This window comes from Hemiscyllium ocellatum, chromosome 15 (assembly GCF_020745735.1).
Source record: "Hemiscyllium ocellatum isolate sHemOce1 chromosome 15, sHemOce1.pat.X.cur, whole genome shotgun sequence".
NCBI lineage: Eukaryota > Metazoa > Chordata > Chondrichthyes > Orectolobiformes > Hemiscylliidae > Hemiscyllium > Hemiscyllium ocellatum.
The window spans coordinates 45,125,144-45,701,859 of record NC_083415.1 but is presented as its reverse complement, the minus strand read 5'-3'; the positions used below and the strand labels follow the sequence as shown (position 1 = coordinate 45,701,859).

General features: G+C 40.7%; 2 protein-coding genes across 11 annotated transcripts; both read right to left on the bottom strand.

Annotated features, from left to right (window-relative positions):
* Positions 1-147,197: 147,197 nt before the first annotated feature.
* Positions 147,198-167,822, bottom strand: aar2 (AAR2 splicing factor). 4 transcript variants are annotated; one of them, XM_060836085.1, is made up of 4 exons: positions 167,766-167,822; positions 163,834-164,599; positions 159,016-159,245; positions 147,198-148,116 (listed from the first exon to the last, which is right to left on the bottom strand). In XM_060836085.1, exons 2-4 carry the CDS (start codon positions 164,588-164,590, stop codon positions 147,952-147,954), a joined length of 1,152 nt encoding a protein of 383 aa, XP_060692068.1. In that variant the 5' UTR covers positions 164,591-164,599; positions 167,766-167,822; the 3' UTR covers positions 147,198-147,951. The 4 variants fall into 4 exon arrangements, with proteins under 4 accessions (XP_060692068.1, XP_060692072.1, XP_060692069.1 ...); XM_060836089.1 differs by lacking the exon at positions 167,766-167,822 and adding an exon at positions 167,639-167,659; XM_060836086.1 differs by lacking the exon at positions 167,766-167,822 and adding an exon at positions 167,082-167,628.
* A 19,947-nt stretch (positions 167,823-187,769) lies between these two features.
* Positions 187,770-529,647, bottom strand: LOC132822968 (band 4.1-like protein 1). 7 transcript variants are annotated; one of them, XM_060836432.1, is made up of 22 exons: positions 529,489-529,647; positions 309,640-309,800; positions 304,362-304,565; positions 270,790-270,894; positions 266,380-266,422; positions 264,199-264,274; positions 261,599-261,817; positions 257,976-258,063; positions 251,336-251,488; positions 239,139-239,236; positions 230,344-230,519; positions 222,190-222,374; positions 215,856-216,041; positions 210,922-211,029; positions 206,840-206,965; positions 205,889-206,311; positions 203,921-204,034; positions 201,228-201,308; positions 201,036-201,128; positions 197,327-197,407; positions 195,401-195,517; positions 187,770-191,641 (listed from the first exon to the last, which is right to left on the bottom strand). In XM_060836432.1, the coding sequence occupies exons 2-22, from the start codon at positions 309,784-309,786 to the stop codon at positions 191,636-191,638; spliced, it is 2,829 nt and encodes a 942-aa protein (XP_060692415.1). In that variant the 5' UTR covers positions 309,787-309,800; positions 529,489-529,647; the 3' UTR covers positions 187,770-191,635. The 7 variants fall into 7 exon arrangements, with proteins under 7 accessions (XP_060692415.1, XP_060692413.1, XP_060692416.1 ...); XM_060836430.1 differs by lacking the exon at positions 529,489-529,647 and adding an exon at positions 466,736-466,962; XM_060836433.1 differs by lacking the exon at positions 529,489-529,647 and adding an exon at positions 466,736-466,962 and having other exon boundaries at positions 222,190-222,359.
* Positions 529,648-576,716: the final 47,069 nt, after the last annotated feature.

Here is a 576,716-nt window from a genome sequence, read left to right as displayed (position 1 = left end):
GGGGCAATGACCATCTCAAAAAGGAAAGGATCTAACCATTGAACCTTGACATTCATTGGCATTACTATCACTAAATCTCCCACTCTTCTGGAATTTACCATTGACCAGTAACAAATTGGACTGGTATTTTAATACAGTGGCCTGAAGAGCAGGGGAGAGGCTAGGAATCCTTCAGCAACTAACTCTCCACCTGACTCCATAAAGCCTGCCCACTATCTACAAGGCACAACACAGGAGTATGATGGAATACTCTCCATTTGCCTGGATGAGTGCAGCTCCAACAACACTCAAGAAGCTTGACACAATTCAGAACAAAGCAATCCATTTGTTTAGCACCACATCCACAACATGCACTCCCTCCACCACTGGCTCTTATAGCAGCAGTGTGTACTATCTACAAGATGCATTGCAGAAATTAACCAATGTTCCGTACACATCATCTTCCAAATCTATGACCATCAAGAAGATCAAGGACAGCAGATATCATAGAAGTACTACCACCTTCAAGATCTCCTCCAAACCCACTCACTCCTGACTTAGAAACATGACACCATTGCTTCAGTATCACAGAGTCAAAATCTTGGAACCTACTACCTAACAGCATTGGGTGTATCTGCACCAAGTGGACTGCAGCATTCAGGAAAGCAGCTCACCACCTCCTTCTCAGGGGCAGCTAGAGATGGGCAATAAATGCTAGCCCAACTAATGACACCCACATCCCATGAATAGATAGAGAAAAAGTGGATTAAGCCATTTAGAGTTGGATAATACGGAATAGAAAGTTATATATAGGAGTACAACAGTGAATAAGTCCAAGCAAAAAATAATATAAAAACTAATGTGAAAGTCTCATAGTTTAAATGCACATGGCTCTTGCAATGCAATAGATTACCATTAGAAATAGCAAAAAAAAGTTTTAAAAACTAATCACCATTGCTGAAACATTGTTCCTATGTTAAAAAATTAAATATTCCAGGGTGCACTGTGTTTTGTAAAGACAGGTTGGATAGAAACAAAAAAGGAAAAGCAATGATAGTAAATATGAGGGACAGACAGTGGCATGAAAGGATATGTGTTAAGTTTATCAAGAAGCAGAATAAGTTTAGGTGTAGTTTACAAACAACAACCATCAGAGATCACTTGAGATAGTGATTAATAGGCTCCCTAACTGTAGTTACACTGTTGGACAGAGCATTAAGGGATATATAATTGTAGCTTGTAAGAGAAGAAATGTAATATTCATGAGAGACTCTGACCTTAGACTATACAAATTAAATTAGAAAAGATATTTAGAAAAATAAATTTGAAGAATGCTTTCATAACAACTTCTTAGAACAACGCATTTTTGTAACAAACAAGGACAAAGCTATTTTAGATCTAGCATTGTGTAATGAGGCAGGATTAATTAGAGTTCTCACAGCAAACGGTCCTCTGAAAAAGGAATGTACACAATACACTTCAATTTTATATTTGAAAGCAACATATTCAAGTCTAAAAAGAGAATCTTATATTTAAACAAATGGGGAAGAAATTGGATTCAGGACCAGTTCAGCAAGGGAAAAGATTTTTGACACTTTGTGAAGTTTAATGAAATTTGATGACCCACATTCACTAAATGTCTTGGGAGGATTTGCTGAGAAATCTGTGAAATCTGTTTTGATCAAATTTGTTATTGTATATGCTCTGTTCAATCACAACATTTTTTCATTTATTCAGAGAATGGTGGTGCCTCTGGCTAGATCAGCTCAGTCAGAGGGCAGTTAAGAGTCAGTCACATTGTTGTGAGTGAAGACCAGACCAGTTAAGGATGGCAGGTGGAGAGCAGGTGGAGGCACGGAGTATTAGAGATGTACAGCATGGATACAGACCCTTTGGTCCAACCCGCTGACCAGATATCCCACCCCAATCTAGTCCCATCTGCCAGCACATGCCCATATCCATCCAAACCCTTCCCATTCATATACCCATCCAAATGCCTCTTAAATGTTGCAATTGTACCAGCTCCCACCACTTCCTCTGGCAGCCTATTCCAGCCTATTATATGCGAACCACCCTCAATGTTGTCCCTTACGTCTCTTTTATAACTTTCCCCTCTCACCCAAAACTTATGTTCTATAGTTCTGGATTCCCCCACCCGAGGGAAAAGACCTTGTCTATTTACCTTATCCATGCCCTTCATGATTTCATAAACCTCTATAAGGTCGCCCCTCAGCCTCTGATGTTCCAGGGAAAACAGCCTTAGCCTATTCGACCTCTCCCTATAGCTCAAATCCTCCAATCCTGGCAACATCCTTGTAAATCTTTTCTGAACACTTTCATGTTTCACAACATTTCATGCAATATTCCAAAAATGGCCTAACCAATGTCCTGTCCAGCCACAACTTGACCTCTCAACTCCTGTACTCAATGCTATGACCAATAAAGGAAAGCATACCATTCGCCTTTTTCATAAGACCATAAGACCATAAGACATAGGAGTGGAAGTAAGGCCATCGGCCCATCGAGTCCACTCTGCCATTCAATCATGGCTGATGGGCATTTCAACTCCACTTACCAGCATTCTCCCCGTAGCCCTTAATTCCTCAAGACATCATGAATCTATCAATCTCTGCCTTGAAGACATTTAGCGTCCCGGCCTCCACTGCACTCTGTGGCAATGAATTCCACAGGCCCACCACTCTCTGGCTGAAGAAATGTCTCCACATTTCTGTTCTGAATTGACCCTCTCTAATTTTAAGGCTGTGTTCACGGGTCCTAGTTTCCTCGCCTAACAGAAAAAATTTCCTAGCGTCCACCCTTTTGAAGCGATGTATTACCTTGTAAGTTTCTATTAAGTCTCCCCTTAATCTTTTAAACTCCAATGAATACAATCCCAGGATCCTCAGCCATTCCTCGTATGTTAGACCAACCATTCCAGGGATCATCCATGTGAATTTCCGCTGGACACGTTCCAGTGCCAGTATGTCCTTCCTGAGGTGTGGGGACCAAAACTGGACACAGTACTCCAAATGGGACCTAACCAGAGCTTTATAAAGTCTCAGTAGCACAACGGTGCTTTTATATTCCAACCCTCTTGAGATAAGTGACAACATTGCATTCGCTTTCTTAATCACATACTCAACCTGCATGTTTACCTTTAGGGAATCCTCAACTGGCACTCCCAGATCCCTTTGTACTTTGGCTTTACGAATTTTCTCACCACTTAGAATGTATTGCAAGACCTCGCATTTGTTGAATTCTATCAGCCATTTCCTGGACCACTCTCCCAAACTGTCTAGATCCTTCTGCAGCCTCCCCACTTCCTCAGTACTACCTGCATGTCCACCTAACTTTGTATCATCGGCAAACTTCGCTAGAATGCCCCCAGTCCCTTCATCCAGATCATTAATATATAATGTGAACAGCTGCGGCCCCAGCACTGAACCCTGCTTGTCAGTGGCTGCCATTCCGAAAAAGAACCTTTTATCCCAACTCTCTGCCTTCTGTCAGACAGCCAATCCTCAATCCATCCCAGTAGCTCACCTCGAATACCATGGGCCCTCACCTTGCTCAGCAGCCTCCCATGTGGCACCTTATCAAAGGCCTTTTGGAAGTCTAGATAGACCACATCCACTGGGTTTCCCTGGTCCAACCTACTTGTCACCTCTTCAAAGAATTCCAACAGGTTTGTCAGGCACGACCTCCCCTTACTAAATCCATGTTGACTTGTTCTAATCAGACTCTGCTCTTCCAAGAATTTAGAAACCTCATCCTTAATGATGGATTCTAGAATTTTACCAACAACCGAGGTTAGGTTAATTGGCCTATAATTTTCCATCTTTTGTCTTGATCCTTTCTTGAACAAGAGAGTTACAACAGCGATCTTTCAATCATCCGGGACTTTACCTGACTCCAGTGACTCTTGAAAGATCTCAACCAATGCCTCCGCTATTTCCTCAGCCACCTCTCTCAGAACTCTAGGACGTATCCCATCAGGGCCAAGAGATTTATCAATTTTAAGACCTTTTAGCTTTTCTAGCATTTTCTCTTTTGTAATGGCAACCATACTCAACTCAGCCCCCTGACTCCCTTTAATTGTTGGGATATTACTCATGTCTTCCACTGTGAAAACTGACGCAAAGTACTTGTTAAGTTCTCCTGCTATTTCCTTATCTCCCATCACTAGGCTTCCAGCATCAGTTTGAAGTGGCCCAATGTCTACTTTTGCCTGTCATTTGTTTCTTATGTATTGAAAGAAACTTTTACTATCATTTCTAATATTACTGGCTAGCCTACCTTCATATTTGATCCTCTCCTTCCTTATTACTCTCTTTGTTATCCTCTGTTTGTTTTTGTAGCCTTCCCAATCTTCTGATTTCCCACTGGTTTGGCCACTTTGTAGGATCTCTCTTTTACTTTAATACATTTCCTGACTTCCTTTGTCAGCCATGGCTGTCTAATCCCTCCTCGGATAATCTTTCTTTTCTTGGGGATGAACCTCTGTACAGTGTCCTCAATTATACCCACAAACTCCTGCCATTTTTGTTCTACTGTCTTCCCTGCTAGGCTCTGCTTCCAGTCTATTTTTGTCAGTTCCTCTCTCATGCCCTCATAATTACCTTTATTTAACTGTAACACCATTACATCCGATTTTGCTTTCTCTCTTTCAAATTGCAGACTGAACTCTACCATATTATGTTCGCTTCTTCCTAAGGGTTCCCTTACTTTAAGATCTTTTATAAAGTCTGGTTCATTACAAAGCGCTAGGTCCAGAATAGCCTGCTCCTTTGTGGGCTCCATGACAAGCTGTTCCAAAAAGCCATCCTGTAAGCATTCCATGAATTCCCTTTCTTTGGATCCACTGGCAACATTATTTACCCAGTCCACTTGCATATTGAAGTCTCCCATGATCACTGTGACCTTGCCTTTCTGACATGCCTTCTCTATTTCCCAGTACATGTTGCATCCCTGGTCCTAACCACTGTTAGGAGGTCTGTACACAACTCCAATTATGTTTTTTTTGCTTTTGAGATTCCCCAATTCCACCCACACAGACTCCACATCATCCGACGCTCTGTCATTCAGTGCCATAGATTTAATTTTATTCTTAACTAACAAGGCAACCCCACCCCCTCTGCCCACCTCCCTGTCTTTTCGATAAGTTGAAAATCCTTGGAGGTTTAACTACCAGTCCTGACCCCCCTGTAACCATATCTCTGTGATGCCTACCACATCATAATCATTCACTATTATCTGTGTCATTAGTTCATCTGCTTTGTTATGAATGCTACGAGCGTTCAGGTTAAGTGCCTTAATGCTAACTTTATCATTAGAGATATTGGAAGTCATAAGATGTCCCAAGTTATCCTTTCTTTTTGCTGCATTCCCAGTCTGCCTCGAGTTTAAATCTGCCAGCACATATGCTATCCTGTTGCTTATCTTTCTATTTAACTCCATACTCCCTGTTGCTTTCACTTTCCCTTCCCCCCAACTCAGAAGTTTAAAGTCCTACTGACCACCCTATTTATCCTCTTCGCTAGAACATTGGTACCTGATCAGTTCAGGTGGAGACCGTCCCAATGGTACAGATCTCCCCTGTTCCAGAACTGATGCCAATGCCCCATGAAGTGGAATCCCTCTTTCCCACACCAATCCCTTAGCCACATGTTTACCTCCCTAATTTTCTTATCCCTATGCCAATTGGCACGTGGCTCGGGCAGTAATCCGGAGATTATGACCCTTGAGGACCTAGACTTCAATTTCCTTCCTAGTGCTTCGTAATCCCCAAACAGGTCCTCCACCCTAGTCTTGCCTATGTTGTTAGTACCAACGTGGACCACAACAACTGGATCCTCTCTCTCCCACTCCAATATCCTTTCAAGCCGGTCGGAGATGTCCCGCACCCTGGCACCGGGCAGGCAATACACCATGCGAGACTCCCGATCCGGCTTGCAAAGAATACTATCTGTCCCCCTAATTATAGAATCCCCTATAACCACTACTTGTCTATTTGCTCCCCCTCTTGAATGGCCTTCTGCACCATGGTGCCGTGGTCAGCTGGCTCATCCTGTCCAGAGCCCTTTTCCTCATCCGTACAGGGAGCAAGAATCTCATACCTGTTGGACAAGGTCAAGGGCTGAGGCTCCTCCACTCCTGAACTCAAGTTCCCCCTACCTGCCTCACTTACAGTCACACTCTGATGTGCCTGATCCTATCCTATCTACCTGCGACTCCACTTTCAAGGAACTATGAACCTGAACTCCAAGGTCTCTTTATTCAGCAACACTTCCCAGGACCTTATCATTAAGTGTATGAGTCCTGCAAAGATTTGCTTTCCCAAAATGCAACACCTCACATTTATCTAAATTAAACTCCATCTGCTACTCCTCAGCCCACTGGCTCATCTGATCAAGATCCTGTTGTAATCTGAAGTAATCTTCTTTGCTGTCCACTACACCTCCAATTTTGGTGTCATCTGCAAACTTACTAACTGTACCTCTTATGTTCATATCCAAAACTTTTACATAAATGATGAAAAGTAGTGAACCCAGCACCGATTCTTGCGGCACTCCACTGATCACAGACCTCCAATCTGAAAAACAACTGTCCACTACCACCCTCTGTCTTCTACTTTGAGCTAGTTCTGTATCCAAAGGCTAGTTCTCTCTGCATTCCATGAGATCTAACCTTGTTAACCATTCTCCCGTGGGGAACCTTGTCGAACGTCTTACTGAAGTCCATACAGATCACGTCTACCGCTCTGCCCTGATCAATCCTCTTTGTTACTTCTTCAAAAAACTCAATCAAATTTGTGAGACATGATTTCCCACGCAAAAAGCCATCTTGACTATCTCTAATCAATCGTTGCCTTTCCAAATACATGTATGACCTGCTCTTTAGGATTCCCTCCAACGACTTGCCAACCACCAACGTCAGGCTCACTGATCTATAGTTCCCTGGCTTGTCCTTACCACCTTGCTTAAATAGTGGCACCACATTAGCCAATCTCCAGTCTTCTGGCACCTCACCTGTGACTATTGATGATACAAATATCTCAGCAAAAGGGCCAGCAATCACTTCCTTAGCTTCCCACAGAGTTCAAGGGTACACCAGATCAGGTCCTGGAGATTTATCCACTTTATTTGAATAACTGTAAGGTATTGTGTTTTGGTAATACAAACAAGGCAAGCACTTATACAATTAATGGTAGGGTGCTGGGTTGTGTTGTAGAACAGAGAGACATAGGAGTTCAGGTATATAATTCTTTGAAATTTGCATCACAGATAGAGAAGATATTTTAATTTGTATAGTCTAAGTTCAATGTATCTCATGAATATTACAATTCTATTGTTACAAGTTACAACTATATATTCCTTAATGCTCTGTCCAACAGTATAACCTCTGTTCAGGAGGCTATTAATCACTACCTCAAGTGATTTCAAATGCTCGTTGTTCATCCACCTAACCACTACATCTAAGATAATGGTTAATAAGGCATTTAGCACACTTGCCTTCACTGCTCAGACCTTTCAGTATAGAATTGGCACATCAAATTGAAATTGTGCAGTATGTTATTGAGGCTCCTTCTGGAATACTGTGTGGATTTCTGGTCACTTCACCTATTGAAGGTATTGTATTAAACTGGAGAGGGTTCAGAAAAGATTTACCAGGATGTTGCCAGGACTGGAGGGTTTGAGTTATATGGACAGGCTAGATAGGTTAGGACTTTTTTCACAGGAGCATAGGAGGTTGATAAACCTTATTCAGGTTTATAAAATCATGTCGGGCATAAAATGAATGACAAGGATCTTTTTGTATGGGTGAGAGAGTTCAAAACTAAGGGAAATATTTTTAAGATGAGAGCATAAAAATTTAAAAAGGACATAAGGAGCAACTTTATACTGGGAGTGGTTCATGTGTGGAATGAATTGCCAGAAAAAAAAAGGTAGTTCCAGGTACAGATACAACGCTTAAAAGACATTTGGTTAAGTTCATGAATGGGTAAGGCTTGAGCCAAACGCAGGCAGGGTGGACTAGTTTGGTTTGAGATTAAGTTTGGCATGGACTGGTTAGACCTAACAGTCTGTTTCCATGCTGTAGGAGTCTCTGCCATTAATGAACCAGATGAGATTTTCCAACAATCAACAATGGATTCTTGGTCATCATTAGACCCTTAATTCCAAATTTTAATTGGATTCTAATTGCACCATCTGCCATGGCCAGACTCGAACATTTCCTCATTTCCCCTCCCCCCACCTTGTCTCAGTCGAATCCCTCGAACTCAGCACCGCCCTCCTAACCTGCAATCTTCTTCCTGACCTCTCTGCCCCCACCCCACTCCGGCCTATCACCCTCACCTTGACCTCCTTCCACCTATCATATCTCCATCGCCCCTCCCCCAAGTCCCTCCTCCCTACCTTTTATCTTAGCCTGCTGGACACACTTTCCTCATTCCTGATGAAGGGCTTATGCCCGAAATGTCGAATTTCCTGTTCCTTGGATGCTGCCTGACCTGCTGCACTTTTCCAGCAACACATTTTCAGCTCTGATCTCCAGCATCTGCAGACCTCACTTTCTCCATAATGTAAAGTTGACAGTCTGGTCCAGGACCGGAGCAGTAGGGAAAAGTAATCCCATGTAGAATTATAGTAGATCTATGTAGAAAAACATTTTTTTAGACATCTCAGAAAGTGCTTTGATGTTGAGATATAAACCCAGCAGGGTTCCTAGATCAAAGAAATTGAAAACAACTTCTAAATACTACATTTCTCAATGGTACCAGTCTGTCTGGGAGAGTACTGAAACCTTCTTTAGAAATGTAAAGTATTCAGTTGGATCTTAGGGTAACAAATAATTCCCACTTCTGTTTGGAATATCTTGAGTATTCAAGGGCCACTTCCTGCCCCAATCTCAAATTTGAGGCCTGAGGGAGAGCTTCAGGGATTGAGGGGTTTCCAAAACATCATTCTGCCTGTGTCATGAGTGGGAAAGGTGATAGCAGCTCATTCCATTGTTCGAACTCCTTCCATAATCAGGAACATCCCCAGCAGCATTCCAACATTTGTCCCCTCAACTTACAGATGGTCTTTCTCTACTTGGTTGGTCATCAGGAGCTAACCCCTTACCTTGTTCTCACTTCCACCCCCTTGTGCCACTCTCTCATCACAGCAAGACCCTCAAGTTACCCTGTTCTGTGAACTCAAGCACTGCAAACCCAGTGGCAATCAGATTGTTTGACAGTTCTCTAAGTAAGAACTTTTAACTAAGTGAGGGGCGAAAGTGCTCACCTCCAAACAATTATTATGATTCAGAGAGTTGGTGGGATCGCACCAGGAGTCCAGTGTGCAATTTTGATTCCATATCCAAGGAATGGTAAGCCTGCCTTAAAGGCAGTACAGCAACTCATCATGAGATTGGCTTTAGTGATAAGAGGAGATGTGAGGGTGAGTAAATTGGGTCAGTATTGTCTGAAGTTTGGCAGAATAAGAGATGATCACATTGAAGATTCTGAAGGGACTTGACAGGGTAAACACAGAGATTGTTTTGTTTGCTGCAGAATCCAGAACTTTGGGCGCAGTTTTGGGATAGAAACATTTAAGTTTGAGATGAGTAGAAATTTTTTCACTTAGACGCTTGTGAGTCTTCGAAGTTCTCTACTTCAATAAATTGCAATTGCTTTGTCAGTGTATATATTCATGATTGAGTTTTGACCTCTTAGGGAATCAAGAGATATCAGGAATAGGCAGGAAAATGAAGTTGAAGCACAAGAAAAGACACAATCGTTTTAAGTGGAGAAGCTTGCTCGAGGGTCATTCCTAAGGTTTCTTCCTGTGCATTTTTCCAATGATTTGACATATTGAAGAAATCTAAAAATCATGAAGATGCAACAAGAAATAAAACAGTTGTGAAAAATCTAATATAAAAGGATAAAGTTTGTGATATAAACTTGGGGATATATCAAAGTTTGTGAGAAGATTTGTAGCTCGGGTACTCGTTGTTGTGGTTCTATTCGCCGAGCTAGGAATTTGTGTTGCAGACGTTTCGTCCCCTGTCTAGGTGACATCCTCAGTGCTTGGGAGCCTCCTGTGAAGTGCTTCTGTGATCTTTCCTCCGGCATTTGTAGTGGTTTGAATCTGCTGCTTCTGGTTGTCAGTTCCAGCTGTCTGCTGCAGTGGCCGGTGTATTGGGTCCAGGTCGATGTGCTTATTGATTGAATCTATGGAATGAGTGCCATGCCTCTAGGAATTCCCTGGCTGTTTTCTGTTTGGCTTGTCCTATAATAGTAGTGTTGTCCCAGTTGAATTCATGTTGCTTGTCATCTGCGTGTGTGGCTACTAAGGATAGCTGGTCGTATCGTTTCGTGGCTAGTTGGTGTTCATGGATGCGGATTGTTAGCTGTCTTCCTGTTTGTCCTATGTAATGTTTTGCACAGTCCTTACATGGGATTTTATACAAAATTTCTCTTAAAACAGATTTTGAGACTTGGCTTCAGAGTGAATGAATTTTGTGCAGTGTTAATGGATTTTTGTTAATTTTCTATTGTTTTTCAATCCCACAAGGTAAATAATAGGGCTTCAAAGTTTGGTAGAGATTTCTAGAAATATTCTTAAAGTTTAATGGAAGCTCTCATAGTTTAGACTGAAGTGGTGTTTTTAACTGAGGACACTTATGCAGGTGTAATAGTTTCAGTATGAAGCTATCTGCAGTTCAGTCTAAAGACTGGAATTGCAACCAACTGAGGACCTTTGTACAAACCATTAACATTTTTTTTCATAATTATAATCTTTCATAGATTAAACAGCCTTGATTTAACTGTTCACAGGAGTCAGAGACAGTCTCCTGATTGTATAAAGAAAGTTTATTACCTTATAAATAGGAAAATAAAAATTGGAATTAAAAATTTATACTGGGTTGGTTATGCTTGATGTTTTTGAGATATCTTTAGTCATGAAGTAGAATTTATCGAACTAAACCAAGTATGAAATAATTGGATACACTTAAAGATGCTTGCAGACTTAATCATAAACCACTGTATACGTGAAATTCCTCAATAAAGTTGGAAAATTATTTTTCCAAAGATAGGGTGAATTCAGACAATTGCTATTCTGTATTGAAGAATAAGCATTCCAATGATGACTTCATTTCATGAAGTTGTCTTTTATTACACTTCAATGTTCAGGAAGATAAATGATTGGAGCACAAATGAATGTATTACTTTAGAGAAGCTTTTCCCTTCCAGTTTAGCTGAATTATTAGAGGTTTGAAGGAAGTAACAAATTCGATTTCCAATCTACTTGATCCTCATTATCATTTCCCAAATGGCAATTCCAGAAAAATTGTTTCATATTTCACATGTTTAGAAATTTATGGTAACCTTCTTCCTTTTCAAAACTGGGCTTACTTTACTGAAACGAAAGGTGACATTTACATTTCTAACACAACTACACCACAGCACTTGCATCCGCGTTTTGAAAAATGAGTACTACCACAGATTGGCATTGGACTCAAGCATTCTTTTAAGTTATATCAATATTTTTTAACAAGTCATTTATAGACCAGTTAGCTAAACATTTGATATGAGGAAATTTTTATAAATTGATAGAAATGTTTACCTACCGTTCAGAATAAAGAACAGTCTGCATGAATTTAGGGAAAAGTTACATGGCCTATTGTAGTCAACACATGAGGCAGATTGTACTCCAGAGTGGAGCAGCAATAGGCTTGATTTAACAAGAGATCTGATACAGCACATTCCCACACAGTCAGATTCAACCTGAGTCCCAAGATCCAGAAACAGGAATGTCTTGATAGATTGATTTGAGTCTGATCCTGGCCAAGAAAAGTTACTTCTTCCTATATTGACCATTTCTTTTCTCCTCTTCCACTCTCTTTCGATTCCTTCACTTTTTTCGAAAATTCCAGTTCATGGACTCATCAGGTTCTTTTTCATCAGGAATGTTCAGTCAAGCTATGCCTCAATCAAGCAACTGGGATAGCTGTAGGCTCTCTGCATACACCTTAACTGGAGGCCCAATCTTCAAGTGATGTGTTAAATAGCTCCAAAGCCTATCCATAAAGATACTTATGGGAGAGGTCAAGATCATACAATTAAGTCAACCAGTACACAAAATCCAAACATCCCCTTTTCATAAGAATATTGTATACACCATCATTTGCAGATGCAAGTTACCAACATAGTTAATTATGAAAAAAATCATGTTTCATATTTCATTTAAAAAATTTGTGCCATCTCTAGTTATTTCCACTTTCATCAATTTCTGCCTATGCATTACGTACATAGTCTTTTGGTTATGCAGGCCTCTTAATGGTATGAGATTCAATGTCTGGAAGTTAAAGCAGTGTTTTCCTCACACTCGACTACCTTTTCTATGACATGATGTCTTTTGGCCTTGATCTTTCTGCTGGCTATTTCAGAAATGTTTCTTCCTTTTTTTTCTAATTTGTTGTTCTCATTTCAGCCAAGTATATGTTTCAGTATAATTCAAATCATTGTCAGTTCTATCATTAACATGCTCTATGTGATTGACAATTTCTGTATGTATAAATTTCATCTTTCTCAGTAGATGTGCTTAAGGTAATTCGAGCTCTGGTGAGATCATCTTCCTGAAGTCCAAGTGCATAGGATTCTACTAGATATATCAGTGTGGTCATATATTTATCAATGGTCTTCCATTCTACTTGAACTGTGTTGTTGTACACATACTGTTCATAACCAACATGAAAATAAATTTCAAAATATGTCTTCAAAGCCTGAAAATTCTTCTTGCCTGGCTTTTCTGCTCCTCAGCAAGATCTAGACTGTCATGTAGCATGTTGCACTCTTTCCCCACTACTGATAGCTGGGTTTGCATTCTAAGGGCCATTGAGAATGGAAACATAAATCCAGTTCTGTTTCATTGTCCCTTTCACTTCCACAACAGCAAGGAGTGGAAAATTCACATCCATTTTGACTGACTCAATAATTTAGATTTATGGACTGTGGTTTCTTATTTCCTTGCTGTTTCTTTCAGGAGCTGGCTGTCTTATTGTTCTGAAAACTCACTGAATCTTGGTGGGACCATTTCTGATATTATGTTTCAAGTGGTGTGTTTGATGGGTTTTGCAGAATGCCCACAAACAGACTTACAACAGAGGTAGAGATCACATGACTATAGCAGGCAAGCCACTAAGTACAATCACATTTTTCCAAACAACCCCAACCCTACTCTGCCTATCTGAGTATTTTTACACTGAATAATTTATCCTTTGTTTGTATTCACTCTCTTCAAATAAAGGGTGATGCTATTGAACTCTTAGCCATGCCTGCCTTGTCATGGGATACATGGAACAGTCTTTGTTCAAGTGCTAATCATGTCTCTGTTATCATTATGTTTTTCTGATATGTTGATATCTGCTACTAGCTATCTTCTGAATTAATGATTCATATCGTACTTTTTTCAACTTCCCTATCTTCATTTCTGAGGACAGTTGATTATCAATAACAACTATAAGTTACATGTAGTTCTCCTATAATGTGGTAGTTGCATTCCCATGCGACACTGTCTTATAGAAAATAGCACAATATAAATATTGGGCATATGGGAATAACAGGGTTGGGGCAAACCACCAAAAATATCAGGAAAAATTGAAACAAAAACAGCAGTTAGCTCAATACAAACAATAGCACAGTCAAAGTAAATCTTTAAATCACATGTTTCAATGAAATAATACTGCAAATTTAAGACTTTAACACTAAAATCACTGACTACTACACCGTACCTTTCATGAAGCTCTTCAGCAGAAAGCGCACGAGCTGACTGACCACATGATGTCAACACGGAATTCCAGCCCTCCTCAAGATTCGCCTTCAGTTTGAAGCAAAGTTCCTTCTGAATGTAGACAACAATACCCAGGTTTAAGCTAAGTTTCAAGGCTTGCAGAGCTGATTGCAGTCCTGTTTTAGCTGAACACACTGAATTTGCATTTTGCAGACAGAGGATCCTGAGGCTGGGTATGACTGTTCAGCTAGTGCAAGGGATTTGCTTTAGAAGAAAAAAGTCTGCAATTCACAAATCACATTACAACCAAATCACATTTAATAAACTCACGTTAATGGAGAACTACCTGTATAACTACCTTGATTTCAGATCCTGTACATCTTTAATCCCAATCTGCACCTACTCTGTCTCATCTCTTCTGTTTTTGACACACTCCACATCACTGCTTCTGGCAAAACTTTATCTTCCAGTGACTGAGCATTTCGCTTTAGAATGGTAGACAAGACTCTCAGCTATTCTGCATTTCTGCTCTCAACCTTTTGATGTTGCTGCTCCTTTAACAAGATTATGCTGTCCTTAGCTTTTGTTTTCTAAGAGGTCATTAAAGACACAGACTCCGAAAAGTCTAGAGTTGAAAGTTTCCAGGGCCAATTTAGTTTTAGCCAACAGATACTACTGCAGGCAGAAGGCTTTCAAGTTAAAACAAACACTTGTACAGTGAAATGAAAGTGACTAGTTCTCCCAGCTCAGCTTTTCTCTAGTTTGGATTGGTTTGGTTTTTAGCAGTAGTGTGAAAAAAAAAGCTATTGAACTCCAAAGAAACAGGTCCATGCTGATTTCTCTCTGATTTCGTTCCTGTAAGACCTTGGGTTTGACTTTATCTTTTGTGCCAACGGTATTTATGGGGATTGTTGCAAGTATTTGGAACAGCATCATTACATTGGGATAGTCTGTTGAGTTTTCGGATAGATGAAGGTATTCTGTATTCTGTTCTATTTTGTTTGTGTTTCATTCAGTCATCTTGTAAACAAATTCTGTTTTGCTTAAAACTGAGTGGTTTGACCAGCTGCATGTCTCCTAGAATATCCACTCACACCTACTTAAAACAACCAGCAATGTTAAGGTCTGGGCTACTTTCTTAAAATGTTTTGAGGGGGTCTGACCTGGTCTATAACACCCTCCCAGAACTATGACAGGATATCATTTACCTTCACCTTGCATCCCACCAAACTCCACAATCAATGTCTATTTCCACAACTTTTAGCTGATTGCCATCACCAACACATCTTTCTTCTACTTTTAAGCATTTTCATTGGTCTGTTACTTCTACTTCATGCTGGTCCAGTATTCCATCATGCAAAAAACAGTCCTCCAAGGCATCTTCCCTTGCAAGTGCAACAGTTGCCCTTTCAATTTTTTCCACCATTCAGCACAAAAAGCTCTTCTTCCAGTTGAAGGAGCAATTTTCCTTTGCTTCTTTCAATGAATGTTACTAACTTCACTACTCATGATGCAGTCTTCTCTGCATTAGGGAGACTAAATGCAGATTAGATGATTGCTTTGTGGAGAATGGTCCTTTAGTTTACAAGTGTTATCCTAAGCTTCCAGTCTTAGCCTCCTATAATGCTGAATGAAGACTCAACAAACAGCATCTGACCTTTAGATTAAACATTTTACTCAATTATGATTTCAATAGCCTGAAGTCATAATCTTTGCTCCAATATCTTTGGACAACTTGCATGCTGGTTACAGACCTCCTTATACCAATTACAACTCGTCTAGACAAATCTTTTGTTCCTTTACTGAAGCCATTATTATTCTATGCTATAATGAATCATCAGCCTTTTACTACAAAATCAATTCTGCTTCCATTTCAAACACAGAACTTCTTTTTTGTTCCTTTCTGCTTCCAATCCTTCTTTCACTGCCTCTTCCCACAGAGAGGAAAATGAGAAGCAAGTCACTTACCTTGCTTGAATGATGCAGGTCTCACATTGTGATCCCAAATGGAACGTATACATTGTGGTACACAATGAATTAAATTAGATCTAACTTTCCAAAGTGCATGAAGATGTCACTGAAGGAAGTCATCTTTTGATGAAGCTTGTAACCATATTCAAGACAGTTAGTTATGTACTATATATCAGATTCCATTTGGAAAGCTATACATAGTGAGCTTCCATTAGCATTTTGGAGTTAGATCAATTCTGTTGAGACCTTACAAGAAAAATTCAGGTTAACTAGTTAATTTATTATTTTATAAGTCCCTAAAAAGTTTTGTGAATGCTCTTCCATCAGAAACAACCTTTTAGGTTCAGCGAAGAAACAAATTTATATTCCTCAGTTGTTCACCAATCAGGGAGAAGAAACTGTATTTCTCTGTGATCACTCAGTCAAAGGGAATAAGTGCAATTCATGATGGTTGGTGGTTTACTCATATATCCTGAATGACTCATTCATAGCACTTGAATATGGATTCCAAGAGTGTAGGTTTTCTAAGTTCAAGATTCAAATATTTCCAAGCGCTGACTCTGAATTTTATTTGTCATTTCTTATTCCCTCAAGGCTTAAAGTGCCTTACTTTCTAGTGTGAAATGATTTTTACTTCTCACTTTGGAAGACTAATTTACTTTCAATACAAATTTTAACATCTTTATGAGCACTTCGGAGCAGGCAATTTCAGTGAGAGAAAAGAAATGTTTTTAAGCATGGACTTAACTGTTCAATCTGATCAATCCTAAATGTTATTTTGCTATTAACTCCCAGACTCATAAACACATTTATTGATGTTAAACATATTTAGACACAGTGCAGGTGACTTACTCAAGTCACATTTGTAATATATTTGGCTTTGAAGTTGGTGTGAGATTGATATTTCCATCACATGTTTCTTTCAATAAATGTCAGTTCCTTCAATCTTTTTGTGACTGGTACTTTCTATTATGTGAGAAAACAAATACTTCAGCACTGATATCCATAGCTTCAAGGCTTATCGAACATGACCAGAAACAATATTTTCACCTCAAGTAATGTTCTCAACAAGTCAGTTACTTTTCTTGCCAATATGGGATTAGAACTTTAAGCTACTGCTCCACGTTTTTTTTTGTCTTCATTCCCAGGATGTTAGTGTTTCTGACTGGGCCAGCATTTATTGCCAATTGCTAATTGAGGTTGAGAGTCCACCATATTGCTGTGTCTGGTGTCACATGTAGGCCAGACCAGATAAGGATGGCAGTTTTCTTCCCTAAAGGAAAATACTGAATGAGATCAGTTGTTCCAACAATCAGTAATGGATTCGTGGTCATCATTAGATCCTTAATTCCAGACTTTTATTGAATTGAAACTCCACCATCTGCCAAGGCAGCTTCCAAACCCAGGTCCCTGGAACTTTGCCTGGGTTCCTGGATTAACAATCCAGCAATAATACCACCATGCCGTCACCTTCCCTTGAAAGCCAGTCAATCTATAGCATTTTGTTCAAAGAACCACTATTCAAGCTTGATAATATTAGCAGGAACAGACTACAGGGATCATCATGAATCTACACAATCCTGTCTACACCTATTATTTTCAGCAGTGGTCTCTGGATAATGATCGTAATCCAGAACCGAGCCAAAATGTTTGTGCTTTTAACCCACAGTGCAGAGACTGACTGTTGTCCACTTGAGCTCAGCAGACTCCATACAACCAAGGATTGCATTGTGGCTATCCTGATAGGCCTTATCTTGTTACAGAATAACAATGCAAAGCAAATGGAGAGAAATCAGTTGCTTTAACTACTTAGAATCATCGAGTTATCGAGGTCTATAGCATGGTAACAGGCCCTTCAGCTCAATTTGCCCATACCACCCAGTTTTCAAATTTAAATTAATTAATTTGCCTGCATTTGGTCCATATCCCTGCGTACAAATTCCATCCATGTACCTGTTCAAGTGTTTCTTAAATAACAAAATTTCACTCACTTCCACCACTACCTCTGGCAGCTCATTCCAGACACTCACCACTCTCTGTGTGAAAAAGACTACCCCTCTAGACTCCCATCTCATCTTAACCCTATGCCCTTTAGTTTCAGACTTCCCTACTTTGGGGAAAAGCTTTATCTATCTACCTTATCTGTGCCTCCCATGACTTTATATACCTCTACAAGGTCATCCCTCAGTCTCCTACACTCTAGTGAGAAAAAGTCCCAACCAATCCAACTTTTCTTTAAAACTCAAACCATCCAATCCTTTTTGCATTCTTTCTACTTTAATGATATTCTTTCAATAGTAGGCTTTCAGGGAGCTAGGTTGGAAGCTCAGAGTTAGAACAAACAGAGTTGTAGTCTCTGGTTTGTTACCCGTGCCACGTGATAGAGAGTCGAGGAATAGGGAGAGAGAGCAGTTGAATGCGTGGCTACAGGGATGGTGCAGGAGGGAGGGATTCCGGTTTCTGGACAACTGGGGTTCTTTCTGGGGAAGGTGGGACCTCTATAAAAAGGATGGTCTACACCTGAACCTGAGGGGCACCAGTATCCTTGGGGGGAGGTTTGCTAGTGCTCTTTGGGAGGGTTTAAACTAACTCCGCCGGGGCATGGGAACCTGGACTGTAGCTTTAGGGTACAGGACCTTGAGTGTAGGGAGGTTATGAATAATGCAGCGATCTCGAAGGAGGGTGCCTGTAAACAGAAGGGTGGATTGAAGTGTGTATACTTCAATGCCAGAAGTATAAGAAATAAGGTAGGTGAACTTGCAGCGTGGGTTGGTACCTGGGACTTCGATGTTGTGGCCATTACAGAGACGTGGGTAGAACAGGGACAAGAATGGCTGTTGCAGGTTCCAGGGTTTAAATGTTTTAGTAGGATCAGACATGGGGATAAAAAAGGGGGAGGTGTGGCATTACTTGTCAAAGATAGTATTACAGCAGTGGAATGGACGATGGAAGAGGACTTGCCATCTGAGGTAGTTTGGGCTGAGGTTAGAAATAGGAAAGGTGAGGTCACCCTGTTAGGTGTTTTCTACAGGCCTCCTAATAGTCCTAGAGAAGTAGAGGATAATATTGCAAGGATGATTCAGGAAAAGAGTGAAGGTAGCAGGGTGGTTGTTATGGGGGACTTTAACTTCCCAGATATTGACTGGGAGAGCTATAGCTCGAGTTCATTAGATGGGTCGGTGTTTGTCCAATGTGTGCAGGAGGGTTTCCTGACACAATATGTAGACAGGCCAACAAGAGGTGAGGCTATACTGGATTTGGTTCTAGGTAATGAACCAGGCCAGGTGTTAGACTTGGAGGTAGGTGAGCACTTCGGGGACAGTGACCACAACTCGGTGACTTTTACTTTAGTGATGGAGAGGGATAAGTGTGCGCCGCAGGGCAAGAGTTATAGCTGGGGGCAGGGAAATTATGATGCAGTGAGGCATGACTTAGGATGTGTGGATTGGAAAAACAGGCTTCAAGAGAAGAACACTAATGAGATGTGGAGATTGTTCAAGGAGCAGCTACTACGTGTCCTCGATAAGTATGTACCAGTCAGGCATGGTGTAAAGGGCCTTGTGAGGCAGCCGTGGTTTAGTAAGGAATTGGAATCCCTTGTGAAAGGGAAGAAGGCGGCATATGTAAAGATGAGGCGTGAAGGTTCAGTTGGGGCGATAGAGAGTTATAAGGTAGCCAGGAAGAATCTAAAGAGAGAGCTAAGAGAAGCGAGAAGGGGACATGAAAAGTCTTTAGCTGGTAGGATTAGGGAAAACCCAAAGGCTTTCTATAGGTATGTCAGGAATAAAAGGATGACTAGGGTAGGTATCGGTCCAGTCAAGGATAGTAGTGGGAAGTTGTGTGTGGAGGTGGAGGAGATTGGAGAGACACTAAATCAATACTTTTCATCAGTATTCACTCAGGAACAGGACACTGTTGCTGACGTGAATATGGAGTCACAAATGATTAGAATGGATGGCCTGGAAATATGCAGGGAAGAGGTTCTGGGAATATTGGAGAGGATGAAAATAGATAAGTCTCCTGGGCCTGATGGCATTTACCCTAGGATCCTATGGGAAGCTAGGGAGGAGATAGCAGAGCCATTGGCCTGGATTTTTATGTCGTCATTGTCAACGGGAATAGTACCAGAGGACTGGAGGATAGCGAATGTGGTCCCCTTGTTCAAGAAGGGGAGTAGGGATAGCCCTAGTAACTATAGGCCAGTGAGTCTGACTTCAGTGGTGGGCAAAGTCTTAGAGAGAATGGTAAGGGATAAGATTTATGAACATCTGGATAGGAATAACGTGATCAAGGATAGCCAGCATGGTTTTGTGAAGGGCAGGTCGTGCCTCACAAACCTTATTGAGTTCTTTGAGAAGGTGACTAAGGAAGTGGACGAGGGTAAAGCAGTAGATGTTGTGTATATGGATTTTAGTAAGGCGTTCGATAAGGTTCCCCATGGTAGGCTAATGCTAAAACTACGGAGGTATGGCATTGAGGATACATTAGAGGTTTGGATTAGGAATTGGCTGGCTGGAAGGAGACAGAGGCTAGTAGTTGATGGACTAAGTTCATCTTGGAGTGCAGTTACTAGCGGTGTACCACAAGGATCTGTTTTGGGACCATTGCTTTTTGTTATCTTTATAAATGATCTAGAGGAAGGGCTTGAAAGCTGGGTAAGCAAGTTTGCGGATGACACAAAAGTCGGTGGAGTTGTGGATAGTGAGGAAGGAAGTGGTAGGTTACAGCGGGATATAGATAAGTTGCAGAGCTGGGCAGAAAGGTGGCAAATGGAATTCAATGTAGCTAAGTGTGAAGTCATTCACTTTGGTAGGAGTAACAAGATGATGGATTACTGGGCTAATGGTAGGCTACTTGGTAGTGTGGATGAGCAGAGGGATCTTGGTGTCCATGTACACAGATCTCTGAAAGTTGCCACCCAGGTAAATAGTGCTGTGAGGAAGGCATATGGTGTACTGGGCTTTATTGGCAGAGGAATTGAGTTCCGGAGTCCTGAGGTCATGTTGCAACTGTATAAGACTCTGGTGCGGCCTCATCTGGAGTATTGTGTGCAGTTTTGGTCGCCATACTATAGGAAGGATGTGGAGGCATTGGAAAGAGTGCAGAGGAGGTTTACCAGGATGTTGCCTGGAATGGTAGGAAAATCTTATGAGGAAAGGCTGAGGCACTTGGGGCTGTTCTCATTGGAGAAGAGAAGGTTTAGGGGAGATTTGATAGAGGTGTATAAGATGATTAGGGGTTTAGATAGGGTCAACACTGAGAATCTTTTACCGCTAATGGAGTCAGGTGTTACTAGGGGACACAGCTTTAAATTAAGGGGTGGTAGGTATAGGACAGATGTTAGGGGTAGATTCTTTACACAGCGGGTTGTGAGTTCATGGAATGCCCTGCCAGTAGCAGTGGTGAACTCTCCTTCTTTATGGTCATTTAAGCGGGCATTGGATAGGCATTTCGAGTAAAAAATGAGGTCTGCAGATGCTGGAGATCACAGCTGCAAATGTGTTGCTGGTCAAAGCACAGCAGGTTAGGCAGCATCTCAGGAATAGAGAATTCGACGTTTCGAGCATAAGCCCTTCATCAGGAATAAGAGAGAGAGAGCCAAGCAGGCTGAGATAAAAGGTAGGGAGGAGGGACTAGGGGGAGGGGCGATGGAGGTGGGATAGGTGGAAGGAGGTCAAGGTGAGGGTGATAGGCCGGAGTGGGGTGGGGGCGGAGAGGTCAGGAAGAGGATTGCAGGTTAGGAGGGCGGTGCTGAGTTGAGGGAACCGACTGAGACAAGGTGGGGGGAGGGGAAATGAGGAAGCTGGAGAAATCTGAATTCATACCTTGTGGTTGGAGGGTTCCCAGGCGGAAGATGAGGCGCTCCTCCTCCAGCCGTCGTGTAGTTGTGTTCTGCCGGTGGAGGAGTCCAAGGACCTGCATGTCCTCGGTGGAGTGGGAGGGGGAGTTAAAGTGTTGAGCCACGGGGTGATTGGGTTGGTTGGTTCGGGCGGCGCAGAGGTGTTCTCTGAAGCGTTCCGCAAGTAAGCGGCCTGTCTCACCAATATAGAGGAGGCCACATCGGGTGCAGCGGATGCAATAGATGATGTGTGTGGAGGTACAGGTGAACTTGTGGCGGATATGGAAGGATCCCTTGGGGCCTTGGAGGGAAGTGAGTGTGGAGGTGTGGGCGCAAGTTTTACATTTCCTGCGGTTGCAGGGGAAGGTGCCGGGGGTGGAGGTTGGGTTGGTGGGGGGTGTGGATCTGACAAGGGAGTCACGAAGGGAGTGGCATTTGGAAGTTATTGGGCTAGTGTAGGTTAGGTAGGATTCGGTCGGCGCAACATCGAGGGCCGAAGGGCCTGTACAGCGCTGTATCTTTCTATGTTCTATGTTCTATGTTCTAAGTAGGGTGATCAGAACTGCATGCAGTACTTCAAATGTGACCTCACCATGATCTTGTATGGCTGCAATAAGATGTCCCAGCTCCTATACTCAATGCTCTGACTCATGAAAGCTAGCATGCTTTTCTTCTTTCTAGCTAGCAGGACTCATGCACTTAATGTTAAGGTCTATGGTAGTGATGCTGAAAAAGGAGGTCTTGGAGTGCAGATTAATAATTCCTGGAAAGTGGAGTCTCAGGTTGACAGGATAGTGAGAAATGCATTTGTTATGCGTGCCAACATTGGTTAGAGCATCAAGTATAGGAGTTGAGAGACCATGTTGCAGCTGTATAGAACATTGGTTAGGTCACTTCTGGAATATTGTGAACAATTCTAGTTTCCCTGCTTTAAAAATAATGTTGTGAAACCTGAAAAGGTTCAGAAAAGATTTACAAGAATGTTGCCAGGGTTGGAGGATTTGAGCGATAGGGAGAGGTAGAATAGGCTGGGCTATTTTCCTAGATTGTCGGAGGCTGAGGGGTTATCTTATAGATGTTTACAAAATCATGAGGGGAATGGATAAGGTGAATAGCCAAGGTCTTTTCCTTGGAATTGAGAGTCCAAAACTAGAGGGCAGAGGTTTAGGGTGACAGGGGAAAGATTTAAAAGGAACCTAAGGGGTAACTTTTTTCACGCAGCAGGTGGTGCATGTATGTCAGAGGAAGTTGTGGAGGCTGGTACAATTACATTTAAAAGGCATCTGGATGGGTATATAAATAGCATCAGTGTTTAGAAGGATATGGGCCAAATGCTGGCAAATGGGACTAGATTTATTTAGGATCTCTGGTTGGCATGAATGAGTTAGACTGAAGGGTCTGTTTCCATGCTGTACAGCTCTGAGACCCTATGCCAAAAGTCTTCTTCATCATCCCGTCTCCCTGTGACTCCATTTTCAATGAGCTATGAATCTATGCCCCTAACTCTCTTTGTGCTGTAACACTTTCCAGGGCCCTACCATTTACTGTGTAAGTCCTGCCTGGTTTGCCTTACCAAAATGCAATACTTTGCACTTATCTAAATTAAACTCCATCTGCCATTCCCCTGCCCAGTTGATCAAGATCTTTCTGCATTCCCAGATAGCCTTCTGTACTGTCCACTATACCACCAATCTTGGAGTCATCCACAAATTTATTACCAGCACTGATCCCTGTGCCACACCCCAGTCACAGGCCTCCAGTTTGAAAAATAATCCTCTACCACCATCCTCTAGTCTTCTACCATCAAGCCAATTTTGTATCCAATTGGCTAGCTCTCTCTGGATTCCGTAAGATTTAACCTTACTCAATAACCTACCTGGTAAAGTCCACTGCCCTCACCTACTTTATAGTCACCACTTCAAAAAACTCAATCAGATTTGTGAGACACAATTCCCCACACCCAAAGCCATGCTGTCTAGTCCAAATGAGTCCTTGCCTCTCTAAATTTCTGTAGATCATGTCTCTCAGAATCCCGTCTAAAAACTTACCCACCATGGACATTAGGCTCACTGTCCCAGGACTTTCCCTATGGTCTTTCTTATATAATGGCACAGCATTAGCCATCCTCCAACGTTTGGGCATTTCATCCGTGGTTGTCAATGATACAAATATCTCCACTAGTGACCCCACAATTTCCTTCCTTACCTCTCACAATGTCCTGGGATATACTTCATCAGGTCCAGAGGATTTATAGACCATAATACTGTTTTAAGGGTTCCAGCACCTCCTCTTCTATAATGTGGACACTCTTCAAAACATCATTATTCATTTCCCCAAATTCCTTAGCATGCATACCTATCTCAATGCAAAATACTGATGAGAAATATTTATTTAGAATCTCAACCATCTCATGTAGATGACCTTATTGAGCTTTAAGAGTTCCTGTTCTCTCTCTTGTTACTCTTTTGTCCTTTATGTACTTATAGAATCTCTTACGGATTCTCCTTTATCTTATCTACCAAAGCCATTTCGTGTCCCTTCTTAGCCTACCTGATTTCCCTCTTAGGTGTACTCTGACATCCTCTCTACTCCTCAAAGAATTCACTTGATCCCAGCTGCCTCTTTGTGTCATATATTTAGTTGCAGTGTTGTCAACTACACTCACCATTTACAGAAAATCAGCCGCAGACATGTTCTTTTCGAGCAAGATACAATAGGAAGCCATGTTGGAATGAATTGGAGGACTCTATTAGAAACAGAATATGTCAAGTAACAGATTGTCACCACCTTTTGAAAGTGTATATAGCAGGCCTGCTTTGCAGAACAGCTGGATTGTAAAATCCTTTTGCATTAATTCTCTTGATCCTGACAGTGTGTTCCAGTTATGACTGCTGACAGTTTGAAATGTCTAGCCTATTTTCAAAACACTGTAATTTGCTTAATTAATATTGCATATTTTTTTTAATCATGAGCAAACTGCTAGTTTGATCACTACGAATTTTGGCAACCATCAAAATCCTATCCAAAAACACTGATTTATTGCACTTCAAATAAAAAGAACCTGTTTGTGGAACACAATGCTTTTTTTCCCCTCACATTAATACATGTAATCCCAATATTTATTATTTATGACTTGGACTTAAATGTAGGGAGCATGATCAAGAAGTTTGTGGATGACACAAAAATTGGTAGGGTGGTAAATAGTGACGAAGCTAGCCATAAACTGCAGGGGCATATTGACAGATTGCTTGTCTGGGAAAAGCCTTGGCAAATGCAATTTAACATTGAAAAGTGTGAGGTAATACACCTTGGGAGGGCTAACAGGGCAAGGGATCACACTGTGAATGGTAGGACACTGGAGTGTTCGGAAGATCAGAGAGACCTTTGTGCACGTATTGACAGATCCTTAAAGATACTAATAGGTAAGTTGATTTGGAGATGCCGGTGTTGGACTGGGGTGTACAAAGTTAAAAATCACACAACACCAGGTTATAGTCCAACAGGTTTAATTGGAAGCACTAGCTTTCAGAGCACAGCTCCTACATTAGGCGGTTGATGAAGGAGCACCTTAAATAGGTAAGATGGTTAAGAAGGTAAATGGATTACTTTCCTTAAGTTGCATAAAGTAAACAGGTTATGCTGGAATTGATTAAAACACGAGTTAGGCCACAGCTGGAGGACAGTATGTAGTTCAAGCCACCACATTATAGAAGGACCGTGACTGTACGAGACAGGGTGCAGAGGAGATTTGTAAGCTGCTGCCTGAGCTGGAGGGTCTGAACCATGATGGAAGTTTGAATAGACTGAGATTGTTTTCCTTAGAGCGGCGAAAGTTGAGAGGCATTCCTGATAGATGTCTGTACAATTATGAGGGGCATAATTGTGGATAGGAAGGCACTTTTTCCATTAGTAGGTGTATAGGTTTGAGGTGGGAGACAAAAGGGATAGTTGAGGAAAAATGTTTTTCACTCAGAAGATGGTGGAAGCTTGAAACTCAGTGCCTGAAAGATTGGTTGTGTCAGTGACGTTCATAACATTTAAGCAGTATTTAGATAACCACTTGTGTTGCCATAACCTCCAGGGCTAAGAGCTAGAAAATGGGATTAGTGAAGTTAGATCTTTGATGTCCAGTGGATGTTAGGATTAATGGCTCTTTTTATGCTGTAAACATCTGTGAGAAAATGAGTGTTCATCTGTGCCAAGTGAAAGGTTAGCTACTGAAATAAATTAGTTAAATAAGTAACAGTAAATTGAAGAAATTCAAAAATTTGTTAATCTATTAATATGAGCAAACATACCTTCATAGCAGCTTGTTGAGTTGTCAAATAAACACTCAGAAGTATAATGACCTAGATTTTTCCATGATAAGGATGACAAAAACTATCAACTTGTGGTCATTTACTGTATGCGCATGAAGCTGGAAAGTTTTGAACTTCATATATTGACAGAATAACATGAAAACTCATAACCTGTATCAAAATAATAAAGAAATTTGGAAATCGGGCAGCATCTGCGGAGAAAGAGCATCAATATGTATGCAATTTCTGTTTTATTTCAGTTCTCTAGCCTCCATATTATTTTGTTTTCATTTTAGTACATTACATTGTTCAGACTAAAAGAAAACTGTACTTTTATTACGTGCACTGAGTTTTAGATACTCATCTGCACTGAAACTGAGCACCTCAGAGTTGTAGTCAGTTACATCCTTTTTATGCGCACTTGCTGATTTAGTGCACAGGTAAATTGTACACAGTTTTTATGTGATAACAAAAATAAAGTATGAATTTAGCTATTTCTGAACATTCAATCAATTCCATCAGTTAAGCCCCAATTCAACTCAAAAGTATATTCGAAGAGATTTGCACAGTGCCTTGAGGAAGAACTCTGCATAAAGTGACCTATTTTGCATATTTCTAACATAATTCCAGTATCATTTCCAGGATAGTAATGCATAAAATGAAAACTGCATTAGGTAGACAGCACCACTAGAAGCAGTGAAAATGAAATAATGAATCTTGCTGGATTATGATGGCACTTCTTTGCTAAATAACTGAAATGGACCTGGTGCTTATCTAAATCACAAGTAAATATTACTATTTCTATGAAATGAAAGGCACAAATGTACTATAAATTCAACTAATCTTTGAGATCCATTTCAGTGCATGCAAATCTCCATCTTTTGCATGATTCATCAGACTCAGAAAGTCTGCTTTCTGGTTCTATGCAAATTAAATCTGGTACAATGAAAATTTTAAGAATTAAATATGTTTTAAAATGCCGGTGGCTTATGAGGTTATTTACATTCAAAACTGGAGAGCGCCTTTGCAATTGACAGTCCAGGGTGAATCAGAAAAACATGATTTATTTACATTGCATAAATAACAATTCTCTCAATTATTCATTGAATTCTTAAAAGCTTGTATGTTTAATGATTGTATAAAATTTTAAAGAAAAGGTAGACTCAAGCATCATAGTTAGCCCATCATACTTGGGATGCTCTTCATGGTAGGAAGCCAATTATTCCCACTCTTTTCCTCTTTCACCATTATCCTGTAAATGCATTGAGTTTGCTCGAACAACTACCAATAATTATCATTTTTACATGTTAAATACAATTAATCTGACCCAGAAAATTTAATAATCACAATCATGTTGGAGATGAACTGTAAATAGGTGGTAATTTGACATTATTATCATAACCGTGCTAGGAACACCGCACAGCCCAGATGGCCTCCTTCTTCAAGGACCGCAGATTCCCCCCAGACGTGATCGACGATGCCCTCCACCGCATCTCCTCCACTTCCCGCTCCTCCGCCCTTGAGCCCCGCTCCTCCAACCGCCACCAAGACAGAACCCCACTGGTTCTCACCTACCACCCCACCAACCTGCGCATACAACGTATTATCCGCCGCCATTTCCGCCACCTCCAAACGGACCCCACCACCAAGGATATATTTCCCTCCCCTCCCCTATCAGCGTTCCGCAAGGACCACTCCCTTCGTGACTCCCTTGTCAGATCCACACCCCCCACCAACCCAACCTCCACCCCCGGCACCTTCCCCTGCAACCGCAGGAAATGTAAAACTTGCGCCCACACCTCCACACTCACTTCCCTCCAAGGCCCCAAGGGATCCTTCCATATCCGTCACAAGTTCACCTGTACCTCCACACACATCATCTATTGCATCCGCTGCACCCGATGTGGCCTCCTCTATATTGGTGAGACAGGCCGCTTACTTGCGGAACGCTTCAGAGAACACCTCTGGGCCGCCCGAACCAACCAACCCAATCACCCCGTGGCTCAACACTTTAACTCCCCCTCCCACTCCACCGAGGACATGCAGGTCCTTGGACTCCTCCACCGGCAGAACACAACTACACGACGGCTGGAGGAGGAGCGCCTCATCTTCCGCCTGGGAACCCTCCAACCACAAGGTATGAATTCAGATTTCTCCAGCTTCCTCATTTCCCCTCCCCCCACCTTGTCTCAGTCGGTTCCCTCAACTCAGCACCGCCCTCCTAACCTGCAATCCTCTTCCTGACCTCTCCGCCCCCACCCCACTCCGGCCTATCACCCTCACCTTGACCTCCTTCCACCTATCCCACCTCCATCGCCCCTCCCCCTAGTCCCTCCTCCCTACCTTTTATCTCAGCCTGCTTGGCTCTCTCTCTTATTCCTGATGAAGGGCTTATGCTCGAAACGTCGAATTCTCTATTCCTGAGATGCTGCCTAACCTGCTGTGCTTTGACCAGCAACACATTTGCAGCTAGGATTAAATTTTAACAAGTACAGAGAACCATACCTTTTTTATAGATTATCACCGACTACTTTAGCAGTGAAATTATCCAGACATGTTTTGACAATTATCTTTAGCAAATGTTAATGTTCGTAGTGAAAGAATGGAAGTCATACCCGTCTAGGATTCCTGCCAGATGGGATAATATTCCAGTGGTGAAGCTCGACTTGTTTTTAGCACTAACACTGATGATATTTCTTCTGGTTATCCTGTCATCATTTCACTTAACAAGCACGCATGAAAGTGACTCAGTTATAGAGACATAGAGATGTACAGCATGGAAACAGACCCTTTGGTCCAACTTGTCCATGCCAACCAGTCATCATAAATTAATCTAGTCCCATTTGCCAGCATTCGGCCCATATCCCTCCAAACCCTGCTTATTCATATACCCATCCAGATGTCTTTTAAATGTTGTAATTATATCAGCTTCCATTACTTCCTCTGGCAGCTCATTCCATACATGCACCATCCTTTGCATGAAAACATTGTCCCTTAGGTCCCTTTTAAATCTTTCCCCTCTCACCTTAAACCTATGCTTCTAGTTTTGACTCCCATATCCTGAGGAAAAGACCTTTTCTATTCATCCTTGTCAAATTCCTCATGATTTTATAAACCTCTATAATGTCACCCCTCAGCAAGGCTGAGATGAAATAAAGTGGGAGAGGTTAGATTTTTGTGGAGCAAGATCATGAAGCATGAAGTCTCTCAATGCAGCTGGTCTTGGAATCTGTTCATGTTCAGCACATTTTTTCCAAATGTTGGATAATGCACCATAAAATTTATAACAGAGAAGGATGCTATGTAACCTGATATAACTCTTTGAAAGAGACACACACGCCATCTTGATCTGGAACTGTATCAAAGTTTCTTCACTATCACTGGGTCAAGATCACAGAGGTCTTACAGCACAGAAGGCAGCTATTTGGCCCATCATGCTTGCACTGGCCTTATATATGAACACCATGACCAATGTCCTGCTTTCTCCCCATACCCTTCCACTTTACTCGTATCCAAATAATCATTCAATTCCTGCTTGAATGCCTCAGTTAACCTATATCCAGGGATTCTCTTCCTGTGCCTAAATGCCAAAGTTTGGAGAGTTTAAGAAGGCAGCTTACCAACACATTCTCTGAGATAATTATGGCAAAGGATATTAATGCTGGCCTCGACAGTAATGCCTACATAATGAGTGAATATGAAAATAAAACAGGAACAAGTACTCCTTTGCCTTTGTAAGGTTGCAATTCTTTCCAAAGGTAATTGATTAGCACAATAAATATGGATGCAAGTATTGCACCTGGACACTAGTACCCACTGATGCTCATTCTTTACCCTCGATATTACTAGGCGACAGTGAGGACTGCAGATGCTGGACAGTCTGAGTTGATAAAGTGTGGAGCTGACAAAGGGTCCCAGCCTGAAATGTTGAATCTCCTGCTCCTCTACATTACTACACAAGAATTCATACAGCCACACAGGCAGTCAGCCTCATTGGTAAGTCTCTGTTGAGATAGGTTTGGAATACTAGTCATTTAACTGGAGGACTGATACAAGAGTATTTAGCCTCCCAGATGAATCTTCAGTTTTGCCCTACCCCCCTCCCTTGCCCATAAAAACTAATTTCCAAAAATGAAAATCTTGCAATAGAACGAATGAAATATGTGCATTTAGAACTACAGATTCATTTTAGATAAAAAGAAGAATATTTTGATACGGAATGTACATTTTTGATGTTCTATACTTTTCACAGGAATACGTATTGGAAGAAATACACTCATATTCAATATAACTCACAATGCAGTATTACGTTCCTGCAACAACTACTACATGATTTTATGCAAATTTTACATAATTTATCAATAACCATTACAATAGAATGTGGTGCTGGAAAAGCACAGCAGGTCATCCAGCATCTGAGAAGCAGGAGAATCGACATTTTGGGCATAAACCCTTCATCAGGAATGTCAACCAACAAATCTTGCCTCTGCATGAAGTGTCGATTCTTCTGCTCTTCAGATGCTGCCTGGCCTGCTGTGCTTTTCCAGCATCACACTCTTGACTCCAGCATCTGCAGTCCTCACTTTCTCCCATTATGATAGAATGGGCTGGATTAGTTTACACTCTGTAATTTAATTAGTGTTTTACAATTGTGAAATAGTCATAGAGTCAAAGAATGATATAGCACAGAAAGAGGCCCTTCGGCCAACCAGGTCTGTGCTGGACAATAAACAATAAACTATTCTAATCCCATTAACCTGCATTCAATCCAAAGCCTACTCTGCGCTGGTATTTTAAGTACACATCCAGATGCTTCTTAATTGTTGTTTGGAGTGTACTTGCCATCACCAGCCTTTCAGTCAGCATGTTTCATACATCCACCAGCTTTTGGGTGAAAAAAAAATCCACTGATCTCCTCGAAACCATTTGCTCATTTAATTAATGCAGTTTTGTCTTAGACACATTTGCAATGGGAAAGAGAATCCTACAGTCTACTCTGCCCATGCCTCTCATAATTTTGTATACCTCAGTCAGACCCCTCCTCAGCCTCCTCTATTCCAGAGTAAACAAACCCAGCCTATCCAATTTCTCCATATAACTAACACTTATCATCCCAGGCAACATCCTGTGAATCTGCTCTGTGCTCTCTCTAGTGCAATTATGTCCCTCTGATAGTGTGGTGACCAGAACTGCACACAGTCTCCCATCTGTGGCCTAATCAATGTTTTATAAAGTTGCAAAAATGTTTCCTTGCTCCTTTATTCTATGCCCCAGCTAATGAAGACAAGGATCCTTTTTGCCTTCTTCATCATCTTGTCTATATACGCTGACACCTTCAGGGATCTATGAACTTGTACATCAAAGTCCCTTTGTTGTTCAGTACTCTATAGGGACCTACCATTCATTGCGCATATTCTTCTCTTATTATATCTCATAAAATGCATCACTTCGCACTTACTGGGATTAAATTCCATCTGTCATTGCTCTGTCCAATTTGCCAGCTAATCAATATCAGATGTAGCCTGAGACCATCATTCTCACTATCAACAGCACCACTGATTTATGTACCATATGTAAACATACTAACAGTACCTTCTACATTCTAATTCAAGTTGTTAATGTAAATAAAAAACAAGAAGGGTCCCAGCACCAATCCCAGAGGTACACCATTGATTACAAGTTTCCAATTGCAAAAACATCCTTCCACCATCACCCTTTGCCTCCTATTAGTAGGATAATTTTGGATCCAGTTTGCCAAACTGACTTGGATCCTATGGGCTCATACTTTTGGATCAGCTTTCTATGTGAGACCTTGTTAATGGCCTTTCTGAAGTCCACGTAAATCATATCAACTGCTCTACTCTCAGCAATATGTTTAGTCACCTTTTCAAAACCTCCTTCTAATAAATCCATGCTGACTATCTCTGAGCAATCCTGCTATTCCAAGTACGGTTTAATCCTTTAATTCAGATATTTTTCCAATACTTGCCCTCCCATTGGTATCAGACTAACTAGTCCATAATGACTTGACCTATGCTTACTGCCTTTGCTGAACAAAGGAAGCATATCAGCTATCCTCCAGTGATCTGACATTTCATCCGTGGTTAGTGAAATATTAAATATCTCTGCCAGGGTCCCTGTAACCTCCTTCCTTGACTCCCTTACATTTCAGCTAGACCCTGGGGATTTGTGCAATTATATACCTGCTAAAACATCTAACATATTGTTCGATTAATCTTAATGTGATCTGGCATTTCACCATCTCAACTGAATCCCTAGCTACAATGTCTGACTCCACTTTGAATACAGATGTGAAGTATTCATTTAAGGCCTCACCCACGTCCTCAGGCCCTACAGACAGGTTGCCCCTTTGGCCTCTAATAGGTCCCACTCTTTCCCCGGTAATCCGCTTGCTTTTAATATATTTATAAAAAGCCTTGGATTTTATTTGACCCTATTTGTCGAAGGTATTTCATGGCCTTCTTCACCTTCCTCATTTCCTTTTAAAGTAACCACCTATACTCTCCATATTTTTAAAGGGCTTCCCCTGTTTTTAATGCTTCATTCTGCTTCTTTAATAACTTTCGATATCCCTTGACATCCAAGGTTCACAGTACTCACTGCCCTGGCCCTCACTCTTAAAGGAATATGCTGGCCCTGAATGCGCACAATACTACTTTTAAAAGACTCCCATTTTCCAAATATAGATTTACCTGCAGTTGCGGCACCAAGTTTATGTTTGCCAGATCCTGACTAATGATTTTCACATTGGCCTTCCCCCAATTTCAACATTTAACGTCTGCACTCTTCTTATTCATTTCTGTTACAGATAACAGAAACTTATGGTCACTTGTTCCAAAATGTTTGCCCACTGAAACTTCAGTCACTTGACCAACTTCATTCCCTGGGATTAGGTCTCGCACCACCCTGTCACTAGTAGGACTATCTACATACTGGCATATTAAAGCTCTCAGATGTCATGGAGTCATAGAGATGTACAGCATGGAAACAGACCCTTCAGTCCAACCCGTCCATGCTGACCCAATATAGCAAACCAATCTAGTCCCACCTGCTAGTATCCAGACTATATCCCTCCAAACCCTTCCTATTCATATAATCATCCTGATGCCTTTTAAATGTTGCAATTGTATTAGCCTCCACCACTTCCTCTGGCAGCTCATTCCACACATGTACCACCCTCTGAGTGAAAAAGTTGCCGCTTAGGTCTCTTTTATATCTTTCCCCTCTGACTCTACACCTATGTCCTCTAGTTCTGGACTCCCCCACACCATGGACAAGACATTTTGTCTATTTATCCTATCCATGCCCCCCATGATTTTATAAACCTCTATAAGGTCACCCCTCAGCCTTCAACGCTCCAGGGAAAACAGCCCTAGCCTATTCGGCCTTTCCCTATAGCTCAAATCCTCCATCCCTGGCTACATCCTTGTAAATCTTTTCTGAACCCTTTCAAGTTTCACATTTTTCCGATAGGAAGGATACACTTTAAACATTTGACCCCATCCGATCCTTTCACACTAAGTCAACCCCAATTAATATTAGCAAAATTGAAATCCCCCTTCTCTCTCACCTTTCTCTGACTTGCCTACATATCTGCTCCTTTATCTCCCTCTGATGATTGGGAGGCCTGTAATCTAACTCCAGCAAAATAACTGTCCCTTTTTTATTTTGAAGCTCTACCCAAATGGCTTCATTTGAAGATCCTTCTAGGGCATCCTTCCATTTTACAATAGTGATTGTTTCCTTTATCAATAACGAAATGCCCCCATCCATCTTACCCCCCTACTTCTTTATCCTGCCTGAAACTGTAGAGCTGCCAGACCTGATCTTCCTTCAGGTACAAATTTGCAATATAAACAGAATGAGGAGTATGATACGAAATTTTGGGAACAACTGGAAATCTAAACAAATGATACCATGAAGGCATGAAGGGTAAATTAGCTACGATAGATGGAGTAACTTCATTAAAAGGCATGACAGTGGAGAGGCAATGGTTAATATTCAAGGAACAAATTGCAGCACTTATACATACCTTTCAAAAGTTGACCCAATGATTTTTCAAAAGATTTATTTATTCTCCTTCCTTAAAGGGCATTTATGAACCAGATGAACTTTTCCCTGACAATCAATTCATGGTCACTAGACTCTAATTCCGGATTTTGCTTTTTATTGAATTCAAATTCCACCATCTGCCGTAGCAGGATACGAACCCAGGTCATGACCTGGTTCTCTGAATTAACAATCCAATAATAATATCGCTGGGCAATCACATCCCCCTGACTTTAACAAAAGAATTTAAGGGTAGTATTAGAGAGGAGAAATAGAAAGGTATAAGAAAAAGTAACGATCCTGAGCACTGGAAGCAGTTCAGAATTCAGCAAAGGAAGACCAGGAGGTTGATTTAGAAGGGAAAGATACAGTGTGAAAGTAAACTTTCCAAGAATGTAAAAATGGACTGTAAGAGTGGGCTCTAAAATAAGAAGAGTGGACTGTAAAAAGATAAAGGTAACAACAAAAATGGAGGTCCCTAATAGTCTGAAATGGGATAATGGATAATGGAGAACAAGAAAATGGCAGAGCAATTTAACAACTATTTTAAGTGTGTCTTAATAGAAGAAGACAGAAAAAAAATCCTTTCATATATACCAAGGAAGCAAGAGCTTTTGAGAAGGAGGAATTGAAGGAAATTAGTATTAGTTAAAAGCAAGTGTTGGAGAAATCAATGGAACTTAAAACTGCTAAGTCCTTAGGGCCTGATAATCTACATCTTCGCGTACTAAAGGAAGTGGTCAATCAAATAAGGATGCATTAGTTAAAAATTCAGTAGATTATGGAACAATCCAGCAGATTGGAGGATTGCAAATGTAACCCAACTGTCTAAAACAGGAAGGAGGGAAAAAAATCAATGAGCCTAACATCAAGTGTAAGGAAATTCCTGTAGACTATTACAAAGGATACGATCATAGGACACTTAAAAAATTAAGAACATTACACAACAGTGGTTAGCACTGCTGCCTCACAGCGCCAGAGAACCGGGTTCAATTCCCGCCTCAGGCGACTGCCTGTGTGGTGTTTGCACATTCTCCCCGTGTCTGTGTGGGTTTCCTCTGGGTGCTCCGGTTTCCTCCCACAGTCCAAAAATGTGCAGGTTAGGTGAATTGGCCATGCTAAATTGCCTGTAGCGTTAGGTGTAGGGGAATAGGTTGGGTGGGTGGTGGGTCGGTGTGGACTTGTTGGGCCGAAGGGCCTGTTTCCACACTGTAAGTAATCTAATCTAATCAAAGTAAACTATAGATTTACAAAAGGGAAAACATGTTTTAAAAACCTACTGGAGTTTTTGAAGTTGAAACATGAGGGAGAATCATGATCTGGTCTATTTGAATTTTCAGAAAGCTTTTGTTAGAGACATAAGATGTTATTTTGTAAATTCAAAGCACGTGGTATGGGTGGTAATATACTGCCATGGATTGAGAATTGGTTAGCAGACAGGAAACAGAGAGAGGAATAGATGGATTATTTCAAAATGGAAGACAGGGACAAGTGGAGTGTTGAGGGATCAATGCACGTGCTCCAGATATTCACAATATTCATGTAATAATTTCAATGAAGAAATTGAGATTCCAATTTCCAAGATTACTACTGGCTCAAAAATAGGTGTGAATGTGAGTGGTAAAGAGGACATAAAGACGCTTCAGAGCAACTTAGACAAGTTGAGTGAGTGGGCAAATATATGGCATATGTTGTAAAACTTGAATTATGTGAAGTCCATTTTAGGAAAATCAGAATGGTGCAGTACTTTTTGAATAGTGATTCATTAGCAAATATTGTTGTACAAAGGGATTTCATTGACCTAGTGTTCCAGTCATTGAAAGAAAGCATGCATATGCAACAAGCAGTAATCAAAGCAAATGGTATATTGGTTTTCATTGGGAGAGAGTTTGAGTACATTTACTGCAGCTCTACAAAAAGCTTTGTTTGGAGACTATAAAACAACACTTGCTTTGGGTACATTTTAAATTATTGGATAATGGGGCAACAGGATGGCTCAGTAGTTAGCAGTGCTGCCAGAGACCTGTGTTCAATTCCACCCTCAGGTAATTGCCTGCGTGGACTTTTGAATATTCATCCTGTGTCTATGTGAGTTTCCTCTAGATGCCCTCGTTTCCTCCCACAGTCCATTGACATGCAGGTTAGATAGTCTGGCCATTCTAAATTGCCCATCGTGTTCAAGGATGCATAGGCTGGACAGATTAGCCATGTGAAAATGCAGGGTTACAGGGGATTGAGTGAGTCTAGGTGGAATGCTCTTTAGAGGGCTGGTGTTGACTTGATGGGGTGACTGGCCTGCTTCCACAATGTAGGGATTCTATGATAAATTCAAATATATTAAAGAAGTAAATAAATGATCCATGATTAAAAGGCATCTTTTATTTCGCAGAACACTGGCAGGAGGAGATGAGTACAGCAAGAGCAACGGCCAGTTTAAGTCATTTGTGTCTGACCTGTCCCAATATTTAGTCTTAGGGTTTGCATTCATAAAGCAAGCTGTTGGCAGAAACTCAGACAGCTCATCAGGAAGGAATGGAAAATAGGGCATTGAAGCAGATTCACAGCAGCCAGCAACAACTAAAAGAGGTGCAATCTTTGTGACCTAAAAGAGCGAACTAATATTGGAACTACAGTAAATTCTGTGGGGCCTTAAAAAGGTCCTGTAGTAGCTAGGGAACTTCAGTTACTACCATGGAAATACATGTAGAGAAAATTCAGCAAATATAAATAGACTGCTTCCTCTCAAATGTCTAATGAATGAATAAGCATGGCTATAGGTCATGAGTTTGTGACTTTCAAAAATCCATTGTGGAAAATAATGTAATAATCTCACCAGGAGTTAATGGATAAAACTCTTCTTCACATCACTCAGTCTTTGTATACAGGTTGATATTTAATCAATCCATCCCTTTCCTAACCCAAAAATATTTGCACATTGATAGGAGAAATTCAGTGTTTCATTGCCAGTGAAGACCCTAACAGTATTCTATCAGCACAAGCTATGATCCAGGCAAACACCTACTCAGAAATAGACCTCCCGTATAATCTTAGTTTGAGATGAGGCACAAGCTCAAGTGAGCAGGGTCTTGCAAAAGTGGCAATGGAAGCCAATTAACAAAGAGAAATGCAAAACACTACAGATGCTGAAATAAAAATGAAACATGTAGGTTCAAGAGGAAAATAAATGTAATTAGGCAGGCAGTGCCTGAGGTAGGCCAACTGTTGACCTAGCTTGGAAAAGGATAGAGTTGAAAATTTCATGATTAACTATGCAAATCCAGGTCATCACAAGTTGGGGACTGTGAAACAGTGAGTTGCAATAGAATGGTTGATTGGTACCAACAACATTGAAATAAAACTCTGATCTGACCCAGCTTCAGGGAACAGTGATGGTCCACCAACTGCAATCTGGTTTTTTTTTTGGAGCTCATTAATATTCTTCAAAGAGTCAGCTTCTTCAGCTATGACTTAAATGTTTGATCTGCAACATACAATATTTACATTTCTAGTTAAGATTAAATATTTATTTTTAAACATCAGAAACATTGTAAAAAAGCTAAAATTCATTTTCCAAACATCCCATAAAAGTTTTTAAAAAAGCATTTCCCGTTCTGATGCTCTAAATTAGAATTTCTAGCAGTTTCTGCTCAAACATTAAAGAGAGAATTGGACGTGCTATGGGCATGATTAGCATTTTGCACATCATTATGCTTAATAATTCTGCTGCTCAAAAGGAAGAGTGATTGGCAGAAATGAGCAGCAATGGAAAAAAAATTATCCAGCCACTTTCATAACATCTTGGTCTTTATTAACCTTATTTCAATAGCAAACATTTTGGGAAAGAAAATATATCTTTACGTCTGGAATCTTCCTTCACCATCAACTGTTACGTTCTTGAGCTTTGACATTTACCATGACAGACACAAGGTAGACCCCACATAAAGCAGGTTAACAGTTGATAATTTTGTCTGACAGATGCCACGATTGATCAACTGAGAAAGATGCTCTTTCTGGCAAAGTGTGAACAAGGTATGGATTCTTGCTGAGTGAACTGTAGGATCAGTTTGTTACTGCTCTGATCACCTGCCTTCCCAGCATGTGAGAAAAATGAGATTTTCTGACTGAGAAGACAAGGCGATCTAATTGCCAGGTCAGAGGGTATGGAAAGGCCTTCACTTTTCCCAATTTGGGGCTAATCAGGGCAGGAGATTGTGATAAGGGGATGGCTGTTCCAGGACCCCCAGCCTGTGAGAAGCAAACAAAATGGACTCTCCTTTTCGCTGTTAGATCCCCTATAGACCAGGACACGACCTGCACTCTTTCAGGACTTCAAGTTGATGACATCTGATTTTCCAGTGGCTTCTTGTAAGGCAGGACTCCACTGTCAAGGCCATTGATTGGCAGAGAAGCTCACCTGTCAGCAATTAATAAGCTGATTGGTGCGGAATGGGACAAGCTTGCTTGGTACTGAAGAAGAGGCATATGAAACGTTACCTCTGTTTCTTTCTCCACAGATTTTGCCAGACCTGCTGAGTTTCTCCAGCATTCTCTGCAGTTGTTTATGCTTTCCCAGTGGTGGGGATGGCAAGTCTGTCACCACTGAACTTACCTGCCTCCGCACATATACTCTAAATTGAAGAATCACAGCCTTGTAAACTCTTTCCCATTTCCTCTTACATGAATGGTCAGTGAGCAAACTTCAGAAAGATTACATTTGTTACAATTGTAAACAACATTTCCAAAGAAGGAAAAATAATTCCAAAACAAGAATAAAATGGGTAATAATTAAAAATAACCTTACAAAAATATTAAGCCACAGTGCTGATGAATAAATTGTCCTTCTCCCTTTTCAGTTAAGAAACAGAGCAAACTGGAGAAAATGATTGAGTTTAGCCAACAATGACCGTGGATGCTCCATGTTGTGGCACATTCTCAGCTTGTGGGCTTGGGGAAAGAGAGGGTGCCCAGAGCAATCTAACTCAATTTCCCATCCTTCCAATCACTCACTCATCCCTCCAATAAATCCCTCTGTCCAAAGTGCTTTACTGATTAATATTATCACAAAACGTGCCATATGCTGGGAGGAGTCATACTTAGCACATGGGAAGCTGGGTGTGGTTGTTGGAGGTCAGTCATCTTGGCTGTAGGACATCTCTACAGAAGTTCCTCAAGGTAGTGTCCTAAGCCCAAGAATCTTCAGCTGCTTCATCCCACTTTTATAAGGTTTGAAGTGGGAATGTTCATGGATGATTGCATAATATTCAGCACAATTTGTGACTCCACAGAAAGTGAATTAGTCCATGTCCAAATGAGGAAAACCTGGACAATATTCAGGCTTGGGATGAAAAGTGGGAAGTAATGACCGTTCCACAAGAGTGCCAGGAAATAACCATATTGAGTAGGAGAAAAATCAAACCTTTGCGTCTTGACATTCAATGGCATTCTCATTACTGAATCTCTCACTGTCAACATCCTGGTGGTTCACTGAGCTTGTCGTATAAATACAATGGCTAGAAGATCAAGTCAGAGGCTAGGAATACAGCAGCAAGTAAATCATCATCCGACTCCCCAAAACCTGTCTACCACCTACAAGGCACAAGTCAGATGAAATATTCCCCACTTGCCTGGGTGACTGCTGCTCTAATAACACTCAACAAGCTTGACACAATCCAGGACAAAGCAATCCATTTGATAGGCACCACATCCACAAACATTCACTCCCTCCATCATTTACCTCAGTAATAGCAGTATGTACCATCTACAAGATGCAGAAATTTCCCAATGCTCCTGAAACAACACCTTCCAAAATCAATGCGACTATCTAGAAGGACAAGGTCAGAAGATACATTGGAACACCATCACTTGCAAGTTCTCCTCTAAGGCACTCAACTTCCTGCCTTGGAAATATATTGCTGCTCCTTCAGTGTCATTCACATTGAAAAGCTTTTCACCGCCCTGATTGATTCATTATTTTACAACATCAAAATTCTGGAAATCCACTCTAATGGGTCTACCTATAGCACATGGACTGCAGCAGTTCAAGAAGGCAGATCACCACCACCTTCTCAAGGGCAATTAGGGATGGGCAATAAATGCTGGCTGAGACAGTGACACATACTTCTCACAAAAATTTTTTTTTCGGACACCGCACCCTTTCTCGTTTTACCTTCAAGTCTGAGTTGTTGAAAGGGTTCACTCCCTGCTATACAGTGTCCAAACTTCCATTTTCCCTAGTAAATACACATATGGAGTCTTCATCATATCACTGAGAAACATTATTCACATTATCTGTGAAGGGAGAGCATGGCTGGAATCTCCAGTTAGTCAATTGAAGTGCTATGACCTAATGGCCAATCAGGGCAGTGCATAGTGAATCAATCAGAGTAATGAAAAGCTTTTCAATGTGAGTGGTGGTTGGGGAAAAGAAAAAGGTTTCTGGGAACATTCACCAAAGCCCAGTTGTCATTCTACTCTGCTCTCCCCCCTCCACCAATCCCTCTCCAAGCTCACCCATGGCAGAGTGAGGCTCAACCTGTGGAGAGTGGGACTGCGTCTTCCAAATGACAATGAAATCGTCATACCTACCAATCCTATCAATCCTAGTTCTTTAGACAGTTAGGTCGTTGAAGACAAGGACACGTAATTTCTTTCCTCTAATTGGTTCCCTCACCATTTGTTGTAGGCTTGGGGTAACAGATATGTCCTCTGTAGATTCATTAAGTTATACAGCACAGAAACAGACCCTCCGGCCCAGTTCTGGGTTGCATGGTAGCACAGTGGTTAGCACTGCTGCCTCAGAGTGCCAGTGACCCGGGTTCAATTCCAGCCTCAGGCAACTGTCTGTGTGGAGATTGCATATTCTCCCCGTGTCTGCGTGGGTTTCCTCCAGGTGCTCCAGTTTCCTCCCACAGTCCAAAGATGTGCAGATTAGGTGAATTGACTATGCTAAATTGCCAGCAGTGTTAGGTGAAGGGGTATATGTAAGGGATGGGTCTGGGGGGTTGCTCTTCGGAGGGTCGGTACGGACTTGTTGGGCCGAAGGGCCTGTTTCCACACTGTAAGTAATCTAAACTAATCTAAAAAATGTTGTCCATACTGACCAGATAACCTAAACTGATCTAGTCTTATTTGCCAGCAATTGGTCCATATGCCTCTAAATTCTTCCAATTCATGTACCCATCTGGATACCTTTTAAATGTTGCAATTGTAACAGCTTCCACCACCTCCTGTGCCATACACTCACCACCTTTTGCATGAAAACATTGCCTCGCATGTCCCTTTTAAACCTTTCCCCTTTCACCTTAAACGTTGCCCTATAGTTTTGGCCTCCCCTACTCTGGGAAAAGGACAGCTATTTACGCTATCCATGTCCCTGATAATTTTGTTAACCTCGATAGACTCAGCCTTCAGTCTTCAAGGGAAAAAGAAGTAAGCCTAGTCAGCTTCTCCCTATAGCTCAAACCTTCCATCCCAACAACATCCTCGCAAATCTTTTCTGAACCTTTTCAAGTTTAACAACATCTTTTCTATAGCAGGGAAACCAGAATTATATCCAGTATTCTAAAAGTGGCCTCACTAATGTCTTGTACTTCTGTAACATGACCTCTCAACTTCTCTACACGATGCACTGGCCAATGAAGGCAAGTGTACTAAATGCCTTTTTCACCACCCTGACAACCTATGACTCCAATTCCAAGGAAATATGCACCTGCAGCCCAAGGTCTCTTTGTTCAGCAGCACTCCCCAGGACCCTACCATTAACTGTATAAGTCCTGTTCTGATTTGCCTTACCAAAATACAACACCTCACATTTATCTAAGTTAAACTCTGCCACTCCTCAACCCACTGGCCTATCTGATCAAGGTCCTGTTGAGGTAATCTTCTTCCCTATCCACCACACCACCAACTTAATGTCATCTGCAAACTTACCAACCATACCTTTTATATTCACATCCAAGTAATTTATATAAATGATGAAAAACAGTGGACCCAGCACTGATCCTTGTGGTAAACCTCAGGTCACAGGCCTCCAGTCCAAAAAACAATATTCTACCATCACCCTCTGTCTCCTCCCTTCAGGCCAATTATAACACAGCCAGCTAAGTCAGTAATCAAGCTACTGAGCTGTATGGTGATAGCCACGGAAGTTATTCTCCCACATTACATTCTGTGTCTTTGTTATCCTCAGTACTTCTTCAAAGTTGTGTATAACACAGAAGATTAATGATTCTCTAGCTGAGGAAAGGAGATCTGTTTAATCAATAGCAGATTTTTTTGCCAATGTTTCACTGGATGCTATAAGGTTTTACACCAGTGAGAGTCAGTGTTCGGAACTCTCAGGCTCTGACTAATTATTTCTGTGCCATCATCTCTGGTGGAGCTGCACTGTAGTGGGACAGGACATACACGTGAATTTTGAGGAAGGAGTTTGGAACATGAGCTGGAAGGTATGATTTTGTAGGTATGACTATATCAGGTTGTTGATTCATTACTCTGTGGGATAGCTCTCCCAATTTTAGCACTGGTTCCAGATGTTGATAAAGAGCACCTAGAAGGGTTGACTGAGCAGAACATGCATTTTTTTTCGTCATTGCCCAACTTGATCTCATGTTCTCCATCCAGTTTTATTCTTGTTTGACTTTCTGCAATTGTGTGATACAATGGAATGGTTTGCTAGGTCATTTCAGTGAACAATTAATAATAAGCCTTATTGATGTAGTTCCAGAGTTGTGTGTAGACCAGGAAAGGGTGGCAAATTTCCACCCCAAAGGACATCAGTGACCCGGAAAGGTTTTCCCTTATTTCATATTTATCACTGTTGATTTTATTCCAGATTTATTAATTAATTCAATTTAAATTCCCCCAGCTGCTATAGTGGGAATTACGTTCCAGATATCTGAATTATTAGTTCAATGTCACTGTGCCACCATTTGTTTTCATTAAGGCATGGTTTTAACATGCGATATCTGAAGTGTGACAGATGCTCAAACCTTTTAGAACTACTGTAGATTTAAAATTTGGAGAAACTACCACTTATCATTACTCAAACTTCCTGGAGCTATTTTTCACTTCATGTACAAACAGAATGTCTACAAATCTGGTAATGTGCAAATTTAAATCTGTTCAACATATTCATAATATCCTGCTGTGTGCAGGAGAAGCAATCAGTACTTGCAAGCCATTAATACTATTCAATCATAACATAATGATTTTTATACTGTATGCCTGCCTCCTCCAGCATTTTTTAAGATTTAAAAAATATATACTACCGATGCACCTGTAAAAGATTTATTAACAATTAACGTGTGTACAATGTCTGCCATGGAGACTCAAAAATTTAAAAGATAATTGCAAATAACAGGCACTCAGTTGATTAGGCAATTGAGTTGCAGGTAGATGAGATAGTTAAGAAGGTGTTTGGTATGCTTCCCTTCATTGGTCAGAGCTTTTAGTATAGGAGTTGAGAGGTCATGTTGTAGCTGTACAGGACATTGGTTAGGCTACTTTTGGAATACTTCTGGTCTCCCTGCTGTAGGAAGGATGTTGTGAAACTCAAAAGGGTTCAGAAAAGATTTACAAGGATGTTGCCAAGGTTGTAAGGTTTGAGCTATAGGGAGAGACTGCATAGGTTGGGGCTGTTATCCTTGGAGTGTTGGAGGCTGACTTTACCGAGGTGCATGGATAGGTTAAGTAGACAAGATCATTTCCCGGGGGTGGGGGAGAATAGAACTAGAGGGCATATGTTTAGGGTGAGAGGGGAAAGATATAAAAGAGACCTAAAGGGCAATGTTTTCATGCAGAGTGTGGTGCATGTATGGAATAAGCTGCCAGAGGAAGTGGTGGAGTCTAGTACAATTGCAGAATTTAAAAGGCACCTGGAAGGATATATGAATAGGTTGGGTTTAGAGGGATATGGGTCAAGTGCTGGGAAATGAGACTAGATTCATTTAGAATATCTGGTCAGCATGAACAAGTTGGACTGAAGGGGTCTGTTTCTGTGCTGTATATCTCTGTGACTCCATGACCCTAATAACCGATTCTCATTCTATAATATGGGACAATTATTCTGCATTAAGATACCATAGATACCATAGAACAATACAGCGAAGTACAGGCTCTTCGGCCCTCGATGTTGCGCCGACCAAAGTCTACCTAACCTACACTAGCCCAATAACCTCCATATGCTTATCCAATGCCCGCTTAAATGACCATAAAGAGGGAGAGTTCACCACTGCTACTGGCAGGGCATTCCATGAACTCACAACCCGCTGAGTAAAGAATCTACCCCTAACATCTGTCCTATACCTACCACCCCTTAATTTAAAACTGTGTCCCCTAGTAACAGCTGACTCCATTAATAGAAAAAGGTTCTCAGTGTCCACCCTATCTAAACCCCTAATCATCTTGTACACCTCTATCAAGTCTCCCTAAACCTTCTTTTCTCCAATGAGAACAGCCCCAAGTGCCTCAGCCTTTCCTCATACGATCTTCCTACCATGCCAGGCAACATCCTGGTAAACCTCCTCTGCACTCGTTCCAATGCCTCCACATCCTTCCTATAGTATGGCGACCAAAACTGCACACAATACTCCAGATGAGGCCGCACCAGAGTCTTGTACAACTGCAACATGACCTTAGGACTCTGGAACTCAATTCCTCTACCAATAAAGCCCAGTACACCATATGCCTTCTTCACAGCTCTATTTACCTGGGTGGCAACTTTCAGAGATCTTTGTACATGGACACCAAGATCCCTCTGCTCATCCACACTACCAAGTAGCCTACCATTAGCCCTGTAATCCATCTTCTTGTTACTCCTACCAAAGTGAATGACTTCACACTTAGCTACATTGAATTCCATTTGCCACCTTTCTGCCCAGCTCTGCAACTTATCTATATCCCGCTGTAACCTGCCACATCCTTCTTCGCTGTCCACAACTCCACCGACTTTCGTGTCATCCGCAAACTCACTCACCCAGCTTTCAAGCCCCTCCTCTAGATCATTTATAAAGATGACAAACAGCAATGGTCCCAAAACAGATCCTTGTGGAACACCGCTAGTAACTGCACTCCAAGATGAACCTATTCCATCAACTACTACCCTCTGTCTCTTTCCAGCCAGCCAATTCCTAATCCAAACCTCTAATGCACCCTCAATTCCATACCTCCGTAGTTTTTGCATTAGCCTGCCATGGGGTACCTTATCGAATGCCTTGCTAAAATCCATATACACCACATCTACTGCTTTACCCTCGTCCACCTCCTTAGTCACTTTCTCAAAGAACTCAATAAGGTTTGTGAGGCACGACCTGCCCTTCACAAAACCATGCTGACTATCCTTGATCACATTATTCCTATCCAGATGTTCATAAATCCTATCCCTTACAATTCTCTCTAAGACTTTGCCCACAACAGAAGTGAGACTCACTGGCCTGTAGTTACTCGGGCTATCCCTACTCCCCTTCTTGAACAAGGGGTCCACATTCGCTATCCTCCAGTCTTCTGGCACTATTCCCGTAGACAATGACGACATAAAAATCAAGGCCAATGGCTCTGCTATCTCCTCCCTAGCTTCCCAGAGGATCCTAGGATAAATGCCATCAGGGCCAGGGGACTTATCTATTTTCATTCTTTCCAGTATTCCCCAGACCTCTTCCCTACATACCTCAAGGCCATCCATTCTAATCACTTGTGACTCAATATTCACATCAGCAATAGTGTCCTGTTCCTGAGTGAATACTGACGAAAAGTATTGATTTAGTGTCTCTCCAATCTCCTCCGCCTCCACGCACAACTTCCCACTACTATCCTTGACTGGACCGATACCTACCCTAGTCATCCTTTTATTCCTGACATACCCATAGAAAGCCTTTAGGTTTTCCCTAATCCTACCAACTAAGGACTTTTCATGTCCCCTTCTCGCTACTCTTAGCTCTCTCTTTAGATCCTTCCTGGCTACCTTATAACTCTCAATTGCCCCAACTGAACCTTCACGCCTCATCTTTACATAGGCCGCCCTCTTCCCTTTCACAAGGGATTCCAATTCCTTATTAAACCACGGCTCCCTCACAAGACCCTTTACTCCCTGCCTGACTGGTACATACTCATGAAGGACACCCAATAGCTGTTCCTTGAACAATCTCCACATATCATTTGTGTTCTTCCCTTGAAGCCTATTTTTCCAATCCACGCATCCTAAGTCATGCCTCACTGCATCATAATTTCCCTGCCCCCAGCTATAACTCTTGCCCTGCAGTGCACACTTATCCCTCTCCATCACTAAAGTAAAAGTCACCGAGTTGTGGTCACTGTCCCCGAAGTGCTCACCTACGTCCAAGTCTAACACCTGGCCTGGTTCATTACCTAGAACCAAATCCAGTATAGCCTCACCTCTTCTTGGCCTGTCTACATATTGTGTCAGGAAACCCTCCTGCACACATTGGACAAACACCGACCCATCTAACGAACTCGAGCTATAGCTTTCCCAGTCAATATCTGGGAAGTTAAAGTCCCCCATAACAACCACCCTGCTACTTTAACTCTTCTCCTGAATCATCCTCGCAATACTTTCCTCTACTTCTCTCGGACTATTGGGAGGCCTGTAGAAAACTCCTAACAGGGTGACCTCACCTTTCCTATTTCTAATCTCAGCCCAAACTACCTCACATGGCAAGTCTTCCTCCATCGTCCTTTCCACCGCTGTAATACTATCCTTGACAAGCAATGCCACACCACCCCCTCTTTTACCCCCATCTCGGACCCTGCTAAAACATTTAAACCCTGGAACCTGCAACAGCCATTCCTGCCCCTGTTCTACCCATGTCTCTGTAATGGCCACAACATCGAAGTCCCGGGTACCAACCCACGCTGCAAGTTCACCTACCTTATTTCTTATACTTCTGGCATTGAAGTATACACACTTCAAGCCACCTTTCTGTTTACAGGCACCCTCCTTCGAGATCGATGCCTTGTTCCTAACCTCCCTACACTCAAGGTCCTGTACCCTAAAGCTACAGTCCAGGTTCCCATGCCCCTGCAGAGTTAGTTTAAACCCTCCCAAAGAGCACTAGCAAACCTCCCCCCAAGGATACTGGTGCCCCTCAGGTTCAGGTGTCGACCATCCTGTTTATAGAGGTCCCACCTTCCCCAGAAAGAACCCCAGTTGTCCAGAAACCGGAATCCCTCCCTCCTGCACCATCCCTGTAGCCACGCATTTAACTGTTCTCTCTCCCTATTCCTCGACTCTCTATCACGTGGCATGGGTAACAAACCAGAGACAACAACTCTGTTCGTTCTAGCACTGAGCTTCCAACCTAGCTCCCTGAAAGCCTGCCTGACATCCTCACCCCTCTTCCTACCTATGTCGTTGGTGCCAATGTGGACCACGATCTGGGGCTGCTCCCCCTCCCCCTTAAGGACCCAGAAAACACGATCAGAGACATCACGTACCCTTGCACCTGGGAGGCAACATACCAATCGTGAGTCTCTGTCGCCCCCACAAAACCGCCTATCTGTGCCCCTCACTATTGAGTCCCCAAGAACTATCGCTCTACCTTTCTCCACCGTTCCCTTCTGAGCAACGGGGCCAGGCTCCATGCCAGAGGACTGAACCTCGTTGCTTACCCCTGGTAAGTCATCCCCCCCACAAGTATCCAAAACGGTATACTTGTTCTTGAGGGGAATGACCGCAGGGGGTCCCTGCACTGGCTGCTTCCTCCCACTCCCCCTCACTGTCACCCATCTCTCTATAACTTTCGGAGTAACTACTTCCCTAAAGCTCTGATCTATGACCACCTCTGCCTCCCGAATGATCCGGAGTTCATCCAACTCCAGCTCCAGTTCCCTAACACGGTCTTGGAGGAGCTGGAGATGGGTGCACTTCTTGCAAGTGTAATCAGCAGGGACGCTAATGGCTTCCCTCATCTCATACATGTTGCAAGAGGAACATTGCACTGCCTTCACTGCCATCCCTCTAAAACATAAACTTTAAAAACTAGATCTAAAGAAACAAACAAGCAAAATGCAGCACTTACCTGCTTACCACAACAGGTCTTATTATTAGGTTAGAGGAGGAGGGCGGGCGGGAGGCTCTACCCCTGTAGTGCCTCGGGTTCCTCACCTGCGCGCTTATATAAGAAAAAAACCCTTCCCAGGTAACCTAGCGCGACACCAGCTTCCGGGTCCACTAGGCGCTCAAAAAAACTTTAAATTTTAACTGTTAAAAAACACTAACTGGACTATACCCGCGACTTCAAAAAACACCACCAGACAGCCATTACCTGCTCCGCCGAGAGAGTTCCAAACATTTTGTTTGGAACCCAGCAGTTAATGAACCTTGATCATTTCGGTCATCAAGGAGAAAGTGAGGTCTGCAGATGCTGGAGATCAGAGCTGAAAATGTGTTGCTGGAAAAGCGCAGCAGGTCAGGCAGCATTCAAGGAACAGGAAATTCGACGTTTCGGGCAGGGCTTATGCCCGAAACGTCGAATTTCCTGCTCCTTGGATGCTGCCTGACCTGCTGCGCTTTTCCAGCAACACATTTTCAGCCCATTTCGGTCATCAGAAAACCTAAAACATGTACTTGAGAGCTATTTCTGCACGTTATTTAATATACTTTGTTTCTCTTTCAGCAACAACTAACAATGAATGGTGACATGAGGAAAGATGAATTAGATTGTTTTGCACTTTGGTTTTCTTCCAGCTGATTAGGAACTTTCCTGTAAGTGTCAAGTGTTGCTTAATTATCATAACTTTATTGCAATGTAAAGGCATTGAATATGTGTCAAGAACCGATTGTTTCTGAACTGATGTACACATCTTCAAAACTGTTCTGAAGAAAGGTCAGACCCAAAATGTCAATTTGTCAGTCCTTGCCTGCAGAAGCAACAGATCTATATGTTTCAGTATTTTTCTTCATATTTCCAAAAAATCTGCTGTGATTTGAAAATTATCCTTATTTTAAGGTGTTTTACTTAAAGCAAGTATACCACTATGACAACATGGAAATGAAGTGTTGTCATAGCAACAGAATATTGTCATCAAGTCATTTTTCCTCATTCCTCTTTTGATTGGTTAGCAGACCAGGTGAGCTTGTCAGGATTTGCAGTCTATTCATAGACTTTTACTCTTAGACACATAGTGTTTGGATAACTACCAGAGAATACTTAACAACAACAATATGGAGATTACTTTACCCTCAAATCAGGTTAGCTTGCCAAGAAAATTATCAAATGTATTTACTAAGGTAATTTATATATTTTTCTTGAATTGTTACTTGCCAAAAAATTTTCCATGTTTCTGCAAGTTTAATTGAGACATAATTCATCATTACATTTTCTGCTAATGTTGTCAGACAGGCATAATGGCATATATGTTGGTCTAAATGAAGCTTTGTAAAGTTTAAATTCAGGGCTAGAAAGTGCAAAGTAAATGTGATGTTTGCACCAGTATACCAGATTCTGTCAGATGGTTGATGTTACAGTCAACTTTATCCCTCACTAATATTGCACCAAGCATATTAATTTGAAATCCACAAGAACTCTTGCCAAGTTAGATGGCTGTAATGTACTCAGTGGACTTTTAGTCAAATAACCAATTCAATGGATGGGCTAAGTTTTGAGGAAAATGAAACGCCACGGTAATAATCATGATAAATTATTGTGAAATCTCTTTTACTGAAGTGAGGAGAATATATACAAATTACCAAGAAAGAAGTATAATACCTTCTTAATGTTGTATTGTGGAAAGAAGGTAGTATATTCATAATAAAATTAAACAAATCTAAACTTGTGGACTGTCATAAAAACTCATCGCATTGGCTAATATCCTAAAAGGAAGAAAATCTGCTGCCTTTACTTGGTCTGGCCTACATCTGGCAAAATGTGGTTGAACCTGAACTGTCCTCTGAAATGGCTTAGCAAGCCACTCGTGCAAGATGGGATGGGTAACAAATGTTGCTTTTGTCAGTGATGCCCAATCCCATGAACAGATATCAAAAGATTCTCACAGAGCAAAGGCTCATAATGGCCTACAGCAGAAACAAAAAGTGGAGTTCTAAAAGTATTGTTAAATGGGGCAGTGAACTCTGGGGACAGTGAAATCATATGAGCTCATATAGCAACAGGGAGGTGAGTTAGTTGGACATTCCTTGAACATTTTGTAGTAGGAAAACTGGAAACTAGGAGTCATAATAAGCTGCCTAAAACAAGAAATGCCAAAACAGAAAACCAACTCAAAATAATTAACCTTTAAGTTATTGACCATCCAATTTTATGTGTCAGTGCAGTATTAGCAAGATGGATATTGGCCCTATTGTAATTGTAATTCAAGGAATAAGATGAGAGTTCTGTCAAGGTATGTCAGTGAAATTCATGTACTGGATTTGCTTATCATCTTCCAGTTATTTTCAATTCCACTGGAAAACACATGTCTGAAAAACGAATATGTAGTTTGGTGTTTTGTTATTGAATAAAGGGCGACACGGTGGCTCAGTGTTTAGTACTGCTGCTTCACAGCACCAGGAAATGGATTCGAATTCAGCTTTGTGTCACTGACAATGTGGAGTTTGTACATTCTCCCGACATCTGCATAAGTTTCCTCTGGATGCTCTGATTTCCTCATACAGTCCAAAGATGTGCAGGTTAGGTGGATTAGCCATGCTAAACTACCCAAAGGGTCCAGTGATGTGCAAATTCAGTGACTTAGACTTGGGAAATGCAGGATTACTGGGTTGGGTCGGGATAGGATGAACTTCAGAGAGATGATGCGGACTCAATGGGCTGAAAGGCCCACTTCCACACAATCAGGATTCTATGAAGAGGCACTTTTTGGTGAAGAAACAATGTACATATAAAGTTCTGTCATCTAGTTAGATTATCTGCTTCACCACAGTACAGATTCTGAAACTCATGCAAGTTAAAAGTGGTATAAAATGTTAAATTAATGTCTGACAAATTGTCCAGAAATGTCCCAAACCTTTATCCCTTCAACTTAGGAGAAAGTGAGGACTGCAGATGCTGGAGATCAGAGTCGAGAGTGTGGTGCTGGAAAAGCACAACAGGTCAGACAACATCCAAAGAGCAGGAGAATCAATTCCTGATGAAGGGCTCCTGCATGAAACGTCATTTCTCCTGCTTTTCGGATGCTGCCTGACCTGCTGTGCTTTTCCAGCACCACACTCTCAATTCCCTTCAACTTAGTTAGACTCAGCGTAAAGTAAAGGTTTGATTGGTCCCAGAATGAAGAGGGAGCTTTGTCCAAGCTTTTCAAGAACTGCTGACTGAAGTGTACGTTTTTGCCCAAGAGGCAGGAATGAATTGGAGGTAGTTTTTTACGCCTACACAATTGAATAGTTTCTCACTGTGATCTGTTGGTGCTCACGCAGGAAGACTAGCTCTTTGAGCAAGATCATAAACAGTGATTGTTGCCTGTGAAATCTTACGTGAGAAAAACAGTCACAAAAATAGGTATTTTTTGGAATAGACTGAAAGTGAAACATCGAAGTAATGGGATGCGCCCAAAAGAAAGTTAAGATTTCAAACATTGAGTGAAAATTATTTAAGTGGGAAATTTAATGTTATGTTTCAGTGTTATCAAAAAGTAACAACTGCTTTTACTTTAAATCTGGAAAACCCTCAAGGAAACCATTTTTAAAGGTTTTAGATAATTAATGTCCAATAAAATACTTTACATAATGGTAAATAACCCTCAAATCAGATTATGCATCACTTAATAACCCTTAGTCAATGTAATTTATCCATAACAATTTATTCTCTGCAATAATGAAACGTAGCTTAAATTTGAATAGCTGGGCCAAATTAACATTTAAATTTTAAAGTCTCCTGAGCAAAGTTTAGCTGCCATGTGTACATGCAGCTAATAGTGCACATAATGCGGTATAACATGGCCATGTCCAGCATTGATTAAAATGAAGATGCCACAGAAGGCAAACAAGTAGGTACTTGATAACTGCACTATAAACATAACGAGTCCATTTTGAATCTGATCCATTGTGCACCACTATGCCAATACAAATTGTCGTCATGCTATTTAATTTTAGTTCCGGTCTAAGAAAAATATCTTCACAGTCAAACAAAATCTGAAAATGATCATGTACACAATGGAATGTTTTAATTGAAATATTGATTTCATTGCAGAAAGGCACAGTGACTCAGTGGTTATCACTGCTGCCTCACAGCACCAGGGACCTGAGTTCGATTCCAACCTCGGGCGAACGTCTGTGTGGAGTTTGTGCATTCTCCCTGTGTCTGCATGGGTTTCTTCCGAGTGCTCTGGTTTCTTACCATGGTCCAAAGATGTGCAGGTTAGGTGAATTGCCCATGGTGTTCAGGGATCTGTAGGTTAGGTGCATTAGTCAGTGGTAAATACAGTGCAGGGGCATGGGATTGGGTGGGTTACTCTTTGGAGGTCTTGTTGGGCTGAAGGGCCTATTTCCATACTGTAGGGATTCTATGAATTCTATACAGTAAAGTTTTAGTCTAATGTAACAGTGCAGTCAAAATACTTCAAATGTAATTCAATTTCAAAAGAAGTCCTTGTTATTACTTACACAACAGGGCTAACCTTTTCTAAATAAGCCAACAACCAAGAGTCATAGGGTCATACAGCACAGAAACAGACCCTTCGGTCCATCCAGTGCATGCTGACCATGTTCCCAAACTAAACTAATCCCACAAGTCTGCACTTGGACCTTATCCTTCCAAACCTTTTCTATTGATGAACTTATCGAAATGTCTTTTAAATGTTGCAACTGTACATGCATCCACGGCTTTCTCAGATAGTTCATTCCACACACAAAGCAATCTCTGTGTAAAAAAGTTGCCCCTCAAGTCCTTTCAATTTTTTCTCCTTTCACCTTAAAAATATACCCCTTTGTTTTAAACTCTCCCACCCTCAGAAAAAAACCGTTGTCATTCACCTTATTTATGCTCTTCCTGATTTATAAACCCCAATAATGTCACCTCTCAACCTTCTACACTCCAGTGAAAAGAGTCCCAGTCTTCCCAGTCTACTTTATACCTCAAACCCTCCATTCTTGACAACATCCTGGTAAATCTTTTCTGAACCCTCTCCAGTTTATTCATATCTTTTCTTTAGTAGGGCAATCTGAACTGCACACAGTACTCCAGAGGAGGCCTTACCAATGTCATGTACAACCTCAACATGACATCCCAACTGCCATAGGCAAAGGTCTGAGCAATGAAGGCAAGTGTGCTAAATGCCTTCTTAACCACCTTGTCTACCTGTGACACAAACTTCAAAGAATTGGGTAACTAAAACCCCTAGATCTCTCTGTTCTACAACACTACCCAGGGCTCTACCATTAATTGTATAAGTCCTGCCCAGGTTTGTTTTACCAAAATGCAATGCCTCACATTTATCCAAAATAAATTCCATTGCCATTCCTCAGCCCATTGAACCAATTGATTAAGATCAGGGCTAAACTGTATAAATATAACATTCCTATCACAAATGTAAGTACTGAAGAAAGGAGAAATGATGCAGGGCGATAAGGTAAGAGCAAGGGAATTATTATTGTTATGTTACGGAAATCAGCAAGAATGAGCCTTCCCTATAATTCTGCCTGCACTGTTTCTTCACAAATCTTTTGCATTCGCAAAACAGTAATATACTTCATTTTTCACTCTATCAACACATCTGAATGGTGAAAATGACTTTTGCTTAGCAAATATAGTCTCTGAAAATGTGATATTAGTGTGATTATTTTCTATCAGATAACTCTTGGACTTCACAGACACTTTGGCAAAGTAAATGCAGAAATGTATTTGCATTTTGTATTTAAAGTAGAATATAAGACCATAAATACAGATTGGTAAATTAAATCATATTTTGAATTCTTACTTGGTCCTTTAAAAGGGAACACTGCTTCTTTGAATGATCTCAGTGAAGTTCTTATCAAATGGTAAAGCAGGCTTGAGGGACTGAATAGCCGACTCATGCTCTTTCTATGTTTCTGTATTCTAAGCCTGTTTCTCGTGCTGAAAGTCTAAAAGGCCAAGTATCTTAAAGGTTCAGAATCATATTAAATATTATAATGTGTGCATGCACCATTCTATGATGCCTTCCAGCAGTATTAGATTACAAGATTTATTCCTTTACTCTGAAAGTGTAAAAAGGGCCAAATGAACAGGCTGTTGCAGAAGCTTTTTGCATTCTAATTAAAACTCTGAAAACTTGACTCTAATCATTTTGTTTCTAACACCATCGCCTCAGCAAGTTTGTGACTTAAATTAGATTTTGCCACTTTCAGTACATTTTAATTAGGGACTTGCATCAAAATGTTCAGGCAGTGATTGGGTGGAATCCAGCTTCATTATCTTTATTTGAATCTCAAGATGTTGATGTGATTACTTACTGCACTTTAGCCTCAAATCAAGGTATGAGGGATGACATTAAAAAAAACTGCTAAAACTTGACCCTGCTATGACACTGATGTGCACTTGAGCCTGGTGATTAGGAATTCCAAAACTCCATTTATCAACGCATTTGAGTCTGTCCCAGAAACAATTTGACTCTCGACTGATGTTTTACACGTGAAGATTATCTAGGTGTTTTTAACAACCTTTAGCATTTTATTTGACATGTTCTTAATATTATGAAAGAATGGACATTGCCAGTCCTTTCCACATTCTGATACATTAGGTTTCTCAAATGGACCCAAAGGACTTCAATAGGCCAAGTGCAGGTGGTCTGCCTGTCCAGTAGAATATAGGAGATAGGATTTTTTGCTTTATTCTTTAATGGGATACAGGGTCACTGGTAAGGTCAGCATTTATTGCTCATCCTTAGTAGCCCTTCTACTGTGAGATTTGCCAACCCATTCCAGAGAGCAGTTAAGTGTCACCCATTTTGCTATGCACCTGGAGTCATGTTTAGATCAAATGCAATGGATAGCAGATGTCATTCCCTAAAGGGCATTAGTAAACCAGATAGATTTTTACAACAATCATAGGTAGTTTCATGATTATCGTTATTGAGACTAGATTTATATTCCAGATTTTATTAACTCAATTTAAATTCCAACAGCTGCCATGGTGAGATGCCAAAGCCATTATGAAGGGAGAAATCACAGGATATTTAGAGGCCAACTAAACACTGTTTTGTGAAAAGGAAACTAAATCTGTCACCGTCGCTCAATGGTTGGCACTGCTGCCTCACAGTGCCAGGAACCCGGGTCTGATTCCAGCCTCAGGCAACTGTCTGTGTGGCGTTTGCATGTTCTCCCCGTGTCTGTGTAGGTTTCCTCTGGGTGCTCCGGTTTCCTCCCACAGTCCAAAGATGTGCAGGTCAGGTGAATTGGTCATGCTAAAATTGACCATAGTGTTAGGTGCAATAGTTAGGGGGAATGGGTCTGGGTGGGTTACTCTTCAGAGGGTCAGTGTGGACTAGTTGGGCTAAAGGGTCTGCTTCCACAATGTAGGGAATCTAAAATAATCTAAAAAAAATTGCCAGAGTAAAGTTGATAAAGGGGAACCAGTGGATATAGTGTATTTATATTTCCAGAGGCAGTTGAAAGGTGTCACATAAAAGATTATCAAACAAGAAAGGAGTTAATGATATTTTGGGTAACGTATTCACAGGGAATGAATATTGGTTCATGCACAGAAGACAAACAATCAGGACAAATGGATCTTTTTCAGGTTGGAAAAATGTAACTAGTGGAATGACACAATGATCAGTTCTAGAGCCTCAATTATTTATTATCTATATTAATGCCTGAGAAGAGGGGGCAGAGTGTAATGCATCTAAATTTTCTAATGATTTGGAGATGCCGGTAGAGATAGTCATCTTTGATTATAAAAGAAATACAGAGGAATATGGTGACAGGCAATAGAATGTTGCAGTACAGCAAAATGTGAGAGTCCTGATGGACATACTACAAAAGGTTAGCATGCAGATACAATGAGTAATTAGGGAGGCAAATATATTCTTGGTTTTTATTGCAAAGAGAATGGATTAAGACATAAAGAAGTCAAGATATAGTTGTACAATGCCTATAGTGTTGTGTATACCTTAGTCTCTTTACTTAAAAACGGATATATTTGCATTGGAGGCAGACATTTGAAAATTTGCAAGGTGACTCTTGGGAAGAAGAGATTTTCTTAGAAGGAAAGGTTAAGCAGGTTCAGCCTATACTTCTGAGAGTTTAGAAGAATGAAAGGTGATCTCATTGAAACATGTATGATTATGAAGGGAGAAAAACCCAAGAACTGTGGATGCTGGAAATAAAGAAACAAAAACAGAAATTTCTGGAAAAACCTCAGCAGGTCTGGCAGCATCTGTGAAGACAATGCAGAGTTAACACTTCAGTTCTGAAGCATGATTCTGAAGAGGTTTGACAAGGTGGATGCTGCAAGGATGTTTCCACTCAAGAAGTCTAGAACTCAGAGGCACAGTTTCAGAATAAGTGGTCTCTCTTCAATCAGTGAATTATCAATCATTGTAATTCTCTACCTCAGTGAAGGGAAAAGATTGTAAATTTTCAAAATTGAGTTAAACAGGTTTTGGATCTAGAGATGAGTTAACAGTTTATGATATTGAGGCACGAATGTCAAATTAAGGTCACAGTCAGATCAACCATGGAAGGTGAAACAGGATTGAAGGGATAAATAATTTCATCCTGCTCCTATTTTTCATATACTTCTGTTTATTTACAGGGACTCAAGTGGATCCTCATATAATGCTCACCATTTGCATTCAATTAACTTTCACTGTATTCAATTAATTAATCTAGATTCGAGTAATAATAAAATATAGAGCATTTACATTAGGTGATCTTGGCTTTACAAAGCAGCAGCTTTGAATTATACTTTGTCTTTTATGATTTTAAGTGGAAATATATAACACTATTTTACATGATCTAATTTAAATTGATTTTTGCAACTGGAATTCTCTAAAATGGACTGTTTCATTAATATTTTACACCTATTTAACACTAGTCATTTTGTATATTAAAATTCACCAAAGGTTACCTCTCAAACGTGAATCATGTCACACTACAATGAGCCATGCTGCTGTCAATTTTAAAGTACCAGCGCAAGACATAAAATACAGTAGTCACAATTACAAATTGATTATAAGAATTGAGTTGCATATACCTCATTACCTCCAATTACGGTATCATTTAAAAGCAACATTAATGGATTACAAAATGTTGTAATTATGAATCTCAGCACTGGCTATAACTTAACCAAACTGTTTTGCCCCATGAAAGATTATTGCATGAAAACTACATTTAATGATTTGGTAACTGAAACAGACTTTTGTAGATTGAGACATGAAAGGTAAGGACAGGCATGCATTTATATTAAGTTAGTTGGACAAGACTAATTTCACATTGTAGTAGCTGCTTAATTCCCTGAGGTAGCACAATGAACCCAATCATTTTAACAAACTGCAGTATACACAGAACAGAATGGCAAGATAAATCATGCGGAAATTATAAAGTTTGTGGAAATAATTTACTCCAGGTATGATCATCTCCAAAACTATCAATTGTTAAGGACAGTCTGCAGCGTTAATAATCCAGATATGTTCTGCATGGCTGATTAAACCTGTACAAAGAAATAAATTTCACCACAACTTCACTAAGGGCTGCATTGGAACATTGAATTCCCATTATTTATTCTATTTACAATTTAAGTTTTTTTTTCTCCCTGAGCTTGACAACATTGTGCAATTGAGAAAGCCGATAACTGACCTGTTTCCCGATCTGCAAGAGGCTGCAGAAAATGTTGCAACTAATGTTCCTTTGCTTCTTTAGCCTCAGCTATAGCTTTTACGAAGATATTAAGGCAGAGAAAGCTGAGGAATGGGACCCTTACTAAGGTTTGAAAGATTATGATGAGCGTGGACAGGGTTGATAGGAAGCAGCTGTTCCCCTTAACTTAAGGGTCAATAACGAGGGGCATAATTTTAAGGTGAAGGACAGATGGCTATAGAAGGGATTTTAAGAAATATTTTTCAACCAGAGTGTAGTGGGAATCTGGGATGCCCTACTGGGAGGACAGTACAGGCAGGAAACCTCACAGCCTTTATGGGATACGTGGATGAGCACTTGAAATACCGCAATGTTCACGTCAATGGGCCAAGCACTGGAAACAGGGGTGGGTGGGGATAAGTTAACACAGACCCAATGTGCCAAAAGGTCTCATCTGTGCCATACAAATCATTGACTCTATGATACTGTTGGGGAGAATCTGCTATCGGGGTACCTACATTGGGGCTAGGGAGGGGAGCACCATTATTAAAGCAGACACTGTCAGATACCAGCTAAAACACAGCCATGTAAAATAAACCCAGCCACTGCAGGACTGTCTGCCTGGGGCCACATTCCTGGGGGATTAGAACATGTCCGTCAGTTTCAGATCATCCTGTTACACTCTCATTGTTAATAAAGGAAACCGGTAACTATCGGATAGTGTAAATCGCACCGATACTACACTTGATTGATAAAGTACTTGCTAATGCCTCCGCTGACGTCAAACTCATTCGGGTCCTATGTTAAATGATAATATCTGTATATTCAACTATGGAGAACTATTGTGAATGCCCAGACAGCCAGACGCATGGCAATGAGGAAACCCTTCCAAACAATAAACTTTTAATTTACAAGATCGGAAACTGCCGAACCCAGGATGTCTACCCATTGTTCAGCACAGCAGGAGTTGGACAGGCATCTCGGGGCAGCCAATAGAGACACTAATCCATTCACAGGCAGGTGAACCGACCAATGAAAGAGCCGAACAAGGGGAACCTGACCGGGAACTCGAGGAAGCGCGAAGTATAACTGCACCAGATCCGAAGGGAGAGACAGAACGCCTTCTCCAACGAATTTGCATGCTTTTGAATTCGTTGTATAGTTTGCCAGTCTTGATTCTGTAATAAACGGTGTTTTTGCTCCAAACTCTAGCCGGTTTGATCTCTCCTTCCAACGAACACGCAGAGACGAGACCATTCGGTTTCCGTCTCAACAATACATAGAAATTGAGAACAAAGAGGCAGCTAAAACTCCTATGTGGAGAAGATGCACTTACATTTATTTTGTGGCTAAGTTACATAAGTTTTTAATTGTGATTTAAGGATTTATTTTGTTTCACATAGTGATGAGGAAATAACATGTACTTTTTTTATCATATTCAAAAAGTACTTCATAATTAGTGAAAACTTCTGAAAGGCAGAAGTGTCTTCAAGAAATCAGCTGTCGTTGGAGATTTACATACAGCAAGGACCCACAAACTGATTATCTCTTATGTTCACCAGTACATGTGAACATCACTTTAACATCTCATCTGTGAAACAGTATTTGTGTCAGTTCCAATAGGTACCGATGAATGGAGTGAGATTTAAACCCATAATCTATCAGCTGAGTCAAGATGCCACATGGTGTATACATAAGTGATATACCAATTAATCTGTTGCAGAAATTTTAAACTCCAAAGTGATTATGTAATATTCATTTGTGTCAGATTTCAGATTACCTTGTTCACCTAAACTATGAGAGATAATGGCCCAGAGTCTGAATTTGAAAGACCAAGGACAAAATCTTCTTTTCCAGGCATTGGGAAGGTAGGAAGAGTATTTAATTAGGCAGGGTGGTGGTGTACTCTACCTCACACCTCCTCCATCCTGCCCCACTATTCATTCTTGTATTCATCCACTCATCCATTCACATTGAACCTTTAAACCTATCTTGTACCACCAGCGCTGTAAAAAAGAGATATGTTGTATCGTCTCCTTGATGTTCCAATTCTACAGAGTAATCGATTAATGGTAAGATTCTTGGTAGTGTAGATGAGCAGAGAGATCTCGGTGTCTATGTGCATAGATCCCTGAAAGTTGCCAGCCAGGTTGAAAAGGTTGTTAAGAAGGTGTACGGTGTGTTACCTTTTGTTGGTAGAGGGATTTAGTTTCAGAGCCATGAGATCATGCTGCAGCTGTACAAAACCCTGGTGCGGCTGCACTTGGACTATTGCATACAGTTCTTGTCGCCATATTATAGGAAGAATGTGAAAACATTAGAAAAGGTGCAGAGGAAATTTAGCAGGATGTTGCTTGGTAGGGTGGGAAGGTCTTAGAAGGAAAGGCTGAGAGACTTGAGACTGTTTTTGTTAGAGAGAAGAAAGTTAAGAGGTGACTTAATAGGGACATACAAGGTGATCAGAGGATTACATAGAGTGGACAATAAGAGCCTTTTTCCTCGGATGGTGATGGCTAGTTCAAGGGAACATAGCTATAAATTGAGGGTTGATAGATATAGGACAGATGTCTAGGTAGGTTCTTTACTCAAAGAGTGGTAAGGGCATGGATCATCCTGCCTGCAACAGTAGACTCACCAACTTTAAGGGGACTTACGAATGAGAATGAAATGGTGTAGGTTAGATGGGCTTCAGATTGGTTTCACAGTCAGTGCAACACTGAGGCCTGAAGGGCCTGTATTGCACTGTAATGTTCTATGTTCTATGTACAATGGGGCTCCTTGATGAATGCTGCAATCTACATTTCTAGAGAAGTCAGGCTCAGAATTCCTGGGAAAAATTACTGAGCAGAGGCATGGGAAATTTGAGTGAAGCAGCAATTCCTGCTACACAGAGAACCCAATCTATTGTCTCACCGTGTTAGAAGTGAGAGGTTTACTTTCAATTCTAAATAGTTCTGATTCAACTCCAAACGCATGAAGAAAATATTTAAAGAATGGGAAATTGCAGGCTGTAACAGCTCCATAAGATCAAAAACAGAATTGTGCCTTTTCATTTTTTTCTGTGATACTAAGATTTAATTTATTTTTGCTGTAAAACAATGAGTGAACAGTGAAGATAAGATCAGCAGAAACCAAATCATCTTATAGAATCATGGAATCATATAATTTCACAGAACAGAAAGAGGCTACTTGGATCCATCATGTCTTTCCTGGCTCCTGAAAGTGCTACCCAGCTAGTTGCTTTCTCCGTCCCAATCTCTGTAGCCCTCAAAATTCATAATTTTCAAACATATATCCAGTTCTCTTTTACAAACTTCCTCTGGAATCTGCCTCCACAATTCTCCCAGGGAAGTGCATTCCAAATCTGAACAATTCCCAAAGCAAAGAAGTTTCTCCGTATCCCACTCCTTGATCTCTTGCTGACAATCCTGAAACTGGGACTCCTAGTTACTGACATAGCAACTCGTGGAAACAGAATATTCTTCTTTACCCTGTCAAAATTATTTATAATTTCAAACACCTCAATAAAGTCATCTCTTAATATTCTCTGCTCCAAGGAAAATAAGCCCAATTTATCTCATCTTTCCTTGTTTCTAAAATCCCTCATTGCTTGGTATCATTCTAGTAAATTTCCTTTGAACTCACTCCAGACCTTTAACATCATTAGTTTATTCAGGCTAAACCAATTTGATTTATAGATAACATTACTCGAAAACTTACAGTGGGAAATTACAGCACTCTTCATGACTTTGTGCCATCTTAGTTCAAATACACTTACTCTTAAGCAGAAGGCCACAGCTGGATACAGAGGTCTCATGGTGATGTGACTGGACTGTGATCAGAGAACAGAGAATCTTATCAACAAAAGTTAGAGAATTCAAATTCAGTTGGAGAAGAATCTGGCAATAAAAAACACAACCAGTATCAGTAAAAGGGGCCACAACATACTAAAAATCATACATATGTTAGAAATGCTTCAATAATATCCTAGTAGGACGTTTGTCATCCTTATTCTGGTCAATTTAAGATTCCTGTTCCCAGCAATACAGCTGATGACCTGTATGGGTTAGCAGTGGTAGAACAGGAGAAACTGTAAACGGCAGTAAATAGTGCCAACAAAGTCACGTCTCAGGAATTAAATTTCAATAATAAAAGTCAGCTGGATGGGCCAGTCAGTGTTTTCCTGCCAATTAGTTATACCTGGAATATTGATAAACCAGAGATGCCATCACTAAGACAAGTCAGTGTGTTATTTAATTGTTACCTGGAGTATAAAGTCCATCTGCACTGTTACTGAAGAACTTTGAAAGTCCAGCACTCTCAATCATCAACAAAAAATAGATTAAATGGCCCTCCATCCATTTGCTGGTTTTGCCACCACTTGATAAATGGCTAACCTTATTTGCCTATTTCAGAATTCGAAAGCAAGTCATTAGCTATAAAGTATTTATGGGACTTCCAAATGTTGAATAAATCCAAATTCTAGTTCAAGTAGACAAAAAAAAACGTCAGGTGCGGCTCTCTGTTATTTTTTGCTTTTTATATTTTTTCTTTGGCCCTCGCGCACCCCAATCTGTTTCACAGTGTACTTTTTCTGATTAGGAGAATTGGATTATTGAGTTGTGATTTATCTCAGTAATTTTCATCAATGTTAATACTTAAATTGATATTTCCATGAGACATGGTTCTGTACAGAAGAAGAAGAAGTTGGAAAAGCCTGGACATGATAAAGATGAAGCATTAGCAGAAAACATTAAAAGTCAATCAGAATCTAAAAGGAGAAAATAAGCACATTAAAAGATACGCCTATATTTCTTCCTCTTAAAAACTACTTCATGTTGTTTCTGCGCCATTTTCCACTAATGACCAGGCTGTAGAGACAAAAATGTTGACAATGAAAATCCAAAATTATAGATTCGGTTGTTAATTGCTACTGGGTTGATATTTCAAGATAGTGACAGTAGGCAGCATCCGGACTGAGCCCAGAGCATCCCCTTTTCATTCACTTCCCTTTTCATTCACTTCCCTTTTCTTGTTCTCTTTGTTAATATTTTAGTTTTTATTACAATTACCGTGTGGAGGAAGTGGGGATGACGGCTTCAGAACATTACACCAGCTGAGGGCCTGGAGGGTAGCCAACGACAAGGAGTCAGCAGGCCAAGCCAGGGTGGGACAGCCATTGGTCAGTAGGCCGGAGCAGAATGGGACAGTGAGTGGTCAGCAAGCTGGAGCAGAGTGGGACAGCCGATGGTCAGCAGGCCAGAGCAGAGTGGGAGAGCCATTGGTCAGTAAGCTGGAGCAGAGTGGGACAGCGAGCGGTCAGTAGGCCAGAGTGGAGTGGGACCGCCACAGTCATGGGCCGAAGTAAAATGGGACAGCCAGCGGTCAGCGGGCCAGAACAGAGTGGGACAGTCAGTGGTCAGTAGGCTGGAGCAGAGTGGAACAGCCGGTGGTCAGTAGCAAGGAGCAGAGTGGAACAGCCAGTGGTCAGTGAGCTAGAGCAGAGTGGTACAGCCAACGGTCAGTAGGCTGGAGCTGAATGGGACAGCCAACGGTCAGTAGGCCAGAGTGAAGTGGGACAGCCAGCGGTCAGTGGGCTGGAGCTGAATGGGACAGCCAGTGGTAAGGAGGCCAGGACAGATTGGGACAGCCAGCGGTCAGTCGGCTGAAGTGCAGTGTGTGAGAAACAAAGCTCACTCGCTTCAATAATTTCAGTCCGAGACAAGATCTGAATCAGTAGTGTCCTTTATTTCACACTTGCAAGTGGGTGTGATGTCCACAAGGCAGGGACAAAACGCACTGAATTCAACAAATACTCGATATTTATATAATTTGGTTCCTACATTTTTTTTCTTATTTCATTGTATCCCCCCCCCATTTACATCCTCCACTTCACTAAGACCGGTACCCATTACTCCTGTTTATCTCTTGTCTTATCCGGCCTTGTCTGTGACAAAATGCTTATTCCTGTTCTCAAGGCCATTTGACCTCATCCTGCTGTGAGCACATCCTTGCCTTACCATTATTTACTCCCTCCATCTGTGTCGCCCCTCTCAGCATCTTATCATTAAGACTCTTTCAATTGGGGTTTGTTCCTGTGTTTCTGTAAAAGTGGGAAACAGATGTTTATATCTATTGTTTATACAGGCATATTTAGTTTAACTGTCTGTCTTCACAGCATCTTACCATTGTTTTACGGTCCCGTTTCTTTCTTGCATACATTTTTAGCTAATACAAAAAAACAATCATGCATCTCCTCCACACAGCCCCCACCCCTGCCGACCCAGCCCTTGGCCGAAACAATCAAACACCAACGTGAGTTCATTCACCTTGTATTAGAAATTATAATTGCAGAATTGCAGAAGTAACACCAATCCACCTATATCCCACAAGTGGGACAGCTAGGGTTTGGCAGGCCGGAGCAGAGTGGGATAGCCAGCAGTCAGTAGGGCGAAGCAGAGTGAGAACAGCCAGCAGTCAGCGGGCCGAAGCAGAGTGGGACAGCCAGCGGTCAGTAGGCTGAAGCAGAGTGAGACAGCCAGCGGTCAGCGGCCCGAAGCAGAGTGGAACAGTCAGCGGACAGTAGGCCAAAGCAGAGTGGGACAGCCAGTGGTCAGTAGGCTGAAGCAGAGTGGGACCGCCACGGTTATGGGCTGGAGAAGAGTGGGACAGCCAGTGGTCAGTAGGCCAAAGCAGAGTGGAATAGTCAGGGGTCAGTGGGCTGGAGCTGAGTGGAACAGTCAGTGGTCAGTAGGCCGAAGCAGAGTGGGACAGCCAGTGGTCAGTAGGCCGAAGCAGAGTGGAAAGTCAACGGTCAGTGGGCTGGTGCTGAGTGGGACAGCCAGCGGTAGGCAGGCCGGAGTAGGATGTGACAGCCAGCAGTTAGCGGGCCGGAGTAGGGTGGGACAGCCAGCAGTCAGCGGGCTGGAGTGAAGCAGAGAGGCTGGCAGGTTGAGTGCTTGGAGTGAGAGAATTGGCAAACTGGGTGCACGGTGTGGTCAGCCTTTCAGGGATGGCAGTCAGCATCTGGTGAGCCTGGTTGGAGGCGGCCCAGTGCAGGGGAGAGCGAGACCATGTGTGGAAAGCCCCCAGTGTTAAGTGACTGCAGACTATAACAGGACTGCAATGTCTATCTTTTAACTTTATTTTCCTAATTTATACCATGAATAATTGTAATGTAGGACTTTTAGCTTCTGTCTTTATTTCACTATTTTTGTATCTAATCTATTTTAGTACCTTAGATTTGTGAGTATGTACTTTGTACCTAAGATGGTGTCGTGTGTGACAACATGGTATACTTTTCATCTTACTCCTGTACTTTTGTACTTCAGTCCCCATTATAATAAAACCTAACTCTTCTAAGGTTGATCTGGTTTGAGTTCTGCAACTCAGAGACAACAAACTAAGAAATCACTAATCTTAACGAGGAATAAAGATGACTTTGCTGTGCCAGTGATCATTTGGGCAAAGTCAGTTTTTAGACCAAGAAGGAATGTCATATCTTTAACATTCTGTTCAAACATCTGCTGCCAAATAAAATATCCAAAATTCTGCTGGAGACTTTTTTTTGTAATCAGTTCTGCCATGAATGATGGTAATTATGTATTTATAACAGCTGAGATCAAATTCTTTAAATCCTTAATACTGATGTGTTTAATATACGTTTTAAATTAAATATTTCATTGTGCATTTTACATATTCATATTCATTGACTGAGTATACATTATAGTGGTTGCAATGAGGTCAGCCAGGTGGAGCTCATAGAATATGAGTTCCCTGATTGTACCAGATTAACTGTCCCAATCAGGGAGCTCTGGCTGAAGGATATAAACAGGAGGGTCAGGAATTCTGTTCACTCTGAGAGCTGGCCCTGAGGGAGCTGGATCAGTGTCAAGGACTCTCCATGTGTAAATAAAGGGTGACTTGGTGATGAAATACCAGCCTCTGTGAAGTTATTTCACAAAAGTTATTTAAAAAATCCAAGTATTAACTTCTCCTGCATGCCTATCAGGCTAATACAAATGAAAGAATAATTGAAAATATAATTTACAATGCTTGCTGCTCAAAAGGTTAATGAAATATAAATCTGTGTGTTTCGCTTGTTTAAGTTTTCGATGATGAACAAAAATCTTACCATTGCAATGGTTTATCTTTATTAAAATAAATGGGGATGCTCATGGCCTGGGACTGAATGCATTTATATCATCGATCATTGGATTTAGATGTTTTTCTCAATTTCTTCTCATTGATCCACTGGACTGAATCTGGATTACTTTATTATCAAGGGAGAGTTTCATGTTTTGATTAAGTGAGAGACAGCAGTACTTTTTATTCTGCAGTTTTTAAAAGGTTGACAAATTTGTGAAATTAAATCAAAACATGTATATTGCATCGCTCAGAGTGGGGTTTAATATTCTAGCAATTAAATTCAATCCCAATCTCTGTTTGATGTCCTCAAATTGCATTTTCTCTCAGATACAGGGGTGGCAAGGTGCCTCAGTGATTATCACTGCTGTCTCACAGTGCCAGGGATCTGGGTTCGATTCCAGCCTTGGGTGACTGTCTGTTGGAGTCTACACATTCTCCTTGTGTCTAGAACATAGAACAGTACAGCACAGAACAGGCCCTTCAGCCCACAATGTTGTGCCGACCACTGATCCTCATGTATGTACCATCAAATTTCTGTGACCATATGTATGTCCAGTAGTCTCTTAAATGTCCCCAATGACCTTGCATCCACAACTGCTGCTGGCAACGCATTCCATGCTTTCACAACTCTGTGTAAAGAACCTGTCTCTGACATCCCCTCTATACTTTCCTCCAACCAGCTTAAAACTATGACCCCTCCTGTTAGTCATTTCTGCCTTGGGAAATAGTCTCTGGCTATCGACTCTACCTATGCCTCTCATTATCTTGTATACCTCAGTTAAGTCCCCTCTCCTCCTCCTTTTCTCCAATGAAAAAAGTCTGAGCTCAGTCAACCTCTCTTCATAAGATAAGCCCTCCAGTCCAGGCAGCATCCTGGTAAACCTCCTCTGAAACCTCTCCAAAGCATCCACATCTTTTCTATAATAGGGTGACCAGAACTGGATGCAGTATTCCAAGTGCGGCCTAACCAATGTTTTATAGAGCTGCAACAAGATCTCATGACTCTTAAACTCAATCCCCCTGTTAATGAAAGCCAAAATACCATATGCTTTCTTAACAACCTTGTCCACTTGGGTGGCCATTTTAAGGGATCTATGTACCTGCACACCAAGATCCCTCTGTTCCTCCACACTGCCAAGAATCCTATCCTTAATCCTGTACTCAGCTTTCAAATTCGACCTTCCAAAATGCATCACCTCGCATTTATCCAGGTTGAACTCCATCTGCCACCTCTCAGCCTATCTCTGCATCCTGTCAATGTCCCACTGCAGCCAACAACAGCCCTCTATACTGTCAACGACACCTCCAACCTTTGTGTCGTCTGCAAACTTGCTGACCCATCTATCAATCCCCTCATCCAAGTCATTAATAAAAATTACAAACCCAGTAGAGGCCCAAGGACAGGGCCCTGTGGAACACCACTCACCATAGACTTCCAGGCAGAATATTTTCCTTCTACTACTACTCGCTGTCTTCTGTTGGCCAGCCAATTCTGTATCCAGACAGCTAGGTTCCCCTGTATCCTATTCCTCCTGACCTTCTAAATGAGCCTACCATGGGGAACCTTAGCAAATGCCTTGCTGAAGTCTTATGTGGGTTTCCTCCCACAATCCAAAGATGAGAAGGTTAGGTGAATTAGCTGTGCTAAATTGCCCAAAGTATTCAGGGATGTGTAGGTTAGGTGCATTAGTCAGGGTTGGGGAATGGGTCTGGGTGGGTTATTCTTCAGAAGGTCGATATGGACTTGTTGGGCCAAAAGGCCTGTTTCCACACTGTAGGGATTCTAATAAGTTTTTATCTTGGGAATATTGACTCAGTTGTGAAATTAAGAACAGAAGATGTTTAATGGTCTGACTGAACTGTAACAGAATACCTAACATCAACTTCTCTGGTTTAATCAGCAACAGAGGAGGCAAGACTGAACAATGGTCATGATAATTTCCAACAATTGAAAGGCTGGATACATCTTGACTGAAGCAGAATTTAGTGCCACCATGATCACAAAATTGTGACAAGGCTCAGCAGGCAACAAATAGCTGTGTTGTTCCTTGGAGTTCTGAAAGGAAATAGGTTTTCACAAACATCAATTTTGCCTTCTCTCAATTATAGGCTCCACTACACTCCAGAATTTAATTAAGGTTGAAGTGACATCAATTGGTTGCTCAAACTGGCTACTGTAAGAAAGGACAACATATCACAATCAACTTACGAACTTACGTTATAGGTACTATTATAAACTAATTAATCCTATCTGTTGTTTCACTGTAAACATTCACCAAGTGGACAATAAAGATTTCAACTATCATTAAACCTTTGTATTAAAATCAATGTGCTGTCACCTGTGAAAAAAAGACTATGCTGGTGTCGATGTTAAGAGAATCCAGAATAGGTGGCAGACACCATAATGCATCAGCCCATTTATATCATTTAGTCATCTTTTGACATTCACGAAAGCTTCTTGGCCTTTAAATTAGGGCATGCCCATTTTGATACTAGGCTATAAGTACCATTGATAAAAGTAACATTTCTAAGCCATTCAGCCTTGCGTCTTATTTCAATGAAAGCAGTGTTCTTTACAGAGCTGGCAGTGAATTGTTAATGAAAATCAAGCTGCTACTGACAACTCAGTGGTGTCCAGGCCAATGTGAATTAATGCATCTATTTTTGTTTTGACAAGATATCATCTGTCATTTCATGTTTATGCTTAATTTAATTCTTACATTTTATATTTATAATTGGTTGCTGGGTTTTGTAGAATTTTTGATTATATTATTTGTTTAAAATGTGTGTAAACCAATTGCATCCAATTCGACTGAGGTAGCCAGCAATCTATGAATTGTAACACTGAGTGTACACTTCTAGGTAGCAATCACTTCAAGGTAGTAATTTTCAATTCTGCACTGCAATAGAGTCCAGGCTTATTGTCAGTTTTCAATAGGTCATTCCAAAACGCTGGGAATCATAGAAGAGATGTTAATAAATTAGTTAGTTGGAAAAAAAGAGACAGGAAAGAACAGAGAGTCTCCACATTAGGAATCCACAGCTGGTTGTACCGCTGGGAAGATAACTTCCACATTATCAGGAGCAGCTGGATGCCTCTGTGCTGTTAGTTACCAACTAATTCCCAGTTCTAAGTGTTGAATTCTGGAGACAGACTAGATCCTGGGGAGTTGAGAAAGTGGGAAGGTGATTGATTCGGTGTTAGGGGAAGCCATAAGGTGCTCAGGAGAAGCCTGTAAGTATTGATACTTCAGTACAGTTGTGTGAGTGGGGTTGAAAAGCTCACACACACCATTTGCTTGATGCAACCAAGCGAAATTAGAACTCAGGGAAAAACCAGGGGCAGGACTGGCTTGATGAATCTAGAATTCTGGATCAGAAGCTTATCTCTCCATGCTTCCAGCTCACTGCCTTTATTCCTGATGAAGGGCTTTTGCCCGAAACGTCGATTTCGCTGCTCATTGGATGCTGCCTGAACTGCTGTGCTCTTCCAGCACCACTGATCCAGAATCTGGTTTCCAGCATCTGCAGTCATTGTTTTTACCTTGATGAATCTAGAAGTCAGTGAAAAGCTGGGATATCAATATGAGTGAGCACTGGAATGCAGTTTCAGAGTCCAAGGGAGAATCGACCTGGGAAAAGAGGGTGATTGACTGGAACAGGAGCAGTCATTGAGGCTGAACAATGAGAAAGTGAGTTTCCAAGCCGGAACAATAGTAGTGAAGAATTTTAATCCCTTGTGAAGTTTAATGAGGTTTGATAAACCATTGGGTCAGTACCATTTGGGGAAACTGCTGACAAATCAATGGGATCTATCTTGATTACATTTGCTGTTTGATGTGTGCTATGGGATGTTCAATATTGGCATATGAATGTCTACATGAACAGGCAAGATAGGAGCAGAAGAATGCTAATTCGCCCCCTTAAATAAGATCATGTCTGATTTTTTTGTGTTTCAGATTCTACAATTTCCATCCCCCCAAATGGCCATTTATTCTTTTGCCCTAATGAGAATCCAACTGCTTCTGCCTTAAAAGTATTCACTTTTATTGTTTTTTTTTTGAAAGTGTTGCAAAATCTGGCAACTTTCCAAAAGAAAAAAAATTCTCTGCATCTTTGCTCTAAAAGGTGACCCTAATTTTAAGACAGTGCTCTTGGTTCTGTAACTACTCAGATGAAGTAATCCCATTACATATCCACCTTTTCAAGACCTTTCAGGACCTTACACACACTATTTAAATCATCCCTCACTTTCCTAAACTTAACTGGAAACAAGGTCAATTTGTCCAATCTATCCTCATAAGACAAGCTATTCATTCCAGGTATCAGTCTAGTGAACCTCATCCAAGCCATCTCCAATGTATTTATAGCCTTCATAAATAAAGAGACCAAATCTGCACACAGTATTTGAGGTGTAATTCTCACCACTGCCCTGTTTAACTGAAGCATAACATCCTTACCTTTATGTTCAACTCTTGTTATAATAAAAGCTAGTATCCTACTTGCTTTCCTGATTATATGTTGCACAAGCATGTTGTATTTTTGTGACTCATGCATGAGAACATCTAAATCCTTCTGCACCTTGGAATTCTGCAGTTATTTTCCATTTACATCATACTCTGCTTTTTTATTCTTCAGTTTTATTGTTCTGCTGTCAAAATTAAAAACTTCACATTTTTATACATCTGGCAGATTTTTACTCACTCATTCAACCTTTCTATATCCATCTGCAAATTCCTTATGTCTTCTTCAAAACATGCTTTTCTGTCTATCTTTGTGTCATCTGCAGATTTTGTTATCATTCCTTTGTTGTCCTCATCCTAGTCATTGTTGTAAATTACAAAATGTTAAGATCCCAGCAGAGTCACCTGTGGTACTCTCCTCATTCACATCCTACCAAACAGATAAGGAGCAGTTTATGACGACTGTTTGTTTCTGACAACCAGCCAATCTTCTATCCATGCTAATATGGAGCTCCTAACTTCTGCAAAAAACCTTTAAAGTGATCCCTTTTCAAATGCCTTTTAGAAATGCAATACAGTTAAAGGCTTCCCTTTAGCGAAACCCTTTTCTCCTTCATTTTTGTTTTCTTTTGTCTCTCTAGAGTGCTATCAAGCAAAACCAAGTGACCTTCCCATCACCGAAATCACTGTGACTTTATTTTGTGTTTTTAACTACTGTCTACTGCCCATAAAAAAAACAACTTTGCTCCTTCAAAGTTGTCTCATAAATTAGCTAAACATGATTTCCCTTTCATGAAATCATAACAAAACCAATCTTCCTGATTGCTTTGAGTTTTTCTAAATGTCCAGCTATGACCTCTTTAATGATTAATTTTATGACCTTTCTAATACCAATCTAACTTAAACAAAATTGATTACTAATAATTACTAAATCTAATTCTGGCTGCTGGACATTAGTTATACATATACTGTTGATTTTACTATTGCTCTAACCTGTACACTAAAGTTTACTATTGTTTGTTCAAAATGAGGAATCTGTGGCTTTATTGGTACAGTAAATACCCTGGATCTCACACTTAGTCTGCTTTAAAAATGAAAATAACTGCTCACTAGCCAACTTGTGAGCAAAATTTGGTAGCCTGGTTCAGATGCATAACAAAAAAGGGAATTATAAATTTAGTTCAAAGAGATTTGTTGATTTCATAGCATAATGGTTAACTGACCTTGTTTCTGAGGCAATTTCTATTCAATCATTGCTCCTTCACAAGCAACATCAGTTTCAGCCTAAGAAACAGACAGTAATTGTCTAAATACTCACATTGTAATAATGTAATAAGACAATTGTAATAAGCAGGAAATTGCCACTTTAACAATAGTTGTATTAGCAGAAACTGTAAATTTCTGTTGACTATAAGGCCTAATCAGAGTAACTCAAAAACCATGTCCACTGAGCCAGAGCTAGTTTGAAACTTTTTGGACCCATTTATGATTTTGTTTAAACATTCCCAAATTATCCAATAACCTAAGATTGATCTACTCCTATAATGTTCCCTGTTCCTTTACAAGTCATGCAATGACCAAAAAGGTATGACCACAACTTCAAATTTCAAATAACCTCCCTCCTCATCCCCGACTCACTTCCCAGCCCCTTCCTCTCACTGCCACTGCTCCCTGCCACCAATTGGATTCATTCCTCGAATTGACCAATCAGGTCGTACCCTCTACCTGTCTTCACCTATCCCCATTTCACCACCCTGCCCCCACTTCCCTCTTTATCTGCAGGTCCCTCCACACCCACCCCCAGTCCTGAAGAAGGGTTACCCGCCTGAAATGTCAACTTCAACACCTGACAACTTAATAAGAGCAGATAGTTTATTTATTGGCATATGAGTTATCAGCTCCTTTGATTGATGATGTTGACACTTATTCAGTACCTTGTCTTAGTTCATTTGCAGGATGCTAATGCTGCCATCTGTCATCAAGCTAATGTATCTATTCATCATTTCCCAAGAGTTCGCTTATTGCCATACAGTTTCTCCCTGGAAAGTTCTGCTGCTGCCTAATGCTTATCCTTTTTATTCAGTTAGTTTGCCGATGAATGGTATTTTAAAATGGGAGAACATTTGTGCACATCCCACAAATGTATTTGGAATCATTTTAACATGAATTAAAACAAAAGTATATAAAGCAATTACAGAATCCTGACTGTTTGAAGAAGTGATATTAAGAAATAAATTTAGCGGACTCCAAATCGGTACATCACTAAAATTGAATTAAAATTTAAAGATTCCATTTTGAAGACAATGGTGTAGATTGCCATGACAGGAGATATCTGTTAACAGAGAGCCATAAAGATGTACAGCATGGAAACAGACCCTTCAGTCCAACCCATCCATGTCTACCAGATATCCCAACCCAATCTAGTCACACCTGCCAGGACCTCGCCCATATCTTTCCAAACCCTTCCTATTCATATATCCATCCAAGTGCCTCTTAAATGTTGCAGTTGTACCAGCCTCCACAACTTCCTCTGACAGCTCATTCCATACACGTACCATCCTCCGTGTGAAAAAGTTCCCGTTAGGTCTCTTTTATATCGTTCCCTCTCACCCTAAACCCATGCCTTCCAGTTCTGGACTCCCTGACCCCAGGGTAAAGACTTTGCTATTTACCCTATCCATGCCCCTCATAATTTTGTAAACCTCTATAAGGTCATCCCTCAGCCTCCGACGCTCCAGGGAAAACAGCCCCAGCCCGTTCACCCTCTCCCTATAGCTCAAATCATCCAACCCTGGCAACATGCTTGTAAATCTTTTTTGAACCCTTTCAAGTTTCACAACATCACTCCACAGTTATCGAGAGTTGATCAGGCACAATGAAATATTTACTATATATTTATTTTTTTCTCTATCTACCAGAAGGAATATTAACGTTGTCTTATTTAATCATCAAGCTGTTCAATTCAAGCATGTAGTCACGATGCCCCCTAAACAACCTGACAGCATACCAATTATCCAGGTATTCTAAAGCTATTAGGAGTACAAAATTGCTATGTATAACGATTGTTTATTTTCAATCTGGAATGCCAGGAAATGTTCAAATAAAAACTTGACCATTACAAGTTGAATATCATCTCAATCTAATTGTTAGAATAAGATGTACCAATCGATTCCAAGAGCAGGGCAATAACTGGATACAAAGATTATTATTGTCCGTTTGGAACATGTCATCAGTCATGGACTGTTCAGCTTCATGTCCCTGATGTGCTATTCAGGTTTAGCTTAAGATACAGATCAGCCTATTTCCATTTACCAATTTATTTCCATTTCCTTTAATACCTAACCTAACAAGCTTCTTATCTACTTCAAGTTTTAAAGGTTCAGTTAATCTAATTTCAGCAACTTTTGGCGTGGAAAGAGTTCCAAATCTCCACCAGCCCTTGTGTGAAAAGTGCTTCCTGACATCACCGCTAATTTTAAAATTATGACTCTTTGTTCTGAACTCGTTCACCAAAGAGAATACATTTCTCTCACCGTACCCTAACAATTCTTTTAATCATCTGAAAATGCCGCAACTAAGTTATCGAGATGGTTTATCTAGTAGATGAAATAGCTCTTCATCTACTAAAATCAAAGGAATATATGCCTATTGTGTGCAGAAGTTCTCAATTGAGTTCTTCATATTTCAGAGACCTTCTATATTGTGTGCCTGCCGAGGTCAGTATATCCAACCTATGGTGCAGTATGAAGGATTCAAAAACAAGGACACGGAGAGGAATCGTTGCCCCTGTTGTGCCTTCTGTTCCTGAGACCTTTATCCTCATACCTTGTTTCTATTCACTCATGGGTTGTGACCATCACTGGCTGGGCAAGCATTCATTGGATGTCTCTATTTGGATGGTGCCGGTGAGTTGCCCATTGGCAAATTTTAGGTGTCCAGAATTGGGAACTACAGTCGAAACAAACTGTTTTTATAGATTAAGAAAATCCTCTTCGCTTTTCTACTGCATAGCCTCTATTTATAATGTTCATTGGAAGCCAAGGTTTCAGAATGATATACCTTATATACACAGCTCTATCAGATAATTACTCATTGCACTGTCTGCAACCATTCCCCTTCTCTGATCCTAAATCATCGCATCAAACTACCAATCCTTCTTATGCTCTGCACTTCCTACTCACTCACTGTGGTGGCCTTTACCAGTTCTCCTGCTCAGGCACCACCACTAAAGTTTCTTCCATCCATTTTTATTTTTCCCAAACCCTCCCTTTGTCTCATTGCAGGAAAAGTGGGCCAATAAAGTATAGAACAACAGAGGGCTCCTCACTTCCTCTGAGAAAAAACACTCAGGTTGGCCAGTGAACAGAACAGCCCCTCATGGAGGGCTAGAGAGACTTTAGAAGGTCACCAAGCCCGGAGGCTATGACATGCTGAGCTGCATTGCTCACCTGTTAACACCAATGCTAACTCATTCTTAATCTGCAGAAGCTTTACTGTTTTTATACAACTAATTCCCTCTCTTTTCTTATTGAGGTTCTAAGGGCTGTCACTGAATCTCCAACCCAAGGAGGACAATGCAGGAGACTTTCAGCACCACTTCCACTCTGAGGAGGAAGTCATTGAACCATCAGAGGATGTACTGCCAAGTTTTCACCAACATCCACCATTGGCTCAGAGACTTTCACTGGGCTAGCAACTCTTTCTAGTTTAGAATCAGGAGCACAGAATGGGGATCTCACTCTCAGCTGGCCGGGACCTTCAACACACTCAGTGGCTACAATCACCCAGATCTTTCAGGTCAATGATCAAGCTACGTTCATCTCAGCTACAGACATTGGGTATGCACTGAGAAGGAGAGGACTTATCCCTCACAAGTAATCAACATCTTGGCTGCACCAGAGACATATGGATCCAAAATTTGGCATTCAGAACTGCAGCCAGAACATTGAAGTTTAATGTGGATGACATCATATTTTGTCACAACATGCAGAGATTGTGTGAGGACCTAGCCTCCATTTCTGCTTTTCAGTGACAGCAGCAACTCGAACAGCGGGAGCTTGGACCAGGGGCTTGCCGGGAGTGGTGAGTCACTGATTTGAACTTATGTATTTGAAATCAGAGAGCAGAGGTTGCTGGGAAAGGAGGGACTTCTTATTATTATTTCTGTCCAGCTATATAAGTCAGTGCTTTCTCAACCTGTGACACGACCTTTGTGGGGCCTTCCACCCAACCACCTCCTCCAACCTTAAAGACCAGGGACACATCAGGTAAGTGTCTCTTCTTTTTTACTTTGGATAAGGGGACTAGCAAGGATGGCAGTGCAAGGAGAGCAATGTTCCTCCTACATGATGTTTGAGGTGAGGGACGCCTTCAGTGTCACATCCAAGTACATCTGCAGGAAGTGCACCCAACTCTCACTCCTCCAAGAATGTGTTCGGGAACTGGAGTGGGAGCTGGATGAATTTCAGATCATTCGTGAGGCAGAGGCTGTGATAGATAAGAGTGACAGGGAAGTAGCTACTCCTAGGCATGAAGAAAGCTGAGTGACTGTTCGAAGGGAGACAAAACAGTCAGTGGAGGGATCCCCTGTGATCATTCCCCTGAAAAGCATGTATACCGTTTTGGATACTGTTGGGGGTGGGTGGGGTGGTGGTGGTGGAGGGGGGGGAGACTTAACAGGTTGTGCAGTGGGGCCCAGGTCTCTGGCACAGAGTCTGTCCCTGTTGCTCAGAAGGGAAGGATGGAAAAGAGGAGAGTGTTAGTCATTGGGGACTGAATAGTTAGAAGGTCAGATAGAAGGTTTGTTGGAAATGAACAAGACTCACGGTTCATGTGTTGCCTCCCAGTTGCCAGGGTCTGTGATGTCTCAGATCATATCTTTGGGGTCCTGAAGGGAAAGGGTGACCAGCCTCAAGTCGTGGTCCATGTAAGTACCAACAACATGGGTAGAAAGAGGGATAGGGATGTAAGGCAGGATTTCAGGGAATGAGGGTGGAAGCAGATAGCGAGAACAAACAGAGTTGTTATCTCTGGTTTGTTACCTGTGCCAAGTGATAGCAAGGCAAGGAATAGGGAGAGATATCAGCTGAACATGTGGCTGCAAGGATGGTGCAGGAGGGAGGGTTTCAGGTACTTGGATAATTGGGGCTCATTTTGGGGGAAAGTGGGACCTGTACAAATAGGACAGTCTTCACTTGAACCAGAGGTGTACTAATATCCTGAGTAGGTAATTTGCTGGTGCTATTCAGGTGGGTTTAAACTAGCTCAGCAGGGGGATGGGAACCTGAGGTGTAGTTGTAGTGCACAGGAGGATTATAATAGGGAGGACAGGGACAGGATTTCAGGGTCACAGGAACATGCTGGCAGACAGCAAACGGGTTTGAAGTGTGTCTACTTCAACGCCAGAAGTATCTGAAATAAGGTAGGTGAGCTTGCAGCATGGATAGGTACCAGGGACTTTGATGTTGTGGCCATTTTGGAGACATGGATGGAGCAGGGTGAACAATGGATGTTGCAGGTTCCAGGGTTTAGATTGTTCATTAAGAACAGGCAAGGTGGTAAAAGAGGAGGAGGTATGGCCTTGTTAGTCAAGGATAGTATAATGGTGACTGAAAGAACTTTTGACGAGGACTCGTCAACTGAGGTAGTGTGGGCTGAAGTTAGAAACAGGAGAGGAGAGGTCACACTGCTTGGAGTTTTTTATAGGCCTCCGTAGAGTTCCAGGGTGGTGGAAGAGAGGATTGGCAAAATTACTCTGGGTAGGACTGAAAGGAACAAGGTGGTCATTATGGGGGACTTTAACTTCCCCAACATTGACTGGAAATGCTACATCTCTAGTATATCAGATGGATCAGTTTTTGTCCAATGTGTACTTGAGGGTTTCCTGACACAGGATATCAAAGGGCCGAGAAGAGGGGAGGCCACACTGGATCTGGTGCTTGGCAATGAACCAGGCCAGGTGTTTGATTTAGTTGTAGGTGAACACTTTGGAGAGAGTGACCATAATTCAGGTACGTTTAGTTTAGTGATGGAAAGGGATAAGTACATGCCACAGGTCAAGAGTTATCGATGGGACATGGGCAATTATAATGCAATTAGGCAAGAATTAGAATGCATAGAATGGGGTAGCAAAATGCAGGGGATGCAGACAATGGAAATGTGGAGCTGGTTTGAAGAACAGATATTGCGTGTCTTGGTAGGTATGTCCCTGTCAGGCAGAGAGGAAGCGATAAGGTAAGGGAACCGTAGTTTACGACAGAAATTGCATCTCTTGTTAAGCAGAAGAAGGAGGCTTATGTGTTGATGAGGCAAGATGGTACAGATGAGGCGATGGAGAGTTACAGATCAGCTAGGAAGGATTTAAAGAGAAAATTAAGAAGAGCATAGAGAGGACACAAGCATTCTTTAGCCAATAGAATAAAGGAGAACACTCAAGCTTTCTATAGGTATGTGAGGATTACGGTAGGAATAGGGCCAGTCAGAGACAGAAGTGGGAAGTTGATTGAGGACCCTGTAGAGATCGGAGAGGTGCTAAATGAACATTTCTCATCGGCTTTCACTCGGAAAAGGACAATATTGTAGAGGAGAAGAATGAGGGATGAGATATTAGACTAGAAAGGATCGAGGTTAGTTATGAACAGGTGTTATCAATTCTAGAAGGAGTGAAATTAGAAAAGTCCCCTGGGCCGGATGGGATTTATCTGAGGATTCTCTGGGAAGCTAGGGAGAGATACCAGAGCCTTTGGCTTTGATATTTGAGTCGTCATTGTCTATAGGTTTAGTATCAGAGGACTGGAGGATTGCAAATGTTGTGCCCTTGTTCAAGAAGGGCAGTAGAGATGACGCAGGTAATTATAGATCAGTGAGCCTTACTTCTGTTGTAGGAAAAGTTTTGGAAAGGATTATAAGAGATAAGATTTATAATCATCTAGCAAGCAACAATTTGATTTCAGATAGTCAACATGGTTTCATCAAGGGCAGGTCGTGTCTCACAAACCTCATTGAGTTTTTTGAGAAGGTGACCAAGCATGTAGATGAGGGTAGGGCAGTTGATGTGGTATACATGGACTTCACTAAACCCTTTGATAAGGTTCCACATGGTAGGCTGTTGGAGGAAATGCAGAGGCATGGAATTGAGGGTGATTTAGCAGTTTGGATTAGAAACTGGCTTTCTGAGAGAAGGCAGCAAGTGGTGGTTGATGTAAAATATTCAGCCTGGAGTCTGGTTACTAGGATCTGTTTTGGGACCACTTGCTGTTTGCCATTTTTATAAATGACTTAGACGCATGTATAGGTGGATGGATTAGTAAATTTGCAGTCGGTGGAGTAGTGGACAGTTTGGGAGAATGTTACAGGTTGCAGGGGGACTTGGATACATTGCAGAATTGGGCTGAGAGGTGGCAAATGCAGTTCAATGCAGCTAAGTGTGAGATGATGCTCTTTGGGAAGAATGACAGGAGGACAGAGTACTGGATCAATGGAAATATTTTTAGGAGGGTGGATGTGCAGAGGGATCTTGAAGTCCATGTACATAGATCCCTGAAAGGTACCACCCAAGTCGATAGTGCTGTTAAGAAGGCTCACGATGTGTTAGAAGTTAAAAATCACACACCACCAGGTTATAGTCCAACAGGTTTAGTTGGAAGCACACTAGCTTTCGGAGCGACGCTCCTTCATCAGGTGGTTGAAGGACCAGTGCTCCGAAAGCTAGTGCTTCCAATTAAACCTGTTGGACTATACCTGGTGTTGTTTGATTTGAAACTTTGTACATCCCAGTCTAACACCGGCATCTCTAAATTATGGTGTGTTCGGTTTCATTCGTAGAGGGATTGAGTTCCAGAGCTGCAATATCATGCTGCAACTATACAAAACGCTAGTGCGGCCACACGTGGAATATTGTGTACAGTTCTGGTCGCCATATTTCGGGAAGGATGTGGAAACATTGGAAAAGGTTCAGAGGAGATTTATCAGGATGTTGCCTGGTCTGGAGGGAAGGACTTATGAGGAAAGGCTGAGAAACTTGGGTCTGCTCTCTTTGGAAAGAAGAAGGCTAAGAGGGGATTTGATAGAAACATAGAAGATGATCAGAGGATTAGATAGAGTAGACAGTGAAAGTCTTTTTCCTAGGATGATAATGTCAGCTTGTACGAGGGGGCATAACTACAAATTGAGGGGTGTTAGATTTAAGACAGTTGTTAGAGGCAGATCCTTTACTCAGAGAGTAGTAAGGGCATGGAATGCCCTGCCTGCCAATGTAGTCAACTCAGCCACAATAGGGAGATTTAAACAATCCTTGGATAAGCACATGGATGACAATGGGATAGTGCAGGGAGACGAGCTGAGAATAGTTCACAGGTCGGTGCAACATCGAGAGCCAAAGGGCCTGTTCTGCGCTGTATTGTTCTATGTTCTATGTGTATTCCTTTCCACAGCTCCACCCACCTTGTGAGTGCGAGCACAGAATCAGTGATGATTCCACACATCTCTGGAGGGTAATTTTTATTTAATGATCAGCTTTTCAAGGAAGCATACTACCATTCAAGAGAAGTGCACAATGGGCAGATTGTATGTCCACTTTTTCTTAAGACCCAGTGATATACCAAGAAAGGTTGCACAAATCAATGCCTCTCACAAGTTTAACCCTGCCCTAGAGCATGCTAACATATTAGTTACTTTTTAACCCAAACAGACACCAAAATATTGAAGGGTTATCCATGATGAAAGAACCAAAAGAATAATCCTTAAGATTCTACTCAACCTACTAGCTATCATGAGGGATTTCACCTGATATCCTGATTGTAGTCCTAAGAGCAACCTCACCACGCACCATACATTGTTACTTCACCCTTTACTTTATCCCTTATGGTCAATAGGACATGTGGATCCTTTAAAGTAAGAGCATCTGAAGATACCAAGCACACAATCAGATGGATAACAAAACGCTTATTCAACCACGAGAAACATAGAAAATTTCAAGGTCAATGTGTTCTTTGCACTTGATAGTGCTGCTTGCCAGATTAACAATAGGATGTTAAATAATTGAACAGTATCCAAACCCATTCATTCTGAAAGTGGGTTTCAGTGAGGTTATATGAGGTTATTTCTGTGCTTTGCTCTGCCTTTGTGGAATGCTCTTCTTGTCAATGTTTTGATCCTCACAAAGTTGTTGTCGAATCTCCGTCTCTTCTCAAAATGGAGAATGAGCATCCAGGAGAAAGCTGACAGGTTTCTGTGTCATTTGAAGGCCCTCACACCATATGAGGTTGGCTGCGTTGGCTTCATCGAGACTTGCCACTGGGAAAAAGGGGGAGCCAGGCAACAACAGCGAAAGGAGCACACAGCCCACTTCGTCCCACAACCACCTTATGCCCCAAGTGTAACAGAGCCTGTTATAGCCCCATCAGTCATTACAGCCACCTACGGACTCACCCTGACTGTGAAAGAGTTATTCTCGTCTGTGAGGGATCGCCAATGCATCATTGTCCCATTTTTCAGTTCTAGTTCTGAAGCGTACAGCATGCTATACTGATGTGACACAGCTTTTCTGAAGTGTTCTGCAAGGCCCTGCCAGTGCACTCCAGGAACTGAAATGCATCTTAAACAGGCCTGTGGTCTGTTCCGCTATGTCCTTGGTGAAAGCATCAACAAAGTTATATATTTGTTTTCTATCAGTGAGGGCTTCATAAAGGTGTTATGAGCCAAGTTTGTGAGGAATAGCCTTTCTCTCCCAGCTATATGGTGTGAGGGCCTTCAAATGACACAGAAACCTGTCAGCTTTCCACTACGAAAGAGTCATACCAGGTCCAAGGATATCTGATACAGACCTTCAGAAATTTGAATCCACAGCCACTCTGAGCATTGATGGAGTGGAAGTCTTTTCTGCTGATGGTTCTGCAGATTAGTGATTGGATACTCTCAAAGCTATAGGAGAAAGTGAGGACTGTAGATATTGGAGATCAGAGTCAAGAGTGTGGTGCTGGAAAGGCACAGAGGTCAGGCAGCATCCGAGGAGCAGGAGAATCAATATTTTGGGCACAAGCCCTTCCTGATGAAGGGTTTATGCACGAAACATTGACTCAACTGCCCCTCGCATGTTGTATGACCTGCTGTGCACTACACTCTCGACTCTCAAAGCAATCACTAAGCCAGTCGTCTTGCTCTTGCAGATAGCACAGTTCTAGGGCATCTTTAATCAGTGCTTCTATTGTTTTTCAGACAGTTAAAGGGAGTTGCAGTCAGGCCAGTAGAAGCAGAGTCTCATGATTTTCTTCCAACTGGTTGGCGAATGCTTACATGCTGCATCTCCTTCTTGAGCAGCCATTAGAGGTTGTTGTTCTTGTTGACCTTGTTGACCAACTTGTAATTATTGTATTTGGAATTGAATCAAGGCTAATAAGGCTCTAAACATGGCTACGTCCATGTCAGATTGTTTGAGTTGATAATCTATGGGGGAGATCAAAAAGATAACACAATTTTATTGAAGAAACTCCTGAGCCCTCACATCCATTTCAAAGAGGAGTCATGTCATGTCCTTACAGGGTGTGGTAAGAAAGCTTCACAAGGAGGTCATTGTCATATCTCCACAAGGAGCACTCAGATATGCGACTTTTTCCAAGTTTATGTTGGACAACCAGCATGCTCAATTAGGGGAGTAGAATTCTGTCAATACGGCAACATTATTCTGACCTCTGAGTTAAACACCATCAAGAGGGAGGGGTTCAGGTGAGGATTTCTGAACAGGTTAGGCACTTTGCTTCAACTTAATTTGTGCTCCAGTCAGGTATAAAGTGAAAGCATAAATAGAACGGTCCTCACATGAGTCCCAGATCCTGCCATGCTATAAATTAAAAGGGATTGAGATATACAGTGCCTTTTATTGAACCAATAACTGTTATCAATCAGAATAATATGTTATGAACTAGGCCAGACCACTCAAAACATTCTCAAACAGGCAGCCCAGACCGTAACTTTGCTATTTGATTCGGTAAGTGTACAGTGAAAATTGCCCAGAGTAAGTTAATTACGTTGACTAGCAGGCTTTAAAACATACAAAAATGTATTCACAAAATTACAGAATGAAACACAAAGATCAGAATATAGAATACCAAGAACTCAGTCTATCCAAACTAGACTTAATTATGCTGTTCTGAAAATACACAACAGTCCCAAAAAACAAATCCCTTAAAGGCAGCAAAAAATGAAACAAAGACTTACACATCGAAGTTAGAAGGCCAGAAGGAGAGAGAGTCTAGCAGCCTGCTTCCATACAACCCACTGCTGAACAGAGTCAAACAAGACTTCAGCTTTTAGGACTGACCACTCCCCTTTCATTATAAAGGTCACTTCTAAAACATAAGTGTTTTGGCCTAAAGTCTCATCTGTTTATGTATAAACAAAAAGGTCTCTCAGTAAACCCTTTCATCTCTATACCAAATCAGTAGTTTTGGAGCCCAGAATGTTTTGCGACCCTACTGATAAAAAACAAGGAGACAGTATCCTTGAGAAAAGGAACAGCTTTTAGAAAAAATGACCAACTTTGTCACACTTCCTCCTTAAAAAAAGAATCAACAATATCTAAAGGTGGCTTCATTTTTCAAACCCTTCATAAAGAAACGGGTTGGTACTTCAAAACACACATATACACAACACTGACTATACACATGTAAACATGCACAACCACATTCAAAGTCAGGCTGTGGCACATCTACCATCAACCGCTTCCATATCTCATTCAATTCTCGACAGCGCATCAGCAATCAGGTTTTCGCAATCTGTAACATGCACTATTGCCAAATTGAATGGCTGCAATAACACGGTCCATCTAAAAAGTCTGGCATTTTTGTCCTTAAATTTCCCCACAAATGTCAATGGGTTATGATCAGTGTATACAATTGTCTCAGTTGCGTTGCTGGTAATATAAACACAGAAATGTTGCAATGCCAACACCAAGCAAAATGTCGCTTTCTCAACTGTTGAATACCTCTGTTGATGAAAGTTCAACTTCCTGGAAAAATACCCTGTAGGTCTTTCTATTCCCTAATCATCCTCCTCCAGGAACACTGCACCGACACCCACATCACTGTTATCAATAGCCACCTTGAAAGGCTTCATGTAGTCAGGTGTGGCTAATACTGGGGCAGAGGTTAACACAGTTTTTAGGTTGTCAAATCCCTTTAGGCAGTCTGCTGTCCACTGAAACTTCTTGTCCTTTTTTAACAATTCGGTGAGTGGAGGACTGCCAAAGTTCTGCACAAAGTTTCAGTAAAATCCAGGGCTGCTCTTTTTGTCGACAGTGTGGGAAATTCCCCAGTTACTTTCATTTTCGTATCCCGTGGGGTCATTTGTCTGTGTCCAATAATGTGGCCCAGGAAGGTGACTTGGGCTTTAATAAATTTACTTTTAGCTAGGTTTACCACCAAGCCTGCCTTCCAAAGTCGACTGAACAAGTCCGATAAATGCTGTAAATGTTCCTTCCATGAGTGACTAAAAATCACCAGGTCATCAATATAAACAACACAGTTGGGTAATCCGGCAATGACCTTTTTAGTTAGTCTCTGAAATGTGGCTGGAGCATTTTTCATACCAAATGGCATGACTTTAAACTGATATAGTCCATTTGGCATTACAAAAGCCAAAATTGTCTTTCTGACAGAGGTATCGCCCAGTAGCCTCTGAGCAAGTCCAACTTAGAAATGTAAGTTGCTTATCCCACCTTTTCAACACAGTTCTCCAACTGTGGAATTGGATTTGCATCAGTCTTTGTAACAGCATTTACGTTTCGATAGTCCACACATAACCGTTGGGTATCATCTGGCTTTGGCACCATGATTATGAGAGAGCTCCAGTTACTGTAACTCACTTTGATTATGCCATCTGAACCTGTGCCAACTTTAGAGAGTTTGCCTATAAGGATGTTGCTTAATTGGAACAGCATCTCCTATATCTACATCATGCATAATTACGTTAGTACTTCCTAGCTTATTTCCACATATGGCCGCATGTAATAGTGGTAACTCTTTCAGGTCATTTTGATTTTCTTGTGGAAGTTAATTCAATAATTTATCTCAATTTTTGACAACTTCCTCATTGTCCAATTTGATTTGAGGAATGGTCCAATTCAGAATCCTCTGAACTTGATTTTTCCTTCTGTAAATTAATACCTTCCCTTGCTTTCCTTTTCTGTCAAAATACTTTTCGAGTATATTCACATGACACACTCTGTGAGATTTCTTCCTGTCTGGGGTCCCTATCAAGTAGTTTACTTCACACAATTTCTTCTCTATTTGATAAGGTCTATTAAACCTTGTTTTTCAAGGTTCACCTATTACTGGAAGTAACAGCAATAACTTATCCTGAATGGCAAAATCGCGAACTTTTGATTTCTTAACCGCTTCCTGTTTCATTGTATGCTGTAATACTTTTAAAAACTGTCCAACCAACTCCCCAGCTCTATTTAGTCATTCTCTAAAATTTGACACATAGTCCAAATGGGTGGTCTATGGATCCTGACGTATTAATTTCTCCTGAATTAATTTAAACGATTCTCTTACTTCAAGCCCAAAAATTAATTCAAATGGACTGAATTTGGTTGATTCATTTTATGCATGTCTGATCACAAAAAGCACAAATCCTTATCCCAATCATCTGGATAGACGTGACCATAAGCCCTCAACATGGTCTTCTGTGTTTGATGTCGCCTTTTGAGTGCTCCTTGTGATTCTGGATGGTATGCAGTAGATTTGAATTGTTTTATTCCCAAGCTATACATAACCTCCTTGAATAGTTTGGATGTGAATTTTGATCCTTGCTCTGACTGTATCTATTAGTAGTCTGTACCTAATAAAAAAAAAGTTTGAGTAATTCTTCTACAACCCTTTCAGCTGTGATATTGCGTCATGGGATTACCTCTGGAAATCTAGTCGACACATCCATTATTGTTAATAAATACTTACTCCCACTTTTTTTTTGAGGTAGGGGACCTACGCGATCAATCAAGACTCTTGTGACATGTTCCTCAAATGCTGGAATAGGTATTAAAGGTGCAGTATTTATTATTGCCTGTGGTTTTCCCATTAGCTGACATTTATGAAACATCTGGCAAAATTCAACTCCATCTTTGTGTAGTCCAGGTCAGTAAAAATGTCCTTGCATTTTAGTCTGTGTTTTCCTCACTCCTAAATGACCTCCAAGTGGTAGCTCATGTGCCACTCACAGCATCTCCTCTCAATACCCTACTGGCAAAACAATCTGATGAGCTTCTGTCCATTTCTCATCTGCTTGAATGTGTGATGGTCTCCATTTCCTCATTAAGACATCATTTGTTAACTAATAACACACAGGGATGCATTCACTCTCCTTTTCTGTATATTCCTTTTGATACAACTGCTTTAAGTTCTCATGTTTCTGCTGTAACTCAATAAGCTTAGCCAAGCTAAAGATACTTGCATGTTTACCTATTTGCTTCTGTTCAGCCCACTTACCTAATCAAAAACCATTTCTGATAATACTATTTCAGCTTCCTTATCTGTGCCTTTTGATCTTTCCTGCTTCAGCTTGTGACTCTGCGATCTCATTAAGACACAATCTGGAAAGATTCCTGGATAAACATCCTGCATTGCTTCAGTTGCCTGCATCTGCACTGGATTTTCAACTAGAGAAGGCAGCACGCCTACCGGTGAATCAGTTATATCATTTGCAAGGACAAATTGTATTCCTGGAGCTGGGAGTTTGTCCAGCACTCCCATCACAAATTCTCCCCTCTTCTCTGGACTCTCTAGCCTCACTTTACATAATTGAGCACTTGTCTCACCGTGAATTCCCGTTACCAGTATCTTTTCTGACAATAGCCCTTTAGAAGGACATATCTCATCATACTTCAGCATCACAGACTGAGAGGATCCTGTGTCCCTTAATATTGTAACCTCTTTGCCTGCTACTCCTGGCCGATGTATATTTTTTAAGCAGGTCAGGCACTTCGTCCTTAACCAACCTCTGATCAGCTTGTTCGCTGATGAAGCTTTCTAGCTTCCACTGTGCTTTCTGTTACCATGCCAACAAAGCTCCCAGGCTTGTCCTGTTTTCCTACATCTGGCTTTCTCCTAGCCCGCCAACACTGTGATTTGATGTGGCCCATTTTATTACAATGAAAACATTAGAGCTTTTTACCTTCTTAATCTCCTTCAAAGGTATCCTTTTTATCCTGTCGCAAGTTCTCCTTATGATCTTCACTGAGATCTACCTTTCTCTTTCTCTTGGCCCCAATTTCTATCCCTCATGGACTGAAACTGATTCTGGAATCCAAACCATGTTTTATGGACAAGCTCATAATCATCAGCCACTTCAGCTGCTAACCTTGCTGTTTTAACTCTCTGCTCTTCCACGAGTTCACACGACTTCAGGCAGGAATTTTTGAATTCCTCCAAAATAATTACCTCTCTAAGGGTGTCTGTGGTTTGTTCTATTTTTAAAGCTCTTATCCATCTATCAAAATTACATTGTTTGATCCTTTCAAACTCAAAGTAGGTTTGACCAGGATCCATCCTTAGATTCCTGAAATGTGGTCCATAGGCTTCAGCTTCAAGCTCATAGGCACTTAAGATGGCTTTTTTCGCCTCCTCATACACCCCATGTACCTCCTCTGACAGTGATGTGAATATCACACTCACCCTACCTACAATTTTTGTTTGGATCAACAAAACCCACATGGTCACTGGCCACTACATTTATTTAGCCACTTTGTCAAATGAGATTAAAAAAAGCCTCAGCATCCTTCTCATCAAGTTTAGGCAATGCTTGAACATACTTAAACAGTTTCTCAACAGGTGTTCGCCCACCATGGATTTGCTCATCCCCACCCTCTCCTCACTATACTTGTCTTCAGCCTTCATCTCCAGCCTTTTAAGCTGACTTTCCTTTTTAAGTGTCAGTTTTTGAAGTTTCAACTCTCTTTTCCTTTCTCTTCTGCTTTTAAACATAACTCAAACTGTTTAATTTCTGCTGTCCTTTCTTCCTATCTCATCTCTAATTCAAGCTGCTTCATTTGCAATTGAATTCCTGCCATCTCTATAGATCCTGATGCTGTTTCCAGCAAGTTTAAATGCTGAGCTACTGCTGTAATTATATCCCCTTTCCTCACAGAAGGAGGCAGCTCCAATCCCAGCTTGTCTGCTAATTCCAGTAGTCTGGCCTTAACCACCTTTCGTAAAACTACCAAGTTCACCTTGTTCACCTCCGGAAAGCTCTTGGCGACTGGAAGAGACATTGCTATCCAAAGCTTTGTCTATCCAACCAAACCAACACCCGAAGTAAAGACACCAGCATCTACCACTTGCTCCCGGATGAGCCCCCAATCTATTATGGACTAGGCTAGACCACTCAAAACATTCTTAAATAAACAGTCCAGACCATAACTTTGCTATTTGTTTCAGTAAGCATACAGCGAAAATTACCTGGAGTAAATTAGCTAGGTTGACTACCAGCTTTAAGACAAAAATGTATTCACAAAATTACAGCATGAAACACAAAGAACAAAATATAGAATACCTACAGAACTCAGTCTATCCAAACTAGACTTAATTATGCTGTTCCAAAAATACAGAACAGTCCCAATAAACAAATCCCCTTAAACATAGTAAAAATGAAACAGAGGCTTACAGGCTGAAGTTAGAAGGGCAGAAGGAGACGGAGTTTAGCAGCCTGTTTCCATACAGCCCACTGCTAAACTGACTTAAAGAAGATTTCAGCTTTTAGGACTGACCACTGCCCTTTCATTAGACAAGTCAATTCTTAAACATAAATGCTTTGATCTAAAGTCTCATCTGTTTACTAATAAACAAAAAGGCCTCTCAGTAAGCCCTTTCATCTCTGTATCAAACCAGTAGTTTTAGAGCCCGGACTGTTTTGCGACGCCTCTGAAAAAAATCGAGGACACTGTATCCTTGATAAAAGGAACAACTTTTAGGGAAAAAGGACCAGCTTTGTGATGAATAGCAATCATTGCCCATTTAGCCTGTTAATCAAGTTAGTCTGTATACCCACAAAATAAAATAAAGAACTGTGAATGCTGGAAATCTGAAAAAATTACAGAAGTTGCTGGAGAAACTCAGTCTGTCTGACATCATCTGTGGAAAGAAAGCAGAGTTAATGTTTTGGGTCCAGTGATCTGTATACTAAATTGGTAACTTTGAACACGAACTATTCAGATTGACAGGGTATTTAATCATTGAGAATGAGTCCCCAAAGACAGACGACTTACGCACAGGGAAATCAATTTTTCAAAACACTCAGAAATGAACATACTCATTATCCAGGACTTCCATTTTGAAGTATATGAGTCAGACCAGTATGTCTCATTGACCAGTTTTCCCTTCTTGATGGCAATTAGAATTGGCTGCATGCTCCCAAGCTCTGACTCAAAGAACCACATAGATGTGAGCACAATAAGACCTTTGTACTATTGCACGTCACCTCCAATCCTTTTTTTTTCCATCCCTTCTGGAATGAAGGATCAGCATGGACCAGCTTGGGCCAAATGGCCTGGCTCTGTGCTGTAGGACTGTATGACTGTATGAAGGTTATTTATCAACATTTTTAAAATTGCTTTGGATGGTCACCCTCTGACCATACAGGGATGGCTGCTGGGAGAGAAAGATTTTCCTACTGAACGTGCCTCATGATATTTTATGAAACCCACAGACTGTCAGAAAACAAGGATATACCTTTGCTTACGCTTTCACAAAGGGCATATTGGAATAGACAGCAGACCTGTTTAAGATGAGTCTCAACTCCTGGAGTGCATTAGCAAGGCCTTGCAGAACACCTCAGCAAAGCTTTTTAAAATTACTTTTTTAAACTTATTGTGAGATGAGGACCTAAGTCTTTATGTTCAACAGTTTATAGCTTTTCACCATGTAGAATATTTGATTGACAAAAAAGCAAATTACCCTCCAAGTTATATTATGCATAAATATAACCAACAACAAAGCATGCACATCAAAAAATAATCAGAATCCATGATTGATGTCAGAATAAGAAGGTCTCTTTCTTTCTTGGAACATTCCAATTCATTAGTTTGGGAATGGTCATCACTTGATTAATTTAGACTAAATGATTAAAACATTTTCTCATGGCATGTTAATTGTCCTCAAGACTTGACTCTGATACTTGGACCTCTGCTAATTGGAATGATGAAATATTGGGCTCTTAATTAGGTTGTCTCCAAAATCCACAGAAGAATAGCCATCTGTTATCAATAACCAGATATTGACCCTGACTGGCACAAGAGTGATCTTTGTTCATCAAGCCAACCAAAGACAAGGTACCTTTTAATCCCAACAATTTTTTTTAAGTCAGAGTTGGCATCTTTTTCAGCATCTGAATTTCTTTCATGGGCCTGTTTACAGTTAATTGCATCTCCTCTGATTTAGTTTATAGTAAGAAGTTTGTTACATAAAAAACAACAAATCGCAGAAACAGAAGTCTAAAGTTTTTGTAGGCAATGTCAGGAGAACCAAATTGCAATGCAGATGAAATCCAATATTAGATCAGTGAACCATATTTGTTCAGATTTTAAAAGAGATGAACTATGTTTTTTTTGTCCACACCTCTACAAAGTAGAGCAATTAAGGACTGAAAAGTTGTAACAATATCTTGAAGCCCATTAGTGTAGATAGAGGCCTTTCAGCTCTTGAATTGAATTGAATTGAATTTATTGTCACGTGTACCAAGGCACAGTGAAAAGCTTTGTTTTTCAAGCAATACAGGCAGATCACAGAGTTAAGTAGCATAGATAAGTAAATAAAATGTAAACAGTAGCAAAAACAAAAGCACAGGTACAGGCAAATGCTAAGAGTTTGTGAGTCCATTCAGTTGTGTGTGTGTGTGTGTGTGTGTGTGTGTGTGTGTGTTCAGGCTTCTGTAACTTCTCCCCAATGGTAGAAGTTGAAAAAAAACATTGCCAGGGTGGGATGGATCTTTGAGAATGCTAGCAGCCTTTCCTCGACAGCGGGCCTGGTAGATTGGATTCTATAGATGGGAGGTTGGCCTTTGTGCTTGTCCAGGCCGAGTTCCCCACTCTCTGTAACTGTCTCCGATCTTGAATGGTACAGTTGCCATACCAGGTAGTGATACATCCAGACAGAATGCTCTCAATGGTGGACCTATAAAAGTTGGCAAGGGTATTTGCCATCATGCCAAATTTCCTCAGCTGCCTGAGGAAGAAGAGATGTTGTTGGGCCTTTGTAACCAGTGCATCCACATGAAGAGTCCAAGAAAGCTTGTTGTGGAAGACCACTCCCAGGAGCTTGACAGTCCCCACTAGTTCCACCTCTGTGCTGTTAATGTGTAGGGGGGCATGGGTAATATCCAGCCAAAAGTCAATAATGAGTTCCCTGGTTTTGCCGGCGTTGAGAGCTAGGTTGCTAGCACCATTTTTCCAGGTCTTCCACATCCCTCTGTACTCTGTTTCGTCGCCATCTGAAATTCGAAGTCTGCACTGACATTCTGAAAGGCATCCTACCCTATCCTTGTAAGCCTCCACAGTTAATTCACCTAGCCTGCACATTATGGGACAATTTAGCATGGCCAATCCACCTAACCTACATATCATTGAACTGTGGGAGAAAACCAGTGCACTCGGCAGAAGCCCAAAAAGACACATGAAGAACATGCACACTCAACACAGACAGTCATCCAAGGCTGGAATCAGAACACAAGTCCCTGGCACTGTGAGGCAGCAGTGCTAACCATGGAGCCACCGTGCTGCCTATATACAGTGACAACATTATTTCTGGGATACAGCCTAACATTGTTAAAATTCCATGTCAAAAGTTTTCAATTCAAGGTCACCCTAGAAAATGTGAATTGCAGATTATTTCAGATTGTGACCCATAAGTCACAGAAAAGCCGTTTCTTTAGCAACATTTCTTTTAAATTAATGAACTCTACTCACTGTTGACAAAGAGTGAGAGAGCATACTCAAAACAAGTATTACATTGAAAGCTTTCCTTGAAGTATTAAAATATACGCATGGCTCCATTTCTGATTTTAAAATCTGAATAATCTGCAATGTATGGTCTGAGCTGCCTCTCTTGAAGCTGTTTGAGTATAACAAGCTATGATTGCTGGACAGTCTCAACTTGTAATCAAAGTTTGATGTAGCACCGTAATAACATTTCGATTTTGTCAGAATTATTTTTACTGCTGCTGATTTGGTGTGTGCAGCGTATGGATAATGGATTCAATTTCCTGAGTTACTTGGGACAGATACATTCTTTGCTGGAAAACCCATTGCTGCAGTGTAACTCTTTTTCCTTCCAATCTGATCAATCCCACGACAGGCAGGAATTTTGTTGTGTTTACTGCATCATGGTTCATTGCCCAGTAGAAAGGAATAGCAGCTGATTCAAGTAAGGAACTAATCAACTGTTCAGAGACTGTGGATATTAATGGCTGGACAGAAGTCTTGGGATTCACAGACCGGTGTAGGAAATTGAAAAGCCAGAAGCATTTAGGGTTTACCGAAGAAAAAGATAAAATGTAAATATAACAGAACACAAGAAAAAGTGAGTGCAGATATCTGTGGAATGTAACAGGCAAACATAACAAACAAGCTGCAGAGATGGACAAAAGAACAATAGGGAAAAAGAAGAGCAACAGAAAATTCAGAGATTGGATAAACTGTTCAATAATAGGTCATCCTGCAAAATAATCCCTGCTTCTTTTGTCTCCCACCAATGGTCTTCATAAATACCTCTCCTTTATTTCCTCTAATATATAGTTTGCAAAGCTCATGGACGTCGTCACCACTAAGAATGGAACTATCTTCCTCAGACACATCCTGCCCTTCCAGCAGCTCACCAGGTTACACTTCCTCCAAAGCAATGCCTGTAATGAACTTTCATCTTTCCCCAGTTATACCCATTTTTCCCCCTCCATAGCTCAGTGTATCCATGACACTCCTATTTCCACAACTTCTAGCCTTGATCCCTACTCCAGCTGATGTTCTTAATGATGCACCTTGTTTAGGTGTTGTCTCTCTCTACTTTAAATCTAATTGCCATCACTCTTTTCTTAGAAAAAGCTACCAACCTTGCAACCAACCTACATATTCAGCATCTCCTTTTGCAAACTCTCAAAACAGTTGATTTGTACGATTCTGAAAGCAAAGCTCATAGCTGCTCCAGCTGCTGCAGCCTTAGCGCATCTCCCATTTAAGGCAAACAGATTGCCTTTAAGAACTGCAGGGTACTTGTATATCATACTCACCAAGCACACAACTACGGCCCCTACTGTATATGCAGCCAGTCAGCAACACGCTTTATGCTGGATTACATGGCTCAGTCGTTGACACAGCATCAAGTATTTGCTTACTGCTTGCACCACATCAACTAAGCATAGAATAATCATGAATTACTATCCCTTTGCTTTATAATGGACCCAATCAAATTTTTATAGCACTCTGTCAATCAAGGTTTGAGCTATCAGGAGAGGCTGACTAGACTGGGGCTATTTTCTGTAGAGTGTCAGAGACTGAGGGGCAACCTTATAGAAGTTTATAAAATCATGAGGGACATGGATATGGTGAATAGTCAAGATCTTTTCCCCAAGGTAAGGGAGTCCAAAACTAGAGGGCATAGGCTTACGGTGGGAGAGGTAACATTTAAAAGGGAATTGAGAGATAACTTTTTCACACAGAAGGTGGTGAGTTTATGGAATGAGCTGCTGGAGGAATGGTGGAGGCTGGTACAATTACATTTAAAAGGCATCTCTTTGGGTATATGAATTGAAAGGATTTGGAGGGATATGAGCCAAATGTTGGCAAATGGGACCAAATAAATTTAGGATATCTGAGTGGCATGGACAAATTGGAGAGAAGGGTGTTTCCATGCTGTACAGCTCTATGACTCTAATTGCCTCCTAACAGATGCAACATGTTTGAATAATATTGATAATTCATGGGGCTCTGAGGATTTGAAAATGTTATTAAGCATTCAATTCCAGAGAGAAATTCAAAAATTATCCCATGATAGAGTATACCATTCTTTAACTTTGAATCTCCAATAACGAATCAGCAATTTATTTCTGGTGCCTGCTTTAGTACAGACTGGTAGAATTTACAACAGTAAAGTCATCAATATCTTCACAGCTGCTTTTGGTTAACTGTAAAGTGACTGAAAATGCTGCAGAGACAGATTTCATATGATCTGATTCAGAATTGAGCAATGAATTGTTCATGCTGCTCAGCCATTCAGGTGCTCCTTTTCATACGCCGGAGATCTCCTCATGTTCAATCACGTCACAAGTGATTTCAGTCATCCAATGTTTACTTGCTTACTGTGCATTTCAATTGTACAACAGTCTGATGTTCATCAGAGCATTTGATCTGCTATAATTTCAGGCAGATCTGCATTTGCCTTCTCCCTTGCTGTAACACAAATGGTTATTCAGGCAGACAAGTAGTACCAAAATCACTGAAAAAAAATTACTTGAGATATCTGCAGCATTACAATACTACTTCATGAAACTAATCAGAAAATATTTTCGCTGGGCCATGATAAGTACAAAATACAATAAATGCTACTTAGAACAACAGTGAAACCTGCTACCATCAGGCAAAATAGTTTCAGCTAATTTTTAGATATTTCCTAGTGAGGCCGATAGATGAAAATGAACAACTCACTACAGGCAGCTGATTGAGATTAACTGATCAGTTGTTCTAAGTGTTTCACACCAGCATTGAAAAATTGTGATAAGGTGTTACTATAACACTAACATCTATGTTCATAATATACTAAAACTAAAATCAATTGGATCAGATTCAATATGAATGTATTTGAATTTTAATTTGTTCCTTCATTAATTTATACATTTTAGAAGCAATGTTCATAGGTTCCTTCAGAATTACTTCAAAGGATTGAACAGTTAGAATTACACAATACAGATGAGGTCCTTCAGTTCATTTAGTTTGAACCACCAAACATTCACAACTACCTACACTAGTCGCAGTTTCCTGCACTAGGCCCATAGTCTTGAATGTTATGAAACTTCAAGAATTTATCCAAGTACTTTTTAAAGGCTATGCAGTTACCACCTTCAACTACCCTTGCACTTAAGTGCATTTCGGACCCCAACACTCTCTGAGAGATAATTTACCTCAAATCCCCTCTAAACCTCCTGCCTTTCACCTTAACTGTGTGCATCTTTGTTTTTAACCCTTCATCTAAGAGGAACAGTTGCTTTCTGTCCAAGACAAAAATAGAAATTGCTGGAAAAGCTCAGCAGATCTGGCAGCATCTGTGAAGAGAAATGAGGGTTTATGCTTTGGGTCAAGTGCTTTCTATCCACTCTACTTATGCCTTCGTAATCTTATACAGTACACTTCTATCAGGTGCCCCCTCAACCTTCTCTGCTCCAAAGAAAACAACCAGAATGTTATAGTACAAATTATTTTGGATTTTATATTTATATAGGATTTTATACATATATAGTTGTATAGTCTTTTGATATTATTTATATTAAATTACTTCAAATGTTCAAAGACGTGCATTATTAATAGTTAAAGGCCTTCGTTATACATGTCTTGGGAGCAGAGCTGCAACAAACTCATTATTTGATGAAATATCATCAGTAATTCTTGAAAGAAAAGTGCAAAATACAAACCCCTCTGAGCCAGGCAGAGATACTGCATCTGTGACTGGTTTGCTAACAAATGCAGAAAGTAAAGTCAATCTTATTGCTTGCAGGAATATATTGCCAGTGAATATCAGAAGCTTTTTTGTATTCCTGTTGGGAATTCATGTCAGATTGATATGCAAACCCAGTTGCAGTGCTGCAGCCATTTCTGAAGGATAACTTACAAGGATTTTGATAATAAAAGGAACTAAAACATTCACTTAGGCTATGACAGTATCATTGGAGTTACAATTTAAACAACAATAAAGCTGGTATATTAGAGACAAAATTGTGAAATGCAAGAGATGTAAAGAATTTATCAACAAGTCATCAATAAGGAGAGATCATAGAATAAAATCATTCTCACATGCATCAGTTCATTGTAAATTCCAAGATTTGTTTCTCTAACCTCAGTCAAGTTGTTTTGGAAAGCTGATGAATGAAAATCAGAATTTTCCATATCAAAATGATGAGAATTGCAAGACAAAACAGCGGATAATTCGGGGCTTTCCAAACAGGTCCAGGGTCGGGAAGGACAAAGGCTATTTCATCTTTTAAGACAATCCGATTAAACAGATTTAAGTGGCATCGTTCTCCATAAACACTCCTAACAGCCATACCCAATCCTTCCTCTGCACAAAAGTCTACTTTTCAGCAGAAGTCCACTGAATAAGAATCACAGAGAGGACCTTTAATGTAGACAACCCTTAAACAGGGTTTCACACCTTCTAAGACCCATGATCCATATTTTGGTATCAATGACATGAAATGTAACTATGGACACAATTTCCACTTTGTTATATCCCTTTTATCTTACCAAGCACTAGTAGATACTCTCAACAGCAGTTGCTTTGTGACAGCTTGTTACATAGTGGTCACTCCACAAACAAATCCTCTGGACAGCTTCCTGTGACTGAGTCATACATCTGAATGCCAAGCATTTCGCTTGCAGACTATGGCTTTTTGCAACTTACTGATCTTAGTCTCCCAGCACATAAGGCATTACATATCATTAAATGTCTTAACTGCATAATCAATCCCACCTTGGCTAAGTAAGACCACCAAATGTAGTCAGATCCTGCTCTCAGCAGGGAATTGTCTTTAGATGTATGCCGATGATGCGTGTGATTTCTGTCAGCAAGGTAGGAAGAAGTCACATACCCAGACATTCATTGATTAGGTGAAGTGCTGTAGCCAGAACATCTGCCATTTAGCCTCAACCTTGGTGTCATGCACTGAGGACATGGGTCTACCTTACAACTGGCTACATTTTAACACAAGTAATACACATAAGACTTAGTAAATGCCACAGAAAGGCCTTTGGCAAAATCAGGAAAAAATACACAGATGTTGAAATAGTGTTATATCATGAGAAATATCAAAATACCCAACATTAATTAATCTGTCCCCTCTGTAAATATATAGAAAATAAAACAAAATATAATTTCATCTCTGACTTGGTTAATATGAGGTCTGAAATCAACACTCCTTGTCTGGTTCATTCTAACTCTGCACAGTGGACATCCATTGAGGAGTCACAATTGCTTGTTTATTCTCCCACCATATTACAAGTTCATCATTACATTTCATCACAACTTTGAATTAGTGAACTACACAGAAATTAAGACATTTCATCCTTAAATTAATGCTGGCACTTTAATTGATTGTCTCAACTACCTAAGCTCTCATGCCTTCCCTCAATTGTTTTAATATTCGCTTTCCTCCTTCAGTCTCTGATCTGATTCCATGATGTGCTGCTTTGTTCACTTTCTGCAGAAGAGTTAATATAACAGCACCCTCTCCAATGCACAATTTTAACATATTCATTCACAGAATGTAGGCATTACGGGCTGTGTCAGCATTTATTGACCATCCATTCCCAGTTGCCCTTGAGAAAATGGTAATAAACTGTCTTCTTCAACTGTTGCAGTTCATGCACTGCAGGTACACCAACAATGTTGTTATGGAAGGATTTCCAGGATTTTGGCCCAACGACACTGAGGAGTGGTGATGTATATACAAGTTAGGATACGGAGTGACTTGAAGGGAAACTTGCAGATGGTGGTGTTCTCATGTATCTACTTCCCTTGTCATTCTAGATGGCAGTTGTTATGGCTTTGCAAGATGCTGTCATTAGTGGCAATGCTCTATGAAGTCCATGAATATAAATGATATCTTTAAAGTTATGAAATCGACAACCTCTGGCGGCTGCATGTACACAATTAAAAACATAAATTAAAAGCATAATGAAGTTGCTCTTAGTGATTTCCTGCTCTCCAGTGAGTGAACAATTGAAGTTCCCACAGATAAACTCCTTAGAAAATCACTTTAGTTGATGTGAATACCACATGTATGTTACTGGTCCCATAGTAAAGACGCTTGTGAAATTGTGACGTATTGAATAATGTGTTTTGCACGGAGAAAAAAGTACAGTAAAAAAACTTAACACTAATTTAATATTTGGAAATGAAAGTACAGATTGGAATGAAGCTCTATTTTGATGTGTACAGCATTTGGAGCAGTATGTCCCATGTGTCAGCATTGCTGTTTTCATTCTGGGAAGAGAGTTTTTAACAATGTGCTAATTTCATAATTAATTTATGAACAGCCACTCTGACCCCGAGAAACTAAATTCAACCTTTGTGTAACGTCAAACATGTCCAATATTTAAAAATATCTGTGCCTTTAATCTAATGTCTTCAAGTGTGTTTATAATTTCTAAACTCTAATCCTGTATGCAAATATCAAGCTTTGTTCTGCTCTCTACAAAATGAATAAGTGAAGAATAATCAGTGCATTTTATTTTCAAATTTCATGTCAGTGAGAATTTTTCAATGTGTTTACCTGCTTAGTCTACTTGATGATATCACTGCTGCTATAAACCAGAGTTAATATCTGAATTAAATTACACTGGGACAAATGAAATCCACATCACGAAGATTAATTTCCTTCGAGGTCAGTGGTGAAGGCTAATATAAGTCTTAAGTTGTGGTCTTACCTTCTGTCATAAATGACTGACATACAATCACCATTATGCCCCATCAACGCAGTTTAACTTACGGCATATCTTTCGACCACTGTTTCCAAGCCACGTGGCAATGTTTTACAATGCAGAATGTTTTACAGACCTCCAAAATGTGACTTTTGCTAAATGGCTCATAAGACCATAAGACATAGGTGCACAAATTAGGCCATTCAGCTCATTGAGTCTGCTCCACCATTCAATCATAGCTGATGTTATGAAGTTGAAGGCGTGTATTGTATCTTTAAGAAGGAATGAATGCTGTTATGCACTCAGAGCTTACAAGCACATGTCATATGACTAGCTAGCAGTCTCAGGGTGGACTGGAAAGTTGAAAATATGGAACATTTGGCTGTGAAATGGATACCTGAGTTGGTTGCTGTTTTGACAACAATTCGAATTTAACCAATCAGTTTAAATTATGCATCAGGATACTTTTACGACATGTGGTAAACTCTCCTGCTTAATTTAAAACCAGCAACACAGAAAAGACTTATCCCATGGAGTAATCTATCAAAATTCGAGTAGCCAAGAAATATATAAAGTAAAAATTAACAACTTTATTTCTTAAAATATAACAGAGAATAATTAACTAACCACTATTTACAATTTCCTTCTCTAACCTATCTTTTACCTTCCCTTCTACAATACTAATCCGATAAAACTCCCAATTATGATTTACAATACATTTCTTATCTCAAGACCATGCAGCTGTAAGTTCTTGTCTTTGGATCTTCCTGTGTCTTCTTTTGTCCTTGTTAGGAATTCCTGCGTCACAAGTTACTGATTGAAAAGGGACTTTCAAGCAGTCGGGTACATGCTAGTATTGGCAGTTGTCCTCTCAACTGTTCAACCTTCCCCCTGGTTGTATACCCCAGAGCATTGGATTGTGTCATTGGCTTTTAAGGTTGTCAATATATTCAATTCAAACTACTCGAGTTGTTCAACCCAGTATTACATACATTACTACCTTATTGAGAACACTTGGTGCTGTGTCCGGTAGTTCTGCTGCTTTTAACTCTCTTAAAGGTACACCCACATCTTCAAACAATATTAAAACCCAATTGAGTTTGAATTTATTGCCTTGCCAATCTTGAGCCAATTGAGACAATGTTGGGGATATAAAACAGGCAGGCATTTTGAAAGTCAGACAGGTAACTGCCATTGAGACAGAGAGAGACCCAAAAGATTGAAACACTCTCTATCAAAGGTATCTTTTTCATATGAAACATATTCGCAGTAAAATGAAAGAAGAGAGACCTTCAGCCGGAAGAAGAAAGACATCAATGATGACAGCCACTGTATGGTTTTGAAATTAGGTTGATGTAATTTTAATAAGTGCTTTATTGGAACAGTATATTGTTATAGAGTTGGTGGCAAACAATAAGCAATTAAGAGAAAGTGATTCTTAGAGTTGTGAATAGTTGTTCAATGTTCACTTTTGGTGTTAAAGAATAAATTGATATTATTTTCTTTAAGTAGTGGAATTTGGGAGTTCTTTGTCACTCATATTTTAACAGATTATGAAGTCATACAGTCATAGAGTCATAGAGATGCACAGCATGGAAACAGACCCTTTGGTCTCCATCACAATCCACAGACCCAGAAAATAACACTGTCTTATTCCTCTATAAAACACTGTCCCAGGTTATATTAATAGTTATGGCTTAAATTTCACGTTTAATCAAGAGACATCTCAAAAAACATAGAATCAAAAAAGAACCCCACTCTACTCACTACTGCAGATTTTCTGTAGACCACTTAAAATAATTAACTTATCTAGTTCTGTGCTGTGAACTTCATCCAAACAGTTCCTCCAAGATCAATTGTGAATTTTACTGTTTGTTAATTTTCCCAGATGCACTCCAATGTCCAGCGATACAGGAATTCAAACAGCAAAGGCAGTACAGTCCAGGTTCACTCTGGTGTCAGTTTCTTTCTGTCTCTCTCTCTCTCTTTCCTGCATTGACCTCACCATGTGCTTCCTTTTTTCTGTTTTCTCCCTTTTAAAACTGCTGTTGTTTCGATTCGACTTTTTTTTTCTAAAAGTTCCAAAACAATGCAACAGCATTTGCTGTTCCTGGAATTTGAGGAAATCATCTCCAGCACCTAAAATACCTCAAAAAAAAGGAGCAGCTCTTGCAGCCAGAAATTTTTCCCGTCCTCCATCTTGCATTACCCATGAGGTGAGTTTTTCTGGATGTTTGGTTTAATTAACTGAAGGACTCACCATTGTATCATAACACTGATAAATTTCTCATCCCCATTCTCCCACTTTCTCCCTGTAACCCTCAATCCCCTTGATCCTCAATGACTTGGCCTCCACAGCATTCTGTGGCAATGAATTCCATATATTTACCACTCTCTGGTTGAAGAAGTTTCTCCTTATCTCCGGTCTAAAAGATCTTCCCTTTACTCTAAGGTTATGCCCTCTTGTCCCTGTGTCTCCTACTAATGGAAACATTTTCCCAACATCTAGTCTGTCCAGGCCATTCAGAACTCTGCATGCTTCAATTAGATACCCTCTTATCCTTCTAAACTCCATCCAGTATAAACCCAAAGTTGTCAAACGTTCTTCATAAGTTAAGCTTTTCATTCTTGAGACCATTCTCATAAACTTCCTCTGAATGCACTCCAGAGCCAATACATTCTTCCTAAGCTATAGGTCCAAAACTGCACACAATACTTCAAATGTGGTCTGATCAGAGTCTCAAAGTACATCCCTGTTTTTATATTCAAGTCCTCTCAAAATAAATGCCATCGTTGCATTTGCCTTCCAAACTACTAACTCAACCTGCAAGTTTACCTGGAGAGAAACCTGGACTAGAACTCTCAAGTCTTTTTGCAATTCAGATTTCTGAATTTTCTCCCTATTTAGAAAATAGTTTATTCCTCTACTGTTCCTATCAAAGTGCATGACCTCACATTTTCCCACATTGTACTCCACCTGACAGTTCTTTGCCAAATCTCCTAACCTGTCCAAATCCTTCTGCAGCCTCCCTGCCTCCTTAATGCCACCTGTCCCTCTACTTATCTTTATATTGTCTAAAAGCTTAGCCATCATGCCCTCAGTTCCTTCATCTAGACTGTTAATGTATAATAAAGTGAAAAGTTGTTGTCCCAACACTGGTTCACAGGTTTTACATGTCTCAAATCATGTGATGCCTGGAATTAATGTTTACCTGTCTTTGGTCTTGCTGGAATCATTCTCCATCCTCATTTCACCACAGCAACCAAGCTTTATTTCCCAGTGTCAGCTGAGGTTGTAACTACTAAAACTTAATTAGTGAAGGATTGAATCTAAGCCAAATTTTACGCACTTTTATAAGTATTTATTCATGGAGTTACACATGGCAAACTTAAAGCTCTTACCTAAACAACCATACTTTTGGTGTGTGTCTATTATTAGGGACACAATTAAATCACCAATTATTGTTTACCATCTGCAAATAATTATTTGGAGATTTGAACAACCTACAGCAAGTAGCTCACAACAATGCAGAGTCACTTTTAGTGATACCTTCACTAGCTCCTCCAAACAATGTGGGCAGTCCAACAGCAGTACCCTTGTCCAAGTCAACATCACAGCATTGAGGCACTCTTCAATCAAAACCTCCATGGGATGCAACATATCGTTCATATACCTGAGATCACTCTCTGAAAACAACTCTTCAACTCCAAACTCAGTGCCAGAAGAACAGCATAAAATGATTTAGGGATGTCCTTAAGGCATTGATGGAGAGATCAAATTTGCCAACTCATAAGAATCCCTAGTTCGTGAGCCACTGAAATGGAAAAAAATTACTTGAAAAGGCAGAAACTTGACTGAGAACACACAGAGGTGAAGATGTTCTGCTAGAGAGAGTGCACCAATCTCCAACCAGTTCATCTACCTGACCCTTCAAGTGCCATATGCTGTTTATGTGGTAAAGTCTATAGATTGTGCTTTGGACTTAGCAGCTACCTGAGAACCCATTGAAATGGAGTGAACATAGATCCTCCTCAAGCCAAGGGACAGTTAACAACAACAAATATGACTCTATTGTGAATGCATAAACAGGGACAATTACAATATCAGAATGAAATATGTGTTAAATAAGATAGATTACACTTTAGGGAAAGGCTTTTCTGGAATATCTGGAGAAGAAGGACAATTATATGTGATGGATCTTTCTTTAGTTTTGTACAACTTCTGCCATAAGCCAGCTTTCTCTGAAAATGTTAACATTTAAGGAACAGAGAGATCTTAGGCAAACACAAAAATTGCTGGAGAATCGCAGCAGGTCTGGCAATGTACATTGAGAGAAAGCAGAGTTATCATTTCAAGTCCACCAACCCTTCTTCAAAACTGATAGTAGCTTAGAAAAAATGGTATATATGCCCCTGACAGGGACCGAGGGGGAAAGATTGAGTGGATAAGTTGAGACCTATCACAGCATCTTGTTCACTGGTCAACATCTCTGTCTCAGGCTTGCTGCACTGCTCCACTGAAGCTGAGCTGGAAGAACAGCATCTTATTTTTCGCTTGGGGACTCCGCAACTTTCAGGATCAATTATTTTACAACCTCCAGACTTTCTTTCAGGTCTGTACCCATTCCCACACCCCAGGCCCTATCATGAAATGAGCTGCTTTTAGCACGGTCAACCCATTTTCACAGACTCATGGTCCCCATTATCACCTTTTCTTCCTCCCTGGCTTACTACCAACCATCCCTTTGTCTGTCTGACTTTCTTTCTGTCGCTCTGGTCTCCATCTTCAACAATCCACTCACTCCTTTACCGCCGCTCTCCCAATCCCTGTCATCAGCATATATGTGACCGTTTCCAAACTAAAGATCAAACCTTAACTTTGTTTTCTCTCCACAGATGTCCAGATCTGATGAGTTTCTTCAGCAATTTCTGTTTTTGTTTCAGATCTTCAGCATTCGCATTTCGTGGTTTTAATTTAGAAAGATTTTAGGATTTGTCACATTTGACTGTCACAAAACATTAGTTACACTGAATTATACATAGCAATAGGGGGTGAAGTTTGTGCAAGGTTTTCAATAGCTCATTCAGAACAGTTCAAATTGAACTGTTGGAGAAAAAGACAGAGACAGATTCCATTTTAGTCTTCATCTCCGCACTCAGATCTCGCGTATCACATACTCATGACTTCTCCTTCCACACTCTCAGATTAGATTACTTACAGTGTGGACACAGGCCCTTCGGCCCAACAAATCCACACCAACCCGCCAAAGCGCAACCCACCCATACCCCTACATTTACCCCTTACCTAACACTACGGGCAATTTAGCATGGCCAATTCACCTGACCCGCACATCTTTTGGACTGTGGGAGGAAACCGGAGCACCCAGAGGAAACCCACGCAGACACGGGGAGAATGTGCAAACTCCACACAGTCAGTCACCTGAGGCGGGAATTGAATCCAGGTCTCTGGCGCTGTGAGGCAGCAGTGCTAACCACTGTGCCACCGTGCCGCCCAAATCTGGAACATCCTCAATACAAGGGCCATTTCCTTTCCATTGCTTTTGGAAACCATTTATTTCATGTTTTAATTCACTTCTCCCTGTGGGTAACAGCCGAAAAGTATTAGAAAATTTAGCATGGCCATTATCAAACTGTTTGAACTGTACCACGAGGGCTCCTAACTAGATCACTGGAATCGGACTTGAACTCAAAATCTACAGTGCAAAGCTAGAGGCACTACCACCTGAACCACAACATTTTCATGCATGGAGCTGGTACCTCAGAAAACAACAGACCTTACTACTACATTCTCCATCAAACCTCAGATCCAGCCTGAGATGTAAGATTACAGTAATATCAGAAACATTTTAAAATAGGAAATCTTGTACTAGTGATCAGGTCATAGACAGGAGTGCAATTGTAGCAGTTTTCACTTGAAGCTGGGCCACTCTAGTATAATTTCTCCAACTGTCTGTATTGTTTAAATGCTCTTCTCCCTTTTTTAATGGGAGATAGAGGACCTTCTCTCTAATAGTCTCATAGTAAATCAACAGTAATAAGTGCTATAACATCACAAACTTCCTTCCTCAAAAATGCTAGGTGCTTACGTTCACCTATCATTATAATAACAAGACTAAAGAAACTACAGAAATGTACAATAAACGCCTTTCACTTTATTGTTTCCAAAGAACTGTAATATGTCTATATAACTTTACAGGAATATGCAAATTGATGAAATTAAAAAGATTTTTAAAAAGACAGAATATGAGTAAATTACTTTTGAAGAACATATTGAAGTGAAATGAGGCAATAGTGTCTCATAATGTAGAGACAACAATTTCTTCACAGGCTGAAGATCTCTGTGGCATACCAGGAAAACACTCTGGAGGTTTTATTTGACTTAATAATATTTATGTTTCTAAATCTCATCATAATAATAATTTAAAACACAGCCAACAATCACATTTGCTACTAGAAGAATAGGCTGAGCAATATCTGAAATCCATCAAAGTGACAAAAAGAATAACAGAAACTGCACTTACGTGTGAACTGCACATTTGTAAATTTCAATGAGCCTATGTATGTTAGTAGGATTGACAGGTTTTTAATAAGCTGTGTCACTTTAAAATTATGAAAAATGTAATTTTGATGTATAACCTAGAACCATCATTCTAGAAGATCCCTGAATTTTAAGCACCAAGAATTGTACGAACAGAAAATTATGGGAGGAACTTTTGTAAAAGTAGTGAAGATTGCCAGTTTGTTAAAGATAAATTATTAATTTTATTAATTTGCGAAGAAAAACCTCATTCCTTTGGAGATAAATACTGATCATCAAAATTATAGCAACTTTATGAGACTAAAATTAATCTATTCAAAAAGTTCAAATTGCTGAAATATCATCTCTAGCAAGGAAAGCTTTAATAAAACTTCATTCATTTATGATTCAGTTAAAGACATCGCAAACTGAACCATTGTAATCCATACAGCTAAAACCTGAAAATGTTACAAGTTGTGGTATCAGTGGTATCACAGCATGGAATACTGTCTTGTTGTCTCTTTGATCCAACTCGAGGCTGATAGAATTGCAGTTCAAACAACTAAAGAACCCTAATAAAAGAAGTTTTTTTTGGCCTTTTCACCCCAGTTTTGATTGAGTGCAAGAAGAGTTTTGTAATGCAGTGAAAATGTCCCTACCGCTGGGCGAGAAAGTCTGGGTTCAAGGCCCAACTACCCCGTGAAGGTGTATGCAAACAGGTTGATTCAAAAATATATCCTAAATATAAGCACATGAGCAACACACAATTAATCTCTCATTAATAATCTCTCCTGGGAAGACTTTAAGATGTTTCACATCAACAGGGATTGTTTAAATAAGCGACTGACAAGTTGATTCTGCCATTGCTACTTCCTGGGTCTGCTACTGAATGACTGAATAGCCCCAAAGTTGACAGCAGACAATTTTACAGGACCCTGATTGCCATTTCTGGACTGAACTGGAGGGTAAAGCTCAAATGTTCCTAGCATTGAATGCTCATTAATTACACACATATGAAACCATTTATTTCTCCTCATTTGTTTGCTTAATAAATAACGAAAATATTTGAAAGGAACAGATTAAAAACACATTTAAAAGTAGCTGGAAGGTGTTATAAATGCCTCTGTTCAATCAGGTTTGTGTTTCCAACTATTACGTTAGAAGAGTTAGATGAAGTGATTTATTCAAGATAAATGTCAAATTTCTGAAGGACCATGACGTCATTGTACATTGTGCATTTTCTTGATTGCTGAAGGGCTGGAGCAAGCCAGAATCAATAATATATTCTCAATTTTGACTGCCAGCACTGAAAGTAATTAATTATATTCAGAGTGACAGTAAACATACTATTGAATCTTCAGACAGTTATGCCATATCATGTGCAAAACTACATAAACACTTACATCCATTCACATATAACATTCACTGCACTTAAAATGGGATATTACAACTAAAGGTTGATGTTAGCCCAATCTGGACTGCAAATCCGCTTTAGAATTGCTCCATTATTTTAAAATTAAAAGGCAATTAATTCGATGGGAAGTACTGCAGGAAATGTTGAGAGATCTTCAATAGTATCATGAAGCCATACCATTCAAAAGGAACGCACTTGCCAACAGTCATTTTGACTTCGACCAGAAACATTTGGCACAGATTTCATTGCAAGCCTTTTTCAAACAAACCCAATCAAATGAAAAATCAAACATTTAGGCACTATGCTAAATAGAATTCAGGAAGACAGGGTATTAAACAGAAAACCAATCAATCAGTGACTAGAGTCATACCCATCTCATCACAAAGAAGATCAATCACAGTCCAAAGACTTTGAGAGAACTTTCTTAATACAGCATCCTAAACAAGCCTGTCATAAGCTCAGGAGTGGGGTCATCTATTAACAATTCTATTGTACTCAGCTCCATTAACAATTCTTCTGACAATGAAAAGACTCACATGAGCCTTCAGCAAGATCTGCATCACATACTTAAAGCTGACAAATGATAAGTAGCATTCACTTTATTCAAGTGCCAATAAGAGGTCATCTCCAACATCAGAATGTCATCCACTTTCCTCAATCTTTAATGGTACCATTATCAGAATATCTGATATTAACATCATGGTGGAAGCTACCTCCGACTGTACCAAGCACATCAATACCATGGTTACACAAATGAAAAGAGGTTAGGTGATGGATGATTCTAACTTAATTGTTCACTGGTGCAAAGCTAATTCATGAATGCCTCATTAAAGGAATGAGATTGCATTTATCAAAGGCAAGGGAACTGAAAAGTGCGGAGTTATTATAAATAATATGCATAATGTTAAGGAAAAAGCTAAGGCATACTGAGGAAAAAATGAATTAGTTTTTAATAGTAACACCAAAGCAATTTTAATCTCTAAGTGGCAACAGCTGAGCAATAGTGATCATAACATTTTTGGATTTGACACTTGATTGAACAAAGCAATCCCACTGTAAACTGAATCTTGTCATGGATAAAAATTGCATCAAATTTGGAATGTCAACAGACACATTTTGCATGAGCGATTGAGATGTTCTGTTAAACAGAAGTAGGTAATAGCAGTGTACTGATTTTGAAGCCACATTTTTGTCAGAAGAAGCTGCGGGTTTCCAAATTTTATTCATGGACCTGGCATCCGAGACATGGCAGCCAATACGAACTCTCAAGGCACATTGCTGACACACTTACAGGACGCTTCTACACTTTCATACTGCACCCTGTGTGGCACCAGAAACTATCACAATAATGCTGTTAAAAGGGCACTGTGTGCTCAGGGATATACAGCCAGATCCTACAGTGGACCAGGCTGCAATAGTGGTCTATTCATTTGCTTTCTTAGGCTTGCTCATTTTGAGCCTACCTAGATGAACATGGTATCTCTGCCTTATTTTGCTTTGCCTTGCCTTATTGCAGTTTGCCCCCTTAACCAGAAGTACCGGTTCACATTACATCTGTCTAACCTTGTTGTTTAGCACAGATAAAATGCCAAGATGCTTGCAATGGCTGTCAGCAGGCATCAAACAATCAAAGGAACTAGTCTTCAGTCAGGGATTCCAAGCACAGTAAGTCAAGGGCACCCTCTGATACCAATCCAGGGGACTGGACATAGTCAGCCACTTGGAGTAGTCAAAGTCAGGACTTTGTCACTTCAAGCTCAGGGACCCAGATGTCAGGAAGCCAACCACCTGCCTTGACTCTTTCTGATCTATTGTGGGCTGCTGTGTTCCTAGAGTGAGACAGAGGCAGGTAATAAAAGACATGAAAATGGGGGACCTAACTGTCACCTGTGCAAGCGAGTAGGCAGCGCAGAGTGTATGCAAGGTTAGTGGTTTTGGGAGTTGTGGTGGGTGACAGTAAGTGAGGAAAAATATTGCAGGCAATAGTGAGGTGGTACGGCATGAGCCTTACAAAAAGGTGGGTACCGAAACAGAGACAAAGTGTGAGTTATCAGAAAGAAGATTGTGGCACTTACACCGGCAGAGTGAAACAGGTCAATGATCTTCTTCCCACATTGCTTGATAAATGGTACAGCATACCAAAGGAGATGCAACTGGACAGTTAAACACAGACTTGTTGTTTAAAGGTGCTGCTCCATGAATTGTTTCTTTACCATTTGTCATATAAAATGGTATCTCAATAAAATGCATTGAACAGCATGGAGTTACAATGTTTGTTTGGTGGAAATGAAATAAACATGGAACAGAAAGTTAGAGCTGATCCAAAATAACATAAGGAGCTTTCTTTTACTCTAAAGTTAACATAAGTGTCAACTATAGTCCGCACATGTTTAATTAGGCATGGGTTCAGGCAGAGGAAGCTTTTCATCTCTCTGTGAGAAGCATCTGTGAGACCCAGAATCTCATATATTTTTTACATTTATATGACATCAAAAGCCCTGAATGTGCTTAAGGAGTCTTGTGAGACCAAAAGGAAAGAAAGAAATTTATTTTTCACTGAGCATCCTACTGTTCATGTACTTACAGTACATCATGGAAGGCCGACAGAGAAAATACAACAAAGACCGTGACTGGGAAAAAACTATTTCTCATTGCATAAAGAGTGCAGAGAGAGAGGCTGCCTGTCGAGGTGATATCAGTGCATGGATTTCTGAGGAATCTAGTCTTTAATAGAGCGGTAAATGACTTGTGTGAAAGGTTAAAGCAAGACCATCAATGTTCAAATGATAGTGTTCACAAAGGTAACAATAGATCTCAATTTCTAAGTGTCCTGGTAAGTTGAATCAGACAGTAGTGACATGTGCAATGTCACCCAGATTGCTGTGTGTCACAGCATTCAAAGGGTCATGGATGTTTTTTGGTAAGGCTTCTGACTTCACCGCCTATGACATTTCCCCTGCACAACAAAGGGAGAGGTCTATTGCATTCCACAGGATCACAGGCTTTCCCAAATTTCACGATGGCTATGTGCCAATAAACGTTTATATAGTATTATAAATATTAAATATATTAAAATTAGATATTTTAGTGCATTAGTAGGTAGATTCTTGTTGTGCAAAAGACATCAAAGTTATTAAGGTGACATGGGAATGTGGGATTCAGAACAGGTCAGTCATGATATTATTACCTGGTGAACCAAGCTTAAGGAGGAAAATTACCTTCTTTACTCCTGTTTCATGTGCTTGTATGCACTAAAGACACCAAACGATGCCCCTGACACATATGCCAATAGAAAGAGACACCATTCCTTCTTTTTTCCTTATTCTTAAATTACTAAAAATGGTAGCATTTTGTGGCGACAAATGAAAGCTTTTTACTATTTTATTGCATTTTTACTGTAAAATATATGTGACAATGAAATCAAAAGCAAAATCATTCATTGAATGTGATGTACCTTTATGATATTCAGCTTTCAATATCTGCAGAGATTGATGGGGAAATGATGATGGTGGCTTTAAGCAAAATCACTTGACACTTACACTGGGTGCAAGGACCTATACAGTAAAGCCATAGTTGACAACAATGTACTACAGGACAAGTAGCACACGTACAAACATGCTGCAGCACAGAAGAGCTGCACAGAGCAGAGGAAAATCACCGACACAGTCTATTCAAAAAGAATGGGTACCCAATGAATACAGTCCACCGATTTCTCAGCAACAAACCCAAACAAGCAGACAGCACATGTCCAGAAACCCTACCCACTGTCCCGTACATCAAAGACATCTCAGAAATGACTGCTAGACTACTCAGACCCTTTGGCATCATGGTAGCTCACAAACCCACCAACACACTAAAACAGCAGCTAATTAACTTGAAAGACCCCAGACAAACAACAAGCAAAACTAATGTCATTTACAAAATACCTTGCAAGAACTGTAACAAACATTACATTGGACAAACAGGCAGAAAACTAGCCACCAGGGTACATGAATATCAACTAGCCACAAAACAACATGACCCACTCTCACTAGTATTCGTACATACAGAGGAGGAAGGACACCACTTCAACTGGGACAACGCATCCTTCCTAGGACAAGCCGAATAGAGACATGTACGAGAATTCTTCGAAGCATGGCATTCCAACCAGGACTCTATCAGCAAACACATTGACTTGGATCCCATTTACCACCTACTGAGAAAAAGATCAGGAAATGACATCACCATAGGAAATGATGTCACTAGAGGAAATGCCATCACCAATCCTGGGAAACTTAAACATACAAGTCGAAAGTGGGCTACACCACCAGTGCTTCATTCGGAGGCTCACTGAAGATGTTACCTAGTGTGGTGATGAAATGTCTAAAATGAAAACCAACCTTCCAGTTCAGTGAGCAAATCCACATCCAGACATGTACAAATGATACAACCATACGGCCAACACATGCCAGGTAGAGATAAGGGCAAAGATGCTGCAAATGTGCAAAGCTTTACCCAAGAGAAAGGGTTGGTGCTTAACTAGACAAATCAGATATTTGTGGAAGTTAATGTTCTTGAAGAGAATGAAAGTGGCAAAGTGCCTCCCTTTTTTCTCCCAAGGAGAACATTTAAAAGATTGAAAGACAGGTAGTGAACCTTTACTGCAACAGCATCAAATAAAAATTCAGATATATATCCTGTAAAAAATAAACTTTTAACTTGCATAGATTTTCAAAACTTCAAGCAAAAATGAAGATATTTAATAATTTTGTACTTTGGAAATAATAATAATCTGACCACAATTCTTGTATATTGAAAAAAAGACTTTTCAAAAGGCTCAGTACTCTCAGGAGAACAGACTTGGCTGTACAACTCAACTCTCACAGGCAGCAGCAAGACCTGGGCAAAAACTTGCACTGGTAAGAGGCACATTAATTTAATGTCAAAAAGTGCCAAAGAATCCAATCATTTATGATATTTAATGGCAGTGCCATCATTGAATTACCCAACCATTAGTGTTCTGAGTGTTACTGTTGACCAGAAATGTAACAGGACCAGCCACATAAATATCATGGCTGACGTGTTCTGTAGGGAGTGCCTCAAAGCTTTTCCACCATCTATATGTTGAAGTATGAATGGATTATACTTCATTTGGCTGCAAGGACACAGCTCTAACACTCAAGAAACTTGATGTCATCTCGAGCAAAGCAGTCCATTGATAATTCAATCTATTACCACCAGCACTCCATGCCTGCAGTGCAAATATGTATCAGATGCACTACAGCAACTCCATCATGGTTTCTTCCACAGCAGTATTCCTACTGTCTCAAAGAACAAGGGTAGCAAGTGGATGAGAACACCACCAGCTCCAAACGTCTTTCCATGTATTGCATCGTCTTTACTCAGGAATATATCACAACTTTATAACTGGCATGGGATTAAAAATTCTGAACTCTCTCCCTTAGAACACATTGGAAGAGACTACATTATAGACACTGCAATGGCTGACTACTTTGTCAAGGACAAATTGGGATGGCCACTAAATGCCAACAAAGTCCACATCCATGAATGAGTACAAACTATAGCAGGCGGCATATCATTGTATTTCACGCTTCCAGTAATTTGTGACAGAAAATATTACCATTATTAAATGGGCATGGATATGTCCTACTAATGATATGTAATTCATTGCTGTGCCAAAGAAAATTCCAGGCTAATGTAATTGTTTCTATTGAGTGAAAGCACATAGGTTCAGTAGCAGCAGTGAGGAAGTACTGCCATTTTGACAAATAATCAGAAAGAACAAAATGTTCTCAAAAAATACATTTGGTTCATCTGGCATGTGGCAGTGTTAATACCAGTAAACATATTCTGAAATATTGCCATATATTCAATCTTCTAAGCTGTACAATTTGTCAACTCACATTTTTGTTTTTGTAGCAACATATTGTATTGGTAAATGTAAAAGTGTTAGGAGGTTATAACTGAGTCACACATTCAAGCTCTTCAATCAAATTGCTGAGTTGAGAAAGGGCACAAAATGAAAGTAAATGAACAGAATTTCACTAACGTCATTGAAAAGCAGTGAATAACGTAGCAAGTGCAATATTTCTGTAAGATGTATTATTTATTAGCTGCATTAATTCCAGCCTTGTCTCAATATCCTTTTTGAGTCACAGCACAGAATGTCTATTCCTCTGAGAGAGGAGGCAAATATAATTGAATTCAAAGGTATCAATCTATGCATTAGAAATTAACATGTACCCTTTACAGCTTTTTCAGAATACGATAGTTTATTAGACTATGTTATAACAAATGAAGCTATCCCATAAAATATACCATGCCATTATATGGTCCATCATTTGTGCAAAGATGAAGAGGTAATTTTGGTTTTGAAATTCCAATTGGAAAAAGAAAATCACTGATTGTTGCTCATTGACACAGGATAATAACATCAGGTCTACTAGTTATCTCATCACCACAATCCTTCACTCTATTGATATTTTTCTTGTCAACCTTTTATAAAAGAATCTTACCCTGTTACTATACACAAGGTTCAAACCAATTAATTAGAAATTCTTTTTCAAAAACAGTGCTTCAGAATCTAGTCACTGAAGGGTTCCAGATGGAACCTGGCTAATTACATATGATTTGCACTCTAGGCATCTGCCACCTTGTTGTGTGTCATCCACAGACACTTTCCCATAAACCCATAACAAGTATAGCATCCTTTAAAGCAACGCCCATTTCATCGCAATATCAAATTCTGTAGACATTAAGTATTGAGACAAAGAGGCAGTTTTGTTAAGTTTGTGTTCAAACCAATCGGAATTGAGAATGAACTTTTGTGCTGTGGATTCAAGTACACTATAAATTTCAGCAATTCTGAGCAATCTGTTTTATTATAGAATTCTGTTGTCAAGAATATGATTCCAGTTTACAGTTTAGTGAGAACATTGTTGCTGATTTGAGTTCATAAGCAAACTTCTCTGTAATAATGACAGTGAAATGAGCCTTTCATAATCCAAATGAGATGACCCAGAATGAGAGATATTTATGAAAATGTATTTCAATGATAAAGCTGCAAAAAAAGTCATGATTTTTAAAACTGCATAAAATATTGGCTGTGGAAGCATGTTTTATAATAGAATGAATTTACAATAACTAATTAACAGTTTTTTTTGTTCAGCGTCAGCATAAAATTAACATAAAACTGCATTGACAGAGAACATTAAACAGCCTCCATGGAGACCTAAGATGTTATATCTGGGGCAGTGATATCAAAGTATTTTTGAAGTTCAAATAATTTTAGCCTCAGTACCAAAAGATCTCTTTTTAAGCTAGCATGATCTTTGTTTACCTTTTACTGTTTTATCAATCATTTAAAGATCTTTAAAGATAGTGTTATTGTACTTTATGTTGCCTATTCATTAAAAATATTTTGTACACAGAATGGGCATTCTTTGTCACATTTTTGGGTCTTTAATTTTAGTTCATTTTTAGTTCAAGATGACTGGCCAATCCTGAAAGCACAACTCACATCCTTTGCAATTCAGAGTCTTCTTTCCTTTATGCTATATCCACTTAACCCAAAGACATATGAATCCCAACTAACCAGCCTTACTCTGCATTCTGGCTACTGAAATGTATCACGTAAGGTCTCAACATATACCTTATTTCAAAAAGTGGAATGAAGAAAAGTCAGTCATCAATTTGAGACATAGATTTCAAGTCAAGAAGTAGTAATTTAAATAAACAGTGAGGCAGCTGTATAGTGGTAATGTAGTAATAATGATCTAGTAATTCAGAATCAAAGCATACTGTTTGGGTGACCTGAATTCTGATCCCATCATGATGGACCATCAAGCGTGAATTCAATAAAAAACAAGGAATAAAAAAATTTTATGGCATGATTATTGTAAAACTCCATCTGGTTCATCAATGTTCCTTCGGGAACGAAATCTGTCATCATGAACTGATTTCCCTATATAGGACTCCAGACCAATAGTAACGTCATTACAGGCCTCTGGGCAAATAGAGTTGGTTAATAAATGCTGTCCTAGCCAGCGATGCTCACATCCCATGAATGAAGAAAAGAATCGAATATATCTGAAATAGGAAAACAAGAAAATGTCAGCCTTCCTTAATGCATACGAGAATATAAAATATCTTCTACTTTCTTTCTAAACATTGAATGCAAAACAGAGACAGACATCAAACACTGAAAGCTATAAACTGAAACCTACCCTGTTGGACTTGTGTTCAGTATAGTCTTAAATCCAAGATTTATACACTCAAATAAAAGCAAAGTGCTGTGAATGCTGGAAATCAGAAATAAAAAGAGAAACAGAGTTAGCATTTCAAATCCGATATGACTCCTCCTGAAATCAAACCTGAGTTAAATAACCTTTTCACAGAAATAGTATCAAATCCTCCTAAAATTTGCAGTGATAAAAATGGTTGAACCTCTCATAATTACATTAGTTCGAGAGTAATTCACAAGTATTTTCCTATTTGAACACAATTACTACTTCCCTGTACATAATTTAGATATCTTACAGCCTAACAGTCTGAAGCTGTGGCTACAATAGTAAGAAATTCTTTCTCTATTCTAGGTACTAAAAAAATGGACAGTAATCCCAAACATCTTGATTTTACAAGGGGACTTTGGCCTTTCTGAGTTCTTTCAGGACCTGTACACGTAGATTGACATAGTCAGGAAAAATATACTTTCAGTGTTCTTTCTCAAAATTTCAACCATTTGTCTGATTATGGAGGTGATGCACAAATTGAAAAAAATAAGTGGCCCAGTGACATTTTTCAGTTTAAGTGCAAGAAACACAATGTCTCTACTTCCTGAACCATTGTGAACAATAGCAACAATAATGCCGTTAGGTTTATTCCATTCTGCTTGTTCCAACAATCCAGGTAAATTTATACTTAATTTCTATTTTAAAGGCTTTAGATATTTCAATATTGTTCATAATCACTCTTTCAAGTTGGACTATTTTCTTTTTCACTGCAACATGATCCTTAACTTCTGAATTACTTTATTCCAAAACTATTGGTATTTTAAAAAAGCTTCAATGATGCTGTCGTATGTGTTGAGGAACAAATGGTTATAAGATACTGAAATGTACTGTAACACTAATTCTAATTTCTATTACTAAGTTTAAGAGTCCATTTGGTAACAATGCTAATAAGTCTGAACAAGAAACACCTGTCTTACCAACAAATATAGTTTAATGCATGATAGTGATTGGTGTGAGCTACATAATAATCTAAGAACTAGGAGTAGGATTAGACAATTCAGGCCCTAGAGCCTGTTCCATAATTGATACAATCATGACTGGTCTCACCTCAGCTAGGAGCACCACACTTTCAACTCTGATCTCATCTTAGTGTCAATTGCACTTTTCATCTGCACTCCTAATCCTTCAACCCGTTAGTAATGTGGGTCTCTGTAATTTTGTTGAAAATCTCTTGTAGTATTGTTGTAGTGTACCTAGCTCTGGGCCAGTAGGTCTGGTTTCAAATCTCATGTACTCCAGAGGTGTGCCACAAGATGTCTGGTCATATCAATTAAACTATCTATCAGTAAGCCAGTGACAACATAGCTGATCCTATTGGGATCTTGAACTGAACTCTTCGTTCTCACCAAGATTATATAAGACTACCATCGGATTGGGTTGGGCCTAATGTGGTCTCCAACATTAACCCTCTCAAAATCATTGCCATATACAACAGACAGAATATCATTAAATTTCAAAAGTAAATATCATTGGTCTGGATTTTGTAGCCAATTGCACTGTGTTGGTGTTTGCTGCTATCCTTAAAGTAAGACCACAAAAATCTAGTAACCTCTATAGAATGGCTTTCGCCTTACCTCACGATAGATTGATTCTGGTGTCACAACTACAAGATCTATACATATCCAGCAACAATGTTATTATCAAGCAACTTCAGCAAACTGAAGAATCCTCACATCAAAAAGACCTGAGGATGATTTTTATCACGCAGAGGGTGGTGCGTGTATGGTACAGGCTGCCAGAGGAACTGGTGAAGGCTAGTACAATTACAACATTTAAAAGGCATCTGGATGGGTACAAGAGTAGGAAGGGTTTAGAGGGATATGGTTTAAATGCTGGCAAATGGGACTAGATCAGATTGGGATGTTTGGTTAGCATGGACAAGTTGGACTAAAGGGTCAGTTTCCATGCTGTATGATTCTATGACACGATGACAAACTTACATTGTGAAAAGGAAAGTTCATTAAAGACATGGATTTGTGGAGGAGCAGGGAATCAGTAACAACAACCTTTGGATTTCATACATAGAACAACCTTGATTATCCGAACAAGACTGGCAGGGAGTATGTTGTTTGGATAACTGATTGTTCAGAGAACTGATTGTTCGGATAACGGATAACAATTTTATGGGACCTTGAGATCTTGTTTGGATAATCTGAAATTTGGATAAATGATGTTTTGATAATCAAGGTTGTTCTATATAACATTTCATATGCAAAATCACAGCCTCTCTTTTTCTCAAGCCATTCAAACACTTCATGTTAAATTAATTATTCTTGATCCCAACCCTTTCACTTTACATGGCTTGAGACGCAATAGAGTTTTTAGATGAAATATTCTTTCCAGGGTCTGCTGAATTCTTTCAGTTTTTCATTAAGAAATCTACCTGGAAAGTAATATTAATTAAATATGTCACAGGAATTAAGGAGTTGAAACTACATAAAGATAGTCTTATAATTTAACAGCAATCACAAAAAAAGAATTTTTATTCATCTATTCCTAATTCAATCCTATGCCATTTAGTCAGACTTGTTCTTTCTTTGTTAATAATAATCTTGCCTTTAGTGACTGGGTTAATTATATAATATCATTATTTCAGTAAAGTTTTAAGAGCAAAGATTGATCATTGGCGTGTGGTGGTTTCATGCAAAAAATGGATAATAGCAAAGTTCACTTCTAGTAAACATAGATACAGATTTAAATCCAGAAATTGATACGTATGTTTCAAATATTTAAATTCAGAATTGTTTGCAGAAAAAGGTTTAAATTCTCAGATGCAAATTGGAGATTCCAGCTGAGACAATGTTGGTGTTATGAATATGCCCACTAGGTGGCATAACAGCAGCTAGTATAGAAACTGGAATTTCATAATTTCTCCTCCTGTTAATTCTGACTTCTTTTAACACTAACAAAATGAATTGTTAAATAATTAGAGCAAGCAATGTGAATAACATAGACCAGTTAATTTTTTATGCTGAAATTTGAATTATCAAAAAAAATTAAATGACTCATTAATTGAATATTTATTTAAGAAGTGGATTTTTGTTGTCTGTTTCCCTTTTTACTTCTTCTCTGTTATAACGAATTTGCCCCATTCAGAGGATATTTTCACATTTATTTTTGTTCTTTCTGTTTTAGCCTAGCTGACATACGCAATAACTATCCCAAAAATGAAAAGCAAGACTTGAATTGGCATAAAACCAAAATACTGTAGATGCTGGAATTCTAAAAATGAAACTGAAAATGTTCAACTGTTAAGGAAGTTTCTGAGACAAAATGCACAGAATTAGTGTTTCAGATCAATTACTTTGTCAGAACTAGTCACTTAATAAAGATATGCCCATTTTATTAGTTCAGTGATACCTTCCATCATTCCATCACAGACACACTCTGTATTAATTGCACCATGCACATTGGAGTCATCCATTGAGTTGAAGTTGTACTGATTCCCAAATAATCTTTTAGATCCAGCTCAGAGAGTTATCATCTTACACAAAAGACATGATAGTTGTATGACATAAATCACTCCCTCAATACTGCACTGGTGAATTCGTTTAGAGCTCAAATCTTTGGAGTTGTACTTGAACTGAAGATCTCCTGACTAATGGACAACAGAGTGTTGTCTATCAGTGCTATCACTGTGCCACAGCTAACTTCAAAAAACAAGTTTGAGAACTAGAACCACAACCTGTACAGACTGTTATGTGGACTACTTTTTTGAAGACTTGTGTTTTGAAAGATTGGGGGAAGATAGACTAATTTTAAGATGTATTTCTCTCTGTGGAGATACATGGATTGATAGCTAAAGGCTCAATGAAAGGAAATTGGAACAGTTTTATTAAAATAAATACCTTTGGAGAAATTATTTGACTTCAGGTACCTTTCTGGACACATTTCTTAGAAACCAGCTTCTGGATTTTATGGCTGCCTTGTTTGAACAGTGTGTTGTTTGGAGATCGTTTGGTTTCCAACTGAAGAAAAAGAAGCCTGAAAAGGAAAGGTTTCCCAACTCATCCGTCTCCTGCTTCAGAAATTCCATATGGCATCCAGTGTGAAACCTGATTGTTCTTTTGAAGAACATCTGGAAGATACCTCAGCATTGTGTTTTCTGAGCAACTGCATCTGTCAAGACTCCAGAGACAATTGTACATGTCTAATGGCTCATTTGTGTGTGTCAGAATGCCAGATTGACAAACATACGACATTCCATACTATAGCTTTCTTTTTCCTTCAAGAACTAACTATTATTCGCTCAATTTTTGTGCCCCTAAATTAATCTCAGTAGACGGCAATCCATTTTTTCCTTTTATCTGGTGTGTGTGTGTATGTGTCTATTTATGTGTGTGTATGCAGGTGTGAATGTTTTGAATGATTTAGAGGAGTAAATATTCATATTATCACATTACAAACCTTGTGTAAACCAGATTTACATCTTTATTAAATAAGTTTTGGTTTATAATAAAGTAATAAAGCTGCATTCTTAAAGATACTTGGTTGATGGATCTTGTTATTCTAAGAGAAATATAGAGAAAGCATTAAATTGACCATATTGGGAAATGACTAAAACAATCAAATTTATGTTATGTACTGAGGAGCAGTTGAGTTAGAGAGAAATGGACAATGGGAGGAAATGCAGATGTTGAAAGTAAATGTTGAAAAGTTCAATCTGAGTGCGAGAGACAGATCATTAAATCTTTAAAGGCAGAATATCAGCAATATGGCAAGACATATCACTTTCTCAATAGATTAAAGAAGAAGGGATTGATTCAACTTTATGTTGTTTTCAGGAGGCATATAATAAACTGGAGAAATTGTTGCAAAGTTTACAAAGAAAGGTTATCACAAAACTCAGTAATGATAACTCATTGTTGAAGACTACTTCCCCTGTTCATTTGTTTGCTGAGATTATATGATTTAGCACAGACTGGGATCAGATCTGGGGTTTTACTTGTCTGTTTGGCTATTCAACAGCTGAAGCCACATCTCTATAATCCTCTTGGTCCAATTCCTTTGAGAGTCTCCCTTCCATATTCATTCCTGATCATGCATCATCCTCTGTTTGAAATCTAGCCCTATGAGGTCTGAATCCCAAAACTGAGCAGTGTTTCACTATGTTCGATGTTTAGCTTTTTTTAAATAAGAATTTTCTTTTGAATTTCACAGAATTTTAATAGTTTTGAAATTGTAGTATAAATATTTAATAGTTTGCATGCAGTAAGAGTATATTGGGGGCTTAAATTATTTTTAAAAATTCTTTCCTGGCACATGGGCAACATTTGTTGCCCATTCCTAACTGAACTGAATGGCTTTTTGACCACTTCAGAGGCTAGATAAGAGTCAACCACATTGCCATACATTTAAAGGTGGGGGTGACAGATTTCCTTCCCCAACAGGTATGAATGAACCAGATTACAGTTGGCCATCAATGACAGTTTCATGGTAGTATAACCCTAGTCTCTGGATTACTGGCATAGAGAACTTCTCCCCACCACTCCCCCCAACAATGTTCCCATTAAAAACCTTCAAACAACTTGTAGATTTTCTACAATTGATTGATGCCCCTGGATTAGAAAAGATAGGACAGCAGTGCTCTTTTTTTTTATATAGAAATCCTACAGTGGAAACAGGCCAATTGACCCAATAAATCCACACCGCTCCACTTAACAGCATCCCATCTAGACCCATCATCATAACACTACATTTCTCATGGTTAACACATCTTACCTACATATCCCTGAACACCATGGGTAATTTCCCATGGCCAATCCACCTAACTTGCACACCTGTGGACTGTGGGGAGGAAAGCAGAGCACCCAGCAGAAGCCCATGCAGACACAGGGAGAACATGTAAACTATAGACAGTCATCCAAAGGTGGGATCATTCCCACGTCCATGGTGCAGTCAGGCAGCCATACCAACCATTAAGCCACAATGTCAACTGCCTTTTCTAAGGCAGGATTCAGACAGAGCTGAAAATGTGTTGCTGGAAAAGCGCAGCAGATCAGGCTGCATCCAAAGAGCAGGAGAATCGACATTTCGGGCATGACCCCTTCTTCAGGGCTCTTCAGCCACGTTCTCAAACAGACTTGCTAGAAGTTCTTCAGACAGAGCTAACCAGCAAACAGCTGATGACTTTCATGATCAGGTGATGAGGAGTCACGGCTCCTTGTGTTGTTTACAACCCTTTTCAGCAAGTCTCAACGAATATTTCTCTTTTTTCCTTTAGCATTCAGATATCAAACTTCAACAAAATGTAATTAACTAGATGAAAATTAAAGACGGCCAGTTCTAAGGTTTTCTTGAGTGAAAGAGAATTGGATTTTATTATTGTTTTAAAAATTGGCACTGAACATTCTCACAGACACAGGTAATGAGTGCATGGAGAAATTGTGGGGTGTGGGGGGCTATTTGGTACAGGCAGTAACCTAAAGGCAGTTGCACCTGATTTCCTCCATGATGTGACACTCCAAACACCTTAACATTTTAACGTTCTCTGTGAGTTATACTTGAATAAGGAGCAGGGACAGGCTATTCATCCCTTTAAGCCTGCTATGCCATTTTAGTAAGATAATGGTTAATATGATCACAACCTCAAATCCACATTTCTACCTCCTCCTGATAATCCTTCACTCCGTTGTTTGTCAAAAACATCTCCAATTCAGCCTTAAAGTTATTCAAAGCTCTACTTCGACTATCTTTTCAGTTTTTAAGACTCACAGCTTTGTGTGAAAAAATTTTTATCTTATCCCTGATTAAATGGATGACCCATTAGTTTTAGACTGGGCTCCAAGTGTTTTACACCAGGTAATTTCTGAGCTTGAGGTTAAGAAAGAGACAGAGAAAGGCAGAGAGAGAGAGAGAGAGAGAGAGAGAGAGAGCCTTCCAGTTCTTATTCACAAATCTATCTTTTCTTGTCTCTCCTTTGTTGCTAGGAAGCAATTGCTGATAATGGTACGTTTGTCGACCTTGACTCTGCTCTTTGTTTTCCCAAGTCGAATACTCTACAGACAGCCTTTGGTCTCAACCTGTAATTTTCAGAAAGGTCTGAAACAACCAGGAGATACAGATCTCAATTTCAGTGCCATTTTATATCAAGAGCAGCATTCAAGAAATAGCTGGAAGAACATATGAATAACAAGGGAATAGAGGAATATGGATCCTGTACATGAAGACAACTTTAGTATGGAAGTGTTAAAACATGGGGTAAACCCCCCTGCCTAATGTAAACCAGCAACACAGAAGAGATTTATCCTGTGCAGAAATCTGTGAAAATGTAAGAGGCCAAGAACTAGTTCAAGTAAAAAGTAACAACTTTATTTCTTAAAACATAACAGAGAATAATTAACCAACATCTATTTACAACACCTTCCTCTAACCTATTGTTTATTTTCCCTTCTATAATACTAGTCCAATAAAACCCCCAATTAAGATTTACCAAAATTCAAATTTCAAAACCAGCCAGCTGTCAAATCTTCTCTTGGTATCTTTCCCTGTAGCTTTTCTTCTTCTTTGAGATTTCTATTTCACAGGTCACTGATCGATAAAGGTACTTTTAAAAGAGCTCATTTTCTGGGTGGTTTGCAGATTTTGGAGGCTTGGCAGTTCTCTCTCAACTGTTCACATTTTCCCAGTCTCACATCCGAAAGCATCAGGTTATGTTATTGGTTTTTAATATTGTCAATATACTAAATTCAAACTTGATTGGAGTTTGGTATTTTTTGGGGTATAAGTTAAACGGATTGGCCTAATTCGAATTTGTTTTTGTCTCCAGGCAACCAGCTACATTAACTGCTTAACCAAAAAGGTTACGTTGTATCTTGTTCAGAACATTTAGTGCTGTATCAGATAGTTCTGCTAGTTTTAAACTTTCTTAAATGTACAGTAGACTTCTACACCTTCATAACAGAAGGTCAAAATGTGTTGACGGATGCTTAGAGGGCCTAAGGGCCTGTTCCTGTGTTGTATTGCTCTTTGCTCTTATAATGGTGTTAATTTTGGCTCAAACTTATTACTGTTTCCTGATAGTTTCATGAGCTTGGTTCAGCATAGTCAAAAAGCATGATACTGGAAAAACACAGCTGGTCAAGCAGCATTCGAGGGGAGTCGACAACTTGGACATAATCTTCAGTTCTCACTTTCGCCCTTGTTTCAACATAGTTGAATGATTACAGCAGCAATTGCAGATAAATAATTGCCCTTTGAAAAACTCCTTCTGGTCCATGAGAGTTTCGAGTATTAGCGTCAATTATTAAAAAATGAACATAGATAGTCTATTTTCTCTTTGTTCTTAATGAAGTGCACATGCAGAACCTGTATGTAATGGTGCTTCTCTTAACTTTGTGCCAAATGGAAGTTCAGAGGTTTGTATTGTAACCACTAAATAACAGAGCTGTGCAGATGAGGCTAGTCTTGGATCTTCAAAATCCATCCATCTCATGTAATCTTGACTGTGCAGCTGGTAGGAAAAATACACTTGGCCTCAGGTGTCTGCGGTGAAACATGAGACATGACTTTCTACTAACCTTTCTAAGACCCATTCCTATTTGGGAAATCCATTCCAATCTTATGTCCCTGCATGCAATCTAGATTTCTGTTTGCATTTTATTCCCCTCACTTCTTTATCAGACCCCACTCTTCCAGCCACTCCACGGTCCCATTTTGGTAGCCTCAAAGGTAACAGTTGTTCTCAACATCTTTGATTGTTTCAGGAAGCTACTGAGAAATCTGTAGCATTTCACTTTCTTTAGCTCAAATGCATTTGGGAGCTCACTCATGCTTTTCACAAGAGCCCATCAAATAAGCTTTTTTTTTCCCATGAAACAAAGGAGCAGGCAGCAAGACCATTAGGATTCTCAATCAACATTTCCCACAAGTGCAGGATGCAAACATTGTAGCCTTCATCAAGAGAAAAGGATTCCATGCCCTTAATGTTCAATTCATTTGTAGACAGAAAAGCTGACAATGCACAACTGCTCTAGATATGTAGGGAACTTCCTTGATTCCTTTATCCAGCACCACTCACGTGCCAACCTCTGCCAAAGGTCCTCACTCCATACAAGGATGGTTACTACAAGAAAAGGATACCCACTCCACACCAAGCTGAGGACAACTCTAATACATTCTGACATGATGGCAGATACACTGCTGCTCATGTTTCATTGAGGGCCATTATAGAACAGACCATGAGCCACTTGATGACATTCAGGTCCAACAGTGCAATGCAATGTACCCAAGACGGGGAGATCCACATTACATGTGTGTTTTGTGCCCTCTACATTCCAAATCCTTAAAGAAGGATGTGTTAGCCGAAGGTGAGTTGCAGGAGCAGGATGGGACAGAATAGTAGTGATAGGAGATTTATCAACTAGAGGAGCAGACAGGCATTTGTCAGAGATGTGACTCCAGGCTGATAGGTTGTCTCCCCAGTGCCAGAGTCACTGAGATCATAGAGCGGCTGAAAGACTATCTTCTGGGGGAGGGTGATCAGCCAGAGCTTATCATCCATTTTGGTATCAACAATATAAATAGGAAAAGGGGATGTGATCCTGCAACCAGAATTTATGCAGCAAAGTTAAAATAAATGGTAAGGAGGGCCTTAAAAATTAGTAATTTCCGAATTACTCCTAGAACTATGTGAAGTGAGTCCAGGAATAGAAGGAAACGGCAGGTGAATGTATGATTGAGGGAAGTCTTGAAATTCCAGAGGTGTTGGGATTGACTCTGGAGGATATGATACCTGCACAAGTGAGATTGGCTGTACCTTAACAAGTGAGATTGGCTGTATCTGAACAGAGCTGGAATTGAGTTCCTTGAGGGGCACTTTGCTCGTGCTATTGTGATGGTTTTAAACTAACTCAAGAAACAGGAGAGAATATTAGAGACTAAGGTCAGGGTGCAAAAATATTGAGGGAGACAGATAGCGCTACAGTCGAGAATAATAAGTTACTATGTCAAGTCAGAACAAAGGAGAAATTCAGACATGTTAAATCAGAATGACACTGTATATGAATGCACAGAATATACTAAATAAGATTGGCAAGTTCTAAGTATGGATTTCCACATAAACAGGTGATCTTATAGTGATACTGAGACCTGGTTGAAGGAAGTGAAGAACTGGACTTAAGTAACCTTGGTAAGACATAGTTCAAGAAAGACAGAAGAGTAAAAGGAGGAACGGTGTCGATATTGGTTAAGGAAAGCATTAAAGTACTGAAGAAAAACAATTTTTCTGAGGGTTCAAGGACAGAATTAACTTCGCGACTGAAGGAACAAGCAGAATATAATCATGCTGCTCAGTGGGGTCAATTATAAAGAAGTAAAAGAACAAATCTGCAAGCAAACTACAGAGGTGTAAGTATGATGGAGTTATAAGAGGGAGACTTCAATTACCTGAAATTGTCCAGCAAAGTGATGCTGTTCAGGGCATAGAGGGGCAACAGTTCTGTGTTCAGGAATATTTTCCTGAGCTGTATGTGTTCAATCCAATAAGAACGGAGACACCATTAGACCTGGCTTGGGAATGAGGTTGGCCAAGTCATGGATGAGGTGGTTTTGACTCTCCAACTTTACAAACTGAGACACGAACCAAGGAAGCACAACGCATTATTTTGCTGGTTGAAGATGCACCACATCATTCAGTTCACAGAACCTATTCTGTCCTACTGGGACAATAAGACAATAATAATGCCACTGATGAGCCCTTAGAATAGTTTTCCTCTGCTCTCTCTTACTACCTCCAAGTCCAGACTTCTGTAACTGGTGTGAAGAGAACTTGCTGACTGAGACGCTCAGGTGACTTTAAGACTTTGGTGGGAATATACTGGAGGCTTTGGGCCTGGAGGACCTGTGCATGCTGAGAGTCTTCTGTAAGGGTGGAGGCTCCCCCTGCTCATGCTGAGTGACTGGAGGGAAGGGGAATCACTGGCAGGGAGGAGACAGGCACAGATCCTCTGGAATGTACCGAGATGAAACTGATAAGGATGTCTGTCCTTCTTCTTATCTGAGAGGGCCTGTTGGCACCAGCCTGTATCCTTGATAAGAAAAAACCCAGGACATGGGTTCAAGCTGTCTTGTCCCCTGTTGTTGCATTACTATAGTAAGTACGATAGGCTATGGATGTAAGCGCACATCTAACAGTCACTGTGCGTTCTTCAGGACCCCTAGGTTTCCAATTTGGAGGCTGTCATGTGCTCATGCACTAGAGTCACCTCGAGTTTCATTCCTGCCTAGCTTAGGTCACAGGTAAACCCATCTGAGGATCCACTGCCCATCTCTACAGGTCAGAATGTCCATTAGGATCAACCAGATGGGCATGTTTTCTATTTTGGCCTCAGGAGGTACCTGGTCTCAAGCAATCTGTTGAGTGTCAGACATTTTGTTTTTTTTTCCCCCACTGGCTATAGACCCATGTCAATGAGGTGTCCACTGGATTATCTCCCCATTTCCAGTCTAGTTAATGTTCCCTTCGAGGTAACAGTCTTTATTATGGAGAAGGGTGACAAACCAGGCACAGGCTTCTTCCTCAGAGGTGGTGTTACTGCAAAATGTTTTGCCATGTGGAATCCTGGTTGACATCAGCACCTACGAATGTGAAGAGAATGGATTAGTTGGTAAGATACTGATTAGTTTATGTACAGCGATGTGTTTGTCTTTCTGTACATTTGAGAAGAGGAGAAATGCATTTTTGCTTACTGGGAAGCTGAACCATTGGGCTCTCCATTGGAGAAGTATTCTGGTCTTCACCAGCCATCTCAACGCCTTTTTCTCAAAGTGTGAAAAGGTCATGCTATCCAGCACCATCACATCCCCCCACCCAACACCCAGAGCTGCCTGTTTTGTCCCCCTCGGTCAAACTTTCCTTCAAATAAGACAAAGTGAAGGATTGAGTGTGATGGAAATGGGTGGATCAGCACTGAACATGCACAAGCATGGAAGTCCCCTGTATTTATGTTGGAAGTTCAGTGGGCAGGAAGATTCAGTAGCTTGAGAGATTGAAGTGGATCTGAGCCCTGGAGAGCACATCATGCATATTGTGCTAAGATTTGCAGATGCTAAGGTATGTAGATGACAAGGTTTGTGAAATGCCTAAGCAGTGGCAGAATTACAATGAGTGATGCCCCTGCAAGTGTGAAGTCACACAGACTTAATGCAGGATATCACTGACTTTTTCCTGTACTGCTTTTCTGCTCTTTGGTGTGGATCAGTGGCAATAACTTGTACTGCGATCTCAACCTAGGCTGGGCAAGGGAGATGAGATGGCTTCCTGGCATGCCCCCCCCCAGGGAAGGGGATGTTCCTTCAGTCAGTGATCCTATCCAACTGCATCCCGACGACAGCACTATTGTAGTTTGGAGCCGTTTGACTCGGCATCTCGAGTGTCCTAGGGGTAGCTATCAGAGGCTGAGGAAGGTTGTAGTATCTGAGGTGTTGTTATAAACATAGGAGGAGAAAGTGAGGTCTGCAGATGCTGGAGATCAGAGCTGAAAATGTGTTGCTGGAAAAGTGCAGCAGGTCAGGCAGCATCCAAGGAACAGGAGATTCGACGTTTCGGGCATAAGCCCTTCTTCAGGAATGAGGAAAGTTTGGACACACTTTCCTCATTCCTGAAGAAGGCTTATGCCCAAAACGTCGAATTTCCTGTTCCTATAAACATAGTCAAAGACCCTTCACTGCCAGAAGATCGCGAGAGCGACAGGAACTTACATCTTGCTCACCACGTGATTAGCCGGGTAACTCAACAGCCTGTTTCTTGCTTGGATTAAAAGCTAAGCACATGATCACATGAAACTACTCACCCCAAGCATTGGTGTTCAACACCTTCCCACATGCTTAGTGTCATACCTCTACATTAAAATAAAACTCTCAGTCATTAAAACCAAAAATGTGCTCAGGTTAACTTTAAAGATCTCAAGGTAATATCTGAAGAGCTGGGTGATCTCTCAGTAGCAACTATGTTACCCTTTTCTAACACCATTTAATATAAATTAAATGATCACTCATCACTGCCACGCTGGCCTACATAACAAGAATAAATGTGTTAAAAATACTTTATTTCATGTGAATGTTTTGCAGCATCTTAAGAGATCTGTTCCTTTCAGTTGGGACTATCGTAATCCATCGATGAAAAGGGGCTGCATAGATATAACTGCACAGATTTATAAAAAAAGGGATTCATTAGAGAGAGATAAATCTGTAAGCTAAGTCAGTCTCTGTTGCAGAATGCAGTAGTCTTTACTGAGAACAGAAACTGAGGATGTAAGATGATCAGAACTGCAAATATCCTGGATTGTTCAATGCTTAATGCATCTCCGCACACATCAATGAAGTGTTGACCTGGCATTGCTGTGAGCCATTCACCCCACCTTCTGTTTCCCGAAGACACTTTCTGTGCTTGTCAGCAGAGGTTTCTAGCATTCTGACATCTGATTAATGGTGGTGCCCTCTACAGGGGCATCTGTAAGCAAGTCAAAGATCAGGAAGCTCTTCATCCAATCAGAGCCTGCACTGAAACATGCAGACTGCAAAACAGCAAGTAAAAGAACAAGAAGAATTGGTTGAATTTCAGTAGTTGTGGGGGAAGTGAAATAGAGATTGTCACATACCCAAGGGATTAAGGGAGAGGAAAACAAGAAAAAATATATTTTCTGAAAAAAAGCAGCATTAGTAATCTAATCTAATTTTCTTCTGAGGGAATGAGATTTCTCATTTTACAATTGTTTGTAAAAATTCACTGTTGGATACAAAAACAGGAATTGTTGGTGAAACTCAGCAGGTCTGGCAGCAATTGTAGAGAGAAACGAGTTAACATTCCAAGTCCAGTGATCTTTCCTCAGAAGAAGATTCAAAACATTAATTCCGTTTTCTCTCCACAGATGCTGCCAGATCTGTCGAGTTTCTCCAGGGAATTTCTAGTCCTTTCTCAGATTTCCAGCATCCACAGTTTTATGTTTTATTACAGTGTTAGAGAGGCAGTTCAAATACTTACGATTGCTAAAAACACAATTATCGTTATCTGAACATACTCTTAAGATTTGTGTTTTTCTTTAATGCAAAAGTAATGGGTACTTAGTCTGAGGTCATAGCATTATTGCGAACCCTGTGCAGATTCCATCAGTAAAGACTGAAACAATGTAACTTATGGACGAGCAAGTTATCACTGATGACAATTTCCACTTTCGATGGAACACGTGAGGATATCAGAATGTTCTGTCAGTTACACTTGGCAAAACATTGAGTGACAGTCTCACCATTATTAGTACAGTAAAATTCTGGCCAACGTAAAGATTAGAAAAAACAATTTGAGGCTGGGTTCAGGCCTCAGATTTGGCCAAATATTTGATACTGCATCCACTTTATGGCCCAAATAAGATTTAAAAAATTATATTTGATGATCTCCTAAGAAAATAGAATATACTTCATGACTATTTATTTCTCTTTTAATTGTACTCTTAATTTAATGTCTGTTGATTTCAGACTATTAGTCTATGAAAGAGAGCAGTCTGACATTAAATGTTTCTACACTCATCAACCAATAATTAAGGCTCAACAAATGTTGTCCATCTGGTCTCATCTATTTTCCAGATTTACATTGACGATATTAGGCAGCATTAAATGCAATGTGACTTGCTTGGGCTTATGTTTATGTGATTGGTGGCATAACAGAAGGGATTCATTCTATTCCAATGTGTTTCAATGAGTAGTTACAAATGTTTTTCTTTCCAACATTTGTCGGTTCCATAAAGTTGTGATGCCTTACATAATAGAAATACGCTCTACCCATTTAGATGAATTTAATCTGAGAGAACCATAAAAACAAATAAGAAATCTAATCAATTGTGTGGAAAACTCTACTCCAAACCCTTTAGGTGATCAGAATTAGTCCAAGCAATCATATTAATGCTGACATGCATTGCAGGTTTCCAACCTCTTGTACAAAGTAAGGTACTCCCCAGCTAGAAACAGACAATTCTCTCTTGAAGGTACACACTGTACACACCGTATTCACTGAGCAATTTAGCAACCTGTCCTACAATTGCTTATTCCCTGGGATGAGAAGAACAATCTGTTAACCAGTCTAATTCAGTCCTTATATGGCTTGCTCTGGTTGTCTTGAATCTAATTGACTGAAATGAGGTTGGTCATGTAAATGCAGTTCTATCCCTTCATTTCTAAAAAAAAAACTTGATTAACTCTATTTCAGTGAAGTGAATAGAGTCAGCTCACTAAGCCGATCTATATAGGCGAAAGTAAGTACTGCAGATGCTGGAGATCAGAGTCAAAATTAGAGTGGTGCTGGAGAAGCACAGCAAGTCAAGCAGCATCCGAGGAGCAGGAAAATCGAAATTTCAGGCAAAAGCCGTTCATCAGGAATAAGGCTGTGAGCCTCGGGGGTGAAATGCCCTCCCATTTATCTCTCCATCCCGAGTGATTGGAACCTCCAGCACTTTTGTTTTGTTTTCAGTTCAGATTCCAGCATTTGCAGCAATTTGCACCTACTCTTGAAATAGTTTGGATTTCAGCAATGGCTAGTCATACAGCATAAATAAAACATACTTCAAACGGAACTTTTCAATCAAACATTATTGTACATTTATAGATAAGCTATTTGTGTTTTCAAAACCAGTTCAGCTAAGTCAAATAATTTACACTCTGATTGCCCCAATTTGATATGAGCAGAACTTGTCAATCATGTAGACCATCGATGCAAGTTCCAAAATTACCACTCTCTGTTCTGCTGTTATTGACAAAATCATAAGTGTTCAAAAATCCACTCCCCCGGAGAGATTCTTTCACAACACATTGGCAGGCATATATTGTTATATATTCCTAGCGTTGTCTAATGTTCATTAAAAACCAAAAACAAACAGTGAAAAGAGCTACTTAGGCCATGATGACAATTCCATGTGTTGTTATTATGTTGTGACTTTCTCACACCATACTTTAAAAACCCTTGCTTTTAGGGGAAATTATTTAACTCCTAACTTAATAAAGAAGTAAATCTATGAGTTTCAATCCTGCTTTCATCATCTAATGACAAGCTACCTTTCAAAAATGCCATCTAAAGTTGATTCAACAAGCTTCTCCATGAGTTACTTCCACACTTTCCCTCTGCTGTGAGACATGAGAAGAATTGCTTTCTCATCTCCAATCTTAACACCATGAGAATACATTTGCAGCATGTGTTCAACGAAAAGTGTTCACTGAAATGGACAATAATAAAATCCTAATAGTTTTGTTCGAGGGCACAGCAAAAAAAAATAGTCTGATCTATTCACAACGACTTGGAAAGAAAAAACACTTCATCCGGTTCATGCTTGGGGAAAAGAACAGAAGTGTGTAATGCTTACAGAGTTGACCACTGTTTGAACCAATAACATACGCTACAAAAACAAAAATGCAACTAGCAAGGATTTAACGATCTTCTGCATTCAGATAATGAATCAAAGAGCTTTACACTACTTACATGAACTTCCACAACTAAGTAGTACCAGCAAATCTGTCATTTTCCTCCAATTTATAATACAATAAGTTATAATAATAAACCTCTTATGCAAACAATCTAACATGGGTTTCAGTAAGAAATTAATAATGGCTAATATTTGATCCTGCAACAAGAAGCCAATTATTTTCAAAGGCTATTTGAAGTCAGCACATACGTACCTATACATATTTAGTCTATCTTAAGGTTTCAGAAATCATGATGCTATCAATTTTTCTAATCTCAGCAATCTAACTCGCCTCAGCTTTAATATCTCTCCACTGCCAGAATTAATTGTGAATGATCATATATGTGACACGATATATGATCACAAGATGAAGGGACACATACAAATTATTATTACATATTTTAATCATAGAACTTGAAAACCTTATTTGCTCACATAGCACAAACGTATGCACCCTATGCAGTCATTTATTCATCTGACAGGATTATACGATTTACTTATGTGGTAACTCCCAAGTGCATACCTACAGCACATGCTAAATCTCACCAGATCTTGAAAGCAGCTCCATAATAATTGCAATATTACAAATGTTTTATTTGCCAGAGAGTGAGTCTATTGAATGAGGCAACCAGCACTTAGAAAAAAGAATCTGGTAACACAGGAAAAATATACCTAGTAACACTGCAACAGAAGAGATAAACGGAATTGAGGCATCAAAATAAAGCAGGTTCTGCCTGTATGTTTATACCATGTCTTAGCTCAATTTAAATTTCAAATTATTACTATGAATTATTCTTCAACATTCTCCTATCCTTTTTACTTAGGCAGAGAATTTGTGAAAACTGTAGGAATTGACTTAGAGAAATTATTGCACCAGAAGAAAAGGTATGGAGTTAAGACTTACATTAGTACTGACAACACAGAATAGTCAGTTATTGTGGTCATATGGTCAGGCTTTCAGAAGATAGAGAGAAATTTAAAGAAAATACATCGAAAGAGGTAATCTCAAGATTACTCCTAGTGCCAAGCACGAGAAAGAATAGTAATAGCAAGTAGCTTGGCTTGAGGGATAGTACAGGAGGGAGGGAGACATATTCTGATGACATTGGTATTGGTTCTGTAAGAGAGGTGCCTACTCAAATGGGATGGGTTGCACCTCAACAGAACTGAGACCAATGTCCTTGTGACACTATTCATTAGTGTGACTGGAGAGGGTTTAAACTAAATTGGTGGGGAGATGTGCACCAGCAAATAGCAGTAGAAAAGAGCAATAAGATGGATAAAGGAATAAGAATCTTGTATAGTCCTAGAGAAAGTAATAGCGCCATACTAAATAGAAATGGACTAAGAAGGACAACCAGGAATACGAGCACAGGTTTTGAATGGAATGTAGGTAAATACACAAAGTGTGGTGAATAATAAAAAAGTGCAATGATGTGGTTTCTTGGGTCAAACACAACTGCTAATATACTATGGTCTGTGAGTTACTGTATTGATAAAGCTCTACAGCAAATACCACAAAGATCAGTTTCTTGAAAAGACAAATATCTTGAAGTATATTAACAATACTATTTACACTATTACTGTATCACAGGTTTAAACATAGCCTACATCCTGTGCTTATTGATTATTGTTACATTACATTACAATTGCTAAACTGATTACTGAACACACGATACTTAATCCATTACACTGAGAGAGTGCCTGAAAGTGAAGTAGGTACCTTTATATCAGCATGTTACACATCATTATATCATATAACTGACTTAATAACAAACTACCTGCCTGGTCATGAATCTATATAATAAGACAATGATGCCCCCTTTTTCCTTTAATTGATGGGAATCCTTTTCTGATAATAAGTACAATGATGCATATAGATACATAATTTCTCAAAGTTTAAGTAAGGCTTTGGTGTATATTATAACAATCTGATCTAGCTTCTCAGGGTCACTCAACCTGAAATGTTAACTCTGATTTCTCTCCATAGATGTTACCACATCTGCTGAGTTTTTCCAGCAATTTCTATTTTGTCTCATATCTAGCCTTCATACAGTTATCATGATTTGCCTGTATAGCCTTACTCTGCAGTGCATTGTCTGTCGTCAATGATAGTTGAGTATCATTTATCATTGATGCATTGTTGTCTGATACGATATCTTCAGCAGCAAAGTCATCATCCTATGTGATGGGTAGTTAAATGTCTGTGGTTTGTATATGTCTCCTATTTCTTTACAGGATTTGACTATTGCTCATGACCTTGATTGGACACAACAAACTAACATCTTTCTATGAACTCGTTTGGTTCTGATGAAGGGTCACCAGACCTGAAAGATTAACTCCATTTTCTTCCCTCAGATGCTGTCAGACCTGCTGCGTTTCTCCAGAAAAGTCTGTTTTTGTTTTAGATCTCCAGCATCAGGGAATTGTCGACATTGGGTCATTAAGTATATTCAAGACTGGAACAGAGATTTTTTTTATCAGTAAAGGCATCAAGGATTATGGGGAAAAGGCAGGGAAGCAGAGTTAAGGATTATCTGATCAGCCACGATCTCATTGAATGGTGGAGCAAATGTGATGAATTAATGCACAACCTTTGATCTGATATCTTAAGATATTATGTGTTAATTTAGGGGGCTTTACACATAAATTGTACTGGTGACAGTTGCTAAGGTGTTCAGACCAGGGAAGATGACTTTTCTTGTCACTTGGCTTTGGGAAGGAATGGATTATAATCCCATCTCTCTTGCAATGCTATTTCCCTCAGGTCTCACCTCTGCCAAATACCAATGCATCTTTTCAACTAAGTGAGTTGTCTTCCTCATTCTCATCTTGCCTATTTGGGAGGAGATTTGGTGAGCCTGATCTCTGTCTCAGACAGAAAGAATGCAGCATCCTTCTCTTCCTGAGACAATTTGTCTGCCTGTTTGGAGATCTTTCCGAGTCCGTTAATTATGGTGAGAAGGACTCTGCAGGCCACATTTAAATGCACTCCCTTAATCTCTGCAACTTTAGCACTTGCATCCTGGCTGTCTTTTAATGTCTTGCCTGGATGAGACATCTCATTTACCATCTGCTTATCAATTCGATAATTGTTTGGGCTCAAGATGTTTAATGATTTCAAAAGGAAATTGAACAAGCCAAGGATAATAAACTGGCAGGGTTATATGGATAGAGCTTGTGAATGGGATTGACTGGACTGCTGTTTACAGTACCTGCACAAATTTGATGGGCCAAATAGAGTCCTTCTGTGCAGTAGTATCCATGAGTCAGGGGAGTTCTTATGATACGTGATGGCTGAAAAAGTACAAGAAATAAATGTAGCATTCATGGAAAGTACAAACTGTGGGCAAAACTTTTAATATGTGAAGTTGCACACAGGTTGTTGAGACCAGCTGTATTGAATAGGGATACAGGCCAAGCCTGCAGAAGTTTTTTGGACCATTGTGTGCAGACATCATTCATCCTTCCTATCAATGGCCTAATTTTGATATAATGCTGCGCTCTGATATTTACAGTTGAGTAGCATAACTTACGCCAACTTAGGAGACAATAAGAGTTGATTGGAGCATAGAATTCTTCTGCAGTGCATGTTGAGGGATAATAGACAGAAACCTGAAGAGCTACAGCACCACCACTGGGGCATAAGCAAAGCTGCAGTGTTTCCAATTAGTATTTCAGGAACATAGAAAAAAATGATCATAAAAGCATTGCAAAAAAAAATTGACAACTCAATGTAAGATTTTGTAGATGAGAAGTATTACACAGAATTAAGATTTTTCATTGGGACATGGGCATCACTGACAGGGTCTGCACTTATTGCCCATTCTTAATTATCCTGAAATAGATGATCATGAGGTGAATTCTTAAATAGTTGCAGTCTTTGGATGTAGTGCCAGCTGGAGTGGTGATAGGAAAGGAATACCAGGAATCTGACCTAGTGATCATGAAGGATTCAACCCTTTCACCAATAATTCAAAAATTGCAATCATGCAATAATTCTGTCAGATTTTGTGCTCTGTGAAGGGGAATGGTGCACATACTGGTGTTCCCACATATCTACTTCCTTTGTCTTTCTTGGTGGTAAAGGTCATGGCTGTGAAAGGTGCTGGAGGCAGAACCTTTATGGGTCCCTCCAGTGCATTTTTTGAATGGGATACACATTGCTGTCACTGGTGAAAGGATTGAATGTTAAAGGTGATAGATGGGTTGCCAATCAAGTGAACTGATTTTATTCTGGACAGTGACAAGCTTCTTGAATGTTGTAAGAACTACACCCATCCGGGTAAGTGGAAAATATTCCACCACACTCCTGACGTGTGCTTTGTAAATAGTAGACAGGCAATGGAGAGACAAAAGCAGGTTACTTACTGAATCTCTAGCTTCTAACCTGCCCTGATAATCACAGTGTATATAAAATTTTAATCACTCTGTTCAGGTAAACTTCAAGAGCAAGTGCGACTTGAACCTGGACTTCTGGCTCAGAGATTGGGAAACCACCAATATACCACAAGAATCTTCAGCATCCTGACATTATTACATTAGTGTACCAGGAGTTGGTTAGCTTCAATGGCTGTTTTGCAGTTCAAAATGATGCCAATAGTGTAGGTTTAATTCCACGCCAACTGAATTTATCGTGAAAGACACTCCTTCTCAACATCTCCCCTCACGAGAGGCATGGTGACCCTCATGGTAAACCAGTACCAGTATTCTCTTTCTAAACAGACAGCAGTCCTATGGTCTTGTAAGACCACAGCTTCTTTACTTTTATTAATTTATTATTATACATATTTATACACTGGTCCAGTTCAGTCTCTTGTCAAAGATAACCTCGAGGATGTTGAAATTCAAGGATCCAATAATGGTGATGCTATTGAATGTCAACAAGTGCTGGTTAGATTCACTCTTGTTGGCAATGGTCATTGCCTGATACTTGTATGTTATGAATGTTACTTGAAACTTAACAGCCCAAGCCAGGTCTTGCTAAATATGCGCCGAGACTTCAGTTTTGAGGTGTCAAAATGATGCTGGAAATATGTGATCAGAGGCAAATATCCCCATTTCTGACTTCATGATGGAGGGAAGGTCATTAATGAAATGGCTGAAGATGGTTGAGCCTGTAAAATACCCTGAAGATCATCTGCAGCCCTTGAGCTGAGATGACTAACCTCCAACAAGCCCAACCAGCTTCCTTTTCTGCTAGCTCAGACTCTTAATTGAGAGTTTTCCCCAATTCCCATTGACTCCAACTTTGCTAGGCCTCTTTGATGTCATTTATGGTCAAGACAGTCAGTCTCAAATTACCTCTGGAACTTAGCCCTCTTCGCCATGTTAAGGCTGTAATGACATTAGGATCATAGCCAGCCTGGCAGAACCCAAGCTAAGCATTACCAGAATGTACTGGTATAGTGGCAATGTTACTGGGCTAATAAATTAGAACTCCAGGTTCATGTTGTGAAGGCATGGGTTCCAATCTCATCTCGGAGATGGCCTAGCAAACTACTTAGATGAAGGGTAATTGGGAATGAGCATTAAATACTGTCCCGGCCAGCAATATCCACATCCCATGAATGAATAACTGCATTCTGTGCCCATTGATTGGCTACAATGCCTCACTTGTTAGATCTGTTCAAAATCAATCCTATTTAGCATAAGGATTGATCCACACGTGATGATGGAGGGCATCTTCAATATACCCTCTATAATGTGGTGCAGTGAACACTCCTATTGAGGTAATTGGAGTGGTCTTGGATAGATGCATTTGCGGCAAGCCAGGAATAGCACAAGCAGTAGTTAAAAGTGAAGATCAATCTGGTGAAGGTAAAAAGCAGGATGACTTGTATGCTAAACAGCTGAAGCAGCAGGTGAAAGGCAGAGCTACTCAATCCCACAGAACACATTGGATATGGCAGGTCTGCAGAGCTGTGATGCAAACATGAAGGGAAGTTGGCAGCTAACAGGAGGAAGCAGCTTCACAAATATGACAATCATGACTCCTCAGATACTACAGCAGTCAATGTTCAAATGCAACACTATTTGTACAATATGCAGGCTTGGGATGAAAACTGGCAAATAACATTCGCAACATACAAATGCCAGGCAATGACCATCTCCAAAAAGAAACAATCTAATCATCACCCTTTGACATTCAATAGTGTTACCATGATGGAATCTTCCACTGTCAACATCCTTGGGGTTACCATTGACCCAAACTCAACCGGATCCATTACATAAACACAGTGGCTACAAGAGCAGATCAGAGGCTAGGCAAACAGTGGCAAATAGCACGCATCCTGACTCCCCAAAACGTATTCACCATCTACAAGGCACAAGTCAGGAAAATGATGCAATACTCCCTGCTTGCCTGGATGGGTGCAGCTCCAACAACACTGAAGAAGCTCAATATCTTCCAGGACAAAGCAGCACACTAGTGTGGAGCCACATCCACAAGCATCCAATTCCTCCACCAATGCTAATTCGCAGTAGTGTTCTATTTACTAGATGCATTGCAGAAATTCACCAAAATCTTTAGACAGCTCCTTCCAAACCCGACAAGGGCAGCAAATACATGGGAACAGCAAATCCTCCGAGCCACACACCACTCCTACTTGAAAGTATGTATTCATTCCTTCATTGTCACTGAGTCAAAACAACTGGAATTCACTCCACAAAGGCATTGTGGGTCAACCTACAGCAAGTGGACTGCAGTGGTTCAAGAAGGCAGCTCACCATGGCCTTCTCAAGGATAAGTAGGGAGAGGCAATAAAATATTGGCTAGCTAGCAACACCCAAGTCCCACTAGTTTAAAAAAACTGTCGGGTTCAACATATACAGCAAAAACAAAAGAAAAACATGCGTTAGATTTCTCCCTTGTTCTCATTTGTGCCACACTGATAATGGGAATTAGCTTGATATGACAGTTTTGCCTTCTTCACTGTAGGGAATCAGTATGCCTGCATCTGTTGTTGTTCTTATTTCCCTTTCATATAATGAGGCTGTATCCAGGAACTCTGTGCGCGCGCGCGGGTGTGCTTCTGCACATTTATTAATTATAAAGTGAGCATACAAATTAGAATTAATTAGCATATATTTATCAGTACTTTAAGCATCATGATTACAACATTTCATGAGAATAAATGCATAAAGCCACTTTGCTGCAAGCTGTGTCATGAAGTAATTGGATGTACATTCAGGTCAATGAATTAGCAACATAATAAACTGCATGAAAAGCCACTGAAGAAAAATTAAGTTATTCTCTAAAATTGACAGAAACTGCCAACATATCACTGCAAGAAATTCTCACACAAATGCTAACTTGTCAGAATGTAGTCTTGGCAAATGCTTAGGTGTCAATCTTAAAATAGTGCCTGAAGAAGTGACTGGTGAGATAGTTAATGCATTCATTTTAATTTTCAAAATTCAGAGATGTCCCACAAGGAAAGTAGTGAATATCCCTTCTTTAGTCAAAGGGGGAGGGAGACAGAAAGCAAGAAACTACAGGCCATTTGCTTAATGTTTGTCAAAAGGAAAATGTTAAAAGCTATTATAAAGTAACAGGGTACTTTGAAAAGTTTAAGGTAACCAAGCAGTGATAACTTGGTTTTATGAACAGGAACTTAAATTTGACCAATTTAAGTTGACTTCTCTGAGGTGGTTGTGGGTGCTGTGGGAATCGATGGATGGGCTATATGGATGGATTTTCAGGAGACACATTAAAGGTTTTTGAAGAAAATTCTATATAGGGTAATATACTGGCATGAATATAAGGTTGGCTGGCTAATAGGAAGCAGAAAGTAGGCATAAATCGCTATTTTCAGATTGGCAAGATGAAATGAGTGATGTGTTGCAGGGATTGGTGCTGGGACCTCAACAGTTTCAATTTGTTTAGGCAACTTCTGTCCCTTCATCTTAGTGGAGGTTCCAAATATAGACAATACAAAGATAGGTAGGTAAGTTGTCAATGGGATAGTCAGAAATTATGCAAAGACACAGAAAAGTTAAGTGAGTAGGTAAAGATGTGGGAAGTAGAACATAATGTGCGAAAATGGAAAATTGTCTATTTTGGCAAGAAGAATAAAAAAAACATATTACTAATTTGGTAAGAGATTGTAGAGTCCTGAGATACAAAAGGAATTGGGGATCCTCCTGCAGGAATTACAAAGTGTTAGTATGCAGGTACAGCAAGTAATTAGAATGCTAATGTGAGGAAAATTAAATACTGAAGTAGGGACTTCATGCTTCAGTTATACAAGGCACTCATGTGACTGCATCTTGAGTACTGTGCACAGTATTAACCATCTTCAATTAGGAAGAATGTAATTCTGCTGGAGGTGGTTTAAACAGGTTCTACCAGACTAATTCATTGAATTGGTGGAGAGAAGGATTGTTCTCTTACGTGATGAATTTGGACAGGTAAGGCTCACATCTGCTGGAGTTTATAAGAGTAACAGCGGACTTGACTGAAACATATAAAATTCGGATTGCATTTATAAGGGTAGATGCTGAGAACATGTTTCCTTTAGTAGGAGAATTTAAATCTGGGGTCCCTGTTAAAAAATCTATGATCGCCGATTTAAAACAGAGTTAAGGGAATTGGTTCTCCCTCAGAGGGCCATGAACCTTTGGTGCACTCACCCTGAAAAGATGGTGGAAGTACAATTCTTGAATATTTTTATGGCAGAGGTAGATTGATTCTTGTTAGGAAAGGGATTGAATGGTGATCGAGTAGGAGGCAATATAGATTTGAGGCTGCAATAAGATCAACAATGATTTCATTAAATGACTTACCTGGCAGGGGAGATACCATGATGAATAAGGTGGTTCTCCCAGAACAAGGCTATCCCATTGCACTTCAGGTGTGCTGACCAAGTCTACCCTATTCCAGTTTGGCATATTCATAAGACAGCATGTACCTAACATTTAACAAAAGCAAGTTTTTAAATTATAGAATTCCCCATTTCAGATCAATCACTATTTTCATTTCTGATGGAGTTATTAAAATATGAACATGTTCAAGCTACTATTGATCTGGAAGTGACAGCTCCAACTTCGTTGACACTTTGCCCAGGCAACAGAAAGTCTTTTCGCTCCAATGCGCTGAGGTACAAATACTAACATCAGCTGCAGCAAATGCTGGTCAAGTGCTCCCCTGCAATCAGACACTGCCAGAGACCAAGACTCACTGGTTGCAGCATCGATGAAATGCAAGTTAAAGTGTGGAAAAAGTTGTCAAATAGACATTCAAGTTACACCCAATTCCTACAGAAATGTTGCTTCACGTGTATTAGAAAATTTGTTTTCAAATTACTTTTACGTTTTAAGATGCCAGGGCCTGTAAAACAATTCTTTCAATTTCTAGAATTTTGTTTGCTTTATATAAACACTATGGACTTATGAAAGTGGAAATATAAGGCAAAGCAGCACAGTGATAAGCTGCTATGCAGTGACTGAACATAGTTTCTGGCAAGCAACTGCCAACCAAATTGCCTTCTCTAGTGGTACCATTGCAAAAGTTGTCAATCAAAAGCCTGAATGCTTATCCAACCAAGATCAGAGTCAACAATAAAAGAAACTTCAGCTAAATCATCCCACTTCCATTCACTTTTTCATCAGAAATAGACAAATACTGGAAGCAAATCTCCAGTCATGGAAGAACGAACAGCAGAAAGGAAACAAACAGAGAATTTCCGTCGCAGATCTGGCAGCATCTGTTGGATGGAGAAATAGGGCTAACATTGAGAGTCCGATATGATTCTACTTCAACCACATGGTGTTTTTTATTGCCAAAAAACTTCACTTTTTTCAAAATAAATGCCCAAATGAATTAACCTTGATGCAAGTGCTATTCAGCTTATAGAATGTGTTAAATTAGCTCTTGTGATTCATAAAATAATTTTATTTCTCTACTGATTTTGTTTAAATGGCGAGAGAAATGTCGTTTGAACAAATTGCCTCAATATATTTTAGGACCTTTTTTACATTGGAGTTGAACAATTCTACAAATTAGCAAGTGTTTCCACCATAACACAACACAATTTATAAGTTATTATGATCACGGTAGGGAACAGTAACTTTAAAATGAAATTCCAATTCCTAGTTATTAACAGATCCAATCTTGCTCAGTAGTATTTTGCAAATATTACTCGAGAGATTTTCAACCCTACCACTCAGCTGTATTAAAGTACTACTGCTTATAGGTTTCTTGAGCCCCTTAGTTTGCCCTGACACATGCCAGCCACCACTTCCACCATAGAACACAACAGATGGCCTCCTTCTTTATAGACGGCAATTTCCCCTCCTACATGGTTGAGAGAATTCCCTCCAGCGCATCTCATCCACTTCCCTCACCTCTGCCCTTGAACCCCACCCTCCAACCACAAGGACAGAACGCCCCTGGTCCTCACCTTCCACCCCACCAACCTCCATGTACATCACATCATCCTCCATTTCCACCACCTACAAACGGACCCCACCACATATTTCCCTCCACATCCTTATCTGCCTTCTGCAAAGACATTCCCTCCACAACTCCCTTGTCAGGTCCATGCCCCTCCCGGCACCATTCCTGCCACTGCAGGAATTGCAAAACCTGTGCCCACACCTCATCCCTCACTTCCATTCAAGGCCCCAAAGGAGCCTTCCACATCCATCAAAGTTTTGCCTGCACTAGCACGTGTCATTTACTGTATTCGTTGCAACCAGTGTAGTCTCCTCAACATTGCGGAGGCAGGATGCCTTCTTGCGGATCATTTTAGACAACATTTCTGGGACACCCGCACCAACCTACCCAACGCCGGTGGCTGAACACTTCAACTCCCCCCCCCCCCCCACTCCGCCAAGGATATGCAGGTCCTGGGCCTCCTCCATCACCAAACCATTACTACCCGACGCCTGGAGGAACAACGCCTCATCTTCTGCCTTAAGACCCTCCAACCACATGGGATCAATGTGGATTTCACCAGTTTTCCCATTCCTCTCCCCCACCTTATCCCAGTTCCAACCTTCCAACTCGGCACCGTCCTCATGACCTGTCCTACCTGTACATCTTCCTTCCCACCCACCCACTCCACCCTCCTCTCCGACCTATCAACATTATCTCCACCTCCATCTACCTATCAAACCCTCCGCTACCTTCCCCAGCCTCATTCACCTCCTATTTACTTCTCCACCAAAGGCTCCCAGCCTCATTCCTGATTAAGGACTTTTGCCCAAAACGTCGATTCTCCTGATCCTCGGATGCTGCCTGACCTGCTGTGCTTTTCCAGCACCACACCCTCGACATGCCAGCAACGTTCCCATTTCGTCAACACATAAGGATCTGAGCCCTGATTCCAATAACTACATGTCAATAACTCTTAGAACTTCTAAAATAAATAGAACTATCAATGCAAACACACAAAAACAGGAAACTCAAAACATTAACTGTTTTCTGTTCGCAAATGCTGCCGGACCTGCTAAGCTTCTCGCACACTTATTGCTGTTGTATCTTAAGAGGTTCTTCTTGGTTTTAATAGTGCAGGACCAGCCAGATGCTCGTCACTCCTCACTGAGATCCCTACACAGAATCATGCCTTCCCAACAGTACAGTTGACTGCAGCTCTCATAACATGGAGATCGCATTTCTCTCGGCCTCCAACCAACTGTAACCTTTATATTCTTTTGTGACCCCAGAAATGCCCTAAGTAACCTTGCACTCAGCCCCTCTATCACTAACCTATTGAACATTCTGAAGAACATTCTTGGAACCTAAAGTATCCTGAATGTAACATTCTCAGAGAATCTTGGCATCCAACACAATCGCACTGTGTTTCATAGCCCCAGTAAAATATTGAAGAACATGAATTCAGACAACTACGCCAGTTGGTTACCATGATATAATTACACTCTTAATGTATTCGTTTTCAGGTTTAGAGTATTTATTATTACTATTAATAACTACGAGAATTGTGGCCACAAAGATTTTATGTGCATTTATCGTAGACAGACCCTGGTGACACCTTGGACCTGGACTTGATAGAAAAACAGAATACAAGGCCATCTGATTAAGGTCTCTAAAGTGAAAGATTTGGACAAGAAGATAGCATCTGAGAGGTAGCGGAGGCTATTTAAACTAAGAAGCAAATCTAGAAATCAAGGGAGCTGGGAATTAAATTGTACGTCTGTCACTTTTACTTTACACAGGCAATGTGTCAAAACTGATTTTTACAATATGTTCATTAAGCATTAGATGGATTTCTGGAAATCAAAGAGATTTCTTAGTATGGAAGGTACTGATAAATTATTCTGAAATAGAGTTAATGGGTTTAGGACTCAAAGCTTTCCAATTCTCCCATGGGACTTGTTTTTTTTTAAACAGACTCCTGAATTAGCTGCAAATCTCTATTTTTCTTCTTTTTGGGATGTGGTGGTCTAGTACAAAGCAAGTTAGTAAATGGTGAAAAATTCTACTAAAGAATGCTTTTCCCATACATTTTCATAAATACAATGACAAAACAAAGTTATGAGGTGAGGTTGGCTTATGACATCCAGACATTTAATGAAAAGCAAGAGGGAAATAAATCTTTACCACGACTTACTGCAGGCTTTATGGCTGCATGGAAAAGAACAACTTGGGGGAAAAAAAATCAATGGAATAGTTTATCCACCAAGTCTAGATGTTGTAACAAACATAAACAAGGGATATTTGAATTGAATAAAACAAATTGCAAATGCACGTCAGTTTTCTTGTCATACAACTTATGCTCATGGCTTTATATTGCTGGTCATTTCCATCACCACTCTCAGAGTAATGACTGACATATACATAAACAGAGGTGCCATGATTCACTTAAATCACCCCCGGCCCAAATGAAAAGCTTCAACAGCCTATTTCCTCAAGCTGCAACAGATCTCAGCCGAGCAAAGTAAGTACTAAGAGATTTCTGAGCTTAAACTGTAAACAGCTGTGTAATCTGAATGCTTTTCCCCACAGGGGAAAATTAAGAAATCATTAACTAAATTCACCAGGATTACTCATTAACCAGAAATTCTGTCTATAGTAATTTGTAACCATCCCCTAATGCAGGCAAAGTTCAAAGAATATTAAGCACGGGCAATACATTCTTCACAGTAACAAACCTCATGTTGTCCTGTTTGCATACTTCTGCAGCACAGCAAGCCGTGCCAAATGAAACCCGTGGAAGACCAAAACTTCAGATTTTTTTTTCTTTTACTATTACAACTTCCTTATGTTTTTAGTAAATTGCATTTCGAATGCAATAAAGCTGTGAAGCATGGTTGATAAGCTCAACTGAATATTAGCTATATTTGTGTACAAGTCAGAACACGTACAGAAGCAATGAAAAAGAACATTTCAGACCATGTAAAGATTTTTTGTCTACAAAGTACTGGAGTCTGGATGACCTCAGGAAGCTGTTAGCCTTTTAATCATTAAACACTGTAAACATGGAGAGCCAAATGGTTGGAAAACAGGACAAGTACATATCAGTCCTGTTAATGGATCACTGTTGTTGTTAAATAAAGATCAAGGAAGCACAAATCTGGAGCCCTTCCAACACCCTGAATGACCATTGACTAAACCACATTCCCTGTACCATCATCAAAAAACAGTTAAGCAATTGTCGACCAATCAGATAGACAAAAACAGGATTTTAGCTAACAGGGTACAGAGACAAGCTGGGAGTGATATATCCCTACTTCTGGGCCAGGAGGTCGCAGTTCAACTTGCACCTGCTACAGAAGTATGTCATAACAAATCTGAACAGGCTGTATAAAAATACATATAATAAGGACTGATAAGATACTAAGCGCGAGTCAATATAAGAAAACAGGAGATGGGGCTCAGACAAGGTGTTGTAGTTAACTAGAAGTTGAGGACCAGTGTTTTGTTATGAATGTGATTACTGATCATTGGGCTTTGCAAAGTATCATGATCCTATGATCACAGAGGCAAGGTTAATAAAGTGTGAAGGGTGTGAAAACACTCTTCGACCCTGTGCGTTTTTCGACCTCACCTAAGCTGAAATTCCCTTTTAGAACGGCACAGCCAATTTAGTCTGTAATTGTAACTGATGCAAGTATTACAATTAAAGCAAAAGGCAGACCTTAGAATTATATTTTGTACAATTTCTAAATATTCATGTGTGAAGCAATGATGTCCAGATGGTATCTGGTTGCACAGGCTTGGATTATCTGTAGAAGGACTCAATGAAAAGCTTACGAGCAGGTTGAAAGACATAGCCTGTTGCATTCTAAAGACGTCACAAAGATAAATCTACAATCAAACTTCACTATCCTATACATCAAGACATATCCTTCTCAAAACTGACAGCTCCTGATGGAACTCCTGAACTTGCCAAGTAAATGGCAAATATTCATTAGAGGGTCAGTCAACATTTTGCTGCATTCTGAATAAACCTTAAGTGCTGCTTCACCACAGTTTTAGGGACCTGGGTTTGATTCCACCCTCCAGTGACTGTGTGTGTGGAGTTTACATATTTTTGCTATGCCTGCACAGGTTACCTCTCACAGTGCAAAGAGGTGCAAAATAGATGGATTGGCTATGTTAAATTACCCATAGTGCTCAGGGATGTGCTGGCAAGATGGGTTAGCCATGGGAAATGCAGGGTTACAGAGCTAGGGTATGGGAGTTGGTCTGGTTGGGATATTCTCCAGTGGGGGAGGGTTGTTGGTATGGACTTAATGGGCTGATTGGTTTGCTTCCTCACTGTCAGGCTTCTACCACTAATAAGACTATTTAGAAACTACAAAAAAGAAAGATGTTCATGCCAGCCAGATTCACAGACACCTCTGATGCTTTATAAAGCATCAGTGCTGTTGTGTGAAAAAGATACAAACCTGTTCCAGACATTTAATATTGAAAAGCAAATTGCTTCATTCTTAATTCAACTGACGGCCAATATGAGAAGTTGGAATTTTTAACGATTTCTATTATGTTTACTAAGTGTCCATACCACTGCAATTTGAAGATTATGTGAGAAAACAGCTTTAAGCTTGGTTAATGCAGCACACATGCGCCCGGGCTAATACAAACTGCTAACTGTATCAAGGTATACAAAACTGAATCGAAAGAGAAATGAACAAATATGCTGGCTATGACCAATGTGGAAGCTGTGTTATGATAGTGGCAGAAAAAAATGGACTATTAATATTCACCTTTTATCATGTGATTGCTGTACCTAAGATCTTACACAAACTAAAATGTTCTTAAAATTGAATAAAAACTGACTTAAAATTGAATAAAAATGGCTGCCGGATCACTTAAAACAATTCCAGGAAGCCAGCTGAACTAAAATTATAATTTTTATTTAAATACATTGAAACCAGGCAATTAAGCCAGGTATCAATAAACTCAGATCTGTACGTCCTATTTGAATTCACCCTTGTATGATCATTTCACATATTGTTCACCTGCAAGTTACTCAGCTTTGAAAGACAATGAACCAAGACTCAGGAACATACACTGAGAAAAACAGAATAGGAGCAGCTTTGCCATTTAATATAATCATGGCTGGTCATTAAACTCAGAATCTTGCTCCCACTCTCCCCCTATTCTCTTTAGCCCTAAGAATTACATTCAACTCCTTCTTGAAAACATACAATGCTTTGGCCTCAACCATTTTCTGTGGCAGTGAATTCCACAGGCTTACCACTGCCTGGTGAAGAAATTTCTCCTCATCTCAGTACTAAATGGCTTGCCCCATTTCCTTAGACTGTTTGACCCCCAGTTATGGATTCCCCAGTCATCAGGAATATTCTTCCTGCATGTACCATCAAGTTCTATTAGAATTTTATAGTTTATGTGAGATCAACCCCCCCCCCTCCATTCTTCATAATTCTAGTGAATATAGAAACATTGAAAAAAGGAGCGATCCATTCGAACCTGGCTGATCATCTAACTCAAACGTCGTTCCCAATTTTTGCATATGCTTTGATCCCTTTAGCCCCAAATAAAATTGCACTCCCTCCATCACCAGAACATCCTTGCTCAGAGGTGACCAAAACTGCACATAATACTTCAGGTATAATCTCACCAAGGCCCTGTATAATTGTAGCAAGATATCTCTGCTCCTGCACATGAACACATTGAACTGTACAGCAAGCTGCTCCTTGGTAAAGTACTGAAGAAGGGTTACACCCTAAACGTCGACTTCTGCACCTCCTGATACTGCCTGGCTTGCTGTGTTCTTCCAGCCTCCTGCCTGTCTACCTTGGTAAAATGGAATAGAAAAGGAATGATGGAATGAAGGCTCTCTCTCTTCTGGTTCCTTGACATCATGTCAGAACATGGCTCCCAGTGAAAAAGGAATTCGAGAAAACAATCATTCGTTCACCAAGAACATTCACAAGGATTCCTACAGAATCTGTTCCTGCTGAGAATCCAAGGCAACAATTACATTGTCCCCAAGTTAAAGATGCAACATCTCAAGGATTCCAATTACTTTAAATCATCCAGCCTTCATTCTTCTTGAGAGTCCAGACAACCTCTCTTTTTTTGAATCTTATATCTATGTCTGATGCTGCATTTTATTATTTTACCTCAGGGCTTGTAGATAATAAAAAACATCTTTATTTCGTTCAAGAAAATCTCAAAATTAAATCATTGATTTTGAATGGTACTATGTATTAATTGCAGTGAGAGAAAGTTAAAAAAACAAAATCTGCTGCAACCAACCAAGTGGGGGTTAAAAAGAGAGGAGCTGAATCACCCTTCCTCAATTGGTCGTAAAAAACAGAGAAGACATAGTAACTGCAATGCCATAATTATTGCTTGGCCTTGTCAAAATGTTTTGAACAATGCTGAGGAAAAAAAAACAACTGCATGGTCCACTGATTAAGCAAAATTGTTATTTTACAGTTCATGAATAACTGAGAGTCAACAATAAAATACATTCAATTTCTAGGTTTGATAACTGCACAGAGTACAATGTAACTATTCTTAGAGTTAAAATAGGACCAAATGATTGCTAAAAGGAACTAATGAGACAGGATGTTTAACTAAAATGAGCATCAGTTTTTGAGCATTGTATTTCATTTGATCAGTAAATAGACCAATTAATTTTAACAAAAACAGTGAAGAATAAACACATCTATTCATCCCAACATGTTCCATTAAAAATGTCCAGATAAAAAGTGCTTTCACACGCAAATTTATATTGTCAATAGAGAGTAAATATTTTACAATAATTTATAAAACATAAGCAAGCTTGTTTCTACTTTACATACTTAAGGTGATAAACATAAAAGACAGACATTTACCAAATGGCTCATGGATCAAAAGGTTTTATTAACTGATCTAAATCAGCCCAGTTGTCCTTCAGGCAACTCAACCATCACAGGAGCACAATCATCAGGTTCTTCATCAAAATCCCATTTGAACTTCTTGGTTAAATGAGCTTTAAATTTTTCCACCCGCTTCTGCAGAGCTTTGTCTACATCTGGGTTGCACGTGTAAGAGAAAAACTCCTAATGTTAAAGAAAAAAATGTTAGAGGCAGAATATGGAAAAATAATTAAAAATCTAAAGATACCTTTATTTAAAATAAACTCAAAACTTAATTAGCAGCAACATTCTAAACATGCTTTTTCACTTTCACAATTTTTATACTTTGACCTATTTCCTATACAAACTGTTGAGAAGTTATGACACGCTTTTGGAGCAGGTGGGACTTCAACCTGGGCTTTCTGGCTCAGAGATAGGGGACACTACCGCTCCACCACAAAAACCCTTGTTATCCTTTATGATGAACAAACCTATCCTAGAAAAGCTACAAACAAAATCATTTCCACAACCACAAAGTTCTATCCCTAACAAATTCACCAAGTGTGAAATTAATACAATTCAACTCATTTAAGTCTTTTCATTGCTACTTGCACTTCAGATGAGTTTTGCTGATTCTGAAAAAAGAAATAGATCTGGTCAGATTCAGAAGGAAATGGTCAATCAGCCCACCATGCTTAGATCTGGTTGTTTTAAAGAGCACATAAGTACTTCATTCCCTCAAGTTCCACAAAACATTTCATCCTCAAGTACCTACCAAATACTTTTTAAAATCTTTATGGAAATTGCCCTTCTCCTGCTCATCAGGCATTGTGTTCCTGATTCCAACAATACAGAGAAAAAAAAACTATACATTTTTAAATATCATGTTTATGTGCACAATGTATTGATGTATTGGGAATGTGAACAAAGGAATCTAATTGCCTATTAAACATTTGGAAATAGCATTAACTCGATGTAAACAACTGCCTTCAGTTGCAGGTTCCAATGTTGCTGAAAACTCAAGTCACCAACTTGCACATTAAAAAAAACTTCAATCCACTGATCATGGGAAATGTCACAATTTTATTAGTGCCAAAGCAAAAATGCATAGAGAGAAACTGCTACTATAAAACATAAGGTAAGAAAAACAAATGAAGTTTTACATAAATGAGAACCAACACCATAAACAGTTAATGGACCTTTTCTCGTGGACAGTATCAAAACTTATTTTCTGCACCACAAACTTCTGCTGCAAAATATGTGCAGTTTCAAAAATGCAATTGTTTAAGAGGAAAGCTAGCCTCTATTTATAAAATGAGTAGCTAAAAAATTCAAGTGCTAACCAGAACATTTCCACATTAACTTTGTAAGTCTGTCAGCAATATTCTTGTAATCTCTGCATAGTACCTCAACATAAAGCAGAGAGAGAGAGAGAGAGGAGAATAAATAATGAAGACTGGTTCCAAGTTTACTGCAGATTTTTAAATATCGGAGCATTATTTCCTTTAAAAATACACACAAAAAGGTACAACGATGAGCAGAGCATACTAAACCATTGAATCTGGGCAACAATAAATAAAATTGGACCAATAAGGAAAAATGGACCATGAAAGACAGCGTAACACCTGCCTCTCACAAACCGTAACCTACATCAGGTTGGCAGATATAGTTGGGAGAACTTAATCCCTGTCAAGATGTTAGCACAGGACCACAATGTGTTACATTCCTCAAAATCAAAATGTTAGGATAAGAGAGAAATGATCCAGCATGTTACTGAAGTACAGTTACAAATCTGTATTGATTCAAAACTGTTTACAGAGGAATCTTGATTGTCCGAAGATTATGGACGGCGAGTATTTTGTTTGGTTAATCAAGTGCCAGATAATTGACGCCAGAAAACATAGTTAGCCATGCATTGGGACTGTGTGAACTTGTCGGATAATCCGAAATTCGGTTAATCGAATGCCAGATAATAGAGGTTCCTCTGTATTTTTCTGACAAAGTCGAGGAAACTGTTTTAATCAGAACCATCAAAAACAGGCAAAAATTATATACTTCAAATATCAGAAGTTTACACAATCTCCAAGTAGTCAAGTGAGAGTGAGAAGGCTCTCAGCCAGTAAGTTTTAGTTAACGCAAATTAACATTATTAACAGCATAAATCGCTTAAATTACGTACAACAGTGATGTATGTACTCCCTGCATTACATTCCTATTCCTGAGTGTGTGTTTTTACATTGTTTATGTGGATCTCTTGATCAATCAGAATACTTGATGAACCAACACACTCCTGGTCCCATAGGTGCTGGTTAATAAATAGTGCTGCATTTTAGATTGGTTTCGTGCAAATGCAAACCAGCAAATACTGCAAATAGATACAGTCAACAGATAGACAAATGCGACAAACCCAAAGATCTAACTTCACAATTTCAAACTGCAGAACTTCGCTGGACAGCTTATTTTTCTTCTCATAAGACCAAGATTTGTGTGTGATACTTAATGTGCTTCAGAAAAGAGACAGAGAGTATGCATGAGACATTGAATGTCTACCCAGTATAACAACAGAATATGGAATACATGCCACAAACACATTTCATGAAATATATGTACACACAATTAAGAATTAATCTGAAATTGCTGGATCACCTCACATTGCCTCTATTCTGATATAGACTTTTCCTTTTCTTTAGCATTATTTTTATTAAATTAAATCTCTCGGGTAATTCTTTATCCAATCTTAAGTATCACAACAAATCTATAAACAATGGTACAAAAAACAGAGTCAGTTAAGCACAAATCTTTATCAGTGTTTTAGTTCCACTATCATCCAATCAAAGCACTTATCCCTGGAATTAAGTTAGAAATGGATTATGGCCAACTCCTCTGACAAGCCAAATTTACTTGAGCTAATCGATAAATTATTTCTTCAGCAGCTAATGCCAAGATGTTCCAACACTAAATCAATACACAGAAATTCATCCCCAAATGCTACTTAGCACACACCACTGCACCCAAATAAGAAACCCTTCTAAAAGGTACATTTGAAGTGGAGTTACAAAGACTTATGGTAATATATTCACATCAAATTTTAAGCATAAACAGAGACAATAATTGTCACAAATGGAATACCAAATAGCCAATAAAAATAAAACTTCGATTACAAAACTAATCATCTGAAAAAATAAATATTTGGTACTTAAATTTTTTTAAAAACATATTCAATAGTATTTCCAATTCACACTGCAAGAATTTGTATGAAATCAGATTCATCATACAAAATCTAAAAGACCTGATGCTTGCGAATGGGTTGGGCTTCAAGAGAGGGCGTATGTAAGGATGGTATTATAGTGAAAGTCCTTCATCTTCGTGAACACTATCAAATTATGCATTCAAAGATTCAATGTGGCCTGAAAAGGCATGAATTAGCATAGATCAAACTCAAACCTGAAGTGTATAAGAAAGCTGATATCACAATATTCTCTATGGATAAGATGCCTGGGCATGTTATTACGTGGCATTCAGCAATTTGATAAGTTATGGCTAACCCCAGAGATTAATCATGTGTGTCAAATAGCAAACCATAATTACCAGCGAAGGTGCCCGACTGCACCAAGCTGGAGGCCATACTTTGAAAAGCACAATTGTACTAATCACCATATTATTGATATAGGAAATTCCAGAATGTCAAAATGGATCACTGCACAGCAAGACAGATTAGGACAAATAGAATCAGGGTAAGCTGTACAGTAGAAAGACTCTTTGATATCAATGTTTAATTTGCAATGCGGAATATGCAATGAAGACAGTCTACATAATTCAGTATATTGAAGACTTCAAAGCAGTAAATTCAGAACCCTGAGAAACTACAGACTATTGATTCCAGATGGACATGTTCATCCAGTCAAATATATGGGAAGGGCATATACAGTCATGCCTGCAAAGCCATCAAAACTGATCCTTCCCATCAACACAAGAGGTATCCTCTAATGCAAGAGACATGAATAAAGAAGGACCAGCATCACAGTGTTATCAATTTGAAATGCAAACAACTTGAAATGCTACAGATTTATCTATATTAAGGATACTCTACACCATGTTATGTGGCTGAGCATCCATGAAATACTGTATGTCATCAGCAGCAGAATTATACTCCATCACAAACTGCAACTTCATAGCCTAGCACATACCCAACTTTATCATTACCATCAAGCCAGTGATCAAACCTGCTTCAAAGAAGAGTGCAGGAGCGCATGCTAGGACCAGCACCATGCAAACTGAAAACTAAGGTGACAATCTGCTGATGCCACAAGCTGTTCCAGTATGCTACCTGATAATATGGGACTTTGCCCAGATATGTCCTGCTGACAAAAAGCAGGGCAAATCCAATCTTGCTTACTAACCCATTAGTCTCACCCATCTTATCATAAAGTGGTGTAAGGTATTGCCGACTGTACTATCAAACAGCATTGACTCAGCTATAACCTGTTCACTATACTCAACTTCAGTTCCATCAGAACCACTCAGTCCCTGACCTCATTACAACCTTGATTCAAATAGAGTCATAGAGATGTACAGCATGGAAACAGACCCTTTGGTCGAACCCGTCCATGCCAACCAGATATCCCAACTAAATCTAGTCCAACCTACCAGCACCCAGCCCTTAACCCTCCAAACCCTTCCTATTCATATACCCATCCAAATGCCTCTTAAATGTTGCAACAGCACCAGCCTCCACCACATCCTCTGGCAGCTCATTTCATACACGTACCACCCTCTGCATGAAAGAGTTGCCCCTTAGGTCTCTTTTATATCTTTCCCCTCTCACCCTATACCTATGCCCTCTAGTTCGGGATTCCCCGACCCCAGGGAAAAGACTGTCCATATATCCTATCCATGCCCCTCAATTTTGTAAACCTCTATAAGGTCACCCCTCAGCCTCCGACGCTCCAGGGAAAACAGCCCCAGCCTGTTCAGCCTCTCCCTATAGCTCAAATCCTCCAACCCTCGCAACATCCATGTAAATCTTTTCCGAACTCTTTCAAGTTTCACAACATCTTTCCGATAGGAAGGAGACCAGAACTGCATGCAATATTCCAACAGTGGCCTAACCAATGTCCTGTACAGCCGCAACATGATCTCCCAACCCCTGTACTCAATACTCTGACCAATAAAGGAAAGCATACCAGACGCTGCCTTCACTATCCTATCTACCTGTGACTCCACTTTCAAGGAGCTATGAACCTGCACTCTAAGGTCTCTTTGTTCAGCAACACCCCCTAGGACCTTACCATTAAGTGTATAAGTCCTGCTCTGATTTGCTTTCCCAAAATGTAGCATCTCACATTTATCTGAATTAAACTCCATCTGCCACTTCTCAGCCCATTGGCCCATCTGGTCCAGATCCTGTTGTAATCTGATGTAACCCTCTTCGCTGTCCACTACACCTCCAATTTTGATGTCATCTGCAAACTTACTAACTGTACCTCTTATGCTCGCACCAAATAATTTATGAAAATGATAAAAGGTTAAGGACCCAGGACCAATCCTTTTGGCACTCCACTGGTCACAGGCCTCCAGTCTCTGTCTTCTACCTTTGAGCCAATTCTGTATCCAAATGGCTAGTTCTCCCCGTATTCTATGAGATCTAACCTTGCTAATCAGTATCCCATGGGGAACTTGTCGAATGCCTTACTGAAGTCCACATAGATCACATCTACTGCTCTGCCCTCAATCTTTTGTTACTTCTTCAAAAAACTCAATTAAGTTTGTGAGACATAATTTCCCACGCACAAAGCCATATTGACTATCCCTAATCAGTCCTTGCCTTTCCAAATACATGTACATCCTGTCCCTCAGGATTCCCTCCAACAACTTGCCCATCACTGAGGTCAGGCTCACCGGTCTATAGTTCCCTGGCTTGTCTTTACCACCCTTCTTAAACAGTAGCACTACGTTTGCCAACCTCCCTCCAGTCTTCCGGCACCCCACCTGTGACTATCAATAATACAAATATCTCAGCAAGTGGCCCAGCAATCACTTCTCTGGCTTCCCACAAAGTTCTCGGGTACACCCGATCAAGTCCTGGGGATTTATCCACTTTTACCCATTTCAAGACACCCAGCACTTCCTCCTCTGTAATCTGGACATTTTGCAAGATGTCACCATCTATTTCCCTACAGTCTATATCCTTTTCGACAGTAAATACTGATGCAAAATATTCATTTAGTATCTACCCCATTTTCTGTGGCTCCACACAAAGGCCACCTTGCTGATCTTTGAGGGGCCCTATTCTCTCCCTAGTTACCCTTTTGTTCTTAATAGATTTGTAAAAACCCTTTGGATTCTCCTTAATTCTATTTGCCAAAGCTATCTCATGTCCTCTTTTTGCCCTCCTGATTTCCCTCTTAAGTATACTCCTACTTTCTTTATACTCTTCTAAGGATTCACTTGATCTATCCTGTCTATACTTGACATATGCTTCCTTCTTTTTCTTAAGCAAACCCTCAATTTCTTTAGTCATCCAGCATTCCCTACACCTACCAGCCTTTCCTTTCACCCTGACAGGAATATACTTTCTCTGGATTTTTGTTATCTCATATCTGAAGTCTTCCCATCTTCCAGCCGTCCCTTTACCTGCGAACATCTGCCTCCAATCAGCTTTCAAAAATTCTTGCCGAATACCATCAAAATTGGTCTTTCTCCAACTTTTAAATCTGGTCTATCCTTTTCCATCACTACTTTAAAATGAATAGAATTATAGTCGCTGGTCCCAAAGTGCTCCCCCACTGACACCTCAGTCACCTGCCCTGCCTTATTTCCCAAGAGTAGGTCAAGCTTTGCACCTTCTCTAGTAGGTACATCCACATACTGAATCAGAAAATTGTCTTGTACACATTTAAGAAATTCCTCTCCATCTAAACCTTTAACACTATGGCAGTCCCAGTCGATGTTTTGAAAGTTAAGATCCCCTACCAAAACTATCCTATTATTCTTACAGATAGCTGAGATCTCTTTACAAGTTTGTTTCTCAATTTCCCTCTATTAGTGGGTCTATAATACAATCCCAATAAGGTTACCATCCCTTTCTTATTTCTCAGTTCCATCCAAATAACTTCCCTGGATGTATTTCAGGGAATATCCTCCCTCAGCACAGCTGCATTGCTATCCCTTACCAAAAATGCCACTCCCCCTCCTCTCTTGCCTCTCTTTAAAGACCTCCTTCCTGTAGCATTTGTATCCTGGAACATTAAACTGCCAGTCCTGCCCATCCCTGAGCCATGTTTCTGTAATTGCTATGATATCCCAGTCCCATGTTCCTAACCATGCCCTGAGTTCATCTGCCTTCTCAGTTAGGCCCCTTGCATTGAAATAAATGCAGTTTAATTTATCCCTCCTACCTTGTCCCTGCCTGCCCTGTTTGACTCATTTCTCTTCTCAACTGTACCAGTCTCAGACTGATCTCTTTCCTCACTATCTCCCTTGGTCCCATCCCTCCACCTTATTAGTTTAAATCCTCCCGAGCAGATTGAGCAAATCTCCCTGCCAGTATATTAATCCCCTTCCAATTTAGGTGCAATCCGTCCTTCTTGTACAGGTCGCTTCTACCCAAAAGGGGATTCCAATGACCCAAAAATGTGAATCCTTCTCCCATACACTAGCTCCTCAACCATGCATTCATCTGCTCTATCCTCCTATTTCTGCCCTCACTAGGTCGTAGCACTGGGAGTAATCCAGATATTACCACCTTTGAGGACCTCCTTTTTAAATTTCTACCTAACTCTCTGTAATCTCCCTTCAGAATCTCAACCTTTTTCCTTCCTATATAGTTGGTTCCAATGTGGACAATGACCTCTTGCTGGTCCCTCTCCCTCGTGAGGAAATTCTGCACCCTCTCTGAGACATCCTTGATCCTGGCACCAGGGAAAAAACACACCACTCAGCTTTTTCTCTGCTGGCCACAGAAACGCCTGTCTGTACCTCGGACAACAGAATCCCCTAACACAATTGATCTCTTGGAAGCCAACGTACCCCTCATTGCATTCGAGCCAGTGTCAATACCAGAAACTTGGCTGTTTGTGCTACGTTCCCCTGAGATTCCATCACCTACTACATTTTCCAAAACAGTATACCTGTTTGAAATGGGTATATTCACAAAAGACTCCTGCCCTAGGTGCCTACCTCTCTTACCCTTCCTGGAGTTAACCCATCTATGTGACTGTATCTGAGACTTTCTCCCCTTCCTGTAACTGCCATCCATCACATACTATTGCTGTTGTAAATTCCTCATCACCTCTATCTGTCTCTCCAACCGATCCACTCGATCTGATAAGATTTGCATCCAACAGCATTTATGGCAGATATAATCTGCAGTAACCCTTAAATTCTCTTTAAACTCCCACATCCGACAAGAAGACCATATCACTCTACTAAAGGCCATTTTTGCTCCTTCACAATCTACAGACCCAAAATATAGACTAAAGAGTTGAATTCCTCTGGTCCAAATGACTTCCCTTGAAACAATGGCTGCATTTGACTGAATATGGCATCAATGAGCCCTAAAAAGAGAGTCAATTGGAATCAGAAGGAAACCTTTCCACTGGTTGGAGTCATACATGGCACAAAGGAAGATGGTTGTGGTTGTTAGAGATCAGTCATTTCAGCTCCAGGACATCTCTACAGGTGCTCCTCATGGTAGGACCCTAGGCGCAACCATCATCAGCTACTTCTTGAATGACTTCCACAATAAGGTCAGAGAAAGGGATACTTGCTGATGCTTGCACAATTCGCAACTTCCCAGATACCTAAGTATTATGCCCAAATGCAGCAAGACCTGGATAATATTCAGGTTTTAAAGACTAGCAGCAAGTGACATTTATGCTACACAAGCGCTATCGACTACAACAGAGAATCCAAACATCATGCTTTAGCAGGTAATGTCATCACCAACACTGAACTCCCACTATCATCATCTTTAGGATATCATTGACCAAAAACTGAAGTAGAATAGCCATTTCAATACGCTGTCTACAAGAACAGGTCTGAGTCTTAGCATCCTGCAGCAATTAACTCACCTGCAATTTCCCAAGGCCTATCCACCATCGAAAGGCACAAGACTGTGATACAACACTTCTAACTTGCCTGGAGTGCAGTTCCAACAAAACCCAAGAAGCCTGACACAGTGCAGGACAAAACAGCCACTTTTCTGACACCATATCCACAGACATCTAGTCCCTTCACCACTCACATTCAGTATCAGTGTGTACCACCTACAAGATGCACTGCATAATTTCATTGCCGCTCTTTTGACAGTACCTTCCCAAGTCATGATTAGTACTTCCCAGAAGGACAATGCGAGCAGGTATATGCAAACACCTCCTACAAGTCACCATCATCCTCACTTGGAAATATAGCAACCATGAAGGAACAGTGATGAGTGAAAATCCTGCAACTCCCTCCCGAACAAAATTGTGGGCCTATTTACACCAAATGAAATGCAGCAGTCCCAGAAGGTAACTCATGTGCATGGACAATAGATGCTTGCCCAGCCAGTGACATAAATAACCAATGAATGAAAAATAGAACTTGAACATCCAAGCAAAACTCCCGCAGTAGCCAGTAACATCTCTTTTTGGCTCTCATGTCAGAATATAATCGACCTACTAAATATAGAGTGAAGAAGGGAAGAAAGGACTTAATAGACTTTATGGGCGGCATGGTGGCACAGTGGTTAGCACTGCTGCCTCACAGCGCCTGAGACCCGGGTTCAATTCCCGACTCAGGCGACTGACTGTGTGGAGTTTGCACGTTCTCCCCGTGTCTGCGTGGGTTTCCTCCGGGTGCTCCGGTTTCCTCCCACAGTCCAAAGATGTGCGGGCCAGGTGAATTGGCCATGCTAAATTGCCTGTAGTGTTAGGTAAGGGGTAAATGAAGGGGTATGGGTGGGTTGCGCTTCGGCGGGTCGGTGTGGACTTGTTGGGCCGAAGGGCCTGTTTCCACACTGTATGTAATCTAATCTAATCTAATCTAATCTAATCTAAAAAGAACACATTCCTCAATCACATTCTGTTAACTTAATGTTACCACAATTACACAGCTCTTCCTTGAGGTCTTTGTCAAGTTGATGTTCTGTAATTACAAAGTTGAAAAAAAATTAAGAGCTTTCATCTTACTCACGAGCCTTCAGGCTAATCCACACCTAACAACCTGCTGTAAAACTTCCACTCACAGTTTGACAGTTATAGCAAATTCCACCATAGCAACTGAGACAATCAACAACACTCTAAATAATCAATCCCAGGCTTTTTATTTGCTCTATGTTAACTGATCCTTAAAAAAAATTCCCAGGATCTGGATCCACTTCACCAGAAAAAGTTGATTACTTCTTCCCTGCACCACATCTTGTGTGTGTAATTTCTGTTGAAACCCATTCTTAATTTTTGTGATGTATTGTTTACTGACAAGCAGACTAAAAACTGAGTGAAAACATTTTCAACATCCATCTTCAGTTATATAAGTAATAATGGAAATTGCAGAGGAAGATTGATTATTTCACTTGGTAATGCAATTAAAGGCCAGTTCTTTATATCTTAGTTTACCTTGGATTCCTGAGCTATTCCGACTACTGCTATATTGGACTAACAACTTTAATCGGCCCTAACATAAAGTCAGTTAATATATGGAGATAAGTTTCAGTGAAGGTGTGAGAAACTGCCAACCAATTCACAGTTATATCTGCTGCAAAGCAAAGAGGTCTGTTGTGACTACATCAGATAGCACAAGTGGCATTGTGACCAATACCCAGAATTTAGCCATGGAAATGCACTATTGACTCTCAACAGTATAAAGTATTTGATTCTGCTGCCACAGACTAAAGCCCCACTGATGTTTTATCACAGGATTTGAATTTACAGTGTAGCAACATTAACAACAAGCAAACATTTCATGACTTCTCCAATAGAGTACTAGATAAGCTTGAAAATACAGACGTACCTAAAACTTAAATTCAGAATAATTTTACTTCATAAGTTATGAATTTCAGTCAATAACCCCTAAGTAGTGAAGTGCAATAAATTTTGCATATTGGTATGATCCAGAAAAAACTACCTGCAAGGTTGTGGTGAGGAAGTTATCTTTGGAGACAATATCCACAAAGAAGTCAGCAGGAATTTCATTAAGTTGATGATAGAGGATTGAGATGAGAGCAGAATAGAGATCCTTTCGTTTTGTCACAGCCTCCTCAGAATGACAGAGTAGACGAAGTAAATCCTTCCAGTGCTCAAACGCATCATAGACATGTCCGATCAGGAAACAGACAAAAGAAAACTGCAATTCACCTGAAGATGAATAGAATACATTAAAACAAATAAACTGTGTTTGACAAAAAAGGTAGTCATAGAATGGTGACAGCACTGAAGGAGGCTATTTGGCCCAATGCATCTGTGCTGGCTGTCTGAAAGGATTTGTTCATTTACTGCAACTCACCTCGCTTTCTCCCCACAGCCCTCCATAATGTTTTCCCTTTGTCGATGCCTTCTCAGATGTCTGAAGGGAACATGCTTCTCCCACTCTCTCAGGCAGTACATTCACTCGATGCATAAAAACATTTTTCCTCATCCCACCAATGCTTATTTTGCTATTTGTCTCAAATGAATGCCATTTTGTTCTTGATCATTCCATTAATGGGAACAGTTTTTCCTCTATCTACTCTCCCCAGACCATTTAGGATTTTGAACCTGTCTGTTGAATCTGGTTCTCTCCAAGGGATACAGCCCATACTTTCCCCATCTATCTACATTAATGACGCCCCTTTTCCAGGGAGCCAGCATCATGAAACCCTTTTGCACCATCACCAATTCCTTCACATTCTTTGTGAAGTGTGGTGCCCAGAACAATACTGGATACAAATCTGAGTGGTTAATTATTTTCTGGAAAGATTATACAAGCTGTGTGCATTCAGCAGCAGCCTATGAGCTAACAGTGGATAGACTGGAGTTTCCAAAGTAATAGAATTAACTGAGAATGCTGAGTTGTATTTTAAACTGTCAAACTGCTTCCAATACAATAAAAAAGGTTGGTGTCTCAAGAATAGCCAATCAGCATTGCTACCTGGATACAGTGGGATGAGGTTTTGAAAGGAGAAAGGTATAAAATATCCCAGACAAGATTGCGTGGCAGGATCTAGCATGAGGGAACAGTTCAGAGACAGCACGATGCTGAGGTTCACTATACAAGGATGTAGCTGGACGCTCACTCTTTATGAGGAGTTAAAATAAAGCTGAGAGATTCAACCAGCTTGGACTAAAAGAAAACACCACTTTATGAAAGACAGATCCAAAATTAAGGCTTGGGTTTTTTGCCAAGTTGGGACGACTCAGAAGCACTATAGAAAATGGCAGGAGACCCCAATTTCAGGATTCCTGAGCTTTCCAATTTTTGGGAGTGCCTTTTAAAGGTGCAGATTGGTTCAGGTTACTGCGCCATATCCAAAATGCTTGACCTGGTTGACTCCATTATGAGATGGGCTATGTCCTTTCCTCCTCAATGTTCATGGAGTCAATGACTTTTGCAGCATCACAAATCATAGTTTACATATTTCAAAAAAGCTGTCACATGGCCTCATGCCCAGTAGGCCCCTGCATCTACCCTCATAGCTTTCATGGCTTACGGTGAGGTGCATGTCATCAGATATTGTCCTTATGATAGGCTACAGCACTTTCATGTCCACCCACTACACTTCACAGAAACAATGAACCGTCTTAATGATGCTAGAATGCATCAGGACAATACAAAAAAGTGCTGATGTAATAAATGTTGTGAAATTGTTGGTATATAACAGACAGCCAGAGATATCAATCAAGCAGAGGGCATATGTTTCAGGACAGTATGGATGTCTAGGATCTCAGCCACCTCATTATGTTTTCTTGCGTTACTCTCTTGCAACACTTCAGCCCGTGCTTGATTGACAGTTCTTACAGTCTGTTCTCAACAATCAATTTCCAATGTTTATTTATGCATGATTAAGAGGTTTCAACTGATGCAGTCTCAGCTAATTAAAAGTTCAAGCTCTGGATGATTGACATATGTTGTTTTTTAACAGAAATTAATTTTAGTTTGAATGTAATGGGAACCGTTCAAATGGATTACTTTTTAAAAACATGTCCTACTGCAGCATTCATTGCTTCGATTTAGTGAATAGTGGAGGAATAGGTATGGAAGTTCCAATGCCTAGAATGAGAACCTCAGGGGTCACGGGGCATTCACTGAAGAAACCTTAGCATGGAGGTCATGAGGTGGCATGGCGAGCATGCCAGGTGTGATTATGTATGAGGGCACAAGCTGCAGGGCCTTTCTACTTTTATTGTAACTGAGAAAAAAATCCCACAATACAAAGGCAAATCAGTTAACGAGCCTGCCTTCGTATCTGACATTGCCTGTGATTTCCTATGACTATTGTACTGTGTCAGCTGACCCAACCATAACCCACAACTCTGAACTGCTTCCACCGTACAGGTCACAGAGTCATAGGAACGTACAGCACAGAACAGACCCTTTGGTCCAACCCACCCATGCCAACCAGATATCCTAGCCTAATTTACTCCTACCTGCAAGCACCAGGCCCATATCCCTCTGAATCCATTCCTATTCATATACCGATCCAGATGCCTTTTAAATGTTGTAATTATACCAGCCTCCACCATTCCCTCTGACAGCTCATTCCATACGTGTACTAATCTGCATGAAAACGTTGCCCCTTAAGTCTATTTTAAATCTTTCCCCTTTCACCCTAAACCGACGTCCTCAAGTTCTGAATTCCCCCAACCCAGGGAAAAGACCTTGTCTATTATCCTATCCATGCCCTTCATGATTTTATAAACCTCTATAAGTTCAACCCTCAGCAACCAAAGCTCCAGGGAAAACAGCACGGCCCACTCAGCCTCTCCCTATAGTGCAAACCCTCCAGTCCCGGCAACATTCTTGTAAATCTTTTTTTACAGCCTCTCAAGTTTAACAACATTGTTCCTATCAAAGAGCAACCAGAATTGTATGCAGTATTTTAAAAGTGGCCTCACCAGTGTCCTATACATGACATCCCAACTCCTATCCTCAATGTCTGGCAATGAAGACAATGTGCCAAACACCTCCTTCACCACCCTGTTGCCCTGCGATTCCACTTTCAAGGAACTATGCACCGTAACCCCAGAGTCTCTTTATTCAACAATACTCCCTAAGGTCCCATCATTAACTGTATAAGTCCTGCCCTAGTTCGCCTTCCCAAAATGCAACACTTCATATTTATCTAAATTAAACTTCATCTGCCACTCCTCAACTCAGCTAATCAAAGTCCCATAATACTCAGAGATAATCTTTTATATCAGTATATTCCAACTCAATATGCTGTCCTCTACACAGCATATTTTGGTGTAATCTGCAAACTAACTAACCAACCATGTCTCCTATATTCATATCCAAGTAATTTATTAAAATGAGGAAAAGCAGTGGACTCAGCACCAAACCTTGTGGCACACTATTGGTCACTGAACTCCAATCGAAAAAAATAACCCTCTACCACCACCCTCTATCTCCTACCTTCAAGGAAATTTTTTATCCAATCGGAACCCATTTACGAATAAAACTGGAATTAAAATTTCAGAGAACTTAAGATAATCTCCTGGGTTACTGACCTGTAGAAATATATTTACTACTTGAATTTTTGTTCATCATTTGCTTGCATGGAGCAAGATCAAATCATAACAAAAATAAATTGGCAGGCTTATCTAAAAAAATTTTATCACATTTTGTCCATCATGATCAATCATAGAGATATACAGCATGGAAACAGACCCTTCTGTCCAACCTGTCCACGCCAACCAGATATCCCAACCCAATCTAGTCCCACCTGCCAGCACCCGGTCCATATCTCTCCAAGCCCTTCCTATTCATATCTGAGCTGAAAATGTGTTGCTGGTTAAAGCACAGCAGATTAGGCAGCATCCAAGGAACAGGAAATTCGACGTTTCAGGCCAGAATTTCCTGTTCCCTGGATGCTGCCTAACCTGCTGTGCTTTAACCAGCAACACATTTTCAGCTCTGATCTCCAGTATCTGCAGACCTCACTTTTTACTCGAAGACTTCCTATTCATATACCCACACCGACACTCTGAAGAGCAACCCACCCTGACCCTTCCCTTACATTTACCCCTTCACCTAACACTATGGGCAATTTAACATGGCTAATTCACCTAGCCTGCACATCTTTGGACTGTGGGAGGAAACCGGAGCACCCAAAGGAAACCCACGCAGACACAGGGAGAATGTGCAAACTCCACACAGACAGTTACCCGAGACAGGAATTGAATCCGGGTCTCTGACGCTGTGAGGCAGTAGTGCTGACCACTGCAACACCGTGCCGCCCTTAAAAAAAATCCTTTTGCTGCTTCCAACTGGCATCAACAGCACATACTCTTGGTCAATGTTAAGGCAGCAGTTTAATGCGAGCAAAATTATATAATATTGTCCCAACAGTACATTCCAACTCAAACTAGAACATTCTCTTTTTTCCAGGAAAGATAATGTAGCACAGAATTGTCAATTTTGCAGTTTAATTCTAAAGAATTAGATTTAGAGAAAATAAACTAATTTTGCTTAGATCCCTACAACAGACAAAGACACTCAGTTTGGGCTTAGTCTTGTTTTCAGCCCAAGTTCCACAGACAAGAACAAGACTTACCTCTCCCCCATTCAATTGGGCTGAGTTTGTTTTATGTTGGAATATCCTCTACATAGAATCACCAAAAAAGACCATCTTTTCTGAGACAGTGCAAGTCAAGCCCAAATACAATTTTTAAATCTCCATGGACATTATTTTGAATTGCAAATAACATCATCTTATCAAGCAGCTCACACTTTCTATAACATACCAACCTAATATATCTTTTGAGTTCAAAGGGTATCGCTGTTTTATTACCGTATCCAGGGCATAGCTAAAGTCCATGCTAAACTTTGTAATTTCAGCTGGGGATGCTCCCTCAGGATACTTCTGTTTTGGAATGGTCGTGAATCTGATCTCAGTACCAGCTTTAACTTTCATCTTGGGCAGTCTGGCTAACCCCTCTTCGTAGCTCTTGCATAGGGTATCATAAGGCAATAGATTCTGTTGGGCGCGATCCTTTGTATGTGGTAGTGCAATCTCTGGCTGCACTTCAGAAAATGCACAAATCCGTCCACTTTCAGGCTGCAATTTCTGGATTAAGGGATCAGTAATTAAATTGGTTAAAGAAACCCATCTTTTCATTGTTGCATATGGATATGGTCCCAAGCATTTGTCCAGTTCCGTCAGATTCTCTCTTATCTGTTCTCTCTCTTCTTCCGAGACCTCAACTAGAACTATTTCTTCTTCCTTCTTGTCCCATCGCTTCACTAGAACTTCCCTCTGCTTTATGTGAAAGAAACAACCTGTGCGTGGCCCTGTTATCAGAGTATTGCTGCTGTCCACAGCACTGCAATGCATAAAATGGATTCCTGGTGGGATCATCTTCACTCCTTTAAATTTGGGGCCAACTTGCCAACAGTTGTAATCAATGCCAAATTCAGTGCCCTCAGGAACTCCAAGTATTATAAGAGTGCCTCCTTCAAAGAACAGTTTTTTGGCCAGTTCTTGATCCATTTCCATAGTAGACATATTTTTGACCTGTATTTTGACAGACAGAGAGAACAGCTTAGTTTAACACTGCATCAACATCGAATTTATGTAAACTACGCCCCACTAGGATCTTACATAGGCGGTGTTCAATACTATGGCCACTAACAGCATTTCATACTGATTGTTATAGTAGTACTTTAAGTTCCTATTATTCTGAGTTGGCATGACTTTTGCTTTAGGCAAATTTTCTATCTTGGTAACTCTCAACACCATCTCTTAAAGCAACCCTACCCATTTTAGTCCAACCTTCATTCAGATAGAGTTACGTCAAAAATGAATTTGTTAGCTGCCCTCATTTCACACAATTAATCTACTTTAAACTAGTTCCTGTGCCATACAAATAATCACAAATCTATTTTACTCTCACCAGATCCACACCTCTATCTATCTGAGCAAATGTATTTTTGTCCTTCATTACCAAATTCTTCCACAGCTTTTCTCTAGCCTATTTGGGAATATCCACTAATTCAATATCCTTGCCCACATCATTTGTTCCCCCCCCCCCCCCAAGCTCTTCATGGTACAATCAGGGATTGTTTTTGTTTACTCTGAAACTTTTCCTCTTTGCCACTGAGATTCTCTTTCTAAACCAGTCTCAATTATTCCTTCCTTTCATCTTTTCGCCTCTGAATACTGAGCGAAAAAAAAACGATTCCTTTAGTTAGATCATTCCAGTCTCATTTCAAATTTCTTTATAAGTTTCTTCATATCAATTGCTCTGCCAGCATGGAGATGCCTGGGCATAATTACGTAAATGAAACATGTGCACATAAGACATGATTCAATCAATCCTGAGGGACAACGTTCTGAATAACTGTACAGGCACTGAGGCATTAAGCAATCTGGCATGCTTCAATCTGTTCTTTTACACAAGAACAAAGATCATCAAAAAATTAGACTGTGAAACAAACATTATACTTTGGTCAAAAGTTCTATTAAAATTGTTTCTGCTTACTGGTGCCAAAACTATTCCAACAGAAGGCTAGCTACTTGCTGAAAGCATTATGTAATTAAGTAACTGAGAAGGACCATAGTCATGTGCATGTTTATTCCTCTCAGCAGTTTGCTGTGAAAGGTCAGGTAAATTCCAACAATGAAAACAGAATATGTACATTCATTTAAATTATTAAGAAAACATACTCCAATTCCTAAAAAACACAGTCAAATTATCAAAAGAATTTATGAAGCCCTGCAGGGCGTACAAGTCAATTTTGCCAAACCGAAAGTAATAATGGTCCACGGAAAAGTATCCTGAAGTTGAATTAGGTAGCAAAAGATTTTCATGATTACACAGGCTTTTAGTTGTAAATCTATAGTTTAGCACAAACGGTTCCTTATGCTGAAATCAAATATCTCCTTTAAGATCATAACATGAAGCAGCAGAAGTAGGCCATTCAGCCCATCAAGTCTGCACCGTCATCCAATGAGACCATGGCTGATCTGACAATCCTCAACTCCACTTTCCTGCCTTTTTTCCATAACCAATGAAAAACAGAAAGAACCCAGTTTTTTTTTAAATCAACCTGTTCAAAATGTAAAGACACATCTCAGGCAGTTGAAACTTGAACTCGAGCCATCCACCCCAAAGATAGAGACACTACAACTCTAACACCAGTCCCTTAATAAGAACCCAGCTCTTCTTTTACTATCTGGAATTACCACATACAACCAAACTTTTTTTTCCCACAACCCCAAATCACTTGTGGGACCTTTCACCTCATATCCACCACTGCTAAGTCACCCTTGTTTCTAATTACTCAAATTATGTGCAAAACCCAGCAAAAGCAATGCAGACCACCGAAGATGAGAAAGAGGGAGGGGCTAAAAAAACACAGCTCTTAAAAACAAAGTCAACAGTCTTAACCGATTCTGGAATTATTTAATTTGACCTTGAAAGGGGCTTGCATTTCTAACATGACCAAATAACACCTGACTCACAATGTTAGCCACAATGTCCTAAACACAGCAATTTAAAAGAAACATAGTCGTCTATAATTCAAGACGCAAGCAGGTTCCCTGTACTAGGGAACAAAGTAAAGCAGAACAAAATCGCCTCAGCTTTTGTTGGCCATATTGTTAGGATTAATAAGACTGAATATGTCCAACAACTGACTGGATAGTCCGATTATCATAATTGGCCAGAATCTGGGAAAAGGAAAAAAATAGATTACTTCATAAATTTATGCTGAATCCAAGTTTGCTTTTGAAAATAAATCTTGCACCAGTCCACTAACAGGAGGATCATCTGGAGCTGTACAGTTTTATGAATTTATTGAGTGTTCTTCTTGAAGCCATTATATATGACCTTTATTAGAGTCTATTGTGGCTTGGTTTCATTAATGGTATTGAATTCCATAGTAGATGCACAGCCATGAGCACAAACACAATTAAATTGGATGAGTGAAGTTAAAGCTGCGTGTAATATGTTGTATCAGGTACCTCTCTTCCCTCACTCCACTTTAAATTTTACCTTTAAAAATGGTGGGGGAGGGGACACGATTGCTCAGTGGTTAGCACTGCTGCCCCACAGCACCAGGGACTAGAGTTCATTCCATTCTTGGGTGACTTGTCTGTGTGGAATTTGCACATTCTCCTTCTGCCTGTGTGGGTTTCCTCCCACAGTCCAGGGATGTGCAGATTAGAGTGGGTTGACCATGCTAAATTATCCCATAGCGTCTAGGGATGTGCAGGCTCGGGTGGTTTGGAGTGTTCAGGGATGTGTGAGTGGGTGAGCTGTGGTAAACTGACCAGAGTATCCAGGGATGTGCAGTTTAGGGAGGATCGGAGTGTTCAGGGATGTGTGGGTGGGTGAGCTGTGGTAAATTGCCCCACAGCATTCAGGGTTGTGCAAGGCTGGGTAAGCCATGGGGAAATACGGGATTATATAGGGACAGGCTGTGGAGGATGGATCTGGGTGCGCAGCTCTTAAGAGGGTCAGTGTGGACCCGTTGGGCTGAATGGCCTGTTTACACAATGCAGGGGATTCTGTGAGAGAAAACAGCTCCAGATCTGAACATTCTCACCCACCCGGAGCCCTCCACCCGATCGACACTCCTCCCTCTCACTCACTCCCCGTCCTCCGCCGCCCTTTCACCCCTAATTTTGTTTTGAAACCAAACCATTCCCACTCCCCGCGATACGAACCGGAAAATACCTGGAGCAACAGCTAATACACTCCGGCCACTTCCGGTCCGTCAACAGAACCGTCCCCCCCAGGGCCGCACCAACACAAACCGTTCCCTGAGCCTATGGTTCCGCCCCTGATGCTGCCCTCACTCTCTGCACATCCCCACCCTCCAAGTCAATCAACTCTCACAAATAATCAAAGTAATGTTCCCTCCAGCGCTGTTAACCCTTTGTAAACAATGCCACAGGTTGTAAAACAAAATAGTGAATAGATATAAAGGCTTATTTTGTTTTATTATTTCCCCCCTCCCCATGGAAAGCATTCATTAGAAGGCGAAGTATTGTTTCAATCAATCTTTTATTTGAACATAATAGGGTACTGTTTAAGAAATAATGAATACACTCATCTGGAAGAATAATGTCGCTGCCCATAGAAGGTTGAAGTACTCCTTTTGGGTAACACCTCAACAGCTTGTATCACGGATGTTTAACACACACTCCTGTCCTTCCTTCAGCCAGGTCTCTGTTACTGCCACAACATCACAATTCCACATATCAGCACCTCTAGCTAACTAATCTATGTTCAAGCCAGCTCTTCCTCCTAATCCTGGTACCATCATTCTTCATAGCCTTGCTTGTGTTCCCTATTGATTGTCCCTATATTGTTAGTTCCTCACAGCAATGCTCTTCTGTCAGGCAGAAAATACAGAAGTCTAAACAGGACACCAACAGGTTCAAGAACAGCTTCTTCCCCACTGTTACTGGACTGCTGAATGAACTTCTCTAATTTCAAATCTAATGTTATCTGGGCTTTTGTGCACCTGGATGCCTCACTCTGTCTAAACATCCTATGATCTGTGTGTTCCTGTATGTTACGGTGGCACGGTGGCACAGTGGTTAGCACTGCTGCCTCACAGCGCCAGGGACCTGGGTTCAATTCCCGCCTCAGGCGACTGTCTGTGTGGAGTTTGCACGTTCTCCCCGTGTCTGCGTGGGTTTCCTCCGGGTGCTCTGGTTTCCTCCCACAGTCCAAAGATGTGCGGGTCAGGTGAATTGGCCATGCTAAATTGCCCGTAGTGTTAGGTAAGGGGTATATGTAGGGGTATGGGTGGGTTGCGCTTCGGTGGGTCGGTGTGGACTTGTTGGGCCGAAGGGCCTGTTTCCACACTGTAAATAACCTAATCTAAAATGATTTGCCTGTACTGCTCACAAAACATATCTTTTCACTGTATTCAGGGACATGTGACAACAATAAATCAAATCAAATCAAATGCTTGGGATATTGCCTTCATCCAAGCTTGAAATAGCGATATGAAGTCAATTACTGGGTAGCGTACAGGCTTGTTAAATTATTGTGAATGCCAGATTGTGGCAGGCAATAATTATATGAGAATTCTACAGAAATTACCTGAATATGTCAAAGTAAAAACTTGTGGCCCATTGGCTACAAGAAAAAACAAAATAGATTGGATTCTCTATTAGGGCCTTTCACAGAACCTACCTCTATGCTAGTGGTGCTGGGCCTTGCTTTTGATCTTCATAGGCCTTGTCCAGTCAAGAGTGGCTGATAACGTCTGTCCCTCCATCAGTGTATGGAAAATGTAGGCAGAAATTCTGAGCACACTGTTAGTCAGCATGCTGCGCCAACATTGAATCCAATCAACAGTAACACAGTAATGTCTGCCTTATCATCTTAGTTGAAATTTCACTTTGTCATCTTGCAGGTCTTAATAGGTTTGTAATGCGAACTTGCATTTCAACTTTCTCATCAGTATGCATTGTCAGCACTTTGTACATTATTAATTTCAAGATTTCAGAAGAACAAATAAACATTCTGAAAGATATTCACTCTTTTGATCTTGTTTTCGTTTTCAAGTTTTCTAAATGATCTTGTGCAGTTTATTTTTGCTTTATGACCAGTTTTTAATTTATTTATTTAACAGTTGGTATTAACACAGAGTAGCTGAGGTAATAAAGGCTTATTCAGAACAATTAACAATTATGTCACAATTAATGTTTGGTTCAAATAAAGTATACAGTATTACCAGACTTTAATGAAAAATCTTAACTTCAATAGACCATTATGTCCACAATTTGATATGTGCCCCAACATAAATATTATTTGTGTAAAGAAAAGATGAAACAAACCTCACAAAATGCTGTCATAAATCTGTAATAATCCCGAACAACTCCTTTATGTATTGGGATGAATACATAACAGTGCAAAGCTGGAAGCATGATTACTCATGTTGCCGGCACTCCTGGCCATTAGCTTGAGTAGTTTGAATATAAAGGAGGAGAAAGTGAGGACTGTAGATGCAGGAGATCAGAATCAAAGAGTGTAGTGCTGGAAAAGCACAGCCAGTCAGGCAGCATCCGAGGAGCAGGAAAGTCAACGTTTCGAACACAAGCTCTTCATCAGGAATGCGGGGATGGCTCAAGAGGGCTAAGAGATAAATGGGAGGGCGTGGGGCTGGGGTAAAGGTAGTTGGGAATGCAATAGGTAGGTGAAAGTCGGGGTGAATGTGATAGGTCAGAGAGGAGGGTGGAGGGGTTATATGGTAAGGTAGATGGACAGGTAGGACAGTTCAAGAGGGCGGTGCCAAGTTGGAAGGTTGGATCTGGAATAAGGTGGGGGGAGGGGAAATGAGGAAACTCGTGAAATCCGCATTGATCCTGTGTGGTTGGAATAACACAAGACGGAAGATGAGGTATTCTTCCTCTAGGCATCAGGTGACTCGAGTTTGGTGATGGAGGAGGCCCAGGACCTGCACGTCCTTGGCGGAGTGAGAGGGGGAGTTAAAGTGTTCAGCCATGAGGCGGTGGGGTTGCTTCATGTGTGTGTCCCAGAGATATTCTCTGAAACGTTCCACAAGTTGGTGTCCTCTCCCCCCAATGTAGAGGATTCTACATCAACAGCCGCGGATACAGTAGATGGCGTGTGTGGAATTACTGGTAAATATCTGTCGGATGTGGAAGGGTCCTTTGGGGCCTTGGACGAAGGTGAGGGGGGAGGTGCGGCACAGATTTTGCACTTTTTGCAGTGGAGGGGAGGGGGCCAGGAATGGAGGGTAAGTTGATGGAGGAGGGAATGCAAGGGAGTCATGAAGGGAATGGTCTCTCCAGAATGCAGATTAGGGTGGGGAGGAGAATATATCCCTAGTGGGGGTATGTATGTAAGTGGCGGAAGATGATTTGAGGATCTGGAGGTTGGTGGGGTGGAAAGTGAGGACCCTTGCCCACCCTTCGAGGACCCCTCCACCCATCTCCAACACACCCCATCCACCTGGACACCCCGTGCTGGTCTATTACCCACCCTCGATCTCTTCATTTCCAACTGCTGTCGTGACATTTACCACCTCAACTGGTTCACCCTCCTCACCCACTTCAACTTCTCACCCTCACAACACGCAGCCTTCCACTACAAACCCAACCACACCATTAAACCAGCGACAGGGGAGGGTGGCGGGCACTGTGGTAATTTGGTGCACCGAGCAATGCACCACTGAAGCCAGACGCCAACTCATGGATACCTCCTTCTACTGCCCCCTTGACCACGACCTCACCTCCTATCACAAAACCGTTATCTCCCAGACCATCCACAACTTTATCACTTCAGGTGATCTCCCATCGACAGTCTCCAACCTCATAGACCAGGAACCCCACACTGCCCAGTTCTACCCCCTACCGAAAATTCACAAACCTGACAGCCCGGGTTGACCCATCATCTCTGCCTGCTCGGGCCCCACCAAACTTATCTCTGCATACCCTGATACCATCCCATCCCCGTTGGTCCACAAACTCCCCACATATGTTCGGGACACCACCCACACCCTCCACCTCCCCCATGACTTGCATTTCCTACCTGTTCATCTTCCTTCCCACCTATCCGCTCCACACTCCTCTCCAACCTATCAGTTTCACCCCTACCTTCATCTACCTATCGCATTCCAAGCTACCTTCCTCCCAGCACCCCCCCCCTTCTATTTAACTGTTAGCCCCCTTGGGCCATCCCCACATTCCTGAAGAAGAGCTTATGCTCAAAGCGTCAACTCTCCTGCTCCTTGGATGTTGCTTGACTGCCTGTGCTTTTCCAGCACCACACTCTTAGTTTCAATATTAAGGCAAACAAAAAATAATCTATCTTAGAGGGTCTCTTATGGTGTAATGGTAATGTTCCTACAACTGGGCCAGAAGGTCCGAACACAAAACCTTCCACAAAAGTGTGTCAAAATATCTGAGCAGGTTGATTTTGAAATGAAACTACGTTGGGGAGAAAGACTGTGTTTTTGGCCAATACTCCACTAGGTGGAGCACTGCAACTGCATGTGCAAAATTAGAGTGACACTACAAAATTACCTCGAAACATCAGTTGGCTCTTCAGTGAAAACAAAAATTGTTGGAAGAAGAGAAAGCATCTGTGGAGAGAAAGCAGAGTCAACCTTTTTGAAATAATTCCAGACAAGCTAGTATCCCACCACCACTGATTCACCTCCCTCAGAGTGAACAGGATGTCAGACATTCCAGTGTTTTTTTAGAAAACCCAGAAAAAAACACTCACAACAAACGATAAAGAAAAACAAAAGAAATTTTTAAAAAGTCCATCTGAAACAAGGGTGTGTGTGTGGGGGGGGGGGGGGCGGGGAGTTGGTGGTGGTGCTTGGAGAGCAAACTCTCCTCCTCAGGAGGAAAACACTCCTTATCTGTCAGCCAGGGATCTACATTTGGGGCTATTAATCTGGTCCAATTAAGGAACTCAAATTCTATGAGCTCCACCTGGCAGACCTTGGTGGAATCACTACATCCCTCCCCGTCTGAGTTCAAGTGCACCAGCTAGTTTTTTTTTAATTTTAGCTCCTCCTGAGGAACTCTAGTACCAGGACAGGTTCCTCTGACTCTGCCTCAGATATGGGTGGCATGTGATGGACAGAAACCCACCTCTGGCACCTAGAGAAGAAATTTATTCTCCTCTTAAGGCGGCCAAGGCATTGCAGCAGTGAGATTTGCTGTGTCCATCTCATATTCTGAAATCTCTTCAACACTCAGAGAGAGAGAACCCATAGGTTCCTTCAGCCTTTCTGACTGTTCTGAGGAGCCGGACAAATTATGCTTCCACCCCTTTTGCAAGTTTGCAGCTTTCATATGGTCCATGTGCTCGTTCAGTACTGTCACACTTACCCAAACTTTATTTGCCACTGTTGTGTGTTGACCATGCATCTTACCCATGCAGGGCCATTCCCATGGTTCTTACACCAACTGTATCCCCTGTCTCTCTCACTTAGTGGAGTCTTGTGTCCAGCATTGGTGTTCCTGAGGCCATTTCATCCTCACTTCAGGTCCAGGTAGATCAGATTTAACCTGGTGCAGAGTCATCTTCCCATGAGCTATTACTGTAGTTGTGTGAGGGGTGGTCCTACAATTAAATAGGGACCAGGACAGTTTGGTATCAAATAAAGCTATAGGCTGTTTCTTTAAGCCTGACATCAAAGTTTGAACTGCTCCTTCTGCCAGACTATTGGATGATGGATGAAATGGAGCTGCTCTTATATGTCAAATACCGTTCAACAAATATTCAAATTTCCTGCTGGTAAATGCTAGCTCATTGTCTGTGACCAACATTTCCAGGGGTCTGTGTACTGCAAAATACAGGTGCAATTTTTCTCTTGTTAACCCTGTGGCTGATGACTGAATTCTATGCATGTCCAGCCACTTTGAGTGGGTGTCCACAATAACTTAGAACATTGAGCCCATGAAAGGACCTGCTTAGTCAACATGTAACTGAGTCCAGGGTGAACCTGGCAAACCCCATCAATGTGGGGGTGCTGTTTGTGGCAACGTTTGTCCTTGCTGGCACTCTGGAATTAAATTGAGTTGAATTTATTGTCACTTGAACCGAGGCACAGTGAAAAACTTTGTCTTGTGAGCAATACAGGCAGATCACAGAGTTAAGTAGCATAGGTAAGTAAATAATAGGTGAACAGCGGCAAAAACAAAAACACAGGTAAAGGTGAATGCTAAGAGTTTGTGAGTCCATTCTAAGAACAGTAGGGTAGAAACTGTTGCAAAACCGGCTGGTGGATGTGTTCAGGCTCCTGTACCTTCTCCCCAATGGTAGAGGTTGTAGAAAAACATTGTCAGGGTGGGATGGATCTTTAAGAATGCTGGTGGTCTTTCCTTGACAGTGGGCCTGGTAGATGGATTCAGATACATCCAGACAGAATGCTCTCAATGGCACACCTATAAAAGTTGGCGAGGGTATTCGCCATCTTGCCAAATTTCCTCAGCTGCCTGAGGAAGAAGAGACGTTGTAATCAGTGTGTCCACATGAAGAGTCCAAGAAAGCTTGTTGTGTATGACCACTCCCAGAGGCTTGATGTTCTCCACTCGTTCCACCTCTGTGCTGTTAATGTGTGTGTGGGGGGGGGGGGGGGGGTGTATGAGTAACATCCCGCCAAAAGTTAATAATGAATTCCTTGGTTTTGCTGACATTGAGAGCTAGGTTGTTCTCAGTGCACCATTTTTCCAGGACTCTCATCTGTAGTCTGTTTCGTCGCCATCTGAGATTTGACCAACTATGGTTGTGTCATCAGCGAATTTGTAAATGGCATTAGTCTGATATTTGGCAACACAGTCATGGTATACAGTGAGTACAGTAGGGGGCTGAGTACGCACCCCTGGGGGCTCCAGTGTTAAGTGTTAGTGAGGATGAAATATTGTCCCCAATCTTCATTGATTGTGGCCTGTGGGTCAGCAAATTGAGGATCCAGTTGCAGAGAGCGGGGCTTAGTCCGAGATCACTAAGTTTAGTAATCAGTCTCGAAGGGATAACAGTGTTGAAGGCTGAACTGTAGTCAATGAGTAGGATTTATATGTAGCTTATCTTGGTGTCAAGATGTTCCCTATGGAGGAGTGAAGGGCAAGTGGTGTGGCACCTGATATGGATCTGTTGGTCCGATAGGCAAATTGAAGTGGGTCAAGAATAGTGAGGAGGCTGGGGTTGATTAATGCCATGACCAGCCTTTCAAAGCACTTCATGACCACCGACGTTAGGGTCACTGGATGGTAGTTATTGAAACATGCTGCATGAGCCTTCTTCGGCACAGGGATGATGTTGGCCCTCTGGAAACAGGCAGGGACGGTGGCCTGCTGCAGGAAGAGGCTGAAGATGTTTGAGAAGACCTCTGCCAGTTGATCTGCACATGCTCTGAGTGCACGGCCTGGTACTCCGTCTGGACCCATCGCTTTCCTTGGATTCACATGAAGGAAATCTGAACTGACCTCTGATGCAATGACTGTTGTGATAGGTTCGTCAGGACTTGTCGGAATAGGTGTTGCCTCTGTGCCAAAGTTCTGCTCAAAGCAAGCATATAGTCTGTTGAGACGATCTGGGAGGGATGTGTTATTGTCTGCTATCTTGCACTGTCTCTTTCTAGAACCTGTGATGTAACTCAGTCCTCGCCATTGTCGCCAGGTTTCTGTCTGGGTCTCTAGTTTGGATTGGTATTGGTCCTTGGCTGTCACATTAATGCTGCTATCCAATGCTGGCCAGTAGACATCTAGAAAGCCCTGGCTGAGCCTGACAGAACTCAGCCAGTAATGACCTTTGCTTGGGACAATTACTCTCACTTCCCATAATAATATGTTATCCTCTACTGTGTTCTGGTCTCTCCAGGCCAAAAAAGCTTTCAATGCTGGTTATGATGGCCCTTTGTTTTCCCCCCACCACCAGCTGTTTCAGTTTTGCCAAGACTGGGTCTTCCTGCCTCCAATATCTGATATTTCCAGCTGTGACTGGAAATGTGTCCAGAAAATTTAAAACCATTATGGACTCACCCAGCGGCGATGGCTCAATGCATCCGCATTTGCTACTTGGCCTCCTGGACAGTATTCCAACTTGTAATGATGTGCATGTAGTAATACAGACCACCACTGAGTTCAGCTTGAAAGTGAGGGTGGCACTGCCTCGTCCTCTTTAAGTAGACCTGGCAGGTTTGTGGTCTGTTATTACTACACAATAACGTTATTGGAGGAACTTCCTGACTTCAAATATGAACGCCAAATCTTCATTCTCTGTCTGGGTGTAGTAATACTCTGTATTAGCCAAAGTCCTGATTGCATACATTATTGGGAATTCCTTTCCATTGGGCTACCTCTGAGCAAATACTACCCCAATGCCATATCAGGCAGCATCACATATCAAAATGATATCTCACTTGTTATCATAGTATGCCAACACCTTAGAGGATGGTAGCTATTTCTTCATTTCCATGAAAGTTATGGTTTGGCTACATGACCATTTACAATGCTAACCCTTTTTTTGAAGTTGATGCAAAGGTGCTAGGAAGGAGGCCAGGTTGTAAATGATCTTTCCCATTTAATTCACCATCCCAAGAAAAGTCCTAAGCTTCAGTACAGATGTGGGATTGGGGGTGCCTTTGTTCACCCTCACTTGAACTTCTAATGGATGCAACCCAGTCTTGTTGACTTGTAGCCCAAGTAGATCACTTGGGGTGCCTGGAACAAACATGTTTCCTTTCTAAGGCATACAACCTCACCTGGGAGAAGCATCTCTGTAAGTACTCTTTCTTGGTCTTCTCTGTTATTAACACATCATCTAGATAAATGGCAACCTGGGGTAGACCTGGCAAAATGTTCTCCATCATCCACTGAAAAATTGCACAAGCTGATAAATACCCCAAAATGCAGTCTTGCACATTGGTTCAAACCATCATGGTATTCAGTGTGGCATACTTCTGAGAATCTTCATCTAACTGTAGTTGCAAGTCTGCATGGTTCATGTCCAGCTTCGTGAAGGATAGCATTCCTGCCAGCTTTGCATAAAAATCCTCTATGTGAGGGATTGAGTATTTATTGAGCTACAAAAAATGATTTACCATTTGTTTAAACTCCCCACAAAGATGAACAGACCTCATGGGCTTCATAATTGGTCTGAGCAGTGCTGTCAATTCCACTGGTTTGATGATTCCTTCACTTTCCAGTCTCCTGATTTCTGCCTTTACTTTTGCACATAAGGTGAAGGGCACTGAGCGGGCCTTATAGAACCGTGGAATTGCTTCCTGGTCAACATGAACTTCGAAAAACTCCTAGATATTTAATTTGGACTTCTTTCAGGCAGCCATTTTCTAATTGAAAAGTGTTGAGCCAATCTAACTGAATCTTTCTCAACCAATTTTGACCCAACAAACTTGAGCCTGAATCTTTCATTACAATCAGTGGTGACTGAACCAACTGCTTCTCATAGAGTCACAGAGATGTACAGCACAGAAACTGACTCTTCAGTCTAATTCGTCCATGCCAACCAGATAACCTAAACTAATCTAGCCCCATTTGCCAACACTTTGTCCATATCCCTCCAAAACTTCCTATCCATATACCCATCCAGATGCCTTTCAAATGCTGTAATTGTACCAGCCTCCACACTTCCTTTGGCAGCTCATTCCATACATTCACCACCTTTTGCATGAAAAAGTTGCCCCTTAGAACCCATTTCAATCTTTTTCCTCTCACCCTAAGCTTGTCTATTTACCTCACTTATGCCCCTCATGATTTTATAAACCTCTATAAGGTCACCCCTCAGCCTCCCTATTGCTCAAACCCTCCAACCCTGGCAACATTTTTGTAAACCTTTTCTGAACCCTTCACAACATCCTTTTTATAGAAGGGAGATCAGAATTGCACCAAAAGTGATGTAAGCAACATCCTTTACAGCTGTAACATGACCTCCCAACTCCTAAACTCAATGCTCTGACCAATAAAAGAAAGCATACCAAACGTCTTCTTCACTATCCTATCTACCTGCGACTCTACTTTCAAGGAGCTATGAACCTGCACTTCAAGGTCTCTTTGTTCAGCAACACTCCCCAAGACATTTCCATTGAGTGTATAAGCCCTGCCCTGACTTGCCTTTCCAAAATGCCTCCACAAGTCATTCTAACCTAGTCAAATATCCTAATAAGGATTCCCCTGGCTCTCTGAGTAGTGAATAAAAAAAATTGCATCCCAGAATTTGAGGAGTCTTATGTTTGTAATATTCCTTCACTAAATCTGTCAATTCTTGAAAGATTTTAGTACCTGACATTCAGGGAATGTTAGGCTTCTAATAACTGAAAAGTTTGTAGCTCCACAAGCCATCAGGAGAATTACTCGTTTCTTCTCATCTACACAAATGTTGTTTGCTCAGACAAAATGCATTATTTTCACATTCTGGGCCCAGTCTTTGACGACAGAATCAAATGAGTCAATCTTCCTAAATTATGGCATGCTGCCAGAAATGCATACCCCAACTCACGGACGACTGTTGTGAATGAATTTCTTCAGGACCGTGCTTTACTTTTATGCCACTGAAGTAACTCCCCGCCGTCGTCAAGTCACCCTTTATATATAAGTGGAGAGTCCTTGATACTGATCCAGCTCGCAGGGTAACGAGATTCCTGATGCTCCTATTTTTATTACCCCCACACTACCGCCTAACTGTGGTAATGCTTTTTATTCCCCCTCACCCAAGTTGTGTGTGTGCAGGTGTGAGACAGTGAAAGACACAAGGAGCATGAATCTTTATTTGGTTTCCACCACCAGGAAGAAAAGAAACACCTAAGTGGCCAGTGCCAAGCACTGCCCTTCACAAATGCTATGTGAACACTCCTATTTTTGTTTTAACTCCACAGAGGCCAGTGTCCTGTCATCCTTTATTTACACATGGAGGGTCCTTGACACTAATCCAGCTTCCTCAGAGCCAGCTCTCAGAGTGAACAGAATCTCTGACATTCCTGTTTATTTTTCAAAAATCTTTTTAATACCCCCACACTGTCACCTAACTGCAGTAGTGCTTATTTATTCCCCTGCACCCATGTTGTGTGTGTGCAGGTGTGAGACACAGTGAAAGACACAAGGAGCACGAATCTTTATTCAGTTTTCACCACAAGGAAGAAAGGAAACACTTGAGTGGCCAGTGACAAGCAGTGCCCTTCACATCGAAGGGTAATGCTGTGTGAACGCTCCTATTTTTATTTTTCTTCTTCTTAGGAGGAGGTTTTTCAGAAAATCAAAAAGGAAGTGCAAACACCCACACCCAATATATATTTTTTTCCCTCTTTCCCCAACACTACCACCTAACTGCAGTAGTGCTTATTTTTTCCCCAGCACCCATGCTGTGTGTGTACAGGTGTGAGACACAGTGAAAGACACAAGGTGTACAAATCTTTATTCAAATTTCCACTACCAGGAAGAAAGGAAACATCCGAATGGCCTGTGACAAGCAGTGCCCTTCACATCAAAGGGCAATGCTGTGTGAACGCTCCTATTTTTAACCTGTCAGTCAGGGCTCCCTGATTGGACCAGATGAACAACCGCACACAGGGAACTCCTATCCAAGAAGTCCATTTGGCTGACCACATTATAATGGTTACACTGTTGAGTCTAGTGACTCTTCTTCAGAACTTGAAAGGTTAACGATGCTTTCTGTACACTAATGCTGCCAGATCTGCTGAGTTCCTCCAGCAATTTATGTTTCTGTTTTAGATTTCCAGCGGCCACAAATTCTTTATTTTATTTCATCAATTTCTTCATAGTACTCCCACAGTTTAATGGCAATATTTACATTGTCTAACCGCCTCCTTCTCTGTTGGCATTTTAGGATACAAATGAGAAATATAGTTGTGGCTTTAAAGTTTCTTAATAATTTGAGTAACTTAAACATTTGAAGACCTCCTTCTAACAAGTAGTTCTTTACAAAAGTTCATTTTCTTTCCCCTGAAGAATGTTTATGTCACAGATGCAAATGAGCATGCAACAATGGATCTTGGTTCCAAACTCAGGCACTGGGAACATACATTTTGGTGTATAAATCAGATGAGACCACAGAAATATACAACAGTGGTCTGTAACAAAGGTTGACACAATACTTAAGGGAAGTGTGGAAGAGACTTAAAGCCATGTCTATTAAGCCCTGTCAATTGCCTCCCCATATGGCAGAAACTAGGAAGATTAATTACTTATATAATTATGTTTCAAATCTCTGTATATTTATCATGTTGGTACTGCCTCCTGAATGAAATATCCTTTAATCATGCCATTATCAACACCTGTGGAAGGTGGGAAATCTGATTCAGATTTTGTTCAAAGATGGTCTGACACAATTCTGCAGTGGGGTGTGAGCTGACTCAGACCCCCTGTCTCAAAGATAGGACAACACCATTGCACTACAAGAACTCTAGGAATTTGATTCAATGCTGCTGCAACAATTAATTATATTTGCAGGCAACTCTCATGATTGATATCTCATTTTTAACAGTACTTTGATAAAATCCATCTGTTTTTCTTTCTAGGTTATTATACCGTAAAACCATTTATCTTCTGTGTAGTGAAATTTAAGCATAACGATCAACTTTGACAAACTTCCATTTGCTCCATTGAACTGTATGCATTTCCATGTTGTGTTTACTTCACTGATTAATCGAGTGCAAAGATTTTTTTCTTTCGAAGATTTCTTATCAAATTTTGTTAGTCAGAAAACAGTTGGAGAATGCTTTGAGCCCAAAATATGACAAGCTCCACAGACACAGAATACCCATTTCAGCATTGAGGTCAAAGTGTCAATATAAGTGTATCACCAAATTCTCAACCTTCAGCTTAGTTTCTAATTTTTTCTAATAGTTTACAATTTCAGCTTCTAATTTGTGAATATGATTTATGCCTGTTCATTATTCAATTTAGCATTGTATAGCTTAAGATTTTGAAGTGTTTTGTCAGATCTATGGCTAGTTGTATATTCTAGTGCATTCTATCCTTTGTAGAGAAAGTACAGGCCACTGTGAAGGATGTACACAAAGGAAGATTCCGAAATAAATTGATAGGGTAGATCCTGGGAAAACGTTTACTCTTCCAAGTTTTTTTCCTCCACCAGGGTTTTTGCTATTGCTGCCACAATTGTTGCCCACATAACATAGGAACTAGATTTGTCTAACATGGTATTGAAAAATTCAACAAAAATTTATTGTAGCTCGCTAACATACACAAATATTGCACTCATGGGCATATTGCTGTCTCGGCAGACGTCAAACCATTCAGTCACAAAACATAGCATGCTCCCATCAGCACGTTATGCTTCAAATGACCCAAGGTAAGATAACATCTGAAGCTTTTGTACAGCAGTGATATCATGAGCATGTCTCTTCAAGTATACTGACATAGTAACTGAACAAAATAATTGAGACGAGAATTAGGAAGCAGAGTTTGGGAATAAACGATCCCATTCTTAAGATAGAGAAAAGGAGACTATTTTTCTCTGAGGATACTAAGTGTGTGGAATTCTCTTCCCCAGATAGCATTGGAAGTTGGGTCATTGAATTTATTCAAGGCAGAGATAGATTTTTGATAGAATGCGTGACAAGGGTTATGGAGGGTGGGCAAGACCAGACAGCAAGGTGGAAGGATGACCACAACCAAATCAGTCAAAATCTTATTGAAAGACAAACCAGCTTCTCAGAGCCAAAAGGGCTGGGCTTCTCCTGCTGCTCCATCCCATGTTTTCATGTAAATTGAATGTCTCTCGTCCCTGCAACATCTGATTCCTTAACAACCAATCTCCAACAGCCCCATCTCCTCCCAGGCCTCTGCTTCTCCCAATCCCCAGTACCTTGTCCAATTTCATTGGGGTCAGGGATAAGACACCTTCCCTCCAGCTCAGGGCTCTAACTTAGACAATCCTGCAACTTCTGATCCAATTTTGTTGATCTGACTGGAAGCCAGGTCTGTCAATGAAGTTGTCACTGCATCAGGGAAACCTGTCAGTGATGTTATCTGCACGCAGTGAAGTGCAGGAACATCTGCACTTCTCGTTTCCCTCATGTCACCAGGGCACCGTCGCTAGGCCAAAGGGTAATCCATCATCCCCATCCTCCTTTTCGCTGCTTAATTTCCATTGTATTCATTCATTTATAAAAAAAAAGTAACTGGAACTTTGCTAAAATAAATATCATTAATTATGTTTTGTTTGCTTTTCAGAAGGTAGTATCATGCTTAAGAAACTATAGTATCTGATAGAAATCTACATTTCACAGATCAACATCCTAGGAAAAGCCTGCTATCTTCAGAAAAACTTTTTTTTTCTTTATTTCTACACAATGCTGGATTCTAAATACTATTTCCAACTGCTGTTGATTAACAGAGGAATGTGTCTATCTTCAATACTCCTCAGATTCATTGTCTTCAATTTTCCTTATGCACTGATTAAGTGTCTACTTTGAATCTTTGGAAGAGATAATCAGAGAACAATTACTTAAACCTCAACTCTTTTGCAGACACGTACAGTCTCTCAAAGCATTGGAGCTGATAATCCTGCTTTTCAACACGAGCAGCCAGAAGTATAAGGTTACTGATTTTCTTGGATTTCTGCCTGTGGTTGTCAAAATGCTCACCTCATATAATGTGAGTGCCAATTGGGCTCTTTTGAACTTCTGAGTTCTTCAGTGATAAGCCATTTCAAACAGGTGTCTTTTATTTTTGACCAGGCAAGCTGATGACATGAAATAAAACATGACTAACAAAGTCATGGTGACCCTTCACAATATGGCAATTTGCTCACTATGCATTTTGGTAAATCCCTAACTAACTCCTCAGTACTTAATGCTTTTATGTACCAGTTTTTCAAAATGGGGTAATTAGAAGGCAGTCAATAATGTTATCCAGAAAGGAGAAGGAATGCATCACAGTTAATACTCCTCAAAATACAAACCAGTGAACATGGAAAAAAGTCTAACCTTGCCGTACTCAAAATATTACCGTACATTTTGCTGCTATGATATTCACAAGGCTGTGTCTATTATAATAGTAACAGAATTCATCTTGATCTTTCATAATTAGCATTGTCACTTGAAAAGTATATGTACTACTCACTCATTGCATTTCTCTAGTAGATAGCTCCATTGAAATTTCAAATTCACTGTGAAAAACTCTAGGAGTGAACATAAAACTGGAACAATTGCAGAGTGAAAAAATGTGGTGCTGGAGAAGCACAGCAGGTCAGGCAGCAGCTGAGAAGCAGGAGAACCCTGATGATTTATGCCCGAAACGTTGATGCTCCTGCTCTCAGATGCTGCCTGACCTGCTGTGCTTTTCCAGCCCCACTCTTTTTCACTCGCACTCTCCACCACCCGCAGTCTTCACTTTCTCCTGGAAGAATTGCAGACTATGGAGAGAGTATCACCAATCGGATAGCTAAATCAAGGATCTGGGGCAGACATAGGGCTGAACAGCCTCTTACGGTGCTATATCATTCTATGGTTCTGCATGGTATTTTATGGTTTTCTCTAATATCAGGAAAACCTTGAACCACAGGTTGATTTAATGAGGTGATAAGTGAAGTTACGCTCGCCTCACTGTTGATAGAGATACTACACGAAAGCTGAAAAGTATGCCGCCCTCTGTTGGGTTCCAACTTAGAGTCATCGAGATGTACAGCATGAAAACAGACTCTTCGGTTCAACATGTCGATGCCAACCAGATATCCCAACTCAATCTAGTCCCACCTGCCAGCACCTGGCCCATATTCCTCCAAACCCTTCCTATTCATAAACCCATCCAAATGCCTCTTAAATGTTGCAATTGTACCAACCTCCACCACTTCCTCTGGCAGCTCATTCCATACATATACCACCCTCTGCGTGAAAAAGTTGCCCCTTAGGTCTCTTTTATATCTTTCCCCTCTCACCCTATACCTATGCCCTCTAGTTCTGGATTCCCCCACCCTAGGGAAAAGACTTTGTCTATTTATCCCATCCACTCCCCTTATGATTTTATAAACTTCTATAAGGTCACCCCTCAGCTCTGACACTCTAGGGAAAACAGCGCCAGCCTATTCAATCTCTCCCTATAGCTCAAATTCTTCAACTCTGGCAACATCGTTGTAAATCTTTTCTGAACCCTTTCAAGTTTCACAAAACCCTTCCGATAGGAAGGAGACCAGTATTGCACACAATATTCCAAAAGTGGCCAAATCAATGTCCTGTTCAGCTGCAACATGACCTCCCAACTCCTGTACTCAATACTCTGACCAATATAGGAAAGCATACCAAATGCCTTCTATCCTATCTACCTGCAACTCCACTTTCAAGGAGCTAGGAACTCTTGTGGTCTCTCTTTGTTCAGCAACAGTCCCTAGGATTTTACCATTAAGTGTATAAGGACTGCTAGGATTTGCTTTGCCAAAATGTAGCACCTTGCATTTATCTAAATTAAACTCCATCTACCACTCCTCAGCTCATTGGCCCATCTGATCAAGATCCTGTTGTAATCTGACGTAAATTGTCCATGCTGACCAGATATCCTGAATAAATCTAATCCCATTTGCCAGCATTTTAAAATATTCGCATGCCAATGAATATGAACTAACATGAAACACATTCTTATTGAGTTACTGGTGCATAAGTATCTCACCTTGATTATTTCAAGGTGGCTTGTGCTGAGAGTTATGCATCTTTAAGATAAAAACAGAAATTGTTGGAGGAACTCAGCAGGCCTGACAGCATCTGTGAAGAGAGAAACACCGTTAATGTTTCAAGTTCAGTATGTCAGCTGGCTTTAAATCACTTTGTTTGTAGGGTAGTGGAAATTCTGGAATCTCCCCAAAAAAGCAGAAATGATTCGGACAAGGGAAAAATTTAATAAACTATTATAGCCTGATTTTTGTTAATCAATGCCATTAAGGGATATGGTGTGAAGGTGGGTGAATGGGAGTTAAGATATGGACCAGCCATGATCTAAATGGAACGACACAAATGGCTGAATGGTTCACTTCCATTGCTAAGTAATCCTTTCAGAGTTATAGTGCAGAATCTTGTGGTGCTGAGGTGTTTTTGCCACCAGCTATAAAGCAAGATCCCTGAGTAATCGCTTTACTTTCAGTTAACAATGTCACTGAATGAGCCAATGGCAGGCCTGTCTCTTGGTGGTTTGGGTAGGCTTGGGGGGAGGGGGGTGAACTAACCAAGAGTTCTCAGCCAATTAGAGACTGTCAGCCATTTTCTACACAACAATGCCACTGGAGAACACCATCCCCCTCCTCTCACAGCCCCACATTGACCTCCTCTCCTGCTGTCTGATCTCTCTTTTAGGTGCTGAGTGATTGAGGAACAACCTTTCTCGAAATGCGCAAGCAATCTCAACAGAGTTTACCTGTTTGTGTTTTCCGCAAGATGAACACTCCCCTCCCCCACTGATTTAATGAAAGTGCCAGTGATATATGTGTGCCCTTACTGAGGATTAAATGCCCATTTACAATCACGAGTGGGGCAGAAACTATTCACAGACTTGATCAAGAAAGTAGCATGGTTCTCAACCCACTACCCTCCCTGCCACAGGACAGGGCACAGCTTTTGTCCAGTCATTGTGGTACAGAAGGAGGCGTTGCAGTAAAATACATTTTTCTAGCCTTTATGTTTTAATAAAGGAATGAACCTTGTCTATTGGAAGAGAGGAATGACATATAAAAGATGACCTATAAAAATGAACAATGGCTATATCTAGGCTTCAGTTTCTTTTTGTTTGACTGTTTGCTGAGTGATAGTGCCATTATTCAGAAAGATCTTTCTTGAAATGTACTTACTTTTCGGAGTCATTTTTCTCTGCAGATCACTAATAGTTACTTCAAGTACAGTCTCCAATAAGTTTGTGGCTCTCCCATTTGTTGACAGTGTGGAGAAGAAATGGATTCTTTACTCTGCATCTCAAACAGCTGAGAAATATGCACCTGAACAGATGTTTGCCCACATTATAGAGATTGTACTTGCAACTAGCTGGCTCTGAAGCAATGTGCAAATATACAGACAACATTATGAGGCATCACGTGTTTAGGCCTGTAACTGACAAGTAACATTCATGTCACACACTCAAATTATACTGACAAATTCCAATAGGTATCCCAAATAGAATGTGGATACAGGCCCTTCAGCCCAACAAATTCACACCAACCCTCCAAACAGTATTCCACCCAAACTCATTTCCCTATTACTCTAAAATGTACCCGACTAATGCACGTAACCTACACAGCCCTGAATACTATGAGCAATTTAGCATGGCCAATTCACTTAACCTGCACATCTTTTGGATTGTGGGAGGGAACTGGAGCAGCCAGAGGAAACCCACACAGACAGTCATCCGAGGCTGGAATTGAACCCAGGTCTCTGGCGCTATGAGGTAGCGGTGCTAACCACTGAGCCTATGTGTTGCCCCCTTTTTTAAAAAAAAAATGTTTTCACTCTCTTGCTTACTAATCCCAATTAACTGCTTATACACCATACTGAATGCAAGGAACAGGCAATGCAAACAGCCTGTGGAGTGCTAAGAACTGAAAACATGAGGTGCATGCTACCATTTCCTTTGCCATCAAATCACCGATTAATGAGTTGCTGTGGGCCAGGGTTTCAGCATTGGATTCAAAGAAAATTCCCATCAGTTCTTGAAATTTTATGGTTTAATGCAATAAAAGTTGGAGACCCAATTTTTCTATTGGTCTTGATTATATACTGAAGGTGTGTTGTCCGTTTCAGACTGGTTCCTGGAACAAGATTAAATTAGCCATGGACTAAAATTAAACAGAAACTGAATATCAGAAATAAAGCCTGTGGAACACTCAGCTTCTTCAGGAGAGGAGGAAATTGAAATGAGAGCTACAAATGTTCGATGAGACCTTCATAATTTTTATGCCCATGACACCATTAATACCGCATCAAATGCAACACAGAACACTCCATTCTCTTTCAGGGAAGTGCCAAAAGAATTGGGCTCAAGTCTCTTGGATGTTTTCATAACCAGAAAGTTCAAAATTGTGCAGCAACAGTAATTAAACCCAAACATGACAATCTGTCCACAGAAACAAAGCATTCTGAGGGAATATATTTCAAGATTTGTAAATGTCAGTTCAGAATTCAGTTGGAATCAACTGTCAAAAGTATATACAGTATCCAACATCAGTAGAATTAAAAGTACCCAGAAACAAAGACCTCCAGCATCAAGTAAAAACATTTAAAGCTTCTTGTAAGGTATGTGTTCAACTGTGTTTGCAAATGATCTTATCACCCAAATCTATGAACGGAATTTTATAGTTAACTGCTGACATATTTTGTAGGTATTGTGATAAGTGCATTCTGTCTGGTAACATCTCATTGATCTCCTGAAGATGGAATGTTGCTGTGCAGATTAGTGAGAATCATGGCTATTTGTCTTTGCCCCTGGATGTTATGGATCTGTGAGGTATCCGCAATTTTCCTGCTGACAGTATTTCAGAAATTGTTTATTATCCCGGCAAATTACTAAGTCAAATTTCTTTAACATTATTGTGACAAAACTTTAAAGAGCTGGATTGTAGAAAATCATTGGAAGACGATATCTATGTGAAGTAGTGTTTACATTGTTGGGAAGGAGGAGGAGTACAAGGAGAAATTCAATTTTCGTGGATGTAATTTGCAGAGCAAGCAACTGACCCATCCTACTGACTCATTTCGTGTGCCTACCAAAGTTGAATTTCACTCCCAACAAGAAGTAAAAGGTTTTGAGCAGAGTGAATAAATCTGGGCCAAGTCCCAGTCAAGTATTGATTGGACGTTCTAGTGGAAATGCTGCCTTTCAGAGGAATTCAAACCTTGACACCATCTGACTATTTAGACGGAAAAAAAAATTCTTCTTTTGTCCTGCACATCACTTCATTGTCAACAGCAAAAACAAAAACTGCTTATTCATTCCTTTACATGTTTGTGGATTTTGTTGAGCATAATTGCGTGCGCTACTGTATGTCAAAAATATTGTATTGAGGTGTGGGCTTTGAAAAAGGACAAGGTGCAATAGATATACGTTGAATTCCATGATGCTAATTTGTTCACTAGGCTGATTTGTCAATAAATGGGGCACTATTTAAAACCACGTATACTCGATGTAGCAAAGCCTTCGCTTGCATGAATTGTAGAAATATTTGGGCTTGTGTGGTGCAATATCAGAAAGAAAGGAACAATTGTTGAAGAGGTTGAGTTGCACATACAGCTTATGTTTTATTTATGTTTAAAACTTGGCTTAGAAAGTTCAGTTACAACTTTCAGAGCCAACACAGAAATGATGGATCAAATGACCTCATTCCCTGTTTTGCATCATTTTATGAAAATAAAACAAAAGTTCTGAATGAACATTAAACCATAAATTACTACCCTCACATGGAAAACTGCTACACTCACTTATTAACTCCATCTTTTCATCCTTTTAAAACACAATTTGAGCTAAATCACCAATTTAAACTAACTGCAGTTTTGATGAAAAAGTCAACAGCCTTTCTGCAAAGCACTCCTATGTAGCATTGAAAATGACGTTTGGATTTTTAAAAAAATAATTATCCAACAGTTACTGCATTTTATTAAGATAATGGTAACATAAAAGTCATTGACACTTCCATCTACCTTTTGGTTTAGATACAGCATTTACAAAAGTAAATCCCACTTTTCCAAAATACAATACTGATAAAATAATTCATCAACAAACAAAGCTAATGGTTTGGAATACAGATAGAAAAAAAAATTGAGAATATCAAAACTTACAAATGGTTAATGGAAAGAAAGGATTTAAAACACTACAAAAATGGAAAAAAATCATGGAAAAATATGAAGTAAATATTCAATAATCCAGAGACTCAGAAAAAGCATGAAACAGCAAAGGAAACAAGAAAAGCTTTGGTTCATTTTCCAATGATCTTGCCCAAAACCTAAATTTTAATGAACTATGATCCATGATAGGTTTGCATTGCTCATGGAATATAGTTTTTTTTTCTATGGTTTCACTTCCATAATTATTTAATGTTTTCTTCATTTAATAATTTCTCTGACCTTGTGCGAAAGTTGTTTTCTTACATTCTTCACTTATTTCAAAATGTTTAAGTCAGTGCTCCATAAATAGAAAAACAAAAATTAACAACTGCTCTACGGTTTCACTCTTGGCATCCCAAATCTAAAATGGATTTTAGAATTACTTCACGCACTTTCTAGAAAGTGGAGAATGGGTGCATTTTTAACATTGCCTACTCATTGGAATCTGTGTATTTAAAATAATTTGAGACTTAACTGCTCAAGGTGTGTTCTCTTTTCAGTTTCCCATTTTGACCTCCTCTTCTGAATGGATATGAAGAGCACCTGCCAGGGCAAATATGCACACTGGGCTTTAATCTAATAGTCATGTCTCAACTGCTGTTTTAAACACAGGCTTGCACAGGGACTTGCTGGTGGGCCAACCTCGAGAGGACAGGAGAGGAGCTGAGGCCTGCAATGACTCAAAGAACACCTTATGGAATTGATCCTCTATGTCCACGGAGGTGTGTCTAGACCTCTCCTACTCCAGGAGTCTTTCCCACCTCAGGTCTCACCCCAAGCCTCTATGCCTTGTAGTGAAACCCTACCCATTCACTTAATTGTGCTAGAGAGTAGTGCTTCAGTTCTCATCTAGGGGTCTACAGCTGCCCAGAATTTCAGTTTCTTTTGTCAGCCAGCTACCACTTTACATTAGGTAGTTTTCTGGACATTGTACTATTGAGGTCAAGTTGCTTTGGCACCCCTTCGGCCCCCACCTACATGACTGCTAAGCCGTTGGACGGTGTCTACATCAAAACACATTAAGACTTTACATAGTGCTAAAGCTTTCCTAATATCATACATCGATCATGTTCAGGTATGCACAAGGTACTCAGAGATATGAAATTGAATTTGTACCATTGTTGCTGAAAACTTGATTTTTGTTGATCAGAGCTACCTTTGTAAATTGGCAAGACGTTGAGTCACTAAAATTGTACACCATATTTTTGTTTTTGTTAACCCTTCAATATAGTGGACAGCCTACAAAATTGATCTGCTTCTTTTCTTCAAAGGGACTCCTCAGCTTTTAGAAATTAACTTCAAATCACCCCAAATCAGACTGTAGAGATGAAAAAAAAATGAAATTACACAGAAGGATCCTAGTGAATAAATTCAAAATGTGCTTGAAATCCCTCTTTCCATTACTTTAAAAGTGTCAGTAATTCATTTAAAATGTGCCAGCATAGATTTGCAGAGAGAGGAATTTCAGACAAAGGAACATATTCTGAAGTTGTCCTGCCAGTAGGAAACCTCACCATACCAAAAATCGCGGTGATACTGAATGAAAACCTTGAACAGCACCATTGCTCAATATGTGTGGGGCCAATCAGGCAAATTTCAGTACTGGCCATGAAAACTCTGAAAAGTCATCCCTTAGCACTGTATATAAGCATCTCACAGTTGTGTTTCAATGCTCTGGATTTTAAGACTGGTACAGGTATTCTAACCCACTAATTCCCATAGTGCAACAATCCTACAGTTGATTCACAGCTTTGGTGTCCACTACAACAAATCTCTATGTTCTATAGCCTATCAAATATATAACAAAGGAATGGGCACAGGAGATGCATCTGGCACATTTATTTCACTATGAAGGTAAAAGGATACAATGAACACATACCATTGAGCTGTAGGGGGAGAAAAGCAATTATGGAGCATTTCATATCTGTATTATGGTGTTTTAATGCACTCATGCACACATAGATTCATGTCTGCTGTTGATACAATTGCAAATATTCTCAAATACTTCATCACTCATGTTCAGTTTAAAATATTGGGTAAGTCACTAAAACGATCCTATCAAAAATATATTTAGCAATGGTAAACAAACAAACTACATCTGATTAAATGCCAACTGTGCAAATCTTCTGCTTCTCTCAGCTGTCCGTTGCATCATCTAAGCATGCACATGGCATTTAATATCTTATGTGACAGCACGTAATTAAATAGGCAGAACTCACAAGTGCTTCAGTACTAATCTTGAGTTCTGATGTCCTTTGTCATGCTAGATAGTTAAAGCAGCTCATGTGTATAATCAGCAATGTATAATATTCCTTTGTTGGCTTTACTATTAACAAAGAAGTTAAATTCTTCTAACAGTTCTTGAAGGATTTAGAACAAGCTATGAGAATAGATACCACATGCCTGTGGTGCCTCGGAGTAGTGAGGAAGTTGATCAGAATGAAAAATTCTGTCCTTTGTGAACCATTGCTAAGTATTTTTACTGAACCACTAGTTTGAGTATCTTCCTATAGATATCACTTGTAACAGCTAGGTGTGTGCTAACAAACCTCTATCCACTATCTTTTGATTAAGACATCTGTGAAACCTCATTTGCCTAAAATTATTCACTTTCAAATAATTACGTCTTTTTTAATTTACAAAAACACAAACTTCTGCCAAACCAAGTATTAGCTAAAAACCAATACCAGGTTACCATTTGAATATTACAAAGTTCAGAGGAGAAATACATCCAATCTTTACATAACCAGATAAGCGTTTTTCAGTATAAATTAATGCAAATTCAAATTGGGAACCAATATGTGCCATTCATTTCCATCGAATAATTTGTATGATAATTGCTGACTGTCTTTAGCAGATCAAAAAAAGAGGAAATTAAGTTGACATCCATTGCAAAGCATGTATTATTAAACATTAGTTGCAAGATTTCTCTTCCATCTCCATGAATGGTATTCCCAAGTGGGATTCTGATTGCTGGAAAAGCTCATATACTTTGGAATGATGGTTAGAGGTTCTAGTTTTCCTTTGATTTTCTTTCTCCCCTCAAAACATGCGTTTTCTCTACTTGAAAATATTTTATTTTCTTGTAGTTGGAACTGAATTTTTTTTGCACAGCAGGAGTATATTTTTACATTGATATTGATATTCTTTCCTGGTTCTTCTGTAAACTAACAAGGCAGAGAAAGTCTGTGCTGATAAAAGCATCCGTTGATTCCATTCTGTTATTCACGGTGTTTTGAGGACTTTCACTTGTTCATTATTACTCCTGAAGGAGAGAGAGAGAAAGAGAGAGAGAAAGATTTTTTTGAAAAAGTTTACTCCAGTATTCAACTATCGTCAATTTTCACCACATGTCCATCCCCTGCGCCTTCTTCCTTGGCCACACTTTAAAGGTGATAGTCTGGATTGGTCTACAGTTGCAGAGGCATTCAATTTTTTTCACCAGGGTCACAGGACATTGATTCAAATTAGTTGATATTCACCCTGTTCGGTAAAAGCACTTTCCAGTTAAGCCAACGAGTACATCCCATTAATATGATAACCAAGTGAAGATAACTGTGCATGGATGAAACTATACTGGTCACTGGTGCTCAGTACTATATCCTGCATTTTTTTTTCTGCTAACGATATTGAGTGAGTTAATACTTTTAAAGTGAGCAAAAAAACGTGGCAAATATTTATCTTTTAGATAAAAGTAAATAAGTGGTTAACGGATCAGAAGTATTCAATGGAAAGCTGATGTATTCAATCTCATTATTTGCCTTTTTTTAGAAAAGATGTTGTCACTACTTAATATGGGGAAAAAGGGGGTTTCCACCTAATTAAGATAAATAGGTCTTTATCTGCATCACTTCATTTTGAGAGGGGTGTGTGTTAGGACTGCCCTTATCAACCCAGTTGTATTCTGTGTGCAGCCATTTCTTGCTTCTTGCAGAGGAGGTTGTCAGCATTGACTCTGCAAGGGCCGATCATATAGCCAGTCACTTTGGCTTACGTTGTTGATGTGCTCGTCACGATCATCAGCCCAGCTGATAATACCAAGAGATATTGTGCACGGTGTCCTCTGCAAAAATAAATTGGGAATAGATGCTAGGCTCCTGATCAGACAGCAGGGATGACCTCTCCATTTAAGGGACATCAAGCTCTTTAATTAGAGCACTACCCATTTCTTCTACTCATGAGTTTATCTTAGTCCTAAGGAGGAATCCCGGTCAGTGAACTACCAAAAGCTGGAGGTCAAAGTCACCAATCACCAGTCAGGACTGCTTGGAGTGTTGTCTGACAGGATCGTTTTTTGATCATAAACCAATTGATCACTGCCATGTTGTCATACTAGTTGGTCACTTTGCTCCCTACTCTGTAGTTCATCACGCTGCAGCAGAAAATGCTCATTGACTTCTTCTGGGACAAAAGGCATGTTGCTATGGAGGCTGCTACTTAAGAGAAGACACTCAGGTCCTGGTCCACCTTCACAGCCTCCTAGATGGCAACACATTTCCCCTGCCAGGTGCTGGGACTACTGGGATTTTAAGACTCAGACATGTTGGATGATGCCACCAGCTGTATGTGCCTGGTAATGTCCAGTTTGCAGTCATAGCCATCCAGCCATCAACAGTGGCGTTGACTCCAAAGCCACTTGTGATGTCAAGGCAACTCAAGCATAAGGTGAGCTTCCATCTGAACTGACCTCCATTTGGACAGAATTTCATGTTAGCCCTTGTCCCATGATCACTCCCTCAAGATCCATGCCCAACAATTTCACCAGTCTCGAGGAACTTCATTCTGCAGAGGGTATTAGACCATGTGACAACAAGATGTAGGAGTAAAGGTAGACCATTCAGCCCATCAAGTCTGATTTGTAATTCAGTGAGATCATGACTGATATAAAAATCCTCAACTCCACTTTCCTGCCTTTTCCCCATAACCAGAGTTCAGCCAGATACTACATTCGTGTATCTACAGGGCATTTTTATTTGCTGAAAAATTTGAGTTATGTAGCACTTCAAATAAAGCAGTCATGTAGCAGAAGATCTTTTCTGCACAATTAATTGATTCACATTAAGCAAATTCGAACAAGAGGAACGGCCTGGAGGGAAAATTTTATTTTATTTACTTATCTTATTTCACTTAATTTCCTCCTCAAACATTTCTAGTTACGACTGTAATCTTAAAGAATAATTTGCATTGCATTTATTTATATTTTTAAAATACTTTAAGCACCTGAATTACAGCAGTTCAAATGTTCTCTCTCTCTCAGGAAAAGGTGTTCAAATATATTCATGTAATTTCCAAATGTATAGCCTTTAGTAACACACCCATTCTCATTGCTCTTTGCTGAGCTCACTGCAGAGAATCATTTTGAAAAGGAACTGAATAAAATGACACATAGTACTAATGATATTGTTCACTAATGAGTTATACAGCATAGGAATACATATTTCACCTTATATAATAGTTTTTTAAAATTTATTTTGGGATGTGGGTTTTAGTGGCTGTGCCAGCAGTTATTGACCGTCCTTAGTTCCCTTTGACAATGTGATGGTGAGCTGCTTCTCGAATCATTGCTGTTCAGCGTTGGGTAATGGGGAGAGAAGAATTCCAGCATTTTGACTCAGTGACAGTGAAGGCGATATATTTCCAAGTCAGGATGGTGAGTAGCTTGAAGAGGAATTTGCAACTGGTGGTATTCACCTGTATCTGCTACCCTTGTCCTTCTACATTGAATGTTGAGGAGCTGTACTGGAATGCAATAGGGATACTATTGCGTCTGATTCATGGAAGCCCTACAGTGTGGAAGCATGCCATTCGGCCCATTAAGTCCACGCTGCTTTGTTGGCTCAGTTAAAAGTAAGTTAATGCATATAGAAAAAAAAATTCTCACCAGTACTAAATGTGCTTAATTTTCAAAACTGGATTTTCTTTTCCAATTCATTCTTGAGATATGGATGTCACTGGCTAGGCCAGCATTTATGAGTTAAGAGTCAACCACATTGCTGTTGGTCTGTAGTAACATATAGGCCAGGCCAGGTAAGGACAACAGGTTCCTTCCCTAAAATATTTTAGTGAACTAGATTTTCACTGAATTCAAATTCCACCATTTGCAATGGTGGGATTCAAACCCAGGTCTTCAGAACGTTAACTGGGTCTCTGGATTAATAGTCACGTAATAATACCACTTGACTATTATCTCCTCACAATGCAAACTAAAAGATGATTCTAGGCAGGAAAGTGGCAAACAGAATTTAATCCAGAGTAACATATCTGGAAAGGATATCCTAGGCAAGAAAAAAAAGTGATAAATGGTTATATTTTCAGAAGTGTAGAGAAACAAAGTAACTTTGGAGCAGATGTCAACCTATCTTACAACTTCAAGAATTGGTGGATAAGGTGGCTAAATAAGGCACAGGGGCATATTTTGTTAGCCAATGCCTAGTACACAACAGCTCAGACGTTATGCTAGAATTGTAAAAAATGCTATTAATGTCACAGCTCAAGTTAAGTTCTGGTCACTGCATCATATGAAGGATGTGATCACACGGAAAAGGATACAGAGACTTACAAGGAACATTGTCAGAGAATTTTAGTCACAAGGAAAGATTCAATCGACTTGGGATTTTTTCCTTTCGAACAGAGAAGACTGGGGCGTGGGGGGTTGGTTAATAGTGAGGTGTACATTTAGGAGGAGTAAGAGGGTTCAGAGCTAGTTCAGGAGACATTGTTTCATCCAGAGGTTGGCTGGGGATTTGGAGTGGATGGTTGGAAATGGTGATGGGTAGAGAGACACTTGCTGCATTTAAAACATAATTCAATATGCTTTCAAAGTGCCACAACTATGGGCCAAGAGTTGGAATACAGGGTTCTGCTGGATAGATTTTTATTAGTTGGGAAAGAAATGATGGGTCGAAGACCACCTTCTATGCCGTAAACATTCTACATTTCTAAGGTGAAGTGATTTGCAAGAAATAAACCGAGGAAAATGGTGACCTCCATTGAGAACAATAAACAATTATATTCTGCACTGTACCTTTGATTCCTTTGCATTTTGCTCTGTTTCGGGTTCTGATTCTTTATAAACCACAGCTTTTGTTACGAGCATGTCGGGGTGTTGCTGTTTCACTTCCTTAATTGCAAGAGCCAGAGCCTAGAGTAGACAGTACAGTAACGAGAGGAACATAGATTTAGTTTGTGGATTGCATTGAAAATGTGTCTTCCTGGCTGATGAAAAGGGAATTATAGCAACACCATGATAGTTTACTTATTTCCTAGTGCTATCTGGTACAAAAGGGTCATCGTCAAACAGATGATCGCACAATCTTACTTAAAGTTAGTCTTAAAAATTCACATTATCCTTGAATTTATCCTGAAACAAAATCAGGTAAGCAGGGAAGGAGGTAAGCAGCAAATCCTGTTCCAACAGTACAGAGAGGATCTGACGTCCTAATCAATCCATCTCATCTGCATGTCAACTGCCCAACTATGACAAGCAGGGATGGAATTTCAACTAGTAAGGTGGGTCAGGACACCAACTATGAGAGTTACCGGAGGGTATTTCCCTGGGAAGCAGTCTGTGTAAGTAGCTTCATGCTCTTGCCTGACCTGTCGACTCGCCAGCTCCTCAGGTACTGTCTGACCTGCTGTGCTTTTACTAGCTCCACTCTCTACTCTCGAGTATCTGCAGTCCTCACTATCTCCAACCTACTCCACTCACCTACTGGTTTCAGGCAGAAAGGGAGGGAATTTATGTAAAAGGGGCCGGCCAGTTAACATTTCACAGGCCTCAAACTGTCAAGTTCAGGATCCTTGAACCCACTTCACCAATCAGGAGTTAAAAATGTCTGTAGAGCTGGAAAATTAGATAATGATGTTAAAGTAGTGAGCTGGTGCATGCACAGTGAGTTAAAGGCTACCTTCTGCACCAGATCACTTCTGCGATTCTGTGAAATTGATGTTAATCATGAACCCCAACAATTTCAAATGTTTCATGTGTGACTCAAAATTTGTACATTTGCATCATTTGCCCACAATACTGGAGTAAGAATTGCGCTGACCACCATGATGACCATTTAATTGATTGATTTAATCACACAGGATGCAACCTCATACTTGGAAGCTATTGAGCATAAACTCAGTACACAGAGGTGTACAATAAGAACATGACTTTTCAACAAGAAAATAGAAGCTAACCATTCAGTCCCTTAAGGCCCCCCTGTCCTTCAATACAATTATGGTTCATCACTTCCATTTTCCAACCTAATCCCCAGAACTCTTCTTCCTCATGAGATGAAAAGTCTTGTAGATCTCTGTATTGAATATTTTCAATGGTGGAATATTTAGAGTCTCTTGGAGTAGTGAAAATCTAAAGATTCACAATGCACTGAGGGAAGAAATGTTTCAATCTCTGTGTTAAATGATTGACCTCTTATCTACTGCTGTAAACTCAGAGGGGAAAAATGCTTAGAAATGAATGTAGTAGATTTCCTATCACCCTCTTTAAAAAAAAACTTGTTTCACACATCATAGAATCCCTACAGTGTGGAAGGCAGCCATTCGGCCCATTGAGTCCACACCGACCCATGCTTTTGTAAAAGTAATTAGATTAGATTAGACTTACAGTGTGGAAACAGGCCCTTCGGCCCAACAAGTCCACACCGACCCGCCGAAGCGAAACCCACCCATACCCTTACATTTACCCCTTACCTAACACTACGGGCAATTTAGCATGGCCAATTCACCTGACCCGCACATCTTTGGACTGTGGGAGGAAACCGGAGCACCCGGAGGAAACCCACGCAGACACGGGGAGAACGTGCAAACTCCACACAGTCAGTCGCCTGAGTCGGGAATTGAACCCGGGTCTCAGGCGCTGTGAGGCAGCAGTGCTAACCACTGTGCCACCGTGCCGCCCACTAATGTTACAGTGTACACAAAATAATGCAAAATGGTTTCGTACCTGGTCTTGGTCAACGTCAGCATCACCTGTGATGATGATTCTTTTCTCAATCCTGGTTTCTGAAAATCCTCCTTTCACTGACTGGATACACAATAAATCCCATTTGTTAGCATCACTTGTAAGTTCAGAAGAAAAAAAAAATTGCTCTGCAAGCCTTTTAACCTTAGCACTACAGACTATCCTAAATGGAGACTGCACATGCTCAACATGAGGCAAGTATGAAGTAGCTGCACATGTTTCTGATCAACAGTGTTCAGACTCTCAAACATGGCAACTAGTTTCCATGTGTGTCAGACTCTCAGCTGATCGAAGTAAAATCATACCATGTTTAGAAAATGAACACAAAAGATACATTAATTCTGACCTCACATTATTCCCACAGTAATGACACTGTTTCTCTTTGGTCGTGGCTGAAGTTTAATGTTTGTATAACAGTTTGGTTCCTATTTTATTTTGACCATAGATTTCTATCAGTTTGGCCTGTGGGAACTCTCTTGTTTCTGATTCAAACATCTGTGGGTTCAAATAAAGGGGAAAGACTGTGGATGCTTGAATTCTGAAACAAACACAGATCACTGGAGAAATTCAGGCAGACTAGTAGTGTCCGTAGAGAGTTATTGTTACAAATCTAGTGGGACTCTTCTTCAGCACCTCTGACCTGAGGTTCTTCAGCATTCTTGGTATTTGAACCAGGTCTTAAACATGCCATGTGTGTGTCACTTATCAGTGAATATATGGATACAATCGACACATTTACTTTAACATAAGATGGAATCTGGAGTTACATGATGTCTTGTGGTTTCTATATAAAGATTAATTCATCTTGAGAATGTAATTAAAGCTTGGATGTTCTTGTGGTGGAACCATCCTTGAAGAGACATCAGAACGCAAAATCACTTTGGGAATTTACACAATAGTATGTGGATGTTTACAATTGCTCAAAGACAATGGTTAATCGTAGACTCAGTGTCTGGACATTTCAAACCTAACAAAGAAGGTTGTGAAAAAAACCCCATTTAATTGTCTATATTTTGGGTGTTCTGCAAATACGAATCTTTCCTTCCTTTCGACTTAACCAGACTGCTCGTTTTGTCTCTGTTCTTCAAAGTCACGACTCTCAAAGTTTTAAGGTACTCCTTCTCAAATTATCAACTGAAAGGGAAGGAAAAAGGGCGGGAGTTATCCCACCACCTCTCCATCTGAAACAGGCAAATAATTCAGATTGACATTTCAGTGCTGTGCTGCAGAGGTGCTGCATCGTCAGGGGTGTCATTTCTTGAAAGAGGTGCTAAATGAGGCACTCTCTGTTCCAGTGGCTCAGGCAGTGCAAAAAAAAAACGTCAATCCAAAATTTTAAGAATAGAAAATCATCTGAGTGTCTTGGGTCACATTTCATCCTAAACCAATGCTCCTAAACTGATTACCCATCAGTGCTGATTGAGGGACTTTACTTTGCTCAGCACACATTCATGAGCAATTTGCTTATGTAACATAACCACCACTGGGTGGGTGGAGCTATGTTTGCGATGTTATAATTTTGCGCAAGAGAAAAGGGCAGATTGAAATATAGATGATTCGCCAGAAACAAATTTATTCAGTCTTAATGTGGAGGTGTTGGTGTTGGACTGGGGTAACCAAAGTCAAAAGTCCCACGACAGCTCAACAAATGTATTTGAAACTGCAGGTCTTCGGCGACCTCACCCCTTGTGGACTATAACCCGTTGCTGTGTGATTTTTGACTTTAGTCAGTCTTACACATTGATTGCTAATGGCTGTTACATGTATCCATTTTCTGTCATGAAGTTCTTTTTGATAATTGAGTCCCAGTGTGGAAATGCTTAACTAGCTGTGGAAACTGCGGGTAACCAACTGGTGAACTGCATTCTAAGATGAAGTTTGACCTGGAAATTCAACAATGCAGAAGTTGGATATGGGCTGATGAAGGATAAATCCGTATTTGCAGAACACCCAAAAAGTAGACAGAATTAAGTGTTTTTTTTCACACCCTTCTTTGTTAGGTTTGAAATGTCTAGATGCTGAGTCTACGATTAACCATTGCCTTTGAGCAAGTGTAAACGTCCACATACTATTCCGCATAAATCCCCCAAGTGATTGTGTCTTCTGGTGTCTCTTCATGGACGGTTCCACCACAGGAACATCCACTCTTTAATTATCTTCAGTACATTCAGTAGGGATGTAGCAGGGATCAGTTTGATATAAGGAGCTGTACGTTCCTGCATGGTCTCCAAAACAGACAATGGCTTGACTCTGGGTTAGGTAGCTATGAGTTGCATCAAATGTGATGTTTCTGAAGAAAAACAATTAAGCTGCTGCCTCTAGAAGCCCATGCAATGAGCGTTGGTCACCGGACTCCAGGTGATCAGAGATCTACTCAGGATGAGTATGCCTTATTTCAGAACAACCAGGGCAGTTCATCTGCTGTCCAGGCCAATTTTTCTCATAACCAAACAAAATTAGAAGCAGACAAACTGACCACTTAATGACTGCTTGCACAGGATCTGTTTACCCTCAACTTAGTTACCGTGGTTAAAATAAGGAAGAGGGATATCAAATACTGAGGCATTATGGCAATCGTTTATAAGTACTGTTATGAGGCTAGAATGATAGAATAAAAAATGTTGGACTGGAAAATAAATGGATTAAGACAAAAGATACATTTATGGAGTTGTATTCCGATGGTAGCTTACTCGCGGGATATCAACAGGCAACAGACAGGCAGATCTTGGGAGCCACAGTGAGAGAAATGGAAACTAAACTGAAGGTGAGTCTGTACAACACACTGATACAATATTGTGAACAACTCAAGTTGTTATTCTGAAAAAAGGATGTCCATGATTAAAAGCAATGTGACCTATTTAAGAAAACTGTATTTTGAGAAGAGATTAGAGAGCTTGAGATTCTTTACTCTGGAGAAGAGAATACTTAGAAGATAATTTATTTTGTCCCCATGATACTCAAAGGGTTGATAAGACTCAGTGTGACAAAACGGTACAGCAAAAATCCTTAATTGGCAATTATATCTTATAAATCCACTGCAAAAGTCTACTTTAGTTTTTAGTGTACCACAAAACAAAATATTGGTTGTACATCCAGCTTGGGTTACAACAAGTTTAATTCATTCACACTCAGCACAATTAACTGCTTTTTCAGGGCATAAGTACAGGAAATAGATTTGATTGCAAAATATGATTCCTGAAACACACTAATAGTCTTGGGAACAGAATATATTAAAAGAAATTAAATTTAATTTTGTTGCTGAAACGGGGCCCTGATCATAAACAATGGTTCGGGGCTTTCTTTAGTTGTCAGCTTTCCTTAAAGACCATTCATGTGATATTATGAGTTTTCTGAGTTGGTCCAATTCTCCAAGTATTCTATCACCGGGAGTGAACACTACCACTATACTTTACCTCTGCTGGACTTTTAACAAATCAAATATTTGGTGGTGGAAGCAGAAACAAAACTTTCAGAGTATAATCTCAAAAAAAGGAATGTGAATCTTTTCAGCTGATAAGACAAGAGTTAAAATGAACACTCAAGGTCATAACTTCCAGTTCACCATTACTTACCAAAAATAAAGTGCTATCATTAACAAGTATCTAAACGTTCTTGGACTTTAGCTAATAGCTTTGTTTGCATAGCCTCGGGCACAGTCTCAATGTAAATTGTCTGTTTTAAACAGTGTTACCTTGGTGATATGAGTAGTGGTTGATGTGGATATGGTTTCAGAAGTCACAGACTGAGAGCTTGTTACATTCGTAGCTCCACTGCCACTGTCCACCTGGAAAACAAGTAAAACACACAGGATATCAGGTTGTAAAAGAGAGAAACAATAATCTAGTCATCTTGGAAATTGCTTATCTAACATTCAGCAACTTACAAATGATGTGGATACAGTTTCTGAGATGACACTTTGTGAACTTGTTACAGTTTCATTTGCCAGATCTGGGATATTGGTAACCTTCAAAAGAAAGCAAAATAGCACAACTCATGTTAGTTGGGTCTTACAACACTAAAAAATGCCCAACTTCTGATTACCTTCGAACCAATTCACTGAATGTGTGTTGCCTCTGCGGAGCTGTTCTCAAAACTCTGGCACTAGCTTGTGACTCATGTTCCCTGAGTGAATGATTGTCAGATTTATTTAACATGTGAATATCATTATTGTGTGCCAACATGCCTGAAGAAAGCTACATTAGCAAAAGCGAATATGATCCCAAAAATAGAGTCAAGTGGCTAGAAAAGCACAGCAGGCCAGACAGCATCTGAAATTCCTGATGAAGGGCCTTTGCCCGAAACATTGATTTTCCTGCTCCTCGGATGCTGCTGTGCTTGTCTAGTACTACTCTAATCTTGACTCTAATCTCCAGCAGTACCCACCTCCGCCTAGATGATCCCAAAAATACCCAAGCCAACAATATAATGAAGAGTAGCAATTTAAAAAATATATTTTCAAATTTGATAAAGGTATATGGAATGTATTATTCAAATCCAAGATTGTTCTATTGCCGCATTTCCCAGCTTTATTTTATGTGGGGTGCAATTGGATAGTGCCACATTTACATTACTAATAATCAATGTTACATTACAGACATGAGCCACTCAAAAAGAAAGTACTCATTTACATGTCATTCTTCTGAACTTCAGGACCTACCAAAGCATTTCACAACTTTCTGTTTTTAAGTACAGTCACTTATGTACAGTGAGGAAATGCAGCAGCTAATTAGCACACAGAATGGCCTCACAAGCAACTATGAAATCATCTTGTTTTTCTTAGTGATGTTGGGGATAAATATTGAGCAGGACACTATGAAAGGGCGGCATGGTGGCTCAGTGGTTAGCACTGCTGCCTCACAGCTCCAGCGACTCGCATTCAATTCCAGCCTCGGGCAACTGTCTGTGTGGTGTTTGCACATTCTCCCAGTGTCTGTGTGGGTTTCTTTCTGGTCATTCGGTTTCCTCCCACAATCCAAAGATGTGCAGGTTAGGTGAATTGGCCATGCTAAATTGCCCATAGTGTTCAGGGATGTGTAGACTAGATGCATTAGTCAGGAGTAAAAGTAGAGTAGAGGGGAATGGGTCTGGGTGGGTTACTTGTTGGAGAGTCAGTGTGGACCTGTTAGGCCAAATGGCCTGTTTCCACACTGTAGGGATAGTAAGTAAAACCTTATTTTTCTTCTTCAAATAGTTCCATAGAATGTTCCATGCCACCCACGGCAACAGATAACATGTCAAAAATCTTGGTCCCAGACTATGTGTTTAAATTAATCTGACGTCAATGGAATTGAATATCAGGTGGGGATTTATTGCCTGTGACTGGTGTTGACATAATTTTCTGTAGTACCATACATGTGCAAGGTGCAGCATTTTGGGAAAGCAAACCTTAGCAAGACTTATACACTTAATGGTAAGGTCTCTAGGGATTGTTGCTGAACACAGAGACCTCAAGTGCAGGTTCATAGCTCCTTGAAAGTAGAGTCGCAGGTAGATAGGATCGTGAAGAAGGCGTTTGGTATGCTTTCTTTTATTGGTCAGAGCATTGAGTTTAGGTGTTGGGAGGTCATGTTGCGGTTGTAAAGGATGTTGGTTAGGCCATTTTTGGAATCCTATCGGAAGGATGTTGTGAAACTTGAAAAAGAGTTCAGAAAACATTTACAAGGATGTTGCCAGGGTTGGAGGATTTGAGCTATAGGGAGAATATGAATAGGCTGGGCTGTTTTCCCCGGAGCGTCAAAGACTGAGGGGTAAACTCAGAGGTTTATAAAATCATGAGGGGCATGGATAGGATAAATAGACAAAGGCTTTTACCTGGGGTGGGGAGTCCAGAACTAGAGGGCATAGGTTTAGGGCAAGGGGGGAAAAATATGAGAGAGACCTAAGGGGCAAATGTTTCACACAGAGGGTGGTGCCTGTATGGATCGAGCTGCCAAAGGAAGTGGTGGAATATTTAAAAAGGCATCTGGATGGGAATATGAATCGGAAGGGTTGAGAGAGATATGGGCCTAGTGCTGGCAAATGGGACTAGATTGAGTTGGGATATCTGGTCGGTATGGACGAGGGTCTGTTTCCGTGCTGTACATCTCTATGACTTTATGTCACATTTTATCCACAGCTCATGACCATCTTTAACAGTCAATTCATCCAATGTAAATTTTCAGATAGAGGATTCAGGAATATGACAACAATAGGAACATGGCTTTGAAGGCCTCCCAAACAGGAAAATGAAGCAGGACAAACCAGCAGTCATGAAATACAAGGATAAATAGAACTGAATACCCTCGACATTATTGACGAGAATACCAAGGCTCATTCACAAATGGTTTTGGCATTTGGGCTGTGTTTGAACACCTGCTAGAACTCTAGATGAACAAAGTCAGGACACTTGGGTGGAGGATAAACGCTATCGTGGCATTTTGCCCCTGAGGGAAAAGTTCCAGCACAGATATCAAATTTTACTTTGGATTTAATTCTTCCAACACAAAACGGTTTTACATTTCATTCAGTGCTCACCTCCACCCCGATAATGATTACAGTCTGACATCTATTAGGAAGAAACAAATAAGCTCCAAATACCTGGGTTTTGGTGATTGACTTTGTCTCAACAGGTGAAGATGTTTCTTTGGAGGAAGTTTCCCTTTTTCCAGTGGGTACAGCACTTGGCAGTCCAGTTTTTGTTTTCATAACATCCTGTAAGATTGTTGTTTTTAAAATGAAATTGTTTACTTTGGTTACACTTGATTTACCTACACAGCCTTTAGCATGAGAAAATATTTCTGCATTACTTAATTCTGCTGGGCCTGAAGCAAATTCAAAATGCATTCAATATCACAAATATTCTTCTCCAGTAAAATACATTTCTATTATGACTTAAATATATATTTTTTGCTTATGAGAGTACTACTTTTCCATGCAATTTTAAATCGAAGTAAATACAAAGGTTCTGAAATTAACTAGTGACTTAAAAGTCCAATTCCAATCCTGCCTTTTTGTGTAGGCAAAACTCAATTGTTACCAATGTTGAATTGCACACACCCTCCCCACCCAATAACTGAAACCCACCCAATGGAGAATGGAACAAGGTTCCTAGCAATACATCAGGCAGTATGTGCTCTATCACTAATGTGAAATTCTCCCTCCTGTAATGACAATAACCAGATGGTCAGAGCTGGAGCCCTAAGGAAGGCTAAGCCCCTGCACAATGTGGCTTGACAGATGTGGTCACTTTCTGTTTTATCATTCTGAAGGTTCTTTAGTGGGTGCCTCCATCTAGAGCAGCCTGCTCTTCCTTCTACCTAGGTTGGCAGTGCCCATCTCTAATGGTGAGGTTGCTGGTCTTTCTATGCAGGAGATCCTCTAGTCTTGGGAGACCATTCACTATCCTTAAATGGATGAGACTTCAAAGGCAGCCTCTTAATTGGTGGGCTCCTCCAAAATCTCTTCCAGTGTCCTGCCATTGGAACGTCTATGTTCCCAACTTCAGCCCAATGTCAGGGTTGGGATCCTGGAATGAAAATTCAGCCCAACACTTAAAACAGGATAGGATTTGGAGAATTTGAGTACACTTACCACACAAATAACGGAGGGGTTAGAAGACAACCAAACAACAATCCACATTCATGCATATTAAACATACAGCAACAAAACTCCAACAGCAATCTCTTAAAGGAGTCACTTGCTTCTATTTACCATAATTAAATTCCTGACCAATCAGCATTAAATTTTGAAGCTTATATTAATTCCTAAATAACGTATCTATTATTGGTCGGGTGGCCTCCTAGCAGCTCTAAGTGTGATAATCCAAATTCAATCTTTGATTAGTAATACCTTTCCATAACATATTTACTAAGAGCAAACCTTTAGTTTATAGTTAAAAAAACTAACAACCTTGTTCAGCAAAAAGATCTAGGTTATTGATAAATCAAAAAGTAAACTTTTTATATCCAATTTGAAATATTCATCTCCTTTAATAGAGACAGCACTGTTGTAAGCAATGTGCTACCTTTATTCAAGACCTCTGCTGTTAAACATTCCAGTTTGGATAGGATCACATGTCATTTAGTTTATTCAATACAAACATTTCTGTTAATAAGCACATGCTCTAATGATAGTGTACATTGTTAGACAAATTAAACATTTTATTGCATTCACAGGCAAAACTAAAGAAATTATTCTGTTAAATGATCAAATCAGAAAATCTGAGTCATAATAAAAAGTATTCAAATTAATACACAGGTCAGTCAGCATCTGTAAGCAGAAATTACAGGTTACAACATTACAGATGAACAGTGAAAAGCGTACACGTAGAATGGTAATATGTCCTTTTTCTTTACAGATGTTGGCCATCTTACTTTAGCTCCAACAAATTGTTTTCAAACTTATAGAAACACATTCTTTCCAAATTTAACATGCTTTAGTAAATGGACTGTGGTTGACTTTGAGGAACAAAGCAGGTGGTGGGGTGGTTACAGTTTTACACACACGGACAGGTGAAATGTAGAAGGTGGAGACATGCATTTGATTTCCTAAACGGTGTTAGATTACCTCCTGTTGAGGTTTTTCTTCAGAGATTTCAGGTTCATGGTCAATGCTCTTCTGCTGGTCCTTCCCATCCTCTTGAGCAGGCTCTCTTTCAGTACTTTTCTCAGCCAGGGTATTGACATTAACTTCAGAGGTGGCACTGTCTGTTCTTTCTTGTTTAGACATCTTTGTTTGAGTTGGTAACTTTTTCACTTCTAACATTCCATCTACTTCCTCAACTTTATCTGGTACTGCAAATTCTTTCTCAGCTTCAATATTTCCTGACGAATTTAGCAGGACGTTTGAATGTTTGTGGCCTGCTTCCACACCTATCTCCTTTGTCGCCAATGGCTGGGTCACAAGTTCTTGCATCTGCTCCATAACTTCTTCAGATTCCTGTTTGGTTACCATGGACCTTCTTTGTGGTTCCTGCTTTGCTTCAGTGTTCTGAGCAAGAAAGAATGGTGAAGATCAAGGTGGTAAGGATTGAAAAGTAACATCTTTTGGAATATGAATGTTACAGGAATTTGGAAGATGGTCAAAAACAATCCAAAACATGATCATGAATGCACAGTTTAAATGACACATGGGTATTATGGAGAAATAAATTAAGGTCTAAGCAGGTTGTTAATTAATTAAAATCAACAACCTGGGATTTGCCAGATTCTTCTTCGTATAGTTTATGTGGAGATAACGGCTCCTGTAAAATGAAAACATGTTCTCAAAATAATGGCACATCTGTTTTTGATATTTGAGATAGAAGCAGCATATTTGTGAAACCTCGGATGTGTTTCTGATGAGGCAGGTACACTTGATTACAATAGAGCAATGTTAAACACTGGATAAATTAAACAGGCAATGAGCAAAAAAAAATTTTTAAAGTTTGCAATACCAGAAGTGAGATGCCAAAAAACCTCCATTATGACAAGCCTTTTAAATCATATATAAACGTGAAGTTTAGCAAGGGTTCAACACCTGTGAAGTAACAGTATTTTCGAACGTCTCTCCTTTTACTGGTGACTTCCCTGGAGATTTTGAAGCTTCCTGCGAGGGTTTTACTTCCCTGTCTTCCAAGGCACATTCAAGAGCAGGAGGTTTAGTCTAAACAGACAAAAGCATTAGTTAAAAGCTGAATGGGAGAATTCGGAAAGCAGAGTCTTCACTGTTAAATGGCACAGCGGCATAACAGTTTGGGAGCTAGCACCACAGCAATAGCAGGAAATCAGCCACAAACAATTCTTTTGACAGGCATTAGTATGCTTCAAAGGAAAGAGCAGAAAAGTGAAGAGAAAGGAAATAAACTAAGCAAGGGGAAGTCACTTTTTCAGAGTATCAAATGCAACTTTCTAGCAATATGAGAAAAGCATTGACTTTTTTTTGTGGAGGCAGTTCAACAGTTGCCTCAACAGATTGCTCTCATTGTTCTCAATGGCCAATTTTGCCTCGGTTGATTGACATTTGCAGTTGCAAAACTTCAAATAATCTAAACAAAAAAGGAAGCAAATTAACAGATCGAATACAATGCTCCGCAGTTAGCAATACATATGGCTAAAACATAAAATAGCAGTTTATAAATAAGCTCATTTCAAGCTATGTAAACTTGTATGATGTAAAATGCCATTTGACAAAACATGCTGGAACAACGTTTCCTTGTGACAATTCATATGAAGAGTTACCATTGCTTCTGTCAATTCCACTTCACAGCCTGAATCCGGAGATCCAACTTCAGAAATCTGTGCCGCATGCTCAAACGCTTTAATGGGCTTTTTTGAGCAAGTATTTTCTCCCAATTTCAATTCAAAATAGGATATTTTATCCTTCAGGGTAGCTGAGCCCATATCATATACTTCTGCATATTTCTCTTTAAGTTTGGAAGAAGAATAAATGTCTGTCCCCTCCTCTGATGGATTTGGAAGTTCTCTGCCACACTTAACTATTGAGCTCTCCTTTTCAGGTTTGAAAGTGTGTTTTAAAGGATCTATTTTTGGCACAGCTTCAGCAGGTCTTTTTGTGATCTTTACATACTCTTGTTGGGTGTGTTTAATGGATACAGGCTCAATCGACTTTGATGAAAGCATAACCACTGTTGATGGTTTGAGTTTAGATAATTCATTGACATGTGAATATTCTGCTTTAATGATTAAATCTGCGTCTGACAACTCAAGATCAGGTGAATTGGGTTCAGATGATTTTTCCTGAGAACATTCTATTTGAGATTCCGACCTGGAGTCTATTTTGTCATTCTCCAGAAATAATTGACTAGATTGATCTTGGTTTGCATCTAATGACATTTCAGAGGATACTAAGCTGTCAAGTTCCAGCAAGTTCTTAGATTTTGAATAATCCAGGTCTGAAGGTATATCTGCAGAAAAGTGCACGGGTACTTCAGATTTATCTCTCTCTGTCACTAGAAAATGATCTTTTGATTCTTTCCCTTCAATTGATTGAGGTACAGATTTAGCAGAAACATTGGCATCACTCTGGAGAACTGGCTTGGGTATTTTATCATCCTTTGGCAAAAAGGATATGAACTCTTCACTATCATGCATCGTTCTCGGCTTTGGCTCGCTCCTATCCTGCGTTGTACATGGCTTTGGCTCGCTTCCATCCTGCGTTTTACACGGCTTTGGCTCGCTTCCAATCTGCGTTTTACACGGCTTTGGCTCGCTCCCATCCTGCGTTGTACTCAGCTTTGGCTCGCTTCCATCCTGCGTTTTACTCGGCTTTGGCTCGCTCCCATCCTGCGTTTTACACGGCTTTGGCTCGCTCCCATCCTGCGTTTTACACGGCTTTGGCTCGCTCCCATCCTGCGTTTTACACGGCTTTGGCTCACTCCCATCCTGTGTTGTACTCGGCTTTGGCTCGCTCCCATCCTGCGTTCTACACGGCTTTGGCTCGCTCCCATCCTGCGTTTTACACGGCTTTGGCTCGCTCCCATCCTGTGTTGTACTCGGCTTTGGCTCGCTCCCATCCTGCGTTCTACACGGCTTTGGCTCGCTCCCATCCTGCGTTCTACATGGCTTTGGCTCGCTCCCATCCTGCGTTGTACTCTGCTTTGGCTCACTTCCATCCTGCGTTGTACTCTGCTTTGGCTCGCTTCCATCCTGCGTTCTACACAGCTTTGACTCACTTCCATCCTGTGTTGTACTCTGCTTTGGCTCGCTTCCATCCTGTGTTCTACACGTCTTTGGCTCGCTTCCATCCTGCGTTCTACACGGCTTTGACTCGCTCCCATCCTGCGTTGTACTCTGCTCTGGCTCCCTTCCATCCTGCGTTCTACACGGCTTTGGCTCGCTTCTCTCCTCTTCTTGCCTTGGTGCTTCATGGTCTCCTATGGAACATGGCTTTGAATCCCCTGAATCATTTGATAGCAGGTATTCTTCAGACTCCTTTTCTGAGGAGTCCCTTGATTCTTCTTTGTCCCATCCTGCAGTGCATGGCTGCAACACATTGGCATGCTCTTGGAAAATATAAGGTTTTGACTGTTCTTCAGCTTTATAAATTTCAGTAACATCTGACTGCAAAATCCTTTTGTATTCAGCTTGTTCGGTTGGTGTTATCTGGACTTCCTTTTCAACCATTTGGAGAATGAATTTGGACTCATATTTCACTTCAGCTTCAAAAATAGACTTAGACTCTTCTTGGCCAGTCACTTTTGTTGTATACTGTTTCTCTAAGAAATTTAAATTAGACATCTTCTCTTCATTTGATTGTGATTTGCCTTTATTGATCACAAAGTGAACTGGCATACTCTCTTGATCATTCATTTGGAAAGTTGTTTTGATGTTCTCTTTCTTCTCTTGGTCATACGTTTGAGAATCTATCTTTCGTACTTCTTGCTTGCCTACCTGAGCACCTGGATCTATCTTTTGGTCAGCTATTGGAGACCCTGGTTTGGATTTGTTGTTATTATCCAGTGAGAATACTGGCTTGGAATCTTTTTCGTGGGCTTTAGACTTGGCTTCTTCACTTCCAGAGGAAATAAGCTTAAACTGCTCTCCATTGGTTGTTAAAGCCAACATAGGCTCTGTCTCTTCAAGTGCTTTGGAATCGGATTTTGAAGACTCCTTTCCAGTATCTACTGAATCTTGTACAGACAGAAATTTGGTGACGATAATAGCTTCTTCAGAAAGTGCTTTATCTTCAGAGATTACGTACTCTTTATCCAAAAGCTTCTCAGTTAGGACTTCTTCAGGTTCAGCTGGATATGTCTCAGGAACCTTTTGTTCATCTGACTCTACTAACTCTGTGCTATTCAACAGAGAAGGTATTGTCCTTTTCTCTGAATCAGTTTTTAAAGCATCTTCTTGTCGAATAGCTGATGAGACACATATTTCTTCAAGCTCTGGAGATTCATCCTCACATGACTCATCTTTGTGAAATTCTTCTTTTATAAGCTCCATTTCAGGAGAAGATAGTTCTAATACAATTTGCCTTTTGTCACAAACAAGTGATATAGCCTCAACTGCTTCTTCTTCTTTGGATTCTGTTCTGTCACTTTTGTTTTCAACTACAACTAGTTCTTCTAGCCTAGAAGCTCGTCTTTCTATTATAACCCATTCCTCAGAGCCCTACATTTCAAATATAGAAACTTGTCAACATCACAGTAATGCATGAACAGGCACATTGCAACAGACATGCACTTCACTTTTCAAGACTATTGTAAAGTAAAAAAAAATTCTCATAACTAAATGAGGTGAAAACTTTCTTCATATATATTTTGTAACGATATAAAAATTATATTTATAATATGTACATAAAGTTTGGAATCTTCCAACATACAAAATACAAAATGGAGAAATGAGCTCTATAAATGGGTGAATTGCTAAGATTACAACATTTCTACTCTATATTTAATGTTTTATGCTTAACTATTTGATATACATTTTCTCTTTAGAATCAATATTTACCTTTGAAAATATTAACAAATTAGCTAAATATAATTTCATTCACTGATGTTAGTTCTGCCATTTAAAACAACTCATCAGCATCAGTTTATTTCTGCTTATTTAAATTACAATTCAATTTTAATCAAATGTAAAACTGAAAATGTCAACCTCAGGGGAAGATGCAAGGCTTTTCTTTGCTGAAGCTTCCAGAGATAAGGCAATGGCACCCACTTGAGAAGTAGGCTCTTCCTTCGCCTCCTCTTCAGCTCTCGCAGACTGTTAGAAAGGTTAATTAGCTGATATACCAGAATATATTGCATAATAAACAAATAACAAACGTGTTAGTTTCTTGTTCATACTTTATGTTTTGGTGTAAAAATACTTTGGTAGAGCTTTTAAATTTCTAACATGAAGAATATCATGCTTGCACGTTGCCAAAGATTGTCCTCTGTTAAGATGAATAATATATAACCATTTTAACAATGCTCAAGTTTGTAAGCTGCACAGTTAATTAGCACCATTTTGTCTCCCAAGTGATTGCTTTTCTAACTTGTGTTCTATTCAAATTTTTCAGTAGGAAAACTGGTTTTCTTATTTCCTTTAAGTTTTGATGAATATGCACTATCATTGAGGTGATTAATGTCAACTATCTACAAACAATTAAATATCCTCATGGCATTGGAAGGACTAAATTTCAAACCAAATCATGTTCACTACTGACAACTCAGAGCAATTCATGAGTATATGTTTAATTAACACCTGTCTGGTCCTCCAACTGTTTGTAGCTCCCAGCAGACCCTTCATCCTTTAACAAGAACCACAGAAACCAGATAAATGCCAGATATTGCTAAAAATAGCTCTCTGAAAATTCTAACGTAGCCCTGCATTAGAACTCCTAGATCTCCATGAAACCAGACAAGCTTCCATCTGCACAACAGGTTTGCACAGCACGGCAGCAAATGCAATGTGGAAGGAGACTTACATCAAGCCTCCTTACTGCTTCTAAATTGTACCACTTTCAGAACAACCATCTGGTGTCTATAACAGTAAGCCACATATCAAAAATTCTCACAGAAGTTTTATCACAATGAGAAATCGTATTTAAGAATAATGACAGACAGAGCCTGCACCAACATAAACAGAAAATAACAGAGAACTTGATCTATGCAGCTCACATAAAAGATATTTTAAGAGATGGAATGCTCTTTTCAGATATTTTCCATATTCAATACAGCTTTATTAGTGATTATTAAATTACATTTACCAAATGCGGCACCACTAATGCTTTAGCAATCTATCTTCCACCTAGGAACACATACACTTAAACAGTAAGTGAGGAAAATTTGCGATTAAATTTCTTCAACTAGACGGCACCGTGACTCAGCAGTTAGCACTGCTGCTTCACAGCACCAGGGTCCTAGGTTCGATTCCAGCCTCGGGCGGCTGTCTGTGTGGAGTTTGCACATTCTCCCTCTGTCTGTGTGGGTTTCCTCCCACAGTCCAAAGATGTGCAGGTCAGGTGAATTGGCCATGCTAAATTGCCCACAGTGTTCGGTGCATTAGTCAGAGGGAAATGGGTCTGATTGGGTTACTCTTTGGAGGGTCGGTGTGGACTGGGCCGAAAGGCCTGTTTCCACACTGTAGGGAATCTAATCTAGTCAAGAGTTCAGAGGTAGTAGCATTATTTTACTATGGTTGAAATTCAATTTTAAGAATAATTGTGTGGAGGATGCAGAATATTACATATCCTTATCAGTTTAAAGATGAATGAAATGGCTTTGGGTACAAAAATATAATAATTGTCATCAGATCCAACTAGAACCTAAAAACTGACTGGTGTAGTTTATAGAATTTGTTAACATTAGTAATAAATTATAAAACATGAAATTGTAAGACTCTAATACAAAATACTTTAACCAAACAGCTGCTTTACGAAACCAGAATTACAATGACGATCTAATTATCTTAAGTGTTATTTTTTGGGTTTTGGCCTTTAGCATCATGTGGTATCTGAATAACAAAGTAACAAAGCCATAATAGGAAGAAACAGAAGGCAAAATGAAGCCTCATTGTTCAACTCAATTGGATGATTCCAAAGGAGGAAAGGATATCTCGAAAGAAAAGGCACATTATAAACAAATGTACAAGCACATGCTGCTTCTGCTGTTTTCTTATTGTATTTACCCACCAATAGTACCAGTTACAAACATACAAACTATCTATTAGCAAGTTGCAGTTTATACAAAATACCTCCGTTGTGCTCTGCATGAACAATGAGGATGTACAATATGTAAAGGTGCAACCTTAACCAGTGTGCTCATTTGAAGAATGTAACAAGTGCAACAGTGCTGTGAAAAATCTTCCACTCACACATGCTTTACTTGTATTAGGAATAATGAGTTAAAATAGTTCTTTGCATTTAAATGATTCATTAATATCAACAACAGACTGGAGACTGTCACATCACCTTTGCTAATACCAGGCCTTTAATTACCATAATTGAACAATATTTAGTATGTTGCATCAGGCACTGTTCAAATTTATGAATGTAGGCATCATCATATTAATTTACAGAATGATAGAACGTGGCTAAAGTTGTATGTTTCTTTCTAAATTTTCTTACTCTCCAGTTACAGTGGATAGATCAAACCATTAATAGACTCCTACATCACCTCATCTTTTATCTCCTGTATGGTGTGGCATCATGATGTCTATCTACAACTTCTTTGTAACTAAGGAGATTGTTTTTAACTTTTAAAAGCGTCAAATAATAAATTTGTTAGATGACAATAATATAAAAATTCTAAAACAACTCTCACTAAAACCATCAAAATGGAAGTATAAAAAAAAGTTGGTATGTACAGCATAGATCTATTGTGATACTGGTGGAGACATTAAGATTGTAACCAACCTTCCTTCTTTCTTTGTTCGTTTCTAACTACCAAGAGGGAATTTTCCTGAAACTTCATCTATTTGCGAGTTGAATTTGACTTGTTGGTGACTCGTTGGTAAAGTGTATGCTTATGACAAAGGTGAGACCAGAATTTTGAGGTGCTATCCTCACATAACGTGAGATACCAAATGGGTCTTGTAATGCAGCCAATATCGGGTTACCTTCAGAAGCAGCAAGTACTGGGATGGATCTTGGGAGCACTGAGTTGGAAGGGGAGGGAGTTTCTTCAGGCTCCACAAAAACAAATTGAACTCACCTTGACTAACCTCTTTGGCTCTATAACGTGTTGATTTGATCAGAGTGCTCATGGTGCATGCTCTGCCCAGTAATCCCAAAATGGTTATGGGGGTGGGGGGAGCTTGATTCACAAATTGAAATCGACATGCCAGCTGAAACAAGCATGTGCTTTGGTCAATTATTTGGACAAAGATTGGTGCACGCTACGATATGTACAAAATGTTGAGAGAGGAAACAGAAACTTAGCCCTTTCATTTGCCGAAGCACAGTGAATAAACAGTAAAGTGCTGTCAGGGGAAAGAAGTCTAAAGGTACATCACATCAGCCAATAGAAAGCTTTCAAAGTGACCTCAACCATTGATTTACTCCAGTTATCCACTTTACAAAGATGACACGGAATAATTTACTGTTATTTGTCTACTTAACACAACTTTTTTCTTCTGGGTCAAACCAGAAGAGAAGGCATTCAAAAATATCAAAATTGTAACACTGAAGCTGCAGTCAGCTTGAGTTAACACTAGATGGCACAATCTATTTTTTTAAAAACTAAAATAGCTGGAGACCTGAAATGGAAAGTTACAAAATGCTGGAAATGCTCAGCAAATCTCAGCACCTGGAAAAGGAAGGTGGGAAAAAGAAAAGGAAAGTCTATAGTTTTATAGGTGCAGGCCAGATTAAATGAGAAAAGGAATGATGGTGAAATGCAAAAAGAGATGAGAATAAAATAATTAAAGAAATAAAAGAACAGTCTAGAGAAGGTGTAAATGGGAATAGTAGAATAACTTGCTGCAGCAGTTATTCAAAGAAATAGGGGCACAGCTTACGATCTGAAGTTGTTGTCTCAATGCTGAGTCCAGAAGGCTGTGAAGTGACTAAAAAAAAATGAAATGCTGTTTCTAGAGATTACACTTAGCTTCATGGGAGCCATGACGGAGACTGAGGTCTTAATGGGAATGGAGTTGAGAATTAAACAGCAAGAATTGGAAGTTTACATTCGTACTTGTGGACTGAGAATATTCCAAAAAGTGGTCAACCAATCCACAATTGGTTTCACAATGGACAGCAGTGAATACACCTTTCAGTTTGATATACTGTACAACTGAATTGCTGTTTTATCTGGAAGGAGTACTTGCATACCTAAATTCTTCCATTTTCCTCCCTAACACAGATCTGATCTTGTGTTTTCCTCCCCTATCCTTCTCCCTGCCTCTGCACTTGCTAGAAGTCCATGTATCTCTGACATTGTTCAGTTCTGACAAAGGATCATTAGCATGAAAAGTTATTGTTTTGCTCCTCACAGATGCTGTCTGACTTGTAAAGCGATCCCAGAACTTATTATTTCTACTTAAAAATAAGCCATAGTCTTAATTGTAATGTCCTACAAATGGTGTGTGGTAAAAAAAATATTACTGGCATTGATAAAGGAACATATTGTTAAAATACCATGTCAGAAAGCTATGAAAGAACAGTAAGAAATTTCTACCATGTTGATTTTTTCCTAGGATGTTTGCAAAATCCTCTGACTTGAATCAGTCTATTATTCCTTTTTGAGGGTATAGAATACAATGAGACATCAAAACAAATAATCCAGAAAAGACTTTAAAATGACATTTTGTCTCCAGAGAATGTTAAATTGTCAGTCTATTGTTTGCTCTAAGATCTGTTACAAACTCTGCGTGTTTTATTTTATACCTGGTAGATTGTCAAAATCTTACTAAATTCAAGATGGACACGATTAACTGTGATATAATACAATTTAAAATAACAGCATTCCTGGTTGTACCAGAGCTGTGACTAAAACAATAGCCATCACCAGCAGACAAACGAACAAACGGATAACTAAAAGCCAAAACCAAGTCGGCAGATCAAGAATACCTACAACTTCAACAATGTGTTTATAAACAAAACCCACCTGCTGGAGCTTCTGTGACTCCTCCTGCTCTTTGTCTTTGGGTTTTGATGAAGATGGGGAAGTAGTTAATTTTTTTTCCCGGTCACCATGACTTAGCTTAATACTAGTGGATTCCTGCAAAGTTCGTTTTAGTTCATTGATATTGGCTTGATGCTTCAAGAGTACATCTTCTGATTTGTCCAGGAACTTTAGTACAATTAAAAAGGAAAGATAATGTTATGTTAGTTGTAACAACACATTGGTTTAAACATCCCTGATAAACAAAGGGAAGAAGTACCCACAAATCCATTTCTTAACATATTTGCCCAAAATACCTCCATACTGAATTAGTAAATGTGTTAACCATTTTAAATAAAAGGATTTCATAACTGCTAACACACTTTCGGATCTTAGGAAAAGGTGACTAGATGGATGATCAGTTTTCTTGTAGTAAATATTTTGCTCAATTACAAAATGTAGTTTAATTTGAATATATATGACCTGATTTCCTTGCAACATATATATCCTCACTAAATACATCAAATAGTGCTTCCCCCAGAATTACTTTGTAGGTATTCCAATTCATCTCAATTTCATGTTAACAGGGATGGTCCTGAGAACTGTCAGTAATTTGTCAAAAAATATCTGTTTTCATTTTTACTTGACATACTCCTTCATATTAATACCTGATTATGCACAATTTCATTCATATATAAGCATGATAGCAAGGAATGTTTAAGATATCTTGTTACATGTAAGCGTGTTAATTCTATGGTAATTGAAGTACAAATGCAAGTAATAAAATATATTTAACACAAAACTCCTCAACACTCACTTTCCTCCCTGATAGAGATAGTACTAATTCCTGCATTAATATACATCCAACAGTAATTCTAACCATCCTGGCATCAATCAAGACAATGTGATCCAACATAGCCCCACCCCACTTTCCTGTAAAACAAATTTCCACCATGTCAAATTATATTTGCAACTTTCCACACCTGATAAACAATAAATTACTATTACCCACAGTCTAGAATGTGAATTTCTATAGATAGTCGAAGTAACAGAGTAGCTAACTGAAAATGGTGTGCGGTTAACATTGGTAAAGGCAGCCCACATGATGAAGAATTAGCAAACACAAAAGAAATCAAAAGGCAAAGGACTTGGCACACAGCAAGCAAGTAAAAAGCAAGGGATGCTATACGCCAATGTAAAGTGTCTAGCAAACAAGCAATTTCAGCAAAAAGATGGCCAATGGTTAAGAATCAGTTATTTTCCACAGACAAAGCCTGTAGCATTTTAGCAGTACCACAGTAACCCATGAAATGTATGTTAGCATATAGGTAGTGTACTGACAACAATGAAGAAACTATGATTAAGAAAATTATCACCCACTTTCCTGTGTAGTAACAAGATAGATCATTCAGTCTTTTAATCTATAAAACACCAGTAATTTCCAGTTTCGAATTGTAACTCAATATTTCAATGGGAGCAATAAACATGGTGGATCATGTAGGTGATAAATCTTGAAGGATATATGAGTTGTATCTATCTGATGTTATAGCTATATTTAGTTTGATGAATGACTCTCCATTCAAAAATAAATAGGAACTAGTTGCGTTCTAGCTTGAACAATATTTTAAAAACAGGTATGAAAATGTTTCACATAAACTACAGTAAAAACCAATCCACAGTGGTCCGTACACTACCTCTTGCCTAAGTTTCGGCTCATCTTCATGTTCCATCTGACAGCAAAATTTTAAAAGAAATCAAGTCAATTAAATCCAAAACAAGAACAATCATAATTGTTGACCCTCACATGAAAAAATGGAACCCACGTCTGATCATTTAAAAAAAGATGCTTGAAACAAAAACAGTTTGTGTCCCAGTAAACAGATTAAATCAACAAAACTAAAAAGGATGAATTTACACTATAGGTTCAGAATTGTCAAAAAGCAGTCCAGGTTCCCACTGACACCAAACTAGTGTACGATAAATGTGTAGTCAAGGTCTGAACGGATTCTAGATTAAAACTGACTCTCTCCTTCAGGGGATCTCACTCTTGTTCAGTCCAGCATGTCTCTGGATTTAATTTACATAACAGTCCAAAAATCAACCTGTATTAATAATGCAGATGTATAAGATTTGCATCTGAAATCTACTGCTAACCACTACATAGCACGGATGAGACTAGATCATTGAGAATGATCATAGTCAACTTCCAGAAAATATTTGCTTTTTTTTGGAAAAGGAATCAATAACTTACATAGTGTATTTATACCCATGTCTTTTGATTCCTGACCTCTTCTCTGAGCATGGCAAAACAAAGACTTTACTCCTTGATCAGCAATCTACCTTTTCTCGTTGTTAAGTTTCTTCCACATACCCTGAAGACATTTTCTTTAGCAGGGGAAGGAAAATACAACTATAAGCCACTATAAGGTTGTGGTCCAGTTGTTGCAACCATGTGGAACTATCTTCCAAGCCAATGCACTTAACCAAGCCCAGAGTGTATGCAACAATTTTCTTTAACAACTTTAAAAATAATTACTTCATTGCTCTTTACAAATGCCACAATAAATAAATTTTCATTTCCTGAATCTTAAGATTTATCCAAAGCATTTTCGTTGTAATTAGTTTGCTGAGTTCAATAAAAGCATAAGATTTGTTCACAGGCTAATAACTTAACTAACCTTCTGAATACCATGAAAGATAATCTTGGAATTGTTTCATCAAGATTTCAGTGAAGGAGCAAATACGGAAGAGGATTTTCTATCACCACTACACTCAATTATCAAACTGGAAGAGAATTTTAAACAGACGGCAAACCCTGCTCCCACTTTGGCAGTACAGCATAGAACAGTGACACTTGCCTATGGCCTGAATGCCTACTGAAGATAACTCTGTTCAGACCTGCAACTGGATGCCAGATGATAAATTTGAGTTTCACTGCTGAGCATAGGCAAATATATATCAAATATATATGCTTCTGAAGAGGACTGGATGTTTCAATCTCAGTTTCTAAATCTATAAAATGGAAGATTATTTCCTGCTATGGCAACCTCTAATTATCAGTGACAAGTGGGACATTGTTACATTTCACTTTGTATTAAGATGGAAATAATTAAGTCTTGAATATACTTTTGGAATGTGTGTTACACTTGGGAATGTTATTTTGGTTTGCACTCTGTTTCCAATATCAACTTTTTCTACAACTAGTTAACAGACAACAATGGAGTATGAAAAGTGTACCACCACACACTTAATATTTGCCTTTCTTTGCTTCAGTTACAATACTTATTGAGGGTAAGTAATATGATTAGAGGAATACCTTTCCCAATCACATTCATGTAGCTAAAGAAAGCAGCGCAAAAATGAAAAGTGTAGTCTTTGCAGTTCTCCATTAATTCACGTCAGATGAGTCCAAGTATTGCTGAGGATTTTAGTGGCTGGAGGAGATTACAGGGAAAAGGGAACAGACCATTTGCAAATTGGAAACCAAAGAGTAGAATTTTAAAATCACGAAGTTTCTTCACCCAGAGCTAATAAAGGTCAGTGAGCATAGGGTCAATAGGTAAATGGAGCCTGCTGCAATTTAAGACAGGTAGTAGCATCTTGGATTGTCTCAAGGTTGTTACATTGGAGACTAACAGGGTTGTGTTCAAATATTCAAATCTAGAAGTAACAATGGCATGGATGAGGATTTCAACAGCAGATGAGCTGAAACAGGGTTGAATAGGATTGGAAGTGTATCTCCAAGTCAAATATTGCATTCCAGTTGCAAATAGTCTTGATTAATCTTAGATAGTTGCCAGGGAGAGGGATGGAATAAGTAGCTAAGAAATGGCTTCAATCTTTCCAATACTTGACGAGATGAAAATTCTGCACATCCAATAACATGTAAGAGAAGCATCTTAATAGGTTGGCAACTGCAGGTGTGAAAAAGGTGGTAGTCACGTAGTAATCAGTGTCTATGTGAAAACTAATGCTGTCCTTTGGGGTGTTATCGCTGAGTGGCTGAGGAAAAGGAGTGGGCAGGGATAGATGATTGGACAACACCAGAGGTAAGACAGCTTGAGCAGGAAGAGAAACCATCCCAAGTGAGACTCTCGGACTAATTAGGCAGTTAAAAATGGAACCAGGTGAGGACATTCCATCCAGCTGAATAGCAATGGCAAGGTGTTAAGGAAAGATGTGTCAATGGTAGTGTAAAAGGCTACAACAAGAAAAATGAAGGCGGCAAGTTTCCCTTTGATACAGGTCACATGATAAAACTGTAATACAGATTTTGTCTATTTGGAAAATGGATCCATAAAGTTTGAAGATGTACACTGTCATAGCTGTGGCTTATAGAAACTTTTTTTTTGTTTGTGTCTAAAGTAATACTTGATTATCTGGATTGGGAATCAGAGTTGTGATTGTATTCCAACAAAGGCTATGCTAGATCCATAACTACTTCTGTGGCCTGGTCATATATTTTGTTATGAAATGCTTCTGCGAATTGTCTTGTCATATTTCATTATACAGAAGGTGGTATATAAATATACGAAGTTTTAACCTCAAAAGTGGTCAGGCTTCGGACAAGTGGTGGTGGTGTGGGGGGTGCGGTTGAAGTGTCGGAGAAAACTGAACCAAAATCAGAATCTGACCATTTATGGTCACAACAGAAGTAGCAGAGTGACCTATTTCTCATTCAAAGCAAAGTCAGCTAACAGCTAGGTCTGGGGAGGATTTAAAACACAGGAGGCAAGTGCTTTTCATGTCAGTTGTAAAATCCAGCATACTTGGTTCCTGTGACCAGACACTCACTAACCCTTTGTATTTTTACCCAATGTTTCCCATGCCAACTTTCCTTAGTTAGCTAGTGGTTTTTGACTGGTACAGACTCAATAGGTCACTGGCCTTTTTCTGTGCTGTTGACCACTGTGACTATGACTCCCTCTCTACAGGCTTCCAAACTACACCTAATGCAACCACGTTCACTCTACTCCGTGAACTGCAATGTCAGAATCAGCTCAGTCAGACAACGAGTGAAATGACTTGAAATGTCTAGGGTGGCACGGTGGCACAGTGGTTAGCACTGTTGCCTCACAGCGTCAGAGACGCGGGTTCAATTCCTGCCTCAGGCGACTGACTGTGTGGAGTTTGCACGGTCTCCCCGTGTCTGCGTGGGTTTCCTCTGGGTGCTCCGGTTTCCTCCCACAATCCAAAAATGTGCAGGACAGGTGAATTGGCCATGCTAAATTGCCCGTAGTGTTAGTGGTAAATGTAGGGGAATGGTTCTGTCTCCACGCTATAAGTAATCTAATCTTATCTTTGTAATGCATCAAATATACAGGATATTCTGATATGAATATCGTATATGGGTATAGCAATAGCATTGTCAGCAGCTGCAGTATCCAGCATCTACCTACAGGAGTTAGCAAAATTAAGCCTGACTAGAACATTTTCTGTATTTAATGCTGAATGCAATTGCTTCTCTACATCTCTGATTATGCTGTACTTAATTTTTCGTATTGTTCTCTACTGTCTCTAATTTCGATGTACACTTTACGCACCATGTTAGATGGCAGGCTATCATCAATCTGCTGTAACCTCCCTTCCTCTCTGGCTTCTTGATGCCACTTGTTATTGAGCATTGTTTTGGTCATCAGCAATGTCCTCTCTAAGCCTCACAGTCATGTAGCAATCAGAAGTTACCATACAGGCCATAGTTCACAAGCTGACCCAATTAAACCATCAGGTGTGTGCAAGCCCACACAGAAAATGTTAATGGGTTATATGCACTTTTATGAATCACTTGCAGGCTATGGAAAAATAGGGATATGTTGGTGTCAGTAACATTTTCAAGCAGTTCTAAGTCAAACTGTGTAAACACAAAAGATCGCCCTACTAACATTTTAATGCTCATCTTGGAAAAGAACTCATTCCCTACAAGTATGAAATTGACCATTTCCTTTCCCAGATAACTTCTAGAGTTTTACTCATGATGCTGCAAACTGGCTTGAGTCAGGAGCAATTTTGGGTTTCCATCAGGAACTATGTTTGTTCACCCTGACAATATTCCTCAGAACTAGCATACTTGGTGGTCCTATACCACCAGAATCAGCTGAATTTGAATAGAGTCCCAGCAGTGAACTTGGACTGCGTGCAAACCTAGGTCTTTCATTATGCTGTCTGATTTGCATTAGGCACAACAGCATAAAGTATTTATTTACATAAACATGCTACTCTACCAGGCGAGACACTAATCTGCTTTGTAATTCCACATAATCCCACTAATCGAGTACAGTGAACTGTTAACAACCAAAATGATTATCTGCATCAAAATTAAAATTTCAACATTGTGTACCTTCATTTCTTTAATTTTTGTTGGTGTGGTCACTTCCTCATTTTTTTCTGACTTCTGGGAGGATTTCTTGCTGTCTGACTGTGTTGTGTCTGGAGTCTCTGTCCTTGAAGTTTCGCTTGCGTCTTTTGTTGACTCTTTCAAAAGTGCATCGTGATTTTCCCCAACTGAAGCTGGACGGAAAAACTCTGCAAGTCAGAATATCTGACGTAAAATGTGGTCATTATACTCTAAAATATTCCATAGAAGTCACAGGCAAATGGAATGAATCTGATACAAGGGCAATTCAAACAGCAATTAGTTTAACCTGGGAATGGGTTGATCAATCTTTGAACAAATAATCAATGATAAAGAGGTGCCAATTCCTAATAGGGTTCAAATACTTGGTGCATCCAGGAAGTGTACCAATTTCTGAGGCTCACCGAAAAGAGGCTAATCAGGGTTTGCATGGCTATTTTATAACTTCACTGCCAAATGCACAAAAATTGGGCACACCATGTACATCAGAATGGGTTTTTGCCAATTCAGAATGGAACTATTGTAGGAGATTTTCTTTTCTCCAAACATCATGACATTACCAATTGATATTTGACATGCCATTTTTAAATCTTTGCATCATATTTTTCTAAATTTCGACTTGGGTGAGGAGTTTAAGGATTGTACTTATTCCACCGAAGTCTATAATTAATTGTAAAATCAAGAACACCACACAATGGGGAGGCTGAAGAAGTGTAATGCACTTGATTAACTAACCTGTAAACGCAAAGCATTCTGTGAGCTATCTCCACTGCCCGAACAAAGAATAATAAGGAGCTTTGTTCGGTCACTGGTCAGAGCCATGTCACCCTATAGTGGCAGGCTGCTTTGCTTACACTGCATGCTGTGGCAAAGCAGTGTCTGGTCAGCTTTACTTAAATTGAAAACCCTCATCCCTCTATTTCCTGCTGAGTTTCTTAAGGAGGGTTTGGCTTATTAAGCATCAAAGCCTTTTCACGTCAGTGTAAAAAAATAGTAAGTTGTTTCTGATGTCCTCAGATTAAGACTCCTCAATTCTTCTCCCTGTTTACACTATTTTAAAGCTGCCTAGTGCAAGCAGGATACAAAATACAGGGAGAGTAGCAAGCAATGATAGCGACGAGAACACACTATACGTGCATGGTCATGATGTGTATCATGTGCCTGCAGTGAAACGTTGCCAGCAATCATTTGTCCCATCTAGTCAAATGGACTTTGTGGCCATTGAGCATCAACTAATGGAATTGTATTTAAAATTACCTGGATTGCTTTGTCACAGCTAACAGGAGATTGAGGGCAAATCTGGTAGCCACCCAGCCATTCCTGAATGGGTTCGGAATGCCAGTTCAATGCAATTTTTCCAGTTTTATAATGTTGTGAAATAGATCACTGATACCCTGGTGAAAACGTGGGGGATGACTTTCCATAATACTTACTTTAATGTGGAGATAGGAAGAGCAGCAGTGCTCTTCCCAGCTACACAATACTGAGGTAAGCTAAATTCCACTTCCACCTGTCTCAGTCTCCTTCCTATATAGTTTACCTACAGACTAATGCCACATTAGTGGCAGAATTTTTCCAAGGTTGGTAAATGGTATTAACAACGACAGTTTGGCAATTTTATATTGAGGTGCCCTAAATTTTAAAGTGCAGTGGGCCTCCAAATGTATCCCCGCCCCAACAAAGAATTCAGTTTCAAGCCTTAACTTATCTTTTCTATTGCCACCTCATTAGTCAGTGTTAAACAACTATTGTTCATAAACTATCATGTACTTGAGGGGAAGCTTGACAAGCAATCGAGAAGGAAGAGAACCCAGGATTATGATGATTGCTTCAGGTGTTAGACCAAGTTTTCTTTTGTGCTCTCTTCCTACATAACCAATATTTAATTGATACTACTCAAGATCAAGTGTATTTTCAACAATATTTCTATAGCCAAAAGTCTACATCGCCTGGCCTTCATTAAAATAGGTAACAGACAAGTGAACTAATATAAGTTTTAAAATTTAGGAAGAGGTTTCATGGAGAATGTTCCATTTTACAGGGAAGATCATACCTGGGGGTCATCAATAGAGAAAGTTAACAACAAATCCTGCAGAGAATCTAAACCAAAAACTTCTTTACTCAAAGAATGGAAAGAATGTGGAACTTGCTACCACAGGGAGTGGTTGAAGTAAATAGTAGAGATTCATATAAAGTAAGCTAGCGAGCGAAGGAGACAGGAACAGAGGATTACAATGATTGACTTAGATGAGGAGGGTTGTGAGGAGACTCAAATGGAATATAAATATCAGTACAGATTGGTTGGTTGAATTGCCAGTTTTGGTGCTGTGCATCTGATGTATTGTTGTCCAAGCAATGAGAATGAGAGTTGTTGATTAACCATGTGTGTTTGACTAAAACATAACTAATGTAAGGTTCAAATTTACAAAGACCCAGGATTTAACCATACTATGCATTTAAATTGTGGAAATAGTAAAATCTCGTATTTGCATTTTTAAGAATGAATAAGCCAATCAGATTGATTCAAAGAATTATTGAATATGACAGGATAGAAATAGATTTTTAAAAAATCCAAATCTTACTTTCCTACACCACCAAATAAATATTATTTTTTTCAAACATCCGCCAATTTCTTATGAAAAAAATTCATGGACACTGGTTGAGTGGCAGATAATTCCATATTCTAATCACTGCCCCCATGAAGAATTCAGTTTCAAATCTTACCTTATTTTCTGTTTTTTTTATTGCTACCTCATTAGTCAGTGTAAACAACTATTTTTCATAAACTATCACGTACTTAAGGGGAAGCTGGACAAGCAATTGAGGAGGAGGAAAACCCAGGATTATGATGATTGAGTTTCATCACATCTCTCCTCATCTAATCTAAGTTCAGCACCATCCTTGACATTCAGACGCTAATGCAGACCATGTCTTAATGCACCAAGACCTTGAGCAACAATACCGGGGTTGACAAGTGCTAAGTAAATTCATGGCCACAAGGTGCAAAGCAATGACCTTCAGCAGGAAGAGACCAACCAATGCCTCTTGACATTCAAAGGTATCACCCACTACCAAAATCCTGGAGGTTTCCATCAACCAGAAAGTGAGCTGGACTAGCCTCATAAATACTATGAATCTAAGTGCAGATGTGATGGAATTCTCCCCATTTGTCCAGATGCCTACAATCAGGAAGCTCGACACGATCCAGTACAAACTAGCCCACTTGATTGGCACTAAATTCGAAGACATGCAGTCCCTCCACCACTCCACACACAGTAGCAGCAACGCATACCAACTATAAAACGCATTGCAGAAATTCAGCAGGGCAGCACCTTCCAAACCTGCAACCACTACCATCCAAAAGGACAAGAAACATGGGAATACTAGAACCTTCAAGTTTCTCTCCAAACCACGAGCCATCCACGCTTGAAAATATATTGCCATTCTTCAATTTTGCTAAGTTAAATTTATGGAACTCCCTTCCTAACGACATTAATTCAAAAACACATCTCACCACCACTTTCTGGGCAATAAGAGCCCAGCTAGCAAAGTCCATATTTCTTGAATAAATAAAATGAAATCATAGCCTTGAAGATTCTCATTAAGTCACTTCTTCATATTCTCTGCTCAAGTAAAAAAATACCACAACTTTTACATTCTGCCTACATAACTGTCAGCCCTCTTCCCTTTTCACTACTTTGTGATTTGTGCAGCCCATTTAACATATCACACAAGTAATTTAAACTACTGTATATGAGCTAATATGAACATGTTGGGTCTGGGTATCCCTTGCAGAACCATCACTCACACATACTTAAATATTTTATATTTCATTGCTGCACAGTGCGCTTTGAAAAGCGGTCCAAGCACGCAGCACCAATGCACCTTGCCCCTAGCAATTTGCCGCTGGCATTCACTATCCCTGGCTTCAAAATAAAGGGAAATGATCTACATCTCCTATCTCACAGTTTAATGCTACCAACAGAACCAGCTAGTTCATTTTAGACCCGTGCTATAATAATTTCACATAAAAAGCATGTCAGCCAGTGAAAAATAAGGGCTCTTTAAATTAACATTACAATGCTCAAGTATTATGAAACAATGAATTAATTGTAGGTAGAGCACATTTTATTCAGGCATGAATCTGCAATATTCCCTGACTTGCCAAGATGAGGCAGTAACCAGTCATTCTGTTGTGCCGAGAAGGGCACAACATAAGTCATGTATGGCAGAAGTTAGCATCTCTACCAAAAGGACAAACAGGGGATTTTATTTGGGAGGGGCTGTTAAAAGAAGAAGTGATTTTTTTGAAACAATAATCGAAGCAGAATGCATAATGACTTTTGGATGGAAGTGAATATGCTTATGAAAGAATAAGTGAATTCAATGGGTGAGAAGTTATCGGATAAGATCATGGATATATGTTTGAGAGTTCTAATATAGGAGGCTATTCATACTATCAAACCTATGATGTGAATTTCTAAGTTGAACAAGGAATATAGAATAAGCAGAAAGAACACTTTACAACAGATATGGGAGAGGGGAAGAGCAAAGAGAGAGTGAGAGGCAAAGATGGAGAAAGATAGAGAAACAGAGAGAAAAAGAACCTTGATGTTTTTCAGTTTTGAGTCTTTTGTGTGTACTGTACGATATTGTCCAAATACAATAAATTGTGAATTTGCACAGAGTTATAGCAATTGCAAAATACAGTTTTCATCTGCTGAGAGCATTACCTATTTATAAAATGCAGGTTGAAAGCTCGAATAGATTCAGGTTTAATCATCTTCCAAAATTCTATACATTTTGGAATAATTCCTGCAGATTGGCAGCCAGCAAATATCACCCACTAATTAAGAAAGGAGCAAACGGGCAAGAAAAAGCAGGGAAAAGTAAAACTATAAAGTCTTTCATGAGTATGAAGGAAAATGCTATAATATATCAAAAAGAACAGGGTAAATGGGCAGTTGAACAATAATGATCTAATTGGGAATAGTCAGCATGAATTTGAAAATGGAAAATCATGTATGACAAAGTTGAACTTCTTGGTAATGGTACTATCAAAATTGATGGAGGGGAGTAGATGGATGTGGTATATTTGGATTTCAGAAGGTTGGTTAGAAAAACAAAAACACACGGTAAAGGAGGTAACGTACTGGCATGGATTAAAGATTTGGCTAACAGACAGAAACCAGAGTAGGAATAAATGGGCCATTCCCAATTGACAGACTGTGACTAGTGGGGTACAGCAAGGGTCAGTGCTTCCGCCTCAGCTGTTCACAATATAGATCCATTGTTTGGACTGGGAACCAACAAGTGATACTTTCAAATTTGCAAATGATACAAAACAAGCAGGAGTGTCTATTATGAAAAGGAATTTCAGGAGGTTTTGTGATTGGGCAAGAACATGGCAGATGGAATGTAATGTTGAAAAACGTGAGGCTATTCTCTTTGGTAGGAAGGACAAATGCTCAGAGTATTTCTTACATGGTGAGAGGTCGGAAAGTACAAATGTGCAAAGGGACTTGGGTGTCCTTGTCAATAAGTCACTAAAGCAAAAATGTAGGTGCAGCAAGCCATTAGTCAGGCTAATGGAACCCTTTATCATAACAGGATCTGAGTACAGGTGTAATGAAATCTTGCTTCAATTGTATAAGACTTTGATTATACCACACCTGGAGTACTGTACACAGCATGGGTCTCTTTATTTCAGTGAGGGTATTATTGCCATATAGGGAGTGCAACAAAGGTTCACCCGACCGGTTCCCAGGATGATGAGATTGTCCCATGAAGTGAGATTTAGCAAATTGAGTCTGCATTCTCTCGCTGCCAAACAATGAGAGGTGATCTTCTTGAATCCTACGTAATACCTATAGGGATGCAAGTAAGAGGTTTCTCCTAGTTGGGAGATTTGGAACTGTTTAAAAATAAAAGCAATGCCATTTAGAATAGATGAGAGGAGAAATGTTTTTATCAGAATGGCAAATTTTGGAATTCTCTGTCCCCTAGGGGTGTGGAAGTCCACGTTTGGAGTATATTTGAAGTAGACATTGATAAATTTTGATTATCAAGGGTGCCTAAAAAAGGGAGGGGGCATGGTGGCTCAGTGTTTAGCACTATTACCACACAACACTAGGGACTCAGATTTGATTCCAGCCTTGGGTGACTGTTTGTGTCGCGTTTGCACGTTCTCCCATGTCTGTGTGGGTTTTTGCTGGGTGCTCCAGTTTTCTTACCCAGTCTATACATGCAGTACAGGTGGATTGCTAAATTGCCACAAGTGTCCAGGGATGTGCAGGTCAGGGGGATTAGTCAGGGTTAAGGATATAAGGTGCGGGGATGGGGGGGTGATGCACTTTGGAGGGTCAGTGCAGATCCAATGGGCCAAATAACCCTCTTCTCTATTGTCAGGATTCTAGGGTTCTAAAAGGCTATGGAGTTAGTGTGCGTAAAAAGCATTGAAGTGTTCGATCAGCCATGATCATTTTGAATGGTGGAGTTGGTGCGGTGGGCTGGATATTCTACTCCAGTTCTTAATGCTATTATTTTTGACTATGAAGTATTTAAGTTCACATCATTTTCTTTGTTTGTAATTATTGTTATTATTATTGTTAAATTATTAGATATTATTAAACTATTGTTAGTAATAAACAAGCTTGTACAATTAATCTCAGACATAGAGTACCTCTTGCTGTTTACCAAAGCCACCATTTATAAAGTTAAATGTAACTTCAAATAATAAAACACTGCACTGCATGATATTGCACCACAAAATGAAACACAGCAAATGTATACACTTGTTATACTAACAAGGTGAAGATGGTTAAAAAGTTAAATTTAACAAAATGGTTAAATTTTTATTTTGATTGTTAAATCAAGCCTCTGTAAATTCACAAGCTGTCAAGACATAGTGAATATTTAAATAACTAATAATGTTTAATCTAAGAAATTGATCACTGTCCAGACTGGAATAAAGTGCATTGCTTTATGAGTTCTCAGAATGATCAAATTTGTCTCATTGTCAGCAGCATCTGCAATCCAGGATCAACATTAACAACAACTTCTTTTGTCAACTTTTTTCATTGTGTCGAAAATGTGCTTCTTCAGTCAAATGCATTTTGTCTCAATGTAGACTGTGTGTCATATTCAGACCCTTCCAGTTTGCATATTATTTTTTAAAAAATGGCTAAGGCAGGGGATAGGATTGCATTAAAGTGATGCTGAAAGCATAATTTCCTTTGGATTTTTACCCCTTCCAACTACTGTGCTGAAATGAATTGGAATTCTGAAAGTGACTGTTCCATCTGGCCTGTCTTTCATGCCTGTTTTTGTCAGTTACTTGCAATTATTGAACTATTATCTTCATTCATAGCTGGAAAAATCATCCTTTAAATGGACCATGTCAAGTCATTTGTACCATGAAAGATTATCTAGACAGCTCTTAATGCTCTTCAAAAATACTCCATTAGTCACAAAACAAAGATGTATCCTTTGAAAGAAAATTATCAAAGTGTTTACAGCAGAGTGTACTCCTGCACCAGAAAATCCAAACTAGCTCAGGTGATTCAGAAGGTTATGTCTTTTTGAGTTGATTTTAATTATTTACACTGCAGCACTTCACACTTAGGAAGAAGTCCTCTTTTGGGAACAAAAGTACACTATAGGGCGAACCCCGTATCTGCAGGTACGATTACTGTGGTTTACCGCGACCCGAATATATTATAGGGAATGTTCCAGAATCAGGGACCAAGAAGCTGCTGGTAAGGTACATTTCCCACTTAAATTAATGGGTTCGCACCTATCCGCAGCTTTGGGCTTCCGTGGTAGGTCTTAGAATGTATACCCCGTGCTTTGGGAGACCACTGTACACTGTTTCCTATTTTACCCCTTTATCATGAAGAGTACAAAACAAAAAGAAAGTGGAATCAAAGCAATGAATCAAAGAAATGCATCTAGCTCTGGTGCAGGTGGTGGCACAACAGATACTGTAAGCTCAGTGGTTTTCTCATGGACAAAGATTTCTCAGATTCACCACCAGTTTATGCAATACACAGTTGTAGCGCAGACTTAATAGGTCTCCTTTATAGCACTCGTGGTAAATATTTGTGATGGCACAGTCCAAACGTCAAATAAAAATCATACCTCCATCTAGACTCCTTGACATTGTATATCTTTTGCTTGAGGAGCGTTCAAAATAGGGTGCCGGCCGATCAATTAAAGCACTGGCTTGCCTTGTTTGAGCCTGTGTACGCCCACTATAACGGAACTTTGAGCCCATCACAAGGAATCCCTTAGGTGGTGGCTCAGGGGACACAAGTCTACAAGGAAGGTAACGAACACAATTATTACAAACAAAACCTTGGGCCATCACTTAAATAACCTTCAAAATTAATTGCAATGAGAAAATGTCACAATTCTCATTCGCATCTGTAGACAGAAAACTTCAACATGCTTCAAAAGGAGTAGGATCAGGGAAAAGTCAATAATGAACCAAGGAACTATTAGGATGGCTGAAAGTTGGGACAAAAAAGATAATATTGTTATGGAGTGCCTCAAAAGTGGGGGGGGGGGGGGGGGGCGAACAGAGACAGAATTAGAGAATGTGTGTGAGAGACAGAGAGAGAGAAACAGACAGAGAGAGAAGCAAATAAGCTTGTGAATTGAATTCCACAATGATTGCAGGCCAAGGTGCATTATTGGAGGTGTACATAAGAGTGAGTCAATGGAGAGATTCGTCATTGAATGTTAATACACTAAAGAATATAAGCTAAATGAAGGTCAGCAATGACTGTGACACTGAGAGTGCGAGTTTAAAAGAAAATCATACAGTCTCTTTCACAATCATACAATGCCTCAAAATATTTTACTGCAAAAGTATTTAATTGACTGTGAAACTGCACTGGTAACATAGCAAACAAGGGAGCCAATTTGTGCACTTCAAGATTCCAGAAACAGCATTGTGGTAATGACCAGATAGTCTATTTTTTTTTTGCAATATTGCGATCAATACTTAAAAATAATATGTTCTTTACCTAAATAGTGCTAGGAGTTCCTTTATATCCATTTGAGAGGGCAGACAGGTCTTCATTACCTAAGATCAAAACTTAGATAAAATCCAGGCAGTCAAATTCTACATTGGTGGAACTTCAGGATGCTAGGGATTTCTCCCAAGTAGAGCTTGGAAGACCAACAAGTGTTGCAAAAGTTGAGTGTAGTGGTGGTCAAGAGCATCGAGGAGGAAACAGGAGGGATTATACTCAACTTACAACTCTGATAATGATCCAAATTTTGCAAACTGTGCTGAAATGACACTGATCATTGCTACCCAGCTCTCTGGATGGACTTTTCCTTTCTCAACCTGAGTTTGAATCTGGTACTAAGTATTTCTCTTCTGAACAACACTGTGGATGTATCCTCACTGCATACACTGCAACAGTGCAAGATGGCAGCTCATCACCAACTTCTCAAGGCCAAGTAGGGATGGGCAATATACACTGGCTGAGCCAAAGATGCCTACATCTCAATGAAAATAAAACAATCTTAAGGGCTCTCCAGGCATCTTGCAGGATAAACAACCTACAGCATGAAAAGATTCCTAGCCTGTCAGCCAGGAAATTAAATCGCTATCTGCATCTCAAAATTCTGCTTCACTCCCTAACCCACCATCTCCTCCCTCGAACCTGTAGCTCCCCAAAAGCTCACAGCTAGTCCTAAAGAAGGGTTATACTCAAAACGTTGACTTCATCACCACCTGATGCTGCCTGGCTTGCTGTGTTTGTCCAGCCAGGAAATTAAATGAATTGATTATTTTTCACTTATCTTCTAAATACTACTATATAATAAAACAATTGGGACATTAATATTAGATAATTAAGTCTAAAAACTTAAAAACATCAAAAATCTTGCTTTTTTTTAATATGGAAAAAAAAACAAAAGTAATATAAATATAAAATTAGTTTTCAGAGAGCAAACAGATTCACCATGTCATTCTGGCATTTTATACAGTTAAATCCCAGTTAGACATGATTATCAATGTGTTTTCAGGGTTTTATTTTGCAACAGCAATATTACAGCAGAAAAAGCAAAGTTCTCATCGGTTCAATGATTTCAAATTGATTACAGTATACAGGAACTTCAGCAGCACACTCAATGGTGAAGCATAAGATAGACAACAACGTCTAGTTTCTTGTATTTAACAACACCTGCGTGAACTCCAGAAACCAGAGTCATTTTCAGGGATGTAGTGAGGAATGTTGACAGTTTCATGTCACTTTTAATTCAAAATTCAGGCCGATGCCATAATCGGCTTATTCTCGATGTATGGCTAAAAACAAGATCATGAAATGAAATTTTTTCCTCCGTTCAGTAATTGTGCAGAGTCTGCCTGCAGCTTTCCAACAATGTCTCAGGGTGACTGCTGACTGTAAGTGATACCATTATTAAAGTCATCAAAGCTCCTCTGATGGGCTCATTTTTCTAAAATCCAATGTTATGTCTGATTGCATCTAATTACAATTGTAATCTTTGGTTTAAAAGGAAAACTGCAGCTGCTTTCTGCTGACACCAATGCACCTACAAACTATTCTGTTCTCATTTATTTGTGGAAACTGCAAATAAAATGTTTTTTAATCTTCACTGTCATTGCTTTGTTTCCAATTATTTATAATTGTTCATGTTGTTGAAAATATTGTCTTCTTCATTGCAGGTTCTTTATAAAAAATATTAAAAAGAATGAAGCAGGCAGCCTTGTCCCCACACTCAACCACAGTAAGCAAACAAACTTCTCACTCAAAAGTTTCTTGCAAAAAGTCAATAATGGGATTGGCTCTGGCCATAAGGTTAAAGCCTCCGAATCTCCACTTGCTCCCTCATGAGTAGACTTAAGTTAGGGGTGGATGTAGAACATGGAGAACATCAAGAAAACAAAGTCAGAGAAAGAAAACTGATTATATCACAGTGAAAGGGTAAAAAAACAAAAAAAAACAAACAAATTTAATTACACAATCTTTCCAATCTTCTGTTAAATCGACACAGCAAGGATTGTCACTACATAAATGTGTGCAGTGTAAATAAGCATTTGTGAATCATTGGTCTTGGAAAGTACACTTGTGGAATCCATCATCACATTGATCCAAGTAAACAGACTTTCATGTTAGATATGCTGTAATTCTTTCATCACCTTAATATCTTCATCTGTAGATGGTCAATTGACAGTGAGAGTAAGAAACAGTGTCATTGGAGGGAGAGGCATTCGACACAGTTCTCTTCAGCTAGGAGTGAGAATCCAGACAGCTATGCCTGCTCTGGGCTGGACAGGAACTAGCAGTGAGAAGGGATACACCAATGAACTGGGAGGATGAACACAGAGGTCCTGCAATCGGAAGTATGAACAGCTAAGGGCTAAAGTAAAAAGCAGAAACTTAACACTAATAAGCTTGGGTTAGATTCATATAGTTATACACCTCAGAAACAGACTCTTTGATCCACACAGTCCAAAATGACCATGTCTCCAAAGTAAACTTGTCTCAACTGCCTGCATTTGGCCCATATCCCTCTAAACCTTTCCTATTCATGTACTTATGACCAAATGTCTTTTAAATGTTGCAACTGTACTCGCATTCACTCATTCCTCTGGCAGTTCATTCAACTCAACCATTGTACGTAAAAAAGTTGCCCTTCATTTTTGTTTTGAATTTTTCTCCCCTGACCTTAAAAATATGCCGCCTAGTTTTGGATTCCCGCACCCAAAGGAAAAAAGCCTTGCTATTCACCTTATCTGTGCCCCTTATGATTTTAAAAACCTCTTTAAGGTGCATCCTCAACTTATGCTTCAGCCTATTTTTATAACTCAAACCCTCCATTCCCAGCAACATCCTGGTTCATCTTTTCTGTACCCTCTCCAAGTTAATAATATCCTTCCTAAAGCAGGACAGCCAGAACTGCACACAGTACTCCAGGAAAGCCTCACCAACGTCCTGTACAACCTTAACATGACCCAACTCCTGTATGCAAAGGTGTGAGAAATGAAGACAAATGTGCTTAATGTCTTCTTGACCACCCTGTTTACCTGTGGTGCAAATGTCAAAGAATTATGTACTTGTCTCTCTGTTCTACAACACTACCCAGGGCCCTATCATTGATTGTATAAACCCTGCCCTTGTTTGTTTTACCTTGTAATACCTTGCATTTATCCAAATTAAACTCCATCTGCCACTCCTCAGCCTATAGATCCAATTGCTCAAAATCTCTTTATAATATTAGACTACTTCTTCACTGTCGACTGTACCACCAATTTTTGTGTCATCTGCAAACTTACTAAGCATGCCTCCTATTTTCTCATTCAAATTATTTATATAAATGTCAAAATGCAGTGGACCCAGTGCCAATCCTTGTGGAACACTGCCAGTCACAGGCCTCCAGTCAAAAAGCACCCCTCCACCACCACCCTCTGTCTCCTACATTTAAGCCAATTTTATATCCAGTCGGCAAAGCTTACTGTGAATCCCATATGATCGAACTTTACTAAATAGACTACCATGCAGAGCCTTGTCAAAAGATTTTACTAAAGTCCATATAAACAATGTCCACTGCTCTGCCCTAAATCAATCTTTTTGGTTACTTCCTCAAAAAACTCAAATTTGTGAGACACTATTCCCCTCACACAAAACCATGCGGACAATCCCTAATCAGTCCTTGCCTCTCCAAATGCATGTAAGTTCTATCTTTCAGAATTACCTCCAACAACTTACCATCACCGAAGTCAGACTCACAGGTCTACACTTACCAAGTTTCACCTTACCTGAGCCATCAGCAAATTAGTGCAGGGAAAAACAATTAGAGTTAAGTGCATGGCTCAGAGATTGGTGTTGGAGAAATTAGTTTCCATTTATGGGATGCTGGCATCAGGACTAGGGAAAGTGGAAGCTACAGCACTGGGACAGTTGTGAGTATTGTAGTATAATTGGTGAGTCGCATAATTAGGACAAATTTAAACAAAATAGTGGAATGGGAGGGATCAAGTTTGAGTAGATGCGATAATCGATTTGAGATAACAAGGCAAAAAAGCCAGCTAGCAATAAAGGAAATGATAATCAGAACATGAGAGGTAGCAAAAGAGTGCAAAAGCATAGGAGTGCACTAGCAGATAAGACTTTGGTTACAAAGGTAGTAAAAAGGACAGTTAAAGTAATTAGTCAAATAAAGACGAACAGAAGGCAAATTGTTTACAGCAAATGAGTGATGGATGTGTAATTGGTGGAGAAAGAGCAAGATAGTGAGAGAGAAAGAGAAGTAGAGAGAACAGAACATATCTGTCCTTACTGTAGAGGAGATAAATAACGTCTCGGGTGAATATAAGTTAGGAAGTGAAAAGGAGGGAGGAACATAAAACAATTACATTCACTGGAAAAAGATCATGGGAAAATTATTCAAAGTAAAAGCTGTCAAGTTCTCAGGCCCTGATGGGCTTCATTCCAGGTCATCAACAGACATGACTGGTGAGACAGGAGATGCATATGTTTTATGATATTTTGGACAAGAGCAAATGTGACTTCTCTACTCAAGAAAGTTTGAAGGCAGTAAGGGAAGAGACAGAAAGCAGGACATCCAAGATAATTAGTTTAACATTGGAAATGGAAAAAATGCTGGAATATTTTATTAAGAGCTTATAGCAAGGCATTGAGATTGTCACAATTTACACAAAAGGGAACACATGTACTTGGGCTTTTGGAAGGTATTTGACAAGACGTCATGTCAAATATTACACAAAACAAGACCTCATGGCCAACAGGGTAACATAATAGTGTGAACAGAGGAGTGGATTTTTAGCAGGAAACAAAATGTAGGCATTAATACATAATTTTCAGCTTGGCAAGATATGAATACCATACCAAGTGGAGTATACAAGATTAGTTTTGGGTCCTCAATTGTTTTCAACTTATATTAACAACTTCGATGAAGGGAACAGATGCATGACTGCTGAACTTGCTTATGACACTAAGACAGAGAGGAAAGTTAGTTGTGAAGAGGCCATAAAAAGTTCATAAAGTTTTTTTTAAAAAAAAAGAGATAGATATACGTAGGTTGTGACAGATTAAGGAAAGGATAATGCAAACTTATCTTGGGCATAAAGAATAGAAAAGGAACAAATGAATTAAATGAATAGTGGGGATGTAGAGTTGAGTAAAAAGTGGGGTCTGCAGATGCTGGAGATCAGAGCTGAAAATGTGTTGCTGCTTAAAGCGCAGCAGGTCAGGCAGCATCCAAGGAACAGGAAATTCGACGTTTCGGGCCAGAGCCCTTCATCAGGAATCATCAGGATGTAGAGTTGAGGCCACATCAGATCAGCCAAGAACTTACTAAAGAGAGTGGAACAGACTCGGTGGGCCAAGTAACCGAATTACATTCCTAATTCTTACATCTATATACTTCTCCTTTAGATCTCTAAAATATCAGCTCATTACATTTACTGTAAGATTACGAGGTGAACTTTTTTTTAGTTAAGGGAAAGATTGTTTTTTTTTAAAATAAAATCAGAAAAATGTGCACACTATTAGTTCATGATGATTTCCTGGCATCACCCTCCAGATGCTGTTTTGAGGTTATTACAATGTAATTTGATAATCTCTTTTTAAAACAACTCATTTGGCAAATATGTATTTGCACAATTAAAACATCCATTTGTAATCATGCTTTTGCTCCCATAACACATATCAGCCTACAGTGAAATATAAGTCTACTTAAGTAAAGTAATTTTGTATAATTATCATTGAGCTAAGACAATAACTTGCAGTTACATAGAACTTTAATGCAGCAAACATCCCAAGACATTCCATTTTAAAAGGTATGGGGAGGTAGCAAAACAGACTTAACTCAAAATAAAAAATTGGAGACATGTCAGTAAAACATGGTCAGAGAAAAGCAATTTACATTTTACCTCAATAGATAATGTTGCAAAGAGGAAACACTGGGGAAAGACAAAGTGCTTTAAGGTTTTGGTGACTCTTGAGGTTTAAGATAGGGGAGCTTTCCTAGGAAGTCCAAGTTAACATTTGCAGTGCTTATTCACCCAGGATAATGGATAAAACATCAGCAATCACATGGACTTCTCTGCTCGAAAAGGCCACACTGCCAGTCTATTTGATTTTAACCAAAATTAAACACATACAATTTTTTTATAAAAGTAACAAAATGCAGTAAAATACACAAAAATAACCAAAATTTACGTGCCAGACCTAAAGCAAGAAAAAAAATCAGTTCACAGGAGATTAAATTAGCGCATATTTGTTGTACAGTTCGATAATCTTCAAGATTTTTCAGTCAACAGGAAATTCCTCTGTTAGCCTCACGGAGTTCAACTTCACGGTAAACTGAGCTAAACAGGAGTGAAATCTTTAGTTCTTATCCCAAGCAAAAGGCCTCCAGAGACTCCAAGTATACAATGGAGCATATTGTGTATTGCATGGCTAAAGGAACAGATGTTCTTACTTTGAATACTTTTTAAATGCTTTGACTATGTATAATTTGATTAGCAGCCTTGTATAAAGGACTTGCTAACCTTAAAATATTAAGGATCAGACAGCCTGGCTTGTTTTCTTGCAGACAATTTAGTTCAAGCCTCCATTTTGAATTTTCAAAAGTCAGAATCTATTGTGACTAGTCATTTCAAATCTGAATGAACTAAATACATATTTCTCCCTACAATTTGCAAAAATGATTCTCTGCATCTGCCCACATGAAAACTCATTGCCAAGTCATTAGTTGGAGATAAGGAATGCACATAACAAAAGAAAATGTGAAATATTAAAATACCTGTGTCCAAGTTCCAAAACAGCATCATCAAAATGCTACTAAGTAAATACTAGTCAATGACATTTGCGTAGCATATAACAATTCTAGCTGTGTTCAAAACTGTGTTTACATCAATGTACAAAAGAATATACTTGTAATTCAATTGTATAAGTGCAAGATATAGTTTGCATAATTAAGAACACCAAACTTAAATGAAAACTTCAGTTCAACAGAAATTCTAAAACAATTGTGAGAGAGTTTGACAAAGGTCTGTTTACAGATGAATACTAATGCCAGTACTTTAACTTTGAAAATTAAGCAGGAAACTATCACTAGATGCAAGCCCCTTTCTAAACTTTTGGTCTGAGGATACAGGATTGACAAGTAGTTTGCAAATAACTTACACAGACCTGTCCCATTAATGAATGTGAACATGAAAACAATCTTTGATGTTGAAGAAAAATCATCAGAAATACTTCAGTGATGGCTTGATACACATGTTGAATTAAAATAATGACTAATGAGGCAGTACTGGTGCTAGCATAAGAGGGAGAATTGAAAGGCTGGTTAAGTTGAGAAAAATGAGAAGTTGCAGACACATTAATTATACAATGGTTACCAGGATTGTTACTGTCAGGAAACATTAATGATAATATATTAGGATGCAGGCAAGACAGGAGAACACTGTTAGGTATGAAAGACTGAACAGGGAAATTGCAGAGGCTAATACAATCTAGGTTAACAAATATGCACAGGTCGTCAACTTTCAGACTGAGGCAGGTGGATAGAGAGGCAGAAGAAAATATTTTAACCGGAAAATGACCACACAAGATAAACTGCTGCAGGTGTTGCAAATTTTATATGTTATACCTGCCTGGTATATTTCAAACTGAGCTATAAGAGCAGTCTAATGTAATAAAACTTGCAACGTTATATGTGTGCTATGAATTCCTCATTGACAGAAAGTGTACATACACACATTCTTGTTGCTGCATAATACTCAATGTTTACATGGCTTCCAAGAGCAAATCTGGAAGGAGCCACTAACGTACGGAAAAAAGTTGGAAACATTTCCTTGAATGACTGAACAATTTGCCTAATCATTATTTAGGTGCTTTACCAATGAGTGCCTTTGCCTTCCTGTTTACCTGAAGAATGTGTGGTGTTCGATGCAGACTTTCCAGAGTCTCTTGGCAGCTCGATGATTTGGAAGCTTGAAACCAATGGTGCTTTCAAATTGTTCATACTGGAAAATGAAACAAAAATGTTAAAACAATAGAACTTCTACATTTTCAGTCAATTATTCAAGGAGAGAATGGCTATTTTCCATGGATGTCCAAAGTTGTATGTAAATATCTAATAATGTCATATCAGTTGCTAAGCCAGATTGGGTGGAGTTTCTGAGAGTGGGAAGGAGAAAGGCTAATTGATAGCTGGTTAGTTAGGGAACATAGGCAGAGGCTCATTGTCTTTCAATATGATCACAGTGGAAAGGCTCCAGTTGCATTCACACCTGGGTAAGTATGGAGCCCTCTTACTGTCTGAGATTAACACATGACAAGTGAAGTGATGGAGCACTGAAATGAAGAAATTTAATGTACTTCTAACTATTTTCTATTTTTACTTACAACCACCTCAATATGAACAGTAATGTCCTTCCATCCAGCCATATTGTGTGTTTGATTAAACAAAAACGGAAAAATGCTACAGGAACTCAGCAGATTTGGCAGCACGTGTAACGAGAGGTAACATTTTGAGTCCAGTATGGTTCTTCTTCAGAGCCTGTGTTATACGAAGTCATACTAGATTTGAAATGTTAACTGTTTTTCTCCCCACAGATGCTGTCAGACCTGCTAAGTTTCTCTAGCATTTTCTGTTTTGTTTTAGATTTCCAACATCTGTGGTATTTTGCTTTTATTTGGCTGTTTAGTGGGTCAGTTGGTCCCTGAAAACATAGATACTGTGTGACCTAGTCTATCAACAATTAACTGCCTTCCTCGTGAGCATAAATTCTCAAGGAACATCTAATAAAGATGATGAATGTTCTCAACATTCGACACTTCACAAACGTGACCACATGGCTAATAATGTTGGGGTCCGGAGAGAACAGCATGAGTGGAGACAGTGACATTAACAGCAAGGGACAAAGGTATACTGCCTGACATTAAAGTTGAAAATGTGTTGCTGGAAAAGCGCAGTAGGTCAGGCAGCATCCAAGGAGCAGGAGAATCGACGTTTCTGGCATGAGCCCTTCTTCAGGAATGAGGAAAGTGTGTCCAGCAGGCTAAGATAAAAGGTAGGGAGGAGGGACTTGGAGAAGGGGCATTGGAAGTGCAATAGGTGGAAGGAGGTTAAGGTGAGGGTGAGAGGCCGGAGTGGGGCGTGGGGGCGGAGAGGACAGGAAGAAGATTGCAGGTTAGGAAGTTGGTGCTGAGTTCAAGGGTTGGGACTGAGACAAGGTGGGGGAGGGGAAATGAGGAAACTGAAGAAATCTGAGTTCATCCCTTGTGGTTGGAGGATTCCTAGGCGGAAGATGAGGCGCTCTTCCTCCAGCCGTCGTGTTGCTATGGTCTGGCGATGGAGGAGTCCAAGGACCTGCATGTCCTTGGTGGAGTGGGAGGGGGAGTTGAAGTATTGAGCCACGGGGTGGTTGGGTTGGTTGGTCCGGGTGTCCCAGAGGTGTTCTCTGAAACGTTCCGCAAGTAGGCGGCCTGTCCCCCAATACAGAGGAGGCCACACCGGGTGCACAGGATGCAGTAAATGATGTGTGTGGAGGTGCAGGTGAATTTGTGGCGGATATGGAAGGATCCCTTGGGGCCTTGGAGGGAAGGGGAGAGGTGTGGGTGCAAGTTTTGCATTTCTTGCGGCTGCATGGGAAGGTACCTGGAGTGCAGGTTGGGTTGGTGGGGGGTGTGGACCTGACGAGGGAGTCACGGAGGGAGTGGTCTTTTCAGACGACGGATGATAGGATGTATATGGAGATTGATGGGGTGGTAGGTGAGGACCAGTGGGGTTCTGTCCTGGTGGCGATTAGAGGGGCGGGGCTCAAGGGCAGAGGAGCGGGAAGTGGAGGAGATGCAGTGGAAAGCATCGTCGGTCTTTGAAGAAGCAGGCCATCTGGGTTGTTCGGTATTGGAACTGGTCCTCCTGGGAGCAGATGCGGCGGAGACGAAGGAATTGGGAATATGGGATGGTGTTTTTACAGGGGACAGGGTGGGAGGAGGTGTAGTCTAGGTAGCTGTGGGAGTCGGTAAGTTTATAGTAAATGTCCGTGTTGATTCAGGCATCCGAGATAGAAATGGAGAGGTCTAGGAAGGGGAGGGAGGAGTCTGAGACGGTCCACGTAAATTTGAGGTCGGGGTGGAAGGTGTTGGTAAAGTGGATGACTGTTCAACCTCCTCATGGGAGCACGAGGCAGCGCCGATACAGTAATCGATGTAGCGGAGGAAAAGGTGGGGAGTGGTGCCACTGTAGCTGCGGAAGATGGACTGTTCCACATATCTTACGAAGAGGCAGGCATAGCTGGGGCCCATGCGGGTGCCCATGGCTACTCCTTTGGTTTGGATTATTGAAGTTGGCAATTAAGATAGTCACAGAATGTTACAGCACAGAAGGAGGCCATTTAATCCATTGTATCTGTATCAACTTCCAAAAGAACTACCCAGCCAGTCCCACTTCCCAGCCCTATGTAGCCCTCGCAATTCTTCACTTTGAAAGATATATCTAGCTTTCTTTTGAAAGCTCCAACAGAATCCGCCTCTAACACTCCCCTAGCATTGCATTCCATACCTGAACAATTCTCAGAGTAAAGAAATTTTTCCTCTCGCCCTTCACTCTCTTGCTGACAATCTTGAAATTATGGCCCCCTTGTTACTTACCTACTGACCAGTGGAAGAAGAATATCCTTCTTTACCCTGCCAAAGTATTCTTAATTGTGAACACTTCAAGGAGAATATCCAATTTCACTGACCTTTCCTGGTCTCTAAAATCCCTCATCTTTGGTGTTGTCCTAGTAAAGCTCGACTCAGACAGCTTTAATGAGTGTGTCTTAAAGAACAAAAGCAAGATAGGCTGAGGGATTTCAGGAGCAAATTTCAGAGTTTAGGGCTGAGGTAGCTGAAATCATGGCTAACAATGGGAAAATGAATAAACATGGGAATACACAAGAGAGTTTGAGAGGTACAGAGATGAGGGTTGTAGGGCTAGAGGGATTACAGAGTGTTAGCGAAGTAAGGCTGTAGAGAATTTGAAAATAAGAATACATATTTTAAAACTGAAGCATTGCTGTACTAGCTGCTCATATAAGTCAGTGAGGAAAGGGTAACAGGTGAATGAGACTTGTGTAAAGTCGGATATAGGCCATAAACTTCTTGATTAGGTCAAGAATATGGAAGATGGAAACTGGAAGGATAGACAACAGAGCACTGGAACAATCCAGTCTAGAGGTGACAAATACTTGAATGAGAGCTTAAGCAGAAGATGAGGTAAGGCAAGGTAGGAGCCACATATGTTAGAGAAACAGAGGTTTATATGAGGTCAGAAGCTCATCATAGGGTTACATGGCAGGGTGGTCTTTTGGCAGGACAGGGCAGTCTATTGGACTGGCATGGTGGTCTTTCAGTGGCCAATGGCAGTCTGTTGGGCCCAGTGAGGCTTCAGCATAATCTTCTGGTCTTGACGTGATTTCAGAGCGGTCTCCTGGTCTCGAGAAATTTGAGGTGAAGCTCAGCACAGTCTGGAGTCAAGCCCAGTATGGACTGGGGGGCTAGGTGCCAGCATGGACTGGGTGGGGTGGCTAGGTGCCAGCATGGATTGAGTGGGGGCGACGTGCCAGCATGGACTGGGGGATGAGGGGTGGGGGGAGCTAGGTGCCAGCATGGACTAGGTTGACAGGACTGTTGTTCTGAACCTTTTCTTTCTCTACTTTCTAACTTATTCCTACAATCTGCAATGCTGGACTACTTATATCTTTATTTTTCTGATGTTTTTCCTTAAGAACTTGTACTCAAGAATCTGTACCTAGGCACTTTTTGGTGCCTTGTGGCATAGATGGCAACTTGTAAACTTTCTGCCTGAGTCCATGTGAGAATAAAGCAAGTTCCATTCCTTTCAATTCAAAAAGGCCCCCAAGGTTGTGAATGGTCTGCTTCAGCCTCAAAAAAACGTCGAGTGCGAGGGATTGAGTTTGTAGCAGGGATAGAAGACAATATATCTGGGTTTTCTCAGTTTTTAACTGGAGGAAATTTCTCATCATTCAGTACTGGGTACCGAACAAGCAGTCTGACAAGAAATGGAGGAGGGATTCAGAGTATAGTGGTGGCTGTAATCAGCATATGTGTGGATTCTGATGTTGATTTTGAATGCCCTTAGGCAGCATGATGACAAGAATTTGGAGGGAGTCAGAGATAGACCACGGAGAGTCTCCAAAGGTAGCAATGAGCAGTGATTGGGAAGAGACACAGAATAAAAACTCTGTTTTTGTCATAACGCCATCCATGTTTGAATGATGACTGTTTTGCAAGTGATACATGATAATTGAGCATGTTCACCAGATGGCAGCCTCATAGAAATGCAAAGAGCACTCTAGAAAAGTAAGGCATCATGTAGCAGCTGTCTGCTTCAGCATGTAAAACACAGAATATTCTTTAATGCACAAAGAACATTCCTGTTTACTTTTCATTAAATTTGTTCCCTATTAGTGTTAATCTAATTATTAAATGTGTTAATTTATAAGGATGTCATTATTTGCAAAACATTTTAATGTGGTGAATTTACATTTGCTTTCTCAATGCAGTCATCACCTAAGTTGCATCCATAAATGACAAATGAAAAATATTATAATGATCTGAAAATAAGGCTGCTGCGCAAAGACTACATCCCAAGACAAGGAGTTGTTCTAAACCTGGATTTCAACTGATGTAAATAAATAGCTTCTTCACTTCACACAGTTCCTGAATACAGGGGGACAAACAGAAGTAGAGTTGCCTGAAAATTTCCAAAAAAGATCACAAAGCCCCTTAAAACATTTAAACAAAAACAAACTTTCAGAAGGCTTTCTTGACCAGTAAGAATTATGTGTAGACAAGATGAATGGTGGCTTCCCAATTCATGTATTGGTTTAACAATGCAAACATCAGCTGTTTAAATTTCAAGACGATAAGTTAGAAAACCAAATTCATTACATTTGGCAATTCACAGCCTGGCACTGAAAGCACAAAATCTGCAAATAGTTTATTATAGCATTTCAAGGATGGAAAATTTTTGACCATGTCTGGTCTGACCTAAACCAGTTTAGTTGAGTTACAACTTGGTTCTGAAGTGACCTAGCAAGCTAGCCAATCAGATATTGATATCCCAGGGCAAAAAGAGATCGACAAAAAATATCGTCTGTGTCACAAATTCCATCAGCTTGAAATTAGATTTTCATTAAAAAAATATCTAAATTCTGGAACTTGCAGCTCATGGTAAGGCAGGATGGACAATTAATATCATTTTGCCATTGTCATCCATGTCCCAAAACTAAAACACAGAGCACAAGAAAGATCAGCTTTGGAACAAACGTTGATGGATCAAACAGGACGCTAGAAAAACTTAAAAGTATCTCAACCCCAAGATTTATATTTGCCAACTTCAATATTTTAAATCATCTCCATTATCCAGAACCATTAGTGTGTACAAGAGAAAATTTCAAAAGTTACAAGGGTATTTGTTTCTCAGAATTAGAGACTAAAAATAACATGCGACACTCCTGGATGATATCATGGTCGATATTAGTGTAGCCGCTGAGGCAATGCCATCATTTACTTCCAAAAAGGTGGCTACAATAATATGTAGTCACATTTCTAATCATTTATAAGTGTCACACTCTGTCATCCTTCTTTTCAACAAACACTGATGAGTAAAATATCCGCTGGGAATAGAGATGTCTAAGCACTGTGCCCCCAAACATTGTTCTAATTTCTATTCTCTTTATTCATGGATTCTCTGCAAATATCTTTTGCAGACACAAAATTTCATTTATTTTTGTTACTTAGTAGTGCTCCATGTTGCTGGGTATAATGTAAACATGGACCACAGTGCTTCAAGAAAGCAGTTCTCTATCAGTTCTCTACTTTGTGGGTGGCACGGTGGCACAGTGGTTAGCACTGCTGCCTCACAGCGCCAGAGACCCGGGTTCAATTCACGCCTCAGGTGACTGACTGTGTGGAGTTTGCACGTTCTCCCCGTGTCTGCATGGGTTTCCTCCGGGTGCTCCGGTTTCCTCCCACAGTCCAAAGATGCGCAGGTTCAGGTGAATTGGCCATGCTAAATTGCCCGTAGTGTTAGGTAAGGGATAAATATAGGGGTATGGGTGGGTTACGCTTCAGCGGGTCGGTGTGGACTTGTTGGGCCAAAGGGCCTGTTTCCACACTGTAATCTAATCTAATCATCTTCGAGGGCAACTGGGGACAGGTACTAAATGCTGTCCAACCAGTGATGCCCATCTCCCACAAGTGAAATTAAAAAAAAGCTTCACCACTAGTGCCATCTCAGTGTTTGCTGAACAACTCACAAGCAACAGCCCCTGGATGCAGACTCATGATCAGTGTTTTCATGCTCCTAAGGCTGCAGCCTTTTGAAACGTAGGACGACATTCAGTAAAGCAACACTGTCAAACATAAACATTTGTATTTTATTCCTCATATGCAAATTGATAATTATAGGAATTGCCAAACTGGCAAGTATCATCTGTCAAAACAAAATTGTAAAGATTATAGTAAGTTACTGACAATGCTGAAAGGACAGGGGAATAAAACTGCATAACATTTAAAAAGACAAGGTCAGAGAACTCATACAATTCTTTTTTCTAATCATTCAATGCTCTGAAAGCATTGTTCACTCTGCCTAATACAGTTCAACAAATCTGTTTGGCAGATTACTCTTCTATACCAATCTCTGCAAAACCTGTGGGTGATGAATAATGGGTGAACCCTTGCGGCTGTCAAAATAGACATCATTTGCTGGGGGAGGCAATGGCTAAAGTAGTATTATCAATGCACTGTTAATCCGGAGATCCAGGTAATGTTCTGGGGACCTAGGTTCGAATTCTGTCATGGCAGATGGTGGAATCTGAATTCACTTTAAAACAAGTCTGGAATTAAGAGTCAAATGATTACCAGGAATCTACTATCAATTGTCAGGAGAAACTCATCTGGTTCACTAATGTCCTTTGGGGAAAGAAGCTGCCATGCTTACCTGGTTTTGCCTATACGTGACTCCAAACTTGCTGTGGTTAACTCTTAACTGCCCTCTCGGCAATTAGGGATGGACAATAAATGTTGGACTGGCCAGTGATACACTCATTCCATAAATGAATATTAAAAATAATGTCAAGTCATGTCACCAGTAGAGGTCACTGAGTGTCTATTTTGACAAAGGTTACGGGTTTTCCCCTATTTCTACATATAGATATTTTAAACAACCTGTTCTTTCTAGTCACTGAATGCTATTACATGCATCTGGAAGAGGTAGGACTTAAACCCAGATGTTTTGGCTCAGAGGTAGGGACACTACCACCAAACCACGAGGGCTCAGTTGGCAGGATGGCCGGTGAGTGATGCCAACAGCATGGGTTCAATTCCTGCACCTGTTGAAGTTACTATGAAGGACTTTCCTTCTCAGCGTCTCCCCCCATCTGAGATTTGATGACCCTCAGGTTAAACCACTCGATCTAATGTGGGAGCAGTGCTGTGATCTGGCAAGACGGTCACTTTACCTTTTTATACACTTCTATTGTCCGTCAATGCTCAGCTATTTTTACCATCTGCTCCTAATTGTCACCATTTGTAAACATCCTAACTGGCTGCAAGAATCAAAACATATTCTGGGAAACCTATTTCAATACTGAACAGCATTTAATGAATGTTAACTATATTTATTCCTCAGGGAAATGGTTTAAGATGTTAAGACTATACAGTATCCTTTCATGGTTGTAGCACTTATTGACAAGTTTAAATGACAAAACATAGTTTTTCCACATAGATCAGCAGTTAACTGATTTCAGGCTGACGATAGGATTATTTTAATAAAAAACAAAGAATTGTGGATGCTGGAAACTTGAAACAAAACAGGAAGTGCAGGAAAAACTCTGGCAATGTCTGTGAAGAGAAAGAGTCAATTTTTCAGTCCAATGACTCTTTGTCAGAACTGAAAATAGCTGGGAAAGGGTGGTATTTTATGCTGATGATGCTTTGGTGTGCAGGGGTGCTGATGTCTGGAGCAAGAAAAGGAGTGTCAGTTAATTGAGTACATAGAGACGAGGCCCCAAAATTGGAAAAATGGTGGATAGGCAAACAGAGCGACAACTGATAAGGCTGAAAAGAGAGAGATAAATGCTGGGTAGAATGCTAACAAGAAGTAGGAGAAAGTGAGGACTGCAAATACTGGAGATCAGAGTCTAAAGGTGTGACGCTGGAAAAGCACAGCAGGTCAGGCAGCATCCGAGAACGAGAGTCAATATTTTGCATCTAAGCCATTCATCCGGAATATGTCCTGCTGAAGAGCTTATGCCTGAAACGTTGACTGTCCTGCTCCTCAGATGCTGCCTGACTGCTGTGCTTTTCCAGCGCCACACTTTTTGAATGCTAACGAAAAGTGTAAATGGTTGAAAATGGTTTGGCAGTGCCTGGAGCAACACCATACAAAACAGGACCTAGGGATTTGAGGTGAGGGTAACCAAACACAGAAGGGTGTTTACGTGCTGAAACTGTTAAACTCAATGTTACTTTTACCGACAGAGCATAGATGACTGGTAAAACAGAGATGCATTTCATTGCCCCGGTTTACAGGGGATTGCGCTGTGAGCGGTGAATACAGTAGTCTAGATGGAATGAAGTGCAGGTAAACCTGCTGCTTCACTTGGAAGGTGTGCCTGGGCCTTTTATTGTGAAGAGTGAGCAGGGAAACAGGCAAATGCTGCACCTTCTGCGATTGCTTAAGAAAGTGCAATCAGGGTGTGGTGCACAATTGGGTAGGGCTGTTCCCTTCAGGACACGCTGTCCACTCTTCCTCCAGAGAATGCTGAGGCTTTCCAGCACTTTGAATTAAATTCTAGTAATCCGACACAAAAACACTCAGAGATAGAGAAAATGAACTTAATCAGGTCTGTTGCGCCTGGTTGCTGTCTGCCACAATCCTTGGCCATCGAATCTGATGCCGTTTGTGGTTTTACAACACGTTAGTCCGCATAATGTGTATCACAGATAATTGGGTTTTCCTTGAGTCAGATGTGTGAAATTTAATTACAATATTAAGTACATAAAAGGCTGCAATTAATCTGGAATATAATGCTCCTTTACATTATTGAACACAGCATACACATGACTGACTGCACTGACACCATTATACAGAGTGTTTCTGTAAGCAAGGTGGGAACAGGTTCTAATGTAAAAACCGTCCTAAGTGTACAGTGACTGTTGTCTAGAATCTGTACCATAATACAACCTTACATGACCACTGCATCAGGCGGAACCAGACAGTTTTAATCAGCACAATTCAACATTGAGCCAAGCGTTTGACCAGAGAACTGCTTCCAGCTCTGTCTCACTGCCTGTTTCCAGCCTCCTCACTGCCTCAGCATCATACCTGAGCACAAGCTGATCTGCCAAACCTGTGACAGCTGTCGATAGCAGTCCCTGCAACACTGCTCATCTGTATTCTGGCCTCCAGTCCTTTCCTGAGGAAACCTTCATTCATACTCTACTATCCAAATGTCCTTCCAGGCAGGAACAAAATCAGTAAGTAACTTTTCCACACAAAAAAGTAATGAAATCTTTCATTTATTCCCCATTAAATGTGGGCACTGAGCCAACTGAAACTTACAAACCTATCAAACTCCATATTGACTTATACAAGAGTAATACCAGCAGCTGTATTATCTATTCCCAATCCAATGTTGTGTGCGTTCCTGGAAATGTCGCCAACAAAATGCAAATTGCAGAAGATTGGTGATCGCTTGTGGAAATTCTACACCCTACCTGTGTCATTCGTTTCAATTTTAGGATATCAATAATTTTTTTGTGGTTAGAAAAGTCATGTAATAAGGACAGTGGAATAATTGAACACATCAGATATTTTCAAAGAAAGACAAACTAGCCACAGGTGAAATATGAAAACAGTTACAAAATGGATCTAGACAATTAGAAGAAAGGTTTGATGGCAAGAGAATGTTAAGGAAATGCTCAACATGTATTTGGAAAGGCATGTACTGATTCGGGATAGTCAACATGGCTTTGTGCGTGGGAAACCATGTCTCACAAACTTGATTGAGTTTTTTGAAGTAACAAAGAAGACTGATGATGGTAGAGCAGTAGATGTGATCTATATGGACTGCAGTAAGGCGTTTGACAAGTTCCCCATGGAAGACTAATTAGCAAGGTTAGATCTCATGGAACACAGGGAGAACTGGCCATTTGGATACAGAACTGGCTCAAAGGCAGAAGAGTGGTGGTGGAGGGTTGTTTTTCAGACTTGTGGCCAGTGACCAGTGGAGTGCCACAAGGATTGTTGCTGGATCCTCTACTTTTTGTCATTTACATAAATGATTTGGATGCGAGCATAAGAGGGACAGTTAGTAAGTTAGCAGATGACACCAAAATTGAGGTGAAGTGGACAGCAAAGAGAGTTACCTCAGATTACAACATGATCTGGACCAGATGGGCCAATGGGCTAAGAAGTGGCAGATGGAGTTTAATTCAGATAAATGCGAGGTGCTGCATTTTGGGAATGCAAATCTTAGCAGGACTTATACACCTTAATGGTAAGGTCCTAGGGAGTGTTGCTGAACAAAGAGACCTTGGAGTGCAGGTTCATAGCTCCTTGAAAGTGGAGTCACAGGTAGATAGGATAGTGAAGGCAGCGTTTGGTAGGCTTTCCTTTATTGGTCAGAGTAGTGAGTACAGGAGTCGGGAAGTCATGTTGCAGCTGTACAGGGCATTGGTTAGGCCACTGTTGGAATATTACATACAATTCTGGTCTTCCTCTCGGAAAGATGTTGTGAAACTTGAAAAGGGCTCAGAAAAGATTTACAAGGATGTTGCCAGGGTTGAAGGATTTGAGCTATTAGGAGAGGCTGAACAGGCTGGGGCTGTTTTCCCTGGAGTGTCGGAGGCTGAGGGGTGACCTTATAGAGGTTTACAAAATTATGAGGGGCATGGATAGGATAAATAGGCAACGTCTTTTCCCTGGGGTCGGGGAGTCCAGAACTAGAGGGCATAGATTTAGGGTGAGAGTGGAAAGATATAAAAGAGACCTAAGGGGCAATTTTTTCACACAGAGGATGGTACGTGTATGGAATGAGCTGCCAGAGGAAGTGGTGGAGGCTGATAAATGTTGCAACATTTAAGAGGCATTTGGATGGGTATATGAATAGGAAGGGTTTGGAGGGATATGGGCCAGGTGCTGGCAGGTGGGACTAGATTGGGTTGGGATACCTGTTCGGCTTGGACGGGTTGGACCGAAGGGTCTGTTTCCATGCTGTACATCTCTATAACTCTAAAAGAGTCATGGGCGGCACGGTGGCACAGTGGTTAGCACTGCTGCCTCACAGCGCCAGAGACCCAGGTTCAATTCCCACCTCAGGCGACGGACTGTGTGAAGTTTACACGTTCTCCCAGTATCTGCGTGGGATTCCTCCTGGTGCTCCGGTTTCTTCCACAGTCCAAAAATGTGCAGGTTAGGTGAATTGGCCATGCTAAATTGCCCGTAGTGTTAGGTGAAGGGGTAAATGTAGGAGAATGGGTCGGGTGGGCTGCGCTTCGGTGGGTCAGTGTGGACTTGTTGGGCCGAAGGGCCTGTTTCCACACTAAGTAATCTAATCTAAAATCTAAATCAATATATATTGAAAAACGTAATTTTTATTTGACTATTTTAAAAAAGATGAAAAGCCGGGGTGGGGGCTAGTTTTTTTTTAAAAAGTGTGAGAGTATGTGAAAATATGTAAAATTATGTGAAAAATATGCAAGGATTACATAGTAGAACACGGCCCATTGAAGTAACAGGAGAGAGACAACAGTGTGATATCATCTCTGAAAACAATGAGAATTGGTCTTTACGTTGCTTATTTTATGAAAAGGAACAAACAGATTTACTGAAGTGAGTTCAGATGCCCATTCAAGATGAGTCATTAAGGAGCTGGAAGAAGTCATCCTGAATAAGACAGACTGGAAACCCAGAGTATTACTAGCATCCAAACTTGCCACTCTATTGATATGCTGTTTTTATGACTACTATAGCACTTTACTTGAATAAGGTTCTTAAGACTCATTATTGTACAATTTAGTCTTCACTTCAAATGCAAATCACTTACTTCTCCAGGTCTGATTTTAATGTAGAAGTTGCTCCTCTTGTATGAAATCTTCAGAATCTTGGGCCAAGCAAAGCGATTTATTCTTAATCGGTCTCTGTAGATCAGAAGACCATTTGCACAAACTCCAAGCATGATATCAATTCCTTCAGAGTCCTGTGACCAGAAAATAAAGACCAAAGTAGCATGAGATCTGAATGCGTTCAACATGTTTAAACATTTCTGTTCAATAATCTCACATGTGAAAGCTCTCCTGTTAACATTTCAATTTGATTTACAGTCTGAACATTGACCGGCTAGGAAACCGGTTTGTGAGAGCCTGTCAGTACGAACTGAGCACAGGAAACGACCCCACAAAATTGCCCTCAACACTTTGGCAGGGCACCTCTGGCATGAGATTTTCACAAGCCCAGTGAACTGCAGACACAAACTGGGCAGCCCCGGGTTGATTACTGGTGGAGCTGGACAGTGGAAGTGGGTAGTAAAATTATCAATGTGCATTGGGAGAATAGGGATAACAGATCAGAAGACAGACTGGGTCCATATTCAGCGGAGTTGTAAAGAACTTATTATTTGTTGTCAGCATCCAACGATCCTGGTCAGAAAGATTGGTTAGGTGAAACTTAGACCTGATTTTCCTGTACACAGCTGGCCTAATAATGGTAAGACCATTCACTAAGTAAACGGGATTGAATGGCTGTTCAGCTGTGATCTCTGGACACTGCCTTTTTCTGACTCGTCCCACAAAGCAGGAAGCACACTTCCAGCACATTCAGTGTGTTCATCGCTCGAATATTCATCGCTTGAATACAGGCAAAATACTGCAGATGCTGGAACCTGAAAAAAACACACAGAATGTTGGAGAAGCCCAGCAGGTCTGGCAGCATCCGTGGACAAAGTCCAACACTGGCTCCTCCACATCATAGCATCTGTGGAGGGAGAGAAATAGTTAACATTTCGAGTCTGGTATGACTCTCTTTCAAAACAGCTGAAGAGTCAGACCAACTTGAAATCTCTCCACAGATGATGAGTTTCTCCAGCGTTCTGTGCTTGCTTCAACCTGATCATATTCGACAACTCGTGCTAACGTTATGTCAATTATAGAGATTAACCATCTGTTTTTAAGCAGTATAAAAAGTGACTTTCCATCTCCTCATTTGTGCAGTAGTTTGTTTCTCTCCTTGTAAATTGAGGGGCCAAGTTTCAACTTCCCAGAGAAATGCTGCTGTCTATGAAATTACTCGAAGACTGGCTTCGCTTTTATAACTTTAAAAGGATTGTCAAATAGTTAATTTAGTAAATGTGACATTTTATATAAAAAAAACTGCATCAAAATGGAATGCTGGGACATGGAGTTAGTAGTTAGGAGGCCAAGATCTGTAATGCTATATACTGTGAACAAACTGACCAAAAAAGGAAAGGATCTGTGCCCTGTTTTGTACTTAACCTACAGACCCGGATCCGATCAGCAGTTTTGAAGGTCCTGTGTGTGCTTTTAAATGAACTCTAATGAATGCAAAATTTTACACAAATGCCACATTTTTGAAATACATAATGTATCATCTGGAAAGCAGTAATCATTTCCAAAATCCTAATTGGTGAGTGAAATCATGTCAGAAAACCACATGTGACATCTCTTTCAAAATAATGGATGGAACTTAATTCTCCAACAATGCGTTGACTCCAGCCACGGAGGTACTGTTTGTCTACTTAATTGGGCTGTGGTTTTGTCACATCCGCATTGGAAAATTAAAAATGTATAAAGGCATGATTCCATGTCAGTGAAAGATGTTTTATTTTCGGCCTTGGGGATGAAAGGAACCTTAGAGATTATTAACTTCAGTTGAGGGGAACAATTTATTATGAGCAATCATAAAGTATAACAAATGATTTCAACATTTGATCCACAAGGTCAGTGTGTGTAAGCCAGTTTTATTTTCTAAAAAAGAAACCCTGATGTAAGTGCGTTAGTGTTCTTTCTTCTGCACTTGTCCTTCGTTTGCTTCGTGATTAATACTTCCCCTGCCTGGTCCTGAGGGAAAACAAATCAGTCATTTGTATGCCATGAAGCTGAAAAGTTATCTACATTGTAGCAGATCAATTTCAGAGAACATAAAGAGATGAGTACAGCCCAAGTTTCCTACAGTTGTCTTCTTTTCTGCCTGGAGGTACTGCCAAGGATGGAGGATGACTTTCTTCCATGCTGTTTCCGTAACCATCAATCTGACTCCTGGATGCTAAGTTGCTTCCCTTCTGAACAGTGATCAGGACATTTTTCTGGGATAGAGTGAACAGCCAGAAGTTCCTGTCCATGTTGGTACCACTGGCTGGTATCAATGACTTAGGTAGGAAAGAAGTTAGGCTAAAACATTAGCAAGTTCACAATCAGGGCCTCAAATGTAGCAATCTCTGGATTACTCCCATTATCAAGAACAAGTGAGGAACAGGAGAAAAAAATGGAGCTGAATACGTGGCTGGAAAAATGGCAAAGCAATGAGGGCCTTAGATTCCCAGAACAATGGGACTGACTCCGAGAAATGTGGCACCTATACAAGCTGGACACCTGAACAGGGCTGGGGCTGAGTTCCTTGCACGGCTTTTTGTAATGCTATTTGGAAGGCTTTAAAGTAACTTGGCAGGAGTGTGGGAATCAAAAGAAGAATGGTCGAGGGGAAGACCAGAACTTTTGAAATACTTAGAAAATGCATGTGGCACTAGCTTAGACAACAGCAAGTAAATGGGTGGAGTCAAGAGTAAGGAAGAAATAAATGAAGTCTACTGCGTATGTATGTGAATGCATAGAGTATAGTAAATAAGATTGGAGTTACACAGGTGCAGATTGCTACGTGGTATTTTAATGTTGGGCTCAAAGAAGGACATGGCTGGGTATTAAGTATTTCCCATCTTCAGAAAGGAGGAATGGCAGCAGCATTGGTTAAGGAGAGCAATGCAGTGCTGGAGAAAGAGGATGTCACAGGAAATCCAAGTATATAATGATTTGGCTAGAACTCCAGAATAAAAAAAGAAATAATTACGTTGCTAGGTACAGTCCATAGACCACCACCTGGTGGAAAGGATGCTGAAGAACAAAATTGCAGGGAAATTTCAGAGAGATGCCAACATTATAATTATGATGTGAGACCGGGATACTTGTAGTGAACAGTCAGTGAGGGGCAAGTATTCCTAGATTGCATGCAGAAAAGCTTCCTATGGCAGTATGCTTCCAGTCCATTAAGAAAGAAAGCACTGCAACACCTGATTCTTGGAAATGAGGTGGGCTAAGTGGAGCAAGGTGTCAGTGGCTGAACATTGAGGAGAGAGTGACCATTCTATCACAAGGATCAGGTTGATGATGGAGAATGACATTAACAATCTAGAATGAGAAAATGCAATTGTTAGGGAGCAGACTTTGATGGGGCAAGAACAAAACCGGACCTGGCTGGAAAAAAAACAGTAACTGAACAATGGGCTGCCTTCAATGAGGAGATAGTTTGGGTACAGTCAAGGTAGATGCCCTTAAATGAGAAAGGTAGAACAATCAAATCCTGAACTCTCTGGATGACAAAGATAAGATGTAGAAGACAAAATGTGCATATGACAATTGTCAGGTAGAAAATAAAATGGTGAAGAGTGAGGAATGCTGAAGTTTGGATGGGAGGTGAAAAAGTGATGAGGAGAAGCAAAGAGGAATTTTGAGAAAAGACTGGCAGCCAACATAAAGAGGTGTCCCAAAGTCTTCTATGATCATATAAATAGTAAAAGAGGAGTAGGGCCAATTAGGGGCTGAAAGGAGTTTTACACCTGGACCCAGGAAGAATGGTTGAGGTGTGAAGTAAATACTTTTCATTTATCTTTACCATAGGCTATGGTGTCAGCAGCATACTCAGTCACGAGAACAGTTCAAAAATTGAAAAGGGCAGATTGTTGGTACTTAAAATTAACGAGGCACAGATGAGATACATCCCCAAGGATTCTGAAGGAAGTGAAAGTGGAAATTGCAGGACATTGGCCACAACCCTTTTGTCTTTTGTGGACTTGAGGGAAGTGCCAGAAGACTGCATAATTGCAAACATTACAGTCTTGTTCAAGAACACCTAGCAATTACATACCAGTCACCTCAGTTTCAGCTTCTAGATACAATTATTTAGGAATTACATGATAATTCAATGAAGTTACACTACAGACACCCTACAAGCTAAAACAGCAGGTGTAGCATGCACAAAACAGAGCCAAGTCATTCAACAACCAATGAATCAGATCAAAATTTGTTCTCACGCAACATTAAATCATGAATGGCAGCCGACAATTCTTTTTTAAATTGACCAGGGCCAGTGGTTCCACGGATGGGGGAGCCTAGTACATCACATCACAAGACAAAGTTGAAGCACTTGCAATCATCTTCAGCCTGAAGTGGTAAGTGGATGATTCACCTTACTCTCTACTGAAGTCTCCAACATCGCAGAGGTCAGATTTCAGCCAATTTAAGCCACTTCACATGATGTCATGGAATGCATGAAGGCACTGGAATATACTGCTGAGGCTACAGATCCTGATATTATTCCGCCAATGGTACTGAAGACTTACACTACAGTACACATTATACCCCTAGCCCACCTCTTTCTGTACAGTTACAACACTGAATCTTCAAGACAAAGTATAAACTTTCCCAGTATGTCCTCAGCCTGATTGATCAACCACCAAAACTCACTCCTCCACCACCCATGCACAAATATTAATGGCATGTAACATCTGTAGGATACACTGCAAAATCTCACCAGGACTCCTTCAACAGCACCTTTCAAATGTGCGACTTTGTCTAATTAGAAGGATGATATGGAACACCTGTACCTGCAAGATCCTCTGTAAGCAACACAACATCTTGAATTGGAACAATCTTACTATTCATTCCCTGTCACAGACAGGAATCAAGAGCAACCTTCCTAAAAGTAATATGGTTGCACCTACACCACATGGACAGCAATGGTTCAAGAAGGCAGTTCACTATAAATCTCATAGGCAATAGGAATGGGTAACAATGTTGACCTACCAGCACCACCCTTACTCCAAGAAAGAAAAAAAAAGGGAGAAAATGGTCAGTGTTGTAGATAAAGAGCTTGGAATAAATCTAATTGGGCTACTGTACCAAAGATCTGATCAAACAATGTGCAAATAACCTTCTAACATATCTGCAAAAAAACAAAATCTGTAAATATAATTGCTTTGAAAACTAAGCTACAGCCCTGTTTTGTAGGAAAGATTTTTTTGGAAGACCAGTTCTAACAATGATATTATACTTACAGGAGAACAAAATGTATATCTGACACACAGTACAGTTCAGCAAGAACATGCCCTTTGATTCACGATGTTGTGCAAAACATGACACCCAATTAAACTAACCCATTCTGCCAGCCATTGGTCCATATCCCTCCATTCCTTGAATATGCATATGCTTATTGAAAAGCCCCTTAAATACCCCTATCATATCTGCCTTCACCACCACCCCTGGCAGTATGCTCCAGACCCCTACACTTGTGTAAAATAAAATTTGGCCCTCACACTTCTTTTGAACTTCCCCCCTCACCTTAAATGCATGTCCCCTCGTATTAGACATTTCATATCAGAGGAAAAAGATACTGACCATCAACCCAACCTATGCATCTCATAATTTTATAGACCTTTATCAAGTCTCCCCTCAGCCTGTGCCGCTCCAGAGCCAACAACCCAAGTTTTTCTAGCCTCTCCTGATTGCTCATACTCCTCTAATCCAGACAGCAGCCTGATAAAGCTCTTCTGCACCCTCTCCATAGCCTCCACATCCTTCCTATAATGTGGCGACCAGAATTGAACACAATAATCCAAGTGTCACCATTTTGACTTTCCAAGACAATCCTTTTAATAATAATGTTAAGACGACATACGGTGTGTTAGCTTTTATTGGTAGAGAGATTGAGTTTTGGAGCCATGAGATCATGCTGCAGCTGTACAAAATGTTGGTGTGGCCGCACTTGGAGTATTGTATACAATTCTGGTTGTCGCATGATAGGAAGATTGTCGAGGCTTTGGAAAGGGTTCGGAGGAGATGTTGCCTGGTTTAGAGGGAAGGTCTAATAAGGAAAGGCTGAGAGACTGTTTTTACCAGATAGAAGGTTGAAAGCTGACTTAATTGAGACATAGAAGATAATCAGAGGGTTACATAGGGTGGACAGTGAGAGCCTTTTTCCTCGGATGGCGATAGCTAGCACAAGGGGACATAGCTTTAAATTGAGGGGTGATAGATATAGGACAGATATCAGAGGTAGCTTCTTTACTCAAGAGAGTATTAAGGGCATGGAAAGCACTGCCTGCAACAATAGTAGACTTGCCAACTTTAAGGGCATTTAAATGGTCATTGGATAAACATATGGATGAAACTGGAATAGTGAAGGATAAATGGGCTTCAGATTGGTTCCACAGGTCAGTGTGACATCGAGGGTCAAAGGGCCTGTACTGTGCTGTGATGTTCTATAATCTATTTCATAATTAGGAAGTGCAAAAGTTAACATTTTTAAATCTCCATGTATATTGCCTTAATCACACTGAAAGTCACCTGCTTTTTAACATAAAAAAATTCTACAGTTGATATAAAATGCAGAGTGGTAATTACCTTTGCATGATGCAAATCCACTCCGTACATAGACAGCTTCTTAGCATTTTCCAAAAAGTTCATTTCTGCTTCTCCTGGTGTCATGCCCCTATAGTAATCAGTGATGCACAAAGAACTTATTGTTCCTGTTTAATACAATGACTGAAAACAAACATCAGAAAATTAACAGAGACATTCAACAAGATTTCAGTCTTTAAGTGATTGCGGTTCCTTGGCACACACTGAACTGTGTGGGTGCAGGAGCTATCTCATTACTATTTAATAGTAATCATTTCCTTGAATTACTTATTACAAAATTTGTTTTAAATTATATAACTGTGAGATCTAAAACTATTTGAAGCAGATCAGAATTATCAAATGTTGAACAGGCAGTGTGAACTGGAATGGTGCCCATTGGGGTCAGTGGAAAGCTCATTTAGCTGATCAGGCATCATTGCTGTTTTGCTATGGGCACTGAAAGGATGTTCATTGCAAGCCTGATAGCTCTGGATCAGCACCGCAATCAAACATCTCAGAAGCTGACCTGGCTAGCAACAAGGTATGTCCGCAAGCATAAGTCCAGGTGGTAGAAGCGAAGAGTATTCCTGTGTTGCCAGTCCTGTTCCTCTTGGATCCACTAAAATGATTTTAAATAGAATATCTCTCCTTCAGATGTCTGAAAATCCGCCTGTAATTAGTCATTACTCAAGATGACTGTAGGTGTTTGTCTCTTTGTTTGGAGAGACAAACAGTTACAGCTTGAAGAGAACCACTCTCTTTCATACATGGATGAGTCTCAACACAGTTGTGTTGGAAGATTTAGCAGCTTGGAAATAGTGTTATTTGCACCCTTATGCAAATCTGGGCAGAGTGTACGTAGCTCATGCTCCTTCTTTCAAATCCAGATCCTATGCATACAGTCATAGAGATGTACAGCATGGATTCAGATCCTTCAGTTCAAACTGTCCATGCTGACCAGATATCCCAACCTAATCTAGTCCCACCCGCCAGCACCCAGCCCATATCCCTCCAAACCCTTCCTATTCATACACCGATCCAACAGCCTCTTAAATGTTGCAACATTTATCAGCCTCCACCACTTCCTCTGGCAGCTCACTCCACACCCGTACCACCCTGTGTGTGAAAAAGTTGCCCCTTAGGTCTCTTTTATATCTTTCCCCTCTCACCCTAAACTCATACCCTCTAGTTCTGGACTCCCCAACCCCAGAGAAAAGTATTTGTCTATTTATCCTATCCATGCCCCTCATAATTTTGTAAACCTCTACAAAGGTCACCCCTCAGCCTCTGACACTCCAGGGAAAACAGCCCCAGCCTGTTCAGCCTCTCCCTATAGCTCAAATCCTTCAACCCTGGCAACATCCTTGTAAATCTTTTCTGAACCCTTTTCAAGTTTCACAACATCTTTCCGAGAGGAAGGAGACTAGAATCGTATGTAATATTCCAACAGTGGCCTAACCAATGTCCTGTACAGCCGCAATATGACTTCCTGACTCCTGTACTCAATACTCTGACCAATAAAGGAAAGCATACCAAACGCCTTCTTCACTAGCCTATCTACCTGCGATTCCACTTTCAAGGAGCTATGAACCTGCACTGCAAGGTCTCTTTGTTCAGCAACACTCCCTAGGACCTTACCATTAAGTGTATAAGTCCTGCTAAGATTTGCTTTCCCAAAATGCAGCATCTCGCATTTATCTGAATTAAACTCCATCTGCCACTTCTCAGCCCATTGGTGCATCTGGTCAAGATCCTGTTGTAATCTGAGGTAACCCTCTTCGTTGTCCACTACATCTCCAATTTTGGTGTCATCTGCAAACTTACTGTTTTGGACCCAGGTGGAAAATCGCTGAATCCACCCTACATTATGTTTATTTGCATTGGATTCAATGATGCTTAACCAATGACTGATTCTCAAGCCAGCCCTCAAGTCTTTCCTCCCACCCACCTTTCTAAAAGCTCTAAGCAGCCCTAGAAATCTCTGGCCACTCCATCAATCGGATTTGGACACTGGGTATTTTTACACAAGTCCCTGCATGTCTCGTATTTTATTGTCACAGCGGGTGTTCCAATAGCAGGTCTGAAATCCAGGGCCATCCTGCCTCGACCAACTCCTGAAGACAGGGCAGTCTGTTATTGAGGGGTTCAGGGCAGTCACCCCCTCTCTGTGGCTGTCAGTTAATCAGAGAGGTCAGCAGAGCCACCAGGAGATAGTGTCACTGCTCGGACTGCACTTCGAGAAAGAGGATGTTGACCTCTAACAACAATCACCTTCTAAAAGCATTTAGGCCAGTCAGGTAGGCTCCAGCACATGTGGAGGTGGGGAGCAGGTGAGTAACTGTGCTGTCGTCATGGGGCAGTGACCCTTGAAGTCAGTCTGAGTCCCTGAAAAGGTGGCCTTCTCCCACACAGCCTCCAAAGAGGAGCCCATGTGGAAACTGCCAGGGTTTACCTGGGGGTCTCCTCATCCACCAGGTAGGTCACTGCTAGTAAAACACCAATGGCCCCAGAAACAGATCTTTAGCTGGCCGCATGTGGCACAATTGACCTCTGGGTGAATGATCCAACCTCCACTTTCCTTGCCACTGCCAAAATGGCATGGCAGTGGAATGTGACAAGCCAGGATGCAGGGAGGATGTTTTCTCTAGCTAGACAGTCTAGGATCAGGTGACATAATCTCAAGCTATGCAGTGGACCATTTAGGACTGAGATGAGGAAAGGTGTCTTCACTCAAATGGTAGTGAACCTGTGGAATTCTCTAATACAGAAGGCTATGAAGTACAAGTCACTGAATATATCCAAGAAAGAGATAAGTACAGATCTAGACTTTAAAGGCATCAATAGGTATGGGAAGAAAGCAGGAATATCACAATGAAATAGAGGATCTGCTGGTGAATGACAGAGCACGCTCAAAAGGCCAAATGGCCTACTTCTGCTCCTATTTTGTATTTATACTCCATCTCAAATTTCGCTGCCATTTTCCTGGTCTTCTCAGAACTGGTAAAATTCAGCTCAAATGTGTTCAAAATCTAAGCTTTGATGTGATTTAAAGAACAGGAAAAGGACTTATTCATAGCAAACAATACACTAATACTGGATCAGTGGTGCTGGAAGAGCACAGCAGTTCAGGCAGCATCCAATGAGCAGCGAAATCGACGTTTCGGGCAAAAGCCCTTCATCAGGAATAAAGGCAGTGAGCTGGAGGCATGGACAGATAACTAATACTGATTTCCCAACTATCAATCAACTAAAAACAATGTCGCCTGAAGCTTAGAAGGGGCTTCCCCTATAGCACCTCAATGAATAAAGGCAACTATTTAAAATGAGTGAAAGCAAAGTACTGAGGATGTTGGAGATCTGAAATGAAAAGAGAATGCTGGAGAAACTCAACAGGTTTGGCAGCATGTGGAAACAGAAACAGAGTTAACAGTCCAATATGACTTTCCTTTGGAACTCTCTTTCTCTCTCCACAACTGCTGCCAGACCAGCTGAGTTTCTTCAGCACTTTCAGTCTCCATGTAAACTGGGAATACATTAGATGGAATAACTATTAGACAAAATCACAAACACCCAAGTTATTTCTAAACAGCTTAGGCAGCACTTGAAATAAGTAGAGTGTATCTTACCTGTAGGACTTGTGTAATTCTACCACCCTTTCCTCAAGCTCTTTTGTCTGGTTTGGAGCAAAGCGAATCTCACTGACGTAATCAGGTCCATTCTCCTCAGGATCATAGTCTCCCAGTTCAGCCTGTACAGTGTATGACCCTAATAGAGCATGTGTCACAAAAGAGCAAGGCAGCCGTCCAGAGATAATATCGTCTCTCAGCTGCAGACATAGGTAATACCTAAAGTACAACAGAGCCAATAAAGCAATCATTTGTGAGACAACTGTAAATCAGATACTTGAGTGGCATGGTGGCTCAATGGTTAGCACTGATGCCTCACAGCACCAGGGACCCGGGTTCGATCCCAGCATCAGGCGACTGTCTTTGTGGAGTTTGCACATTCTCCCAGTGTCTGCGAGTGTTTCCTCCGGGTGCTCCTGTTTCCTCCCACAATCCAAAGATGTGCAGGTTAGCGAATTCGTCAGGGGTAAACTTAGGGTAAGGGAAATGTGTCTGGGTGGGTTACTCTTTGGAGGGTTGGTGTGGACTTGTTGGGCCGAAGGGTCTGTTTCCACATTATAGGGATTCCATTCTATGGTTGCAACAAGTCTGTTCTAGCACTCTGAATTTCACTATTCTGGATTTCATTAAAGGTTCCCTTAAACAATTAAACTGCATGACTCCGACATTCTGCCACTTGTTTTCAAATCCAGCCCATATTAAAACTATTAACCTTTCATCCTATTTCCTGGTAATAAGGAGCGAGTCAGTACAGGTATCAGATGTAAATCTGATACTATTAGATCTTTTAGGTCGATAAATGCTGTGGGATGTGAGAAAGGATTGGAGGAGGGTGGGGTCAGGGAACATTGAACAGTGCAGCACAGAAACAGGCCCTGCGGTCCACAAACATAGGGAAGAGCCATGGTAGTTCTGAGCTCCAGGCTGAGACAGGATGTTGCAGCAGGATGAAGACGCCTTCATTCTTGACACTGACCCAGGACTGTTTAATTCTAAAACTACATTCTCTAATGAAAAATGCTCTATTTCCCAGCACGAGTATCTCTTCCATTTCTGAGCACAAAAATGGTTCAATGTCTTGATGAGTTTATAAAATATAAATCACGTAGAGTTGTATTACCGTTTTATTTTGCTATAAGATGGTTGATGAAAGTTATACAGTACGTAACTTTTCTAACTTTGTAGACAGGAGAACTTCTTCATAAATAAATTACCCATTCAGGCAGAAAATCAGTGTTCAATACAAACTTTCCTATTTATACCCATTAATGCATTTAATTCTTTTGCAAATCTTTATTACAATTTTGTCAAATCAGAAAGTTCAATGGTGGAGGGGGGGGAAATCCCAATCACTCAAGTGGTTAAACATGTGACTGAAAAGCAAAAGTTTATATATCAGTGATACATTACAGCAACTGATGCTTGGTTTGATCTCATGGATTTTTAAACTTCTCAACTTCACTAGCAAATACAGAAACACACAAAAGTGAGAGGCCCTCCCTCTGGAAAGAGGGAGATGTTAGGTGAATGGTCACTGTTCAGCTATGATATTTCAATTGCACCCCCAACACCTTATCACACAGCAAAGTCCACTTGTGCCTTGTGCTCTTGGCTTCAAAAGCGTGTTTGTTAAGAACTCACAACTGAAGTATGGTGTCAGATCTTTACATTTCTCCAATTATGCCTGATTTGAAATTGCAGCATTATCAGAATGACCCTCAATGAACTGTAAGCGTTTGTAAAAGGTTTTCTAACAAACGAACTGCAGAGTGCTGCATTAAAGTATAGAACGAAAGCTGCCATCATTAAAAAGGACCAGTCAACGTTATCCCTCCACAGTGTGTCAATTTTTCCACAGAGTCGTGGAATTTCTACAGCGTGGAAACAGGCCTTTTGGCACAAGTGCACACTGACCCTCCAAAGAGTAATCCACCCAGATCCATTCCCCTACCTTATTATCCTGTATTTACCCCTGACCAATGCAACAAACAGGCACATCCCTGAACACCATGGACAATTTAGCACAACTGTGGTTAGTGGGAGGAAACCAGAGCACCGGAGCAAACCCACATAGACAGTCACCAGAAGCTAGAATTGAACCTGGGTCCCTGATGCTGTGAGGCAGCAGTGCTAACAACTGAGCCACCGTACTGCTTTTTCAGCTTTGCTATTTGTTTATCTAGTTGTAGTCCAAACCCACTGCTGTAAAGAAAAAAAAGTTTATTTTTTCTCAACTTATATGGTAAGTCGCAAAGAAAAGTCATTTTAACAAAATCAGGTCATGGTAAAACTGATTACACATCAATCATGTCAATGTCAATGCCATGAAGTAGGCATGCCTCTGCACTTGACTAATGACTTCAAGGTACAATGGTCTGAATGAAAGGAAATGTTTCCTAATTGTAATACTTGCCTTGGAGTTACCTTTTCACATACCAAAAACAATGTTTGTTTTAAATGGTAGCAGGTATTATGTACTGGAGCAAAACATGCATCCTTAAAAATGAAAAATGTATGTCTAATGAAAGATAGCATGTTTATACAAATATATTCAGGACTGGCCAAATATGTGTTCATGAACTAAAAGTCACCAAACCAACCTTGTGATATCTTCAGAAAGCTGGGTCGGATCTGGGGGATAGAACTTCACCGTGAATGCAAAATGCCAAGGGCCACCTATCGATAAAGAAAGATGAATGTCAGAAGGGAAGCATCCAGAAAAATTGAAAAGCAAACTTTTGTTCATCGCCTCGACTGTGACTACATTGTGAAAAGAAATCCAGATGCTGCTTTTCTATCTTTTGAATGGATCACTGGGTGTAAAGCCAGTGAAAAACTGGTGCACTTTCATACTTTAAAATTACATTCACTTGATTAAAAAAAAGTACATTCTTTATGAAAGCTTCAGTAATAAACAAATGTGATATTTCATTGCATGCTATCCCAATGTTGTAAGCAGCTAAGACCCAGCAAAGCAAGAAGGAAAGTTTTCCTGGACATAATATGAGATGGTGGTTTAAAATCGATACCTGGTTTTTTGGCCCTATCAAATGTAAGGCAGGAGAGGGGGATTGTCAACAGATTTTCAGTACTTTCCACTTCAACATACCTGGATCAGCAGCTGTGAAAAGCATTTGTTCCAAAACTGTAGATCCCTGCACATTTTCCAAGTGTATGATTTTAGTTAGCAATATAGGGGAGCCTGGTTAGTTTATGTTATGAAGATAATGATCCACAATGGAGTGAAATGTTCTTTCAGAGCAAACTCTATCATGGAAACATTATAATCTGCAAAAGGGTAATGAGTTTCATTCTAGTATTTTATTGTAAACTACTTATGTTTGAACAACTGCCTTTTTATTCTGTCATTTCTCCTCCACCTACATTTAACAAAATAGGACAATAAAATAACAATAGAAAGCAATACAATTTTATTCAAGGCTTTCTGCAGAAAATTAATTTATGGTTAAATTCAATTAATTTATAGTCAATTATTGTAGGGCACTTTAAAATTGGATTTCATAACTTAAATTGGAAAACTGAACTACATAGTAATGGGAGACAAAAATATTCAATGGATCACTGAGACAAATTGCAAGATTTAAAAGTACAAGACAGAAGAATTATAAACATAGAAGTTGGTTGAAAGAGCAAATTTAATTATAATGATTACAAATAAACCTAGTCTGTGTGCAACGCTTTTAAAGTCACAGCATTTTAACGTGCAAGTCCAGCACAAAATTTTTCTTTCCTCGATAATCGTAAAGATAATTGTAAAGACAAATGTTGAATATGCTGTGATCAGTCTTCTAAGAATTGTCTCCTTCCGTTTTCTTTTCCATATAGCTATGCAAATTCAGGTTTGGGCTGTGGATTAAATTTTTGCAACAGTCTAATGAGCTCGAGAATCCCACACAATATATATTATGGCAACTCTGTCCCATTATACCAGAAAAGTATTCTCAGAACTGTCACTGAATCTTGAAAATGATTTCTTTTTCAATAACTGTGGAGATGGATTGCTTTAGAAACAGTCTCAGAAATGGCATGGCCTGCAGCATAAGCTCTAAATCAATTCTACTTCAGTTCTCCTTGAAGGATTGTACACATACTACACAAAATGCAACAGTCTGCTGGGAAAAGAAGGGTATAGACATTGCAAACTGTTTTATTATCCGGTCTGCCTATCCTCTTAAAAACAAAAGACAAAATAAATATGGAGGATAATCTCTTCTTCGAAAAACTGTTCACATTGTCCGAATAGGAAGTACTTGTCAAGATATACAAATTTTGTAATAACAAAATTAATTCAAAAGTACCATTAAGTAATTTTGTTTAACTAAATTAGATTCAAACAATTTAAATCTTGCCCACTGAAAGAAAAGTAGAGTATTTTGCTTTGCATGCAGAAATAAATAATCCAATAATGATGGTTATGAAAATGCAACATCTGATGTAAGCAAGTGACAAGAAATTGACAATGAAGTTTACATATACATTAAAATTAGAATAGAATATCAGATATAAAATTTTAAAAAAACATGTGAAGGATGATAAGTCTTTTGAAAAATATAACTTTAAACAAAAGTGACAGAGACAGAGACATAGTAATAAAAAAATGGTCTTTGTTTCACATCAGATCGATCACACATCAAATTCAGTTCTGTACATAGACTCATGTGCCTACGGAACATTAAATATCGAATTTAATTGCTCAGTCCAGCTTGAGTAACCAGATATTGGAAACACTCATTTCCAACAAGTCAGCTCAAAATACTCACTTCTGATTTGTTTCTTAATGTCTTTTGAAGGATCCAGCCAGTTCTGAAAAGATAAAACCTTTATCAAAAATGCAGTACTTACATTTCCATGCACCCCAACTTTCAAACCCCAAAGAAACAACCTTACTTATGATCCACATTCAATTCCATCTGTTCATAACACCCAAAGTTGCCACAGTTCCATTAGGAGAGTTTATAAGGAAGTCTAAAAATATTATCCTTACATTTAATTGTGGTTATCACTGAAATGAGTCTACTTTTGCATGGTCAAAATGGTTCTAGTTCAAATTTAATATGGAAGCAGTTATAAAGCTTTAAAGGTTACCACATCAGAACTATCATGAAATAGGAATAACTGAACTCAAATTATTTTCACTGAATGCAATCAAGAGTGCACAGGCATATCTGACACTGTAATAAAAAAGTTTGATAAGTTCACACAGTGAAATTTTGAGAGACATGATTTAAAAATAAATAAACTGTGGCATTATAAAATACATTTTAATGGAATTGGAAGCACAAGCTTTCAAAATACAAAACAGCATAAGTGCTTAAATTTGCAGTTTTCTGAATTTAAAGCTTCCACTATGGCACTGCTGATCTAACATTTATACTTGTACTTCATGAAAATAGCAATGCAACCTTTAGCTGTTTAGATACCAGATGTATGTATGAAATGATATTCCAAAATCTTTATGATTGCGTGCTTCATACAATCCATGAATCCATAGAAAATCCATGAATTTGTTAGCATTATTTTTAAGTAGATCTCCTCTCAGTCCTGATTTTTCCAAAACGGTCTCATGGGCAGTTATATATAAATCTGATCAAAAGCAAGATGCTGTCATGAAGCTATACATTTTTCTTTTTTCTGGTATAAATGGTAAAGTGTACAAAATATTACTGTCCCCATGCAGTGTGCATTACAATCTATGTGTGCTTGTACTAGCAATTCTCCAAATAATGTCAGTTAGGTCACTGATTATCTGTACTTCTCGTAAAGCACACATATTTCTTTATACAAAGGGGAATTAAACTGCAGAACAAAATCATCTTCTATCTCAAAGGCTACACCTACAGAAGCCTGAAGGTAGGGAAAAAATATTTACTTTGTGTTATGGATATCTTGATGATTTTGCCTATAAACAAATAAATCATGGAGAGAACACCAGTCCAGGTTCAAACTTGGATGCAAGTCGAAATTAAATTTCAGTTCAATGCAAATGAAATTACACATAGCATGTCCCTTTCAGGAGGACTGTAATCTGTAGGGAATGGGATAAGTGGATCAGGGTTGGGAGGCATATGAGCCGGGTGCTGGCACGTGGGACTAGATTGGGTTGGGATATCTGGTCAGCATGGACGGGTTGGACCAAAGGGTCTGTTTCCAAGCCGTACGTCTCTATGACACTGCTGCTTCACAGTGCCAGGGACCCAGGTTTGATTCCCGCCTCAGGCAACTGCCTGTGTGGAGTTTGCACATTCTCCACGGCTGCATGGGTTTCCTCTGGGTGCTCTGGTATCCTCCCACAATCCAAAGATGCGCAGGCCAGGTGAACTGGCTACACTAAATTGCCCATAGTGTTAGGTGCATTAGTCAGGGGTAAATATAGGAATGGGTCTGGGTGAGTTACTCTTCGGAGGTTCAGTGTAGACTTGTTGGGCCAAATAGTTTGTTTCCACACTGTCGAGAATTTAATCTAACTTGCCGATCTACTTCCTCTGTAATCTACTGCTTTTAAAGTCACCATAAACATTTATGTTAATATAGCAATTAGAAGAACATAACTAGACACCCAGTTTTTCCTTCTCCAAATTTATTACTAAATAATTTATAAATCTACTACTTAGTCTTTTAACTATTACATCACTCAGATGTCCCCAGTAGCTGATCATCAACTCTCTGGTGGCAGCTGTCAATACAAAAGGCCACCAGAGAATGGGATAACTGGGTGGCACAGGGGATATGGGTTTGGAGGGATATGGGCCAGGTGCTGGCACGTGGGACTAGATTGGGTTGGGATATCTGGTCGGCATGGACGGGTTAGACTGAAGGGATGTTCACTTTATTTTTGTATCAGGTGGTACTTTTATAATTTTAAATTCAAACTAGCAAGTTGATTGTGTATGCTGAGAGGAGAGGATAAGAAGAGGTGCTAGATTCCAATATTCAAATGAGATTTTTGCATGAAGTTTTATCAGTGCTAATTAGTTCTTGTTAATGCTGCATTTTCAAAACAATTTCAACAATTTATTGGGATTATAGGTCATCTTTCCAGATTTTCAAAAGTAAACTATTGGAATCATATTTCATGAAGAAGCACCAACCACTGAAATGTATTTCACCACCCAATTTACGTTCAGCATCTCAAACTCTTTGCAGCTTGTCTGACATTAAATACAATTTTGACTGAGCATGCAGCTCACATTTATAAGACTTGCATCAACATAACCTATGTCTGTAAGGCCCATCTTACATAGTGCTCCTATTGGCCTGTAGATGTGGTGACTGCTATGGCACCAAGTCTTTAAAAATGGTATTTCAAAATTTCAAGAGCTGATCTGCTTTTAACTCAAGCCGTTTTGTAAATAGCGGGTGATTCAAAATGGCTCGTACACTTTTAGTAAGGCTAATCACACTTTGAGGTTTTCCCACTGTCCATTATGTTTTAGGATCACAGCAAGTTCTAACAGGCAATTCTTTTATAAAAAATGATATTGCAGTTATACTGTATAATTCTGACAAAAACATAACTCAAATTCTATTCACAATATTAGTTCCAAACTTGCACAAAACTGAATTTTCCTCTTGAATTCTGCTAACTTCACACCAGTACAAAAAAAACCTAGATGAAGGTGGAAAACTGAATGTACAACATGTTACCTAGGGATCCCAGCTCATTTATAAAATGGTTCTAGATTTAGGGGAGTAGTGACTTGGTCTGAAAGTGACTGCCCATATTCTAACTAAGCAGTGATGACAGATTGATTTTGCACACCATTTTTATTTTATCACCTAAATGTTGAGATACTTACAAACTATTGTCCAAACTACATCGCCAAACAGGGATCTCCGTCTCAGCATTTTCAATGCACAGATTCACATAATTTTATTTGCGGGCAGAATCTAGTGAAGGTCCCAGAGCAGGAAACAATGCAAGTGGGGCAATTGATTATGAGAGGCAAAACATCAGCTCTCCAATGATCTTTTTCTAAAGGAGTTGAGGAGCAGGTAGATCGCGGATTAAAAGGTAGATAATAATTTCCGATCTTAGGTAATGGGACTCATTTTTAGTTTATTAGCATATCATGCATACTCATTAAAACACACGATGACCAGATTAAATTGTACATTTGTGGTTAAGTCAGCAGTAAAATAGAAACAGAAGCATTCAGATTCGCAATTGGTTAATAGTAATGTACAGCAGGTAAGGTAGATTTTATGCTGGATTTGAACTGAATAGAAGCTGTTTTTTCTGTATGAAGAACTTTGTTGGATGTGGAGAGAACAGACTGAGTTGCTGTATTGAGCTCAGGTTGAACAACGGCCGTCCAAGTACGTTTAGATGGTAGATATCCAGGGATATCTGATCAATATTGCCTGGGGGAAGTTGGGTCTTAACTGCCCAAAGAGATGCCATGGGGATTGAGAGCAGAGGTAGATAATAGAGGGAAGGTCAATCTAAACACAAAAGATAGTCCAAGCGAGATAAAGTGCAAATCCAGTGGTGAGGTTGGCAAAGCTATGTTTAAGAGAGAGCAAATCACAGCTGATAGAGGGGGTCAAAGAGGACTGTTGTCAGGTTCATGGTGCCAGGGGGAGCAGCTCAATGACAGTTGATCAAGGACCAGGGTGGCATTTGGATGACTAAAGGCGGGTTGAGGGTGATGGTGGGAGGGTCAAAAGTGATGAATGAAGATCAAACTGAAGGAGGGGCATGTTGGTGACTTTCAGCTCCAGAATTCCACTCCAGAATCAGGCGTCTAGAGATCCAGCTGGAACAGGTTGCCAGAGACCACCATGGAGGAGGACGTTCTTCACGGTCAGGTAGCGAGATGTACACTAGAATTCATTAGACTCTAAACCTGATATTAGAAAAAGTAGTGGATTCAAACTTTGGAATTAGAACAACCTTTGGAGGGAACTTGGTATGACAGAAGTAATTACACACGTATGGATGTCCAAGACTGACCACTTCAATTCCATTTACATGAATCCTAGTGAGCCTTCTCCAGTGAAGGTGATATCTGGCTCCCACTAGTTCTTTAGTTGGTGGATAAGACAACCCCACTCCACTGCAAACCTGAAATTCTGTTCAGAGTGTGCATGCTGTAATCCTCTAAGGCAGATCTGAAAAGGGTCTAAGTAGTAGAACTACCCTTAGCATTAAGTAGAACAACATAATTCACCTTCTGGCTTTCAGAGTCACAGAATGTCAGCCCATAGTAGTCCTTCTCCAGCAGATTGAGATGCTCGCAGACCAGATCAAAAAGCACTTGTCCCTTGGCCCGTTTCTATAAAAGAAGAATAGTAAGACAAAACATGGAACGGCTGTTTTATAAATGTATGTTTACCAAGTTAAGCACTTAAAATCCAATCTCAGGGCTCAAGCACCTTACAACTGCTTCCCAGCCCCTCAGTGGATGCATAACGAGAACAATTTGTGTACAAATCTTCTGCAAAACCAATGCTGCAACATTTTAATCTTGGAACTAGATTTCAACAGTCAAAATTATGGTTTTCAAAAGCTCTGTGAAGTGGAAATCAAATGTGTGGATGTAAATTGCAAACCCCTTGTAGTCCTGCTTCTTAAGATATGCGATAAATTCAATTGTACTCTTGAGTGAGGAGTTTTGCTGCTCTTTTAAAGAGGTACAAATCAAAAGAAGGATCCCTTACTGACAATTTGACTATCATCACAAATCAATGACTACAGAAGCATTAAGGGTCTAAATATTCAGCTGGTTTGAGTTAAGAATTTTACAACCATCACAAATCAGAGCACATTTCTAATTGCAAGGGTTATATGGCCCTTGCTGTAGCCTTCATGTCAATTTAATGATATTTACACTGCATCATTCCACAGAGATTTGCCTTCTCAGTATTTCTTCATTAGAAGTGGCGTGCAAATGTTACAACACCTGGACACTGGTCATCAATCATTGTCTGAAAATTAAAGATGCAACCCCAGATTTGCAAAGAAGATTCTACTGCTTCTTTCAGGGTTAACTCAGCTGAAGCTTTCGCTCGGAGCGGATGTTGATCTCATTACACACATACTATGCTTCATTGTCCATTCTTTCCCTTTCATTCAAAAGGGATTTTGGAAACCTTCTGGAGGTGGGGAGCCAAGGAGGCAGGCCCAGAATTTCCCAATGTCGGCCAAACAGGTCAGTTGCTCACATCTTTCTGCCACAGGGGAGCTGTTATTGTATTTTATGGCTCCATTAAAGCTAAAGATCAAAGGTTGCCTGAAATTTTCCAGTCTGTTAGCAGACAATACCATGGGCCAGGTAGATCCCTGGAGGTGATGCCCTGAAGCTGAGGGAACCAGTGCTCCGCTATCAATAAGACATCTCACCTCTACCTACCAATCAGTCAACCCTTCTCCCCTTCCAACAGAGGTCCACCTCAGTTACATGGCCAGTGCTGTGACCACAGGCCAAACTGTAGAAGGGGCTCGCTTTTGTTTTTTTCACCCACATCCATGAGTTTGGGTTTGAGACAGGCTGGTTAAGGAGAAGGGAAGGTGAAGAATTGTCTTCAGTCTTGGACTTCTTTATAATGCCATGTATTACATATTAAGATTAAATACTACAATGTACAGTATTCAGAAACCAGACTCGAGTTTTATGGTGACATTATTGAAAGACATTATTCTATGATGAACTCTGCCATCTACTATCAGTCAATTTACTCCACATACTTCTTCATATATATTCTAACATTCACATTGCAAAGTGTTGGCAGAGGGGTACTGTCCCTGGACTAATAACCTAGAACTGGACTGCCACTATTCTGAGAACTTGGGTTCAAATCCTGCCATGGCAGTTGGTGAAATATGAATTCTGGAATACAAGCTGGTCTAATGGCAATCACGTAGATTGTCATAAAAACGCATCTGCTTCATTAATATCCTTTACGTAAGGAAATCTGCTGGTTACATATGACTCTGGATCCACAGCAATACTGACTCTTAAGTGTCCATGGGGCAACTTGGAATGAGCAATAAATACGAGCCTAACTGATGGTGCCCACATCCCATCAACAAATTAAAAGATAAGACTTTTCTCTAGCACTCTAAGTGTTTTGTTTTCTTCTTCCCTCACCTCTATCTACACTTGTGCTATTTAAGCCGAGTGAAGAGCAGTTCCATTACATCACTGCACCCTCTACAATGGTGTGGGGGTGGGGGCTCTTTCTTAATAGTTTGTATAAAGTACAAAGCGAGCCCCTTCACCTCAAAGCAACCTCTCTGTCCCTCACCTCTACCATTAGGATCCAGTTCCATTGGTGCTGGATTATTCATCTGCCATCTTCGATTATACAGCAAACGTGCTCTTAAGCTATTAAGTCAGCCATTCACTTGAATGGGTCAGGTGACCATTTCTGACACGGTGTGACCCAGGCTCCAGGTTTGAGCCCGGTATCAAGGGGATGTCCCCAAAGCAACAACTTAACCTGAAGCCCTTGATTTGTCTTCAAAAGGAATATTTAAAGGCTCATTCCACTTATCAGATATTTCTACTTCAATTCCCCCACTCACTTGGCATTACATTTCTTAATCACCATCATAGGCTTTGATGGCTGCTCTTTCAGATTTAACATTTAGATTTCTTTGGTGAGTTGCTGAAACGTAAAATTACAGAGCATTAAAATAAATTTCAAAAGCCTTTGTAACCCAATTACACACAGGTTTTTATGAACATGACAGCTCCGCTTTCCCGGAAGTATCAAAAGGTTAAAGGCAAATATCTTGAAATTGCTAAAATTAACAAACGCTGTAGTGAACCAACCTCCTCCATTTCGTTTCTTCACCGATGAATTAAATTATTTAACTGGGTCATAATCATCCTCACTGGATTGATTTGATTGTGCAAAATTGAGTCGAAGGGCACATCTCTACAGAGGTGGGGGATGCCTCACCATCTCCACCTGGACGAAAGGTTAGCAGTGAGCCAACAGGTGGAGGGCAATGGGTTGCCCAGCAACCATAAAGGTGCCGAGGGTAGGCTAAATTAGCCAATCTGATTGCCAGAGGCCCATAGTGGGCACTCTCCGGAGGGGCACCGGTGACCTAGGCCCAGCTAAGTCATCGGAGTTTTGCATTGAGAGGGTTTTCTCGCTTTTGGGTGATGGGAGTGGATATTTGACTATGGGGTGGGTTTTTACATATGGCGGTGCATGGCCATAGGTGGATAGGAATGAAGTTACTAGCTTCTGAGGTTGCGAAGTGTTTCCAATGGGCAAAAAGGCATCCTACAAAAGATATTAGCCCTCATCCTACCAACAACTTTTAAAACATTTTACAAGAACCAGCTGACACCTCTCATGTTCCTGCCTATCTCAACCATATTATGGTATGGACTGGTTAAAACTGACCCTTAATTATTTACTTAAACGTGGTGGGCTGGCTGCTAAATCCATAATTTACAACCAACCTGAACTCAGTCCATTTCAGCTGCCACACCTACACAGCCACTGCTGTGACCACAGGCTGTCCTGTAGAAGGCCTCTCTTTACATCTGCAGTTTCTAGCTCACAGCCATGAGATTGGGTTCAATACAGATTGTTGAAGGAGAAGGCAAAGCTAAGAACTCTCTTCAGGTTTGGGCTTCTTTATAATATTATTCATTACATAAGACAGCTAAATAATACCAGGGTCTCATCTTACTCAAACAAAAACAGGAAGTGCTGGAGAAATTCAGCAGGTCAGGCAGCATCTGTGTTTTATTCCTGATGAAGGGCTTTTGCCCGAAACGTGGATTTCGCTGAACTTTGGATGCTGCCTGAACTGCTGTGGTCTTCCAGCACTGCTGATCCAGAATCTGGTTTCCAGCATCTGCAATCATTGCTTCCTTTGCTCAGAGGTAAAAACAGAGTTAATGTTTTGGATCCAGTTATCCTTCTTCAGAACGGATGTTAGCTTGGAAAAGGTGGTCGATACGTTGAAAACAGGGTGGATGTGGGGGAAACAAGGAGTGAGAGGGTTGGCAGCAATGGAGTCCAGAGAGAGAGTGTGAGACAGAGAGAGACAGAGACAATCACAGTTAGGAAGACAAATAGATGGATAACAGTATCCACTGATGAAAGAAAAGCTGATAATGGGGTGTGCATTGCTCCTCAGACACTGTTCTCAACATATCTTGCAATCCACACTCAGTGCCATGCACCACCATATGTAGAGGAGAAAGTGAGGTCTGCAGATGCTGGAGGTCAGAGCTGAAAATATGTTGCTGGAAAAGCGCAGCAGGCCAGACAGCATCCAAGGAACAGGAGATTCCTGAAGAAGGGCTTATGCCCGAAATGTTAAATCTCCTGTTCCTTGGATGCTGTCTGGCCTGCTGCGCTTTTCCAGCAACACATTTTCACCACCATATGTACACTCTCAAGCTGTCTCTTCATCAGCATCGGCTCATGCTCTCTCAGAGCAGCCTTGCCCTGCAGTTTCACTTTATTCCCGGCTTGTCCGAAGTTCTAACAAGAAACTTTCTCTGTTCCTTCCACGCATTATGGAATGCGAGCTTCAACAACCCAGAAGTACTCATGTCCCTCTGGAACCTCCCTCTCCTTCCCTCTGGCCTCCATCCCTTCTCCCATCCCCATTTCTTGTCGGGTATTAACTGTCCCTTCTGTCCTTCCATTCTCTAACTGCACTCTGTGTTCTCAGATCCAGCCTTAACTTGGTCACAGAGCATGCAGAGAAGGGTAGTGTTGCTGTTGTTTGGCATTCTAACCTCTACATTGCAGAGGCTGAGCACCAGTTGTTGGGATTCCATTATCAGCTTTCTTTTCTGCTGAGCATACTATTATCCATCCCTTTGATTCTCTGTCATTTTCTCTCTAGACCCTACCTCTACTCTCATTCTTTCCCATCTCCCCACCTTCCTTTCCCACCTTCAGTATAAATACCACATTTCCTAGCTACCATCAGTTCTGAAGTAGTGTCTTGGGATTCGAAATGTTAACTCTGCTTCTGTCTCCGCAGTTGCTACCAGATCTGATGAGTTTCTCCAGTAATTTTTGTTCTTGTTTCAGATTTTCAGCATCGACAGCTGTTTAGTATCTAATCTTAACAGTTAGATTATTAAAAACAGAATTCCATCAACTTTAACTCCAAATGCTAGTCAATTTAACTAAGATTAGATTAGATTACTTACAGTGTGGAAACAGGTCCTTCGGCCCTACAAGTCCACACCGACCGACCGAAGCGCAACCCACCCGTACCCCTACATTTACCCTTTACCTAACACTACAGGCAATTCACCTGACCCGCACATCTTTGGACTGTGGGAGGAAATCGGAGCACCCAGAGGAAACACGGGGAGAACGTGCAAACTCCACACAGTCAGTCGCCTGAGGCGAGAATTGAACCCGGGTCTCTGACGCTGTGAGACAGCAGTGCTAACCACTGTGCCACCATGCCTCCCATCATGCATCTCTGTATGTTTCTCATATTCTCATGGCGAGACTTCAGTACTATGGATGGGAATGGGTGAGAGTGTGGTAGGCTATTTTATATGCATTTTCATACCCATGGCAAAAACATACCCAGTTGAGGCATATGCCCGAAACGTCGAATTTCCTGTTCCTTAGATGCTGCCTGACCTGCTGCGCTTTTCCAGCAACACATTTTCAGCTCTGATCTCCAGCATCTGCAGACCTCACTTTCTCCTCCATATAATATTCAGCCCAAAGAACCAAGTTAAACCCACACACCTCTTCGGTATTATCTTACCACATTGATTCATCCATTTATTTAAAAACATGAGCAGTTCAAGAAAATTTGGGGCCTTCTTGGGATTGCTAATGGCAAGAATTGGACAACATTCTAATGCTGTCTTCATTTATGTTTTATTGACTGCAGGATTTTCAACCTTTATAAACTGACCATATTACTTTGGTCAAAATTGGTCAAATGTCAAAATTATAAAATATTTATCGATTCGCTCTCTACTGTAATCTCAGTCTTAGCATTCGAGATTTCTAGATTTTAAAAAAGCGGTTTGTAAGAAGCCAAAGAAAAAAAAAGTTCTTTGATTAAAGCACTATAGGATTTAAAGGGTGTGATGCAAAAGTGTAAGAGATGCAAAAATGTCTCCAATTAATGCAAAAAGAAAAACACTGAGACAAAATGCAGCAGACATTTCAGATCCTGGTCTGCAGCTGACCTCCCCAAAGGGTTAGGATTTGTTCTGCATGCAAGCTTTCCTTCATAATTACAAAATGCAAATAGCAACTCAGAGACTGGTGAAAATATGAAAATAGAAACAATAGAAACAGTGTTGGCAATAGCATGAACAAACACATTTCTTATTGCATCTCTCCCCGAGACTCCATTTCTCTGTAGGTGATACCATGGACTGTGTTTATATATGTATTTGACCTGGAGTGGAGGGTGTCTAGGGATGGGGGTGGGGGAGGGGTGGCAGTACATTCGAGATGAGGAAGCTATTTGTGACATTACCGACAGGTTCTTTCTGCCTTCCCTGGCAAGAGGCTGAAGAAGAACAAGCCAGAAAAACTTGCAGAGGCAGATAACTCTGCATGCAGTCGTGGCTGAAAGGGAGGTGAGTGTTGTTCATCAGTGGATCAGAGACAGACAGACAGAGACACAGAGAGAGAGAGAGAGAGAGAGAGAGAGAGACACACACACACACAAATAGATAGAGACGTCATAGATGTCACAGTGCAGGGGAGACTGGGAGGCCTGGGGAGTCCAATTGCGCAGCATTGACCAGGCAGGCACACCGGATCCAGCAGCTCTTGGATCAACAGTCCTCCCCTAGATCTGACTTCCTCTAAGCCACCCAGAGTGAAAACCAAAATGCTGAAAGGAATTCTGCCACCTCTTAACAATATTTAACACACGCACGCAGGCAGGCAGACAGACACACAGATAAATGCAGAGACACACACAGGAACAGATGTGCAGAACGACTCACTGATACATACAGACGCACACACATATGGACACACAAGTTCCTTGTCTAACACAAAGAAAACCAATGTGGATTTTGAAGTGCACTGCAAATAGCCTTGTGTTTCATCACAGAAACCTTTTCACTGTTATTTCAAAACAGTCATCATCTGCAGCTCAATTTGCAGCACTCTCGACTCTGAAGTCCAAGGTTCCATGGGTACATTCTGATTGAGGGGCTGGTTTCTCTCTCTCTATGGGCAGGAAATACAATCCAAGACTATTTCTGGGTTCAGAATCCATTCAAGAAAAAAAACCAGCTACGCTATGATTTTCACAGCGATGCCCTCTTAATTGGTTTGGAGACAGGTTCTCTGCCCTGTAAAGGTTGGCAAATGGACTCTTGAAGCTGGACAGTGAATAAGGGGCTTTCCAGTTTGAAGGGATCAGCATTGGACAAGGGTGGTCAACAACTGAGTAGACACTTTATCGCAGAAGTGCAGGTAAGTGGGCTTTTAAACCTGCATGGAGGCCTATACCCATCCACCACAACCTCCCACTTCAAAATGCCAATAGTGTCTACCTTCTGACAGCTAAATGCTGTTACCCAGCTCATCCTGCTAGTTTAAGGATTTAGTAAGTCTCTCAATGACCTTAAATCAGCTCTCTGCCCTTTTAAACTGGCATGATGGCGAGCACCGGTATTGTCAGGGCCTTTTCACCACAACAAGGTCCAAAACTTCATTTCCGGAACCTGGCCATACAGACAGAGATGCAACTAAACTTCGCACTCAAGGAGTACTGCAATTTCAGATTTTCCATCTTTCAAATGAGACATCAAACCAAGACCATGGACAGCAAATTTCTTGAGATTCATGGTCTATGAATAAAGATGTCATTTTGAAGTCCACTATGTGTTCACACTGTGCATGTTATTACTTCAAAAACCATGTCCTTACGTTACAAGGAACCAGTTAACTTTAAAGCTGTTGTCTTAAATTCTGATCAGCAAACACCTTCCAGACGGTCTGTGTGATATCGGCAATCTCCCAAGGTATCATGGTCAAGAATAAGTGAGTAAGTAATGACCAGAGGTGCATGCTACTTCCAGCGTTCCTTTTCCCCAGTTGTTCTGTGTTTTCTCAACATTCTGCTTGTCATGGTATGCACTGATTGTCTACGCTTTCCCCAGTATGTTGTCCCTATTTTACACTTCAGGAATTCCTGTTCTCTTTGGTCTCCCACCAAGGACAAACAGACTGTCCAATAATAGGTACCACTCAAACTAAATCGATATCTATAAGTAAGCACTTTCTTTCTTAAAAAGATTAGTAAATGCTGTTTCCCTGCTACACCTTTCATAACATCAGCATTAAAGGGGGGAGGGGATGGAGATGATTAATAATCCATTTGAAAAAGGATCTTCAACCAGATACATTTGAGAATAGTGGTTTTAAAAAACTTCCAATCAAATTAAAATAGATTGAAATCAGGTGCATCTATTGCAATTTAACTGAGCAAAACTAGAAAAACTTAGCATCTTGCATTTGAGAGATCATGGATGTATGATAACAACTATTTGAATATGCTTACTAGTAAAGTTGACAAGTGCTTCTTGTGATTATCTGACCAAAGCAGGTGCTTCTGCAAGAGTTGACTAATTGGTAACAAGACATGCTGCACAATTTCTATTTCCACTAATGCATAGTAAGTGAGAAGAATAACAATAGTAACAAAGGGAAAGTTTAGGTTATATTTTCATATGATTTCAAACAGTCAGGGTAAATGTCTGGTAGGAGATAACTCATTGAATTTGAGCAGTTTAGCTTAAGTTAGGATGCTGACCTGCAACAGACCGCTCACCTACAGTCTGTTCTGATATAACACAATCATGTAATCCCATGATCCAATGTAATCCCACGTCATAAGAAAATCGCCCAAGAGCTACACCATTTAAACCAATTGGAATTGCATTATAGTCAATACAGGTAAGAAAAGTTCGCATTCCACAAATAATGGTCTAAATTCTTCAATTGAGTTATAGCCAATTCATGTTGAAGAAACTCACATTATAGCAGAACTGACTGTAGCATACAGTAAGCCACTTAGTTGTAATTACAATGAGGAGAGCAAATAGCTTTGCACCTTTTCAGGGGAAAAAATAAGCATAAAAATGGCCTTGGCACACCAGCAAAACTAAATCTTAACTGACATGAAACTGTGCATGATTTTAAAGAGCACTTTGCTTTCCTGTCTATATTTGCATTGCAAGGGCTGAAGGTTTACTTGACTGAGCAGGGTTTCTATAAAATGCATGTGCTTGTGAAATGGAGACAAAACTCTTTTGGCAGAACCTGTCCATCTCCTGAACGACAAAGCAACAGCAAATCAGTTGCAAAAAGTATGCATGGCAAGATTGGAAAAATAAGATTCTCGATAAAGGAAAAGGAAAGCTGATCTTTCACGCATTTTAACTGAGGGCCAGTTTGACACTGTTGTCTCCTCTGCAGCCTTGAGGGAATACAGCAACCTTTTTCTCCAGCAGCACATCCAGCAGGACCTCCAGGTCCCTGTCAGTGAAGTAGGCCGCTGTGCTCCCTTTCTCAGCCATACTCTTTAGAATTTTACAGCAGCATACTTTCAATGGCTATTCCTGGTTTGCAACATTTGACATGTTACACAGCTGGGATCTAAACACAGCACCAGCCGGCAGTTCTTATGCCTTGCAGCAAGGTAGACAGTGCTACCACTGGTGACTATAGGTTAGTGCAAGTGTGGCTGAACAGTGGAGAATTAGGTCAGGTAACTCATTGGAGCTAAATGAGAAAAGCACTCCAGAAAACTCCGAAATCGAAACATAACTCTCTCCATTATTTCTTACAGCTGACTCATCAGATGATACAAGCTTGAGTGAAAAAACAATTAACGTTGGGACATTAGTACTCTAGTGTGAAAGGTTTCTTCATTCAAAGACGACACATTATCCTACCTGTCCAATCTCAGCTTTGTGTTTAGCTGTGGGTGTCGCTGGCTGGGCCAGCATTTATTGCTTCTTCCTAATTGCCAGGGGGAAGGGGCTGATGAGCTGCCTTACTGAATCACTGCAGTGGATGTATGGAGATTCATTGTGCTTTAGGAAGGGAATTCCAGGACTTTGACTATGGTATTGGAAGAACACAGTTGCAACTAAGGACGCTGTGTGGTTTGGAGCAGAATTTGAAGGTGGTTCCATTCATCTGCGGTTGACAGTTTAATTAAAAGCTGGTCTGTCTTTTGGGCAATAGTACTGCACCACAGATAGACAAGGATCACATCAAGTCTTATAAAGGTCGTTTTCTTCAAAGGCCTTCAGTCCACTGATGATAGATGTATGAAAGGAAGTGGAACTGAAACTGTTTACGCCAATGTCCTGCCTCAAATTTGTTTGCACTGAATCCCATGTCATTTTTGGCCCTTCCCATGAGTTTAATTCGAACACACAACATTGACAGTCACGGATTCTGCAGCCAAGTTTCCAGTTTTTGATTTAATTTGGGGCAACTCAAACTGGGAAAGTGCAGCTGCGGAAGTCAGGAATCTGAACAGCGTAGAATGTTCCATCTATAATTTCTGTCATTGCGAACATTAGCTTTTGCAATGATTACTTTGTTTTTCCGCTTGTATATGAGGTAGTGTCAATTCAGTGCATGGAGAACTGAGCATTGGAGAGCGAGAAGCACTCTCCCCTTTGATTTAGAAGGTTATGGACTTTAATTGTGCTCTTAAGACTGGACTACAAAATCCAGACATACACTTCAATGCAACACCATCAGAGAGACGGTCTCTCAGATGAAAGCCTGTTTGCTCCCCAAGTGAACATAAAAGACCACATGCCTTTTTCAAGGATGGTAGAGGTCTCTTAGGGTTCCGAACAAGATCTATCAATCAACCAAAATCATTAAACAGATTGTTATTATTTCTTTGTGTTCATGAAGCCTTGCTGGCTGCTGTGCTTCCATATATTACGTTGTGAATTTGTAATATATGGACTATTAATCTTTACTTTCATCGAGTGAGCTGACATTTGTTTGAAAGAAAATATCTTTAAATGAGTCAGGACATGTTCAAATACAGTCTATAGAAGATGCCTGATCCACTGAAGACAGTTTCTGAAAACCTCTTGTTAGTGGAAGTACAGCTCCATGAAATCAGCATAATGTCAAAGCTGGCCATCTTATCCCAGGGTTGGGAGACTCAAGTTCCAGAGAGTATAGGTTTAGAGTAAGGGGAGGAAAATAATTAAAATGAGTAACTTTCTCATGCAGAAAATGGTGCACATATGGAACAAACCACCTAAGGTGGTGAAGGAGGTGGGTACAAACACAACATTTATAAGTCATCTGGATAGGTACATGAATAGGAAGATTTTAAGAGGAAAATGGATAAAATGCTGACAAATGGGACTAGATCAGTTTAGGTTATCTGGTTAGCATGGCTGAGTTGGACTGAAGGGTCTGTTTCTGTGCTGTACAGCTCTATGATTCTGTTGTGATTAGTAGGATACATATCAGAGCAGTTCCCCTACATTATTTCAGTCTTGCCATTGTTTAAACAATCTGGAAAAAAAGCCGAAGGAGAATGAGCACAAGCCACTTCACCTGCAGAAACTACCACAAAGAACACCCATCACAAACCGTTATGCAAAGGGAGCTGAGAACTCCTAATAGCAACATCATTATGCATTATTCAATAACATTCTGACCTTTTTGACAAGGGGAATTTGAAAAACTTTTTTATTAAAATGGACCGACTCTCTTTTAGGTCAATGGTCAGCTATTATATGACCAAAATCCATCCAGGTGAAGAACTAATCTAATAAGCTTGTTACAGAAGGGAAGTAATATCAGGAAAACTTGCAGAATGGAATAACAGGAAAAATCACTGTCTAAGGCCTTTCATGTACACAGTGTAACAAAGGGCTAGTAACTCATAGAAGCCAATGGGCTATACTGTTGTCAGTGAATGCAGGGGTAAGTGTCACGTGTTGAAATTGGATTGAGGCACTCAAGAGTGCATCAATGCTTAATGGAGAAAGGTAGTCTTTTACTGCATTTTCCTTAATGCGCAATTTCAATTGCTTTGGACCAGTCATTTAGATATTTGGTGAATAAATTACATTTTTGTGAAAAGGAAATCTCTCAAGTTCAGACCTAATTTCTGATAAAGATTGAAATCTATCATATTATAGTTTTAAAATGAAAGGAAGTTGCATTCCTATGGTGCACATTTTAAAAGATCAAAAACTCATTGGAAGTTGTTTTTACACTGCTCCTTTGTTTAAGCAATGGGGTTTGGCACTATTTGTCTTTAGGCTGGCACTAGATGTTGTATATAAAAAGTGACATTTGACCAGCTACAAGTAGCTGATTATGTGTAATTGTGATCAGTTGCGAATGACAAAATCCATCATCCTGCCACTAACTATCAGACTGGCTCCTGTTCGTGAGCACAATGTTGGTAGAAGCCTTCAGAGTTCTTTGGGCAGACAGTAAAATACACAGTCTGAAGAAAGCCAGTTTCTTTTCCCTCAGTAGCTATAAGCTGTGGCCTTTAAACAGCAATGAAGAGACATTGCAGTTAATTGACTAAACGATTGTAAATTTTGTGAAGAGATGGAAAGGACCAGACAGTTTGGACATCAAGTTCTGCTGAAGAAAGGCTTAGATCAGGAAACCTTGTCAATTGAAACCATTGAGCTACTTTCCTAGGTGGTTTTCCTCTGTCCATTATACCAACATCCCTTTGGTTTCTCGGTTTCTGTATGTGTGTTTGAGAAACACAAATTATGAGCAAGGGTAGGCAATTCAGCCCTTTGAACCTACTCTGCCATTTAAAATGACATGGCTAACCCTTTATCTCAATGCCATATTTTCCCTTTCTCCCTATACCCCTTGATGCCTTTAAAATTGAAAAAAAAATTTACTTTTCTCTTTCAGGAGGAGGTTAGAGTTTTGTCAACCTGTGTCTATCAGACAAGTAAATTGGGGAATTTTGTGGAATATGATAAAATGTTTAAATATCGTGACGACTTTAGAAATTTTCAGAGTGTTACCCACTTTGAGAAAAGAGCTGGTTAGAATTTAAATTAAAAATGACCTACTCCAAAAGAGCAACCAACTTGGCTGTAACCCTCTTGGAATGTACATCAAAATGCACATGCCTTTTTCGCTTTTGGATTTGAACTTTTAAATTAACTTCAACTGGTTCCACCTCCCTACCGATACCCACATTCTCAAACCTTTTCTGATTGCTTGCATGCTCGTGTTTACAATGGAATTCAGAACAGGTTTTCATCTTTATAAAGAGGTTTTTAAATATCAGTTTATTGTGAACTCATGCAGTAAAAAGTAACACCCTAAATTTGACAAGCTCAGAAGATATGACAACTTTGTTTCTTCATAGATTTCCACATAGTCAAATTAATACCGACTGCAGAAAAACTCGTTAAAAGAAAATTCAAACTTTGTTCTTCTAAACACGAGTGAAGAGACAGGAACTTATTGACCCCACTGAACCCAATCATAGCAATTATAACTGTGACAACGCTTGAATGGTTCTTCAAATGGATTGTAAGTATATTGGAATGTTCTACGGTAACGAAAGGCACTATATAAATGGAAGTTCTTTTAGCCTAATGTGGAACCGGATACTATTTTCACTTCTTTTGAAGAGAAGAATCCAATAGAAAATCATGGCCCAAACTTGGGGGCTTCTGAGAAGCAGGTATAGCATACGGAGGAGAATTCTGTAGGAGTCAGTGGGTAGGCTTCCTCCACTTATGTCCTGTTCCACCTTCGCCCCCACCACCCTCACCTTCTCTACTCAATGACTGTGCAGGAAAGGACAACAGAAGTAGAGAAAGGGTGAGGCATAACCTTTGGGAATAAGGAGATATAGAAGTGGGTAGAACCTTGTATTTTATGCGGCTTCTTGATGCATTAGCACTAACTTGGTGCAGAATGGCTGCAACCAGCCATTTCTCATCGTAAGCAAGTACTGCATCATACAATCCCCACATATGGCGGGAGGTGTTTAAGGTTAGACATTAAGTTCACTCCCCTTGCCACCTCCTGGGGACCTATCAGTTATGAAACATTCTGCCCCAAGTCCTCTTACACGATTGAATGAATTATGGGGTGGCAAGCAATTAAGTGTTTACACCAGATGGCAACTAAACATTTAGGAATTACTAAATGGAAATGGATTTCAAATACTGCATGCAAGTAATTGCTCTTAAAAGGAGTTGGCAGTGAAGTGTAAGATTTCAAATTTGTCTCTCCATTTTAATCAGAGTGCATTATGAGAATGTTTGTGGATAATTTAGATGGAATTAAAATTGCATCCAGGAAGTATGATTACTTTTATGGATTGCACAAGCATAGCCTTAGGTGCATATATTTTTGGAATCAGTAAGCAAAGATGCAATGTCTCCTTCACATTTGTACTGTATCTAAATAACAAGTTAATTCCAGTCATTAGGAGACCACATAATTGCTTCATAAATCCCCAATTAAATCTGGAGAACAATAACTCTTCAGTCCTTTCAAGGTAGGATATCTACAAACTATTTTACCTAATTCTTTTTTTCTTAATTTACTCATTCACTGAAAGTAGGAGTCATTGGCTAGCCCAGCAATTTTCCACCCATCAGTAATTGCTAGGGAGGTGGCGATAGGGAGTTGCTTTCTTCAACTGCTGCAGTACATGTCCTATAGGGATACCCACAGTACTATTAGGGAGGGAGTTCCAGGACTTGATCCAACTATAGGGATGGAACAGTGGTCCAGTTCCAAGTTAGAATGATGTGTAGCTTCAAGGTGAATCTGCAGTTGGTGTTCCTTGTTTCTGCTGCCATTGTTTTTGAAAGATGGTACGTTTCATAGTTTTAGAAGGGGTTTTCGAAGGCACCTTGATGAGTTGCTACAGCACACAATGAATCAATCAGTGGTGGAGCAAGCAAACATTTGAGGTGATAATTGGGTGCCAATCAACCTTGGCCCTGAATGTTGAATGCCTTGACTGTTGTTGAAGCACATGAATCTAGGCAACTAGGGAGTAATCTATCACTTGGCCGATTTGTGCATCTACAATACCAGGAGAATATTAATAAAAGATGTATGTTTCATTCTGTCTGACAGCATGCATTAGTGTTGGTATTATTTTTAGTAAAAAGATTACTTATGCGGAAATAAATTTTTCAAAGCTCAGTTAGTTCATTATACTGCTATTCTAAGGAGCTATAAAAAGATTCAATGTAATGAAGATTTATAATATACCATCTTTATTTCAAAACTTGGGTTTTAAAGTAGACATAAATGAGCGTTCGGTTTTCAGAGCTGCAACGGTGTGTTTATTTTTTAAATGTAAGAAAGAGTCAGAGTCATTTGGAACAGAGAGCTGTCTCGCCAGTTCTATAAAGCTCAGCAATTATTCCTCATCTGGTGTTTATCCAGTTTCCGAAACCATAATAGCATCTTCCTCCAGCATCCTCTCAGGCAGTACATTCCAGATATTAACCACTAAATAGAAAGTCATTTAAACATAATAAAGTCCTGTGTTTTTTTTCCTGTTTAACAGATTCCCAGCTCAGAACACAAAATTGCAATATGAATATTTTCTTTACTGATAAAAAGGTTTAATCACCTTGATTCCATCAGTTTCAACAAATTACATGATAAGCATGTCAATGCAAGATGGCCAGCTGCAACAACTTTTGAAAAACTACCATATATGCTTTCTGGCCATATGATTAGGGAGGGTTTGATCTGTTGTGAACTATACCATGGTGGTATAGCTGATACCTCCTGGACGCTCTCGATGTCCTTGACGAAATACCTAGGGTGTGCTTCTAGGTCATTTAAGAAGTTGCAGATCTCATTGTTTGTGTGACAACCTCACTATAACATATTTAAAATCAATCCACAAGTAACTGGAAAGACTATTTTGAAAAGTTTTACAAATACAATTGAGTAGCCCTACTGACCCCTGCACAGTAAAACCAAAAGATCCATAAACTCATGTCTCTACATTTAGGATCTTCCGAATTCTTTGGCTGTGTTCCACCTGACAGTATATTTATCCAGTCAGCAATTTATTTACTCACGTCTTTCAAGATTTAATGGTACATCAAGGGAAAAGTTCCCACAATTGTTTTGGGATAACCGGAATATTAATACAAGAAAACAAGAATTACTACCTGGTCATCTAGTTATTCTATCATTCTGGCAGCTGGTTTGTACAAGCAAAGTTCGCTCACAGTGCCAGGGACCTGGGTTCGATTTCATCCTTGGGTGACTGTCTGTGCCTGTGTGGGTTTCCTCTGGTGCTCTGGTTTCCTCCCACAGTCCAAAGATATGCAGGTTAGGTGGACTGACTATGGGAAATTGCTCCATGGTATCCAGGAATATAGAGACTAGGTGCATTAGCCAAGGGAGATGCAAGGTTACAGGGATTGGGATGGGTCTGGGTGGAATGTGCTATGGTGGGTTGGTGTGGACTGGATCAGTTGAATGTCCTGCTTCTTCCCTGTTGGGATTCTATGATTCTAAAGTTTCTTTGTACTTGCTGGGCTACCACATCATCTGAGCACTACATTTTTGTCTATTGCAGCTCATATTACAAGAAGTTTGACCAATTCTATTTATCCATGCAGCACTTGATTGTTCAGCTTAACAGCAATGTGCACATTGGTTATTAGTGCATCCAATGTTCCCCTGAAGTAGCTAATTAAACATTGTAATCAACATCCTGTTATGATTTCACCTAATGTTATTCCTGGACAAGTCAGATTCCAGACTCAAATCTGGTTTGATACATCATACTTGTTTTTCGGTTTTAATGAACTTTTTGTATTGAGCCAAACACACAAAGCTACAGATTTTGTTTTAACAAGAAAATAGAAGTTTATTGCACACAAGAATTGAAAATCAAAATCAAATAAACTGAAATACCCACGTATAACAAGTTTAAATATTTTAAAACACTAAAATACAATCCCAACCAATTTCAACCAAACCTTCTGTAAGCCTTTTCTCCCCCTAGCTGTAGATGTTTCCCCTCCTTTGTATGTTACACTTACAATATATTACAAATTATTCATTTGGGTATTAATATATAGTTGCCAATTTAGTTTACAGCATTGAGACAGGCTGCAAAGCAGAGGAGTAAGCATCAATGTTTCTGTATGTTTAATAGTCTTAAAATAACAGGCTTGCAATAAATCACCTAGATATTAGTTGATATATCTATACTGCAGTCATGATAAGTTTTGTTTGCAATGTTAAGACAAAAGTTCCCTAAATAGCCTACAGCTTCCACTAAAATGGCAGAGAAAAATCACATGAATGCATTCATTATATCCTAATATGGGGGTTGGTTAGCAGCTTTGAAAATGTGTTGCTGGAAAAGCGCAGGAGGTCAGGCAGCATCCAAGGAGCAGGAGAGTCGATGTTTCGGGCATGAGCCCTTCTTCAGGAATGAGGAAAAGCTCATGCCCGAAACGTCGACTCTCCTGCTCCTTGGATGCTGCCTGACCTGCTGTGCTTTTCCAGCAACACATTTTCAGCTCGGATCTCCAGCATCTGCCGTCCTCACTTTCTCTTTGGTTAGCAGCTGTGTTTGGATTCAAGAGCGTAGTGCTGGAAAAGCACAGCAGGTCAGGCAGCATCAGAGAAGCAGGAAAATTGCTGTTTCGTCCAAGAGTCTATCAGGAAATCAGATTTGCCTGCTCCTCGGATGCTGGCTGACCTGCTGTGCTTTTCCAGCACCACACTCGACTCTGATCTCCAGCACCTGCAGTCCTCACTTTCTCCACCTTTGTTTGGATGGCTAGTTTGCAATGCAGAGTGATGCTAACATCATGGATTCAATTCCCACACTGGCTGAGGTTACCATAAAGGACTCTCCTTCTCAACCTCTCCCTCGCCTAAGGCACAGTGAACTTAGTTTAAACCACTGCCAGCCATCCGTCTCTCATTAAAGAGCAGTCCTATGGTCCTCAGACTATGGCAACCTTGCCTTTATATTCTAATAATGCTAAAAGTACTTTATTATCACGTCAGCCTATAAATTAGGTTATAAATCACCTTTGACTAGAAAAGAATGAAGTCTATTTAATCAAAAGACAAAAGTTCTTCATTAGGCTAGATTTTAACTACCCAATGTCTAACCAATGAGTTACCAGTTGTCCAATTACACCAACAGACCATTTTGAGAACTGGACTTCATTACTGGAGTCCTGGCCAACTGTTGGTGGATAATGGTTACTCAAGACTCCGTGTAATATTGAGTTGTCACAGACCAAGCTGGCCAGGACAAAAGATCAAGCTCGAGGGGGTGGGGGACATCGTGAGCCATCTTGTCTTCAGTAAGGTGACCAGATGAAACAAATTTGATTCCAAAAGATCAAGAGCTAACGTACATTTTAAGAACCCCATTCTACATAGCAAAAGGACTTACTGCTTGAAAACACGCAGATGATTCCTCTTCACAGGGAATCAAACTCCTGTAATAATGTGCTTTCAGGCTGTTACATCCACTTTGCACCAGATTTAAATACAATTAGCCACAAGTTTCCATGTGACTAAGACGATAAATTGCGCAGATTAACTGAATTGCAAGGCAAAAATTTTCAAAAGAAAAAAATTGCATAATTCTTGAAATAAACTATTTTGAAGCCATGAATCTCTAAATTTGAAATATTAAATGAAGAGTAAAGCTGTAGCTGAAGTATCAGCCATTATCCAATGGAAAGTAACCTTTCCTCATGTCAGAGAATGGTTTACTGACTTGCAGGTATTTTGAGGATGGAGTGTTCAGTGGTGACTGACTTGCCACCCACACCCAGAGAGAAAATACAGGATTGCAAGCCAATTGGCTAAAGAGTTGCCTGATGAGCTACTCTTCCTATCACAGGCCTCCACAGTGGAGTCCCATTTCATAGAATCCCTACAGTGTGGAAACAGGTCTTCGTCCCAACCAGCCCGCCGAAGATTAACCCACCCAGGCCCATTCCCCTACCCTATTACTCTACATTTACCCCAGACTAATGAATCTAACCTACACATCATTGAAAACTATTGGCAATTTAGCATGGCCAACTCACCTAACCTGCACACCTTTGGATTGTGGGAGGAAACTGGAGCACAAGCGGAAACCCACACATACATGGGGAGAATGTGCAAACTCCACACAAACAGTTGCCAGAGGCTGGAATTGAACCAGGGTCCCTGGTGCTGTGAGGCAGCAGTGCTGACCACTGAGCCATCGTGCCGTCCATTGTTAACTATTTTAGAGGCCAGAAGCTTCCAGTTCCTAAAGACTCTATCAAGGCTTTGTCTTTCAGGATATCCAATAATGCAAATGGATTTCTTTCACTTCCCCCGTGATGGGAGTTGCAGGGAGAGGGTGTCATGCAGTTGAAGGCAAGGGCATTATTAGCTTCAAGGACCCACCCACTTTCCTTTCTCTGTATCTGATTGCCTCAGATTGGTGTAAATGGAGACCCCTGGCCAAACCCACCAAGCAAGTTTCAAATTTATAACGGTATCGAAGCAGTGAATTTCTCATAATGGAGAGCAAACTGCACCAAATCAAAGTCTTGCTTGACTGCGGTACAACAGGACATGTCAAAGTGAGATTTTAATCCAGTAAAGCAACTATTTAATAATAGTTAAGTGACTATATTACTGTATATTTTTGGCCTCAAGCTTATTCCTGTCCAGATAGGATACTTTGGTCTGATGCACAGGTAATGCCAAATCAAAAATGCTGTATTGATGCTGAATTTTCAACTCCAAGCTTCAGCAGCTACTAAATTGAAATCAACTGTTAGAGTAAAATGAGATTTGGGACTGTAACAGTCAGATGCTACTCATTTAATTTCTGCTTAAAGAGACAGTAACATTACCAATATGTGTTTTACTAATCAAATAGTGTTCCTTATCTCAAAGTTCTTTTGTTTATACTGCCTTGTCATGTTGATTTTTAAAATATTTTTGTTGTAAGTATCAGTGCGGGTGACATTGGGAGAACTGGTTTGGGTCAGTTAGTGAACCCAGCAACATTGTGAAAAATGAGAGGGAGCAAAAAAAAAACTCAAACTGGTTAAAATCATAAGGCTTAAAGACTAACTTAGAGTAATGAAGGGGTTTGGGGGATGAAATTCCCGAATTTAGGGCAAGGTTCACTGTACCTGAAACATCTGCTTTCTCTCCACAGGTGCTCCCAGACCTGCTGAGTCTTCCCAGCAATTTCTGTTTTTGTTTCTGATGGCATGTATTGTTGAGAAACATGTTGCAGAGATGGGCAGGTGCTGAACCATGGAGGGATTTGAACACAACAACGAACGTTTTAATTTGATGCGTTGCCGGACAACAGATTTTTAAACAAAGGCAATAGGCAAATACGGCAGCTTGAGTGAGGATTGTGGGTTAGAAACAAATAACAGAAGCAGGAGAAGGCCACCCTAGGAAGGAATTGCTCCCATCTCAGTCTTAAATGGCCCACTATGTATTCCTGACACCTGGACCCCTTGTTCTGAACTCCGCGGGCAGGGAAAACAATCTCTGCATGCAGCTCTGCCAGGATTTTTTAATGTTTCAATAAGACCCTCTCATTATTCTAATCTATAATAAATGCAAGCGTCAACCTAACCACTATGTCAAGCGCATCCTTTCTTAAGTAAAGAGATCAGAAGTGTATGCTGTATTCCAGGTGAGGTATCACCAAGGACCTTTACAGCCACGGTAAGACTTACCCAAACCCTCTTGCAACAAACAGTAACATGCCATTTGCCTTCCCAACTGCTGGTTTTCAGTGACCAGGCCACTCAGATCCCTTTGTTCATCAACATCATCCAAATCATTAAACAACATGCTGCCACTCTTTGACCGTAGGAGACAAAACAATACTTAGCTACATTATACTGCATCTACATGGCATTGCCCACTCACAATAATTATCTAAATTACACTAAAATGTCTTTACATCTTTGTCAACACACTCAGCCCCTAGTTTTGTGTCATCGGCAAGCTTGGAAGTACTATGCTTAACTTCCTTATCCAAATTGTTGCCATGGATTTTGAATACTGGGACCCAAATACCCAAACTTCTGGTGCTCCAGTGGCAGCATCTTCCACATCAAAAGTAACCTATTTATTTCTGTTTCCTGTCTGCTAACCAATTCTCAATCCAGAATTAAAATTAGACCCCAACTAGCTACTGTTTGACTGGTTGCAGAGCTTTTGATGAGTTCTAAATGAGTTCTAATGGAAGTAGAAGATACAAGCACAATAACAGGAGTTGGCCACTCAACTCTCCAGGCTTGCTCTGCCATTCAATAAGATTGTGGCTGATCAGATTACTCCCCTTTCCTGGTCACGGCTGTTAACTGTTCATCCCCTTGCTTGTCAAGGGTCTGTCTCTGCCTTAAAAATATTCCTAAGAGCAGAAGAATTGACGTTTCAGGAATGTAAAGAGACAAGGAGAACTTCTTCAAAGTAGGCATCCTTAGAAGAGGCTTTGCAGTAGGGTCGAGGTCAATTATGAGGAAGTGAAGACTGCAGATGCTGGAGATCAGAGTCGAGACAGCATGGTGCTGGAAAAGCACAGCAGGTCAGGCAGCATCCGAAGAGCAGGAGAATCGAATTTTCAGGCATAAGCCCTTTGTGAGGAGTAAGCCCTTCCTGATGAAAGGCTATGCCCAAAACGTCGATTCTCCTGCTTTTCCAGCACCACACTCTTGACTCTGATCTCCAGCATCTGCAGTCCTCACTTTCTCCTCAAAAACATTCCTGTCTTTAGAGAACGAGAATTCCAAAGACTTGTCCAGCTTAGAAAGACCATTGTAATTGTGTGGCTCAGCCCCACATACACATATTGTCAACTGTAATAATGCTAAAATTGAAATAACTGTCTTTTCAGTGCGCATAATTTGCTCCTCCTTTCAAAATAAACAGAAACAAGTTATTTCTAGGACTGAAGAGAGGGGACAGGTCACTACAAAGTCAATAGGGAGAGAAAATAAATGTCCTATCTGCCCTTTTTCTATTCAAGTTCAGATGTCAAAAGGGAAAAGTACAACATTTGAACACCTTGTAAATCAAGTCTCTTGTGAAAATAATCATGATTTATATCTGATTTATATTACTAGCACTTTGAAGGTAATGCAAAGAAATACCTATCTGCACAGCTAACGTTTTACCAATGGTAGTTTGTTTCAGTAGTCACATTAATGAAAGGAAATACAATGAAAGTCATTTAAAGCACATTGTAAATCACTCTCAAAACCAAAGAACATCCAGTGCTTTGTTCATATGATTCACTTTAGTCAATTTCAGAGTACCTGTGGAAGATTTTCTATTTCAAAACAGGAGCCTTTGTAATTCAAATACTTCATTTGCTCACACACTAGCTAATAAAACAGTCATTGTGAATGTTCAAATGTTTTATGTTCTGTGTAACACAGAATATTTGAGTAATCACTAGTGTCAAGCAAATGGCTACAGTTACCCACCAGTTGAGAAGAGATCTTTTTTCAAACCCACTTCATTTCATAATCCCGACACTTTAAACAAACCCATATCTCGACACCGTTAAGTAATGCACCTTCATAATTAACAAAATAGCATTCCGATTTACAAATGCAATGTCTCCAAAGGACAGAGGCCTTTGGATTGCATAAACTACCAGACACTTCGGTTATTATGATAATGTTTCTCCAAGATCAGCAAATTTGTATATTAGCCATCATAACTTGCTATAAGGAGGGCACAATAAGTAATTAGAACCCAGCTGCCTCCAAGCGCCAGGGACCCATTTCAGCTTCAGGCAACGGTGTGGAGTTTGCACATTCACCCCATATCTGTGTGGGTTATCTCCAGCTGCTCTCCAGTTTCCTCCCACAGTATAGATGTGTAAGTTAGGTGGGTTAGTCATGAGAAATGCAGAGTTACAGGGATAGGGTGGGAGAGTAGGTCGAGGTGAGATGCCCTTCAGAGGGATGGTGTGGACATGGGCCAAATGGCCTGCTTTCACATTGGAAGCATTCTATGGTTCTAGATAATGGATCTAGTGCTCAAGTCCCATTATCTTGTTCTTTTTCTTAATCTTTTCTACTTCACATTTACTTTCTCATTAAAATAATAATTGATTCTGTTTCAAACACTTAGTTTTGATGCATTCCATTTTCCTTTACTCTTCAAATCTTTTTAACATTCCCCTTTACACATTTGACAATGGTGTTAGTCCTAATAAGCCTCAAATTGCGATTCTATTGTTTACATTGATAGTGCAGCTAGCGAAACCCTCTAGCCCTGACTTTACATGATCAGTTGGAGGATACCTCACTTCCTGGGCAGAGTTATGCACAATGGTTACTCTGGGCAGCGCAGTGGCTCAGTGGTTAGAACTGCAGCCTCTCAGCAGCAGGGATCAGAGTTCGATTCTAGCCTCAGGTGACAGTCTGTGGGGAGTTTGCACATTCTCCCAGTCTCTGCATGGGTTTCCTCCAGGTGCTCCACTTTCCTCCCACAATCCAAAGATGTGCAGGTTAGGTGAATTGACAGTACTAAATTGCCCATTGTGTTCAGGGATGGTGTAGGGTAGGTGCACTTGTCAGGGGTAAATCTAGAGAAATAGGGTAAAGGAATGGGTCTGGGTGGGTTACTCTTCAGAGAGTCTGAGAGAGCTTGTTGGGCCAAATGGCCTGTTTCCACTCTGTAAGGTTTCTATACAAAAAGAAATAGAGGAGTTCACATATACATGTGAACTAAAAAACTAAATGCCTACCTATGATAATTGTATCCATTCCCTAAAAAAGCTATTATCCTCCAAATAAGATATTGTCAACAAATATTTTTAAAAGTTTAGACTCTGGACCGTTTTAGCCCTGATCTTCCAAGCTATTATTACAAACAAATCTCTTAACTACTACCACGGTGAATCCACACAGTGACCATTCGAAGATTCTTGCATCCTTGCTGCTGTACGTGATCATTTCCAATCTCTGGAGGCCGTCTCTAGAAATTGCCCGAGTCTCCTCAATGCTTAGTCAATCGTATATAAAACTGATCAAAAGCTGAAAGCAATTAGCCACCACTTCAGCAGGAACTTCTGGGATTTACGGTCCTGGCTTTTGAAAAATTTGCTTCTTAAACACGATTAGCTGTTTCATTGCATCATTTTGTTTTCATCTCTCACACAGATGTATTGGCAGTTGCTTCATTAAGCAGACACCACTGTGCCTAGTGTGGGAAATCCATTGGGCATACGCAGGACAGTGCTACATTTGGAGCGACAGGAGTTCATGTGGAGGAAGCAAAGCGCAGTGCCAGTGCACCTCAGGCGCCTGACACCCTTTTGGCCTGATCCCAGAAACCAAGTTATCAGAATGGTGAGGATGCAGAAACTTCCATGCAGTCTTCATCCACAATTCACAAGGGAGATTGCCATGGTTATAATTTCTCCTCAGGTCCAGCCTGCCAGAAAGAGGGTACTACAGGGGATAATCCTGCTAATAGCCATGAAGGTTACCAGATAATTAAATGTTTACATGTCAGTTGCTGCTGTTAGCCTTCTGTCTGCTGATTCAGACAAGTGACAGAAGGGGAATACTTCCACCAGCTTCCATGTAATAAGCAAGTGCAACATGGGAAGCTGTCAAGTATCAGAATGTTTTTAATTGAGGTTTAAATCCTCCTTACAATTGTCCAAAGAGGAGACTGATGTGTTGCTGACAAAATTAGCCAAGGGGAATAAGTAATTTGTTAACTTGTTTCACATCAAGGGAAATTCATTCACTGAAGACAGTGTTGTTCAGTATGAGAAAAGGAATTATCTGTTCAGAATAAGCATTTGTGCAGTCATTCCCTGACTGAAGTACCTCTGCTGTAGCTGTCTATAACTGGCGCTTCTCCCTCGTATGAGAACTTTTCTGGCCTCGAAAGGTTCCCAAATGCAAGTGTCTCAGTACTCACCTTCTTGCCACTCTCTGCCAATAGCCATAGCCTGTGACCTTATCAACAGGGAGAGAGAGAGAGAGAGAGAGAGAGAAACTACCCAGAATTGGAAGGAAAGCAAGCAACAGAAATCCATGCACCAAAAAACAATGGAGGGGGAGTATTGCTGAGCACTGAGACAGCAGCAATGAGAGAATAGCACCAAAAAAGTGCTGGAATAGATCTGTCTCAGAAACGTACAAAGCCAGCATCCTGTTGGAGCTGTTAAACAATGGAATGAAGGAATGAGAGGGGGTAATGGCTTTGGGAAGAGGGGTGGCTCAGCAAGTGATGGCACAGGAACGGTGAAACGTGTTGGGGAGGGGGGCGGGGAGGAAGACAGAATGGGACAGGGCAGGTGGCGCTAAAGTGCAAACAATGCAATAGGTGTGCACCAGGGGAACATCTGTCCACCTTCTTCCTGCCACCTCAGCAACCTGGCTCTGGGCAGGAAGGTCCATGTACAACCTTTCTCACCTGCCATCAGTTAGGTCTTAAGTGGTCAATTAACAAATATTTGAAAGCCGCAATCCACCACCTGCCAAATCCAGATAGCCAGTCACCCTTCCTGTCCATCAAGCTTTGGGGAGGGGAGGAGAGGGAACCTCTTAATTTGCCTGAATCTTGGAACAATTTGGGACACTGATGGAGAATAGGGGAGTGATCACTGAAAGCCACTCGTCTACCTTTGCATCCATTCTCCTACTACGCACTGCCTCCCCACAAAAGGTAACTTGTCTGTTTGCTGCTGCTGATTTTCATGGGGGCTCTTGTTATGAAGTCATCGAAGTGTGAGCGTGCTCTGTTCACAAATGCTACCCGACCCGCTGTGATCTCCAGCACGTTTTTGTTTTCAGTAGATTCCGGCCTCTGCAGTAATTTGCTCCTATACCATTGGATGGGGGTGTGGCTGGGTGATCCTATGCTCACTGCGAGCATGGGTGATAAAAAGCCGAGTAGATAGATTTAATAACCAGTCAGCAAATGTTAAAGGGCTGCTGCTGTCCTATGCCCTCATGCTTCCTCAGAGAGCATTGGAAATGAGTGAGCCGCTCAGGGTAAATCAAGGAAAATCAGCTTCCTCCCTACTCCCATTGAGGATTGTTGGAGCACTGACTCCAGTTCTATTGCTGCAATGATCACTGATTCCAAAGTGATCAAGGCTAACTTGGAAAGCGCACTACTTGTTCAGAAATAGGCAGAGGAATACTGGTAGCACCAGCAACAAATTCATCTACTCTTTTCCATTGGGCAAAAGTCTGGGAGGGGTACATTACTGACAGCCATAGGGAGAGAAAGAGAAAAAAAAAATCATTGCCCACATACCCCTTCCTACTGGTTGAGAAAGAAACAGTAACAACAGCGCAGCATGATCTTTTCCAAGCAGCATCTATTTAAAACAAAAAAAAGAACAGTCTAGACATAAATCTTACCACCCTCGTGTAAAATTAGCCTTGCTAATTAACCATCAATTATAGCAACTCCAGAGTTTTAATTTTTATGGAAATCAAAGTGAACAAAAATCAAGTTGTTCTACAAGGGTGGCCAATCTGGAATGGTGCTCTACGCCTGGGTGGCAAGTGGAAAATCTCCACCAACATTTTCAACTTTAATAGAAACCATTCAGTTTCCTTTGTGTACTCTGGAACAAATCCAGGGTGGTTTCAGCTCTGCTATAAAATGATGTGAATACAAACTCCACAGGCAAAATTTTATTCAGATGTGTCTCAGTAGAAACATCAGTTCAAATGGAAACTCTGTACAACATCTTCCTTGTTAAAATAGACAGAACGATGCACTACCAGCTGAATAGTTAAACTATAATTTCAATATCATCCTCCGTTCGAATGCTGAAGCAGAGTCAGACATGAGATCAGTATTGTTCTTTAATCGTTCATGGAATGTGGTGTTGCAGGCCTTCCCCAGTTGCCCTTGAGAAGGTGGTAGCGGGCTGGGGGATGAGAGGGTAATAAATACTGGCCCAGTCAGTAACCCCTACATTCCATGAATGATTTTTAATTTAAAAACTAATCCAGTACATGACTAGGCTTCAGCATTTCAAGCACAGACTCTACTCCTTCCCATCCTTCAGTCCTAATGGGCATATGAGAGACATTGACGGGCTTTTTTTCTTGATGCTGCTGCTAATATTTATCAATCTAAACAAGGACTTGGTAGGTCAAGGCAACAACAGTAACAGAGCATGCAAAGGCACACGACCTGTTGGAAACATTATTGCAATATTGAATATTCAAAATTAATTTTAAAAAAAACTGGAGGTCTCACTGTCTAGAGCAGAGAATATGGAACTCCTGCACTACAGATTGTGATGGAGCATATAGGAGATATTAATTCTGCATTTTCAGCACCACATAGCCTCATTAGCACAAATAAAATTTTGACTCTTATCTGAGAATGTCTGTGTGAATTAAACCAGCAATATGTACACAAATCAACTTACATTTCTAGAGTGTTCATTCCATCTGCAAAGACAGGCTTACAGGACAATGATTATTAACAAGGATGGGAGGCAAGGAAAGGTCAACAACAGAGCAGGGAGAGAAAAAGGAGAGACTGAAAAGAACACTTCAGCCCTGATAAAGCATCATCTAGACTCGAAACATGAGCTGATTCTCTCTCCATGGATGCTGCTTAACCTGCTGGGATTTCCAGCCCTTTCTTTTGTTTTTACTCAACAGGATAATGCTGACTGTGCCTATTTTAAACAAAGAAACACAACAAGGAAAAAATGCTGATGGAAAGGCTTTCTGGCATCAGAGGGCAGAAGTGACTCCCGATTATAAATCATAACAGCAGACAGCAAGGCCTTCAAAAAGCATGCCAATGCTCTGCCATTATTGGATTCACATTGGTAAAAAAGTGGTACCAGAAGTCACCTCGAGAGTCACTTTGCTGTATATATTTGTGGCTGACTCAGTCTAATCAATACTGGCAAAATTGATTTTTTTTCCCTTCAGGATGAAGTGAGAGTTAGCAACTTGATTTGATGTAAAACATTTTAAATGATACATATTGCAAGTGGCATAGAAATTCACTACCAGGGAGCAATTCATTTCGTTAGCATTCATTTCTTATCTGCATTACTTTTAGCCTTGCTTAATTTGCATCACAATCTTTCATCTAAAATCTGTCCTCCTCGGATCTCCAACAGCAAAACTCGGGACTCCATCGTCCTTTTGTCAAAAGCACTTACCAGATTAAATGGAATCTTTTAACCCAGAAGCTACTTTAGTCTCTGCAGAAAAAGCATTAATGTCCGATTTACTTTATTCTCAGTGGAAAAAAAAAGGATTGTTCCTGTAAAAGTTGCTCGCAGCATGGTTTCCTCTTAAAATAAAACCGGCCAAAATTTGAGGTCACTCATTCAGGTGTTTGTTTTAACTACATCTTGAAATTCCAGTTCTATTATTATGTTTTCTTTTGCTAAATGTTTGTAAGATTAGGGACATTCATGCTGCAAAACAGAACATTTGTCTTCAATTTCAAACAGGTAGTTTTAGCCTCAAGCATCCGTAAGTAGGGTTGTCCGCTCGACAGCAGATAAATCACAGCCCCAAGCTCAGAACGGCACTTCCTACTTTAATACAGTTTTTTCATAGTACAGCATGTCCTAAATATTTTCAAAATTGTCAATGAGTGCCATTTCAGAGAGGATTTATCCTACAGATCCACTAAGATGACCTGAAGTACATTTTGAGTTGAATTCTCAGTCAGTAGACAAAATAAATGAATCGAGGCCTGCCTTCGAAACGTTTTTTTCTAAATCTGCTAACTCACTGCAGCCAGTCATACGCAAATAGCTTTAATTAGCTAGGACTGCACTCTTTAAATCATTTCCTGCCCTGGATCTTTCTATGTTACACTTTCCAAATGGAAATCAATATTTTATTGCACATAACCACATGAGGAAAAGGAAAAATATTTTGTCAGACATCATTGCATGACGCATGAGCCTGTTCTCAGGAACGGTTTTGGAAACATCCATTCAGATAATGATGCACACTAAAAGATTAAGGATAATGCAATATAAGTCAACTTGGTTCCACTTTTCAAACTTTGCGACTTAAATCGATTCAAAACCAATTCCTCATACTATGCCACAGCTGATGTCAAGAATTAACTACTCAAGTACTATATGGTACAACAAAAAGTTTCATGATATACTGCTTTCTGATACAACCCAAAATATATCTGAAATTCTGTCAGTTCCAACTTGTAAATCAGTCAGAGTTAACAGAAAATATTCTGACCTCAAAATATATCTAAAATTGATATTGCAGTGTCACAATAAAAAGTTATATGAACCTGCCAGAGGCTCAAAAGTAATGTACTCCTCTTTCCTCTTGGCTGAAATGTAAAAAGACTTATTTTCTGTTCACGTATCTTTGAGAGCTATACAATATTGCTGGTTTGCAGAGACAAACATGAGGGACTGCTCTCTGACTGCTCCCAATAAAAGAGATAGAGGATTTTTTTCTGAGAATGAGCTCACCAAGAATCTTCCTTTCCCTTCAAGTTCTTGAACACGTTATTTCCCACCAAAATCATGCTGAATTTTATGGTCCCCACTCTCTATCACGCAAGTTACCTGCCTCCATTTGGCCCACTTGCCCTGCAACTGTTACCACACATTGGACTTTCAATTGTCTCAAGACAGAGCTTCCCCTTCCCCATATTTAAAAGGAAAAGTCCAGTTTTTAGGGAACTGTCGACAGCTCTTTGTCCCAGCAGTGACACCAGAAGACAGTGCCCACTACAGGCAGATGCACAGCAGAGATTCCAATCGAGTCCAAACCTTTAAGTTGAGGATTAAGTTTAAGATTAGAGAGTTTTTTAGTGAGGGAAGAGATGGGTTCATCAGGGTGGAAGGTTAGGGGCTTGCTGTTTGCATTAGGGACCCACTTGGGGTGGCATGGTGGATCAGTAGTTAGCACAGCTGCCTCACAGCACCAAGGACCTGGTTTGATTCCATCCCAGTGCAAACTTGGAAGTTGCCCATTCTCACTGGGTCTGCATGGGTTTCCTCCAGATGCTCTGATTTCCTCCTATAGTCCAAAGATGTGCAGGTTAAGTGGATTAGCTATGCTAAATTACCCATATCGCATCCAGGAATGTGCAAGCTAGGTGGGTCAGCCATGGGGAATGCAGGGTTACATGGACAGGGAGGGAGTGGGTGGGTCTGGGTGAGATTCTCTTTGGAGGGGTGGTGGGAGCTCGATGGGCCAAATGGCCTGCTTCCACACTGTAGGGCTCCTATAATTCTCAGGAGGCTTTATCCTTACTAGCTTGGCCAACACTCCACCAGTTAAAATGCCAGCAGTGGTAGGAAGTCCGTTAATGAAGTGGTCATTCAACATGAAAATCCCAGATGGGGGTGGCAGGTGGCATTGAGTAGCCAATGGGCATGTGCCATTGACATGGTACTAAATCTGACACCCACACACTACGTGCCATCCCATCCTGGGAGTGGGGCAGCACACTTCAACTCCAGCCTCCACATTTGAGTCTTTTCACTCAGGTCATTGTCACTGCTACAGAATAAAAACTAATCAAAGTCACATACGATTTACACTACGTCTGACGTGCTTTCTCCTTTATCCTCCTCAACATCTGAATTTGACGATTTCCGCAATTGATTTTGAACGATTTGCCTCCATAGCTTACCAGAGTCTCACCAGAAAATTTGCCAAGTCTTCCAACAATCTTCGAGACTTCAATAACTGAATCTGGTCAGCCCTTTCTGTAACTCACACTAACAAAGAAAGGTCAGCTTCTACATTAACTGATCACAGAGTTGGATCTCCACTAACCGGTCCACTGCCTCAGTTTTCAAGTGGCATGGGCAACATTACATTCTGCCCAATGCTCTCCTGGAAGGTTCAAAGGCATTTATAGGGTAGGTGAGATGCTGCTGAAGAGAGGCATCTGGATATCCTTGCAGATGAACTGCAAAGGAGGTTAGCGTGTAGGTACAGTAAGTATTAAGAAGTTGAATGGCCTTTATTTGAAGGGGAAGAAAATGAAAGTAGAGAAGTCTTGTTATAAATGTTCAGTGCACTGAAGTATTGTGTACAGTTTTGGTCACCTTCCCGAATACTTGCATTAAGCAGCTTGGGAAGATTCACTTGGCTGACTCTTGGGATAAGGGAACGGTTGTGCCAGTTGGATCTACACTTACTGGAGTTTAAAACAATGAGAGGTGATCTTATTGAAAATAAGATTCTGAATGGGCTTGGCAGAATAGATGCTATGGGGATGTTTTTTTCTCATAGGGAATCTACAACTAGGGACTTGGTTTATAAATACGGAGCCTCCCATTTTTTTTCATTCACTCATTGGATACAGGTGCTGTTGGCTGGCCAGCATTTATTGCCCATCCCTAGCTGCCAGTGAGAAGGTGGGTACTGAGCTCCTTTCTTCAATTGCATGTGCAGTAGGTAGACCCACATTGCCATTAGGGAGGCAATCCCACAAATTTCAGCCAGTAATATATTTCCAAGTTAGGATGGTAAGTGGCTGGGTCAGGAATTTGTAGGTTGTGGGTTTCTGCGACACTTGCCTTTGAGGTGGGCCTTTCTAGACTGTCCCTAAAATGTCCTTCAGTTTTATAAACTGAAATGCACTTTTCCAAAAGTTTCTTTTCAGAAGCTTATGCCTCTGCAATGTAATTGTCTCCCAAAAGTGACCAGACTTTACCATCAAACTACAGAGCTGAAAATGTGTTGCTGGAAAAGCGCAGCAGGTCAGGCAGCATCCAAGGAGCAGGAGAATGGACATTTTTGGCATGAGGCCTTCTTCAGGCCTCATGCCCAAAACGTCGCTTCTCCTGCTCCTTGGATGCTGCCTGACCTGCTGCGCTTTTCCAGCAACACATTTTCAGCTCTGATCTCCAGCATCTGCAGTTCTCACTTTCTCCATCAACATACAGAGACAAGAAGTGATGAGATATACAGACAGTTCAACTTATGCAGTGAATCAGTATCCCAAATATACTTTAAAAAGACAAAAGTAACCATTGTTATAATTCAGACCAGCAGTGATTGCAGCTGATTCTAAATCATAGCTGAAGTTGACCATTTAGAATTCTCTGCACAGTGCAGTACAGCACAATACAATACATTGGAAAGGTATTGCAGGTTAATACAATTTCAGGGTCTGGAGATACCAGAATGATCCTCTCAGTTTAACTGTAGTATTGAAGATAGCTATCCATTTGTGCTCAGCCCCTCATGAATCCTCACCACTGCTCATTGCAGTGCAAGATCCATTGGGCAGATTTTCTGAGGCTACCCTCTTTACTAGTAGAGCTCAGAAAGTGTGTTGCTTTGTTTAGCGTCTTAGAGCAAAACTACCTGATGGCCTAATATATAGGCTCCTGTCTTAAATGTAATGTAGATTAGCACATGTCAGCAATGAGATATAAGTTACATTAGTACAATGAGAGGCCTCTGTGCTGAGACCCAAAGATATTCCCAACGTTATCCCCCCCAACAGCCAAGTACATTTGATATCATCCCGCTGCGTGCTGCTAATCCACTACCAGCATTATCCCTGTCAGATCCTTCCACCCTTTTACAACATCTGCTACTACTGATTGCTGGGATTGTGAGGAAGGGTAGAAGCAATGTCTACGTCCAGCATAGATTCATGGAGGTGATGGCGGAGATGGTTTTGGGCCCAGTACCAGATCAGGCAGCATCAGCAATCGCAAGCGAGGCCCAAAGCAGACTCATGGCAGCAGCAGAGTCGAGTTTGGGCTGGTGCGGTACTCAGCATTGGCGAGATCCAGCAAGGACTCGGAACAGTGAGCGCATCAGTGGAGGCAAGATGCCCAAGAGTGGACTCGTGCATGGCCACCAGGCCCATGATGGAACAGTTAACAACAAAGACTGTAAAGTTGGACACCATTGCTTCATTTCTTCTCTCTTTATTTCCATGTTTTGGTTTTTTCTTCTGTGTTTTAAGATGGTGCCAGAGAGAGTTGAAACTATTCAACACTTTTCACTGTATTTTCAAGATACACTTGACAATAAGTAAATCAAGTAAAATCAAATCACACTCCCTTCCTGGTTGTTCTCCTTCCCCTGCCACCTCACTCTCCCAGGAGAACAAGAGGGCACAGGTTTAGGGCGAGAGCAGAAAGATTGAAAAAGGATGTAAGGCAACGTTTTCATGCAGAGGGTGGTGCATGTATGGAATGAGCTGCCAGAGGAAGGGGTGGAGGCTGGTACAGTTACAACCTTTAAAAAGGCATCTGGATGGGTATATGAATAGGAAGGGTTTAGGGGATATGAGCCAAAGACTGGCAAATAGGACAATATTAATTTAGGATATCGGTCAGTATGGACGAGTTGGACCAAAGGGTGTGTTTCCATGTTGTACATCTCTATGATTCCATGATCTACATTAGGATTGTTGCCAGGAGCCTGAAACTGAAATCAACATCAAGGAGCTACACATTACATAGCTCTACTAAAAATGGGACCCAAGGTCCAGTATGAGATAGGGCTTGGAACCTCCTTGCCATTGAGAATCTGTTCTTGAAAAACATGTTGTTATAATGAAACAAAGGTTAAAAGAAACAAAGGCTAAACTAAACCACATAGATGGAAATTTGTGACTCTGTGCTTGTTGAATCAACCACTGAGATTTGAAATTTATGCAGTCTGCTTGCATAATGCTAGTCCATGGCATATTCATGCAAAATTCTTTGGTTCGCTATTTCAATGGAGGCTATTAGCCCATTCAAAATAAAAAATCCTTAACATAGTACAGTGCCCCTTACCTCCACTTCACACTCAAAATCTGTGCCATCCAGAAGGGCCACCTTGCATGGCATGGTCTTTGGTTTCTTGGATCCTTTTAATGGAGATTTGGGGGTTTTGCCAGGTGTTGTCCTTTCAGACGTTTTGTCATCATCTGTTTCTCCAGCATCCAGCTCTTCAACTACTTTTGGAATGTTTTCTGCTTTCTTATCTTTTTCAGCATTCTGTTGGGGAGGAAAAATGATTTTAACTGAAGGCTACAAATTAAATACATTAAGACTCCAATTTCCTACTTTTCACTTGTGCACAGGTCTGTTTTGCAGAACAAAATGGCCAAACTTATTTTTAAAATGCGTTTAAATTTTAAGTTACATGCTTTTCTAGAGAATCTGGGTCAAAGATGTTACATAAAATTTACTGAGCAATATTTTTAGAATTCTTTGGCTGGTCTGAAATAAAATCCTACTCCAAACAAATCAACAAATTCACTATTACCATGCCATTACAAATTTAGAACCTTATGTAAATTATCACATGATGCCTGGCAAAATAATTATTTTTCATGGGTACTGCGGGAAAAAAAATGGCATAAATGTTTAGATTTTTTAAACTCAATTTTATTGTTTAGGAGAAGTCACGCAGAGGGCGATACATGTATAGAACGATACATGTATAGAACGATCTGTCAGAGGAAGTGGTGGAGGCTGTTAGAATTACAACATTTAAAAGACATCTGGATAGGTATATGTGTAGGAAGGGTTCGGGCCGAGTGCTGGTAAATAGGGCTAGATTAATTTAGGATATCTGGTCAGATGAGTTCGACCGAAGGGTTAGTTTCTGTGCTGTACGCCTCCATAACTAGAAGTCATTTTTAGAAATTCATTCATGGGACATGGGCCTTGTTGGCTGGGTCAGCATTTATTGTCTGTACCTCAGCTGCCTTCATGAACTACTGTAGTCCATGGGCTGTCGGTTGATACACAACATCGTTAAGGAGGGAATTCCAGAATGTTGACCTAGCGACAGTGAAGGAACAGCGATAAATTTCCAAGTCAGGATGATGTGTAGCTTGGGGGAAAACTTGCAGATGGTGGTGTTCCATGTATCTGCTGCCCTTGTCCTTCCAGATGGAAATGGTCATGACCTCAACAGTGGTTGAACAGGATCGCTCTTTCAGTGTCAATTTTTGACATATTTAAACCCACTCTCACTTCTATTTAAAATTCAGTTTGAGCTTTAAATCAAAGAAATTGAGCTAAATATTTTAAGTATGCTTAATTAATAAATACAGACAACAAATAGTTGTGAAATAGCTTAGGGTTAAATAACTTGTTGCCAATGCCACAAGGCTGCAATGATAAATTTTTCAGTATAACTAAATGGGTCAAATGGGTTTTAAAAATCTAGCACTACAAGAGAATCATGAAAGATACATCTCTGCTTGTTCCCAGAGCCTCCATGAATTATGATTCTCAAATAACGCAGTAGGTTCTGTTGGCTGGCTAACTGTTTTCAACAATTACTCCAAAACTGATCAATGATGCCCATAAACCAGAACAGACGGCCAACCAGAGAAAGGGTTGGTCCACTAAAGGATAAAGGAAGGAAGGTTGCATGTCAAACCTGAGAAAATGGGTGAAATTATCAATGATTACTTTGCATCAGTGTTCATTGAAGGGAGGGACATGATGAATGTTGAGATTAGAAGATAGAAGTTTGTTTACTCTGGATCACATTGACATAAATAGGGAGGACGTGTTGAGAAGGCTGAAGGATATTAAGGTTGACAAATCCCAGGACCAGATGGGATCTATCCCAGGTTGCTGAGGGAGGCGAGAGGGGAAATAGCTGGGGTCCTGACAGATATCTTCGTAGCATCCGTAAACACAGGTAAAGTGCCAGAGGACTGGAGGGATGCTAATGTTGTCCCCTGTCCAAGAGTAGTAGGGATACTCCAGGTAACTTTAGACCAGTGAGCCTGACATCAGTAGTGGGAAAGTTGCTGGAGAAGGTACCGAAGGATAAAATCTATTTATATTTGGAAACAAATGGGCTTATTAGTGAGAAGCAACATGGGTTTGTGCGGGTGAATCTTGTGCCTTAACAAATTAGAGTTCTTTGAGGAAGTGATCAAGTTGAAAGGCGAAGGCAGTGCTGTAGATGTCATATACATGGACTTTAGTAGGTATTTGATAAAGTTCACCAAAGCAAACTAATGGAGAAAGTGTGCAGGGTGTTCGAGCTAGGTGGATAAAGAACTGGCTGAGCAACAGGAGACAGTAGTAGATGAAAGGAGTTTCTCAAAAATGGAGAAAGGTGACCAGAGGTGTTCCACAGGGACCAGTGCTGGGGCCACTGTTTACGATATACAGTAATGATCTGGAAGAGGGCATTGGTGGTCTGATCAGTAAGTTTGCAGATGTCACGAAGATTGGTGGAGTAGCAGAAAGCATAGGGGATTGTCAAGGAATACAGGATAATATAGATAGACTGGAGTTGGGCGGAGAAGTGGCAGATGGCACTCAATCCGGTTAAATGAGGTGATGCATTTTGGGAGGTCAAATTCCCGAGCTAACTAGGATTGTAAACAGAACAGCCTTGGGAAAAGTTGATGAGCAGAGTGATCTGGGAATTCAGGTCCATTGTACCCTGAAGGTGGCTGCACAGGTGGATAGAGTGATCAAGGCGGTATATAGTATGCCTGTCTTCGTCGGACGGGTATTGAGTATAAGAGCGGCAGGTCATGTTAAAGTTGTACAAGACTTTGGTTCAGCTGCATTTAGAGTACTGTGTACAGTTCTGGTCACATTACAAAAAAGGATGTGGACGCTTTGGACAGAGTGCAGAGAAGGTTTATGAGGATGTTGCCTGGTATGGAAGGTGCTCGCTACGAAGAGAGGTTGAGTAGGTTAGGAATGTTTTCATTAGAAATAAAAGGAGATGGGGGGGGGGGGGGGGGGGGGGGGGGGGGGGGGAAGAGAAGAGACCTGATTTACAAAATCATGAAGGGTACTGACAGGGTGGATAGAGATAGGCTTTTCCCCAGGGTGAAGGATTCAATAACGAGAGGTCATGCATTCAAGGTGGGAGGAGAAAAGTTTCAGGGGGATACCTGCAAAAAGTACTTTACACAGAGGGTGGTGTTGCCAACAAAAGTAGTAGAGGCAAGCACGGTAGATTCATTTAAGGTGCATCTGGACAGATGCACGAGTAGGTGGGAGCAGACAGATACAGATCCTTCGGAAGTGGGCGGTATGTTTAGACAGTGGATTTGGATTAGCACAGGCTTGTAGGGCCAAAGGACCTGTTCCTGGACTGTAAATTTTCTTCGTTCTTCTTTGTTCTTTGTCCCAATCACGTAGTAATTGCTGTCTTAAAAGGGGACACAGCAATACTTCATTTGGTTACATGAGGTAATTGCCTTTCATAATAATGAAATAAAATCACAAGGGTAATTTTCACAAAATTCCTGATTTTGTTTAATGTGTGGCCTTAGGTCTGCCGTTTTATGTCGAGTTTCACATCCCTGTGTGATTGTCCAACATTCCAATTTAACCTTAAGGTGCAGAACCCAGAACAGAGTGAAATACTCTAGATGAGGTCTACTCAAGGCAATGTATAGCTGTAACACAAATTCTAGCCTTTGTATAAAGGTCAATATTTCACAAGATTTTTTTTAAACCTGATCTCTAGCTTGTAGTGAATTCTAGCCTTGAGTCCATAAAAGTTAGTCTGCTCATCTACTGTTCCTAGCATCTCACCATTTAAAAAGGTAGCCATCTTTCTATAAAATCTATCCTCCTTCAGTTTAAAGTGGATAACCCAATGTGCTTTCTTGTAATGAACTTCAACTGCCACAATCTTTATTCATTTGTTTAATCTATCAATATTCCCATGCAATGTTTGGTTCCCACCCCCACTATTTGTGTCATCTAGCTTAGCTCTCTGTTCCGTCATTAAGCTTTTTCGAAGTCTGATGAAAACCTCAAAATAGATCCTTGGGGAACAACACTAGGCATATTCAATGTCCACGTCCATTATCATTAATCCATGGGTCAAAGCTTGTAAATAATTTCTTAAGCCTAATGTCATTCCTTCTCCTTACCTTACAATCTTGCACCAAAACCCTTCCCAAAATTGACGAAGCTTCAACTGTGCCAGTTCTATTTGATATTCTGCATTCACACCTTTCCCTGCCATCCCAGAGCCACTGTAGGCTTTTCATTATGCAGTGTCAGCATTCAATCCAGTCATGTCCATCACCTCCAGCATAATACCACCAATCAGTCCCCTCTCCTTTTGATATTCTGAATGGCTTGATCCGAGATCCTGGTCAATTCCTCAATTACATAGACCTCCCCTGCCCTGATCTTATGGTTCCTCCCCATACCTACCCTTTGACCGCCACCCTTCCCACATTCCAGAATGCTAAACATGGTTCCAAGTAAAATAAAAATTTACATGGACATCATTCAGTTCAATTTACTGTCTCCACCAGACAAAACACATTCTCTTCTGCTCAGTATAAAGAGAGAGATTTTCCTATTTGAGCAAATAAGTTGTTTTCTGTCCCATACACTCTCATTTCTGCATGTGTACGTTCAGCAGAGCCTTGACAGGTACCCGGCAGCAATTGTCTGAATAGCATCATAGATTCACTTAACTATCATGCTTGTTACATCCTGAAAAAGAAGAGATACAGTAATGTTTAAGCCTTTACAAATTCATGCTGGTTTCTGAGTAACTGAATTTTGTCCAGTACCTCTGTCATTTTGCCTGTAAAATAGGTTGTGGGCTCCAGGTTGCTTTCTTTTTAGCTTATCAAATAATGAAGTAACCCGAACAATTTTGCACCTGAAGGGGACAATTCCTGAATCTAGAGTTTTGGAAGGCCCATGATTAACAGATTCAACAATTTTCTCACTTAGTTCTTTTATTTCCCTGGGGAAGAAACCGCGGAGTCCTAGAAACTCATCCATCTTTAATCTCATTGATTTCTCCATTAGTGGATTTATAAATACATTGCATCCAGATAGTTTATATCGCTTTGACTTATTCTTTTTTTTTTGGATCTCCAGCACTTTCACTTCTACTGTGAAAACTGATTCTTACGCACCAACCATCCCTCATAAAATTTACACCACAACTTCAAATGCACTTTAATTACACTGAATGAAACCACCTTGGCAGTCTGTCATCCAGCCCATTTATACGTATCTGAAATTAAAAGATGTCACCTGGAGATATGCAAGAGCCAAAATGTAAATAAAAAAAATTTCAAGTGGTGCCTGCCATCACCTGATCCTGCTGGTTAGTGTTGGTGTCTGCTGGCTTATGTTCTTTATTGGCTGCCAACTCTTGTTGTACGACAGGTTGCTGTTCCTGTGGTGGGGAATCCTGCTGAACATTCGTCAATTCAGAATCCGTGCCGGATTCTGTAGCCATTGTTGCAAATTATTCTGAAAGAGAGAAAATTGGATGCTAAGTATAAAACAAAAGCCAATTTCAAAAGCTTCAGAAGGAATCAAGACTAACAAATACTTCGAGAACAGAGCGGGACAACTCATCTTAGAAACTGTCAGCAGAGTCATACAGCATGGAAACAGATCCTCCGGTCCCACTAGTCCCTGCCGACCATGTTCCCAAACTAAACTAGTCCCACATCCCTGCATTTGGCATATATCCCTCTAGACCTTTCCTATTCACAAACTTATTCAAGTGTCTTTTAGATATTGTAACTATCTGCATCCACCACTTTCTCCCTCAGTTCCTTCCATATTCAAACCAATCGCTGTGCAAAAATGTTCCCCCTTCTGGCATTTTTTTTAAGAACGCTCTCTTCCCACTCTAAAATTATGTCCCCCCAGTTATGAACCCCACCAAAGTTCACCTTAACTCTGCCCCTCATGATTTTATAAACACTTCCATAGAATCTGCCATAATAAATTACTTATCACCGACTATGCCAGCAAGACAAAAAGCAATGGCACGGTAAATAGAAGTATCACTTTCTCAAGAAAGGAAATTAGTAGGTTGTGTCCTCTCTAATGTTAAATTCACTTCAATTTCAGCAATTAATACACATTGCATTCAATACAGTATACCTCAGTAGTCTGGGTTTTCAAACTGATTTACAAATAGTAATCAGTTTCATTTGAATGTACCGTATATGAAAATTGTTTTTGTTTTACATGTACGGAATCTGATTAGAATCCACACTTCAGGAATGAAAAACAAGAGCACATCTGGAATTCATTCAAGTCAGCATCAATTTCACTGAAACAAGAAACCAATGAATTGCTATACCTTGGTTGGTCACGTGCTTGCAAATTAGTTTGAAGCACTGTATTTGGTAATTTTTTTTGGACTGGGGAATGAATGACAATAAATGTGGTGTCAATGGATGGTAATCAATCTTGCTATGGCTAACAATGAAAGGGGAAATTAATTACATGAAAAGCAGAGGGAAAAACTTTTAATTTGTACAAATTAAAAACGCTTAAAATGTTAAAAATGCAAAGTTTTAAATCAAAAAATTTTAAACCTTTCTCAAGGGATCATGCTACTGAATCCCCTACCAACTTTGTGCCTTCAACATTTGATTTTCTGGCTCACTTTAATATAGAGTAATGTATTAGGTTCTTCCATTCCAAGGCAAGCTATGGATAATGCACACAGTTAGGTGGTCCGCATAATTACTTATTTTCGCACACAGACACAATAAAATGGTCTGTGTTATAAGCCCAAAATGTCAACTTTATGAAGGCTAAATCAGCGTTTTTTTGGTAGTTACTTTTTACTAGTTTCTCAAGTTGGTGGCAGCCAATCTTATGTGCTCATGCATTCACAGCAGGTCAAGTGAGGGGGTAAACATCCTTTAAATAACACTTTGTAGAGAAATTTAAGTTTAACTTTTGTTTCTGCCTGTAAAAAAAGTTGTGATTCTGGTTTTGATGAAGAATCTTTCAATTAAACCTCAAACATTAATTGGGAGTGGGATCTTTTACTGCTTCAAACTTTTAACACAAGTTCAAAGCAATATCAACAGACAGAAGTGATACGTGGAATTCAGTCTGGTGTTGATGCATTTTGGGGAGGACAAGGTTATTGCTGAAAAAATGTCCAAAGGAACTTTGGTGAGCATTGTTACAGTCGGGTGAACAATGAGGAATGAGATATTTTCCTTTCCTCGCGAAATACTATAGAATACAAGTATACTGGTTATGCCAGAAGGAAAAAGATTAGTTAGATGATCAATTTGTTCATTCAATATAGATAAAGCAATATTATAAATTGTCAGTGTCCTAACATTTCATTGCACATTCCAGCTCCTTTTGGCCTCTCAAAAAGACAAGCAAAAGATTTGCAAGTATTCTGAACTAATCAATAATGGTCCTTCCTGTTATCTGCCAATTACGATCAAAACTGTAACACTGGTCAAAGAACAGTGAAAATATTTGCTTTGCTTTGCACATTTTAAAACCTGAAACAGGTCAAAATACTTACCCCCTTCAGTCACCTAGAGGCCCACAAATTTTAGTCATTTAACACTAAAGACGAACACAGAAGTTTCTTTACAGATGAAGAAAGTGATAACTCATTCAAGAGACCATAAAATGCTGCAGTGGAGATTCACAGATTCATGTAAAAGGGTAACTATTCACTTACATAGCTTTTCCTCAGTCACACTTATTTTTGTAATCTTTCTGAATCCAGAAAGAGAGGAACAACTAGCCAGAGTAATTGTAAGCCACTGAGAAAACTAGTGGAAAGAATTCTAAATGATGGTACAATGGCACAGAATATCAAGGACAGTCAAGGTGGATATGCAAAGGTAAGTTACTGTCTGCCAAACAGGATTGAGACTTGAGGAGGCTCTTTCAGGGTAATGTGTTTGATGTAGTCTGTCAAAAGTCTTGCTAAAGTCAAGCAATGTCCCACAAAGACATTAACAACTCTTGGAATCAAAGGGAGGTGTTTTCCAGTTGTGAAGGTGGTAGACCCAGAGATTGTATTAATTTTCTCTTTTTTTGCGTGGAGCCGAAATAATTGCACTTGTGTGGGAATGAATCATCCTTTAAATGGTTATTATTTGAATACTTTAGTCTCTCAATTGACAGTGGGAGAAATAGATGGAGTTTGGAAGCTCCAGCACAGAACTTAATTTTGCCTAGAATCTCACCACTTCCACCTTCTTGTCTCCCTGTCTTTTAAAGGGACTAAAGTTGTCAATTAATAAACATTTAAAGGATGATTCATTCCCACAAAACTGAAATTATTTTAACTCCACGCAGGACAAAAGGGTTTGGCCAATTCAACTGGTAAATCAATCTAGGCAGTTATCACATGGCGTGCGGTGATAGAGCAGCCCTCAGTCTGTACTAGTTTGACTAGTACAACAAGACTGAGAGACTAGACAGACAGAAGCTGGCTACTGATATCCACACCCCCTTGTTCCCTCTTCACCTGACATCCAAACCCAGAAACCAACCATCGCCATAAAAACACTTAATTGAGACCTTGGTCATTAAGATAGTGGTTGCCTTTGCAGTAGCTGCCACACCTTTCTCAGTGGTACTGCTGAATGGGCATTCCAACCTTCTACTTTCTTGCTGAGAAACACCTGCCAATACCTTCAAAACTGCCTGACTGGACAGGACTATGGCGATCCAGTTTCTGAAAGTCAGCTTGGATGTCTCGTCAACTTTCCAGCAAGTGAGTGAGATTGCTGATGAAAATGAAAAATTTGAGTCAACGAGAAAGTTGGATCCACTAGTGGCTCATTGGCAGGAAGCAATGGATACTGGTTGATGGGAAGGATGTTTCCAGAATTCCACAAAGCTGAGAGACGGGACCCTTGTTGGTGACACATTTCAGTGAGTTACACATAAATACAATGATTTAGTTGCTTGCAGATTATTTAACATTTCTTGTGTGGTTTATGGTGATAAAGAAAGCAGTAGAGCTGGTCAAAGAAATGGCAAATGGAATACAATCCACAGAAGCATCATGTATTGCATTTGGGGAGGCCAAACAAAGAATGAAAATATGCATAAATGGAAAACTTCTTAGTAGTAGAGGAATAGAATAAAACTTGAACTGTATATCTACACTTGTCAGAATTAAGAGAGGACAGGCAGGTAAGACAATATGGGGAGTATTTCTTAGTGGCCTAGGACTAAGGAAGATGTGGTGGAATTGTATGAGTAAAGCCACAGCTAGAGTATTGAGTACAGTTCAGGTCACCACATTCCTTCACAGGAAGGAAATGATCACACTAGTGTGGGGACACAGAAGAGATGTACAACACCATTGCCAAGATTGAGAATTTTACCTAGAAAGAAAGATGGGAGAAACTGGGTTTGTTTTCTTTGGAACAGAAGAGGGTGAGGGAAGATTTAATTGAGATATGTAAATTTATGAATGGAAAGGAATTACCTAGTTCCATTAGCAAAGAGATTAATAATCTGAGGCATGGATTTAAAGTAATTAGTGAAAGGCGTTTGGTATGCTTGCCTTTATTGGTCAGTGCACTGAGTGTAGGAGTTGGGAGGTCATTCTGTGGGTGCACAGGACATTGTTAGGGCATTTTTGGAATATTGCATGCAGTTCTGGTCTCCCTCCTACAGGAAGGTTGTGAAACTTGACAGGATTCAGAAAAGATTTACAAGGATGGTGCTCGGCTTGGAGGATTTGAGCTACAGGGAGAGGCTGAATAGGCTGGAGTTTTTTTCCCCCGGAAGCTGAGGGGTGACCTTATACAGGTTTATAAAATCATGAGGGGCATGGATAGGGTAAATATACAAGGTATTTTCCCCAGAATGGGGGAGTCCAAAGCTAGAGAGCATAGGTTTAAAGGTGAGAGGGGAAAGATTTAAAAAAAGACAGAAGGAGCAAATTTTTTCATGCAGATGGTGGCACATGTATGGAATGAGCTGCCACAAGTAGTAGAGGAGACTGGTACAATTACAACATTTCAAAGGCATCTGGATGGGTATTTGAATAGGAAGGGTTTAAGAGGGATATGGATCAAACGCTGACAAATGGGATGAGATTTATTGAGGACATCTGGTTGGCATGGACACGTTGGAACAAAGGGTCTGTTTCTGTGCCATATATCTCTATGACTAAGGCTAGAGGGGAATTAAAATAATAACTTATTTTCATGCAGATGGTGATGTAACTCACTATTTGCAAGTGTGGTAAAAGCTGAAGCCTTGACCCCATCACATTTAAATGCATGTGAATGTGTGCTTGAGATGCCATAAGCTCTGGTGAAATAGGTCAAGAGCTGGAAGGTGGGCAGTTCTTTTAGTGAAGGGGGGAACAGAAAGGACAAAAAATATTCACATCTGAGTCATAAATATTTCCATGTTTAAGAAATTGCCCTCATCAGTCGAGATACCATTTTAAATGCAATATGCGCAACAAGCGTAGAAGTGAAATCCGTAAGAACACCTTAAATTAAATGCTATTTGCATCCTTACCTTTGAGTGAGGCAGTGAGTACATATTCATCAAGGTTAACGTGTGGTGATCAGATTGATATGTTGGTCTGACACAACAATGCAAATTGACGTAAAAACAAAAAGTACTGAAAGTACTCATCAGATCAGACAGCATTTGTGGGGAGAAAAATAATGTTTCAGGACAAGACCTTTTGTCAGAAAGCAAACCTGCTGAGTATTTTTGGTATTTTCTGTTTTATTTCAGACTTAGAGCAAATCCCAGTATCTTGGTTTTGTTCCATTAATTGAACCCTAGGGATGGGCTGAATTCAAACTGAAATGTCACACCGCTGCAAAAGATCATCCCTTTCGAAGCTCAGGCATCGTAGAAGAGCTTCAACCCTTGCTACAGCTCAGAGTGATTGATGATGACATCAGGCACAAAAATAGCTTCCCCTCTCATGCATCATTGCCTCGCTGGCAAGTCTTGCATCTTATCAAACCTATCCATGATTTTAGCACTTCACTTAACTGCATATTCCACTCATATTTCTCTACCTATTTAATGTTGGCTGCAAATTTAACAGGCTGATAATTGATTTCTGTATACATATCATTTAAGTAGAGATAATGAGTATAACACTGGTTCCTGCAGTACTGTGTCTTACATTGCCAACAAATTGACTTTTGCTTTTATACGTACTCTGTTCCATATTTAGTAGACAGGTACGTTTCTATTTCCTTGATTTTGTATCGATTTTAATGATCAGATTAACATGCAAAGACTTAATTAAGTGTAATCAAATTCTAAAATAATTTTGGATGGCCATATTGTACTTGGAACATCCTCAAAATCAATCTTAAATGGGTTTCTGGTGGAGATTTTCTTCCTAAAACCATTGCAGAAAGTCACTGTTGCTACACATGTTTATTCCAATCTCCACTTTAGTGTTCAACTCAATACTGTCAGCAAGTTAAAGGATTTATTGTTACTCCGATTTGGTTAATACCGGTTTTCAAATATAGGCACTGCATTTGCTTGGTCTAATCCTGCTCAAATTCCCTACTAAAACAATACTTTACTACGATAGCCAGTGACCAAAAATGCCCTCTGCTTTACTTCCGGATCCCACAGCATGCTTCATAAACAAGCAGCTCTGTTAGAGAGGGATTTGAAAACACAATTCCTTTGCTTTGAGCTTGAATTGTTCCATAGAAACTTCTTACATATTTTCCATTCATGGGCAATGATTTAAACCAAGAAGGTTGTCCTTATTGCCGGATGTGTGCGCATATACAGCTGTGAGGGCTGCCATGTGACAGCAGGCACTGGTAAACAGGAATGCCACTTTGGTGGTATGGGGAATATTTATCCTCCAGCAACACTGGAAAAAAAGATCATCCAGACCACCATGTTGCTGACTGTTGGAGATTGGTAGAGCAAACCGTCTGCACATTCCTCCAGCAGTGATTAAACCTCACGTCTTTTATTGTCTACATAACTTTTGGGATGCAGTGAAAGCACCTTTATAATGCATTTCTTTTGTCCACAATCTTGATGTTGTCTCTTTATTAAATCGATATAAATTTTATTTTGCACCAATTAGGTCTGCTTCACGTTCATTCACATGCCATATTAACACAGGCTACATGACCCAACGACAGTCAAATGCAAATGTCACATTTTATACACAAGATTGTTTCTAACTCACTGATGTCTTCAAGTACTTTCCACACTAGAGATAAGAAAATGCAGCACGTTTGTTTCTTCCCCTCCTGCAAATCAGGTGTACCCTCTGTTTAAACAGTTTCAGAGCGCTCACTAATATCAGTTCCACAGCAGGGTAGATCTTTCAAAGTGTACCATTTCTGGTTCTATAAAAATATCTGATGTATTCACGGATATTCATTGGCCATATGTTGGATATCTGTTCAATCAACACCTACACAAAAAAAATTTCCAAAATGATAGTCTTTCAAAATAGACCTCTGGGGATGGCGCGAGAGAGAGAGAGAGCTATAACAGTTGTGATAAGATCAATTCAGAACTTGATACTATTGTGGTGACTTATCAATAGTAGCAAGCAATCAATCATTCAAGTAAACTCTGTCCAACAGTAACCCAGATACCAACATCCAGCATTAATTGAGAAGGGGAACGTCCTGCCTGCCCAATGCCTGAAGTGATAACACAAGTGAGCTCAGATAGGAGTAAAACCAAAAGAACTGTTGATGTTGTAAATCAGAAGCACAAACAGAAGTTGCTGGAAAAGCTCAGCTGGTCTTGCAGCATCATTGAAGAAAAGTCAGTTTCAGGTTCAGTTTTGAGGAGGGGTCACCAGACCCAAAACATTCACTCTGACCTTCCTCCACAGATGCTGCCAGACCTGCTGAGCTTTTCCAGCAACTTCTGTTTTTCTTTGAGCTCAGATATGAACTGGGTGACTTGATTGACAATTATCTTGACTTTACAAATCTCCACTCAATATACCTATTAGGCATTGCTGAAAGAAGGGGACATGCTGTCAAAGCTTTTAAGCTTGCACCTATCAGAACAGATGCAAGAATGCTGAAGTTGGTTATAAAACCATTAGACACAGGAGTGGAAGTAAGGCCATTCAGCCCATCGAGTCCACTCCGCCATTCAATCATGGCCGATGGGCATTTCAACTCCACTTACCCGCATTCCTTAATTCCTTGAGACAAGAAGAATCTATCAATCTCTGCCTTGAAGACATCTAGCGTCCCGGCCTCCACTGCACTCTGCGGCAATGAACTCCACAGGCCCACAGTACTCCAAATGGGGCCTAACCAAAGCTTTATAAAGTCTCAGTAGCACAACAGTGCTTTTATATTCCAACCCTCTTGAGACAAGTGACAACATTGCATTCGCTTTCTTAATCATGGACTCAACCTGCATGTTTACCTTTAGAGAATCCTCGACTAGCACTCCCAGATCCCTCTGTACTTTGGCTTTACGAATTTTCTCACCATTTAGAAAGTAGTCTATGCTTTTATTCTTTTTGCCAAAGTGCAAGACCTCGCATTTGCTCACGTTGAATTCCATCAGCCATTTCCTGGACCACTCTCCCAAACTGTCTAGATCCTTCTGTAGCCTCCCCACTTCCTCAGTACTACTTGCCTGTCCACCTAACTTCGTATCATCTGCAAACTTTGCTAGAATGCCCCCAGTCTCTTCATCCAGATCATTAATATATAATGCAAACAGCTGTGGCCCCAACACTGAACCCTGCGGGACACCGCTCGTCACTGGCTGCCATTCCGAAAAAGAACCTTTTATCCCAACTCTCTGCCTTCTGTCAGACAGCCAATCCTCAATCCATCCCAGTAGCTCACCTCGAACACCATGGGCCCTCAGCAGCCTCCCGTGTGGCACCTTATCAAAGGCCTTTTGGAAGTCTAGATAGACCGCATCCACTGGGTTTCCCTGGTCTAACCTACTTGTAACCTCTTCAAAGAATTCCAACAGGTTTGTCAGGCATGACCTTCCCTTACTAAATCCACGTTGACTTGCTCCAATCAGACTCTGCTCTAAGAATTTAGAAACCTCATCCTTAATGATGGATTCTAGAATTTTACCAACAACCAAGGTTAGGCTAATTGGCCTATAATTTTCCATCTTTTGTCTTGATCCTTTCTTGAACAAGGGGGTTACAACAGCGATCTTCCAATCCTCCAGGACTTTCCCTGACTCCAGTGACTCTTGAAAGATCTCAACCAATGCCTCCACTATTTTCTCAGCCACCTCTCTCAGAACTCTAGGATGTATCCCATCGGGGCCAGGAGATTTATCAATTTTAGGACTTTTTAGCTTTTCTAGCACTATCTCTTTTGTAATGGCAGCCATACTCAACTCAGCCCCCTGACTCCCTTTAATTGCTGGGATATTACTCATGTTATCTCAAAGTGTCCTGAGTTTGCAAAACCTTTGACGCACATCTTTTTATCAGCAGTACTCTTACTTTTAAGCTACCAAGCAACTATTTGTATTCCTAATCCTAAAACTCTGCGAACAGATAAAAAGCTGAACTATAGGAACCAGAGATCATCAAGGACACTATAAGGCTCACTGCTGGAACCACTCCTATTGCTAATTTACATTTGAGATTTTGAATCTCGATCATAATGCAAAGTGCTCAAATTTACATTTGATAAATAAGGAGTGAGGATCTGAAAGATGCAGTACAAAAAATAGATTTGATGGACACGCGCCAAATGTAGTGCAGAAAAGGTGTGAATAACAATACATAAGGAGGACAAAATACATTGCATAAATGGTGGAACGAGACCAAAATAGAGCTGATTGAGATCATAATCTGAGGGTAAAATGTTCGACTGGTTCAGGATGTGATGCAGGACTGAAGTAAGTCAAGCAGCAATTGCTTTGTTTTCACAGCAGACTTTGAAGCTGTAGATAAAGGAACAACCAATCTCTGGATTCCACTGTTCTCAATGACTTTAATATGGTATTAGCATAAGGAGGTTTTAGCATCCACGAATAGTGAAGTCACCAAGAAGCCTGAGCAGCTACTCACATTGAACAATTCTCAACAGCAGCAAATCAGGAAGCAAAATCCAGATTATGCTTCACTTTTTAATCACTTTGACAAACACCAAAGTAAAGAGTCTGAGTATCTTAGGATTGATGTAAAAACCTCATTAACAATCCTAAGAGAAATTTTAAAATGCGGATTTTTTCTTGCCCCTCCAAACAAAAAGAAAAGCTTCTTTCCACAAGCAAAATTAGATTCTGGGGGTAATTAGAAACATAGGAAATAGGAGCAGTACCTGGCCATTCAGCCCTTTGAACCTGCCCTCAAATCAATATGATTGCAGCTGATCATCCAAATCTCTACTCTGCTCCCACTTTCTCCCAGCACAACGTGGTCCTTTTAGACATAGTTCATTGGACTAACTCCTCAGAAACATTCACTTATGAAGTTCGTACTGTGAAAATCCCAGTTACACTTCATTATCAAGGCCTTTATAATGAGACAAAATATAAATCTCCATGTTCATGTCATTTAAACTGATATCACATCTCCATCTATAGCAATGCTGAGGAGAAACCTGAAATCACTGACAGAACCTCTGGACTTTCACGTTTAGCTGTGCACGTGTGAATTTTAGTTGTTGCTGATAGTATTTATGGCAAACATTACCATTTTCATTATCACTGCAACTGTAGAATCCGGGCAATGATCTTTTGGATGAGACAATAAATCAAAACTCTACATTTAACTGAACATAACATCAATAGTCAAAAGAAAAGTAACATGTTCTGCAGATTATCCTGTTGAAGAATATTAGATTAACTTACATTATCGAAAATGATTAGATGGTGAGATTGGCTATTGTTTATGGAACTTTATTGTGCACCATGTGTCTGCTGGGAACACAGGCTGCTTTTAAAAAACAAATCTTTGTTGTATGGTACTAGAAGACATCCTGGAAATATGATAAAGGGTTGTTGAAATGTACATTCCTTCTTACTCTGAAAGTTAGGTAATATCTGTACACCAGTATGGTGTATTCCATTTCACTCTAAACCACCATTTCAGGTTAATGTGTTCACACTGGAAAATATAGCACAATGTGGATTCTACAGAAACTGCACTAATGGTCCTGATAATAGATCATTCTAGTAACGGTCATACAGCATAACGAGTGCTATCAATTAAATCAACACAGCCACTGAAACTTGCCCATCGGGTTTGCAGAGTACTGTATCGGAGGTGGAGGATCGAAGCCAAGCCTGCCGAGTGAACCATTAATGCACTATTATTTGTACCAAGAGTTATTAAAAGGATGCATTTAAAACATCTTTACATGAACATTTAAGCCACAAATATTGTCCTCTCTCCTCAAGTACTGTTTTTAATTGTCCCCCACAGGTTGGGGAGTACAATGACCTTTCTTCCAGCATTTCAAGCTTATGTTCAGTTACCATGGTGATCAGGATGACGTAAAGCAATTGCAATATAAATTCCAAGATTGATGACCAAGACAATGAAAGTAAATTAATGCCCATTGTACAAAGAAGAACATTACAGAAACTGAAACAAGTATTAAGCAAGATTGAAGGAAAAGCCAGATCTGGTACCAGCCTTTAAACCTTTCACAGCATTACTGTTCCTAAGCAACATGAGCAATAAAAAAAATCTATTCCAGATCCTAGGAGAATATGAATATTCATTCAAATGGCACACACTCAGCTGGAGGGTAAGAGCTGCTGTTTCAGTCATTGCAGTGAAAACACAAAATCACATTTCTCTTCCTTCATTGATCATAAATGTACAGCAAATTTTCTCCCAACTATTAAGGACACACTTAAGAACATTTTGTCTTGTTACATACAAACACAGATTTCACAGAGAACTGTTGAGAATCTATTGTTTGAAGCAGAAAGGGTACAGCCCCCAGCTAACCCTGCCCCTCCTTTACTCGGGTCTGTAAGAGTTCACATTGGGGACAAGCAAAAGATTCGCTCACTTAGTCTGCAGCAGATGGTTTACTATAGCATACCAAATAAGGTCGATAAAATAGACTAAAGAGTCTGCAAGAACCAGTGCTGTCCAGTTTTATTCTGGCAGTTTACAAAGCATCTCTTAAGAATAAGAGTGAAGCCTGAAAATGGGTGCTATTAGATGATGGACTTAGCACTGATCTTTATAGTATAGTTAGAATGGATTCTGTGAACACATCATCACACTCAATATTATCAGTGCGTCATACTGAACCTCTAATTATATGCTCATAGTAGTGGAAAACAAACTCCCAAGTTACAGAAAGATTGAAAGTGACATACCTTCGAATCACTGCCAGTAAAATCTGCTAAACGTTTGTGATGTTGAATTCTGTTTGCAAGTCTGTCTCTGGCACCCTGCAATTTCCACTGCATACATAAATTCAATTGGGGATTGGATGGAACTACCTGATATGTAATATAACTAATCACCTCCCAGGTCAATTTTTTTTCAACCTCAGCCAAAGAAAAATTGAGCAACAAAGTTAAGCAATCGATTGCAGTACTAACTTATGTTTTTGTACCACATACCTCCAGAGGTATGTCAATAAAGGCCTAACAATTCAAATTGTAACAGCCAAACATCTGTGTGCCAGGGAAAGGTAACCTTACCTCACACTTATGAAGAAACGTGATCTTTGTATTAGTGAATTTACATTGACTTATAGACTGAAGCTAGTCTGTAGTTTGCTACATCTCAATTCAATCTGCTAGTCCTGATAGTATTAAATGTGTCCATTTAAAATTGAGCAACTTGTCGAAAACATGATCTAGCTCCCTATGATCATACTAAAATTATCTAATTCCTTAGAAACAGCAGACCCCAACTACAGGCTTAAGCTTCTAGCATGCCAATTTAAAATTAAAATGCTATGACAAATACCAAGTGATGAAGGAACAGCTGCAATTTAACATATAAATTAATCAATATCAAAAGTGCCACAAAATTACTTCTAATTTTAATGGGAAGGTTAGACTCAGAGGTCACTTATACCTGCAGGGAAGAGGTTGATAGGACTCTACTTACAGGGTATACGGACCGCCAAAAAAAAATCAAACTTTCTCAGGGCATCATTATTTCAAACCCTTTTAGATAACTAGCTTTGTAAAAGCCAGATTAAAAACTGAACTCACTGTTCTACCCATTCATCAGGGCTCCCCATCTCCCACCCCCACTCCAAAATCACTCCATGGATTCTAATGATCAGTCCATTTCTTGCCAACCCACAGGCTGCTAGCCAGAAGCCGCAATGCTCTTTCATTACATCTGAGCCATTCCTTATTGCTATTGCTGTTTGTTTTCATCCAAAACATGGGTGAGGCAGTTAGTTGGCTTTAAGGTCTAGTCAGCATTTTTTTTATATATAAAAAAAGGAAATGTTAGCATAAAAATGTGAGAATCCATTTTTTTTCTGTACAGGTTCCACCTGACAGGAAATAACATCCCAAACAAACATCACACGACCAAGTTTACTACCATATTCACACTTTAATAAAAAACAGCCAAATGGATCGAGTTCTTCAGAAGGACATCTCATCAAGGTCTCAAATTGACCTCCAATGATGCACATAGGATACCAATTTGAAATTCTAAAGAGGCAGAGAGTAAGGGGCAAGACACCGAGCAGTCTAAACTACTGGCCCTCAAAAGAGATCCCTTCAAAAAAAATCAATAAAGATGATTTTTTTAAAAAAAAGGTTTTCTTGGCCCTTCAAGAGCGTTCCAACTCAGTCAATTTGAGCGCAGCTGGAAAGTTTAAAGGAGCCACTGAATAAAAGTTCTGTAAATAACTAAGCATGTTGTTGCGAAATAGATGTACTGCATTTTTTGTTTGAAATTTATTTGAACTTTTACAATTTTAGATCACTAAGGATAAAAAAAAATGTAGAAAAAGATATATTTCAAGATAACTTTTACACAATTTACCAACTTGGTAACCAGATAATATAGACTGAACTTTAGCAGAAGATTTGCCAGCTTTATTTTTAAAACTTAAGATGAAGGTGTATGGATCTATGTATCTATTATACAATAATAAAGCTATCTTGCAAACAGCCACGATGGGCAGCACTTAATACAAGCAGCAGGAGTCCCACGTTGCTTCTTTTCGGACACGGAGGGAGGTAGTACATTTCACCCTCTGATCCAGACAGCACACTTCAGCAATGAAGTGAATTTTAGAACAAACAGAAAATTAACCATGGAGCTGGACTGTTGCACTTACAAGTAGGTAGCCTTGTATCCAAGTGATTATATCAGTGTACATCTAGTTGCGATTGCCTAGATTTATCTAATTAGTGCAATGGTCTTAGCAGAACAGACCAGTTAGACAGCTTAACCACACTTCAGGTTTCAGATTATACAAGCATGACACATCGGCTAGTACTCCATGATTAAAATTTTTGTCTTGATGTTAGTTTTAAGCTACCAGCAGTCTACGGGTTGCAAACGAGCTCCATTTCTGACTCTGTTCATGAGTCAATTTGTACACAATCAGAACACAGCAGAGCAATATCGAGCAGCCATTCGCAAGTACAGAAAACGCTCATACACCAGATCTTAAAAGTCACACTTCTGTGAAAAGAAGTATTTGTAAACTGTAAACCCCTGTATATTCTGTGTAAATGTGATAATTCTGGACTAACCAGAATTCCTTTTCATTCCAAAACAATCTCATAGCAAATAGATCTTTTGATTTTGGGTCTTTAATGCTTAAAAAGATTAAAGAAATCGCTTACTTTTGTACAGCTCATTGCACAAACTCAGTACTGCTAAACTCCTTTTGTAGCCAATGTTACAGACACTAACCTATTCAAGCATGTTATGTCACACCTCTAGAGCAAATGGAACTTGAACCCAGGCCTTTTGGTCCAGAGGTAGGAACACTGCCATTGAGCCACAAGACAGCCCCTAATCACTTACATACTGTGTATCTCAGTAACCATTTTGCATATTGCAAGCTCCCACAAAACAGAAATGTATCAATGATCCAATAAATTATTTTTATGATTTTTTTTGTTGAGGGAATTGGTATAAGGAGACTGGGAAGAATTCCTGGGGTCTATTTTGACGACGATCCATCTGAAAGTGGCACCTCCAACACTACAACAATCCTCAGCACTGCAGTGCCATAACCAACCTAGATTATGTACATAATTCTCTGAAGTGGGCTTTGAATCCACAGCTCTGACTCAGAGACTAAAGTGTTGTCTGTTAGACACAGATGACTATTAATATTTAAACGTTTAATCTGTATCTTGTTCAAATCAGTTAGACTTGGATATCCAAGCCGGTTCAAGCACAGTGGTAAAATTATCCAAAAAGAGCATCTTACTCAAGAATCTTACTGGATCTATTCTGGTTTAATTCACAGGTGCACAATTACAAACAACATCCCTTAGTCACCAGCTAAGCACTTACTCACAGTGCGTTTACTACTGCACTGGGATTAGCATTTCAGATTCTTTCTAATGCTGTTTGTCACATGCACTAGCTCTACTCATAATACGAGAGGCTGTTGTATAAGTCAGTTAAACTACTTGTGGTCTTCAAAAGGATAGCTGTTTCAGGAGTGCCTAGTCATTATAGGGATATGGCACGCAGCCAGAACTAGGATTCATTACCTTTCTAGAGCAACAAGAAAATCAATTGAGCAGCAATAAAACATGTAACAGGGAGCTCATGAAATGGCTTTTTCTTTTAGGACCAGTACATTGAATACAATCACCTGAAGTAACTCCACAACAGCTGGTATCCTGTCACCAAGCCACCCTTTATTTACACCTTTGTGTTCCCCAAGCACAGTCAGCCTGGTGAGGCTGCCCAATTCCATCAGAAAACCCTGTAATTCATACCCTCCACTCGTTGCATTTTCTCATGACAAAGCCAGTGGTAGTGCCTGAGGTCCAGTTAGACTTCAGCTCTGAAGTGCTTTTGCATGGTTGCGTCAGTTATCCCACATACCAAAGGGTCTCAGCATCTCATTAAGGGTTAGACCAAAGTCACCATGCCTCTGCCAGTCATCTTAGCCTAGCCAAAAATCCCAATGTGGATTTCCCCTGGTTCTTGAATTGCCAAATAAAAGCAATAGCAACTCAGAATCAGAAGGCATGGGGTCATAATATAGTTTGATGAAATCCATCAACTGTTGAAAAGTTTTAGAATCTGGTGCCTCAGGGAAAGTTAGTCTCCTAATAACTGAAAAAGCTACGGGTCTATAGGTTCAGAAGAATTATGTTGCTATTCATCTGCCCAAAAAAAAAGCATTCTTTCCCCATACTGCACAGAGTCTTTGATAACAGGATTGAATTAGTAAAGCTTCCCAAATAACAGTATGATGCCTATGATGCCAGAAATGCTTATCCAACTCAAAGCAGCATGCTATGAGTGAATTTTTTCAGGAGCATGCTTTTCTCACGTTGCCAATGAAAATAACTCCAGAAGGAGGTAACCCGTCACAAAGTCACCCTTTATTTACATATGGAGAGTCCTTGACAGTGACCCAGCTCCCTCAGAGACAGCTCCGAGTGAACAGAAACCCTGATACTCTATTTCTGTCAGCAAGGGCAGTCAACTTCCAATCAGGAAACTCATTCTATGACAGCCACTTGGCTGACTTCATTATAATCACTAATCTGTGAATTACTTTTCCCCACAGTTGTGTGCGGATGCTTGGCCCCAACACAGAATCCAAGGTTTGAAATTAGGATCTGAGCAACGTAGGGAATTATGGACAGAATACATGTTGCCATTATTTCATGCTGCATCTGGCACAGTTCAAAGAATTATTCACAAGTTAGGCACTATGTGATGTTGTGCCAGTGGCAAACAGATGAAGAATTCAAATCCTTGATAATATAAACTGCAACATAAAATGCACAGGTGGTGCTTATTGTTTTTTTATATATAAAAGCAGGATTTTCTCCCCAAATATGCTTACAATCTGTATTCTGAACCATATATTCAGATATTGCTACAATCATTTCCTGTAAAGGTTAGGTCACAGCAAATCACTGAATGTTCCATGCTACACAATAAATGGCATGCACCAGTTTACTAGAACTGAGTTGTGGGAGGGAGTCATAGTTATTCATCACTCTGGCTTGAAATAAGAGTGATGTTACACTTTTTCCACACAAAAATATTTGAATTGTAAAGTTGTCCTTCAATTGGATCACAGACAGAAAACACAAACGACATCTGAGGGGAACCTATTCATTTAGTCCTGCTTCTCTCTTCATTCCCCATAGCCTGACAAGTCTCCCCCCTTCAAATAATTGGACAATTTCTTTTTTGAAAATTACGACAGATAAAAAGGTGACGTTTTAAAATGGAGATACAGCTAGGTAACTTAAGCATGTTGCTGAATGGATTTCTTTGTACGATACACTGAGTTGAGATTCCAAATCTCAGCTACATATTCTTGATTGCCTACATTGTTAGCTCACGCTATCATTGGGAAATATGGAAAGCCTAATCTTTTGCTCATTTTGAGACAGATTTCCAAGGTTGCCAAATCAAGCAATTTGCAAAGTACAGATTTGGAATTAATTAGTTAAAAGCAATTTACATCTAGTAATTAACTGATGTGAAGCACATTAAAATATGTTTAAGTGACATTAGATAGAGCTATATAAATGTTAGCTATTTCATGCCTGTTCTTCAAATGTTCAACGACATTAGAATAAAATAGGAATAAAATTAAATGCCATAACATTTACAAGTTTCCATCCTGCTGTATTTACTAGTAATTTCTGTTTAAACCATACCTAAAATTTAAATTGGCAATAAATGGGTTTTAGTCTGGTGTAAAATTCCCTTTAAAATGAAAGCACAAGGAGATAGATTTGTTTTTTCCAATGGTTGAGAAGTAAGAAGGCAGGTCACCACTTCCTCTTCACACTGTTCCTTCACTGTCACTGGGCCAAAATGCCAGAATTCCCATCCAAACAACATTGTGGGTCTATCAACAGCAGCAGTTCAAGAAGGGAGCTCACCACCATCTTCAAGGGCAACTAGAGATAAGCAAATGCTGGCCAGCCACTGACACTCACGTCCCATATGTGAATAAACCAAAAAGTCCAGCCCATCTGATGATACTGAATGAGACAAAGGACTTCTTCATACTAGTCGTCATATTTGTCCAAAAAACTATTTTCTATTGCAATGGCAGAGATCAAACAAATATCATGACACCTGTTCGGAAAGTGATCAGAGATAAACACCTCCAATACAGACCAATTATCCATCTGCATTGTCAAAGATGATGGATTCAAACCCACTGTGTAACCACCAGAGAATCAGTTACAAAATCAGCACGGAATAATTGACTGTTACTGCACTCACAGGGGAATCAGACTCAGACTATCACTGGATCATCAGTCATGCAGCCACGATTACATCACCAGGGAGCCTGACAAAAGCCCAGACTAAAATAAATCAATACTGAAAATGTTTTTGCATGCACAATCCATCTATAATATTTGAAATTCCTTCCATAACTCAGGCAGCTAGGAAAAGGCATGATGTGTTACAAATTTAAATAATTAATAATTTTAAAATAGCTCTGGCACTCTGATGTTTGCTCCAGATGGTAGCTATTTAAATTGCTGTCAGTCGTAATGATACAATTAAGACAACGGATTCAATAAATGGTGGGACATTTTGTTCCTCTTTGGGCACGTATAGTCATTACAAAATGGAATTAAAAATAAACAGACTCAGTCTTGAAAATAGAAATAAAAAAAATGCTGGGCATCCTCAACAGATCGGACAGCATCTGTGGAGGAGGAAACCGAGTACGGAGAGGCAAACAAAGATAAGTAGTAAATACTGCTGAAACTGCCAAGTATTTCCAGCATATGATATTTTAATATCTGGTTTCCAACATCTACAAAAAGTATTTCATTTTTGTGTTGACAGAATTAAACTGTTTACTTGGTTCAGACTGTTCAAGCCAAAACTCCAAGAAGGTGAATAATGCAATTGGGAATTTAGATTGGGACAACTGTGATTTTGTAATAGATATTAGTTTGGAAATCAACAGCAATTACACCTCATATTAATACGGTCCCACCTTCTGTTACCCATCACAAAATCACGTCTGGTGTCTGAACTAGAGAAGGATTGTTGTATTTTTATTATTAACAGCAAAAATCATAACCTTGCAATTTAAGGGCAGAGGTATACTTGATCAGATGCTAAGGTTTCATCTCTGGGACTTGCATTCAAATACGGCGCACAGTGATGTCACAGCACTGTTATGTCTGCTCTATGGAAGTTTAATCACATCAGATTGCACAGCAGGGTGAGCCTTCCTCTGCATTAAGTGAGAAGTAGCTATTGCTTAATACCAAAATGGAAGGTGTGCCATTCTCTAGAATCCCTTCCTGTGAAGTGCATAATATTCACAAGCAGTGAATAAATTTTACATGAATAGATCAAAGATACTTAAAAAAAAGTCGAACTGAGTATGTATCTCAAAGTGCACTATGTACGCAAATGAAAAACTGGTAAATGGATTTCAATATATACGTGAAGCATTCTTCAAAGCAGCAATCTCAGAAGGCCATCTATAACCACTAAAGTGTATTCGACCACTACATTTAAAGACACTAATTGTATCAAGAAAAATCTGCTAATTGTGTGAATAATGGCCTTTCATTTTATGGACAAATGGTAAAAATCTGACCCCTTGGAATACCAATGAATACACAAAGCTACATAGTGTGCTGTCATTGAATTAAGAGTCATACAGCACAGGAACAGATCCTTTGGTCAAAGTCATCCATGCCAACCAGAGACCTAGCCCCTTTAAACCTTTCCTAATCATACAACATTTAAAAGACATCTGAATGGGTGTAACTGGGATTATTTTTAAAAAGTGCTTCACACAGAAAATGCAAACAAATTCCCATAAATTTAATATAAATCATCTGTTTTGCCGCAGTATTTGCTAAGGGAACAAGAGTGTCCATGAAAATGTCATTAAGCTGTGTGTCATTAGGATCTGCCTGAACAAATGCATAGGATCTCAGTTTAACAATTAATTTAAGGGACCATTTGCTATTCTATCAGCATCATGTTGGAGCAACAAGCTAGATTTATTCTGGCAAAGAAGCAACTGTTACAAACTGAGCCAAGCTTGATACCTACTGCTTGCTTTTCAATATACGATAATATTTTTATATTTGATTAGAATTCAAGATCTTTAATTTTCTATCACAATAATTAAATTATGCAGCTGATCACTCATACTTAATGCTCAGTGTAGGGTCTGGCACTTGATTGCAACATGCAAATTCTAAGGATTATCTATGTCTGTCCAATGTTCGAGGTTGGTGGTCTAACCAGGAATATTCAGAGAGCTGGGATTAATGTTCCACTTCTTAAATGCAATATGCCCTTTTAAAACATTTAGACGCTCCAACCCAAAGTCACACTGCACTCAATCCTGCTAACCTCACACCTGCTTTCCAAATACTTCCAACCATTTAACTCTGGCAGACCGCTTCCTCAAACACATTGGAATTCATCCACATTGCAAAACAAGATAACTCAAGCACAGAAACGGAGGTAGGATTTGCACAGTTATATCGGAGTCCTAAAAAGGGAGATAGTGCTTCAGTTCATAAACGCTTTCAGTCATTAAAAGCTGTTGCATTCGACATCACTTAAAACATCTAGAACAGCAGAATACCACTATCATATGCAACTTCTCATATCCCACATCATCGTTAAGAGGATGTTTCAAGTTTAATATTTTCAGGAAGAGTTAAGTTTTGAATAACTGTAGAAAATAGATTTATTTCATTTTGCAAAAACGGTTTAAGCGTCTTCATTTAAAATTCACTGTGGACAATGGAGATTTTTCTTAAATAGATTAGATTAGATTACTTACAGTGTGGAAACAGGCCCTTCGGCCCAACCAGTCCACACCGACCCGCCGAAGTGCAACCCACCCATTCCCCTACATTTACCCCTTATCTAACACTATGGGCAATTTAGCATGGCCAATTCACCTGACCTGCACATCTTTGGACTGTGGGAGGAAACCGGAGTACCCGGAGGAAACCCACGCAGACACGGGGAGAATGTGCAAACTCCACACAGTCAGTCACCTGAGTCGGATTTCCTGTAAATCACATGACTGGCAAAAACTTCATGCTTGGTTGTTGATCCTTGTTCAAGATGTCAAGAACAAAGACTGGCTTAGAGAGGTGTTTGTTTAATTTGATTCAGTTGGAGGGAAGCTTGCCAAAGAATGAGTGGAGTTGGAGGAAAGTGTGCCAAGGACAGGCTGGCCAGATCTCATTTCTGAAATGAGAAGCCTTTTGTTGAGTTCAAGATGAAACCTTCATTCTTTTGAAAGAGTGATTGAAGAGATAACGCAAGATGGTAGTGTCCTGAGCAAACTGTAGTTGCGAAACCTCAGAGACAACTAGCTCTGAACCAGACCAGCCAAAACATCACAGCAACATACTTCAGAACTTTCTATACTTGATCCTTTTGCCTTCAGGGATAATCTGTTGTGCTGGTCTTTTTTTTGGAAAAGCCAAAATCAGCAGAGAAATCTTGTTTTCGTTTTTCCTGAACAGTGCACATGTATTTGGTTATGTACTTTGGGGCTATTTCAAGAGCAATGAATTTATGCTTCTAACACTTGTTTCATATGTTAAAACAATTTTTGCATCTTCATAGAACACGTTTTGTTTTACAGATAAAACCTATTTGTTTGCTAAGAAACCTGTTGATAGACCTTGTTGATTCCAACCAAACATCAATAGGTAGTTAATTGGTCATCTTGTTAAAACTTAAAAAATACATTTTCTAGTTATGTTGTGACTCAGTAGTGAGACTGAAATAACTGCACTCCTCCAGCCTCAGTTGTAACAATTCTCATCCTGAAGAAATTCTCTATTCTCATGAAGTCCATACAACACTGTGCAACCACAGACCTACTGCTCACTCCATTCACCTTGTCCATTTTGGATTTCAGATTCAAGTGCAGGCTCATCAATTGCAGATCTAATGATGACGACTCATTGTTCTCAGTCAATTGCAGCCACTAGTTCTGACTGTGGCACTACAATAATATTAGAGGGTATATAGGGATCAGCACATGGTTAGCCACTGACTGGACTACTGTCAGGGCAGGGTGAAATAAGTAATTCCTGCATGTTCACCAGAGGACAAGATCACAGGTGAATTCTGCTCCAGAAAACTTACGTTAATAGACACTCAGACAGGAGAAAGCGGATTCATTATGTACTCAAATGTTTGGCGCACTGATACAGAGCCTGCTGTCACTGTCAAGCAGCATGGTGAACTTGGCAAATGGATTTGTGCAGTGCTTTGAGCCCATCCTTTCCAGTATGGAGGGCCAAACAGCCCCATGCAAACATCTGCAGCTCCTCCATCTAGTGGCTGGCATCTTAGTGTCCAATTCATCACAAATGGAAGCCATGATGAGGAGGTGCTGGTGTTGGACTGGCACACCAGGTTAGCGACCTGACAAAAGGAGCGACACTCCGAAGGCTGCTATTTCCAAATAAACCTGTTGGACTATAACCTGGCGTTGCGCGATTTTTAACTTCTCAAACAGTAGTCACCCAAACTCTCAGTGCTTCAGCAGAAAGCCAGACTGGGGTCATGAAATGTTTGCTCATTGCCATGCAACTTCAAGCTGTTGCCATCACAGGATGCAGAAACAGCTGTCCAAAAAGGGTCTTGCAGGGTCTCAGAAGTTTACAAGGAATACCAAGGTGCCAAAGACAGAGTGACACAGGCTCTGTACTGTATGACCTATTGTCCTCTTAGAGCAGCAGCAGCTGTGGTCCCACCACTGCCAGTGAGCCAGTACCCTTGATATTCTTGGTCAGCCAGCCAGCTCAGATTACTGTCATCCAGGCAAGAGGGTGTTGGTCAAAATGGCAGGTATGGCTGTCTGATACAAGCAAAGTCACCTGCTCAATTCTCCTGCTTTTCTTTGGTCATTGATAAGGCAATAAAGTCTCCTCTCCTTCTGTACTGTGCCTCGTTTACCTCCTGTAAGCAGCAGTGGAGGGAAAACAATTAGAGCTGGATATTTCACTAATCTTACTTGGAAGTATCTACAGCATAAAAATTTAAGACCATGCTGATCGTCACAGCCACCAGCAGTGACGTCTTTACACTGTGGTGGGGTCAAGGCTTAGTTAAAGGAGGCAGCACAGTTCAGTCACCCTTAGATACTACTAAGGGTAGTATCTAAGGATACTACCTATATCTAACATATAGGAGATATGTTCTGTTAAGACCCTTAGCGAGTGTTATGACATGGGGTAAACCCCCTCTTAATTTAAACCAGCAACACAAAATTTATCCTATGCAGAAATTTGTGAAAATTTGAGGGGCCAAGAACGGTTTAAAGTAAAGTAAAAAAAAACAACTTTACTTCTTCAAAAGTATAACAGAGAATAATTAACTAACAACTACTTACAACTCCTTCATCTAACCCATCGTTTATTTTCCCTTCTAAAATACCAGCCCGATAAAACCCCCAAGTAAGACTTAGCAAAATTCAAATGTCAAAACTAGACAGCTGTCAAATCCCCTTTGTACCTTCCTCTGTCGATTTTCTTCTTCTTAGGATTTCTCTTTTACCAATTGTTGATAAATAAACGTACCTTCAAGACAGCTAATTTTCTGGGCAGTCTGCAGATGTTACTGGCTTGGCAGTTCTCTACTCTTGGTTTCAGTGTAGGAACGCCCCTTCTCCCAAGTTCTATCCCTCACTGGATGAACTTCTGGCGTGAAGCTTGTCTTATACACCAAGATGTATTCATCTGCCAGTTCTGCTGCCCTTCTCACTTCCTGAACTTTCTGTTCCTCCATGTGAATTCTAACAGTCTCAGGAAGTGAACTTTTAAACTCCTTCAGCAGAATAATCTCTCATACAGCCTCAAAGATCCTATATTCAAAGTATGCACCCATCTATCAAACTGACTGTTCAATTCTTTTGAACCCAACATAAAGAAAGGACCAGGCCAGACTTATGTTTCTGAACCACTGCCTGTACACTTCTGGTACCAACTCTTAAGCATTTAAAAAAAAGGCCGAGACAATAAAGTGAGGGTTGCAGATGGAGATTAGAGTCAAGAGTGTGGTGCTAGAAAAGCACACCAGGTCAGGCAGCATTCGAGGAGCAGGAGAGTCAGCATTTCGGGCAAAAGCCCTTCATCAGGGGTAATTCCTGAAGGGCTTTTGCCTGAAACGTCGTTGCTCCTGCTCCTCGGATGCTGCCTGACCTGCTGTGCTTTCCGTAGCACCATTGTCTCAACTTAAATTAACTTGTTTAAACCTGTTCACAATCTCTTGACCTCTCATCTGACAGTGCGGCAAATACCTCACTTGCTCTGCCTAATGGTTTAATCTGAACTATTACCCATAAATACTCTGACCACTCCATTTGCCAAGCCAATTTTTCAAGTGAAATAAAGGCGGCTTCAACATCTTTTTTATCAAAATGAGGCAGAGTTTGAACATATTTGTAGATCTCACTACCTTCTCTTTTAATCTCCATCCTGTTAACTTGACTTGGCTGACTAAGCTGCAACTTCAAGTGCAAATCCTCTATTTTGGCTCAACTAAGAACCTTCTTTCTTTTTCCCTTTTTTCTCTCTCTCTTTGCTTAGAGTCATATAGTCAGAGATGTACAGCATGGAAACAGACCCTTCGGTCCAACCTGTCCATGCCGGCCAGATATCCCAACCCAATCTAGTCTCACCTGCCAGCACCTGGCCCATATCCCTCCAAACCCTTCCTATTCATATACCCATCCAAATGCCTCTTAAATGTTGCAATTGTAACAGCCTCCACCACTTCCTCTGGCAGCTCATTCCATACACGTACCACCCTCTGAAAAAGTTGACCCTTAGTTCTCTTATATCTTTCTCCTCTCAACCAATTCTAGACTCCCCCAGCCTAGGGGAAAGACCTTGTCTATTTATCCTATCCATGCCCCTCATGATTTTATAAACCTCTATAAAAAAAAGGTCACCCTCAGCCTCCAACGCTCCTGGGAAAATAGCCCCAGCCTATTCAGCTTCTCCCTATAGCTCAAATCCTCCAACCCTGCCAACACCATTGTAAATCTTTTCTGAACCCTTTCAAGTTTCACAACATCCTTCCAATAGGAAGGAGACCAGAATTGCATGTAATCTTCCAAATGTGGTCTCTAAAGACCTTTCTCTCTCAAATTACAATTGAGGTAAATGGAGTTTGAAGTTTTTCTATGTCTACTGCACTTGCCTGTTTCTCTGACTTACGTAAGTGTTTGAGTAATTCCCCTACAATTTCAGGTTTACTCTCATCCTTGATTATATCCAAATCAAACTTATTTGCTAATTCTAAAAGTATGGCCTTTTTCTTTCCTTCTAAACTTTCTTGGCAAATTTGAGAATTATCTTCAAATCCCAGAACCTCTTTAGCAAATTTTAAGAGCCAATTCAAATTTACTTGTATTGGGAGCTCTCTTCCTCCTCTCTGTGCTCAGTGCTCCCTCTCTGCAGCGCTTACTTCATCACCAATTTATGTGCTGACTCAAGAGGGCCAGCAGATATTGACATTATCATTGAGAGACGGCTTTCTCCAGATACAATTTCCAAATCTTCTGACCAAACACCAGCAGCACTCCCTTGCGAACATAAAAACTTCACGAAACTCCCCAGCAACATCAACACAGAACTACAACCCACTCTGCAGCAGCATCCTTACCTGGTCTGTCCCACACGTGACTCCAACCCTACAGCAATGTGGCTGACTCTTGGGTTGGTCAACAAATATTGCATAGCTCGCATCGCCACATTCCAGGAATGAATTAAAAAAGGCAGAAGTGTCTCATCCACAAATCCCACGTTGACCCCTTTAAACAGCGCTGGCCGGATGGAAGGGTGAGTGCACGTGTTGCTGAGTGGATTTTCATTGGGAGTGATTCAGAAAGGACATTGACAGCAACTTCACCGTCCAAAAATGTTAAAGCAAAAAGCAATGACCACACCTTGAAACCACCAAACCTTCAATACAGAAGCTCACGCTTGTGCTTTTCCAATCAGGTTATACTGCGATAGAAATAATGTGGTTGACACCATTGGCTTCCATGGCAGCAACTGCAGCGTTACTGCAAAGCTGCATTGTGCAGCCCTAACTCCTACAAGTTGACATTAAGAGCTATTGCTCCACTTACTATGTAACACTGACTAAATCATTTTGAATCTCCTTCTAGGTTCTCCGTAATTGATTCAGAAACACACTCAGTAATAGTACACAAAACTATCTTCTAATCACAAGTAAATAAGTTGTCAGATAATACGGAAAACCTTAAACCGTTAATTTAAAGTTTAATTGTTATGTAACTAGTTGTTAAAAGATTACCGTTGTTTTGGATCAACACTACTCTTTCAATTGGCAACACTCGAGATCAGAAAATTGCAGCAACTAACTTGCAGTACAGGATTGAGATGGGAAAAAGATGGCCTTTAATCTCAGCTACAGGCAATCAACATGTTTTGGTTTTGTATGTCTAATATCCCACACATTTCAAAGAGGAATTGGCATGCAAGAGCCAACATTCCTCTTGGATATGATGAAACTTTAGCTTGCCATTGAACTACTTGCCTAGAAGACATTGATGAGGAATGGATATTAGGTTTGCTTACATAATAACTGATAGCATAGATCCAAAGTAACTAATCATATGAGTCATGGATGATTGAAGACTTGGCACAATTTCACTGCAAATAATTAAATTATTATGCAGTTCTGAAGTATTAAATTTGAAGATGTGATGTTCACTTGCTGTAGATTCAGCTTCCAGTAACCTGAAAATAAGATTGAAAATAATTGGCACAAGGACCAAAAGAGAAAAGGATCAAAAGTACTTGGTGTGTTTCTGTGATCTGGAATGCACTGCCATAAAAGAGAGTGTGGTGGGAGCAGATTCTGTATTTTTGTTCAAAGGGAATTGGATATATCCTTGAAAAAGGAAACATTTTTCCGAATGTTGGTAACAAGCAGGAGTGAAAACCAACGAGACAGCTCTCTCTAAAGGCTGGAGCAGGAGAATGGACCACATGGCCTCCTTCTGTATTGCAAGGTCTTAATTTTACCAGCCCTCTGGAGATAAGCTGAAAGGCAGGAAGTCTAAAAGAAAGAGGTGGGAGAGTGTGGGATAATGTGTGATTGATTAATGGCCACTTACAGTTGCTGCTGGAATTTTATTGGCAGTCGGCCAAGCCTTTTCCACATGCTAGGTAAACCATTGTAGCCACTAAGAAAATTACAGTGTCTGAAGCCGCTCTTTAAGTCGGCTCTTTCTCTACCCAACAAGTTTGGCGCCACTGATGGAGAGTTCATAGCCTCCCTCCCCACTCACTTAGTCTGCCTGCTTGGCACGAGGCCATTGAAAAAACACCGGACCTTTGTGGCTTGCTTCAACTCGAACATGCCCTGGTCTTCACCCTGCAACCTCAGAAGTTGCCATTCCAAACAAGAGGAGGCTCTCACCCTGCGATGCTGCCAGCTCTTGAAGCAGAATCAGCATCTGGTCATCCAGCTTCTGCACTCCACACTTTCAATGGAAATAAGTGCATGAGACCACATGTACAGGAGGATGAATTTGGCTCCTAAACCTTGCTCAAATCAGTGCCTGCTGCACCTCTGGGTGACTTATAATCACAGTAGCTTTTGGTTCCAAACATTCATGTCATGTTTCACCAAAAAACAAAGCTACAAGATTTATAGATCCCCTGCAATCTGTTTGCATGGAGAATGTTGTGCTCAGAGATATTTTGGGAGAATGATTCAATGAAGGCCAAATGTCAAGTAAAATAATTTAACAATACAGCATATATACCATGCACATAATAGCATAATATACAATATACTTTTTTAGTGGAGAAGATAAATTTTTAAATTAAATTTGACATCTTAAATCTGATATACAATTTCCCTCTGGAACAATGATCACATTGATATCTAGTAAAGTCACCTCAGATAAGACACTACCTTGCAATATACAGCATAACAATATTAATATGCAAATATTTCGTGTTTATCATCTTATCACTGCATTAATCTATACTAGCACATGGCAAATAAAACTGAGGTGTAACTGAAAAGAGTCAATTGAAGTCTCCATGACTTGAAGTTCAGTACTGTAGACATTAAGTGACAAAATTTATGTTGTGTATTTTATGTGCATTTACAAATAACTGGACCATTTGTAGGCCCTTAACTGATTTTATAAAAAACTGACAACTATAAGGACAGTGAAACATAGGCAACTACATTCCTGTTTGTTCAAAATAAGATAGAATATTTTTCGAGACAGCTCCGACGGCACTGTTATAATTCAGCAACACAGCCACAGCAGCTTCTCTAGAACCTCAACCTGACAGAATTAGCTCATTCCTGCCCTCAACTGAGAATCACTCTGGGAATCTTGCATGGTTTCTTCCTCATCTCCATCAGATTCACATTCCAACTGTTGCTGCCTATTTACCATTTGTCCTATGTTTGGAGAGTATTAGTAAAGTGCAGAGTATGATAAAAAGGTGTGTTACTTTTTGGAATTTGGATTATTTAACAAAAAAAAAGTTGCAAATGAAGTTGATTAGTGCTGTGAAGCTTTTTTAAAAAATAAAAAGTTAGCATTCATTATGGAATGGTGAACTAACTCCAGCTGAGTACATGTGTGCCTGGAGAACCCTGTGCTGTTAATGGAAAGATGTTTACATTAAGTTTATGACAAATACAGTAAACACATTTAAGGCTATCACTTTTGTTTCAATTCGGTTCAGGAAACATCAAAAGTTGAGTTGAGTTCAAACACAGCTTTCAGTTTCACTTCTAGCATGAGTTTTGTTTGTTCAGTTCAAAGGAAGCTAGACAACCCAGAAGTGTCTAATTCGAGAAGCCTCCACACCAGGAGAATTTTAGATAGCCATCTGCAAGCGATTAGAAAAGATAAAGTTTATGCTCTCAGATTTGTGAAGAGTTCACGTCAGCAGACTCAGATCAATCAAGCCAGGTTTCATTCTGGGACCTGGCTTGTCTATTTGGATGATAATTGCCATTTTGCCTCCTTGAAGCACTCACAATGTCATCAAGCAGAGCTCTGTGCAAGGTCATGACTGTCATTAGGAATTTCAGAAAGGTGGTTCAGCAAACCAAAAGTAATATTTTTAATAATTCAACAGCAATTTGCAGAATCATTTTAATCAAAACTGCAGCAGCTCTTCCCAAATACCTCCCAGCAATGACTTGATGCAAGTTCATCAGATACTCCTGTGAATTTTGGGTCATATATATGTTAGGCCTTACTGGATTCTGGACTTCATGTATGCCTTCACAGATAAACTCCTGAGCATTAGTTGCAAAGACCTCTAATAGTGGCCTACCCAATTCCACAGCTTATCCTAAAAATTAGGTCATCAGACATCTACATTACATTGCAGATTTCTGACAGCAACTCTTAAGTGTCTGCTTACAACTATATATAGCAGTTCAAGAACTTGCAATCATAGCATGTAGCTGCCAAGTGAAATTGAACTTTTCTTGGCTCATGGACTATGATCAGCCAAGACAATATTTAAATAAAACATTAAGTCAATAGCATTTGCAAACCTCACATCAAAACTATTCAGATGCACAGCAGCTCAAATATCTGGCAAACCTTTCAATCTGCATTTTCTCTTTGTTCCGTGGGTACATTTATTTTTGATAGGAATGTCATCCTTTTAAAATTAAATCATTGTTGTTAGAATATATGACCAGCAAAGAAATCACAATTTCAGGTGTTTCACTCAATAGTTTGCAGTCATATTTGTGATTTATAATAAATCCTTGGAAATTCCAGCACTTCAAATCACTTAGTTCCTTGGATCTTTTACGAAGCTCGGAAAGTTAGTCAATAACCCTTTCTGAATGCACAGTGGTAATGCCCAAGTGAGATGGCCCACCATCATATTAGTAAATGCATTTCTTAAATCCAAGCATACCTGGGCTGCTCTGGAAATCCAAGGCCCACTTTACTGGAATACAAAATGGCTTATAGTCAAGTTGTGCACAGCACGGACTGGTCTGCCCTGCTTTGGTCATCAGTATCATGGCAGCAGGCTCTTTTCTAATTCAGGCAACTTGACATTTAAGATGTGTTGTAATTCACCACACTCCCTGGAGAAACTGCACTTAGGAAAAACAATATGCGTCACAGACAGGACTAAAATTCTACGAAGTGCAGGGAAATTCCATTAAATCATGCAATGCCAACTTTGCAGAAGTTTAACTGAGCATTTACTGGCTCTCTTCCTTTGACCATTCCAAGGAATTAGTGGAGGGAAATGACAGCATGGTGACTAAATTTGCAGGTGATTCAAAAGATAGGTAGGAAAGTGTGTTGTGAAGATGACATAACAAGGATACAGACCAATGTAGGTAAACAAGATGAATGGTCAAAATTCTGGCAGATGGAGCAAAACAGGAAAATTTGAACTAGTGGACTTTGGCAGGGATAACAAAAATCGTTTAAAGGATGAATAACTGCTGACTTCAGAGGTACAGAGGGATCTAAATGCTGTATTGCAGGAGTCACAAAGTTAACATGCAGGTGCAACAAGTAATCAAGTATACTAATGGGATGCTACCCTTCATTACAAGCAGAACTGAAGACAAAAGAAAAAAAAATGGCATACTTCAGTTATACCTGCACGGGGTGAGACCACACCTTGAATATTCTGTGCAGCTTTGGCCTCCTCATTTAAAAAAGGATCCAACTGGTGGTGGCTCAGAATAGGGTTATTAGATTGATACCTAGAATAAGCAGGTTATCTTAGGAGAAAAAAAATTGGATACGCCAGGTTTGTTTTCACCAGAGTTTAAAAGAACAAATGGTGTTTTGATTGGAATTTATAATATGCTGAAAAATCTTCAGTGGACATGGATAGGATGCTTGCTCTTGTGAGCGAGTCTGAAAAAGTCCTGCTTAAAATTAGGTGTCACTTAACTAGGACAGATTAGATTCCCTACAGTGTGGAAACAGGCCCTTCGGCCCAACAAGTCCACCCCTGACTTATGCACCTAACACTGCAGGCAACTTAGCATGACTAATCCACATAACCTGCACATCTTTGGACTGTGGGAGGAAACCGCAGCACTTGGAGGAAACCCATGCAGACACTGGGAGAATGTGCGGAGTTTGCACAGTTACCAGAGGCGGGAATTGAACATTGGTCCCTGGTGCTGAGAGGCAGTAGTGCTAACCACTGAGCTACCGTGCTGGTGGAATTTTTTTTCTTTCAGAGGGCTGTGCAACCTTCTAACTGTTTTCGAAGGCAGTAGAGGTGGGGTAATGGAATATGTTGAAGGCTGAGGTAGAAAGATTCTTGTTCGGCAGCAGATTCAAAACGGTTATTGAGGACACATGGCAATGTGGAATTCAGAACACGATCTCATTGAATGATGCGGCAGGATTGAGGGGGTGAATGGTCTACATTTGCTCCTAATACTTAGGCTCATTTGCTTGTGGGAAACATTCAGAATTGAAGTCCTAAGGTTATGACAAAATCAGTTAGGAAATTGCAAAGGGTTCAAATTCCATGAAACACTTGCAAAACAAAGTCAAAGTCAAATTTCAGAGTGAAACATCAGCTGAAACTTTGATCAAGCAAAGCAAAATAGATTTGCTAGAGAAAGTCAAAAAATGGGTTACAAAGAGGGGAGATGTGCTTTGATTGCTAGTAGAATGAAAGATGTGACAAAATAACAAGTGTTCCACACACTCCTGGTTGGTCTTTCACATTCTGTCCCCCACTGACTTGAGATTTCAGCACATCTGGATTTGCACACAGTAGAGGTTTGGACAAAGTCCCATGTTTCTATCACCCTGGTGCTTACTGAATTACATTGGCTCCTGGTTAAACAATGTGTTGATGTAAACTGGTCATCTTTATTTCAAATCCACTTATGGCCTTGACCCTCCCATCTCTAATCTCCTATGTTCCCATGCCCTCAAAGATATGCACTGTTCCTCAAATTTTGGCCTCTACTGCATCCCTCTTCCATGGCTAAGTCAAACATTTTGCAAACTGAGCATCAAGTGGAAAATTGTTAACTTGTTCAGGAAGTATAAAAAAGCAGCACATTATTTATATGAAGAGGTAAATAGCTCTGATGCTGTGAAGTAACATTTTACAAAATGTTGGTGTAGTACAGCAAGAGATTATTAGTGATAAGTAAAAACAAATATAGATTGTAACTGAAGGTAAACAATTATGAACTATCGACATACAACTCTACCAACAGAAACAGTAAACCCTTTATGAAAACAACAAATGCTGGAGATCACAGTGGGTCAGGCCGCATCCATGGAGAGACAGCAAGCTAACATTGAATCTAGATGACTCTTCAGAGCTGAAAAGAAGTGTGGAGGAACAGCAGTTATACAAAGAAATACTGAGAAGGCAGTTCAATGGTCTCAGTATACAGGGATTGCTGAAATGATCCTTTTGGCTTGTCAGGACCTGCCACTTCCTCATCTATCCCAGATATGCCCACTTGCTTGCAGGAATCTTGGGGTGACTGGTTCATAACTCGTTTGTTAACAGCCACTGCTTACAGCAACTGGTGAGGATAAGTTAACAGACTGTCTTCAGGCTTGAAGTGTTATATACAGTGAGAAAAGGACTGCCAATTTCTTTCTGGAGGTCCAACGGCTTCTGCACTAACATTCACACTCAAACTGTTCGGTTACATGGGACTAATCACATTGTCAGCGGGCAGATAGTCTTTGCCATTAAGACTGGTTACTATTCCCCAGACCAAAACAGCTGCTTGTTGCTGACCAAATCTCCGTGAACACACCCCTTGTAGTGTCCACCTCATCTGCAAATGGATTTCCCACTGTTTGAACAAACTGCGTAGTGTCAGGTAACTTGCTTTTAACAAGTATAATAATCCTTGCTTTTTTTAAAAAAACATTTTCCCATTTCAGTCCATAATTTAATTACAGAAAAATTAAAAAGGGTTTTGCAGAGGCAAGTGCAATACTGTGTGTATTGCAATGGAAATGGAATACTTAAAGAAGGATCTTTACTATGGCTGGGTACCGTTGAGACCACATTGTGTGCAGGTTTGGTTTCCTGATTTAAGATAGAATATAACTGCATTAGATGCAGTTCCTTGGAGGTTTACTTCATTGATTCCTATGACAAAGTTGTTATTTTATGACAAATTGGACAGGCTAGGCCAGGAAGCTTCAGAGGTGATCGCATTCAAACATTTGAAATACTGAGGGGACTTCACAACACTGAAATGAGGTTCCCTCTTGTGAGGGGCCAGAAATAGGGTCATGGTTTGAATATAAGGGGGCTTGCATTTAAGGATGGAGACAAAGGGAATGCTTCTCCTGTCCAGGAAGTGGTGGATGCAGAGGTAACAGGTTCTTGATTAATGAGGAATCAAAGAATATCAGGAATAGGAGAGGAGGTTGTAGCCACAGATCACGCATGATCTTATGGAATGCCGAGTTGAGCTTGAGGGGCAGAACAGTCCATTCCTCCTCTTAATTCCTACGTTCGCCAGTGTTTTTAGTTGCTTAGGCCTTGGGGTCTGTATAACCTTTATACACCGCTCCACCTCATTTTCCTCCTAAAACAGAATTATTTTACTCAAGTTTTAGTCTCCTGGCCTAGTATCTATTCCTAGGAATGGGAGTTGTGTAGATTTCTAAATTTCCTGTGAAGCATCCTAGGAGAGTTTATATAACACGCATTGAATTTTATTGTGGTGCAATGGTAGTGTCCCTACGGCTGGGCCAGGAGGCCTGGACTCGAGTCCCACCTGCTCCAAAGGTGGGTTAAAAGGTGTCTACAGACTGATTAGAAAACATTTAAAGCTAAGTTATTGTTGCATATGGTGACGGTCTTTGTTTTACGCATTTTTCTTTTCCCTAAAATCCTTCTGCTCATTTTTCTCATCCCCAGTGACAAACCTATTGACATTAACCCATATATTTCTATGTTCTCCAACTGCCTGCCAACCTCCACCAGCCTCACATTAAAGTCTTCCTCCAACTTGAAAGTTCTGGCCCATTTACTTCAAATGCTGCCAATTTTACAGTCTTTAACTCTGAAAAGTACTGTCAGGCTGCCTCCACAGTCAAAGTATGAAAGGGTTGTATTGCATTCACCTGTAGAAGAGACAGGAGACTGTGCACACTACGTTCATGGTGCCCTCGATTGTAAACATTAGTTCCAGGTTCCTGATTTTAAACATATACTCGCAGTGCCTGGGTTTCCAAAGGGTTCTATACTGGAGTCCATTTGCAAGGAAATTTGTACAAAAGTCAGAACACAATGCTGGACAATATAAAGCAGCTGTAAGTACAGAGAATGTTTTGTGTCAGAGCTTTAAACTTATACCCATGTATGAGGTAGGAATGCTTGTACTTACAAATGCTAAGTCTGATGTCTGAAAATCAAGGACCGCTCTTATTTAAGATGCGCACTTTTCGCCTGTTGTGTATTTACATCTTTCACGTCAACACATTAATTTCTGACCTCAACATCCAAGCCATTATTGGAGAGTAAGAAAAGCAGAGAGAAGAACAGCAAGTGAAATGAAGGAGATGAATAGAAAAAACAAAAAAAAAAGCAAAATTTGCCCAGGAAATTGAGACGGCACAGCTTAAAACGGAGAAGATGAGCAAGACAGCAATGGAACCAGTATTAGCAGAAGGCCTGGAGACAGCCTAAAAATACACTTAAACTGCACCTGCACAATAACAACCAGAAACTCTCAAGGGGACAATAAACATGGGTCCCAGCAGGAAACAATACTAAATCATTAAAATCTACATCTCACAAGCATAGTCCAATCCAATTTTTGAAAAATAGCAAATTTAACAACTTTTACGCAAGTAACTGCTATTGTACTGCTGTGGATAGCATGTTCATATCATGCAAGCCTCACTTATCCACTACTCTGTGGCTTTATGACAATTGAACAGCAACCAAAAAAGAAGAACAAACTGGACTGAATTGAGGTACTATTCCCTTTTAATTTTCGTGATTTTTTTTCAAAAATAAACAAAGGCATGTTGGGCACCAGCACACGTTTTTGATATTTTGTCCCAATCAGTTCAAAGGAATTGATAGATTAAACTCAAGTGGTGTGTTCAAGACTGTCACAAACTCCAGAGCCAAGTGTTTCAGGCCAGGCAAATTGGGAGACTGGGAGTACTGAAGAAGGGTCACTGGACCTGAAATGTTAACTCTGGTTCCTCTCCACAGGTGCTGCCAGACCTGCTGAGCTTTTCCAGCAATTTCTATCTGGTTTCCGATTTACAACATCCGCAATTCTTTCCGTTTTTATTTAGATTAGGATTTTGGTTGTATTTGGCCAGTTTGGATTAGCTGTAAAGGGTAGCTATCACAATCAAAACTACTGAGAGAGTTGGAAAATAGTGGACAACTGGGTATATATTTCAGAGACAGACACACTAAATTCTTTTAGCACATGTTAACCTGGTTCTGATCCTTACCCTTTCCTAAGTGACCACTGTGTAAGCAAAACAGAAGCTTCCAAAGACTTAATTTTACACATCTAAAAGCAGATTCCATACAAATTATAATAACCATGATGCAGTTCATGATATATTTTCTGACCCAACATTCACTATTCGCAGGTGCTTTCCCCCAAATGTTTCACAGCATCTGCAGACCATGCCACACAGGAAGTTAAGAGTGCAGAGCCTTTCTTTCCTGACTGAGGGTGCTAAGTTGTGTTGAACAGTAGCTTTTCTGGGACTTAAAATGACCACAAAAAAGACCTACTTGACACTTACAAGCAAGCTCTAAAAGATAGTTGCTCATGGCCATCAACTGACAAATTGCAGTCATATTTAAATCAAGTATAGGCTATACTGGAAAGGACAATCTTTCATTTATACAGCATCTTAAGTACTTCTGAAGTGTACTCACTAGTGTAGTGCAAATGATGCAGTTCGCATTTTTCAAACAAAAGAAAGAGTTGGATGTTTTATGGCACGACAGCAACAAATTAAAATTAAGTGACCTAACTTTTCAACCTCGTGAGCAGAAAGGAGGGTATGTCTGCATAGTCAGATTCTAGTAAGTAATTTTGTCAATAACTGCGTAAAATGCTTTGTCGTACACAAATCATGCTAAAGAGGCCACTCATGCACGGTTTCAAAAACATATTTGCTCACTGTCCACTTTTATCTGCATTCTATTAATCAAATGTCTTAAGCAGCAGCTTAAAGTGGAAGCCAGAATTTGAAGTCTTGTCCAAAATCACCTGCTCATAAACCATTCTACATTGAGTAGAATTACACCCAAATCCACAGCTGATTAAAGGCGAGAACTGTCAACTCTAACTGGATGCATTTCTGGAGATATCATAACCTCCAACTGCCGCACACAGTCCAAAAGCCTTTATTCCCCCATCTGCAATATACCCATCAGCAATAACTTTCCTTGGACCCATTTCAGTTAAGACAAAAACACTTCTTTATATACTGAGGACTTGTCCTTGAGGTTACTCACAATGGTACCCTGGAGTTTAACTTCCAGGAGGAGTCTGAGGTTGGAACCCCAAAATATGCACATTTATCAACGTGATAGAGGACAACAGAAGTTGCAGAATTCTACATTAGGGTTGTCATTGGTCTAAACGAAAGTAACCTCGGTGAAACCTGCACTGTACAATTTTAGGTGCTTTGTGGCACAAGTGCATTACATTAAAAATGAATAAGCTTCTATGATTACAGTTCCACCCCCCCCCCCCCCCCCAGTGTTCCTAATACAAGTTCCGGATGGCAAAATAAGTTGATACTTAGAATATATGGTGCAAGATACTCTCCTTCAACACCGTTCCTTACTACTGCTTCCACTCACGTTTACATTCGGTGGTACTCTAATATGGCTTGTAGGAAATTTGAGTGTAACTTGACATTGTCAGAGTCGACAAGTTCATTTACTGGATAAAATTCTAAATCACAACATAGATTTTTACTTATCCTTTAATTTGGAATGTTACCCAGAAGTCATAGAAGTGGTGAAAATAAATCTTCGTTTGACAGAAATGATAAATAGATGTCTTATACTGGTCAATATCACCTACTCCCTGATTGTTCGTTTCTGAACAATGCAAGGTGTAAATGCTGGGTGAGAGACTGTGGAACCTCACTAATAAGAATAATGACAACATGAGTTTCGATGGGAATCCTCAGTGAAGCAACTTGCAGAGGTGAAAAACTCTTCAGTCCTATCAGAAACCCTTTAGGAGGAGGAAGCAGGGTTCAGCTGAACAGTTTCAGATAATAATAGAAACAAATGATACTGCTAGTAGAAACTACTTACTGGAAAAGATAACTGGGCATTAGGTCAGAGCAACATGCACTATAATGCTGATTAATCTTTCCATGGGCGCATTATCCTTGGACATGCTGATACAAGCCACCAAAAGTGTATCAATTACTTAGATAAATTTTTAAACTAATCCCTGTGAATATGAAATTTCAGGGTATTCCTGGAATAGTTTTCACAATGGACAACCATCCTCAATGTCTCCTCCTAACCTGCAACAATTCTTTTCCATGAAATAAATAAGCATCTGATAAGAGATCATCAGAAAAAGCATAGTGTTCATAAATCTCATGACAACCTCTTGCTAACCCCTGCACCGAGAGTGTGGGTAACATGGTTTTAAAACCTGCACTTTTTAAAAAAAAAGGTGGCTGACAAGAACTGGAGGCCGGCGGGGGAGGTGGGGGTGCGCGGTTCTGGGGAGATTCCTACATCCTACAGAGACTTGCGTGTACTTCCACACGTCACCCATTGGGTCAGTTGTTCTTGACGTGGTCTCCTCCACATTGGGGAGGCAGGACACCAACTTGCAAACATTTCAGAGAACGTCTCTGGGACACACGCACTAAAGCAACCCCACTGCCCTGTGGCCGAACACTTCAACTCCCTCTCCCACTCCGCCAAGAACATGCAAGTCATATGCCTGCTCCTCCTCCACCACCACCACCACCAAACTCGAGCCACCTGATGCCTGGAGGAAGAACGCTGCATCTTCTGCCTGGGACCCTCCATACACACGAGATCAATGTTGATTTCATCAGTTTCCTCATCTCCCCTCCCCCCACCTGAATCCCAGATCCAACCTGCCAACTTGGAACTACCTTTTTGAACTGCCCTACCTGTCCATCTTCCTCCCCACTTATCTGCTCCACCCTCCTCTCTAACCTAGCTTCACCCCCACCTTCATCGACCTTTCCTCCCAACCCCACTCCCCTCCCATTTATTTCTCAGCCCCATTGGGCCATTCCCTCATTGCTGAAGAGCTTACGCTTGAAAAGTCGACTCTCCTGCTCTTCGGATGCTGCCTGACCGGCTGTGATTTTCCAGCAGCACACACTGACTACATCATATAAGAATCTCTTCTCGTTAGATAATGAGGTGGTTTTCCTCTATCATTCTAAACAAGCCCTGTAAGAGCCCCACCAGGGAAGAGGACGGTGGCATCAAAACAACCAAAATCGATCTTACACCACAATGAGCAGCTATGAGCATCCATTATACAAAGTTAAAGATCACCCAACACCAGGTTATGGTCCAACAGGTTTATTTGGAAGCACTACCTTTCAAAACGCTGCTTCTTCACCACTTGATGAAGGAGCAGCGCTCCAAAAGCTAGTGCTTCTGAATAAATCTGTTGGACCCTAACCTGGTGTTGTGTGAGCTTTAATTCTGTACACCCAAGTCCAACAGGAATCTTCAATTCATTATACAAAACGAAGTACTGTCAATAATCAGATCCCAACCCACAAACATGGCACATTATGCTTTTTAGGACATGTGAAGAAATCTGGTTTTGATCAAATGAATGAAACCTTGAAGATTCTCACTCTATCCAAATGCCCAAATTCTCAGTTGCCCGATCTTCAGCTGCAAGACGTTCTTTTGCCATCTGCAAACCACAAACAAATTTTTCACCTGTCCTGAAATCCCACATCAAAGCAATTATACAATGCCTTAGCATTCCAATTGAGAAAAAAAGAGTACAGATCCTGTATCAGTGCACCATCTGCCTGAGGTATCTTTGTAATACTTACATTTAGAAGCTATTTCTTGAAAATGAAACCAAACCCACAAAGGTTTCTGCCAATTAACTGAAACAAGCAGCTTTAAACCATGGGTTTAAACACCAGAGGAAAGAGATAAAATATGAAAGGAAAAACAGATAGATCAGCAAAAAGTCTATTGCAAATGCCAGCACCACAACATGGTTACACATTCTTCAAATTCAGACAAATGAAAATGAAAACCATAAAGAGATACAAAGGATCTTGTCAAGGAAGCTTCGGTAAGTCCCTAAGTAGTAAGAACAGGAGGCGGCCATTTGTCCCCTCAAGCCTGTGCTGCCATTCAATAGGATCATGGCTGACCCAACATCCCTCATGTCCACTTTACTGCCCTTGGCCTGTAACTCTGGATTTCCCCTACTGATCAAGGATCAGTTTGTCTCGGCCTTCAATAGACACAAGAATTCTGACTCCGCAACTCTGTGGCAAGTAGTTCCAAAGATTTTCAATTTCAAGACAAGTTCCTCACCTCAGTCTTAAATTGGTGCCCCTTTATTCGGAGACTGTTCCCTCTGGTCCTCTACTCTCCCAGGAGAGAAACAGTGTCTCAGCATTCCCCTGTCAAGGCCTTTAAGAATCCTACATGTTTCAATGAGGTAATCTCTCATTCTTCTAAACCACAATGAGTAGACTCCCAAATTGCTTAGCATTTGCTTATAAAAATATTCTTCCATACCACAGATCATTCTAATGAAATTTCTTTGAAGTGCCTCCAATGAAAGGATACCTTTTCTTAAATACAGGAAGCAAAACTGCTTACATTACTCCAGATGGTCTCACCAGCACCTTGTATAGTTGCAAATGTTCCTACTCTATACTCCAACCCCTGTGAAATAATGACCAACATTCCATTAACCTTCCTGATCACCTCTTGCACCGGAGTTCTAGTTTTCTGCTCTGTGCACAAGTACACACATGTCCCTTTGTGTTGCAGCTTTTCCCCATTTAACTAATATTGTTCTTTTGTTTACTCTTCCAAAATTAATAAGTTCGCAATTTCCCACATAATATTGTATTGCCCATTCACTTAACCTGTAACAATCTCTAAATTGCTGGTATCCCTCTTGCAATCTGACTTTCCACCTGTTTTTATTTTGTCTGCAAATTGTTCATGATACATTCAATTTCTTCCAAGTCATTTTTATATATTGTCAATGGATGCAGTCTCAGTACTAACCTGGTTGATTCCCTCTGCTCACAGGTTGCCAACCTGATAAAAATTCTCTTATCCCTTCTCGCTGTTTCCTGCGCATTAGCCAATTCTCTATCCATGCCGATATACTACCCCCAACACCATGAGGAGGTACCTTATCAAACGCTTTCTGGAAGCTCAATTACAACACCTATAATGGTTCCCCTCTATCCACACTGGTTGCAACTTGAAAAATTCTAATAAATTAGTCAGACAAAAATTTACCTTTCATGAAACCAAGCTGACTCTGCTTGATTGCATTATGATTTTCAAATTGTTCTCCTATTAATTCAGTAATGCTCGATTCCAATACTTTTTCAACAATGGATGTCAGGCCAATTGGCCTATAGTTACCCATATTTTTGCCTCTCTCTCTTTTTGAATAGGGGTGTCACATTAGCAATTTTGCAATCCTCTAATACTTCTCCAGAATCCAACCATTTTCGGAAAATTATAACCAATGCAACCAATGCCTCGATGGCTACATCTTTTAGGATCCTAGGATGCAAGCCATCAAGGCTAGGGGACTCAATTGCCTTTAGTCCCATTAGTTTGTCTAATGCTGCTTCTTTAATGATGGTGATGGTACTTACATCTTACCACCTCCCCAGCCCCATTCTTTAGTACTAATAAAGTCTGACAAAGTACCTGATTAACTCCTGTGCTATTTTCTTGTTCCCCATAACTGTCTTCCTAGGTTCATTTTCTCAGGGGCCTATGTTCACTTGGATTTCTCTTCCTTTTCATACATTTAAGGTTGCTCTTATCAGTTTTGAAAAATTTTCCTCACTAGTTTTTCTCCTTGTGGTTTATTTTTTGTCTTAAAATCATTTTAGCCCATCTATGATGGATTCTGAATTTATCCCATTCTTCAGGACTATCACTATCACTGACTTTCTCCTCCAGTGATAACTGCCTCAACACCCATGGGGAGACACTAATTAATCTCATGAAGCTGGTTAAGTAATCATTTCCTTAGTAACAGGCAGAACTCATCAAATGTGCTCATTACAATGCAGAGCCAGGGATGATGTTCCTTTCCAGTTGGGTTTCCTGAGTTAGTTCTCTCCTTTTCTGGTTTTCCTTTCAACTGTCTAACTTGGTTCTTTAGCTATGCTTGGTTTATCCCTCTCGGAATCTTTCCCCCTCACCAGAATGTACTTCCCCCCCCCAACAAAAGTTATGGAATACCTCCTTAAGTGTCTGCCAATGCTTGATTGCCATCATTCCTGCTAATCTATCCACCCTGTTCACTTTAGCCAACACTATCCTCATTTCATTGCAATTCCCTTCAAGTTAAAGACAATTGTTTCTGACACAGGTTTCTCATTCTTGAGCTCACCAATGTCCTTCAGGGAAAGAAATGAGCCATCCATATGGGTCTGGCTCACACGTGACGTGTTGACTCAACAGCCCTCTCACAAGGCGTATTCAATTGTATCAATCACCACAAAGATTCAAGAAATGGAACCGGACAGATCACCTGGCACCGAACAACAAAAAAAAGGCGGAAACAGTCCTGTTGACCCTGTAAAGTCCTCCTGATCAACCTCAGACAGACCAGCAGTGGTAGTGGCACAGTGATATATAGTTGGGAGGGAGTTATCCTGGGAGTCCTCAACATTGACTCTGGACCCTATAAGTCTTGTGGCTTCGGGTTAAACACTGACAAGGAAACTTCCTGCTGACTATTATGTTCCATTCCCCCCCCCCTTTGCTGATGAATCAGCACTCCATGTTGAACACCACTTGACGGAAGCATGGAGGGAGGTAAGAGCACAAAATTATATCTGGGTGCGGGATTTCAATGCCCACTGTTAAGATTAGCTCGGCAGCAGCATTACTGATCGAGCTAGTTGGGTCCTAAAGGTTATAACTGTAAGACTGGGTCTGCAACTGGTGATAAGAGAACTAACAAGAGCGAAAAACTTACTTGACCTCGTCCTTACTAATCTGCCAGTTGCAGCTACATCTGTCCATGATAGCATTGAAGAGAGTGACCAATTCACAGTCTTTGTGGAGACTAAGTCCCACCTTCACATTAAGAATATTCTCTACTGTGTTGTGTGGCACTATCACCATGCTAAATGGGTCACGCTTTGAAAAGATCTAACAACTCAACTGGGTAACCATGAGGTGCTTTGGACCATCAGCAACAGAAGAACTGTATTCCAGCATAAGTTGCAACCTCGTGGCGCACTGTGTCTCCCACATTCAACCATTACCAAGCCGGGGTTCAACCTGGTTCAGCAGAGAGTGGAGGAGGACATGCCAGGAGCAGCACCAGGCATACCTAAAAGTGAGGTGTCAACCTGGTGAAGCCAATGTCAAAAAGCATAATTAGCAAGTGATAGAGTTAAGTAATCCCACAATCAATGGATCAGATCTAAGCTCTGCAGTCCTGCCACACCCAGTCGTGAATGTGGTGAACAATTAAACAATTCACTAGAGGGAGTTTCCACTCCATCCTCAATGCTGGAAGATCCCAAAACATCAGCACAAAGGATCAAGCTGAAGTATTTACAGCAATTTAAAGTCTGGTTGAAGATTTGTAGCTCGGGTGTCCGTTGTTGCGGTTCTGTTCGCCGAGCTGGAAGTTTTTGCTGCAAACGTTTCGTTCCCTGGCTAGGGAACATCATCAGTGCTATTGGAGCCTCCTGTGAAGCACTGCTTTGATGTTTTTTCTGGTATTTATAGTGGTTTGTTCTTGCCGCTTCCGGGTGTCAGTTTCAGCTGTAGTGGTTTGTATGTGGGGTCCAGGTCTATGTGTCTGTTAATGGAGTTTGTGGATGAATGCCATGCCTCTAGGAATTCCCTGGCTGTTCTCTGTCTGGCTTGTCCTATGATGGTAGTGTTTTCCCAGTCAAATTCATGTTCCTGGTTGTCTGAGTGTATGGCTACTAGGGATAGCTGGTCGTGTCGTTTTGTGGCTAGCTGATGTTCATGGATGTGGATTGTTAGCTGTCTTCCTGTTTGTCCTATATAGTGTTTTGTGCAGTCCTTGCATGGTATTTTGTAAACTACGTTAGTTTGACTCATGTTGGGTATTGGGTCCTTTGTTCTAGTGAGTTGTTGTCTGAGTGTGGAAGTTGGCTTGTGTGCTGTTATGAGTCCTAGGGGTCGCAGTAGTCTGGCTGTCAGTTCTGAGACGCTCCTGATGTATGGTAGTGTGGCTAGTCCTTTTGGTTGTGGCATGTCCTCATTCCGTGGTCTATCTCTTAGGCATCTGGTGATAAAGTTGCGTGGGTATCCGTTTTTGGCGAATACCTTGTATAGGTGTTCCTCTTCCTCTTTTCGCAGTTCTGGTGTACTGCAGTGTGTTGTGGCCCTTTTGAATAGTGTCCTGATGCAGCTTCGTTTGTGTGTGTTGGGGTGGTTACTTTCACAGTTTAGGACTTGGTCTGTGTGTGTTGGTTTCCTGTGTACCCTTGTGGTGAATTCTCCGTTGGGTGTTCTCTCTACTAACACGTCTAGGAATGGGAGTTGGCTATCCTTGTCCTCTTCTCTCGTGAATTGTATTCCTGTGAGTGTGGCGTTGATGATTCGGTGTGTTTTTTCTATTTCTGTGTTTTTGATGATTACAAAGGTGTCATCGACGTATCTGATCCAGAGTTTGGGTTGGATTTGTGGCATGGCTGTATGTTCTAACCTTTACATAACTGCCTCTGCTATGAGTCCCGAGATTGGTGATCCCATGGGTGTTCCGTTGATTTGTTCGTATATCTGATTGTTGAATGTAAAGTGTGTGGTGAGGCACAGGTCTAGTAGTTTAAGTATGCCGTCCTTGTTGATAGGTTCGGCCTCCTGTGTTCTGTTATGTATGTCCAGTAGGTTGGCTATTGTTTCTCTGGCTAGGGTTTTGTCAATTGATGTGAACAGTGCCGTCACGTTGAATGATACCATGGTTTCTTCTTTGTCTATGTCTCAGGACTGGAGCGTCTCAGAACCGACAGCCAGACTACTGCGACCCCTCGGACTCATAACAGCACACAAGCCAACTTCCACACTCAGACAACAACTCACTAGAACAAAGGACCCAATAGCCAGCACGAACCAAACCAACGTAGTTTACAAAATACCATGCAAGGACTGCACAAAACACTATATAGGACAAACAGGAAGACAGCTAACAATCCGCATCCATGAACATCAGCTAGCCACAAAACGACACGACCAGCTATCCCTAGTAGCCACACACTCCGACAACCAGGAACATGAATTTGACTGGGAAAACACTACCATCATAGGACAAGCCAGACAGAGAACAGCCAGGGAATTCCTAGAGGCATGGCATTCATCCACAAACTCCATTAACAGACACATAGATCTGGACCCCACATACAAACCACTACAGCTGAAACTGACACCCAGAAGCGGCAAGAACAAACCACTATAAATACCGGAAGAAACATCAAAGCAGCGCTTCACAGGAGGCTCCAATAGCACTGATGATGTTCCCTAGCCAGGGAACGAAACGTTTGCAACAAAAACTTCCAGCTCGGCGAACAGAACCTATTTACAGCAATCTTCAGCAAGGGCCAAGAGGATGCTGGCTCCTCCAGTGGGCCCCAGCATCACAGATACCAGTTTTCAAACAATTTGATTCAGTCCACATGATAAACAATCAATGGGAAGCAATGGAATGTGCAAAGGCTATTGGCCCTGACAACATTCCAGCAATAGTACTGAAGACTTGTGCACCAAAGCTTGCAACTCCCACAGCCAGGCTCTTCCAGTACATTGCCCAGTACATTCTGTACAAAAAAAAAACCAGGACACATCCCAGCCAACTAAGTCCTGCCCCATCAGTCTACTCTCAGTCAAGTGATGGAAGATGTCATTAACAGTGCTGTCAAACAGAACCTGCTTAGTAATAACTTGCTTAGTGATGCCTAATTTGAGTTCCACTGGGGCTACTCAGCTCCTAACTTTGAATCCAAGGCTGTTACAAACATGGTCAAAAGAGCTTAGTTCCAGAGGAGAGGTGAAAGTGACAACCCGTGACATCAAGGTCACAATCAACTGAGTTTGACATCAAGGAGCCCCAGCAAAACTGGAATCAATGGGAATAAGGGGAAAACTCTTCTGGTTATAGTCATACTGGTCACATTACAAGGTGGTCATAGTAAGTGGAGGTCAGTCATTTCAGTTCCAGGACATCTCTGTAGGAGTTCCTCAGGGTAGGATCATAGGCAGAACCATCTTTAGCTGCTTCAGCAATGACCTTCTCTCCATCGTAAGGTCAGAAGGGAGGATGTTCAAAGATTGCACAATGTTCAACACCATTCTCAACTCAGATACTGAAGCAGTCAGTGCCCAAATGTCACAAGGTTTGGACAAGATCCAGGCGTGGGCTGACAAGTAGCCAGTAACATTTGCACCACACAAACGCTGTGCTATGAGCATCCCCAACAAGAGAATCTAACCACCACCCCTTGATATTCAATGCTGTTACCATCACTGAGTCACCCACGATCAACATCCTGGGATTTACCATGGACCAGAAATTCATCTAGATGTATCACATGTACACAGTGGCTACAAAAGCAAGTTAAAGACTAGGTGGTAGGTAACTCAACTCTTGACTCCCCAAAGTGTGTCCACCATCTACAAGGCAAAAATCAGGATTGTGATGGAATAGTCCCACTTGCCTGGATGGCACATCTCTAACAACACTGAAGTAGCTTGACAGCACCCAGGTCAAAGCAGCCTTCTTGACTGGCACTACATCCATTCCCTCTACCATTGATACCTCAGTGAGAATAGTGTTTACTAACTACAAGATCCACTGCAGAAATTCACCAAGATCCTTAAAGAGTACCTTCCAAACTCACAACCACTTCCATCTCAAAGGACAAGGGCAAGGGCAAGGGCAGCAGGTATGTGGGAACACCACCATTTGCAAGTTCCTCTTCAAGCCACTCACCATCCTATTCTTTTTACCTGCTCTTATAACTTGTTGATTTATAGCCTAACAGTGGCTACCATTTGGGGATCTGCACAAGATTTTTGGAGTCTTCTTTCAATAATCGATTCGATTTTCAATGTTTTCTTTCTCTTGCTGGTTTTCCTTACCGCTGTCCAAATGAACTCTCCATCATAAGACTAGATCATCTCTCACAACTGTCCTCTTTTCACCTATTAATAGTGCTAACTCAATGTCTTTTCAATCCCTCCTGTATCTCTGAAAGGTCAAGTATACCTGAATGTTAAGTTCCCAGTGTTGATCTCCTTGGAACCATGCTCCTGTCACGGCTAGGAGATAAATGCCATTAACATCACTTTATGCTGTCAGTTCTGAAATAATTCCACAGAGACCAGCATCCTGTTATCTTTTGACACTTTAAATTTAAAAAAAAATTTCCCACACTACTGCCTAACTGCAATAGTGCTTATTTTTTCCCTAGCACCCATGTTATGTGGGTGCACATTCCTTTTTTAAAATCTGTCAGCGAGGGTTCCCGGAATGGCCAGATTAACAGCTCTAATCAGGAAACTCATTCTGGGGAGGTCCAGCTGACTGACCTTGTTACAACCACTAGAAGTGTGCCCACTAGACTTCATTGACCCAGCCACCGACTGGCCTTGCTAGCTGCAGTTGAAATGTGTGGCACAGGAAAATAACATGTCAGCAAGTGAGCATCCAAGAAGCAGAAGAATCCTAGGGGCAATAGCCCTTCATTGGGAATGTGAGTTAAAAATAGTAGGATGGGGTGGGGGAAGGTAGTTGGGAAGGCAATAGGTAGATGCAGGTTGGTTGGTGTTAGTGATGGGTCAGAGTTGCCTGAGGCTGCCATCTTGAACTACTGCAATCTTTCACTGCTAACCACAAAAATCTTTTTAAAAATCCAATGTATAAGTTTTCATACAGTCAAAAGACAGTCTGAAACAAAGGGGTGCAATTAATATTGTAGTATTAAAACTAAAAAACCAAACAGCAACATATTGTGTTTATCATCGAAAACATCACATTGTACAAAATGTTAGAGGGTTCAGCCTCAGATGATAGAGCTGTGGAGATATCAGCAGAACTGTCAATTAACCCAGTCCCACAGTGAAAAAACAAGTCAGTACATGTTCAGGCAAAGTTTCTGATTGGCACTCAAATTCAAAGCATAACTCAAATGTAGAGACTTGTTAACTGTAAAAGCAGCATGAAGGAAACAGCAGCTCACTCTCTACATCACAGTCTCCTTGCCCTATTTCATACTGCTACATATCAACATCTGATTTAAAAAGAGTGTGAAAATTGTGCACTTTTAAAAAAGAACTTAGGGTGAGATGGTTTGATTATCCAGCCTAAGTACTGTTCCCAAACGCACACCCACGCACAGTGATAGATTTTTGCTCCAGCTATCTTTATTCAGTTTTCCTCAGCTGTAAACTCGAGCAGAATTCAATTACCTAACTTCCAGGAATCTCAACTACAAGCTTCAAAATGACAATCTAAACTTGATGGCAGAACCTGAAATAACTCCACAGAGCCAGTATTCCATCACTAAGTCACCCTTTATTTACACTAGCATTGTAAATGACAGTGGCCCAGCATCTTCAGAGACAGCTGAGTGAACACAATGTCTGACACTCCTGTTTATATCTGTCAGCCAGGTTAAGAGCCCCAATCAGGGAACTCCTATGCTAGGAGGTGAACCCGATCACCACAGAACTCAAACATCATAATGCAGTCAGTTGAATAAATGCAAAGGTTTGATTGCAAGCCATAGCAAACATGACATTTGAGAAATCCAGCTAATATTTTAGTTTTTGCTGAATTTTCAATAATGTCTTATCTATTGGGAAAAGCTTAAATATTATACCATACCTGCCTAATCAAGTTGGCAAGCTAGAATGGTGAGCGGATAGATAATAAATCAGCAATAAAAAAGGATGCAGTCCTTATAAACTCTGTGCAGAAGTGAGAGATTTATATGTACTTTAGAAACTGATGGCAGTTAATAGCAGCAGTGTCGAGAGTGTGGTGCTGGAAAAGTACGGGAAGTCAGGCAGCACCTGAGAAGAATCGACGTTTCAGGCATAAGGAATTCCCGATGAAGGGCTTATGCCCGAAATGTCAATTCTCCTGCTCCTCTGATGCTACCTGACCTGCTGTGCTTTTCCAGCACCACACTCTACTCTGATCTCCACCATCTGCAGTCCTCTGTTCCTCGTAATAGCAACAGTACCAATTGCAACAAAGATAGCCTGGCTAAATTCCTAACTGTTTAAAATTAAGGCAAGATTCTTTCTGCACAGAACATGTAGTTAGATATTTATGAATTTTGAGAACGAGCTGGTAAACATGCCTCTTATTAACAAATGCACATGTAGAGACATCAAGTGCATCCAGTAGCAACAAAGCTGCTTGCGTGCACACCAAAATGTCTATGTTGCAGCTTTTAAGTGTCTCTTAAATAACTTGTTTTAGCCCCAGTTCCAAACCCAGGAAGCATTTACATCCTATAATACATAAATGATTTAAGTGCAGAAAGTACATTATTCCACAATCACTTAGAGGTTGTGGAAAATGCTATTCAAGTACAAGTCTTTCTTTATGACAAAGCACTTCCTGACGTCCATGCTGAAATGGTTTTAAAACCACTTCTGACCTCTGTAGTGAAATCACATTCAACACAATAGTGCTTAGGATTATTTCCCTATTTACCCTGCCAGACCATCAGCTAATTTGATTTAATGCTCTGAAATTTTAATCCCAAAACCTCTCCACTGCTTCTCCTCTCTCACTCCTTCAAATAAACTCATTGTTAAAATCCACCTTAATGATGAAGCATTTAGTGATGTTCAGAATATCTCCACCAGACCAACATTAACTTTTGAAAACATCTGAGGTTTTGCTGCTACCCTGCCTAACTATAGGCCTTCTTCCTCCAGTGTGGTCTTGGCTGCATCACCATCCTAGTTCTTTGCCTCACTTTTAGTAGCGGCTCCCTTACCCTGCAATGAGAAAAAGCAAGGAGTTAGCAGTGAGAGCTGTTAAAAGAAAGAGTGCGCTGATGATGGACGGTATATCTTTAAAGGGGGCTTGTGACTGGAAGAAATTCAAATGAGAGAACAATAGGCTGCAAGTGAATGTGATGGCTGCTATCCCGAGATAGACATTTGAGGAGAAGGCTGGAACTTAAGGCATTCGTCCAACAGAAATTGGTATTAATCAGAGGAGTATTGTGTCAGAGTAAATCAGGGAGCTTAGAGATGGATAGCCACAAGTTGAGAGTTGCCTCGCAGATGGGGAGGCATTCACATGGTGTAATGCTGGTCTCTGTTCGTGACTCAGTGATCCAGAGTCCCAGGCTAACCTTCTAGTGAGATGAGACTGAAAACTACCATGGCAGATGACAAGATTTACATTTACCATATATACCCAAGTAATAGCTGAATTTTAAAGACAACTTTTTAAAAGTTAAATTTATTTCAACTCTACATGGATACTATCTTCGGTTTGGGGGGGGGGGGGGGGGGGGAAGGTAGAGAAATTGAGGCCCGTCAAAATTGATTCCGTATCATTTTCAATTGCAGAAGCCACATAGATCTCTAAACTAGTAAAGAAAAATAAACTAATTACAATAATTCTGAAAACCTGGCGCGCAACACAACAGTCGGAACGATACTATCGGCTCACAGGAAAGCTGGAGCAGGATGTGACTACCGACACACCAACTCAAAAGTTGATCTGTTGTTATCTGTGAAGAATAGGGTTGAATTTTACACAAGATGTATGGAAAAATTCCTGATTTGACCAAAAATTGGGGTTGACTTTTACATGAGATTGACTAGTACTCAGTATTATATGATAATAAAATCGAGAATTAAAACTCTAACTGCAGTGGAGTGATGATTGACAAAACAAATATACCATCTGGTTTTCTGATTTTCTTAAGGGAAGGAAATCTCATCCTCATCTGGTCTGTTTGAAACCATAACTGCTGTTAAATTGCCTGGCAAGTCATGAAATTGTATAAAACTGTGGCAAACTTTGAGAAGGAATGAAAATGAACGAACCACTTGGCATCAAGCTGCATATCAGAAGCAACAATGTGAAACTCAACCCTATCAACCCTTCTCTTAACCAACACCTCAGCATTTGTTCCAAAACTGGGAGAGCTGCCCCACAGACTAGTAGAGCAAAAGCTAACAGTTATACCCACGGAATTGTCTTTTGCATTAAATGCCTCAGATGCCACTATCACTCTCATGAGATGTCCTGTCTCACCAGAAGTGGTGGCACAGTGGTGTATATAGTTGGAGGAAATTACCCTGAGTTCCAACATCGGCTCCACAAAGCCTCATGTAATCAGGTCAAACTTGGGTAAGGAAGCCTCCTGTTGATTACCATGTTCCCACCGAACCCCATCCTCATGCACCAGATCTGTCCATTTGTGGCAGTACTCATTGACTGAGGTTGTCAGACCTTTGTTTCTACAAAGTCCACTCCCATCAGATTGAGAGTACCCTTTACCATATCATGTGACAACATTTATGCTAACTGGGGACAGATATGAACAGATCTAGCATTGAAAACTGGGCTGTGGGCCAACAGCAGCAACGGGATTAATTTCAATCACAGTCTATAATCTCATGTTGTGGCACTTTACTATTTCCTTCCTTTTAGGAGATCAACCCTGGTTCAAAGGGCTGAGCAGGAGGGGCAGTGCCAGGCATACCTAAAAACAGGTGTTAACCAGGTGAAGCTACAACACAGGATTGCTTGCATGACTACAGCTTGACAAAGTTAAAGCGGTGCCATAACCAATAGATCAAATCCACAGTCCTGCCACATCTGGTCTCGAATGGCAGTGGACAATTACACAGCTAACAGGAGGTGGAGGGAGCACAAATATCCTCAGCATCAGAGCACAGCACACCAGTGCTTAAGACAACTTGAAGGATTTGCATCCACCTTCAGCCAAAAATGCAGACTGAATGGTCCACATTGGCCACCTCCTAAGGGTCCCAGCATCACAGATACTAATCTTCAACTGATTCTATTCATTCCATGTGACGTCAAAAAAATGGCTGAAGGCACTGGATACTGCAAAGGGTGTGACCCTCAACAGTATTCCAGATTCCAGCAATTGTATTAAAGACCTGTGCTGTAGAACTAGCTGCACTTGCAGCCAAATGGTTTCAGTACAGCTACAAAATGGAATCTCAGCAACAATATGCAAAGTTGCCCAGGCACGTCTGGTTCACAAAAGGCAGGATAAATCCAACTCAAGCAATGACTTGCCATTCCATTTACTCTAGATTATCAGCAAAGTGATAGAAGGGGTTGTCAAAAGTGCTGCCATGTGACATATGCAAAAGGAATACCTGATGCTCAGTTTGGGTTCTGCCAGGACCACTCAGCTGGTGATCTCATTACAGCCCTGGCCCAAACATGGACAAAAGGGCAGAATTCCAAAGCGATTGCCCCTGACATGGATTTGATGGAGTGCGCCTTCAAGGTCCCCTAGAAAACTGAGGAAACTCTGCTGGTTGGTGTCATACCTAGCACAAATAAAGATGGTTGTGGCCCTTCAAGGTCAATCATTCCAGGCCCAAGGCATCTCTGTAGGTATTCCTCAGATTCTATCCCAGACACTAACCATCTTCATTTGCTCTACCGATGACCTTCTCTCAATCTTAAGGTGAGAAGAAGGGATATCGCCAATGATTGCACTATGTTCAGCACCATTTGCAATTCCTCCAAATTCATGTTCAAATACAGCAAGTCCAGGGCATCACTCATGTTTGGGCTGTTAAGCAATAAGTAAATTACCCTACAAGTGCCAGGCAATGGCCATCTCCAACAACAGAGAATCTAACCATCACCCCTAGACATTCAGTGACATTAGCATCATTGAATTCTCCACTATCAATGTCCTGGGGATTACCGTTGACCATAAACCTGAACTAGACCCACCCATATAAATATTGTGGCTACAACGGCAAGTTGTAGGCTAGGAAATTTTGCAGCAAGTCTGTTCCTCCAATGCCTGTTCACCATCTTCAAGGCACTAGTTAGCAGTGCAAAGGAATATTCTCCACCTGCCTGAATGAGTGCAGCTCCAATAAAACTCAAGAAACATCCAATCAGCTGCCCAATTGCCGGAAGATCCAGTGGGCTTTCACATTCAGACTGGGTGTGGTTCTCTCTCCAATCTCTCCCACTTTCAAATTTAGTCCAAAATCAGGAAGACCCCACCCCAGATTCTAAAATATCTGTGCAGATTAAGACTGATTCAATAGACTGTAAATTCTAAGTGGGAATTATGCATGCCAACGAAGAGTGAAAGTCTATATAAAATAGTCTGCAAGTATCTAAAATTTGTACATGCTTATATCATGGACCATGAGGAGTAATCCAGTGAATAATTTGAAAATGTAACTCTGCATTAAATAATATTGGGATCCTAGTCTGAGGATCTGCAGTACATCAGTTGCATAATAACTTTTGCTAACAGTACCACACCCATCACCACACGTTTGCCTAACTACACTTTTATTTAAATATCACAGCAACAAAGGACAACATCCAAAATGCTTGAGAGCCTAACAGAACAACTTATTTGTCTTAATGCCTACATTGAAGATCAGGACACTTGGAAAAATTGGGGCTAAGGTGTTAGGCCCCAATTGGGGTAGGGACAGTGTGGCGTGCTAGATCCGACTCTACCCTGCCCCCAAGTCATTTTCCAAGCGGCGTATAGGTGGAGAAGGAAGTATTTGGTTGCTGACTCAACAAACTGAGGCCTATTGGCAGAGGCAGACCGAGATTTTTCAGTCAGTCTCCAAGTTCTGAAAGGAGATGACAGTCCCTAGTGATATTAAATCGCTCGACAATTAATCCAGATGAGAAAACTTCACAGGGCTAGTAAACAGTCACCAAGTCACCCTTGATTTACACGTGGAAAGTCAGACTTTGGTACAGTCTCGTCAGAGTTATTTTCCAAAGTGTTCAGATGTCCGACACTCCTGCTTTTTAAAACAATTTCTGTATGTTTTAAAGTCAACCTGTTCAGAGATATAAATATACATACTTGTGCAGGTGGAACTTGAACCCAAGCCTCTGGGTCCAGGGAACAAATGTTGGAGATCACAGTGGGTCAGACAGCATCCACAGAGAGATCAAGCTATCATTTTTAGTCAGATCCGAAGAGTCATCTAGACTTGAAATGTTAGCTTGCTCTCGCCTTGGACGCTGGCTGACCTGCTGTGATCTCCAGTATTTGTTGTTTCCATTACAGATTCCAGCACCTGCAATAATTTGATCCTACTCTTCATCCAGAGGTAGGAACACAATCATTGCAACACAAGGTGACCTTCTTTTGCATATTTCATGCCGGAGTTCTACATTTTGCTTGAAGCTTCTGAAGCTGATCATTCTTTGCCGGAGTAGCCGAGCAAAGAATTCACCTGCAAGGCAATTCTTTGTAAGATGCTATCAGCACATAGGGCAGTGGTGGGATTCGATCTCACCCTTTCTCAGACTACAGCCTAAGTCCAGTGCCTTACACTACTCTACTATACTAACAAGCCATAATGAGGCAGCAGTCCTGCATCAACCCAATTTTGAATCAAGTTACTTTCACATGAGGTGAACGTGATAACCACTACTATTGGAAAAACATGACACCTGTTTTTTTTCCCCCATTAACCTCCACACTACCGCCTAACTACGGTAGTGTTTATTTTTCCCCAGCACCCATGGTGTGCGCGCAGTTGGACACCTGTTCTTATTGGTCAGCCAGGGCTCCCTGATTGGACCAGATATACAGCCCCGATCAGGGAATTCATATTCCATGAGGTCCACTTGGCTGACCTTGTTACAATTGCTACACTAAAGATCCAAGTCATGATCTGGGGATCCGGCTTCAAATCCTACTGCATGCAGCAGATGGAATTTGAATTCAATAATAACCTGGAGTGGGGCTGGGAAGAAGAGTACAACGCAATGCAATACACAGTACAGAGTATAATGCAGTACAAAGCCAATCTTAGGGTTGGTAAGGTCAGCTCAGGGTCACAGACAATGGCTGAGAGAGAGGACAATGAATTAGCAGCCAGATAACAGATTTTTGGTCTCCAATGTTTCAATGGAGGGCATTTCTGCTTATCTGTTACAGGATGTCAAATATGCAGCATAACAGCACAGGGGCAGCAGAGGGATGGGGGGGGGGAAACTATTAATCTAGGGCTATGTGTCACCTGTACTCATGTGGAACTCATGAATGTGCCTTTCAGGAATATCACCAAGGAGTATAGATATGAAATATGAGGGGTCATTGGTTAAAGGTTTGCCCACTGCCAACTGTTGGGGAAAAAAGTCTTGTTCACTAGTGTCCCTGAGGAAAGGAAACAGATTTCTTTAGCTGGTCTGGTCTACTCTACGTGACTCCAGACACTCAGCAATGCAGGGGGGCTCTTAACTGCCTGCTTGGGGCAATAAATGCTGGTCTGACCGGTGACACCCAGGTCCTATAAATGAATAAATAAAACTCCAGATGTGACAATGCAGGATGGAAAGAAGACAATGTGTATTATCAGTCGTGGGTGTGCCCTCGAATAAGTCTTGCTGATTAACTCTTTCAAAAGGTGTTCTGCAATATGAAAAAAAATATAAATGTTGAGGGTTGCTCATTTTAGTTTTGATGTTTTCAAAATCTTTGTATCAATTTATTTGCTATGTCATTTGCGCACAGTGTTACATTTTGGAGTTATACTTCAACTATTCTGATTGATCAAAGAAGTGTTCAAGAAGATTTTTTCTTTTTCATATGTAGATGTGCTGACCAGAGGAGGAACAAAACCTAACCTCCTCTTGGGAAATAAGGCAGCGCAAATAACTGAGTTGGTAGTAGTGGGGCACTTTCAGACCAGTGACCAATAGTTATGAAAAAGGAAAGGCCTCATCCACAAGTTTAAATTGGATCAAGGCCAATAATGATAGTATTCAGCAGGAATACTTACAAAAGATGATTGGGAAGGCTGTTCACAGGTAAAGGAATGTCAGGCAAGTGGGATGCTCTCAGAGGTGAAATAATGAGAGTTCAGAGGTATTTTCTTCCTGATAGAATGAAGGGCAAGGCTGCTAAGCCTAGGGAACAATGGATGAATAAAGATATTGAGGCTGTGTCCTAGAACAAGAATTAGGCATACGTTAGGTCTAGACAACTGGGATCAAGTGAGTATCTTTAAGAGGATATGGGTTGTAAGGATATTCTTAAGAGGGTATTCAAGAGGGCAAAAAAAAAAGGGATATAAGAAAGCCTTGGCAGACAGAATTAAGGATAATCCAAACAGATTGTACAAGTACATTAAGAGCAAGCTGGGAGAGAATTGAGCCTCTTAAAAGATCAACGAGGTCATTTAGTGTGGAACCAAGGTAGACAGGGGAGATACTGAACGAATAATTTGCATCAGTTTGTGTTGTGGAGAAAGACATGGATGCTGGGGGAAATAAATATGGATGTCCTGAGAACAGTCCAATATTGGAACTGAATTTGTGGGGCCCCCAGGAAAGATCTTTCTATTATCTATAGCCCATGGGTGAGGTGCCAGAAGAAACAGAAGGTGGCTAATGTTATTCCTTTATTTCTGATAGGCTGTAAGGGAATGGCGAGTCTGACAGGTGGGTGAGCTTTGTAGGGAATTCTGAGAGACAGGATTTACATGCATTTGAAGAGGCATGGAATGATTAGGGATAGACAGCATATACGAGAGTGTGGAAAATAGTGTCTCACAAAATTGAGATTTTTCTGAGGACTTGACCAAAAAATTTGATGAGGGCAGTACAGTAGATGTCTCCATGGACTTTAGTAAAGCCTTTTATCAAAGGTTCCATATGGTAGACTAATTAGTAAAGTTAGAACACATGGGATTCAGGGAGAGCTTGTCAACTGGATACAAAACTGGCTTGACAGTAGGAGAGAGAGTGGGTGGCTTTTCAGACTAGAGGCCTATTAAGAGCAGTGTTCCACAGGAATCAATCTTGGGTCCACTGTTTTGTCATTTATGTAAACGATTTGGATGAGGCTTTAGGAGGAATATTTAGTAAAGTTGTGGATGACAAAAATTGGTTGTATAGTCAACAGTGAAGGAGGTTATCTAAGATTACAAAGAGATTTTGATCAATTGGCAGAGGACAGACAGATGAAGTTAAAGTTAGATAAGTGCAAGGTTTTGCATTTTGGTAAAGCAAACATAGGCATAACACATCAGAAGAGTTCATTGTAGTGCCCTGGATACTGTTTTACAACAGAGACCTCGGGGCTCAGGTACATAATTATTTGAAATTGCATCACAGGTAGACCGAGTGGTTAAGGTGTTTAGCACACTTACTTTCATTGCTCAGACCATTGAATACAGGAGTTGGGATGTCATGTTGTTATAGTACAGGATGTTGGTGAGGCCACTTTTGAGTACTGTGTACAGTTGTGGCCACCAGCTACAGGAAGGTTATTCAATTGGAGCAGCTTCAGTAAAGATTTACCAGGATGTTTCCAGGAGTGGAATGTTTGAGTTATAAGAACAGGCTGGATAGCAGAGGGCTTTTTTCACTTGAGCAGTGACCTTCGAGGTTAATAACATTATGAGGGGCATAGATAAAGTGATTATCAACAGTCTTTTCCCTACAGTAGGGAGGTTCAAAACTAGGGGGCATATTTTAAGATGTGAGGAGAAAGATTTAAAAAGGACCAGAGGGGCAACCATTCACACAGAGGGAATGAACTGCCAGAAGAAGTGATAGATGCAGGTACAGTTACAACATATAAAGACATTGGACAGATACATGAGTAGGAAAGGTGTAGAGGGAAATGGACCAAATGGTTGAGAGGCAAATGGGACTAGTTTAATTTGGGAAATTTCGTTAGCGTGGACAAGTTGGACCAAAGGGTCTGTTTCCATACTGTAGGACTATTTAAATTTAAACTAGAAAGATGGACACTGGGAGAAAATACCACAGAAACAAAAATAAAAGACAGGTGAGCACTTATTGTCAACCACAGCATCACTGCTTTCAACAACCTTCTCTTTAGAAAGTACACTGCCTTCTTTGTACCGAGTCTCTTGACAGTTTGCCTTTGCTTTTCAACACCCACTGGTCCCTTCTTAATCTGTTGCTTAATGCCTTTACTGTTTGAAAAGCAATTACCAGAAGTATTGCTGGCTTTTGTGGCACAGTGATAGTGTTCTTACCTCAGACCAGGAAGTCTGGGTTCAAGGCCTACCTGCTCCAAAAGTATTCATACCTCTGTACGGTTGATTAGGAAAAACATTTTTTTTTAAAAACAGTGTTTAAAATATTCTCTGTAGTGCAAACCCTTTTCCAAATAAACTTACATTTTCTCTCCCGCTTACTAGCTATTAAAGAAATGCTGAGGTAGATTTTCTCCAGTTCGATTTTGTGGAAGACAAAAACTCAGAGTGGAATATGGTTTGATGATTTATGTCCACACTTATTTTTCATTAATATTGACCAACGGAAATAACTACAGACTTGAAAATGGTTTTGGAAAATGAAGTTATCTGATGACACCTTGCCCACAGTCATTGCTGTACAAGGAACTAATCTGACACATGCTGTCAACTTGAATCAATAGTGAATAGTTTGATACAGTACAACCTGAATCCTGGTCAGATATTTAAGCTTTTTACAAACTTAATTCCAGCCAAGTATTTGTAGGAGGGATTAACACATTTCAAAAGGACCTTGTAAATGTTAAAGTACAACCAAGATCTCTTGCCTAAAAAATATCAGGTTTCCTAAAGTTCTTACATAACCATCTTTTCCCAAGTTAAAGAAATACTTTAATAAGCCAATAAAGACACAATAGGCTGAGAATATTGAGCTATGAGTTTACACATCCTTTGGATGTGATTTCAGAACTTGCATATTGTCAAAGCATTCTAGTGGGAAAGGGGCAATTATGAGGAGCAGAACCTGGAAACCTATTTTACATACATTTTTGTTTTGAGCTGCATTTTACAATTCAGACACATTTGAGGAGGCCAGTTTGATTTCAAAGTTCAAGGAGCAAGGTTTCCATGATTCTTCGACAGAGTGCAGCCACCGGCATCCTAGTTTTAGAACTGGTTTTCGGAAAGTAGCCCAGTGGAACATGCAGGTGCAATCAGAACTGGCACCCAACTGTTGATGCCTCAGTATTTAAAAGGAAGCCTGGCAAAAGGGCAGAATAGCAGTATTCTATAATTAGCAATAGAGAAGTTGAGAGATGGCAACCCAAAGGGGAGGGAAGGCCCAGTTCTGCCAAGCACTCTGGAGACCACAATGAAGATGGTCCCTCACTGGTGGATGCAGTACAGAAAGATATTTAGTGACCTTATCAGTGCGGGAAAGGTGAGAAACATGCACATTCAAATGTCAACCCCCAATTCAAGTATAACTTTCCCAGTCTTCTCCTGCACGGGGCTCTAGAGATTCCACCTGCTGCACTCTTCCTCTCGAGGCACCTCCTAACACCACCTAAACAGACGTTGTTATTTAACACCCATCCTTTACATCATCCATTGGTACGGCATGGTGACTCTGTAGTTAGCACTGCTGCCTCACAGCGCCAGGGAACCACGTTTGATTCTAGCCTTCAGCAACTGAGTGTAGAGTTTGTACTTTCTTCCAGTGTCTGAGTGGGTTTCCAGTGCTCCAATTTCCTCCCACAATCACAAAGATGTGCAGGTTAGGTTAACTGGCCACACTAAATTGCCCATAGTGTTCAAGGAGGTGTAGGCTACATATAGGGTAAATATAGGATAGGGAAACAGGTTTGTGTTACTCTTCAGAGGGTCAGTGTGGACCTGTTGTGCTGAAGGGCCTGTTTCCACATTGTACGGATTTGAATTCTAGTTCTAATGTTGTCGTTCCATCCTGTCAAAGCAGTCCGTTTCCCCATTTACACCCTGCTTTTCTCTCCATGCTCTGGACAGCACAGAATGCCAGCAGGAGTGCGTGAGAACTGGGGTGGTCCTCCAGCCGTAGTCACCCCCGACTGCTGTGGAGGATAACGCGGGGAGAACAGGAGTTTCAGAACACAGTGAAGAGGAGATGAGGCCTTCCAGATACCTGGTGACAGGGTTGAATATCACCTCAGACACATCACAAAAAACAAATAATTTCTATTGAAGTGATGTGAGCAGCCATTGAAACGTGAATGATCTACACTTTACCAGCTTTGAATTTGTTTCAACCTTTCAGCCCTAATTCTTGCCTTTAATTTCACACATCACTGAGGTGGTAGTCCTGGAAGAAGACTGTTCAGGAGGGCATCGCACATTGAGGAAGCACCATGTAACTCATGCCACACCCACCATAAGCTCAGAAACACCGTCCCTCAGTACAACCTCCACAAGTAATTGAATCACCAAATGCTGAGCCAGTCACAAGTGAGCAGGAGCTGGAGGCAGGGATAACTATAAAGCTGCTCTGACAGAACACAGGCTTGCCAAAACTCTACTCCGCTGGATGCAAGTATGGAAATGGAGGCGGGGAAGGTTATTGACAAAGAGAACAATCCTGCAGGAAATGATCTTCTGTCAACATTGCCTCCACTCGAAGTGTCATGGCATCCTTTGTGACGTTTCCAAATACTGCAAGAGTGGTCACCTCCTGGAACCATCTGCACACCAGTGCATGCCCCTCGTAGGGAACAGTCTGCGAGCTCAATGAGGGTGGAGGGAAGTCTTGACTTGGCTGCTCAACTCATCGCTGAGGTGCAACTAAGTGCCTTCCAACTCTTGCCTAACAGGGACATGGAGGGTGGACCATGGGAGGAAGATGGAGGAGGAAGAAAAGACAAATGAGGACTCTGCACAAACCACTGTAAAAGTGAACAATGATTTTTTTTCTTATAAATTGTTTTATTGAATCAGCTCCAACTGACATTGGAGTTCTTGGGAGGTTACAGGACAGTATCACAATGCATGCTGAAATTATTTATGTTTTCATCATACTGGTCAACAAGCACGTTTAAAACTATGCTGAAACAGTGCTAAATTGATGTTGCCATGTGGGAATAAGTTGTTCAAGATAAGAAAGCATGGTGAGAAATGATCCATACAGCAGCTCCTTCTAAGAGGGCTGTAAGAGGGCTGTCAGATTGCTAATGTTGAACACTGTCTGATGTGGAAGTTTCACTTGAACAATCGAAATTGCCAACCTGGTTTCTCCAGAATTCACCACTTACTCTGTGCTTGTTCATTCAGAATATAAATGGGCCTCATCGGTCAAAGAACTTATGACAAAAGCTGAAGATATTGGAGTTGTTTTCTTCAATAATGATGGGTGAGCAGTGACAATGAAAACTGTAGTTTGCAAAAGGCGTTCACTGCAGACAATCAATTGCAATCTGAGCTGTGTTAAATCAGCAAATAACTAAAGCAAAAAAATGCTGAGGATGCCGAAAATGCAAGGACAATTTTAACCACCACCTCCACAACTCCAAATCTAACCCAACCATCCCAGTTGACCTGTGTATGGCATGGTGGGGGGAGGGGGGTGGCTGGTTGAGCCACATTATGCTTCTCTTCTCGGTAATATTTTAAGCTGCCTGATTTCGGACACTGGAAAGCCACCCACTCCCATTGGAGATAATCAGGATGTGTAAACCCTTTTAACCGTGGGGAACTATTTTTAGTCTCGTCTCTCAAACTTTCACTGATATCAGATAAAATCCAGGTGTAAGGAGGCACAGATGTTCTTTGTTCATTGGTCTGCTGAGCTAGGCCTGATCCCCAGCATCAGGAGTATTCATTGCTTAAGGCACGGTTCCACATTTGGTCCAATAAGTTAGTCAGCTATAGCACCTTTAGGAATCACAATTCTGCACACAGTATTAATTAGTAGCTAAAATGGTGAAACCCTATATTACCACAGGTCCCGGTCACTGGATCAAAAATCATGGAGTTCCTCAATAGCATATGGATGCATTGACATCACATGGACAGCAGCAGTTCACCACCACCTCCAAGGTGATAATGCTAGTCCTTCCAATGACATATCCCATGAACAAAAATATTGTCCTGGGCAATTCGTCAAATAAAACACATGTCAAAGCTCCCTGGTGTCTCATGTTATCCAGTGAGCAGCTGGAACACCAGTCTGTATTGAGTACTATTATCCAGCAACCCCTGCTGGAAGAGCACACTATTTTGGGAGAGGACAATTCAGGCTCAGCCATAATTGCACCCTTATCCCTCACTAAGTAGCTCCTTGACACTCACCATGAAAGGTTCAGTCATCAATAACAGCTGCTTCAAAAGAGGCACTGTAGAGATAGACTCTCGAGGAACCATATGCCAATGAGGAATCAACACATTCAAGGGAAAAAATTGGCAAGGGACCAAAGGAGCAGGTGTCAATAAAGAGGAAGTGGCAGTCAGCACATATAAAACCATCAATGCTCAATCAACACGTTTATTACAGCATTTTTTTTGTTAAGGGACAATAGTCATAACATTGCAATTACTGAGCATTTTGCAGAGACTGTTAATGTGGTTTGCAAGTGCTTAACATGCTGCCTTTTTTAAATGGATCTTTGAATGTTTCTGGGCATTTGGTTTTCAGAACATAGATCCTTCAATGAGCTCATGGGACCTATATCCATATACCCGAGCTTTGGCTCATATCCCTTAATATCACTGGTTAACTAAAAATCGATTAATCTTACTGTAAATTACCAACTGATCTAACATTCACAGCCATTTACAAAAGTAAATATTAACCCACAGGGTGAAAATTCAGCAGGAAGGAAGGAATTGGGAGACTGTCAAATTTTAAACACTTCTCTCATGTCAACACTGAAATGGCACCTGATAATTTTGACAAAAATATCCCTGAGTTAACAGTAATGAAGTTTTTGCCAGAAACATAAAAGCTTGATTCATGCACTATTTTTAAGCAGATTCGGCTTGTTATCTTTAACTGATTAAAAAAACACCCAGAACTTGGAGAATATTTTAAATAGTGAATCAAATTCATGAGAAATGCAACATTCACTGCAAGGCATCAGCATTAATGAATATATTATTAATCATGGATACCACTAAAAGTTTGCCAGAATACAATTTGAATTATGTTATCGCAACATTTCAGGATGACCTTGAATGGTGCTGCTCACAATGAGGCAGTGCCATGTACCTGATGTCATGGAGTAAGCACATTCCAACAGCAGCCAATGTTTGAAAAAGTGGGATGTATGTTAAAATTTTCCCTGCTCTAGATGAGAAACAATATAACCTTAAGTGACTGCCTCTCGGTTTTCCTCTTTACTTTAGAGTTGTAGAGCTGGAAAAAGTACCACAGGTCAGGCAGCATCAGAGGAGCAAGACAGTCGACCTTTTGGGCATAACCCTTCTTCAGATCGGATTGGTCAAAGTATAACCAATGCCATGCTCTATCAACTCTGACTCTCCAGCATCTAATTCCTCACCTTTCTCCTCTTTACCTTTGACTCTTGCAAATGTGAAACATAAGACTACATGCAAACTAGCTTTATACAAATTAATAATGATGGCATTGTGAACACATTGACCTGTTTGCAATTTCCAGTAGCAACAGTATGCATTGATCAGAGAAGCTGGCCCCAATATTTACAAGGCAGGAGTGTGAAACAGCAAATGAGGAATCCAAATATCTGGGAATGTGGAGTATTTGGCAAAATTTAACAGAACACTCACACTTCGGAAGTAGGTGCGGTCCAAAAATCCTCAAGGTTAGGAGCTCCTGTGACGAACCCTGTCAGGAGAAGGTGCCTAAAATTGCCTCACGATCTCTTTCCTCTCCTCAGATGCTTTCCAATCTGGAGTGTTTACAATTAATTCTGGTTTTTATTTTGTTTGAATAATTGCATTCTCCTCACCATGATATATTACTAAATCCATGGGTAAAAGACAGACATTCAGCTATAGACAGTATCAGGTTAACAAAGAACAGCCACCATTTGCCTTTACACACACACACACACACACACACACAAACACACAGTCTGTTGTCTCAAGCTAACCTCAGCCATATAAGAGTCAAAACACTTCACCAATGAAACAGACTTTACTTTCTAAAATTCCAAAATGGGATGTCAGAGCATACAACTACCTCAAAATTAAAGCAAGTCATGTAAGGAACAACTTGCATTTGTAGTAGTTAAAACATATCCTAATTACACAATCTCGTGATAACAGGAAGAATGCAAATTTATTCAATGGAAACTTATATCTGTTCCTGGCATGGTATGTCTGAAACAATCGCTTATTTTGTTAAGGGTTAATATGTGCTTTGCTTTTACAGTTACTTTTTTTGAGGGGTGGGACCAAGTTAGTTTGTAAAGGTTCAGATCAATATATGTCACAATGAAAGTAAATATGTTTGCAAGTTGTCAGAAAAGATGGTCTCAGATATTGCTGTAAAACTGCCTCATATGCATGTAGCCAATTTTACGTGGCTTTAAGATAACATGTACATTACATTGTCTCACAAAATCTTCGCTCAATCTGATAAAGACAGACATGGTTTTACAAGAAACTGGTCACATTATCATATCAACTAGTAAAAGCTCCATCAAAAAGAATTGTAGTTTATAGGAAGTATAAATTTTGAAAAGCGCACAAGAAATAAAAAGAGACACAGTAAAAAAAAAGCTCTTGGATAGAACGGATAGGCCTCATCCATTAGAGGCCTGGATTCAATCTTGACTGCTGGGCTTCGCTGACCAATGTTTTAGTAACTCTTTATATTTTAAGAACTGTGAGAAGCCTGAAGTACACAAACTCAGGAAGCAAAGCAAATATGACACTGTATAATGCAACATGTCAACATAATTACTCCAGTACAAATGTTTCAGGCTGAAAATGCAGTAAACTAAATGAAAGGGACAGTTTGGAAGGAAGCTGAGATTTCTGCATTAACCAGTGTTGTGTAAATTTGTGTCACCTGCTGCAACAGTAACATTACTCATTGTAACCTTTGTTCCAAAATAAAACAGTGATATATAAAGTCAAGAGCACATTCCTCAGTTTAAATTTCTGGTGAAAATCTACATGAGCAACACTGAATTCCTCCAGCTGCCACCCACCAGCCCTCCCCGACACAGAGGAACCTGACAGAGGGCTAAGTGCCAGTAGGATCCTCGTTCCAAACCCAGCGATGAGACTACATTTTGAAGGACTGCCTTTAAAGGCTGGCAGCAGCTCAAACAAAACAGCACTTACATGACTTTTCCAGGACTCGACATTCACATATATCACAGTTCATTAAAAAAATGGAGGACAGCTCGTTCAATTTCTATTAACTTTGGAATGTTTCTGCTCGCCAAAAATTAATTTAACAGGCGGTGCCCGCACCAGATGCCTCAACCCGTAGCATCTCTTGAAACTCCAAACCCTAAAGTGAATGGGAGGAGCTATAGTGTACTAACTGGTTAAGCAGCTCTACACCATGTCCAATTACTGAGCAATGTTAGAAATAAAAAAAACCTAGTGCTATGATGGAAGTATGGATCAGATGAAATAATGAAACATAATACGCAAAGTGCACTGAGAAACACTCCAAATAAAAGTGTTAAAGGCAAGGATAATATATCAGAAGTTACAAACTAACAAAGCACAAGACTTGTGCAAATATAATGAAATGTTGACAGAGAAACGTGAAACTGGATTATGAAAATAAATAGCAGCTTTGCTTATTGAACCTATTAAACCAAACACTAATAAATGACAATACCAGGTTATAGTCCAATAGGTTTATTTGGAAGCATTAGCTTTCAGAGCACTCAAAACTAGAGCTTCCAAATAAACCTGTTGAACTATAACCTGGTGTTGCTTTTTTTTTTAAAAACTTTGTCCACCCCAGTCTAACTCCTCCACATAACTAATAAATGAGCAATTTTTACATTAATAAACATTTGCTAAGTTTTTCAAATACTTTACCAAAATGAACACACCTTGAGCTAGAAATTAATATCAGGTGTTTTTTCTTTAAAAATGTTCTCATTTTATATTATGGACCAAATGCTCAAATTAACACTTAACCCTTTACTCCAATAAAGATGTCGTCTGCAAGTAAAATATTAAAAGGAGCATAACAGACGTGAATAAAAAGATGAATTCTGCACTCAGGCTCACAATTAAAAATCAAAGGACTGATTAGGGATAGTCAGCATGGCTTAGTGTGTGGGAAATCATAGCTCACAAACTTGATTGAGTTTTTTGAAGTAACAAAGAAAACTGATGAGGGCAGAGCAGTAGATGTGATTTACATGGACTTCAGTAAGGCGTTCCACAGGGCTCCACATGGGAGACTGGTTAGCAAGGTTATATCTCTCAGAATACAGGGAGAACTAGCCATTTGGATACAGAACTGGCTCAAAGATAGGAAGACAGAGGGTGGTGGTGGAGGGTTGTTTTTCCGACTGGAGGCCTGTGACCAGTGGAGTGCCACAAGGATCGGTGCTGGGTCCTCTACTTTTTGTCATTTACATAAAATGATTTGGATGTGAGCATAAGAGGCACAGTTAGTAAGTTTCTGGATGACACCAAAATTGGAGGTGTAATGGACAGCGAAGAGGGTTACCTCCGATTACAACAAGATCTTGACCAGATGGGCCAATGGGTGACAGATGGAGTTTAATTCAGATAAATGCAAAGTACTGCATTTTGGGAAAGCAAATCTTAGCAGGACTTATACACTTAATGGGAAGGTCCTAGAGAGTGTTGTTGAACAAAGAGATTTTCGAGTGCAGGTTCATAGCTCCTTGAAAGGAGAGTCGCAGGTAGATAGGATAGTGAAGGCGGCGTTTGGTATGCTTTCCTTTATTGATCAGAGTATGGAGTACAGGAGTTGGGAGGTCATGTTGTGACTGTATAGGATATTGGTTAGGCCAATGTTGGAATATTGCATGCAATTCTGGTCTCCTTCCTATTGGAAAGATGTTGCGAAACTTGAAAGGGCTCAGAAAAGATTTACAAGGATGTTGCCAGGGTTGGAGGATTTGAGCTATAGGAGAGGCTGAACAGGCTGGGGCTGTTTTCCCTGAAGCATCAGAAGCTGAGGGGTGACCTTAGAGGTTTACAAAATTATGAGGGGCATGGAGAGGATAAATAGACAAAGTCTTTTCCCTGGGATTGGGGAGTTCAGAACTAGAGGGTAAAGGTTTGGTGGTGGTGGTGGTGGTGGGGGGGTTGAAGATATAAATGAGACCTACAGGACAACCTTTTCACAAAGGATGGTACATGTTTGGAATGAGCTGCCAGAGGAAGTAGTGGGGGCTGGTACAATTGCAACATTTAATTTGGATGGGTATATGATTGGGAAGGGTTTGGAGGGATATGGGCTGGGTGCTGGCAGGTGGGACTAGAATGGGTTGGGATATCTGGTCAGCATGGATGGGTTGGACTGAAGGGTCTGTTTCCATGCTGTACATCTGACTCTAATAATAAGCAACAATAATTCACTTCAGAGAATTATAGGTCAATTGAGAAATTTTGGCTTTGTATTAATGCAAACTGAAATATTAAGTCACATATAAAGTCAATGCATTAGTCAGTATTGAAAACATATCCTAGTGAGAGAGAGTTGAAAAGCTTCTTCAGTTTTTGGAACCTATCCAAACTAATTCCATTATCCTCACTATGAAGAATTTAAAGAGTGTTGAATGTTATTGGTTAGATAAATCTTTTGATTCATCTAATTTCACCAATAGCTGGTTTAACTGACCGATATTTGCATGTTCAATAAGGCAGCCAAAATTGTTCAAAGATGTGCAAGGATATTGTTGTAAATCTATAACTTCAGCCAAACAGGAGTTTCCACCTTTCTCTTCTACACCTTTTCCACGGTCAGACGGAAAGTTCACAGTGTAGTGATTGTAAAAAGGTCAGCTAAGTGGATGTCATACGATGAGTTCCCTGAATGGGGCTGTTAACCTGGTCCAATTAGGGAGCCCTGGCTGTCAGATAAAAACCAGAAGTTTTCTGTCACTGTGCCTCACACCTGCACACACACACTATGGGTGCTGGGGAAAAAAAAAATAAGCACTACCGCAGTTAGGCGGTAGTGTGGGGAAAAAACCAAAAAAAAAGAAAAAAGAAAAAAAAAATCAGAAGTTTATACCAACACTAAAGCAGGAAAAAGGAAGGGAACACTCAACACACAGGAAAGGAAAGCCCTCGAAAAAGACAAAATTGTAATCTTTCTGGGTGGCACGGTGGCTAGCATTGCTGCCTCACAGCTCCAAGGTCCCAGGTTAGATTCCAGCCTTGGGCGACTGTGTGGAGTTTGAACATTCTCCTAGTGTCTGCATGGGTTTCCCTTCAGGTGCTCCGGTTTCCTCCCAAAGTCCAAAGATGTGCAGGTCAGGTGAATTGGCCATGCTAAATTGCCCGTAGTGTTAGGTGCATTAGAGGGGAATGGGTCTGGGTGGGTTATTGTTTGGAGGATTGGTGTGGACAGGTTGGGTCAAAGTGCCTGTTTCCACACTCTAGGGGAATCTAATCCAGAGACGCAGACAATTGAAAAAGCAAACTCACTGCTTGCAGATACTGACACTTAAGTGGTGGCGATAGACCTGACCCTACAACCAGAAAACCAGGTCACATTCACATCAAAGAGGCTTCAGAAAATCAGGACAAACAAGACAAGAATGTCCAAAAAATGAAACCAGGTGGATCCATAACAGCCTACTTCTATGAAAGACCTAAAGTACACAAACCAGGGCCACCCCTCAGACCCATTGCCTCACCTGAAATGTTGACATACAGATTAGCCAAGGAACTCCACCAAAAACTAAAAATCCCCACTGGAAGACTCCTGCCACTCCATTTACTCCACCCAAGAATCCCTGGATACCAAGGGGGAAAAGGACAAAATAATGGTGTCCTTTGACGTTACAGCCCTGTTCACATCAATTAACTATCAATCTGGCCAAAGAAGCACTGACTGCACTTCTAGAAGAACCAAGGACACAGACACAAACTTCATCAGGAAAGACAACATCCTCAAGCTCGTGGACCTGTGCCTCACCACCCACTTCACATTCCGTAATAAGACCTAAAAACAAATTAATGGAACACTCATGGGATCACCAATATTCAGTAATGCAGAAACTGGAACAAGCAGTCCTCCCAACTAACAAACCCCAAACTTTGGGTCCACTACTTGGGTGATCCATTTTGTGATGACAAAGGTAACAAATAAGAAACTTCCAACACCATCAACAATATCCTAACTGGCGTAACATTCACAAAAAAAGAGAGAGAGGATGAGAATGACAACAGGCTCCCATTCATAGATGTCACAGTAGAACAAACAGTTAATGGAGAACTTCAAACCAGCATCGACAGAAAAAAAACAACACACACCAAATACTCAACTGCAGAAGCAATCATCCCAGCAACCACAAACTGAGCATCAGGACATTTCAACATGTCACAATTCACTGTAGCATCCAGGAATTACAAACAGCAGAGGAAGGATACCTATACAGCATACTCAGGAAGAACAGGTACCCAATAAACAGTCTGATTTTCTCAACAAACCCAAACAAGCAGACAACGCACCCAGAAATTCTAGCCCACATTTCCTTACATAAAAGACATCTCTGAAATGGATTCTAGACCACAGACCCCTTGGCATCATAGTAGCCCATAAACCTACCAAAACACTTAAAACAGTGTGTAACAAACCAAAAGGATCCAATACAAACAACCAGCAAAATGAATGCCATTTACAAATCATCATGCAAGGTCTGTAACAAACACTACATCAGACAAACAGGCTTCACTGGAGACTACTGATTAGTATGGCGAGTATGGTGGCGAAATGTCCAAAACCAAACCTTCCAGCTCAGCGAGCAAACGTACAACCAGAACCCCAACCTAAGTTACAAATCTTCTGAGAAATTGCATAACCAGGAAGGTAAAGGATTCTGTTCACTCGAAGACCAGTTCTGAGCTAGCTGGGTCCATGTAACGTACTGTGTATATGTTAAAAAAAGCATTTTGAATGCTATGTCCTAGCCCTCACCCCCACACGAGGCCTTGTGTTGTGCCGTTACACACAACCTATTGTTAGTCACTAACAATCTCTATTAACAGCTATTCACCCTCCGAGCTAGATCATTATCCACTCCTTTGCCTGTCCAAATATTCTCCACTTTCTTTGGGTTTTATCCCCACCTCAACCTATTGTTTACCCTTTACTCCATCCCCCAACTCTAACTTCTAAATTAAAGCAATTACATTTGCCTCACTACCATCAGTTGTGAGGAAGAGTCACTGGACCAGAACATTAAATCTGATCTCTCTTCACAGAGGCTGTAGACCTGCTGAGCTTTTCCAGCAATTTCAATTTTTGTTTGCGTAAATAAAGGGTGACTTAGCAACAGGAGACCACCTTTCGTGGAGTTATTTCAGTGGCAATGAGTGTGGGATTTGGCATGTAAAGACAGCATTTAGATTAGAGTGGTGCTGGAAAAGCACTGCAGATCAGGCAGCATCCGAGGAGCAGGAAAATCGACTTTTCGGGCAAAAGCCCTTCATCCTACTTCCCAGGACTGAGACAGGAGGGATGTTGTGGACTTAAGTGGAATAGAGTAAGAGTTCCTGATTGGACTGGGTTAACAGCCCTAATCTGGGAACCCTGGCTAACAGATATAAAACAGGAATACGCAGTTAGGCAGTAGTGTGGGGGAAAAAAATAAAAAAATAAACAGGAGTATTAGGCTTCTGTTCACTTCAATAGCTGAGTCCACATCATGCATTATGCACATGTAAATAAAGAGTGGCTTGGTGACAGGATACCAGCTTTCATGGAGTTATTTCACAAATCAGGATAGAACCCATCTCTTAAAAAGTGATCACCACCTGCTCTTAATCATTTCTAGAACAGCTCTGATTGACTCAAAAGGACCAGCTTTTTTAACACTGATACAATTTAACTAAATAAACAAAGCATGCAATGAATTTTGTTTATTTAGAGCTTTCTGTGCAAATATACAATAATAAATCCACACTTAAAGTTTGAGAGAAACCACAGAAAATCCCCACCCAACCTCCAAGACGTTGATAGCCAGAGCTCCAGTGTTACATTATATTAACTTAGTGGTTTCTGTATTGGACAGGAAATAGCAGGTCTTGTTAATTCCTGTTCCAGCAATCATGTTAGCTGCAGCAACGTAACCAACACAAAGAACAAAATATAGCGGCTAATGCCATGAATAACCAATTTGGGATCTTGCTCTAACTTGCAGATTACAAAGAAACATATTTAGTAAACAAAATAGCTTTACAGTTGAAGTATCAGTCAAGAAATTACACACTTAATTCTCAACCAGAAGATGAAAAACAGGCATTAGCTCTGAAGAAACAGGCATTGCCATTTTTGATCAGCTGTTTTGAGTAATACAATGCTACATAGAATTTAAGGGAATAGGTTATGTTCTGTAGAACCATACTGAACCTTGGTATTTCACAAAATAGCTCCAAAAGAGTGAAATGAGTTAAATTGGGCAATATGGCATTTAGGGATTCAGTAGAGTGCACAAAAATAAACTATTTCCACTCTTGGAGAAGTCAAAAGCAACACAATCATAGAATTAGGCCTAGCTAATTGGGACTGAAAACATGAAGCACATTTTCACAAAACAGAAGCTGTGGAAACCTGGTGAAGGGCTCCTACCTGAAATGACCTGCTTCAGATGCTGCCTGACCTGCTGCGGTTTTCCAGCACCACTCTAATCTTGACTCTTATCTCCAGCTGCATCTCAAACCAGGCATCCAGCTAACTGATCTCCAGCATCTGCAGTCCTCACTTTCGCCTTCAGAGGCTAAATGGCCTACTCCTGTCTCTGAATCATTGAGTCACAGATGTACAGCAAGGAAACAGGCCGTCAGTCCAGCATGCCCATGCTGACCATGTTGTAAATAAGAAACAAAAACAAATTGCTTGAAAGGTTCAGTAGGTCTGGCAGCATCTGTGAACAGGAATCAGTTAAATGTTTCAGGCCGAGTGACATTTCCAGTTCTTAGATTTAATTTGGATAACATTCAGACCAAAATATTCAAAATGCAGGAAACCAGCCTTCTTGATTAATATGGATTTCCTGATGAAGGGCTTATGCTCGAAACGTCGAATTCTCTATTCCTGAGATGCTGCCTAACCTGCTGTGCTTTGACCAGCAACACATTTGCAGCTGTGATCTCCAGCATCTGCAGACCTCATTTTTTAATATGGATTTTAGTTCTGATTTGGCTAAAGAGTTAGACTCCATAAATTAATGATAAATTAAACATGCAAGAATGAAAGGTAACATTGGTCCTCTCGGACTATGACAGAGAGCTGCTCTCTCATTCGAGCGATGAGCGGTGGTGGTTTAACCCGAGGGTCTCACACTGCAGGTAAGGGGAGAGGTTGAGAAGGTGGTAGCTCATGTTAACCTCAGTTGGTATGGGAATTGAACCCACGCTGTTGGTGACACTGCATCTCAAACCAGGCATCCAGCTAACTGGCTCGACCAGTAATTAATGCTGATGCCAATATTTATAATTTCATTTTGGAGGGGTAACATATCAGTCTGTTTCACTGACCTCTTTCCATCCTTCAGATTCTTTTCGATGTCCACCTGAGTTCGCTTACTTTTAGTTAGTTAAAATCTCCTCTGCACAAGCAGCTGCTCAGAGGTTCATTCTTCCTGGATTCCGTCTTACTCTGAAGGTGCACTGCTCAGAAACAAGGGTCTTCCTCCATTAATTACTTTCCGTAGTACAAGCGAAATTATCTAGGAACACCTTTTCAATTTTGCATTTCTATTTTCAAAGACAAGCCCTGGAGAGCAGCTGTGCACTTTTAAATGTTATCAGCAAAGCAATACACAGGAGCAGGAAATCCCTCTATTAAAACAGAAATGCTGAAAACATGCAGTGAAGGCACCTTTAGATGAGTGTTTCACCAACACAAAAGACTCTTATCACACTGGAGAGAGCAACTGAAATCACCTGCTGAAGGAAAGATTATTAAAATTACAGTCCCAGAAAGGGATTAGAATTTAGGCCATAAATAGATTTTCAGTCTGAAAATCCTTAATAGTAGAAGACTATCTCCCCCAAACAGTTTGGGTTAAGTGGATTTAAACTTGCTTTACATTATGTAGATAGGCTTGGAAACATTTAGCCTGCCCAAACGCAGCTGGAACACATGTGCCTCGTGACCTTTCATCATGGGCAGAGCCTGGGGAGGGGGGATGCTCACTGCTCAAGAATTGTGCGTTTGAACCACACACAGGATAAACATCACAAGCTGGCCTCCTCTTCACTAGCGTAGCAGATGTTCGCTGTGTGAAAAAAAGGTCCATCAACTTTGCAGCAGGAACAAAAGTAATGTAGGTCTGTCAATTCCTCTCCAATTCTGGTAAAAGTTTAATTGTCAATGTTTCACTTTGAAACATTGTAAGCAAGCTTCAGAAACAGCATTCCAATCTGCCAAATTTCTGATACCAACTCATTAAATGACAGTATTTGGAGAACTGTTTCTGTAACTCAAGCCAAGTTGCCTGCCATCTGTGTTGAGAACTTGAAATATGCCTTTAACTGTACAGCATCCAGCTGGAAGCAATTTCTCAGACCTAAAATAAAACAATGAACTGCAGAGGCTGAAGATTTGAAACAAAAAACCTGGAGAAACTCTGCAGGTTTGGTAACATTTATGGAGAGAAAACAGAGTCAACGCTTCAAGTCTAGCGAAAAAGTAGTATTCATGCTGATGATCGGGTGCGGAGTACTGCTGTTCCCTAGCTACAATCAGTTCTGAGGGGTCATTAGAGCTGAAACATTAACATTGCTTTTTCTGCCAAACCTGCAGAGTTTTTCCAGCTATTGGTTTAATTTCTTACTCCTGCTCTACAGTTCAATTCCGACCTAACCTCAATGACCTTTCACCCACTTGGAGCTTGCCAAGCAACTATCCATTCCTGAAAAGGTGGCAAAGTATTTGAATATTTGTAATCCAGAAGTGAAGTTCCAAAGGCGCACAGAAGAGGAAACGATCACCTCAGCTCAGTTTCAAATGGCCAACGCCTTGTTTTTAAAGCAGTGACTGCAAGCTCTAGATTTTCCCATGGGAGATAACATCCTCTCTACATCTACTCTGCCAAGACTCTACAAGATCTTACACACGTTAGCAGATTTCTCACTCAACTTCAATGGACTTTAGCTTAGCTGTCCAGCCACTCAAACATAACCTGCCCATTCCAGGCATTAATTTGGTAAACTCTGAACTGCTTCCAATGAGTTTACATCCTTCTTGAATATTTGGCAATTCTTACATGAGATGACCCGTACAAAGTTCTGTCCAATAATGTTTAATGAAAACGTAAGTAAATACCAAGAGCTAGTAATACAGACTGTACTGGCATTAAAATTATACAAAGGAATCTTTTGATGAATGATTAGATTACTAAATGACTAGTCTATAGTATGGAAACAGGCCCTTCAGCTCAACAAGTCCACACCTACCCTCCAAAGAGCAACCCTACATTTATCCTTTCACCTAACACTAGGGACAATTTAGCATGGCCAATTCAACTAACCTGCACATTTTTGGACTGTGGGAGGAAACCAGAGTAAACCCACACAGACACGGGGAGAGAATGTGCAAACTCCACACAGTTGCCTGAGGCAGGAATGGAACCCGGGTCCCTGGTGCTGTGAGGCAGCAGTGCTAACCACTGTGCCACCCATGATGGTAAGTGATCAATAAAATCAGATGATCAGAAATTGAATATGAAAGTTGCCAGTCACCGGTTTTATCAGATCATATGTTACAGATAAACCAGTAACTCCCATTTTCCTTTAGTTCCAACTTCCAGCACCTAAAAGATTCATATATCCATTTCCAAATACAAGAGCGGAGAAAATGCTGTAGTTCCAATTCTCAAGCTCATACTAGTACAGCAAAGGAACAAGCTACCATGTCTGTGCCTACCATGATGTCACAAATTGTGCTTCATAATTTTGGGCCATCCATTCCATCAAGGCAATGTTAGCTCACTCATTAAGCAATCCAAAATATAGAACACTGCATTTTTAAAAATTTATCCTGTCCATAATTCAATAGGTCCATTATCCAAACTGGCACCACCTAGCAAGGAACTAATTTGCACTATGATTTAGTGTTCTTCTCCTGCATTTTCCCCAGAACCCTGCTAATCTGTTAATGTTAGTGAATCATTTCTCAGAGCTACTATTTAAGATTTTTCTTCTGACATTTAAGAACCATTGCAATCTGCAGTACCCTAGACTGTCAGCATGCGCTGTTCCAAAAGTTGCTTGCTGCCCATCTCCAGGTAAGGCTTTCCAATCCTTATGAACAATCTCACTCCTTCACATATGTCTGTTTGTAATAGCTTGTCAAATACAGCTCTCCAAGATCTGTCTTCATATGTTCATTCCAGAGTGAAGTTCTCTCTCATGTCAGAGTCAAGATTAGTTACACCATCATGACTTGCATGATACCACATTTACTTACCTTGGTGTAGTTGCCTGCCTTTTACTCTTCCATACCATTTAATATGTAACAACTTAATCTTCCCTTTTCATGCACATTTCTCTGTAAACCTCTGACTTTTCCCTCGGCTCATTACTGATCCAGAATATGGAGGCCTGTGCCTTCCATCTAGAGCCCTGTCCCCTTCTCCTTGGAGACCCGTCCCCTCCTCCTAAAGCTCCACACTTACTGCCTCTTAACCTGCCTCCTCCCCCTTCCCTAGAGTACCACCCCTGCCAACTAGGCCTGTGCTCCTTCTCTCTAGAACCAAGAGCTTTCCACCTAGAATCCCCCCTGCCTGCCTGAAGACTGGATCTCTTGCCTAGAGCACCGCCCATTCCACCTATCACCCCATGCCTTCCACATATTGCCCATCACCCTCAACAGCCGCACATCTAGCAACAGATTGGGTTTGAGGTGTATTTGTAAGAGTTCCCATCTTCTAGGGGCAGAGTACTCAAAACGGAAGGAAGGGAGCATCTGTCCAGGACTCATTGTGCCCTACAACACTCCCTGCCACTACAGCCTCGCATTTTCTGCTTGGAGGCCCACCCTCGTCTTGATCACCACCCTTACTGCCTAGAATTCCTGATGAAGGGCTTATGCCCAAAATGTAAATTATCCCTGACTAGCTGTGCTTTTCTAGCACCCAGACTTTTAACTCATCTGCAGTCCTCACTCTCTCCCTTCTGCCTACAGCCTTGCTTTTCTATAGATTTGCCCTATCTTAAAATTACAACCTCTCTTACAACATGTCAATCCTATGAATTGTTCCTTTTTGTGCACATCCAGTTTTAGCGCACTATCAATGACAAACCTGTCTGAACTTTCTCAATTTTTTTTAGGCAAACATTCAAATATTCAATCTTCGTCTTAATAGCTCAGCATTGTTCATTTGTACAATCCTATTCTCATGTTCCTTTCTTTATATAAAGAATGTAAATGGAAAATGTTGTAGCTCTTCTTGGACTTCTAAAGCCCACTACTGCTCCCTGTAAATCACATTGATCTAAAGTTGCGCTCTTTAATGCAAGTGTGATCTGACCAATGCATTATAATAGGTCAACGATAGACTCAGTAGGCTGGGTCCAACATTCAAATTAATAAAATTACAGAAGCACTGTCGGTTTTATTCCATTCATTATAGGAATAAGTCTTCTGTTTCAGCCAATGACTGCCAACAGCAGACCAAGGTGACTCAATGGAATCTCAAGCTAGGCCTCTGATTGTGGCCCAGTATGGAGTTGCTAAACAAATACTTAAGGTCCAGTGGTGTCCAGTTTCCACACCATAACAAAACATCATTGGGGAAGGTCAAATTTGAAAGGCATTTTGGGAAACGCCCTGGCATCTAATGCACTAAGTGATGTATTGTGATTTAACAAAACAAAAAAAAACAAAACAGTCTGGCACGAGAATAACAGACCACAAAATGATTGAGAGCGCATTTACATCATTTCAGTTCTTGCTCATATCTGCTCAACTGCCAGTTTTATTGGTTAATAAGCCATCAGAAACAGTTTAATAGTCTAGAATCCAAGCATTATGCCAACTTACTGCATCAGAGGCCATGGTAACAAGATGGGGAGAACTGGCTGTTGAAACCACTGGGATCATGTCCCACCAACGAACATGCAGCACAGTCAAGTTAATGTAACAAAGTTAAATGCCATCAATCTGAAGAGGAGATTTAACAATTAAATAAATCGACGTTATGTTGATGTGTATTGCTTGTACTCCAATTGTCAGAAGATTCTCAAAGAATATACCAAAGTGTGTTAACACAGAATTCACCACGACAAACCACTTCCAACATAGAAACAGCCAGAATCAGCCACTCAGCCCTTATAACCTGCCCCACCATTCAGTACAATCAGGGATGATCAACCAATTCAGTAGGGGACAGTGAGGTCAACAGATGCTCAGAACTGCTGTGCCTTTCCAGCAACACACAACTCACATCCAACTCAGTATCCTCTTCCTACTTTCTCCCCATTATCTTCAATCCTTTTAGCCCTAAGAACTATAGCCAACTTTTTTCTTCTAAGTACTCAATGCTTTAGTCTCTACCACTTTCTGTGGCAGAGAATTCCACAAGCACACCACTCCCCGGGTAAAGAAGTTTCTCCTCAACACACTTCAAAACAGCCTACCCGGTAAACAGAGCTTTGGTTCCGAACTCCCTGGTCACTGCAAACATGCTTCCTGCACTTACCCTGTTTAGCCAGGTCAGAATTTTATAAGTTTCTATGAGATACCCCTTATTTCACTAGACTGCAGTGAATAGAGTCTTCAGCGACTCAGTCTGACCAACATCACATCTGTAACCACCATTATGCCACAGAACTATTATAGTTGGACCCCAGGGGTCTAAAGCACTTTCATGCCATTTTTTGAAAGACAAGTAGTTTCTGTGGCTGACTGCCAAGTAGTAAACACTTATTTACATCATGGGAAAAACGTAACAATGGTGATTTTAACAAGTACATCAAAAAGCAGCAAAATTATTAAAAGCTGAATTATCAGTTTAAGACGAAGTGAAGAAATTATTTAGAAAAGATGAAGTAGAAGAGGAGAACTGCATCATTAGTCCACAGCCTGCCTGTAAGCAATTATGTTGAACATTAACATCTGCCCACCGGTCCTTAAATCAGCAGTTCTAACCAGCACTATTCCCATCTACTCAAACAATGCAGCCCACTGTGGAGGCGGAGGCGGAATAAGGCAGGCTTTGGTAGCTGAAGAGTGATCAGGATTGAGACAGATACAAGACAAATTTGAATTTGTATTAACGGGAATGTGTAGATCATGTTCCCAAACTACAGGCTTCACCTGGACACGAGTAAATCTAAAATTTGTCAGCCAGGGAGAACAGGTTTGTCTTTTTTTAAAAAATCTTCTCAAAAGGTGTCAACTGAAGTTTATATAGTGATGGTCACTCGTTGATTGAAACGCATTTTGCTGAAAGTACTAGAACAAAACAGCCCACTACAAAGAGAATGGCAACCTGTTTTTATTTTTACACACAGCATTCTTACACTTAAATAAAGCCTTGCACTATTTTAGTCTGCGATGAGCCTTCTGTTGTAATAAAGATGCTTACTCTAACAGTTGGCTGTGTCTCCAGCAAGCACAAATTATGCTATTTCTTTAGTAACATTCAAATACCACATTAGCAATATTACAAATCACTAAGTGTCATCATTTGTAGTTTGAAGCACTCCCTCCAGACACAATCCAAGTTCAGAAGGATTCAATCTCTAATTTTGTTTCTAGGCACCTATCTCAGATGCACTAGAAATAGTTTCACATGGCCATCATTAACATTTGACTGAAATCCGAACCATATTATTGGATTGTCTTGAAGGATCTAACTGCTATTTAAATATAATGAGTAGCATACTTGTATATATATTCAAACTCAATATTAACCCTCACTTACTGATTGAAGAGAAAATAAAATTAAAAAAAGCCCCACTCTGCCTTGTTTCTATGGAATTATGTATTGTACGGATGGAGGGACAGAATGTTTCACAATATTTATTAAATCAGGCTCCAACAACATGATTGAGATCCTGGTTTAATTTTAAGAGCTGCCATATGGGTGTCCCAGTGGTTTGCTGGTTAGTTCTCCAGCTTCTGCCACGGAATTAGATCAGGAACCCCACCTCCAGGCTCACTATCAAACACTAACGACTTTCGGACAGTATCCCCCACCCCATCTACCCTAGTGGAGGTTCAAGATTCAGAAACAGTCCTAGATCCTGCTTCCCTGCCCGGTAGTGAAAATTTAGCCCACAGAGTTAAGTCACAGATCCATTTTGATCTTAAATAATGGCAAAATTGGCTCAAGGGACTACTTTGTCTGCTTTCGCATCTTAAGCTACTCTTTCCCATTTGGCAGAAATGTCCCAAATGCAGCCACTGTTTATTTCTATCCAAGTGAACCACATTGGTCAGTGGCCTGAACAGGATCAGCGGAACTTTGCAACAGTACGTGTGTGTTGCTAGCTGTGTTGGATTTTCCAGCTAATTTGAGATTACCCGCAACATCAGGGCCATGGTGTTATCTGTACAAGTCTAATATTAATCGCATTACAAATGAAGTTTAAACAGTGTGGGGCCATTCTCTTCTCACACTACCATAAGTCTGAAAACCAGCAGGAAGATGGTCGATGTCTTACACTGGGCTCTTGTGTTGGAGTCACATCTTGCAAAGACAGACAAGGAAGGACCAAAAGGAGCAGGGTGAAGCTGCAACTTAATGTTACTGAACACTAAATTGGTCAGTTAAAAAGTAAATTAAGCTGTAACTACAGGTTGTTCTTTCCCAGAGAAGCATGGCCATCTGAGTCAAATAAATTTAAAAACACACAAAAGAAATGGCTCAGAGGTAGGGGTTTTAGCCTAATGCTGTGCATGGGAATGGACTGCGTGAACATTTGAACTTCCATGCCAGGATGTTTTTTCCAGTCCCAGGACCAATAAAGAGGGTGGTTTGGGCACAGCAGGGTTCCATACCTCAGCAATGAATAATTGAGAGGGGCTAGCAGGAACTGAATTAGCAATGTGTCAGACAGACTAAGAGTCCCTAGTTTCAGCAGCAACAGCAGTGTCAGGACTGGGTGATTTGGGTCAGAAACCAAAATTGCACAACATTGCTGCACACATCAGGGATTATGTCATTACACACGTATGAAGTCGTTCTATCTTGAGAAACAACAGCAGCAGGGTTGGGGCACACAAGGTGCATAGATACAATCAAAACTGGTGCTGTTTGTGCACTGATGCATTAAGGCTGCTGCAGGCAGAGAAAGGATATAACACAGGCCCTGATGGCCAGCTATTTACAAAATGTAAGTGAGCCACAGGTCAAAATATTGGATGCAAAGCCATCCTGTTTGAGACAGTGACCAGACCAGCTAAAAACATGAATGGCCAACACAAAACTGGATATCAGGCAACACTGCCAATGGTGAAGTAACTTCTACTAATATCTTTTACAAAATAAATGTCAGTAAGAGTGCGCCTTGGACTTTACCTTTTTCATACAATAGCTTCAAAGGCCTGCCCACCATCTTTAATTTAGAGAAAGGAAGGACTGCAAATGCTGGATATCAAAGTCAAAAAGCGTGGTGCTGGAAATGCACAGTCTGGCAGCATCTGAACCAAGAGAGTAGATATTTCAAGATTAAGCTCTTCAGTGAGAGTGTGCGTGCGCGCTGCTAGTGATACTGGTGCGTAATGAGGCTAACAGATAAATAGGGCCTTCATGTCCTCCTCCCACTCTGCCAAGGACATCCAATTCCTGGGCCACCTCCACCACCAAGTCCTAGCCACTCAACGCCTGGAGGAAGAACACCTCACTTCCGCCTTAAGACCCTCCATCCAATGTGAATTTCACAAGTTTCCTCATCTCCCCTGACCCCACCTTATCCACGAACCAACCCTCCAACTCAGCACCATTCTCTTGAACTGTCCTACCTGTCCATCTTCCTTCCCACCTTCACCTACCTATCACCTTCTCAGCTACCTTCCCCCGCCCCCCCACCCCCACCCCCAGCCTCAACTCTGTCCCATTTATCTCTCAGCCCCCTTGGGCACCCTCCCTACATTCCTGATGAAGAGCTCATGCTCAAAACATCAACTCTCCTGCTCCTGACTGGCTGTGCTTTTTCAGCACCACACTTTTTGACACCTTTTTTAATTGGTTGACAAAGCAATCCTCCAGCCAATAAACATGCAATTCTGGGGGGGGGGGCCAAACATAGAATCACTCCTGAATAACTGCCCCCCACATTGGGTACAATCTTCTGCTCTCATGGGTGAAAAGTTGGGCAATGACTGTTTTCAAAGTTGAAGCAGGTAGAGTTGTACTTGAGCTGAAAATGTGTAGCAGGTCAGGCAGCATCCAAGGAGCAGGAGAATCAACGTTTCAGGCATGAGCCCTTCTTCAGGAATGAGGAAAGTGTGCCAAGCAGGCTAAGATAAAAGGTAGGGAGGAGGGACTTGGGGGAGGGGCGTTGGAAATGCGATAGGTGGAAGGAGGTGAAGGTGAGGGTGATAGGCCGGAGTGGGAGTGGGAGTGGGGGCGGAGAGATCAGGAAGATTGCAGATTAGGAAGGTGGTGCTGAGTTCGAGGGTTGGGACTGAGACACGGGATGAACTCATTTCTCCAGTTTCCTCATTTCCCTTCCCCCCACCTAGTCTCAGTTCCAACCCACGAACTCAGCACCACCTTCCTAACCTGCTATCTTCTTCCTGGCCTCTGCCCCCATCCCCACTATGGCCTATCACCCTCACCTTAACCTCCTTCCACCTATTGCATTTCCAACACTCCTCCCCCAAGTCCCTCCTCCCTACCTTTTATCTTAGCCTGCTTGGCACACTTTCCTCATTCCTGAAGAAAGGCTCATGCCCAAAACGTCGATTCTCCTCCTCCTTGGATGCTGCCTGACCTGCTGCGCTTTTCCAGCAACACTTTTTCAGTTCTGATCTCCAGCATCTGCAATCCTCACTTTCTCCTAGAAGAGTTGTACTTGAACCCAGCACCTTACCGTTTCTTTTGGGAGTGAGTTCTGGACAGGATGACCCAATGTCAAAATTCCTGCTCCAGCACAGACTGAGGCCCTTATGTGGCCAATAAAAACTGATCAAGAGACTGGACCCTGGGAAGGGGAGACCTGGCCACAGCCTTGTTTACAAGCCCCAACTACCTCATGGCCCACGCTTCCAAGACTCCTGCAGCCACTCCCTTTACTTACTTACCTGAAGCCTGGTTCCTCCATGATTCCAGGACTCTGAGGGGGTGCACATGGAGACAGTGTCCTACCTGCAGAAGCCATGCCTCCATAGATGGGCTGTTGAATGCATCAAATATCAGCCTCCAATTGACTGGAATCCCTTCCGAGACACGACTTGCCACGTCCTTTCCCCCACCCCCCCACCAGTGCACTGAACCAAGGGAATACCAGCTAGTTGCCACTGCCCAGATTGATTTGGTTGGCCTTCTTGAGAAGAGACCCCATGGGTGACATATTGGCTCTCCACATACCACAGCAAATCTCTCCTATTGTTGGTACGCTAGGCTAATGACCAGACACTCAGGGCAAGTCACCATTCACACAGATGAACAGAGAAGTTGCCACCCCTCTATAACCAGAAAGATCTAAATCAGTGGATCTGCTACACCAATCACAAGTTGGTTCTCTCTCGTACATGCTGCTGATTGGCTGCAAACGCAGGAAGGTAGCAGTCTGTGACTGGAGGAATGGCGAGAAAGTTTGTCAAGGTCAGAACATGATCTAAGCAAGAGGGAGCTGCAGTATCAAGAGGCCCGAGCAAGTGAAACCAGAGTCCAGAGGAACCCAGGAAGGAGGAAGAAGCCAGGTGAAACAGGACCAGTGCAGTCAGACACAAAATAGCCAACAGGTGAGGGGAGAGAGAATTGGGAAGAAGATAGCAAAGCTGGTGAGACTGAACCAGGGGCTGGGGGTGAAGTGACTCAGCAAGCAGGACAGAGAAGAGCTGCAAATGTGGGGTGGTGAAATGAGTAGCAGCAAGGGACAACACTAAGGGAAAGCAAGCAGGATTGGGGAAAGAGTGTGGTGTTTAGGCTGATGGTTTTGTGTTCAATTGATGTGCACACTAAAACATGAATTCCACACAAGGAAAACATCCAGTGCCAAGTGGCAAAATTGCCACATCGAGGGTGGACTAAAATAAAAGCATTTGCCATGAGAGTATTTTCTCATGCCAAAATATTGCAGCTTTGAATTTTATGGAGCAGCAATATAGAGACAGTATATTGGTGAATTCTTCTAATTCTGCTACTTTAAGAGTCTAAGTGCCCCAGTTTCAGCATTAATACAGAAGTTATTACCATAACACTTCATAACCTAATAAAGGAAATAGGAAAAGTATAAAAAGGACCTCTGACGACCAAAAAGGTAGCCCCCAAAAGAATATCTTGAAACAACTGCAAGAGGTACCTTAAAGATAAAAATGACTTCGGCCCCTGTTTCCGACAACACTAGACAAGTTTGAGGACCTAAAACCAAATTGATTGAAATCAGATTCACAGTATTGAGATTTTAACCCAAGTAAACTCAGGCAAAAAAATTAAAAGTGGCCAGTCTACAAGAGGTAGCAATAAGGTCAGAGTATTACTGGTGAACCGAATACCCCTGTAGATCACACATTTCTACAGACACTGTCTGTTTGTTAGTTAGAATCGGTTTACTCATTTCAAGATCAATTCTGCTCTCTGTGCTATAGGAAGGATGTTGTGAAACTTGAAAGGGTTCAAAAAAGGATTTACTAAGGATATTGCCAGGGTGGGTGGGCTCCAGCTAGAGGGAGAGGTTGAACAGGCTGGAGCTGTTTTCCCTAGAGTGGAGACTGAGGGGTGACCTTATAGGTTTATAAAATTATGAAGGGCATGGATAGGATAAATAGGCAAAGTCTTTTCCGTGGGGTCGGGGGGAGTCCAGAACTAGAGGGCATATGTTTAGGGTGAGGGGGGGGGAAAAAGATTTTTAAAAAGGGACCTAAGGGGCAACTTCTTCCACGCAGAAGGTGGTGCGTGTATGGAATGAGCTCTCAGTGGTGGAGCTGGTAATAATTACAGCATTTAAAAGGCATCTGGATGGGTAGATGAATAGGAAGGGTTTAGATGGATATGGCCAAGTGCTGGCAAATGGGATTAGGCTAGGATATCTGGTCAGCATGAACAAGTTGGACCGAAGGGTCTGTTTCCACACTGTACATCTAAGTTGCCATTTTCAAATTATCCAAGCGATAGGAACAAAATATGCAGAGAAGATTTGTCCTTCCTTTTAAGAATTATGCAGCAGTTAACTATTATTCAACATTACAAAAGTGGTTAGGCATCTAAATAATGATTCTATTAAATAATTTTGAAGTTTCTTGAGATAGTATTCTGTTTAAAAAGTGTTTTTATTTCACGCTTAATTAATTATAATTAACAAAGCACTAATGCCAATCTTTTACACCTGGAGCAAAAACAAATTCTAAAGAAAAGACCCAGCACCAAGAGATTAAATTGCAAATTTAGGGTGGATTAAAGGGAAGCCTGGAGCCTGCATATTTAGAGTCACAGAGATGTACAGTATAGAAACACACCTTCGGTCCAACCCATCCATGTCGACCAGATATCCCAACCCAATCTAGTCCCACCTGCCAGCACCCGGCCCATATCCCTCCAAACCCTTCCTATTCATATACCCATCCAAATGCCTCTTAAATGTTGCAATTTTACCAGCCTCCACCACATCCTCTGGCAGCTCATTTCATACACGTACTACCCTCTGCATGAAAAAATTGCCCCTTCGGTCTCTTTTATATCGTTCCGCTCTCATCCTAAACCTATGCCCTCTAGTTCTGGACTCCCTGACCCCAGGGAAAAGACTTTGTCTATTTATCCTATCCATGCCCCTCAATTTTGTAAACCTCTAAGGTCACCCCTTAGCTTCCAACGCTCCAGGGAAAACAGACCCAGCCTGTTCAGCCTCTCCCTATACCTCAAATCCTCCAACCCTGGCAACCTCCTTGTAAATCTTTTCTGAACCCTTTCAAGTTTCACAACATCTTTCCGATAGGAAGCAGACCAGAATTGCACGCAATATTCCAACAGTGGCCTAACCAACGTCCCGTACAGCCGCAACATGAACTCCCAACTCCTGCACTCAATACTCTGACCAAGAAAGGAAAGCATACCAAACGCCTTCTTCACTATCCTATCTATCTGTGACTCCACTTTCAAGGAGCTATGAACCTGCACTCCAAGGTCTTTGCACAGCAACACTCCCTAGGCCCTTACCATTAAGTGTACAAAGTTCTGCTACGATCTGCTTTCCCAAAATGCAGCACCTCGCATTTATCGGAATTAAACTCCACCTGCCACTTCTCAGCCCATTGGCCTATCTGGTCAAGATTCTGTTGTAATCGGAGGTAACCCTCTTCACTGTCCACTACACTTCCAATTTTGGTGTCATCTACAAACTTACTAACTGTACCTCTTATGATCGCATCCAAATCATTTGTGAATGACAAAAAGTTTAGGACCCAGCACCGATCCTTGTGGGAGGTCACAGGCCTCCAGTCGGAAAAACAACCCTCCACCAACACCCTCTGTCTTCTACCTTTGAGCCAGCTCTGTATCCAAATGGCTAGTTCTCCCTGTATTCCATGAGATCTAACCTTGCTAATCAATCTCCCATGGGGAACCTTGTCGAACACCTTATTGAAGTCCATATAGATCACATCTACTGCTCTGCCCTCAATCTTCTTTGTTACTTAATCAAAAAACTCAATCAAGTTTGAGACATGATTCCCACGCACAAAGCCATGTTGACTATCCCTAATCAGTCCTTGTCTTTCCAAATACACGTACACCCTGTCCCTCAGGATTCCCTCCAACAACTTGCCCACCACCGGGGTCAGGCTCACCGGTCTATAGTTCCCTGGCTTGTCCTTACCACCCTTAAACAGTGGCACCACGTTTTCCAACCTCCAGTCTTCCTCACCTGTGACTATCGATGATACAAATATCTCAGCAAGAGGCCCAGCAATCACTTCTCTAGCTTTCCAGAGTTCTCGGATACAACTGATCAGGTCCTGGGGATTTATCCACCTTTAACCATTTCAAGACACACAGAACTTCCTCCCCTGTAATCTGGACATTTTGCAAGATGTCAACATCTATTTCCCTCTATATCTTTCATATCCTTTTCCACAGTAAATACTGGTGCAAAATATTCATTTAGTATCCCCCCCATTTTCTGTGGCTCCACACAAAGGCCGCCTTGCTGATCTTTGAGGCGCCCTATTCTCTCCCTAGTTACCCTTCCGTCCTTAATATATTTGTAAAATCCCTTTGGATTCTGCTTAATTCTATTTGCCAAAGCTATCTCATGTCCCCATTTTGTCCTCCTGAATTCCCTCTTAAGTATACTCCTACTTTCTTTATATTCAAAGGATTCACTCGATCTATCCTGTCTATACCTGACATATGCTTCCTCCTTTTTCTTAACCAAACCCTCAATTTCTTTAGTCATCCAGCATTCCCTATAGTTACCAACCTTCCCTTTCACCCTGAGAGGAATATACTTTCTCTGGATTTTTATTTCTGAAGGCTTCCCATTTTCCAGCCGTCCCTTTACCTGCAAACATCTGGCTCCAATCAGCTTTTGAAAGTTCTTGCCTAATACTGTCAAAATTGGCCTTCCTCCAATTTAGAACTTCAACTTTAAGATCTGGTCTATAATCCTTTTCCATCACTATTTTCAAACAAAAATAATTATGGTCGTTGGCCCCAAAGTGCGTCCCCACTGACACCTCAATCATCTGCCCTGCCTTATTTCCCAAGAGTAGGTCAAGTTTTGCACCTTCTCTAGTAGGTACATCCACATACTGAATCAGAAAGTTGTCTGGTACACACTTAAATTCCTCTCTATCTAAACCTTTAACACTATGGTAGTCCCAGTCGATGTTTGGAAAGTTAAAATGCCCTACCATAACCACACTATTATTCTTACAGACAGCTGAGATCTCCTTACAATAGTTTGTTTCTCCAATTTCCCTCTGACTATTGATATGCAATTTTTTTAAAAAAACAAACATTTCATAGTCTGAGCAAACCTGCACAAATTCAAAGCAAAATCTCAACATTACCAAAGATGCAAGCAAACAATGCGGTGACCTATGTATAACAACGCTGCTCTTCAGAACTGTGCAATCACATTTTATTATTTTGCACATTGTTCTCTCCACAACTTCCTCCACCCACAGAAGCACTCAGCCAAAGTCTAAATACAGACACCACCTTGCAAAGTATTACCCGTAAAACAAAAATCCACTTTGCCAAGAAACCACACCGTGTACACTTAAGAATGCTCAGTACCGAATATCAGCAATCAGGTCGGTCGGCCGTTGATATGTACAGCACAGAAACAGACCCTTCGGTCCAACTCATCCATGACGACCAGATATCCTAACCAAATGTAGTCCTACTTGTCAGCACTTGGCCCAGGTCCACCTGAACCCTTCCTATTTATATATCCATCCAGATGCCTTTAAACGTAATAATTGTAATGGCCTTCACCACTTCCTCTGGTAGGTCACCCCATGTATACAGTGAGAAAATGTTGCCTCCTGGGTCCCTTTTAAATCTTTTCCCTCTCACCCTAAACCTTTAGTTCTAGACTCCCTCACCCATGGGAAAAGACTGTCTGTTTACCCTATTCAACCCCCTCATGATTTTATAAACTTCTATAAAAGGTCACCCCTCAGCCTCCAACGCTCCAGGGAAAACAGCTCCAGACTATTCAGCATCTCCTTTTAGCTCAAAATAGATGAATATCCGATTCTAGGACCAATTTGTATCCTATATCTCTTTAACTGGGTCTCTTCGTGGGGTGCTGTGTGAATGGGGATTAAGCATTAGTCAGTACCTAAACAAAAACCAGCAGGGAGATAAAGCAAATTATGAACACTGCATTCTTCAAAGCTTCCGATGACAACATTTCAATGAACCACAGTCTTCCTATATCAACTTTGCCATCGCTATGCTGTGAAAGGTTGACAGGGGATAGGGGATGAAGTTAGTAAGGACTTTTTTCATAAGGACTGAGATGGTTAAGCCCCATTGGTTTGACCACAACCCACACAATGAGGAAAGATTACATTAAACGATAAACTGTGACAGGTAGCTTCCACTGTTGCAATCAAAAAGACAGCCACAAAAAGAATTTTCAAAATGCATTACGGATAGGAAGCCAGGCTAAAATATGGCAATCTCAAACTGTGATTAATGTGGAATCTCAGTTGTCCTATGGTGGAATTCAGGCTGGTGCTTGATAAAGAATATTGAAATGCAAGCAAATAATGACCCTGAAGTAGAGTCTTAGAATCATGAGGGAGTCATACAGAAACAGATCTTTCGGTCCAACTCATCTGTGCTGAGGAGATATCCCAATCTAACTTAATACCATTTGACACATCTCTCTCTAAACAGTTCTTATTCATATAATCACCCAAATGCCTTTTTAAATGTTCAAAAAGTGTACCTGCCTCAACCATATCCTCTGGCAGCTCACTCCATAAACACACCACCCTCTGCATTAAAAATGTCACCCCTCAGATCCTATTTAAATCTTTCTCCTCTCACCTCAAACCTATGCCCTCTAGTTCTGGACTCTCCTACCCTGGGAAAAGACCTTGGCTATTTCTCTTTCCGCATGCCCCTCATGATTGTGGGGTCTATATGGTCATCTCTCAGCTTCTGACTTCAGCCCATTCAGCTCCTCCCGTTAACTAAACCCCACCAGTTCCAGAAACAACCTTGCAGATCTTTTCTGCATCCCTCAAGCTTAACATTATCTCTACAGAAGAGCGACCAGAGTGAACCAAATGTCTTCTTCACTACCTAGGTCAAACTGAGACTCCACTTTCAAGGAGGTATGCACTGCACTCCAGAGTCTTTGTTCCGCAACACTCACCAAGGCCCGACCATTAAGGTATGCAAGTCTTGCCCTAGTTTGCCGTACCGAAATGCAACATCTCAATTTCTGAAATTAAACTCCATCTGCCACTCATTGGCCTCTCCAATCAAGGTCCTGTTGGCCTCTGAGATAATCCTTTTCACTGTCCATTACACCAACTATTTTGGTGTCATTTGCAAACTTACTAACCATATCTCCTTTATTCACATCCAAAGAGTCATAGTGTCAGAGTCCTAGAGATGTAATGCATGAAAACAGACCATTCAGTCCAACCTGTCCATGCTGACCAGCTACCCCAACCCAATCTAGTCCCACCTGCCATTACACACCCCATATCCCTCCAAACCCTTCCTATTCATATATCCATCCAGATGCCTCTTAAATATTGCAATTGTACCAGCCTCCACCACTTCCTCTGGCAGCTCATTCCATACACATACCATCCTCTCTTTGAAAAAGTTGACCCTCATTTATATAAACAACAAAAAGCAGTGGGCCCAGCACTGATCCTTGTGGCACACTGCTGGTCACAGGCCTCCAGTCTGAATGACATCATTTTATGGTTTTGCCATGATTTTGTGACAGAAGTCAGTGAATAGTCATTTGTGATGTCAGTCTGCATACTAGAACTGAACAGGAATTGGGATAATAAAATTAGCATTTATTCAAATTAAAAATCAAATCAATAAATAATTTAAAATCAAAAAAGTATTTAAACTTTAGCCACAAATTTTAAATTTCAATTTCATCAAAGTACAATATCTGCTAAACAAGCAGTCTTTAAGCAGGTAAGGGGTTCATTTTTCTTTAGAAAGTTCAGAATGTTGCCAAATGCTTACTTGTTGTGAGAAATAAAACCTCAAGTAGTCTTTAAAAATGCAAAGTTGAGTTGAATCCCTGGGCTTTTTGAGCAAGTTTTTTTTAGAAAGCCCATAAAATTTTGACAAGTTTGAACTCAGCCAATACCAGTACGTTCCGATTCATCCTCAACGCTCAAGGGCAGCTTGTAATTATATGCAAATCAATTATTCTGGGAAACTGGTTTTGACCTGTTCAATCTAAAGTGCTCATAAATGAGCATTACTGGTATGAGCAGGACAATACATTTTCTGTTGGTATTTCAAGATTAAAACATTTGAACTTCTGGGAACGTTAAGGCAAGCAGCTTTCTGCAAATTTGGAGAGACTGAAAAATACATGGAGTTTGTATTTAAAAGTCAACAAACTCAGGGGAGGATATTGTGGTGCAAGAGTGTCCTTGCCACTGAGCCAAAAATCTGGGTTCAAGACTCACCTGCTCCAGAGGTGTGAATAACATCTCTGAACACGTCAACAGAAAATACAAACAAACTCAGGGGAAGAAATAGGTTCATTGAGTATTTATGTTAAAATCACAGCTGAAAATCAATTAAATGCTGATTCACTTCAATTAATGCTCAGCCTTTTTAGGGATAAACTCCTTATTGAATTTCAAATCCACAACTATCAAATCGAGCTCTTTCAACTTTGTCACTTCACCTTCAAGAAATATATTTCTGTCGTTTGGTTGGAAATTGAATGGGAATGGATTGTTTTTGTAGTTTACAGGAAAAAATCCTATCGATTGCCCCATTTTGAACATGGAGCACCAAAACTCCAGTGAGTCTTCTTCCAAAGAGTTGAGATCAATGCAATTGGCAACTACAAAGAGAATTCTCAAAACATATGCTCTGCTCGACATACCAAAGCATTCTACTTTGAAACATCAGAGCAACACTAATTTCCTTACAATCCCCCTTCCTTCCAAACTGAGCACTCTTCATTGGCTTTACAAACCCTAATTTCACACCACACTGTTAACAGACCAGATGAAGAGCTTATGCACAAAACACCTGACCAGCTGTGCTTTTCCAGCGCCACACTTCTTTGCCTTGGATCTTCAGAAGCTGCAGTCCTCACTTTCTCCAATTGTTGCCAGACCTACCAGTTTGCACAATCCCAAAATGCAAACCCAAATTCTGATTCAACGCAGCACATCTTGGTCCTAAGAGTCAAAAAGTGTAGTGCTGGTAAAGCACAGCCAGTCAGGCAGCATCCGAGGAGCAGGAGAGGCAATGTTTCGAGCATGAGCTCTTCATCAGGATTGTCAGACCCGAACAGCTTATACACGACACCAATTCTCCTGCTCCTCGGATGCTGCCTGACTGGCTGTGCTCGGCCAGCACCACTCTTCAACTGCGATCTCCAGCATCTGCAGTTGTCACTGTCTCCTAAAGTACCTAACATTTGCTGAAGAGTTGGGGACCACATGTACAAAGTCAACATTTGCCGATAACATTAAGATGAGTGACAGATCAAAGTGTGCAGAGGACTGCGAAACTTAGCAGAGGAACATAGATATATTGAGTGAGTGAGTGGATAAAGGTCTGCCAGATGGAATATCATGTTACTAAATGTGAAGTCATACATTTTGGTAGGAGTAACAACAAAATGGATTACTACTTGAATGGTAAAACGTTGCAGCATGCTGATTTGCAGAAAGGCCTGGGTGTCTTTGTGCAAGAATTGCAGAAGGTTAGTCTGCAGGTACAACAGGGCAATTAGGAAGGCAAGAGGAATTTTGTCCTTCACTGATAAAGAGGTTGAATTTAAAAGCAGAGAGGTAATGTTACAGCTGTGCAAGGTGCTGGTGAGGCCACGCCTGGAGGACTGCGTGCAGATTTATTTTATTCGTAAAGGATGTACTAGCACCAGAAAGGGTGCAGAGGAGGTTCACTAGGTTGATTCCAGAGTTGAGGGGGGTTGGCTTGTGAGGAGAGGCTGAATAGGTTGGGATTATATTCATTGAAATTCAAAAGAATGGTGGTGGTTGTGGGGAAGGGGATCTTATAGAAACAAAATTATGAAGGGAATCGATAAAATAGAAATAGGTAAGAGGTTTCCAGTGGTAGGTGAAACTAGGACAAGAGGACATGGCCTCAAGATTAGAGGGAGCAGGTTTAGAACTGAACTGAGAAGGAATCTCTTCACCCAGAAAAGGTTGTTAATCTATGGAATTCCTTGTCAGTGAAGTCGTTGAGACTTCTCAGTAATCACTTAAAAAGGTAAGGTAGATAATTCCTTTATTTTTCAAAAGAGTAAGGGGTATGATGAAAACACAGGTAAGTGGAGCTGGTAAGATTAGCCATGATCTTAGTGAGTGGCAGAGCAGGCTCCAAGGGCTGGACGGCCTTCTCCTGCTCCTCGTTCTTATGTTATGAAGAGATTAGATTAGATTACTTACAGTGTGGAAACAGGCCCTTCAGCCCAACGAGTCCACACCAACCCTCCGAACAGCAACGCACCCAGACCCATTCCCCTAACACTATGGGCAATTTAGCATGGCCAATTCACCTGACCTGCACATATTTGGACTGTGGGAGGAAACCGGAGCACCAGGAGGAAACCCACGCAGACACGGGGAGAATGTGCAAACTCCACACAGATAATTGCCTAGGCGGGAATTGAACCCAGGTCTCTGACGCTATGAGGCAGCAATGCTAACCACTGCCACCCACTGCTCACAAAACAAAACATGTAACATGTATCAGAGTACAGTGAAAACAATAAATCAAGATGCTAAAACAGGATTGACAATGTAGACATAGGGAGAATGCTTCCCCTTGTGGGGCAAACCAGATCAAGAGTTTGGTGCTGGAAAAACACAGCAGGTCAGGCAGCACCCAAGGAGCAGAAGAATAGATGTTTCAGGCAAAAAGCTCTTCCATCATCTGCAGTACTCACTTTCGTCTAACCCTGATCAAGAGTTGGAGGAGCCGGCGTTGGACTTGGGTGGACAAACTTAAAAATCACAACACCAGGTTATAGTCCAACAAGTTTATTTGGAAGCACGAGGTGGTTAATGGGTGGCAGATTTAAAACAAATGTCAGGAATTATTTCTCTCAAAAGGATGAATTTGTGAAAGTCTCTGTCCAAAAAAGTGTGGCGAATGGCAGGATATGGAATAAATTTAAGAATTAAAATTCTGTCCCTTCCTTAACAGTTTATGGAGAGCAGGTAGAAAAGTAGAGTTGAGACCAAGGGTCAATCAGTCATGATAGTATTGAATGCCAAAGCAGGCTGGAGTATCTGAATTGTCTATTCCTGTTATGAACTCATATGCACATTTGTGCCATATTTGTAACAAATCATTCATATTTTAAATTAATACATCAGCAAGAAACCAGCTCTGCCATATACAAGCGTTTAACCAAATTATTAATACCCAGTCAATTTTAGGCATTATAGCTTCAGAGAAATAATGCACTCTCTTAAAAGCCATACACAAAAGGGTAAAACCAGACAAAATTCAATCTCATGTTTGTGCATTTAAAATGGATACCGCAGTGTCCTATTAACTGATGCAATTACAAAAATCAGTACTGTATTTCACATGAGGAAATAATTATTTCAAAAGGATTAAAAACTGTATTAAAAGTCTTTGTTTCTCTTTGCTTCAGAAGCTTTTCCTGTCAGTTCAATTGTCTGGAAAGCACTTTGTTCCAGTTCTCTCGCTCCTCTATTTTCATCTATTTTTTGTTCCAGCTGGTCATTTTCAATCAGCTCGCAACTTCTTCTGCATTGGTTCATATCCTTATTTTTCCCATCTCTGTACCCTTCACAACGCACTGTTTTCCCAAAGCAGGTTTTGTCTAATGAGGGGAAATCACCTGTGAAGCTCAGTTACAATCTGATGAAGCATCAAGGCACCAAAACAATGTTGAAGGGGGACAGATGGTCTCAGGTACATTCCCGTGTGTTCACTGACAGAGGAAATTTAATAAACAGACATGACGACATACTGCTTCTCAATGATCAGGTCCCTCAGCTTCATTGGAAAACAGAATATTTTTGGAGTGGCAAACAGCAAAATTTCAAGTCCTTCCTCACACAACACAATTCAGTTACATCAAATGTGCAAATAAATACATGGCAAGATTAAAATACATTACAGCAAGTGTGTTCCACTTGAGACATAAGAGTTTCTGATGCACTTAGTGTTTCAAATAATAAAAACAAAACCCAACCACAACACTACATCAGATCAATAGCCCTTCACAAATAGTGGAATTATTGGTTGGTGGTGAGCCGGTGGGACCAATGCTGATTCTCCTGGAAGATCCATTATATTTTCTGCCAATTAGGAAGTCATGGGACACCAGAAAGCAGTCCTTTGGAATTAGATCCCTGGGTGCAGAGGCCCAGACCACAGGAGTTAATCAGCCAGAGGATAGAAGTACAGGGGGTTCGGTTAGAACAGAAGTTTTGTTAGCACAAATTCACCATAATGCAATTGACAAGTTGAGGGCATTGTGCTTTAGAAACCAAGTTTTAAAGTGTGTATTGATTATAATGCATTTCCAGACCCATGAGTTTAAATGATGCTGCTATTACGCGATTTTCTTATAACACGGGGTTGCACGACATTATAGCGGAATGGACCACAGAGGACCAGAGGTGCTTGAAGGACAACTCTGGAGTACAAGGATGAGTAAAGCAAGTGACTGTAGTTGTAAGGGGCACAGTGTAAAAGAAGCAGGAGTATCTGAAGGAAAGAATGTTAGGTCTCAGCAGGCATCTCCCTGACAGAAGTTTACAAGGGGATGTGGATAACTGATTACCTTGGATGGAGTCCTCACCTTCTCAAAGCTGACAAGAAGCCTGCACACCCTTGTTTCCAGTGAAGGCCATGTGTTAACAGGCAGGGCTCCAGCTTGGATAATCCCGATGGTAGCGCACTGAAACATCAATGGCTTATTCAGGATCACTGTAAGGGCCTCTACTGGCAGGTTAGGAAGACCAACCACAGGCCTTCCCAGCTCCAACCAGATTCTGGTTGAAACGGAAAAATGGTTGGGGGTGTGACCTCATTATCTCCCCTTACTATTCTCAATCCCACCAAATCTAGGAGGCACAAGACTCCAGCCATAATTTTCACTGAATCCTTAAAACTGAAATAGAAAACATGGGAGGGAATTTGAGAGTACAGAAGTTGCTGAGTGTAGAAATTTGCGTCAATGCCAGAGTGTCAATTTGCCAGTACATTCCCATTCCTTGGGCCATTTTCCCAGAGGAAGGATCAGGAGAAGAAGGCTACCTTCCCACAGGCAGTGGCCTAATAGGGATAAACCTCACTACAGCAACCTGAGCTGGTACTGATGGTGATGGGTGCATGCAGTTCTCCAGGCAGCTACCTCAAAGTATCTGACACTGTTCAGTCAGATGGCATGTTTGCCATTCAGTCACTAATTTGCCAATTCTGGGAAAAATCAATTCCAGGCAATTAGCCACACAGTGTAGGATTGTGAGCCCATGTGACCCAATATCAAGATCTCAACACAAGACCTCAAGTTCTTCCCATGTTCTCAGTTATAGAACTACTCAAAACAAAATGTGGATTGCAGAGGTTTTAAATAAAGCTCATGCTTGGGGTCTTAATTTTGAAGCATTTTACAAAACCAGGTTTAATTCAAACTTTATGGAAATACTTGGAGTCGCTTCTTTTCAAGAAATAAGTGAACATTCATTTTGGGTATTAGAAACTGCTTTAGAAAAGGCTTCTTGCAAATTTTCACTATTGATAATTCCTCCTTTGCAGATCCCTACTGGGGCCATTTTGTACACTAGCTTGGATAAGCTCTTGTTTTATCTGGTTGAAAACGGAAGAGATATGTTATGAACAAATCAGCCAGCCAATCTCCCATTTCTTGTGGAGTTCAGGGTGAAGTCTATTTGTTCTTTTGAAACTAAATCCATGAACTTTCACAGACAACCCTGCTTGAATAGTGATTTGGTCATCAATGTCAGACCAGAGCAATAAACTACAACCACTTAATGAACTTTACCATTTGCCTTCAAGGACAATATTTTTGTCAAACAATTTATCCATATGACGACATTACATTTGTTCCCCTCATTGAGAGAACATATTTATGCTTCTAATTATTGCATCATTGAATTAGCTTTTATTTGGATTAAAATCCTATAATTTTGTTAAGATACTGGTTGATACATCTTGTTAAAACTTAATATGGATAACAAAGTATTTAATTAGTCATCTTGTTAACTGGAGAATACCTTTATATAAATGTAGTGATCAATATAGTATTGGGACGAGAGTCATGATACATGGTCAGCCTTGGTCATAACACAGGATTTTGCTTCTAATATATGATAGCACCCCTTTCTGACTCATTCTTTTAAATAAAGGATGAAATGAAGGAACTACGCTTGAGAAACTAATATTGCCAAGTGTTAGGATTACCACTTACATTTATCAGAGTCTTGCTAAAATATCTAATGTGCATAAGCAAAACTGAAACTTAGTAGCCAAGTCAATAATTGTTCAACTAATAGTCCCTTGAATGACATGGCAGACAGACATTCCCTTGGGTTCAATATTTAACTTAAGAATTGCACTTCTAACAGGCAGCACTCCCAAAAACCAGCACTCCCAAAATTTTAAGAATAAAGAGTTAACCTGGTTTATGTACCAAGAGCATAACGAATGGCAGAATAACCTTGTGAAAGAGTGTTTTAAAGAAACGTTCCTAACTAAATCAAGTGGAGACTAACATACCAAGTTGATAGTCAAGCCTATTCTCTTGTACAGTGTGATATGCTAATGGCACACTATATATCATTATGGGAAATGATAGAATGTGAAAAGATCCTTGTCTTTCACCTAGCAAGGTGAAGCCACAGCAACAGTTCTCAGATAAAGTTATTGTTATCCTCACCTCAGCAGATTCTAAATATTCTTTAGAAGCACAAAATCATTAATATATAGTGTTAGTGAGTGACAAACAATAGAAAAATACTCTATTACCAAACAGCTCATGGTGCAATGGAAGTGTCCCTACTGCTGGATTTGGAGGCCCAGGTTCAAGTCCCACCTGCTCCAGAGATGTGTCCACACTGCATCACCACAGCCACAGATGAGGTGCCAGAAGACTGGAAGATGACCAGATGTTTGCCTTCATTGGTCAGTGCTTTGGGATATCATCTTGCACTGTAGAGGACATTGGTTAAGCCACTTTTGGAATACTGCATTCGATTTTGGTCTCACTGCTATAGGAAAGATGTTTAAAAAGAGACACTTAACATGTTTGCTTTTGTTCAGTATAGCAGTTGGGGTGTCATGTTGCGGCTATACAGGAAATTGGTTCGGCTACTTCTGGAATACAGAGTTCAGTTCTGGTCTTTCTGCTATATGAAAAGATGTTGTTAAACTTGAAAGCGTTTCTCACAGATTTACAAGGATGTTGCTGGCAATGGAGAGTTTGAGTTACAGGGAGAGGATGAATAGACTGGGGCTATTTTCTCTTGAATATTGGACGCTGAGGTGATCTTATATAAAAATGTTTATAAAATCATGAAGGGCATGGTCATGGTGGATAGCTACGGTCTTTTTTCCCCCCAGAGCATGGACGAGTTGGACCGAAGGGTTGATTTCTGTGCTGCATTAGATAAAAGGCACAACAGTTAGAGTTAAGGCAGGCTGCAAGGAAAAGCCTGGGAACTACAGATCAGTGAATCTAAAGTCAGTGGTGGGTAAGTTGGAGGGGATTCAGAGACAGAATCGACATTCATTTGGAGGCAAGGACTGATTAGGGACAGACAGCATGGCTTTGTGCATGGAAAAGTGTGTCTCACTAACTTGGAGGATTTTGAGGACATGACCATGATGATTAGTGAGGACAGAGTGGTAGATGCTATCTACATGGATTTTAGCAAGGCCTTCGACGAGGTTCCATGTGGTAAAACTGATCAGTAAAGTTAAATCACCTAAGATCCAGGGAGAGCTAGTCAGAAGGATACAATATTGGCTTGATGGTAGGAGACAGAGGCAGGCGGTAGAGGATTGTCTATCAGACTGGAGCCTGTGACCAGCAGTGTAACGCAAGGATGGAGACTGAGCCCACGGTTTGTCTTTTTTTTAAAAATTGATTTGAATGAAGATATGGGAAGAATGGTTAGCAAGTTTGCAGACGACATCAAAATTGGTGGTATAGCCGACAGTGAAGAAGGTTACCTTGATCAGCTGGGCCAGTGGGCCTAGGAGTGGCAGATGGAGTTGGATTTAGATAAATGAACATCTGCATTTTGGCAAGTCAAAACTAGGGCAGGATATACATACAGTTGGTCAGGTCCTGTGGAATGTTTTTGAACAGAGACACTTTGGGGCTCAGGTATGTAGTTTCTTGAAAGTGACACAGGGAGACAGGGTAGTCAAGAAAGCATTTGGCATGCTTGCTTTCGTTGGTTAGGGAATTGAGTATAGGAGCTGGGACATGTTATGGCTGCACAAATGGGAGTATTTAATTTGGGAAAGCTGACCTGCATGGACGAGTTATACCCAAGGTTTGTTTCTATGCTGTATGACTAATGACTGTACATAGAGAAGAAAGAAATCTCTGAAACCTTAAATGTGATTCAAAACCAAAAAATTGTTCAATCTTAAATAGAGAGCCTCTTAAGCCAGTCAGTCATAAACTTACATCTGATTGCTAACTACAAGCAAAAAATGTATTGCTGGAAAAGCGCAGGTCAGGCAGCATCCAAGGAACAGGAATCGACGTTTCAGGCATAAGCCCTTCTTAATATGCCCGAAACGCAATTCTCCTGCTCCTTGGATGTTGCCTGACCTGCTGCGCTTTTCCAGCAATACAATTTTCAGCTCTGATCTCCAGTCCTCACTTTCTCCTAACTACAAGCAACGTAAAGCAGAGGTTCAAGCTAAAAGCCTTAGAGTAGAATTTCCACAGCTGTTCATAGGACTTGAAATGAAGAACACACACACACACCCTGCTCAACCACTTAATACAGTCATGACTCATTTCAGCTACACCTCAACTCCACTCTCCATAACCTTTCAATTCATTACTAACAAAAATCTCCTCCTCAAATTTATTTAGTGTCCCAGCATCCATTGCACTCAAGTAGAGAACTCTAGAGATTCGTGACCTTTTGAGAAAGAAGTAATTACTCAACGGTTTTAAACCTGCTATTGCATACCCTAAAACTATGACCTCTCATTCTAGATAGCCCCACGAGGAAACAACTAAGTCTACTTTGTTAATCCCATCTAGCATCTTCTATTCCTCAATTAGATCTCCTCTCATTCTCTAGAACTCCTCCAGAGTAAGGCCTAAACTGCTCAACCTCTTTGTAAGGCAAACCCTTCATCTATGGAATTGATCAATCTTGTGAATCACCTCCAAACTGCCTCTGATGCAACTATATCCATCAAGGAAACCAAAAAATTGTAAACTATATCCAGGTGCTGTCTCACTAAATATTACAGCAACATTTCCTTACCTTTTCACACTATTTCTTTAGCTATAATTGCCAATTTATTGGTTTTGAATGACACTGGAAATTCTAAATTGCAATTTTAGAATGGAACATAGAAACTCCCAATGCATGGCTGTTTTCCTGCTATTAATGCTCCACAGAACCACAAAGTGTAAAATCATTGGACAACATTACTTTTTTGCAGCACTAATGCAATTGCACAGAACATGCTTCTTATTTGCTTTTATCTGATCTACGGCACATTTTGTTTGTTTGTCACAATAAGCCATTTTGATATAAGGTTTTGCAGAGAGCCATGGCATCTACAAATTGGAATTGGACTGATACAAGGAACAGGCCAAGTATTTGACATTAAGTGCATTGTGCTGCTGGAAGGTCATCACCACAGTAGCATTTCAGTCTGCTGTAGAGTACATTAACTGTGCTGAAAGCATGTTCACAATGCTAATACCTTCCTGTTCAAACTTCATTGTAAGCCATTTTTATGCTGATGGCTGATTTTGTGCGCAGAATGCTTTGTGATACAACATGCATTAAATCACGCACAACCGAGTGAAAAACAAACAACAAATGGACTTGAAAGCAAAATGAAATCCTCCCAGACAAAAAAGTCAACTTCAACAACAAATATACAAAATGCTGGAACTGAATTTTACCTCAAATAATCTAACATGATAAATAATAAAAATTTCATACAATGTGTTGAGGCTTTGCAAATTAAAAATCAACAAATTTAGGAACGCATTCTTGTTGCCTGGGTCCACAAGTGTTACCAAAGATTTACCAGAAATCGCCTGTCCATTAGAAAGGAGTACCTGATAGGTCACGTGACCACAAAGTTCAAAGAGCAAGGCAACAGAGGTCATGCATGCATGCGCTCAGATGCCAATCCAGTTTGCAAAAATCAGGGAAAAGGGTTAAAGAGCAAGGTAGGTCACAAGCCTAGTTAAACACAAACAATAGCTCCTTGAAAGTGGAGTCGCAGGTAGATAGGACAGTGAAGGCGGTGTTTGGTATGCTTTCCTTTATTGGAAAGAGTACAAGTACAGGAGTTGGGAGGTTATGTTGCGGCTGTACAGGACATTGGTTAGGCCACTGTTGGAATATTGCATGTAATTCTGGTCTCCTTCCTTTCGGAATGATGTTGTGAAACTTCAAAGGGTTCAGAAAAGATTTAAGAATGTTGCCAGGATTGGAGGATTGTGAGCTACAGGGAGGCTGAACAGGCTGGGGCTGTTTTCCCTGGAATGTCAGAGGCTGAGGGGTGACCTGAGAGGTCTACAAAATTATGAGGGACATGGATAGGATAAGAAGACAAAGTCCTTTCCCTAGGGTTGTGGAGTCCAGAACTAGAGGGCATAGATTTAGGGTGGGGGGGGAAAAGATAAGAGACCTACGGGGCAACTTTTTCAGAGGGTGGTACGTGTATGGAATGAGCTGCCAGAGGAAGTGGAGGCTGGTACAATTGCAACATTTAATTTGGATGGGTATATGAATAGGAAGGGTTTGGAGGGATATAGGCCGGGTGCTGGCAGGTGGGACTAGATTGGGTCCAGATACCTGTTCGGCATAGATGAGTTGGACCGAAGTGTCTGTTTCTGTGCTGTACATTTGACTCTATAGCAGGAGGAGGAAATGGTAGTGGTAATTAATATTAGGACAATCTGTAAAAATTCATATCAGGTGTTTTTTTTGAGGGGGGCTTGTTTCAACTTCTTTTACATTGAAACCATTCAGTTTGGACTAGGGGAGAGAAGGGCCCTGTTCCTCTTATGAAGTATTTGTAGAATGGAAACATCTAACATAGCTCATAACCAAATTAGAGTCATAGTCCTAGAGATGTACCGCATGGAAACAGACCCTTCAGTCCAACCCGTCCATGCTGACCAGATATTCCACCCAATCTAGTCCCACCTGCCAGCACCAGGCCCATATCCCTCCAAACCCATACAACTGCCTCTTAAATGTTGCAATTGTACCAGCCTCCACCACTTCCTCTGGCAGCTCATTCCATACACGTACCACTACGTCATACGCCATACGTCCAGCAGTCAGGGCGGTTACATATAAGCAAGAAATTTAATGCACCAAAACTAAAACTCTCTCACTCAGACTTGCAAATCCATTCATTTGGAGAATAATGTCTGCAACCCCTTTATTCAAAAATCAAGAGCAACAAACCAGAAGATACTACAGTTTAGTTAGCAAGCATCTCACTTATGATAGATGTTAATATTATTAAAGGCTGCCTAACAGAAACCAGAGTAGGCATTAAAAAATTGATAATTTTCTGGTGGCAAGATACAATGAGTGATGTACCACAAGGATCAATGCTAGGATCCCAATTTTTACAAATCATAAGATGATTTTAATGGAGGGGTAGAAGGTCTGGATGCTAAATTTGTCAATGGTACGAAGACAAGGAAGTAAGTTAAGTGTGGACATTAAGGAGGCTATAAAAACAAAGATGTGGATACGTTAAGTGAATGGGATTAAAGTCTGACAAATGGAGTATGATGTGGAAAAACAGGAAATTGTGTAGTTTAGTGGGAAGAACAAAAAAAATGCATATTATCTAAATGGTGAGAGATTTCAGAGTATCAACTTGCTGAGGGACCTTGGTATCATGTGTGAATTGTAAAAATTTAACATGCATATATCAAGTAATTAGGAAAGCTAACAGATTGTTATTGTTTATTGAGGAAAGTTGGATACACAAGTGGAGATGTAACACTACAGTTTATGGGACATGGTACAAAGTACTCAAGATGGGGTCTCGCCAGCGTTGGTCATTTTATTTGAAGGATTAAGTGTGACAGAAATGGTTCAGAGGAGGTTTTTGAAACTAATATCTGAAATGAGCAGCTTGTCTTATATGGATAAAAACAATGACAGCAGATGCTGGAAACCAGAGTTTAGATTAGAGTGGTGCTGGGTAAGCACAACAGGTCAGGCAGCATCCGAGGTGCAGTAATATCCCTTCATCAGGAATGAAGGGCTTTTGCCCGAAACGCCATTTTACTACTCCTCAGATGCTGCCTGAACTGCTGTGCTTTTCCAGCACCACTCTAATCTAGACCACAGCTCGTCTTATTGGACAGGTGAGGCTTGTATCTGGAGTTTAGAAGATTGAAACATATAAAAGGATGTGGAGGGAATTCTTGTGGAGCTTCTAAAACTGGGGGTCACTTTAAAAATGTAGTCCTCAATTTAAAACAGAAGAGAGATTCTTTTTTTCAGCGTTGCCAGTCTATAGTATAGGGGGAAAAAAATATCGCTAAACTCGGGGCATCCTCTGTATCCATGCTCACATCCAATCTTCAGTGTTCCTTGCACCAACCAACAAATATTGGAGTGTCTGGACAGAATTTCAGGCCTACCCAGAGGTTTTCAAAGGGCAGGGAAGAGAAGTTAATTAGCCAGGAATTTAGGCTGGATTAGGCAGAGATTGTGTTTCCCAATGGCAGCTTAACACATTTGTTCTGGAGTTCTCAGAACCTCAGACAGGTCAGTCTCCTGATTAAATCACTAATCAAATTACAGGGCACAACTTTGTTTGCCAGAGACAGGAAATCCAAGCCTATCCAGAAAACCCATATTTTAAAAAGACATGAACTTGGCAGGGTAGACATCATCTTCCAATCTCTAGCGCATACAACTTTCATCTACTTATCACTGTAGGGATTCTGTGTGGAAACAAGCTTTTTTTTAAAAGGTGAGATTAGTGTGGAAACAGGTCCTTCGGCCCAACAAGTCCACACCGACCTGCTGAAGCACAACCCACCCTACACCTAACACTACGAGCAATTTAGTATGGCCAATTCATCTAATCTGCACATTTTTGTATTGTGGGAGGAAACCAGAGCATCCGGAGGAAGCTCACACAGACATGGGGAGAATGTACAAACTCCACACAGTTGCCTGAGGCAGGAATTGAACCTGGGTCTCTGGCGCTGTGAGGCAGCAGTGCTGACCATTGTGCCACCAGCCCAAGAAGTCCACACAGACCCTCCAAAGAGGTATCCCACCCAGACCCATTCCCCTACCCTATTACTCTATATTTCCCCTGACTAATGCACCCACCCTATACATCCCAGAACACTATGGGCAATTTAGCATGACCAATTCACCTCACCTGCCCATCTCTGGACTATGGGAAGAAACCAGAGTACCCAGAGACAGGGAGAACGTGCAAGCTCGACAAAGACAGTCACCATGGGCTGGAACCAAACCTGCTGAGAGGCAGTAGTGCTAACCACTGAGCCACCTTGGCAGTTCTGGGGGCAGGGTGGGGGTGGGGAGAGAAAAGAGAGAAACCTTTTGGCTTTGCACAGGTGCTGACTGTTTGGGTTGAAGCGTCAGTCATTGCTGAATTCTTAGTCCAACAAGCCTTCTCAAGCAAGGCAGCCTCGCCTGGCCGATGCCCACAAAGCTGACTGAGCTAAACTCAGTGGGCTCAGCTCAATTGCGGTTGCATCCATGTCCCATGTAATTCTTTGGTGAGAAGCTCATCAGAAAAATATTTTCCTTATTGCAGAGAAAGATCAGTGAGCTGATGTGTGCGCCACTGAGTGTTGTAGCTTCTTTTAGGTATGAATCCTAACATGTGGGAGGCAGCACATTTATATGGATTCTATGAGAACATTCTGGGAGCCATTGCAGAAGCTTGGTGACACATTCATGCAAGATAACATGCCTCGCCCTGCAGCAAATACAGGATTTTCTGCACAGCTTCATACCTAGACACTGGATGGAATTTTGATTTTATTTTATAAAGAGACGCTGGTTCTTCAGAGCATTTCAAGCTCACAGCAGTTCCACGATTGTGTGAATTTAACTCCACCCTTCACTATAAGGTGTATTTTGCTAAACCATTATTGATGGACTGTAGTACTTGTAGTTAAGCCTCACTTTCTCAAGTGAAATTGGGGTGAGGCAACAAATACTGGCCAAGCGAGTGACGCCCATGTCCTATGAATGACAAAAATATAATTGTGGTACATTAGTAATTGGTAATGTATTAAAATTTGCTGAATGAAAAACTGATTTGTAGAATTGTCAGGCTGAGGTCTGGTACGTATATGTTCAAATAAGACCACACCCTGTTTTAACAGTTTCCTTACCACAGAACTCTTGCTTAACTCTTGCATTTTAATGAGTTGAGAGAAAAGAATGCCCAAGTAGTTCCCACCCAGTTAAATTAATGTTTGATCCCCACCAGATGAATCACAAACCTATGTGGTATTCATGAATGCAGAAACAATACATCTGCCACAAAGTGCTCAAGTTTAGAATTCCAAAAGAAAATGAGTAGCATTAATATTGACTCTTAGAAATTATGAAAGATAGCCTTGTACTATTATGTATCACGCTGCGAGATGGTGCTTTCTTTTATACAAAAAAAATAATGAGTATAAAAGGACCTTTCACTCCAGAAATGCAATCATATTGAGACTCAGATTGTGGTACTTGTGTAAACCGTTTTCAAAGCGGAGAGGATTTCTCAAGTTACTGCCAACCTAAGTCACATGCCCTTGTACATAGACATCAAATTGAATGACAAGCTCAAACTCAGGTGGACAGACACTCCAGGTTGAGTGATAGGTGCCAAGTGACAGTATAATCTGTTCATTTAATGCAACACTAAGGTTCATGCAAGTACATCACTACAAAGTTAAATTAGATTTGAATTGCAGTCTTCCTAAACTGCCAGATAAAAACCATTTCTGAATGAAAACAATTTCCAGCTTGGCAGCCCAATGCAATTAGCAATTTTATAGTTATACCTACCTTGGCAATAGCTCTCAATTCCACAGATTTAAATTCAGGTCTTAATAGTGCTCCAAAATCATTATCTCAGTATTGCTGAAATTAACTGCAGCATTGGAACACCTCAAAATGCTACTAAGCAGAGCCACCTACACACCACCTACTGGTGTTTCAGTGGAAACAGGTATTGTTGTACTAACATACCACCACAATGTGATGTAACACTCAAAAGCATGTTGTGACATGATTGCAGAATCATCATTTACATATAGAAACAGTTAAGTTACTATATAGTTAACTTGTCAAAATACATCTAAATGAAAAGGCATTCATCAATGCAACAGCCCTCCAGATCTGTAAAATGTAGTTTAGATTTCTAAATACAAGCACAGGATCATCTTTCAAATTCCATTCTGCCAATTATAAACAGATAGCATTTGTTTCAGGTATCCATCCCCTCATTGTTGATCCTTGTTCTTTCCCCTCTGAGGGGAGTGATGTAAAGATAAACTACAAAATCATATAGGATAGTTGTTCCCTTCTATACCTTGTTCATGTAGCCATTCTCCAGTGTTCAGGCTGAATAATTAGGTTATTAAACTATCATTTTCTAACAATGCATTAAATCAGAGCCCTTGGATAACGAGGACACTTACATTATCAGTATAAAATCATCTTTCCCAACTCAAATGGTCAATCTGTTGTAAAAGCAAACAAAATCCGATTTACTAACCACAAGGACATCTAAACCTTTAACAGCCTCTTAACTAAACATGTTAACACTACTTTCCTAATGAAATCAGTAGTTTGGGAGTTTCTCAAAATCAGTCAATAATCTCAATTGGCCCATCTGAGTTCAGGTTTGCCATGAGTGCCATCCATTTCCTACTCCCTTCTGAAAAGTTAGTTTCTGCCAGAAATGGGGCATGAATTCTGCATCCAGACCTCACCCACAATTTCTAAATGTTTCGAGAATTGACCCAACACAACAATAATCCAGCCCTACTGTTCCAATAATAGGTTGGAAGATCGAGACAGGAGATGCCTGTGCAAAATCTTCAAAAGGTGGTCGGACACGTTGAGAAGGTTCGTAGAAAGCATGAAAAATCATGGGGTTTATAAGCAGAGCATAAAGGGCAAGGAAGTTATGCTGAACCTTTATCTATTGCTGGTTAAGTGTCAGCTGCAATACAGAACTGAATTGTTCCTGATGTGCTCAGCACAGAGGCCATTTGATAAGGTGGAAATCAGTTGAAGGTTACGAGAGAGGGATGTTACAGGGTTGCAAAATTATGTAAATTTTCCAGCAAAGTATCTGGATCAGGAGTAGGTGTGAAGGCACCTAGCTCCTGAATCCGCCAAGTGCATGCCTTGTAGTAGTGCCAGTGCTCAGGAAATCAAATTCAGAAAAAAAAAATTCAGAAGCAAAACAACAGTGAGATTTGCAGTCCCCTTAGATCTAGTTGGTCACATACATCTCTTGAGCTTAGTTAAAACTGGAAAATGAGCAAATTGGAGGTGGGTTTTCAAATCAGGGAACAGATTTAATGAGACTTGAACACTATTTCCATCAATCCATATTTACCCATTCTACAGTTGAATTCAGCCCATTATGTTCAATGCAGGGCACCTCACATTAGCAAAGCTATCAAGCCATGGAGGGCACAAAGGAGATTTACTTAAAATGGTTATCAGGGATGTGAGACCCCAGTTATGTAGAAGGGTTAATAACACTGGGTTATGACTGGTTACATTGAGGAATATTAAACAGATTTTAAGGATCGGTTCAAATGAGGGTTATGACAAGAAAAAAATCTATCTTCAGTGACAATGACTGGTTTAAAATGGGACTGTCAAAAGATGTAGATAGACGTTTTGTATAGTAGTTTGTAACAATCTCAAATGCACTACCTGTGTGTGGTGGAAGCATTTTCAATAATTTCTAAAAAGGGAATTTAGTAAGACTTGCTGTACTCCAATGCACATTAACATAAACACTAGTCATGAAATCGCCAGTTAGCAGAATACTTGAACTTTATTTTATCTTATCTGAAACTTTCCATTTTAAACATTTCTGGCTGTTTCATTTTTATGCCTTTGTTCCAAGTGGAAAGAGGCCTGTTTTTTTCTTGTCTCTCCTTACAACTACAACCCTGCTTTCTAGAATGGCTAACAATCATGCATCCTAATAAATCCTAATATGGGCGGCATGGTGGCACAGTGGTTAGCACTGCTGCCTCTCAGCGCCAGAGACCCGGGTTCAATTCCCACCTCAGGCACCTCACTGTGCAAACTCCGCACATTCTCCCAGTGTCTGCGTGGGTTTCCTCCGGGTACTCTGGTTTCCTCCTACAGTCCAAAAGTATGCAGGTTGGGTGAATTGGCCATGCTAAATTGCCCATAGTATTAGGGCAGGGGTAAATGTAGGGGAATAAGTCTGGGTGGGTTTCGCTTCGGCGGGTCGGTGTGGACTTGTGGGGCCTGTTTCCACACTAAGTAATCTAAATCTGTGGTATATATTTGCATTTTACAGTGCCCCCTCTGAAATTCACATTTTGACAAATTGAGGTATGGGTGATATCCACAATGATATTCCAGAAGTTGCATTTTTCCTTGCACTACAAAAATTGTCATACAGATATAAATCTAATACCTGTGACATATACTCTGCAGACAACACAAGTAAGCATTAAGTATTCAAACCTCAGTTGGGAAGAAACTATTGCAAACAGCATCAAAATAATTGACTTTGTACATTGACCTTTCTGACTAATGTGTGGGAGAGCTGGACATGTCTTGAAGAACCGGAGTTCATCTACTATCCAAATGTTTTCTTTCCCCTAGTCTCAATGCTAGAACATGTAATTGAAAAATTGTCTCAATGTTGGGGAAATGCTGGGTAGTGTTGCAACCAAGCAACTGGTCAGACCCAACTAGAATATATTGCTCGCAAAAGGTATGTTGATAGTTATTTTGCTTTTAGTTCAGATTTCCACTGCCCACATAAATTGGCTTTTTATTTCAGTAATATTCAACTGCAATACATTCAGTTGATTGTTTTCTTCTGTCATTGAACAATGTGGATTGTTAGGGAGCCATAACAAGAACAAGACATGCACATTTTTCCCATTTAAATAGACAGAACCAAACTTTAACCATACTGGTCTAGGATAGTGGCAAGGAACAATACTGGAACCATTATCACACTATTGAAAATCAGTACAGATGTTATTTAAAGGGCAAACTATCATTATCAATATTTCCAATTTATTACATCCAAAAATTTTGCATTGTGACTCAATTTTCCAACTAAATGCAAGGGGTTAGAAAGTCATCATGGGTGGTGTCACGTTGATACCCAGTCCTACATCACTCTCAATACTTAGCACCTTTTACCATGAATAGAAATAAGTACTGTGAAATGACTATGCCATAGGACTGAAAGGAGACTGCTCATTCTCTACTGCAAACAATACATTTCTACTACAGTACCAAATGCACCAGGCTGACTCAAAATCTCTGACCTTCAGTGACCCTCTAGTGCATGGAAACTTTTCAAAAAAACTGGATAAGTTGAAGTTATTGGAACTTATAAAGATAAACCTTTTTTGAAAATTCATTCATAGGTGAGGGAGTCACTGGTTAACGCCAGTAATTATTGCCCATCCCTAATTGCCCACAGGGTAGTTGGGAGTCAATCGCATTGCTGTGGTCTGGAATTACATGTAGTTACAGACAAGATAAGGAATGGTAGCACCCTTCCCTAAAAAAGGACAGTACAATAGTGAACCAGGTGGGCTTTTCCCTTAAAGGAATTCAAATTCCACCAGCTGCAGTGATGGCACTTAAACCCATGTCCCCAGAACACTCCCTAGGTCTCTGGAAAATGTGTTGCTGGAAAAGCGCAGCAGGTCAGGCAGCATCCTGAAGAATTCCTGAAGGGCTTATGCCCAAAATGTCAATTCTCCTGCCCTTTGGATGCTGCCTGACCTGTTGCGCTTTTCCAGCAACACATTTTTCAGCTCTGATCTCCAGCATCTGCAGTCCTCACTTTCTCCTCTGGATTAACAGTCCAGCAATACCACCACTAGGCTATTTCCTCCCCATTTTCAACCTGTTAACAACGAGATGTATCAAAAGCCTCTTTCCAAAGAGAATGTCAGCAGCATTTGTTGATTTTACTCAACATCCAATAAAACATTACATTGACAAATAAATGTCAAGCTCAGGTACTTAAAGGTTCATGTACATCCCTGGATAGCAATAATAACCAATTTATAAAAAAGGAGACTGGAGGTCTATATCTGGTTTTCTTAGAATGTAATGGTCATGCAATACAAAAAAAGTTTGAAGCAACTAACATTCTCAATGTTGAAGACATGAGTTAAACATTCCAGGTAGCCCCAAGCTGCTGATTTCTAAACGCATTTCAATGTGAAGGCATTCAGAAGGTGTGCACAGGAACCAAACTGACAAAATTAGGAAAACAAGTTTAGTTGAGTTTTTTTTTATTATTGTTGAGTCAAATTGTCACAGGAACATGGCAAAATGAAGCCAACTACTTCCTCCCAACTGGGAGGGGTAAGTGGAAAAGGCATGAAAGGACTCTGGACCTTCATCCACAGCATGAATGCAGCACTTGAACTCACCATTATGGCACCGTTAAGCCGACTAAACCGTTCCAAATCGCAAGCCACATGACCATCTTCAAAGATCAACTCTATGGGCCTTCCCAGCAGGCCTCCAAATTTTGTTGTCAAAGCCAAAAAGGGCCAGGAACACTCACTGGGAGAGAAACTAAGATTCTCCCCAAGTCCCTAACTAATAGAATGTGGGCTTGAGCAGGAGGGCCAATCAGAAGTCTTTTGGCTTGAAAGCAGAAGCAGACTACCACGGGAAGCAAATGAAGGAAGGAGCAATTCAAAAATGGAGCAGAAATGGAGGCACCATCTTTGTCAAGTTTTAAATTAAAAAAAAGTGGCCTATGTACTCAGATGTTGAAGGTGGGAAGAAGAGAGAGTGTGTAGAATTCCCGTTACCTGTAGGCAGGGAGGGAGGTTTCCAACGCTGCCCAGAGTGCTGGCTCGAACCCTCATCTGGAACTGTATTAAACAATCCCCACTACCTGCATGGAGGCAGACATGAAAATCCCAGCTGTTAAAAAGTAGGAATAGGCCATTAACTGTTGCACTTTGCTATGTACCTGTACTATTATTAGCTACCACTGTGTGAGGATTGCCTTGCTGCTGTCAACCACATTTCCTTGTTGGGAATATGGCCTTAGGACAGGACAGAATCAGGGAATTGTGGAATTCCACATCCACGCACCTCTGTTGCTATCCAAGGCGAGACTAAATTCTAGTCCCAATCCACTAGATAGCAACTGTCTGAGATCAAAATCAGTCTAACTGCAACCTGGGTGTTGTACATAACCCAGACATGAGCTTCCAAATGCACACCTGCCCATGGCAAACTGCACCAAGCTTCAACCACATTTCCATGCTGGCGCTTCCATCCATCCTCTTGCTAGCTGCAGATTTGGCTATTTTAGAGAACCTCTGGTTGTTATCCCAAATTTTTAACCCTTGAATTTGACTAAATCCAAGGCTCTGGTGCTGCTTTCTTACCTCACAGAAAGCCCCACTTCCTGTCATCTCTCAGCTCATGGACCTCCATTGGCTCTTAGTCAAGCAATACATAAATTCTAAAATAAATGTCCTTGTTTTCAAATTTTAAAATTCCCCAATCAATTCCAGTGCTCAAACATCTGATGCTCAATTACAGATGGCTGTCTTTCAGCCCCATTCACCATTCGGTTTGGTGTCCTGTAAAACCAAACGCTTAGTAATCTAAACAAATACCCCGTACATCTCTCGGCACTTCTATTCCTTCACAGGATGACAAGGCTAGCCATTTTTGCCTATCATTGCTCTTGGGAGGGTAGTAATGTGCGGTCATATTTTGCTCTGGTGAAATGCCCTGGGATATTTTATTATAGTTAGGTCACGCTTTTTAAGTTATTATTTGCTGATAGTTCTCACTGTTTTCAATAGCAGCCCCAGCTCTGCCTCAGTCATTAAAATTGCTTGTGTCTGACTGACATTGACAGACCACATTTTAATTTATTAATAATGTCCCAAGTTGCTTGCTGGCACCTGTAACGGTTGAACATTCTGCCGTCAGAATAGGGGGAAATAAGTGAATCGGCAATGAAATGGCAGGCACTGGAGTGCCATTGTCATCATTTGCCCTGTGGCCATAAGATGGGCAGAATTAAAAGTCAGCCTAAGAGATGGACGAAAATGAAAGAGACAGGAATGGGAAAAACAAAGACTAGTTAGTCATCAGTGATCACGTACACATCCTAGAGGCTGATGCTAGACAAAAAAAATACAAAAAACTCACTGATAGAATTGGTACAATATTCATGAGTTCATTGCTAAACCGACAGGTTGACAGGCGTGTGATTAAGTGACTTCATATAAATCCCTGCGCCCAACATTAATACTGGTGGCACTGCAACCAGGTTTAAAATGAATTTCCATACATTACACGCTGAACATTACAAATCAGGAACTTAATTTATTCCATTTAAATTGCAAGACTATAATCTTTTACCCTTCCAGCTCCACACTTTTTCTGCCAAGACTGGTGCTTCCTTCCTATGACAGCCTCAGTATACGGTACTTCATTTCCTGAAAAGTACACAAACTATTTGTTACTGACACTTTTAGTGTTTCAGTCGGTCCTTCAGCTCATTTGCTGAATATGGAAGCTTATTCTTTTTTCCTGGTTTATTTTATATAGTTTATGAACTATAACAAGCTAAGAAAGCTTACTTCATTGCAGTTGTTGGCCATATTTGCACAGATGAGAATACAGACTTAACAGACCATTCTTGGCACTAAGTAGATCACTTCTGCAAATAGGCCCATTGATGTACTTCAACTTCAAATATTACTCGCCATCTCAAACTGAGGAATATCCTTTTGATAGCAATATAAAAATCTACAATCCTGTAAGAGATACTCCTGTATTTGCTGAAAACATATCCTGCCAGTACTTTTCCAGTAATTCAATAGTAAACAATCTCAATCTGGTTTTATTTTGCTGTAGAACTAGAGGTGTTAGAGGGATGTGGAGATGGGAAAGGCTGAAAAACTGTTATACAGCTCTGACTGGTCTTTACAAGTCCCTGGTTGGATTAAGTTCTGATCCAACCATAATCTGTTGCAGTAAACAAAGATAAATCATAGCAAATCTACTTCACCTAATACAGGATGCCGATCGTAATGGTACTGTACAAAGAAGCTTTTCCATAAATCCCAACTCACATTTCCTAAAGACACCAATTTCTGACTAGGGCAAATTGTCATGGGTACAGAGGCCTCCTGTACCTCAAAGAAAAAAAAAACAAAGGCCTCTTCAGTAACACCCTCAAAATACACAACCTCTACAGCCCAGAAGGATAAAGGTCAGCACATGCAGTTTCCCCCAGTGTGAACGCTGACCCTTATTTGAACCCGATAGAGTTCAGAAGCCCACAGGAAAAATCCTGTTCATTGTCATCTTGGACTAAGCCAATGTTTTGAAACTGTTTGGACTGAGTGTGCCATCGCTGGTATGGCTCACCTTCAAGTGGGAAGTGTATGGGAATACCAGCACCTGCAAGTTCTAATCGCAGCTGCAGACCAAACTGATTCGGAAATATAATCACGGTTCTCACAATGTCATGGAGCCAGGAACCTGGTACTTCCTTCCTAAAAGCACTAGCTTTAACAACACCACACAGACCCACACAGTGTATTGATTCAAGAAGCTACCTCATGAGGGCATTAAGAGATTGGTATAAATGTTGACGGTGCCAGCAAACCTCAAGTTGCAAGAATATTTTTTTTAAAACTAGGAGTAAGCTATCCAAAAGCAGGGGCAGTAATCCAAACTAGTTTTAATTATTTACCTTGAAATCAACACATGCACAGCACCAGCAAATAAAGTGGATTATTAACAGCTAGGCCGGTTTCTTTGTCAGGTACATGGAACAGTCCCTCTTCCCTAGCTACACTGGCACCATTTTCCTCTATTACACCAATGACTAACAGCACTACCTTTACTCCCATAAGGAGGCTGAACATTTCATCAACTTCACTAACATCTTTCACCCCAACCTCCAATTCACCTGGACCATTTCAGATACCTACCTCCCCTTCCTGGAGCTCTCCATCTCCAGCGACTGACTGACCACTGACATCTACTACAAACCCATGGACTTCCACAGCCACCTGGACGACACCACCTCCCACCCTGCCTCCTGTAAAAACGCCACCCTTATTCCCAATTCCTCTGCCTCCACATGTACTCCCAGGATGACCAAGTCCATCTTAGAAAATCCCAGATGGCCTCCTTCAAAAGACCACAATTTCCCCTTCCACATGGTCGATGATGCCCTCCAGTGTATTTCCTCCACTTCCTGCACCTCCACCTTTGAACGAACCCCACGCCTCCCAACGCATCAAGGATAGAACTCTACCACTCCACACCCCCCCCCCCCCCCCAACACCAACCTCCATATATTGGATCATTCTCTGCCACTTCCACCATCTACAAACAGACCCCACCATTTAGGGATATATTACCCCTATCAGTGTTCTGGAGAGACCATTTCCTCGGACTCCCTTATCAGATCCATGTCCCCCTCTCTTGACCTCATCCCTTTCCCAGCACCTCGGCCACCACGTCAGGATGTGCCAAACTTGTGCCCACACTTCCACCTCTGTCCAAGGCTTCAAAAGGATCCTTTCACATCCAAACAGAAATTTACCTGTACCTCCAATGTCATCTTCTGTATCCATTGCACCTGATGTGTTCTCCACTACATCAGGGAGACAGGATGCCAACTTGCAGAATGTCCCAGAGATGTTCTCTAAACACTCACACCAACCAATCCCACTGTCCCATGGCCTCACACTTCAACTCCTCCTCTCACTCCACCAAGGACATGCAGATCCTGGGCCTCCTCCATAACCAAGCCCTAGCCACCCAGCGCCTGAAGGAAGAAACACCTCATCTTCCACCTTTGATCCCATGTGGGTTGCAGGGTCCCATTCGGATTTCACCAGTTTCGTCATTTCCCCTCAGCCCCAGCTTATCCCAATTCCAAGCCTCCAACTCAGCACTGCCCTCGACTAGTCCATCGTCTTTCCCATCTATCTGCTCCACCCTATCACCTTCTATCCATCACATTCCCAGTCATCTTGTCCCACCACCCTCCCATTAATCTCTCAACTCCGCACCCCTCCCCCTGACCCACAAGCCTCATTCTTGATGAAGGGCCTATGCCTGAAACATCAGTTTTCCTGCTCCTTGGATGCTGCCTGGACCTGCTGTGCTTTTCTAGCACCACATTCTATTAACATGAGAAGCGTGAAGACATTATTCATTGCTTCTCCTTTCAAACATTAGACACTGAAGCCATCTGTGGCACCCTGAAAGCTGTTTCTGCTCACCCACAATACACAAAGATAAAATGCTGGCAATTTCCTAACTTCCCTCATCTGCCTTAGCTTGCCAATGAACAAACATGGAGTTTTGCGCAAAACAATTTCAAACATCTAAGCTGTTGTTAATACCCAGCACCACCTCAAAGTCTCTTGCAAAGCACTTCAGACGTGGGGAGAAAACCTTGCTTTGATGTCATGATTTGGACTTGCAGGTGTTGGACTGGGGTGTACAAAGTTAAAAATCACAATACCAGGTTATAGTCCAACAGGTTTAATTGGAAGCACACTAGCTTTCGGAGTGACGCTCCTTCATCAGGTGATAGTGGAGGGCTCAAATTGAGGAAAAAAAAGTGAAACTAACCACTGTATTCTAACAGATGAATGGTTTAACAGAATTAATTTTTCAATGTATAATTTCAGTTACATCACACTAAATTTTTGCTATAAAAATTGTTAGGATTGAGCCCTCTACTATTACCTGATGGAGCGTCACTCTGAAAGCTAGTGTGCTTCCAATTAAACCTGTTTGACTATAACCTGATGTTGTGTGATTTTTAACTTTGCTTTGATGTGACAGATCACATTTCAGAAAGATCAAAGTGTGCCCCATATGATGGATGGCTTTGAAACCTAGTCTGTTTGTGATTGGTAACAGCAGCCATTTTGTAGATAGCAGTGCCTCACAAATAGCAAGCAGCAGGATCTACTGACTGCCGAGAGGGGTGTTTGAGGCAAGAGTAGCCAGAAGACACAAAGACGACATTTTTGTCAATTAGGAACGTGGTCTACCTGAATCAAATATTACATTTAACAATCCTGTACTTGAACAATATCAGATGATGGGATTGAGCACTCAAGTTCCTTTATGGAACTGGAGTTCAGAGGCTTCCAACTGAGCAGCTCAAAATGAGCTCAGCATTATTACAATACATTGAGTAGTCCAATTATTTCTTTCCATTGCTGATCTTTTGTCATGAGAAAAATCAGAAGTCACATTAAACTTGCAGGTATGTTTGTAACAGAGCCAAATGGAGACATTTTAATATTGAGCACCCAAAGCAGATAATACCATTAAAGTACATGAATATTACTCATTGAGACCAACTGTGCAAGCTGTACTATTAGTTTTTCCAAGTGAAAGCAGTATGAATATTTCATTACCCTTTTAGGGGAAAAAAAGGAGAATGACACCTGTTCTGGAACAGTTACCAGTAAACAATCATTTATATCAGTGGAATCTTACCTGTCCTGTCAAATGCACAAAGGAACAATTGATCACCAAAAACTGCTGCATTCTCAAAATCACAAAGGAACCCAGTGTTGCTGCACCGGTCTCAATAATATGCTTTCAGCTTGGTGTACTTGTATGAAGGACACATACAGAAACTTACAGATGGATGATTTCTATTGGTGATCTGGTTCTCATTAAGACTGCCAAGCTCATTTAACATGCTTTGCTATAGCATGAGGAGATGTCTCTGTATCGCTATTTAATCTCTAACATACAACATCTACATGCCCCCTAGCATGTGAACCACACTGATGTACAACCTCCCCATTGAATTAAATATATTCAAATTTAAGAACACACTACTTTTTAAGCTTCGTCAGAACCACCAGATACCCCTAACTGTGCAATACATTAAATGAAGATCAAAAATAGTTTCTTGCTGCGTGAAGAGTACTTAAAATGGTTGGCATGGCAGTGCAACATGAGAAATTGTGACTCCTTTTATGAATTAGCTGCAGTTGCATGAGTTGCCACAGTTAGTGTGACACTGCTGCATTTTGCATATGGCTGCCTTTTGAAAAAACTCATGGAATATGTCAGCAGAATGAAAGACTAGAGTCAGAAGTTTGTTTTAAAAAAAAAGAGAACATGGGAACAGCTGTCAATAATGGTGTCATTTATATACACAATAACCCACTGGATATCAAAAGTGTCTTCATTAACAGGGACCATTTAAGCATAATCCCTCTCCCACCATCTTTCAACTGTGCTGCAGTTCAGACCGAGTAGGTTAGTTACTTATAGCAATGGAAACAACAATGCAGGAAATATTCAACAGGTAAGGCAGCATCTACGGAGAGATACACAGTTAACGGACTACATTTTCATGGGAGGTGGGTAGCAGGAAAACGAAAACTCCTGCCTCAGAAAAGATGGTCTGCAAAGATGGTACATTCAATGCAGAGTGCAGCGGAGCCAGCTCACCCAGTAAAACACTTACAGGCAGCCACGGGGGTGCTGAGATGGGCTGTGGGACTCTACTTAATGAAAACAGTAAGGCCCTCTCGACCTCACCTCAAACCACAACACGTGACATTTACTCCTAAGCTCTCTTCACCCAAACTACTTTATGCCTCATCACCCACTGTCCCTCACACCTCCATCCCCAGAGGCTAAATCCACCCATCCCCATAATGCCTCATACCCTCCACATGCCAACTTACAGCACTTCCTTAAACTCTATACACACCACACATTGATCCCTCCAAATGTATAACAGGGCTGACAGTGAATTCCCGACACCCATTAGACCACAAACAGCTGAACCATAGGAAAGATGTTGTTATCTAATTAGTAGCTGGGTGCAAGTTAGAGTTCAGAGAAGCAAACATTTATTGACAAGACAGTTTTCAAATACTGAAAATGTGTTGCTAGAAAAGCGCAGCAGGTCAGGGAGCATCCAAGGAACTTCCAATTTCTGATATTGATACTTATTTACAATGAAAGGAAATTTTTCTCTCCAAACCAAAGCAGAAACTGCACGAATGGGAATGGAAATACCATGGAACATATGAGGGGACTTGGAGATGAACGGGGGATATAGCAGAGAATGAGCAAGACTTTTCAAAATGACATTAAAAAAACTTTCCCTCAACCAGACTGAGTCACAACACCTTCAAAAGGTTCTATAAATCTTGGTGTTCTTTAAAAGTTAGTCCAACTCCATGAAAACTGAGAAGCACTAGGACATGCTTATTTCTGCTGCAGAGCCAGCGTAGAATGTAGGCTTACTGACCCAAACCAGCACAGAACATTAAAAGGCTGTCTTGAAAATTGGAAACCACAAGAATAGGATCGGGAAATGAGAAAGCAGATTGCAGCCAATCTTGACCCCTCTACAAATGTCCTCCTGACTCCACAGAACCCAGCCCAACATTCAACTAGGCTTGAATGACCTTTCATCAGGAGAGAAATGCAAGAGTTTAAGGTCTACTGTTTTAGCCAGTGAAAGGACAGGAAGAAGCAGCTGGTTAACAGTAATCTTTAGTCCACCACATTCCAATACTTAGCAGGTGACACACAAGCTTTCAGATTCAATGTCACAATCATCTCACTTGTTCACCCATACTGTATTGCATATACTCTTCACAACATAAATACCATTTAAAAAGCCAGTCATGCAATGCCAAATGACTAGTGATGAGCTTATGGCTGTAACTTTATACTTGATATCAATCAAGCCTAGTAAATTACTGGCAGGTAGCCAGTGTTTTATGCAGCACCTGCTGTATATACTTGTACAGTATTACAGAAATGAAACAGAATAATGCATATTCCCTGACAGTCACCTTCATGACACATGTGCCACTAATCTGTAGTAGTATTTAATTTATTTCCAGTGGCCACTATTCCCATTTGAGCAAACCACAACGGAAACTGTGCACACAAGGGAATCTTCAATGCCTCAAAGTCACCAAACATCAACTGTTTCATTTAAAATATCAAAAGGTTCCCGAAAGTGACAGAAGTTTTTGTTTGAAAAAAGTGATCTAAGCTAGGGTTTGCCAAAGTGGGTGAGTTTGGAATGCCAAGTAGGGTGGTGAGCTGAAATGTGGCACTAATTCCTAGGTTGAAATGGCCAACACCCCCCTTTCTAAACTGCCTGTTCTTTCCCTCCTTTACCACCATAACCACCATTCACTGAGATCCAGAAAAGCCTCAAAAGAGTCAGTGTAAAAAAAAAATTGGGAACTGGTGCTCAAAGCAATATCCAGAGTCCAAAAGTGAAAGAAGTTCACTGGTTCCAACAGTGAAAGGAGTATTTAAACCTAAAATTTTGCAAAACTCAACAGATTGTGCATCAAAATATTGATGAAGTAGTCTAGACCACCAGGTCAACAATATATATATGACATTCACAAAAAACGTTATTTTTCAATGTCAAGTGCAATGTCAATTCCTTTATCTTTTAATTCTGACAGGCTGTGCCATTTTATTAGTAGCTGGGATATGATTTTTTTATAAATTTTATGCAATTTTTACTTCCAGTAGAATAGAAGATCTGGCTGCTATGATGTCACAACACATCTGAATGACAACTTAAACAAACATTTATTCTTTATTGATGAACTTATTAACAGCAAATATGGTACCATACACAGACAGGGTAATATGTTAAGACATTTTCTCCACCATGAAATTAAATCACTTTGGCCAAATATCAATCATCAGAGGTTAAAAAAGCTAAGATAGGAAGTGCTCAAGTTGGTTTTCAGTTGAGCTTGTACACAGATGAGTGTACACTGTCACTGGGATTTAAAAATACTTTATTCAGGAGATGTATTTGGAAGCCTTACAAAAGCTTTTTAGGAAAGATAGCTGCTTCAGTTTTTCAATTCTCACATGGGATAGTCAAGAGAGATCTTCAGAATGTATGAGCCGAGAAGTGATCTCTTCACAGTACATATTCCAACTGAACTCCAAAATAGTATCAACATAGCCACAGCTCTTTACAATCATACACAGAGACTGGCCACTTATACCAAGTTCCAGCAGTAGAGATTCATACATCACAAACTGACCCTTCAGTCCAACTTTTCCATTCCAACCAGACATCCCAATTTGACCTAGTCCCATTTACCAGCATTTGGCCCATATCCCTCAGAATCGTTCTATTCATGTACCCATCCAGATGTTTAATGTTTTTAAATAATGCGATTGTACCCACCTCCACATATTCACTGGCAGTTCCTTCCATACATCCATAACCCTCTGCATGAACGTACCCACTCAGCCCTTTTTAAAAAGTCTTTCCCCTCTCACCTTAAACCTATGCCTTCTAGTTTTGGACACGCCCACCCTGGGAAAAAAAAACAAAAAGGACTTTGGCTGTTCATCCTATCCATGCCTCATGATTTTATAAACCTCTATAAAAGGTCTCTGATGCTCCCAAAAAAAAAAACCAGCCTATTCAGTTTCTCCCAAGACCTCAAACTCTCCAGTTCCAGCCAACATCCTTGTAAACCTTTTCTGCACCTGCTCAAGTTTAACATCCTTCCTATATATGCACACCTTGTAAAAAGCTGACTGCACACTTATCCCAATCACAAATCAAGCTCTTCAAGATTCATCTACCCACAGAACCACCGGAACAGGGCATTTGCAAACCAAGCAATTCCTCAGACACATATTGAGGCTACATATGTATATTATCTGTATACAACAATACAATGCAGTAAAAAAGGACTTTAGTCTGATAACTAGAGATAGATGTTTGCAAGTAGCCATGGCAACAGTTTAATTCATTGGAGACATGTCACTTTCAGTAAATCCTGCAGTTCTACAGTATATAAACTATGGCTGTTGATTTAAATAAAGTTGTGACTTTCAATGAAAATTATTTTGAAAGAAAAGTCACATGGTCCTTTCAGCAATATTATAAAAATATTTCGAGAATCTCTTCAGCAACAGATTTTTTTTTTAAGTCATCCTTTCGACTGGACACCTCAAACCTAAAACAGTAATTGGAATTGTTTTCATGACACTATTTGGAACCCTTCATAATGGACTATTTCCCACCCACCTTGATTTAACACTGAACACCATCTCTTACCCAACCCATTATCATCTTGCACCCTGCAAATGTTCTCCTAGTGTTGGTTTCCCTTGCAAGAACCTCAAGTCTGTACATGGCACAAGCTTCTGCATGTGGAAGACGAACTACTGGCAGGCCATTCAGCACACAAGGAACCTTCCAGCAGCTGCGCAGCTTGGAGGAATCATTGCTCCCTACCCATCTGACACTGCCCAACCCCCTAGGCACACTACCCAGCTGGCTTTATACTTCTTTTTCACAGGAGTGAAAAGGTGGCTGTCAGTAATGCTGACCCTTTAAACTGTGGAATACAACAATTGACCACTTTTAAAAGCATTTCCCCCAACAGTTCTACTCAAGGATAGATTTATCAGAAGGAAAGTTCAGTTTTGCATTGTCTGAAGGGAGTCACTCATCAGTAATGTGGTGCTCTTTTATTAGATTTTGAAATAGAGAGCAGAGTGGCAATATCTTTGGTTGTCATTCAGTGGAAAATCTGGCCAGAGTTTCAGATCGTGTGTTTAAAAGTTTAGTATTTTTAATGGCTACTGAAACTAAGGTGAAAGCAATTTACAAGACTATGGCAAGACATAGTGGATAAATGCATTTCTCTAATGGAGATGAAAAGTACTACTTCCAACAATAGTATTTCCCTGTCAATACATTGTAAATATACTGAAATGGAGCAAACTCCTAAATGCACTTACGTAAATTTGCACGTACTGTCATTGGAGTGAGTAGGAAGTTTGTACCAGCAGTTCCTGATGCTTCACATTCAGTCAGCAGCAAAGCCCATCTAAATCTGCTGGGATTAATTCTACTAGGCCTGCTATACTGTAAACCCAGATGTACTTTTTTTTAAACAATTAACAAAGCTAACATTTACGATGTGGCAACAGTAAGTAGCTGATTTGAAAATGACAAGGCAATACAAGCTTCTGTTTTGCATTGTTATGTACATTACTACACTGAATAAGACTTAAATGGGCAGCCATCTGTTATTCACATCTTCCCAACAGAGGGCACTAGACCACATACACAGATCACTTACAGAAGTGAAGTCATTATGGTCAAATTGTTAGGTTAAAAGTTTTACAGTAAAATATTTATACAGCTGAACTAAGATTGATACAGAGACCAAAGCACTTTACGATTTGAAAAAAACTTGAAAGGTTTTCATGATCTAATAACATATGGATATTCCAGCGCCAAATACTTAGGTGATTCTGAAAAACAATCTGCTGCATAATCAAAAAGGGTACAGTCATTAATATTAGTGGAAAAACCACTACCTCCTATTTTAACATAACCCTCCTGAAGTAAAGTTAAAGGCTAACAGCAATATTACTTTATTGGAAAGAGGGATTTAATGGCAGCAAATTGAGTGTTTGGCATTAGTATTGACAAATGCCATGTCCAAGTTTCCAGAGTTTATCCTAAAAGGCAAGTGTAAAGTTTAAGTACTTTGCACTACACAAGATGCATTGCAGAATATAAACAAAGCAACTTCCATATCTCAATAGCATCAAAGCCTGATTGTCACTGAATATCACTCTCCCATGAGACAAGTTACAGAAATGTCAAATGATAAAAGAGAAACTTTTCATCTATTCATCACCTCAGCTTTCAATAGAGCCTCAGCTTTAACTTTAATTCCCAAATTGTGAAATCCCTGCTACCAGTAAAACACCCACATTAGTTTTTCCAAAGGGCGTGGAGTAATTACTGTCTGGGGGTGGATGATAGTGGACTCAACCTCAGTTCCCTAATGCACAATAAAAGCACTCTGCACTGAATCTCTCAGGACTTCTGACACCACGGAAAGTCAGGGACGTGATTATCTATCAGCAATAAACACAAACTCACCTAACTGTAGATCACAATTCTTTGGCAGTCATCTCCTTGGCTTCCCTGCAATCATGAATTAGTTTAAATATTGCAGTGTGTTCAGTCCTTGCCCATTTGCCGAAGGCAAGGGAGAAAATGGTTTCTGATCCAAAGGAGAACTGAATTTTTCCCTACATGGTGGTGTATCAGAATAATTAGATTAGATTACTTACAGTGTGGAAACCGGCCCTTCGGCCCAACAAGTCCACACCAACCCGCCGAAGCGCAACCCACCCATACTCCCACATTTACCCCTTACCTAACACTACGGGCAATTTAGAATGGCCAATTCACCTGATCTGCACATCTTTGGACTGTGGGAGGAAACCGGAGCACCCGGAAGAAACCCACGCTGACACGGGGAGAATGTGCAAACTCCACACAGTCAGTCGCCGGAGGCGGGAATTGAACCCGGGTCTCTGGCGCTGTGAGGCAGCAGTGCTAACCACTGTGCCACCGTGCCGCCTACAAATGTTATAATGTTGAATACATTCTTAAAAAAAAAACAAACTGTGGTATAAGATATGGATGAGTCAATCCCAAAAGCTGGCATTAGATGTATATACACACTGGGGTTTTTGCCATGTGTTGGCTTTGTGCATGGAGATGTTTTTGGCAGTAAACATTCACCTATTTGGATAAATCTGCTGCATTACTACTTGGCATTATTGTCTCTCGGTTTGCATATCTTACAAATAGCTTTATCAGCTAATTATAATCCAGTCTATTAGACTGTTCTCCTTAGAAAGCAAGCAGGTGATCTGAAGATGAAATCAAGATTCACTGGCTCTACTGGAATGATCAGATGAAATCATTATTAATGTGATGGAATGGTGGCAGGGAAGCATGGGAACAGTACAAAAAGAGCAGCAAAACTGGTCTGATTCTTCCTTCAATTCTTGGCTAATCATGTGCATATCTGAAGCAGTGATTTAGGTTTTAAGAATTCAGAGAGCTCAATAATCTCAGTCTAAAAATCTCTGCCTTTAATTCCTGCCAAGTGAAATGCCTTACCCAAAAGATGGAGCAACAATTCAAGTTTTTATTAAAAGGTAAACCATATATTTGAACCATTGCTTTCTATCAATTAAAAAGCTAGAATATCTCACTTCTTTCCCCCCTCCTCCCTTGACAAGATTTAAAGTGAACAATAACACCAAACAAATCCTGTCACCTGATGTTATTTTCTTTGTTAACACATTTATCTGTGTAGTCAGTCTTGACTATTTCCTCTCTCATTCCTGCTATTGTCCTGAAACACTTCCAAAAAATACATCCCAGAATTCAGCAGTTGAATGCTCCTCAGGATAAACTGTATGTGATTCTCTGAACCACTCAATGCTACACAGAGGAACACAAAATGTACAACAGTACTGAATTTCTAGCTCTAAATCAGTAAAACAAAAAAAAAAGGGGGCTTAGCTAAAAAGTGTGACTTTGATTTCACTGCTCCCATTATTAAACAGCACATTTCAGGATTAATAAATTCCTAACTATAGAATGTATTGGTTCTTCCATAGCCTGTGTTTTGGCTGTCATCCAGTGTGGACAGAACATCACAAGTTACTACAGCACTGTTAAAAACGCTAGAAAAATGTTGCAAAGTGCTTCACAGGAGCAATTGTCAAATAGAATTTGACACCATGTCACATAAGGAGCTGTTAGGTCAGGTGACCTAAAGTTAGGTTTTCAGTAACATCTTAGCAGTAAAACACAGCACAATTTCATGTTTCAAGAACTTCATTTGTGTAAAATTTAAGAGGGTTGCCAGTTTAGCCAAAAATGGTGCCACAGGACTGAGTCTGGAATTCCATTCCAAACCCTTTTACTGGGGAAAGTGGGGCTGACTTGAGGCAGGTCACACTGAAAGGGTGTATTTCAACCTTGCTCTTTACAGAATCATTGCAAAAAGTTCAAGATTTTTAAAAACATAGAATTTTCCAATTTAGTTGCTTCTTAGAATTTGGGTTAGATCTTTAGGTTGTCAGAAAGCATGGACCAAGTTTCTGTACTTAAGAATTGCTATTTATTTCAAATAAATAGATTCTAGGTCCAGGTAAATAAGAATGAACCACCGGCATATAGCTCTATTATAGAAACTTAAAACCCCCTTATTAGCTCCCCCGTTTTCTCATGGATACACGCACACGGTATTTTTTAAAATTAGATTACTTAGTGTGGAAACAGGCCCAACAAGACTACACCGACATGCCGAAGCACAACCTACCCATACCCCTACCTTTACGGGCAGTCTTAGCATGGCCGATTCATCTAACTTGCACATTTTTTGGACTGTGGGAGGAAACCTTAGCACCCCGAGGAAACCCACGCAGATACGGGGAGAATGTGCAAACTCCACGCTGTCGCCTGAGTCAGGAATTGAACCCGGGTCTCTGGCGCCGAGAGGCAGCAGTGCTAACCACTGCCACCGTGCCGCCCACAAATTATGGCTAGAGAGAAAAAAAAACAAGGAAAGTTCAATGGTCTCTGTTCACTGCACCTACTGAGATTATTCCTGTGTTGAACCAAATGCTGCTGGTTGGCTTTCCTCTCCCCACATTTTCACTGGTTTTCAGGAGGCACGGAATTGGAACTTAGAAGATGACAGATATTAAAATCATGGCTCACAAAGGCTGGATAAAAAAAATTAACTGGTTTTCTTCAGGCTTTTACTAGAGAAAGGGAGGGAGCGCAAGCATCTGAATTCGTGGGAGTCTGAAGCCTATGTACCTTGTTCAGGCCTCCAAGCTGTTCAGCTACCTGAGAACCACAGTTGTTGGCAGGCAGAAGGCCTTTGTCATTGAGAACTGGTCACTTGTATTTGAAGACGAGCTCCATTTTTACACAATCCAATGGCTCCAGCTCATCTGCAAACTAAGTTTCAGCCGCTGCTTGGACCAGCAGCTGTGTAAACAGTCTTTACAGTGATCATCAGGTTACTTGCTTTCAACACATGCAGTAATTCTTGGCTTTCAGAAAAGGTTACTTTCTCATTTCAATCCACAATTAAAAATCCAAAAGAAAAAAGGCACAATCTTCGCAATAAAGGAACTTATAAATGTTGTGAATTAATTCATAAATTAAGTAGTGAATATTATAAAGACACTCTGAACTGTATTTAATCTCAGTACATATCCTGACACTTGCTCAGTGAATAGTGAAGGAGTTGTCAGAGGGTATAAAGGGTGAAGGAGTATAGGCTGGCACAGGTTGCCACAAAGTTGGCATAGGGGCTACAAAAGGACATGGGATGGGTAGGAGGACATGTGTTATATGGAGTGTATGAGGGGCTATGGGTTGGCCTTGGTGGGGGATGGGGGTGCATGGAGGGAGAGGGTGAGAGCATGAGTGTTGAGGGCTTTCTTTTGTTTTAAGTCTTTCCTCCACAATTCTGACAGTGTGCTGGAGAACTGAGGTCATCCTTTTCCACAGTTCAGGTCAGCACACTGAATTCCCAGAGGCTGCTCCAAACTCTTTCCAGGCACAAAGAGTGCAAGCACGTGTGACAGAGTACAAACATGAAAACATTCCAGAACTTCACACTAGACAGTCAACAGCTCAGTGATCCATGGCTTAGTCAGGAAAAGCATGCAACACAAACAACCAAAAATTGTGCTTTAGTGATAGTTACATTGGATTTCCACCAAATTGCCTTCTGAAGCACAACTGAATATTAATACAACGCAGGGTGAATTTTGTTAAGGATTCAGTTCAGAAGAATGAAATGCATGTTAGTGCATGACCTCGATTCGCTGGAGAGAGAGAGTGTGTGTATGTTAGCTATTGTTTCATTCATTTACCAGAAGAAATCCACCGGCACATAAGAATACATCAACACATCTATTATTGCGTTAAATCAAAGCACTGCAAAACTGATAGGGGAAATGCAATCCAGTTTCAGTTCCATTTCAGTTGCATATATTTCAAGTAACATATTGCACATATTCCCATGCCCAAAAGAAATTTGTCGTATTTAGTGGAAATGCAATACCAGTCTCAAGAAACAGACCACATACTACTCTTTCAATGAGAGAGTTCTGCACGTTGATATTTCTAAACAATTCCAATGTCCAGGGCGAGTTATGCTGCCATATGCTCGACCATTTAAACACAGGATTCGTGATCAGTAAATTAAGACCTTCACTTTTAATTTTACAGATAATGAAAGAAAATTGACAGGGACATGCACAAGAGATTAAAAGTGTAAGATAAAATAATAAACTTTAAAAATACATGTTTTAAAGAGTATAGGATTTCTTATCACAATGGAGGTACTTGTCATTCAACACATGAAGTTACACTTTCAGGGTCAGGAAGGCTGCTCAGCAGAAATTATGAATTTAATATAGAATAAAATGGCAGTTATACAACATTCATAAAAGGTACAACATTTTCAAGACTTTACAGCACAGTGAAAATTCTTGTCACACCAATAACTTCCAGTTAATTACTTTTGAGTTCTGAGAACTCAAAAGTATACCCTCTAGTGTAATAAATTCACTGTCAGCAATTTCCAGATTTCCATGTTTCACTTAGGTGTCTACAGTAGAATGAGATGTCAGCTTCAGGAGAAGAGATGGCAAACATTGTCTAGTTCACAATGGTCACGGCCTCAGACTTTGGACGAAAATGATGTAAAGCTTTGCTTCTTAGCCGCATGCAGATATTTGCATGGATGGTTTGCAGCAGTTACTTTTTTTAAAAAAAAAAGTTCCAATCTCTGTTAGGAGTACCAATTAGAAAACTTGATTAAATTTGAATCGACCATTTTTAACATGGAAGGGCCGATAACATACAGTGGACAGGCAGAAGACTAAGCAAAAGTAGTGACCTAATGCCCAATAAGAGCAGAAAATTGGCTGAATTTGCAGCAAAAGTATTTTCCATTTTATAGGCCAGAACTGAGGAATGGAGTGTAAACAACCTTATGCAAGGAACTGAAAATAAACTGCATTTCTCTTCAAGTTGAAAACTTTACAGGTAATTTTAGTTCAGCTTGCACTCCAACCATGATACTTAAAATGTCCGTGTGGCTTCATAATCAGACTGGAGATTGTTCTCACTGATTACAAAACCCAGGCCAGACAAGCACTTTGGGAACAGAGACGATGGCTTTATTTTTCCACTCATTTAAAAGCAATAAAGAAAAATCCAGACTGGTTTCCCACTAGTCTCAGCTCCTGCAAAACAAAATTACGGCATCACTATTGCAAAGATATGAAAAGGATTTCCTGTTCCCAGACTGCACATCTGGGATCAATCAGATTCTTTAGACCAAAGATGGCAATTTTACTATTATTCCAAAGATGCCTTGGTTTAGGATAATACTGGACTCAGTACAGAAGAAAAGATGTTTGGCTTACCCACAATTTCACAAGAATTTGGTGCCATTTTATAACTAAATGCAGGTGAATTCCAAAACTTAGCCTCCTCAGATTCACTGATTCCAGACCTGATACCTTGGCTGATCCTAATCTCAAAAGGGACCAGATTGGGGATGCCTGGAAAGCAACATGTAACTGAAAAAAATTAAAGCTGACCCTGTAATTCCTGTCTAGAAACCACTGGCACACATGGATCCCAGGGAACTGGGTACAGCAGGAAACAGAGGGCACGGAGCTGTAGTTGTGACCAGGATTTCCCACTGAATGATTTGCACATTCATAGGCTTGAGCATCCTAGCCAATCCTTACTGAAGAGAATAAATGTGTTTGCTTTTATTTCACCTTGCTCAAGTATAGGCTAGAATAAAATCTTACTCTTGTTTACTTCAGTCAACCTGCATCTCTGGACACTGTCAAGCAAAGAAATTCAGTTTTGAAGTTCTAAAGATAGTCATTGTCTATGCAGAGTGTTTAAACCTGTACTCAACCCTAATTTGAATCAATATCTAACAGATATTGACTTGCTCTCCTAGGGCTCTCCACTCTCACTGCTCATTTAAAGCCTACTCCAAATCGCCCCCACGCAAATCCACCTCTTCTGTCTGCTTCTCCACAAATGTCCTCAGCTCATGGAGTCAGCATCACTGAGTGGCTATCATGGGAGTCTCACAGAATACTGTACTTCTGCATCAAGGGAAAAAAAAACTTACCTTTCTAAAATGAACTTGTTTCTATTCTAACTCCTGGTTTTCTAGGTCACCTGGGTACTCGGCAACAGCCCAAATATCTTATTCTTCTACCTCAGCTTCTAGTGCACTGAACTATTCACTTCAAACGATTTCAAAAGATGCAACCAAGTGTCTGGACCAACAAATACCATTCATAGAAGTCAAAAACGGAACTAAAACTATGTCCTTCCCTTTTTAATTCCATCAAATTTGAAGTGTACATTGTTCTGCCACTTTAGTGTCCAAGTTTCCAAATAATGACCCTTCACCACAAAACGTTCTGCAGCATTTCCTGTTTGAAGCGCTCTCATTTCAATCTTTGTCCAAATCATTTTGCTTCCAGCGAACCACAATTTAAATGTTCAAGAATGGACTTTCTCTGGAGGAATAGAAGAGTTTATTTTCCATTCCAAGTGATGGGCATATCAATTAAGTGAGCCTCCTGGTTGTCTGATTCACCTTGCAAGCACAAAGTAATTTTCTCCTGTTATTGCTGTTATTGATATAACGGGTCTCTTATCAAACAAATCACCTAACTCAATTTTTTGACAGGAACACAGTTAAAGTAGAAAAATGGAAATAATTTTTATTTAGCATTTATCATAGGCTTGGTACATTCCAGAAACATTTCACACTGAACAACTCACAAAATCACCATTGCAGCTTTTCCATACAATCAATTTGCACATCAGGTTTCACCTACCCATCCCCATCTACTTAAAGGCTAAGTGGCTACTTAATCCAATTTTGGTGGAGGTTAAATTTTAGCCAGGATACCAAGACTCTGCCACCGTATTTCAATATTGAGGTTTCAAAGACAAATTCACAGTACATCACATCCATGTACCTCTGAGGTACAATTATCCTAGCTGATAGCAAGATTGGTCAAGTCAGATCCCAAGTAGAACTTGACTTGATTGATCCTAAGTTTTCTTTTTCTTTGTGCATCTTGGGAGGTCAGTGACTGGTGGCAGCTTGAGAATCTATTCAATGTGCTACAATAATAGAGCATAGAAGTTTATTGTATGAAAGGAAAAAGAACCAATATTTCACCACAAGAATTACTGTAATATTATCATAAAATATCATAAATCCATCCCCTTTATACCAGCAATAACTTTACAGACAATCAAACCTCAGTGAAGACTCACCCTCTCACCACACTAAAGCTTATCAGCTGTAACGGATTTCCCTTCAACAAATTACTATTCATCCACCGCTATTCTTTAGTTTTGGTCTCCGAGTGACCATGAAAACAAGCTGCAAACTCAGTATATTTAATTGCTTAACATAGATATCATATTCACAATGGTGCTGTATGTAATGTTCCTCAGACTTCCACATTCTTCTGGTGCTCTTTTCACTGACTCCTAAAACAATCCACACTTCTCCCCAACCCTGGAGACTGCTCTTGTTGTGTCTGTCTGTCTCTCCCCTTTCACCACAGGATAAAGAGGTGCTGTCAGATGCAGCACTACACTTAAAGACCATGAGTCACTGATTAATAAACAATCATGCATTATCCATACGGATTAGATTTTTAAAACAGACTTCCATTTGGACAGTGCCTTTCAAAAATCACAGACTGTGTTTAAGTGCTCTACACCTAATGAAACGCTTTTGATATGTAATCACTGTTCTAATATAAGGCTTGTAATGCAAGGTTTGACAGTGAGTCATCACAATTACACAAAAGGCAATTATCACACAAATAATTGTAACCTCCTCAAAATTAATCAGTGGAATATCAGAAATCAGATGTATATAATTCACTAGAACACTCAGGAACCAAAGGTGGAGGTCTCTTCAGATGCAGTGGTATCTCCCCCAGGTTATCGAGACAGGCAAGAGAGGAGATTGCTGGGGCCTTGACCAAGATCTTTGTATCTACATTAGCCACTGGAGGGGTCCCAGAGGACTGGTGAGTAGCTGATGTTGTTCAGCTGTTCAAGACGGGAACTAGGGATAATCCAGGAAACAGAGCAGCGAGTCTCACATCGATGGTTTGGAAGCTATTGGAGGGAATTCTTTGGAAAAGCATGACCTAATTAGGGATAGTCAGCAGAGCTTTGTGCTTAGCAGGTCATGTCTCACTAACTTGATTGTCACCTGCTCAAAAAAGTCAAAAGGTGATTGTGGACGGTAGAGCAGTGGATGTTGTTTAAATGAATTTTAGTAAGGCTTCTGACCAGGTCCCTCATGGTAGGCTCATCCAGAAGATTAAGATAGATGGTATCGATGGTGACTTGGCTGCATGGATTCAGGTCTGGCTTGGTCATAGAAGGCAGAGGGTAATGGTGGGAGGGAGTTTTTTTTTAGGGTGGAAGTCCATGCCTATTGGTGTTCCACAGGGATCTGTACTGGGACAGTACTGTTGATTATGTAGAAAACAACTTGTATAGGTGGTTTAGTAAGTTGCAAATGATACAAAGATCAGTGGAGTTGTGGATAGTGTAAATGGTTGTCAAAGGATACATTGGGGGGAATTGAGTATAAGAGTCAGGATGTCATGCTACAGCTTTATAAGACTTTGGTTAGGCCACACCTAGAAGATGGCATTCAATTCTAGGTGCAAGATGGAAGCTTTGGAGAAGGTGCAGAAGAGGTTTACCAGGATGCAGCCTGGATTAGAGGGTACGAACTATAAACAAGAGGCTAGAAAAACTCCAGCTCTTCTCTGGAGTAGAGGAAGGGAAGATGGGAGACTCAATCAATGTCTATAAAATTATGAGATGCACAGATAGGGTTGACTGCCTACCCGAGACTCCATTTTCAAGCAACTATGAACCTGCATTCCAAGGTCTTTGTTCACCAATGCTTCAGAGGACCTTACCATACAAGTGCTGCTCCCATTTGCCTTTCTAAAATGCAGCATCTTGCATTCATCTAAATTAAACACCATCTGCCACTCCTCTGCCCATTGGCCCATCTGATCAAGATCCTGTTGTAATTGGAGGTAACCTTCTGCACTGTCCACTACACCTCCAATTTTGGGGTCATCTGCAAACTTACTAACTATACCTCTGCAGCTCATCCAAATCACTTTATGTAAATGAGAAGTTGTGGACCTAGCATCGATCCTTGTGGCGTACCTTTGGCCTCAGGCCTCCAGTCTGAAAAGCAACCCTCCACCACCACCCACCCTCTGTCTTCTACCTCTGAGCCAGTTCTGTATCCAAATGGCTAGTCCTCCCTATATTCAGGGTGATCTAACCTTGCTAACCAGTCTCCCCCAGGAACCTTATTGAACGCCTTACTGAAGTCCATATAGATCATATCCTCTGCTCTGCCCTCAATCCTCTGAGTAACTCAAGTTTTTTTTTAAATAGTAACAACTAATCAGCAGCATGCATTTATTGGAGAGGGGGAATTTCAAAAGGAGATGTGAGGGGTAAGTTCTTCTTACACAGGAAGTGGTAAAAGTGTGGAAGGTACTGCCAAAGGTGGTGTTAAAGACATATGATATTTAAGCGACTTTTGGATAAGCATTGAATATGCAATGAATGGAGAGATATGAACCAAGGGCAGGCATAAAGGATTAGTTTAATTTGGCATCATGTTTGAAACATATTGGGGTGAAAGGCCCATTCCAATGCTATGCTGTTCTATGTTCTGAGCCAGAAGCCCAGGGTCCAAATCCTGCCTGCTTAGAGATGTTTCACAGTACCTCTGAAGAAGCTGCTGATTAGTAAACAGCTGGAACCGAAGGATGTCAAAGCATATTTCAGTAGGTCAGCAGCCTTCAAGCACTGAGTTAACCAGGAGTTAGAGGCCCAGTAGGTAACATTCCAGCACCTTAAACTAAAGCTATCAAATAAAATAATACCAGGAGCATATTGTCTGCTAAATATACTAGTGTGAGCATATCTCCAACAGGGTATTTGAACTAATGTGGGAAGACTTATCCTCTGCAATGCAAGAAAGGCAGTGGATTCTGTATTATTCAAGAGTCTAACAGATACTATTAGAAGAATACTTTTATACACAACCATTACATTCCTCCAGCACAAGATTTAGGCAACCATTAAGCAGTTAGCTTACAACAGAGGAGCTTGCTTCCAGTCGAGTGCCAAGCATCAAGTGATCAGAGGCAAGATACAGTAAGAGATCTTATTAGGTCACATTCAATGATACTGCAGCAGAGCCTTGAAAGGGTTGGTGACAGGGCATTGTCTTATCAGGATGAAATAACTAGGTCGCGACAAAAAAGTGCTGCATCACCTGGAAGTTGTGCTTGGGACCTTTGATGGGGAGCAGGAAGTAAGTGGGCAGGTGTTACATCTTCTGCTGTTGCAGAAGGTTCTGCGAGGCTGGGAAAGGGGTGGGGGCCAAAGTGTGGAAGATAGGTTGGACCCGGCTGAGGGCCCTGTTAACAACGGTGCTGGGAATCCTTGAAGGGTGAACATTTGGGAAACCCTCTGGTCAATAGATGTGACAGAAACTGGGAGAATAGAAGTGTCTTGACAGGAAGCAGGACATGAGAATGGTGGGAGTCGATGGGTTTGTAGTGGATATTGGTGACCAGGCTATCCCCAGACATGGAAATAAAGATTGAGAAAAGAAAGGAGTCAAAAGGTGGATCAAAAGTCGGGTGAAGTGGAGAGTAGGGTGGAAATTTGAAGTAAAATTGATAAACGTTTCCAATTCTGGATGAAGGCAGGAAACAGGATATTATAGAGGTACCAGAAGAGAGTTGTGGTGGGGTCAGAGTAGGATCTGGAACAAGGAATATTCGACATACCCACAAAGCAACTGGTATTATTTGGGCCCATGAGGATACTCACGGCCATACCTTTGAACTGAAGCAAGTAAGAGGTGTTAGAAGAGAAGAAGTTGATTAGAGTGAGGTCAAGTTTGACCTGGTGGAAAGGGTGGTGGTGGTGATGAATGGAGATGATTCAGGCCTTTGTTCCCAGGAGTTAGGTCACAAGGCTCTGCAGGACCAGCTGTGCTTGGGGCTTGGGGCCATGCCCAAGAGTCAACTGGGACGCTTAGCTACGTACCACAATACAAGATTGTGCACATAAACTTAGAGAATTCATTCATGGACTGTGGACCTTGTTGGCTAGGCCAGCATTTATTGCCCATCTCCAATTAACCTTTAGAAAGTCATGGTGAGCTGCCTTCTTAAACTACTGCAGTCCTAGAGGTGTCAGGATCCTGCAGCGCTGTTAAGGAGAGAATGCCAAGGTTTTGACCCAGCAAAAAAAAATGAAGAAACAGCAATCTAATTACAAGTTAGTAATGGTGAATGGCTTGGAAGAGAACTTGTAGATGGTGGTGTTCCCATGGCCCTGCTATCTTTGCTTTTCTAAGCAGAGGACGTGGTTGGTTTGGATTACAATAATCATTAAAGCTGATATCTACATGCATGCAAAATAAATTCAATGCAGGGTTTTGTACCATAAAATTTTGGGAAGACGCTTTAATTGATGCTGTGGAATGTGGATGCGACTCTACAATCAGAGAGTCAGACACTTGATACCTTCAAACTCTATTTCCTTTCCAGGTATAGCACTGAATTGAGGCAGTTTTATCCTTGCTTTCATTGATACACAATAATGCAATAAAACAGTGTTCTGCAGGGAAATGGAATGTCAAGTTCTGTTCTGCAAGAAGCAAATCAAAGCATGACTGAGAAAACCTAACAATGTGATGTATTTTAAACTTATGGAAGGCAAGCAGATCAGAACACTGAGCATCAAAAATCAGACACTGCAATATTAACCAGCAATAATTTCTAATCAGAGCTGTCTCATGAAATAGTCAAGTATATCTTAAGCAGCAAGTAGTGCTCGAGAACAGGGGCCATTAGTAGTGTAGTGGTCGTGTCTCTGCAACAGTAATCCAAAAACCCAGCCTAATGTTAGAGGTCACAAGTCTGAATCCCACCACTACAGGTGGTGAATGGATTAAAGATCTGGAACTTTTAAAAAAGTTAGCTTAATGACAAATGTGTAATCATATCAATTGTTGTAAAAACCTATCTGGTCACTTCTGTCCTTTCAGGACGAAATCTGCCATCTTACTTGATCTGGCCAACATAAGATCCAGATCCACAGCAATTAACTCCTTTTAGGCAATTAGAGATGGACAATAAATGCTGGCGTAACTAGCAATGCCCAAATCCCATGAACAAATTTCAAAAAAGCCCACTAGGTATTTGCACCACTTGATAGTGGTTATGATAACATTTTAGTGACTGATAAGTGTAGTCTGAACTGAATTTTACACAATATTTTCATACAACCTGACAATCCTTTGTTCAATCAGTCCATTTACCTTCTAGGGAATCTTTTTAATTCAGCCTGGGTAACACTCAGTAGCATTTATCATAGTTGTTTCCATAGCCTAGATCAAAATTATTGATGTAAATTCATAAGCTACAATAGTACTCTATGGTGAAGTCACACTATAACGAGAGCTACTTGTTCAACATACATGTAACATTTGAGAATAAAAGAATATCTTAAAGTGTTTAATAATTGGACTGAGATGTTACTGAATCATGTTTAATGCAAGTCATCCTTCCCGTTACCTCAACATTTGTAGGTTTAAAAGCAGTAATTCAACACTCTTTCAAACTCTGCACAGGAGCAGAGCTTATGCAAGATCTTGTTCACAAAACTGAACAGGAATTGATTCAGAATCACTTGCTCATATGTTAGAGCATGCTGTGCAATGAAGAGCTCAATAGGAAAACACCCAGTCCATTTTTCAAAGCCAGAAATTGATGATTCACACCAATTACAGCCACAACGTGCAAAATGAAAACAGTTTATTTCCGAAAGTAACAGGGGCAGATTGATGAGATATCATGCCCAATGGATTTCAACATTCTGCCAAGCTTAAGTGACGCACAGTAGGGTTCCTAAGTACTGTTAGGAAGTTTGGAATTGTGGGGGGAGGAAAACAAATACAAGAGCTGAAGATGACACCCATAGTAAAGAGCACAGACATCATTCAGATAGAAACAAACCAAACCATCAAGATTAGGTGGCAATGAGTGAAGTTGAGGCCTCCTATTTTCTTAGCATCCTGTAATACAAGTGGATTGGAGACTTTCGCACCACAATGTCAGAGTCCTAGAGATGTACATCACGAAAACAGACACTTAGGCCCAACTTGTTCGTGCTAACCAGATATCCAAACTAATCTAGTTCCACCTGCCAGCACCTGGCCCACACCTCTCCAAACCCTTCCTATTCATATACCCATCCAAATACCTTTTTAAATGCTGCAATTGTACCAGCCTCCACCACTTCCTCTGGCAGCTCATTCCATACATGTACCACCCTCTGTGTGAAAAAGTTGCCCCTTGGGTCTCTTTTATATCTTTCCCCGCTCACCCTAAACCTATGCCCTCTAGTTCTGGACTCCCCCACCACTGGGAAAAGACTGTCTATTTATCTTATCTATGGCCCTCATGATTTTATAAACCTCTATAAAAGGTCATCCTTCAACCTCCAGGGATAACAGCCCTAGCCTATGCAACCTCTCCCTATAGATCAAATCCTCCAACCCTGGCAACATCTTTGTAAATCTTTTCTGAACCCTTTCAAGTTTCACAACATCCTTCCAATAGGAAGACCAGAACTGCATGCAATATTCCAACAGTGGCCTAACCAATGTTTTGTACAGCCGCAACATGAACAAAGCAGCTTAACAGAGCAAGGTGTTTGTGTGCTAAATTCAGAATAAGAAATCTACTACAGGAAATAGAGATTTGAAAACATTTAATAGAGAGCAAGTTATTTTGATGGGAAAAAATTAATTCAACAACAAGATCTTCTGAACTATATAGTTTCTCAAATTTTTAATTAAAATTCTCTACCACTTCAAGAAAATACACTATCAGCCCAAAAAATACTTCTCCAATTTTCTTGATCACCTGGTGGGAAGAAATATGGCCTCAAATTTGGCCCATATCTTGATATCGTTACAACACACGGCAGCTATAATGTTCCTGTTACTTGACAATCGTATGACCACAAGTAGGTATTATGGACATGGATAACCATTATATTGTAAAACAAATCAGCATTCATAACAGCATTTGGAATTATCTCACTCATATATGTGCCCACCTTGGTGTATAAGATTTTTAATAATCTGGAACAAGTATCTAAATTAGTTTGCATAATTTAGCACTAAGAACTAGCTGTACCATTTCATTCCAGTTCAAATTGCAGCATTACACTACATTAAATGCTGAATCAAAGTCACCTCAAATGGTTTAAGACAAACATATCCATCATGTAGTGTAATATCAACATTTTTGCCCCATTTTCTTCCACAAGACTTTCTGGAATATCACCAGACCAGCACAAATACCCTGAGGCATTACCTAACCAATTAAGTAGACTTTTTCTGGAAGCTCAAATGCAAGCCATATTTACAGTTTAATTTCTAATACTGTTTATTTGCTAATTGGAATCAAATGTGATAAGCAATTTCAAAAAGTTGTTTGAGACAGCCACAATCTTAGATTTTATTTCTTTCATGAAATGAGAGTGTCACTGACAGTGGGATGAGCATTTGTTATCCATTCCTAATGGATCCGGAATTTATTGCCTTTCTAATTCAATACAGAGGGCAATTTATAGTCAACCACATTGCTGTGGGCCTGAAGGCCAGACCCAGTAATACTTGTAACTAGATGGGATTTTGTGACAATTGACAATGGTTGAATGATCACCTTTAAGTTAGCTGTTAATTTCAGATTTCAAGTTTTACTATCTTCTATGGGGAGATTCAACCCATTGCATGAAGCTCTGGACTACTAGCTCATTGACTTGGTCACAACACTGCCACACCATGACCCAGCCCATCCTTAATGAGATGGTATTCTTAACTAAAATGCACAATACAAAAATACAATTTTTCTTAAAGTTACGCTCATTTTTTGCTGTCAGCACATTTAAATAAAGGGCAACATTAAATTTTGAAGTGTATTTTATTATAAGGTCAATAACTCTTGATAAGCAAATGTCACATATAATACCAATTCTATACACAGTAATACCATTAGAGATCAACTGTGATGGAATATTCATGCATTTTATAAAAGCCAGATCTAGCTACATGCTCTCAATCTGGTATAGCTGGAGTATCAAGACAGGTCAGAAGCAGTTAGGCTTCAATTAAGCAGTTAGATAGCCATCTATTAAGTCAGTTATCACCTGTCTGTCTACACAGTGATAACAGCCCTCATAACTTTAGCTCACACGAGTTCAAAGCAGCAAATATCTTCAAATCACTTGCAAAAGCACAATGAAAACAGATCCTTCAATCCAACCAGTCCATGCCAACCATGTTCCCAAACTAGCCCCATTGATCTGCACTTGGCCCATATCCCTAGAAATCTTTCATACTCATGAATTTATCAGAACGTCATTTAAATTTTGTAGCTACCTATACACCTGCAGCCACCACTCTGGCAGCTCATTCCACACACCAAACACTGCACAAAGTTGCCCCTCATGTTCTTTTTAAAATCTTTCTCCTCACACCTTAAAAATAACCCCCCTAGTTTTGAATTCTCCCTACACTAGGGAAAAGACCAATGTCATTCACCTTATCCATGCCCTTCATGATTTTATAATCCTCAATAAGATCACCTTCTGACCTCTTACACTTTAGGTCTGTACTGTAAATGGGACATCAGTGTTGAATGAACAGGAGCAACAAATGTTATGCTAGTTTAGTGATTTATTATCCATATTAGAGTAAGATCAGTAAAATTTAGAATTAGTCACTGACAGTGGGAATAATGGGAAGTCCACTGAACCGATTCATACATCAACTCATGTTAGGAGTCTGGACTAAACGCAGGCTTTTCTATATGCTGAAGCTTGCTGGCAGATATGCTGGACTCCAATCTTCTGACTGCAGAATAATGTAACAACTTTTGATGACAGGTTTCATTTTTTTTGCTGTTTCGAGAACATCTTCAAATTAGAGAAGGGCCTCTAAACTCTTAAATTTGCACAAAGTCTGATGTCAAAAAAGTACAACCGACCCCAGAGCAGGAGTGGTGCTTTTAGTTGAAATAAAGCATTCACCCGATGAATCAGAGGTTTGCCCAAATGAAAAGAAAAAGTTACCTGAATAAATTATTGCTTTTCTTGCTTCCTTTTAACATAAAATAGTCTCTTTTGGCAAATGCAAAAGTAGTTTTATGGGATCAAAAATTGTTATAGGAAAAGTGGCATCACAACAAATGTTAACACACTGACCTCTACACATCTGATCAACCAATTCATAGCCCTCACTAGGGAAGCTGCATGCAAGGAATGTAGCCTAGTAAAGTCTATCCCATTGGAGCACAAGGAAAATGGCATGCCATGGCAGGAAGAATTAAAAAGGACGATAGGAAAATAGAACAAAATGAAGTATACCAATTCAGACAGTCCTTTGCTTTCTCCTCAGTAACAACACCTCGTTCAGTAATTCAGGAAAATTGTTCGAGATCCCTCAAAATACACCCATAATCAAAAGAACTCATTACCAAATACGGAGAAACATTCTACCCTCACTATGTTCCATTTGTATTTTTAAAATAATCAGTGAATGGATACCTGACCAAACAAACCTAGGTTATAAAACAAAAACTTGACCCAAAGAATACATCTTTCACTGGTCATTAACTTAGTGCTCTAGATTAAGAAAGAGCTTCATGTGTTGTGCAGAAAGTAAAATCTTCTCCAAATTAGTAATTAAACTTACACTTAAAATGAGATGCAATACAAAAATACCCAATGCTATAATACCACCTAAAAAAAACATTTTTCCAATGTGTCAATTTTAAAGACTTTATTCATGATTTATTAAAGCTTGATAAATGAAATTAAGTGTATCTTTCAATAATACACTGATATTTTAGTGAAGAAAAGCAGCATTTTCACTGATGGCAGAAATTTTATTGCTCTTGGGGCTCCGACTTGAGTTTAGAAAAATAACCCAAACAAACCACAAACATAATTACACCAAAATTGGTTTTTGCAAGGTTTATAGCTCAGGTTGAGGTTTAGGGTGTAGGTTTGATATCCAGACATTTCATTACCTGGCTAGGTAACAGTGGTGACCTCCAAGTGAAGCAAAGCTGTCGTCTCCTACTTTTTATTTATGTTTACCCTAGATTGGGTTCCTGGGATTTGTGGGGACGTCATTTCCTGTTTGTTCTGAGAGGTTGATGTGGTATCTAGATCAGTTTATGGTGTTGTGGTTGGAGTGCCAGGCCTCTAGGAATTCTCTGGCATGTCTTTGCTTAGCCTGTCTCAGGATAGATGTGTTGTCCCAGTCAAAATGTTTTTTTTCCCTCAACCATCAAATGGAGGTGGGCAAGGTGACAACAGTTATCCAACGTGGTGGTCATTGTCCAAAGGGATTCAGACAATTGATCAATAAGTACAAGTTGCCAGGACCTAGAAACAGGGCATATCAAACTTGCTTTTGGGGCAGAGAGCAGTTGTGATCAGGCAATCCTTGTAGACATTGCTCCTCATTGGGCAGCCCTCAGCTGTCTTTTCCAGACGGAAAGTGGACCAGAAGAAAAGCCAGGGAAGAAGTTGTTAACATCTCAGCTCAGGAGCAGGACGCTGCTTTGAGAACTCAAGCAAGACCAACAGAGTGTGCCAACAGCCTGGGTCCCTTGTGGTATCAGTGAACCATCCCCAATAATGACAGGTGTATACTTGCTTTATCTAATTATTGTAATATGTACTACCGCTTAGCAAACTAAATTAAATGTTGACTGCCTAAGTAGGATGATCATAAATCCTCATTAAAAAACAGATGATTTTGATTTTCCTTCAAAATTTTCTGACAGCTGTTGGATAAATATAGCTGGAGTCAAATCCAGGTTTATAGTTTGTTGAGCTTTAAGACCTGGAGTCACTTGAGCAGTTGAGATTCTCAAAAGTCAAGCCTGGAAATTCTGCTATGAAGTATAAAGCTAAAACATTAATATTCACAAAAGGTGTTGGATATTAAATATACATTTGCCAAACTTCACAAACACTTCTTTATTTCAAAAATATACTTTATTTTATGAATAATGGTCTGTACAGTTGAACATGTCATACATATATAAACATTCCATTTGTTTGCATACTAAAACAGAGTAATCATTCCTATTTACAGGTCTGTACAATTACATTTATAGCTGAGGTGTCAGCAGAGCCCAGATGACTGCGCAGGCCCCCTGTTCTTCTTTAGGCAGGCAGATGTTACACGGTGGTCTTTCCCCACCGCGCCTTGGCGGCAGCTGCCCCAAGCTTCAGTGCATCCCTCAATGCATAGTCCTGGACCTTGGAACGTGCCAGTCTGCAACACTCAGTCGGGGTCAACTCCTTCAGCTGGAAGATCAACAAGTTTCGGACCACCCAGAGAGCGTCCTTCAGAGTTGAAGAATGTCTCAGGGAACTGGCTGTACAGCACGGAGTCCCACGTCACGGCAATGCTCAGGACAAACTTCAACAAACACCACTGCATTCCTCTCCAGACTTCTGGGTAGACACATTCCAGAAGGAGGTGTGCGACAGTCTCGTTCCCCCCACAACTGCTTCGCGGGCAGCGTGCGGTGCGGCTGAGTCCAGGCGTGCATAAAGGATCTCACAGGCAGAGCCCTTCTCAGCACCAGCCAAGCCATGTCTTGGTGCTTGTTGGAAAGTTCTGACGATGAGGCATTCTGTCAAATGGCTTTGACAGTCTGCTCAGGGAACCGCTCAATAGGATCCGCCCTCTCCTTTTCCCGAAGGGTCTCGAGGACACTACATGCTGACCACTTCCTGATGGACTTGTGGTCAAAAGGTGTTTTTCTTCATAAACTTCTCCACGAAGGACAGGTGATGTGGAACGGTCCAACTACTCTGAGCATTCTGCGGCAGCGAGGCCAGGCCCATCCTTCGCAATACTGGGGACAGGTAGAACCTCACTACGTAGTGACACTTGGTGTTTGTGTACCGGGGATCCACGCACAGCTTGATGCAGCACACAAAAGTGGACATCAGAGTGAGGATGGCATTGGGTGTATTTTTTCCCCCATTGCCCAGATCTTTGTACAGTGAGTCCCTTTGGACCCGGTCCATCTTTGACCTCCATATAAACTGGAAGATGGCCTGGGTGACTGCAGCGGCACAGGTTCTGGGAATAGGCCAAACCTGTGCCACATATAATAGCAATGACAGTGCCTCACACCTGATGACCAGGTTTTTTTTTCCTGCGATGGAGAGTGACCGTAGCTTCCATCTGCCCCGCTTCTGCCTCACTTTGCTGATAGCCTCAGGTTTACCTTGCCCCCCCCCCCCCCCCGAGGCCTGTTTGAACTGGTCAAATATGCACACGAGTCTGCACACGGACAGCAGATCAGAGCAGAAAATAGTGACGTCATCTATGTACAGGGAGGCCTTAAACTGCAGGCCTCCGCTGCCAGGAATAGTCACCTCCTCAGGCTCGCATCCTTCCTGATGGACTCGGCAAATGGTTATGCAGCACACAAACAAGGCAGGAGAAAGAGGGCTGCCCTGCCTGACTCCAGATCGGACTCGGAAGCTATCTGATTGCCACCCATTGATGGAGACTGCACTGACAATGTTGGTGCAGAGCAGTCTGATCCAATTGCAGATTCCCTCCCCAAAGCCCATTTTGGAGAGAACCTCTCATATACTGTGAGATATCCTGTCAAAGGCTTTCTCCTGGTTCAGGCTGATCAGGCAGGTGTCCAACCCTCTGTCCTGCACGTAGGTGATTGTATCCCTGAGTGCGAGACCCAGCGATTTTCCTGCCTGGTACAGCACAGGTTTGGTCAGGGTGAATCACCGACCCCAGAGCAGACCTGACCCGGTTGGTAATTACCTTTGACAGAATTTTGTAATCCGCATTCAACAGTGAGATTGGTCTCCAATTTGAGTTCCTCCCTCTCCCCCTTCTGCTTGTAGATGAGGGTGATGATATCTTTCCTCATGGATTCACTCATGGTACCTGCCTGAAGCATACTGACATACACCTCCAGCAGGTCCTGGACAATAAAGTCCCATAGAGCGGAATAGAGCTTGACTGGTAAGCAGTTGCTTCTGGAAGTTTTATTCTTGGAAGGAATCGAGGGCCTTGGTCAGCTTGTCCAGAAAAAGCGGCTGGTCCAGCCTCTTACGTGTTCTGTCGTCTGAGACCTCCGTGATAGAGGACAGGAACGACTTCCCCCTGTTTTGGGGAAGGGAGGAAGGAGAGAATGTAATTTTGTCTATCTACATTTGCAAGTCAACGTCTACAAATCAACAGTTTGGTCACAGTGACTATCTAGTAGACTTGAGTCAAATGTTAACATAATTTCAATGTTTTCAAGCTGCATCCCATTGGATCAAATTGACCCATTAGTGACACCAGTGCTAGTTTAACTGATTTTACCACTCATTCCAGAATACAAACATTGTTCTTCTAAAAAGAACTCAGCAAAGTGCATTCTAGAGAACAGAGGTTGTGACAGTTGCCTCTGATTTAGATTCTCAAATTATATTTTGATCCCTCACTTTAAAATCAAACAATGTTAATGAAGGCACAGATCAAATATGCTGGAACCATCATTAGAAACTCGTAAGCATTTAAAGAGAATTAACAATGTCAGATTGAATGCTGTGTTGATTTTGTGTAACTACAATTAACAGAACATCTACCGTATTTACATTACAATTCATTCAAACATCTTCTAAAGCTTGTGTCTTTGTGTATGCCCATCAGCAAAAATCAGCTGCAGGTGACACACCCATTTCTCTCAGGTCGCATTGAAACACTGTCTGGCATAACCAGATGGAAATGGCCTAAATGCATCCTTTTTTGCATCTTTAAAAAAAAAATGGCAGCTTGATATTCAGCTCCACTGTCTACACAGATGTATATCCTCGAAGGTGCTCAATAACATGCTGTGTAGATCAGTGAAGGTTCTGTGGAAGTATTTGACTTTCACAGACAAGCAGGGAGTGTCATTCCTTTTCTGGTATTAGAAATCTTGGCTAAGTGTCAAAATTATTGCAGATTGTAATCACTTGCTGACATATGCACCTTCTCACCTCGACTTAATTAGTAAACCATTGCAATTTACTGAACAATTTAACATGGAATTAAGAAAGGACGAAGATAAACAAGACTGTATTTGTCCTGTTGGTTCATGCAGAACGTATTTAATGCTTATTTAAATTGATCAAAAATGACAACTGATTTTAATATAGGACATTTTAAAGGTAAACTGACCTTGAGGGCAAAATTTGCAGATAATGTAAAATTTGGAAGGGTTGTGAACGAAGAGGAGGATTGTGTATAACATCAAAATGGACAAACAGGTTGCTAGATTGGACAAGCAAATAACAGAATTTAATGCAGATAATGTGAAATGATTGGTTCTATAGGAACAGTAGGAGAGGCAATACACAATAGAGAGGGGTACAAGCACAGAGGGGCTTGGGTGCATACATTCATAAACCATTGAAAGTTGCAAGACAAATTGAGAAAATGGTTAATAAAGCATACAGTATCCTTAATTTTTATTAAAAGGGACATTGAGCAGATCTAAAGACAATACACAGGGAGTGTAGGAGATTTACAAGAATGGCCAAATGGATGAAGAACTTTAGTTATGTAAATTAGTTTATTTAGTACTGTTTTCCCTGGACAGGAGAGAGTTCATAGAGTCAGAGATGTACAACACGGAAACAGACCCTTAGGCCCACACTGTCCATGCCAACCAGATATCCCAACCCAACCAAGTCCCACCTGCCAGCACCTGGCCCATACCCCTCCAAACCCTTCCTATTCATTCATATACCCTTCCAACTGCCTCTTAAATTCGCAATTGTACCAGCCTCCACCACGCCTTCTGGCAGCTCATTCCATACACGTACCACCCTCTGCATGAAAAAGTTGCCCCGTAGGTCTTTCCCCTCACCCTAAACCTATGCCCTCTAGTTCTGGACTCCCTGACCCCAGGGAAAAGACTGTCTATATATCCAATCCATGTCCCTCCATTTTCTTAACCTCTATAAAAAGGTCACCCTCTGCCTCTGACACTCCAGGGAAAACAGCCCCAGCTTGTTCAGCCCCTCCCTATAGCTCAAATCCTCCAACCCTGGCAATATCTTTGTAAAATCTTTTCTGAACCCTTTCAAGTTTCACAAAATCTTTCCAATAGAGAGAGACTGGAATTGCATGCAATATTCCAACAATGGCCTAACCAACGTCCTGTACAGCTGCAACATGACCTCCCAACTCCTGTACTCAATACTCTGAACAAGGAAAGCATACCAAATGCCTTCTTACTATCCTATCTACCTGCAACTCCACTTTCAAGGAGTTGTGAACCTGCACTCCAAGGTCTGTTTAGCAATACCCCCTAGGACCTTATCATTAAAAGGTGTAAAAGTCCTGCTTAAGATTTGCTTTCTCAAAATACAGCACCTCACATTTATCTGAATTAAACTCCATCTGCCACTTCTCAGCCCATTGGCCCATCTGGTCAAGATCCTGTTGTAATCTGAGGTAACCCTCTTCATTGTCCACTATACCTCCAATTTTGGTGTCATCTGCAAACTTACTAACTGTACCTCTTATGCTCGCATCCAAATCATTTATGTAAATGACAAAGAGTAGAGGGCCCAGCACCGATCCTTGTGACACTCCACTGGTCACAGGCCTCCAGTCGAAAACAACCAACCCTCCACCACCCTGTCTTCTACCTTTGAGCCAGTTCTGTATCCAAATGGCTAGTTCTTCCTGTATTCCATGAGATCTAACCTTGCTAATCAGTCTCCCATGGGAACCTTGTCGAACACCTCACTGAAGTCCATATAGATCATATGTACTGCTCTGCCCTCAATCTTCTTTGTTACTTCAAAAAACAAAATCAAGTTTGAGAGACATGATTTCCCACGCATAAAGCCATGTTGACTATTCCTAATCAGTCCTTGCCTTTCCAAATACATATACATCCTGTCCCTCAGGAGTCCCTCCAACAACTTGCCCACCACAGAGGTCAGGCTCACTGGTCTATAGTTCCCTGGTTGTCTTTACCACCCTTCTTAAACAGTGGCACCACGTTTGCCAACCTCCAGTCTTCCGACACCTCACCTGTGACTATCGATGATACAAATATCTCAGCAAGAGGCCCAGCAATCACTTCTCTAGCTTCCCAGAGTTCTCAGGAACACCTGATCAGGTCCTGGGGATTTATCCACCTTTAACAGTTTCAAGACATCCAGCACTTCCTCCTCTAATCTGGACATTTTGCAAGATGTCACCATCTACTTCCCTACACAGTCTATATCTTCCATATCCTTTTCCACAGTAAATACTGATGCCAAATGCTCGTTTAGTATCTCCCCCATTTTCTGTGGCTCCATACAAAGGCCGCCTTGCTGATCTTTGAGGGGCCCTATTCTCTCCCCAGTTACCCATTTGTCCTTAATATATTTGCAAAAGCCCTTTGGATTCTCCTTAATTCAACTGGTCAAAGCTATCTAATGTCCCCATTTTGCCCTCCTGATTTCCCTCTGAAGTATACTCCTACTTTCTTTACACTTGACCTATCTTGTCTATACCTGACATATGCTTCCTTCTTTTTCTTAACCAAACCCTCAATTTCTTTAGTCATCCAGCATTCCCTATACCTACCTGCCTTCCCTTTCACCCTGACAGGAATATACTTTCTCTGGATTCTTGTTACCTCATTTCTGAAGGCTTCCCATATTCCAGCCGTCCCTTTACCTGAGAACATCTGCCTTCAATCAGCTTTTGAAAGTTCTTGCCTAATACCGTCAAAATTGGCCTTTCTCCAATTTAGAACTTCAACTTTAAGATCTGGTCTATCCTTTTCCATAACTATTTTCAAACAAAAATAATTATGGTCGTTGGCCCCAAAGTGCTCCCCCACTGACACCTCAGTCACCTGCCTGGCCTTATTTCCCCAACAGGTGGAAAGGTTTCGCACCTTCAGTGTGTGGATTTACTTACTAGAAATCAGAAAATTGTCTTGTACGCACGTAAGAAATTCCTCCCCATCTGAACCCTTAGCACTATCGCAGTCCCACCATAACTGTGACAGCAGATTTGACAGAATTAGAAAAAGATCAAAAATCGGAAGAGCCTGGACACAGATAAGAGTAAGCCATTCCTGCTCATGAAAATGATAGATTTTAAAAAAGGTAACAGAAGCATTTGAATATTAAGAAACTCTTTCACACATCAAGTAGTTTAAGATTTGGCATGCATTGCTGGAGTCTGATGCAGGCAGGTTCAAATTGAGACACTTGAGCATATAGGGTTACAGGAAGGAGGAAAGCACTGGTAACTAGGTGAATTGTTCGTTTGGACAGCAAGTAGAGACAGGATGCACCAAATGGCCTTCAACTATATTTTAACACTGATTGTCTCACTTCTGGCTACAGGTGTTTTGTCCAAAGGAACATTGAGAATACTGATACATGAACAGAGGACAGATGGTAGATCGTCATGTTGAGTAGGTTTCCTTGGAAGTGACTGATCTGAAGCCAGGAGACTTCAGGATCCAAAACGTTAATGCAACAGCCATTCAAATAAGAAACCACTGTCTGCCCTACCAGTCGACAGGATATAATCATGAACGATATTGAGGCTGGGAGGAGTTGAGATAATGCTGTAAGAATCTCAAATCAAACCGTTCCCCAAAATTAGTTCTCATCTCCAAAGGTTGTTGAGGAGTACCTGGCTTTTGGTCACTTGGTAGACAGTTCTTTCATCATGTTCTAATCCAATGCCAAGTCCACAAGTTAATTCAACTTGTTATTCTTTTTAGAAGCTTGTTGAAACCAATGAGGCAATTAAGAGTCAACCACAAATAGTGGGGAACAATTTTTTCATATTCTTTTCATATCCAACAGCTGCATAGTCGATTTTACTGCAGTCTTTATTCCAGGTTGATTTAAAACATAATTCAAAAACGTTCACTTTGATATGGTGGAATGTGAACTCATTCACTGAATTATTAGGCAAGGGTTCGGGATTATTTAACGGTCATATAATCACTATGCCACTGCACTCCTGACCAGAGGAGAATAATAATATGCAGTACAAAATTTTAAATACTGGACTTATTTTGCCTTGCTCTTTGAGCAGTGCCTCAGGAAATGTGTCTCTATAAAAAGAAAGTGGTGAATAACATCACCATTAAATGAGAGAGATTTTTTAAAAACGTACAGGTAGAAAATGCTCTACTTTTCTATTAAATCAATTAACGTACAAAATTGGACTTTAACAAGTTAATCAACAGTAGAAGTTAATATAAAGCGGCAAGGCTTTTTGACTGTATCTAATAGGCTATACTTAAACTAATTTTCTCCTTCATCACATGAAGTGAAGCCACAGATTTATAAAGCATGCAAACAATCCACAATGACAGTAACTTGTGACAGATGTTACTTTTTACTCAATACCCACATGACTTAAAGTACAATAGAATCAGAGCACATATTCTCAGGAGCACCCACAAACATGGAGAAGTCAAATGAAATCACAGATCAACACTGCTGACAGATGATGCGCAGACTTTAAGTGAATTTGTTCAGCTCTGTAGCAGTTTCTGCAACTTATTCAGCCTCCTTTGTAACAATTTGCAGAATCCTTGGCTTTGCACTTATTTTTCAGCTATTCACGTCATCTAACCAGCAATAAGCCAAAACAAATGTCTACAACAGTAGGTTTTTCTTAAATCTGCTGCATATAAATTCTCAAAATAGCTATGTTTTCCATTTTTCAAATTATCTTTTCAAACAGATTTTTGCAAGTTATGTTAATCCAATCTTTAACATTTAAGTTATCATTCTAAACATCTAAGTGTGTTTTTGTTGCGATTATGACTTTCCAGCATCTTTAAAGTGGTCACATCAGTCCAGACTCAAAACTCAAATAGACACGAGGGCAGTCTCAATTCTCATCTGATTGCAGTGCAGTGTCTATTTGGCTTTGAGTGTGTTCAGGAAGTCCTGAGTGAAATAAATAACAATTTCAGACAGGCAGTCTTTTTTAAGACTGCATTCTGTCTGAAACCAACACCAGTCTCAGACTACCAATTCTTTCAACAAACACAAATGGCTTGTCACTATGTTGTATCCATTTGTTATAAATTCAGTGTGAAATATCACTAAATACTTTTTTTAGATAATTTGTTCAGATCAACAGGACTTACGACATTGGAATTGCATCTACCACAAAATCTAGATTTGGTAACATGATAGTGAATCATGTAACTGTTGGACTGTACACAAAATAGTTTCTAGAGATTTCATCTTCATTTTGTCACCTACTGTCCCATTGATTTCTGGCAAACCATATTATTTGTCAATGTTGTAAGATGAACTATGTTTTATTTTGAATAGAATAGTCTGGCACTATTGGATTTAAACACCACATGGAGAAGGCAGCAATATTATTTGGGTATCCTGCATAACCTTCAAGGTAATGGCTAGTCCCAATGCACATACCACTCAGTTGTGTAGGGTTGCTTCAAAACGAGACTGGTGCTGCATATGAAAATCATTAGTTTACTCCAGAGACAAATGGCAAGAGAAAGATTGAAGCATATCAAGGAGCATGCTGTTCACTTAGGCAGCTTGCTTTTCCAAAGCTGATCCTTAGAGCTAAATGTAAAAAATGAGGCCTGCAGATGCTGGAGATCACAGCTGCAAATGTGTTGCTGGTCAAAGCACAGCAGGTTAGGCAGCATCTCAGGAATAGAGAATTCGACGTTTCGAGCATAAGCCCTTCATCAGGTCCCCGAAACGTCGAATTCTCTATTCCTGAGATGCTGCCTAACCTGCTGTGCTTTGACCAGCAACACATTTGCACCTTAGAGCTAAATGTCCAGTCTTTCAAATCCCACACTCCCTATTCTTTCCTATAGAAGATCAGATAATAAAAAGGGGGAGGCATCCAATACGGTAGGCTCAACATCATGATTTGCATATCATTTGACCATTAATTTTCCAGAAGAAAACAACAGCCTACTAAATGTGTACTGCCTACAAAACAATTTCAATCATGTTAAGGCAGCACCAAAATGTAAGTAATTGTGACTTGAATTAGAACAAAGGTAATTAAATGTTATTAAATGAATAATTCATTAAATCAAGATTTTAATTCATTCTAACAAAGCCTAGAAGTGCAATCTGGTTTCAAAAATTCATAATATAAAGGCGCATCTCCCTGGAGAATTTCCAAGGATCTAGTATATTAAAAAGTGTAACTGTTAAAAAGTGCTGGTTACGGACAAGATTGCCTGTAATGTAAAATAAGCATATTATACTTTTACTAATTCAACTAAAATCAAGCCGAGATTGAGCCTAAATATTTCACAATGATGTTAATGAGCAAGTGCTTGAGCACCTGGGTACTTCCACAAATGGAGACTGCAGTTGACAACAGAAGCTGAAAATCTGAATGCATCTACTTTGTTCTCCGGTCGAGAGGAGTGGCCAAACAGTTTGCATTGTAGTATATCCAGAGAAAAAAAATTGCAGTTTGTTTTTTTTTGAATGAGGTCCCGAAATGCAATCCTCCTCTTTCCAGCTCTACATTCATATTAGTACATTTTCAAATGTTGAAAATGTGTTGCTGGAAAAGCACAGCAGGTCAGGCAGCATCCAAGGAACAGGAAATTCGACGTTTCGGGCATGAGCCCTTCTTCAGAAATCCTGAAGAAGGGCTCATGCCCGAAATGTCGAATTTCCTGTTCCTTGGATGCTGCCTGACCTACTGCGCTTTTCCAGCAACACATTTTTCAGCTCTGATCTCCAGCATCTGCAGACCTCACTTTCTCCCCGTTTTCAAATGTTACCTTTTCCACTGCAGCCTCCCAAAATGTTTTAAAGGAATGATCTTAATTTCTGACTGCTGCTGGTATGATCTGCCTCAAAAAACCATTCTTCCACAAGGGGTCCTCAAAAGGTGCATTAGGCCCCTTCTTTGCATTTCCTGTGATTGATCACCACTAAGAGACATTTTAACCACCGCCCCTTAACATTCAACATTACTACCATCACTGAACTCCCACTGTCAACATCTTTGGGGTTACCATTGACCAGAAACTCAACTGGACTCACTACATAAACAAAGTGGCTCCAACAGCAGGTCAGAAACTAGGGGCACTATGGTGACTAACACCCCCTGACAACCCAAAGTCTATCCACCATCTACAAGGCACAAGTCAGGAGTGCAATGGAATACTCCCCACTTGCCTGGATGGGTGCAGCTCCAATAACACTCGAGCAGCTTGAAACCATCCAGAATAAAGCAACACACTTGACTGGCACATCTACAAACATTCAAACCCTCCAATACCAGTGCTCTGTAGCAGTAGTGTGTACTATACACAAGATGCACTGCAGAAATTCAAAGATCCTTAGACAGCACCTTTCAAATCCATGACCACTTCATCTAGAAAGGACAATGGCAACAGATACTTGGGAAAACCACCATCTTCAAGTTCCCCTCCAAGCCAATCACCATCCTGACATGGAAATATACCACCATTCCTTCAGTCATTGGGTCAAAATTCTGGAATTCCCTCCCTACCAACATTGTGGGTCAACCCACAGCAAGTGGACTGCAGCGATTCAAGGAGGCATTTCACCATCACCTTCTCAGGCAAATTAGGGATGGGCTATCAATGCATGCCAGCCAGTGATGCCCAAGTTCCACAAATGAATAATAAAAAAACTAAGGGCACCATGTCAATTTCTTAACCTTTACAAGCTGGGAACAAACTGATGCCATTTTGGTAACGAGTACACACTTTACTGAAATCTTGACAGGTCATTTAATACCAAAAAGCAGATCCTATGCTTCCAAATTGCTCGGTCTATTTTTTGATGGATAATAAAACTTTGTAAATCTGACTGAATTGGAATGCTGTTAGTGAAATGCATTGCAAGTCTCAATGCAGTTAAGTTAAACAAGTATTCATAAGCCTGTCTATTTTGAGTATAAGCACTTGCTTCATAAAAATGAACAATTAACGTACACCACCACAATGAGCAAGCTATTTCAAGTTATACTGCAATTAACACTTTGCTCTTTTGTCAGAAAGCAAAACCCACACTTTACTGTGATAACACATTCACATAATTTAAACATAAAGTTAATTAAAACATTGCTACATGAAGAAACACTAGTTCTTCCAACTACAGTTTGCCAATTTAGTTTGGCTATTTTTCTCAAAAGACTTAGAATTGCCCAGGTATATATTTGGACTTTGATATACACATTGACCTGTAGAAGATATTGTAGAGAATAGTTCAGCCTCAAGAAATGGAAGAGGCAAAAAGGCCTCATGCTCAACTTCCCCCATCTGAAGGTTAGAGTTCATTAGGACAGATATTAATGGTGGATATTATAGTGGGGATGCAGATGCAGAAAAGGCTTCAATACTCTGGGCTATTTTTAGTAGTAGACACAAGGAACTACGCTGAAATGTGTTGATCTTGCTGACAATTTGAAAAAGTATATTTTTATAATGTTCCATTTCACATTCTTCAGAAATGCCAAGTGCCTCAATACAATAAATTACTTTGGTAAGAAACTGTTACACAAGTTAATGAGGCAGCCAATTTACAGATAGCTAAATCTCAAAATCATCAATTAGATGCACCGCAGTCAACAATGGATGGTTGAAAATTGGCAAAGGACAGCATCTTAGATAAATGAAGCACTTCCTTAATGCTGCACAACAGTGTTACCCTGATTTCTTGTCCTTCCAGTTCTGACTAAGTACTTGATCCATCAAGCTTCAAACTAATCAATGTAGCTACAGAACATAATGAAACAGTATGTGGAGACTTCTGTAGATTCAACAAGATTTTAAACAGAAGCACTGTTTTGCCAGTTCAGGTAAAAGTAGAAGACCCCAGAGAACCATTTGAAGTTATGAATATTCAGAGTCCCACCAACATCCGACTAATCTGCAATCATCTTCAGCCAGAAGTACTAAGTGGATGATCCTCCTAGTCTCCTTGCGAACTCCCCTGTATCACCAAGCCACAGTTCAACCAATTTGATTAACTTAATGTGATAATCAAGAGACAGGGGGTGCTGGAGAAACTCAGTGGGTCTAGCACCATCTGTGGAGATAGAAAAACAGGGTGACTCTTCTTTCAAAAGTAGAAAGACTGGACTCAATGTTAAATGATTTTGTCTCTTCATAGTTGCTGCCAGACCTGCTGAACCTTTTCAGCAATTTGTTTACATTTTAGATCTCCAACATCTGACATTTTGCCTTTATTTGATGGCTGGAAGCACTAGATCCTGCAACAGTCATGAGTCCAACAATACCCCAGCAATAGTTCAGTAGTGTCATTGTAGTTAGCACTGCTGCCTTACAGTGCCAGGGATCTGGGTTCAATTCCAGCCTGGGGCAACTGTGTTTAGAGTTTGCATCTTCTCCCCACATCTGTGGGAGTTTCCACTGGATGCTCCGGCTTCCTACCACAGTCAAAGATGTGCAGGTTAGATAGACTGGCTATGCTAAATTGCCCAGTAGTGTGGAAGCTAGGTTTTATATAGTAAATGAAGTAACAAGCATAAGGTGGGATGCTTTTTGAAAGTACAGTGCAGACCTCATGAGCCAAATGGCCTTAGTATTCTATAAATAGTATTGAAGACATTTGCTCCAGAATTAACACACTAACTAGACATAAACTAATCACTGACCCAAACATTATGGAACATTCCCCAGATACATCTTTTACACAAAAAACAGAATATATTCAATCCATCCAATTGGTCTACTCACAAATAATCAAAGTAATAGAAATATTGTTGACCTTGCTATGAAATGGAATTTAAACAGCAATAAACTGCTAACCAATGGATAGTCGTGGTTCCATCAGGATCACTCAGCTTCAAATCTCATTACAACTTTTGTCTAAACCAGGTCAAAATAAAATTAACTAAAGCAGCAAAGTGAGTGACAATCTTTGACATCAAGGTAACATTTGACTGAGTGTGGCACCAAGGGGTTTCGAGAAGATTTGTAGCTCAGGTTGAGGTTTTGGATGTAGGCTTGCTTGCTGAGCTGAAAGGTTCATCTCCAAGGGGTCCTAACATCATTGAAATTAAAAGGAATTGGGAGCTCTCCAATGGTTGGAGTCATACAGATGACAAAGAAAGATGGTGGTATTTGGTGAAGTCTAATCTCAGGAGACTGCTGCAGACGTTCTTTGGCCCAACCATCTTCAATTGTTTCATCAATAACCATTCATTACTCAGTTGCTGAAGCAATACATGCTCACATGCCAGTTATCAGTGTAAGCCTGAATATTGCAAATAATATTCAGACCAAACAAGTTGAAGCCAACAGCAATCTCCAACAAGAAAGTTTAACCACTCCCCTTTAATTTCAGTGGTGCTCGCGTTGCTGAATCCCCCATCATCCTGAGGGTCATCACTGAACAAACTTAACTGGACACGGCCATATAAACAGTGACTGCAAATGAACAGAGGCTAGGAATTCTTTAGCAAGTAACTCCTCTTCAGATTCCTCAAAGCCTATCCAGCATCTACAGGCACAAATCAGGAGTCTGATGGAATATTCTAATGCCTGAACGAATCCGGCTCCAAACACCACAAGAAGCTCGACTCTAACCAAAGCAACCCATTTGACTGACATCCAACTACATCTTCAACATTTACTATGTTTTCATTGACACACGACAGTAGAACATACTATTTGCAAAATGTACTGCAATAATTCACCAATCCTCCTTCAAGAGCTACTTTCATGTCTGTCTTCCACTACCTAAGAGCATAAGGGAAACATAGGAATATCACCACTTGCAAGTTCACCTCCAGGTCATAAACCATCATGATTTGAATTATATCACTGTCCTAGATTCATCCATCGGTGGGATCAAAATCTTGGCACTCCCTTCCAAACAACACTGGGTGCACCTTTACCCTCTGAACTGCAGCAGTTCAAGAGGCTTCTCAAGACCAATTGAGAATGGGAAGCAAGTGGTGGCTTTGTCAATGACACCAAAATGCAAAGAATTAAAATGGACAAAAAATCCTTGTCAAATCATCAAGACAAAACTAACCAAGGTGTGCGTAAAATGCCTGCTGTTTTGCCAATAAAAACTTACACTTCAAACTTTCTAATTGTGAACTGTTTTGGAACCTCTCCATATTGTAACAAAAAGCATTATCTGGTTCTGATATGACTGGACCATAACAATGGCTGTTTTGTTACGAACTTTCACAAAATGTTGCCATGAGTTACAATGCACCTCATGGTACTGGATTACTCCATTTTCCAGTCTGAATACCTGCAATGAGAAAAATATAGAGAAGCAAACTTTCATTGAGAATTCTGGGGTGCAGAACTGACTTCATTAGCACAATGTAAAGGATTACTATCCTATCAAGCCCTGGTGTGAAAGCAGTAATTCAGCAGCTACATGAGTTTATAAACTCCAAGCAGCAGGCAGAAAAGACTTTTGCATTAAAACTGTGCAAAGCATTCATGAAGGTACTTTCCATAATTATTGAGTTAGCTTCACCACATCATATTTTTACCAAGCAACACAAAGGCAGGCAGTGCCAGTCAGGCTGTAGGAACTGCTACAAGAATAATGACTTAATGGTTCTGAACACTGCAGACAACTAGGAAATTTAACTGGCCTGACTGCATCTGAGGAGAGAAAGCAGAAGTAACATTTTGGGTCCAGTGTACCTTCTTCAGAATGGTTCCGAAGGAGGGTCACTGGATCCAAAACATTAACTCTGGTTTTGCTCCACAGATGCTGCCAGACCTGCTTGATTTTTCCCAGCAATTTCTGGGTTTTTTAAATTCCAACATCTGCAGTTCTTTGGTGGTGAGTTTTGGAAATCTGGTTCCCTGATATTGTTTTCTATACTTCATGAAATATGCTACAATTTTTAAACATTTATAATACACTTTGTAGCATGGTCAGAAAAACATCATGTTCTGGTTAATCCCTGTCTATACAAACCAAACAAATAATTTGCAACATGTACACATTTCAATCAAGTTCTTGAATGGTCAGTAGAGAAAAAAAGTGCTGTTTGACAGTATCAAATCTGCATTTGCAGTGATGTTACAATTAACTATAAAGATGGCCCCGGAAACACTGCGAGCAGAATCTGACTGGCACAAACAATATACGAGACAAGCAATAAATTTAATGCTGTCAAACTTAAATGGACGTTTTTTTCCTTGGAGAAATATGAAGCTTTTTTTGCATTTACCGTGTATGGGCATTTCATACACTGTACACTCCAAACACTGCAACAGATCTCACTTCAAATTCCTTCTTTACACATTTGCAGTCACTCATTTTACAAGAAGAGAGCTAGACAACTGTGCATAGTCAGATTCCCAAAGCAGCAAATAAAGTGAATAAACTTGAATTAAATTGACTTTGGTATAGATGACTGATGCATCAAACTGTTCAAATAGTTCGAATAGACTGTGCTCTTCCAACTGAAGAGTCTTCATCTGAAGCACAATGCCATCAACGATGCAGCACTCTCCCAATACTGCAATGAACAGCCAGCCTAATTACTGTACATCTGGAGGGGAATTTGCATGTACAATATCTGGCTCTGGATGCAGCAGCACTACCAACTCAGCCTCAAATGAAAACATGCAGTTTCAAAGCATAAAGTCACTATAATTAAAATAAATCTACTATGTATTCAATCCCATTGTAAATAAAAAAAGGTCACCGATAAATAAAAATTATCCTAACGACAACACTGAGGTACAAACTGCATAGCTGCATCCTTTTAAGACAAAGCTGAAATTTCACCCAGAAGTTATTCAATATTTTGATATCCACACCATTCAAAAAATACATGGCCTTTACATTTACAGCATGACCTACCAACCTTTGCAAATAGTCATGTCAGTCATATTTAGTTTACCATTCATGATTTATTATCACTGAATAATTAGGTCGTTTCGTTTCACACAAAAATTCCATAGTAAGGTATTATATGGAATTATTAGCAAGCATTATAGCCCAGCGTATCCAGCCTGGCATTTCACACGCTTCTGGAGTCCTTTTAGTTACCATTTTCCTACTAACCCTGTAACTATGCAGACAGCACGTCAGCGCAAAGCAGACGCTGCTCCCTGCTGCTTACTAAGGCTAATCTTAAAAAAATAGATTTGGAATAATTAAGGAAAAAAAATCAAACTACCAAGTAACAAGAGGATTGGTAGTGATTCACTTGTTGGTGCGATTTTAGGATGATAATTTGTATGAGTATTCGTCCCTGAAACAGTCTAGCAGCAGCTTAGAAGCAATACTTTAATAGGTGGAAATTTCTTTGTTATTTTCCCCCCATTCTGTGGATATGGCTGCACTTCAAAGTGCCTGTCGTTTCTGCCGGCACCACTGACTGCTACAACATTCACAGTCACACCCATCGGAACACTGCATCGAGTTGGGGGGGTGGGAACTCCCGCAAATGACACGAAGCACAAGAGGAAAGTGCCTAAAACAAGTCGTTTTTCCAGCGCTCCCAGCCAGAGGCCGGCTCTGATTCCCACCGGAGCCAGTGTGGCTGCACTGCCCCCAGCCTGGGGAATGCTGTGGCTGCACTGCCTCACCCAGCAAACAGCGGGATCCAAAAAACAAAATAAAGGCAGATCGTTAGAGAGAGGGATCGAGCCCGACTGTCTGCGCTAAGTTACCTGAAGTCTTTGTAACTGAGCGCTAGACCCGTGCCTGCTCCATCCCGGTTACAGAGAGAAAAATACACAACTCCTCCTGCTCACCATCGGTCACAGCCGTAAAAGCGATCGCCTGGGGCGAGGGGCAGAGGGAACCAGCTCCAGTCCTCCCCCCCAACCCCCGGAATTATCTTTTACAGGGATTGGGGGGGGGGGGGGGGGAGGAACCAGATCCAGTCCCTGGAATTCTTTTAAAAAAGGGATTGGGGGGGGGGGGGAAGACAGAAGATGAGATCCAGAGCCAACCCCTGGAATAGTGTTTTAAAGGGATTTTGAGGGGGGGGGGAAAGAAAGAACCAGATCCACTCCCTGGAATTGCCTTTTAAAAAAGGGGATGGGGGGGGGGGGAAGAGATGAGAACCAGAGCCAACCCCTGGAATTATGTTTTAAAGGGATGGGGGGGGGGGGGGGGGGAAGAACCAGATCCAGTCCCTGGAATTGCCTTTTAAAAAAGGGGATGGGGGGGGGGGGAAGAGATGAGAACCAGAGCCAACCCCTGGAATTATGTTTTAAAGGGATGGGGGGGGGGGGGGGGGGGAAGAACCAGATCCAGTCCCTGGAATTGCCTTTTAAAGGGATTGGGAGGGGGGCGGGGGAAGAGAGAAAGAACCAGATGCAGTCCCTCGAATTGCCTTTTACGGGGTGAGTGGGGGGAGAGGATAGAGACACAGCGCTGGGCTGAGGTTAGACCAGGTAGCTGCCACAGCGATGGGGAATGTGCGCTTTCAGCCCGTACCTGTGGCGTCAGGAGCTCGGCAGGTTTGCAGCCCGGGCGACGTTTGCAGCATCGGGGAAACAGCACGTTGTGATCAGCGATCAAACCACTCGCCTTTCGCGCTGACAGCTCCAGTAACGTGGGGAGGGAGGGGTTGAACCGTAAAGCTGAACGCGAGCTCACGGCCAGACTGCGCGAATCCTTTACCACACACACACACACAGTGTGTGCACGTACTGAAACCACTCGCCTGCTTCCTACCCTGCCCAATGAGATCGCGGCGCCTCCAGTTTTAATCCCACAATTCTTTCTCAGCAATGCAACAAATTCCTTACTGCAGGAGCGAGAGAGAGAGAAATGCTGCAATTGCCATTGACTTCCGCCACGTGATGAAACGCTGCAAAGTTAATGTTTTGTAACCTCCCTGAAGAATCCCCAGAAATATGAGGGCTTCTGGAATTACATATGACCTATCCAGCAGCTTGGGGGGGAGTGAGCAGACACAAAGACCCCTTTTCATGCATAATGCAAACATTTCAAATAGGCTCGTTTATGATCTTAAATAGTCCTTAATCACATGCTACTGTTTATCCACGAAACTGTGCAGTGAAGTGATATCTGATGACTGGATTGAGATGTGGGCCAATTCAGAGAGAGAGATATGGTCATATTAAGACAAATTATTGCTGAACATGATGTAGAGTGTGAAGTTTTTGCATCATAGCCACTAAAATATAGTTATCGGATAAAAATAACCAGAGATGAAAAACGTCTTGTTCTGTTACACTTGGGTATTAACTTTATATGCACTGAAAAATAGGAAATGTAAAGTCTTCTTGCAGAGTGGACATTAAAATTAATATTTGAAACTTTTAGAAAAAAAGGTTAAAGCAATATGTTTGTCTTCTCAGTTTGCTTTATTCTGCATCACATTGTATGGAAATTAAGTCACGTTTCATTGTCTTCCCTTAAACTCATTATTTTGACAAATCTTTAAACTGGAAATCATTGGCTGCTTTTGACACAACTTTCTCCTTTCACCTTTATGCTTTTAAAGCACACGTGTTGTTAATCCATACTTTGTTTTATGTCTTCATAGGATGTTAGTGTATTTGCCCTTGAGAATGTGATGTTGGGTCAAGTTCCTGAACTGTTGCAGTCATACGAGGTATTCTAAATTTTTCAACTAATAATGGTGATGTAGTTCACCTGACCTGAACATCTTTGTGACAGTGGGAGGAAACCAGAGCACCCGGGGGAAACGCACACAGACACTTTTCCTTCCCATTCTCCCACTTCCTCCAAACCAAAGGAGTAGCCATGGGCACCCGCATGGGCCCCAGCTATGCCTGCCTCTTCGCTGATATGTAGAACAGTCCATCTTCCGCAGCTACACTGGCACCACCCCCCACCTTTTCCTCCGCTACATCGATGACTCTATTGGTGCTGCCTCGTGCTCCGACGAGGAGGTTGAACAGTTCATCCACTTTACTAACACCTTCCACCCTGTCCTCAAATTTACCTGGACCGTCTCAGACTCCTCCCTCCCCTTCCTATACCTCTTCATTTCTATCTCGGACGACCGACTCAACACAGACATTTACTAAAACCAACTGACTCCCAAAGCTACCTAGATTACACCTCCTCCCATCCTGCCCCCTGTAAAAATGCCATCCCATATTCCGAATTCCTTCGCCTCCACCGCATCTGGTCCCAGGAAGACCAATTCCATTACCGAACAACCCAAACGGCCTCCTTCTTCAAAGACCGCAGTTTCCCCTCCGACGTGATCAATGATGCTCTCCACCGTATCTCTTCCACTTCCCGCACCTCCGCCTTTGAGCCCCGCCCCTCCAATCGCCACTAGGACAGAACCCCACTGGTCCTCACCTTCCACCCCACCAACCTTCGGATACAACGTATCATCCTCCATCATTTCCACCACCTCCAAACAGACCCCACCACCAAGGATATATTTCCCTCCCTACCCCTATCAGCGTTCCAGAGAGACCACTCCCTCCGCAACTCCCTCGTCAGGTCCACACCCCCCACAAACCCAACATCCACTCCCGGCACCTTCCCCTGCAACCAAAAGAAGTGCAAAACTTGCACCCACACTTCCCCCCTCACCGCCCTCCAAGGTCCCAATGGATCCTTCCATATCTGTCGCAAATTCAACTGCACCTCCACGCACATCATTTACTGTATCCGCTGCGGTCTCCTCTACATGGGGGAGGCAAGCCACCTACTTGCAGAACGTTTCAGGGAACACCAATGTGACACCTGCACCAACCAACCCGTGGCTGAACACTTTAACTCCCCCGCCCACTCCACCAAGGACATGCAGGTCCTGTGGCCTCCTCCATCACCAGACTCTGGCCACACGACACCTGGAGGAAGAGCGCCTCCTCTTCCGCCTAGGAACTCTCCAACCACACAGGATGAATGTAGACTTCTCTAGTTTCCTCATTTCCCCTCCCCCCACCTTAACTCTGTCCCAACCCCCCCATTCAGCACCACCCTCTTGACCTGCAATCTTCTTCCGGACCTCTCCGTCCTCACCCCCTCTCTGGCCTATCACCCTCACCTCCTTTCACCTATCATATTCCCAGCGCCCCTCCCCCCTACCTTTTATCTCAGCCCACTTGGCACACCAGCCTCATTCCTGAGGAAGGGCTTATGCCCGAAATGTGTTTTACCAGCACCGCATTTTTTAACATTCTCCAGCATCTGCAGTCCTCACTTTCTCCCACTGGAACAGTGTGCAAACTCCACACAGTCATCTGAGGCTGGAATCGAACCTAGGACCCTGGAGCTGTGAGGCAACAGTGCTAACCACTGAGCCACCATGCTGCCCTGTATTTTAGCGAGCCATTTTTCCTTATCAGAATTACTAAATGAAAGCACTAGTGCTAGCCTTACAATCTTTATAAGCAATTCAAAACTTAATCCTTCCACAGTTCAATTCAGAGAATCATTATAAATCCTGGTCCACCAAAGAGCATTGCATCCCATCCCTGTAACTCTGCACTTATCATGGTTACTTCTGGCCTGCAAATCTTTGGATTGCAGGAGGAGACCCATGAGGATGCAGGAGAATTTGTAAACTATACAGACAGTCACCCAAGGCTGGAATTTGTATCCTGCTCCCTGGAGCTTTGAGGCAGCAGTGCTAAGTTCTGTGCCACCCATGATTTTGTATCCATCACACTTAATATCAGTTTACTTCTATTCTATTCTTCAACTTGCATTGTGGGTGGGCTTTTTTAGAAATGTGAAGAAGTTCAGACTTCTACTTGTTCTAATATTGGTGCTACTCAACAGCAATAGTGCCAACTTGCTGTCTCGACATATTCACAATTTCAAGTCCATTAATAAAGTATTTCAGAGGCTTAGACCAATCAGTAATCACACTTTAAAAATTGGCATGTAAAAGAAATAAGAAAAATTCCGAAGAGATTATTCCATCATATTTAACTCTGGAATTGAGAGGAATCAACATTTCTTACATATTTTTAGTCTGGGGATTATGTTTCATGTGACAGATTTAACTTTAATTTCATGTGAAAATCTAAATATGATTGTTTATACTTCTATAAAACATCCAAGAACAGCTGAAGACTTTATAGCTAGATAGCTTGGGTTTTTCTCAAGTACTCGCTCCTTCCCTTACAGATCAATAGAATATTATAACATGCTTACAAAGCCTAAGAATATTTTGTGTGTGTATTGTAAGCGCTGAGTCTGTGGTACTCTCATCAAATTCAAACACCATTCCAGACAACTATCATATTCACTCTGTTTTTATCATGTTTGCAATGTTTTATCTGTGCTCTTTATCATCACCAGATCCTAAACAGATAAAAAGAGAATTTAAACTGCATTTGAGAGTATCAGGATGAATGTATCAAAAGCTGTGAACAATTCTTATTTCCTTTTTATTTCTTCTTTCGCCTGCAAGAATTTAGTCTTGAAAAGTGCAATCTCAGTGAAATGTAAAATTATAGGCCTTTTTAAGACATTTTTCCTCTTTAAAAACAGTTTCCAGTTCCCTGAAAATAATTGCGCTCCATTTTGCAGTCTGAAACTAAACATTATGTACTTTTTAACCTTTCCTAAAAACTAAGAAGCTTTTAATTTAAATGAAATTCAGACAGCTGAGTCACAGGCTGTTCCAGTGAGAATGGCCGGCACAGACTGGCACAACAACATTCGTATGGCTTTTCATTAAAACACTAACTAATTTACCCTCCGAGGCTTTGAAAAATATAAGATGCAGCAGCTGAGTCCGTCCCCAAAGAATCTGACTTGATGCCATCTGGTTGAGATCCATCCCGGAATAAAATTCTCTTCAGGCTGAGCTCTATTCCCTTTGTCCCAGCCAGCCAATGCACTAAAGATGTCAGTACTGATAATGGTGGTGTAGGCTCAACTTGATTGCATCAACAGTTATTTTTAAACTAGGGAAAGAAAAGACATGAAAGACAGAAAATTCATGCTAAGTTTGAAAAAAAGTTTGTAATTTAAAGGAATGTTATGTTATTAAAAAGTATACTGAAGTTGATTTTTTGATTCCTTTTTTAGATGAAGGACTAAATTATAAATGAGCATCTGCACAAGGCGAAGGAATAGGAATTTTACTTGCAAGATACCATTTCTGCATTATAAATCAAACGAAATAAATTTTAGACTTGACCCCTTTCTTACAAGAGTTACAAACATAGCCCTCTGTTTACCATTCTCAACTTTGCCAGGTTTTGCTGCAATAAATCTGAAGTGGACGACAGTCTGACATGAACTTGGCAGTATAAATACCGTGAAATGCAAATCCTGCAATATGCATTGCGAATTGTACCTTTTTAAGAAAACACTTAAATCAAGCCCAGAGTTTATGGCTGTTTATGCAGAACTGATCTGGACTAAACTGGATTGATGATCAACATAAGCAGATTAACCTTTTTTAAAGTTGAAGGGCCACATTACGAAGGGCACCTCGGAGAGACACTTGTATTCTGTCTGTGCTGTTCACATGCTTTGATATGTTCACTACCCTAATGTCCAGCAGCAAATGGTAAAATGTGATATGTTTCAGGATTTTTTTGATCATTTCTCTGCAGAAATTGTTTGGAATTTGGGGTGTAGTCTTCCATCACATGTAAAACTGTGTCCTCATTAGCATCTATCATTAAACAGAATAGTCCAGATGTGGCAACATTAGTCTGGAAAATGCTGGAAAATTATCTTTGTAATAATCAAATTTCTTGAGATTAAATCATTTGCCTGATTGTGATACTGTTAGCAATGATTGTTCACTCCAACTAATCAATCAAAAACCATACTAAAGTCTTTTTGCACCTTTGGCAATGATCATCACTGACCGATACACTCATAGATTGCTGTTTCATATTCCTTTATGCATATTATTACATTCATCTGCATTAAAATCAATATTCCATTGCTTATCATGTCCACTTAATTAGTCCACAATCCTTAGAGTGTGATCAATCTCTCACATATTTATCATTTGACTCTGCAGGATTTTATGAGCAGATGATTGTTTACAATTACGAAACAGAACGCAGTACTATAGTTACCATACCTTGAAAAGACATAACCTCCTATTTGCTTCTTTATCATTGCCTCCTCTTTTTCTGTAAAATAGCAAGTTTCAAAGCAATTCGTGAGATTGCAATTAATTCCATAGGCATTAACCATTTTTAAAGGCCTGAGAAATTTTTTCAAATATCTTATACAAATCTGTGGAAATTATGTCCATTGACTGGTCAACTTCTTCATGAGTTGTGTTGCTCCTTCAAGCACTGTAGTAGATTCTAAATCCATGCTGGTTGTTCCATCTGGCCAAGGTGCCCTCAAGACATTGATTTCTTTGCGATTTTGCAATAACAGATGCTTTACTGAACTCAACGTATGTCATTGATTCTTGGGCCAAAATGGATGGATCTGGAATATTTTCAGTCCTCTCTGTGAAAGATTATCCGCTATTTTTGACATGTGAAATGTACATTTCCATTACTGAGCACAGTAGCCTAGCGGTTAGTACTGTTGCCTCTCAATACCAAGGACCCAGGTTCAATTCCATTTGTGGGTAACTGCCTGTGTGGAGTTTGCACATACTTCCCATGTATATGTGGTGTGCTTCAGTCTTCTCCCACAGTCCAAAGATATGCAGATTGGGTGGATTGATCATGCTAAATTGCCCACAGTGTCCAGGAATTTGCAGGTTAGGTGGATTAGCAATGAGGAATGCAGGGTTACTGGGGTGGGTCAGAGTGGGATGTTCTTCAGAGGATCAGTGTAGACTTCTTGGACTGAATGAACTGCTTCCACACAAAGGATTCTATGATTGGAAGGGTACTTCCTGCACCACTGCTGACACAAGGCTTTGTGAACCTGAAGGCAAAGTACACTCTTACTGCTCTTCCAAGATCAGTCACAGGGAGTACTTTGGATGTGCATAAAAAGATTTTATATGCCAATCAATGCTCAGCCTTCAAATACTTTTATTTAGACTTTGGTTTGGTTTTGACTTCTTTACTCAGACACTAGAATAGGATAGGAATAATGGATAACATCTTTTCCCTGAGATGGGGGAGTCGGAACTAGAGGGCATAGATTTAGGATGAGAAGGGAAAGAAATGAAAGGGAAGTTCCCCACGGGAGATTGGTTAGCAACATTAGATCTCATGGAATACAGGGAGAACTAGCCACTTGGATACAGAATTGGCACAAAAGTAGATGACAGAAGGTGGTGGTGGAGGGTTGTTTTTCAGACTGGCGACCTGTGACCAATGGAGTGCCACAAGGATCGGTGCTGGGTCCTCTACATTTTGTCATTTATACAAATGATTTGGATATGAACATAGGAGATATTGTTAGAAAGTTTGCAGATGACACCAAAATTAGAGGTGTATGGACAGTGAAGAAGGTTACCTCAGATTATAATGGGATCTTGATCAGATGGGCCAATAGGCTGAGGAGGAGCAGACGGAGCTGAATTTAGATAAATGTGAAGTGCTGCAATTTGGGAAAGCAAATCTTAGGTTAACTTATACATTTAATGTTAGGGTCCTGGGGAGTGTTGCTGAACAAAGAGACCTTGGAGTGCAGGTTCATAGCTCCTTGAAAGTGGAGTCGCAAGTAGATAAGATAGCGAAGAAGGTGTTTGGTATGCTTTTTTTAATTGGTCAGAGCATTGTCGACAGGAATTGGGAGGTAAATGTCGTGACTGTACAGGACATTGGTTGGGCCACTATTGGAAGATTGCGTGCAATTCTGGTCTCCTTCCTATCAGAAGGATGTTGTGAAACTTGAAAGGGTTCAGAAAAGATTTACGAGGATGTTGCCAGAGTTGGAGAGTTTGAGCTATAGGGAGAGGCTGAATTGGGTGGGGCTGTTTTCCCTGGAGCATCGAAGGCTGAGAGATTACATTATAGAGGTTTATAAAATCACGAGGGACATAAATAGACAAGGTCTTTTCCCTGGAATGGGGGAATCCAGAACTAGAGGGCATAAGTTTAGGGTGAGAGGGGAAAGATATAAAAGGGTCCTAAGGGGAAACCTTTTCATGTAGAGGTGGTGTGTGTGTCTGGAATGAGCTGCCAGGGGAATTGGTGGAGGCTGGTACAATTGCAACATTTAAAAGGCATCTGAATGAGTATATGAATAGGAAGGGTTTAGAGGGACATGGGGTAGGTGCTGGCAAGTGGGACTAGATTAGGTTTAGATATCTGGTCGACATGGACAAGTTGGACCGAAGGGTTTGTTTCCGTGCTGTACATCTCCATGACTAGCTTCATGATCTGACTATGTTTGTCCATTGTTTGTTGTCTAAAAGAAACATTATTCCTTCCCGTATCGCTTAAAATAAATTTGAAAATTTCTCATTTTTTATTTGTTGTTTAACTGTCCAGATTCCATTTCCATTTTTTACTTTGTTCTATCCTTCTTTATTTATTGTCTTACCGAGCCAAATTCTTATTTTTGGTCTTAACTTTTATTACAATATTGCAACAAAAACTAACTAATGATTAATGAAACTATTACTCCCTCATTTCCAAATTAACAGTCCATCAATTCTGGTAGCTTGCTAATTGTCAAATTTCATACAGCATCTGCTGTGCCACTCTGCTACCAGCCACGCATTGATTATTGCTAGAAAATTCCTTGCAATTTTATCTCTTCTTTAGTGACACTGGTTAGTCCAATTGATAGCTGAAAAATAAAGATTTTCTGTGATTCTCATTTTCTTGTACCCTATGGTGTCTTATGAGGCACAGGTCGTTCTGCTACAATGCACGATTCATTAACACAAATTTGCTACAACACGATAGACGAATTGGGGACACTGTTTCTAAAGCATGAACATTTAAAGCGTGTATTAGTTATAACATGATTCCAGCACCATTAGTTTAAATGGTGCTGGTATTAACGTGATTTTCTTATAACATGGGATTGAACTACTGCATTATACTAAAACTGACTATATTGTTATATCAGAACTATTAATCTGAGATCAATAGATGTAGATTGCAATGAAAACCGTTTTGGACAGAGTAATGCATATACTGTGGTATCAGAAATCAAAGCAGGACTAGATCATATGTCTCATCAAGACTGCTCCATTATTCAGAACATTTGTGGTTGATCTGATCTAGGCCTCAGCTCCAATTTTCTGAAAACACTCCCCAATTTTTGACTCCTATATTTCCAGAATATGTCTGTTTCATACTTGCATGTATTCAATTACTCAACCTCCACTTCTCTCTGGGGTAGAGCTTACCAAACATACATGATCCCCTGATGATTCCTTAGATGACCATGACCACATGTAAGAAGTGCTCTCAGCTGCAGAAGCTGGAGCTCGGGTTCTCGGAGCTTGAGCAGTGGTTGGAGACTATGAATAGCACATCCGTGAGGCTGAGAGTTATGTGGATCGCATGTTTAGAGAGGTGGTCACACTGCAACTCAAGAGACTAGAAGAGAGAGGGAATGGTTGACCGTCAGAAGGAACAGGCAGGTAGTGCAGGAGTCCACTGGGGTCTTGCTCACTAACCCAATATTCCTTTTCAGAAGCTGATGTGGGTGCTGTTACCTCAGAGGAGTGCAGTCAGAGCCAAGTTTCTGGCACCGCAAGCAGCTTGACTGTATATGGGGGTGAGGAAAAAGAAAGGAAGAACAATAATCATAGGGGATTCTGCAGTTAGGGGAGCAGACAAGCATTTCGACAGCCAAATATGTGACTCCAAATGACTGGAGGGCATCCTGACCGGGGAGGGTGATGACTTAGATGTTGTGGTCCATGTTGGTCCAAATGATATGAGCAAAGTGAGGAATGAGGTCTTGCATTAAGAATTCAGGAAGTTAAGCAGTAGATTTAAAAAACAGGACCCCAATAATCATCATCTCTGGATTGCTTTTAGTGCTACGCGCTTGTGAGTTTAGAAATAGGAAAATAAGACAGATGAATGGTTGCTCAAGAGTTGCTCCAGTCAAGACAGTTTTAGATTCCTGGATCACTGGAACCATAAGGTTAAAAATCACACAACACCAGGTTACATTCCAACAGGTTTATTTGGAGTTCGGTACTCATGAGGATGACATCAGCTGGGACCTTGGGTTCACGTCACACTACAGGTGACTCCACTGTACCATACACTCACTCTCACACACAGACCCTCTCCCATACATGAGCACCCTTGCATACGCCCACAAATGCACCCTGTCATAGGCTAATACCCCATCACACTCACACACATTATTTTACCAAGCTTGCGCGCACACAAGCACACACACTTCTCACATGCACACACACTCACATGTGCACACTCACTCTGTTTCTCTCTCCTGCACGCGCACACACACACACACATAAGTTTATATGGTGAATTTATATTTGCATATACATTCTATTTTGCTCAAAAAATGCATAACCTACAAGTAGTCAATCCATGTGATATCAAGTTCACATCTGACTCAAGATTGGGATACAGGGAGACTTTAACCTAACATCTTTAAAGCATTATCTGAACTGAGATGGCACCTTTTGTTATAAAACCTGAAGTTATCTTGAGAATGTGACTTAAAGGAAGTTCTTGGATTTATATATTGAAGAACTGAAACTAATTAACCCATTCTAAAAGATGAAAGACTTAACCTTGTTTGTTCAATATATCCTTTCAGCTGCATGACACTGTAATCTTTTGCTGTAAATTCTGTGTCTTATGTCCTGCTTCACAACTACCTGATGAAGAAACAGCGTTTTGAAAGCTAGTGCCTCCAAATAACTCAGTTCGTCAATAACCTAATGTTATGCGATTTTGAACTTAGTCTACCCCACTCCAATACTGGTTCCTCCAATTCATGTATAACGGTACCCTCTCTACCATAAAATTCTGTAGCCCCTCCCTGTTTAAATTATATTTTGCCTTTCTTTCCGCCAACGTGATCAAGATCACATTTTCATATATTATATTCTTTCTGCTAAATTTTTATCGACTTGCTTAACTTGTCTGGAGCCCTCTGCAGATACTGTGTCCCACTTATAACTTTTTTCCTTTTTATCTTTGTATCATCAGCAAATCTGGTTCCAGTACATATTGTCCATTCATCCATTTTAATAGTTGGGACCCATGGTACTCTACTAGTTACAATTTGCCAACCCGAAAATACTCAGTTTTCTTGATTATGTTTTCTGTTAGTTAGCTAATCCTCTATTTATACTAATATATTATCAATATATTATAAACTCTAAACACACTACACTTACTGATACTCCTTTACCCACTAAATCATTAAACCCTCAAATAACTCTAATAAATTTGTCAAACACAGTTTTCCTTTCATTAAACTATTTGACTCTGCTTAATTGTATTGCGATTTCCTAAATGTACTGCTATTACTTCCTTAATGGATTCCGGCATTTTCCCAATAGCAGATGTTGGACTGGCTGTCCTATAGTGTTCTGCTTTTCATCTCCGTCTTTTCTTGTGTGTTCCTGACCTTTCTTTCTACGTTGATAGTTTTTGCAAGTTTAAGCAAACTCCCATGAAATGAAAAATATCACTTTTATTTATGAAGTGATGAAGCAGCTCCCATACATTTAAGGAATGGCATTGCATTGGGCATTGTTTGTGCAACAGCTTGGGGAAACCCTCACCCAATTAAAGTGATTACACTTGCAAAAAGTACAATGGAATTACGTTGTTCAACTGCCTTCCAACCCATATTGTGTGAAGTACTGCCCATTTATTTTGTATTAATATTGCAATTATAACATTATTCCAGCAAGCAGCTCTCTGTCTCCCTATTATACCTTTCTTGCTGCATTACTAATGATTAACAAATTGCTTTTCTATCTCTTTTCTTCTATTCTGTCCACCCTTCCACACCTTTTATGTGATACTCTAACATCAGCAGTACTTATACACCTAACTTAAATAGCTCCATCTCTTGGCCAACTTGCACTAGCAGTTCTATTTCTGTAATAGTAATAGCATGAGTATTTTCATTCTTAAATCAGTAAATAAGATTGGCAAGTTTGAGATGCAGATTGCCATGTGGAAATATGGTCTAACAGTAAAATAAAAACCTGACCCAAAGAAAAGCAGGTCTGGGTGGTAAATATATCTGGCTACAAGGTACTGAGAAAAGATGGCATGGGAAGGAAATGAAGAGCAGTGGCAGAATTGATTAAGGATTGAGAAAGAGAAGGTCCCAGAATGTTCAAGGACAGAACTGATTTAACTAGAGCTAAGGAACAAAAAAGGTGCAATTACATTGCACAGTGTAGACTCTGGACCACCTACTAGTCAGAAGGATATCGAAGAACATTTTTGCAGGATATTTACGGAGAGATGCCCAACTTTACACAGTAGTTATAATGGGACAGTAAGTTTAAGGGGTATATATATAGAGAGAGAGAGAGAGAGGGAGTGGCAAGCATTCTGTGAGAGTGTTCATGTAAATTTCCGACAATAGTATGTATCCGGTTGAATAAGGAAGTATGCACTCATGGACCTGTTCCTTGGAATTAAGGTGGTCCAAGTAGAAAAAGTTACATTGGAGGAACATTTAGGAGACAGTGATCACTTGTATCATAAGATTTAGGATGATGAAGGACAATGTCAATCCCAACTAAGAAAATCAGATTGCCAAACAACCTACGTCCAGGGGGCATTGAAGTCATATTCAATGGGAACTGAGTTGAATAGATTGGAACAAATTATTGTTGGGAAAAGTTGTAAGCAATGGGCTACCTTCAAAAACCAAGACAGAAGCTGTGAGGTCATGGTAGGCAATATTGTAACGCTTTTGGTAAGATATAGTGAGAGATCTCACTTGACTTTGAGGTAAAAAGCCTCCAAAAAACATGCTGCATCTTGGACCAAGTCAAAAATTGCAAGCTTCAGCACTATATCTTTGTTGAGAGGTATGGACATATCTCCTTATTTGTCTGCCACTGCTTCTCTACTGTTTTATCTTTTCACCTATTTTCCTTCCAGTTTAGCCAAGAGTGCCTTCTTTCAATATAGTCTATAATGAAATTTAGGAGAAAGTGAGGACTGCAGATGCTGGAGATCAAAACTGAAAATGTGTTGCTGGAAAAACGCAGCAGGTCAGGCAACATCCAAGGAGCAGGAGAATCAACATTCCGGGCATGATCCCTTCTTCAGGAATGAGGAAAGTGTGCCAAGCAGGCTAAGATATAAGGTAGAGAGGAGGGACTTGGGGGAGGGGTGTTGGAAATGCAATAGGTGGAAGGAGGTAAAGTTGAGGGTGATAAGGTGAGGGTGATAGGCTGGAGTGGGGGTGGGGGCGGAGAGGTCAGGAAGAAGATTGCAGGTTAGGAAGGTGGTGCTGAGTTCGAGGGTTGGGACTGAGACAAGGTGGGGGGAGGGGAAATGAGGAAACTGGAGAAATCTGAGTGCATCCCTTGTGGTTGGAGGGTTCCTAGGCGGAAGATGAGGCACTCTTCCTCCAGCCGTCGTGTTGCTATGGTCTGGCGATGGAGGAGTCCAAGGACCTGCATGTCCTTGGTGGAGTGGGAGGGGGAGTTGAAGTGTTGAGCCACGGGGTGGTTGGGTTGGTTGGTCCGGGTGTCCCAGAGGTGTTCTCTGAAATGTTCCACATGTGAGCGGCCTGTCTCCCCAATATAGAGGAGGCCACATCGGGTGCAGCGGATGCAGTAAATGATGTGTGTGGAGGTGCAGGTGAATTTGTGGTGGATATGGAAGGATCCCTTGGGGTCTTGGAGGGAAGTAAGGGAGAAGGTGTGGGCGCAAGTTTTGCATTTCTTGTGGTTGCAGGGGAAGGTGCCGGGAGTGGAGGTTGGGTTGGTGGGGGGTGTGGACCTGACGAGGGAGTCACGGAGGGATTGGTCTTTTAGGAATGCTGATAGGGGAGGGGAGGGAAATATATCCCTGGTGGTGGGGTCTGTTTGGAGGTGGCGGAAATGACGACAGATGATACGATGTAGATGGAGGTTGGTGGGGTGGTAGGTGAGGACCAGTGGGGTTCTGTCCTGGAGATGCGGTGGAGAGTATTGTCGATCACGTCTGGGGGGAAATTGCGATCTTTGAAGAATGAGGCTATCAGGGTTGTTCGGTATTGGAACTGGTCCTCCTGGGAGCAGATGCGGCGGAGATGAAGGAATGGAAATAGGGAATGGCGTTTTTACAGGGGGCAGGGTGGGAGGAGGTGTAGTCTAGGAGGTGTAGGAGGTGAACTGACTGACTCCCACAGCTACCTAGACTACACCTCCTCCCACCCTGCACCCTGTAAAAACGTCATCCCATATTCCCAATTCCTTTATCTCTGCCGCATCTGCTCCCAGGAGGACCAGTTCCAATACCGAACATCCCAAATGGCCTCCTTCTTCAAAGACCGCAATTTCCCTCCAGACATAATCTACGATGCTCTCCACCACATCACCTCCACTTCCCGCTCCTCCGCCCTTGAGTCCCGCCCCTCCAATTGCCACCAGGACAGAACCCCACTGGTCCTCACCTACCACCCCACCAACCTCCATATACATCGTATCATCTGTCGTCATTTCCGTCACCTCCAAACGGACCCCACTACCAGGGATATATTTCCCTCCCCTCCCCTATCAGCATTCCAAAAAGACAACTCCTTCCGTGACTCCCTCGCCAGGTCTATACTCCCCCACTAATCCAACCTCCACTCCCGGCACCTTCCCCTGCAACCTCAAGAAATGCAAAACTTGCGCCCACACCTCCCCCCTTACTTCCCTCCAAGGCCCCAAGGGATCTTTCCATATCCACCACAAATTCACCTGCACCTCCACACACATCATTTACTGCATCCGCTGCACCCGATGTGGCCTCCTCTATATTGGGGAGACAGGCCGCCTACATGCGGAACGCTTCAGAGAACACCTCTGGGACACCCGGACCAACCAACCCAACCACCCCGTGGCTCAACACTTCAACTCCCCCTTCCACTCCACCAAGGACATGCAGGCACTTGGACGCCTCCATCGCCAGACCATAGCAACACGACGGCTAGAGGAAGAGTGCCTCATCTTCTGCCTAAGAACCCTCCATCCACAAGGGATGAACTCAGATTTCTCCAGTTTCCTCATTTCCCCTCCCCCCACCTTATCTCAGTCCCAACCCTCGAACTCAGCACCATCTTCCTAACCTGCAATCTTCTTCCTGACCTCTCCGCCCCCACCCCCACTCCAGCCTATTGCCTTCACCTTATCACCCTCACCTTACCTCCTTCCGTCTATCGCATTTCCAATGCCCCTCCCCCAAGTCCCTCCTCCTTTTATCTTAGCCTGCTTGGCACACTTTCCTCATTCCTGAAGAAGGGCTCATGCCCGAAATGTCGATTCTCCTGCTTCTTGTATGCTGCCTGATCTGCTGCACTTTTCCAGCAACACATTTTCAGCTATAATGAACTGTAGACATACATTTCTCAACCCCAATCTGAATGTGGATTTCTGTCTTGTTATGACCATTCTCACCAAGAGAATCCCCAATATGAAGAAACAAATCCTGCATCATTACAAATTGCTAGGTCTAAAATAGCCATGTCCTTGATAGATTCCAGAATGTATTGTTCTAAGAAATTGAACACACTCTATGATCTCATCCTCCAGGCCACTTTTGCCAATTTGATTTGTCCAATCCATATATAGATTAAAATCTTCCATAGTTATTCCAGTACCATTCTGACAAGTGACTTTTATTTATTTTTATTACTCTGCCAAAATTGCAACTACTGTCAGGGAACCTATAGCTGCTCACACTAGTGACTTCGGTCCTTGTATTATCAAACAGCTTCTTGGGGCCAATGTTAATTTCCAAAAACCAAAATAAAACAGGAATTATAAAGTTGAATTACATGACAAAGAATAAAAGCAATTTCAGAAAGAACAAATCATTTTGTACATTTTTGAATGTCAAATTTAAATGCCTTGGCTGTAATTTTCCACTTTTACTCTGACTCGCACAATAGCTTATACATTAAAAAAAATGGTTTACCCTTAGGGAGCAGGAACAAACAGTTTTGATTGAAAAATTCACATCATGATGAAAACAAAAGCTATTTACTGAGCACAAACTGAAAATTATAAAAGAATTATTAAAGTTAATCTGTCAAGATAGGGGAGAGAGAGAGAGAGAGAGAGAGAGACCCACACTGCTAACTGACACAATAGTGTACCTGTGCAGTTACTGTCTTTGTTGTTTGAATTCATGTATCGCTGGACATCGGAGTGTGTCTGGGAAAATTAACAAACAGTGAAATTCATAACTGATCTTGGAGGAACCTGTTTGGGAGAGGTCACAGCACAGAGACAGATAAGTGAATGTTTAAAGTGTGGCCTTACAGAAAGTCCGCAGTGGTGAGTAGAGTGGGTTCTTTCTTGATTATATGTTTTATTGAGATATGTGTCTTGATTAAACTTAAAATATAAGCTATAAGTATTAAGTTAGCCTGGAGTAGTGTTTTGTAGAGGAATAAGAGAGTGCTATTTTCTGAATCTGTAGATTGGAAGAAGCAAAAACTTAGTAGATGATATGCTCTTCTTGTCAGATGTGGGAGATTAGTGAGAGTTTAGGTGTTACTGAGGATTATAGCTGCAATAAATACTGTTGGTTGCGAATCCTATCAGATCGCATGGATCAATTGCACAGACAGTTAGTAACAATGAGGAACTTACAAGAGCAAGGGGATGTGATTGATGGTAGTTATAGTAAGGGAAAAAAAGTGGCAGATACAGTCACATGGATGGGTTAACTCCAGGAAAGATAAGAGAGTTAGGCAGGTAGTGAAGGAGTCTTCTGTTGCTATCGCCATTTCAAGCAAGTATGGTGTTTTGGAAAATGTAGGGGGCGATGGATTCTCAGGGAGTAAAGCAAGAACAGCCAGGTTTCTGGTATCGCAACTGGCTCTAATACAATAAGGAGTATGTCGGGTTCCAAGAGATCAATTGTGTTAGGGGACTCTCTAATCTGAGGCACAGATGGAAGTTCCTGTGGCCAGCAGTGAAAAAGCAGAATGGTGTGTTGCTTTCCTGGTGCCAGGATCAAGGATGTCTCAGAGAGGGTGCAAAATGTTCTCAAGGGGGAAAGGGCCCAGCAGGAGGTCATTGTATATATCGGAACCAATGACATAGGAAGGCAAAAGGAGATTTGCTAGAGCTGCTTGGGATGATTTAAACTAGTAAGGTGGTGGAGGAGGTGGGCGGGGGGGTGGGGGATGGGGCTGTGTGGAGGAGGTGGAACCCAGGGAGATAGTGAGGAAAGAGATCAATCTGAGACTGGTACAGCTGAGAAAAAGAAGCAAGTCAGTCAGGCAGGCAGGGACAAAGCAGAGAGCAAGATAGGACTGATAAATTAAACTGCATTTATTTCAATGCAAGAGGCCTAACAGGGAAGGCGAATGAACTCAAGACATGGTTAGGAACATGGGAACCCTTCAGAAATGAGATGACAAGAGTCCAGACACAGTATATTCCTGTTAGGGTGAAAGGAAAGGCTGGTTGGTGTAGGGAATGCTAGAAGACTAAAGAAGTTGAGGGTTTGGTTAAGAAAAATAGGAAGTACATGTCAGGAATAGACAAGATAGATCAAATGAATCTTTAGAAGAGTATAAAGGCAGTAGGAGTATACTTAAGAGGGAAATCAGAAGAACAAAAGGGGACATGAGATAGCTTTGGCAAATAGAGTTAAGGAGAATCCAAAAGGTTTTTACAAATACAATAAGGACAAAAGGGTAACTGGGGAGAGAATAGGGTCCCTCAAAGCTCAGCAAGGTGGCCTTTGTGTGGACTCGCTGGAGATGGGGGAGATATTAAACATGTATTTTGCATCCATGTTTTCTGTGGAAAAGAACATGGAAGATATAGAATGTAGGGAAATAGAATGGTGATATCTTGCAAAATTATAATATTATAGAGAAGGAAGTGATTGATGTCTTGGAATGTATGAAAGTGGATAAATCCCCGACCTGATTAGATGTACCCTCGATCTCTATGGGATGCTAGGGAAGTGATTGCTGAGCCCCTTGCTGACATATTTATATCATTGATAGTCATAGCTGAGGTGCTAGAAGACTGGGGGTTGGCTAACGTTGTGCCACTGTTCAAGAAAGGTGGTAAGGACAAACCAGGGAACTATAGACCGGTGAGCTTGACGTCGGTGGTAGGCGATTATATTAGATTAGATTAGATTACTTACAGTGTGGAAACAGGCCCTTCGGCCCAACAAGTCCACACCGACCCGCCGAAGCGAAACCCACCCATACCCCTATATTTACCCCTTACCTCACACTACGGGCAATTTAGCATGGCCAATTCACCTGACTCGCACATTTTTGGACTGTGGGAGGAAACCGGAGCACCAGGAGGAAACCCACACAGACACGGGGAGAACGTGCAAACTCCACACAGTTGATCACCTGAGGCAGGAATTGAACCTGGGTCTCTGGCACTGTGAGGCAGCAGTGCTAACCACTGTGCCACCGTGCCTCCCACTATTGTTGGAGGGAATCCTGAGGGACAGGATATACATGTATTTGGGAAGGCAAGGACTGATTAGGGATGTGACGTTGTGAGTGGGAAATCATGTCTCACAAACTTGATTGAGTTTTTTGAAGAAGTAACAAAGAGGATTTATGAGGGCAGAGCAGTGGATGTGATCTATATGGACTTCAGTAAGGCATTCGACAAGGTTCGACAAGTGCGAGACTGGTTTGCAAGGTTAGATTTCCTGGACTACAGGGAGAACTAACCATTTGTATACAGAACTAGCTCAAAGGTAGAAGAAAGCGAGGGTGGTGGTAGACAGTTGCATTTCAGACTGGAGGCCTGTTACCAGTGGAGTGCACAAGGATTCGTGCTTTGCCCACTACTTTTTGTCATTAATATAAACGATTTGGATGTGATCAAAAGCGATATAGTTAGTAAGCTTGCAGAAGACATCAAAATTGGAGGTGTAGTGGACAGCGAAGAAGGTTACCTCAGATTACAATGGGATCTTGATCAGATGTCCAATGGGCTGAGAAGCAGCAGATGGAATTTAATTTAGATAAATGTGAAGTACTGCATTTTGGGAAAGCAAATCTTAGGTGAACTTATACACTGAATGGTAACTTCCTGAGGAGTATTGCTGAACAAAGAGACTTTGAATTGCAGGTTCATAGCTCCATGAAATTGGAGTCGCAGGTAGATAAGATAGTGAAGAAGGCGTTTGGTATGCTTTTCTTGATTGGTCAGAGTATTGACTACAGGAGTTGGGAGGTCATATTGCGGCTGTAGAAGACATTGGTTAGGTCACTGTTGGAATATTGCATGCAATTCTGGTCTCCTTCCTGTCAGAAAGATGTTGTGAAACTTGAAAGGTTCAGAAAAGATTTACAAGGATATTGCCAGGGTTGGAGGATTTGAGCTATAGGGAGAGGTTGAACACGCTGGAGTTGTTTTCCCTGAAGCGTCAGAGGCTGAGGGGTGACCTAATAGAGGTTTATAAAATCATGAGGGGTATGGATAGGATAAATAGACAAAGTCTTTTCCCTGGGGTAGGGGAGTCCAGAACTAGAGGACATAGGTTTAGGGTGAGAGGGGGAAGATATAAAAGAGACCTGAGGGGCAACTTTTTCACGCAGAGGGTGGTATGTGTTTGGAAAGCGCTGCCAGAGGAAGTGGTGGAGGCTGGTACAATTGCAACATTTAAAAGGCGTCTGGATGGGTACATGAATAGGAAGGGTTTGGAGGGATATGGGCCAGGTGCTGGCAGGTGGAATTAGATTGGGTTGGGATATCTGGTCGCCTTGGAAGGGTTGGACTGAAGGGTCTGTTTCTGTGCTGTACATCTCTATGACTCTAAGACTGTTGTGTCTACCCTGCATCATTATCCATCCCCTTCTCTCTGACCAATTATCTCTTCTCATAACTTTTCAAGTACATGCATACTACTGTTGTAACTATTACAACTTAACCTATACTGGGTTGAGAAACCTTTGTCACAATATATCTCCACATTAACTACAAAAAGACACCTAAGCTTCAGGTGATTTAGCATTGTTAGGAGGATTGGGATCATGGATGGGGGTGGGAAGACAGGGTCACGTATACTGCATTTCTCGTTCATGTGAGCATAATCTGTTGGGAGGCTACTCAATCCACTATTCCTGTGCCGGGTCTTCAAAAGAGCTATCCCTTTGGCCCCACTTCTTTGATCTGTTCTCACATACGTGTCCTATATACATGTATCCATACACGTAGGTCTATGCGTAAATAGTTGCCTTATTTTGTAGAGTATTCAACCTTTTTGCTTAATTCACAGTCTTTACTATCAAAGTGAATAATTATTTGTGATTTGTTCAATGCTTGAAAAATTCTAGCCATTGGTTAATAACAATAAAAATCACAAATGGAAAACATCTGATGTCAGGCTTTGTCAGATATTACAAAATTCAAAACATATGTGAACCTTTAGCCCTGAGGAGAATAGTTCCAACTATCCCAGATTTAGCTGTAACATGATAATAACAGACACATTCCTTATCAGTGATTGGTTTATTTTGTTTGCTTCCCAAAACTTTCCACGCTCTTAGACCTTTTCAACTTTATTTTGACACTGCTGTAAACCAAATATATCCTTCTATTGTTTAGATTCTTTCCAGACATTCTTTTAAAATTTCCCGCCTATCTGATTATCTGATTTTTAATGAGCCCCAATTATTAGAGGCTAACATTATCTTTTTTTGGTTAAGTTAGAGTTGCATTTGTTTTTTTTTGGAGAGTTTATTGCCACAAGAACTAGCAAGTTCTCTTACTAAACCTCTCATTAATTACCTATCATGTCCCTAGGTGTCTCTCACAACTGATTTCCACACCATCTCACCATGTATTGTTCACTGAAAAACTCAGCAGTCAACGGATATCCACTGAAATACTGGCATCTCTTGCACTTGTCCCAGCTTTAAACATGCATTGTAAACTTGGACCAGCAATGCTGTTCCAAAGCTGCCCTGGACAGATGCTGATATTTGCCCTGGACATGGCAGACGAGGGATAACTGATGTCCTGCTTTGTGGACAGAGTCCTGGAGGTCCTGATGGAATGGGGGTTGCTGATGCAGGACCTTCTCTCTCATGTCCAGCAGAGCAGAGCTTGACACCAATCCATGCAAGTCAAGTCTGAGATTCTCACCAGGTTAAAGCAGCCTCAGCTCTTTAGAAAGCAGGTCAATGCCTTTCTCCATTTTGCCAGGATATCTTCCAATATTTTCCCTTCCACATCTCACAATCACGCTATCTCTGCTACTGTGCTCACCTCTTACCAAAGCTCATGCTCTATCACTCTCACTATTGCTTGTAACATCTTCCCAACTCATTCTTACCCGCATCAATCCCTGACAACATTAGCCCTTTGTACCCTCTATGCTGCCTACTCACTCATCCAGGCCACCTCCTCACCTGTACCAAAAATAAGAGCTAATCCATGCGCTTTCATCTTTTGTAATTCCTGCCTTTATCTCCTTCTATGATGAAAGACTCAAGATGAGTGGCAGACTGCCCAACATTACCCCTTACGAGGCGAGGATCCTGACTTTAACCATCCTGAGTCCCGTCTGGACAGGTATCAGAGGATAATCTTGACTTATTGAGCTGAGAGCCCTTGAGTGAAGGCTATTCCCCCTTGGCTTGACTGAGACTCAATGACAATTACAACAAGTTTCTGATTTTGTGTCTGCAAGACCACCAATAACATGAACCTGGTAACTCTGGCTGTAGAGACAAAACTACGTGCAAAATTAAAGCTGGATCCTGGAATTTTAGCACAATTCCACTAGCAGAGCCAGAAACATACTGTTGGTTGGAGGAGGCTGCTATGAGTTAATGATCAGCAATGTCCACCCTCCATTGTCTTCTGAGAATGAAAAAGGAAACTTTGGCACCGCCACATGTCCAACCACCGTCTTGATAACTGAAGTGACTTGTTTTTTGGTTCTTTAAGAAATCTAAGTGCATGATTCATCTCTTCTAATCACCTTTTCTTGTGTGTGAGTGCCTTGTGTGAATGATTGCGTGGGTGTAGTTACATTTACATTTTGGATGTTGAGAAAACACATTTTTATTCCTTATTTAAATTTTAAGCTATGAGAAATCCTGCTTTGTCTCTGTTTTTGAAAGTGTGGAAGGTGTTGAGACACCTCTTAAAACACAATCAATGAAGAGGTGGAAAAGGGAGAAAGTGATCCCACTTTTCTCGACCGTCTGTAACAGCATTCATTTTTAAATTCCATGTTTAATCAATCTGTTCAGTTAATGTGTTCAAAATCATTAGATTTTGATAGAATAGCTAATGGGAATCTGTTTCCACTGATGAATGGGATAGAGTACAGGAAAAAGAAGGTGTGTTGAACTTACATAACTTGGTTAAAAATCACACAACACCAGGTTATAGTCCATTAGGTTTAATTGGAAGCACACTAGCTTTCGGAGCATGCTCTCTGACTATCACTTGATGAAGGAGCGTCGCTCCGAAAGCTAGTGTGCTTCCAATTAAACTTGTTGGACTATAAACTGGTGTTGTGTGATTTTTAACTTCATACACCTCAGTCCAACACCAGCATCCCCAAATCATTACATAACTTGGTAAACCTCAGCCAGAGTACTGGACACCATGTTATAGGAAAGATGTGGAGACATTGGAGAGAGTGCAGAGGAGGTTTATGAGAATAGCTCCAGGCATGAAATGTTTCAGTTATGAGAATGGATTGGAGAGTTTATAACAGTTTGTTTTAACTGGAGAAGAGAAAGCGAAGAGAAGATCTGAAAGAGTTGTGCAAAATCTAGCTTGATGGTTTACATAGGGAGAAACTGTTCTCACTTGTCAAAGGAAAAAGAATGAGATGAAACAGACTGCATGGGATTTGCAAAAGAAGCAAATGTGATGTGAGGGAACCAACATTTTCTCACAGAGTAGCTGGAATGCAGCGCCCTGATGGCAGTAAGTTCAATTGACCCATTCAAAGAGGCATTTGATGATTATTTAATATGTGCAAGGGTATTAGGAAAAGGCAAGACAATAGCACAAAGTCATGATGCTTATTTTATTGTTGATTGAATTGTTGTTGTGACATGTAACAAGATACAGTGTTGTTTAAGAGAGCTGCTAGAGACATAATGGTTGGAATGGTCTCCTTCTGCACTATAACACTTCTGTAATTCTGTGTTTCAAACCAGAAAGCACAGAAGTAAAAGTAGCAAAGGGAAGATATTTCACTTCTTACATATTGACTTGTAACTCTTTAGAATATCTTGTTGTAACAGAGTGATTATCCATTACACCAAAGTGGCTCCCACCCATGCAGAGACATGGCACATGATGCCACCTGGCCATGACTAGCCACCGGAAGCATTGTCAATGTCAGCACACTTGGAATGACAGGGCTAGGTAGGCTTGGGGTGAGGGTGAGATGTTGGTGGAAGTGGGGCTGATAATGCGGAGCTTCTCCTCTGGTGGGGTCTGTAGAGGAGGTCTGTTCAGCTACTGTTCTTTCATCCCACTTGCTCCTCTGCTGCCCTGTCAGTTTGTCCTCTCTGACCATCATGGTGCCTCAGGGTGGGGCCCTAGCTTCCTGGGAATGGAAGGTCATGCCCAGGGCTCAGGCCTGCATCTATTCACTTCCAGCTGCTGCCCACCTTCAGTGTCGCTGTTGGAAAAGGAGTGATCTGCCTGGTCTAACAGCCATTGATACATGGCCACTGCTTAAGTTTGCTGCTGCAGCTGCAGTTTGAAGGCCTAGTTTTTTTGATTCCTGTCAGTCACACTCAATGTGGGATGTAATTCAGACTACCAAGACCCAGATCCCTCTTCCTTTGATGATACACACTTACAGCAGAACACTGTTAGAGATTGACTGCTGTTTTCTGTCACTTCTGAACAATGTCAGGTCCTTCGTCACACACAAACACTTTTCAATTGCAGCACTCAAAGTCTTATATGAAACGGTGGTGGTAGCAGATTCAATAGTAACTCTGGAAGGGGAATTGAAAAAGATACATTTGCAGGTCTTGAGTGGGACTAATTGTTCAACTCTGTCAAAATGACACAATGCATTGAATGATCACTTCCTTTGCTATAAATTTCTAAGATTCTAATATTTTTCTTTCTGCTAGTGGTTCTGCAATCAGAATTGCAGATCGAGTGTGTATATTACTGATATTCTGAAAATGACTGAATCAGTGCAACATGACAAAAATACATGAAAATGTCCATGCAAAATTCCCCATGTAGTGTATATGTTGTACAAAGAGAATTTAGTCTGAAGTAAGTTGGAAAATACCTGCACTTGGAATTGAAATACAGTATGTACTGTGTTTTTTCATTCATGCAGAGCCGTAAATAAGACTGCAACTCTGAAGTGGTGGGACTAACCCGTCTTGGAGCCAAATGTGAAATGTGATTAGCTCCAAAATCACTGCATATTTCATTCTGAAGCCAAAGATGGTACTTGACTCCAGTTATGGTTTAGTTTGCCAACAGTGGAAAATCTAGGGTCACTGCAACTTCAAAGAAGGTTCACAGTGAAATGTTCATCTCTTCCAGAGAAATTAAAGTGAAATCTAATTTGGGGAAGTAAGTCAACAATTTTAAATTGTGGTTTTCAGACTGAGTCTACACATGTGCAAGTTTCAGAACCTTGAATATAGAATGTCAAGACAACCAGCAATCCAAGACAGTTTGGAGAAACATAGATTATTCAGGCACTGACACATGCATCACTTTCATGATATAATGATTAGACCATTCAATATGGTGGAACTCAAGAAAAAGAATGTTGGATGGATGGTATTTCCGACCATTAGTACAGATTCAAGTTAACTTTCCAAATTATTTTAATTTGCCTTTTATGAGTGGATTGCTGGTATTAATACTATTTTGTCTCCCCTTGGGGGGGATTGGCGCTGGGATGGGGAGATGTGTGTGTGTGTGTGTGTGTGTGTGTGTGCGCGCGCAAGATGGGGACATGCAGATTTGGTACGAAGGTGCTACACATACATTTCAAAAGTTGTGTTATTTTGTGCACAATTTGAAATACAATTTTCAACTCTGAGCTGCAAAATTCTTGATGTGGTTGGAGGAACTACTGATCCAAATAAGACAAGATCTTTTCCACAACAGTAATGGCCCAAAAAGAAGTTTCCAATCATGTGAAAGGATATAGTCAGGTTTGTTTCTGCCACCACCAGCAAAGTGCAAAAAGGAATGTTATTACCCCACCAAGGGACTATGAGATGAAGAAAGTGCTGATAAAGAATGCAGTGTGAAAAGCATGGTTATAATTACAAGCACTTCCATTTTCATGAAGTAAATTACTTCACCATCTTATCAATATAAGGCACTGCAAGATACTCATATCACTTTGTTCACTTCCAACAGTGTTTCCTCCAAAAGCTTTACGTAAATGAATGCACTGAAAGTCTCTCAATTGTACTTGCCTGTTCTCAGACCCATTGTGATTTGATTGCTACTAGCTGCGGGGGATTGTATGTCGTGACAACCGGAGGGCATTATACTATTTATTGTTTAATTGAAGGAGAAAATAGCATATAATTTAAGGCAGAGGATGAGAACAGATAGTGGCTTCCAGTAAGTGAACTCCCATTTTTAATGAGAAGGCATGTCTCAAGCTTCAAAATAGACAGAGGGATACAGGAAAGTAAAAGCATAGGCACTATTTTGGAGGTTGGTCATAGCTTTCAGGGTTTCTTTCCTTTAATGTTGATGCAACATGTATAATTTGTTACCCAAATACATAAATTGAGCATCACACACACCCTGATATTACAAACAAATGGCGAGTGTATTGCTTCCTTCTTTTTGTTTCTCCATGACTAAGCTGTTTTCGATCCAGAGACAGAAAAGGAGTGTGGATCTTTCATATAAAATCAGGTGTACCATCAGACACCCTTTTGAATCTCAGTTGCCTGGCAAAGTGATTAAAATCATGGATCTACAAGAGGCCAGAATTAGCTGACCTGAAGTATCTCCAAAGGTTGTCGGGCTGGAAGGCCTTACAGAGATGAGCACTGACAAGGCCACCGAGGGATGCAAACATCAAGATGAGCATTTTAGAACTGGATCATTGCTTGACTGGGACACATTGTAAGCCGCCAGTACAGCCATATTGTAAGTCAAATAGAAAAGAATGTATTTTATAATTTGAATGGGAGCTTTCTCCCTCTAACAAATGGAACCTTTTTTGCAATCCCCCATCTATGTAAAAAGTGGGCAAAAAAATCTCAGAAAACCCTGATCAATATTTTGCAAGACTCTTTGTTTAGTCTGCTTAACATCCAACAGAATAGGCACAAATCCAATCAGATAACATTAATTTAAAAGCCACAAATAACATCACAACAATTCAAATTGTGGTCATCTTCCATCTTTTGTTCTTTCCCCAAACACAATAAAAGCTTTGCCAAACACATTTTGATGACATTATTGTTTAATTAAAGGTTGGAGAATTGAGAGGAAGCTTCTATTTACTAATTGTGTACCTTACATGATAACAAACAGGTTTGCATAATGGACCTGCCAAGTTTACTGATTGAACTTTGTTTTGCAGCCTGATTAACTTGATTCTCACTGGACAGAGAATTTTATTTGTAGCACAGAAGAACTGAAACTTTTATGTATTTTCATTACTGTGGAGTCATATTTTAACTCAAAATTGAATGTAGAATATTCTCTTGGATTCAAACTGTGGATATATTAGTCACTTCACAATATTAATCTGCTGTTAAACATTTTTCTCCTCTGTATATCATAGAAATAGAAAAAACGTAAAATATACAGATTTTATAGTTTTAGAATTATTTGTTCAGTGCATGGCTTCATTTTCAATTTGTGTTTACATTTCAGTGTTGAATTATTTTCTGATCTATAGTTATAATATTTACAGTAACCAAAGTATTACCACCATTTCATGTCTCTTCAGGGAAATTTATTTATTCATATAGTGATGTCCAGAATATACACTTGAATTTGGTCACAAATCTAAAGGTTTTTTTTTAACTAAACAGTCAAAGGTTTATATGGATTCTGTTTTCCAATCAGATATGTGACAAAACCAAATAGGCTTTCCATGCAATGGTAAGGTTGCCTGGACATGTAAAACAGAGGGAGAAGATGGAGCCAACCATAACACAAATAGAAGAAATTACCTCACAATTTACAGGAAGGAAAGTGCAAGTCGTAATGTCACTGGACTAGTTATCTAAAATTCCAGGCTAATGTTCTGAGGATATGAGTTTAAATCCTGCCATGCCAGATGGTGAAATTTGAATTCAATAAAGTAAGTAGTCTAATGGTGACCATGCAACTAACTGTTGATTTTGTCAAAATCCATCTTATTCATTAGTCTCCTTTTAACAAAACAAATTTATCATCATCACCCAGTCTGGCCACATATGACACCAGATTCACAGCAATTTTGGCCCTATCAAGTGTCAATTCAATTTTCTTTAGATATCATAATCATTTCCACATTTCTTACTTTCATACACAATGATTTTCAAATCATTGCATCCTCTGCCTGAAAGAAAAATGTTCTTCCACACAATGTCCAAAGTGACATAACCAGAACAGCCCCAACACTCTGTGTCTTAACCAGAGCTTTCTAACTGTTCAACATAACCTCCCTGTCTCGTTACTCAATACTTTATTCTCTCGGCACTGAATTTGATTTGTTAACTGTCAATTCTCTCAAAGATCTTTGAAAATGAATCCTCAATCTTTCTTATGAATATATGAATTTGAGGCAGAAAGACTTTTTAGCGTTGTTATGGTTCTGTAATCCACCTCTAACTCTTTTGCTAAAATGTATCACCCCCACCACTGTATTACAATTCAACTGTTTTTGGTCTACACATTCTGTTAAGGTACCCAAGTCCTTTTACAGTTCATTGGTATCATGCTTACTATTTACTGTCATCCAAGATTTTGGGTTATAGAAATTTTATTGCACCACCAAAAATGACTTAGCCTAGCTTTTCTAATGTTACTTATGCCTCTGAGATATGCAAAGAAAATACATCAGTTGCTTATGTAACAGGAGCTTCATTCAATTTTGGTTTAAATATCTGCACTCTTGCACTTACACCAGCTTGCCTCATTTTAGTTTCTTTGTTGAAGTGACCACCCCCAGGTTAAACTGATCAAATACATGGAACAGTCAAAGAAATGAATACTGAAAATTACCACATTTGTCAGTCTCTGTTTATAATCCAACACAGTGAGATGAGGGGGCTATGGTAGCCTCCTTAATTTTTCATTCATCCACAATTTGTGAAGCCTATTATTCCTTAAATATTGCCACGATTTCTACCTCATTCTGTATCTGAAAATCTAATCATCAATCATAATTATTCATGTTTTAAGAACAAGCTTAGATAATTTCTACATTTACCTTACTCATTTATCTGTTTACCCATATCCTGCTGCAACAACTTAATTCTTATTTTTCCCTGTCATTTCCATTCCATTAGCTATCTCTCTGTCACCTTCTTTCTATGCAGAAAATCTCAAAGTTTGTCTCAATCCTCAGACTTCAGATTCTCAAGGAAGAATTTCAGATTATGGGTGGGAAGCTCACTGGGTGAGCAATTGACAGCCTGGGAGTATTAGTGTAAAATCTACATCGTCTCAATGGTATGGTCTCACTTAGGTCCTGCCAGCTGATGACTCTTGTGGTGCAGTGGTAGTGTCCCTACACCTGAGCTAGGAGGCCTAGATTCAAGTCCAACCTGCTCTACAAATGTATAATAACATCTCCAAACAGATTGATTAGAAAATGTCTAGAGCCTGCCAGTTAGATACCCTTCCAAATGAGTGGAAAGTGATGTTGGGAGGCAAATGGCCAATTATTGAGATTAGGTAGCCCAGAAACTTTTGGATCACTTGCTGGGGAATTCATCAAGTGAGTGGGAAAAAAGATTGACGACAGCAGAGGTTTACATTTTCATTGTGGGATCTTGATCTCCATTTGATCCCCAGGAAATCTGCTCGCTGCAGACCATATTTTGTTGAGCAGGGTGCTTAGGTAAGCAATCTGTTCAATTCAGGGTTAGAATGCTATGGAGCTCCTATGAATGTTGGAGGACTATGTTTCCTACAAGTGGATGAGGCAGGTGCCTAAGCTGCCTTCAAAAACATTGACATCACATTGGTCGGGATGGAGCAGTAAATCAGCAAACTCCATTTTAATTCTGCCTCTGTCAAGCTTCTGCATGTGGGGAGACATAAATTGCTTCTTATAATCAGTTCCATAGCTCTTTCTTGAACTATACAATTGCTTGAATTATGCTTTTGTGAATCGGAAACTAAAATCAGGTGTATAACTCAGTCCTGATGGTAAGTCCTGATCTGAACAACGTGACAGTTTGAGTATAACAAGGTCTGACTTACACAGAATAACAAAGTATGGGGTATTGCTGCTTTCGGAACTGGTCACATTTCTGATTAAACAAGAAATTTAATAAATCCATTTTCATGTGGTTTGAATATTCTCTTCCCAGTTGTCTTGATCTTCCCAGGCCCTTTGTGCCCTACGATGAGTTGACTTGCTCTCAGGCATGTTGCCAATGCTGTTACAAGCCAGCTGTAAAAAAACACTGACAGAAAACAAGGGAAGAATCCATCAGACAGAGAGAGAGAGAGAGAGAAATAGAGTAACATAGCATCTTGCATTCCTTCAAAGCATTCAGGCAATTAATAATTCAGTTGTGCCTGTCTGTCCTTCAGACTAAATGTTTTAATGATCAAAATAATAAGTTTATGGAAAATGAGGTCACACAGACTGCATTATACACATTCTATATAATCTCAAAAGGAACATGCAGGCTGACAATATTCAAGAGACCCTTAAAAGCTTCCTTTTGTGTGAAATTGTATTAGTTGAATTGTCAGCTTCAAATCTGGCTAATTAGTTGTTCTGAGGATGTAATAACCCAACAAATAAAGCACAGCGGCTTTCATTGATGCTAAATTTTGTAAATCCAAAGTTGGGGTTGCACCTTTTAGTGGAAGAGAGGCGCACTTCCATCTTCCAGAGATTTTTATTTCCCTTAGAATTTGTGTTGGACCTCATATCTACGTGCCAAAGCTATAGTTGTAACTGTTAACTGTTATAGTGTAACCGTTCTCTGAAAATTCCATCTCTAAAAATAAAGCTTCTTTGGTGCCATCATCTGCACTTGACTTCCCTGTAACACTATAAATTATAACTATAAACTGAATATGAATTGATTCAAAAGGGATAATTACCAAGAAAAATGTACACAATAAGATGATGCCAGCATTAGAAACTGTCAGGAAATAGGAGCATCGGAGGCCGAGGGGGACCTCATAGAGGTTTATAAAATCATGAGGGCCTGGATAGGATAAATAGACAAAGTCTTTTCCATGGGGTGTGGGAGTCCAGAACTAGAGGGCATAGATAAAGGGTGAGAGGGAAAAGATATAAAAGAGACCTAAGGGGCAACTTTTCAAGCAGAGTGTGTTACGTGTATGGAATAAACTGCCAGAGAAAGTGGTGGAGGCTGGTACAATTGCAACATTTAAGAGGCATTTGGATGGGTATATGAATAGGAAGGGTTTGGAGGGATATGGACCAGGTGCTGGCAGGTGGGACTAGATTAGGTTGGGATATCTGGTCAGCCTGGACGAGTTGGACCGAAGGGTCTGTTTCCGTGCTCTGCATTTCTATGACTCTGTGACTCTGTGAGTTGACCTACTGAGGCTTTTTTTTTCAGTTGAGCAAAGATGCCAAAGAGGAGATTTATTTTTAAATTATGAAGTTTTTTTAAATAAATTTTTTAATTGGAAAGAAAGTTTTTAGGTTTTTTACAAAATTACAAAACTAATACAAAATAGTGTCATCTCTTTACAGAATAGTAACAATATCAGTATTAAAAAAAAGCTAACTACTAAGCTATTCTACAGACTACCAAGACACAAAATAAGATATAAAAAGAAAAACTCTATATGTTAGCAAAAATAACTACAGTGTTGTAAATAACTAGCAACCAAAAAAGGAGAAAAAGTAAACAAATAAATAAATAAGCAAGCAATCAAAGTAAAATTATGTCAAGTCATAACGAAACCCGTACTTATATGGGATTCTTCCTTCCAGGGGCCCCCGAACTGACAGACATAGTCCCCATGGCTAAACAAAGGCCCTAGAAAATATGGCCGATACATCTGCATCAATGTAGCTCAGGAAGGGCCGCCATGTTCTATAAAACAATTCCGTTTTTTGTTGCACCATATTTGTAAGGAAGTCAAGAGGGATATATTCCATAACTATCCTATGCCAGTTTGAAAGTCCAGGAGAACTTTAGGATACCCAGTTTGCTAGTATGTTTTTCCTTGCACAAAAGGCGAGGGTAGAAAATAATTTCTTCCCATATCCATCTAGAGAGGGACTTAAAGGAGAGACATAGGGTCTAACCTAATTGTGGTTCCCAATATCTTTGCCAAGGCATTCGCTACCCTGTCCCAGTATCTACAAATCGTATGAAGGGCTTTTGCCCAAAACGTCGAATTTCCTGTTCCTTGGATGCTGCCTGACCTGCTGCGCTTTAACCAGCAACACATTTTCAGCTCTACAAATCGTATGACATGTCCACAAACAGTGAATGAGAGTACCAACTTCTATTTTACATTTAGGACACATCAGAGATGCTCCTGCCTTAAACTTTGCAAATCGCTCTGGTGCTATATGGGCCCTATGACGTATCTTCAATTGAATAGCTCGAGTCCTCTTCCAGATAGAGATCTTCCTGGCATTTTCCCAGATGTCCTCCTACATCTCTAAGGGACTTTCCATCCCTACTTCTTGAGTCCAGGTTTTATATAGCCGTACCATGTCCTTCGAAACATTATTACCTAGCAAGTGATAGAGAATACTGTAGGGTGCGCCCATTGGCCAAAGCACTCTCCACTCTCCATTCCGATTTGTAAGGATTGGTCGTCAATGTGGTCTTTTTTTGTATGAAATCTCGTATTTGAAAATATCAAAAGAGATCCTTGTTGGGTAACCTGAACTTCTGACAGAACTGTTCAAAGAATATCATGACCTCCACATCAAATAAATCTCTCAAGCAGGAGATTCCTCTGGACTCCCAAATTTTAAATCCAGTGTCTATCAGACCTGGCTGAAATCCCAGCTTTCACACTATAGGAGTATAGGGAGAAGTTTTTTTGTAAATTACCCTCACCTTGTTGTATCATCCTCCAAGCTTTGATTGTATTTTGGACAATCGGGCTTTTATAATGATCCATGACAGTTCTCATCTTATCCATAAACAATAGATTGATGAGGGGGCATTTTGATTGGGAAGCTTCAATATCTAGCCAAATTGACCGTGAATTGCAAGACACCCAGTCAGCCATATACGATAGCAGAGAGCTCAGTTGGTACTTCCTAAAATCTGGAAATCCAGATTTCCCCTTACTTGTGGGAGCTGTAATTTATCTAATTTAATAAGGGCCTGTCTATGATTCCAAACAAAGGAACCAAGCCAACTATAAAGCTTCCACAGCACATGTCTCGGCAACATCAGGGGAAGCATTCTCATGGGGTATAATAAGCATCGGAGGATATTCATCTTAACCAAAACTATTCTTCCTAACCAGGATTTGGAGATGCCGGTGTTGGACTGGGGTGTACAAAGTTAAAAGTCGCAGACCACCAGGTTATAGTTCAATAGGTTTAATTGGAAGCACACTATCTTTCGGAGCGACGCTCCTTCATCAGGTGAATCACCTGATGAAGGAGCAGCGCTCCGAAAGCTAGTGTGCTTCCAATTAAATCTGTTGGACTATAACCTGGTGTTGTGTGATTTTTAGCTTCCTAACCAGGTTATCGGGAGATATTCCCAACGCTGGAGATCCTGCTTTATTTTTTCTAATAAATGAATATAATTAGCTTTAATAGCTGTCCGAATACCAGGCTAATAAAAATACCTAAATAAAGGAAACCTCCCAGTGACTACCGAAAGGGGAAGCGAGGTCCATCCGCAAAGATATGCTGGTAAAGACCCCCTACTGGCATGGCCTCTGATTTTGTGAAATTAATTTTGTATCCTGAAAACACACTAAATAAATTAACCAAAAGAGAGAATGCTGGAAAATCTCAGCAGGTCGGGCAGCATCTGTAAGGAGAAAGAAGAGCTGACGTTTCGAGACTAACTGACCCTTTGTCAAAGCTAGCTTTGACAAAGGGTCAGTTAGACTCGCAACGTCAGCTCTTTTTTCTCCTTACAGATGCTGCCAGACCTGCTGAGATTTTCCAGCATTTTCTCTTTTGGTTTCAGATTCCAGCATCCACAGTAGTTTGTTTTCATCAAATAAATTAACCACTTGAATTAAGCAGAGCACAGATGTCAAAGGATCATTTAAGAAAAGAAAGAACATCATCCTCATAAAGAGTAATTTTATGCTTGCCTGGTCCTACCTCCGGGGCCATTATACTGGGATCAGTTCAGATAGCTTCTGCCAGTGGTTTGATTCGCTAGTGTAAATAATAGTGGAGAAAGAGGCCATCCTTGATGGCAACCTCTGCCAATACTAAAACTATCTGATCTTATGCCATTAGTAATCACCACTGCTTTTGGATCATTATATAAAACTGTGACCCATTTAGTAAAAACCTCTCCAATACCAAACCGCTCCATAGTATATAAAAGGTATGGCCATTCTACCCAATTGAACGCTTTCTCTGCATCTCGGGAGATAATTGGTCCCCGATTGCTTTTTGCTGGCAGACTTGTACCATATTTAGCATTCTTCTGATATTACTAGTAGATCTGCGACCCCTAACAAACCCTGCCTGATCCTCTTTTATAATAAATGGCAAACCTTCTCCAGCCTTATTGTCAGCACTTTGGGGAGAATTTTAAAGTCCAAATTTAATAAGGATAAAGGCCTATACGAGGTACAATTGTCTGGGGCTTTCCCTTTCTTGAGGATAAGAGAGATATTTGCTTCTCTCAGCGAGGGCGGGAGACAACTCTGACTAAATGACATGTCTATAAGTGTCCAGCCAACTCGTTTATAAACTCTTTATAAAACTCAGCCTGAAATCCATCTGGTCCAGGCACTTTACCACTCTGGAGCTGCCTCACCACCTCCTGCACCTCCTGAATTGTCAGGGGGGCATTCAAAGAAGACACCTGCTCTGAGGTTATGCCCGAAAGATCCAGATTCTTAAAAAAGGACTCCATCCTCCTCCCTCTATCCATGCAGCCCTCTGGCTGGTACAGCTCAAAATAAAACTATCTAAAAGCTGAGTTGATATTTTACGGTCACAAGTCAAAGTACCAGCACTATCTCTAATAGATATAATTGATTGGGGAGCTTTATTCTTTTTGGCAAGGTATGCTAGATACCTGCCTGGCTTATCACCATACTCAAATAATCTCTGCTTCGCAAATAATATCTCCATCTTTGCTGTTTGAGTAATAGTAACATTCACAGTAGCCCTGAGGGCTGTGTTCCACTGTAATTTTATTATCAATGGCCTATCAGCATATGCTGACTCGGCTGCCTTCAGGCGAGCCTCAAGCAGATGCTGTTGTTCTCCCTTTTGTCTTTTCCGGGTCGTAGAATACGAAATAATTAAGCCGCGCGCATGTCTCCCACATCACTGTTGGGTTACTGGCCGTACCTATGTTAATGTCCCAGAAAGCTTTAAATTCCTGCAAGAAGTATTCTATGAACTTACTATTCTTCAATAGGAAACGGTCCATACACCAGTGTCGGGAGTCTATCTTATCACCGCTAATCTTGACCTCCATATAGACTGCTGCGTGATCAGAAATAGCTATATTCCCTATTTTACAGGACAGTATCAAATTCAGAAAAGTTGAAGGGGCAAAAAACATATCGATTCTGGTGTGGCACTTGTGTGGGTTAGAGTAAAAAGTGAAATCTCTACCCTCAGGGGAAAGACACCTCCACACATCTATCAGTCCCAACTCCCTATTCAGATCAACCAGCTGCCTAGATCCCTGAGATATGCCTGCACAGCTCCTATGTATCCTGTCCACCTCAGGATCAATAATACAATTAAAATCTTCCCCTATAATTATATGACGTACCCCAAGGGCCATCAGTCTGGAGAATGCATCTGTTACGAATTTAAAAGGATGTGCCAGGGCAGTATACATTCAAAATCCTGGACACCTCTCCCTATATTAGAGCTTTAAGTATTATAAACCATCCAGACTCATCTTTTATCTGGCCTAACATTTGGAATGAAAGATTTTTTCCGAATAAGAACGGTCATTCCCCTGTTTTTGGAGTTGAAGGATGAATAGAACACCTGACCAAATCTTCCCTGCTGCAGCTTCAAGTGCTCCTTATCAGTTAGGTGTATCTCCTGTAAAAGGGCTACACCAACCCTCTCTTTTTTTTAAGACTTGATAACATCTTTTTCCTTTTTATTGGCGAGTGGCTCCCTTTAACATTCCAGGCGCACCATTTAAACAAATGACTAGCCATGAAAGTCCGAGACCCTCCCAGGAGGAAGATCCTCACACAACAGACATTGAGTAAAAACCGTAAACAATTCAAATAAGTTTAAAAAAAACAACCTTTACAAAACAACTAAATATTACTCCCAAAAATTAATAACATAAAACATAGCAAAGAAGGGACTTTCCCCCTTGTCCTACAATCCAATAGTCCCGCCATAACTCCTTCCAGCTGGAGCTATGCCCTTGTCCCAGACATCGCAAAATAAAATGAACAAGTACATTTTATTACAAGGAAATTAAAAGTGGGCATCCAGCCCATTCTCTCCATATTATTACCCTAGGCATTCTTTACAAAGCAGCATCATGAAAACATATATATAAAATTACAATCCCAGAAAATATTCAAGGAAAACCAAAACAAAATTTGAAAACATCCCCCAGCAACCAGATAAACCAAGCAAATTATATATAAAAGTTAAAAGACAAGCCTCCTAGGAAATGATAAGAGGAAAAAAGGGGGAAGGAGGAGACAAAAGAGAGGGGTAAAGAAGAAAAATAATTATCCATATAATTCAAGTCCTTCATTCTACTTAAGAGCATCCAAGAAATCTTTTGCTTTTTCTGGTAAACCGAAGTTCTACACAGACCCTCCATGACTGAGGCGAAGTGTTGCCGGGTGTCTCAAGGAGTACTGAATATTTAAATCCTTCAAATGCTTCTTTATCTCATCAAAGACCTTCCTCTTACGTAACAAATCCAGAGCGAAGTCCTGGAACAGCATTATTTTGGATCATTTATATATCATAGCTAGGGGATCCTTCTTCAAAGCTCTGGAGGCCTCCAGCAGCATTTGCTTGTCCCTGTCGTGCTGGAGTCGCACTAGGACCGGGCGTGGGCGCTGGTCCAACACGGGCCTGCAATCAGCAACCCAGTGGGCCCATTCAACCTGCACATGGCCCAGCCCCGACTCCAGCTTCAGCATTTCTGGGAGCCATTGCTCCAAAAAATCCACCAGCTGGCCTTCCTCCTCCTGTTCAGTAAGGCCTAGCTATCAAACATTCTTTCAATGACCTCGAAAATTGTGGCACATTGCTCCGCCCCGCCAACAAGCTGCCCAAGTTTCTCGATCTCCCACCTGGACCGGGTTTCTTCCAATGAAGCATCAATCTTCCCTCGGAGCTTGATAAACTCTTAGATAAGACTCACCTCTGCAGGTGAGTCCCCTGGGGCGGCTGCTGATGCATCTGTTGCTGGGGGGGAGGGGGAATTCTCTACCTGTTGCAAACTCCATGATCCTTTTCCTTTGGTAATTTTAAAGTGTACCAAACTGCTAAAGTTTGGTGCAAAATGGCTGTAGGAACTGGGAAAAAGCTATTTTAAGTGATTTAAAACATGAGAGGAGGGTGGGTACCCCACTTTGCCTGCGGCCTGGGCGGAGCTCAGCAAACTCGGACCTATTGGGTTGCCGCCATCTTGAATCCCCATGAAGTATTTTAATAGAATGAGGAATCGCATTTTTAATTTTCATGAAGTGAGAAGGCAGTTTAGTAGAAACCTATCTATGGCGTTAGCTTTTGGTGTGTGCAATATCTTGCCACAAAGAAGGTGGAGGTAGAGATCACCGCATCTTTAAATTGGTCAACTTCAGCACATAGGAAGGTAAAAACAATGAAGAGAAGTTAGCCAGGGTGAAATCAGGAGAGTCAACTGAGCTTCGGATTGCTCTCACAAAGAGCTGGCCCACATATAATGAGTTGACTGACCTAATTCTGTGATATGATCGTCCATAATTAGTATTTCTACAACCACCTGGGAGCCTTTCACTAGAGTAATTAATGTATATACCTGCAGAGAGTGACAACAACAACTTGTGTTTTTATATTGCGGTATCGCAAAGTACTTCATAGGAGCCTTATCAAACAGAATTTGACACCACGCTATCATGTTGGTATGACTAAAAGCTGTGTTAATCAAGAGATTTAGGGACAGAATGTCAGAATTTAAGTTCTGGCAACTGAGGGCAAGACCACTAATAGTGGAACAATCAAAATCAGGAATGCTCAAGACTAGAATAGGAGAGGCACCTGAGGTCTACGGTTGCAGTAAAGTACAGATGTGGACAGGGGATGCCATGGAGGAATTTAAAAATAAGGATGAGAATTGTAAATATCAAAATATTATTTGATGGTGTTCTGATAAATACCAGCAAGTGGGTGATGGCTAAACAACCTTGAAACAATTTCACAATAGGTAGCAGAGATTTCTATTAACCTCCCAACAAAGGCACTGAGAAAGCAAAATGGGAGATGAATAGTGAAGTCAACAGTAAGGTGAGCATGAGTTGAGGCAAGGGCAAAGTGAGGTGATGAACAGAGGTGGAAATTGCTGCTGTTAGTGTTGGCATGAATGAGAAGCTCACCTCAGGTCAAATATTGTCAAGGTTGCAAACCGTCTGGTCCATTTTCCAGAAAAAAGAAAGTTGCTTCTGATGGGCAATAGTGTTTGTGGTAGCCGTTGAAGACAGTACCTATCATCTTCACATAATTGAGTTGGTGGAAATTTCTGTTCACCTACTGGATGTTGGACCGCCAGTGTAACCGTTTCGAGATGAGGGTGGGAAATTGTCATCCAAAGGCATGCAGAAGCATGCATGTTTTGAGTGAGGTTACTAAGAGAAACAGGTAGTGAAAATTAAGAAGATATCAGAGGGAGATTCATGTGAGACGTTGGAGGTATTGGTGTGGAACTGGAAGAAGATCAGTTGTGGATGATTCTCTGATTAGGAATGAGGAGATTAGATCAGTGTCATTCCTCTCAGCTAGATAAGAATGGAAAAACTTTGCAGGACAATGACTTGATCAACAGAGTCGATGGTTGCAGATAAGTCAATAAACATGAGGGGATTTAGTTAAACAATGTCTTAGTCACATAGGATGTCATTTGAGAGTTTGATTAAAAAGCTATTTGATTGTGTGGCAGAGGCAGAAGTGTGTTTGGAAGGATTGAAGCACACAGTTGAAAAAGATGTACATTCAAGTTTCCTTTTGTGTCAGGTGTCTTGATAATCAAAACATTAAAGCAAAAGTTGTCCTGGTCATTTTAAGTCCTATCAATTTTTTAAATGAAACTATATTCTAGTGTTTTGTGTCATTGATGTTTGATACTACTGTGATTTAATGATTTTTGAAGTATTTACTTCAAATTTATTGGGTGATATTCATTGCCTGAAATGATAATATGGTCAGTTAAGCAGGGAAGCAATTATGTGGTGCAAGTGTCTCTGGACTAATAATCCAGAGGACTAGGTTGATACTCTGGGGAAATGAAAACCGAAAGAAGTGCAGATGCTGTAAATCAGAAACAAAAACAGAAGTTGCTGGAAAAGCTCAGCAGGTCAGCAGTATCTGTGGAGAGAAATCAGAGTTAACGTTTCAGGCCCAGTGACTCTTCCTCTGGGGATATGGGTTCAAATTAGACCAGAGCAGCTAATGGAATTTAACTGCAGCTAACAAGTCCAGAATATAAATGGTGACTAAGAAACCATTGTCAATTGTTATAAAAACCCCTCTGTTTCACTACTATCTTTTTAGGGAAAGAAATCTGTCATCCTTCCATGGTTTGGCTCACATGTGACCTAAACCCACAGCAATGGGTTTAACTTCCCTCTGAAATGGCCTAGTCAGCCAAGACTTAGCAAGTTGTGGTTCTGTTCGCCGAGCTGGAAGTTTTTGCTGCAAACGTTTCGTTCCCTGGCTAGGGAACATCATCAGTGCTATTAGCAAGTTCAAGGACAATTACAAACAAATAACAAACGCAGTTTTGTTAAGACAATCTCAGGAAAGAATAAATAAACAGCAAATGGATATTATTTACAAAAGGTTTGACCTAATGATCACAAATAGAATGAGCCAATATCATCAGTTTACCCTGATTTCACTGGCCCTTCCATGAAAATTACTGTCTAGTCACATGTAAGGTTTTTTTTACTGTTTCAATAGTTACAAGCATCAATCTCTATACACACTTGAGCGGTAATATATTTTCCTGAGAAGAACCTTTTTACAGAAAGACAAACGCTTTAATCTGATTCCTCAGTTCCTTTTGTTGAAGTCTGTCTACAGCTTTGTTTTGTAAGTATCCAAAGTGCTATTCTTCTCTAATTATAATAATTAGAAGTTAAATACAAACCAATGCTGAAAACCAATGCTCATTCAGTCAACTTCTATTTTGCTTTTGTCTTCATTCGTTAAAAGGGACATTAAAAATATTCCTGTCAAGTATAGCTCAAATTCAAGCCCAAAACAGTCATCTTACACATTTTAAAACATGAGGTATATGTCACTTCTTGCCCAGAGTATCAATGATTCAAGTCAGACAAATGGATTAGAATACTGTTCAACCCCTTAGCTTTATTATAAGGGCAGAACATATAACAATGATAAAGCTCTGTAAAGGAGCATGTAAAATAACGTGTTTCATTTTGCAACTTACATTTTGCATGGCTGGAAGCTTGCCTGTCTCTAAAGGTTGTGGGCATTGATAAGTCATTGTGGGCATTGGGAAGATATTGTGAGTTTGTCCGAACATGGGTTTGCAATTTTGAACAAAAAAAGTTAGGTTCTGTAACCACATTTTGAACAACAAGGCAAGAGTATTGCTAATGAGTGGTGAGATGCCTATTTGTATATATTAACATGCAATTATTGCTGAATTATGCTTAATTTCCGATTTGCTCATGAGACAGAGAAAAACTAGATAGTGACAATTCTTGTCATGACAGTCAAAGGGGTACCTGGTTACTTCAGCACTCTGCTTGCCCTCCGAGCCTGTAGTGTGAACAGCAAACCCAAGATCTCCAGGGAAGCTCCATAGGTAATGACTGCCTGCCCAACTCACGCATCCATAGAGATCTACATCACACATGTACCATCTTCTCTGAATTCTCAAGGCACACCTCTGGCCCACTTACAAAGGAGTTCTCCACCACTGTGCTGCACTTTGGAGCATATAGGCACCTTTCATTGCATTGTTGCTGCCAGGACACGTTGAGCATGGGATTCAAACAGAATGCATCTCAGGGCTCCTCATTTGCTTTTTTAGTGCTTACTTGCTTTGCACCAACCTCAATATACTCATAGCAACTCTGCCTTGCCTCGCATTTTTTCACTTTGCCCCCTCATTTGGAACTGAACAGCTCACAGTAGTATTTCAGTCTTGTCATACCATGCAGACAAAGGCAGGCAGTTTGTTGTGGTTGATAAGTCAAGGTGGGGTGGACATATTGCTGTATATCTTCACAATGAGCCAACAGCTTATGTGGCAAACACATTTGCTGTGCTTCAACCAAAGGGCCATGCCTCAATCTGAGGGGGAATAGTGCTCAGTCAAGGAAGGATCTTCCTTCAGTCAAGGGGTCCAGGCGCAAATAGCCAAGAGAAATAGCTGATATCAGTCCAGGGGTTGGATGAAGGCAGTCAGCTGCTTGGGGTGCTTCAGGTTAAGATGTCTCTGTCACTGCAGGCTCTAAGAATGGGCTGAGGTCAGCATTGCAGGTCTAGTGTAACCATCCCAGCATTAGTCAGGGAACTATACAGAGATCGGTCAGGAGTCTGGTCACTCATTAGACAGGGCTGGCCTCCCTGTTGGTCAGGGATTTGTCACAATGTGTCCTTGGGATCAGATCAGTGAAAGTTAAGGGTTGTTATCCGGGGCCATTGCTGTGGAAGGAATGTTGGGGAAGTAAGTTTTATGGATTGGAGAAGAGGGCAAAATAATTGTGAAGAGAGGCAACTTAACATATAAGCTTGGGAGATGATTGTACCGGGGAGCAGGGTTTCATTGACATTCACAACTGATTTCAGCAGAGTGACTGTGCTGCATAATGATTCACGTGTGTAAGCTGTCGGGCCAGGGCTCTGGGGTAATGTTGAGAGGTAGAATTGTAAATTAAGGAGGTGCATAGGAATGTCTGAAAGCTTAGTACTGACGGGATCAATAGACAGTTCAAGGATGAAAGGAAAGTTCAGATTCAAGAGTGCCCTTGATTACCCATTGGAGTCTGTGACTCACAGTGCCAAGCATGACTTGCACTGCCCTTTGTTTTCACATCACAAATGCACAACACAACTGGAAATGTGACCACATCCAGAGTGTGCGAGTAAGTTGTTTCCTTTTGCCTGAGTGCACAAGCTGTACTTGAGTGATGTGAGGCCCTTCAAGGGGCAATTGCATTAATCAGGCTCTCTAACAGTACAGGTTGAAAACATCTGTAATTACAATACATGCATGCATGCATTTGAAATGCATGCAATGAACCACTGTGTGGGATAAAAACCCTGGTCACAAGCAATTTTGATCTTGTCATTAGGCATTACAGATTGATTATGTGGCACAGTGGTTAGCTCTGCTGCCTCATAGTGCCAGAGACCTGGGTTCAATTCCCACCTCAGGTGACCGACTGTGTGGAGTTTCCCGTGTCTGCGGTTTCCTCCCACAGTCCAAAAATCTGCAGGCCAGGTGAATTGGCCATGCTAAATTGCCCTTAATGTTTGGGGCAGGGGTAAATGTAGGGGAATGGGTCTGGGTGGGTTGCGCTTCGGCGGGTTGGTGTGGACTTGTTGGGCTGAAGGGCCTGTTTCCACACTGTAAGTAATCTAATCTAATTATTTCTGCTTCATAGAAATGACCAAGTGACCAGTGGGCTATAAATCATAAGACCCTCAAAGATCTCATATGGACACAGAACTGATTCCCTCTCAATGTGAGCTATAGGTAATGGGGTTAGGGTTAGCTCCTACCTAATGCAATGCTGCCTTTCTTGGGTGATGTGGGGATTTGAGGAGTTGGAACAAGGTATCAGTATAAATGCAACACTTAATCTCTTACTGTATTTGTGGATGATGGCTTGTGTGCTATTTATTGGAATACAGTCCCAATTTCAAAGATCCATGGCCCTCCTCGACAGAGTCCTCCATGTCCGTCTGTGTGGAGGACTATGCTAGGCTGTCATTTGTGTGAGATGTGAATGCTGACTGCTCATATTACTACAGACCTTCTCTGTTTCTGATATTCCTCAGCCTCCTTGGAACTGTAACCAATTTGTTATTGGGATTCTGGGTAAGGTAAACTGATAACCTCAGCTAAAATGATGCGAATATTAGATAGTTTATTGCTTTTAACCATTCTATGATTTCTATGTCACATGGTTTTACAGAAAAGAAACAGGTCATTCAACCCAGCAGATCTATATCCACCGTGTCATTGTATTTAACTTTTGTTTAATTACATGGAGTCTGCCCAACTACTTCTTGTGGTGGTGTTGTGAGCCCCAAATTCGAATGACTCTAAGAGGTTTCTCCCAAATTGTTCATTGGGTTTATTTGTAATTATTTCACAAGGCACAAACACTTCTGCTCAATGATACTGTATCCTAAACTTAAAAGTAGGAAATCAATCTATTCTTGGTCTTCTATTTTGCAGAGAAAAGTGGTACACTTTCGGTTATCTTAAATGTCAGAAATAGAAAATTTTGGTGACAACAGTGTTTTGATAATTTAGTACTTTTTTTTGGTGACGGGAAAGATCACTTTTATGGATCAAACTTTTATATGATGATTTTCTATCAGGGTTTCCCTTGATTAGCTGCTGTACTTTGACAGATTATCTGTAAATCCTACACTACACTTATAGGAAATCCCAATGACATACCCTTAGAGAGTTTATTTGTGTAGGCATTAGATTTTAGCCAGCATACGGGGAAACCAGCAATAATGGGTAATGAGAACTAAACATAGATAAAGGAGACTAGAAGTTGAAGCTTTTCATCTTGCACACATCAGAACTAGGACACAAGAAAAACTTGAAAAAAAATGAGACATGATTTTATAGAGAATGGGAAGAGGATGTTGATTGGCTGGGCTGTAATTGGCATGGAGATACAGTAAGAACCGTTAACAGTCAATCTTAATGCTCAGAACAGACAGGTAGATGCTGATTGTCATAGTGTTGCCATGGGGATACTGCAGAGTTTGCCTGTCTCCATGACGTCTCTCTTTTTTCAGAAAGGTGCAATGCATGTAAAATTCCATTTGCCCACATAAAACCATCTCTGCATTAGTGTGTTTTGAGATTTGTAGCTCAAGTTGAGGTTTTGGATGTAGATTTGCTCACTGAGCTGGAAGGTTCATTTCCAGACTTTTCACCACCCTACCAGATAACATCTTCAGTGGGCCTCAGGCGAAGCACTGCTGAAAATACAGGCTTTCTGTTTATATGCTTGAGTTTCTTTGGGTTGGTGATGTCATTTCCTGTAGTGATGTTATTTCCTGTGGTGAAGTTACTTCCTGTTCTTTTTCTCAGGGGTGATAGATGGAGTCTAACTTGATGTGTTTGTTGATAGAGTTCCAGATGGAAGGCGATGCTTCTAGAAATTCTCGTGCATGTCTTTCTTTGGTTTGTCCTCGGATGGATGTGTTGGCCCAGTCAAAGTGGCGTTCTTCCTCATCCATATGTAAAGATACTAGTGAGAGAGAGTCATGTCTTTTACACCAACTAGCCACAAAAAGGCATGACCCTCTCTCACTACTATCCTTACATATGGACGAGGAAGGCGACAACACAACCATCTGAGGACTTCCATCCTAGGGTGACGAAATATCTGGAAATGAACATTCTTGCTCAGCAAGCAAATCTACATCCAATATAACTTTCATCACATGCAAATGCATCACATTGCAGGCCTGGGTGATGATCTGAAATTGCTTTCCAATGTACCTCTTTAGCACCATCCAGGTTAATTAATCTAACTGCAGAGTCATATCTGATGATGAATATACTTTTCTGGAGCTTGTAAGCATGGGTTGGTTGAGCACATGAAGCATGTGAATGGTTAATCGGTGGCATAGTGGCTCAGTGGTTAGCATTGCTGCCTCACAGCATTGATTGCATCCTTGGTCAACTGTCAGTGTGAAGTTTGCACATTCTTCTTGTGTCTGCATGGGTTTCCTCTGGGTGTTCCAGTTTCCTCCCACAATCCAAAGATATGCAGGTTAGGTGAATTGGTCATGCTAAATTGCCCATAGCACACAGAGATGTGTAGGTTCAGTGCATTAGTCAGGGGAAATTTCAAGCAATAGGTTTGGGAAATGGATCTGGATGGGTTACTCTTTGGAGGGTTGGTGTGGACTCGTTGGGCTGAAGGACCTGTTTCCATATTGTAGGGATTCTATGTAATATTGTGTAAAGTGGCCCACAAGTTGTTGGGACATACAGCCCATATAAAGGCATCACATTGGCATTGGAAATCACACCACATTACCCTTTTCTTGTGGTAGACCAAACATCTTTTTTCACTTGCCTGCAGCTTCACTTTAGTGGAGAAAGCCACCCATGGATTTACTGCATAGTTGCACTGTAAGAAAGCTAGTTTTACCTGTTCAAATTTTTGCGATAGTATCCCTTTCAGGGTGATCTGGCACACGCTCAGGGCCAAGAGCAAAGGACATAGGCACTTTCATGAGTTCTCTCAACACCCAACAAATAATGATTTGATGAGGAGAATTTTTTTTCACTCAGAATGTGGTAAACCTTTGGAATTCTCTCCAACAGAGGTCACTGGAACCTCAGTCTTTGCGTGCCTTTAGAAATTAATAGATTTCTGATTATCAATAGTATCAAGCTTTATGGGAATGGGGTGGCTAAAAGGCATTGAACGATGGTCAGCCATTATATGTATTGAAGGCAGGGCAGGCCCCACTATCTGAATGCCCTACTCCTTTTGCATGTTCCTATGTGATGCATTTGTGTATGTAGAAGCAAGATACATAAATATACAGCATTCTGCCTCATGTAGGGCAAAAATAATTTGTGCATAGATATCATCTTTTTTGATTAAAGAGGTCATGCGTACAGGCAAAATCTGCTACACCTCATGGCAATGCCATGAACAATCACAGTTTACCTGCCTGATCTGAGATTTACAATTGACGGTTAACTGTTCTTTCTTTATCTTCATGTCAATTATTGCTCAACCAAACAGTACCCTCTTCTCCTTTTTATAAAATAGTGCCTCCTTTTTTAACCCCCAAGTCTGTTTCTCGAGTCCTGGTTCTGGTGAGTGCAAGATGAAAACTTTCAACTTCTAGTCTCCATCTGGCAATGTTTAGGTTCTGTAGTGGGATTTCTTGGAAATGAAAATCAGCAACAAAAATATGATGAGAGACTTGTCTCTTTGAGCACGTGCATACGATGATCGTTTGGACCTCCGTTGGAGTGAATTCCAAAGGTTTACCACCTTCTGAGTGAAAAAAAACTTCTCCTCATCAAATCATTATTTGTTGTATGTTGTGAAAACTCAAGAAAGTGCCTATGTTTGACTGTGTAATCATATTCACAAAAATAGAGCAGTCTGCTTCAAACAGTAATGCTAGGGCTATTCCAGGCATTTCCTGAATTGTGTTTTTAATATAAATTCTCAGGGTCAGCACTTTGGCATGGAAATCCCAAGTAAATGCTTCAGTATTTGATTAGGGGAATAAATTCATGATCCTCACACTCAGGAAACTACACTTTAGAATGTATTCAAGAACTAAGAAATTATGCGCAATGGACCAGAATGTGATTTTGCAAATATCAGCAAGGAGTTAAATAACTCCTCAACTTTAGCTCAAAGCAATTTTTATTCACGGTATGCTTTGAAATACAAGCTGGTCTTAGATCCTGAGGTAAATAAGACACCTTGGACCTGATTGAACAAAGCAATCAATAGAGTAAACCCTTAACCTAAGAAGTAAGGGTGGGGCAATAAACACAGCAACAACTGAGGAGGAGGGAGAATTAAAATGGGATGAGTGCAATTTCACATTAGGTTTAGAAAATAAATCAGATCAGAAAAAGTTGAGACTATGTGGGAGAGAAATAAATAGAAATCCGGGGTGGGAGGGGGATAAGAAGGAAAGATAATTCATTCTTAAAATGTAGCATTTTAAAATCTTCCTGAAAATTTTAAAACCTTAAAGTGAGGCTTCATATTAATTTTCAGTGCCAGATGGGTTGACTGTTAGTAATGAATAATTATCACTATTAAAATGGTACATATGCAACTAATTACTCATCCTAAATATCTGCAGCAGCTTTTAATTGTATGTAGCGCATAAATACCAACATTTCATTCAATGCAAGGCAATGGTGAGGTAGTAGAAAGTGAGGACTGCAGATGTTGGAGATCAGAGCTTAAAAATGTGTTGCTGGAAAAGCGCAGCAGGTCAGGCAGCATCCAAGGAGAAGGAGAATCGACGTTTCTGGCATAAGCCCTTCTTCAGGAATGAGGAGGGTGTGCCAGGCAGGCTAGAATAAAAGGTAGGGAGGAGGGACTTGGGGGAGGGGTGCTGGGAATACGATAGGTGGAAGGAGGTTAAGGTGAGGGTGATAGGCCGGAGAGGGGTTGAAGCGGAGAGGTCAGGAAGAAGATTGCAGGTCAAGAAAGTGGTGCTGATTCTGAGGGTTGGGACTGAGAAAAGGTGGGGGGAGGGGAAATGAGAAAGCTGGAGAAATCTGCATTCATCCCTTGTGGTTGGAGGGTTCCTAGGCAGAAGATGAGGCGCTCTTCCTCCAGGCGTCGTGTTGCCGTGGCCTGGCAATGGAGGAGGCCAAGGACCTGCATATCCTTGACGACTGAGAGGGGGAGTTAAAGTGTTTAGCCATAGGGCGATTGGGTTGCTTGGTGTGGGTGTCCCAGAGGTGTTCTCTGAAACGTTCCACAAGTAGGCGGCCTGTCTCCCCAATGTAGAGGAGGTTACATCGGGTGCAGCAGATGCAGTAAATGATGTGTGTGGAGGTGCAGGTGAATTTTTGATGGATACGGAAGGATCCCTTGGAGCCTTGGAGGGAAGTGAGGGGGGAGGTGTGGGCGCAAGTTTTGCATTTCTTTTGTAAATGGTGTGGTAGTGAAAGAAATGTTGTATTTGCAAAGCCATCAGTAGCACAGTCCAACTCAGACCGTAACCTTTGGATATTGGCAGTTAACCCTGTAACTGCTGTATCAGTTATGCATAAATAATTAAAACAAGATTAGCCACACCGTTATTTTTAAGCATATTTTTCCAGGTAGATAGAAACATAGAAAATAGGGGGAGGAATAGGCCATTTGCCCTTTGAGCTGGTCTGCCATTCAATATGATCACGGCTAAATCATCCAATTCAGTGTCCAGTTTACATTCTCTTCCTCTGTCCTCTGATCCCTTTAGCCTTAAAAACAATATCTAACTCCTTCTTGAAAACATTCAATGTTTTGGCCTCAACTGCTTTCTGTGGCAGAGAATTCCACAGGCTCACTATCCCCTGGGTGAAGAAGTGTCTCTTCCTCCTCCTCTCCAAAATGGCTCTGGACTCTCTAATACAAACAGTTGTGTTCCGTTCTCATGCAATCCCACGTTATAAGAAAATCGTGTTATAGCAGTCCCTTTTAAACTAATAGGACCGAAATAACATTATAACCAATACATGCTTTAAAACTTCGCACCTTAGAAAGTGTCCCCAATTTGTCAATCATGTTATAGCGAATTTGTGTGAATCAAACATATGTTACAGCAGAATGATGTGTATTTGGTAGCATCCTTCCTGCATTTACCCTGGAACTCTAATGTAGAATTTTGTAGGCTTCTATAAGATCCCTTCCTTCATTCTTTTAAACTCCAGTAAACATTGTCATAATTGATCTCTCTTCATACTTTAGTCTTGCCATCTAAGGAATCTGTCTGGTAAATTTTAATTATACTCCCTCCATAGCGAGAACAAGATACCAGTGTTGTGACTGTAGAGGAAGTGCTTGGCTCGGAGGTGCAGATAGTTATGGAATACTGATCTTTAATATTATTGTCAGAATGTGACAGGGCCTTGACAATATTAAGTTTCTTCAGTCAATTCTTGACATTAGGTTGATTGCCCACTCAGTATTCTTGGATGAAGATGCTTGCAAGTGCTCCATTCTTGTCTTCTGCACCTATGTACTGTGTTCCTCCCATCATTAAAAATGGAGATAGTTATGAAGCTGCCCCCCCCCCCGGTGAATGACTTTATTGTCCACCCACCATTCACAACTGGATGTGGCAGGACTTCAGAGCTTAGATCTCATCATTTGGTTTGTGGCATTCCTTAGCTCTGTTTGTCGCATACTGTTTCCACTCTTGGGCATGCAAGTAGCTCCACCAGGTTGACACTTCCTTTTTAGCCATGCCTGGTTCTGCACCTGGCATACCCTCCTAAACTCTTCATTAAACCATGGTTGATCCCTGATCTTGGTGGTAATGGTAGGATGGAAGATATGTAAGGTCTTGAGCTTACACATTGTGACGAAATACAATTCTGCTGCTCCTGATGATCCCGGCATCTTGTGGATACCCAGTCTGGAATTTCTAGATCTATCTCAATGAGCACAGAAGTAATGTCATGTAACAGAAAATATGGTAAAGGTAAAGCTGTCATAGAGCTGCTCTCTCATTAAAGAGAAAGACAATTACTGGTGGTTAAACCTGAGGAACACTATGGCTCAGGCGAGGGGAGGGGTTGTGAAGGAGAATCCTTCATGGTTATCCCAGCCGGTGTGGGAATTGATGTTGGCTACTCAACATCACAGATATAAAAATTATTGCTCTTGATTCAGCTTATTTTCAAAATGGCTTTGGATTGGAAAGGAGCTAGCAAATAGGTCTGCTTTCTGTTTAACAGCAGAAAATTATAGACTCACTCATCTCTAGCTGCACCCTTATCAGTTCTTAAAACCAGCCACAGATTTTCTAGATTTTATAAATAGATTATCGAACTACGTTCTTGTAAAGAATTCCTGCCAAAATTCAAATAAATGTAATTCATTATTGAATCACAATCAATCCTTTCAAACCATTTCAGCTTGCAGATTAGCTTGGTGCACTGGTTAGCATGCAAGACATCTGCAGTCTCTGGCATAGCAATTATAATAAAGCACAAAGGGTGTGTATAAGATTTACCACCCCAAAATGGAAGCAATGATTAAAATGATAACAATGAGTTAGGGGCAGAGTAGATGACGCTAATTAATAAGGAGCTGGTGAAATGGTGATTTGAAGACACTTGAAGCAAAGGCCTGTGATTGGCTCAACTCCAGACTGTTGTATCTTTATTCATTTCTCTGCAGGAGCTTGGTAACTACATAAAGGACCTTGATGAGTGGATCATTGTATACAAATTAAACTCACCGTGACAAGAATAATCACCAGCTGCTTTGATTGAGGCCGTAGCTTTGATTAAGCAATTTTTTTGTAAAGAATATTTGTAAATTAATTGATGCTATACCTGTAATTTAATTTTATGTTCTATTACTGCAGTATGAAACTGATTTCTGTGTTTTTTTGGCTGATATTGAGAAGGTGGTGCAATGCTCTGTCCATTTGATGTCTGCTGCAAGAGGCTAAGCTTCATTTTGTTTTTAGATTACTTACAGTGTGGAAACAGGCCCTTCAGCCCAACAAGTCCACACCAACCTGCCGAAGAGCAACCCACTCAGACCCATTCCCCTACATTTACCCCTTCACCAACCACTATGGGCAATTTAGCATGGCCAATTCACCTAACCTGCACATCTTTGGACTGTGGGAGGAAACCGGAGGAAGCCCACTCAGACACAGGGAGAATCTGCAAACTCCACACAGTCAGTTGCCCGAGGTGGGAATTGAACCCGGGTCTCTGGCGCTGTGAGGCAGCAGTGCCAACGACTGTGCCATCGTGAGTTTTGATTGTTGAACCAGCAATTGAAGTGAATGAGAATTGTAGCATCTCTTCCATGAAATCCAGTTGCATGAAATTGGTTAAGGAAAATGTTCGAGGGCATGGTTAGACTGGCAATGAATGGAATGATTTTTGTCAGGAGAAGCAGTTGTGCTCAGCCCATTTGTAATTCAGAGTATTATATGACTTTTAAATGACATCTACCTGTTCAAAGGCATGGAAGAGTAAAAAGTTTAATTTTTAGATATACCTCATACAGCTGTAATGTAACTTTTTTTTCCCTTCATTTCTCTTTTCTGTAAGTATGGATTGTACCTATGTACTGTGTACCGAAGATAGCGTGTGTGTTGGTGATATGTTACACTAACTAATCTTGTAACTGAAGAAGCTATGTTTAAGTACGTTTGTAACTAATCTGGTGCTGTAACTGGTGACTCATAAACTTTTCACTGTACTCATTTGTGTATGTGGCAAAGCTAATTCAATATCAAGTCGAGGGTTAATTAGACCTTTAAATATAGCTGTTGAGCATATCCTCGCACAAAGAAGTGGACCCACTGCTAAAGTAACATCTTCAGTTTGTGTTTCATTTTAAAGTGAGAGGGGAAACATTTAGGGGAGATACATATGGAAAGTTCTTTACGCAGAGGGTGGTGGATGCCTGGAATGCGTTGCCAGCGGTAGGGGTGGGAATGATAGTGTAATTTAAGATGTATCTAGACAGATGCATGAAGGGGCAGGGAACAAAGGGATACAAATCCTTAGAAAATATCCGGCAGATTTAGATAGAAGATATGGATTAGCGCAGGCTTGGAGGGCCAAAGGGCCTGTTCCTGCACTGTGGTGTTCTTTGTTCTCCAGGGTTTCTCTTTTTTTTAAGGAAAAAAAGACTGTTTACATATAAGATTGATATTGGTGTGTTTGTTTTGAACAAAGTACAGTAAAGTGTAAAAAGCAGGGGATCCAGAATAACTAAGTGAAGACTTCTATAGGAAGTGTTTGTAACTCAAGGAACTTGGGATTTGAGGAGCTACAGAGATTGTACCAAGAGGGGAAGGAAAATGTACCTGAGTACTTTGCTGCAGGGGTCTGTCACACCCCCCAGACTAGGTACAGTACTTCAAATTTAATCTGTAATCAGGGACAGAAGGATATGAGTATAGATTAGACAGGTGTGGGGACTTGGGGTTACATTTGAGGAGCATTGGCCCCCACAATTCTCCAACAGTGGGAGTTTTTGCAAGTTGTGCGGACAAGAATGGGGACTGCAGAGAGAATGAGCGAATTGACCATAGCACTGTGGTACAAAGAACCATTCAAGTAAGGTTAGAAAATAGGTAGGTGACAGTATAGTTTGGAGGATAGATACTGTTCCCTGCAACCAGAAAAATGAGACTCAAAGTCTGTGCCTGCCTAGTGCCAGAATTAAGGACAAGTCCTCACTGCTGGAGAAAAGCTTTGAGTGGTAAAGGTGAAATGGAGATGTAAAATCACTGCAATGAAGACATGAAAAGGAGAAAATGGGTCTGCTCTGGTCTGCAGAGATCAAAATTGACAAGACATTTCTCTGTATTTGGGGAAGGAGAGGGATGTAAGAAGAATGGGTCAAAAGCAAGTGGGAGGAGACTGATAGAGAGGGAAAACAGATTCACGAGTTGCAAGGAATACACATTGGGCAGGAACAAGCTGAAGACCTGCAGAGTCTCCATCAGGGCAGTCCTGTTTCTTGATTTTTTTTTCTGATGTGATTCTTTTGACACTTTACATCTGTTCCACAGTACCCACTTTTCCAATTTTAGCTGCATCATCTTCACCATTGATATACAGTCCTTCTATATGATGAGTCCCCACCTGGACAGCCTGACAGCTCTCCACTTCTTCCTTGAAAAGAGGGCTGGACAGTTCCTAACAATCACCACCTTCCTTTGCCTGGCTGAGCTCATTCTCACTTTGGACAACTTCTCCCTTAACTTCTTTCACTTTCTCCAAGTCAAAGGGGGTTCCAGTTATGCTTGTCTCTTTGTGAGGAATGTGTAGCATTCCTTTTTCCAGCATCCTAATTTTGTTTCCATCCACACCTTACTTTGTCCAGTTGATTGATAATATCATTGGTCCTGCTTCTTGTTCTTGATTAGAATTGGAAAAACTAACCAATTTTTTTTTTGATGTCCATCCTTCTATCTCATCACTTGGTCCACCTCCTGACTTTTCCTTTCCCTTCCTTGACTTCACAGTTCCATTTCTGTGGACATACTATCCATCAATATCTACTACAAGCCTGTCAACTGCCAGTTAGCTCAACCACACCTTCTCTTACTTTGCTTCCAGTGAGGATTCCATTCCATTCTTTCAGTTTCCCAGTCTCCATCACATCCGTTCTGATGAAGCCACCTTCTACTCAGGAGCTTCTTACATGTCCTCAGTTATGGAAGAAGGAGGACCCCCCCCCCCTCCCCCCCCCCACCCCACCCCACCACCACCACCACCACCCCAACCCAAGTATGGTTGTCAGAGTCCCCAAGCATGTCCAATCCATCTCCTACAGTCCACCCTCACCCAGAACAATGATAGCATTCCCTCTGACCTCACTTTCCACCCCCACATTCAAAGGATCATCCACTGTCATTTCTACCCACTCCAGCAGGATTCCATCACCAAACACATGAACCCCTCCACAATCAGCAGTCCATGGGAATCAATCCCCCCATAAGCTGCATAAAGTTTCAGAAAGATGTTCTCTCCCACTATGAATTAAAAATTGGAATATTAAATAAAACCTGCTTCTGTTCATTCAGAAGTATAGACATTATCTTGCCATGTTTAATATTGAATGATTACCTGAGAATTATTGCCGTTGAGAAATAGATCTTGAATAGCCCAAAAAAAAGTGTAGTTATTGATTGCAAAGTCTAAAAATAGATAAGCTTATGATGGCAATCAAAAACAGAATATTCTTGCGGACAGAAAATTGATTAAAATCCTTGAACTCCTTACAACATTGTGTACCGATATATTTTTAAAAAGCTGACTGCATTGGTTCAGGATAAGTCACAACTATCTTCTGAAGAGCAATTAGGTATGGGAAATAAATGTTGGCCCAGCCAGTCTGGCTTTTATTCCATGAACAAATATAAAAAGGTTTGCCCACTTCTGAGGAAATTAAAATGCTTGTTAGGCCATACTAAGAAGATTACTCATGCCTTGGTGCTCTGTTGTATAGTCTTGTTAATTAACTTCTGGGATCAATCACTGATCCTGATAATTAAATTAAGTACTGGTCACACTGAGAATATCTTTCAGTATTAAGTCTGAAGAAGTACATTGCCTAGTCTAGCACGCAATTCATTTTAAACTTTAAAACGAAAATGAGCAGTGTACACAATCCTTTTGGCTCAAGTGACTTGTTCTGACTTGAGCATACAAACGTTTTACTGATCATTATCTATTAGAAAGGGTGATGTCCTATTTTCTCAACACCATCTACTGATTCATGAAGGGTGAACCGAGTGCCCACCTTTTGTGCTGCAGTGCCATTTCTAGCTCGGGACTGGTGTGCTAGGAGGTGAGGAGTCAGGTAAACAAAGGGACCTGGGTCAGGGTTGCTTCTGGATGCTGGGAAAGTTTTGGAATGGCTTTGAACTTCCTACTTGCTAAATGGTGGAGGCAAGGTTACATCCTCTCCTTTTCTCTAAGTTGACAGGAAATTACAAGGAAAAAGAAGGACCTTCGGCCCATCTGGTCTGTGACAGCTCTTCGAATGAGCATCACACCTTGTGCCATTCTCCTGTCTTCTCCCATAGATTTGCAAATCCTTCCTCTTCAAATAAATACCCAATTCCTTTTAGAATACTCAACTGAACCTGCTTCCATCAAATTTTCAGACAGTGCATTCCAGACCCCTAGCAGTATGAAAAGGTTGGTTCACATTTTTGCATCTTTTACTAATTACTTCAAAGTCACTGCCCTCTCATTTGTGATCCTTTCATGTACAGAAATGTTTTCTCCCTATTTATCGTGTAATGGCATCCATCAGGTCTCCTCCCAAGCCTGCTCTTCTCCAAGGAAAACAGTCACAACTTGTCTGATCTATCTTCACAAGTGAAATTCTTCAGCCTTGAAATCATTGTTTTAAACCTCATCTACACCCTCTTCAATGCCTTCTTCAAGTGCAGCATCCAGAATTAGACAGGATAGTCCAGCTGAGACCAAACTAACATCTTATGTAGGTTCAATCCCCTCATTTCTCTTATTGTCTATGCTTAATAATACTAATTATTAAGTAATAATACTAATACTAATAATACTAATCCCTAATAATTAAATCCAAGATACTGTGTACTTTATTAACTACATTCCTAACCTGTCCTACCATATTTTAATGGCTTATTCATGGATACACCCTAGTGTCTCTGCTTCTGCCTCCTCCCCAACCCCCCACCCCTGTAAAGTTGTACTCTTTATTTTACATTGTCTTTCTCTTTTTTTCCAGCACCTCTGCATTGAACATCACCTGTCAACTATGAAACACCTCTGTGGGATTGGAAACTAGAACATTGTGCCCAGAGATAGAGACTCCACCATCACTCAGCAATAGCCCCTGAAAGCTGCAATATTATTCTCCTGTGTGTTTGTTCATCAGCCTGTTCTGACATGCTGTGTCTCACCTCCACAACAGGCAGGACTTGAATCCAGACCTTCTGGTCGAGAGCTAGGGACACCAATACACTAGTTCAGGCATTGGCTCAAAGGCAGGGGTGCTACTCACTACAAAAGATCAGCCTACCCAAATTTGTCTGTCCTTTTTGCAGCTCTATCTTCTTAGCAGTTAACTATGTTACTAAGTTTCATCTCTTGAGTAAATTTTGAAATAGTCTCCTTTGTCTCAATGTCTAAAGTATTCATATATCATGAAAAGCACGAGTTACAAACCAACTCTGAGCCCTGGGAAACTTCACTACAGGCCTTCCCCAGTTCAAAAACATCAATTAACCATTACTTACTGTTTCCTGTTGTTCAACAGATTTTGCTTCATGAGCTCCAAGTTCTCTCACAAGTGTGCTATGCGTCATTTGTAACTGAAATGTCATGTGTACTACCTATAGCATTGTCTTGATCAACCCTCACTGTTACCTCATCAGAAACACTCCTATAAATTAGTTAAACGTTATTAACTTGTTTTTCATAAAAAAGCTTAATTAGTTCACATTAATTGCTGTTAATTTTGCCTCAAATTATTATTTCTAAAAATTCCCTAACCACTAAAGTTAAACTGACTGGTCTGTAGTTGCTAGTCTTATCCTTACACACTCTTTTGAGCAAGGATGTAATGTTTGCAACATTCCAAACCTTAATTCTGAGGAAGATTGCAGAGGCACTGGCAATAATCTTTCAATTTCCATTTTCACTTCCCTCTGTATTCTTGAATACATCTTCTCTGGTACCAATGCATTGCTAACTTAAGTACACACAACCTATTCAACTCCTCCCACATATCAATCTTAATTTTCTCCTCTTGGGTGGATGGTATCTTCTTCCTTTGCAAAGTATTTATTCAACACTGCAACCTCTGAGTCCATGTATAAATTTTGGTCCTTAATTAGCTTTGCTCCTCCTTTTTATCACTCGGATATGGTGTATTTGGAGGCTACCTCTGGGGAAATAGGTCAACCAAACCCAGTGCCAACAAGTTGGGCTTGTGACCTCCATTTTCTGAGGCCTCTGGCAAAAGTCCTGCTCATAACTTCTAAGATCTTCCTACTCTCATAATTTGTAAATGTCGTTAGTTTAAAATTGCAATGCAAGCAGCAATATGAAGAAAATGTTAAACAAACCAGCCTTTCATGAGGCCAGCACCAGTTTAGAATGACTGCTATTTGACCACCTCTGTTAAAAGCTGCCATTTATTGAAAATTCCAGTACCAAACTGCCCCAAGAAATCACAATGTGGCCAAATATGAACTGCGTAGGGACTGTATTTGTCTTGGCCCTAATCCGTAAACTCAACAATGCACTTTTTACAAAATGATACGGATTCCAAAAAGAAATGTTTTACTTATTACCTACAGATGCATTTCTTGTGACATGGTTTCAGATGATTGTAAATGCATTCCAGCTGCATGCCGAAGGCCAGACATTATTTCTGTGCCACTTAATCACATAATGAAAACAAGTGTTGCCTTTAGCTTTCTCAAGACTAACAAGAAGTGTACAACAGCACCATTATGCAGTTTCTCTGCAAAACTTTCTACAGGAAGTGCCCTTGCTTTACTTTCTGTTTTGGAGAAATGGCAATTTATACATAGGACTATATTAATGTAGTTTTATTGAAATCTAGTGGAAAATTATGTTCCTTGCAACAGTTGTGTGCCTGTTAAGGGAAATGCAGTTGCAGGTCACAACTCAAAATTATACAAAACAGTATCACTGTAGTGATGAAAAAAAAGATGAATATGTTTTAAATTTCATGTTGGCTATTTGGTTACCTAGTAATATTGTTGCCTGCTGCCAATCTCCTACTTTATCCCCATACCCTTTCACATTATTTTTGTTTCAATATTCATCCAATGCCTTCGTGAGTGCTTCAGTTAAACCTGCCTCATAACATTCCTAACTACTTACTGCACTTTTGCTTCTTTGGCAATCACTTAAAAGCTTTAAAAGGGGAGGCGTAAGTAGATAGGATAGTAAAAAAGACATTATTATGCTTGCCTTAATTGGTCCGTGCATTGAGCATAGGAGTTGAAAAGTCATGTTATGGATGTACAGGACATTAGATAGACAACTTTTGGAATACTGTGTGCAATTCTGGTCTCCCTCTCATAGGAAGGATGTTATGAAACTTGAAATGGTTCAGAAAAGATTTACAAGGATGTTACCAGGATTGGAGGGTTTGAGCTATACCAAGAAGCTGAATAGGGTGGCGCTATTTTCCCTGCAGTGTTGGAGGCTGAGGGGTGACCTTGTAGAGGACCATAAAATCATGAGGGGCATGGATACAGTAAATAGGCAAGGTCTTTTTCTTGGGGTAGGGAATCCAAAACTAAAGGGTATAGGTTTAAGGTGAGAGGGAAAAGATTTCAAGGAACTTAAGGGGCAATGTTTTCACACAGAAGGTGGTGCATGTATGGAATGAATTGCTAGAGAAAGTTATGGAGGCTGATACTTTTACAACATTTAACATGTATCTGGATGGGTATATGAATAGGAAAGGTTGAGGGATATGGGCCAAATGCTGGCAAATGGGACTAGGTTAATTTAGGATATCTGGTCAGCATGGACGAGTTAGACCAAAGGGTCTGTTTCCATGCTGTACATCTCTATGACTCTATTTGAGACAGGTGAAAGGGGAGAGAACTCCCATCCAAAGAAGTGGGCATGGAGGCAAAGGTGATGGGAGAACAGTTTTACATCAGGTCTAACCTGAAATTCATGGATATGGGGCATAAAGCGATAAAACCATATCCTTTGCTGAGCACAGATTATTCAGCATTACACAGGAGAAGGTCAGAGGATATAGTGAATATGTGGCAAGAGCTGAGATTACTGTAAGGGATAGCATGGAGAGAAAGGGAGGGAAGAAAGGAACATTGGTAGCTGCCAGTTTTTGTAGCTTGTTCTCTTTAACACCTGAAAGGAAGAGAAAATCATTCCTGTTAAAGTATTGAATGAGACAAAGGATGAAATAGACTTGGAGTGCTTTGAGATAGCATGAAGTAATTGTGATAAAGAGAGAGGTCAAGAGTTTACATATGGCAGTGCATGGCACTGAGTTTGAATCTCAGGATGTGGCAGGAGCAGCTGTCTGAAGAGCGTCATGTCTTAGCTGTAATCTTAATTGGATTTGAAGCATGAAGAATGGAACTTCAGTTGGAATCCATGTGGGGTGAAATGGAACTGAAGACATCACTCAGGAAGGAGATGTGACCATGAAAGTGAGTTTCAGCAAACATCGAACATGAGGGAGGAGTTAGAAAGCAACAAAGGTGAACACACTGAAAGATTAAACAGAAATCTTGTTGAAGAGGAGAACAGAACTATTTGAGATGGAACACACCCTGGAAGAAATGGCAGTGAATTAAACACTCAAATGAAAGCAATAGAGCGCAGGGACTGGTGGTCTGAAATTAAAAAAAGACAAAGTGTTGGAGAAACTCAGTGGTTTTGGCAGAATGTGTGGAGAAAGAAAAAAAGAAATCACATTGGGCTCAGTGTTGTCTCTGTCCGTTTACAGATGCTGCCAGACCTGACAAGTTTCTCAAGCACTTTGTAGTTTTCTTTATATTTCCAGCATCTGCAGTATTTTGCTTTTGTTTGAATAAAGATCGGTTCTGGTTTCATCCTCTTTTGTGTTTTATCACCTTGGACATTTTTCGGTTCAAAGTACATTAGTAGCCTCTTCTGAAAATGTTCAGTGACTGACCAACATGGTAAATTGCAAAATTAAAACATATGGTCTCTCTGTTTCACTCTGGGATCTGACTTATCCAACAATAACATCAACTGCAATTATAGTAATACCCCTTGGAAATGTTTCACTGTAAGTATTTAAGTTAGCTCGCTGAGCTGGAAGGTTTGATTTCAGACATTTCGTCACCATGATTAGGAAACATCATCAGTGAGAGTCTCTGGTGAGGTGCTGGTGGTATGTCCCACCTCTCTCTATTTATAGGCCTTGGTTTCTTAAGGTTGGTGATGTCATTTCCAGTTTTTGTTTCAAGGGTAGATAGGATCTAAATTGATGTGTTTATGGATGAAGTTCTGGTTAGAATGCCATGCCTCTAAGAATTCTCATACATGTCTCAATTATCAATTTTTGTCTAAAATTAAGAATATAAGGACTGGACTAGAATGAACTAAAGAGTTTGCCCACTGTAACTTTCTCAAAGCCTTGTGAACAAGTTATCTGGGAAGCTGACATCCAACCGAGTGGATAGGCTTTTGATCTTTGGGAAAATTACACAGGAAATGTAATTGCTCTACTGAAAGCAAAAACTGCAGAAGGTGTTGCCCTTCATATAAATATACAGTGACATTTTTTGATGATGCTTCCTTGAGGATAAGTGAATACTTGTGATAGATTAGAGAGAACTGGCTAAACTCCAGTCATCTTGCAACACTATATTACATAAAATAACAAAAGTATCCCAATGAATCATAAAACCTTTTTTTGGAAATGAGTCATACCTTCAGTTTCTCCTACAGAATATCACCGGCTCGTTAATAGGTTATTTGTTTGACAGGCAGGTTCGTTCAATCTCATCCAATCATCCTTCATGACTTATTTAAAATCTCAACTGGCTGATGCAGAGTTCTATATCCCATAATATTTTAGGTTACGAATGCAGCAGATTTCTTCTGTGGGTGGCTCCAAGGGTATGCATGCGTGGAAAGGCTAGCCATGTGTTTTTATGGGAGCAATGGAAGAGGCCGCTGTAGTCTCCAAGATGATACTTCCAGAGTTTCAGCTGAAAGTGAACTAGGCCTCAGAAGCTGGGCCTGACAAAGAGGAGCAAAAGTGTATGCAGCTTTGGAACTGTACCCTTTAACACTCAAAACATTGCTGCTCTGTCCTCTCAGCTCCAGTGCTGACCTTCCCGGACATACGTCTGCATCACGGCCTTGTCTAACGATACACTGTAGCTGCCATGGCCTCCTGACCTATAGAGCTTCACCCCACCCCCCTCACTCCTGGTGCAAGCTCCTTCACCCCTGCTCTCTTTGTCTGATTCTACTCCTGATATAGACCACTCCTCCCCCCAATCTGCTCCCCCTTCTAGCCTTAGCACCCCCCACTTGCCCGGGGCCCAAGGCTTCCTGACCCATCGTCAGTAGCCTACTTGTGGATAATGTCATCGCTGCACAGAGAATACGGTCATGATCTATGCAAGTGTCACTAGGTGAGGTGTGTGGTGACCATATTGCGTTATGAATAACCATTTCAAACATTTTATTATTTCTCTTTTGTTTGCCATATTTAAATGAAGATATAGTTGACCATTTATTTTTCCCTTGCCTGATTTCAACATTTTTGAACAATTTTCACTTACCCAGCATTTATGTCAATATCAGCATTTTTCTAATTTCTTAGACTACTTCAAATACATTGTTAAGAAAAATTATCATCCTTTTATATATCCGACTAAAGCCCAAACAAAAGTATCTGTTGCACCCATAACGGCACAGATATCTCTGAGAATTTTTAAGATAATTATTCTTCCCCATTCCAGTTGTTCAGGGAGTCTGAGGAGCACATCCCAGAGCCTCTGTGAAATCCTTCACAATTTAAGGCATTTAAAACAGTTACATCAGCATTGCCTGAAATCACACAATCCAACCTTGCAACAGGATCAGGTGCAACAATGAACAAGTTTTTGCTTTATCAGTGTTAAAATTCCTGTCAATAGAGATTAAGTAGCTGTGCACTGGAAAATGTTCCATTTAACAAATTGACATGATCTATTTGCAGTTAGATTCTTAAGCAATGGAATTCAACCCTGTAAAGTGAAACAAAATCCCGACAGCATTTTAATTTCATTTGTAAAGCTGAAATTTTCTCGTCCACCAGAGACAGATTGACTTTTGTGGAATATCTTAAAACTATTTTAAAGCAGTCTTAACACAGGGTCTTTTTGGTCAAATGTTGAACTTTATTTTGAAGTAGTGAAAAGACAATCTGTACTGGGACACTGAGGTTTCTCCAACAATACAGAGTTTCAGGCAGCTTATATCCTATTCTAATTGCTTTACAATCAAACTGCTGCTTTCAATAAGACTAATACTATTAAAAAAGGATTAGAATTTAGGACATTAGAACATTGACACTAAATAGCCATCACCATATAATCTAATTAAGAAATGGAGAAATCATTGTCACAGCCAAATGGCCTCAGACAATATCCATTCTCTCCTGTCACAGAGAGCGAGAGAAACTTTTCCAGGATGATCAGCTTGGGAGCCAGGGATACCTCACCTTGATGGAATGTATTATCTTCAGTTGTGGAAATAATATCAATACTGAGTGTTTATCTAAAAATAGGCTTGCAGGATCCAAGTGGAGTGTTAATTGCCAATCATCAGCAGGAAATCTTCAGGAGATGTTTGTGATATTGTTTGCTGCAACTAACCATCTGACTCACATCTGCAGTAAAGTTACTTTCTTGCTTTTGTTGTTTTGAAAGCTCAGTGTCTGAGACGCATTTGACCTCCAATGGCTATTGGGCTCAAAAGCCCCATTTCAATGGAATAGGAGGAGGCTGACAGTTTAATGGAGCAAAATATCAGGAGAGAAAAGTCCTTCACCCTGCTGTAACAGACAACAGACAACGTGGTGTTATGGATCCCCATAGATTGGCCATCTGATCTATTTAATGACTCAATTGAGGTTCATTTTTTTGTTGCCTCCCAGGGCTCCTCTGTGGTAAGGGCTGATGCACATCTGAAACAGTGCTGCATACTAAAGGCTAAGAGCATTGTGGAAGACCCCACACATCCCTCACTCAAACTCTTCTCCCTCCTGCCATCTGGCAGAAGATACTGGAGCATTCGGTCTCTCACGGCCAGATTGTGCAACAGTTTCTTCTCCCTCCAGCCATCAGGTTTCTCAACACTGTATGATCATACTCTCTTCCATCTGAACTCTTTGCAAGACTTCAAATTGCTGCTCAAACAATGTTTTATTAATTATCATTTTTTTAACTCTGTAAGTTGTACTCAACGGTGCCTATTGTCTTGACGTGTCAGGAATTAGTGCGCTATCTTGTGTGTGTTACACTTCTTATGCACTTTATGTTGTATACGATTGTGTAGTTTGTGCTGTCTATGTAGCACCTTGGGAGGAACACAGTCTCGTTTTTATTGTATCAGTTGTATTTGGTAGAAATGCTACTCTTGACTTGCTGCAGTAACAGCTCCCTTGCTTCAATCTGCAGGGCCTGGCCCCAGCTTCTCCAATGGCACTCGTGTGCTTTTTGATGGTGCCTCACCATGGAGAGACCATTGTTTTGGTTCTGCAGCATCAGTTGCTGAGCTGCCAACCTTTTGATTTGGCTGGTAGCGCTTATTGGGTGGGTTAGCTTTCCAACTTGGGCAGATACTCCAGTGTCCTGCAGGAGTGCGATCAACACCTGGTTTTGGCTTGACAGTGAACCTGTCTGCTTCCAAAGCAAAAGTCAGTCTGAGAAATCTATAATCCTCTCAAACAAAAATGTTGTGATTTGAAACACATTCACAGCAATCTCTGAAATACCAAGAACAGCATCAAATAACGTCTCAAAAGATCTCACTTACCCAGAGAATACAAGAATAAGACCTATGAAAATAGTATAGACATGTTTAAAGCTTTTGAGGTAGAATAAAACTCATACTCTCAGTTTTTCATGAGTTTCTGATTCATAGCCAGGGCATTGGCTAAATAGCGGGCGGGGGATGTCAGAAAATTCAAGGGAAAATTAGCCAGGCCTTTTCTAGATTTCCACATCAAATATATGAAAGGCTGAGAGTAGATTGCTTGCTGACTCCCTCTGTAAAGGATTGCAGCTCCATTATTGAGTCATAGACTTATACAGCATGAAAATAGACCCTTCAAACCATGCCAAACATAATTCCAAACTAAACTAATCCCACCTGCCTGCTCCTGGCCCATATCCCTCTAAACGTTTCCTATTTATGTATCTATTTAGATGTCTTTTAAATGTTGTAATTAATCCTAAGGAAGTTCATTCCATATGCAAACCATACATAAAAAAATTATGTCTTTTTTAAAAATCTCTCTCCTCTTGCCTTAAAAATGTGCCCTGTGGTCTTGAACAAAAAAGTAGCAATACAAAAGACAAGCATAAAATTAGTTAAAGCAGGAAGGAAGAGTGTTTTCAAATGATAGATTTAAATTCATTCATGGATCTTGAAATTAATTTTGTTATTAATTGCTCCACTAACTTCTTCACTATACCCAGTAACGTTAACATGGAGCTTACCGCTATTCTGTCAGACATCTAGAGCCACTTTAAATGGAACTGCTGCAGGTAATAGCACAGAGAATATCCCATCTTCCGTTCTGCTGAATATCAGTTATGTGATGGATCTGCCACATTGTTGGATAGCGATTTTAAAGAGAAGATCTGAGTCCCGTGTTCAGCAGCACAACTCAATCTTTATTCGGAGCTCCCAGTCACACAGCATGGGAGAGATTCTGGAGACAGACTACAAGACACACACCCCCTCTTCCAGTAAAGTACAGGATATTTATACATTCCATGTTACAATGATTACATGCAGCACTTGCCACCTCCCCCTGACCATTATGCTCCTCCCTAGACATTTGCCAGCTGCATCATTCTGTGTGGGTGCTGTTTGTTACCTTGTGAAGCTGCAATTGTTTATTTTCCAGAAGTCATAATGACTAAGTAATGTTTTGCAATTGCCCCCTTACAATGCTATCTGTTTTCAGTGTCCTTCCATGAGTTATCTGTTTATACCCTTCGTTATACGTCATTAAGTCCTTGGTGTTAATACTATTTACCCTTCAATCCACCCTGCAGATGGGTTACGGGCTTCTCTCTACTATCTACAGCCATTTGTCTAAATTTCTTAATGTTAGTTTGTTAGTTGCACTTATAATTTCAGTATACCTACACGTATGATATGTAATCTCAATTACTCAAGTATTGATCATAGTCGGATCAGACTTTCCCTTCTACACTTTACTAAATAATAAGTTTTCCATGAGGCCCCTCATTTTTCTTATTTGGTTGCCATGTGTATGAAGGCTACAATTCTGACTGTATAAACTACTGCCTCAACTATCAATTCTGTTCATCCATGTTGAGCTTCAATACCTATCTATAGCACAACAATGGGATGAAACTCAGACTACAAAGTAAAAACACAAACAAAAGACACCATGGGAATATTAAAAAGATGTTAAATGGAGAAAGGTTTGGTGAGATTCCGTTTGTTTGCAGAGAACAGGTCCATTTGGATGAATGGCACGTTGCTTCAGGCATGTTAAATGAACCATTGTTGTGAGCTTAAATAAAACAAAGAACTGCGGATGCTGGAGATCTGAAACACACACCCACAACCAGAAATTGCTGGAGCAGCTTCAGAACTGAAGAGGGGTCACTGGACTCAATCGAGCAATTTCTGTTTTTGTGTGTTTCATGTGATGGATCTGCCCCATTGTTGGATAGTGATTTTAAAGAGAAGTCTGAGTCCCACGTTCAGCAGCACAAATCAATCTTTATTCGGAGCTCCCAGCCACACAGCATGAGAGAGATCTCTGAAGACAGACTACAAGACACACACACACCCTCTTCCAGTAAAGTACAGGATATTTATACATTCCATGTTACAATGATTACATGCAGCACTTGCCACCTCCCCCTGACCTTGACTAATTAGTCATTGTTACTGCTGCGATTACTAAACTCAAGATTGTGCCCCAAGTTCTGCCCATTGCAGTATCACCTCTAACAATGGACATTTTGTTTCCAATGCAGTCTGATAGCCAATAGCTAAAGGAACTTGATGTTTAATTCAATTAGTCAATTCATTATGACTACAAACGTGAATTTGGCACTGAAATTCATACCCAACATGGCTGAATCGTTTGGTAAGTCCAATGTCTTTCCAGACTGATGTAAGTACATTTTTTGTGGAAAAAAAATCACTCTCAACACCACTGCATGTCTTGGGGTAAAATCAAAGCTCATGATTTTCCCATCCACTTATTGACCTTCTGTTAAGCGGTAGCTGCCATAATTTAGAACGTCCTATGGAAGGAACTTTGGCAAATTGCTACAGTGCATCTTGTGGATGGTGTATACTATTGTAAGTGGCACATTGATTATGGAGGAGTTATACTGGTGGATGGGATGCCAATCAGATTAGTTGCCTTATCCTGGATGGATGGAGCTTCTTGAGGTTTGTTGAAGCTGAACTCCTTCAAATATATGCAAAATATTCCTTTGCACTCTTGATTTGTGCCTTGTAGATGGTAAGGAGCTGGAAGTTGAGCTATTCACCACAGAACACCCAGGTTCTGACCTGCATTTGTCACCACATTATTTGTGTGACTGGACCTATTAAGTTTCTGAACAACATTGACCTTCAAGATATTGATGATGGCAGATTTGACTATGGGACTGCCATTTAAAGTCAAGGGGAGATGATTAGATTCTCTTGCATTTCTTATGGCTATTGGTTGTGAATTAAATGGTGTGTACATTATTACCCTTTACATATCAAACTAAACCTGGATGTTGACTAGAGCTAATTGCACAATAACACAGATTACTTAATTCTTTACAGAATAATGAATGGACTAAACACTGGACAATTAAGAGAGAATAACCCTGCCAGTGATTTTAAAATGAAAGCAAGATTATTGATAAAGCAATTGAAAATAGTTGGGCTGAGGATACATCATGAGAGAGAACTTCATTGATGCTCAGGGTTTGAGATGATTGACTACGAGCTAAATTGACCTCCGAATAACCCAATCACCTTCATTGTATAGAAACCACAGAAGACAGTTGAACAAGTACAAAATATAATCAACAAGTCTAATAGAATGTTTTTGCTATCTCAAGGTGACTGGACTTAATTAAAATATATTGTGCTTAGAAGCGATACAGTACAGATAAAGCAGATTTTTATGTCAGAAATGAAAGTTTTAAATTCTGCAGACAGGCTGCAAAATCTGGCCCGTCTTCTTTTAATTTAATTGGATATGGTGATCTAACCAAGGTATACGTCATTCTGCTATAATGTGCATTTCGTTAACGTGAATTCACTGTAACGCAATTGACGAATTAGAGGCAGTGTATCTCAACCGCCAACATTTCAAATATAGACCATAAGACAAAGGAATGGAAGTAAGGCCATTCGGCCCATCGAGTCCACTCCGCCATTCAATCATCGCTGATGGGCATTTCAACTCCACCTACCAGCATTCACCCCGTAGCCCTTAATTCCTTGTGACATCAAGAATTTATCAATATCTGTCCTGAAGACATTTAGCGTCCCGGCCTCCACTGCACTCTGCGGCAATGAATTCCACAGGCCCACCACTCTCTGGCTGAAGAAATGTCTCCGCATTTCTGTTCTGAGTTGACCCTCTCTAATTCTAAGGCTGCATCCACGGGTCCTGGTCTCTTCGTCTAACGGAAACAATTTCCTAGTGTCCACCTTTTCCAAGCCATATATTATCTTGTATGTTTCTATTAAATCTCCCCTTAATCTTCTAAACTCCAATGAATACAATCCCAGGATCCTCAGCCATTCCTCGTATGTTAGATCAACCATTCCAGGGATCATCCATGTGAATCTCCGCTGGACACATTCCAGTGCCAGTATATCCTTCCTGAGGTGTGGGGACCAAAACTGGACACAGTACTCCAAATGGGGCCTAACCAGAGCTTTATAAAGTCTCAGTAGCACAACAGTGCTTTTATATTCCAACCCTCTTGAGGTAAATAACAATATGTTGGCTGTAAGGCAATTACATCGGCAACACTTTAAGTGCTGTTTCTAAAGTGCAATGTTTCTATAATGCAGAGTTGCACAAGAACGCAACCATTGCGTTATAGAAGAACTACCTATACTTAAAATAAGTGTTCTACAGAGATGACATGATGGTTCAGAAGTTGGCACTACTGCCTCACAGAGTCATGGACTCATGTTCGTGTCCAGCTTTGGGTGCATATCTGTGTGGAGTTTGCACATTCTCCCCATGTTTGCATGGATTTCCTCCGGGCGCTCCGGTTTCCTCCCACAGTCCAAAGATGTGTCACGTTGGGATGTCTAATCAGCATCGACGAGTTGGACTGAAGGGCCTGTTTCTGTGCTGTACGACTCTATGTGCAGGCTAGGTCGATCAGCCGTGTTACGTTGCTCATGAGAAATGCAGAGTTACAGGGAAAGGGTAGGAGTGGTCAGTCTGGGTGGGATGCTGTTTGGAGGGTCAATGGGCCGAATTGCCTGCTTCCATGTTCGGTGAAGTTAAACCATGATTTTGTATTTAAATTTAGTTCGAAACATTTTAGCAGAGAAGTCAGAAAGACGTTTTCCAATACAAATGGTGATAGAAATCTCAAACTCATTCTGCTGAAAGGGCACAGTGCCTAAATCAATTGAAATTTTGTTTGATAAGGATAGCAAGAGATATGGAGCAAAAATTGCTTATCTAGATCAGCCATGCCCTTGGTAAATGGCAGAAGAGGCTAAAAGTCACTCTATCTCTATTGAAAAGAACGAGCTGATTTTGAAATCTTGCACTATGCGATATTCTTGAACTCTTTCTCCAAAGGGACATAAACTTTCAAAATGAGAAAAGACCTACTTTAAAATATTAAGAATCTCTTTGTTTGTTAAATGTAATCTTTACTAATTATATTTAATTAAAAAATTCTTAATATTTTAAAAATAGATTTAAAATACAAGTTTAGAAAGGGTGGCTATTCCTGTTCAGAGTTAAAACAATGCTGTATAATGAACTTTTCTAAAAGTAAGTTGAAAAAGATTGGTTAGAAACAAGACAAAGTATTATAAATATCATGATCGAGATTATTAACTGCTTAACTTGAAAATGCCTAAATGTATGGAAAATGATCCATTAATGAAGTGATTCAGTCAATAATAAATACATAAGCTTTGGAAGACATTCTTGAATTTTTCTCAATTAATCTTTGTGCATTGGGAGAGAAGATGAATGCCAATTGCTTCCTTTATTTTAAGGAGTTGAACTGAGGTAACTTAGAGAGCAAACAACAACTTTTAATTAGTTAAACACGCTTAAATATATGTCCTAAGGCACTTCACAAGAGAATTTTAAAATAAGACACGAAAGAAGGGGTTAGGTCAGAGGACTGAAAGCTTGGAGTTGAAAAGTGTGGTGCTGGAAAAGCACAGCAGGTCAGGCAGCATCTGAGGAGCAGGAGAGTCGACATTTCAGGCATAAGCCCTTCATCAGGAATGTGGGGGTGGAGGTGGGGAAGGAGCTGAGAGATAAGTAGGAGGATGGGGATGAGATACCAGGGAAGGCAATAGGTAGATGCAGATGGGAGGTGACAGTGATTGTCAGAGGGGAGGGTGGAGCAAATAGGTGACAAAGACAATGGACAGGTCGGACATTTCAAGAAGGCAGTGCTGAATTGGAGGATTGGATCTAGGATGAGGTGGGAGGAGGGGAGATGACGAAACTGGTGAAATCGACATTGATGCCGTGTAGTTGGAGGGTCCCAAGGTGGATGAGGTGTTCTTCTTCCAGGCATCAGGTGGCTTGGATTTGGTGGAGGAGGAGGCGCATGACTTGCATGTCATTGGTGGAGTGGGAGTAGGAGGGGGAGTTGAAGTGGTCGGCCACAGGGCAGTGGGGTTGTTTGCTGTGTGTGTACCAGAGATGTTCTCTGAAAGGTTCCCCACATTTGAGAGCAAAGGGCATAGTAGATGAGGTATTTGGATATGCAGGAAAATCTCTGCTGGATGTGGAAGGATCGTTTAGAGCCTTGGCTGGAGGTGAGGGGGTAGCTGTGGCAAGGGAAAGTGCTGATGTGGAGGGTGGATTGGTGTGGGGCATGGACCTAATGAGGGAGTCATGGAGGGAATGGTCTCTTTGGAATGCTTTTAAGGGTGAGGAGGGAAATATATCTCTGATTGTAGGTAGCGGAAATGGTGGAGGATGATGCACAGTATTTGGGGATTAGTGAGGTAAAAGGGGGGTTCTGTCCTTTTCGCGTTGGAGAGGTGGAGTTCAAGGGCAGAGGTGTAGGAAGTGGAGGGGATGCGCTGGAGGGCATCGTCATGCAATTTGGAGGGGAAATTGCGGTCTTTGAAGAAAGAGGCCATCAGGGATGTGCTTTGGTGGAATTGGTCCTCTTGGGAGCAGATACAGCAGAGGCAGAGGAATTGGGAATAAGGGATAGAATTTTCACGGGGCGCGGGGGTGGGGGGGTCTGGGAGGAAGTGTGGTCCAGATAGCTGTGGGAATTGATGGGTTTGAAGTAAATGTCTGTGTTGAGTCGGTCACTGGGCAAGGAGATGGAGAGGTCCAGGTAGAGGAAGGGGAGGGAGGTGTCTGAGATGGTCCAGGTGATTTTGAGGTTAGGGTGGAAGGTGTTTGTGAAGTTGATGAATTGTTCAACCTCCTTGCAGGAGCACAAGGTGGTGCTGATACAGTCATTGATGTAGTGGAGGAAAAGGTGTGGGTGGTGAGTGGTGCCAGTGTAACTGCGGAAGATGGGATGTTCCATGTATCCAACGAAGAGACAGGCATAGCTAGGGTCCATGTGGGTGCCCATGGCTACCCCTTTGATCTGAAGGGAGTGGGAGGATTTTAAGGAGAAGTTGTTGAGGGTGAGGACCAGTTCCACCAATCAAATGAGTGTGTCAATGGAGGTGTACTGGTTGTGTCGGTGGGAGAGGGAGAAACGGAGGGTTTGGAGGCCTTCGTCATGGCAGATGGACATGTATAGGATCTGGATGTTCATGATGAAGATGAGGCATTGGGAACCTGGGAAACGAAAGTCATGGAAGAGGTGGAGGGCCTGGGTGGTTTCCCGAATATATGTGGGGAGTTCCTGGACCAAAAGAGACAGGACAGTGTCAAGATATGAGGAGATAGGTTCAGTGGAGCAGGAGCAAGTGGAGACGATGGAGCAGCTTGGACAAACAGGTTTGTGAATTTTGTATAAGAGGTAGAACCAGGTTGTGTGAAGTTCCAGGACAGAGATTGGTGACTGGTGATGAGAGATCCTTTAAGATGATGGTCTGGGAGATGATAGTTTGATGTTGGGAGTTGAGATCATGGCCAAGGAGGCAGTAGAAGGAAGTGGGGTCTAGATTGAAGTGGTGCTGGAAAAGCACGGCAGGTTAGGCAGCATCTGAGCAGCAGGAAAATCGAAGTTTCGGGCAAAAGCTCTTCATCAGGGATAGAGGCAGGGTGCTTGCAAGGTGGAGAGATAAATGAGAGGGGGGTGGGGGTGGGGAGAATGTAGCATAGAGTACAATAGGTGAATGGGGGTGGGGATGAAGGTGATAGGTCAGAGAAGAGGGTGGAGTGGATAGGTGGAAAGGAAGATAGGCAGGTAGGACAAGGTCATGGACACTGTGCTGAGCTGGAAGGTTGGAGCTGGGGTGAGGTGGGGGAAGGGGAAATGAGGAAACTGGTGAAATCCACATTGATGCCCTGGGGTTGAAGTGTTCCGAGGCGGAAGATGAGGCGTTCTTCCTCCAGGTGTTGGGTGGTGAGGGAGCGGCAGTGGAGGAGGCCCAGGACCTGCAATTCCTAGGCAGAGTGGGAAGGGGAGTTGAAATGTTGGGCCACAGGGCAATGGGGATGATTGGTGTTGTTTGTTTTTGTCCTTGTTTTTACCAAGTAGAAGGAAGTGTCTGAGTTGGTGCCTGGCTTCAGAGGTATAGAGATCAGTGTGCCAAACTATCACCGCGCCCCGCACCCCACCCCCCCACCCCACCTCCATTGTCCACTGGTTCAATGATGAGATTGGGGTTGATGCAGAGGGAGTAGAGGGCTGCGCATTGCGAGGGCGGAAGTTTGGAATGGGTGAGGGGATGGACAGGTTGAGGCAGTCAATGTCACGGTGGCAGTTGGAGAAAAAGAGGTCGAGGGCAGGTAGCAGACCAGGACAGTGTGTCCAAGTGGATTGAATATGTTGGAGGTGGGAGAAGGGGTCCTTGGAGGGTGGTTGGGAGTCCTGATGGAAAAGGTAAGACACATTTATGAAGGACTGATCGTTCATCCTCAGTGAGGGGGAGGTCAGGGGTTGGGGGGAATGGTCAAAACATGACAAGCTGGGGGCTAGGACCTGTGTAGAGCTAGAATTGGGAGTGGAGCGGAGACCTCCACCATCAAGTCGGAAGCACCCGACGCCTGGTGGAAAAACGCCTCATCTTCTACCTTGGGACCCTCCAATCACACGGCATCAACGTTGACTTCACCAATTCGGTCATCTCTCCTCCCCCAGTCTCATTCCAGATCCAACCTGTAACTCAGCACCTCTTGACCTGTTCTATCTATCCATCTTCCTTCCCACTTATCTCCTCTACTCTCCCCTCTGACCTATCACCATCACCCCCCCCACCTGCATCTACCTATCACCTTCCCAGCAACCTCACCCCTACCCCCAACCTCCTATTTATCTCCCAGCACCTTGCAATAACCCCCACATTCCTGATGAAGAGCTTATGCCTGAAATATCGATTCTTCTGCTCCTCCGATGCTGCCTGACTTGCTAGCCTTTTCCAGCACCACACTTTTCCACCCTAATTTCCGCCATCTGCAATTGTCACTTTCTCCGAGTGACTGAGGTTTTTAGGGGAGGAAAGTGAGATAGTGGCATTTTGACGATTGTAGAATTAGAGACCTGGGGAACTGATGGTGAGACCAGCAGTGGTGAAGTGATTAAAAGCATGGAGGCTCAGGAACCCAGAATTAGAAAAGTGCTTATATCTTGGAGTGTTGTGGTGCTAAGGAGATTGATATAGGGATTTGAAATCAAGATTTTGCTTGACCGGAAGTCAGTTTGGGTCCATAATTGAATGGGGCTTAGTACAAGTCGATTCACAGGGAGCAATGTCAGCAATGAAATAGAATTTACATGGTCCTTTCATGGTTCCAAGAGGTAGAATAGTCTTTCTCTTTCCATGCAGTCACACTTCCAAGGGCAGAGACCAATTCAGAAAACCCATTGTAACCCATTACAATTCATAGCTCCATCTAGTGGCTCAATAGAGCCTCTGCTGCTGTGTAGAAAAGTAAAAAAGCTTTGTTTTGAAGCCAGTTGAATTGAAGGTTGAAAATTTCTCAATGTGATTTACGTCATATTTGCTCCGTTCAGTTAAAAAGAAAGTGGTCATTGATGACTTGCAGAGATGATATATACAGGTGCCTCTGCATCTGCTAACTTGCTATAGCCATTGAAACAAGCATGAGCACAAATACATGTAAGAAGCTGAATTATAGGTCATTCTGCTATAGCACACGTTTCGTTAATGCAAGTTCGTTATAACACAGTTGAGGAATTAGGGACATGGTTTCTAAAGTGCAGACTTTTAAAACGTGCTGTAACGCAATTACATTCCCAACACTTGTTCCAAAAGTGCAATGTTTCTATAATGAGGGGTGCTCAAGAACATAACCATCACGTTATAGAAGAACTACCTGATACTTAGCAATTCCAGTGCAGTTGATAAGAAAACAACTCAGCCTGAATTCCTCAGTACTAGAAATGAGAACAATCAGTGAACAGAGAAACAGTATATGGTTCATTTGTTGATATATATTTTGTTCCACAAATCTGGACGATACAAGTTTCTGTACAATGGTAGATGCTTTATTATTGGACAGCCAGCAAGAGATTCAAAATGTCCCCAAAGTAGTCGTGTGTGGTGGCACTTCTGCATGAATCTCTGCCCTACACACAAAGACAGTATATTTATAGGGCCTAAACAAAAGGTTTATCAGTCAATGGTCAATTTGTCATTGCATAGTTTAAGATAGGTAACTATGAAATCACAAAACCCAATGAATGTGGATGTCCTGTGATAACTTGTGAATGGATTACAGTGACTGATTATTGTATTTTCCATGATCATGCGTTGATGGGAAGAGATTAAAACACAAGGGTTTTGCCTATTCTCAATGGGGGAATTCACATACCTATGCTAAAATGGAGGGGAAGTAAGACCATGGGAGGAGGAGGCCTTTTAACAGGGTTGAGGCCAAGGCTATCAGTCTTGTCTGGGAAGGGCAAATACCTCTGTCTGAGGCTACAGGGGAATCTACAAGTGTGGCTCCACTAGGCTCCATTTCTGAGATACAGTCAGCCTCCCACCTACTGAGATGTTCTGTCTGTATTGTAAGAGTACAGGCTTTCAGTTGATACTGCAGTAAGTTCTTTGGCAGTGGAATGTTTAAATCTTGAGTCCCTAATGTGTCCTGAAAGAGAAGTAAAGCATGGAACTGACCCCTCTGTGGCATTTTAACTTCCTCACATGCATATTACAGGACTCTAATAATATCACCCCATAACTGACTTAGATTTTTATTATTCTTGCAAACAAAAATAACTTGGATATGTATTAAACATTTAGCTTTGTGAAAAGTTTCAACATGTCTCATGTGAGCATTAAGAAATAAGTCATTAGGTTTGGTGACCAAAAACCAGGTCAAAGAGTAGGTTTTAAGGAGTGTCTAAAAGTAAAGGCAGAGAGAAAGCGTGGTGTAGTGACTGGAACCAGGTTGACCTCATTGACTGAGGTCATTGGGCAGGTTAATAATCTCAATAAATTAGGAAAGCCCTAGCCCTAACCATAACCATAACCTTAACCCTAATCAACACAACTAGTAGATTAGAATCTCCTCAGTTCAGGCAACTCGTTCTGAGCTGGCTGGCCACAGCCAGTGTACTATGTCCAAGTAAATAAAGGCTGACTTGGTGACAGGATACTCGCCTCTTTGCAGTTATTTCAAGTGGGAAACAGTTTTGGGAGAAATCCACACGTGCTCTATTTATGGCCAAAATAGTGCAGCCCAGAACTCATTCAGGGAAAGAACATTCAATAAAGTATCTCTAATTCATCTGGGAGGAGATTCAAGGCAGCAGACACAGACCTCTGGATTCCATGACATCCAGAAATATTACTCATACCATCTGAAAGGTGGCATTGGATGGTAACTTCTCCACATCAGGATTTCATTCCTGCAAAAGATGTTCAACAACATCACCAAGGTAACATAATGGGCATCTCCTCCATTTTGTGTTTTGCCCTTTCTGGGACCATGCACTTAGATTTAAAATACATTTACCCATTGTAGAAGTTGCTGAAATAAAAATTCTGCAATTCTTCTTTTCTCACAATTTTTTTTATCTTGAACAGGTGAGCTGAAAGTTCCTTTAAGTTACCAGAGTTCGAAATTCCACAAGACTAAATGTTCTACTCAATACACCCCAGTCAAGGGCAGACCATGCCTGACAAATCTGTTGCAATTCTTTGAGGAGGTAACAAACAAGTTAAACAAAGGGGAGTCAATGAATGTTTGCACTTTCAGAAGGCCTTTGACAAGATGCCAAGTAGGAGCTGGCTAAATAAGATAAGAGCACATAGTGTTAGGGGCAAGACAGTGGCATGGATTTAAGATTGGCTGACGTAGGTAAGCAGAGGGTGGTGATAAAGGGGTCATTTTGGTCGCAAGAGTGCACCAGCAAGCAGGAGAGTGGTTTGAAGTGTGTCTACTTCAACACCAGGACCATCTGGAATAAGGTGGTTGAACTTGCAGCATGGGTTGGTACCTGGAACTTCGATGTTGTGGCCATTTTGGAGACATGGCTAGAGGCGGGACAGAAATGGTTATTGCAGGTTCCAGGATTTAGATGTTTCAGTAAGAACAGAGAAGATGGTAAAAGAGGGGGAGGTGTGGCATTGTTAGTCAAGTACACTATTACGGTGGCAGAAAGGACGTTTGATGACACGTACTTTGGGCTGAAGATAGAAACAGGAAAGGAGAGGTCACCCTATTGGGTGTTTCCTATAGACCCGCGAATAGTTTCAGAGATGGAAAGGAAAGGATATCAAAGATGATTCTGGATAGGAGTGACAGTAACAGGAGAGTTGTTATGGGGGCTTTAACTTTCCAAATATTGATTAGAAATACTATAGTTCAAGTACTCTAGATGGGTCAGGTTTTGTGCAGAAGGGTTTCCTGACACAGTATGTTCACAGGCCAACAAGAGGCAAGGCCACATTGGATTTAGTACTGGGTAATGAAGCCGGCCAGGTGTTAGATTTATAGGTCGGTGAGCATTTTGGTAATAGTGACTGCAATTTGGTTATGTTCACTTTATAATTAGGCAAGATTTAAGATGCATAGGATGGGGAAGGAAACTGTAGGGGATGGGCACGATTGAAATGTGGAGCTTATTCAAGAGACAGCTACTGCGGGTCATTGATCAGTATGTACCTGTCAGGCTGGGAGGAAGTGGTCGAGCGAAGGAGCCGTGGTTTACTAAAGAAGTTGAATCTCTTGATAAGAGGAAGAAGAAGGCTTATGTTTGGCTGAGACATGAAGGCTCAGTTAGGTCACTTGAGAATAGCAAGCTCGCGAGGAAAGACCTAAAGAGAGAACTAAGAAGAGCCAGGAGGGGGCATGAGAAGTAGTTGGCAGATAGGATCAAGGAAAATCCTAAAGCTTTCTATAGGTATATCAGGAATAAAAGAATGACTAGTGTAAGATTAGGGCCAATCAAGGACAGTAGTGGAAGTTATGCATGGATTCTGAGGAGATGGAGAAGCACTAAATGAATCATTTTTGTCAGTATTCATTCTGGAAAAAGGCAATATTGTTTAACAGAATACTGAGATACAGGCTACTAGACTAGATGGCATTGAGGTACACAAGGAGGAGGTTTTAGCAATTCTGAAAAGTATGAAAATAAGTAAGTGCCTTGGACTGGATGAGATTTATCCTAAGATTCTCTGGGAAGCCAGGGAGGAGATTGCACAGCCTTTGGCTTTGATCTTTATGTTGTCATTGTCTACAGGAACAGTGCTAGAAGACTGGAGGATAGCAAATGTTGTCCCCTTGTTCAAGAAGGGGAGTAGAGACAGCTTCAGTTATTATAGACGAGTGAGCCTTGCTTCGGTCTGGGCAAAGTGTTGGATAAGGTTATAAGAGATAGGATTTATAATCATCTAGAAAGACCACATTGATTAGACATAGTCAACACGGTTTTGTGAAGGGTAGGTCGTGCTTCACAAACCTTATTGAGTTCTTTGAGAAGGTGACCAAACAGGTGGATGAGGGAAAAACGGTTGTTGTGGTGTATATGCATTTCAGTAAACTGTTTGATAAGGTTCCCCACGATAGGTTATTGCACAAAATATGGAGGCATGGGATTGAAGGTGATTTAGAGGTTTGGATCAGAAATTGGCAAGCTGAAAGAAGACAGAGGGTGGTGGTTGATGGGAAATGTTCATCCTGGAACTCAGTTACTACTGGTGTACTACAAGGGTCTGTTTTGGGGCCACTGCTGTTCGCATTTTTATAAATGACCTGGATGAGGGCGTAGAAGGATGGGTTAGTAAATTTGCTGATGACACTAATGTCGGTGGAGTTGTGGGTACTACAGATGGATGCTGCAGGTGACAGAGGGACATTGATAAACTTCAGAGCTGGGCAGAGAAGTGGGAAATGGAGTTTAATGCAGAAAAGTGTGAGGTGACTCACTTTGGAAGGAGCAACAGAAATAAAGAGTACTGGGCTAATGTTAAGATCCTTTGCAGTATAGATGAACAGAGAGATCTCGGAGTCCATGCACATAGCTCCAACAAAGTTGCCACCCAGGTTGGTAGGGTTTTTAAGAAGGCATATGGTCTGTTATTGGTAGAGGAATTTTATTTCAGAGCCACAAGGTTATGTTGCAACTGTACAAAACTCTGCTGTGACCGCACTTGGAGTATTGTATACAGTTCTGGTCACCGCATTATAGGAAGGATGTGGAAGCTTTGGAAAGGCTTCAGAGGCGATTCACTAGGATGTTGCCTGGTGTGAAGGGAAGGTTTTATAAGGAAAGGTTGAAGGACTTGAGGCTGTTTTTGTTAGAGAGAAGAAGGTTGAAAGGTGACTTAATTGAGACAAATAATATAATTAGAGATTTAGATAGGGTGGACAGTGAGAGCCTTTTTCCTTGGATGGTGGTGGCTAACACGAGGGGACATAGCCTTAAATTGAGGGGTGATAGATGTAGGACAGATGGCAGAGGTAGTTTGTGTTCTCCGAAAGTAGAGTTTCTTTACTCAGGTATGGAACGCCCTGTCTGCAATAGTCATAGACTCACCAACTTTAGGGCATTTAAATGGTCATTGGAAAAATGTATAGATGAAAATGGAATAGTGTCGAATAGATAGGGTCCAGATTGGTTCCACAGGTCGGTGCAACATTGAGGGCCAGAGGGCCTGTACTGCACTGTAGTGTTCTATGTTTTTCAGGATGGCAACCAAGCTCGTGGAGTTTTGCAGCAGTCAGTGTTGGGATCAGAACTATTCATATTACCAATCACGATCTGTACAAAGGAACTGAGGGCCAAAATAGGCAGTGGGACAGGTAGTGTTGAGGAAATGGGGAGGCTGCAGAAGAACTTGGATAGGCTGTGAGAGTGGGCAAAGAAATGGCAGGTGGGTAAGTGTGAGATCATGCACTTTGATCGACCATTTTCTAAATGGAGAAAGGATTGGAAATCTGAATCACAACGGGACTTTGGAGTCCTAATTCAGGATTCTCTTAAGATTAACACGCAGGTTCATTTGGCACTTAGGAAGACAAATGAAATGTTTGCATTCATTTCAAGAGGGCTAGAATACAAGAGCAGAGGCGTACTGCTGAGGCTGCTTAAGGCCGCATTTAGAATATTGTGAGCAGCTTCAGGCCTCATTCCGAAGGAAGGATGTGCTGACATTGGAGAGGATCCAGAGGAGGTGTAGAAGAATGGTCCAGGGGAATGAAAGGCTTGTCGTATGAGGAACATTTGAGAGCCCTGGTCTCTACTCAATGGAATTTAGAAGGATGGGCATGATCTCATTGAAACTTTCAGAATATTGAGAGGCCTGGATAGAATGGAAATGAAGACTATGTTTCCACTGGTAGGAGAGACTAGGACTCGATGGCACATCCCCAGATTGAAGGGACGACCTTTTAAAACTGAAATTTCTTCAACTAGAGAGTATGAATTTGTGGAATTCACTGCCACAGAGGACTCAGGATGCCAAGTCATTTAGTGTATTTAAGAAAGAGAGAAAGGGAGGTTCTTGATTAGTAAAGGGAACAAGGGTCACAGGGAGAAGACAGTAGAATGAGGTTGAGAAATATATCAGCCACTACAGAATGGTGGAGCAGACTTGATGGATCGAATGGCCTAATTCAGCTCCTTTATCTTACGGTCCGTGTTTTCCCCAACACAGAATTGATCAAAACATATAATACAGGAGTGCTAAAGATTCACAAGTGACTGAAATTAATACCACTGTCATTTCCTAAGAACAAATAGCTGTGAAATATATGGTGCACCCAGGGGGATTTGAATTGAAATGAATTGAATTTATTGTCACATGTACCGAGGCACAGTGAAAAGCTTTGTCTTGTGAGCAATACAGGCAGATCACAGAGCTAAGTAGCATAGATAGTAAATAATAGGTAAACAGCAGCAAAAACAAAAACACAGGTACAGGCAAATGTTAGGAGTTTGTGAGTCCATTTAGTATTTGAACAACAGTAGGGTAGAAACTATTGCGAAACCGGCTGGTGCGTGTGTTCAGGCTCCTGTACCTTCTCCCCGATGGTAGAGGTTGTAGAAAAAACATATAGATGGGAGGTTGGCCTATGTGATTGTTCGAGCCAAGTTCACCATTCCACAAAGAACAAAGAACAAAGAACAAAGAAAATTTACAGCCCAAGAACAAGCCCTTTGGCCCTCCAAGCCTGAGCTGATCCAAATGTACTGTCTAAACCTGTTGGTCAATTCCTAAGTATCTATAACCCCTGTATTCCCCACCTACTCATGCATCTGTCCAGACGCATCTTAAATGAATCTACCACGCCTGCCTTAACCACCTCTGCTGGCAACACATTCCAAATACCCACCATCCTCTGTGTGAAATACTTGCTGCATTTATCCCCCTTAAACTTTCCACCTCTCACCTTGAAAGCATGACCTCTCATTATTGAATCCTTCACCCTGGGAAAAGGCTTGTTTCTATCTTCCCTGTCTATACCCTTCATGATTTTGTAGACCTCAATCAGGTCCCCCATCAATCACCTTTTTTCTAGTGAAAATAAACCTAACCTACTCAACCTGTCTTCATAGCTAGCACCTTCCATACCAGGCAACATCCTCGTAAACCTTCTCTGCACCCTCTCCAAAGCATCCACATTCTTTTGATAATGTGGTGACCAGAACTGTACACAATATTCTAAATGCGGCCGAACCAATGTCTTGTACAATTTTAACATGACTTGCCAGCTCTTATACACAATACCCTGTCCAAAGAAGGCAAGCATACTATATGCTATCTTGATCACTCCATCCACCTGTGCAGCAACCTTCAAGGTACAATGGACCAGTACTCCCAGATCTCTCTGCCCATCAACTTTTCCCAAGTTTCTTCCATTTATTGTATAATTCGCTCTAGAATTAGACTTGCCTAAATACATCACCTCTCATTTGTCTGGATTGAAAGCCATCTGCCACTTTTCTGCCCAACTCTCCAGTCTATCTATATCCTCCTGTATTCTCTGACAGTCCCTTATGCTTTCTGCTACTCCACCAATCTTTGTGTTATCTGCAAACTTGCCGACTATACCAACAGTGCCGTCTTCTAGATCATTTATGTATATTACAAACAACAGTGGCCTCAATACTGACCCCTGTGGAACACCACTGATCACCTTTCTGCATTTCGAGAAACTCCCTTCAACTATTATTCTCTGTCTCCTGTTGCTCAACCAGTTCTTTATCTACCTAGCTAGAACACCCTGCATACCATGTGACTTCACTTTCTCCATTAGTCTACAATGGGGAACCTTATCAAACCCCTTACTAATGACATCAACAGCCCTTCCTTCATCTAACAACTTGGTCACTTCCTCGAAGAACTCTATTAAGTTGGTAAGGCACGATCTCCCCCACACAAAACCATGTTGCCTATCATTGATAAGCTCATTCTTTTCCAAATATAAACAGATCCTATCTCTCAGTACCCTCTCTAACAACTTGCCCACCACCGACATCAGGCTCACTGGTCTGTAGTTACCCGGAATATCCTTACTACCTTTCTTGTACAGGGGGACAACACGAGCAACTCTCCAATCCTCTGGCACCTCACTTGTATTTAAGGATGCCACAAAGATATCTGTCAGGGCCCCAGCTATTTCCTCCCCTACCTTCCTCAACAACCTGGGATAGATCTCGTCCGGTCCTGGGGATTTGTTCACCTTAATAACCTCTAACCTACCCAATACATCTTCCCTACTTATGCCAATGTGATCCAGACTAATCAAACTCTGTCACTAATCTCAACATTCATCATGTTCCTCTCCTCAGTGAACACTGATGCAAAGTAATCATTCAGAATCTCACCCATTCTCTCAGGTTCAGCACACAGCCTTCCTTCATTATCTTTTAGTGCACTAATGCTTTCTCTAGTTACCCGCTTGCTTCTTATATAAGAATAAAATGTTTTGGGATTTTCCTTAATTCTGCTTGCTAAAGCTATTTCATGACCCCTTTTAGCCCGCTTGATTCCTTGTTTTAAGACTTGTCCTACTCTTCCGATATTCCTCCAGGGCCCATTCTGTTCTTAGCTGCCCAGACCTTATGTACGCTTCCCTTTTCCTCTTGGCTAGTTGTACAGTTTCTCCTGTCATCCATAGTTCATGAATCTTGCCCTTCCTATCCTTTGCCTTCAATGAGACGTGGTAAAAACAATGACTGCAGATGCTGGAAATCAGATTCTGGATCAGTGGTGCTGGAAGAGCGCAGCAGTTCAGGCAGCATCCAAAGAGCAGCGAAACGATGTTTCGGGCAAAAGCCCTTCATCAGGAATAAAGGCGGTGAGCCGGAAGCATGGAGAGATAAGCTACGGGAGGATGGGGGTGGGGGTGGGGAGAGAGTAGCATAGAGTACAATGGGTGAGTGGGGGAGGAGATGAAGGTGATAGGTCAGGGAGGAGAGGGTGGAGTGGATAAGTGGAAAAGGAGCTAGGCAGGTTGGACAAGTCCGGACAAGTCATGGGGACAGTGCTGAGCTGGAAGTTTGAAACTAGGATGAAGTGGGGGAAGGGAAAATGAGGAAGCTGTTGAAGTCCACATTGATGCCCTGGGGTTGAACTGTTCTGAGGCAGAAGATAAGGCGTTCTTCCTCCAGACGTCTGGTGGTGAGGGAGCGGTGGTGAAGGAGGCCCAGGACCTCCATGTCCCCGGCAGGGAGGGGGAGTTGAAATGTTGGGCCACGGGGCGGTGTGGTTGATTGGTGCGGGTGTCTCGGAGATGTTCGTTAAAGCGCTCTGCTAGGAGGTGCCCAGTCTCCCCAATGTAGAGGAGACCGCATTGGGAGCAACGGATACAATAAATGATATTAGTGGATGTGCAGGTAAAACTTTGATGGATGTGGAAGGCTCTTTTAGGGCCTTGGATAGAGGTGAGGGAGGAGGTGTGGGCACAGGTTTTACAGTTCCTGCGGTGGCAGGGGAAAGTGTCAGGATGGGAGGGTGGGTCATAGAGGGGCGTGGACCTGACCAGGTAGTCATGGAGGGAACGGTCTTTGCGGAAGGTGGAAAGGGGTGGGGAGGGAAATATATCCCTGGTGGTGGGGTCTTTTTGGAGGTGACGGAAATGTCGGCGGATGATTTGGTTTATGCGAAGGTTTGTAGGGTGGAAGGTGAGCACCAGGGGCGTTCTGTCCTTGTTACGGTTGGAGGGGTGGGGTCTGAGGGCGGAGGTGTGGGATGTGGACGAGATGCGTTGGAGGGCATCGTTAACCATGTGGGAAGGAAAATTGCGGTCTCTAAAGAAGGAGGCCATCTGGTGTGTTCTATGGTGGAACTGGTACTCCTGGGAGCAGATACGGCGGATGCGGAGGAATTGGGAATACGGGATGGCATTTTTACAAGAGATAGGATGGGAAGAGGTGTAATCCAGGTAGCTGTGAGAGTCGGTGGGTTTGTAAAAAATGTCAGTGTCAAGTCAGTCGTCATTAATGGAGATGGAGAAGGGGAGGGAGGTGTCAGAGATGGTCCAGGTAAATTTAAGGTCAGGGTGGAATGTGTTGGTGAAGTTGATGAATTGCACAACCTCCTAGCGGGAGCACGAGGTGGATGCCCTCCAACGCATCTCGTCCACAACCCGCACCTGTCACTTCTCAGCCCATTAGCTCATCTGGTCCAGATCCTGTTGTAATCTAAGGTAACCCTCTTCTCTGTCCACTACACCTCCAATTTTGTTGTCATCTGAAAACTTACTAACTGTACCTCTTATGCTCGCATTCAAATCATTTATGTAAATGACAAAAAGTAGAGGACCCAACACCAATCCTTGTGGCACTCCACTGGTCACAGGCCTCCAGTCTGAAAAACAACCCTCCACCACCACCCTCTGTCTTCTACCTTTGAGTCAGTTCTGTATCCAAATGGCTAGTTCTCCCTGTATTCCATGAGATCTAACCTTGTTAATCAGTCTCCCATGCGGAACCTTGTTGAATACCTTACTGAAGTCCAGATAGATCACATCTATCGCTCTACACTCATCAATCCTCTTTGTTACTTCCTCAAAAAACTCAATCAAATTTGTGAGACATGATTTCCAATGCACAAAATCATGCTGACTATCCCTAAACAGTCCTTGCCTTTCCAAATATATGTACATCCTGTCCCTCAGGACTCCCCCCAACAACTTGCTCACCACCAAAGTCAGGCTCACTGGTCTATAGGTCCTTGGCATGTCCTTACCACCCTTCTTAAACAATGGCACCACGTTTGCCAACCTCCAGTCTTCCGGCACCTCACCTGCGACTATCGATGATATAAATATCTCAGCAAGAAGCTCAGCAATCACTTCTCTAGCTTCCCACAGAGTTCTCGGGTACACCTGATCAGGTCCTGGGGATTTATCCACCTTTACATTTCAAGACATCCAGCACTTTCTCCTCTGTAATCTGGACATTTTGCAAGACGTCATCATCTATTTCCCTACAGTCTATATCTTCCATATCCTTTTCCACAGTAAATACTGATGCAAAATACTCATTTAGTATCTCCCCCATTTCCTGTGGCTCCACCCAAAGGCTCCTTGCTGATCTTTGAGGGGCCCTACTCTTTCCCTAGTTAACCTTTTGTCCTTAATGCATTTGTAAAAACTCCTTGGAATCCTTTTAATTCTATTGGCCAAAACTATCTCATGTCCCCTTTTTGCCCTCCTGTTTTCCCTCTTAAGTATACTCCTACTTCCTTTATACTCTTCTAAGAATTCACTTGATCTATCCTGTCTATACCTTACATGTGCTTCCTTTTTATTCTCAACCAAACCCTCAATTTCTTTAGTCATCCAGCATTCCCTATACCTATCAGCCTTTCCTTTCACCCTAACAGGAATATATCATCTCTGGATTCTTGTTATATCATTTCTGAAGGCTTCCGTTTTCCAGCTGTCTCTTTATCTGCGAACATCTGCCCCCAATCAGCTTTCGAAAGTTCCTGCCTAATACCATCAAAATTGGCCTTTCTCCGATTTAGAACTTCAACTTTTAGATCTGGTCTATCCTTTTCCATCACTATTTAAAATCTAATAGAATTATGGTCGCTGGCCCCAAAGTGCTCCCCCACTGACACCTCAGTCACCTGCCCTGCCTTATTTCCCAAGAGTTGGTCAGGTTTTGCACATTCTTGAGTAGGAACATACACATACTGAATCAGAAAATTGTCTTGTACACACTTAACAAATTTCTCTCTATCTAAACCCTTAACCCTGGCAGTCCCAATCTATGTTTGGAAAGTTAAAATCCCCTCCCATAACCACCCTATTATTCTTACAGATAGCTGAGATCTCCTGACAAATTTGTTTCTCAATTTTCCTCTATAATACAATCGCAGTAAGGTTACCATACCTTTCTTGTTTCTCAGTTCCACCCAAATAGCTTCCCTTGATGTATTTCTGGGAATATCCTCCCTCAGCACAGCTGTAATGCTATCCCTTATCAAAAATGCCACCCTCCTCCTCTCTTGCCTCCCTTTCTATTCTTCCTGGAACATTAAGCTGCCAGTCCTGCCCATCCCTGAGCCATGTTTCTGTAATTGCTATGATATCCCAGTCCCATGTTCCTAACAATGCCCTGAGTTCACCTGCCTTCCCTGTTAGGCCCCTTGCATTTAAATAAATGCAGTTTAATTTATTAATCCTACCTTGTACCTGCTTGCCCTGACTGCTTGACTCACTTCAGTTCTCAACTGTACGAGTCTCAGACTGATCTCTTTATTCACTATCTCCCTTGGTTCCCCCTGCCCCCACCCCACATTACTAGTTTAAATCCTCCTGAGCAGCTCTAGCAAATTTCCCTGCCAGTACATTAATCCCCTTCCAATTTAGGTGCAGTCCGTCCTTCTTGTACAGGTCACTTCTACCCCAAAACAGATTCCAATGATCCAAAAATGTGAATCCTTCTCCCACACACCGGCTCCTCAGCCATGCATTCATCTGCTTTAGCCTCCTTTTCCTGCCCTCACTAACTCATAGCACTGGGAGTAATCCAGATATTGCTACTCTCGAGGACCTCCTTTTTAAGTTTCTGCCTAACTCCCTGTAATCTCCCTTCAGAATCTCAACCTTTTCCCTTCCTATGTCGTTGGTTCCAATGTGGACAATGACCTCTTGCTGGCCCCTCTCCCCCGTGAGAACATTCTGCACCGTCTCTGAGAGATCCTTGATTCCTGGCACCAGGGAAGCAACACGCCATTCTGCTTTTTCACTGCTGGCCACAGAAACGTATATCTGTACCTTGGACTACAGAATCCCCAAACACAATTGATCTCTTGGAACCCGGCGTACACCTTGTTGCATTACAGCCAGTTTCAATATCAGAAACTTGGCTATTCGAGCTTCGTTCCCCTGAGAATCCATCACCCCCTACATTTTCCAAAACAGCAGTCTTGAAACAGGCAGGGTACAGTGGAAGTACCTTCAGACTTTCAAAACGTGAGGACTGCAGATGCCCGAAATCAGAGTCAAAAAGCTGGAAAAGTACAGCCAGTCAGGCAGCATCTGAGGAGCAGGAGAGTTGACGCTTCAACATTCCTGATGAAGAGCTTGTGCTCGAAACATTGACTCTCCTTCTCCTTGGATGCTGCCTGACTGGCTGATCATTTTCAGAGCTACACTATTTTCAGACTTGCCTCGCAAGCCACTCAGTTAGGAACTGACACAAATGTTACCCTTGTCTGCAATACCCACACCCTCAATTTATTTTTTAAATTGACTGCAAATATCAAGAAAAGTAACACTGAAATAACAGTTGATAGTCAAAGCAGATATTTTCTATTAGCAGGCCATAGGCATGGAATCACTGGGCATATATTTAGGGAAGCTACCCTTGCACAGTATGACTTCCTCATCATTAACATCTGGAAAATTGAGAGTGGGGTTTAGGATTTTGCGATGTGAGCCTTAATGCGGTCAGCATAAAGTAATTTACCCTCAAATTTTGGCTTGAATCAAGCCCAACAATATATCCATTTTATTGGTCTTTTATTTTTATTTGTTAGTATTGATTCTGGCTTAGCAATGGTGCATCACAGTCAATGGGGATTCCCTATCTCATCTGAAGTTTATTAGACAAAACAAAATAGCATTGTTTCCAGACTGCAATGAACGAAATGATTATAAGTGAAAAACCATGAGAAGAGTCGAACATACAAACTTTCTCACATCAAGGCAGCTGAGTCAAACAAGTCTAAATTGTTGAACTGAATATTCCCTTTTCAATCAACATTTAAAATTTAATTTGTTAATGAGCACTTGCTTTTATTTTGCTGAAAGCAGCATCTACTGCTTTGTACTTAGCAACACAGAACATGTGCAGATATGGATATCTTTCTGAGGATAAGGTAATTACTTTTATTTTCCTTTTCTGTTACTGGCCGAAAGGAAGACCTTAAGAAGAACACTGGGTTTCAGATCAATGCAACTGATGACATTTTATTCTTTTACCTTGCTCAAGTCCCAGTGATAATATGTGACTGTCATGACTCAGTCCAGAAATGGTGGACGCTGGGAATTTGTTTCCGTCAGGTGGGGATACTAGGACCATGGGCTCAGCCTTAAAATTAGAGGGGATCAATTTAAAGTGGAAATGAGGAGACATTTCTTCAGCCAGAGTGGTGGGCCTGTGGAATTCATTGCCACGGAGCGCAGTGGAGGCCGGAACATTAACTGGCTTCAAGGCAGAAATTGATAAATCCTTAATCTCGAAGGAATTAAGAGATACGGGGAGAGTGTGGGTAAGTGCATTGAAATGCCCATCAGCCATAATTGAATGGCAGAGTGGACTTGTTGGGCCGATTGGCCTTACTTCCAATCCTATGTCTTATGGTCTTATGGAAATTAGAAGCTATTTGATGATTAATTTTTGGGCTGCCAATTTGAAAATTATGCACAGTTTATATTAATATTAATCCTGATTACCAACAGTTGAGAAATCTAATCTGTCAGGGTAGGCTGGATGAGAATATTAAACACTGTTGGGAGGTCTAATCATCTCACTTTTCACAAAAGGCATTGTACGTCATTAATTATGTAACTACTGATAAAAGACACTGTTCTGTGCAAAAGGTCAATTTTTTCTGGCATAGATGTCCATGGATCCTGATATTCGCAATCACACTTTGATCAATCTTGCTGTTACCCTCCTGTGCAGATACTGCTGAGATGAGGGCCTGCATTGCATTGTGCGGGGTTCAGTTCCAACACCAGCTTGCTCCATGCACCAGAAATTCATCCATGGGACTACTACGAGGACTGTCTCCCCCAAGACAATGTCGTCATCATCAGGCACCTATTTGAAGGTGTCAATCCAGATCTTTGTTCAGAACATTTCTTATTTTGCCTTTTACAATTTGGCACAGCTGCTCTACAGCTCTTCTGCTGAAGTTGCAGACAATGAAATTGTCAACCAGTGCAGGGAGTCGTTTTCTACTATTTTGAAGTAGTTTACCGATAATGTTTGTTGGATAGTGGAACATCAACCAGAATTTTCCAAATTGACTATACTCAAAGATATTTCCACAAAGATTTAAGGAGCACTAATTTCCACTGTTACGATGTCAATTTAATTATAGTGCTGCTGAAAGGGATGTTTGGTGTCCAGGGACAGTGAATTCAACAAGCAATCTAAACAGCTAATCAGACTGAAGAATTCTCAGGGAGTGCTAAGCAGAAAATAAAAAGCAATGGTTCTTAGCCACATTGTAATACTGTTATAGAGAATGACTGGGACTGATAATTGGGGTCACAATTAAATGTGAAGTATGAACAAACTAAAGTTCAATGTTATCTTATTTATTTTAAGAAATGGAATGGAGGAATTGTCACTCCAAACATCTAAAATGAGATGTTCAGACTGTTCAGCAGTAATTATGACACAGCACACCACATTTTAAAAAAAATCAGTTCTGTTTAGTTCATTAAGGCTTAACTTTTTCAAACATTATTATTGTCAGAATAGTTTATTACAAAAATTTAAGTTTGCTTCAAATGTACTAGTTTGTTTTTGACTGTATCTGTGAAGAATGGTGCAGTGCTCCTCCTGGCAGCAACTTTTGCATTTCTGCCTTTAACTGTACATGCACTGACATCAGAGCTTACTGTCAATTACACATGTAATGACAATGATAATAATCATGCTGTTAATTAAATTGTACATTCCAGGAACTTGATATCAAATTATTCATTATGCTCTTTGTGTCTGAAATTCCTGAAAGGTTTGATTATCCTCTAATAATCTATCCAAATGATAATTATGCTTTTCATTTACAGACTGCATCAGCAGCCTTTGACCACCAGTTCCTGTAACTGACCTTGATGCTGTCCCAACCCACCAGTGACATGTAAATAGAATTTGCAATGATTGTTGCTAGTGTGCAGAAGTGAGAAATCCTTTTTTCTCTGTCTCCATCTCACTTGAGCTCTCTCTCTCTCTCTCCAACCCAAGGGCATGAAGCCCAATTGTAGCACTAATGCACTTCAGAGTGCTGATGAAACTTGAACCTTCTTGGTTTTTTTTTAATCTCAGCCAGACAATAGATGCTGATAACTCTGCAAAAATAGCCAAAAATAAATTTTAATTAACAGAGGTGCTGAGAAGCAGATTGCCTTCAAAAAGTGTTTAAAGTCATGGTGGGAAACCTTTTGCCTTAATGACCATTAGCCCTTTGTTCAAAAATTGATAACTTCATTTACCTCTGTTTAGGAGCCAAAACATTTAGCTGTTTCAAGAAAACTTTCTACTCTTTTCAACCTGACGGACTGCTTCAGTGAAATTATAACTCCAAGATTGTCTGAGTTTGCATTGTTCTCTTTACAAAAGCAGTGGAACTGAAAAAAGAAACAACAGTGGATATTATTATTTATTTAGTGAGTGCAAAATTGCTGATGCAAAATGGTAGTCTCCTCATTTGCTGCATTTAAGGTGATCTGTCAATCATTTAGTTTATGGAAGGTACACTTTTTGGTAATATGCAGGATTGTTTGTATTTCTCCACAAGTGCATGGGAGTATTTGTGCTGAGGTTTCATGGATGGAGGCTGGCTGCATACACATATAGACTTCTCCAGATCCTGTTTAATGACAATCACACTCACCATAGGAGTTCAAGACTGTAAATAAGCTTCCACTGGGGGATCTATCTTGGCAACAATATTAACAGCATTTAAACATTTAATTTTCAAATGACAATTACATAAAGATTTAAACACTCAGCAATAGGTTTGAAATTGTTAGGATTGTATGTGTCTCTATTGCTGGTTAGGTATCATAGTTATTGATAATCTTCGGAAAGAAAATAAAGCCACCGTTACTCATGTATACACAACACTACCAATAATTTATCACAATGTTATCAGGGCTGGGGAGATTTGGTTATTCAAAGAGACTAGATAGCCTAGGGTTGGTTTCCCTGGAGTAAAGGCAACATATTTGAGATGCATCAAATTATGAGGGGCACTGATAGGGTAGGTAGATGAAACAATTAACCTTAGCAGACGGGTCAATAATCAGAGAGCACAGATTTAAGACAAGGAGCAGGAAGTTAGGAAAGGATTTAAATATTTTTTTCCCCCAGAGGGCAGCGGGGAACTGAAAGGATAGTTGAGGCAGGAATCATCAGAACATTTAAGAAGTCTAACTTTCAGTATTCATCTAAATACTATGAGTGAAGTGCTGGAAAGTGGGACTAGCGAAGATAGGAGCTTGATAACCAGGTGGATAAGATGAGCCGGGGGCTTCTATCTGGTCTGTAAAGCTCAATTTGTGCAATACTTCAACATTGAAAGAATGACCCCATACCTTGCATGATATACAGGAGGAGGTACCTATTGCCCAAACTGTGAGAAAATATTTCTGATTATGGTCTTGTTTTAGTGATTTCTACCTCCAGACGCCTATTTTCAGTGCTGGTTTACATCAGGCTGTAAATGCTACCTGATGGAGTTTCATTCACTGAAAACATTGACGACTGATTTTTATCTTCTCTGACAAAGACATTTTTTACAAGAATACTTTAGTTTCAGAGCTGAAAACGATTCTCCTGAGGTAGGACAATATTACAAAAATGAATAATGTGTTATTCTGCAAATATCAGTATTAAACTTATTGTGTAGCATTGCACTGCCAGTAAATTTGGCTACAACTCTGACAGGCAAATGAAATCTCCATGATAGAGCTGTAGGTGAATAGGATATTGTTCTGTCTTGTATTGCAGTTAAGAAAGCAATCACACACTAATTTCTGAGCCAGGAGCATCTTTTGTATGTATTAAATGTAGACTAATGTAGAAATGTAACAATATATCAGTGTGGAGAATTCTCATTACTTTATATCCAAAGGCATTTTTCTCAGTCCTCTGTGATGTCTTGTTTCTGTTATAGGATGCTGATCAGAGGAAGAGGAATTAAATGGTGAGGACAATCCACCCATAATTTAGAATCCAGTTTAAAGGCAGTATTGGCCAAATCCTGGAAGTAGGTGGGCTGCACTTCACAAATGGTGCTGTCTGATATGCAAACTAAACAATCCTTCCAAAGACAGCATGTCATCAGATAGAATATTGTGAACCTAAAGTAAATTATATTGCAATAAGAGGTAACTTGAGATATGAAAGGCTGTGTGATGCTACCAGATTGTGTGACAGAAGGTGACAGAGTGTTTGACTCAAGTGGGAAATTGGATCAAGATGGAATAGTCTTCAATCTGCAAGACAAGGCAGCTAAGGGAATAAGCTGTTTTCAGAATTGATTGTTGTAAGCAGTGCAGCAGTCAGGTTTGCAGAAATGTTGGGTCACAATCAAGACTTGATATGGGTAATGTTCGATCTGTTACGCATTCCACATATGTTTGAATGACAGACGGTTGTGGAGAATTTGCTAATGAAAGCCCCAGAAACAGTTTGGCAGAGAATGAGGAATGCCGGAGTTTCCACACCAGTATGTTGTTACTAAATTTGGAATACCATGATGAAGGAGGATGAATAGTATTATAATTTCTGCAGAGATTGTTCACTTTAAATAGAAGATATCAATTCCCAGTGATGAACCTAAAATTTGAAACCTAGTTTTGCAATTTTAGACTTTTTGTCTGAACAAACAAATTAAAAGAAACATCAACTAAACATTATCTAGTAGGCAACCTATGCTCTAAATTATAGAGAAAATGCTACGTATTGAAGGAACATGACTGATTGCCACATGTACTTTACAATATGCTCTCCACAGGACTACAGTTGTCATGCTCAGACTATGGTTGAGGTTCCTCAGTTTGTTATGGTTCCAGATGGAACACCCCAAAGCATTAAGCTCCCAGCTGAGGATAAATGCACTGAGTCCCCTTCTTTATAAACCTACCCCCTCAGTTAGTCACAATACTATTTAAAAATAGATCCCTTCCTTTGTGGATACCTTTCTCCCAAATCTAATGAACTTGTGTTATAAAAGTAGCCAACTTAATTGGGCTTTCTTGAAGTAACAAAGATTGAGTTTATTAATTACTAGATGGAAGAAGAATGAATAATGCAACCTATATGCATACAGATTAGAAATAAGAAATTAGTTCAAAACGATAAAAATTATGTCTAGATCTATCTCCGAAATATTCTCAAAAAGCGAATTGCAGTTAAGATTATCAGTAGCACTGACATTAACAGTTCAACAGTTCATGATCTTTAGTTTTGAAGATCCATTGAGATTCTGGGGTTCTGATTCTTTTCAACTGTGGTTGAATTCCAGCATTCAGGGTGAGAGAGATACTTTTCACTGTTCTGTTTTTACTTCGTCTGGCTGCCAGAAAACTGATTCTATCCATTGAAATGAGAAAAGGTCTTTATCTGCAAGACAGGCTTGAGCAGAGGGTCATTCTTTGACTATGACTTTCACAGCAAATTTGCACTCAAAGCTGGTACACATAGAGTCAGAGTCATACAGTATAGAAACAGACCTTTTCGTTCAATTAGTCCACACTGACCATATTCCCAAACCAAACTAGTCCCACTTTCCTGCGTTTGGCCCAAATCCTTCCAAACCTTTCCTATTTCTGTACTTATCCAAATGTCTTTTAAATGTTGTAACTGTACTTACATCAAACCAATTTCTCTGGCAATTCATTCTACATATGAACCACTCTGTGTCTAAATAAAAAAGTTGTCCCTCATGTCCTTTTCAAATCTTTCTCCTCTCACCTTAAAAATTTGCCCCCTAGTTTTGAACACTCTCATGCTAGGGAAAAGACCTTTGCTATTCACCTTATCTATGCTCTTCGTGATTTTATGAAACTCTATCAGTGCACCCCTCAACCTCCTACCCTCCAGTGAAAAAGGTCCCAGTCTAACCAGCCTATCTTCATAATTCATCCCTCCATTTCCAGCAACATCCTGGTAAATCTTTTATAAACCCTCTCAGAACTGCACACTGGACACCACAAGAGGCTTCACCAATGTACTGTACAACATGGTGTCCCAACTCGTATACTCAAAGGTCTGAGCAAGAAAGGCAAGCAAGCTAAATGCCTTCTTAACCATTCTGTCTATCAAATTTCAAATTATGTTCCTGAACTCATAGGTCTCTCTGTTCTATAAAACTACCCAAGGGCCTACCTTAAATTGTATAAGTCCTGCCCTTGCTTAGGAAACATTCTGTCCCACTTAGCAGACTCCAGTGGAGTTGAAACTGGCTTTTTGAATCTTGACCATATGTATTCTTCAAAGGGGAAAACACAAACTGAGTCCCAAACTGCAGGCACAATCTGCAGAGTCTGACTTGCTGCTGAGTCAGGGCTTGTCAGCTCCTCAACATTGCAATTCATTCTCTTTGGTTGAAGTTTCTCTGACATGTTTAGGTGTTTCATCCCATTGGTGCCAAAATGAATTTCTGCCAGCCAGCCATTGAATTCATACCTGCAGTTATTTTGTTTCTGTAGCAGCGCTCTTTTATAAAATACATTTTGGAATTAATAACTAAAAAAAAACACACCGGGATTTCTGAGCTATTGTCATAACATGGCCTTGAGAGGAAACACAATAGTCACTCCCAGTTTCCAATTAGTTCATATCTCCCCATTTTACAGTATTGTCATGTCAAGTAACTGTTGACACATCCCTCAGCTTTCCAAGAATTTCCGAACTGGTGAGAAGCAGTCAGGCCCATGCCACTGATTTCTTCTCCCTATCTTGAGGGCAAATTTTTCAGTCTTTAGATTATCATGGAATGTAACTCTTCAACCAGAGAGTGCCTACTTTATGCCTTGTAGCTCACAGCGATCATGCAGACTTATTGTCTCTGCTGACATCATTGTCCTTTATCAATGTGAGACCTCGATTCCTTTTGCTAATTCTGTTTCTCACTGTTCAAAGGAACTCGGAGACAGTGTGTCAGCCCAGCTGGTCCTACGTTTCTCTTCAAATCTGAATATTTTCACCCTGTTTTCAGCAAGTGTCAATTTGGGCCTTTTTGTCTCCATGGCAATCAAGATAGGAACAGAACACATGATCCTCTTCATGACTCCATTTACCTTAAGTTAAAGGGACTGTTTAAAACATATTCAAGGATTGTTGAAAACATTGTTTTGGAACACTGGGACAAATGCCCAAACACTGAAGCAAGTCAATGAAGGGAGTTCTACCTTGAAGAGATGCAACAGACAAATGTCAAGATCTGGATGACCAACCATCCCAAATTTTACAGAATTATCCCATAATTGAAACAATTTTCCTTTGTCCCGGGTTTTGTGCAGCCAGGGTGTGTTTGTCCTATATTCTTCAGAGACTTATTCCTTTTTTTGCTTCCTGTGGTATGAACAGCTCTCCCACCAAACCCCTTGCTGTTTGGTGTAGAAAGCACATCCTGCTCAGTGGGCTCCTTACTTTTCCTCCCTTTGATGTTGGTCACCCTGATACAAACTTAAAAAAAACTAAATGAAAGAAACCATTCCAAAGAGCTAACTGGAGGTGGATGGCTAATTATGGTACTTTAGTTGTCCCTTTGCTGACAATTTTACCATCCACCTGGTACTTTACAAACCTCAACATAGCCTCCGACCATGTGGGGAGTCTGCCACCAGGTGGCCATCTAGAAGCCTCTGGGGGAGGGGGTTCAGAGGGTGGTGAGAGCTTTCCATTCCAGAGTCTGCACTGTCCACAGAGGCAGCAAATGGTAACAATGGAATATCCCAAAGGGGACAGCAAGTGGTTCATGCTTCTGGTCACCAGATTCACTTCTCTGGCCAAGGCATAGAGAAAAAGATTTCCATTTAACTGTGAGAATGTTTCAATATGATGGTGTCCTCACCTTCTCCCTGCAGCCTCAGCAGGTGACATTTCGGTTGAGTCTGCAGAGCTACTAGCCCTTTGATTTGCTGCCCCTGGAGGATCACTACCAAGATTTGTCATTGACCCAACCGAGAGAAGGATCCATATTTGATGCTGATGTTGAGACCCCAAACTTGCTGGTAAAATTCCAGTAAATGATTCTGATGCCTTGATTAATACAGTGAGTTCCCTAAAAATGGCTCAAAGAAAGAGGACCAAAATGATTCATTGCAAAGAGGATCAGGGATGAAGGAGACAAAGTAACAAGTGGAGTTCCTGTTAGATGGAGAAGGATTGAATGTAGACAAGTGAGAACAAGATAAAGAAATGCCAACAAAATGCACGACATCTAACAGATCAGGGCACCTTTCAATCAATTTTACCTTTAAAAAAAAATCCCCTCAGCATTAAGATTTTGTTCCCCTTTTAGTTATTCACTTATTTTGGCATTAAAGATATTGAAATCATTAAACCGAACTCAATGCCAATTAAATTTTGACAACGCAAACCTTGATGTGTAGTGAGAAAAATAAACTTTAGGTCAAAACTGTTAAATGTAATAAATGTGTTGATTTTAATTCCAATCACAATGGTATTGATATATCCCATTGTATTTTATATTATTTAGTAAAGTGTATTATTTTACTGACTGTACAACTTTGGGCGGCACGGTGGCACAGCAGTTAGCACTGCTGCCTCATAGTGCCGGAGACCCGGGTTCAATTCCCGCCTCAGGCGACTGACTGTGTGGAGTTTGCATGTTCTCCCCGTTTCTGAGTGGGTGTGCTCTGGTTTCCTCCCACAGTCCAAAGATGTGCGGGTCAGGTGAATTGGTCATGCTAAATTGCCTGTAGTGTTAGGGAAGGGGTAAATGTAGGGGTGTGGACTTGTTGGGCCGAAGGGCCTGTTTCCACACTGTAAGTAATCTAATCCAACTTTTATGAAATATTCTTCCTGTAACTTCAGCACAGTATCAGCATTTTGCAGCTTATTTGAGATCTTGTAACTGGGAGCTTGAGGCTCTGAGGGTTTGCCTCCAGACAGCAGAGCTGTTGTCAGGGCACTCTGACCCATTGGCTTTCTCATACCACAGTTGGCATTAGCTGGGGAGATGGCAAGGTAACAGATTTACTGCCTTCCTGGCGAAGAGCTCACAAGCTCACAGTTTGCATAACGCTTATTTGAGCTTCAACCAAAGCTGCAATGGCTTTGAACATTGATTCCCATTGTGGAGTCTCAGTTATAACATCCCTGGATTTGATCCTTTCCAAGCTGGTTTTCAGAGTGGGGATACCTTGGGCAATGGATGACATGAGCCGACAATCGATTCCTCCATGAGTTCAGCCAAAATGTGAAACTCTCTTGCATGCTCTAATAAAAAGATTTACATGGATGGAATCTTATCAGGATTTCAGCAATGTGGGCAATGTTTGTGGCGGATTGAGACAATAAGTCTAGCGTCAAGATTAGAGTGGTGCTGGAAATGCACAGCAGGTCAGGCAGCATCCGACGAATAGGAAAATCGACGTTTCGGGCAGGATCCCTTCATTGGGCATTTCCAGCCCTACTTTAATCTTGACACTAATCTCCAGCATCTGCAGTCCTCACTTTCGCCTAATAAGTCTAGTGGGTCCAATCTTGAGTTTGGGAGCATTTCATTCTACTTTTTATGCTTTTGCCAAGTGGCAAGGATTATGATGTCCTATCTCCTGATATAAAGGCTATACCCTACTAATGGGATTACTTCTTAAAAAAGGCTTTTGATGGCCTTTTGAAATCATCAATGATGAAATCATCAATGATGTTTTGATGGGAGACGTCTCCAACTAAAACAAGGCAAAATATCCATGGTTGTGTGGCATTTATTTATCGCGTTCTCTTTTTACTTTGCTAGTGTCTTTGGCTCTTTGTGAGGTAATATCCTAATATCAGCACATTATTATGATCAACAGAGCAACACTACAAGATTTCACTTTTCTATCAAAACCAACTCCATTACATATGAAGTATAAACCAAACAAGCACAACTAAATTAGTACGGTTTATAATTATGCATGGTATGTGCACAGATATACTTCTTTCTTCCACCAAGAATTCTCTTAAATCACAATCACCTTTACAAGTTATTTATTTCTGTAAATCCAGAAATAAATAAATAAAGTAAATCTGATTCCATAAGTATCCTTCAGTTCTCTAGAGTATTTACCTCACCTCTGGTTATTTCCTTCACCCTCTACTGTAGATGCTTCAGTCCTTTGTTCTGGTTACTTTTCAGGATGCCAAAGCTAATCTGCTGACTATGTTCTTTAGAAATAAGACACTGTGAGACCTACTGTAGATTCTCTCACTGATTTAAAATTAGGCAATCTTCTGTTCTCTCTCAAAATTCAAACTGAGATTCTGCCATGCAGTCAACAATAAGTTAACATTTTACTTAACTTCTAGTGTAGGTTTTAGTAACTGTCATTTATTTTGGCCAATTTATTAGATTACTTACAGATTAGATTACTTACAGTGTGGAAACAGGCCCTTTGGCCCAACAAGTCCACACCAACCCACTGAAGCGCAATCCACCCATACCCCTAACCTAACACTACAGGCAATTTAGAATGGCCAATTCACCTGACCCACACATCTTTGTGATTGTAGGAGGAAACCGGAGCACCCAGAGGAAACCTACACAGACACAGGGAGAATGTGCAAACTCCACACAGTCAGTTTTTTTTAATTTCAAAAATATACTTTATTCATAAAATATGCATAGAATAATTTGATACACTGTACATTAGGTAATGCCATTCATATTTCCACATTTACATACACAGCTCCGAATTATCATTATTCCATACAGATCTGTGCATCTCTCACTCACATATTGAGCTAAGGCGTCAGCAGAGCCCAAATGACTGCATGGGCCCCCTGCTTTTCTTTCGACAGGCAGATGTTAAACGGTGGTCTTTCCCCACCGCGCCTTGGCGGCAGCTGCCCCAAGCTTCAGCGCGTCCCTCAACACGTAGTCCTGGACCTTGGAATGTGCCAGTCTGCAACACTCAGTCGGGGTCAACTCCTTCAGCTGGAAGATCAACAGGTTTCGGACCACCCAGAGAGCGTCCTTCACCGAGTTGATGATCCTCCAGGCGCATTTGATGTTCGTCTCGGTGTGCGTCCCGGGGAACAGGCCGTAGAGCACGGAGTCCCGCGTCACGGCGCTGCTCGGGACGAACCTCGACAAATACCACTGCATTCCTCTCCAGACTTCCTCTGCATAGGCACATTCCAGAAGGAGGTGTGTGACAGTCTCGTCCCCCCCGCAGCCGCTTCGAGGGCAGCGTGCGGTGCGGCTGAGAGTCCGGGCATGCATAAATGATCTCACAGGTAGAGCCCTTCTCACCACCAGCCAAGCCATGTCTTGGTGCTTGTTGGAAAGTTCAGGCGATGAGGCATTCTGCCAAATTGCTTTGACAGTCTGCTCAGGGAACCACTCAACAGGATCCGTCCTCTCCTTTTCCCGAAGGGTCTCGAGGACGCTACGTGCTGACCACTTCCTGATGGACTTGTGGTCAAAGGTGTTTTTCTTCAGAAATTTCTCCACGAAGGACAGGTGGTACGGAACGGTCCAACTACTCGGAGCGTTCCGCGGCAGCGAGGCCAGGCCCATCCTTCGCAACACCGGGGACAGGTAGAACCTCAGTACGTAGTGACACTTGGTGTTTGCGTACCGGGGATCCACACACAGCTTGATGCAGCCACACACAAAGGTGGCCATCAGGGTGAGGGTGGCATTGGGTGTATTTTTTCCCCCGTTGCCCAGATCTTTGTGTAGTGAGTCCCTTCGGACCCGGTCCATCTTTGAACTCCATATGAACTGGAAGATGGCCCGGGCGACTGCAGCGGCGCAGGTTCTAGGAATAGGCCAGACCTGTGCCACGTACAACAGCAATGACAGTGCCTCACACCTGATGACCAGGTTTTTTCCCGTGATGGAGAGCGACCGTAGCCTCCATCTGCCCAGTTTCTGCCTCACTTTACTGATACGCTCCTCCCAAGACTTGGCGCACGCCCCAGCCCCCCCGAACCAAATACCCAGCACCTTCAGGTGGTCGGTCCTGACGGTGAAGGGGATCGAGGATTGGTCGGCCCAGTTCCCGAAGAGCATGGCCTCGCTCTTGCCTCGGTTTACCTTGGCCCCCGAGGCCCGTTCGAACTGGTCACAAATGCACATGAGTCTGCGCACGGACAGCGGATCCGAGCAGAAAACGGCGACGTCATCCATGTACAGGGAGGCCTTAACCTGCAGGCCCCCGCTGCCCGGAATAGTCACCCCTCTCAGGCTCGCATCCTTCCTGATGGACTCGGCAAATGGCTCTATGCAGCACACAAACAAGGCTGGAGAGAGAGGGCAGCCCTGCCTGACTCCAGATCTGACTGGGAAGCTATCTGATTCCCACCCATTGATTGAGACTGCACTGACGATGTTGGTGTAGAGCAGTCTGATCCAATTGCAGATTCCCTCCCCAAAGCCCATTTTGGAGAGAACATCTCTCATATACATGTGTGATATCCTGTCAAAGGCTTTCTCCTGGTCCAGGCTGATCAGGCAGGCGTCCAACCCTCTGTCCTGCACGTAGGCGATCGTATCCCTGAGGAATGCGAGACTCTCAGCGATCTTCCTGCCTGGCACAGCACAGGTTTGGTCAGGGTGAATCACCGACCCCAGAGCAGACCTGACCCGGTTGGCAATTACCTTTGACAGGATTTTGTAATCTGCATTCAACAGTGTGATCGGTCTCCAATTTTTGAGTTCCTCCCTCTCCCCCTTCCGCTTATAGATGAGGGTGATGATGCCTTTCCTCATGGATTCGCTCATGGTACCTGCCCGAAGCATACTGACATACACCTCCAGCAGGTCCTGGCCAATCAAGTCCCACAGAGCGGAATAGAGCTCGACCGGTAAGCCATCGCTTCCGGGAGTTTTATTCTTTTCGAAGGACTCGAGGGCCTTGGTCAGCTCGTCCAGAGATAGCAGCTGGTCCAGCCTCTCGTGTGTTCTGTCGTCTAAGACCTCCGTGATAGACGACAGGAACGACTGGGAGGCCGCGCTGTCGGTCGGCTTCGCGTCATACAGACTGGCATAGAAGGATTTACTGATCCTCATGACTTCAGCCTGAGATGACGTTGTCGAGCCGTCTTCTTCCTTCAGGCTGCTGAGCACAGAGCTCTCTTTGTGCACCTTCTGGAAGAAGAAACATGAGCACGTCTCGTCCTGCTCCACCGAGCGGACCCTGGACCGGAAGATTATCTTGGAGGCCTCCGAGGCAAAGAGCGAGGCTTGCTGGCCCTTCACCTCCTTGAGGTCCTCTGTGACATCGACCCCCATCGTCTGCAGCAGGAGCAGGTTCTGCATACTTTCCTGGAGCTGGGACAGTTTTCCCCGCCTCTCTCTCGCCTCCTGAACACCTTTGAGGATGAAGAACCTCTTGATGTTCCCTTTAACTGTTTCCCACCAGTCTGCTGGAGACTCAAAGAGGGGCATCACGGTTCTCCAACCTGCGTAGTCCCTCTTGAGCTCCTCAATGTTTCCTGGGGTCAACAGCTTTGTGTTCAGCTTCCACGTTCCCTTACCCGCCCGCTGCTCGTCCTGTAGGTGACAGTCGGCCAGCAGGAGGCAGTGGTCAGAGAAGAACACCGGCTTGACGTCGGTGGATCTGACCGAGAGCGTTCGGGACACAAACAGGTAATCTATCCTTGTGCGGATAGACCCATCTGCCCGTGACCAGGTGTATCTACGCTGCGCTCCGTCTGCAGGGGTGCTGAAGACGTCATGCAGCTTGGCATCTTTTGCCTGAGTCAGGAATTGAACCGAGGTCTCAGGTGCTGTGAGACAGCAGTGCTAACCACTGTGCCACCGTGCCACCCACTATCTCAGTTATCTTCAGTACACAAGATCAAAAGCACAATTTTAAAAAACACAGATAACTGAAACCAGACAGCTTTCCTAAGAGCTACTTGTCTCCATGACAATGTAGCTGGCTCTGAGCTATCCTCAAACTGGCCTTTTAGGGCAATTATCCCTTATTTGCAATTTCTTCTTTGATTGGATGAAGTCACTGGGTTCCTTAACTTACCAGTGTTCACTGAATTAAACTGAAACATTTAAACTAATGGAACTCCAACTCCCAAAACATATCTCTGAACTGTGATTACTATAATGTGTACATATCTCATATCTACCTTTGAAAGTTATATTCGAAACCACATAAACCATAAAATAGATATTTATATCAATGTTATTGAACAGTGAGTATTAAATACTGTTTGACACATGGATATTATACCTAAATCAGTTTTTGTCCTCACTTGGATAAATTATTTCAGAAACAGTAAGTGCAGAGAAATCAGACCACTCTGTTGGAGTGCAGTCTAGGAGCAGGATTTCTCTTCAGAGATGTTGCCAGTTCTGCTGAGCTTTTCCACCGATTTTTTTTTGGTTTACGCATTCACAATTCTTTTGGTTTTTATTGGATATATTATTTCCTCTGTGCACTGAAGGTAACAAAATGCAAATCCATTTGTATAAATAGATTTACAAGTTGTTTACACCTAATACAAATAATAAATATTTGAATTTGTATCCACATGTGCAATATAGGCCACTGGATTGAAAAGGGAATTTCCGATTCTCAAACTTTTAGAATGTCTACAATATGGGACAGATGTGAGACACATTTTAGGCAGAGTTTTATTTTCAAAATTGTGCCAATGTAACATACAAATGGAAATATGCTCTGAATTAGTTGTAATGGCAGAACAATTTTAATTATGATCCATATAGACCATCAGAACATAGGCATTTATTCATTAGGCATAAGATGAACGATAAATTCATTTTCCTAATCAATTTTAATCAAAAACATTTTGTGTTTGTGTGTACTTCTACGTGAGTGTTTAATTCCTTCAATATGACGATTGATGTCAAGTTAAAATCTCAAGGAAAAAGATCTGTCAAAACCATAACATCAAATTTAATTCACAAAAAATTATCCCCTGATGCTCTAACCTAATTTACAAGTTTGCTGATGGCATTACCGGAGAGGGTCAAATCTTAAACAATGATGAGACAGTACACAGAAAAGAGAGCTTACTGGCATGGTGTAAAGACAACAATCTCCTCCTCAATTTCGGCAAAACAAAGGAGCTGGTCATTGACTATAGGAAGTGGAGTAGAAAACACACCCCTGTTTGTACCAATGTTGCTGAGGTGGAGACGGTTGAGAGCTTCAAGTTGCCAGGAGTAAATATCACCAACAATCTTTTCTGGTCCATCCATGTCGGCAAGGAAAGCTCAGCAATGCCTCTATCTCCTCAAAGTTAAGGAAATTTGGCATGTCCACAATGATTCTACTGTATATTTATGGATACATCATAGATTGTATCCTATCCTGATGCATCACAGCTTGGTATGGCAACTGCTCTTCCCAAGATTGTAAGAAATTACAGAGTTGTGAACATAGCCCAATCCATCATCCACACCAGCCTTCCATCCATTGACTCTGTCTATAATTCATGTTGCATCGGGAAAGCAGCCAACAAAATCAAAGACCCCATCTACCCTGGTTATACTCTCTTCTTTCGGGGCAAAAGATATTAAAGTTTGAAAACATGTACTAACAGATTCAAGAACAGCTTCTGCCCTGCTGTTATCAGGCTTTTGAGCAGACCTCTCATATAATAAGGTTTAACATTCTCTGCACCTTTTCTGTAGCTGTGACACTATATTCTATTACCTTGATGTACTTATATAAGATATCAATTGCCTGGATAGCACACAAAACAATAATTTTCATTATCTAGGTAATAAACTATATCAAATCAAATTTTCTGAGTAAGTAGTCTTACTACTGAATTGGAATCCAGTACATCTCAGTTTTGAGGAATAAATGATACGATCCTATATGGGTATGTCATTAACAAATGACCCAATTTGGTTTTCACAGTTGCTGATATGTACAATGATATGCACTGGAGAGTCAAAAAGTAAACATTGTTTCATCAATGTGAATACGTTTTCATGTTGACTACATTTTAACTACTTGGTTCAGAAATATGTAACATATTCAATGAAGGGACACTACAATACTTTATTCAATGTTAATATTCAATGTGCAATATAAGTAGGACTCCATAAAAGTCATGCTGCAATGCTTCTTTGTTTCAAATTCATTTCTCTCCATTCCTTCATGCATTGTAGTCCATTGAATAAACACCAAGATGAGCTGAGTTTTCGACTTCTGTGCCCCAGCACTCTGTCTCAGCGGCAGGAAATATCAGGCAGTAATCTGGCTTGGCTCAAATTTTGTTTGCCCTCTGGAGAAGCACCTGCCATCTGTTCAGTCCTTCCACATAACTACAGAGTTGAGATCAAAAACTCTGTGGTGCATGAAAGTACATACAACTATTTATAAATTCAAATAATTGCTGTCTGTTAACCATTCCTTATTTGGGAAAAGCAGAATGTCCATGAGTTCTCCATTTCTTTTGCAAACAAGAAAATGGTATTGAGGGAAATTTGAACTAGTTGTAGAACAGAAACAAGGAACTTCATATGGTAACTGCTGTATAAGGTCATGACTCTGAAAGAGTTAATGCCGATGTTGGCTCTGCTCAATGTAATACTATCTTTGCTGGAGAAATAGGCAGTCTTGCATGAGGTCCTGATCGAGATAGATTGACATTGTCTGACTTCTGTCGGTTATAATTAGGGCTAATTAATGTTAGATGCATCTTTTGTTCTAATACATCAAGCTACACTATTATGTAAGGGTCTTCTTGTTAAGACTTTCTACTGAATTATCTTCAACCTCTGTAAGTTAGACAGGCCCTCAGACTCAGCTTAAATTCATGGGTAAGTAAATTACCCCAAATCATACGCCACAAGTGATTGTACCCAGAACTCAATATGACAGTAACATAATGATTACATGAGAAGATACTAATTCAGAATCTTGGAATAATATCTTTAGATGGAAATTCATTTTCCAGCATGTCTATTGGGGAATTTAAATTCAGTCATTTACTTAAACCTGAAATTAAAAATTGGTATAATTAATAGTGACTATGAAACTATTGAATTGTCAAAAAAAAATGTAATTAGCTCACCAATAATTTTTAGGCAAACAATCCTGCTATCCTTATGGCCTTCACATGACTGCAGACCCACAGCAATGTGGTTGACTCTTAACAACTCTCAATGCTGACACTATGCCAATGCGTTTACTTCTGCTTTCTCCACTTGATGCCAGGCAAAGACCTCGGAAATCCACACACTGGCTAGAGAAATTAGAAACAATGTACCTCATTTATATCAAAAAATACTAGGAAGAATTTCAGAGATATTGGTTCAGCTCCACCTTCTCAATGTCCTTCAAGCTTGAGCCAGTGACTCATGTCTCATGAAAGAATAATTAAAAATGTCAAACAACCTCTCAGTTCGCTGTAAATTTTATAGGGAACATTTACTGGTTTTTGTGCTCAAATGGCGGATTGGTCTTCAAAAGCTTTGAACCTAATAAAAGCCTCAAAGATTTGCATTTTCTGATGTTAATTATGATTATCTATATATAGTAAAATTCTGCCTTGAATTATGTCTATCTTTGGGACTCTCCAAAGGGAGTTGGAAACTATCATCCGAAAGGGAATAATGACAACAATTCCGTTTACCAAATAGACGGTCCAAGTATCTAAGTCAAAATATGTTACTGATTAGCTTGATCCAAGATTATTACTAATCCACATCAAGCCCTTACTCATTCAGTTATGTTTTACATTACAGTGAATAGTTTGATTTATCATGATTTCCTTGCAACTACAATTGACAGCCTAGACATTCTTTAACCATTGAATGTTCACAGAATTACATAATTTTGTACTACAGAAAGAGACTATTTGGTCCATCATGTCTATATTGTGGCTAAATCACCACAAGTTACCTTTAATTCAGTTGCTTACTAAGAAATCTCATAGACAATCAAGTACTGAAAAACAATTATGTAAACTTTATCGCATGTAGCAAACAAATAAGATTGCTCAAGTAAGCAAGTTAAGCCTCACAACCCAAATTGGCTCATTCCCAATTAATGGTGGAACTCAGCCACAATTTTACCAATAGTGTCTGTCTCTGTAAGGGTTCAATTCTTGGGCAGTGTTGTTCTTTGCAGTTCTGCTGAGGGGGAGTTCTGGTGTTCGACTATTATACAGATTTTTGTTCATCAGGCTATGTGATATTATATAAGTTTTTTTTACAAAGTCCTTTCATGCAAATTATTGCAAGTCTGCAGTTTGCCTTCTTATCAGAAGTAGCTTCATTGTCCCTTGTTACATTTGGCATTAACTGTCTACTCAAAGACATAGCTTTCCTGCACTTAACTCCTTAAGTTCTTCTGCAGGTCAATCAGTTATTCTTATGGCAATAAAGCAGCCAGTTATCAAGCAGTTGTCAAAGCAGTTTTGTTCATGTAATTTCAACTCCCTCTTTTCCCAGATGTGACTCAATTCCTGTACAGGTTTGTCCATGGTCTTTAATAGTTTATTCCAGACAGAGTTATTGCTGCTTCTTTTCATGAGTTATCTTTAATGTTTTCAATCTATGAACAGTTATTAAAGTCCTGAAATTTATAATATCACATGCCTGCACCAGCACTGTAAATGAGCGGTTTCCTTAGTGTAATTCTTCTGCCTTCTACCATAGAGTCATTGAGTCACACAGCATGGAAAAAGACTCCTCGGTACAGGCCCATACATTCTTCCTTTTCAGATAACAGTCTATTTCCATTTTGAATTGAACCTGCCTCATCCATGCTATCAGGCAGTGCATTCCAGACATTAACCACTCGCTGCATTAAGAAGTATATTTCATCATGTTACTTGTGCTTCTTGAGCTATTTCCTTTCAATCTGTGCCCTTTTGTTCTTAATCATTTTTTAGAAAATAAGAGTAGACCAATCGGCACATCGAGCCTACTCCACCATTCAATATGATCATGGCCCTATCTCAATACTATATTCCCCCATCTCCCAATACCCATTGATGCTTTTAATATATAAAAAAATTATGAACCTTTTTCTTGAATATATTAAACTACTTGTTACCAAAGCCTTTGTGGGAGAGAATTCCACAGATTCACTATGTTTGAGTGAAGATTCTTATCCTCATTTCAATCCTAAATGTTTTACATCATATCTACTTGGTCCCTTTTGTGACCCCTTTGTTGGTCTGCTTGTGACCCCTTGTTCTGGACTCCCCAACCAGGAAAGTGTCCTTCTTGCATCTAGTCTGTCCAGCCCTGTTAGAATTTTATTTATTTCAATCAGATCCCCTCTAAAATATCCCCTTCTCAATTCAAGGCCCAGTTTAACCAGTCTCAGGCAGTTCTGTCTTCCTCAGTAGTAGCCTAGTGAATGTCCATTGCACTTCCTCCATGGTAAGTATTCTTTCTTAAATAAAAGACCAAAACTGCACATGAAGCCTACGTGTGGTCTCACAAGATCCTGTAAAACTGCTGTAAGATATCCATCCTTCTGAATTCAAATTCTCACGCAATCAGTACCATGCTTCCCAAATTCTTGCTGTACCTACCCATCTATTTTCATTGACTGGTGTACGAGGTCACACAGACCCCTTTGTACATTGACATTTCTGAACACACCACTGTTTAAATATACTCTGTTTTTCACAACACAGTGTATAACTTCACATTTACCCACATTGTACTGCATCTGCCGCATTTATATGTTCACTCAAACTGTCTAAATCATCTCAAAGCATTCTTTTATTCTCCTCACAACTCACAATCCTGCCCGTTTCATGTCTTCAACAAATTTGGATAGGCGTCATTTTGTTTCTTCATCCAGGTCATTCATTTTCTTTGTCAATGGCTGGGGCCCAAGCAGTATTCTTTGCCATATTCATTGTCTGTTTTCTGGAAAAAGAGCCATTTATTCCCACTCTCTGTTTCCTGTCTATCAAGCAATTTTCAAGTCACGCCAATATATTACCCTAATCTCACTTCCATTGTTTTTGCCCACTAACCCCTTCTGTGGGATCTTTTTAAAAGCCTTCTAAAACTCCAAACATGCCACAACCTTATCTAGTCTACAAGTTCTATTGTCAAAAACTCCAGTAGATTTATTAAGCATGATTTATCTTTCATAAATTCACAGTGGCTTTGACACAATCCTGCTAATGGTTTTCAAATCATATATTTTACAAAAGACTTTTATAAACAGTTTTATAAACAATGGGAACATTTTTTCTCAATCTATGGTGACCTTTATACAGCTTCATAAAATCATGTGGTGCATGGGTAGGGTAAATGGGACTGGCATATGGGACTAGATTGGGTTGGGATATTTGGTTGGCATGTATGAGTTGGACTGAAGGGTCTGCTTCCATGCTGTATATCTCTATGACTCTATCTTTGTACAACACTCATTACTTTGAATACCTGTACCAAATCTCTGCTCATCATCCACACCCAAAAGAAAATAGTCCAACTTTCTCCAATCCATCTTCATAAATGCTGTTCATCATCTTGGAAATATTTGTTTGAATATTTGCAATGTCTTCCCTTTCTTTCGAAAGTACATTACCCAAAATTGGATGCAATACTCGAGCTGAGGTTAAGCTATCTTCGTTTAAAAGTTCGCCATAACCTCCTTGCTCTTGCACTCTATGCTGCTAATAATAAAACATAGGATACAGAATGCTTTATTAATCATGTTCTCAATCTATTCTGCTACCTTTAACTGTGTATGAATACTCAAATCCCTTTACTCTGACATTCTGTTGAGACTTGCATCCTTTGTTTAATATTGTCTTTCTTCCTACTAAAATAAATCAGTTCACATACAGGTTTTCACATTTAAAAACATTGCAATCCCAAAATGCTTGCATGATTGCTCACTGACTCATACAGTGGTTGCAGAATAGGTATTTATCCAATTCTATGTTCTTTGAATTTATAACCTGTCAAGACTAATTCCCCTCTAATTCTCAGGAAATTGGCACATAACCCAACAGAACAGAACCAAATTCATAAAGGACTTAGAAATAACTGACAAAAATAGAAAACACTGGAAGCATTAGACAGTGAGGCAGAATCTGTGGAGAGAAAATAGGTTTCATGTTTCAGATCTGTAACCTTTTATCAAAATTCTTTATTCAACAGTTTTTAATAAACTTTTCAAATGCAAAAACTGATGGGATTTTTAATTTTTAAATAAGGTAAGTTTCCTTAATTTAAAAAAAAAATGCAATACACAAATGGTTCAAAGCCAATGAAGTACTTTTGAAACAAGAACAGAAATTGCTAGAAAATGTTAGCAGGTCTGGCAACATCTGTGGAGAGAACTCAGAGTTAACATTTTAGGTCCAGTGACTCTTCCTCAGAACTCTGAAGTGCTTTTGAATGTTGATTCCCTATTGTCGGCAGATTCAGCAGCCAGAACAAGACCCCACAAATAGGAATAATATAAATGATCAAACCTGTTTTTTGTGATGTTAAATAAGGGCTAAATTTTTATCAGGTCACTGGAGAGAACTCCCATGAATTTTGACAGCCACTTAAAAAGGGAGCTTCCTTCTAACATTTTATCTGAAATACTGTTTTAGGAAATCTTTTAAAATCAATTAATGATTCTTGATTCAGGTTTGAGCTTGAATGTTATGTTTAGATATGTTACTGAAATGTAAGTTTATTAGTCAGACATCAATAATATAATTATATTATTAATTCAACCTAGGTTTTCCAGACCCAAGCTGATCAAATTTAGAGCTGAAAATGTGTTGCTGCAAAAGCGCAGAAGGTCAGGCAGCATCCAAAGAGCAGGAGAATCGACGTTTCGGGCTTGAACCCTGCTTCAGGAAGGCTCATGCCTGAAATGTCGATTCTCCTGCTCTTTGGATGCTGCCTGACCTGCTGCGCTTTTCTAGCAACACATTTTCAGCTCTGATCCCCAGCATTTGCAGTCCTCACTTCCTCCTGATCAAATTTAGCCTCTGTAGATGTTCTACCTCCATCCCGTGAGTTCTCACATTAAAGGGCATTTTCCCTGCCATTGTTTTTGTAATCATCATGAGCTATATCACCTGATATCCAGAATATTACAGTGACGCAATATTATAGTGCTCCCCCCAGTATTGATTCTTGACACAATGATAATAATGATGGTTTAGCAATTAAACAACTAAAATTGTCTAGGTAATTCTGTTCCTAGTAATCTCAAATAATTGAGTGATACTATTTGAGCATTTCTATTTTTCTGGCCAATACTTTGTATTTGAAGGGAATGTAGCCAACGTGTCTGCTATAGTTTCCACTGCTTAACACAAAATCAAATTCTGTTTAGGATGGAGGCAAAATCAAACAGTACCAAAGTACCAGCCTAAACTTTAGGTTCGTGTGTCTGGAATGGCCTTCAACCCACAATTCTTTGAGTTAGCGTGAAGTATGCTACAACTCTTATCCAAAACTAAGGAAATAACATTTGAATATTGTAATATGCAAATAAATGATTTCAATTTTAGAATTTGAGGAGAAACTATCGTTAGAATTCAAGAGTATTAAGATAAAATTCAGACAGCAATGTCACATTCATTTTTTTTGGATAACTGGCACCAAATATTCTTTTTTTTCCTATTTTGAATATAAATGCAATTCATATAGATTTGTCTTGCTAGGTATATGCATTTGGGGAAAGGATTCATTTACATAGGTCTGGTGCTGAATGGATGAAGACTTAGCAGGCTTATGGGGCATACAAGTCTGAAAAGCTGACCAAGGCATGTCATTAAAATAATAAAGGAATGTAATATGAATGAACGTTTTTTTTAATACCACCAGCTGTAATTTCAGCCTTTGCTTCTTAGGATGCTAATCCTGTCATTGCATGAAAGGACACATTCCACAAGTTCCAAATCTTGATTCAACTTGAATGAATTGAAAACTAAAAATCAAAAAGCTTTATCTACAAGAGGTACAATTGCTCACAGCAGTCTAGGTAATATAAATTAACTTTTTTTTCACTCATTCTGAAACTCATATAAAATGGCAAATGACTTAATTGCCAGAGTCTGAAGATGACATGGAACTTGGAAGAATTATAATTTGGCAAATTTTCTGACACGTGCAGTAAGACACAAACTTGATTAAATCTCTTCTCTGCCTAAAACTTTTAATAGAAGGAACAATTGTGAATGCTGCTAACGTTGCTGCTTATTTAAACTGCATAGCTATATTTTAGAATTAGAAGTAAAGAGTAGGTTGTTAATACCAAGGATGTTTAGTAGCAAAGTGTTAATCACAAGACTGAAACCAATTGTTAAACAATGGGAGTCTTTGTTAGAGAATCATGTCGAAAATAGATTTTAAAATGTATAATATAGTTTACAAGTAAGTGTATAAAACAAATGACCTTTTCTTTTCTTTCGTCAATAACTACTTGCAGATTATTAAATGATATTCATCTATGTGTTGGGAAGAAAGGTTCCTTAACTTTCTATATTTTTCCATCGAAAGCTAAAATCAGAGCCCAGGACTGACTGAAAATGACTGAGAGACTCAGGTTGATGGACAAAACACTGCAGCAGCTGAAGACTGGAAATGAACACAGAACAAGTTGGAAATGCAGAGTAGGTTTGGCAGCACCTGTGGAGATACAAACAGAATTAATGTTTTGGTTATGTAACCTTTCATCAGAACTGTGAAAAGAGGATTTATGAGAGTCAGGTGTTGGAGAGATCAAGTGACAAAATGACTAAATTGCCAGAGTCTGAAGATGACATGGAACTTGTAAGAATTGTAAACTATGAGGAGGACAATGTGGAACTTCTAAAGGTCATTGACTGTTTGGTGGAATGGACAAAACAAGTGGCACAATGAGATCATGTACTTTGGTAAGATGGCTACTGAAAGACAATATAAAATTGGGTGTCCACTCTAAAGAGAGTGTAGGAGCAGAGAGACCTGGATATATATGTGCACAGATCACTGAAGATGGCAGCATCAGTGGGGGGAGCAGTTAATTGACCACATTGAGTGGCTGGAACTGTGGATGGACTCACTATGGAGCATCCATGATACTGAGAAACGATAGCATGATTAGCGAGCTGGTCACAAGTAATAGCTACATAGTTAGAAAAACATTGGGTGACTACCAGGAAGACCAGTGAGTAGATGCACTTTCCTGATGAAGGGCTTTTGCCTGAAATGTCTATTTTCCTGCTCCTTGGATGCTGCCTGACCTGCTGTGCTTTTCCAGCACCATGCTAGTCTTGACTACAATCTTCAGCATCTGCAGAACCCCTTGGCCTCTCAGGGGAAAGCAACAACAACTGAGTTTGTGGTACCACAGTTGCTCTGTTGTTCAGCAGGGGAGGAAAAAGATTGAGAAAGTTTTAGTGATCAGGGGTTTGATTGTAATGGGAACTGACAGATAGCTCTGTGGTGGCAAATGAGACTCTTGAATGGTATGTTGCCTCCCTGGTGCCAAGGTCACTGATGTCTCAGAGCAGTTGCAGGGCATTCTGCC

Bases quoted from the DNA above. Each gene is read 5' to 3' on its own strand.
- aar2 (XM_060836085.1), bottom strand. From the start codon at position 164,590: ATGTCTACTATGGAAATGGATCAAGAACTGGCCAAAAAACTGTTCTTT. The intron at 159,246-163,833 runs GTTGGTATGTTA...ATTCATCTTCAG, and splicing joins GAACTCAAAAGATATATTAG to GTGAATTGCAGTTTTCTTTT. The intron at 148,117-159,015 runs GTAGTTTTTTCT...CTTTAACATTAG, and splicing joins TCCTCACCACAACCTTGCAG to GAGTTTTTCTCTTACACGTG.
- LOC132822968 (XM_060836432.1), bottom strand. From the start codon at position 309,786: ATGGCTACAGAATCCGGCACGGATTCTGAATTGACGAATGTTCAGCAG. The intron at 206,966-210,921 runs GTTGACATTTTC...TTGTCTGTTTAG, and splicing joins GCCTTGCATCTTCCCCTGAG to ACTAAACCTCCTGCTCTTGA. The intron at 197,408-201,035 runs GTAACACTGTTT...TTGTGTATCCAG, and splicing joins CCACTACTCATATCACCAAG to TCAGTGAAAGGAGGATTTTC.